This window comes from Bubalus kerabau, chromosome 19 (genome assembly GCF_029407905.1).
Source record: "Bubalus kerabau isolate K-KA32 ecotype Philippines breed swamp buffalo chromosome 19, PCC_UOA_SB_1v2, whole genome shotgun sequence".
NCBI lineage: Eukaryota > Metazoa > Chordata > Mammalia > Artiodactyla > Bovidae > Bubalus > Bubalus kerabau.
Genome location: NC_073642.1, coordinates 35,381,332 through 35,919,843, shown reverse-complemented (window position 1 = coordinate 35,919,843; position 538,512 = coordinate 35,381,332). Strand labels below are relative to the sequence as shown.

At 41.7% G+C, this 538,512-nt stretch overlaps 1 protein-coding gene, 4 long non-coding RNA genes and 1 pseudogene across 41 annotated transcripts; 2 read left to right on the top strand and 4 right to left on the bottom strand.

Moving 5' to 3' along the window:
• Positions 1 to 38,656: 38,656 nt before the first annotated feature.
• Positions 38,657 to 40,043, bottom strand: LOC129634033 (uncharacterized). The gene is made up of 2 exons (XR_008705382.1): positions 39,704 to 40,043; positions 38,657 to 39,223 (listed from the first exon to the last, which is right to left on the bottom strand). It is a non-coding gene; the product is annotated as an uncharacterized LOC129634033 (long non-coding RNA).
• An 89,296-nt stretch (positions 40,044 to 129,339) lies between these two features.
• STXBP6 (syntaxin binding protein 6) lies at positions 129,340 to 396,052 on the top strand. 37 transcript variants are annotated; one of them, XM_055556309.1, is made up of 10 exons: positions 129,341 to 129,693; positions 144,919 to 144,984; positions 145,113 to 145,224; positions 169,675 to 169,777; positions 170,077 to 170,189; positions 207,279 to 207,467; positions 336,896 to 337,026; positions 337,949 to 338,114; positions 386,882 to 387,039; positions 392,987 to 396,052. In XM_055556309.1, the coding sequence occupies exons 6-10, from the start codon at positions 207,314 to 207,316 to the stop codon at positions 393,008 to 393,010; spliced, it is 633 nt and encodes a 210-aa protein (XP_055412284.1). In that variant the 5' UTR covers positions 129,341 to 129,693; positions 144,919 to 144,984; positions 145,113 to 145,224; positions 169,675 to 169,777; positions 170,077 to 170,189; positions 207,279 to 207,313; the 3' UTR covers positions 393,011 to 396,052. The 37 variants fall into 37 exon arrangements, 36 of the variants coding, with proteins under 36 accessions (XP_055412294.1, XP_055412287.1, XP_055412289.1 ...); XM_055556302.1 differs by lacking the exon at positions 170,077 to 170,189 and adding an exon at positions 138,359 to 138,482 and having other exon boundaries at positions 145,116 to 145,224; XM_055556299.1 differs by lacking the exon at positions 170,077 to 170,189 and adding an exon at positions 138,359 to 138,482.
• On the bottom strand, positions 130,399 to 131,858 carry LOC129634248 (uncharacterized). The gene is made up of 2 exons (XR_008705490.1): positions 131,487 to 131,858; positions 130,399 to 130,642 (listed from the first exon to the last, which is right to left on the bottom strand). It is a non-coding gene; the product is annotated as an uncharacterized LOC129634248 (long non-coding RNA).
• On the bottom strand, positions 321,111 to 321,250 carry LOC129634649 (uncharacterized; annotated as a pseudogene).
• On the bottom strand, positions 375,312 to 471,614 carry LOC129634246 (uncharacterized). The gene is made up of 4 exons (XR_008705488.1): positions 471,479 to 471,614; positions 383,376 to 383,425; positions 382,058 to 382,110; positions 375,312 to 375,944 (listed from the first exon to the last, which is right to left on the bottom strand). It is a non-coding gene; the product is annotated as an uncharacterized LOC129634246 (long non-coding RNA).
• LOC129634247 (uncharacterized) lies at positions 470,123 to 472,828 on the top strand. The gene is made up of 2 exons (XR_008705489.1): positions 470,123 to 471,041; positions 471,508 to 472,828. It is a non-coding gene; the product is annotated as an uncharacterized LOC129634247 (long non-coding RNA).
• Positions 472,829 to 538,512: the final 65,684 nt, after the last annotated feature.

The following is a 538,512-nucleotide window of genomic DNA, read 5'->3' as shown; positions in this document are numbered from 1 at the left end:
CTTCTTCACAGTCCAACTCTCACATCCATATATGACCACTGGAAAAACCATAGCCTTGACTAGATGGACCTTTGTTGGCAAAGTAATGTCTCTGCTTTTCAATATGCTATCTAGGTTGGTCATAACTTTCCTTCCAAGGAGTAAGCATCTTTTAATTTCATGGCTGCAATCACCATCTGCAGTGATATTTGAGCCCCCAAAAACAAAGTCAGCCACTGTTTCCACTGTTTCCCCATCTATATTGCCATGAAGTGATGGGACTGGATGCCATGATCTTAGTTTTCTGAATGTTGAGCTTTAAGCCAACTTTTTCCTCTTTCACTTTCATCAAGAGGCTCTTTAGTTCTTCTTCACTTTCTGCCATAAGGGTGGTGTCATCTGCATATCTGAGGTGATTGATATTTCTCCCGGCAATCTTGATTCCAGCTTGTGCTTCCTCCAGCCCAGCATTTCCCATGATGTACTCTACATATAAGTTAAATGAGCAGGGTGACAATATATAGCCTTGACGGACTATTTTTCCTATTTGGAACCAGTCTGTTGTTCCATGTCCAGTTCTAACTGTTGCTTCCTGACCTGCATACAAATTTCTCAAGAGGCAGATCAGGTGGTCTGGTATTCCCATCTCTTTCAGAATTTTCCACAGTTCATTGTGATCCACACAGTCAAAGGCTTTGGCATAGTCAATAAAGCAGAAATAGATGTTTTTCTGGAACTCTCTTGCTTTTCCAATGACCCAGCAGATGTTGGCAATTTGATCTCTGGTTCCTCTGCTTTTTCTAAAACCAGTTTGAACAAATGGAAGTTCACAGTTCACGTATTGCTGTAGCCTGGCTTCAAGAATTTTGTGCGTTACTTTACTAGCATGTGAGAGGAATGCAATTGTGCGGTAGTTTGAGCATTTTTTAGCATTGCCTTTCTTTGGGGTTGGAATGAAAACTGACCTTTTCCAGTCCTGTGGCCACTGCTGAGTATTCCAAATTTGCTGGCATATTGAGTGCAGCACTTTACAGCATCATCTTTCAGGATTTGAAATAGCTCAACTGGAATTCCATCACCTCCACTAGCTTTGTTCGTAGTGATGCTTCCTAAGGCCCACTTGACTTCACATTCCAGGATGTCTGGCTCTAGGTGAGTTTGAGTGATCACACCATTGTGATTATCTGGGTCGTGAAGATCTTTTTTGTACAATTCTTCTGTGTATTCTTGCCACCTCTTCTTAATATCTTCTGCTTCTGTTAGGTCCATACCATATATGTCCTTTATTGAGCCCATCTTTGCATGAAATGTTCCCTTGGTATCTCTAATTTTCTTGAATATCTAGATGAAAATATTAATAGCTTTGTTAAGGCTTTTTAATATTTTTATTTGCCAAAGAGGTAAACAAATTTTCTATTTCTAACAATGACCTTAGTAAAATACACATACTAGTAAATCACCTGAAGAGAATAAATTAGCTACTAAAAGAGTAGAAAGAAATTACAATATTATATACTGTAAATGCATTTTCTAAGATCTTCGCAAATCAAAAGGCATTTTATTACAATAAATATCCTTATTTCAACTTCAATACCAATTCATTATAAAAACAATAAAGTTAACTAATTCTGAATAATCGTCATCATTGAAATAAAGGTTTTTTTTATTTTTAGCTCATAGCATGCGGGATCTTAGTTCCCCAATTAGGGATCAAACTTGCACTCTTTATGATAGGAATGTGTAGTCTTAACCACTAGACCACCAGGGAAGTCCTATATATGAAATGACAACATCTCTGGCAAAGTACAACTTTATGAGTGAAATTAATCATTATAAAGATGTAAACAAAAGGAGAAAATGGGGAACAAAATATTGAACACTAAAGGTTTGGGGATAGAGAACTGCCATAAGCAGAGTAAATCTTGTATTACTGAAGGGATAGTGCAGACTTCAATAAAAGATGGAAATAATAAACAATTAAAAAACAATTGATACACATCCAGTATCACTCACTGGACATAAGTAAAGCATAATGTATTGGTAGAAAGAATGCTACAGAGCTATATAAGGTGCATGCGTACTAAGCCTCTTCAGTCATATCCGACTCTTTGCAACCCTATGGACTGTAGCCCTTCAGGCTGCTCTGTCCATGGGATTCTCCAGGCAAGAATACCGGAGTGGGTTGCCATGCCCCTCCTCCAGGGGATCTTCCTGACTCAAGAATCAAACACCATGACTCTTATGTCTCCTGCATTGGCAGGCAATTTCTTTACCACAAGCGCAGAGCTAGAGAGTATCTTAACCTTTCTTCAATTCAATCTTCTGAGGGACTTTTTATCAACATAAACAATTTCCCATATACAATGGAAATTGATGAAAAAACAAAACTTCTGTCCTGGATCTCATCACACTAACTCACATGTTTCCCATGAGGCTCCTAATTTAATATTATTGAGCAACATAATTGTTCTTCCAAATAGTCTTAATTTTTTAAAGAAATATTTCCTATTCTTTCATTTATGACCAGACTGAAGTCAATGGATTTTTATTTTCAAGGGAAAAAATATTTCCAAATAGGTTTTAGATTTTTGTGGCCTAGTAGAGCAGTGCTTGGGCCCTAGCAGATGCTCAATTGCCTTTTGTTGAATAAATAAATGAATTCAGTATCTACCCAAGAAACTATATTTCTGGTTCATCATAACTTTTCTTTGTCAAGTAATTCAATTTCTTAATTAATATTCTCTACTGCATGTGAGGAAAGAAGTTATCATGACAGAAAAATAGGTAAAAGATAAGTAGCTATCTTTAAAAAGAGGAAAAAGAAGAAATTAAGACAGATGTATAAATAATTAAAATATAAGATACAGTAGGGTAGGTGCCCCAAAAAACTTACAAACATAATACGGGTTATAAATAAGAAAATATTTCATTTGAGTAGGATAAGCATTTTAATGGAGGCTGTCTTACTGAATATACATCCTGAGAGACTGGTGGAATTTGAACAGGTGGAGAAAAGATCAGATGAAACAGGACACATATGAGTTTTTAAATTGCCAAAAAAAAAAAAAAAGATATATCCAAACAAATACCAGTTAGAGAATAAATGGAGGAGACAACACAATTTATGTAGCAAAATATTGTACAATAAAATGAAATATTTAGGCATAAACTAAGCAAAATATATTCAAAACCTATATGAGAAGAATATATAAAGATTCCTAAAGGACACACAAGTAAACTTGAACAAATAGACATTCATTCCATGTTCTTGATCCGTCATCTTGAATATATCATCTTTATAAATTATATTAAATGCATTAAACAAATGTTCATTAAATACATTTATAAATTTAATGTGTTAGTTAGTCACTCAGCTGTGTTTGACTCTTTGTAACCCTATGGACTGTAGCCCACCAGGTTCTCTGTCCATGGGATTCTCCAGGCAAGAATATTGAAGTAGATTGCCATTCCCTTCCCCAGGGGATCCTCCCAAACCAGGGATTGACCCCAGGGTTTCTACATTCCAGGAAGATTTTTTACCATCTGAGCCATCAGGGAAGCCCAAATTTAATGTAATCTCAAAAAAAAAAAAATCATCTATTTTTCCCAGCCTAGGATAGGAGTGGGGTACAACTTGGCAGGTTCAGAGCCTCTGTGTAGCTAGGTCTCAGAGGAGAGGATCTCAGGGGAGAGGGTCTCTGGGGATGATTGAATGGAATCATCCTAGCTCCAGCCTAGGAAACCCAGCAACAGGCACTCTGTTTGAGAGAGTGGAATCATCCACAGACCAGATTCACCCCAACCAGGAATGGACCTGCTTACCACAAACTTCACTGCAGCAGGTTGAGCCACATGGAGAGATGGAGGGTCAGAATCCAACAGCGCAGGAGTGATAGCCAGCAACAGCAGCTTCAGGGGTTCTCCATCCTTGAAAGTAGAACTCGTGTTTCCACTCAAAAAGGCCTTATGGGTTCTCAGTCCAGAAGAAAGGGGGAAAGGGACAAGAAGGTGGTGATGCCCATCTTGTCATCTGCTAGGAGGGCTTCCGTTCAGTTCAGTTCAGCCGCTCAGTCGTGTCCAACTCTTTGTAACCTCATGGACTGCAGCACGCTAGGCCTCCCTGTCCATCACCAACTCCCAGAGCTTACTCAAACTCATGTCCATCGAGTCGGTGATGCCATCCAGCCATCTCATCCTCTGTCATCCCCTTCTCCTCCCGTCTTCAATCTTTCCCAGCATCAGGGCTTAAACCAGATTTAATTTGTTTGAATTGTGATTATTTGAACCAGTCTAATATATTGGTGGTGGAAGATGGGGAGAAGATAAGATATGATCATTGCCTTAGGAGATAAAAACTCTAAGTGAGGCTGTATTATTGCAGTCTCCTAGGAATGCTTGTGTGGTGTGAGGGCAGTAGAACAGGGCAGAGGGGGTACCAATTGAGCTGGGGTACCTATCTCACAGAGACTCTGGAGCTATGCTAACTCTGCAGAGTTCTTCTGATTGAACCAAGGGGGCCATGACTTTGTTTCCTCTAGTTGGCCAGGTTTTTTTTTTATTGGGTTGTATACCTCAGGAGAACCCACCTGCCAATGCAGGAGACATAAGAGATGTGGGTTTGATCCCTGGGTTGGGCAGATCCCCTGGAGAAGGGCATGCCAACCCAGTCCAGTGTCCTTGCCTGGAGAATCCCATGGACAGAGGAGCCTGGCAGGCTACAGCCCATGGGGTCACAAAGAGTCAGACACAACTGAAGCGACTTAATACACACACACCAAAACCACTACTTCCCCTCAGACAAGGCAGCTCCCTCTGCAGGCAAAGGGTAAGGCTCAGAGAAGGACTCAGGTGGGAACCATCACATCAGGTATCTGGGAGAATGAATAACCTTTTTTCTGAAGAGGAGCTGGGTGATGCCCACAGCATCCTTTCCATTAATACCCACATTGCCAATGGTCATACCACTTGGATGTTGCTACTCAAGTTCATCATCAAAATTATGAAATCACCCAGACAAAACTATAATTCAAAAAGATACATGCACCCCTATATTCATAGCAGCACTATTTACAATAACCAAGACATGAAAACAAACTAAAGGTCCATCAACAGATGAATGGATAAAGAAAACGAGGTGCATATATACAGTGGAGTATTACTCAGCCATGAAAAAGAATGAAATAATGCCTTTTGCAGCAACATGGATGGACCTAGAGATTATCATACTAAGTGAAGTAAGTCAAAAAGAGAAAGACAAACACCATATGCTATCACTTATATGCAGAACCTAAAATACAATATAAATCAACGTATCTATGAAACAAAAAGAGACTCACAGATATGGAGAACAGACTGATGGCTGCTAAGGGGGAGGGAAGGAAGAAGAGAAGGGATTGGGAGTTTGGGGTTAGCAGAGACAAGCTGTTATACATAGGGTGGATAGACAACAAGTTCTTACTGTACAGCACAGGGAGCTATGTTTAATATCCTGTGACAAACCATAATGGAAAAGAATATGAAAAAGAATACATATTCATATGTATAACTGAGTCACTTGGCTATACAATAGAAATTAACACAACATTGTAAATAAACCATACTTCAACAATTTTCAAAAAGATTATGAAACCAATGTGTCCACACATCTCCATATTCCCCCAAATTTTAACCCAGTGATCTACATATAATAGGTACTCAACAGTTATGTACTGATTTCAGAGAAGGCAATGGCACCCCACTCCAATACTCTTGCCTGGAAAATCCCATGAACGAAGGAGCCTGGTAGGCTGCCGTCCATGGGGTCACTAAGAGTTGGACACGACTGAGCGACTTCACTTTCACTTTTCACTTTCATGCATTGGAGAAGGAAATGGCAACCTGCTCAGGTGTTCTTGCCTGGAAAATCCCAGGGACGATGGAGCCTGGTGGGCTGCTGTCTATGGGGTCGCACAGAGTCGGACACGACTGAAGTGACTTAGCAGTTATGTACTGATTTAGAAGTTCAAAGACTGGAGACCAATGGAATAATCATTCACAGTGATGTGAGAGGCAGGTGGGAAAGCTAGTCTGAGAAGAAAAGAAATGAAGGTGGCTCATTTTGGAGAACTTCAGTTTAAATAATTGCAGCTAGATAAATATGTCCAAAGGGGGTTAAAAATGCAGGATAATAGCTTGGGAAGAAATCAGTGTTACATAACAAAATTTATGACATCTTTACCTCAGTTCCTAAGTGAAAAAACATCTGTAAGTAAAAGGAGGACAAACACTTCCATCAATATTTTTTATAGAAGATGCAATATAGTTAAAATAAACATCAAGGGTCCCCTTGCAGGTAAAAACAATGTAAAGGCCGTGAACAGAGGGGTTAAGGGATAATTCTACTCCATCCCTCTTGGGAGTCAGGTTGTGTAAGCAAAAATAGAGTTATAAGTACAAGAATAATCCCAATCTCATTGCTCTAAGCCCTCGCCACAGAAGACAGGTGTCATTTTTACATAGTAAGTGCTCTCCCTAAACATTTCAAAATACTCAGAAGTGCCCACAAGTAACATTTAAATGGTCCCTGAGCCTCACCAAGATTAGGCTCCTGATGAAATTACTTTCTCGGAGTCTCCAGGGTGTGGAGGGGAGAGGAGGGGGTGTGCCATGAAGGAAGGGTGAATCAAACACCTTAAGAGCCAATGTCTATGCCTAGCCATCCCCTGGCTCCAGTGTTTTCCATTGATGCTGGCCCTGGACCTCTGTCATCCTACAGGCACAGATTTGGGACCAGTGATCCCCAGATGTCTGTGGCTTATCATTCTCTCCAGTTAGTAGAAAAATCTTTTCCCTTTTCTGGTTCACTTCTTCACAGATGATCTCAGTGTGGAGCTGTTTTGAACCTAAAGTGAAAATGAAGTCGCTCAGTCGTGTCCAACTCAGCGACCCCATGGACTGTAGCCTACAAGGCTCCTCCATCCATGGGATTTTCCAGGCAAGAGGCAATAGTTATTTTTCCTTCTCAGAGCTCAGGAGCACTTGCACAGTTAGATTTATCTCTCTTGAGCACCTGGAGGAGCTGGTGGTTAGGATGAGTCTTTTTGCACAGGTGGCCTCTCAGCGTCCCAGCTTGGCTACTCCTTCCCAAACCTGTAATGAGCTGTCGTTCTATTTATCATTACTTTTTCTTGGTTCCCATTTTCCTTTCTTTTTTAATGTGGACCATTTTTAAAGTCTGTATTGAATTTGTTACAACATTGTCTCTGTTTTATTTTTTGGTTTCTTGGCCCCAAGGCACAGGGGATCTTAGTCTCCCGACAGGGATCGAATCTGCACTCTTTGCATCAGAAGGTGAAGTCTTAACCCCTGAACCACCGGGGAAGTCCCTTAGTTCCCATTTTCTTTCTTTACCTCTTCCCATGGCTTCCTTCCTTTTGGGCTACCCAAAGTGCTCCAAAGTGTGAATCTCACAGTCAGGTCCCTAACTTGGTACATCATGACTGACTCTGGCTGATTTCCTTGCATCAGGCAAGTTCCACTTAAAAACAAAAAGTATAATCAATTTTCAATACGAAGAGATAATGGTGTCTGAAAGCCTGGGGATAACAGTTAAACTCATTGAAAATCAATAAAAAGCCCTTGAAAGGCCACCATTCTCCCCCGCGACATTTTTCTTAATGCTGGATGTCCCACAGCACCAGGCAGTCAGGTAATGGGATTGATTTTTATATGGTTCTGGCCTAAGAACATGCAGCCATTATAGGGAAAGTGGAAGGGCTGAGGAGAGAAGAGAAAAATGGATATTCTTTGCCTTCTCTCTGGCACAGCTCCACAACTCTTTTGAAGGAAATAACCTCTGTACATATAGGATTAGGAAGCAGGTTTTTCAGCCATGACATTTAAGTGCTGGGAACCCACCCCAGAACCCCTAAGAAGTGACCGTATTCCCACTTCTGCCACTAACGTGTGCCCCTGGGTGCCCTCACTTAACCTGTGTGGGTATAAAACGAAAAGAAAGATACCAGCCCATTCTAAGCCAGCACCCAGCTCCAAGCATATCTACCAGTGATTTCATGGAATAAAGTAGATAATTTTCTCTATTCCAAAAAATATTGTCTCAATTGCAAATAATTTTCTCTATTCCAGAATTCCTTTGAAATAACCCTTATTTTAAAATTTTCTCCATTCCAAAAATTAAAAATTTAAAAATAAGAGTTATTTCAAAGGAGTTTGAAGAAATCATTAAACATTTTTGAAAAACAATCTTTAGTCCTACTGAGGGATCAGCATGATAAAGCCTTTTCTCTAGCCAAGCAGAAAGCAGAGGGACAAACTGCTCACCTTCCATCTGAAACACCGACTCCGGATCAGTTCTGTCAAATATGGACCCAGGTACTGCGCTTTCACAGCTGGCCATGGATTTTTACAACTGACTTTCTTTGCTGTCGCTACTCCGTTTCGACCTTTGACATGGGACTCTTCTGGCCTCCAGCTCTATCCCCCGGATCACGTCTTTATCATGCCGGCTCTGCCGTCTGTCCTGCAGACCTCGCTCTCATGAATAAGCAGCCAAAGTCCATTGTCTCATACCCATGGGTTAAGATGAAACATTCATTTGAATGAACACAGAAGAGTCAGAAACATTTTTAGGAGGCAGGAGCCTGTAGGAGCAGGCGAATGATGACAGCATATTGACTTAGAAATGTCCTTCTAAGAATAAAACCCAGCCAAAAACCCAGAACAAGTAACTCAGCTATTCCTCCAAGAAGTAGCTATGGAGAATATCTGAATATAAGAGACAACTAAAGAATAAATTTGGGGGCAATTACCCACTCCCACTACTCCACACGGTGCCTGGATATTCAACTTTGCCTTCCAGTCAGGTGGAATCTTCTTGAACTTGGATTTGAATTTTGCACCCTCTTTTTTTAGGAGAACCATACAGACAATCCTCAACTTGCAGAGAAATCACTGCTTCTTCCCCTGGCTACCCTTTTCTTCCCTTTCCTCCCTGCTAGGGCTCAGCTCAGCCAGCAGACTTTCCAATCTGCCTCAGTCCGCCTTCCCCTGCTGCTAGAACAGAGCTGCAAAGGGTGTCGGTGCTCTTGGGAAGAGAAGTGAGGGAAGGGATTTAAGAAGTTTTCACAACTAGGTGTATCAACTGGAAATATCCATTTTCAATCAAATCAAAAACCTTAGAAACAAGAGATTTGTGGTTTTCTTAGTGAGAAATGTAAAGATAAGTGGCCTTGAGATTGATCCAAGCACACAGAGATTTCATCAAGGATCCAGGTCTTCTCTTCAGATTCTGCTAGTACTTTGAGATGCTTCTCTCCAAAGAGTTCCTCATCACAGTATCCAACCAGTGTCCTGGGTCGTCTAGATACAGTGACTCTCTGAACAGGGTGGCCTCTTATGTAGGCAGGACACTGAGGGGCAAAGGATGGTTATTGATCTCTGGTTCTTTTAAGGCCCTTGACACACATGTGTGAAAAGCAGTGAACATCCAACCACTTGTAGTATTCGAAGAAGGTGAGTTAACACCCACGTAGTGATGAAGAGAGGAATAGAGGAGACATACAGGACTAGATTACATTAGTACACAGATTACTCTAGTACGGGTCATAAGAGGTGCCAACAGGACTTCAGAGGATAGAGAGAGCAGCGCTGTTTGGGGAAAACAGGAGGTCTTCTGCAGGAGATGGCCTCTGGGCTGGATTTCAAGGTATGAATAGGATGAAAACATGAGTTGAAGCAGGAGGGGTGTTATACAGACCCTTGGATGTTAGGCGGCAAAAACTATATTCACAAAGGCACAAAACAAGGCATTAAAAGTTGCTGATGATAAGAGACATAATCAAAGTTCTGCCAAAAAGCAATTAATTTGGAATGGACATAGACAGTGGGTGGAGGACACCAAGTTCAAGAGGCCCACTCAGGAGACTCAACAATCCAGAGAGCGAGAGAAGAGCTGATCTTCTAACAGTGAGACCAGACAATGAGGAGACAGACTCTTCGGGCCCTGGCACTGACAGGACAAAGGGGGAATCGGTGACTGTGGCCTTGGGGATGCGGCCAAGCCAGCAGGACCATCAGCAGGACGGCAAGGTCAGGAGGAACATTCTTGTGTGGAGGTGGAGGGAAACATGGAGAGAATTTTCATCTTCAAAGTGCTGACTCTTAAATGCATTTCCTGGCACATAGGTAAATAAATCAGGTGTTTGGAAACAGGAGTCTGCATTTTGGGAGACAAGTAATCAGAAGCGAGAGGGTCATCTGTATACACAGAATAGTTGAAGCCTAGGGAATGGATGAGGTAACCAGTGAGAGAATGCAGAAGAAAGAAGGAAAGAGAAAGCCCAGGGAATGGAAGGGGATGGGAGCGGGGGAACCAGGCACAGAGGCCTAGAGAAAGCCCATATTTAGAAGGAAGGCTATATTCTCTCCGCACAGGTCACACTGTAGAGGAGTTACTTGAGGGCAGACTGTGTCCTGTTCACGACCACAATCTCCCGCATCTCCCACAGCACACGCGCTTACGTATCACTGAATGACTACATAGAGCTAAAGGGGGCAAAAATTAAAATGGAAAGGAGAAACCCAAAAGAAACTGAGCAGTGCCTAGGAACATGCCTGCTCTGTAAGGAAAGAAGGAATTTGAAGGATAAAGTTTTCTCTGGCATCATTTCCTACATCAAAATGAAAAAAAAAAAAAAAAAAGGATGAGAACAGAGAGAAAGCTCCGGGATCTGGGAATTAATTCTGCTGAGCAGAGCGGAAGAACAAGCTCAGCAGAACTTCAGGGTAGAGCCCGTGCTACAGTCACTTAACTAGGAGCCAGCAGTTCAGAAGGGAAGGAAAACAATGTATATAAGTGATACGCTCTTGCCTGTAAAAAATTTCGGCTTTCAGTTCAGTTCAGTTCAGTCACTCAGTCGTGTCCGACTCTTTGCGACCCCATGAATCGCAGCACGCCAGGCCTCCCTGTCCATCACCAACTCCCGGAGTTCACTCAGACTCACGTCCATCGAGTCAGTGATGCCATCCAGCCATCTCATCCTCTGTCGTCCCCTTCTCCTCCTGCCCCCAATCCCTCCCAGCATCAGAGTCTTTTCCAACGAGTCAACTCTTCGCATGAGGTGGCCAAAGTACTGGAGTTTCAGCTTTAGCATCATTCCCTCCAAAGAAATCCCAGGGCTGATCTCCTTCAGAATGGACTGGTTAGATCTCCTTGCAGTCCAAGGGACTCTCAAGAGTCTTCTCCAACACCACAGTTCAAAAGCATCAGTTCTTCGGCGCTCAGCCTTCTTCACAGTCCAACTCTCACATCCATACATGACCACAGGAAAAACCGTAGCTTTGACTAGACGGACCTTTGTTGGCAAAGTAATGTCTCTGCTTTTGAATATGCTATCTAGGTTGGACATAACTCCTTCCAAGGAGTAAGCATCTTTTTTTTTTTTTTTTTTGGTTTTATTTATTTTTTTTTTTAATTTTTTTTAATTTTATTTTATTTTTTAACTTTACAATATTGTATTGGTTTTGCCATATATTGAAATGAATCCGCCACAGGTATACATGTGTTCCCCATCCTGCACCCTCCTCCCTCCTCCCTCCCCATACCATCCCTCTGGGTCGTCCCAGTGCACCAGCCCCAAGCATCCAGTATTGTGCATCGAACCTGGACTGGCGACTCGTTTCATATATGATAGTATACATATTTCAATGCCATTCTCCCAAATCATTCCACCCTCTCCCTCTCCCACAGAGTCTGAAAGACTGTTCTATACATCAGTGTCTCTTTTGCTGTCTCGTATACAGGGTTATTGTTACCATCTTTCTAAATTCCATATATATGCGTTAGTATAGTGTATTGGTGTTTTTCTTTCTGGCTTACTTCACTCATGGCTGCAGTCACCATCTGCAGTGATTTTGGAGCCCAAAAAAACAAAGTCTGACACTATTTCCACTGTTTCCCCATCTATTTCCCAGAAGTGGTGGGACCGGATGCCATGATCTTCGTTTTCTGAATGTTGAGCTTTAAGCCAACTTTTTCACTCTCCACTTTCACTTTCATCAAGAGGCTTTTTAATTCCTCTTCACTTTCTGCCATAAGGGTGCATATCTGAGGTTATTGATTTTTCTCCTGGCAATCTTGATTCCAGCTTGTGTTTCTTCCAGTCCAGCGTGTCTCATGATGTACTCTGCATAGAAGTTAAATAAACAGGGTGACAATATACAGCCTTGACGAACTCCTTTTCCTATTTGGAACCAGTCTGTTGTTCCATGTCCAGTTCTAACTGTTGCTTCCTGACCTGCATACAGATTTCTCAAGAGGCAGGTCAGGTGGTCTGGTATTCCCATCTCTTTCAGAATTTCCCATAGTTTATTGTGATCCACACAGTCAATTTCAGCTTTAGAAAGGAGAAAAGATAGAGTTGGCTGAGTCAGTGTCAAGGGAAATTTTTGCTTAGTGTAGAATTTCCTGAAAACTGTTCACAGTTGTTAATAAACGTTACAGAATAAGATAAAGGGGAGATGGTGGCATTTACAGTAAAATAATTTGGGGATATAATGAGTGAGCCAAAGTAAACAGATTTCTTTTCAGCATTGCAGAACTTTTTCAGAATGTATAACAAACTACAGGAAATTCTAAATATTCAAAAAGAAGATAACAGTAGACAGACTCTCAAAAGTATTTGACAAAGTGGTTCTTTTGTCCATGGTGGACTCCCCAAATCTAGTTATTAGGTAGCTAGACTTTAGCAAATATGTTTTAAATGAGAGGATTTTTATAAGCCTCTCCCCGTTCAAGAAGAAATAGACAGTGAAAAGGGAGAGGTTAGGAAGCACTAGGGAAAGGGGTACCTGATGGGAAAGTTCCAGAAAGTATAAGTGGGACAGAGTATACAGGTGGAGGAGGGAAGGACGCGCTTTCTTCCACTGAGAAACAGGAAGAGAGAGGGAGATAAGAAGATTTCAGCAAAATTTACAGGGAGAAAAAGCGGATACAGTTCATAGCAAAAGGCTTATTCTTTAGGAAAAAAAAAAGTGTGGAAAGGGTAAAAGGCAGGGTGAGCTAAGAGAAACAAAACATGAAGCCACTGACCTGGGAGGGGAACCAGGGACGAGGGGACTGTGAAGAAGGGAGCGAAACAATATTAGTTTCAAAATGTGTTTTTATTAACTGTCATAATTATACATAAGCTTTGGCCTAAAGTTTCACTTTAATGGAATTTACCCCAAGAGATATATTTGCATGAGCCTGTGGTTATATGTACAAGGATGTTCATTACACCATTGTTTATAGTAGCAAAAAAGGTTTTAATAAATATATGTAAATTAAGAGGAGCTAATAAATTAGGGCACATCCTCACATCAAAACAGTAAATAGCACACAATAAGAATGTACAGATGTGAAAAAAATTTTAAATATCAGAACTATCATATGATCCAGGAATTTTACTCCTACGTATATATTCTAATAAAATAAAAATACTAATTCAAAAAGATGCATACATCCCAATATTCATAGAACCAATATTTACAATAGCCAAGACATCGACACAACCTAAATGTCCATCATCAGTTTAATGGATAAAGAAGACACAGTACATGTATACAACGGAATATGACTCAGCCATGAAAAATAATAAAATAATGTGATTTGCAGCAAAATGGATAGACCTGGAGGGTATTACGCTTAGTGAAGTAGCCCAGACAGCAAAAGACAAGTACTGTATGTTTTCATTTATATGTTGAATCTAAATAAAACAAGTAATGAATATAACAAAACAAAAACAGGCTCCTAGTTACAGAAAACAAACAAGGGTTTACCAGTGGGGAGAGGAGGAAAAGAAGGGACAACATAGGGGAAGGGGATCAAAAGGTACAATTATTAGGTATAAAATAAGATACAAGGATGAAATGAGGGAATATAGCAAAATTTTGTAACTTTAAATGGAGTGTGTGCTGCGTGTGCTTAGTCGCTCAGTTGTGTCCAGCTCTTTGCAACCCCATAGACTGTAGCCCACCAGACTCCTTTATTAATGGGATTCTCTAGGCAAGAATACTGGAGTGAGTAGCCATTCCTTTCTCCAGGGGATCTTCCCAACCCAGGGATCAAACCCTGGTCTCCTGCATTACAGGTGGATTCTTTACCATCTGAGATACCAGGGAAGCCCTTAAATGGAGTATAATCTACAAAAATATCGAATCACTATACTTGAAACTAATATAATATTGTAAGTCAACTCAATTTGTTTAAAAATTACTGATTTAGATGTCCAATATATTTTATTAGATACTTCAATCAATTCATAGAATAATACGTATGGTATGAACCCATGTGAAAAAAGTTTGTGTGTGTGTGTGAGATGTTGTTGTTTAGTTGTGCAGTCATGTCCAGCTGTTTGTGACCCCATGGACTGTAGCCCACCAGGCCCCTCTGTCCATGGAATTTCCCAGGCAAGAATACTGGAGTGGGTTGCCATTTCCTTCTCCAGTGTGCACGTGTGTGTAAGTACAAAAGATATCTGGTGGTTGCACATTAAAGTAGATAACTTGTAGCCTGTAGGTTTGGAGGAACCCAGGCTGGCAAGGAAGGGACAGTTTTCACTTTTTACTTAACATCTCTCTGTGTGGATTTTTTACTGTGAACACATGCTATAATACATATATAACTTTTATAAGTTGTTTCTTCCTGGGCTGAAACTCTTGAAACCCTCCTTCTCCCCCACAATATGTCACTGCCCCCTTACCTCCTCATCCCCCAGGGCCCAAGAATCCTCTCTGTGATCAGAGACTTCTGCCTAGATCTGCTGACAGTTCACTTTGTGGCTCTGGAAAAGTCACTAACCCTTCCTGGGTCTCCCGTCTTCATTAGATTATCACAAGAACTTTAGCCACCTCTAAGTTTGATTCTAATTCTGTAGCAGACTAGAAAGGGCCATGCCGGGATGAAAACATTAACTACGAAGAGAAAACAAGTTTTGGTTTCCAATAAATACAGTAAAATTGATTTGAAGTATTTAAATCAATGTTTATGGAACATTGGAACATGGAAATTATGTTTATGAAACATGTGCTAAATCACTTCAGTCGTGTCCGACTCTTTGCCACCCTATGGACTGTAGCCCGCCAGGCTCCTCTGTCCATGGGATTCGGTGGGCAAGAATACTGGAGTGGCTTGCCATTTCCTCCTCCAGGGGATCTGCTCAACCCAGGGATAAAACCTGCATCTCTTATGTCTCCTGCATTGGCAGGTGGGTTCTTTACCACTAGCGCTACCTGGGAAGCCCCTTTGAAACATAAGCATATTTATAAAAGAAGCCTGATCATATATTACTAAAGAATAGTAAAAATACAGACACAGAAATTATTTCTATAGAAACACAGTATTTCCCGAATTTTCCTTTTATTATTTACTTCTTCTCTGAACTCATATTTTGTCTCATTTTTAATTTATTTAGTTTCAAGGAGAAATTCATTGTCTCTTACTCACTTTTCATGAAATCCAGTCCAAATTTGCTCCTACAATTAGACTGCAGATGTTTCTTATAGCCACTAGGGGTCAGACCGCTACATTAATACAAACACTCCCAACTTGAAAAGTAGCAATAATTGGTTGAGGGCTGTGCCAACTTCTTTTTGTGCATTAGAACGGAAGACTGGTCATTTAAATTAGACATTGCATTAAAAAGATAATAAGGAAGAATGCATTTGACAAAAGAGGCTCAGAAAGTTGAAACTATCATATATAATAAATAGTATATAATAAAAAAGTTTCATCCTGAATAAAAATTTCAATTATTCACTTGCTCTTTCTGGATGGCAAGATCTTATCCCAATCTAAGTGGGTTCAGATTGGAGAATTAATCATTGAACTGGGCAAATGCTAAGAGAGCAGAAACAACTAAAATGATAAAACATGTCAGCAAAAAAGAAGAAATCCTCATTTTTTAAAGGATGGACCACATGACTAGCAGAGGATTGAGATGGATGGCAGAAACATTTTTCCAATGGCTTTCAGCCATGATAATAATAAATCTGAATCATCTCACAGCAATGAAAGTGTTCAGAGATATGCGCAGAGGGCAGCCCAAGAAGGCCTCTGAGTCCGTCCCAGGTCTGCTGCAAACTGACCCTCTGATCTTGAATGAGCAACTGTCTTCTTTTGATCATGAAGAAGTAAGATTATATAATTTATAAAGGAACTTCAAGCCTAAAATTAAACAGATTTATTTGGAATAGTTTTTATTTATATAGAAGATAAGAAAGTAAGGGAAAATGTGCCAAAGTTTTAAAAAGAAAGGTTTTAGCTGTCAATATACATTATTATAAATTTTCATCATTTAAAAAAAGTGGAAAAAACAGATCATAGATCATGTCCATCGTCAGACAGAGTTAAAGTAAAGAATAATAACTCATACCTGAATTTATTTACATTTTTATTGACCGAGTATTCTGAAGTAAATACGCTAAGCACATATATGAAAAGATATGCAGATCATTCTCTGGAAAAACAAATGAGAAATTCAAAAGTGATTACCTGTTGGGGTGGGGCAGAATTGGATGGATATGGATTTGGATAGGATGGGTGTAAGAATATAAGGTGTAATTCTTCATACGTTGTTTTGATATTTTTATTCATGTGAATCTATGACCTATTTTTAAAATTTTTAATTAACTTAAGAACTTAGATGGTGACATAAATGTGTGTCAATACAAAAGCAAACACAATTGAAAATCTGCCAAGATAGAATGCAGATTAGAAATAGACATAGGAATATCTTTTCTAATAGAAGTTGCTCATACAAGAATGATATTGTATTTTAAAGTGGCTGCATCAAATTACCTCAACCAGATTGATGATGTCAAGATGACGGTATCCAAAGGTTCTATCTGGCAATTTTATCACCTGGGCCCCAGACTGTCACTGAGATGCTTGTCCCTGACGCTATATCTCCAGAGAGGCACTGAATCAGAACAGTACTATTTTATCCCCCTTTCTCTTTACACACACGCACATGTTTCTTAGCAAAATCTTCATGAATGTTCACCTATGCAAATAAGCAATGGAGAGAGTTACAAGCAACTCAGTCGTACAAAGAGCTGAACCTTGAATCCCAGACTTCCTAACACTCAGGTTTAATGTAATTCCTATCAAAATTCCAGCAAGATAATATCTAACTACAGACAAGATTCTCTTAACATTTAAATGGAATGACAAAGAATAGCTGAAACAATAATAGCTCAAATATAAAGCTTAATATTTAATAGCTTAAATATAAAGAAGAAAGTGGGAGAAATTATAATTATATAACTACACTAATCAAGACTTTATGGTCTTGATGGAGAAATATACACACAGCTCAGCAGGAGAGAATAGAAAACTCAGAAATAGACCCACATAAATAAGTCCAATTTATTTTTGACAAAAGTGCAAAGCCAAGTCAGTGGAGGAAAGATAATCTTTTCAAAACCAGAGTAATTGGATGCCCATAGGCCAAAAAGATGAACTTTGACCTAAACTTCACACATGAAACAAAAATTAGCTCAACATGTACTAAAGACTTAGATGAAATGTAAAAATAGATATTTTTAGAAAAGAAAAAAAAATAGGAGAAACTCTTCCAAATCTAGGACAAGGCAAAAAAAGTTCTTAAAGTTGACACCAAAAGCACAATTCATAAGGAAAAAAAAAAAAAACCCTGCTATATTAGAATCCACCAGAATTAAAATGATTCCTCTGTAAAAGATCTTATTAAGAGGACAAACAGAAAAACTACAGATTGGCAGAAAATATTTTCAAACCATATATATGACAAAGAACAGGTATTTAGAATAAATTTTAAAAGAAAACAAGTTTCCTGACTTCCCTGGCAGTTCAGTGGTTAAGATTCCACACTTCCAATGCAAGGGGTGAGGGTTAGGTCCCTGATCAGGGAACTAAGATCCCGCTTGCCTCGCTGAAAGTCAAAAAAAAAAAAAGTACATAAAAGTATTTTTTTTTTAATTATTAAAACTCAGCAATAAAAAAAAATTCAGTTATAAGATGGGCAAAGACATGAACAGACATATTATTGAAGAGGATATACAGATGGCAAATAAGCACATGAGAAGAAGCATAACATCATTAACCATTGGGGAAATGCAAATTAAAACCTCAGTAAAATATCATTACATATTAGAAATGCTAAAATAAAAAATTATGACTACACCAAATTCTATCAAGGAAGTAGAGAAACTGGATCTCATACTATTGCTTTTCTCTGAAACCAGAGAAAGGAAAACATGGTTTCACAGAAAAACCTTTACAAGAACATTTTTATCTACTTGGTTTGTAATAGCCTAAAACTAAGCATAGCCCAGATGTCCTTTAATGGGTGAGTGGTTATACAAACTCTGGCATATCCATATTACGTGATACTACTCAGTAATAAAAAGGAATGTTGCAGCAATAAATGCAACAACCTGGGTGCAGGTGCATCTGCAGAGAATTAGTTGAGTCAACAAAGCCAATCCCAACCATTCCTCTAATGTCCTTGAAATGAAAAATTATAGAAGGGAGAACAGATTAGTGAGTGCTGAGGACTAAGAATAGGGTTGGGGAAACTGGGGTGCGGGAGGGGAAAGGAAGGAAGGAGGGCTTAAAAAGGGCAGCCCAAGGATCCTGTGCTGATGAGAACTTCTGTATCCTAACTGCATCCATGTCAATACCCAGCTGCAATATTATACTACAGTTCTGCAACTTCTGTGATAGAAGTTACCCATATCTCTTATGTTTCCTGCATTGGCAGTTGAGTTCTTTACCACTAGCGCCACCTGGGAAGCCCTGGTATCGTTACCTTGGGGCACAATGAGTAACGGGTACATAATATTGCTCTGCATTATTTCTTGCAATTTCATATGAATCTATAATTATGTCAAAACGATTAATTTAATGAATATATGTGTGACAGATAAGCTATGGCCTCAAGTTTAGTTACAGAAACAAGGTCAGTAGCAGCCATGTATACTTCTTCACTAGTTATATATGTATCAATATAAATAAATATGTGTGGGCACAGGTATTGGGCTTCCCTGGTGGCTCAGAAGGTAAAGAATCTGCCTGCAGTGCAGGAGACCCTGGTTCGATTCCCGGGTCAGGAAGATCCCCTGGAGAAGGGATAGGCTACCCACTCCAGTATTCTTGCCTGGAGAATTCCATGGATAGAGGAGCCTGGCAGGCTACAGTCCATGGGGTCACAAAGAGTCGAACACAACTGAGCAACTTTCACTCACTTCATGGGCACAGGTATTAAGCTGTTGTCTGTAAGTTCTAAATCTGCTCTTGTCTCTGCATTATTTTTCTAGGATGGGGACTCTACAAATCACATTTCCATATTCTTAGGTCCTTCCTTCTTAAGCCACCAACAGAGGGTGACATAGGGAGCCTAAGCCCAGAAGAGAATGAAGAGACTTCCTCCTCATTGGCTTCCCCTGGGTTTACTCTATGCTTCATGTTCCCCACACATCACATGATGACATGTCTACTTCCTCTAAAGAGTAGCAAGGCCTTCCAGTAGCAGCAGTAGAATCCAATTTGCATTTTCTCAACACTTGCAAAACCAGTCACATAGAACAGATGTCAGCAAACGTTGGCTGTTGAGGACCAGCGAGTAGCTGTAGCAGCTACTCAACTCTGCCATCACTGCGTGACAGCAGCCAGAGACAATAAATGAATGAGCATGGCAAGTATAACTTGATTTATAGACACTGAAATCTCATTATATAATTTTCACATCTCACAAAATATTATTATTGTTATGGGTTAAATTGTATGCCGCTCAAAGAAATGTTAAAATCCTAATTCCCTTCTCCTGTGAATATGATCTTATTTGGAAACAAGGTCTCAGCAGATAGGATCAAGATCAGATGAGTTCGTTAGGATGAGTCCTAACCCAGTAGGACTGATATTCTGAGAAGAGGAGGAAAACATGACATAAAGACACAAACACAGAGAAGACTGCTATGTGGAGCTGGAGGCAAAGTCTGGAGTTTAGCCACTGCAGGGCAACCAGCAGATGCTAGAAGGAGGTGAGAAAGCAGCCTACCCAGAGTCTCAGAGGGAGGACAGTCCTGTTGACAACTTGATTTTGGATTTCTAGCCTCCAAACTGTGAGAGAGTAAATTTCTGTTATTTAAAGCCAACCAGTTTGTGAAACTTTGGTACAGTAGCCTTAGGAAATGAATACAATTATTCTCATGATGTTTCTCCAATTGTTTACAAATGTAACATCATTCTTTTCAAAAAAAAAAGATCTTTTTTTAATGCAGACTATTTTTAAAGTCTTTATTGAATTTGTTACAATATTGTTTCTGGGGTTTTTTTATGTCTTAGTTTTTTGGCCATAAGGCATGTGAGATCTTACTTAGCTCCCTGACCAGGAATTGAACCCACACCATTGGAAGGTGAAGTCTTAACTACTAAACTGCCAGGGAAGTCCTCAAAATGTAAAAACATTCTTAATCCATAGTCCACAGCTAAAAAAAAAAAAAAAAACAGTAAGCTGGCTTTGACCCATGAGCCGTAGCTTGCAGACCCCTGCCATAGAGCCTCCTGACACGAAGACACCAACACCAGCCAGACTGTGATCCCTAAGGTCTAAGTTTTAGCTCCAACTACCAAATTTTAGTAAGTCCAACCTTTTTTCCTTTTCCTCCCATCTTGGGGGAAGATAGTTACTTTCTGTAATTGCTGCTTTTATTTTACCTTACTGTTCTCTTTTTCTCCTTCAGTTAGCTAGTTACTAGCTTTACATCTACTTTACAATTATTTAAGTTCTCTTTGTTAAAACAACTGTGTGATTTCTGTCTCCCAGTTGGACCCTGACTGGTATAATTTTCTTTTTTAAAAAATGCTTGAAGATTTTGCATGAAGTACACTGACCTTCAAGGATTTATGCATGCCTTGGTAATTATTAAATTTGATTTTAGGTAATTAAGACAACTCTTTGCAGAGTTAGAATTTCTGACATAAGTGTCACATACTTTATTTGTCACAAACTTTAATTAATAATCGTTCTCCCTTAATAGACTTGTTCCTCTGAGGATCCCCAAGTGCTTTAGAAGAACTGTGGAATTCATATCATGTTACACTGAAGGAGGAACGCAGCTGCCAACGTCTTATAACGTTTAGTGTGCACCTGCTCTTCAACCCAGCAATTTCATGCCAGGTATCTACCCAAAGAAAATAAAAACACATGTTCACAAGAAAGACTTGCACAAAATGTTCACAGAAGCCTTATTCATAACAGCCAAAATCTGGCCACAGCCCAAATAGCCACTAACAGGAAAATGGATAAACAAACGTTTATCCATATAATGAAGTGCTACTCGTTAATATAAAGAAATGAAGTACTTTTACACAGAACAACGTGGTTAAACCTCAAATACATTATGTTGTTTTTGTCTGGTCACTCCTTCCCACAATATGTAGATCAAGATTTTTCTTTTTTTAAATTCACTAACCAGTGAAAGCAGAATGGATTGGAGGAGCAAGAGTGAAAGTGCATGGATAACGGAGAATAAAATGAGTTCCCCGGGCATGGCATCTAAGTGTTAAAAGAGCAAGGATAGCTCTGCATGAACAGCAGCTGTTGCAGAAGGACTTGGCAAAGGAAGAGGATAAGTAAAGACAAAGGGAAGTGTCTTTTATGATGCTGGAATGCACACAATATTTTAATATAATTTCAGGGTCTTTGTAGAACACCCCAGGTGGAAAACCAAGGCTTTAAGACATGGCACCATTGCCATTAATGGTAGGGAGAGCTTTGGGATTTGTTTAACAATTAACCATGGCCTCTTGGCTTCCGTCACCTGCTCTTGTTCTCACTGCCTTCCTTGCCTTTCGTCCCACCCCTCAGAAGGCACAGGAACCTCAGGAGCATGCTGAAGTTAGCCTGCATTCTCTGTGCACCTATGTACTCACAAAAAAAGGCGAGTATCCAGAGAAGTGTGCTGGGAGCAGAGAGAAGCAAACACAGAGCTGCTGCCTTATCATGAATCATTTAGAATGAACACTTGCACACTGGAAAGTGATAAATACCTGCCCAGATCTCTCTGGTTGACTTTTCCTGTCTGGCCCTGTACTGTGGCCCCTTTGTCATACTAAAAATAGTTTAGTAAACATGCCAGCAATAATTGAGTCTGCTTTCCCCAATCTCCAAGGTACACAAGTCTGATATGAAACTGAAAATATTTATTCTGAATTGAGAGATGAGGTTTTGAGTACAGATTGTTCACTAGTCTTTTAAACTAAAGACAAAAATGTAATTTTTCTGACCCTGACAAGTATTATACCAATGTGTTTAGAGCATTCTATAAATATTAGAGAATATGGCATGCCCTTTGCCTTAAGGAATAAGGGAAATACCAATACAATCCAGTGACCTAAAGAACTGGGTCTGTATAACTTTCTGCTACAAAAATTAAAGGAAAGGGTCCTGGGCTTCCTGGTGGCCCAGTGGACAGGAATCTGCCTGCCAATGCCAGGGACACAGGTTCGATCCCTGGTCCAGGAAGCTCTCACATGCCCCAGAACAACTAAAGCCCCTGCGCCACAACTACTGAGCCCATGAGCCACAGCTACTGAAGCTCGAGTGCCCGGAGCCTGTGCAGCAAGAGCCTCTGCAACATGAGAAACCACTGCATTACGAAGCCCAAGCACCACGACTAGAGAGCAAACCCCGCTCACCGCAAGTAGAGAAATCCCACACACAGCAGTGAAAACCCAGCATAACCAAAAGTAAATAATAAAAAATAATAACAAAATAAAAGTGCAGTTTGAAAAAGAATAAAACAGTCCTACAGTAGATCTAAAGGTCTTTTCTTCACTGAAATTTCCACGGAGCCCCTCTGATTGCTCCAAGCCTAGAGTCCTTCCCTCCTCTAAATTCATCTAAATTTATCTGGCATTCACACATACTCCTAATAGTGTCTTATATCTTGTTATGTGATTTCCCTGCTGTTACAAGACCTCAGAGGCAGTCCTGTGTCTCATTCTTACCTGTGTTCTCCATAAAACTGGGGCAGTACCTGATACATCATAAAAGTTCCTAAAAGTTGGGGGTAGTGGAGGAAATATGGATTTTAAAAAAACACATCCAGAAAAACAAGACCTGAGAACAGTCCCCTTGATTTTTAGATCATCCTCTTACATTTCTATCCTGAGGCTGAAACCTAAATGAAGTTGAACTGTTCATGTTTTTCAGGAATCTGCTTTCCAAATTCTGGCTCTGGGGTGTCTGGATGATAGAAGATGAAGAAGACCCAGCCTTGAGGTGGGTACAGCCCCAGGGAAGTAACCCGAACACTTTGTCCCACCACGCTCTGGCTTGGGGTCAGCCCAAATGTGTTTTGAAGGGATGTACGAAACTGGCCTGGCCCTCCTTTAGAAGCTGACACACAAGAGACCAACCAGATCTTCCTGGCTCACTGCAATTTAATTACCCTAAGCTCACTTTACTGTCAGATCACCACAACCCCAATAGCCACCTTCCCCTCACAGGAACAGGCTCAGCTCAGGCAGCTGTGTTCATGGTGACATAAGGGCTATAACTGAAAAACTGAGACCCCCACCCCACCCCACCCCCACACACACACAGGAGCTCGGTCCTGCATTGACTACGCGGGAGGGACCCTGGGGGAGTCCCAGTTTTAAAAGAAGGAACGGTGGTGCAAGACCCAAAAACTGCATTTTGAGGAATCTCTAAGGAACCGAGAGTGTTCAGCCGAGATGACAGAGGGCGTGGTAGCCATCTTCTAGAATGTGAAGGAAGAAGGTGTACGATTATGTCAACCATTCCACAGATAAGCAGATGGCAGAATTAGAAGCCCATAGAACGCAGATGTCTTAGTCTGGTTTCCTTAGAAAACAAACTTTAAGGCAAAGCTTAGGTCTGACTGTTTTGTTCGGGGGTGCCATCTCAGAGGAAAAAAAAGCAAAGGAAAAGAGATGTGAAGGACTGTGAGTTTGGGATTAGCAGATGCAAACTATTATATATAGGATAGATTAAACAACAAGGTCCTTCTGTATAGCACTGGGACCTATATGGTTTATCCTGTGATAAACCATAATAGAAACAAATATGAAAAAGAATATGTATATATGTATAACTGAGTCACTTTGATATACAGCAGAAATTAACACATTATAAATCAACTAAACTTCAATATTTTTTTTTAATGAGAGATGTGATGCAGGGAAGGAGGGAGAGCAAATACAAGACAGTGTGTTCCCAAGCTACCCATAACTTTCAAAACACATAGTTGGTCCCACAGGACGGTTCTGGAGAGGTAGTTCCAGTGCTGAAGGAGGAGGTAGCAATTTAACTTCTGGATCCTTCCTATCTCTTATCTCTCCCCATATGGCATAAATACCCTTATGCTTCTGAATGGCTTTCCTCTGCCCCTTCAGAGACACCAAGAACCAGAACCCCTGTGGGTCCAGTGGGATCAGACCTGGGAACTGGAGCTGCCCCAGCTCCCACCATAGTGGGTGCAACACAGGCTGTGCCAGAGCCCAGCTTCACCCCAAGGAAGCCAGAGGCAACTCTAGGCGAGAAGGCAAAGTGGCCACCACGGCAGCAGTGTCCAAGACTTTATAGCTGCAGGAGCAGCAGGAAAGGCGGCTGGAAGCCAAGGGCTGGGGCCAGGCAAGGCTAGAGCAGATATGGACTGGTCCACAGAGGCACCGGTACAGCAGGTCTTAGTAAGCCATTATTTTCTACTACTCAAAAGCATTCAATAATGGAGAAGGCCAGTACTTCTCAAACATTAAGTGAACACAAACTCCTGAGGGTCTTGTCAAATTACAGTTCTAAACCAGCAAGTCAGGGGTGAGGCCCGAGATTTAGTATTTCTAACTAAGTGTTGCCCTGCTGCTGCTCACAAAAGACCACTTTGGATATTCAGTGGGTGGTCTGCCCCATAAAGTAGTGAGTTTCATGTTCCTGGATGTTTTAGCACATCCAGCATCGATTGACCTTCTGTCACAAAAAGTCAAGGATTTCACAGAAAATTCTGAGTGGGGTAAAAGACCATTGTCGAACCTTCCAAATCAAAGGTTTTGATTTATTTACAAAACCTGATAAATACTAAACCAATAATGAATGATGAAAATAGTTAACAAGGAAGACATGCCTGGCTTTCATCGTCTTTGTTGCTCATTCTTCAATGACTCCTTATCAGACCACAGCACTCTTAGGCCAGACTTTAACTGAAATTTGCAGTTTTGTCTAATGACGATTGACTGACGACAGATGTATTATAATTTGGTCAGTAATTGGTGGGATGGATGCTTTTCTCATTATCCCATTTCCAAAATCCCTCTTCATCCACAAGAAACCCAAGGAGTAAATACAAATATGTTAACAGGTATAGACAAGACATCTAAGATTGTTGGAGATTTTCTCCTTCAGAGATGTATGGAATCTGAGTTAAATTCAAATAAAAAATGCTATCGTTTTACTTCATTCCCTGACAGATAAAACCTGAAACAAAATATCCTCAATCCAGAACCTTAGGGAATGGGAGTTTCTGGATAGCTGAGTTTTCTAAAGAGATGAAAGTCAACACATTAGAACTACACGTATTTTTCTTCTTTCTCCATTATTCATAACCACTTAGACCTGCTGTACAAAACTGAGTTACATACAGTTGTTTCTCTTTACTTTTCAATTAATTTCTCCAAGTCTTATATCATCTCAGTTCAGTTCAGTTGCTCAGTCGTGTCCGACTCTTTGCGACCCTATGAATCGCAGCACTCCAGGCCTCCCTGTCCATCACCAACTCCCGGAGTTCACTCAAACTCATGTCCATCGAGTCCGTGATGCCATCCAACCATCTCATGCTCTGTCGTCCCCTTCTCCTCCTGCCCCCAATCCCTCCCAGCATCAGTCTTTTCCAATGAGTCAACTCTTCGCATGAGGTGGCCAAAGTACAGGAGTTTCAGCTTCAGCACCATTCCTTCCAATGAACACCCAGGACTGATCTCCTTTAGGATGGACTGGTTGGATCTCCTTGCAGTCCAAGGGACTCTCAAGCGTCTTCTCCAACACCATAGTTCAAAAGCATCAATTCTTCGGTGCTCAGCCTTCTTCACAGTCCAACTCTCACATCCATACATGACCACTGGAAAAACCATAGCCTTGACTAGACGGACCTTCGTTGGCAAAGTAATGTCTCTGCTTTTGAATATGCTATCTAGGTTGGTCATAACTTTCCTTCCAAGGAGTAAGTGTCTTTTAATTTCACGGCTGCAATCACCATCTGCAGTGATCTAACAGTATCTAATATCAGCATTTTTAAGCATCCTCCCCACATACACACTGTCTCCAAGTGCTGGGCTGCCATGCTCCATACACAGTGCCTTTCAGCTTTCATTTTACCTGGATTTTAGCTGCCACTGCTTCTCTCTGCCACGTGGTGGCACTGTTGAGAACTGATTCTATACGCCAGCGCACCCCACTGCTGCAAGGAACATTTGTGTGTGGTGCGGTGTGGTGTGTGTGTGTGTGTGTGTGTGTGTGTACAGTCACTCAGTTGTGTCTGACTCTTTTTTGATTCCATGAACTGTAATTCTCCAGGCTCCTCTGTCCATGGGATTTCCCAGGTAAGAATAACTGGAGTGGGTTTCCATTTCCTACTCCAGGGGATCTTCCTGACCCAAGGATGGAACCTGCATCTCTTGTGTCTCCTGCATCGGCAGGCAGATTCTTTACCACTGTGCAACGTGGGAAGCTAGACACCTGTAAAGATTTCTGTGGTTCCCTGAAAAAGGGCAATCCCATCTCCCAATGCTGAGCTCAGCCATACAGTTGCAGCTCTTTGTTCCCAGCTCAGTTTCAAATGTCTTTTTAGTCTTCATGGCTTCGCATTATCATGAATACTTCAGGGCATAATACGTAATGACTGAAACCTACTACCTCATCTTGACTGGATGTGAATCTATTTTAATTTGCTGTGTTTGTGCTCAGTCATGTTGCACTCTTTGCTACCTCATGGACTGTAGCCTGCCAGGATACTCTGACCATGGAATTTTCCAGACAAGAATTCTGAAGTGGGTTGCCATGCCCTCCTCCAGGGGATCTTCCCCACCCAGGAATCAAACCCATGTCTCTCAGTCTCCTGCATTGGCAGGTGGTTTCTTTACCACTAGCCCCACCAGGGAAGCCCCTTATATCAAAGCATATATCTTGAAATATAGACAGGAGTCTGGCCTTAAATATGCAGTCCTAGAGCCTGTTTACAGAGAAGGCAATGGCACCCCACTCCAGTACTCTTGCTTGGAAAATCCCATGGACGGAGGTGCCTGGTAGGCTGCAGTCCATGGGGTCGGGAAGAGTCGGACACGACTGAGCGACTTCCCTTTCACTTTTCACTTTCATGCATTGGAGAAGTAAATGGCAACCCACTCCAGTGTTCTTGCCTGGAGAATCCCAGGAACAGGGGAGCCTGGTGGGCTACCGTCTATGGGGTCGCACAGAGTCGGACACGACTGAAGTGACTTAGCAGCAGCAGAGCCTGTTTATCTCTTGCTTCAGGAAAAGTAAACAGGGGCTTGTGATGAATGGCTGGCGTAGACCTCATCTTCATCTCACCCCAGGAGGTATGAACAGGAGGCCAGTTGTAATAGATGGGGAAACAGTGGAAACAGTGTCAGGCTTTATTTTTTGGGGCTCCAAAATCACTGCAGATGGTGAGTGCAGCCATGAAATTAAAAGATGCTTACTCCTTGGAAGGAAAGTTATGACCAACCTAGACAGCATATTAAAAAACAGAGACATTACTTTGTCAACAAAGGTCCATCTAGTCAAGGCTATGGTTTCTCCAGTGGTCATGTATGGATGCGAGAGTTGGACTGTGAAGAAAGCTGAGCACCGAAGAATTGATGCTTTTGAACTGTGGTGTTGGAGAAGACTCTTGAGAGTCCCTTGGACTTCAAGGAGATCCAACCAGTCCATTCTAAAGGAGGTTAGTCCTGGGTGTTCTTTGGAAGGAATGATGCTAAAGCTGAAAGTCCAGTACTTTGGCCACCTCTTGCGAAGAGTTGACTCATTGGAAAAGACTCTGATGCTGGGAGGGATTGGGGGCAGGAGGAGAAGGGGGCAACAGAGGATGAGATGGCTGGATGGCATCACTGACTCGATGGACGTGAGTTTGAGTGAACTCCGGGAGTTGGTGATGGACAGGGAGGCCTGGCGTGCTGCAATTCATGGGGTCGCAAGGAGTCAGACATGACTGAGCAATGAACTGAACTGAACTGAACCTGGGGCCCATCTGTCTCCTACCTCAGGTGGCTTAAACAATAGACGTTTACTTTCACCCAGTTCTCAAGACTAGAAGTGTGAGATTGATTAAGGTGCCAGCAGGGTGGGTTCCTTCTCAGGGCTGTGAAGGGAGGTTTGTTCCAGGCTTCTCTCCTTGGCTGGTAGACTGTCAGCTTCTCCCTGTCTTCACATGGTCTTCCCTCTATGTATGTCTCTGTGTCCAGTTTTTCTCTCGTGAGGACAGTAGTCATTTTGAATTAGGACCCACCCTAATGGCCTCATTGTAGCTTCATTACCTCTATAAAGATCCTATCTCCAAATAAGGTCACATTCTTAGGTACGGGGAGTTAGAAGTTCAACATATGAATGAGGGGGCAAGAGGGGGAGAGACGGTTCAGCCCATGTGTGCGTGCTAAGTCGCTTCAGTCATGTCCGACTCTGTGGGACCTCATGGACTGCAGCTTGCCAGGCTCCTCTGTCTGTGGGAGTCTCCAGGCAAGAATACTGGAGTGGGTTGCCATGCCCTCCTCTCCAGGGGATCTTCCCAACCCAGGAATAGAACCCAGGTCTCCTGCATTGCAGTCAGATTCTTTACCATCTGAGCCACTAGAGAAGCCAACTCAGCCCATAATAAAATCCATATTTCAAACACTTGTTCATAGTGTTGAAGTTTTGGGTCAACTTTGTGTCATTTGTGATCAGCTCTGCCACTGACCTTGCACTATTACCTCATATTAACTTTATTAAATGATTTATAAGAGAAGTCTTTTTTAATTTTTTATGTTTACTTTTATAGTTCTTGAAGGTTACTTTCCAGCTACACATATTATGAAATCTAGGTTGTATTCCCCACGATGCACAATACATCCTTGAGTCTGTCTGACACCCAGTGGTCTGTGCTTCTCACTCCCCCATCCTTACCTTGCCCCTTCCCCAGTGGTAACCACTGGCTTGTTCTCTACAAGCAGAAGTCTTTTACGATCCTTGCTCGCTTAACCAAGCTCACAAAAATTGCAAAAGAACACCAAGATGCCAGAAGAAAACCAGTCAGTGGTACCAGTGCTGTGCGAGCCCCACCACTCCCTCAGGGCGCCCTGACCATCTACATCCAGACCAGTTGAGGGCAGTACTAATTTCTCTCCTGCCTAGGGTAAAGTGTTAGTCGCTCAGTCGTGTCTGACTCTTTGCGACACCATGGACTGTAGCCCGCCAGGCTCCTCTGTCCGTGGACTTCTCCAGGCAAGGATACTGGAGTGGGTTGTCATGCCCTTCTCCAGGGGATCTTCCCGACCCAGGGATCGAGCCCACATGTCCTGCATTGGCAGGCAGGTTCTTTTACCACTAGCACCACCTGGGAATCCTGAGTAAAGCGCCTGTTTATTCTTTTTCAGAAATTAAATAAATATACGAGTTCTAACATCTTTTCCAGTATGTCAATGGATTGTGATCTTGCATTTTGGGAGACCTCTGATCTAGACCATGGGAGGAACTACCCAGACATTTTCAAATTCCAACTAGGGAAGTTATTTGTAAGAAGGACATTTGGCTATGAAGTAGGCCATGAAATCGTGTTGTAGTCAAATCAAACCAAAAGGGCTCACAGAGCTTATGATTCTCACACTCTCTTTTCATCATCTCCAATACACAGGTACTTAATTGTCCCCAGGGTTTAAGGCAGTGGACTGAGAATAAAACAGGCTCCCACAGCACTTCATAAGCTCTGAGGATAATGCCATTTCATCCACATATTTGGAGCATTTGTTGAAATTGTCATTCAGAGGATATCAATGCTGCCCGAGTCATTATTTGATTGAATTTGTAGAATAATGCAGTAGGAACTGCATTCTTCACAAAAGTCACAAGGTGATAATGACGATGGGGGTTGGGGATGAAAGATGCCAAAAATTCTGTCCAGTTCAATCACACAGACAGATTAATGCATTCAGTGCTCCAGACATGAGACTTCAGCAGAGGGAATGGCAATGTTGCTTTTTTCCTAAAGAACTGTAGGGGTAAAAATCTACTGTTTATAGTGAATTTGGCCAACTGTAGTCTAGCTCCAGGGGCCTAAGCAAGTCATCAAAAGAGTGACAGTACAGTGGCCAGCGGTCTATTTAGAGGAAACGCAGGGCCTGCTAAAGGGAAAGGAGGCCTCTCCAGGAAAGCAAGAAGAAATGTTATGCCAGGGTGCCCTTATGGTCTCAGAGCTGGCCCTGCCTGCCGCCCAAATGCAAAAACAGCAGGAAAAGCCAGTTATGTAGAAAAGACCATGTTTGATGTTTATCATCCTCAAAGTGGATTACAAATGAGCACAAAGTAAATCTTTCTTCAATTCTGGCTAGAAAGGAAATGTATGGGTGGGCATTACAACTGTATCTAATCATGACACAACAAAAGTCGAGCAGGGCTGGGACCTTGGTTCTCTCTGCCTAGGTGATCCTTGCCTCATGGGCTGTCCCATCTTATTAACCTCCTTCCCCAGCACACCAGGCTGCTGTGTGTTCATGATGTTTATTGCTAGATAAGCTCGTGTCTCTATTCTACACAATGGCCTCACTCCCAACACTTTGATCAGGGCCTCCTTTCACTGCACACACAGTTCTGCAATGATACATATGATTTTATTACACCCTGACTTTTTTTTTTTAAATGCCAGCCTCCCTTACTAGACGATAAGTTCATTAAGATCAGGGACCATGTCTAATCTTGGTATTCCCAGTGAAAACCTAGATCTTGGCACTTTCTAGGTACTCTATAAGTATTTGGGGACATAATGAATAATAACCAGGTCTGTTGAAAACTCAACAAAGGGTCCAAAGGGCTTTGTTCAATGGGCTTTGCTTCAAAGTCCCTAATGTTGCTAAATACATGGTCTCACGGACCTCTCACAATAAACCTGTGGATTCTCACCAAATATTCTCATTCTAGAGCTTCCCAGGTGGAGCTCAGTGGAAAAGAATCTGCCTGCCAATGCAGGAGATACAGGGGACTCAGGTTTGATCCCTGGGTCGAGAAGATCCCTTGAAGTAGGAAATAGCAACCCACTCCAGTATTCTTGCCTGGAAAATGCCGTGAACAGAGGAGCCTGGTGGGCGATAGTCCGTGGAGTCTCAAAGGGTCAGACATGACTAAGTGACTGACATGCATGCACTTCTCATTCTAAAGATGAGAAACATGAGCTCAGAGGATAGAAGTGGTTTGCCCAATGACTCAGAGCTTTTAGCAACAGATGTAGGGCTTCCACCCAGAATATCTGATGCCAAAATTCAGTTCAGTTCAGTTCAGTCACTCAGTCATGTCTGACTCTTTGCAACCCCATGGACTGCAGCACACCAGGCCACTCTGTCCATCACCAACTCCCGGAGTTTATTCAAACTCATGTCCATTGAGTCTGTGATGCCATCCAACCATCTCATCCTCTGTCGTCCCCTTCTCCTCCCACTTTGAATCTTTCCCAGCATCAGGGTCTTTTCAAATGAGTCAGTTCTTCGTATAAGTTGGCCAAAGTATTGGAGCTTCAGCTTCAGCATCAGTCCTTCCAATGAATGTTCAGGACTGATTTCCTTTAGGATTGACTGATTGGATCTCCTTGCAGTCCAAGGGACTCTCAAGAGTCTTCTCCAACACCACAGTTCAAAAGCATCAATTCTTTGGCTCTCAGCTTTCTTTATAGTCCAACTCTTTCATCCATACATGACTACTGGAAAAACCATAGCTTTGACTAGACAGACCTTTGTTGGCAAAGTAATGTCTCTGCTTTTTAATACACTGTCTAGGTTGGTCATAGTTTTTCTTCCAAGGAACAAGCATCTTTTAATTTCATGGCTGCAGTCACCATCTGCAGTGATTTTGGAGCCCAAAATTAGTCAATGCTTTTTTCCCACTTACAGAAACCCATGCCCTCTATGTAAAGAAGGAGGCACTCATGTCCAGTGGTTTGAGAGATAGGAGTAAAGTTCTGGTTCTATAAATGAGAAGATCAGGATTGTGAGTTCGTTTTTCATACTGATAGAATTCCTAGAAGGGTAGCTGGGTATTCTGTGCAACGATTGAATGAACAAATGAATGAATGGGCAGACTGCAAGGCCTTACAGTGTTAGCAATTCTCATCCATTAATACATCTGCACTGGCTTTGGGTGCAGCCTAAAATCTTCAGGTCAGGCCTGAATGGCTTTGGAGCTGATTCTGAGAGAAATGAGGTATGGGGCAAATGAGTTCTCATTAAAACTGAGACTTTTGCCCTGAAAAATGGCACTGTACTAGTTCATCTCACGAGGGCTACCTTTGCCTTGAGTTTCCTCAAGAAACTGTAAGAAGGATAAATATGAGGCCCTGTCTGCTCAATCATCACTCCCGTGCAGTACCCTGAGGATTCTGGACAGGTTTTCTGGGGTTGGTTATTGAAAGCTCTCAAGGAGAGAGGCTTTGGGCACAGATGGACCTGGGAAGGAATCCTGGCTTTTCTCTCACTGCCTGCATGACACTGGGAAAATTCCTTAACCTCACCATACCTTATCTGTGAAACTGTGTTAATGCTAAAGTCTACCTCATAGGGTTTTTTAATAAGAATGAAATGAAGTAAAACTTAGGAAGTAACTCAACCAGTGTTTATTGACTTAGCGTCCAAGGGCCTCTGAAGTCCCTAATATTTTCTTAAAATCCACAAAACCTATGATAAGTCTGTGTTTTCATTTTGATGATAATCTAAATAGTCAATGCAAACAGAGCTCATGTCAGAACTTCCCTGGTGGTCCAGGGGTTAAGAATCTGCCTCCTAATGCAAGGGACCTGGGCTCAATCCGTGGTCAGAGAACTAAGATCCCACATGCCATGGGGCAACTAAGCCTGGCACTACAACTAGAGAAGCCCCTGGGCTACAACCAGAGAAAGCCTACGTGTGCAATAAAGACCCAGTACAGCCAAAAAATTAAAAACAATAACAAACAAACAAAAACTTAGCTCATGTCATCTGGCAGAATATGACATGGGGTGTGTGGTATGTGTTTACAATCAGATATACACCAAGCCAAGGACTAATGATGTTACCATACGTTGTGCGAGAGTTTTGTAGCAATTTGAACAGAGACAAGCCATGGGAGAACTGAGTCATTTTATGGCACATGACTGCTGAAAAGTTAAACATCCAAGCACTAAGTGATGTTTCAGCTCAGTGCCACATTTATGTTGTCAATAAATAAGCAGTTCTTGCCTGGAGAATCCCAGGGACGGGGGAGCCTGGTGGGCTGCCGTCTATGGGGTTGCACAGAGTCGGACACGACTGAAGTGACTTAGCAGCAGCAGCAGGCACTCATCTGTTAAAGGATACTTTCTAGTTTTCAGTGTGGGAAGTGGGCACTCTTACTTAACCAACCCATTAATACTTTAACAAGTTATTTTATTGTTAGAATAGCAAAAGAATGATAATGAAAATGACTGCAATTTAAATAATGATTGGAAATCATTAAAATAAAGGAAAAACTGTCATGAGTAAAACATAAATATGTCAGTGGAGGAGGATGAAAATGGTGGAGTAGGAAGACATGGAGCTCACCTTCTTCCACAAACACATCAAAAAATACATCTAGGGACTTTTTAGGTACTGGACCAGTAGCTAAGACTTCATGCTCCCAAAGCAGGGGCCCAGTTTTGATCACTAGTTAGGGAACTAGATCTCACGTGTCCAACTAAAGATCCCACATGCCTGAATTAAAGAAAGATCCTGTGTGCCACAAGTAAGACCCAGCTCAGCCAAATAAATAAAATAAATATATAGTTATGGGTCAACATACTTGAACCCCATGCTAACCACAGATGAACAATATACAATAGAGTCTCAAAAACCAAGAAGAAAGGAAATAAAGCATAATACAAAAGAAAACCATCAAAAGACAAAACGGAAAAACAAAAAGAAGAAATGAACAAAGAAGAACTACAAAAACAACTGAAAAACAGGAATTAAAATGTCAATGTGCTATCCTCTTCTTAGTACTCAGTCTTGTTTGACTCTTTGTAACCCCATGGACAGTAGCCCGCCAGGCTCCTCTGTCCATGGGAATTCTCCAGGCAAGAATACTGGAGTAGGTTTCCATGTCCTTCTCCATGGAATCTTCCCAACCCAGGGATCGAACCCAGGTCTCCTGCATTGCAGGCAGATTCTTTACCAGCTGAGCTACCAGGGAAGCCCAAAATGGCAATAAGTATGTGCCTATCAATAGTCACTTTAAATGTCAATGGACTAAATGCTCTCATCAAAAGTTTTATTTCTCAATGGGCACAGAAAAAGCATTTGACAAAATTCAACAGCTATTCATGATAAAAAAAAAAAAAAAACAAAAAAACTTGTCACCAAAGGGAGTATAGAGGGAACATATCTCAACATAGCTAAAGCTCTTTATGACAAATCCACAGCTAACATAATACTCAATGGTGAAAAGCTGAGAGCCTTCCTACTAAATTTAGCAAAAAGACAGATTCCCACTCTCACCACTTTTATTTGACTTAGTATTGAAAATCCTAGCCACAGCAGCCAGATAAGAAAAAGAAATAAAAATTATCCAACCTGGAGGAGAAAGAGGTAAAAACTGTCCCTGTTTGCAGATAACATGATATTCTATTTAGAGAACCCTAAATTGCCCACATAAAACCATTAGAACTACTTCAGCAAGTCAGCAGGATTAATATACAGAAATTTGTTGATTTCTATATATTGATAATGAAATATCAGAAAGAGAAAGTAAAGGGAAAAAATCTTACTTAAAATCATGCTAAAAATATGCATGAATAAACTTAACCAAGGAGGTAAAAGGACTATATGCTGAAAATTATAAAACATTGACAAAGGAAACACAAGGTGATTTAGAGAAATGGAAAGATAGCTCATGCTCTTGGAATGGAAAAATTAATATTGTTAAAATGGCCATATCACCCAAAGCAACTTACAAATTAAATGGAATCCCTATCAAAAGACCCATGACATTTTTCACAGAACTAGAACTAACAATTCTAAAATTTATATGGAACCACAAAAGGCCCAGAATAGCCAAAGCATTTCTGAGCAAAAAGAACAAAACTGGAATTATAACCCTTTCAGACTTCAAACTATACCACAAAGATACAGCAATAAAAATAGTATGGTATTGGCACAAAAACAGACATAAATTAATGGAACAGAACAGAGAGCCCAGAAATAAACCCACACACCTATGGTCAGTTAATTTTCAACAAGGGAGGCATGAATATACAATGGAGAAAATATAGTCTCTTCAACAACTGGAGTTGAGAAAGCTGGACAGCTGCATGAAAATCAGTGAGGTTGGAACACTCCATTACACTACAAAAGTAAGCACAATATAATTTAGAGACTTAAATGTAAAACAGGATACAATAAAACTCCTAGAAGAGAACACAAACATGCTCTAACATAAATCATAGCAATATTTTCTAAGATCAGTCTCCCAAGGCAAAGAAATAAAAGCAAAAACTTAAAAATGAGATTTAATTAAAGCAAAAAGCTTTTGCACAGCAAAGGAAACCATAAACAAAATGGAAAGGCAACCTATGAAATGAGAGAAAATATTTCCAAATGATGCAACTGACAAAGGGTTTAGTATCCAAAATGAACAAATAGCTGATAAACTCAATACTGCAAAAATAAACAACTCATTCAAAAAATGAGAAAACCTAAATAGACATTTTTCCAAAGAAGTCATACAAATGGCTAACAGGAACATGAAAAAATGCTCGATATCACTAATTGTTAAAGAAATGCAGATTAAAACCATGATGAGGTATCAACTCACCTCAGTCACAATAGCTATCATCTATTAAATGTCTATAAAAATAAATGCTGGAGAGGGTTTGGGTTTGGAAAAAATGGAATCCTCCTACACTACTGGTGAGAATGTAAATAGATGCAATCACTATAAAAATAGTATGAAGGTTTCTTAAACAATTAAAAGTAGAACTACCATATGATCCAGTAATCCCACTCCTATATATATATATATATATATATCCAGAAAAAAATGAAAACTCTAATTCATAAAGATATATGCACCCCAGTGTTCATAGATACTCCATTTACAATAGCCAAGACATGGAAAGAACCAAGTGCCCATCAACATATACATACAGATTGGTTTAAGAAGATGTGGTATATATGTGTATATATATATATATATATATATAAAGGGATATTACACAGCCATAAAAAGAATGAAATGTTGCCATTTGCAACAACATGGGTAGACCTAGAGAGTATTATTCTTAGTGAAGTGAGTCAAACAGAGAAATACAAATACTATATGATATCACTTATATAGGGAATCTAAAAATAATTCAAATGAATCTATATACTAAACAGAAACAGATGCTGACAGAGAAAACACTTATACTATACCAAAGGAGAGAGGGACAAATTAGGAGTATGAGGTTAACACCCACAAGCTACTATACATAAAATAGATAAGCAACAAGGATTTACTGTATAGCACAGAGAATCATTTTGATATATTGTAATAATGGAATATAGTCTGAAAAACCCACATAATTATGCCAATACATCTCTTGAAGAATATATCCAGCACTGGTAATGTAAATTCAACCAATACCTCCTTTTTAATGTCACTATTTGAAATATTTGATTGTAGTTTTGTTAATATTTAACATAATCTTTTTGTTTTCATGATTTATATACACATATAGCTTTATATTTTATATATTTAATGCATTTTATTATAAAGAATGATATGATGTTAATGCTTTAGACCAGCAAGAATTTATTTCATTTCAAAGGGATCTATGTAAACTCAAGATTACTTGAGTCAGATATTGAACCAGACAGCTTTTCCAGGTCTTAAATTTTCTGATAAGAAACTAATGACTTCAGGGTGCAGGGGAGAGGAAGCAGAGCCATGGGGTGATCTCAGATCATTATAAGACTTTTCATTATAATTATTATACAATTTTCTCTGTGCTTTTAAATAAGGATTAAGAAAAGACAGCAGATGATCAAGAATGGAATGTTATTATGCAAATTTACAACTATAAAGGGAAGCATCTCACACTTTGGCATGGAAAGCAGTAAACAGGGAAAGAGGTAGAAGTTACCACGTAGTCAAATAAAGACTGCAGAGAATTCATCACAAAACTGCTCGTTTGTGAACTATTGAAGTCCATACATCTGAATATATTAACCCAACGACTTTGTTGCGGGAAACCAGCTGAAAGTCTCTAGGTGACCAATATCACCTCCTATATTCTCCAAGCCAAAACAACATCAAAGGCATTTCTTTTCAAAGTCCCAGGGAAGGTGGGAAGGAGATGATTTTCTTTTAATATGTGTATTAACTCTTAGGTTAGCATCCCCTTTGCTTCCACCCGTGGGCATCACATCCTACTTTCATTTAAATTCCCTGTTTTGGCGACCCTGTGATTCCAAACAGAGGGGACAAAAGTGATGGTAATAGTGTGGCAGGGTCTCCACTTCTGTAATCTGTCTGCTAAGTTAAAATCTTTTGGTTCAAGTAAAAATAGGTTTCCAAATAGTGGAGTCAGACATGGAATGTCATAGGTGGATGGTTAGACTGGTTGCTGCCAAGTCGCTTCAGTCGTGTCCGACTCTGTGCCACCTCATGGACTGCAGCCTACCAGGTTTCTCCATCCATGGGATTCTCCAGGCAAGAACACTGGAGTGGGTTACCATTTCCTTCTCCAATGCATGAAAGTGGAAAGTGAAAGTGAAGTTACTCAGTCTTATCTGACTCTTAGTGACCCCATGGACTGCAGCCTACCAGGCTCCTCCATCCATGGGATTTTCCAGGCAACAGTACTGGAGTTGGGTGCCATTACCTTCTCCCTAGACTGGTTGGGCCAGGCTAAGAAAATACAGCACCGGGAAGGGCAGGCTGCCTTGGACTAGCCCTAGAGTGACCTGATAGTGATGCTATGTCTCACATGCTTTCTTCTTTTTAGTTATAGCATGAATGGATCTTCTCAAATAAGTGAAGGATTATGGGCTAGAGGAGAGCATCTAACCCCAAACAGCAAATACACAACATGTCCACAGATGCTTTGAGGGCAAGTTTGGCCCCCTAACCACCATAGTGACTCACAAGAGCAAACTGTGTCTCTTTCTCAAACATTTGAACTCAAGGTTGATGCTGAGTCAGTTGCAATAGATTTAACTGGAAGTTTCCCTGGGAGCTCAGACGGTAAAGCGTCTGCCTACAATGCAGGAGACCCGGCTTTGATCCCTGGGTCAGGAAGATCCCCTGGAGAAGGAAATGGCAACCCACTCCAGTATTCTTGCCTGGAGAATTCCATGGACCGAGGAGCCTGGTAGGCTACAGTCCATGGAGTAACAAAGAGTTGGACACGACTGAGAGACTTCACTCACTCACTCACTCATAAAGACACAGGCAATAAAGACACAGACAGTTTTATTGATATTTTTTGAGCAATCACTGGGTCCCAGGAAATCCTTTAATTGTTGTTGCTCAGTTGTGTCTGACTCTTTGTGACCCCATGGGCCACAGCTCACCAGGCTTCCCTGTCCTTCACCACCTCCCAGAGTTTGCTCAAACTCATGTCCATGGAATTGGTGATGCCATCCAACCATCTCATACTCTGTCATCCCTTTCTCTTCCTGCCTTCAATCTTTCCCAGCATCAGGGTCTTTTCCAATGAGTCGGTTCTTCACATCAGGTGGCCAAAGTATTGGAGCTTCAGCTTTAGCATCAGTCCTTCCAATGAATATTCAGGGTTGGTTCCCTTTAGGATTGACTGGTTTGATCTCCTTGCTGTCCAAGGCACTCTGAAGAGTCTTCTCCAGCACCCCAGTTCAAGAGCATCAGTTCTTCCGCACTCAGCCTTTTTTATACTCCAACTCTCACATCTGTACGTGACTACTGGAAAAAACATAGCCTTGTTACACCCATTATTTAGTTTCATCCTGTAATAAAATAGATACAATTAGTATTCTCATATTTCAGACAAGAAAACTGAGGCCCAGAGAGGTTATTGTAAAATGCTCAAGATCGTACAAACAATAAGCCAGAATTCTAATTCAAGCAGTATTATGCCAGGACTTCAGCAAAGTCACACTGCTGCAGAGAGAGAACTGTTGAATTATGAGAGGAGTAAGGCATGACTTATGAGAGGAGTAGAAGAAACCACGAACTCCTAGAGCTGGACAAACCATGAGTCAGCCTGGTTGGCCATTCCTGATTCTGAATCACCCTCCATGCTCCTAGATCACATCCCTGTTCCTGGATGCCTTGCTGTGCCCCCAAAATTGGTCACAAGTGTCCTGTTGTGCAACTCTTCCTGAGTTCACATGAAGCCTGTTTTCTTATTCCCACAAATATTCTTCTAATAAGCCTCCTCTATTGCCTTGGATATGGAGAAGGCAATGGCACCCCCACTCCAGTACTCTTGCCTGGAAAATCCCATGGACGGAGGAGGCTGGTAGGCTGCAGTCCATGGGGTCGCTAAGAGTCGGACATGACTGAGCGACTTCACTTTCACTTTTCATGCATTGGAGAAGGAAATGGCAACCCACTCCAGTATTCTTGCCTAGAGAATCCCAGGGATGGGGGCGCCTGGTGGGCTGCCATCTATGGGGTCGCAGAGTCGGACACGACTGAAGCGACTTAGCAGCAGTATTGCCTTGGATAAGCTGGGGGAAGCTCGCTTTCTTGCTTCTCAAAAGCCTAAGGCTGAAGCAAACAGGAACTATTATGGAGCAGTGGTTCGGCAAACCTTAGGTACATCAGAATCACCTGCAGGGCATGTTAAGCCAGATTTCTGGGCTCCACCCAGTGAGCTACTGATTCACTAGGCCTGGGTTGGGGTCCAAGAATTTGCATTTCTAACAAGTCCCCTGGTGATGTGGATACTGCAGATCCTCTGAAGACCACACTTTGAGAACTGCTGATCTAGCGCCTTGCTCCCAAATGTGGTGAACAGCAGCATCAGCCTCACCTGGAACTTGCTAGAAATGAGACTCTCAGCACCCACACATGCCTACTGGGTTAGAATCTGCTTCTAAATAAGGCCCCCAGGTGCTTTCTGTGTGCATTAGAAGCTGGAGGGGCACTGCTCGAGCAGAGGTTCCTAATTGACCACACACCAAAATACCAGGAAGCTTTAAAAACAACACTGATGCCTTTTCCACACAGAGAGATGCTGATTTTGGTGCCTGGCGCCCTTCTCTGGAGACACTGATTTAGCACGTTGGATGTGTGGCTGTGATGCAGGGATGTTTGAAGCCTTCCCCTGTGATTCTTACATGCTGCCAAGGTTGTGAACCAGTGGTGCAGACGTGCTGACTTCGGTTGATCTGCTAATGGTTTTTTCTTGCCCCGCACTCGTTTACAAAGTATGTCCTTCTAGAAGGAAAAAGAGCAGATGCTATAGTATTTTTTAAACTGACAGAAGAGAAGAAAAAGTGGAAATAACGTCATGCCTGAAATCTCTATTTTGGCCAAGATCAGCTTCAAGTTGTAAAGAATCGAAGAGTAAAGGCAGACCAACAGAATAAACTCATGTTTATTTTATTTTTTATTTTTTTGATTCTTTGATTTGCTTTTAATGTAAATTTTGTTGGAGGAAATCAGGGATGGTACAAGGGAAGATTAAAAGCGTCGTGTATGACTTTTCTTTCTTTTTTTAAAAAAAAAACCTTTTTATTTGGCATCAGAGTATAATCCGATTCCCTGGTGGCTCAGGGGTCAAGAATCTGCCTGCAGCTCAGGAGATGCGAGTTTGATCCCTGAGTTGGGAAGATCCCCTGGAGGAGGAAATGGCAACCCACTCAAGTATTCATGTTTAAATCCAGCCACTGTTACTGCAGCACTGGTCTGCTGACCCAGCAGAGGAGCCAGAAAAACACACGCTTCCCAAATGAGGGTTTCTTCTCACAATGAAGTGCTTCATTGCAGCCCCATTTCCCTGTGAAGCCCTTTTCCTCCCCTACCTTTTCAGGTGCTTGTCCAGTTTTTTAATAAGATCTGTGACTTTATACAAGTTATCCCATTCTCTATACCTCAAGTCTCTCAACTGGAAATGGAGAGAGATCCCTAGCTCCACAGAGTGCGGAGACCGAGTGGATTCTCTGCAACGTGCCTGGCACATGCCTGGCCGTACAAGGAAAGCACGTGTACCTGGGAGAATTCCTCAATTAAGAACTTTAGTGATTAGGTAGCTAATGATCTGTAATACCCTCCTCTAGAACAAGGAGAGCGTGTCTGGCCTTCTACAGGAAGTTACAAACACTTCAGCCAGCAAGTTTGGAGGAAAGGCCAGATCTGGACCAAGCAGGCTGGTCAGCAGGTGCTCAAAAGCCAAGTTCTGAAGTCATGAATCAAAAAGGTCTCCTGCAGCTCCAGGGGCCTCTAAGATGGGCAGCAGCGGGAAGCTCTCTAAATCTCACTCTAGTCATAGAATTCGGAACATGAGCCCACTCAGCAAGGGTGGGGTGCAGGATTTCAACCTATGTATTCAAGCAGGTTGTGAAAAGGCAAATACTTCTAAGGACTTTTGAGAGATCATTTTGACATGGGAACTATAAAGACGAAGGGGTTGACGTGAACAGTGAAACGTGCCTCCTGCAAGCCTGCTTCTTTCCGACCTCTCCCTTATCCACCTTCTTTCGAGCCCTGAGATGCATGGTATTTAAGAAGGCGTCTCTCCTCAGAGATGTTTTGTAAGGCCTCAGAAGCACGTCCAACTTTGAGTCAATATACTTTGTATACTGATGAGATACTGCAGTAAACTAATTAGCTGTCTGCAACTAGTTAATTAAGAGATACTGCACTACCTTGGGCTCCGGCATTAAGCAACTCTAGCCGATAAGGCTGAAACTGGCAAAGAAGAGGATTGACGGGACACCAGGGGCTTGTGTGTCACTCACTCAGGAGTTTGTTTTTCCGAGGGGCAGGTGAACAAGGCCTAAAGGAGGACATGTGGGTGGGATCTTCACAAGGCTCCATTACTATCAGGACAACAAGGGTTTCCAACTCTTGGAAGATGCAACAGTAAACGCAGTCCTTCCTAAATTTTATTCTGTTTTCCCTCTTTCTATCACCCCAAGACCTATTTTTACTAAAGTCAAAGAGGCCATTAAGACTCAGAGACCCTTGGGTGTGCCATCTGGAGGGTCATAATTAGCAAGATCTTTTAAAGGTGCCCATTTCTCTGGCTAGCCTCTTACCAAACCAAACTTGGGTCCACTTGCCCCCCTGCAACAAGCCAATCTACTGACACTAGATTGTAAGGAAGGAAAATACAGTATCTACCGCAGGGCCCAGCAGGGAGTACAGGCAGCTAAGGCTCAAAAGACAAAAACACTCCTGGCTTTGAGAGAAAGGTTTTTACAGGTAACCATGGGAGTGAAGGCTACAGGGTATATAACTTTCTTCTGATTGGCTGGGGGTGATGTTACAGGGTGATGTTTCAGGAATCCTAATCATCAGCCTCTGGTTCCAGCCAGTCTGGAGTCTAAATGCTTGTGGTCAGCATGTAGTCATCATCCTCCATCTTGATGGGGGTCTTCGTTTCTGCAGAATAACTCAAAGGTCCCACTCAGTTTCAAGCCCTTGCCCTTGCTCTAACATCTGGTTTGGTGAGTGGGATCTGGACTGGACTCCAGCTACACCCACCCTTTGGAAATGCACCTGCATTGCATAACTGGAGGCAGGGACCTCACCTTCCACCCCAGCCCAGATCAAAGGAAGACTAGACTTTGGTGGGGGAGCCCTTGTGGAGAAGGGACAGAGTAGGACAGAGTATCTCTCCCCACCATCGAAGGAAAGGAACCTTCCCAAAGCCAAGGTCTTGTCTGCTACTCACCCACAGTGCAAGTCCTCTAGTGTCTTGAGTGTTAACAAAAGGCTCCTCATACCCAGAAATTCCCTAAGAGACACTGGCTACTCTCCAAGCTAAGAATCACCTAATGGTGAGTGGACAAGGGAGTAGCAAACATTATCAGCACCTTGGAGGGGATTACACATGCCCACCTGGAGACTACGATGTGTGACCAGCCCCCTCACTGGTGCATGCCCTCTCCCACCACCCCCACCAGAGTCTTCAAATTCCTATCTGGTGAGGTAATGGTGAAAAAATATATAAATGTAAAGAGAATCAAGGGGTTTCTCTTGGAGCTCAGATGGTGAATGGTCGCCTGCTTTGCAGGAGACCCAAGCTCAACCCCTGGGTCAAGGAGACCACCTGGAGAATGGAATGGCTACCCACTCCAATATTCTTGCCTAGAGAACCCCATGGACAGAGGAGCTTGGCAGGCTACAGTCCCTGGGGTTGCAAAGAGTCGGTTGGACACGACTGAGCAACTAACACTTTCAAAGAGGATCAAAGCAGGAAAAAAATGTTTGAAAATTACAGATAGCCCTTTAAGTCAAAATTCTGTCTGTCTCTGTCCCAAGCAGTTTCTTCTGTTCAACACCACACTTTTTTATTGTGTGCTCCCTGACTACTTGCATAAGAATCACTTGGGGCACATGTCAAAAATACATCCCAGGCCTACTCAGCCAGAATTACTGGGAGCAGAGCTGGAAATTTATATTTTTAAACAAAGTCCCCAGGTGACTTTTATGTCTTTTAAAGTTTGTGTATGACTACTGGACTAGGACATTAGTCATAATGCTTCCCTGGTGGCTCAGAAGGTAAAGCGTCTGCCTACAACACGGGAGACCTGGGTTCATTCCCTGGGTCAGGAAGATCCCCTGGAGAAGGAAATGGCAACCCACTCCAGTACTCTTGCCTGGAAAATTCCATGGATGGAGGAGCCTGGTAGGCTACAGTCCATGGTCACAAAGAATGAGACATGACTGAGCTCCTTCACTTTCACTTTCAATGGACTAGGATAGGTAGCTTATCTCATGAATATTTATTCATCTAATTCATCTGCTGATGACTTATATTACATTTAGAGAATGGAGTCTGAGTCTGAGTCCCTAGTGTCATTTACACAAGATATCTATTAGACTAAACCTAATATAGCTCTACTTTGCTGTAAGCACAGAACGGCAATCTAACTTCTAATGGCTGTAAATAATCAATCATAAGCTCTGACTAAGCAGTTCCCATTGAACTTACATGGCCTCAAGCATCCAGCTCTAAACTGCCCTAAAAAAAACAATCTTGACTCAAGTAGTTGCTTTATCATCTTATGTGTAGCCCCAGACATTCTGCTTCTAACTCTTGAGATGGTACTGAGTAGGAGTTCTTTGTTGAAAATAAGAGGGAAAAAGCAGATGGAATTGAAGGAGAAGCAAATAGATCAAACTGTCGCAGGGCAGTTTGAACAGGGCAGTCCACTTCCTGGTCACATTCAGAACCTCATTTTTAGTGTCCAGAGGAAACTGTCAAGTTAGAGGGCCCTGAGGGCTTTGGGTCAGACCAAGAAGACAATTTACCCTGAAGTAGCCAGGGTATAATAGGTTCTTTCCCAATTCTGCTGCAGCAAGTTACCACAAACTTCATTGTTTTCCATATCTTCCTTTTAACCCTTACTTTTTTAAAGAAGATAAATGAAATCAATTATGTATACAACTGAAAGAAAATTAACCTCTTTGCCATTATTTTCTGAATTTAATTTCATTCACATATTACATGCCAAAGACATCTCCTCCGGTGCACTGACTTTTATTCATCTATGAAAAATTTCATGAAAGTTTCACATGTATTTCAGCACCTATTATAAAGAATCATACAGTGTCATGAACCCACTAAGCATTAAAATGTAAACTGAGAGAAAGAAAGGGTGAAAACAAATTGCTTCAGGGGAAAAACAAGAGGTCGTTCTGAAGTATAGAGTCAAGGGAATTGTTGAAGAATAGACAATAATGCTACTAGAAACACTGGCTGGAACATACTGGGGCATAGAAGAAAGCAGATTCTTATTCTACCAGCTGCAGTTCTGCCTGGAGCAGAATTTAGTGGCTCTCCTAAGTGGAGCAGATTTCGGTATATGTCTGTTTTTCTGTGTAGACACCAGTCTGGGATTACACATGAGCTCAGCTCACCATTCCCTGCCTCTGGCCCAGAAAGATAATGGTCTGTCACTGACTATTCTTCATGTATCCTCCCCAAACTCAAGCCATAAAGAAATGTGTGAGGGATGAAGTTTACCACATCCACCCCTTCCCCATTCTACCTTCTGCTCCAGAATAACCCCTAAATGATATGCAGCCTCCCTAACCTTGTCCCAGAGAAAAGGTATACCTTTTGTATACCTTTTTTGTTGTTCTTATTAACTCAATATATCCTGGGTACCCTCCCATGTAAGTATATACAGTTCTTAAATAGGCAGCTCCCCATCTATTGATAGGCTTCCTCCTCCCTCTCTGTGAACTAACAAGAAGCATACAGGGCATCGACCAATATTTCTCACCCTGCAAGTCATCAAGGTTGAGAAATACCTTTGATTTTTTCCAGCACTCAACTTCTGGAAGGGCAATTGGGCAGCAATCCCTGAAGAATCCCCAAAATGGCATAAAAGAAAGAATAGGGTTTAGATTCAGTCAAGCCTAAATCCTCTACTTAATAAATTCATAATCTTGATCAAATCACTAAGCCTTTCTGTGAAGAGTGCTCCCAGGACAGCTGTAAGAATCCAACTATAAGGAACATTAGATGTGAACATTAGATGCTCAATAAATGTGAGAGTTTCTTACCTTTTCTTATGTCCTCCACCTAGGCCCTTTGAATGCCTGGACTTGTCTCTCCACCCACAGGGCACTGGTGCCACCTGGCACAGTCGTGCTCCCTGCTTGAGTCGGGGATTGGGGCTTGCTTTTCAGTCTCTGTCCACCCAGCTGATTTCTCCAAAGGTTGCGCTTTTGTCCTTGCTCTTTCTCTACCTTATACTTGAAAAGATATTCTTGGAGGACACTATTTTTCCTCATTGCCCCATCCTCTCCCTATAGTTTAAGAACCTCATTCCCTTCCTCTAGATGGCAAAGCCTACCTGACACTAACCCAGTATTGTCTCTGCCAAGCTGGGATTTGGACTTGACCTTCTATTAGGTACCTTCTGCTGCTGCTGCTAAGTCGCTTCAGTCGTGTCCGACTCTGTGCGACCCCATAGACGTCAGCTCACCAGGCTCCCCTGTCCCTGGGATTCTCCAGGCAAGAACACTGGAGTGGATTGCCATTTCCTTTTCCAATGCATGAAAGTGAAAAGTGAAAGGGAAGTCGCTCAGTCATGTCCGACTCTTTGCAACCCCAGGGACTGCAGCCTACCAGGCTCCTCTGTCCATGGAATTTTCCAGGCAAGAGTACTGGAGTGGGGTGCCATTGCTTTCTCCCCCTCATAATTCAGTCTCCAATATAAATGGATATAAACCCTATGTCCTCACCCCCCAATCTCACCTCCTGTTCCCTCTCTACCACAGTTTTTCCTTTGTTAGAATAAGACATTGCAGAGCAGTCTCTAACAGCCTCCCAGGAGCAAATGCTGAAGGCTAGGTTCTAGCAAGTGATGCTGATGAAGAGAAAGAAGTGAAAGAAAAAGATATGACTCTCACTCTTCTGTTACTCTTCATTACCTATTGGCTTTCATACAACCACTGGCAGTATAAGAAGCTTCCCCTTCTCCCCAAATTGGAACAATTTATCAGTCTATAGGGATAAAGATAAGATAAAGGCAACTGGATAAATTAGCACACACTATCCCATACTGATGCAAGGGACAGAGGTGGAAAACAAAAATCACCACTAACACTCTAATGCTTTGAGACCAAGTTTTAGCTTACAGACCTAATGATAGCTTTCACCTTTTTGCAACTTCATCTGTTACTTGTCTGAAACATATGTATATCTGATTACCAGAAAATCAGACAGACAATGTTAAACATTCTGCTTTTATTAATGAAACGTCTATCAGTACTTCCTACTCAGTGTTATTACTAGGACTGCTAGCATTTTTAAATATGAAATAATTATGAGGAATGAAAATGTTAATGTATTTTACACAGTTTCTGTCTGTGCTAGTTAGGATATTAGTTCAGCTGCTTAAACAGAAACCAAATCACAATGGCCCTAGTCCCTTGCATGCAGTGTGAGATAGTGTGTGCTAATTTATCCAGTTGGCTCTGTCTGATCTTTATCCCTATAGATTAATAAATTGTTCCAATCTGGAGAGACGGGGAAGCTTCTTAAACTGCAAGTGGTTGTATGAAAGCCAATAGGTAATAAAGAGTAACAGAAGAGTGAGAGGCATGTCTTTATCCTTGGCAGCTTCACTTCCTTCTCTTCATCAGTTTCAGTTGCTGCTGCTGCTAAGTTGCTTCAGTCATGTCTGACTCTCTGCAGCCTACCAGGCTCCTCCACCCATGGGATTTTCCAGGCAAGAGTACTGGAGTGGGGTGCCATTGCCTTCTCCGATCATTTGCTAGAACCTAGATTAAAAAAAAAGAGAGAGAGATAGAATTTTATTTCTTTTGGTAAAGTTCCTTCTGATTGGTTGCAGGGAGAAGCTGTACTCCATAAGATCATTCAGGGACCAAGGCTCCTATCTTACTGTTTTGTCATTCCTTAGAGTGTTGTCCTTATCCTTACGGTCAAAATCGGCTCACCCACTGCTGCATCATATATCAACCTACAGAAAGGGAGAAAGAAGACTTGGAGAGCAAGCTGCTTTCTTTGGGGAAGATGTTCTGGAAGTGGTGTCCGTCACTTCTGCTTGCACACACTGGCCACAGCTTGGCTTGTGGGGACACACCTTGCCAAGGGAAGTGGAAATGTCATTTCTAGTGAGGTCTTGGGCCTCAGGTGGTTCTGTTATCAAAATTCCATCATATCTTGTATACAACTTTTAGCCTACCTTTTCATTTAATGCTTTAACAACATTGCCCCGTGTCATTAGTAAATGTTTCTGAATATCATCTTTAATGATTATATAATGGTTCTATACATGAAGTGGCTTCCTCAGTGGCTCAGATGGTCAAGAATCCACCTGCAATATGGGAGACCTGGGTTCGATCCCTGGGTTGGGAAGATCCCCTGGAGAAGCACATGGCAACCCACTCCAGTTTTCTTGCCTGGAGAATCCCCATGGACAGAGGAGCCTGGTGGGTTACAGTCCACAAGGTAGCAAAGAGTTGGACATGACTGAGCGACTAAGCACAGCACATACATGAAGTATTTTCCCTACTGTCAGACATGCAGGTTGTTTCTAATTTGGGGATTTTATAAATAATACTGCAATTAACATCCAGTATATTAATTTTACTAGCTTTTCTGGTAATTTCCTTGAGATTTCTTTCTGTAAGTAGGATAGTTTTACTTAAAAGTTGCACCAATTAACCTTCTCAGCAACAAATGAGGGGGTCAAATTTATGCCACTATCATTAGCAATAATCTGGTCTTTCTTTTTTAATCTTCACAAATGTGATTGATTGAAAACGGTTATCTACTGTAATTTTCAATTTCATTCCTTTAATTATCAGTGTGTTTATTTCATTACTTATAAATGTTAACAAGTTCCAAATTTTTATTAACTGCTTGTATATATACTCTCAGAGAAGGCGATGGCACCCCACTCCAGTACTCTTGCCTGGAAAATCCCATGGGCGGAGGAGCCTGGTGGGCTGCAGTCCATGGGGTCGCTAAGAGTCAGACACAACTGAGCGACTTCCCTTTCACTTTTCACTTTCATGCACTGGAGAAGGAAATGGCAACCCACTCCAGTGTTCTTGCCTGGAGAATCCCAGGGATGGGGAAGCATGGTGGGCTGCTGTCTATGGGGTTGTACAGAGTCGGAAACGACTGAAGCGACTTAGCATAGCATATACACTCTCAGGAATTTTTCTTTGCCATGCGTTGTCTCAGATTATTTTTCTCGTGTGTAAAACAAGACAGTAGAGGGGAGGAGCCAAGATGGCGGAGGAGTAGGACGGGGAGAACACTTTCTCCACCACAAATTCATCAAAAGAGCATTTAAACGTCGAGTAAATTCCACAAAACAACTTCTGAATGCCGGCAGAGGACATCAGGCACCCAGAAAAGCAGCCCAACTCTTCGAAAGGAGGTAGGAAAAAATATAAAAGACAAAAAAAGAGACAAAAGAGGGAGGGACGGAGATCCTTCCCGGGAAGGGAGTCTTTCTAAAAAGAGAGAAGTTTCCAAACACCAGGAAACCCTCTCACTGCCGAATCTGTGCCGAGCTTTGGAAGCACAGAGGGCAACATAAAAGGTAGGGGAAAAAAAATAAACAATTAAAAATCACGGATTGTGAGCCCTACGGTAACTTCCCCAGCGGAGAAGCAGCGCAGACGCCTGCACACGGCATTAGCAAGCGGGGGCTGGGCAGGGAAGCGCGGCGCAGGCTGTGTCCCTTAGAGTAAGAATCCACCCGAATGTCCTGAGCGCTATCTGAGCGAAATAATTTGGGCTAGCAAACCAGACTGTGGGATATCTACCACGCGAAAAGCCAGCCCTAACCTAAGACACCGCCAGGCCCGCGCACGGAACAAAGGACTGAGCAGAGATAGCCGGCTGCAGACCTTCCCCCTCCGGTGACAGGCAGCCAGAGCCGGAAGGGGGCAATCGCAGCCCCAGAGAGACACTATCTATAAAACTGTAAGCAGGCTTCTTTGCTAACTAAAACTTCTTGGGGGTCTGGACGGTCAACATCTGCCTGAGAAGGTGCGCCGGGTTTACACCCAGATAACCGAGTGGTGGGGAGGCGATAAGTCGCAGCATTGGCGCCCGCCAAACACATCACCTGAGCTGCTCGGATCTGGGAAGAGCACAAAATGCAGGCCCAACCGAGTCTGCGCCTCTGAGGACTACCCGAGTGCCTGAACCTGAGCAGCTTGGACCTGGGAGCTCAGCCCAGGGCCGGCCTCTGATTGTTCCCGGCGGAACAACCTAGAGCCCGAGCAGTGTGGGCACGGAGGCTACACACGCCGTGAGCGGGGGCAGACCCAGTGTGGCTGAGGCACTGCGAGAGCACGCCAGTGTTATCTGTTTGCAGCATCCCTCCCTCCCTCCCCACAGCGCGGCTGAACAAGTGAGCCTAAATTTAAAAAAAAAAAAAAAAAATAGTGTCCTCAACCATCCCCTTTGTGTCAGGGCGGGAACCAGACACTGAAGAGACCAGCAAACAGAAGAAGCTGTAACAGAGGGAAACGCCTTGGAAGCTACAGGCCATAGATTAAAACCCTGTGGTTACTACGGATTACATAGGAAGGGGCCTATAGATCTTGAGAAATATAAGTCAGACTAAGGAACTGCCAAAAATGAACTGAACCCACAATACTCACAACAAAACCAGAGAAAGACCTAGATATATTTTTACTATTTTTACGATCAATCTTTCTTTCTTTTTTTTTTTTAATTAAAAAAGAAAAAATAATTTTTAAGTCCTCTATTGTCCTTTAATTTTCACTTTTATAACTATTACTTTGCAAAAAAAAAAAAAAAGACCCTATTTTTTTTTTTTTTCTTCAGCAAACTTCATATATATATTTTATAATTTTTTGACCGTGGTTTTTTTTTTTTTTTTCTTTTTTCTTTTTCTTCTTTTCTTTAACATTGTATTTTTGAAATTCCAAACTGTACTCTAGATTTTTAATTTTAGCCTTTTGATATATGCTATCAATTTTGTACCTATAGTTTTTTTCATAATTTCTGTGACTTTTTTTTTCCTCTGTTTCTTTCTCTTCTTCTTTTATATAACATCATATATCTGCAATTCCAAACTCTACTCAAGATTTTTAATTTATGCTTTTTGGTATTTGATATCAATTTTGTACCTGTATTTTCTTTATAATTTTTGCGACATTGTTTTTGTTGGTTTGTTTGTTTTCTCTCTTTATTTTTCTTCTTCTTCTTTTTTTTTTTTTTTAACGTTGTATTTTTGAAATTCCAAACTCTACTCTAGATTTTTAATTTTTGCTTTTTGGTATTAGTTATCAATTTTGTACCTGTAGTTTCTTTATTACTTTCACGACCTTGTTTGTTTTTCTTTGTTCGTTTTTTCTCTCTTTCTTTTCCTTCTTCTTTTCATTAACATCGCATTTTTGAAATTCCAAACTCTACTCTAGATTTCTAATTTTTGTTTTTATGTATTTGTTACCAATTTTGTACCTTTAAGAACCCAATCTTCAGGACCCATTTTTCACTAGTGTACGAGATTACTGGCTTGACTGCTCTCTCTCCCTTTGGACTCTCCATTTTCTCCACCAGGTCACCTGTATCTCCTCCCTAACCCCTCTCTACTCTACCCAACTCTGTGAATTTCTGTGTGTTCCAGACGGTGGAGAACACTTAAGGAACTGATTACTGGCTGGATCTGTCTCCCTCCTTTTCATTTCCCCCTTTTATCCTTCTGGCCACCTCTGTCTCCTGCCTCCTTCTTCTCTTCCCTGTATAACTCCGTGAACATCTCTGAGCGGTCCAGTTGTGGAGTGCACATAAGGAAGTGACTACTGGCTAGCCCACTCTCTCCACTATTGATTCCACCTCATCTCATTTGGGTCACCTCTAACTCCCTCCTCCCACTTCTCTTCTCCATGTAACACTGTGAACCTCTCTGAGTGACCCTCACAGTAGAGAAACTTTTCATCTTTAACGTAGATGTTTTATCAGTGGTGCTGTATAGAAGGAGAAGTTTTGAAACTACTGTAAAATTAAGACCGATAACTGGAAGTAGGAGGCTTAAGTCCAAACCCTGACTCCAGGGAACTCCTGACTCCAAGGAACATTAATTGACAGGAGCTCATCAAATGCCTCCATACCGACACTGAAACCAAGCACCACACAAGGGCCAACAAGTTCCAGGGCAAGACATAACAAGCAAATTCTCCAGCAACAAAGGGACACAGCCCTGAGCTTCAAGATACAGGCTGCCCAAAGTCACCCCAAAACCATAGACATCTCATAACTCATTACTGGACATTTCATTACACTCCAGAGAGAAGAAATACAGTTCCATCCACCAGAACATCGACACAAGCTTCCCTAACCAGGAAACCTTGACAAGCCCCCTGTACAAACCCACACACAGCGAGGAAACGCCACAAGAAAGAGAACTCCACAAACTGCCAGAATACAGAAAGGACACCCCAAACTCAGCAATTTAAACAAGATGAAGAGACAGAGGAATAGCCAGCAGATAAAGGAACAGGATAAATGCCCACCAAACCAAACAAAAGAGGAAGAGATAGGGAATCTACCTGATAAAGAATTCCGAATAATGATAGTGAAATTGATCCAAAATCTTGAAATTAAAATGGAATCACAGATAAATAGCCTGGAGGCAAGGATTGAGAAGATGCAAGAAAGGTTTAACAAGGACTTAGAAGAAATAAAAAAGAGTCAATATATAATGAATAATGCAATAAGTGAAATTAAAAACACTCTGGAGGCAACAAATAGTAGAATAACAGAGGCAGAAGATAGGATTAGTGAATTAGAAGATAGAATGGTAGAAATAAATGAATCAGAGAGGATAAAAGAAAAACGAATTAAAAGAAATGAGGACAATCTCAGAGACCTCCAGGACAATATTAAACGCTACAACGTTCGAATCATAGGGATCCCAGAAGAAGAAGACAAAAAGAAAGACCATGAGAAAATACTTGAGGAGATAATAGTTGAAAACTTCCCTAAAATGGGGAAGGAAATAATCACCCAAGTCCAAGAAACCCAGAGAGTCCCAAACAGGATAAACCCAAGGCGAAACACCCCAAGACACATAGTAATCAAATTAACAAAGATCAAACACAAAGAACAAATATTAAAAGCAGCAAGGGAAAAACAACAAATAACACACAAGGGAATTCCCATAAGGATAACAGCTGATCTTTCAATAGAAACTTTTCAAGCCAGGAGGGAATGGCAAGACATACTTAAAATGATGAAAGAAAATAACCTACAGCCCAGATTATTGTACCCAGCAAGGATCTCATTCAAGTATGAAGGAGAAATCAAAAGCTTTTCAGACAAGCAAAAGCTGAGAGAATTCTGCACCACCAAACCAGCTCTCCAACAAATACTAAAGGATATTCTCTAGACAGGAAACACAAAAATTGTGTATAAATTCGAACCCAAAACAATAAAGTAAATGGCAACGGGGTCATACTTATCAGTAATTACCTTAAACGTAAATGGGTTGAATGCCCCAACCAAAAGACAAAGACTGGCTGAATGGATACAAAAACAAGACCCCTGCATATGTTGTCTACAAGAGACCCACCTCAAAACAGGGGACACATACAGACTGAAAGTGAAGGGCTGGAAAAAGATTTTCCATGCAAATAGGGACCAAAAGAAAGCAGGAGTAGCAATACTCATATCAGATAAAATAGACTTTAAAACAAAGACTGTGAAAAGAGACAAAGATGGTCACTACATAATGATCAAAGGATCAATCCAAGAAGAAGATATAACAATTATAAATATATATGCACCCAACACGGGAGCACCGCAGTATGTAAGACAAATGCTAACAAGTATGAAAGAAGAAATTAACAATAACACAATAATAGTGGGAGACTTTAATACCCCACTCACACCTATGGATAGATCAACTAAACAGAAAATTAACAAGGAAACACAAACTTTAAATGATACAATAGACCAGTTAGACCTAATTGATATCTATAGGACATTTCATCCCAAAACAATGAATTTCACCTTCTTCTCAAGTGCACATGGAACCTTCTCCAGGATAGATCACATCCTGGGCCATAAAGCTAGCCTTGGTAAATTCAAAAAAATAGAAATCATTCCAAGCATCTTTTCTGACCACAATGCAGTAAGATTAGATCTCAATTACAGGAGAAAAACTATTAAAAAATCCAACATATGGAGGCTGAACAACACACTGCTGAATAACCAACAAATCACAGAAGAAATCAAAAAAGAAATCAAAATTTGCATAGAAACGAATGAAAATGAAAACACAACAACCCAAAACCTGTGGGACACGGTAAAAGCAGTCCTAAGGGGAAAGTTCATAGCAATACAGGCACACCTCAAGAAACAAGAAAAAAGTCAAATAAATAACCTAACTCTACACCTAAAGCAACTAGAAAAGGAAGAAATGAAGAACCCCAGGGTTAGTAGAAGGAAAGAAATCTTAAAAATTAGAGCAGAAATAAATGCAAAAGAAACAAAAGAGACCATAGCAAAAATCAACAAAACCAAAAGCTGGTTCTTTGAAAGGATAAATAAAATTGACAAACCATTAGCCAGACTCATCAAGAAACAAAGGGAGAAAAATCAAATCAATAAAATTAGAAATGAAAATGGAGAGATCACAACAGACAACACAGAAATACAAAGGATCATAAGAGACTACTATCAACAATTATATGCCAATAAAATGGACAACGAGGAAGAAATGGACAAATTCTTAGAAAAGTACAACTTTCCAAAACTCGATCAGGAAGAAATAGAAAATCTTAACAGACCCATCACAAGCACGGAAATTGAAACTGTAATCAAAAATCTTCCAGCAAACAAAAGCCCAGGTCCAGACGGCTTCACACCTGAATTCTACCAAAAATTTAGAGAAGAGCTAACACCTATCCTGCTCAAACTCTTCCAGAAAATTGCAGAGGATGGTAAACTTCCAAACTCATTCTATGAGGCCACCATCACCCTAATACCAAAACCAGACAAAGATCCCACAAAAAAAGAAAACTACAGGCCAATATCACTGATGAACATAGATGCAAAAATCCTTAACAAAATTCTAGCAATCAGAATCCAACAACACATTAAAAAGATCATACACCATGACCAAGTGGGCTTTATCCCAGGGATGCAAGGATTCTTCAATATCCGCAAATCAATCAATGTAATACACCACATTAACAAATTGAAAAATAAAAACCATATGATTATCTCAATAGATGCAGAGAAAGCCTTTGACAAAATTCAACATCCATTTATGATCAAAACTCTCCAGAAAGCAGGAATAGAAGGAACATACCTCAACATAATAAAAGCTATATATGACAAACCCACAGCAAACATTATCCTCAATGGTGAAAAATTGAAAGCATTTCCTCTAAAGTCAGGAACAAGACAAGGGTGCCCACTTTCACCATTACTATTCAACATAGTTTTGGAAGTTTTGGCCACAGCAATCAGAGCAGAAAAAGAAATAAAAGGAATCCAAATTGGAAAAGAAGAAGTAAAGCTCTCACTGTTTGCAGATGACATGATCCTCTACATAGAAAACCCTAAAGACTCCACCAGAAAATTACTAGAACTAATCAATGACTATAGTAAAGTTGCAGGATATAAAATCAACACACAGAAATCCCTTGCATTCCTATACACTAATAATGAGAAAACAGAAAGAGAAATTAAGGAAACAATTCCATTCACCATTGCAACGGAAAGAATAAAATACTTAGGAATATATCTACCTAAAGAATCTAAAGACCTATATATAGAAAACTATAAAACACTGGTGAAAGAAATCAAAGAGGACACTAACAGATGGAGAAATATACCATGTTCATGGATTGGAAGAATCAATATAGTGAAAATGAGTATACTACCCAAAGCAATCTATAGATTCAATGCAATCCCTATCAAGCTACCAACAGCATTCTTCACAGAGCTAGAACAAATAATTTCACAATTTGTATGGAAAAACAAAAAACCTCGAATAGCCAAAGCGATCTTGAAAAAGAAGAATGGAACTGGAGGAATCAACCTACCTGACTTCAGGCTCTACTACAAAGCCACAGTTATCAAGACAGTATGGTACTGGCACAAAGACAGAAATATAGATCAATGGAACAAAATAGAAAGCCCAGAGATAAATCCACGCACATATGGACACCTTATCTTCGACAAAGGAGGCAAGAATATACAATGGATTAAAGACAATCTCTTTAACAAGTGGTGTTGGGAACTCTGGTCAACCACTTGTAAAAGAATGAAACTAGAACACTTTCTAACACCATACACAAAAATAAACTCAAAATGGATTAAAGATCTAAACGTAAGACCAGAAACTATAAAACTCCTAGAGGAGAACATAGGCAAAACACTCTCTGACATACATCACAGCAGGATCCTCTATGACCCACCTCCCAGAATATTGGAAATAAAAGCAAAAATAAACAAATGGGACCTAATTAACCTTAAAAGCTTCTGCACATCAAAGGAAACTATTAGCAAGGTGAAAAGACAGCCTTCAGAATGGGAGAAGATAATAGCAAATGAAGCAACTGACAAACAACTAATCTCGAGAATATACAAGCAACTCCTACAGCTCAACTCCAGAAAAATAAATGACCCAATCAAAAAATGGGCCAAAGAACTAAATAGACATTTCTCCAAAGAAGACATACAGATGGCTAACAAACACATGAAAAGATGCTCAACATCACTCATTATCAGAGAAATGCAAATCAAAACCACTATGAGGTACCATTTCACACCAGTCAGAATGGCTGCGATCCAAAAGTCTACAAGTAATAAATGCTGGAGAGGGTGTGGAGAAAAGGGAACCCTCTTCCACTGTTGGTGGGAATGCAAACTAGTACAGCCACTATGGAGAACAGTGTGGAGATTCCTTAAAAAACTGGAAATAGACATGCCTTATGATCCAGCAATCCCACTGCTGGGCATACACACTGAGAAAACCAGAAGGGAAAGAGACACGAGTACCCCAATGTTCATCGCAGCACTGTTTATAATAGCCAGGACATGGAAGCAACCTAGATGTCCATCAGCAGATGAATGGATAAGAAAGCTGTGGTACATATACACAATGGAGTATTATTCAGCCATTAAAAAGAATACATTTGAATCAGTTCTAATGAGGTGGATGAAACTGGAGCCTATTATACAGAGTGAAGTAAGCCAGAAAGAAAAACACCAATACAATATACTAACGCATATATATGGAATTTAGAAAGATGGTAACAATAACCCTGTGTACGAGACAGCAAAAGAGACACTGATGTATAGAACAGTCTTATGGACTCTGTGGGAGAGGGAGAGGGTGGGAAGATTTGGGAGAATGGCATTGAAACATGTAAAATATCATGTATGAAATGAGATGCCAGTCCAGGTTCGATGCACGATGCTGGATGCTTGGGGCTGGTGCACTGGGACGACCCAGAGGGATGGAATGGGGAGGGAGGAGGGAGGAGGGTTCAGGATGGGGAACACATGTATACCTGTGGCGGATTCATTTTGATATTTGGCAAATCTAATACAGTTATGTAAAGTTTAAAAATAAAATTAAATTAAAAAAAAAAAAAAACAAGACAGTAATAGTACCTGCATAATACAGTGTGGTGAGAATCAGACTCTGTTTTTTCTACCCTATTTGTTCTGATTTCTTCTGGATAAGGACTGCAGCCTTGGGCTTGGACTATGTTTGGGCCACCGTGTACTGGTCTGAGGACCTCTGTTCATTCTGCCACATCACCCTATCTTATTTTGTTCAAGCACTGATGATTATCAGACATTATGCTTTTCCATTGGTCTCCTTATTTTTGTCTGTCTCCCTGCCCCACCCCAACCCTACCACCCCACATCCCCTACCCACTAGAAAAACCAGGTCCTAGATTCTCCTTTTCCCTGGTGTTTCTCTACCCCCCAGACAGCCAGCCTCTGGCACATAGTGGGTACTCAGAAATACTTGCTAGATAAATAAATGAACCTCCTTCTCTCACCACCAGAATCTCTTGACTGTGTAAAATACTTAGTTGCAGTCTGCAATTACCTCTTTCCAAAGACAAGTCTTGAAGCTCCCACACACCCCCTCCAGCATGCAAACACACTCACTCACTCATGCTTCCAGGCTCAGGTCTCTGCATCCCTCTGTCACACTTACAATCCCAATTCCATGTACCCCCACCAATTACGCTCGAACATTCCCCACGTTGTATTACACACCTGGCACAGTTTCTACTAAGACCTGTAGTCTCTAGTTAAGACGGAAGAGAGAAGAAAGAAAGGAGGAGGAAATCTGGCTCATCAGACTGCCTAAAAAATATTGTCTTCACGCAGAAAGAAATGTGGTTGCCTGGCTTTCTGGTTTGCAGCCCTGAGCTAGGAACAGACTGTGACAGTAATGGAAAGCTCTTTCCTGTCTTCTGCCATATGATGCGTACTTTTCTGAGACAGAGGGTGGAGTAAACAGAGTCCACGACTGTGTTTCCCAATCCAACACCACTGATGTGGCAATTTGTGCAAATGCTCCCAGAGCCCAGCATATGATTGTCTGGTATCCTGATTATCAGAACTGCTGTAATGAACAAGAACAACAACAAAAGCACTTGTACATTCAAAGGAATTTTCCTGGAATGTTAGGAGAGGACCAATAAGGGACCTCACCTTCTGGGCTTCCCTTGTGGCTCAACTGTTAAAGAATCTGCCTGCAATGTGGGAGACCTGGGTTCGATCCCTGGGTTGGGAAGATCCCCTGGAGAAGGGAAAGGCTACCCATTCCAGTATTCTGGCCTGAGAATTCCATGGACTGTATAGTCCATGGGGTCGCAAAGAGTTGGACACAACTAAGTGACTTTGGCTTTCAGCATGCCTTCTATTAAACTGGAAGTCTAATGTCTACTTTTAAATTCACTTTTTTTTAGCATGAAGTAAGAGACAGGTAATATACGTATTTTTGGACATTTTGTCCTGTTTCACTTCTGTCATCTCAGAATTATTTCAAATTTGAAATCTCAGAGACATTTCAAATACATGCTATTATTTTAAAATAAATTCCACTTTAATAAACATACTGTTAAGGTCTATAATTAGAACAGTAACTAACTGCTTTTGAGGCCCAATAATTAAGGAATTAACTTGCAGAATTTCTTTGACAAATTAAAAAGCAGGTTGAACATGTAAATTGTTTTTGGAACTTAGCCTAAATAGTCTCCAGCGAAAATATGAACTATCCTTCTGAAGTGCCCAGGGAAACCATACCCCTGTTCTTCCCAATTGTTAAGCATCTCCCAACCTCTGTTACTCTTCCTGCACCTCCTCAGCTTCCTTTGTGAATTAAACGGAAGTCCACTGCAGTAAGCCCACTTCAAAACTATATCTTGACCACACCTCAACAATCTGGAACAACCCCCAGATTGTTCCATCTTGAAACATAAGGAAACAACCTCTTTTCTCACTGCTCCATTTAAAGGGGTCTACAAATTCATGAAAATACTGCCTGTTGCATTAGAGTCATGCCAGAGACATTTTTACTGGTTTGGAGAAGCACTGGGAAGAGAATGAGCTATAGACCAAATAACCAAATCCCCTTGTATGTTCCAACATGCTGTGCTGTGCTCAGTTGCTTAGTCGTGTCCAACTCTTTGCAACCCCATGGACTATAGCCTGCTAGGTTCCCCTGTCTGTGGGATTTCCCAGGCAAGAGTCCTGGAGCAGGTTGCCATTTCCTTCTCCAGGAGTCTTCTCGAGCCAGGGATTGAACCTGGTCTCTTGCATCTCCTGCATTTGCAGGCAGATTCTTTACTACTGTGCCACGTGGAAGCTCTGCCATGGGAAGCTCTGCCATGTTCTAAACATGTATTCAGTGGGGCTGTCTATTGTGGCTAACATCCTGCATGACCAGAATTGAAGCCAACTCGGTCATTTCTTCAATCTCTTCCAGACCTGGCCGGGCTGGACAGCTGGGCAGCAGGATAGGGCAGCCTGGGCATAAATAGGTGGGGGCAATATTTACTGTGATAAACAAGGTGCTGATGTGGCAAGCTACCCATAATATCCCCAGTCAGAGATATGGTGACACACTGTATCTCTCCAAGGCCTCTTGTCCACCTGTGGTTTGAGTGATTACATCTAGTTCCATCGCGGCACTTCATGTGCTTTGCAAACTGATGACCTCATACTTCATGCTAGGATATTCTTGCTTATACCGGGAATCTAAGACATTCTTATTATCATTATGCATTCAGAGATGTTGATTTCTATGATACAGAAAATGTTAGGAACTGGCACACCTGTGAAACCAGAACTTACAAAACCTGTCTTGTTCTTGGGTAGCATAAAATAGTCAAGGAATAAGTTGGTCTCTAATAAAACTACTCTTTATTATCACAGGAGCTCTCTGCAGTACACAGATACAGATGCTCTGAAGGAATAAAATCACTAGGGTTGATACACTGTACCCCCTGGCATATGTAAAGAGGCAGCAAAATGACATACAAATATATACAATTTTAAAGTGATTTCATGGGAAGATGTTAAAAAATTTCCAAGGTTCTCAGTTTATAAAACCAATCTTCAAAAAGTTTTAGTACATCAACAAAAGGTTTAGTGCATCAGTAAGACCTAGCCCAGTAACTAATGAATCTGGAGGATCCAATCTCAGCAAAACTATCTTTTTTTTCACGGTATTTTAAAGGACATTAAATCTCTGATGGTCCCAGATTGTGCTTTAGAAGAGTTCAAAGAAATGGCTTTGATAGAGATGGCTTTGAATGTGGACAGACGATCATTTCTAAGAGGAAACTTGAAACTAGGTTGAGGCAATGATAGCAAAGAGCAAACGCAGGTCCAGGAGCCTGTAAGCAAGGTTAGCCTTTAAACATGGCAAGGGGCCTGCCTCACAGGTACCTCAGAATGAGAACAAGTTAAAATGCTACCGGCAGAAGCAGGAAAACGTCCAAGCTATTCTGCAGGACTTGTAGTTCCCAGGTGAGACTGATAAGATGGGTTTATCCAGAAGAGATATGAAGGGGACATTAAACAATTTTTCTGTTGAAGAAATAGTTTTAGAAACTCCTAGGAAACAAAGTGTGCTGACCTGAACTTAATTCATGAACCTGACCTAACTGGGAGTGAGCCCTAGTTTCCCTGACTGGTGAAAGGCCTTAGAGGCCATGTAGTCAAAGTACCTACATCAGAGTTCCCTGGAGGGCTGCCTGCAACACAGCCAGACTAACATCCCCCTCCTCTGACCCAGGCCACTCCATGGGGGCTTCTGATTCAGTTGGTCTAGAATGAAGACCAAGCATCTCTACTTTCAACAAGCTCTGCTATTGGAGATGCAACTTCGAAAGAGAGGGACAGGTCAGGCTGATAGAGCTCAGGGTCCAGGAACCTGGCCCACCTGCCACCTGGATACAGATACGTGGATGAATTTCCAGGCAGGAAGTCACATCAAGGGACTATCAGACGGGGCATCCTAGCAAGAGGCTAGGGCAGGGTAACATGTAGTGATCCAAGTAGACAGGCAGGTGGGCAGAGGCCAGCAGCACCACCCAAAAGTTGAGAAGGAGGCGTAGTCACAGCTAAGGCCAGGTTCAGAGGCAGATATTCAGTATTGAAAATTATCAGGCTCTGAGAGGGGATCCACACAGACACAGGCAGGGAAGGACCGAAGAAGTCCAAGTGGGTGGGCAAAGCTGGAGCTCAGTCATGAAAGTAAGAGAGAAACCCAGTCTTTAACACTAAGACAGAACCAAGGGGAATTAGTATTTGCTGAATGCTGCTGCTGCTGCTGCTAAGTTGCTTCAGTTGTGTCCAACTCTGTGCAACCCCATAGACAGCAGCCCACTAGGCTCCTCTGTCCCTGGGATTCTCCAGGCAAGAATACTGGAGTGGGTTGCCATTTGCTGAATACTTCTCTGTAAAGTACTTTTTACAGGCTGTCTCCTATCCCCCTCCCTGTGTTACCCTAACGCACGCTGATAATCCTGAAAGATGATGCTGTGAAAGTGCTGTACTCAATATGCCAATAAATTTGGAAAACTCAGCAGTGGCCACAAGACTGGAAAAGATCAGTTTTCATTCCAATCCCAAAGAAAGGCAATGCCAAAGAATACTCAAACTACCACACAATTGCACTCATCTCACACGCTAGTAAAGTAATGCTCAAAATTCTCCAAGCCAGGCTTCATCAATACGTGGACCATGAACTTCCAGATGTTCAAGCTGGTTTTAGAAAAGGCAGAGGAACCAGAGATCAAATTGCCAACATCTGCTGGATCATGTAAAAAGCAAGAGAGTTCCAGAAAGACATGTATTTCTGCTTTATTGACTATGCCAAAGCCTTTGACTGTGTGGATCACAATAAACTGTGGAAAATTCTGAAAGAGATGGGAATACCAGACCACCTGACTTGCCTCTTGAGAAACCTATATGCAGGTCAGGAAGCAACAGTTAGAACTGGACATGGAACAACAGACTGGTTCCAAATAGGAAAAGGAGTATGTCAAGGCTGTATATTGTCACCCTGCTTATTGAACTTCTATGCAGAGTACATCATGAGAAACGCTGGGCTGGAGGAAGCACAAGCTGGAATGAAGATTGCTGGGAGAAATGTCAATAACCTCAGATATGCAGATGACACCACCCTTATGGCAGAAGGTGAAGAGGAACTCAAAAGCCTCTTGATGAAAGTGAAAGAGGAAAGTGAAAAAGTTGGCTTAAAGCTCAACATTCAGAAATCTAAGATCATGGCATTTGGTCCCATCACTTCATGGCAAATAGATGGGGAAACAGTGGAAACAGTGTCAGACTTTATTTTTCTGGGCTCCAAAATCACTGCAGATGGTGAGTGCAGCCATGAAATTAAAAGATACTTACTCCTTGGAAGGAAAGTTATGATCAACCTAGATAGCATATTAAAAAGCAGAGACATTGCTTTGCCAACAAAGATCTGTCTAGTCAAGGCTATGGTCTTTCCAGTGGTTATGTATGGATGTGAGAATTGGACTGTGAAGAAAGCTGAGCGCCAAAGAATTGATGCTTTTGAACTGTGATGTTGGAGAAGACTCTTGAGAGTCCCTTGGAATGAACCAGTCCATTCTAAAGGAGATCAGTCCTGGGTGTTCATTGGAAGGACTGATGCTAAAGCTGAAACTCCAATACTTTGGCCATCTCATGTGAAGAGTTGACTCATTGGAAAAGTCTCTGATGCTGGGAGGGATTGGGGGCAGGAAGAGAAGGGGATGACAGAGGATGAGATGGCTGGATGGCACTACCGACTCGATGGGCATGAGTTTGAGTGAACTCCGGGAGTTGGTGATGGACAGGGAGGCCTGGCGTGCTGCGATTCATGGGTTCACAAAGAGTCAGACACGACTGAGCAACTGAATTGAACTGAAGAGGTGAGGTGAACAAGGAGACCATGGACCAGTTTTTATCTCTCTGGGCCACAACATCATCATCTTCAAAATGAGTGGAAGCATTCTTACTCTACAGAGTCTGGAATGGATAAAAGGAATTTCATGGTTTCTAAAAGGAAATCCTTAATTTTTGTGGTACTATTTTTGCAAGACGATATGTTCAAAAACCTCAGGACTTTCTATATCCAGTTACCCTCTGTGACTAGCTTCTAAAGCCCTCTGTTAACCAATCACAAACCACATTTCTGCACAAACTCTGCACAAACCACATTTCTCACCACTCCTCTGAGCCGCATATGCAAACCAACCCAGAGGGTCACCAGACTCCTTCTTCATCCTCACCATGGTCTAGATGGTTGTCCTCACCTATACATCCTTCCCTTCTACCTTCCGTATATAAACAGCAAAACTGAACAAAGCGTGTGTACGGTCCCAGGCACTGTACTGAGTATTTTGATGGTGTTATCTCCTTCAAGCACCACAATAAACCTCCTCAGTAGGTACCTTATTTTAACCCTTTTTACCAACGAGTAAACTGAGACTTTAAAGAAGAGAAGTAGCATGTGTAAGATCAGTCATGTGTGACTCTTTGTGACCCTGTGGACTGTAGCCCACCAGGCTCCTCTGCTCTCAGGGATTCTCTAGGCAAGAATACTGGAGTGAGTTGCCATGCTCTCCTCCAGGGGATCTTCCTGACCCACATTTATTAATAGTAAATGGCAGAGCCATGAGGTCGACTCAGGTTTATCTGTAACCCATGCCCTTGGTTCCAGCCCACGCCATGCTCTCTGATGTTGACCAAGCCGTCCATCACTCAAGATCAAACTTAAACCCCAAGAAGTGCAGGGCAGCTCTACGCTTCACTGGATCAAAGGAACACCAAAAAATCGATTAAAATAGAGAATCAGTGGGAGGGCTTCATTATCCCTTGCAAAAGGTGCCTTCAGGGCAAAGAGGAACCCGGTGAATCTCAATGAATACCTAACTGGAGTCTTCTCACAGGAAGAAAGGAGCTGAGCCCCATTTTTTTAAAAAGTTAAAAGCATGAAAATAAATAGTAACAAAGTCTTGAGGAAAATAACCCTAAACTTTTTGGTTTTAACTCTGTTTCAGTGGAGATGGTGTTTTAGGACAAACATGTCACAGTCTGCCCCGTTCTCATCTCAGAGTCTTTCCTCTCTGCCTGCCTGAGGGCTTCCTCACCCACATCTGCAGCCCTGGCCTTGCCTGGAGGAATTTAGGTGTCCTAGGCTCACACTCTCTGACTGAGGATTGTTGCCACTTACACTTCTCTGGCCCTGACGTTATACTCAGTTTCAAAAACTGAGAGACAGTAGATAAATATATAGATAAGAGAATTATACACAAATGCAAGATTTATGGATCTCTATAGATCAATTTGGGCTTCCTCTGGGGCTCAGTGGTAAAGAATCTGCCTGCAATGCAGGAGCCGCAGGTTCAAGCTGGGTCGAGAACATCCCCTGGAGGAGGGCATGGCAACCCACTCCAATATTCTTGCCTGGAGAATCCCCACAGACAGAGGACCCTGGTGGGTTACAGTCCGTAGGGTCACAAAGAGTCAGACACAACTGAAGAGACTTAGCATGCATGCACGCAGAGATCAATTTAGCTATCTTACCAATTTAAATATATCTGTATGTCAGTCACCTGGTAGGTGATGTGATGCAGTTTTAACACATTTATATTAAAAGGTCTACTGCGCACCAGCCTCAGTATTGGGCACTAGGAAAAAAAAATCAGAATAAGAACTGGTTCCTTTCCCCAAACAGTTTATAGTCAGTATTATGCACCTAGATGTTACCTCATTTAGTCATCAAAACCTATGACATCATTATTTTAAACAGAATGAAAAGAGAGACCAAGGACACCCAAAAAAATTAATCAATTTGTTCAAAGTTATACAGAGAGTAAGTGGTAGATACCTGTAGCCCCCAAATATAAAACATCTGGCCTCCATGTGCTGCTTCTGAGTCTTTCTAGGATCTAGTCTTGGACTTTGATCCTGTTTCTAGCACTTCAATCAACCTATGGATCCCTTTCCAGATTCCTCTCCCAATAACCCTTAAATTTATGCAACCTAAATCATCGGCAGACAAATGGATAAGAAAGTTGTGGTATATATATATACAATGGAATATTCAGTTCAGTTCAGTCTCTCCGTGGTGTCCGACTCTTTGCGACCCCATGGACTGCATGCAGCACACCAGGCCTCCCTGTCCATCACCAACTCCCGAAGTTGACTCAAACTCTTGTCCATTGAGTCAGTGATGCCATCCAGCCATCTCATCCTCTGTTATCCCCTTCTCCTCCCACCCTCAATCTTTCCCAGCATCAGGGTCTCTTCAAATGAGTCAGTTCTTCACATCAGGTGGCCAAAGTATTGGAATTTCAGCTTCAGCATCAGTCCTTCCAATGAATATTCAGGACTGATTTCCTTTAGGATTGCCTGGTTGGATCTCCTTGCAGTCCAAGGGACTCTCAATGGAATCAGTTCAGTTCAGTTCAGTCACTCAGTCAGGTCCGACTCTTTGCAACCCCATGAATCACAGCACATCAGGCCTCCCTGTCCATCACCAACTCCTGGAGTTCACTCAGACTCACATCCATCGAGTCAGTGATGCCATCCAGCCATCTCATCCTCTGTCATCCCCTTCTACTCCTGCCCCCAATCCCTCCCAGCATCAGGGTCTTTTCCAATGAATCAACTCTTCACATGAGATGGCCAAAGTATTGGAGTTTCAGCCTCAGCATCAGTCCTTCCAATGAACACCCAGGACTGATCTCCTTTAGAATGGACTGGTTGGATCTCCTTGCAGTCCAAGGGACTCTCAGGAGTCTTCTCCAACACCAGAGTTCAAAAGCATCAATTATTCGGTGTTCAGCTTTCTTCACAGTCCAACTCTCACATCCACACATGACCACTGGAAAAACCATAGCCTTGATTAGACCGACCTTTGTTGGCAAAGCAATGTCTCTGCTTTCCAATATACTATCTAGGTTTGTCATAACTTTCCTTCCAAGGAGTAAGCATCTTTTAATTTCATGGCTGCATTCACCATCTGCAGTGATTTTGGAGCCCAAAAAAATAAAGTCTGATGCTGTTTCCACTGTTTCCCTATCTATTTGCCATGAAGTGATGGGACCAGATGCCATGATCTTCATTTTCTGAATGTTGAGCTTTAAGCCAACTTTTTCACTCTCCTCTTTCGCTTTCATCAAGAGGCTTTTTAGTTCCTCTTCACTTTCTGCCATAAGGGTGGTGCCATCTGCATATCTGAGGTTATTGATATTTCTCCTGGTTGATTCCAGCTTGTGCTTCTTCCAGCCCAGCATTTCTCATGATGTACTCTGCATATAAGTTAAATATGCAGGGTGACAATACACAGCCTTGACGTACTCCTTTTCCTATTTGGAACCAGTCTGTTGTTTACTCAGCTATTAAAAAACACATTTGAATCAGTTCTAATGAGGTGGATGAAACTGGAGCCTATTTACAGAGTGAAGTAAGTCAGAAAGAAAAACACCAATACAGTATATTAACACATATATATGAAATTTAGAAAGATGGTTACGACGACCCTATGTGAGAGAGCAAAAGAGACACAGATATAAAGAACAGACTTTTGGACTCTGTGGGAGAAGGTGAGGGTGGGATGATTTGAGAGAATAGCATTGAAACATGTATATTACCATATGTGAAATAGAGGACCAGTCCAAGTTCGAGGCATGAAACAGGGCACCCAAAGCTGGAGCTCTGGCACAACCCAGAGGGGATGGAATGGGGAGGGAGGTATGAGGGGCATTTGGGTTGGGGGACACTTGTACACCCATGGCTGATTCATGTCAATATATGGCAAAAACCACCACAATATTGTGAAGTAATTAGCCTCCAATTAAAATAATTTTTTTTTTAAATGAACGGCACTGGGTCTGGGAACTTCCCTAGGGATTGAAATTCTTTCACCAAACTCCAGGTGGCGCACTGTCTCTAGGGGCGGTGCTTGCCGGCCGCCGGCTGCTGGGCCCTCAGCATCTGCGAACTCAGTTGTGTCCAGTTCGTTGCCACCCTATGGACCTGAGCTCAGGCTCCTCTGTCCATGGGATTCTCCATTTCCTCTTCCAGGCGATCTTCCTGACCCAGGGGTTGAACTGACATCTCCTTCATTGGCAGGCAGATTCTCTACCACTGAGCCACCTGGGAAACCCCCTTGCTTAAGGAAAAGAAAGCCACAGTGCTGGTGCCCTTGTTCCTTCAAGACCGATATTATTCCAGCGGTGACCTCCCTGATGCTCTCAGCTTCACCAGACGACCTCATTGCTGTCTCCTCGCCCTCTCAACACCACGCTCTGCCTAGAAGCCTGCACGGCCCCCAGGGCCTCCTAGGCCTGCCTGGGTGTGTTCTAGGTCTTTGCCTCTCTGATGTGCCCCATCCCAAGGTGCTTAATCAACTCATGCCTGACTACACCCCAAGGTATGATAGGAAGTACCATAAATGCATTCAATTCTCCTGCAGCTCAGTTTGTCAGTAAATAACAGCATATAAAATGTCAGGAAGGAAAGAGTTCTGTGCCAGAGGAGAGAGGACTGGCAGGCTGGAGGGAATGGTCTGAATTAATCTCTTACACACCTACACACACACGCACACACACACGCACACAGTCTCTCTTTCACATATCCAAATACAGTTTATATATCCCTCTCTCTCCTCATTCTCTCTCTTTCAGTAATGGTTCTTTTTTCTTTAAAGATTTTTTTTTTAATAAGGACCTTTTTTTTAAGTCTTTATTGAATTTGTCAATTTGTTATGATATTGTTTCTGTTTTACATTTTGGGGTTTTTTTGGTTTTTTTTTTGGTCACAAGGTATGTGGGATCTTAGTTAACCTGCTGCTGCTGCTGCTGCTGCTGCCAAGTCGCTTCAGTCGTGTCCGACTCTGTGTGACCCCTTAGATAGCAGCCTACCAGGCTCCCCCATCCCTGGGATTCTCCAGGCAAGAACAGTGGAGTGGGTTGCCGTTTCCTTCTCCAATGCGTGAAAGTGAAAAGTAAAAGTGAAGTCACTCTGTCGTACAGACTCCATGTACTGCAGCCCACCAAGCTTCTCCATCCATGGGATTTTCCAGGCAAGAGTACTGGAGTGGGGTGCCATTGCCTTCTCCCTTAGTTACCCTACCAGGGATCAAACCCACACCCCCTGCATTGGAAGGCACGGGCTTAACCCACAGGACCACCAGGGAAGTCCCTCAGTTATGGTTCTATAGAACTGAAGTTCAGGGCAAGGAATTCTCACCCAAAGCCACAATGAAGGGGCCAGAGTGACTTATGAGACCCGTGAGGCTTAAGCTTCCAGGCTCCTCACTCTCACTGGCCTCTCTGAGCACCAGGAATCTGCTCTGAGTGTCCCAAGTGGTAAAAGGAAGCCAGGTTACAACAGGAAGCATTTCATGAAAACTTTTCTGATGAATTGCCTAAAAAGATCTGTGAAGAAGAAACTTAAATCTCTCAGGAGCCATGCAGAGGAGCCTGGTGGGCTACAGTCCATGGGGTCAAAAAGAGTCAGATACTACTGAGCGACTCAACAACAACAGCAAACCATCTCAGAACAGTGTTGGGACGATTCAGTCAACAGTGAGGGTAGAATGTATAGCTTGGTGACTTATTAATCCTGGAGAACCACTCACGCTTTCTGGAATGTGATTCTACCTTGAATATGGTCAGAAGAAAAGGAGTTAAAAGCCTCCAGGCATAAGAGTTGGAAATTGATTTAAGGAAATAACACAGTAAGGAAACAGCAGGTAATTTTACTTTAAAAAAGAAATTAACAGACTTATCTGGTGGTGCAGTGGTAAGGAGTTTGTCTGCCAATGTGGGGGACGCAGGTTTGGTCCCTGGTCCAGGAGGATTCCATAAGCTGCAGGAAGTCTCACCCCTGTGCCACAACTAATGAGCCTGTGCCCTGGTGGCCCTGAGCAGCAACTACTGAATCTCAGGTATCTAGAGCCCATGCTCCACAGGGGAATCCACTGCAATGAGAAGCCAACACAATGCATCTAGAGAGTAGCCCCCACTCTCTACAACTGGAGAAAGCCCCGTGCAGCAGCTAAGTCACTTCAGTCAGGTCCAACTCTTTGTGACCCCATGGACTAGAGCCTACCAGCCTCCTCTGTCCATGGGATTCTCCAGGCAAGAATACTGGAGTGGGTTGCTGTGCCCTCCTCCAGGGGATCTTCCCGACCCAGGGATTGAACCCATTTCCCTTTAGTCTCCTGCATGGGCAAGAGCATTCTTTACCACTAGTGCCGCCTGGAAATCACGATGAAGATGCAGTGCAGTCTAATTAATTAATTAAAAAAAAAGAAAGAAAGGTGGAACCTGATGACCTCTTAGCATCAGCCACCTACATACACTGGGATGTTTAAAAAAAAAAAAAAAGAAACACAAGGAAAAAAAAAAAAAAACAATATATTGCAAAAGTGCAGGTTGCAGGTTATATGCTTCCTTATTGATTTAATGAATTTCTTGGCAAATTTCTATCTGCTTAGTCCGTTAGTCATTGGTTAGTCTTCCTTTATAGTAACAGTCATAGTTTTAGTTTTCCATACAGTAATGACTATCATTACTGCATTTTATTTTCTCAATTGATTTTGTACTCTGAGAAGTAAAGTATCTCAGTCGTGTGTGACTCTTTGTGATTCCATAGACTTTAGCCTTCCAGGATCCTCCGTCCCTGGAATTTTCCAGGCAAGAGTACTGGAGTGGGTTGCCATTTCCTTCTCCAGGGGATCTTCCCAACCCGGGGATTGAACCCAGCTCTCCTGCATTGCAGGCAGATGTCTTACCCTATGAGCCACCAGGGAAGCCCTTGTACTCTAATGCCACTCTATTTCCTCGTATTGTGGAAAAAAACTAGAAATTTCTTTCCGTTTACAGGTGCTTGTGACTCTCCCCCAACTGCCTTTTTATCTTGGAATGTGGAGCATCCTGAGTTGACTCGCCCATCACTGTTCCTAGATAAAGTCTGGTCTATCTGCTCGAAATCCTACCCTCTGGAGGACATGTTGATCCCCAGCATTGAGACCTGTCACCAAGGCATTTGGAAGTGACCTTATTCCCCATCTGAAAAGCTAGATTCTAATTCTATCTCATTGCAAAATGTCAGGTCTCAACCTTCCAACAGAGCTGTTTAGACCAAAGCAAGAGATACATGGTTAAGCTGCCAAAGGACATCAGAAAGTTAGAGGCTGGAATTTTTATTCAGTTGTAGACCCTTTTGCTTTCCTCTGAAGGGGAAAAAATACATATTATTAAGGAAAATTTTTCACTGGCTGCAGTCGTGTTCAAAGCACTCACAGAAAGTACTTTGAATGCACAAGGTTTCTCTCAGGGAAGAATATTTATTATTTCAGAGAGGGGAAACGATTCAGTCATAAATTTCTCCCACCTACCCTAGCATCCACAGTTAGGGGAATTAATTTGCTTTTGCCTAATCTCCATGACAAAGCAATCCTGTCTGACCTCTCCAAATCCCGTCAATCTGGAGATTGTATAACCAGAAGGAGCGGCAGTAAATTCTCAAGAGAGGACAAAGGTGAAAATGGGCTGAAGTCTGGAATCACCAATTGCTTCCTAAATTTGTAGGCTCAGGGAGTCTTCCTAAATTGCAAACCATAGCAAGATGCTTAAATCTCCCCATCCTTTTTTTTAAATTTTAATTGATAAGTTGTAATTCTTTTTGAAAGACAGCAAATATCTACCCCAGCTCTTATTTATTTATTTAAATCACTTACATGAAGAAGAAAATGCAAGTGAAAACAGCTACCATCACTATACATTATTTTCTAAAATGATTTATAACATAACACAGCATAAATAACAGTCAAAATTAGAGAATCATCTACTCAGTGAAGGCAAAGCAAAATCGTCAGCAAATGTTTGCTAGAACCTCAAAAATGTACATGACATGAAAAACTTCAGAAATAAAAGAACTGTACAGAATTCAGCTTAGTGGTCTGTATTTAGTATGTGCCAAATAAATTCTTACTACGTTTCCATCTAGAACGATAATGATCAATACACATTTATATGCTCTTAGGAGTCTGTGCAGCTTCAACATCATTCAGTTAATTAAGTGTTATAAAGGCCATGGCTAATCTGCCGAAACTATATTGCCAATTCCTCCTTACTTATCTAGTTGATTTATCAACCCCATATTGCATTTTATGTCTGACCTCAGCATGACACACAGACATAATGAAAGTGAAAATTAAGGAGACCTGGCGATGAGGTTCAACATCTAAGCCCATGATGACTTGGCTTGGAGAATGAGAGTTCTTGCCACGTGCTGTCCAGGGATCAAGGTGGCAACAGGCTGTCCTGGAGCCAGGCCCTCACATTTGAAGGAGGAAGCTGTCCGGTGTGATTCCTCTGGGCAACGTTTGTGCTCTGCTGTAGAGAAAATCCAATCAGGGCATTACCTGATTTGGTACATTGATTTTTGCCCTAATAGATATGGATTATCTGCCAGGCCATGGCCTCCTCCTAGGTGCAGTGCAGAGAGAAACCAACAGATACTCTTCCCACACCAGGCTGGTAGCTTAATCTATACCTTACACAATAACCAGGGCCGTCTCTGATTAATATTAGTTCAGCCACTTTGGGAATCTGGTTGGAGAGGAAGGAATATAGTTGCTGTGCTTCACAAATAATACAACTCTGACATAGCAGGTAGAGAGTGCTTTAGGAAAAAAATAGGAACAGATAAATTGTCAGTGGAGGTAAATATTTCTAAGTGTTCGTATGACAAGCAGACCTTCCTTCCTGCCCCCTTAAGATCTTTCAGCAGTTGGCTTTGAGTTTAATTTTCATCCTGGGTTCTTAGACCTCCGTCAGTAAGACGGGATGATTTTACAAGGAGAACTGGTCCTGCTAGCTTTGAGTGGTTTCTGCATCATTTTAGGCTTTGAGGAACACATTCCACAAGGCAGTGTGGGAGGGCGAGCGCCTGACTTTGAGTTACAAAACCTGGGTCTGGTGGTGCCTCCAACGACAACAATCATGGAATCACTGTCCGGGTCAACGTGGGATTGATAGGCTACTTTCTGCCACATCCAAAGGAAATACTGTGGGAAAAGATTATAAGAGAGTTCCAACAATTTATAATTCTTTGGAAGAGAAACAGAGACCGTTAAGTCAAGGGATATAAACAGTTTCCACATGGAAGCAGAGAATGGGGCACTTAGTCAACCAATTAATACAAAAACCACTCCCGCCTGCCACAGAGAAGGGAAAACAACATGCACCCACCTACCAACACTTACCTCACTAACCTGAGCATTTCAGATCAAAGGACATTCTTGCCCTGATTCACTACTTAAAGTACCCAGCTCTTTCCCTTAAAAATCTCAATTTCACATGGGTAGAGATAACCTCCAGAGAAGGAAATGGAAACCCACTCCAGTGCTCTTGCCTGGAGAATCCTGTGGACGGAGGAGCCTGCTGGGCTGCCGTCTATGGGGTCGCACAGAGTCGGACACAACTGAAGCAACTTAGCAGCAGTAGCAGCAGCAGAGATAACCTCGCTAAGGACAATATTCTCTTCTTTAAGAAATATGGTACTAGACCTAAAAACCACTTCTTTCCCTTTGAATTTCATTTCTGAGGAAGACAAATAATTGTGCTGTGTTCTCATGAATGGAAACTTAAGACTTCTGAGCTCTATGGATTAAGGGGTGAAGATTCAAAGTCTTCAGGAAAGCATCTCTTCAAGACATCTCTCTAGGGTGTCAGACTGAACTCTGGGGGTTTCTGGGTAACTCTAGCAAAGCATTAAACCTTAGTCCCATAGTTGTGTTACCATGAGATTTACATCAAGATTGCAATAAATGCAATTCCTCAGGTTTAGACAAGCTTTGGGTGATTTTACTGTGGTCATTAGTCTAATTTCTGGAAAGAGTTTGTGAAAAGTTCTTCTCAAACCAATACATAAGATGAGAGAACAATACACCAATTTTGCACATTCAGTTGAAGTATCATTTAGAAGGGAAAAGGGAAATAATTCACTTGTTGTATCTTACTCTTTGATTCCAGAAAGGAATCCAGCATTCCTAATTTTTCAAATGTATTTGAGACATGCAACTGTATGTACACATACTTCTCAATTTATGACTACCCTTAATTGTTTTTATAACTCAAGAATGACATTTAGCATGACAAGTTCCTTATCTTCACAAGGTAGGTTACTTTAATAACGCATAATAGTTATTGAGAATTTTAATTCAAAGCCTTTATTTATGTTACATCTTTATAGTAGCCTTGAGTGGAAGACAGAACGTGCTCTATATTTATGACTACAAGATGTTAAATGTAACTTCCTGAGTATAACCTAGTTGCCTAGAAAAATAAAATGCTGCTTCTGGAAGTACCTTCTGTTAAAGTATCTTATGTTGAGGAGAAATTGACTGAACAAATGTGACAATGCAGAAAGAGAAAATGTGACGATGCAAGCTCCATATTTACTGATACTACTACTTTATGAAGGAGAAGGAAATGGCACCCCACTCCAGTACTTTTGCCTGGAAAATCCCATGCACAGAGGAGCCTGGTGGGCTGCAGTCCATGGGGTCGCTAGGAGTCGGATACGACTGAGCGACTTCACTTTCACTTTTCACTTCATGCATTGGAGAAGGAAATGGCAACCCACTCCAGTGTTCTTGCCTGGAGAATCCCAGGGACGGGGGAGCCTGGTGGGCTGCCATCTATGGGGTTGCACAGAGTCGGACACGACTGAAGCGACTTAGCAGCAGCAGCAGCAGCAGCACTACGTTATGAAACTCGGGCTCTGAGTGTCAGCCTTCCTGTAAGTTGTCAAATTAACCACCAAGTCTCATAAACGTGGGAATCCAAACTTCCTTATAATTTACTGGATGAATCTTCACCTGCAGAGAGGTCAGTCTTCCTCTTTAGCTTTAATGCTCTACCCTTTCATCCAAGCAGTGGTTTTCCCCCTTGCCTAAGAGGGTCTCCTTTCAGCTACTGTCTCAGGCCAATCAACTCGATACTCACCTCTCCCACCCTTGGGAGAGCCACACTCATGTGGGTTCATCCTAGACCCTGATTCAGGGCAGGAGCAACCCAATATTAAGCAGGAAACCACAGCAACAAGAGAAAGAAAAGGTCTCCTGGCCTAGTGTGCCCTAGTCCTGTTCAGTAACGTTTTCCTAAAGCTACAATTTGAAGCACACTAACAACCCAGCCAAAGCCTTTGACTGTGTGGATCACAATAAACTGTGGAAAATTCTGAAAGAGATGGGAATACCAGAACACCTGACTTGCCTCTTGAGAAATTTGTATGCAGGTCAGGAAGCAACAGTTAGAACTGGACATGGAACTACAGACTGGTTCCAAATAGGAAAAGGAGTCCGTCAAGGCTGTATATTGTCACCCTGCTTATTTAACTTATATGCAGAGTACATCATGAGAAATGCTGCACTGGAAGAAGCACAAGCTGGAATCAAGATTGCTGGGAGAAATACCAATAACCTCAGATATGCAGATGACACCACCCTTATGGCAGAAAGTGAAGAGGAACTCAAAAGCCTCTTGATGAAGGTAAAAGAGGAGAGTGGAAAAAATTGGCTTAAAGCTCAACATTCAGAAAACAAAGATCATGGCATCTGGTCCCATCACTTCATGGGAAATAGATGGGGAAACAGTGGAAACAGTGTCAGACTTTATTTTTTTGGGCTCCAAAATCACTGCAGATGGTGACTGCAGCCATGAAATTAAAAGACGCTTACTCCTTGGAAGGAGAGTTATGACCAACCTAGACAGCATATTGAAAAGCAAAGACATTACTTTGCCAACAAAGGTCCGTCTAGTCAAGGCTATGGTTTTTCCTGTGGTCATGCATGGATGTGAGAGTTGGACTGTGAAGAAGGCTGAGTGCCGAAGAATTGATGCTTTTGAACTGTGGAGTTGGAGAAGACTCTTGAGAGTCCCTTGGACTGCAAGGAGATCCAACCAGTTCATCCTGAAGGAGATCAGCCCTGGGATTTCTTTGGAGGGAATGATGCTAAAGATGAAACTCCAGTACTTTGGCCACCTGATGGGAAGAGTTGACTCATTGGAAAAGACTCTGATGCTGGGAGGGATTGTAGGCAGGAGGAGAAGGGGATGACAGAGGATGAGATGTCTGGATAGCATCACTGACTCGATGGACGTGAGTCTGAGTGAACTCCGGGAGTTGGTGATGAACAGGGAGGCCTGGCGTGCTGCAATTCATGGGGTTGCAAAGAGTCGGACACGACTGAGAGACTGAACTGAACTGAACAACCCAGCATTATATGCACAGCCAGAATTTCAGAACAAACACTGATTCATTTTACAGATTCAAGGAATAATAGGATGCAGGAGGGTATGTCAAAATCAAGGATCTTGGCCAAAAAGTATAATGTACTGGCAACAGAAAGTAAGTCAAAGTAATATGATTATACATCACATTGCATGCGTGCTAAGTCACATCAGTTGTGCTGGACTCTGTGCCACCCTATGGACTGTAGCCCACCAGGCTCCTCTGTCCATGGGATTCTCCAGGCAAGAATACTGGACTGGGCTGTCATGCCCTCCTCCATACATCAGGTTACATGATTTTTAATACTTGAGGAATAATACCTTCTTAGATCTATGTATGCATGTGTGCTCTGTTGCTTCAGTCGTGTCTGACTCTTTATGACCCTGTGGACTGTAGCCTGTCTGTCTCTTCTGTCCATGGGATGTTCCAGGCAAGAATTCTGGAGTGGGTTGCCATGCCCTCCTCCAGGAGATCTTTCTGACCCAGAGATCAAACCCCTATCTCTTATGTCTCCTGCATTGCAGGCAGGTTCTTTACCACTAGCGCCACCTGGGAAGCTCTCTAAGAACTATCTTCTTCCTTTCGCTCCGTCGTGTCCTACTCTTTGCGACCCCATGGACAGTAGCCTACCAGGCTCCACCATCCATGGGATTTTCCAGGCAAGAATACTGGAGTGGGCTGCCATTTCCTTCTCCAGGGTATCTTCCCAACCCAGGGATCGAACCTGGGTCTCCAGCATTGCAGACAGACGCTTTACCGTCTGAGCCACCAAAAACCTTCAAATTAAATATATATGTATATATGCAAATCTCTATGTATATGTGTACCTTGACCCCTTATATTTAACATCAGGTTTAACGGGAGCTTAGCACATGGAAAATCAAAGGCTGACCCACAGACTCATTGAATCAGTATTGATATTTTCAAGATCTAAGCAAAAATTTAGTGTCTGTATATCTTTGTAAAGTTTTAGGGTGTGTGTGTATCGTTGTAAACTTACTCCTGTCCTTACCCCCAAAAGACCTATTCTTTTTTATGTCTTTCCTATTTTTTTTGTAAACTTACCTATTGTTTTATGAAATGATGCTCATAGTAGAAAATCCTTTTGCTTTTTTAATGTTGCTTTGTTTGCTTTTCATTTGGCAAAATACAGTGTTGAAAACCTGATATAAGTCTACAAGTTTGGGGAGTGGCATAGGTATTTTGCTTGTTTCTTGATATCTGGGACATAAGACCCAGACAACATACAGCAAACTTGATCTGATGTTTGAGGTGCTTTTAAATCATCTTCACTCATCAGTCCTAGTTCTGGCTCCTGCAGTCACATGGGTGTCATTCTTCCACATGAAAGCCCCTTTTATAGTTGAAGACAGTTCTTCTGCTGCCCCTAAGATCTTTTTTCTTCAGAATTAAAAACAAAAACCCTTTTATTGTCTTCAACTACCCTTCTGAGTCAGACCTCTAAAAACAGCTTGTCAAGAGGAAGAAAAAACTTGAAAGAATATGTATATGCTGTTATTATTATTATCATTTAAAGGAAAAAATCACATCCCTTCTATGTTTTATAAATGAGGAAACTGAATCCAAGTGTTTAAGAGACTTAACCACGATCAAACAGCTTGTGAATGACATTCAGAATATGGCAAAACAAAATGCCTTGCCCTTGATAAATGTATGCATGAAGCCCAAGGACAGAGACAGTAGCAGATGTATATAAATTGATTCAACAAACATTTTCATTGTGTAAATTATGTGGTGCCTCAGTTACAGCAGGAAGGTTTCAAAGAACATGGAAGGGTCCTGTATCTGAGGCGTTTACAGTCACAACACAGTATGTAAATAAAATAGTGAAAGTATTTTTAAAAGTTCCATGAGATAATAGGAACAAAAAACAACTAACTTCACTGGGGAGAGCTGGAAAGTCACAAGAGAGGGCGTGATATTAGGCTAAGGCTGTGGAGGATGAGTAGAAGTTAGCTAAGGTGTTGTGTGCATGCTCAGGGGCTCTGCCGAAGAAAGAGCATGTTTGGAGGTGAGATATAGAGTTCAAGTCCAGAGGCAAACCTCAGATAACTTGGAGACATCCGAACAGAACAGCCAGGAGGCAATTACACTGTGTGTGTGTTAGTCACTCAGTTATGTCCGACTCTATGCAACCCAGTGGACTGTAGCCCACCAGGCCCCTCTGTCCGTGGAATTCTCCAGGCAAGAATACTAGAGAGGATTGCCATTCCCTTCTCCAATTACACCATGGAAAGGAGAACTGAAAGAACAGACTTAGGAGGTACATGTATATAGACTCTAGAACTGCAAAAAACTTTTTCACTCTTCTACTAAATTGCAAAATGCTTTGTATAGAAGCTTAGAATGAATTACTTGTAACTCTGTGACCTAAGAGGGTTTTCTGTTCTGAAACATGCTGCAGAAACTCATTTTCAGTGATAATGATGAAATGAGAAAGAGAATAGAGTTGAGTTTCAACACTAACATCAAACTTTCTATCTTCAGCTCATAGATACGTACCTTTAACCCACAGTCAGCGGGTTCTCAGGGCTTAAAGAATATATACTGTAATTTGTCATTCTAGCAAAACAGAAGTGAAGGGGTATCCTTAGCTTTGAAATGTCTTGATACTGCCTGCTTAAGATTATTTTCAGGTAAATATGGAAGTGACTTCTGGAGACTGATAAGCACTCTGTGGTTCTTTTTATTTATTTTTTTTCCATCCCAGCAGAGATAGGTAGCTTGGTTTAGGTCTCTGTAGATTTGAAGCCTGTCTGAGAGATACTGACACCCAGATTCGCCATCATTAATTCTATCTGTAAAGGCAGACGGGTGGTGGACAGAGAAGGCTGCCAAGGAGCCACTGTGTGCCAAGCAGCATCACTCCGATCATTCTGTTAAAGTGAACGAGCTTGCTTCTATCAGGGTTACTCTGCAGTGAGAGAGGCTGCACACAGCCAGCTGTGCTTACATGAGACGATTCTGGCAGAATCTGTTCAGCCTGGTGTCTGCTGAGCCTGCCTCCTGCATGCTCCCTCCAGCACCCACCAACTCCACTCCTAGGGTCACCCAGAATGGAAGCTTGGACCTCATCATCTTAGCTTTTAGCTGCACTTACACACAGTGCCGAGCACATCATAGTAGCTCCATAAAGATTTTTTTGTTTGACGATAAATGCAGTTGACAACAACAGTCACAAAATTAAAAAAAAAAAAATTTGAGTCAACCCCACCTAGCAACACTGCTTGCCCCCACGATTACCGTCCATGTGTGGAGGTCTTCAGAAGACAGTGATCCAGGAAACTTCCTGCCAACACTGTTTGCGCCTTCTTTCTTACCCACCCCTTGAAAGTTTCAACTTGAAATTTTGAATCCTAACCTGGATCATCAGTTGGGCTTATTTTAACCTCTAATACTACATTTCAACTTACTGAACAAAATGAGCTCTCTCTGTCCTGAGGCTTCTATTTTGAGTTTTCTCTTGGCACCATTTAAGCATGCACTTAAAACTGGGATTTTTTTTTTTAAGCTTGGATGAGATGCAGAATAATTTTCTGTTATGCATGACTGAGAGGCAGGAAAAATATTTCAGAGAAAGAAAGCTCTCTCTAAGTGGTTGTGGGAATAATTGGGGATAGAACTGATAGAGGATTTCATTTGGGATAGAACTGATAGAGGATTTCATTTTAGCAGCATTAAAATGTGGAACCAAATACTGAAATGTCACTTCCCTACTTTGCGGTATGTTGCCAATCATATGTAACAACTGTGATTAATATATATTTTAGTTCCGTCTAAAGAATTTCATCAATATGCCTGCATTATTCTGTCAGTATAAGTTGGATAAGAGCATTTCAGTAGGTTGTTGTTTATTATCTATCCCTCAGCCATACACAGAGCCCAGGAAGGGAGAGTCCTTAGTAAATACATTCTAATAAAAACCCCAGGACATTTCGTCTATGCACAAAAGGTGCTGAAAAAATATACTCCAATAACGATCCCAGAACATTTAATTTATGAACAAAAGCTGATGTAATTATTTCTATTGGTAGCTTGTTTTACACACTGATGGCAAGAAAACTAAGAGCCTCCATTCAAAATACAGAGCTTCAAAATAAAAAACCAAGGCTCAGATACAATCCATTCAAGATATTGTCCTCAGGCTATGGTTGGTCCGCCTCTCTCCAGTTTAATCTATCTCTCAGCAAAAATGCCAAGATAGTTTCAGGGAATATTACACTCAAAAATATTGCTTCTATACATATTGGCAGGAAGCATGTCTGGGAAGGAAAATCTTCTTGTCCGAGAAGCCTGTAGAAATTGGTGAAAAACAATGAAGTGAATCCAACATGGTAAACCAAAACAATGAAAGTAAAAGAAGCATTTTATAAAGGCTTCAGGAGCAAAGTTGGCATGGTTTTTTTTTGAAAATTTTTAAGTCCTGCATAGACTCTACTCCTGAACACTTTCTCTATCTTGTTATGGGGGAAAAAATAGTCTTTCTCTATCTTGTTATGAACGCTTTAGAGGACACTCTGAGCAATAATTTGTGATCTTGTGGGATAATCCATTTCAAAATTAATTGTGAAAGCAAGGCCACAATTTAAAGAAAGTCAATGGCTGGTTTTCCAGGTACTTAATCGTGAAACTGATGCATTTCTTGTTTTATTTCTCCCTGACTTCTTTGTCTCACTAAACAGTTGAAAGCTTTGCCCCAAGTCTCCAATCACTAGCACTTGCCTGATTCTTTTCCTTCCTCTCACTCATCTCTGTTACCTACTGTCCCACTCTGATCATTAATTCACATCAAGGTCTCCACTTATGTAAAGTTATAGGAATCCATCTCTTGAATTTCATGATCTTTTCCACATCAAATTTAATGCCTAAAGCCATATACATCATCTTCTACCCAGATGACTTCTGTTGTTCTGGCAAAGAACACATACCCTTCCAAAGACTCCATCAGCTAATTATCTCACATTTCTGCCCCATTATCTAGTTAAAAACTGACTTTTTAAGATTTTTCCACCATGCATGCATGCATGCTGAGTTGCTTAAGTCGTGTCTAACTCTTGGTGACCCTATGGTCTGTAGTCCACCGGTCTTCTTTGTCCATGGGATTCTCCAGGCAAGAATATTGGAGTGGGGTGCCATGCCTTCCTCCTGGGATCTTCCTGACCCGGGGATTGAACCCTTGTCTCGGGCATCTACCTGCACCGACAGTTGGGTTATTTACCACTAGCGCCACCTGGGAAGCCCTTTTTCCTCTATAATATCACCTGATGTTTATTTCTGGGTGATGGTATTTTATAACAATGTATTAATTTTTTAAACACATACACACTGCATCTCTGATATATACATAGACGATTCACTTTCCTACATACTTATATCTTGTGTCTGTCTTTTCTTATTTCAATAACAAGCTTTGTGTTCCTCTTTCACTTCATTCCTGAGCTCCTCTCACCTGTCCTCAGACCCTCGAAAAGATGGAAGTCTTCCCACGTGTGTTTTCCCTATTTCCTTTCTTACAAACCTCAGAATTTCCAAGAACACTCAGATATTTCTTCCTCAAGTTTTCTAATTGGCCTTGGTTCTTTGCCTTTATATCTCTTCTTGAATCTTGGCCCACAATTGAATATCTCCTGTCTCTCTCTGGCATCTTCTACCTCTTCCTGAAAAAAAAAAAATCAACTTCTCCTGTACCCACAACATTCCCATAAGTCATCTGAGAAAAAAGGCTTTGTTTGGCTCTGCTAATCTCTCAGTCTATCAGACCAATCCCCCTTTTCTTATAACATTCTTCTTTATATATATATATATTTTTTTGGCTTTTTAAATATTTATTTATTTATTTGGCTGCACCAGGTCTTAGCTTTGGCATATGGGATCTAGTTCCCTGACTAGGAATCAAACCCAGGGCCCCTGCACTAGGAGCATGGAATCCTAGCCACTGGACCACCAGGAAGGTTCCTCATCATTCTTCTTGAGAGAGGTTTGCCTCCCTCCCTAACTTCCCAGTGGTTCCTCCACTGCTGTACTATTTTTAGGTTTCAGCCCGCTACTGAAATAGCTGTCTGGAAGAGCATCGTTTAATCCCCCCAAACAAACCCAATAGCCTCACTGCAGTTCTCAGCCTTCTTGGGTAATAAACTTGCTACCACCAACAGCCCCCTGATTCCCAAAATTCTCTCCTCCCTTGGCCCTGCGGCTCTCTAATCCTCTGAGTTCCTTTTTATTTTCTTGACACATATCAGTTTTCCCTTTTTGGCCTGTCCTCCTCATTTTTTCCCTTAAATACGGATTCCTCACAAGGTCCCATCCTTAACCTCTTCCCTTTTCTCTATATATTCTTTTTCGAGTTCATTCATTGGCTCACATGTGATGTGTTGGCACATTTGTATGTCTTGGACTTCCGTGATGGTCCAGAGGTTATGAATCCATCTGCCAATGCAGGGGACAGGGGTTCGATCCCTGGTCTGGGACGATTCCACATGACTTGGGGGCAACTAAGCCTATGTGCTGCAATTACTGAAGCTGGCTCTGCCCTAGAAACCCTGCTCTGCAACAAGAGAAACCACTGCAATGAGAAGCCCATGCACTGCAATTAGAGACCAGCCCCTGCTCACCCCCAAGAAGAGAAAGCCCTCATTTAGCAAAAAAGACCCAGAGCAGCCAAAAATAAATAAATAAAATTATTGGGATTAAAAAAATGAACTTATCTTTATTTTTTAATTGTATCTCTTACTTCTCTCTTAAAGCTTCAATTTCTAGCCACTTTTTAGATGACTTGGTTTTTTGCAGGCACTTCAAACTCAACATGTCCAAAATGTAGCATAATGTCTTCCCTATAAATTTCCTCTCCTGCCTGAAGTTCCTGTTTTATCCATTTTCTTCTGTATTAAGAAAAAAAAACCTAGTTACATTATTCTATTTGCTCAACTGTTTCTTCATAGATATTTTAAGTGATCCTTATTACCGGAATAACTCTTCTATCTAGCAATCCAGATGCTGTATATCTTTTCAGAGCAAAGTGTGGAGTCCCTACTGTACTGCAACCTGACCACTGCTTTCTTCTGACACCTACATCACTCAGAGTCCATTCTTATAATTGAACATTTAACAATTTATTACTTGTGACTCATTTATATTCTTAAGATTTTTTTTTAATATGGACCATTGTTATGCCTTTATTGAATTTGTTACAATATTTCTTCTGTTTTACATTTTGGTGTTTTGGCCCCGTGGCATTATGGGATCTTAGCTTCCCAAACAGGGATCGAACCTGCACCACCTGTATTGGAACGTAAAGTCTTAACCACTGCACCACCAGGGAAGTCCCATGATGCGTTAATTTTTGTTTATATTTTCATTTAACTTTTTATGTGTCTATATTTCATTTACTCCAGGTTTACTGAGATACAATTGAGATATAACACTGTGTACTATTTCTGCTTTATTGACTATGCCAAAGCCTTGGACTGTGTGGATCACAATAATCTGTGGAAAATTCTGAAAGAGATGGGAATACCAGACCACCTGACCTGCCTCTTGAGAAACCTGTATGCAGGTCAGGAAGCAACAGTTAGAACTGAACATGGAACAACAGACTGGTTCCAAATAGAAAAAGAAGTACATCAAGGCTGTATATTGTCACCCTGCTTATTTAACATCTATGCAGAGTACATCATGAGAAATGCTGGGCTGGAAGAAGCACAAGCTGGAATCAAGATTGCCAGGAGAAATATCAATAACCTCAGATATGCAGATGACACCACCCTTTTGGCAGAAAGGTAAGAGGAACTAAAGAGCCTCTTGATGAAGGTGAAAGAGGAGAGTGAAAAAGTTGGCTTAAAGCTCAACATTCAGAAAATGAAGATCATGGCATCTGGTCCATCACTTCATGGGAAATAGATGGGGAAACAGTGGAAACAGTGTCAGACTTTATTTTTTTGGGCTCCAAAATCACTGCAGATGGTGATTGCAGCCATGAAATTGAAAGATGCTTACTCCTTGGAAGGAAAGTTATTACCAACCTAGATAGCATATTAAAAAGCAGAGACATTGCTTTGCCAACAAAGGTCCGTCTGGTCAAGGCTATGGTTTTTCCTGTGGTCAGGTATGGATGTGAGAGTTGGACTGTGAAGAAAGCTGAGCACCAAAGAATTGATGCTTTTGAACTGTGGTGCTGGAGAAGACTCTTGAGAGTCCCTTGGACTGCAAGGAGATCCAACCAGTCCATTCTAAAGGAGATCAGTCCTGGGATTTCTTTGGAAGGAATGATGCTAAGGCTGAAACTCCAATACTTTGGCCATCTCATGTGAAGAGTTGACTCATTGGAAAAGACTCTGATGCTGGGAGGGATTGTGGGCAGGAGGAGAAGGGGGGGACAGAGGATGAGATGGCTTGATGACATCACCAACTTGATGGACATGAGTTTGAGTGAACTCCAGGAGTTGGTGATGGACAGGGAGGCCTGGTGTGCTGTGATTCAGGGGGTTGCAAAGGGTCAGACATGACTGAGCGACTGAATTGAACTGAACTGAAATTTAACATGTACAATGTAATGATTTAATGATTTAATTTAAAGAGTCGTGTCCAGCTCTTTGTGACCCTTTGGACTGTAGCCTGCCAGGCTCCTCTGTCCATAGGATTTCCCAGGCAAGAATACTGGAGTGGGTTGCCATTTCCTTCTCCAGGGGATCTTCCTGACCTAGGGGTCGAACCTGTGTTTCTTGCACTGCAGGTTGAGTCTTTACCCTCTGAGCCATCAGGGAAGTCCCAACATATTGTGATATTACTTCTATTTGAATTATTTATTTATTATTATTTATTTAATATTTATTTATTTGTCTTAAAATATTGAATTTTTAAAAGCCAATTGAATAGTTCTTGATCTCAGCTGCTCTCTCTCTCTTTTAATTTCTCTAGCCTTTTTATTTCTCCTCAGTAAATTTTTAACTTTTATCATGCCTGGAAAAAGCTCTGGAATGAAAACATTCAGTGATGGCCGTTCCGGAACACTGCTTTCTGTGGTTGTCTGCCTGCTTATCTGACCACTCTTTTTAGCTTTCTCCCAAGGTACTCTGTTTCCCACTCCCCAAATATTCATGTTCTGTAAGCATCTCTCTTTGGCTCTTACCTCGTCTCAGCTCATGGCTCTCCTTGAATAACTAATCTACTCTCACTGCTTCAAGTGGGATTTAGTAGGGGTCCTTAGAGGAGTGAAAGCCAAGATGCAAAGGAAAGTAAGAAGGGATCTGGTAGAGGCTGAAACACCACTAGATTGCAATGCTGGCCTGACCCTAAGTGAGGCACAGAGAGGGCAGGAAGGTTGAGTGGAAGCATCCTGAGTGTTATGCAATTCTGTGAGTGTTTGGCAAGTTCACTGGAGAGTCTGCAACGCGGTCTCTTATCACAGGAACACCCATTTCCCTTCTGCACGCACTCACTGCCTGGCAGCAGCCTGTGGGAAGGTTGGCCTCGTGCAAATACAGGAAGGATTTCAAAGTGTAGCAGCAGCTGGAGCCCTTGGTCAATTATACTCCCCGTGGTCAGTGATGTAAAAAGAGCATTGCACGGCTGTCACAAACCACCACCTCACCGTTTCCAAACTTTAACCTGCAGCCCTGGTTTCTAAGTATCAGAATCATAATTTTGATTGCCACCAATCATCTTCAACAGATGGCCCATATGAACCTATTAATGTGCACAATTAACTGTTATTGAGTTCCTATTATACACCAGACGTTGTACTCTCCTGAAGAAGCTGGACAAGGGGGTGAAAGAAAAGAAAGTGTTAGTCACTCAGTTGTGGCTGACTCTTTGGGACCCCATAGACTATAGCCCACGAGGCTCCTATGTCCATGGGATTCTCCAGGCAAAATGACTGGAGAATTACCAGATTACTATTACCTTCTCCAGGAGATCTTTCTGACCCAGAGATCGAATCTGGGTCTCCTGCATTGCACATGCATTCTTTACCAGCTGAGCCACCAAGAAAGCTCAAGAATACAGAGTGGGTAGCCTATCCCTTCTCCAGGGGATCTTCCAAACCCAGGAGTTGACCCAAGGTCTACTGTATCGCAGGCAGATTCTTTACCAGCTGAGCCAACAGGGAAGGCTGGACAAGGGGATAGACATAATAAATAAATTAGAAGTCTCTTGTTCTCTCAAGAGATTGTATACCTATTGCATACCAGGCACTGGGACAAAGTCTGGAGATAACAACAATGAGTAAAACATGATACGTGTCCTAAGGACCTCACAGTCCAATTGGTAAGTTGAATCAAAACTCACATAATTATCATACAATGTAGTATGTGTAATAGGAAAGGCATAATCTATGTCTTGAAGTGTAAATAGGAGCTGTTCACATAGATAAGGGGAAGAGCTGGGTTTCCTAGGTTTTTAACAGCATAAGCAAAGATGCATTGACAAGTAAAGCATGGGGTGTGAGGAACTACATGGTCTTATTGTAATAATTGGCAATTTCAACAATTCAAGTGAAAAATAAATGCCTGAGTTGAATGTTTGCCAAGTAACTGAAAGACTGTGAAAGGAGAAAGGAGGTATGGGAAAGATATTTAAGAGATACAATTGTGAGGGTTTGGTGACAGACTGCATTTAGGATGGCAGAAAAGAAGAATCTTCTCAATTTCAGCATGCCCAACACCTGTCTCATTTCCTGTATTTCATCTCTCCCTGCCACCACCACTCACGGAAGTGCTCTAGTTAGAAACTTCAGTGAGATCTCAACCTCCCAGAGCTTGGCAGGCCCACGAAAAACGCATAATGAGCAAACTACTTCATATCTCTGACTCCAAAACATGAATTGGCATCATTGCCTATATCACCAGAGTTCTTATCAACTGCAGATTCCATTCTGGTGAGCATAAGCAGAAAAAGGATTTATTAAAGGGTATTATAGCTCATAGGAGAAGGAAATGGAAACCCACTCCAGCATTCTTGCCTGGATAATTCCATTGACAGAGGAGCCTGGAAGGCTACAGTTCATAGGGTCACAAAGAGTAGGATGCAACTGAAGTGACTGAACACACAGGTAGATCACAGGAAAAAAAGAGAGCTGGAGAATGACCGGAGGTTACATTTTAAAGAGATAATGTTCAAGACCAAACCACAGAACTGGCTTGAGGAGGAAATGGCTGCCTGCACCTCCGACATTGGAACTTGACTGAAATGGCTGCTGCAGCGGGCACCAGGGCCACCTCTTTGTCAGGCATTCGGCCTGCCCAACCCTGCCTGTGGTGGCGATCGCTATCAAAACTGGGCACCACCGACAGCAGCAGCAGCCAAAGTCACACATGGAGCCTGTTTCCTTGGGTTCTAGCACCTGGATATATCTTCCTGGATGTATCTGACTCATGGAGCCGGGGTCACTTGTTGAGCTTCAACTGTGAGGGAAACTGAGACACTTGAGTTTTATCTTCAAAGTTAGAAAGTCTGTATTGGAAAAGTAGAGTTCTTAATGTGTAAAATCACCAAATATAGGAAGTATTCCAACTATGAGGAGCAGCTATACACATGACATGCATAGCTTCATGCATTTTTTAATTTTATATATCGATAAGAACTAATTTCGATACCTATTTAGAAAAGACACCAAGCGAACAGTCCAAAGTTAAAAAGCAATAGTCCCTGCCTTGAAGCATGCATTTCAGAAGCTTCAGTTCAGTTCAGTTCAGTTCAGTTGCTCAGTCGTGTCCGACTCTTTGCGACCCCATGAATCGCAGCATGCTAGGCCTCCCTGTCCATCACCAACTCCCAGAGTTCACCCAAACTCATGTGCATCAAGTTGGTGATGCCATCCAGCGATCTCATCCTCTGTCGTTCCCTTCTTCTCCTGCCCCCAATCCCTCTCAGCATCAGTGTCTTTTCCAATAAGTCAGCTCTTCACATGAGGTGGCCAAAGTATTGGAGTTTCAGCCTCAGCTTCAGTCCTTCCAATGAACACCCAGGACTGATCTCCTTTAGGATGGACTGGTTGGATCTCCTTGTAGTCCAAGGGACTCTCAAGAGTCTTCTCCAACACCACAGTTCAAAAGCATCAATTCTTCGGTGTTCAGCTTTCTTCACAGTCCAACTCTCACATCCATACATAACCACTGGAAAAATCATAGCTTTGACTAGACAGACCTTAGTTGGCAAAGTAGTATCTCTGCTTTTTAATATGCTGTCTGGGTTGGTCATAACTTTCCTTCCAAGGAGTAAGCATCTTTTAATTTCATGGCTGCAATCACCATCTGCAGTGATTTTGGAGCCCAAAAAAATAAAGTCTGACACTGTTTCCACTGTTTCCCCATCTATTTGCCATGAAGTGATGGACCGGATGCCATGCTCTTCGTTTTCTGAATGTTGAGCTTTAAGCCAACTTTTCCACTCTCCTCTTTCACTTTCATCAAGAGGATTTTTAGTTCCTCTTCACTTTCTGCCAAAAGAGTGGTGTTATCTGCATATCTGCGGTTATTGATATTTCTCCCGGCAATCTTGATTCCAGCTTGTGCTTCTTCCAGCTCAGTGTTTCTCATAAGGTATTCTGCATATATGTTAAATAAGCAGGGTGACAATATACAGCCTTGAAATACTCCTTTTCCTATTTGGAACCAGTCTGTTGTTCCATGTCCAGTTCTAACTGTTGCTTCCTGACCTGCATATAGGTTTCTCAAGAGGCAAGTCAGGTGGTCTGGTATTCCCATCTCTTTCAGAATTTTCCACAGATTATTGTGATCCACACAGTCAAAGGCTTTGGCATAGTCAATAAAGCAGAAATAGATATTTTTCTGGAACTCTCTTGCTTTTTCCATGATCCAGCAGATGTTGGCAATTTGATCTCTGGTTCCTCTGCCTTTTCTAAAAGCAACTTGAACATCTGGAAGTTCATGGTTCACATATTGCTGAAGCCTGGCTAGGAGAATTTTGAGCATTATTTTACTAGCATGTGAGATGAGTGCAATTGTGAGGTAGTTTGAGCATTCTTTGGCATTGCCTTTCTTTGGGATTGGAATGAAAACTGACCTTTTCCAGTCCTGTGGCCACTGCTGAATTTTCCAAATTTGCTGACATATTGAGTGTTCAGAAGCTTAGACTTCTTTTTTTTTTTTTTTTAATTTTATTTTATTTTTAAACTTTACATAACTGTATTAGTTTTGCCAAATATCAAAATGAATCCGCCACAGGTATACATGTGTTCCCCATCCTGAACCCTCCTCCCTCCTCCCTCCCCATTCCATCCCTCTGGGTCGTCCCAGTGCACCAGCCCCAAGCATCCAGTATCTTGCTTTGAACCTGGACTGGCAACTCGTTTCATACATGATATTTTACATGTTTCAATGCCATTCTCCCAAATCTTCCCACCCTCTCCCTCTCTCACAGAGTCCATAAGACTGTTCTATACATCAGTGTCTCTTTTGCTGTCTCGTACACAGGGTTATTGTTACCATCTTTCTAAATTCCATATATATGCGTTAGTATACTGTATCGGTGTTTTTCCTTCTGGCTTACTTCACTCTGTATAATAGGCTCCAGTTTCATCCACCTCATTAGAACTGATTCAAATGTATTCTTTTTAATGGCTGAATAATACTCCATTGTGTATATGTACCACAGCTTTCTTATCCATTCATCTGCTGATGGACATCTAGGTTGCTTCCATGTCCTGGCTATTATAAACAGTGCTGCGATGAACATTGGGGTACACGTGTCTCTTTCCCTTCTGGTTTCCTCAGTGTGTATGCCCAGCAGTGGGATTGCTGGATCATAGACTTCTTTAAAGAGTGTGAGACTCTTTGCTCCTGCAAACCTAAGTAGTAAGTTGGTGCAAAGGTAATTGCAGTTTTGGACTATGAATTTTAAATTATTATAACTAGGCTCAAGTACATCTTTATCAATCAAAATGGGAACCATTACAATCAACAAACGTTTGCCAAAGAGAAATGTTTGTTTCTGTAGCGTAAAAATCCGTGCTTCAAAATTCGATGAACTCTTGGAAAGCATTTTCTGCCTCCTGCTGGTTGTGAAAGTGGTTTTATAGCAAAAAGTTGTTGACATGCTTAAGAAGTGGTAGTTGGTTGGCAAGAGGTCAAGTGAAAGTCACGGATGAGGCAAAACTTTGTAGCCCAATTCATTCAATTTTTGAAGTGCTTGTTTGCAATGTGTGGTAAGGCACTGTCGTGGGGAAGAACTGGGCCCTTTCTATTGAACAATGCTGGCTGCAGGTGTTGTAGTTCTCAGTATATCTCATTGATTTGCTGCGCATACTTCTCGGATGTAATGGTTTTGCTGGAATCCAGAAAACCAAAAACTTGTAGTGAATCAGACCGCCGGCAGACCACCAATCAGTGACCATGACCTGCTTTTGGTGCAAGTTTGGCTTTGGGCAGCGTCTTCTCAATCCTACCATTGAGCTGGTAGTCACCAGATGTTGTATAAAATCCACTTTTCATCACACGTCACAATCTGATCAAGAAATGGTTCATTGTTGATCTGTAGAATGAGAGAAGACAACACTTCTAAATTAAGACTTTTTTTATACTTGTGGTCAGTTCATGAGGCACACGGGATTCCCAAGTAGCACTAGTGGTAAAGCACCTGCCTGCCAATGCAGAAGACAAAAGAGATGCAGGTTTGATCCCTGGGTCAGGAAGATCCCCTGGAGGAGGGTACAGCACCACACTCCAGTATCCTTGCCTGGAGAATGCCATGGACAGAGGAGCCTGGGGAGTTATAGTCCACAGCGTCGCAAAGAGTTGGATATGACTGAAGCACCCTGGTGCACACGTACACGTGAGGCTCCCACTTACCAGCTTTTTCACCTTTCTAATTTGCTTCAAATGCCAAATGACCATAGAATGGTGGACACAGAATTCTCCGGCAACTTCTTGTGTGGTTGTAAGAGGATCAGCTTCAGTGATGATCTCAGTTGGTCACTGTCAACTTCTGATGGCCGGCCACTGCACTCCTCATCTTCAAAGCTCTCATCTCCTTTGGAAACCTTCCTGAACCACCACCGCACTGTACATTCAGAGGCAGTTCCTGGGATAAATGTGTTGTTGATGTTGCAAGTTGTCTCTGCTGCTTTAGGACCCATTTTGAACTTCAGTAAGAAAACTGCTCAAATTTGTTTTTTTGTCTAACGTTATTTCCATAGTTTAAAAGAAATAAAAACTAAACAGCAAGGAATGTCATTAGCAAAAGAAAAAAAAAGTGAGAAATGCACATTAAAATGATGTATAACATAACCACATTTATTAAGAATGTATTCCAGTATCAAATGGAAAATTACAACAACGCAAAAACTGCAATTACTTTTGTACCAATCTAATAGTCCCACAAGCTTTCATTGCAACTAATATGTGACTTTGCTTTAGGTAAATGGTTAGGCCAATGTTCCACAAAATATATTCTTCCACTTGTAATATTCCCTGGTGGCTCAGAGGATAAAGCGTCTGCCTGCAATGCAGGACACCTGGGTTCAATCCCTGGGTCAGGAAGATGCCCTGGAGAAGGAAATGGCAACCCACTCCAGTACTCTTCCCTGGAAAATCCCATGGACAGAGAAGCCTGGTAGACTGCAGTCCATGTGGGTTCCATTATTTATCTTGGATTGAATAATACTCTGTATTCTTCTGCCTTCTTCAAACTGAAGTGTTTGGGAGTGCCGTGTATCATCCTGCCAGCTACCACTGCTAGTTCTTGAATAAATTTGCTCAAGTAGTTTATGATCTGAACAGGTGCTTGCAATAGAACTTTCTGTGATGATAGAAATGTTCTAAATCTATATTGTCTGATGAGAAGGTACAGGAAGCTATGAAGCCTTTGAAATATGACTAGTGACTCTAAGAGACTGGATTTTTCATGTATTTAACTTTAATTAATTTACACTGAAATTTAAACAGCTACATATGGATAGCAGCTAGTGAGTTAACAATGTAGATATAAACCTTCAGTATTAAAAAAATGATCCTAGGTTCTTCAATCCCCAATATTCTTTCCATTACCTCTATTTATGCAAAATATTACTATTCCTACTATCTGGGGTTGGGTCATTTTCCTTTCTTTAAACTTTATTGGCAGTCTTGATGTACACTTGAAGGTCTTCTTTATTAGAATCAGTAATAACTGGGCCCAGTACAAGTAAGTAAAATCAGGATGATCTGGATAACTTGGTAAAAGCCTCCTTGATCCATCTGTTTCCACCAGAAAGATAATTCATATGTGTGTGTTTGTTAACAATAGAGGAGCAGATTATTCATAATGATTACAGGTATATCTTTGAAATCTAGTGCCGGGGGAAAATGGCCAAACACTAGACAACTGTCAGATTAATCAAGTGACCTTAAATGAAAATAAATGCATAATGATGAAACTAAATTAATCATAATTTATGCTAAAGAAAAAAAAAAGAGCATGAACATGAATCTACATTTTATCAGTGTTGAATTAACTATCCTACTCATGGGCGTTCTCAGTAGGAGCCTACAACAAATTAAACAATGCCTGGCAGCCAGACTTCATAGCAGAACATAGATACACTTTTAGTTTATAATTTAAAAACTTTAGAATGCACTTGAAAGTGAAAGTGAAGCCGCTCAGTCGTGTCCGACTCTTTGCGACCCCATGGACTGTAGCCCACCAGGCTCCTCCATCCATGGGATTCTCCAGGCAAGAGTACTGGAGTGGGGTGCCATTGCCTTCTCCAGGGGATCTTCCCGACCCAGGGATCGAACCTGGGTCTCCCCCATTGTAGGCAGATGCTTTACCGTCTGAGCCACCAGGGAAGTCAGAATGCACTTGAGAGGACAGTCAAATTGAACACAAATTTACTACCCGCATAAATTGTGTCATCCACCTGGAAAAACTGAAGGAAGGCTGTGCTTTGTTTTAGATCGGTTCATAGCCCAAACAAAGGACTCTCACACTTTGAGAATCCCTGCTCTAGAGAGAACACCATGGAACTTAGACTCTTTGTTCTCGGACACTGTGTTCCTCCATTTGAGTCACAGTCTGCAGAACTTAAATGGATAAACAAGCAGATAAGATAAGCAAGGATCAAATGCATGATGTTTAACTGGACTGGGTATTAAAAGGCACTTGTATCTACATTGAAATTTTCCTCACCCTTCTAAAATATAATCTTTTCCATAATGAAATCCCTCTTGAACCCTACACATGAAATTAGGAGGAAACAAAGTAGAAGAAACTGAAAGCTGACAGGGGTCAGCAAGAAGGCCCTTTGAAGCGTCAACTACAAATTGGCACTTACCAAGAGCATTGCCAATGACTGAATAACAAAGGCATTAGCCATCTGCTTCTGTGGAGATTGAACCCCATGCTGCTATAGCTGTTGACCTTCAACAACCCCTGAGGGAGTTCAGAGTGGAATGAGGTACTCTGGTCTCCATGGAATCTGGTGGGACAGGTCTTTACATAGTTGGATGATTTTAGGGACAGATTTTACGATCTCAATCCTTGCATCTCCTCAGATCTAGAGAATCACTAAATCCCTTCATGGTGACATCAGATCCTCATGACTAACAAAAAAAACTTGTAAAAATGGGTGCTTCACGGTATTGAACTCCCCCTTCACCAAAACTTCGTATATTGACTTTCTCCCACTGCTGCTTTGGATCAGTCTCTCAGAGCTATCTGAGAAGCTGCCTCCTGGGCTGCAGGCCTCATTTTGCCCCAGATAAAACTTAACTCACAACTCTCAAGTTGTGTATCTTTTTTTAGTCGACACTTATGGCAACTGATGAAGCGACCCAGAGCAGACTTCCTTCCTTCCACTGGACTCCACGAGGAACTGGAGCTTTGGTACCAGCAGTGGCCCCTTGCGCCCATCTGCCTCCTCGGGGAGTGCAGACAAATTTGAATAAGTCTCTCCTGGTTGTTGAATCTCCCACATTGGTTGAGATTCCAGGTTTTATTTGGCAGTGGAGCAGGTTACCTGCCCCCTCCCAGTAGGAAAGATACTGGGGGTGGGGGGTGTTTCCAGGTGAAACATCTGGGGCACACCCACTCATGGTCTAGACACTGAGTGGGGCTCAGCTGAAAGATACTGAGAAATTTTCACCCAGGCAAAAGATACTGGGTAGGGGGGCTGGCTGAAAGATGTGGGGAGAATTGCCCACCCAGTGGAAAGGTACTTGGTAGGGGGGCTCAATTGGGAAAAAATCGAGGAATACCCGGGCCTTGACTGAAAGATGCCAAGGTCTTGCCATTGTAGGGGACTGAATGGTCTTGGCTGAGTGGTCAAGAGGCTGATCTGACACTTTTCCTCAATTTGACTGCCATTATAGAACTTATCAGGATGAAAGTGAAGAAAATACATGAGAGCTTTGCTCTGAAGAAAAGGGATAAGACTCCTCCCAGCCAGTTTCGATTTTCTCAGGTGACTGAGAAATTTAGGGGAGTGGTGGAGGCCTTGTCCTCATACCGCGCACTAGTCCCATAGGGAAACCCACTCACTAATTAAAATACTTGCTCGTCCAGGGGTCGCACATAAGAACTGGCCATTCAGCGACCCGAGCAGCCATGGTGGTCTTAGATTGTCGGAGGCAGAATCCGAGACACGTAAGACAAGCTGAAACAACTCTAGGGTGATTCCTGGAGGAGTTTAGCTCACAAGCAGCACATGGGCCCACTACACAAGTTCACTTGTGGTTTTTATCCCTGACAAATTCAGCTTAAAATGGGAAACTGAATCTCTCAAAAAGAGAAATAAAGGGGTGTCAGAAAGCCAGCCTCTGAATAACACTCTAGCCAAATTCAGGTACAATACATGTGGCGCTCATACTTGCAAGTACCTAGTTAATTGGAGAAATTATACTAAAAGAGATCTCAACCTAAAATGACCAAATTGGGGTTCTTTCGATATTCCAAAATTGATATTTTGGAAAGACAATTAGAAAAGGCCGGCCGTGCTTACTTTGACTGGTATCTAGAAGCTTCTAAAACAGGAAATGATAGAGTAACTTCTTTACAGGATACCAACAAGAAATTGCTTGAAACTATCAAAACTAAAAAAGGCGGCTAGCAGTGACTTGCAGGTCTAGTGGAACTGGGGAGTCACATTTGACATTTATGCCATTTGGCTTTGGATTTCTGGGCATCACTTTACCATCTATTTGGGGCACTCTTGCCACTTGGCTTTTGATTTCTGGGCATCTCTTTGCCTTTTATTTCATTTTGAGTGTGACTCTTGGCTGGTGAAGTTCTGATTTGGTTTGGTTTGAGAGCACGGGCATCTGGTACAAACTGCTCAAGTCAATATGGGAACTGCTCACTCTAAGGTTCCACACTCCACCTCGGAACCCCTTGGGGGAAAAAAAAATTTTTTTTTTCGACTGGTCAATCTGTAACTATGATCCAATGACAATAAAAATAGCCTAAAAATATTAAATCTTTATCAACATAGGATAGGAAAATGGACTGAAGTTCCCTTATATCCAGGACTTCCTCCTGTATCTCGTTTAGAATTTTTGCCCTGAAGAAACAACTCCTCCTACCTTTAGACCAGAGCTCTCCGGATCACTTTATCTAGACCATGTCTAGCTCCTGAAACCAAAAGGAAAAAAAGGGGAGGGGAGGGGGCATCATGATACCATGGTGATAATTTTATGAAAAATAAATATGTAAGTCATCCCTAAACATCCAGAAAATCCAAGTCATATGGAACCCAAACTTCAGATTTTCTCATTTTGAAAAGCGATATAAAAGCCAGTGTATCAAGAATAGTTCCACAACCAGAGACAGGGATATTCTCTAGAAAAATAGAACGTTGAACTAATCTTAAGATTTCTTTGAACTGAAAATAAAAATATAGGGTCCAATCTGAAACACAAGTGAAAGATTTGTTTAATGTTCCTGAATCTAACTTCCTCCAGTCACTCTGATAGTATGAACTCCTTGTAAGCCTTTTCACCCAACAGTTCCTTTCAATGCCTGGAAGTAAAGAAGAGAAAAATCAATAAATTAAATAATTTTAATGCTTCATATTATCCTTGGGAAAATTCTTGGAAAATTTTCTGTGACACATTCTTGACAGATTCCAAAATACACTGTTAATATGGTGCAAACTCATTTCTACAAGTAGATTATAACCTAACATGATTTCTATATACAAAAATATGGATATCTATAAGTCGAGAGAGACCGCTCCTTGTATATTTACATATGACATAGGTTCTAGCTTTGGAAGTAGTCACAAGCAGATCTTTTCAGCCCATCTTCTATATACATATAGATTCTACAGTGGTTATCTTTAAAGAGAGGTGCTCATACCCCTGAAGACTAGAGGAGAAGAAAATACTAGAACATCTACTTACGTGCGTACCAAAAATAAGAAATAGATTCAGGTTACTGATATCCTCATACTAGGTCCTTCGCTTGGCTCGCTCCTTATAAGGATGGTCACACCACATGAGTGCACAGCACCAGACGTCGGCAGAGTAAAGTGAAGGAATTTCATGAAGCAGAAGGACTGGTATCGGCAGCCTCACCCACTTTCTGCTTCTAGCAAACTTCAATAAATTGTAGTTTACATGTGCTAAGTGTAGTTAAAGGTATTTGATCTTCATTAGTAGAACCCTGGGCACTGGAGTCTAACCGTTAAAAGGAGAGTCTCTAAAGCCAAAATGGCCAAGTATAGATCCTGCCTGACTTTGAACAAGTTTCTTATTAACTTGTCTCTGCCTTAGTTAATTTCATCTGTAAAATGGGGATGAAATGGAACTGGTAATTATGAGATTAACTGAGTTAATATTTGTAAAGGGCTTAGAAGAGCGCCTGGAAAATATTAATAGTAAGCTCCATGTAAGTCTCTGTTAAGTAAATATGTATTCATAAGATGAGGAATGTCTGTGAAAATATTTTGTGCTGCAGAGAGGTTCACAGGTTACTCCGTGGCAAAACATTTCAAAGGTGAGTTATATAGCTTTCTTTTATAGAGAAGAAATGTGCTCCAAATTTGCTGATCTTTCTGTGATGCTCTGGGGGAGACAAATAGAGAAACCCCAATTGCCCATCCAGACAGGACAGTCAAAGACAAGAGGCAGACAATAAACAGGATGGATGTGCCCAAATCAATGTTGTGCTCAGTTGATATCCTAGCAGATTCTTTTTAAAAAAGAAAATTTGCTGATCTTTTCTCTGATGACAAGTGCCTGTCAGTAGTAAGCCTTGTACAGATTTTAAAACAAAATAAAACAAAATGAATCTATCCCATCAAGGTAGAGGTGAAATTTTAGGAGTAAGTAAGATAGTAACTGCTTCTTTTTTAGTACTATGAAAACAGTCTTCTGAAAATGGGTGTTTAGAAATGTTTATATCATCATGTGATTTTGTTTGAAAATGTGTGCCATTCATTAACATTTCTATTTCTACACACATACAAAAAAAAAAACAAAACCCTTGGAAATGGAATTTTGTAATCCATTGCAAAAATCTGGAGTTGCATTGACATCTGGAAATGTTTGAAAAATTTAAAAAGCAACCATCTCATTTATCCCTTATGTTTTTATTTATTTTAGAGCAATGTTTATTTTAACTTTGTCACATTCTTTTAAAATTTTCTTTTTATGTATGTTTTACATCCATGCTATGTTAGTCAAGAAGGGACATGTATATAATTTATAAGTAAATAATTAAGGGCTATATGATTAAAATATTTTTACTGATATAGGTGAATGATTTTTTTTTAAAGGCCACTGTCTTACTGCTCAGAAAGGATCATTGTTGAGTGCCTGCTAGGTGACAAACTTATCACATTGACCTTATTTAATCTTCACAATATCTCTAAGAGATGGGCTACTAAGTCGCTTCAGTCGTGTCCGACTCTATGTGACCCCATAGATGGCAGCCCACCAGCCTCCCCCGTCCCTGGGATTCTCCAGGCAAGAACACTGGAGTGGGTTGCCATTTCCTTCTCCAATGCATGAAAGTGAAAAGTGAAAGTGAAGTCGCTCAGTCTGTCCGACCCTCAGCGACCCCATGGACTGCAGCCTACCAGGCTCCTCCGTCCATGGGATTTTCCAGGCAAGAGTACTGGAGTGGGGTGCCATCGCCTTCTCCAAGAGATGGGCAGTCACATATTTCTTATCTTATGGAATAGAAAACTAGGGTTAAAAGAAGTTAAATGAAAGCCACAAAGCCAGAGAGCATGCAAGTGATTGAATAGAAATTGAAACACAGTTCTTCCTGGCTGCTCCAAGAACATAATGGCAACCATGTTGCTTCCCCCACTTTCCTAAACACAGAATTGTGGTGACACTGTGCAGCAAAATAAATTGAGCAGATTATAGTAGAAAATTCAGAATGGTTATGTTACAAGTTATTTAGCTATATTTTAGTTACATATGTACAAGCAGTCTTCAACTTTCAAATGGTTTGTGCTCTAAACTTGGAAATCACATGTTAGGAATGTAAAATGCATTTTCTTCTAGGAATAGAACTAATGATAGTAGCCAAATTTCTGGACTGGACACAACCCTACTTTTCTCATCACATCTCTGAATTATTAGACATTAGCAATGAAAAATAGTAGAAAATTGAACTTCTGCAATGTCAGCAACTGAATACACGCAGAATCAGAATATTGCTGCTTAAGGAAAAACATGCTCCCAAAGACTGTGATAATGTATAGGTGGATTTTTTGCCCATTTCCAAAGCAAAATGGTCCTTTTTCATGGACTTCAGAAGTTAATGGCACCAGGTCTTTGCTGTGCTGTGCTGTGTGGTGTCTGACTCTTTGTGACCCCACGGACTGTAGCCAGCCAAGCGCCTCTGTTCCATGGGGATTTTCCAGGCAAGAATACTGGAGTGGGTTGCCATGCCCTCCTCTAGGGGATCTTCCCAACCCAGGGATTGAACCCAGGTCTCCCACATTGCAGGTGGATTCTTTACCCTCTGAGCCACCAGGAAGCCCAAGAATACTGGAGGGGGTAGCAAATCCCTTCTCCAGGGAATCTTCCTGACCCAGGATTTGAACGGGGCTCCTGCATTGCAGGTGGATTCTTTTCCAGCTGAGCTACCAGGGAAACCTCCATGCTCTTTACAATGCATAATGTAACCTCAAAGTATATAAATTTAACGTTCTTAATGTTGTTGTTGTTGTTGTTCAATCATTCAGTCATGTCCGACTCTTTTCAACCCCATGGACTATAGCCTGCCAGGCTCCTCCGTCCATGGAATTTCCCAGGCAAGAATACTGGAGTGAGTTGCCATTTCCTTCTCCAGGGGATCTTCCCAATTCCAGGATCAAATCTGTGTCTCCTGCATTGACAAGAGGAGTCTTTACCACTGAGTCACCAGGGAAGACCCATGTTCTTGATAGAGGTGTATAATTACTATTCCCTCACTTTTATAAGAATTGATTAAGTCTGATTTTTGAGCTAAATGGAAAAATAGGGAAATAGAGAAGAGAAAGACGTGTTGAGAGTTCGATTTTCCTGAGATAATGGGAAAAGTCTAAAGAAAAGGAGAAGAGAAAAATAAGATTAGCAACAATGTGTATTTGTAAAAAAACAAAAACAAAACATTGTCTTCAGTAAAACTGGCATGGAGTGGAAAAAAGACACAGCATGCAAGTGCTTATTTGAACCATTCACTGTGGTTCTGCTAGGTGCCCATTTTGCTGTTATATTATCGTCTTGTTTTTGGATAAGGTAGGCCCTTCTTCCCCCCTCCCACCAAGATTTCCAGGAGCTCAGGTGGTCCGGGGAAATTGGGTTGATGTGTGATGGTGACCAGGAAGGATAGGCATCAGGTGTCCTGACAGATGGACATCAGGCATGTGGGTCGCAAGAACATCCTCGATGTAGCGTTGAGAGCAGAGAAGGACCAATGCCCAAACTGTGAGTCCAGAGTTTCTAATTCAGGAAGCATGTAAGGTACTGCATTATTCTTTCTGGCAATGAATTAAAATGAGCAACCTCCATTGAGAGAAATATTTAACTAATCACTCTGAAACCTCCTAGGATTCCCTACTCCAAAGAGGAAGAGCATTAGCTTTGGAATACTTTTCAGAAAACTAGTCATTCTCATCTTTAAGAGAAAAATGTTTGATGTATTTTCTGTCAGCTTCCCTAGGTTTTAGCATTTAGAAATACACTGTATACACTGGCTACTCTCTTACAATATCTTTTTTTTTTTTTTTTGTCTTAAGAAATATATTGTCTCACAGCTCTGGAGGTCCAAGATAGGTGTTAGCAGGTTTGGTTGACAAACCTGAGGCCTCTCTCCTTGGCCTCTCTTCTTCGCCTCTCTCCTTGGCCTTTCTCCTTAGCCTCTCTTCTTAGCCTCTCCCCTGAGGCCTTTCTCCTGAAGCCTCTCTTTTTGGCCTCACTTCTTGGCCTTTCTCCTTAGCCTCTCTTCATAGCCTCTCTCCTGAAGCCTCTCTCCTGAAGCCTGTCTCCTGAAGCCTCTCTCCTGAGACCTCTCTCCTTGGCCTCTCTCCTGAGGCCTCTCTCCGTGGCCTCTCTCCTGAGGCCTCACTCCTTGGCCTCTCTCCTTGGCCTCTCTCCTTAGCCTCTCTCCTGAAGCCTCTCTCCCGAGGCCTCTCTTCTTGGCCTCTCTCCTGAGGCCTCTCTCCTTGGCCTCTCTTCTTGGCCTCTCTCCTGAGGCCTCTCTCCTGAGGCTCTCTCCTTGGCCTCTCTCCTGAGGCCTCTCTCCTGAAGCCTCTCTCCTTGGCCTCTCTCCTGAGGCCTCTCTCCTGAGGCCTCTCTCCTGAAGCCTTTCTCCTTGGCCTCTCTCCTTAGGCCTCTCTCCTTGGCCTGTCTCCTGAGGCCTCTCTTCTTGGCCTCTCTCCTGAGGTCTCTCTCCTGAGGCCTCTCTCCTGAAGCCTCTCTCCTTGGCCTCTCTCCTGAAGCCTCTCTCCTGAGGCCTCTCTCCTTGGCTTGCAGGTGGATGCCTTCTTGTTATGTCCTCCCATGATCTTTTCTCTGTGTGCATGAATCCCCTGTGTCTCTCTTCTTATGGATAGGGCCCCATCCTGATGTCCTTATTTAAACCTAATCACCTCTTAAAGACCTTTTTTTCCTTCCCAGTTTTATTGACATGTAACTGACATATAGTAAGTACCATATAAATTTAAGATATACAGCATAATTATTTGACTTACATACAGCATAAGACGGGCTTCCCAGGTGGTGCTAATGGTAAAGAAGCCACCTGCCAATGCAGGAGACATAAGAGATATCGGTTTGATCTGTCAGTTGGGAAGATCCCCTGGAAGAGGGCACGGCAACCCTCTCCAGTATTCTTGCCCGGAGAATTCCATGGACAGAGGAGCCTGGCGGGCTACAGTCCACAGGGTCACAAAGGGTTGGACATGACTGAAGCAACTTCACACATACACAAACACACACACACAGAACATAAAATGATTATCAATAAGTTTTGTGAACATATCTCATCTCATACAAATAGAAAATAAAAGAAAAATTTAAACATATTTTTCCTTGTGATGAGAACTCTAAGGATTTACTGTCTTAACTTTTGTATACAACACAGAAGTGCTAATTATTTTTCATCATTTTGTACATTACACCCTTGGACTTATTTATCTTATAACTGGATAAATACGTTTGTACTTTTTGACTGCCTTCATCTAATCCCACCCGCCCCAACCCCTGGCCTCTGGAAACCACAAATCTGATCTCTTCATGAATTTGTTTGTTTCCTTATTTTTGAAGTATAAATTGACCTGTAATACTGTCTTAGTTTCTGTTATACAACAGAACGATTTGATATTTCGATACATTTCAAAATGATCATCACAGAAAGTCTAGTCACCATCTGTCACCATACAAAGATGTTACATAATCATTTCTATATTCCCCATGCTGTGCATTTCATACCTGTGACTCATTTATCTTGCAATTGGAAGTTTGTAAGCTCTCAGTCTCCCTCACCTATTTCTTTCCTTCATGCCCCTCCCCTCTGGCAACCACCTATTTGCTCTCTGTATTTATGACTATTTCTGTTTTGTTATGTTCGCTCATTTGTTTTGTTTTTTTGATTCCACATATAAGTGAAATCCTCATATAAGTGAAATCTGACTTATTTTACTTACCATAATACTCTCTAGATCCATCCGTGTTGTCCCAAATGGCAAGATTGCATTCATTTTTGAATGGCTCAGTAATATTCAATTGTGTACATATATCCACATATTCTTGGTCCATTCATCTATTGATGGACACTTAGGTTGCTTCTGAATCTTGGTTATTATAATTAAATGAACTCCTGCTTTGAACATAGGGGTGGTGGTAGTTTAGTCGCTAAGTCATGTCTGACTTTTGTGATTCCATGGACTGTAGCCTGCCAGGCTCCTGTCCACGGGATTTTCCAGGCAAGAATACTGGAGTGAGTTGCCATTTCCTTCTCCAGGGGATCTTGCCCTGGAGAAGATCAAACCCGGGGATCAAACCTGGGTCTCCTGCACTGCAGGCAGATTCTTTACCTACTGAGCTATCAGGAAAGTCCTAAACCTAGGGGTGCATATATCTTTTTGAATTAATGTTTCAGTATTCTTCAGATAAATACCCAGGAGTGGAATTGCTGAATTGTATAGTTGTTCTATTTTTAACTTTTTGAGGAATCTCCATACTCTTTTCCATAGTGGCTGCACCAATTTACATTCCCATCAATATTGTATCAGGGTTTCCTTTTCTCCACATCCTTGACAACACCTGTTCTTTGCTGTCTTTTTGGTAATAGCCGTTCTGACAGGTGTGAGGTGATATTTCATTGTGGTTTTGGTTTGCATTTCCCTGATTAGTGATGTTGAGTATCTTTCCACAAGCCTGTGGTCCATCTGTATGTCTTTTTTGGGAAAATATGTCTTCAGATGCTCTGCTCATTTTTAAATCAGGTTGATTTTTGTTTGTTTTTATTTGTTTATTTTTGAATTTATTAATTTTTATTGGATGTTTGTTTTGATGTTGAGTTGTATGAATTCTTTAATAGTTTGGTTGTTAACCCCTTATTGGATAGATCATTCATAAATGTCTTCAGTAGATAGCCTTTTCATTTTGTTGATCATTTCCTTCACTGCTCAAAAGCTTTTTAATTTTTTAATTAAAAAATTATTTATTTTTATTTTTCTTGGTTGCACAGGGTCTTCGTTGCTATGTGCTGGCTTTCTCTAGCTATAGTGAGTGGGAGCTACTCTCCAGTTGCAGCGTGCTGGCTCCTGATTGCAGTGGCTTCTCTTGTCGCAGAGCACAGGCTCCAGGCATGAAGGCTTCAGTAGTTACAGCACATGGGCTCTATAGTTGTGGCACATAGGCTTAGATGCCCCTGGCATGTGGGATCTTCCTGGACCAGGGATTGAACCCATGACTCCTGCATTAGCAGGCAGATTCTCAACCACTGGGCCACCAGGGAAGTCCTCAAAAGCTTTTTAGTTTGACGTAGTCCCATTTGTTTACTTTTGTTTTCCTTGCCTGAGGATAAAAATCTCCCCCGAATATTACTAAGACCAAGATTATCCTGCCTATGTTTTCCTACAGAAGTTTTATGGAGAAGATTTTCAACACAGTGAATATAGAGGAAAACTACTTCAACATGTAAGCACCACAGATGATAAGTCTATAGGTAACTTCATAGTCAATGATGAAAAGCTGAAAATATTTCTTCCAAATCGAGGAATAAGGAGAATGCCCACTGTTGCCACTTTTATTCAACATGGCATTGGAAGTCCTAACCACAGAAAGAAAAAGAAATAAAAGAAATCCAAATTGGAAAGGAAGGAGTAAAATTGCTGCTGTTTGCTGATGACATGATACTATGCACAGAAAATCCTGAAGATACCACCAAACATCTACTTAGAACTTATCAATGAGTTTGGTAAAGTTGCAGGATACAAAATTAATATACAGAGATCTGTTGCCTTTCTACACACTAACAGTGAACTATTAGAAATAGAAATTAAGGGGAAAATCCCAATTATAATTGCATCAAAAAGCAATAAAATACCTAAGAATAAATCTAGCTAAGGAGATAAAAGACCTGTACTCAGAAAACGGTAAGACACAGATGAAAGAAACTGAACAGGACACTAGCAGATGGAAAGATACACTGTGTTCATGGATTAGAAGTGTTAATATTCTTAAAATGACCATGCTACCCAAGGCAATCTACAGATTCAATGCAATCTTTATCAAAATACCAGTGGCATTTTTCACAGAACTATAAAAAATAATTCTAAAATTTGTATGAAAGTGCAAAAGACCTTGGATAGCCAATATAATTTTGAGAGAAGAACACACCTGGAGATATTATGCTCCCTCATTTCAAACTATACCAGAAAGCGACAGTAATCAAAACAGTTTGGTACTGGCACAAAAACAGACACATAGATCAATGGAACAAAATAGAGAGCCCAGAGATTGAGCCACATTTATACGAACATTTAATTTACAACAAAGGAGGTAAGAATATACCGTGGAGAAAAAGGCTTTTCAATCACTGGTGTTGGGGAAACTGAAAACTATATGCAAAAGAATCAAGCTGGATTACTTTCTCAGACCATATTCAAAATTAAATTCAAAGTGGATTAGACTTAAATATAAGAGCTGAAACAGCAAAACTTCTAGAAGAATACAGTACATGTTTAAATTCCTTGTAGTTTAGCTGCTTGGTCCTCATCATCCCTAACCTTGAGATAGGGCATAAATTACTATTATTCACCTTCTTCCCCCTTGAAACTCTCGTCTCCCACTGAACTCCTGTCACTCTCCTCCTACTTTTTAAAATGTCTCATTTCTGTCTGTCTATGACTTTATACTTACAGCATTTCTGAATTCAAATATCTTTTAACATTCTTCTTTCAGCTCTGTTTTTTTTCTTAAACAATTCCATGGAGTGTCATTCACACACAACTTGAACAATTACCACCATTGAATGATCCCCATGTACAACTGACCCTTGAACAACATGGTTTAAACTGCCAGGTCCACTTACACGTGGATTTTTTTCCAATGAACCTTTACAACAGATTCTAAAGTTGATTGAATCCATGGATGCAAGACCATAGACACAGAGGGCCAACTATAAAATTATTTATGGATTTTTGATGGCATGTAGGGTCAGTGTCCTTAACCCCTGAATTATTCAAGGATCAACTGTTTATCTTTGTCCCCTTCACATTTATATCTCTTGACCCCTAAAGTCTCAGGAATTTACATTGATGCTCGGTAGTAATTCAACTTGTTAAATCCAACAGGTTCTGTTTCCTCAGTGGTTTCCCATTCTTATCTCTCTATGCAGTCCTGTTGTCAGATTAGCAATTGGGAACAATCATTTCCATCCTGAGCTGTAGGATCACAACCCAAATACTCTCCTTACTTGCAGTTTTCATATGTGGATTTTTGTTGTTGTTGCAAGTTGACTTTTGCAAGCGTATCATACATATAATATCATTGTTCAGAACAATAGCCCTGAGAAGAACCTAGCCAGTCTGTGTGGGAATCTTGAAATAATAAATGAGTGCCATTAAATTTTAAGCTGGTAAACTTGGGGTGGTTTGTTGCACAGAAATAGAAAACTAACCCAGTCTTCATTACATGGCAGCTAACATGCCTTAGATTGAGCAATCCGAGAGACAGCGAGGAGGTCACCACAATACTATTTTGCGGAAAAGCAACGTACAATCTATCGGTTAAATGTCACCAAGTCACTAATCCCCACCCAAACTCAAGGGGGAAAAGTTAAGCTTCGCCTCTTGGAGTGAGGAATATCAAAAATTTGTGCTTGTGTGCTTGGTTGCTTAGTCAAGTCCAATTCTTTGCAACCCCATGGACCGTAGCCAGCCAGGCTCCTCTGTCCATGTGATTTTTCAGGCAAGAATACTGGAGTGGGTTTCCATTTCCTCCTCCAGGGAATGGCAGACAGATTCTTTACCACTAAGCCACTTGGGAAGCCCTCAAAGAATTTGTGGATATATTTAAAAGACACCATAATGATGACAGTAATAACTAAAGTTTTCTTATTTTTACTACTGCTAAATAATAGTTCATTTAACATAAAAATGAACATTTTTTAGGTAGCATTTTTGCACACATTATATAGATGAGGAAAATGAAGCACAGAGAAATTAAGTATTGTTCCCAAGGTCATGGCTAGTAGCTGGCTGTGTTGGATGCCCGTCCCAATATCTTAACTCTGAAGCCTGAGTTCCTAGCCACTATGTTATTTTTAGCAATACAGTTAAAAATAAGCTTCACAATAAAATCTGTAAATAGAGTACTAAAATATTTGCCAATGAAAATATAACTGACCAAATCCATAATTAGTTCAAAGACTGTTTCTAACTAGGAATGACCAATTAATGACTGAAGTCAACCTGGAGGGCAAATGGAGTGGTTTGTTTAAAACTATACCTTCTATAATTTTCTCTAAAATATTTTATTAAAGTCTTGAATATCAACATCAAAAGTAAGCTTACTGGACTTGCCTAGTTGTCCAGTAGTTAAAAATCCCCCTTTCAAACAGTGGACATGGGTTCGATCCATGGTCCAGGAAGATACCACATGCCATGGGGCAACTAAGCCCATGTACCACAGCTACTGAGCCCATACTCTAGAGCCTGTGAGTCCCAGCTACTGAGCCTGTGCATCAGACTCCTGAAGCCCATGCACCCTAGAGCCCGTGCTCTGCAACAAGAGAAGCCACTGCAGCGAGAAGTCCACGCACCACAACTAGAGAAAGGCCACACACAGCAGCAAAGACCCGACACAGCCAAAAATAAATAAATAAATAATTTAAAAGTACGCTTACCAAATTGATGAATGGCAAGAATACAGTAGAGTAACCAATATATCAGACAACAGGACCAGGATCCAAAAAAGTTTCATAGTATACCTAACAGAATGAAATTTTTAAATGATAAAAAAAAAATAGAAGTTCAACAATTGAGTACTGAATTGAGAAAACTCTCAATATTTGCACTCCAAAAATCAATTTTAGGCAGGTGTTAAGCTGACTCTAAACTTAATGTATGTCAACACTGGTGACATAAGAGCTGATATGAAAAAAAAATCATTTTCTTTTGTGTGGTTTCAGAATGGGTAGACATTGTGGGGAGGCAGATTTTCAATCACTAGAAGAACTTTAACAATTTTAGTCATCTTATAGCAGTCCAGACTGTCTTAGAAGGTGGTGACTTCTCAGTCACTAGAGGAATTCCAAAGGTAGCTGAATGGCCACTTGTCAGATGCTGTAGGAAAGATCAAGTTTGTAGGCAGAAAGTTGGAAAAAAAATTACTTATAAATTACCTTCAAACTCTAAATGTCTTCATTTTTATCCTATGAGTCCTCGATATCTCCTCATCCTTAATTTCCACTGTTAATTTCCACTTACTAAACCTTGGTCCCAAGCCAAGCGTGGCTACTCCCTGTTCCCGATACCCACCTTTCATTTCTTGGCTCTGTACTTTTTCTTATCTTCTTCCCTTCACTTAGATTGACTGTTACCATCTTACATGATTGCCATAGTCACACCCATTCTTGAAGATCAAGTGCAAAGCTTCTGCATCTCTGATCTTTTCTCCAATAACCAATTATCCTCTTTATTTCCTTAGCACTATATTTATCTCTCTTGCATAGTTTTTGGGATACTCTGTCTTGTAGAAGACATTTTTAATCTTTATTCCCTATGAAATTGAAAGCTACTTGAAGGCAAGGACCATCTATTGCTCATTTCAGCATTTCTGTTCAGTGTTAAGTATGACTGCCAGGGATAGCCTTAATAAGACATGCATAATAAATTGGATGTGACAGAGTTACTGCGTGAAATCAATAGCAATATTGGAAGGGTAATTTAAATATATTTTCCTGATTAAACGTACTTCTTAAGTGAAATATTTGTGCCTCTTTCGTTGACCCTAACTCATTTTTTTTCTGCCTGATTTTTCAGATTGTGGTATAGTGCATGGCACTTATTGTTTTAACCATGTTGAAGTGTATAAGGGCATTCAGTGCATTCACAGGATTGTACTATCATCACCACTAAGTAGTTCTAGAACTTTTTCATCACCCAAGCAGGAAACCCCAAACCCATTAAGCAGTCACTCCCCGTCTGCCTCCATCCCAGCCCCTGGCAATTGCTAACCTGCTTTTGTCTCTATCCTCTTAGTTCTTTCAAAACTCTAACACAAAATATTGTGCCAAGCAGTTATTCAGTAAATATTTGTCAAACTAAATCTGAATAAGAAGGAACTCCTCCAAAATATGTATGATGGAAGAGAAATAAATAGTAGGAGAGATCTATATTTTAAAGTGCAAATTATTTTAAAAGGATATTGTTTCTGAGCATAACAATTCTGAGCATTGTACAAAAGATTACTAGTGATTTTGTCAAGCAAGCACTTTGAAATATAAAAAAGCATTTAAATATTTGCTATGCAAATGCTTAAATTTATGAGCTATAAAAGCAAATCAGAAATTAGCTGTGCAAAAGTATTTTAGATGAAAGTGTTTTAAAGCCTAATTGTCTAATTTTGCAATTAGAAGTTTCTAATTTTCCTCCAAATACACATGAATGATTAAGATGGCAAAAACCAACTTAGGAGTTGGTTTTAAAGAGATTTTAGGTTTTCCATATAATCTTCACTGCTTATTTAGTAGTATTCTTATATAAAACACCTTATTTAGTGATATTCAAATACTTTTTTTTTTTTAATTTTGCCTTCTTAAAACCATCCAAGGGACATTGCTGGCAGTCCAGTGGTGAATACTCTGCACCTCCATTGCAGAGGGCATGGGTTAGATCCCTGGTGGGGGAACCAAGATCCCACATGTTTCGGCCAAAACAAAATTCAAAAAAGGAGGATTTCTTTGGTGTGTGCTTGTGTGATTTCTGGGCATTGGAAAACGCACAGAGGTGATTCCCCATGCCAATTGTCACTTCCATGCAAAACCTCATTTAAAATTCTGGCACTAGTTTGTGATCTCATCTATCAGTGGTTGCAAAAACTGAGTTTGACACATGAAAATGTTCCTTTAATTTTTCTCTTCCTCCATAGCTTTATAATTTTACACTTTTTATTCCTGCTGCTGGAGAATTCACTGTTTTATGCCTCAGTTTCTCCATCAGATAAACTGGTTACATAGATCTTGTAACTGAGAGAAATTGCATTGTTTGTTTAGTATTAAGAGCACTCTCACTGCAGAGGGTTTTCCAAAGTATAATGATGCAATGGTGCACAAGTGACAAATAAGTTAATTAAATTCAATGACATTAAACTAACCATAAAACTCCCAGTGTGCACAAAATGACTCACTTCCAACAAGCCCGGTTTAATATCATGAAATTGTAAAGGGTTATGATTTAGTTAGCTACTATTCCAAACAATCTAGAGGCCAAAACTAAGAGCATCTTTTCAGCTGAAGAAGAGGATTACTTTGCTGCCATGATTATTTTTACTTATTTTAACCCATTCAGGACCTTTCTTAAGTTACATTTTATTTCTTTGTATAGCACAGGGGGGAAAAAATGGAATGAGGGAATTTCTTAAATCATTATAAATGAAAGTAGAGAATTTAGTAAAAATATAAAGAGAACAATGGGGGGAAATCTTTCAAAAAGTGGCAGGACTGTTGGTTAGAAGATATGGTGAAGTCTTATTGGGAATTCCCTGGTATTCCAGTGGTTAAGACTCCATGATTCCACTGCATGGGTTCCATTCCTGGTTGGGGAACTAAGATTCTGGGTGTTAGGGGCAGGGGTGGGGAGTCTTATTGCTAGAGGTAATGTAAATGCATGCTGCCTTTTTGGGACTTACCTTGACAATGGTCTTAAGAATGTACATATTCTTTGCATAAGCAATATCACTTCTAGGAACTGATTCTAGGGAAAGAATTTGATAAGTGAGAAACACATATGAACAAGAATGTTCAAGTGTCATTTATAATGGGGAAAATAATTTTAAAAATCCCTAACATCCAAAAATAAGGGGTTAACAAATTATAGAGCATGTAGCTGATCAAATACTGGACAATTATTAAAAATGATTATGTAGTTCTATATTATTGTCATGGAGAGAAGTTACAATAAAATACTAAATGATAAAAAGTTTATGCAAAGGATGAGTCTATTGTAATTAAATGTATATAAAAATACACACATGCAGGAACCCACAGAAAAGAAGTTCTGCAAAGATAAACAATGAAATTTTAACAAAAATTATCTCCAGGTGGTACACTTATGTAGGGGGTTTTTCCTTTTCTGGTTGTTTCCTAATTTTGCTAATTATCACAGATTTCCTAATTATCACAGATTTCTTATGAAATTTAAGTAGCTTTTTAATATTTAATTTAAGTAATAAATTATAATGTTATATTTAAATTTAAAAAGCTTTTCTAATCCTAAATTCTATTGAATTAACTAGAATCTACTGCATTGTTCCCAGATGACTATATAAACTGCAAAAATAATAAATGTGAATAGGTGGATGGATGGATGGAGAACTGATAGTGAGTAATCACATTATTGAAGCTCTGCTAGTCACACAAAACCACCTGTTTAAAGAATGTATTAGGAAGCTCTTCTGCTAAGAAGATTTGAAAATGAAATGACTTTAGTAAGTTTGAATGACTTTCTTTTCAATTCAGTGTATATTTATAGAAGTCCAATTTTATAAAAAGATGTCAGGGAGCCAAATTTATCTCAAACTAAATGATGTAACTACGTGATTCTGATGCTGTCCCTTTTATAGCTTAGACTAGAAAACTATTAAGATAGACAAATAGCTCTTTTGTGATAATGTTTATGCCATAATTCTTTCAAGTGAAGTCGCTCAGTCGTGTCTGACTCTTTGCGACCCCATGGACTGTAGCCTATTACAATGCTCCATCCATGGAATTTTCCAGACAAGAGTACTGGAGTGGCTTGCCATTTCCTTCTCCAGAGGATCTTCCTGACCCAGGGATAGAACCCAGGTCTCCCAGATTGTAGGCACAGACACTTTACCGTCTGAGCCATTTCAAGGATATGTATTGAACAGCTAGCAGGACAATAATGTTCCATAAAACTACCTTAAAACTTTGTTGCTGCAAGAATGCACATTAAATGCTCATGGATCTGTTGGTGGCTATGGCCTGACTGATCGAGACTGGTTTTGCTGCAAAGGTATGTTTCAGAAAGCAGAATGGCTGGACTTGGGGCCAGGCTTTGAACTGGGTTCAGGTCTTCTTCATTCATGTTTGTTCTGGGATAAAGTAGCAGCAGCTAGCTAAGGCATGTTCTTCTCATGACAGATCATCAGAGCACAAAAACCAGGCAGAATTACTGTAGCCTCTTCTCACTTCCATTATCCAAAGCAAGTCACAGGGCCAAAGCCTGAGGGTTCAGTTCAGTTCAGTAGCTCAGTCATGTCTGACTCTTTGCGACCCCATGAACTGCAGCACACCAGGCCTCCCTGTCCATCACCAACTCCCAGAGTCCACCCAAACTCATGTCCATTGAGTCGGTGATGCCATCCAGCCATCTCATCCTCTGTTGTCCTCTTCTCCTCCTGCCCTCAATCTTTCCCAGCATCAGGGTCTTTTCAAATGAGTCAGCTCTTCGCATCAGGTGGCCAAAGTATTGGAGTTTCAGCTTCAACATCAGTCCTTCCAATGAACACCCAGGACTGATCTCCTTTAGGATGGACTGGTTGGATCTCCTTGCAGTCCAAGGGACTCTCAAGAGTCTTCTCCAACACCACAGTTCAAAAGCATCAATTCTTCGGTGCTCAGCTTTCTTTATAGTCCAACTCTCACATCCATACATGACTACTGGAAAAACCATAGTCTTGACTAGACAAACCTTTGATGACAAAGTGATGTCTATGCTTTTTAATATGCTGTCTAGGTTGGTCATAGCTTTCCTTTCAAGGAGTAAGTGTCTTTTAATTTCATGGCTGCAATCACCATCTACAGTGATTTTGGAGCCCCCCAAAAGAAAGTCAGCCACTGTTCCCACTGTTTCCCCATCTATTTACCATGAAGTGATGGGACCACATGCCATGATCTTAGTTTTCTGAATGTTGAGCTTTAAGCCAACTTTTTCACTCTCCTCTTTCACTTTCATCAAGAGGCTCTTTAGTTCTTCTTCACTTTCTGCCATAAGGGTGGTGTCATCTGCATATCTGAGGTTATTGATATTTCTCCCGGCAATCTTGATTCCAGCTTGTGCTTCCTCCAGCCCAGCATTTCTCATGATGTACTCTGCATATAAGTTAAATAAGCAGGGTGACAATATACAGCCTTGACATACTCCTTTTCTTATTTGAAACCAGTCTCTTGTTCCATGTCCGGTTCTAACTGTTGCTTCCTGACCTGCATATAGGTTTATCAAAAGGGAGGTCAGGTGGTCTGGTATTCCCATCTCTTTCAGAATTTTCCACAATTTCTTGTGATCCACACAGTCAAAGGCTTTGGCATAGTCAATAAAGCAGAAATAGATATTTTTCTGGAACCCTCTTGCTTTTTTGATGATCCAGCAGACGTTGGCAATTTGATCTCTGGTTCCTCTGCCTTTTCTGAAGCCAGCTTGAATGTCTGGAAGTTCATGGTTCATGTAGTGCTGAAGCCTGGCTTCGAGAATTTTGAGCATTACTTTACTAGCATGTGAAATGAGTGCAATTGTGCAGTAGTTTGAGCATTCTTTGGCATTGCCTTTCTTTGGGATTGGAATGAAAACTGACCTTTTCCAGTCCTGTGGCCACTGCTGAGTTTTCCAAATTTGTTGGCATATTGAGTGCAGCACTTTCACAGCATCATCTTTTAGGATTTGAAATAGCTCAACTGGAATTCCATCACCTCCACTAGCTTTGTTCATAGTGATGCTTTTAAGGCCCACTTGACTTCACATTCCAGGATGTCTGGCTCTAGGTGAGTGTGAGTGATCACACCATTGTGATTATCTGGGTCATAAAGATCTTTTTTGTACAGTTTTTCTGTGTATTCTTGCCACCAGTGTGATCACTCACACTCACCTAGAGCCAGACATCCTGGAATGTGAAGTCAAGTGGGCCTTAGGAAGCATCACTACGAACAAAGCTAGTAGAGGTGATGGAATTCCAGTTGAGCTATTTCAAATCCTAAAAGATGATGCTGTCGGAGGGTTAGGGAAGGATATTCTGTCCAAAGGGAAGGGAAAGTGATTGAATACTGGTTAAACAATACTCCTAGTTATTTCAGTGACCCAGAAGTAACGTACAAGATACTGTACAGAAAAAAAAAATCTATGACAAGAGACTTTAATTTGGGGGTTTATAGAAACTAAGTCAGTTTTTGAATGGACATTTCCACCACATTCTATTTTTGCTTTAATGTCTGGTCTTCCTTTTCCCTCTTTCCTATCCCACTAAATCTATCTCACTCAGTGAACCATCTTCCCTGTGTGAGGCCAGAACAACACTGTGCGAGCAGGCATTCTGTGTACCTGTAAGTTTTTCATAGGCTGAGGAACATCTGCTCACTTAACTGGACACCTTCACAGCAAATCACCCCTAAGAACAACCAAAGTTAAGTTGAATAATTCTCCCAAAAGAGAAGCTGTTTTACAATAAATCTGAAGATAGTCATAGAAAGGTGTTTTTCCTCTATGACTGCTATCCTCTAGGGATAAAAGGAGAAATGGATGTTAAACATGGCTGTATCTCATTCTCTCTAGGTGAAAATCAGGAGTCAAGAATGTCACTGGAAAATACAATCCTACTTCTCCAAGAGCTCTCCTGTCTGTCACCACAGTATCTACTGTGTAAAAACCTTCACATGTTCCCTTGCTTAATCTCCATCCAACTGCCAGAGTTCTCCAACTCTCCCGCTTATTGCTTTTATCCCCAGCATGGTGTAGTTTACGTTGCATCATCCATAACACAGAGAAGAAGGGTAACACATTCTCTTGATCCATATTTGAATTCTGCCCAAAGATACAGGTAAGAGGAAGAAATAAGGGAAAACACAAGAAGCACAATGGAGAGCTACGCTTGTCTCATGAGACCTTCAGCATGGAAGTGACTTTGGACTGGTTCTGGGAAGCATAATAGAGTTGTAGATGGTCACAGAAGACAATCTGCATAAATCTGAACTCTTGCCAAGAAAAATCTGTGCTTGAGGTGAGAATACCACCTACCAATATAGTTAAAGGGCACAGTGGAAAGTTAGAGGAGGGGAGTGGAGTCCTGCCAGTTTTGCTGAAATCAGTCCTTTTGGAGGCTCCTTCCTCTTTCTTGTTTTCTATTCTTGAGGACCACAGGGTAGTGAGACTCTGAGTCATTATGAAAAAAAGAATAGTCAAGGTATTTAAGTGGAGGGTGGGGGTGGACAGCAGAGGGCTTACCCCCATCCCACTCCTCTCACCACCTCCTGCAAACAGGGAAGACAGTAGTTCCTGTTCGAACCAGCTCGTTTCCTTTCTCCAGTTCCAAATATAATATCAGAAAGTGGAAAAAACAAAACAAAACTATACTTTTAGTCTTTGCCTAATGCATTTTCTGTCAAATTAAGACCAGAATTTACTTGAATAAGGTAGCTTTATTTTTTAAGAAAAGAGACACTTTGGGCAAAATTCTATAAATTTAAATAAAGAAATAGATAATTTGTTATAGATTATTTAAAACTTACATTTAATACACTATACAACCTATATGGTATCCATAAAGCAGGGACTTTGTGCATTTCGCAGTAGTGCTGTGTGCTGGATGGCTGCTTAGGTTTGAAACTTTTGAAGATTTAATCCTAAACTGGAAGTAAGAGAATTAATTGTTTAATATATACAATGACAATAAATAGATGCAAAATACTGATTAACAAAGAGTTTGGGGATTAAGATGAAGTAAATGTATTACAGGTATTCTGCTAAAATTAGGCTATTAAAATGGTTAGATGTTAATTAGGTTTTCATGATTAAAGCTTAAACATTCTAAAAATAATATACTTCTAAAACTGCCACCATAGTAAAACAAATATTTTTATCCAAGGGAGTACAGTGTCTTGTTTGACCTCTCAGTAATATTCAATACCAATGGCTACACCTTCCTTCTTGAAATGTTATTTTCTTTGCTCCAGAATTAGTCAATATCTCTCCAGTCCAGTGCCACCTTTGACAGCTCCTCCTCTTCAACAAGACCTCTTAACACTGTACTTCCTCAGGGCTGAAAACGAGCTGCTTCTTCCCCAGTCATTCTATACTCATTCTATACAATGGCGTCAAATGCCATCTAGATTCTAAAGGTTCCCAAATATGTAATTCCCAACCAGATCTATTTTCTGACTTCCAAACCTGTATACACAACTATCTGTCTGACTCTTTCACTTAGTTCTCTGACCAGATCTCAACTTCAAGGCCAGAATGGATTTTTCAGTTTTCCTTCCTAAATTTCTAACTATACCAAATATGTCAATGACATCACTATTTACCTAGTGATTTAAGGAAGTAGCAGAGAAGCATAGAAGTTGTAGTTAATGTTTCCATTCTCACTCCCAGTCCATCAGTAAATGTTATTTTTCTTACCTCCAGATTATAGCTCTATCTGTCCTCTTTTCCTCATCGCCCCAGTTTTAAATCTCATCTAAATCATTTCATCTCTCTCGTGTGGACTACTGCAATGGTCTCCAAAGTGGTTTCCCTTCTTCCACTCTTATTTATTTTAAGCTATTTCCCACATACCACAAAAATGTATTAAAATGTAAATCAGATCAGATCAGATCAGATCAGTCGCTCAGTTGTGTCCGACTCTTTGCGACCCCATGAATCGCAGCACGCCAGGCCTCCCTGTCCATCACCAACTCCCGGAGTTCACTCAGACTCATGTCCATCGAGTCAGTGATGCCATCCAGACATCTCATCCTCTGTCGTCCCCTTCTCCTCCTGCCCCCAATCCCTCCCAGCATCAGGGTCTTTTCCAATGAGTCAACTCTTCACATGAGGTGGCCAAAGTACTGGAGTTTCAGCTTTAGCATCATTCCTTCCAAGGAAATCCCAGGGCTGATCTCCTTCAGAATGGACTGGTTGGATCTCCTTGCAGTCCAAGGGACTCTCAAGAGTCTTCTCCAACACCACAGTTCAAAAGCATCAATTCTTCGGCACTCAGCCTTCTTCACAGTCCAACTCTTACATCCATACATGACCACAGGAAAAACCATAGCCTTGACTAGACGAACCTTTGTTGGCAAAGTAATGTCTCTGCTTTTGAATATGCTATCTAGGTTGGTCATAACTTTCCTTCCAAAATGTAAATAGGCTCCTGCTACTTCTCCATTCAAGAGGCTTCAATGGCTCCCCATGAGACAAAAAGATAAATTCTGAAGGCATCTCAGGAACTGGGTCCCCAGTGTCTACCATTCTCCTCTTATTGTGCTCTAATCACTCTAGTCCTTCCTCCGTTTCTGTAATGGCATCAAGCTCTTTCCCACCTCTGAGTTTCTGCCCCTCTGTTCTTTGTTTCCATCTGGAACATTCTCCCTAAGTCCTCCCTTATCTAACTTTAATTCTTCCTTCATTTCCTCAGAGAGCTTTTCTTGATGAACACCCTCTTTCCCAAACCAGCTTAAGTTCTCCTATTATATATACACTCTTATTCATAACACGAGTCATAGTTTGTAAATGTATATCTATTTGTTTAATAACTTTCTTCCGCATTGGACTGTGAGGTCCTTATGTCAGGAATCCCTACTGTATCCCAGTTCTAGAACAGTGCCTGAGTAAATTTTTAATGTTGGGTGTGTGATTAGTTGAAATAATATATTTATACAACTTTATGTGCTGAACTTTTAATGAAATTAAGCTGGTTTCATAAATAGCCTCTAGTTAGTTACCCCACGTGTTGTTTATAAAATGTACATAATACTCTATCAAGTATATATGACAAAATAAACTTAATCATTTCCTGTTTTCTGAGAAGTGTTACATATTTTTGCTATCGTAACTAACACTGCTACAATAGAGCTATTTCCTTGTTAGAAACTCACAGAGGTGGGGACCACAGGACTACAATTTTTTATTATTCCCTCTATCCACAGGATCAACAGTATTTCTTTGAAAGTATTATAGCAAATAACAGTAGCCCCAAAATGACCAATCTTGAATAATTAGGCCAAACTTTTAAAAAGCTTATCAAAGAAAACATACCTACCCTTCATGAACTGCACTCCTACAGGAAAGTCTCCCCATGTGGGTCATCTACTCATTGTATGAGTCACAACAGTATTGACACTAGTAAAGTCTAATTTCTTAAAAGTCCTTAAGTCCTAGGAACATTTTCCATTATATTTTACATATGGTAAAATCATAATGATACCAGGATGTCTGTTGGGAAGATATGTTTATTGTGAATATGATACCATAAATCTGATCTAGAGTCAAGGTTTTTCATTGACTCAGAGCAATAAAATGACTTGTTCTTTTAACTTATTACTTATAGCCAGAAACTCATTACCTTTACTCAAGGATGCATTACAAAAACTTGAATTAGGAACACTATATATTTTTCAATAAGATTTCTTTCTAAAGAAAGGTGCTAGAATTTGAAAGGGACTTCCCTGGTGGCCCAGTGGTTCAGACTCCTCCTTCCAATCCAGGGGGTTAGGGTTTGATCCCTGGTCAGGGAGCTAAGATTTCCACATGCCTTGAAGCCAATAAACTAGAACATAAAACAGGAGCAATATTGTTACAAATTCAGTAAATACTTTAAAAATGGTCAAAAAAATACATCAAAAAATTTTAAAAAGATATTAGATTCTGAAAAATATTTTTTAAATACCTTTTTTTTTTTTAAAGAAAAAAAGAGTGTATTGACTTTCAAATGGAAACAGACATGGAACAGGAAGCAGGTGAAGAGGTAATCCTTTCAGAGCCTACAGCACACTTTCTTAAAGCTGGGAGTCAAGGCCCTAGCAGATAAAATTGTAGTTCTATTCCAGAAAGAGGCCTGCTTTGGGCCAGTTCTGGATGGTGAGTGCGGTGATGGGTTGGCTCACACTAGTTAGTTGTGTCTGATTCTGTGACGCCATGGACTGTAGCCTGCCAGGCTCCTCTGTCCATGGGATTCTCCAGGCAAGAATACTGGAGTGGGTTGTCATTTCCTTCTCCAGCGATGGGGTGGATTTGAACCTAATCTGGTCCAGTTAACTCTTGGAAACTGTGACAGTTCTGTGCCCAGTGTACTGGGGCTCTTTTGGACTGGACATGATGGGATTCCTGGGTTTCTATTTCAAACAGGCTCAGTCCACCCCTGGGGCTGAACTAAGTTTTTCAGAAATACTTACTTCACTAATGGAGTTCTTTCTTCTTTATTCCCTCCTTCCATCCCTCCCTTCTTTGCTTCCTTCCTTCCTTTCAACTAATAAATAGCTCCCCCTGCACCACCAACCCAGGGCCCACTGTGCTAGACACTCTAGAAGATAAAAAGAAGGTTCTGGCAAATCTCAAGCCTCAAGCAGGATGGATTAGACTCATGCAAACATACTTGCACAGTGTAAACACACCCCAATAAGAGCCAAAAGGAAGATCCAGGTAAGTGAGCGGAGATGCCTCTAGCTGACACGATCAGTAAAGATTTCCATACAGCAGGCACTTCAGACAGCTCAAGGAAAAACAGGGTAGGATATAGATACACAGAGATGAGGCCTGCAGATTGGAGTGAGAAAGGGCATCCAGGGCAAAGGAAATAGATTTCACCATTAAAGTGTCTTTTCTTTTCTCCTTGTCTTTCTTGGCTGTGTGTTCTGGGGCAGTGCTCCTTAAACTTTAATGTACAGATGAATCACCTGGCAATCTTGTAAAATGCAGATTCTGATTCACCTGGTCTGGTAGACAGAAATCTGTATCTCTAACAAGCTTCCAAGTAATACTGAAGCTGTGGGTCTGAAATAGGCACTTTCACTGGCAAAGTCCTAAGCTGCGCGTTGGCAAGGTGAGGCTGTGTCATTGGGGAATTATAGGGTCACCCATGGCTGGGCAGGTCCACATGGCCTGAGAGCCTCTGGGACACTGCATTACGTGCTTCTTTCACTGTTAGTCTTTGGCAGGGCTTAGGGGCCATAACAAACAGAAGGGAAAGAGCTGCTGGATGTGACAGAGATGACCTGTCCTCAGTTTGTGAACAGATTGCATCATTCTATCCTGTAAACGAGCAGCACAGAGACCGGGGAGAGATGGCAGCTCTGTGTGTGTAAGCAGAAGAACGAATTCTTTGTTCGCTCAAAGCCTAGCCGCTTTTCTGGATCTTGGAGGAGAAAGTAATTTTAAAACAAAAATAGGTCCTTCAAAAGCATTGATTAGGATGCTTCAGTCTATCAAACTCTGAATTTAATGCAACAAACCAGGTCTGAGTTAAGGTGGAGGGGTAACTGAAGGTGATTGTTAATTGCCTTAGTAGATTTTTATTTTTCAGCTGGATACTGTTCTTCAGGAAGGATTTTTAATTCAAGTAAGTTAAGAGAGAAGAGGAGTTACACCTGAATATTTGTGATTGAAATTCAGAACTAGTCACTGTCTAAACGTATATATGTCTTAGTAAATCCTGAGTTCTAATTTAATAAGTCAAATGTTGAAATCTTTAAACTATTAATTCCCCTTCCCACCCCAGCCTTAGGCCTTTTCTGTGGAAATAGTAATAGGTGAAAACACGAGGACACTTGGGCGGGAGAAGGTGGAAATTTTATAAAAAGCTCCTTCTGTATACGTAAAATTGTTTTTGTGAAAATAGGAATGCTATATTGCAGCTGTAGAGATAAAATATGCTTGCTATAGCACAGAGGCTTCTTAGAAACAGCTTGGATTGGAAATCCAAAACATACTATAGGTTTCCCTCTCCCATTTTTCTGGAAGTTACCAAGATAGTGGTCATGGGTGGAAAGTAATATTTATTCAGTACTTCCTATGGGCAGGTACTATGCTAAATATTACGTGTGTGTTTCTTTTTAATTCTCCAATTAAAACCATGTGCATTTTTTGGAGATAAGAAATCTAGTATTTAGACTTTGCCCAAGGCTATAAACAAGCAGAGTTGAAGCACGAGTTCAAACATAATCTATCTAAAATAAAATTCATGTCCTTTCTCCCACAGTATGCAATTATTTAAAACCAGAGCAATGAAGTCCAGGATATAACCGTCTTTTTGCGAGACTAAAACTTCTTTAGTTTTCTTTTTTTTCAAGGAACTGCTTCTTGTTTTATTCTATGTCTTATCTATATGTTGGTATATGAAAGTTGAAGCAGCTTAGAGGATAAAGTAATATCATTAAAGAAGCAAAAAGGAGCTTTGAGGAAAATGGAAGGCAAATAAAGATGAGAGCAAGACTGAGAATGGCTGTTTGTCATGCCTCTAAGTCATGTTCTCCTGCAATGAATGGCAGGTGACTCAGTTCCACCATGTTTCATGTCAATAGTTAATATTTACCCTGTCCTCAAAAGTACAGGAGAGAAAGAAACCAGAGGGTTTGTAAATTAGGAACAAAAGGTTATCTTAGAGCAAGTCGGTCAAAAAAGAAGATGAACTCCAGTTATAAACTGGGTAGAAATCTTAAAAAGTAAAATCACAGAACAAGACTAATTGTGAAGAAAATAGACTAGGATCCCAGGCATAAGCTCCAATGATAGGTGTATAAGTGTTAGTCGCTCAGTTGTGTCCAACTCTATGCAACCCCATAGACTGTAGCCCACCAGGCTCCTCTGTTCATGGGATTCTCCAGGCAAGAATACTAGAGTCGGTAGCCATTCCCTTCACCAGAGGATTGTCACAACCCAGGTCTTCTGCATTGCAGGTGGATTCTTTACCATCTGAGCCACCAGGGAAGCCCTGCAGGCCTTCTGAACCCCACCATATCCATGCCACTAGAAATGAGACATTTCATTTCCAATCTACAAATGATACCCACAAGCAAGAGCCACAGATCTATCCTAGCCTGGGGACGCTCACTACTACTGCCAGGGGAATCACTATGGAAAGTGAAATGAGACCCCACATTTCAAAAGAATCCATAGTTTTGAAGACAGTGGATGGGAATAAATGACAAACTATAGAATGATAGGGGAAGGAACTGAAAGTTCTTCAATATATTGTTTCCACCCCTCTCAACTAGGATAGTTTCTCTTATCACTCCTCATACTGTGGAATTTTATGATGGAAATGTCCCTCCGAGACCACAAAATATTCCTAAAATTGCACATATCTTTGGAAAAGTTGATAGTCTTCCACAGATAAATGTGATTTAGTTTACTCAAGTTATTTTATTTAGTTCTAATTTTTGTTATACTAAAGGAGAAGGTAATGGCACCCCACTCCAGTACTCTTGCCTGGAAAATCCCATGGACGGAGGAGCCTGGTAGGCTGCAGTCCTTGGGGTCGCTAAGAGTTGGACACGACTGAGCGACTTCACTTTCACTTTTCACTTTTATGCATTGGAGAAGGAAATTGCAACCCACTCCAGTGTTCTTGCCTGGAGAATCCCAGGGACGGGGGAGCTTCCTGGGCTGCCATCTATGGGGTCGCACAGAGTCGGACATGACTGAACCGACTTAGCAGCAACAGCAGCAAAGGAATGCTGGCATTCTGCAATTCATGGGGTTGCAAAGAGTCAGACACGACTGAGCGACTGAATGGAACTGAAAGGAATGCCGATTTTTAAGACTAGAAAAGCAACAGCCACTCTGGGTGAGAGGTTTCAGGAGAATACTGGGGGGAAAGGCACAAAAGCAGAAAGGAGCTAAAGATTATTTTTACCTATTTTAAGACCAAGACTGGTGCTATACTCACTGAGACAGGAAAAGAAATGTCCTCCTTTTTGACCCTTCTCTACAGAGTGCACCCAACTCTGGTACCATTATGAACAACAAATATTATTAATAAATAGGCTTCTCTGAGCTGGTTTGGTGACACAGCTCTTCTCGGAAAATGAATGGCGTGCCTCGCAACTTAAAGAAAGACTCTTTCAGGTCTAAAAACAATGTATAATTTTTGGTTGATTGAACCATATGAAATTGCCAATATTCAAGTGACTGTGACTAACAAAAATAGTGGTTTCGCATGGATCAGCCTAAAGGTTGATAAATTGAGGCTTCCTGAATTTCTCACCTGAAGTCACATCCTTGGAATGAAGAATTTGGAAAGCTATTAACCCTGCTGTATAGGATATATTTTTTTAATACTGATTTTACCAGACTTGAAGATACACTGTGATTGATGATGCTGTACCATAAGTGATGGTGTTAAAAATAGTGATGTTATGATGCACAGTTCCCTAGGTCGAGCTCTTTGTTCATGGCAATTCATTCCATTTGTTATTTAGACAGTATCTCCTTCTACAGCAATGGCAATCTAGGACACCTAAACATGTTGGTGCTTTAGGCTGTGGTTGACAGTGGGCACAGTTCAGGAGAACCCTACCCAAACTCAGTTTTTCTTGTACCACTCAATGCTCAGGTCACCATGTGATCTGGTATCCTCATGGCCATGAGTTGACTTGTGCCATAAGACAAAACCACTTTCATGGTTTCCTTTTCTATTCCAGAACATAAGTCATTTAAAAGTCTGCAATTTGGCATCTTCAGTGCTATAGTTTTAGGGTCAGACTTTAAGGGAAAAAGCCAAGTATGCTTGTCTTCATGCTCATTGGGTATTTCTGTAATTATATGTAAGAAACCGGTAACAATAATAGTTTTTGGGGAGGGAAACTTACTTTTTCTCTCTAGTGAGTTTTTTTTTGCCTTGAGCTTCTTTTTTATTATTATGTATTAATTACTACTAATAATAAAATAATTAAAAAACAAATACAATTAATTTAAAATTTAAGTAGACAAAGCATTTTACTTTGTAAAAGCACAAAGCCACTCCCTTTATAAATGTTTACATCCTGTTCTTCTTGCTCTCCTGTACAACCTTATCATTGTTGTGATTTTTAAAAATAATTCTTAGGAACTGTGAGAAGCAAAACAGAGATACCAGAGATTTTGATAATGGAAATGGCTATTTATTCTGCAAATATTTGCAATTACCTGTTATGTGCTAGGTCCTGGGCCAGGTACTTCCTCCTTTCCATAACTTCTTATATAAACACCTAAGTTTTTTTTTTTTTTTTTCTTCTTTGCAAGGTCTGCATGCTTAAAATGCTTCCCATAGATAAGCAGTGGTCTGTTCTTCAGGAATGCAGCAACCAATGAGTTCACCTGCAGGAGGAATCTCCCAGGGCAATGGGGGAAGTCCTAAGTGTCTGGCTGAGGCAGAGACTACACAGATGACATCTGCTTCTGTGTGTGGGGGGGGTGGGGGGGTGGGAAAGCCATTTTCAGTTAGATCTGCAATATTGAGAAAACAAAAGATAAAAAGGAAGATTTAAAAAAGGAAGGTGGTAGACGGGAAGTGGCAATAGAAACTAGTATTTTTTTTTTCCCTTCCAGTTTTCAGTACAGTTCAGTCACTCAGTCGTGTCCAACTCTTCATGACCCCATGGACTATAGCATGCCAGGCTTCCCTGTCCATCACTAACTCCCAGAGCTCACTCAAACTCATGTCCATCGAGTCAGTGATGCCATCCAACCCTCTCATCCTCTATTGTCCCCTTCTCCTCCCGCCTTCAATCTTGCCAGGCATCAGGGTCTTTTCCAATGACTCAGTTCTTCCCATCAGGTGGCCAAAGTATTGGAGTTTCGGCTTCAGCATCAGTCCTTCCAATGAATATTCAGGACTGATTTCCTTTAGGATGGACTGGTTGGATCTGCCTGCAGTCCAGGGGATTCTCAAGAGTCTTCTCCAACACCACAGTTCAAAAGCATTAATTCTCCGGCACTAAGATTTCTTTATAGTCCAACTCTCACATCCATACATGACTACTGGGAAAACCATAGCTTTGACTAGATGGACCTTGCCAGCAAAGTAATGTCTCTGCTTTTTAATATGCTGTCTAGGTTGGTCATAGCTTTCCTTCCAAGGAGCAAGTGTCTTTTAATTTCAAGGCTGCAGTCACCATCTGCAATGATTTTGGAGCCCCCCAAAATAAAGTCTCTCACTGTTTCCATTATTTCCCCATCTACTTGCCATGAAGTGATGGGACCAGACGCCATGATCTTAGTTTTCTGAATATTGACTTTTAAGGCAACTTTTTCACTCTCCTCTTTCACTTTCATCAAGAGGCTCTTTAGTTCTTCACTTTCTGCCATAAGGGTGGTGTCATCTGCATATCTGAGGTTATATCTCCCAGCAATATTGATTCCAGCTTGTGCCTCATCCAGCCCAGCATTTCTCATGATGTACTCTGCATATAAGTTAAATAAGCAGGGTGAAAATATACAGCCTTGACATACTCCTTTCCTGATTTGGAAGCAGTCTGTTGTTCCACGTCCAGTTCTAACTGTTGCTTCTTGACCTGCATACAGATTTTTCAGGAGGCATGTCAGGTGGTCAGGTATTCCCATCTTTTGAAGAATTTTCCACAATTTGTTGTGATCTACACGGTCAAAGGCTTTGGCACAGTCAATGAAGCAGATGTTTTTTTGAAATTCTCTTGCTTTTTCGATGATCCAGCAGATGTTGGCAATTTGATCTCTGGTTCCACTGCCTTTTCTAAAGCCAGCTTGAACATCTGGAAGTTCATGGTTCATGTACTGTTGAAGCCTGGCCTGGAGGATTTTGAGCATTACTTTGCTAGGGTGTGAGATGAGTGCAATTGTGCAGTAGTCTGAACATTCTTTGGCATTGCCTTTCTTTGGGATTGGAATGAATCCAATGAAAACTGATCTTTTCCAGTCTTGGGGCCACTGCTGAGTTTTCCAAATTTGCTGGCATATTGAGTACAGCACTTTCACAGCATCATCTTTTAGGATTTGAAATAGCTCAACTGGAATTTCATCACCTCCTCTAGCTTTGTTCGTAGTGATCCTTTCTAAGGCCCACTTGACTTCATATTCCAGGATGTCTGGCTCTAGGTGAGTGATCACACATTCATGGTTATCTGGGTCATGAAGATCTTTTTTGTATAGTTCTTCTGTGTATTCTTGCCACCTCTTCTTAATATCTTCTGCTTCTGTTAGGTCCATACCATTTCTGTCATCTATTGGTCCCATCTTTGCATGAAATGTTCCTGTGGCAACTCTAATTTTCTTGAAGAGATCTCTAGTCTTTCCCATTCTATTGTTTTCCTCTATTTCTTTGCACTGATCACTAAGGAAGGCTTTCTTATCTCTCCTTGCTATCCTCTGGAACTCTGCATTCAAATGGGTATATCTTTCCTTTTCCCCTTTGCCTTTCAGTTCAACTCAGTCACTCAGTTGTGTCTAATTCTTTGTGACCCCATGAATCGCAGCACGCCAGTCTTCCCTGTCCATCACCAACTCCCGGAGTTCACACAAACGCATGTGCATCGTGTCAGTGATGCCATCCAGCCATTTCATCCTCTGTCGTCCCCTTCTCCTCCTGCCCCCAATCCCTCCCAGCATCAGAGTCTTTTCCAATGAGTCAGCTCTTCACATGAGATGGCCAAAGTATTGGAGTTTCAGCCTCAGCATCAGTCCTTCCAATGAACACCCAGGACTGATCTCCTTTAGGATGGACTGGTTGGATCTCCTTGCAGTCCAAGGGACTCTCAAGAGTCTTCTCCAACACCACAGTTCAAAAGCATCAATTCTTCGGTGCTCAGCTTTCTTTATTGTCCAACTCTCACATTGATACATGACTACTGGAAAAACCATAGCCTTGACTAGATGGACCTTTGTTGACAAAGTAATGTCTCTGCTTTTTAATATGCTGTCTAGGTTGCTCATAGCTTGCCTTCCAAGGAGTAAGCATCTTTTAATTTCATGGCTACAATCACCATCTGTAGTGATTTTGGAGCCCCCCAAAAGAAAGTCAGCCACTGTTCCCACTGTTTCCCCATCTATTTACCATGAAGTGATGGGACCACATGCCATGATCTTAGTTTTCTGAATGTTGAGCTTTAAGCCAACTTTTTCACTCTCCTCTTTCACTTTCATCAAGAGCCTCCTTAGTTCTTCTTCACTTTCTGCCATAAGGGTGGTGTCATCTGCATATCTGAGGTTATTGATATTTCTCCTGGCAGTCTTGATTCCAGCTTGTGCTTCCTCCAGCCCAGCATTTCTCATGATGTATTCTGCATATAAGTTAAATAAGCAGGGTGACAATATACAGACTTGACATACTCTTTTTCCCATTTGGAACCAGTCTGTTGTTCCATGTCCAGTTCTACCTGTTGCTTCCTGACCTGCATATAGGTTTCTCAAGAGGCAGGTCAGGTGGTCTGGTATTCCCATCTCTTTCAGAATTTTCCACAGTTTGTTGTGATCCACACAGTCAAAGGCTTTAGCATAGTCAATAAAGCAGAAATAGATATTGTTCTGGAACCCTCTTGCTTTTTCGATGATCCAGCAGATGTTGGCAATTTGATCTCTGGTTCCTCTGACTTTTCTAAAACCAGCTTGAACATCTGGAAGTTCATGGTTCACATATTGCTGAAGCCTGGCTTGGAGAATTTTGAGTATTACTTTACTAGCATGTGAGATGAGTGCAATTGTGCGGTAGTTTGAGCATTCTTGGGCATTACCTTTCTTTGGGATTGGAATGAAAACTGACCTTTTCCAGTCCTGTGGCCACTGCTGAGTTTTCTTTGCATTTACCTTCTCCTATTTTCTCAGCTATTTGTAAGGCCTCATCAGACAATCATTTTGCCTTTTTGCATTTTTTTTTCTTGGGGATGATCTTGATCACTGCTTCCTGTACAGTGTCACGAACCTTCATCCATAGTTCTTCAGGTACTCTGTCTATTAGATTTAATCCCTTGAATCTATTTCTCACTTCCACTGTATAATCGTAAGGGATTTGATTTAGGTCATACCTGAATGGTCCAGTGGTTTTTCCCTACTTTCTTTAAGTCTGAATTTGGCAACAAGGCATTCACAATCATGTTCCAGTTTTCCTGAGATGGAACTGACATACAGCACTGTATGCATTTAAGGTGTACAGTATAATGATTTGACTTACATACATCATAAAAGTATTATCACAGTAAGTTTAGTGAACATCCCTCATCTTGTGTACATAAAAAATTCCTTGTGATAAAATCTCTTAGGATTTGCTCACTTACCTTTCATATATAACATGTAGCAGTGTCGATTATATTTATCATGATTTACATTATATACTCAGTACAGATTTATCTCATAATTGGAAATTTGTACTTTTGCCTACCTTCATCCATTCCCCTGCCCCCTACCCCTAGCCTCTGGTGATGACAAATCTGATCTCTTTTCTTTGAGTTTGTTTTTAAAGTATAATTGATCTATACTGCTGTGTTGGTTCCTGTTGCATGACATAGTCATTCGTTATTTCTATACATTTCAAAATGATCACCATGGTGAGCCTGGTTACCATCTGTCATCATAGTAGGATTTTACATCGTTAAGGACTATATTCCATACTTTACATTTTATACCTGTAACTCACTTATTTTGCAACTAGAGGTCTGTACCTCTTAATCTCCCTCATGTATTTCTTTCTGTTCAGGGACATTTTAATTCACAAAATCATTGAATTACCCAAAAGCAGATTCTGAAGACCTGTAAATGGAATTCTAAACACACAGAGAGCTTGCTAAATCAAAGATGTTTACTACCTATGACTATTTTTTTAAAGCTATAGAATTTCCTTGTTTAAATTTAGATTTCATATAGATGATGTGTAGATAAGAACAATGCCTTATATTTGCTTAAATTTTCAGTTTCAAAGCCCTTAGACGTATACTGGTGCTATAAATCCTCACATAAACGCTAGGAGAATTGTTTTTCTTTTCACAGACCAGGAATTTGCAGCTTAGAAGTGGAGCCATTTGCCCATGGAAACCTGGTAGAAAATGGCTGAGGCTTAGACCCAGGAGCCCTACTTGTTGGCACTAAGCTAGCCCTACCAAAAGCCTCTCCAGAAATAAGCAGAAACATGTGAATTTATTAGGGAAATCCCTTTTATTTAAAAAGAAAAAAAAAAGCCACAACACTGAATATGCCCTGCACTGTGCTTAGTCACTCAGTTGTATCCGACTCTTTGCCACCCCATGGACTGTGGCCCAGCAGGCTACTCTGTCCATGGGGATTCCCCAGACAAGAATACTGGAGTGGTTTGCCATGCCCTCCTCCAGCGGATCTTCCCCACCCAGGAACTGAACCCAGGTCTTCTGCATTGTAGGCACATTCTTTACCAACTGAGCCAGCAGGGAAGCCCGAATATGCCCTAGGTATCCCCATTTCTCCTATTCTCCTCTTCCAAACCACCTTCCTAGGTCTGCAGCCCAGCCCATCCTCCCAAAGTTTAGTTTGGGTTATGTCACTTTCTTCCCCCAGCATCTGTTAGCACCACACAGCCTACAGAATGAATTCAGGTTCCACAGATTGGCAACCAATTCCTCTGCCTCAGCTCCCATCCACTTCAACCCTCTTTCCCATTCAGTATGGTGTTTCTTGTTCCTTATATTCTAATCAAGCAGACCAGGATACTACCACCTGACACCCCAGCAGGGCCTGACTTAGGGTGAGGAGGGCTACAAAATTTCACCAGACATCAAAGAACTCAGTCATCAAGATAAACGTTTCAGTGCAGTATTTCTAAACATGAATGCAAAAATTGAAAAATATAAAAATTTAAAATAAAACCGGGTCATGTTACTGGTTTTTCCTCTTTTCTCCCCCAGACTCCAAAATGCTTCAGCAGAGTACTGTTTCAGACCCAAAGTGACTTTCCACTTGCGTACTTTAAGATGCTTCCCAAGAGTTCGTTCTCACACCCCTTTCCACATCAGTATCTTCCTTCTCTTCTTGAATGCCTCAGCATTTATCTACAGCGCCCTTCTGCCTGGAAAACCTATTTCCTTGAGTAACTGGTTGTACTTTGCCGGGAATCTGAATCATCTGGGTTCCTCGGTGCCTTCCCAAACCACAGTGGGCACTCAGCTGCTCTTTGCTTAACACAGAAATCACAATCCTCAAATTGGCTGGCTGTGGGGCTGAGCAGAGAAGGAACTCAGATATGTTTTGTTTGGTCCAGAGTGTTTTTTAAAAACTGAATTAGTTATCAAGATCGAAAAATCAGGATATTTTACATTAAAAAAAAAAAAACAAAAAAACTCTGTCATTTCTTGAAAATACCCAGAAACTCTAGTCTTGCAGCATACCCGAGGGAATTTGGAGCCCAGTGGCTCTGCCTTGAGAGTTCTCTCCAGTTCAATCGCTGCCTCCTGCCTGTTTCACTCCCTGACACTGCCTGCCAGGCCCTAGCTTGAGTTTGACACCCAGACCTGAAGGAACTAGTACACTGGATAAAACCCATCTGCCGGGTTCACCTGTTCTTTCCAGGAGAATAAATTTCCTCACCGTCCTTTCTAGGCTTGCAGAGGAGCTCACGGAAGCAGCTCACCTTTCTAACCCACAAACTTCCCACAACCCGTGAAACTTGCAAGGCCCTCCAAACACCATTTCTGCCCCGCCCTTTGCGCCCGGGTCCCCTCCCTGCACCAGCCCCTCCCTCCCTCCCCCACCCTCGGCGCTCGGGAGCTCGGGGCGGGTCCCCGGCCCCCAGCTCAGCCTTCTGCCCCAGGGCCGGGGCGCTGGAGCTCGCCCACGGCCGCACTGGGCATGCTCAGAGGCGGCCGCGGGGGCAGCCTCGCTTCGCAGGCGCTCGCACTCAGCGGCGGGCGGGCTCGCGGCTGCAGCTGGAGCTCCAGCGCCCGGAGTTGGAGTTGCCGGGAGTTTCCCCCCCAACCCCTCCCTCCTCGCGCGCGGCAGTAGGAGCCGGCGCGGGAGGCGCGAGCGGCGGCCAGCCAGCACCAGAGCAGGCAGAGCTCGTCCGGAGCCCGGAGCCCCGTACGGGGCAGTTCCCGGGGAGGAGCCTCGCGGGCTGGGACGCGTGCGGCGCACTGGCACTGCCTGGGCACAAACCGCGCTGCAAGGTAGGGCCGGGGCTTGGGGAGCCTGGCAGAGGCCAGGCCGGGGCTGGGGGGATGCGGCTGCAGCAGCCGTGGCTTTTGGAGCGCCCGGCGCGCTGTCTGATGCGTGTGGCCAGGTTAGGGACCCCGCTGCGGGGCGGCGGGAGTAGGCAGGCGCCCAGGGAGATGCTTTCAAGTTGGCGGGCGGCGGGAGAGGGGGCTGCGTGCTGGGGTGCAGCTGCTTTGTGCGCGCCTAGCGGGACTCGGGTCCCTGGTTCCCCCCTCCCCCCCGCCCCTCAGCACCGCCAAACCTGGGACCCGGTGTGCGGGCAGGGCTGGGCAAGCCGCAGAGCGGAGCAGTTTGCTTCGAGAAAGTTGAGGAGAGAGCCCTTCTTTCCTCACTGTCCCCGAGGTAGCATGATCCCGGGGGTGCCGCCCCGAAGCCCCCAGTGTGGAGGAGCTGAGTGGGGTCGCTGCGCTCCTGGGCTAAGTTCCTCCACCCCCGACTGAAACCCACGAATCACCCAGATCTTCGCTTTCCTGGCTAGCTTCTTATAGTAAAATCATTCCTGCCAAAACTGAGGTAGGCTGTTCGGGAGGGCATGGCTCTCTGCCTCCAAGACCCTTAGCGGGGCGACGCCCCCTCCTCAACCTTAGACGTGGCCAAGGGCGCTGGGTTCCCAGTGAGCGCTTATGGTGCGCACTGAATGGAGCCTCACACACATGGCGGGGAACGTGGCTTAAGGGGATGGCCCGATTTTTCCTCTAGCCTTTTCTTAGCTTTTGAACACTCCACTAACCCCACCCGGTTCATCTTCGCTGAGGACCGGACCTGGAGGGGAGGGCCAGGTGGAGAGCGTGGGCTGACATGCTATCCTTAGGAGAGGATGCTTCGGTTGTATTTGGCTTGGGCTCCAGCCCCAAGGACTTTATAAGGAACCCACCCCTCTTTCAGTGATTCTTCCTCAGGGACCTGGTGGGAAGAAATAAGTGTGGTGAGTCCCCAAGAATATCCGTTTCATCCTATCGTCTCCTAAAATTGCGTTCCAGGCGACCCCAGGACCCTGAACTGGCCGTGCTATAGATTAGAACAATGTGGAGGATGCTGACCGTTTCTCCTAGCTCCACTCTTTTCACTTCTTGTTTTGAGTTTTGGGGTTTTGCCTGCACACGAGTCAGAGCTGCTCTGTCATAACCTGGGGGGTGGAGGAGCTTCAGCCTGGCAGCCAGCGGCTGTTCGCCTCCAAGGCTGCTAGTGGGAATTGGTCCAGAAATGATTATGCAGGCTAGAAATATGCCTCTTTTTTTCCTCTCTCTTTTGGCTGAACACCTTGGCTGTTGGGTTTGTGTGTTAAGTTCTTAAAGGAGAACCCACACACTGTTCAAGTCCCATGTTTTAGGGGTTCACCATTTCTGCTACAGGCTCTTCTCTTCGCTTTTTTCCTGATGTGGGGGGTGGAGGAATCTGCTTTGGGGCAGATTGCCAAATGTGGAAATCACCTGGTGTTGGTATACGGGTTCTACAAATAGATCTGAGGTCAGATTTTAGGTTTCCAGCCTGATTACTGTGCAGACTGACAAAGTCACTGCAAACTTCAGTTTTCTCTTCTGTCAAATGGGGATAATAGTGGCCTTCACTCCTTTCATTGCAGGTTGTTGTGAGACTTGGGAATAATGGGCATAAAAAGTGCTAAGAAAACTTGAAAGCACCGTTTATGTCTTCCTGTGACTGGTCTCTTTACCTAGTGTTTTTGAATTAACTAATCTTTTTAATTAGGACAAGCCCCCGCAGCCTTCTCCCCTCACCCACTCCTCACCAAAAGGTTTGGTTTCTCAGGTCTTTGGAATCACTCTTTATCTTCTTTTTTTCCCTCTCTTGCCTTAAATCCATCTCCCTTTTGAAGTGTCGACGCGCCAGTTCTCATATTTATCGGAAGGAAGCAGCATGGTGTAGATTAGGAGATGGGGGTGGTGGGGCTGCCTTATCAGTGTTCAGAGTCCTGGGCCCCAGAACTGGCATGTAAACCAGGCCCCAGTTTGAGAACCGAGGTTGATTCTGAAGGAGTCAGCAGACCCTGGGCTGGAGCTCTGACTTGGTCTCTTAACAGTGACCTTGAACTAAGGACTCAACCCCTGATCAGTGGCATCAGTCTCTGAGATGGAGGTCCAGTGCTGATCAGAGGCAAAAACAGGTGAGATTGCCTCTCACTCAGTTAATAAGGGTTTAATCAGGTTCCTGACCCCTCCTCCCAGGTGTGTTGCATCTTCCGTCATCCTAGGGCACCGGTTCTCAAACAGGAGCACCCGAGTCCCCTGGAGGGCTTGTTAAGCCACTGCTCCTGGGCTGCATTGCCGGAGCCTCTCTGGGTCTAGGGTGAGGGGAAGGGTGCATCTCAAGAGTTTGCACTCTAACTAGTTCCAGATGATGCCAGTGCTTCTGTTCCACTGGCCATGCAAGAGAGGTGAGGTTTGTTCTGAAATGCCATTATTTGAATATGTCATCTGTAGAGACAGGGTTTCTTTGGGGCGTTTTGGGAACTTGCCTCGAGCATTTTCTATTTCAGATACCTGTGCCACTTCCCATTGTCCAGTTTTAGGTAAATTTGATTGCTCTTCAAATGAATGATTTTTACATAAAAACACCCCTTCTTTTCATACTGTAAAATACTTAGCCTCTGGTTTCCAGGCCACTCTTGGATAGACTCATGTTAGTGACCTTGATATTGATAAATCCAGCAAATACCCGATTTCCTTTCTTTGGGGATCTCAGACATTTGTGGTGAGGAGGCTGCAAGAAGTTCTGGCAGCTTGAACCTGAAGATTAGAGAACAGGTGAATCACTTAGGAGCAAGATTAAAAATAATTTTCTCTGTGGTGTCTTCTCTGAAGGGACAGCTTACCCAGGCCTTGGGGGCAGGTGACAGATGTCCTGTGGTGGTCAGATCTGGTGAAGGCCTCCACTTCTTCTGGAAGATGATGGTGCTGGTAGTAACTGAGGGAGACTACCCTTCACTGTCCGAGATTGGGGATGCCAGCTTTAAGGAGCAACGGTGCAATATCAGCATTGCGCTGTGTGATTGAGCTGGTAATCCAGCACTATTTGGGCACACCCCAATGCTAAACTCATCTCCTTGTTCCCCATGCTATGGTCCTGGGCTGACATTTTGCCATGACTTATGGCCTAGGTTGTGGCTTTGAATTTTAGCTGCTTTGTGTCAGAGAGGCTTTGGGAATCTGCTGGAATCAGGGAGAGTCCTGAGATGACATTCAAGGGCAGGAATAAGGTTTGTGTAACACCCAAATGAACTGTGTGTCTAAGGGGGGTCAGCACTTGAACCAGTTCTTACGTTGCGGTGCCAAATGGAGCCCCAGCTGACCCTCCGGCTTTATCTCAGCTTTCCATTTGTGCTTTGTTTTAGTTTTAACATGATTAGCACTAGAGAAACCTATCAGTAAATCAGAAACCTATTCAAAAACTCAAGTGTACCACTTAGTGCTTTAACAGATAAAACTGCAAGGCCCATGCCTGTCTTCCTGACCATAATCAGCACTCAATAAAGACACAGTCTTTAGCCTGTAATTCTTTAGATCTGCTAATTGCTAATATAAATTGTTTCTTCTACTTCACACGAGTAGGGAAGATTTCTATTTTCCAAATTCTCTTCCGTAACGTGATGTTTATATTTTGGGTGTTACCCCTACTTTTTGCTGGGAGGATTTCTTTTCAGTGTGGCGGAAGCTTCTTATCACTGTGGCTCACTTCTCTCAGCACATGACCACTTGATATCTTTGCACCCTAGTCCAAGTCTGCTGTGAGACCATCATTTTGATCCTTGATTTCTTTTTGATCTCCAGGGCTGTTGTCACTGGGTCCTAGAGAGCCTGTGGTCTGTTCCTGGAAGGCTCTTCTCAACCATCCTGAAGGATGCTTTTAAACTGACACTCAAGATTGTTCCACACTAGCTCATTTCTAAGATCCATTTTTTTTTTCCTTTTCATGTTTCATCATTTTCCAATTTCAAAACTCCAGATGGGTCTGAAAAATTATAAAACACATTCAATGTATGGTTTCTTTCTTCTCTTCCTGTAAGCTGGCATGTTAATAATGACATCCAGTGAATGGCATCTCAAGACAATTTTGGTTCCTGACCTAGGTAGAAAATGTGATTTCTGCTGTCCAGCTGATGAAATTGAGCAGCCATTGAATTAGTTCCACAATTCCCAGAGTATTTGGCCGAAAAGACTGTTGGGTGGTGTTAAGAGGTGGGTTTTTGTAAAGGGCGAATCAATTTTGGTGGTTTTTCCCTCTGCAGAGGTTCTCAACATGTGTATCATTGTATCAAAGACTCTGAAAAGTACTACACTAAACCATATCACCAAGAAGGCAATGGCAACCCACTCCAGCACTCTTGCCTGGAAAATCCCATGGATGGAGGAGCCTGATAGGCTGCAGTTCATGGGGTCACGAAGAGTCGGACACGACTGAGTGACTTCACTTTCACTTTTCACTTTCATGCATTGGAGAAGGAAATGGCAACCCACTCCAGTGTTCTTGCCTGGAGAATCCCAGGGATGGAGGAGCCTGGTGGGCTGCCATCTATGGGGTCGCACAGAGTCGGACACAACAGAAGCGACTTAGCAGCAGCAGCAAACCATATCAACATCAGAGAACTTGGTTCTATTCATCCAATGAGACTTTTCCCAGAGCATTTTTGAGATTATGTGTGTATCCAGGACTCCTTTACTGCATCAGCACATCCCAGCAGTTCTAAAGCATTGTTTAACACCACCTGTGGGTGGGTGATTTCACCTGGTCTATCCCTAAAATATCGGGGCATCAATAAATTATGGATATTAATTGGTGCATGAACTCTACAGATGATTCCTGTTTATTTCAGAGTAGAGAGAAGCTATTTTAGCTGTGGTGGCTGAAGAAGCTTCTGTGGAGGGGCTCAACTGTGAAATTGCTGGCACTGAAGGGTAGCACTTTTATGAAGAGGAGAGGTAGCATTTTAGGTTGGTGATGTCAGGAAGTAGGGGGGTGAAATTGTACTTGTGCCTACATGTAAATAGTTTTCAGAGCACATAAGAACTCTTAAGGGCTGTGCCTAGCCCAGAGTGAGACCGCCGGAACCTGTGGCGGAGGTCAAAGAATCTGTCAAGTTCTTTCTTGATTCTGTAAGTTCACTGAGGTAGCAGATGAGTTCTTGTGACCACAGGCGAGCTTGTTGTGGGTAAAGCAGAAGGGTCTAGCACTCATGTTGAAAGCTAGTGGGGGTTCATAGGACAGAAAGGGAGAGAGAAAGTGTTCCTGGGCTTTCTGAGAATGGTGGTTCAAGATGCAGAGGGAGTAATTCAAATATAAATCCAACTGAAGAGGGAATCTTGACTGGAGCTTCAAAAATAAGCAAGAAGAAAGAGCTCTTACAACTCAGTAAGAAGGCAAATGTTGTTTATTCACTATGTCTGACTCTCTTGCAACTCCATGGACTATAGCCCACTAGGTTCCTTTGTCTGTGGGATTTCCCATGCAAGGATACTGGAGTGGGTTGCCATTTCCTCTTCCAGGGGATCTTCCTGACCCAGGGATTGAACGTGCATCTCCTGCATTGGCATGCAGATTCTTTACCAGTGAGCTACCAAAGAAGCTGGAAAGGCAAATAACCCAATTTAGAAAGGGGCAAAGGATTTAAATATTCTTTTTTTTTCCCCTCAGGTATGATATACAAATGGCCAATAAGGAGAGGAAAAGATGCTCAACGTTATTAGTCATTGGGGGAATACAAATTGAAACCTCAGAAAGGTACCACTTCACACCCATCAGGATGGCTATGATCAAAAAGATGTATAATAACAAGTATTGGTTAAGGATATGGAGAAATCAGAACCCTCCCACATTACATTGTTGATGGGAATGGAAAATAGCGCAACTGCTTTGGAAAACAAGCAGCTCCTCAAAATGTTAAACATCAGGGTATCTCATGGCCAATTCTCCTCCTTGGTATATTCCCAAGAGAACAGAAAACATGTTCATGCAGACATTTGTACACAAATGTTCATGATAGCAATATTCATAATAGCCCCAAAGTGGAAACAAACCAGATGTCCACCAACTGATAAATGAATAAACAAAATCCAAATGATGGAATACTATTCATCTATAAACAGACTGAAATTTGATTTATGTTCAACACAGATGAACCTTGAAGGCATGCTATATGAAAAAAGCCAGACACAAAAGGCCGCATATTGTTTGATGTCATTATTAAATGTCCAGAAGAGGCAAATCCAAAGTGATAAAAAGTTACCTTAGTGGCTGCCAGGGGCTGGGAGTGGCTGTTGATGGGCATGGAATTTCTTTTGGGAGTGATGAAAATATTCTGGGATGATTGGACAACTTTGAATATGTTAAAACTACTGAATTGTATTCTTTAAAAGGGTAAATTTTGCAGTGGGTAAATATCTCAAGAAAAAAAAAAAAAAGCAAGAATGCCACTGTGGGTAAAGTAAAAGGAGAATAATAAGAAAAAGGTGGTGAGAGAGATGCAGGAATAGGCTATCAGTTTCGGGCCAGGTTTTCTGCTCTTGGAAAAAATAAGAGGTACCTAGATAACTCCTTTCCGGAGAAGGCAATGGCACCCCACTCCAGTACTCTTGCCTGGAAAATCCCATGGACGGAGGAGCCTGGTAGGCTGCAGTCCATGGGGTGGCTAAGAGTTGGACACGACTGAGCGACTTCACTTTCACTTTTCACTTTCATGCACTGGAGAAGGAAATGGCAACCCACTCCAGTGTTCTTGCCTGGAGAATCCCAGGGACGGGGGAGCCTGGTGGGCTGCCATCTATGGGGTCGCACAGAGTCGGACACAACTGAAGCGACTTAGCAGCAGCAGATAACTCCTTTCTCTTTGTTTGTCTTTGAATCTTCTGGGATTTTTCTGTTATTCTTTCATCCTAGAGTCCTTCCTCTGAATTAAAAGGTTGCATTCCAAGTTGTTCCTGAGTCAGTGGGATGGTTTTCATGGCTAATTCCCTGTGATCTTTAGATAGGAGCATGTTTGTGGCGACAAAGAAGACTAAGTCCATGTTTAGGCTTTTTTGTCGAGATCCACTGGAAAACAATGGACAGGTCCAACCGGGCAGCTTATGTTTATCTTCTCTCTTAAGATTGGACTGTGATAGATGTTTTAGCATCATCTTCTAAGTGGTTGTGGAACTGTGTCAAGACTACCCTTTAAAAAAGAAATCTATGTATTAAACAGGGTTCATGTGGTACTTAGCACTGTAACTAAAAAGGGGGTCCAGTTGCTTGCTGCTCAAAAGCCAGTAAAGAGGCAAGGTTGGTAGAAAGGAAAGTTTGCCTCATGTTCGATGCTGGCAACCTGGAGTGGGGTGAGGCAGTAGCGGGGAGGGAGACCAGCTGCCTAAACCAGTGGGCTAGAGCTTTTATAGGCTGAGGGAGGGGGCTACATGCAGGAACCGCACAGTCAGCTCTGACAGTCGTCTTGAAATTGTCATCCGTGGTCTGACCAGCATCATCTTGATTGTTTAAAGTACAGTTAATCTTTAGTTTGGAGAAGGAAATGGCAACCCACTCCAGTGTTCTTGCCTGGAGAATCCCAGGGACCACATAGCCTGGTGGGCTGCTGTCTATGGGGTCGCACAGAGTCGGACACAACTGAAGCGACTCAGCAGCAGCAATCTTTAGTTACAGGGGGGTCTGTTTACATTTCTTGAGGCCAGTTCTTGGAATTGTGGCCGTTCATGTATGGATGTGAGAGCTGGAGAAAGAATTGATGCTTCTGAACTGTGGTGTTGGAGAAGACTCTTGAGAGTCCCTTGGAGTGCAAGGAGATCCAACTGGTCCATCCTAAAGGAAATCAGTCCTGAATGTTCATTGGAAGGACTGATGTTGAAGCTGAAACTCCAATATTTTGGCCACCTGATGTGAAGAGCTGATTCATTTAAAAAGACCCTGATGCTGGGAAAGATTGAAGGCGGGAGGAGAAGGGGATGACAGAGGATGAAATGGTTGGATGGCATCACCGACTCAATGGATATGAGTTTGGGTAAACTCCGGGAGTTGGTGATGGACAGGCAGGCCCGGCGTGCTAAGGTTCATGGAGTCTTAAAGAGTTGGACATGACTGAGCAACTGAACTGAACTGATGTCATGGCTACAGTCTGATCATCATGTACTTAAGTTCTTCCACCTGGTGGGGGTTTCAGTATCTATATGACAGCCCCCAGGATATGGCTCAGAATATTGTCTATAGCCATTGAGAAGGAACTAAAGGTCCTTGCCTAGCTTAATGACTATTATTATTTGGTCTCCTCTGATTGTTTTCCTTTGTTTCTGTGTGTTCTCATTGCTCTGATTAAGCTTATTTTTTGGCTAAAGTTTTTCCACAGGCAGAGGACAAGGGGGACAAGAACCATAGGGTCCTGCTCCATTTCAGCACTACACAAGCGCCAGTGTATTTGGGTCCAAGAGTTGTAATGCAGTGGAACATTGTCGCCTCTGATAGAGACTGTTTCTCACCTCTTTAACCTAGTGTGGTGTAGCTTACCTGCACTTCTCCAGCTCATAGACAAGGAGCACCTGGGGATCTTGTTAAGATTCTGATTCTGATTCGGTAGAGGTTGGGGTCAGGGATTCTGCACTTAAAAAAAAACTCCCACTGATGCAGATGCTGCTGGTCCATGGACCACTGTGAGTTGAAGCTGATACAGCATGAGGATGGCATCGGAGTGGGACAGAGCTGAACGTGAAATATGGCTCCACCATTAATTTGCTGTGGGAACTTGGGCAAGGTAATTAACATCTGAGCCACAGCTTTCTTACCTGTAAGATCAGAGCGAGACCTAGCTCGTAGAAAAGTAACTGACATGCAGCTAGAATGTTAAATGTTCGTTGCCTTCTCCTTCCCATAAGGGCTAAGGTACCCATGATTGGGACTAAGGAAAAATTATATGCAAGAAAGCCAAGGGCTTCCAAGATCAGCACACCAAGGAACCTTAGCAGCAACTGAGCGGCCCAGGGTGCCCAAAGAGGTTTTGGATTTGTGTGGGTGAGGGCAGGGTGGCAAAGAGAGGCTGTAGGGGAATGAGGTATGAATCTAGTCCTCAGAACAACATTAAATTGCTTATTAAGTTTATCAGATTCCCGTGGTTTTAGTAAAGTCAGTGTGTTGGTCTCAGTTGAGTCTGGCTAACTTTCAGTCAAGGTGTTGGGTCTTGACTCTGCATTTATAGAATTGGTATTTTGGTTTTTTTTTGACCAGAAGGGCACTCCTGAGCGGCTCAGGGGTGCTCAGTTTCATTGGTGCGGTTGTCTCGGCCCGTCCTTCCCTCGTCTCACTCACTGATGTTCATTGTTCATGTAGAAGGGAGGAAATGAGGGAACCTAAAGTGCACACCCCTGTTTAGGTTCATTCACAGTAGGAGCGAACATTTCAGGGATCAGGTTGAAAATATTTGTTCTGTTGTTGGCTTTAGAAATTCTGGGCATTTCATTAGTTTATCTTCTGTGAATCTCTTAAACTCTGGGAAGGTTCAGTTGAATTAGGTGAATGGGGAACAACCGAAGAGGAAGAATTGAGAACTAAGTCCTGGCCCCAGTTGTAATTCTCCCATCCGGAGCCTGCATCACTGCCCTCCCCGAGCCTCAGTTTCCCCTGCTGATCTTTAGAACCAATCCTTCCTGGCCAGCCTGCCTCATGGGCTTGGTTTGAGGCTCAGATGAATAGCACTTAGAGGAGGGCATTTGCGCTCTAAGACGAAGAGCCTCTGTAAAATGTTGACTGTCACTCAGCAGCGCTGGCTTGGGTAACGCCGTCCTCTCGGGGTTACATAAGGTGAGCCGTGGCCTGTTAACTTTTGTTCTGTTTCTGTCTCCTTTGTCATCATCCCAAGGGGGAGGAAATAAGAGCATGTGTTTACCTTTGAGTTAAGTTGATGGCTCCTTTTCACTTTCCTCTGGGGAAGAAATTACATGCAAATAGTTTGTAAGATTTGAACAAAACCACAAGTGCTGTGACTCAAACTAGTTTCCAGTCTTCACAGCCTGAAATTCGCCGCTTTCCTAAGGATGGTAATTTTGCCCTATTTCACCTTGTTTGGCTGTTCTGTGGATTGGCAGGTGTGGGTCTTTAATGTCTGATGGCTCTGAAGGAAAGGGCCACTTTGTTAAAGAGCCAGGGCTGAGTGTTTAAACTGGTCCTGCACCAACATCAAGCAATCAAAGATAAAGTATTCAGGTTGAAGCTGAATACATTAGGCTTCATAGGCACGACTCTGTCCTTCCCAAAGGCAGAAGTGGAAATGATCTGATTTCTGAGGCCAGTAAATACGTGTTACACTCTAGTCACCTTTCATAACTACTGTTGGTCAGAGAGGGTAGATATGAACAAGCTGGTCTTTGTTTTTAGACTTCCTAGGAATATGTTGCCTGATAGAGTCTAAGGTGACAGCTAGCAGTATTTAGTGGTTGAGAAGTTAATATTAAATTCTTGAAGAATTTAATCTATCCTATCATTAAGTAGCAGTGAGGAGCTAGGCATAGAGAGCTGGGTGTTCCTGAAGTAAGTCCTTTTAAAATTAAATTCTTATGCAACCGTAACAGTAGTTTAAAAAGTAAGTTGAGGGTAGAAATTTGGTGCTTATATATAGAGCTCAATGCTAAGAAAGTGGACATTTCTCCCAGTATCATCCACTGGAAAATGAGACTTTTTCCTTTTAATTAGATCTTTTCCTGACCTTGCCAACCAAACACCCCCTGGTCTATCTGGTTGATTTTTTTTTTTAAATGAAACAGGGAATGCTGAACTCAGACACCTTATTTATGAACAGCCTTGCTTTCAAACCCCCTTAGACTGTGAATTCCTCCAGAGGCCAGGATCTTCATTGCTTTATCTCCGAGGCTTCGTGTGCCTGGCATGTAGGAAAGAATCAATAAAAATAGGTTGAGCTGGTCAGATGTTTCCTTCTGGGATTCCCCTTTCCTGTCTAGTGTATTAATTTTCCTGACCATATCGTATTTGATTAGCATTTCCCTAGAGGTCCTTGTGTGCTACGATAGTACCTGATTGTAAGCACTTAAGATACTGATTCCTTTCATCCTTCCAGCAGCTCTCAGAGGTAGGTACTATTAGTTATCCTTATTTGACAGTTGAAAAAACTGAGGCCAAGAAAGGTCATGTTGATACCAGCCAGGGTTCTTGGTCTTCCTTAGTCAATAGAAATTGATCAGAGGCCAGAAAGGAAATTGAGGCAAGGCTTTATTGGGGCCCCTGCTGAAACAGGAGGGATTGAAAAGAAGTAACAGGTTCCCTTGCCTGCTCCCTTTGAGCGGGATGAACTAGCTGGTTCTTTATATGGGGTGAGGGTAGGGGTGTGTCCAAGGGTAGGGGTGTGTCCAAGGGTCGGGCTGGAGGAGTGACTTAGGTGGTTTGGCATCCCTTTGGTGGTGCTGAGTGCAAGGGGCATGTGCAGTACCCTGCTTTTGCCTGACACTCTACTTTTGCTCCTTACACCTTATTTTTGCTCCCAGCTCTTCAGAAGTGGCAGTTGGATTTTTGGTCTTTTTGTATCTTGTACATAAATTTGCCCCTACTGCACATGCAAGCAATAATATTTTTAGTCCCTTCAAGTTTCTCTGTATTTTGTTGTTTGAGAAGATGTTTGTCCAGGTGCATGGACTGCAGCAAAGTATCCCGGGTCCCAGCCCATCTTGATGTGATCTGTGTAAGACCTGAAGCTGCCATGTAGAGAGCTGGAAGTGAACCAGACAAGCAGCTAAGCTTCAGGAGACGCCCCTCTCCTCACTACTCACTGCTCCAAGTTACTTGTCTTTGCCTTCCAATGGCTTTCCTGAGCACTGCAGAGAAATGAGGGCAGACACACCTTCTTTCCATCTCCCCTTCTCCCCCACCTCCTTTGTCCTCTGCCCCTTCCTGCCCACTCCCAAGTTCCAGGAAAATGCAACCCTGAATTTGGAAAATAGAATAGCAGGTACAGCACCACGGCCCACTGGTATGGGCCCAGCCCTGGGGGAGGCCATTCACACAGGGGTTGTCAGAATGAACCCCCTTTACCTGGGCGAGGCTGTGACCTCCAGTCTCGGGCCTCTCAGTTTGTCAGGTGAGGTCAGTGCCTCTCACACCTTTACATGCATGTGAATCACCTGTTAAGGCACAGATTCTGATTCACTGGGACCGAGGTGGGGCCTGGAATTTTCTCATAGGCTTCTAGGAGTGTTGATGCCGCTGGTCCTTGGCCCAAGGCTCTAAAGGAGCCCCGAGTCTGTGAGAGGCCACGCCTGCTATTCCAAGCACTGTCCTGCCTGCTGCTGTGCTGTGCTCAGTCCTGTCCAACCCTTTGTGACCCCATGGACTGTAGCTCGCTAGGCTTCTCTGACCATGGGATTCTCCAGACAAGAACACTGGAGTGGGCCGCCATTTCCTTCTCCAGTCTTGCCTGAAACAGGCCTAATTCCTAACCTGGGACTCAGAGGAGACCGAAGACAGAGAGAGAGACCCACCAAAAGTGTAAGTCTCATGAAGGCAGAAGCTTAAGACAGAATGAGAGGGTAACTGGGAGTGAAGGAGATTTGATGCTTCCAGAGGGAAGTGTGTGTATCATTTCCAAACGTGACCTGAAAAGTGTCTCTTATAACAGAAAGCTTATTATGGAGCGACTCTAGTGATCCAGTAGTGAGAAGAGTATAGTAACACCTGTTTGAGTTGATACGAAAATTCACAAAGAACCCATGCTACTGGCCCCTCAAACTCTGGCAAGTAACCCTCCCCACAGCTCCTCAAAGTCTCCCTGAGTCTCCCCAGGTTCTCCCTGCTTTCTAACTGTGTCTGCTATGGTATGCGCCAACAGTCCTGGGAACCAATGTTGGGATACCACTCGTATGAATACAAATTGCTCTCATTATATCTCATTGGAGTCTCATAATTTCCCAGCTGTTTTTATCAATGAGTCATGAGACCCAGGGAGTCAAACTCCCTCAGAACCACAGGCTCCAAGTGACAGAGCTGGGAGCAGGCACGGTGAGGGAGCGTGGCCTGGTGTCTCTTGTTCTTATCTGACCTGACTCTTAGATAAATTTATACCACAAGGTAACTAAATCAGTTTGCCCTGTTTGGTTTTGCATAGGAGGAGGCATCCAGGTAGGTTTGCTTTTTAAAGAAAATGGGTTAAGTTTAACTTACAGAAAGAAGCCCAGATTCCATGGGTGTGGTATAGTGAATTTCTATTCCACAAACACACCCGTTTATTCTTAACAAAGATCGAGAAAGGAAGAGCCACCAGCACCGTGGAAACTTTGCTTAGGCCTGCCCCCTCATGTAACTTCCTTCACCATGGTGGTGCTGTCCTGGCTTTTTAGGCTATAGATCACCTCTGCCTATTTTGGGGTTTTATGTAAATATATTCATCTTTTTGTGTTCTTTTATGCCTAACTTCTTTCCCTCAACATTGTAAGATTCTTCCATATTGTGCAGGCAGCAGTAGCTGGATTATTTTCCACTGTATTGATGTAAACATACCACAACTACTGATTATGGACATTTGAGTTGTTTCCTGTTCTTGGCTATTATGAATAATGCTGCTGTGAATATTCGTATGTGTATATATTTTTTTTTAAGATTTTTTTTATGTGGACCATTTTTAAAGTCTTTATTGAATTTGTCATAATATTGTTTCTGTTTTATGTTTTGGTTTTTTGGCCACGAGGCATGTGGGGTCTTAGCTCCCCAACTAGGGATTGAACCCGCACCCCTTGCGTTGGAAGGCAAAGTCTTAACCACTGAACCACCAGGGAAATCCCCTGGTGGGATTGGTGAGGCACATATGTATGCATTTCTAGTATTTGTGTATGTGGGTGTATATGTAATTCCTGGGTCATTTGATGAAAATATGTTTCCCTTTAGTTCCGATCTCTTGCCTATTTTTCAATTGTGTGGTTCATCTATGAACAATCCTTGAAATCTATACTGATGGAAATTACCTGTCAATGAGATCAGATTATTAGGTTCTCAGACATAATTTCTGGAGATCCCCTCCAGATTTGAACAGGCACTTCACAGAAGAGGGTATCCAAATGCCAAATACATAGGCAAAGACACTAAGCTTCCTACAGTGATGAGAGAACTGCAGATTAAAACCATGAGAGACCTCTATACAACATCAGAAGAGCTAAGAATAATATGACTTATCAAACTAAGCATTGGCAAGAATGTGGAGCGATGGAACTCTCACACCAGATGGAACTATAAATTGGAAAGGCCATATTGGAAAACTGGCTGTATCTAATAAAGGCACAAAATTGATGCAGCCAGAACACTGCGCTGATGGCAAGCTCTGGTTTCCACCTGATCAGATTGTAGACTCTAGGATCTGGGTGGGTCCTCTGCCCGTTGGGGGTTGGGAAGGGAAGGGAGAACTCAAGAGTTAGGCTTCAGGGCAACTGTGTTTCCAAACATGATTCTTGGGGCCCTGCTGTTCAGAGGAGCAGCTGAGGGCCTTCCGGGGCTTTATTCTGTTCTTCTTCCCTCGTGGCTTGCAAGCAGCCACCCAGGAAATCCTCTAAGACATGTTCATGAATGATGTCACTGTGGGAAACCTTATTCTATGTGGGAAATCTTTCTCCAAATGGACACTTAGAGAAGATCTGACCAGAAGAGGCAGAATATTGCTGAATCCTTTAATATTCATTTATTCTTGATCTTAAAATTCACTCATTAGTTTTATCTGAATTAGAGTGGGTTAATGGCTTTGGTGTGTAATATAGAGCTTCAGAAATGATTCCTGAAAAGAGCGCCCTGGGGAGGATTGCTTTCTGATAGACTCTGGGGCACCCAGCCAGCCCTGAGATGTGACGGGCCTGGAAGAGACATGATAATATGCTTAGCCATCCCAGAAGCTTGTTCTCGTCCTTCTTGGCTTATGGACTTCAACAAGCCATCCCCTATTCCACTGAGCTTGTGAAAGTTGTCTAAAAGTTGAGTATATTGAACATAGAAGCTGCAACCTGTTTTCTTGTCTCGAAGCAGTAGCAAAGAAGTCTCTGGACTTCTCTTGAGACCGCACAGTAGAATGGTTTTCTCTGTTTGATGGTTTCTTTCTTTCTAGCACCTTCGATTCTGCACAGCCTTGGTTTTCAGGGCAAAGCCCTGGGCTGTGGGTAATCCGATAGCCAAAACCATTTCCTAAACAAATTACAATTTGCTTTCATTTATAGTCACCCAGATTTCCCTGGATAAAATGAGGCTTCTGCAAAAGAAATTTTTAATGGAAACCTGCACTGGTAAGCTACTCATTTTCCTATCACATTTAATTCCTGTAGAGTATTCTAGAGCAGGTGTGAAGAGCAGGTGTTGCTGCCGTCCCTCGGTGACTGAATACCTGATGCAGCCTCTTTACCTCTTTCCCCAGCAGATTATGTGACCCCGTGCACGCGTGCAGGTTGAACACCTCAGATTTTGGACTTGGCTGAGGGACGTCTGAACTTCTTATTTACCTCCTGCCAAGAGAAAGGAACTTACAAGTAGTGCTTTGTGTTTTGAATTTTACAGTGTGCTGAGTAAACACAAGTTATACATTGTGATGGGAGGGGTAAAAAGGTTCGCCACGTCTTTTGTTTTCTGAGTGGGTGTAACTAAATGACTAGTTCCTGGATGTGTTTCTAGGATGTAGGTCACAGTCTCCGGCAGAGCGACAGTAAACGTTTCTCACCTGTGTTATCTTACAGTTGCAAGTGTCTAATGTTCTTTTTATCCTAAAATGTTTTCATCGAAGTTTTTCTGTTTTGATTTAATACGCCTCTTGATTTGGTAATAAGGAGCTCACTTGGGTAAACACCCGTGGCTTTTTAAATTCTCTTATATTAGAGATGAGGGCATTGAGGCCATACAGTTCTACCATGAATCAGTAGTAAACCAAGGACTCTTAATTTCTGTCTTTTGTTCCTCAGCTTATTATGATTTTCTAGAACTGTAAACTATTTCAAAGAGGCTTTGTTTTAAAATCTAGCAGTCAGTTTAAGGTCGTTCTTACCTAGTAGTTGTATTTCCTTGGCTTTATCGTAACCACAGCTTTAAAATGGTCCAGTACAAAGAGAAAACCAAGCCACGACTTTGTCTTGTTCTAAAATTAATATAATGATTTATAGCTCTATAAATAATATTTATTGAATTTGACAGTATTATTTATATGTATGAGTAAATAATTTTGAAGTGTACCAGTATTTTATGTCTGTCCACTTGGAGGAGATTGTATCTGTGTTGAAACGCACAGTCCTTTCTCTATCATCTTGGTCTTTGTGAGGGATGAACCCTTGGACTCACGATTTTTCACTCTGGGTTTGTGCAGGAAATCAGGATGTGTCTAATTATCTTATAGGGTGTCAGGAAATTCTCAGTAACAGTTGATTTAGATCCACTTCAATTAAAAATAAAAAACACATCATATATCAACAGAGTTTTGTTTTTTTCTTTTAAAGAAGAGACTGGAGTCCCTGAATCAGATAAGCAGTTTCAGAGAGTATGGGGATTACTGCTTTAAAGGTTCAGGATGAATGGATAAAGAACTGACCAGGTCTGTCTGTCTTCATGTGCCCTGGTATATTGATGCTGTCTGTAACTGGTGATCTGTGATCTCTCTATTTCCCTTTAAAAGCTGTCTGTTGAACATCAGTTGTCTCTTCTCCTGACCAACTCAGTGAGCATTTCTTCTTTTCTGTGCTGCCTTTAGAGATGACCTTATCCAGTTGAAGAACCTTTGATGCAACAGCATCTTATTCTCAACTCAGTGTCTCAAAGAGTCATGATTAACTGGCAGATATTGGCTTCAAAAAAGAGCAAGACACTAGTACTTAGAATCCACAGGGCTTATGGAGTCAGTGTGCTAAAAGGAGAGTTGGAAAGCATGTTGAACCAGGCTCCCCTAGTGAGTTGACGAGTACCTTGGTTTCCTTTGCCCATTTGGCTGCCCCATGAAATGGAACAACAGACTGGTTCCAAATAGGGAAAGGAGTAGGTCAAGGCTGTATATTGTCACCCTTCTTATTTAACTTATATGCAGAGTACATCATGAGAAATGCTGGGCTGGAAGAAGCACAAGCTGGAATCAAGATTGCTGGGAGAAATATCAATAACCTCAGATATGCAGATGACACCACCCTTATGGCAGAAAGTGAAGAAGAACTAAAGAGCCTCTTGATGAAAGTGAAAGAGGAGAGTGAAAAAGTTGGCTTAAAGCTCAACATTCAGAAAACTAAGATCATGGCATCCGGTCTCATCCCTTCATGGCAAATAGATGGGGAAACAGTGGAAACAATGGCTGACTTTCTTTTTTGGGGCTCCAAAATCACTGTAGATGGTGACTGCAGCCATGAAATTAAAAGATGCTTACTCCTTGGAAGGAAAGTTATGACCAACCTAGACAGCATATTCAAAAGCAAAGACATTACTTTGCCAACAAAGGTCCATCTAGTCAAGGCTATAGTTTTTCCAGTGGTCATGTATGGATGTGAGAGTTGGACTATAAAGAAAGCTGAGTGCTGAAGAATTGATGCTTTTGAACTGTGGTGTTGGAGAATATTCTTGAGAGTCCCTTGGACTGCAAGGAGATCCAACCAGTCCATCCTAAAGGAGATCAGTCCTGGGTGTTCATTAGAAGGACTGATGTTGAATCTGAAACTCCAATACTTTGGCCACCTGATACAAAGAGCTGACTCATTTGAAAAGACCCTGATGCTGGGAAGGATTGAGGGCAGGAGGAGAAGGGGACGACAGAGGATGAGATGGTTGGATGGCATCACTGACTCAATGGACATGGGTTTGGGTGGACTTCTGGAGTTGGTGATGGACAGGGAGGCCTGGCGTGATGCAGCCCATGGGGTCGCAAAGAGTTGGATGCGACTGAACTGAACTGTCCCCCTTTTCCCCCATCTGTGGGGTGGGGTGCTGCCTTGGGTGCTGAGCTCAGACAGGCACAGAAGACTGGTCTTTGTGCTGAGGCATGTTGAGCTTTGCTTCTCTATTGGCCACCTTCATCCTTTCCCAGCTTTCTCTCTTGGTTGTCATTTGATACTATTTTGGATGGCATGAAGTACCATGGTAGCATCATTCATTTCCATTCTTCTGTCCTTAAAGTGTCCTTCTCTTGCAGTCATTCTTCAGATTCTAGCCACCTCTTTGACATCTTCTGTGACCATTAAACTTGTACTCTGAGGCAGAGTTGGTCTTGTACTCCTCTGCCATATATAACTTAGTGTGTTCAAGTGTGATTATTTGCTTGCATGTATAGACTGAACATTTGAGGGATAGGCCTGTGGCTTGTACATCTTGTATCTTTAGCATGTTGCCTGGTATATGATAGGTACCCAGAAGAGGATGGGTGGATGGGTGGATGGAGCACATTTGAAGAGAACTCTTGAAAAGGGAGAAAGAATACATTTTTAGGTAGGATACATGGGAAAAACTTCAGGTAAGGACAAGAGAGTTGTTTATGCTACATAGCTACTGAAAAGATGTATCTATAGCAGAGGATAGAAATATGTGCTATGGAGAATGAGCTGTGCCATTTATTTTTCAGAGTAGAAACCAAGTAATTTGCAAGAGCTGACATTGCAGTCATTTGACTTTCCTTCTTGAAAGCTCTGGGATCTTTATTGAAAGATCGGCTTTCTTATGTGTAAAATGATATCCTACAAGGTAGGTTCTGTTATTAATGTGAGGATCAATTGAGACTTTCAAAAAGGGCTTTCAAAGGGCTCAACACCCTGCCTTGTCTGTAGTGAGGGCTCGGTAGGGTAGATGGTAGCTCCTGCTGTTACCATTGGCCTTTGGTGTGTGATAGAATTGAGGTGCCTGTTAGAAATGTTCTCCCACTCCCTGAATAAGAAATTTAGATTCTTATTAGTAACCACAAAATGTGTGTCCAGGTCTTAGGATTCACTGGGAATGGGATTATGTAATTTCTTTTCTCTTCCTACTTATTTAGTACTTCTTTTTAGAAAGGAAAGCACCTATCAGTTTATTAGGAAAGCACTTGCTTCTAAAACAAATTTTTCATGCAGGGCATTCATGGGATTCTTTCTAGTTGTTTAAAAAATAATACATGTATATATCTATATTATGGGCAAAAAACGCAATTCTGTTCTTTCCTGCATTTCTGGACAGCAGGGGGTATGCATTGCTGTTTCTATTTTGGTACGGAAGCAAGGTGTGTTGGTCTGGGCTGCTTGATTTTGGCTTTTGAAGGTCATTGTCTATGTATATTTCTGCCACCACAATTGGAAATACATTTAGGAATCAGTGGTAGGAGTTTCTAATAGTGCTTACACAATCGTTCGTACATTCGTTTCCTACTCTGCTTACTGCTGCTTTTCTCACCTGTCTTTCAGTGCTGGATCCAACAATTATTACTATTTTTCCCCCTTAATATTCTTAGAAGCTAATACAGTTACCAGTGATGAAGACTGCATGTGCCTCTGAACTACTTTTTCTAGAACATTTTACAGCCTATCTGTTGCTGTTTGGGTACGTGGCCACTTTTACTTGTTGCCTAATATAGGTCAGCCCTGCTGTAGTGAATTTCTGAGCACACGAGAAATGGACATGAAGGCGCCATGTACATACACCAGGTGATATGGATTCCCCCATCCTTTCTAATTCCAAAATCCAAAATGCTCTTAAAGCTCTCATAACCCATTGGGTGGCAAGACCTCCCTTGAGCAAGATTCTATTTATATTCTTCACTTATCTCCTTTAGTGTCATTATTTGTAAGTTTTAGTGTGGAAGTATTATTGTTCTTGAGTATGAAGTACTGACCTCCACTCTTCAGAGAGCATGAAGTACATACTACATTTCTAAAAAGCCAGAATTTTTGCATTCCAAAATACTTTTAGCCCTATGGATTTGGATAAGAGATGAGGACCTATAATATTTTTATCAGGGCTTCCCTGGTGGCTCAGACAGTAAAGAATCTGCCTGCAGTGCAAGAGACCCAGGTTCGATTCCTGGGTCAGGAAGATTAGCTGGAGAAGGGAATGGCAACCCACTCCAGTATTCTTGCCTGGAGAGGAGTATTCTTGCATGGATAGAGGAGCCTGGCAGGCTATAGTCCATGGGCTTGCAAAGATTTGAACACGACTGAGCGACTAATACTTTCACTTTCTTTCATAATATTTTATCAGCCTTTTTTTTTTTTTAGTTGACAACCTTCCCCTGATATTCTCCCATTGTCACTATCTTTATGTGATATTCAAATGAGGATCTTCCTTGCCTGTCATTCAAGCAGCATTTACTGAGTTGCTATGGGTTGGACTCTGTGCTAAGAATGGGGAAGAATAAAGTATTGGCTCTCTTTGCCCTGAAGAAGCTCAGTTGTTGTTCAGTTGCTAAGTCATGTGTAACTCTTTGTGACCCCTTGGACTGTAGCACGCCAGGCTCCTCTGTCCTCCACTATCTCCCAGAGTTTGCTCAAATTCATGTCTGTTGAGTTGGTGATGTTATCAAACTATCTCACCTCTGTCTCTCCCTTCTTCTCCTGCTCTCAATCTTTCCCAGCATCAGGGTCTTTTCCAGTGAGATGGCTCTTTGCATCAGATGGCCAAAGTATTGGAGCTTTAGCTTTAGCATCAGTCCTTCCAATGAATATTCAGGGATTCTCCTTTGAATAATCATTGGAAAGAGGAGCTCAGACTCATGATCATGTAGAAAGTGCTATACTAGCCAGTCTGTGAGTTCCTGGCTATGGTAGGATAATCACAGCCAGTAACTTCACCAAAATTGCAAAGATAAAGAAATATGGAATAGAATGTGATCAGGGAGCAGTTATATATTTGCTGTGGTCTTTGGGCTTCCCTGATAGCTCAGTTGGTAAAGAATCTGCTTGCAATGCAAGAGACCCGATTTCTATTCCTGGGTCAGGATGATCCAGTGGAGAAGGGATAGGCTACCCACTCCAGTATTCTTGGGCTTCCCTCGTGGCTCAGACGGTAAGGAATCTGCCTGCAATGCGGGAGACCTGGGTTCTATCTCTGGGTTGGGAAAATCCCCTGTAGAAGGGAAAGGCTACCCTGTCCAGTATTCTGGCCTGGAGAACTCCATGGACTGTATAGTCCATGGGGTCGCTAAGAGTTGGACACAACTGAGAGACTTTCACTCACTTGGAAAGTAAAGTCAGAGATGGGGCTGCAGAGGAGTCAGTTCTGGAAAAGCCTTATCTACCAAGCTAGACAGTTAAGAATTTATCTTTTGGCTGTAAAGATTCTTTAAACCTGAGAATGAATGATTGGATTTGCATTTTAGTTAGAGCCCTCTGACATTATCTTAAGGGACCCCCAAAGGAAGTTGTTGAAATATTCTGGGCAATAGTCCTATAATAATTACATTGTGCAGTAGAGTACTTTAGGATTTGCAGAAGACTTTCCCCAGCCTTAATTTCTTTTGTAGTAGCCTTGGGGGATGCGTAGGTAATAACTAAGGAAACATTTCAAGAAGTGACTTTTGCCCTAGGTCATATCCAGCAACCGACTATACCAGCTCTCCTAATTCTGTATTTGTTCCTGATTAAACATGATATTAAAATATTTAATATACTGTCCAGTTACTGAGCATACTTAAAGGTAATCTGCCACCCACATATCTTTTATATTGGTACTTGATGAGACTGTCAGCTCCTTGAGGAGTTCCAGAATTAAATTTGATGTGCCTTTGGCACAAAGCTTACAATAGGCACCACCAAAAATTTGCTAAACCCTTTCTCCTCCAGAGCAAACACAGTCCTGGAAAGAAGGAACATTTGTGAAATCAGAGGGACTGTCATTTTACTTGTTGTGTGTCCTGTCATGTGTAATTATTAGGCAGTTTCTGTATTTACGACACAGCACTGGGTGCCGTGGGGAAGGTGAATGCAGAACAGTTAAATTGAAACTACAAAACTGTCATGAATTAATATTCTGTCTTATTTACATCTCACACCAAATTTCTTGGCTTTTTGTAGCACTTTTCCTTTTTAAAGGTTGCTAGGTCTTGAAATCAAAAGGCTTCTTGCACAGACTGATTGGAACTATTAGGCTTACGCATTTGCTTTGCAGTAATTAGGTATAACATGGCACATTTCCAAATGGTTATTTTTGAAACAAGGAAACAAACAAAATCATTACATAGGCATATTTTATTATAAAGGAGTGAAAGTTTTACCTTGACTAGATGCCCAGTAACATCACCTCACAAGTGAAAACCATCTTGTGATTCATACTTAAAATTGTCAACTGTGAATTTACCCTACTGAGTTAGCAGTGAGATTAATGATCTAATCTTTTTCTTAACATACCTTGTATGCATCGCTATTTATGCTAGCAGTATTTCCTAGGCTGTCTAGGAGTTACAGAAATGGTCAAGGTCTAAATTAGTCTTAGTGAAAGTGAAAGTCGCTCAGTCGTGTCTGACTCTTTGTGACCCCATAGCCTATACACTCCATGGAATTCTGTAGGACAGAATACTGGAGTGGGTAGCCTTTCCCACCCTGGGATGGAACCCAGTTCTCCTGCATTGCAGATGGATTCTTCACCAGCTGAGCCATAAGGGAAGCCCAAATTAGTCTTGGAGTCCATATCAATTTTAAAGTATTTATTGAGTTGATTCAGTTCTGATTTCTTTTACCACCTTTGTATCTGAAAAGCTTTGGGGGCCGCAGAAGAAATTGTCGAAGTTATTCAGATCCAGGGACTAGACTTGGGGAAAGAAAAATTAGGAAACTGATCCCTGTGGGTTCAAGTCCAGTCTTCATCTTATTAATTACAGCTTTGGTCACGTGTCTGAACCCCTTATCTGAAAAGTGAGGCTTATGATAATGTTTTTCAAAGATTCTAAGACATACATTTTTATCTGAAAACAAAATGTATTTTACAGTGTATTATAGATTATGGTTTAATTTTGGCGTTTTTGCTTAATATCGGGCTTCCCTGGTGGCTGAGCGGGTAAAGAATCCGCCTGCCATGTGGGAGACCTGGGTTTGATCCCTGGGTTGGAAAGATTCCCTGACAAAGGGGATAGCTACTCACTCCAGTATGCTGGCCTGGAGAATTCCATGGACTGTATAGTCCATGGGGTTGCAAAGAGTTGGACACGACTGATAGTGATCTGTGAAATGATGATGCATCTCATAATCAGTGATTTCTTATGTTTCATGAAATTTGGTCATAATTTGCCTTAGCAACCTCTTCAGTTGTCAGGTTGACTCAGATATGTTTGCTAGAAAACTACAGCTGTGCCAACACATAGGCAAACAAAAGCACTGTCCAAGTTCCCTGGACAGTCTTTCCCCCCTTTTTTCTTTAAGATTTATTGATGAATATTTATTTTTGGGTGTGCTGGGTCTTCACTGCTGCACAGGTTTTCTGTAGTTCCGTTGCGTGGGTCTTCTCTTCCTTGTAGTGCACGGGCTCCTCAGGGCAGTGGCTTCTCTTGTTGCAGCTCCCAGGCTCTAGGTGTGCAGACTTGAGTGGCTGTGGTGCATGGACTTAGTTGCTTCTTAGCATGTGGGATCTTCTCAGACCAGGGATTGAACCCGTGTCCTTTGCATTGGTGGGTGGATTCTTAACCACTGGACCACTAGTGAAGTCCCTACTTTTGGTATTTCTGATGATACTTTATTTCTATCTGTTTTAAAAATAAATTGAAAAGAGATGGAAAATGAAAATTTAGATGAATTAAAGATATCAAATGTCTTTCTTAAATATTTGAAATGACAGAAGAATTTCAGTTGACTTACAGTTCAGCTCCCTGAAAGACTGTGTTTTTTCTTTCAAACAGTACTTCAGTCATAGTGATCTTGCCTCCCTTTCCTTTCTCCTCCGACCCCTACCCCAAATAAGAACTCTGAGTAAGGTCAATTTTGGATGGGAGGGGAGTAGGGGCTGAGAAGGGTATTAATTTCATTTTGGGCAAACTGAATTTGAGATGAGTTTGAGGCATCCAAGTGAAGATGTTGAGTAGGCAGTTGAATTTGTGAGTCAGAGATAAAAATGTGGTATTTGGGGTATAGAGATGGTAGATGAAGGCCTGAGCTTGGATAAGATCACCTAGGAAACGGGAAAGGAGGATTGGAACTGGAGGTTGACAAGCCACCTTCAGCCAGCAAACCTGTTTTATTTGGCCTATGCAGTGTTTTTAAAATATTTGAACAAGTTGCTGTAGCATGTTTATGTTTTTTTGGCTGCCCCAAATATACTTTCTCTTTTGATGGCAGCACCCTAATTTCCTTTTAAGAAATACCTTGTCCTCCAACCTCAGACCTTAGCCTTATATAAGGCTCTTCCCCTGACTCCAAATAAACTATATGACTCAGGGCTGGCCGGTCATTCCTAAATCGTCTAGCCATGTGATTGGTTCAAGAATGGTTTTGTAATCCAAGCTGGCCCAATCAGAGGAGATTTTGAGACTGAGGGATGGGGGTGTGTGTGGGGGAGGTGGTGGGTAGGGGAAGCTCCAGAAGAGAATCTTTCTTGTTTTCTGCTTAAACCTGGCAAGATGTGGTCTGGAGATCTAGCAGTGCTCTTGCTGCCATAGGGTAGATCTCATCTGAGAATTAGGGACATGAAAAATTCAGATAGAGAAACTGGTTCTGATCATGTTGATTAAACCCAGTGGCCAGCTGTACCTCTAGGCTTTGCAGTTTAATAAGCCAGTGCATTCTGCCTTCGGTGTAACCCAGGATTTCTTTTATTTGCACCAGAAAAAAATCTTAATTGCCAAGATTTAAAAATCGTGAATTTTCATGTGTAGATCAGGATTTTGGCTTGAACTACGTAATTGTTGTAGAAGGAGTATCTGCTCTCCACTTTTTTCTAGTCTGTACCTCTCTCTACTGTGATCTAACCCTGATGCCTTGGGTCTGCTGCCAGTTACCCTGCCAGTTCTGCTGTTTTTATTTTTAATTATTTATGTATTCATTTTTAATTTTGGTTGTGCTGGGTCTTTGTTGCTGTGCATGGGCTTTCTCTAGTTGTGTGAGTCGGGGCTACTCTTCTTTGTGGTGTACAGGCTTCTCATTGCGGTGGCATCTCTTGTCATGGAGCATTTGCTCTAGGTGTGCGGGCTTCAGCAGCTCAGCACAGTGGCTCAATAGTTGTGGTGCTCGGGCTCAGTTGCTCCCTGGTGTGTGGCATTTTCCTGGACTAGGGATTGAACCTGTGTGCCCTGCATTGGCGGAGAAGGCAATGAATGGCACCCCACTCCAGTACTCTTGCCTGGAAAATCTCATGAACAGAGGAGCCTTGTGGGCTGCAGTCCATGGGGTCACAAAGAGTCGGACACGACTGAGCAACTTCACTTTCACTTTTCACTTTCATGCATTGGAGAAGGAAATGGCAACCCAGTGTTCTTGCCTGGAGAATCCCAGGGATAGGGGAGCCTGGTGGGCTGCTGTCTATGGGGTCGCACGGGGTCGGACACGAGTGAAGCGACTTAGCAGCAGCAGCAGCTCTGCATTGGCAAGCTGATTCGTATCTCCTGTACCCCTAGAGAAGTCTTGCTGTGTTTTAAATTGTTGACCTGAGAGGAAAGTGAGTCGACTTTGTTTCACTTAATTATACTACTTGATTGTCCCTGTGGGTAGTTGGCTTTTAGCTGCGTCTATAGAGTGAAAAGGGAAGGAGGACCTAGGTTTGAGCTTTGAAGAGTCTGAACCCTATAAGACTAGGTGGAGGAGGATAAGCTTGCAAAGAGAAGGAAGCCATGGCAGCAGGGAAAAGAGCATTGGCTGAAGAGTCCAAAGTAAGGTGTATTTCAGGGAGAGATTGATCAACATAGCCAGATACTGTCAGGATGTCAAATGAGATAAAGAATGAAAAAAAAAATTCTCACTTGAATTTGGCAACAAAGAGATCGTTATTGATCCGACCTGGAGCTGTTTCAGGGAGTGGTGGAGCCAAGCCAGGTTGGAATGGGTTGGAAAATGAATGGGATGGAAAAATGGGACATATCCAAGAAGAACAATCTTTATTTTTCCTGTGAAGGAAGCAAAGAAATAAGGCACTAGCTAGAGACATTTGAGGTTGAGAGTGGAATGCTTTAAAAATAGGACTCGAGTATGTTGAAGTCTTGATGGGAAGGATCTGGTTGAAAAAGAGAAGTTGACTGAATAGAGATAGAGAGAAGAGACAAGGGATAATTGATGATGCGAGTCTGAGAAGGTGAGATGGAGTGGGATCTAAAGCCTCTAGAGAGGTTGACCTTGGATGAGAGGAGGGAACTGGATGCAGCAGGAGGGTAGAAGCTGGAGGTTGGAGGTAAGTTAGTCTGATAACAGGAGGTTACTGGTCCATGGGTTTCACTTCTCAGTTAGGTGGTGATGATGGTGTCAATGTCAGAAGGGGTGAAAGTCAAGTAAGAGTTGGCAAATGCATGGGTGGGTTCACCCAGCATTGTAGAGGACTTGTTTGTGGTTGGTGCTCATGAATGTTGGGTGACTTTCTCCAGTGCCCAGGTACTCAGCTGTGGGCACAGACAGAGCTACTGTAGGCATCTGCTAAGGCTAGGGTTTGGCATAAGAGGAAGGACAAAAGGCTGAGCAAGGTAAGTTGAGGGCACTTGATGAGAGTGTCATGGAATGTGCTCTTTGGAGATGTTGGCCTTTAGAAAGGAAGTTGAGTGAGGAGGGATGTGAAATGAAACCTCAGTTGAGGCCCAAATGGTTGATCACAATGAAGGGGGTTTTAATAAGGAAGCCTAAGTGAGGATGTTATAGTCAGAGGAGGGATGCTGGGTGATGGGGTCAGGGGGGTGCAGGAGAGGTTTCGATGGAGGTGAGGCAGGCAAGGGAACAGATCAGAGTGTCAGACTCTTCGTGACCCTGTGGGCTGTAGCCTACCAGGCTCCTCCATCCATGGAATTTTACAGGCAAGAGTACTGGAGTGAGTTGCCATTTCCTTCTCCAGGGAATCTTCCCAACCCAAGGATTGAACCCAGGTCTCCTGCATTGCAGGCAGACGCTTTACCATCTGAGCCACCAGGAAAGCCAGATGGATTTTGGATATTCAGATCTCCCCTGCTCATTGCAGAACTAAGAGAGGAAAGGAAGATTTGGGCCAGGGTTCAGCATAATTTGTAATTGGGTTGCTGTTTATTTATTTATTTTTTTCATTATATAGATATTTTACTTTATTGTATACATATTAGATACATAGTTTAAAAGGAATAAAAATCCTACTCTCTAGAACATGAGACAGTAAATAGAACAAAGATTGACACTATTATATAAATGAAATTCATGAACATAAATAAGTAGTGATTTTTAACTATATTTATATTATGCAGTTTTAAAACTATCTAATCTTTTACAATGACCAAATCCTTACTTGAAACTGTAGAGTTGATAGAGGATATATGCCACTTAAGTATTAGTTTGGAGACTTACAAAACAGTTTTACTGGTGGTATTTATGTGTGAGAGGAGTCCTACTACTGTGTATGATTATCATGTTTTAGGAGACATGATTTAATGGTGAAGTTTTTATACTAACATTACAAGGAAGAAATCAGTTTTAAGTTATTAGTTATTTTAGAAATACTACTTAAACTAGAATGACATTTATGAAATAGTATATATTCCTTCTCTAATTCCATTTTAATGGTCTATATAAACTGTTATCAAACGAAGCGATGGGGTTAAAATATTTTTAGTATTTTAGATAGTCAAGTTAGAAAAGGAACTTAAGAAAGGAACTCAGACTTAAAGTTCCAAAGACCCATCAGCTTTGGCACGTTTTCTTTCTTACCACAAATCATTTGCCCTTAGAAATGGAGTAGTTAACTGTCCTTCTTATGACCTTGGCTATAATAAAAAGAAAGCGGTCAAGAGACCACAGATGCAGCCACCGGCACTGATGGAGAGCAGCTGTGAGCAGGCAGGGACACAGGAGACCGCAGAACTGGGCGACAGAGTGAGCTAATTCAGTCTTAACAAATCACCTATCTCAGAGAAAAACTCGGTCTGTTGAGATCAACAAGGCAGGATTAACTTTCTGCCGTGAATACTTAGGTACTTGGCAACTCCTGACCTAAAGGACATACAAAACCACAACCAACCAACCACTCTTGGAATATAATATAACTCCATTCCTTATTAGAACTTCACTCCTCTTCTGCTGGGTCAGGTTCAGAGAACATTCCACACAGGGCTGCGTTGGGGCGGCACACGAAAGCATCAGTTTCTGGGTTGCTGTTTAATAAGAGGAGGTTATCCAGTTCCTCTTCATCTCCTTCCCTTTGATTTCAATGGAAATTCCTCTGAAAGAGTATATTGAAGCAGTTTGGAGCCTACGTCTGTTTTTGCAATATGGCCAAAGAGTGATATTAGGAAAACTGTGTCTTCAGTCACTTTGTTTTAGTACAGAAAATGTAACTCATTTAAATCTCTTGAATTCATCAAATTGCCGGAATGATTTGGTGCTCGCTTGCCTTCCATAGTCGTGTTGCTTCTGAAGGTGACTGAGGGTGTACTCAAAACTTTTAAGAGGTCAAGTTTAACTTGATCCCTGTGGCTCTCTCTGCTTTGAAGGGAGGGTAAGTGTAAGTAGGAAGCTATGTCAGAAACATCTGTCATCATTTGTAATGTGTGTTGTGGTTTGGCAGTTAAGTGAAGTCGTGCAAGCCCACCGGTCGGTAGTTTAAAGCAGTAATCTGAGAGCTCAGAAAAATACTTCTCTGAATGGTAAATCATCGGAGCCAGCGTTGCTGATACTTAAGAGGGAAAAGGGTTTGGAAGGCTCACCAAGCAGGGGAAAAACAAAGTGCTTGGGTTTGGGGTTAATAAGATGCTAAATCTGACAATCTTGAAACAACCAAAGGTTTTGATAAAAATCCCCTAAGTAATCAGGATGCAAGAAGTCCAGAGTCTTAAAAAAAAAAAAAAAAAAAACTGAAGCATGTAGGTTTTCAGATACAGCATCTCTTCATCACTGACTCTGAAAAGATTAGGTAAACGACGGAGCATGGGGCAGGAGGGTCCATGTTTGCAGGCTGAGGACTAATACCAGAAGTCCCCTATCCCTCAGAGCCCTGTTACGGAGTGAAGTGTTTTCCAGCCCAGAGCAACTCTGCTGCCAGCCAGCCACCACTCTGCTCTCTGAAGGTCTATTTCCTTATTCTTTCCCAAGGAACCTGTTTATTCATCCCTACTCTTTCCTGTACTTTGTCCCGTCTCAATGCTCCTCTTTGCTTTCCTTCATCTTTCATCCATTATTTCCCTGCCAGTGAGGCCAAAGTCCAGTACAATATGATGCTAGCTCTTTCTTTTCTCTGACTCCTTTGTGTCTCTTGTTTTTGTATCTTAATAAGTTAGCTTTTCCACTGATTTATAGACTATTACATTTGTGAGAGATCTTGGATTTTTTTTTTTCCCTCAAACTGTTTGCAAAACAAGAATCACTTTATCCAACTCAAGTCTTAACAGTCTGCAAGTTCCTTTAGATCCTGGTGTATTCAAGAGTCTGGAGAATTGGGTTCTACTGTCTGGGACTTCAGGCCTTTAAGGATTGCTTCATTTTCCTCCAAAAAAGAGAACAAAGCATTGCTGATGAGCACTGCATGTCCTTGACATCTGCTGTTTTGTACTGTTTTACCCAAGCAATAGCTTCGGCCTTGCCTTGATCATTTTTTCTTGCTCTCAAAATAGCGAAACCACCTGCTTTGTTCTTTAGAATTTTTTTTTTTTTTCGACAGGCTTAGTTCATTCTCAAGAGAAGTCTTCTTGTGGCTTATTAATTTCTCCTGTACCTCTGTGTACATCTTTACTAGGTGGTAGTGGCAGTGTTCAGTCGCTGAGTTGTGTCTGACTCTTTGTGACCCCATGAACCACAGCATACGAGGCTTCCCTGTTCTTTGCTATCTCCCAGAGTTTGCTCAAACTCATGTCCGTTGAGTTGGTGATGCCATCTAACCATCTCATCCTCTGTCATCCCCTTCTCCTCTTTTCTAGCATCAGGGTCTTTTCCAGTGAGTCAGTTCTTCACATTGTATTGGAGCTTCAGCATCAGTCCTTCCAACGAATATTCAGAATTTATTTCCTTTAGGATTGACTGGTTTGATCTCCTTGCTGTCCAAGAGACTCTCAAGAGTCTTCTCCACAGTTCGAAGCACCACAGTTCAAAAACATCAATTCTTTGGCTCTCAGCCTTCTTTATGGTCCAACTCTCACATCATATATGACTCTGGAAAAACCATATTGTAAAGGTTATGAAGTGGGAGATGAGGTGTAAGTCTACCAAGCATTACTTCTTGAGCTCAACAGAGCAGAAGGGAGCTGAGTTAAATTGTAGCCAAGGAGCCCTTTCCTCCTTAAGATCCTTTAGGAGAGTCTCGATTGAGCTTGTAAACTGCCAAGAACACTGCCTGGCACAGGGTAGGCTGTCAATGGTAGCTATTCTTATTGGGTCTAGGTGGCTGGGTCAGAAAGATCCCACATTAAAGAAGCTTATCGACTAAGAACTTATCTCCTACATGAATTGAACCTCAGGATTTTCATGTCATGGTAATTCTGTCTACTGAGGCCAAACCATAAACAGAGACTTTAGAATCACAGGGTGTTACAGCTGGCAGGAAATAGCTTTCAGCCTCCAAAATATTATATAGAAGGAAACAGGCCTAGAAAAGGTTGGTGACTGTCCCTGGGGCCATACCATTTATATTGGCTTAGTGGGATGAGGATGAAGCTCTCTGGACACTGAAACTAGGATTTTCCTACCAGACCAAGGTATGTGACTCTGAAAAAATCACTCTTGAGGGAAGAACATAGTAAAACAGGAGGAAGGGATAGTGTCTGTAGGGCGCCCTAACCTTGGGTGACGATGTCAGAGGAGCATAAATTTAGCAGTTTGACCCCTGATATTTCACCACATTGCTCCTGTTGGATGGTCAGCCACTGTGTTTGCTCCTTTAAATTAAATTCTGGGTCAGTACTTGGAAAACCAATAGGGAGTGGGAATCTAGGGATAATGAGAGCTTCTCCGGTGGCTCAGATGAATCTGCCTGGAATGTAGAGACACAGATTCAATCCCTGGGTTGGGAAGATCCCCTGAAGAAGGAAATGGCAACCTGCTCCAGTATTCTTGCATAGAGAATCCCATGGACAGTAGAGCCTGGCGAGCAACAGTCCATGGGGTCGCTCAGAGTCAGACGCGAGTGAGCCGTTCACACTTCCACTTCCCATAATATTAAAGGTCACAACTTGACAATGCATTTGAAAAAGAGAGAAGACTCTGGGTTCAGAGAGGCCTCTAGGTCCTGTGGGAACTCAGGTTCTAAGTCATCACTGCCGGGGCCTGGGATTGGGCACTCAGCATTAGTTGTGTGAAGCAAGTGAGGAGCCCCTGGCAGGGGCAGCGATCTGTGATGTATGGAGAACTTCTGGGAGTCCTGCCTTTGTACACTGCAGGAAGGATGTGAGAATAAAACAGTAATATATATATTAAAAAAAAGCAGCACAGTGATTACAAAGCAGAAAGGAATCCATCCAAAGATCAGGGGAAGAATGTGTTTTCTGAAACTATTGACATTGGGGGCAGAGCATCATGGGGATGTATGTTGTCGAGAAATCCCTTGTCTCTTTACTCGGGGAGAAGACCTGCTAGTGACACACACTAAGAGCGAAAGTTCAGGGTCGGATATCTGAGCCGACAGAACAAGCCCTGAGTCTGAGCTGGTGGATGGCAAGCTGAGGTTCACCCCCACACAGTTTGGGTTCACGGTTGGAAATCTCAACTGCTGTGCTGGCTGTCTGCTCCTGCTCAGCTGTCTGCTGTGATCCAAGCCCTGGGAGAAGCAACCAGGTCCAGATTAAGTCCTCCTGCTCCCTGTTGCCCTGCTGGGGATTCCTTAGAGCCTAGTAAGTCATGAGTTGCATGATGGCCTAGGGCCACCCATAATTTTTAGGTCCCCATGGAATCTCGATCTTTTAATGCACTTGCATCCTTTCCTTATACCATCAACCTGTTATCTTGGTGACTGAGTACCAACTGGTTTTCTCTGCCCTTTAGAGATGTTTAGTTAAACTTGGCTCAACCCAGAGCCTCTTGTGATTGCACCCCTCCCTGTGTCTTCTTACTCATACCTTTCTCTGCCACTGAGCATCTGTGTCTTGATGTTCTGTCTCTGTCACTCACACTCACGTGTGTTCTGAGTACAATACTTCCTCCCATACCAGTTTCCCCAGGAAACCGCATCCTATCAAATAGACTTTTGTGAAGACTCAAAAGGTTACAGTTTGATGTCTGTGATCTTTCCCAGCTTTACTGATTCTACCCCTCCTTCGTAATCTTTCTCTCTTGAATATCAAAGTTCTGCCCACGTGGGGCAATGATGGGACAAAGAAGAGTCCTAACTTTTATACCTTAACAATGAGCACAAATATGTATTCTCTATTTTCTGAGAATTCTAGTGAATAAAAGATTTGTTTCATTACATGCACTTCAGCTTGGGTGCAGATATATACAATCAGAGATATCTAGGCCATTGACTGTGCCTTTGTGACTCCATGGACTATATATATAGCCTGCCAGACTCCTCTGTCCATGGAATTCTCCAGGCAATAATACTATGAGAGTGGATAGCCATTCCCTTCTCCAGGGGATCTTCCCAACCCAGGGATGGAACCTGGGTCTCTCGCATTGCAGGCAGATTTTTTACCATCTGAACCACCAGGAAAGTCCAGTTACTGGACTATTTCCTATTATATGCTAATCATCCTTTTATTGCTTACTCAGCACTATACACTGTGCATCCAGGCAGCACTTACCTCATATTTCTTTATCTCCTTTATCTACCAGTTTCTCTTCAATGTAAGACTTACTAACTTTGCTTTTAGCTCCCATACCAGTTTCCATGTTTTTAGAGACCAAAGCATGTGTGAATCTCATTCCGTCTCCCCTTTCCCACTCTTGTAGCCTGGAATATAATGATCTTGGGGCTTTTTTTTTTCTTTTCCATTTTCATGTCCTATTTCACAATCCAGGAGTCTCCCTTTTAGTACAGCACACTAGAATTTTCTTTTGAGTAAATTCTGTGTACAGTGAAAGTCACTCAGTCGTGTCTGACTCTTTGCAACCCAGTGGACTATACAGTCCATGAAATTATCCAGGCCAGAATACTGGAGTGGATAGGCATTCCCTTTTCCAGGGATCGAACCCAGGTCTCTTGCATTGCAGGTGGATTCTGTGCGAGCTGAGCCACCAGGGAAGCCCAGTGCTGTGTATGACATGTGAATATTGTTAACATTTGTGTTCCTTTCTCTAGAATCATGTAAATTTCCCCCCATCATTCTTATTGTCATGGATTTCCTGAGTGACTTCTTTTCTCGGAAGAGCCATGAGAAAATTAGTAGAATTGGAAACTAGATCCCTAATTCAGAGAAATTTGTGGGGATTAGGGAGTTACTCTCTTTAATTCTGGGTATTGCCGAGGTTCAGGGAGTTAGGAGTCTGCTACCACTCATGACTGGGACAAAGTAAAGAGAAATCTAATTCCATCCTTATTTTTGCTTTTTTGTTTTCTTTCCTAGAGAAAATGTTAATTTCTGCTCTGGGGAAAATAGAAGAGCCCAGGTTTAAAATAGATTACAGTATTCACTGATGAGGCTAAAGAATTGGAATTTTGTAAAATTGTTGTTTCTTGGATGAAAAAGGGACAAGAGGGGATGAGAGAATTTAAAAAAAAAGGTGTATTAGGTCATAACAGCAATAGCAGGTGGCATTTATAGAGCATGTATATGTTAGGCACTGTCCTAAGTATTTTTCCATTTCTCATCTCAGGACATCTCAGTACAGCTCTATGACATCCCCACTGTTTATTTTATACAAGAGGAACCCATGCTGCACAGAGAGGTTAAACAGCTTACTCAAAGTCACCCAGCTAATACATGACAGATTGATGATTTTCACCTTGGCAATCTAGTCGAAGGCTCACGCTCTTTATTTCAAGGTTACAGAGCTATACGTTGAGTCATTTTAACTTTTTCCCTCGCTTTGAGTACAGCCTCCCACAGTATATATAAAGCACAAGAGAAGTGGCAGTTTCAGCCTTTTTTTCTTGTTGTTGTTTGTTTATTTAATAGCAGGGTTAAAAAAAAGGCAGTGTGCATTCTAAATCAAGTTTAATTAGACCCGTATGGAAAACATAACAATTATCTATGCCAATTTTCCACCGTTTTTCATGTTCAATTATTAATAGATATGGGTGCACATATTTTTTCATTTATTTTCAAAATGAAATGATTGAAGCAGGCCTAGGATTCAAAGATCTTGCCTACTTTTTAAAGAATCGTTATCTTAAAGGCACATTTGGTCTAGAAAAGAAAAAAAATCTGTTTTTGTTTGTGAGACACAGCTTCCCTTAGAGAATATGGTGTTATCAGGTGTGGAATCCTGGCATGACACTGCCTCTTCCTTTCGCTTCTTTGAACTGATGGAAAGGAGTGGGGTGGGTGGGGGAGGGGAGGGTGGTGGTGGGATATATGGATACACAGATAGTTACAGATGTATATCTCCAGATCAGTCCAGCATTTGGACAGAAGGCCTTTCATTAGGTCCCAGACAGCCCTGTTTGCCCCCAGCTTCCTATGCTGAAACTGAGGTGTTAGAAGAATCTCAAGAAATTTTCTTGGGATATGTTGTCCAAGGGTGATTTTTTTTTAAAATAGCATCTCTCCTTTATTTTATAGAGGAAAAGATAATGAAGGGTATCTCCCCTTTCCCAAATATAAAAAAGGGCATTTTTCTGTTGTTTCATGCTGCTGCTGCTGCTGCTGCTAAATTGCTTCAGTCATGTCCAACTCTATGCAACCCCATAGACGGCAGCCCACCAGGCTCCGCCATCCCTGGGATTCTCCAGGCAAGAATACTGGAGTGGGTTGCCATTTCTTTCTCCAATGCATGAAAGTGAAAAGCGAAAGTGAAGTCGCTCAGTCGTGTTCGACTCCTAGCGACCCCATGGACTGCAGCCCACCAGGCTCCTCCGTCCGTGGGATTTTCCAGGCACGAGTACTGGAGTGGGTAATTTAGCTTAAAAAAAAAAATCCCTCAATGGTAGTTTAAAATATTTTCTTCATTATTATAACATTTTTCCTTTATCTGAGCTGTGGATAGGATCACAGGAATATGACAAATAAAATATACTTACTATTGAAAAACAGCTATCTATAGAGTTTTGCTATTAGAGATGATTGAAAAACAGTTTATTAGGTTTCCTTCCACATTCAAGCTAATATAGTAATTGCAGAAAATTTGGAAAATTCAGAGAAATGGAAGCAAGGAAAAGCATACTCCCATAGTTCCTATACCCAGGAGAAGGAAAAAACTTACCGTTTCATGTGTATTCTTTACCTTTTTCTGTGTTGAGTTATTGTTTATGTTTCTCGGTTAGGATCACACTGTAAATGCAGTGTTGTTTCCTGCTCTGTTGGAAAGATGCCTCAGATTCAGAGACAGCAGGCCCAGGGCTTCTTTGGTAAACCTGCCCTGTCACAGGTCAGCTGGCGACTGGGGTAGTGGGGTACCCCCAACACATGCTGCAGGCTCCAGGCTGCTGAGTGCTGGGTGGCAGAGAAGTCCTGCCTTCCCAGCTCACAGACTTGATGGAGAAAACAAGCAGCATTTTCATGACTGCTTCTAGCTTTTGGTGTGGAAAGTTTCAAAGATACACAGAAATAGCACATTACAATGGGCCCTATGTGCCTTTCTCCCAGCTTCAACAATGGTCAGTTTATAGCCATCTTGCTTCATTTAGATCTCAACCTCTTCTCCCTCACCCTGGACTATTTAGAAGCAAATCCCTAACATCCTATTATTTCACTAGTAAGTATTTCTACATACCTCTCTGAAAGATTCTTTTTTCTTTTAATACTGTCATTTTATTATCATACTTTAAGAACTTCTATAATATAATCAAATATGGACTATCTAGTCAGTGCTCAGATTTATTTATTTTCTTCATTATTTTTCTTTTTTTTTTTTAGAATGTGTTTGAATTTTAATGACTATCAGTTAAAAACAAATAGATATATGTCAACATATATGAACTCCAAGTAACCAAAACCACAAACCTACAATAGATACACAAAAGCTAGTGAGAAAGAACACAGGCATACCACTAACTAGTATAATCAGTTCAGTTCAGTTGCTCAGTCGTGTCCGACTCTTTGTGACCACATGAACTGCAGCACACCAGGCCTCCCTGTCCATCACCAACTCCCGGAGTCCAACCAAACCCATGTTCATTGAGTTGGTGATGCCATCCAGCCATCTCATCCTCTGTCGTCCCCTTCTCCTCCTGCCTTCAATCTTTCCCAGCATCAGGGTCTTTTCAAATGAGTCAGCTCTTTGCATCAGGTGGCCAAAGTATTGGAGTTTCACCTTCAAAATCAGTCCTACCAATGAACACCCAGGGCTGATCTCCTTTAGGATGGACTGGTTGGATCTCCTTGCAGTCCAAGGGATGCTCAAGAGTCTTCTCCAACACCACAGTTCAAAAGCATCAATTCTTCGGTGCTCAGCTTTCTTTCTTTATTTTTTTTTTAATTTTATTTTATTTTTAAACTTTACATAACTGTATTAGTTTTGCCAAATATCAAAATGAATCCGCCACAGGTATACATGTGTTCCCCATCCTGAACCCTCCTCCCTCCTCCCTCCCCATTCCATCCCTCTGGGTCGTTATTTTTCTTTTCAGTTTTTTTTGTATCAGGATCCAGATAAAGTCCATACATTGCAATTCATTGACATGCTGCTTCAGTCCCTTTAGTCTGTAGGTTCACCCTTCACTATTTTTTTTTAAAAATTCCTTGCAATTTACTTTTTGCTAAACCAGAACATTTATTCCGGTTCATAGGCTGGCTTTTTGCCAGTAACACCCCATGGAGTTAAAAGTTTCTGTATTTAACATACTCCTCTAGCCACTGTATTTCTTGGGAATTGATAGTCATATGTAGAGTCTAGCTCAAATTCTGTATCCATTGTTTTGGTCAGGAATACTGTGGGTGTGTTGTGTACTCTGATCAGGAGGCATTTAACACAAGTTCCCTGTGTGGGTGGGTGTATGAGTGAGAAAGAGATGTGAACAGTTAATGGGGATACTTACTGCCTAATCAATTCATTCAGTTCAGTTCAGTCGCTCAGTTGTGTCCGACTCTTTTCAAAATCTTCATTTCCATCATTTCTTCATTTATTAGCTGGCCTGCTCTGATAAAGAGAAACCTCTGCTTATCAGCTACTTGGTTCTCCTCGGGTACAATTTATATGGGAAAGGCAGGAAATAACGCCCAATTCTTTTCCCTTTATTTACCAGTTTTTAGTTAGTTCACTCTTGAACAGCTTGGGAGTTAGGGGTGGCGACCCTTCATGTAGCTGAAAATTTACATATAACTTATAGTCCAGTTCTTCCCATTAGTGGGTTCAACTAACAACAGCTTGTGTAGCACTGTAGTATATACTATTGAAAGAAATCCACATATACGTGAACCTGCACAGTTCAAACCTGTGTTGTTCAAGGGTCAACTGTTCTTGGCTCCATTAGCCAACTAATTAGTAATGTTCATAAAAGGTAACCATTGAGAGAAGGTAAGAGAAACAGATATGTAATTCATGAAGAATTCATGAATTCAAAATACTGGTGTTTTAACCTATTGCGTTTATTCCTGACACTAAAATTGTCCCATCTTTGGCTAGTAGGAGTCCCTTTGTTCTGGCTCCTGGATCCTTTTGATATGATTCTAGTGGTCTCTGACAGCTTCCCTGCTTTCAGTATGTTAAGATATTCAAGGCCAGTAGTTCTCAAAGTGTAATCTGAAGATGCCTGAGGGCTCCTAAAACCCTCTGAAGGGATCTGTGAAGTCAAAACAGTTTTCATTACAGTTCTAAGACATTCTTTACCTCTTTTACTTTTATTTTCTTATGTATTTATTGGAGTTTTCTAGAGGCTACCTTTTGGCTCCTGGAATAGGTGTGTATGTCCTTATATTCCCTGAAATTTTCTAAGATAAGGTCTTTAGAATCTTCAATAATCTCTAAGAATATAAAAGGGTCCTAAAACCAAATAACTTGACCATTGTTGCTCTAGGCTCATTTTTCTTGCCACATATATGGAATCACTGGTGTCTGTAAATCAGCTCTCTATTTTAGTCAACTTTTGAAACTTTGTTGTATTGTGTGTGAGTGATCTGCTCCAAATCTCAAAGCTAATAAATAGCAAAACCAGAATTTGAACCTAGATGTTTATGTAGTAGTTCCCCCCCCATAAAACAATCACCAATGTCCAAAATGTATGATTAATTGAAGCTTAGAAGCTATAAACACTGCCTGAAATGCCAGACAGGTACATTTTAGGAGCCACCAAGCAAAATTAGCAGTTTTCTTTCTCTAGTGGAATGGCTCTCAAAAAGGGAAAAATGGATGTAGATGCAGGATGAGTGGTTGCTGTAGCCCCATGATATAATAACAAACTATGCACAGAATCCACTGTTTTTTCTGGTCACAGTAGGGAAATTCAAAATGCAGTAGTAACTCATTAACATGTTAACTTTGAAAGATTTCAGTTTTCTGGAGAAAAGCTTGCTTGGCCTGTGGAATTCAATAATGGCTTAATGTGCCCCACTAATTTCTGAACCCAGAGTCAGATTGATTGCTTGACCATGCAGTTTAGAAATAACTTTCTTTCATCTTGTAGTTAGTTGAATCAAATCCTACAAGAAAGCACCCTGCAATTTTCAAAGCTGAATAATGGTGCCTGCAGCTTGGAACTACAGTTTTTCCATTAGTTTGGGATTAGCAGATGCAAACTATTGCACGGAGAATGGATAAACAGCAAAGTCCTACTGTATATTACAGGGGACTATATTTAGTATTCTGCATAAGCCATAATGGAAGAGAATATGAAAAAGAATATATATTTGTTTAACTGAGTCACTTTGCTGTACAGCAGAAATGAACACAACATCGTAAGACAATTATACGTCAATAAAATTAAAAAAATTTTCCATCACTGAATAGTATATGAACCTCTGAGAGATGGCTAGTTAAAACCGCTGGATTTTGCAGTTCTGGGTCCTCAGGAAAATCTTTATTTTGTCTCACTCTGTTGAGCTGAACTCAGTGGCTTGTGCTTTGTTCACCATTCTCAGTCACTGCGGCTTGTCTTGGATAATGAACAACACTGACTTATTTCCCATGCACAAAGGAGAGTGTCCATCATAAGAAAGGAAGTAAGCCTTCAAAAGCGCTTTGAGGTTAGCCTGAGTACGGGAGAGGAGAAGCCTATGTAATGTGCTTGAGTGTTTGCCAAAAGTAAAAAAAGTACCTGAAAGCCTCAGGTATTGTCATGGAGGAAGCTTGGTTCAAAGCTCACATCACCAGTCAGGCGCTTCATCATCGTTCTGGGGTTCGGGTGAGGAGTGGGGCCAGGAATTCACCCAGTTTCAGGGCCCTGAGTGAAATACAGGTTTCTTTGCTGGGAAGGAGATTTTGAGTTCTAAGTAAGTTTTGGTCTTTATGGAAAAACTCATTTTCCATGGAGCCTTGTTTGTGTTTTTTCTCAACATTCAGTCTGTCACAGCGAAGTGATTTAAATATCTGCTCTTGGTGACCTGTTGTGTTTAGATTCATGGATTTGCAAAGTCAGGTGGTCTAGCTGAGTCATCTCATCGACATTGCTGAAGATAGTTTTAGAATACGGGCAAGTCAGGAGTATGAAGTGGAAAGGTAGGTTTCATAGGGTCATGGCAGAATTTTATTTTCTTTTGTATTTGTCCTTTTGAATAAATTGAAAAAAAAATGTTTTTTAATTTATGTGCAATTCACTAAACAGACCCATCTCCATATGGAGATCATGTGGTATATGATGAAGCAAGCTTTGAACTTACTGCTAGGGAATGTTAGGAATTTTGGGTTCTGGTGTCACTGAGGAAAATGGCCCCGCCTTATGACACTTTGTTTCCTGTTTAGAAAATTCTGTTCCTTCATAAGGACCTTGAAGAACTAGAGGAAAGGTGCTGTATGTGCGGAGTTTTCCATAAAGTGCAGTCCTAACGAAAAGTCTGAGTTAAAGGTAGGTGAATGCTCTATAAAAACATGATTTGTGTATATATGAGATATTTATTAGTTTATGCCATACGTATTTATTTACTTACGTGTGAAGTAGCCTCAGGCAATTTGAAGTCAGATTTAAAATTCAGGTTCTGTTCACTTACTGTCCTTTTCTCTCTTAAGAACAAAGAATAGAAAGGCCTAGGAAGTGGAAATTGAAATTGATTTTAATTGCCTGAACAAGTTTACTGGAGAATCATTTTATTGAAGTGAAAATGAAGGCCAGATTCTTTTTGTTTTTTTATCTGTGTCTAATTCCAGGCCATTTTGGAGTTGTCCATAAATCTCTCTTCAGGTCTAAGGGAGAATATCCATCAAAGTGAGCCAAATGTAACAACTCTCTGTGACGACTGCCTTGGCTAAAAGTCTCTATGGTGAGAATTCAGAATTTCAGGAGTGCATTTGGAGGTGGGATGGATTATACCGATGAGTCGTACGAGGACACAGAGACTATTTTAGACTCTCTCAGTGTGCTCTTGAAACTCTGAAGACCTAGTCCCTGTTCCCCAAAGCTCAGTGAGCCACTGTTGGGAGCATTTGGCTTTTGTACCCTTCAGGTGTGTTTGAGTTAAAACACAGCTAAAGTTAGACTGCTGTGGAAGGTGGGGATGGCCTCTTAGAACAGCATTTGTCTCTGGAGAGTGCCACTCTTTCAGAAAAGATAAATAATGGCCTCAAGTGATTTGTAACTCATACAATGGCAGTCACAGTTGCTTAAATTTAATGCTATATTATGTACAAATGTGTAGTATTTTGATTTGGTTCTAGAAGCAAGTTTTTTGTGTGTGTGATGTAGTTTTGCATGAAAAGGCTGCATGCCGGTGCTTTATAGAAACCAATGGGACTGGGAGAGCTACTCTGTGTAGTTGAGGATCAATGCCAAGTTGGAGTGGGTTCTCAAACAGTATGTGACACTGTGGCCATGCCACGTTCCTTAGTGAATGGGATTGGGCTTGTTGGCTTTCTGTTTCACTAAAGAAAGAGAAGCTTTTCTATGTATTTGATTATGCTCCGTGATATGTAGAACATGACATTTGGGGGCTTAGGTTTGGGGGGAAAATGTAGTTTAATCATTTATTGCATAGTTTGGTATAATTTGTGCAGCTTTTCTCTCTCTTGCCTTGAGAATAAAGTAGGAAAATGGAAAAGCAAAAAACTCAGGTGATCTGCAAATGAAATTAAGAGGAAAATGTCTCTAGGAAATAAAACAGGAAGACACATATTTAAGTTTTACAACATCAAATATTAAAAACCAGTGATCAAGAATCCTCTGCTTACCAAACTATTTTAAAATTTCACTTAAAATTTTTTTAATTGATGTGTAGCTTATTTACAATGTCATGTTCATTTCTTGTGTACAGTAAAGTGATTCTGTTAAATATATATTCTTTTTCATATTCTCTTCCATTATGGTTTATCACACTGTCGAATATAGTTCCCTTTGCTATTAGTAGGACCTTGTTGTTTATTTGATACAGAGTACTTTGTATCTGCTAATCTCAAACTCCTAATTTAGAGATTTCAATTTTTCATTGCTACCTTTCTTAACTCGATGTCTTATAAAGTTTTATAGTCATTTGAAGTTGTTCTGAAATCAAAACAAAACAAATTTGCTGGAAATGATCTTAGCTGTCACCCAGTCTGTCCTTTGTATTTTGCTGATGAGTCTATCCACTAACTCACAGTGAAGGCATATCTGACTTTCAGTATTCCCCATGCCTAGTGTTTAATATACTGGCTGGCTGGTGGGCTGACTATAGAGTAGTACTTATTAAACAAAAACAAAAAATACTTGACACAAACCTTTTTACCAGAGTGTATTTGAATAGAGTCTTTGTGGAAATTTTGAAAAGTATGGTTGAGGGTATAAGAACAACTCTTCTTTTGGAGATTTGGAAACTTTGCCATTCTTTCATGAATTGTTAGATCCCAGTGTCTTTAGAATGTGAATTCTAAAAACTTAGGTATAAATTGTACAAAAGTGTTTTAGTGTGTAAAATATCATTGTTACACATTCTCTTCAAGCTGATAATTTCTCTTACTGTTACTTTGTGAGTATTAATTATTGTTTAAGAGTCCACAGAATGAATGAATGAACAAGGCTTATCACTGTCAATAGAGATTATTTTCCCCATGCAAAAAATGAAATAAAATGCAGATTTTTAAAGTTCCATCAAGAAATAGTTTGGCAAATGAATAATAACATTCAATGATTTTTTTTTTTTTTTTAAACAACCTGAAGGAATTTATCTTATCAGGTCATGGCCCTGTTTGGAAAGCTGAGAATTTGAACTTGAACTGTGTTTTTTTTGTTTGTTTTTTTTTTTACTTTTTCTTTAAATGAATTGTGGCTACTTCCATGGGTAGAAGTGGGTCCAGGATTTGATCATCTTGCTCACATGAGACTCAGGAAATTTTGTTTCTGAAGCTATTGGAAGGAATTTCCCATCCTCCTGCCTGGTTTCATACCTCAGGTACTGGTGTTGGCCTCATGGGCAGGTCTCTGGAAGGGAGAGGGAGTGAGGCGCATGTGGTCCTTGTTTGGTGAAAGGCTGCCTAAACCTCCACTCTGGAGATTCTGTCCATTTTCAGCTTATGTGGGGACTTTAAGATGGCATGGGTAATAGCTTGGGTTTCTAGAAGCCCTGCTTTATGGCCTAACAAATGGGTTGTCTTGTGAGATCTTTTTCTGAGATGTTCTGACTAGGTCAAAAGAATCCAGCTATGCTGCAACATTGCAGCAATCATTTCTTTGGTGATTAAAACCCTCAGATTTTGGAGGAAAGAATCCAAATATCTTCTTTATTTCATCCATTCCTGCCGCAAAAGTTTATGCAGTACTTCTAGTACTCTAGGCACTGTTTTGGGTGCTGGACACCATGGACATAATTCCCTGTCCTTACAGAGCTTCTTATGGGGAGAAAGGCATACAAGTAAGTTAAATATGTTGATGATATGAGCCCTGGAGAAAATTAAAGCAGGGATGGAGGTAGGAATAGGGCTGAAGGACCCATACAGTATCTTGCATTACTTCCGGTGACTGATTAGCCCCACAGGCACGAAACAGACCAGTCCTTTATGTGTTGTGACCGATTGAGCTGTCATGTCACCACCAGCATGGCCACTGTCACAGCCGGAAGGCATTTATTTCACACCTATTAGCAAGATTGTGTACAGAATGAGTCATACAGATGAGTCCTCAAGACTGGCAGCCCTCATGTGGACACATGGAGAGGACTTAGGGATGACAAATTTTAAAAATGATGGTATTCTTTCAGCAAATGTTTACTGAATGATAGCATCTAGACAAGGCATTGTGGAGAATAACACGATAAATCACATGTACACCTTGCTAGCAGAGTGTAGAGTCTAGTATATTTGCATATAGTAGATCATTTGCATATCAGTGACTTCACATTTGAGAGAGACTAGGAAAGCCCTGACATATGCTGGTTTCTCCTTTTGCTGAGGCATGGTTTGCTGTTAGCTGCTTTTGGAGGGGGCGTGGGATAACTAACCTCGGAGTGGTGGGTTAGCAGTTGCCTGGTGTCTAAATTCCAGGGCAACACGATTTCTATCTCTTGTTGAATGTGTAAAATGCCTTTGAAGTGAAATACGCTTTCTTTGTGAAAGATTGCTCTGAGAAAAAGGTCAGCTTCTAGTGCTGGTGAGGAAAGGTGCTGATTCTAAGGCGTGACAGTTCTTAGCCAGAAAACGGAATCATTGAGGGTCTCAAGGAAATACTTAGCATTTTGCTCCTTTTGGGGGGAATCATATACTGTACTAGTATTCTGCCAGCTCAGAGATGAGCCCCTCATGAGGATATTATTTGGATGGATCTTGAGAAGGTCCCTGAAGAAAGTGTGGGCATGGGAGGATTTATCTCCCTTGTCTGAGGGTGACTCTTGGAGGAAGCTAAGCAAAACTTCTTTATGTGCTGCATCTCTTGGATCCTAATATCAGGTTATTCCCGTTCCTTCTAAGTAAAGGGTCACCCATCTTTGTATGAGGCTCCCTGCCATTTATTATACAGATGGAATCAAAAGTTTACTGCATAGAGTTTCATATATAGACACGTGTGCAGTCCTGCATCCATGCATATCCACAGAGGGCAGGGAAAACTTGGAAGGGAGGGCACAGTCATAAAATACAAGGGCAGAGGCTGTTGGCTACTCACCAAAATCTACATTTCCCTCTTCTTTTTTAAAAAAATGTATTTCTGACTGTGCTGAGTCTTCATTGCTGTGCACAGGCTTTCTCTAGTTGTGGCGAGCAGGGACTATTCTCTAGTTGTGGTGTGCAGGCTTCTCCTTGTGGTGGCTTCTGTTGTTGCAAAGCACAGGCTCTAGGTGTGCAAGCTTTAGTAGTTGTGGCCCTTCAGATCAGTCGCTCAGTCGTATCCGACTCTTTGCGACCCCATGAATCGCAGCACGCCAGGCCTCCCTGTCCATCACCAACTCCCGGAGTTCACTCAGACTCACGTCCATCGAGTCAGTGATGCCATCCAGCCATCTCATCCTCTGTCGTCCCCTTCTCCTCTTGCCCCCAATCCCTCCCAGCATCAGAGTCTTTTCCAATGAGTCAACTCTTCGCATGAGGTGGCCAAAGTACTGGAGTTTCAGCTTTAGCATCATTCCTTCCAAAGAAATCCCAGGGCTGATCTCCTTCAGAATGGACTGGTTGGGCTCAGTAGTTATGGCACATGGGCTCTGTTGCCTGATGGCATGTGGGATCTTCCCCAACCAGGGATCAAATCTGTGTCCCCTGCTTTGGCAGGTGGATTCTTAGCCACTGGACTGCCAGGAAAGCCCCACATTTCCCTTTTCCGAGCCTGCAGCAAGAATGCAGTTTCCAAGCTCCTTTGCATTTTAAGCACAGCATGTAACTGAGTTCTAGTCAATAGAATGATCCTGATAAAGATGGCAGAGCCTGGAAAGTTGAGTCCCTATTTCAGTGTGAGGAACAGGAAGACTTCATTCATCCCCTTCCCCAGACAAAACATTCTAAGGTTTTTGAGCCATTATATATTTTGAGGTCTATTTCAGCAGTGACTAGCCTTTCTTCATTAGTACTGATTCTTTGTGTGGTAAGCCAGAGAGTCAGGGACCACAGTTTCAAGGCCTTATTCTTACTTTGTTGGAACACTGGATCCAGTGTTTCCACCTGAATGGCAGAATCAGTGCTATTGAATGAAGGTGGTTATTGTGCTCATAGGTTCAGGCTGTGTGTTCATTATTGCACTCACCATTCATTGCTTACAGATGGCTATAGAGGGTAGAGTCCAGGGAATGCTTGCCGACGCTGATATTTCTTCTTTTTCTCCTCTTGTCCGCAAATATATTAGTTGATGAGACCACCTCAAATGGGACTCTTGAGTTGGAGGTAACCAAAAACTCAAAGAGAAATAAACAGGTGGTTGATGGGGTTGGGGGGAGTGTGGGAAGAGGAAAGAAATAGATGAGGGAGATTGAGGTACAAACTTCTAATTTCAAAACAAATGAGTCATAGGCATGAAACGCACAGTGTAGAGAATATAGTCAATAGCTATGGAATGTATCTGTAAGGTGATATATCGTAACTAGATATTGCAGTAATCATTTTGAAATGTATAGAAATACTGAGTTACTATGTTGTGTAACAGGAACTAACATGGTGTTGTAGGTCCTTTAGACTTCAAAAACAAATGAACTCAGAAAAAGAGATCAGATTTGGGGTTACCAGATGTGGGGGATGGGGGAAGAGGAATTGGATGAAGGCAGTCAAAAGGTACAAGCTTCCAGTTATAAGATAAGTAAATACTAGGGATGTAATGTTAACATGATAAATACAGTTAACACTGCTGTATGTTATACATGAAAGTTAACAGTAAATCCTGAGTACTTATCACAAGGAAAAAAAGTCTATTTATTTAATTTTGTATCTATATGAGATGATGATGTTTAGCTGCTATGTTGTGACTGACTCTTTTGCAACCCCATGGACTGTAGCCCACCAGGCAACTCTGTCCATGGAATTTTCCAGGCAAGAATACTGGAGTGGGTTGCCATTTCCTTCTCCAGATGAGATGATGAATGTTCACTAAACTTACTGTGATAATCATTTTATGATGTATGTAAGTCAAATCATCATGCTGCACACATTAAACTTCTGCCATGCTATATGTCAATCATATCTCATCAAAACTGGAAGAAAAAAAATCACATGGATTTCCTATAGGCAAAAAAAGTGTTTCAGCAGTTAGCGATTTTATTAAGAGCTGAGCGGTGCATTTGACTTCAGGTGCTGTTTCTCTGTGATTCTTAATCCAATCAGACCTTCATCCACAGATTGCCACACCTCAGCTATCTTTGTATTCTTCTCTTAGTTCTTTACCCCAGAACATAACACAACACTTTATATATTATATGTGGCTAAATAAATGTTTGATGGATTAATTACTTAAATCTCTTATGCTGGAAGAGCTTCATGAGCTAGTTTCGTGCTTGGTGAATAGTTCTTTCCATGATGAACCTCAATTCCTGCTGCAGTTATGTTGCTGTCGATTCACGTGATGGTTCATCTTGTTGTTTAACTTCCTGATGCGGCCCTTAGCTAATGACAGAAGTCACCCAGCTTGAGGTTTGAGAAGGGAAAGTGGTGATGTGCTAAATGGTTGCTATATGAATGTAGCAGAATATGTCTTGACCTGGTTCCAAAAGTACTTGTAGGGCTCATGTCTGTTAAATGATAACTGAACCACGTTCCTATGCTTTTCTTGGCAAAAGAGTCCTCCCATGTACTCTACCGCTCAATGTAATAAACGAACAAAAAATTAGTTTTTATCTGCCTGGTGACTAGGTTTGTATCTTAGGTGTTGCTTGACTCAGGGAAGGTTCTAGAGAATTCTCTGAAAAAAGATGCCTACACATTCATAATGAGGCTTGTTCCCCCTAATGCAATTATAGCTGAAATCCTTCCCTCAGGGATTTATATTCCTTCTTAAGAGCACATTTTAATAGTGGTACTACAACAGAAGGATGACTGAACAGGATTGAGGGCACTAATGGCCAGGGAGGAAATTAGGGGTTTCATCAGCATGTATATCTGCCTTGAGCAACAGTGAGGTTACCTTCCATGTCTTTCTTCACTGGCCTTTTCTTCCTCTCTGGCTGAGAGGTGACTTTGAAAGGAGCTGGCCAGAGCCTTTCTCTGATCTTGCCCTTCTCACTTCTTTTGTCAGTTTATGATCCTTTTGCCAAAAGTCAGTGAAGCAAAAGATCATCTTTATATCTTTGATTGTTTAACCTTTACATGTGATGTGAACATTTCACGTTTCAGCTGGCTGACTTGTTGCTTAACTTCGACTGGTTTGGTGAAGACAGGGAAACTATTGTTTCTTTATCAGGACTTACAAAGTCATAAGAACTCAATTGTATAGGCTTCCCTGTCATAAATTACTTAAAAATTGTAAGCATGGATGTTGTAAATATGGTGCTGATTATCTTTTCTCAAAATAGTCTGTGATAATTAATAGTGAAGACGTTAAAATTTTCCTGCGTTTCAATTTACTGTCCTAAATGACATTATAGTGGCCTGAAAATATTGGGCCAGTCTCATCTACTTAAAGGAATTTGTTTGGGAGAATGTTTTTACCAAGCATCTGTATATCGAGTTACAGGAAAAGCAAGTAGTTTGTAATGTGGACAAACTAGTGTAACCTGAGAAACTAACTCAGTGACTCTACATTTTAGACCAGAGACCTAATAGTAGGTATACGTTTGAACAGAGACTAAGGATTAATAAGTTCAAGAATATTTATTGCTTTACTGTAGAAGATAATGCTACCCTTTGCCTTCAATATAGTTGCTATGATGAAAAAATAAAAAATCATCGCCCTAAGGGCTTACTTAACTTCTGTCAACTGATATGCCCTGTCCCATATTTGACAAAAAATTACAGGACATGCCAACAGATAAGAAAAAGTACTGTAGAGGCAATGCAATAAGCAAAAACTAGATTCTCGAACAACATGGACATTAGAACTATCAGACAAGGAAATTAAACGAATTATAATATGTCAAAAGCTCTAATTCAAAAAGTAGACAACATGCAAGAACAGATGGGTAACATAAGCAGACAGATTGAAATTCAGAAATAATAAAAAGAAAATGCTAGAAATCAGAAACATAGTTAACAAAAATGCAAAGTAATTTTGACAGTCTCGTAAGTAAACTTGATACTAACAAAGAAAGAATCGGTGAACTTCAAGATAGATCAACAGAGACTTTCCAAACTGAAATGCAAAGAGAAAACATCCGTTTTTAAAAAGAACAGAACATAGAAAGTCTGTGGAATGATATGAAAAATTATAGCATATGTACCATTGAAATTCCAGAAGAAGAAAAAGGAGTGGAAGAAGTATCTGAAGTGATAAGGGCTGAAAACTTTCCCAAACTAATAACAGACACGAAGCCACACATCCTGGAGGGTTGAGATAAATACCTGAGGGCTCTCCCCACCCCCTGCGCCAAATATACACTTTTCCTTTTTTCACACGAATTCTCCAGTTCTCTGACACCAACTAGGTGTCTAGCAATTCAATTCTGATGCCAGTTCTTGAAGTTAGTGTAGAACCGATAAGGGAAGGACTCAATCCCACAAGTCTGTCCCCACTTCAGATGCCAACAAATGGAGACCTCGGGCTACCCATATTTCTGCCCAGTTAACAATAAATTCTTGGGTGCCACAACCCCAAGTCCCTGAGGTTGGATAATTTGCTAAAACAACTCACAGAACTCAGGAAAAGTGCTTTTCTTACAATTATCAGCTTATTATAAAGGATACAGCTCAGGAATAGCCATAGCCAAATTGGGGGGACGGGGTATAGAGCTTCTATGTCCTCTCTGGGGGTGCACCTTTGTATGTTCACCACCCTGAAAGTTTTCTGAACTTCATTGTCTAGAGGTTTTTATGGAGGTTTTACTACGTAGGCATACTGGGCTCAATCATTGGCCATTGTTGATTCAGTCTCTACCCCCCTCTCCTCCCTGGAGGTCAACAAAGAGGGTGCTACTGAAAATTCCAACCCTCCAATCATGCTCTGGTCTTTGTGGCAAGCAGATCCTATCCTGAAGCTCTATCCCTGAGTCCACAAGAGTTACCTTATTAGCATAAACTCAGGGATGGTTGGAAAGAACTTTTTATGAATAACAAGGCACTCCTGTTACTCTGGCAATTTCAAGAGTTTTAGGAGTTCTGTGCCAGGAACCAGGGATGAAGACCAAATATGTACTTCCCATTATATCATAATGCCCCTCCCCCCTAAACTATAGTAAGGCATGTCTTATTCCAACTTCAGAAAACCAAAGCTGGAGAAAATTCTGAAGGAAGCTGGAGGGGGAGAAAGAACACCTTGCTGTGGAGGAAGAAGGATAGGAATTACTGTGGCTTCTTGCTCATCAGAAACCGTGTAAAGCAAGAAGAGGGACATCTTCAGACTGTTGAAAGAAAAGAACTTTTTCATTCATACCAGCCACCTTCATTGAGTTTCTGTGCTGCCATCTGGAATATTAACAGGAAATAGTAAACCATGAATGGGCTCTCAAACAGCTCACAGGGGCCTGAAGAAGAAATGTAGCTGCCGTGTGAGTTTACATAAATTACGTTCCCCCTCTGGGCCTTAGTCTCTTAACCTGCTCAGTAAGAGTATTGGACTAGGTTAGTGGCCTTCTATGCTTCTCTTTCTTTAGAAATAGAACTTGTAGTCAAAGGAACTTATACTTTAAGTTGGGAGCAGATAACAGTGGAGGTGTTGTATTTGAGCTTAGAATAGTGATGGGTGGGAAGTGATGCTGAGGTTTCCCCCTCCCCATCTCAAGGAGGCTCCTGTGGGGACTCTGTGGGACCCCCGGGGCTTTGGAGGAGCACTGGTGGAAAACTCCTGACCTAGCAACAGAGCCCTTGCAGGTGTGAAGACTCTATAGCTAAGCCACTAAGCTATTTTGGCGACAGTGCTTCCTTCCTAAAGTGACACCTTCAGATGTCTCTGTTTTGGCCTAGTTTCTTCCCTACCTAATGTTGTGTGCACATCCACATTTAGTGTCTTTTCTCATTATACCTAAAGGGCTTCTCTACTTTATGCCCTTCTGACCATTTTTCTTCTCTCATATCTCTTGTTTCTTATCCATTTTTTCCACTTTAATTTGTGTGAGTAGACTGGCCTTTTTAGGATACAAGGAAAATAAGAGGTAGCACCTACTCAGTGAACACGGTGGGCACTGTTCTAAACAGTTCATATAAATGACCTCAGTTTGAACTCATGACACTTCATGAAGCAAGTGTTAATATCCTGACCCTTCAACAGATGAGGAGACCAGAGCAGGCACAAAGAGGCATATTAACGTGATGAGGTGAAAGAGTAAGAGTTGTCAGAACTGCAACTGCAACATAGATCTGCAGGCTCTAGAGTCCTTCCACCTAACCAGGGCCTAAATGTTTTTCTTGCTACTTTCACTTTTTGTTAATTCTCTGGAAGGGTATGCTCCCACTCATTCGTGTGTTGGTAGCTCTAAAGCTATGTCTCTGCTTCCTTTCCTTCCCTTCCCCTTTTTGAAAAGAGAGAAGTGAAATGCCAAGAGTGAAATAATTAAGGTTTAACTGAAACTCGCAAGGGGTGAGATTGTTGTTCTCAGTGGATTCCTCGGGGTAGGACGTAGGGAAGTGAAGCTGAGAGACTCAGGTGGAGCAAGACCATGTAGGCTGACAGTTCCAAGTTGCCAAGGAATTTGCTACAAGGGAGCAAGAGGGCAGGGCCGGCCCTAGCCCATTGTCAAAGTCAAGAGAGAGTAGAGTAGTGATGGAGTGGGGAAGGCTTTCTATTTTAAAAAAGCTGAACAGCTTTTAGGGAATGATTTCTCCTTTTGTGTTGCTGTGCGATTTTAACACTATTAAGTGTTAAATTAAAATTATTCTTAATATATTATTATTGTGCTGTGCTTAGTTGTTCAGTCGTGCCCAATTCTTTGCAATCTCATGGACTGTACCCTGCCAGGCTTCTCTGTCCTTGGGGATTCTCCAGGCAAGAATATGGAGTGGGTTGCCATGCTCTTCCCAACCCAGGGATCGAACCCAGGTCTCTTGCTGTCTGAGCCACCGGGGAAGTCCATAATAGTATTACCTGAAAATAAATAAAGAATGTGTGCCATCTTTAATCTGTGCTGAGTATGTTGTTGCTACCAAGAGATCAAGGAAAAAAGGAAATGATTAACCAAATTCCCTAAGGACTAAAACCTTTGAACTGCAAAATATTATGATGTTTACTTAGCAGAAATAAGCCCATTAAATGGCCAAGAAGCATTAAAAAAGTTAACCTAGAATCTTTTGGCCAGTGTTCTACCTATTTCATCATAAATTTGAAGTGTGAAAGGTAAGTTTTGAGAAGTAAAATTCACATAGATCTGGTACTTTTACCAAGAAATATACAAAACTTTAGAAAAAGTTAGCTATTTCTCTATTTAAACTATTTGGGGTGGCGAGAATGAGTTCCAATATGGAACCACTGCTCTAGTATATAGAGTAAATCTATATAGAGAAATCAATAGAAAGACCTTTGCCTCACTAAAGCATTTTTCTTTCCATTTACTGAGTTCTAAAAGTAACATTCAGATTTATGACATACTGGGTTTAAAGAAGTTTCAATCTGGTTTGTGTGAGGTTTTTGAAAGGAAAACAATAAAGTAAGTTTATGGGGATTTCATACACATTTTACTTTGGAACAGATGTTGGAAACTGGGTAGGCCTTCTAAAAGCAGAAAATGTGGGTTGATAAACATCCAGGAGAGTCCTAAGGTCATTTTATCTAGGTGGTTTGCCTATGGATAAATCCCAAAGATATGTTTTATTCCCAAGAAGCTTATTTTTCAAGAGCTACTTGATCATTTGGCTACCCCCCAAAAGAAAAATAAATCTTTTTACTTATTTTGGGAGTCTGTGGAAACTAAGAATAATATCTTCTGTAAACTTTCTACAGTGTTGGCAATTGGGTCTAGCAGTCCAGGGCAAATTCCTACCTTCTTTAAGAAGCATTCCCAAATCTCCCTATCAGGAATTAATATACACCTTATAATTTATAGATTTGTTCATTCATTGAACAAACTATTGAAAACCTGCTGTGTGGGATTAAAACTGTGAGCAAGATAAGTACACTACCTGACTTATCAGAATTCAAGTTTTCTGTGGGTCTACAGAATAAATACAGAATCACTGCTGTAATGGGTGAAGTTAGGCTGCGTGCAAATCTGCGAAGGCTTCCTGGAGAAGGTGTCAGCTAAGTAGGAGCTAACCGAATGAACAGAGTGGGTCAGGGGTACCACGTACAACTCTGGGGACAGCTTTGTGAAGAGAGTGAAGGAGGTGAGTGTTTCTGAAATGGAGAGGAGTTCGGAGTGGCTAGAGCATGGAATATGAGGAGGAGGAAGGAGTGGCAAGGAGAGCAGCTGGCGAGAGAAACAGTGGCTCTAGAACCCTGAGAGTCCTAGTGGGTTTTGCTCTCCTGATGGCAGTGGTGAGCCATCCAGGTGATGGCAGATGCTTTATAAAAATCACAGCAGCTGCTGTGGAGGGAGTTCATTGGGAGGCATGAGGTTATTACTGTTCAAGATCCAAGAGGTAAGCAACTCAGTCCCAGGATCCCATGTTTCAGGTTTATTTCCTGGGAATTAGTCCCTGTGCCACATACTGCATCAGTCAGCATCCAGTCAAAAAACAGATGCCAGGCTGGCACTTCAAATAGAGGCAATCAGATGTAGGGAACTGGAGACACAAGGTATTAGAGAGCTGAAAGACTAGCTAGTGGAAGCAGAAGTAACAGGGATTGTAACTCCAGGAAGCAGCTGCCATCTTGGGAGTGGGAGGAGCAAAGGGGAGTGGGTGTGGTCCAGTTCAGTTGCTCAGTCGTGTCCAGCTCTTTGCAACCCCATGGACTGCAGCACACCAGGCTTCCCTGTCTTTCACTAACTCCCAGAGCTTACTCAAACTCATGTCCATCGAGTTGGTGATGCCATCCAACTATCTCATCCTCTGTCGTCCCCTTCCTCCTCCTGCCTTTAATCTTTCCCAGCATCAGGGTCTTTTCCAATGAGTCAGTTCTTCACATCAGATGGCCAAAGTATTGGAGTTTCAGCTTCAACATCAGTCCTTCCAGTGAATATTCAGGACTGATTTCCTTTAGGATGGACTGGTTGGATCTCCTTGCAGTCCAAGGGACTCTCAAGAGTCTTCTACAACACCACAGTTCAAAACCATCAATTCTTCAGCCCCCAGCTTTCTTTATAGTCCAACTCTCACATCCATACATGACTACTGGAAAAGCTATAGCTTTGACTAGATGGACCTTTGTTGGAAAAGTAATGTCTCTGCTTTTTAATATGCTGTCTAGGATGGTCATAGTTTTTCTTCCAAGGAGCAAGTATTTTTTGATTTCATGGCTGTAGTCACCATCTGCAGTGATTTTTGGAGCCCCCCAAAATAAAGTCTGTCACTGTTTCCATTGTTTCCCCATCTATTTGCCATGAAGTGATGGGACCAGATGCCATGATCCTAGTTTTCTGAATGTTGAGTTTTAAACCAACTTTTTCACTCCTCTTTTACTTTCATCAAGAGGCTCTTTAGTTCTTCTTCACTTTCTGCCATAAGGGTGGTGTCATCTGCATATCTGAGGTTATTGATATTTCTCCTGGAAATCTTGATTCAGCTTGTGCTTCATCCAGCCCTGCATTTCGCATGATACGTATAAGTTAAATAAGCAGGGTATGGTTAACAACCTAGAAACTCAGAGAGGCCACCATAGAGCTGACCTGCCCACTGCTGAGGAGTGGCGTGGGTCTCCTGGGTGGGGTTACCTTATAGCTGGTCGGTGCTCCCCATCCAGGAGGCTGCATAGGTAGTATGCTACTGCTGCCGCTAAGTCACTTCAGTCGTGCCGACTCTGTGCGACCTCAGAGATGGCAGCCCACCAAGGCTCCCCGTCCCTGGGATTCTCCAGGCAAGAACACTGGAGTGGGTTGCCATTTCCTTCTCCAATGCATGAAACTGAAAAGTGAAAGTGAAGTTGCTTAGTCATGTCCGACTCTTAGTGACCCCATGGACCACAGTCCACCAGGGAAGTATACAGAGTGGCAAAAGCACAGGGAACTGGAGTAGCTGCTACTGTGAAGTCTGACAGGAGATGGAAAAGGAAGATGGAAGAAGAGTTCCTTCTCCCGTCTCTGCGTTCGGATTTCCTTCCAGGGACTCTCATCAGCAGAACTGAACAAGAAAGCAGTTGCAAGGCATTCTGGAAAATGGGATTTGCAGATTTCAACCTCTAGCACCATAAAACAGAATACAAAAGGGCAGGCCTGGGCTGAGAGACAGCTGGTAAATAATCTGCCCCAGGCGTTTGAGAAAAGTAACTCTAGCTCTGGGCTTCCTTGGTGGCTCAGACAATAAAGAATTTGCCTGCAATGGAGGAGACCTGGGTTTGATCCCTGGCTCGGGATGATCCCTGGAAAAGGGAATGGCTACCCACTTCAGTGTGTTGGACTGAGGCAAACCTGGATACTCATTGATCGGTTCAGTGGTTATTCTCGAGACAGGAGATGATGATAGCCTGATTGAGGGCTAGGAAGTGGGTAGATGCAGGTTTAAAATGTGAAATTGAGCAGGATTTGGCAACTGATGTATTGTGAGGGATCATGGCCTGGATCAGTGGGAGTGGAGGAGGAGGAGGAGAAGGCTTGTGTTTCTGGTTTCTGACTTGGGTGGCTGGTGGTGCTGTTTACTGAAGATAGGAACACAGGACTAGAAACTGTTTATGGGAAGATGATTTCTTCAGTTTTGGACTATTGAGTCTGTGTGTCTGTGGTTTATCCAGGTGGAAATTCATTATGTCTGTCTGGGAAGAAGATGTAGATGTGATTGGTTTTCGGCCTACAGGTGGTACTTGAAGTTTTAGGAATGAATGAAATTACCAAGGGAAACGATAGAGGGTAGAGAGAAGACAGCAGAGGGCAGAACCCAGAGGAGTAATAGCATCTTGGGAGAGAACACAGTACTGGAGAAAGGTTGATTGAAGGCAACTGTGAAGGTCAGAGAGGTTGCAACAGAAGGTCATGGTCAATAGTTCGGGTGCTCAAAAGTTGACTGTTGGGTGTTGCTGGTAACTTCTTTATCATACTCATCAGGTCTGCCTATTTCTCATTGTCCTTTATGGGTGATTGTCTTCGAGAATAATGTGGGCCTGGGACACTGCAGCACACCCCTCAGCATCTGGCCTTGATGTTCTGCATATGTGTATGTCCATCATACGTGTTTGTTCCATTGGGTTAATTAGGTATCTGCAAACTCCAGCTTGTGGATTGGCCACTTGTTTTTGTAAATAACGTTCTCTTGGAACACAGGCTGCCTGTTCATTTATCTGTTGCCTGTGCTCGCTTTCATGCTGTAACAGCAGAGTTGAGGACTTATGACTGAGACCCAATGGCTTCTAAACCTAAATTGTTTACTATGTGGCTCTTTATGTTTGCTGACCCCTGGATTATGGTCTTGAAGCTGTTTTATGTAAGCTGGTAAGACTGTATCTTTGACCTTTTTTTTTTTTTAAGTCTGTTTAATATGTTTAGGGGCGATGTAAAGCATAGAACATGCCTTCTTGGGATTGGTCACAGTTTTGTCTTTGGTATGAAGGCAGCAGAGCCAAGGGAAAGAAAAGTTAACAGAGGGTCACAGCAGTCTCTTTAGTCTGGCTGCGGGGCTGAGTAATACCCTTATGAGGAAATCTGCCAGCCCAGAGAAGATGGGACAAGAGGGAGCATGGGCCTTAAAGGCATGCATTTAAGATGGGCCTTTTCAGCCCTGTGATATACCAACCACTGTGCTAGGTGCCTGGGTTAATTTAGGAGCCGAGAATCTGTTTGGAGACACAGACCCACAAGCAGAAACTTACAGTTGCCTAATATGTGTCAGGCATAGTGATAAAGCCACACACGTGGTACAGAAGAGAGGCAGCTAACCAGCCTGGGGAGAAGCAGCGGGAGGAAGAATGGCCATACTGGGACAAGGCCCCTTGGGTGCTACTTCACCACGTGGGAGCTGGGAGACAATGTGGAGGGGAGAGGAGGTGGGGTGGGAGCTCTACCAGCTCTGCAGTCGGAAGTCCTGTGTGAGAAAGAGAGCCCCTGCGGTTGTGCAGTCATGAGACAAGGCAGTACTCAGAGGTTTACTTGTCTGTCACCAAAGTTTGCCTTCTAAGGCATTCTTTTTTATTTTTTAGCTGACATATTTAATGTGGTTTGAGTTTGTGGGAATCATAACCCTGAATTGGTTGATTTCTTGCCACCGCCCCCCCCCCCTTACATAAAGTACATACTGAAGTCATCTTGCATTAATATGTCTTTTGACTGGATTTGTCTTGCCTGTAGGGATGATGAAAGCTCAGTGAGCTGAGCATGTAACATAGGCGAGGGAAGTTTTTCTGTTTCTTTAGAACTCTGGACTTGCTGTCATTTTACTGTCCACGACCCTCAATATTGAGAAATTACATATTCAGGTTAATCTGACCATACTCCCCCAAAGGCCGTGTCAGCTCATTTGGCAGGTGTTAGGCCTAACATACGACTAGGGAAAGTGAGGTACACGCTTAGATTTGAAGTTGCTTGCCAATGTTCATTGCTTCCAGTAAGTTCTTTTGTTGTAAGAGTGACTCATACCAGTGACTCCAGGAAAATAGCAGTTTTTCATAATCCTGCATATGAACTGGAAAACCAGGTGTACCCAGGAAGCTCTGGGTGTTTCCTTTCCTTTTCTCTCTCTCTCTCCTTCTTCTTCTCTCTGCATATCCGCACCATCCTTTCCTCAGTCTACAGGTTGGTTTCCTCTATATCTTTGCCTTCTGTGTAATCTGTCTTCTTTCAGCCTCTCTCTGCATCATGAGATAAAGCTTCAGCTCCCACTACTACTGGGTCATTTGCCGTTTTATTTTAGAATCTGATTGGCCCAGTTTCTCTTTTTAAGCAAGAGCATATTGTAGCTGGATCGACTCTTCCTATGGCAGGGGCCTTTTTGTGTTCCACTCAGCTTGGACTGGGGACTGGGAAGATGTACCCATGCAACTTATAAAAGCAGGCAGTTGGGTAGCTCCCCTGAGGACCATAAAGTGAGAAGCAAGGCATTCTGAGTTGTGACCTGTCCAATATAGCCTTCTGGGCTTGGCTCATAACTCACTTCCTACATGTAGTTCCAAAGATACCTTCTTCTAATGTAGCCCAGTCTTCAAAGGTAATAGTACACGTTCACTTAGCCTTTCCTAATAGGACACACTCAAAAGTCATAGTCAGCTGCTGTTACATTGAGAAGCAGTCATGGGACCCCATCAGGCGACCTGAGTCCCCAACTCTCAGTGATGTCCATTTCAGCTCTGGTTCTCTCCCAGTGCAGTCTAGCCATTCTGGAACCCATGGACTAAACGTTACATGTAATACTTAACACATCCTGTTGTGTGCTCGTTTTTAAAAAGGGAAAAGAAATTTCTACCCCTTAATCTAGCTGTGTGGAGAAGGCAATGGCACCCCACTCCAGTACTCTTGCCTGGAAAATCCCATGGACGGAGGAGCCTGGTAGGCTGCAGTCCATGGGGTCGCTAGAGTTGGACACGACTGAGCGACTTCCCTTTCACTTTTCACTTTCATGCATTGGAGAAAGAAATGGCAACCCACTCCAGTGTTCTTGCCTGGAGAATCCCAGGGACGGGGGAGGCTGGTGGGCTGCCGTCTATGGGGTCGCACAGAGTTGGACACGACTGAAGCGACTTAGCAGCAGCAGCAGCAGTCTAGCTGTGAGATACATACATTGGTCACCAGCTCAGCCTATATTCTGCCTAGTGGAATAGAGCGCACATCCAGTAACAGGCAGCCTCCTGCTGGCATTGGGAGGCCAGATACTTGGACACAGTAAGACATATTGGAAGAGCCCTGACTGCTAAGCCCTTGGCTTGGTCCCTTTCCTCTTCGCCTATGAAATGAGTTCCTTGATCTGTAAACAGCTACTCTAGACTTGTCTTTTAGGCTGTTGATTGACCTGTCTCTTTGGAAAGACCGATGCCGTGGATTCTTCTATTTTCTTCCTATGCCTTTCCTTCTGCTTTTCTTCTGTGTCTTTCCTTGTTGAATTCTGGTTGTGCAGGTTTTTGTTTTTTTTTTAATGAGTTCTTTGATAGTTATTGGTGTGACATAGCATAAAACTATCAGCTCAGTGGCTGCAACTCAAACCAGAATCTTTTTGGATTTTTTTTTTTTTTCCTTTCAGCTCCTATTAAGAGTTTAGAGCACTCTAATTTTGTAATAGATAGAGTAGGTATCTATGGGGTTGGGATTCTGTAATCAAGTTTGTTTATCTCTGAGCATTCTTTCTTGGCTAATTTCCATGTGGTTTCTGAGTTAATTGCATAGGGAGAAGAAGAAAAAAGAAAAATTCTGTTTTCCACACTGTATTGATATGACTTTTGCGTTTACATTTAATCATTTGCACTTCTTCTATCTCAGTTCAGTGAGCTGTCTTTATATTTACATATCATTGAGAACTGTATGATAAATGAGAGGTAGAATTGGAATAGAGGAAATCAGCACAAATAACGAAGTACGTATCAAGGAATGGTGCAGCCATCAGCCAACACCAAATAACCTCAAACTCATTAAGGTATTGGAGTGTTGTTTTTTTTTTTTTTCCAGCATATGTTAGTCTTAATTTAGCTAGTAAAAGTTTCTGTTCCCAGCCCTGACCTCTTTCTCTTCAGAGCTTCCCAGCTTTTGCTGGGTTGGAATGGAGGGCTTACCAATGACAAGTGGATACAGGGGGATTTCTCTGTTTATAGGAGCATGCATACACACACATATACACATAGATAGATACAGAATTAAAAAAATCAAATTTGTAACAATATGCAGTGTTAGGTATTTCCTACAAGGTATAAAACAGATGGTGATTATCCTGAGAATGATGGTTTAGCATCATGTCATTTATTGCTCTCTAGGTATTTCTGAAGTGAAGTGAAGTTGCTCAGTTGTATCCAACTCTTTGCGATCCCATGGACTGTAGCCCACCAGGCTTCTCTGTCCAGGGGATTTTCCAGGCAAGAGTACTGGAGTGGGTTGCCATTTCCACAAAATCTAAAAAGTCTGCTGCATAGGCTATGAGCGAAAGGCCAGATATAATTGTATTAAAAAATGCAAGTAGTATATATTTAAGCTCTCTGCATGAAGCTGGGGATCCTTAGGACAGCAGCAGTTATTGAGAGCTGTTGACGTTTGTGTGTGTGTGTGTGTGTGTGTGGTGCAGTGGGGTGGATTAGGAGAAGAGAAAGCTGCAGGGTTAGTGTTGCTGAATCTTCCCAATCTTCAGGAGAAACTAGAAGTCTTTTTCTTCTCTTTGGCCACACCTTGTAGGATCCTAGTTCCCCAACCAGGGACTGAACTTGTGCTCAGCAGTGAAAGCACGGAGTTCTTGCCACTGGACCACCAGGGAATTCCCTAGAAGTCTGTCTCACATAAAATATGTGTTTTTATTTTTTTTATTTATTCATTTTTAATTGAAGGATGATTGTTTTACAGTATTTTGTTGGTTTCTACCAAACATCAACATGTATCAGCCATAGGTCTACCCATGTTGCCCCCACTTGAACATCCCCCCCCCCCACCATCCCACCCCTCCAGGCCATCACCAAGTCCCAGCTTGAGTTCCCTGAGTCATACAGCAAATTCCCACTGGCTATCTATTTTATGATGATGTATATTTCCATGTTACTGTCTACATACACTCACCCTTTGCTTTTTCTCCTCTCCAGCTGTGTCCATAAGTCATTTCTCAATATCTGTGTCTCCATTGCTGCCCTACAGATAGGTTCATCAGTACCATCTTTCTAGATTCCATTAAAATATGCAATTTTAAAATATACATGGGCCAAGAAAATTTATTCTTACAAAACTATCCATTGATGACCTCAGTCTATCCACTCCCACTACAGTGAACTGGTGGCGATAAATGAACATTTTACAAGTTCACCTTTTACCTCCCCTCCTTCCACATCGTACTTAAGATGAAATGGACATCTGAGGAGTTTATATTTCTCTCAGCCACCTTTTTCCTGCAGCAGCTTATCTGACCATTCCCCCCCAACACCACACAACGTACCTGGAGTTTCCCCTTGCTTTTCTGAAAATGTGGAATGATTCTAAAGCTGAAAAGTAACTCCAGTACTTTGGCCATCTCATGCAAAGAGTTGACTCATTGGAAAAGACTCTGATGCTGGGAGGGATTGGGAGCATGAGGAGACAGGGACGACAGAGGATGAGATGGCTGGATGGCATCACCGACTCGATGGACGTGAGTTTGAGTGAACTCCGGGAGTTAGTGATGGACGGGGAGGCCTGGGGTGCTGTGATTCATGGGGTCGCAAAGAGTCGGACATGACTGAGCGACTGAACTGAATTGAGGGTCAGTGCAGAAATGAATGTGTACCTGCAGGCAGAATGCTGCACTCACCTTAGGTCCAGCTGTGTCCATCTCTCCTGAAGTGTCCAGGGCACACCCCTAGCACAGATCCCAGATCCCAGGTGTCAGTCCAGGCATATGTCAGGTCATTCAAAGTTAACAGCCTCCATAATTTTCCATCAAGGTGGATCTCCCTGTGTATTCCCAGCAGGCCAACATAATTAAATTCTTAAATTACATTTCAAAGATAGGCTTAACAGAGTAAGCAGCTCCTGATCACCAGCTTCTGAAGGATTAAAGTACTTGCCTCTTCTGCGGCTGTGGAGCAGCAGCGTCAGACTCCTCATTTAGTCATGGGTGGCCTGTTGTCCTTGTCCTTCTCCTTGGCTAGACTCTTTCTGTTGGATAGATCTACCTGGTCTATAATCTCCATCCCTTATGCAAAGCCCAGATCTTGGTAATTATTCAGTAAACGTGTGAAGAAGGAAAGCACCTGACCCCAGGTGGAATTTCTTTGTTACCTCTGATAATAAAGAACAGTGTGTGTGGAGCAGAAATAGTCATCCAAGTCAGATGGTTGGCCTCTTAAAAGGTGCGGAGAGCTTCAGCTCCACATGATGTGGCTTCCCTTTCTGACTGTGAGTGGTGAATGATAGTGTTATTCTTCATCCCCTTGCTAATTACTGAGTCCATGAAACCAGTCTAAATTGATTTCTTTTCAACTGCTGCACGGAATTGCTTGCTTGTTGGCTGTTGTTCTCCCTGGGTTGTAAGGCCTGCTGTGACCTTAGTGGCCTTGGTGCCTAGGACAGTGTTGCTTATTGGATGAGTGAGACTGTGTCTTATCCCAGATCTGCTCTGTTCCTTGTGTGTGCCTTTATTTTCTCACCCGTCCCTTTTTTTAAAATGTCTGCACAGCCCTGCATCTCCCTTGGGTAACAACACTCCATCCACACTGGTGGTGGTGGTGGTTTGGTTGCTAAGTCATGTCTGACTCTTGTGACCCCGTGGACTATAGACTGCCAGGCTCCTCTGTCCATGGGGTTTCCCAGGCAAGAATACTGAAGTGGGTTGACATCTCCTTCTCCAGGGGATCTTCCTGATCCAGGAATTGAACCCAGGTCTCCTGCATTGCAGGCAGATTCTTTACTAACTGAGCTACAAGGGAATCCCATATCCACACTGGGGCAGACTTAAATTGGATCCATCATTGTTTTCCCATTTAAGCTGATAGTCCCATATGGTGAAGCAGAGAGGTGCAGTGGAAATAGGACAGGATTGCAGGAAGCTAACTCGTCTCTTTTCTGGCTGAGTCTAGCAGAGTCATCAGAGGCAGGTCCCTTCTGTGAGCTGCATTCTGTTTACTTGTCCAGGAGAGACAATGATACCTCCTTCATACATTGGGAAGATGAAATAAGATTGCACTGGTAGAAAACCTTATAAAATGCACTGTGATATGTATATGCTTTTGCAGATAAGCTGACATGCTTACATGCTTTTCTGCCTTTCAAGGTAGGAGCAGGCTGACCTATGGAGCTCATTTCCCTCCTGCTTCATCCTTCATAACAATCTTGTGAAGTAGGTGGCACTGCCCCATCTTAAAGATGAAGATACAGTGTTCAGACAGACAGAATTCTACTCAAATTTATTCATCAAGTAAAGGCAAAGACAGAGTTCAGACCTGATCATCTGATGACAAATCTAGTCTTCTTTTCACCACCCAACATCTGTAGGATTGAGTGTAGAGGGGAAGTGACCACTGTGTCCCGGTTCCAGATTCTGAATGGTGAGCTGGATTACTTGTGCTTGAATGTCTGTGTAATTGGTTAATGTGTGACACTAGTGTTAATCTGAGTTAGTCTTAGAATAGTGTTCAATTGATAGGTTTTTTTCTTCCCTATCAAACATTGCACAGCTGGTTAGGTCAGAAGTTAGCTATTTTCTAGAACATGCTGATTAAGAAAGGGGTTGACATTGAATGACAGAAGAGCTGATTGAATGGGGCAGAATCTGCTTTTGCCTATGGACCTTGAGTTTGACCTGGATTTGTAGGCTGTTCGGTGGCAACCCTGATGCATAGAGGGGGGATGCCTGCCTTCCCACTCATCCCTCTCACATGGAGATCACTGTTGATTGGACGTTGGATCCTAACCAAGGCATTCTAGTTTGTTGCTTCTGGGGAGTCTCAAGTGAACCTGTAGAGACTCTTCAGTTACCCAATAGGACCTTGTGCAGCTGTGTGTGGAAATCAGGATAATTCCGGCATTTCTGAGAGCATTTTAATAGAGCACTGATTACAGATTGCAGGCACCTGGTGGTGTTTTTTTGTACTGAGGCTAAGGGTGCAGTTCTGAAGACAAGAACTGGGCCTGACATATTCCTATTTTCTTCTCCTGTTGTTTCCCAGGGCCTGGAATAGGCACTGAAACACCCTTACGGCGGCTCATCCAGGTTTTGGACATGATTAACATGTGCTTTCAGGAGACCACCTCTCCCTGCCCTCCAATCCAGAACATTAATTCCCAGGCACGTTCTCCTTCCGGTGGCTCAGAGCACTGAGATGGTGGGAGGGGCTCCTGTTAGTTGGGGTCAGCACAGGGCCCTTCAGTCTTGGCCAGAACAATTCTGTGCTTCTTGGACTATCTCAAGCTGTTCCACCTGGACAGCCATCATTGCTTTTGGACTTAACACCCAAACGAGAAACACAAACTGTGAAAATTCAAGGGAGTAGAAGGTGAGAGCTGAAAGTTGAGGTTGCGAAATCTATGGGCTTGGGATATTCTAGTCCAACACTTAAGTTCATGCCAATTCATAAGAAAAAGAGGACGAATCAGAGAAGAGTCCCCACAGCAATAAATGATGTTTTCTCTCTTTCTCTTCCCTTCTGACACACCACATGTTCTCACCTTCCACAAACTCAGGATGCCTGTCATCACTTGTACTTTAAAGAGCATCACAGCAAAGTGGAGAACAATAGTGAGCCCTCATCTTGACCTTGGTACCCTGTATGATTTGGATATTACCCTCTGGACTTAAGTTTTCATACGATTCAAGGAAGAGAGTTGAATGAGCTAGAAAATCACTAAATCACTTCCAGCTGTTAAATGTGTAAGCTTAAGAATGCCCACATACCTACTTGCTCACGTCTTTCAACTGAAGTATAGGCAGCTGATTGGTAGGGCTCCTAACGGTGTCAAGCAGTGGTTGTTGATTGGCTCATTTGGAAGGTCTTGCTGAGATATTCCTTAGTAAAGTCAAGTAGATAGAATTCCTCTTGCCAGCCTTTCAGATGGGTGAAGCCAGGGGCTTTGCTGTTGGGGAAGCAGCTAAGGTTGCCTGAAACACTGGCAGTGGAAGATTGAAGGTGCAGAAAGTGTGTGTGGCAGGAGGTACCAAGGAGGGTCCAAGTTGTGCTTTTGAAATACCAGAGGGGGTAATACAGCTCAGGAAGTGGAAAGAGGAGTTTCCCCTGAGAACAAGCAGAAATCTTTGAAATATGTGCCTTTCATTTTTAAGCCTTTTCCGGTTTGGAAAATAGCCTACAAGGTTCATAAAATAGCCTGGTGGCAGCCATCCAAGATCCTCCTGGGAGCTGACTCCTGTTGTAAACGGCTGGTCTCCAAAGGAGGCTGACGAACAGCTGTGGTGAGGCTTCAGTGGGCACTGTCCTATTTATGGAGATAGAGATTTATCATAAACTCTCTCCACTAACATATTCTTAACTCCCCAATTTTTCATTTGTGGAATCAAAACAAGCTCTATTCTGTCTGGATTATGTGATCCTATTTGCCAATTTCACAGCATGACCTGCACACCCAAGATGAACAGATATCCAGAAAGGACTTCAAACTCCGGCCTGATTAATCTTTGTAGTGGCTGGGCAGGGATGATAACTCGTCCAACCGAAAGCAAGGCTGATCAAAGGCAAAACTGTGAAGCAGATGAATTTGTCTTGATCTACTAGGAATGTGTTTCTATCTCATCCCTCTCTGCCTTTTTTGTTTCCTTAATAGGAGATAGTGAGGTAGGCCAAGACTCCGAGGATCATGCTTCCTAGGTTCAGATCCTAGCTCTGCCCTTGAAAAGCTGCATGATCTAGAGCAACTTACTTAGCTATTCTGAGTCTCAGTTTCCTCATCTGTAAAATGGATTCTCACTCTCCCCTCTCCCACATATAAATGTATTAATGAGGACTTGCAAATACCAAAGTCTCGTGTTTAATTGTATGTGTCTCCTATTGGAATTTGAGGTAATGGGAAAGCTGGGAGAGAATCTTCAGCACTGTTCAGATTACATTATGTGCTAAATCACTTCAGTCGTGTCTGGCTCTTTGTGACCTTATGAACCATACCCCCAGGCTTCTCTGTCCATGGGATTCTCCAGGCAAGAATACTGGAGTCAGTTGCCATGCCATTCTCCAAGGGATCTTCCTGACCCACTTTAGGGATCTTCCTGATGCAGGATCAAGCCTGCGTCTCTTGTCTACTGCGTTGGCAGATGGGTTCTTTACCACTAGTGCTACCTGGGAAGCCCATTTAGATTACATCACACAGGCACAAAATCAGGAACTTGACCCTTGGGGAAACTGATTCAAGTTGAAAAGACAATCCTTGGCTCAATCCGTATGAGAAGTTTAATGACCTTATTGAAAATCACATTTGTAACACTGAGTCATTGAAGGACAGAGTGCCTTGTCTATGAGGTTGACAAGGTAAATGTGTAACAGCACTTCTGGATGTGTCACATTGCTTCTGCATCCCTCATTGCTCTGAAGGACATAATGTCAGAGTATAACACTGATAAAACATCAATTACAGAAAACTAATTGAACTATCTCAAGAAATTATAAAGTGACAGTATTCTCCAAATAAGGCATTCAAGGAGGAAATGCTCTCAGAATTGATATCTGGAGACTATTTTGAGAAGGTTTGCTCTGATTTTTAGATTTTTAGAAAATCTGTAAACTTGTTTTAACTACATTTTCATTTTTTGTACATTTCATACCCTTAAAAAATTGGCCATTGACCATCGGCATTAGGGCTTCCCAGGTGGTGCAGTGGTAAAGAATCTGCTTGCCAGTGCAGGAGACGTTTGATCCCTGGATTGGGAAGATACTCTGGAGTAGGAAATGGCAACACACTCCAGTATTCTTGCCTGGGGAGTCCCATGGACAGAGGAGCCTGGTGGGCTCCAGTCCACGGGGTCTCAAAAGTGTCAGACACAACTGAGCATACATGCAATGGCCAATTGGCTAGTATTATGTTCCAGGTCTGTTCTAAAATAGAAATAGCTAAATCAAGAGAATTTATAATTTACCTAAGATTTGAGTTAGCAAATATAAAAAAGGCTCTGTTATGCTTTTATCTTCAGTGTCAAGGAAGAAAAGAAGCATTCTAATTCAACAAGCAGTACCAAGCATGGCACACAATTAAAATGTTTATTTTCATGTTGTCAGTCCTCATGTGGCTTTGTCCATATTTGGTGGGAATAGATATGTCTATTATGAGTGCTGTCTATAAACACTGCTCTCAGGCCAACATATTGTTTTGTTAGTTCGCCAGCTAGCTGTTGGGTACCACAGTGACATGAGTACTTGAAAATTGCAAAATGCCAACAACTGGAGATTCTTTTAGTTTGTTTTCCCTAAACCCTCTGTTCTTTCTTTGATGAGCCTAAATTCATTTTTAAGGCCTGCCTCACACTTTGGATCAATAATCCTGTCATTATGCACACCCCAAATTGCCCTTCCCTTTGGTACTTTATTTCTCCCCATCACTTCAGAATTGGTATATGGGTACTATAGAATCAGCTTAGCTGGTCCTGGAAATTTAAGTTTGTGCATGTGGAGGTTCTATTACAGAATAAATCCTTCAGCAAATCCTCTGAATGGCATGTTCCCAGCACCCTTTTTTTGTTGTTGGTAATGTTATTTTTTTGGCTTTATCATATCATCTGTTAAAGTTAGGGAAGTGATCTCTAAGGCAGCTAAAAAAGTCCACCCACCATGTAAATAAACTTCTGTAAATATAGGTCCTGTGATCTGGGTGCAGAGTAGGGTTTGTTCTTTGGATATTAAGCCGACAAGAAGCATGTGCTTACTGAACATATAAACAAGGAAAGAGGAGAAGACAATAGTCTAGATTTATAATTGAAGCAGACATGAGTCACTGGCTTGGAGGATCCTGTGAACGTAATGCCTTCTACAAGAGGAGGGTTAGTATACACGTGGAAGAGAAAGCCAGCCAGGTCTTAATGGTATTTGGTAGCCTGATGGTAGAAAAGACCTTCCTCTTGTCCTTCCTTAAAGAGCTAAGGGTCAAGACCAGGGTTGCTGTGTGTGGTTGTACTGTTTTTGCAGTGGTCCTGATGCTGGGAAGGATTGAAGGTGGGAGGAGAAGGGGACAACAGAGGATGAGATGGTTGGATGGCATCACTGACTCAATGGACATGAGTTTTAGTCAACTCCTGGAGTTGGTGATGGACAGGGAGGCCTGGCGTGCTGCAGTCCATGGGGTCACAAAGAGTTGGAGACGACTGAGTGACTGAATTGAACATGGAGTGTGTTTGAGGGAGCAGATACAGGCTGACGTCTGACTGAACTTCCGCTCACAAGATTGTGGGCCCTAGCATGTAGCTGCATTTGCTCAGAGGAAAGGTGACATTTTCTTCTCACCAGAATCACTTCCAGGCCTGGCTGGAATCATTTACAGCGTCTGCTCTCCTTTCTCACGACTCACTGAAGATGTAAATTTATCCTCTTTCACCTTTGGGATTCCCAACACCATGTCTGGACAGGAGTTGAAAAGAGAATAGGGCAAACTGATCATTGGATCTCAATAAAATACATTTTGCTATGCCTTCCAGTTTGGGGAGAAAGAATGCACCTCAAAAGCAATTTTTTTTCTTAAGGAACACACAAGTCAAGTTATAGTGGAATAAAAATACTGTTTTTCTTTGTTTCAAAATACAGAGATAATCGGATTAACATTTTGGCAGACTATCTCCTAGAAACCTCCTTATGCATATCAGTACACACATACAAGTTTGTATTCATGAGCTCGTTTTCTGTTCTGTAACTTCTGTATTATGTCAGTCATTTTTCCAAATCACTATCTTTAAGTTATTTGATAATCCATTGTTTGGAAGGGCTGTACTCTACCAATGACTTGAAGTTATTTCATAATCCACTGATTGGAAGGGCTATACTTCATTTTACCAATGAAGATTGGATATTGATGGGTATTTAGGTTGTTAATAATGTTTCACTCTTAAAAATGGATCTGAAGTAAGCATGCATCATCTCTAATACATACAGCATTTCCTTTTTCTCTAGTAGTGGAGTTGCTGATTTAAAAAATTACAGTTCAAATACTAATCTCTGTAAGAAAGTAATTATACCTCTTCATAATCCTTAGATCAATAGGGGTGGGTTAAAAATGGCATAGTTTTCCATTTATAAACACATACACCTAAAGATTCTAATTTACAAAAGGAGCAAACTTTGCAAGATACATTTATCCACTATCTTGATTGTGTACTTGGGATTGCGTGGAGGTGTTTTATAAATCATGAAGTGCTGTACAAACCTCAGTGACTCATTACTAGAGCTTTACAGAGCATCTGCCATGTACTCTCAATACATGTTTATGGAGGCTTTATTGTATAAATAATTCATTAAATACAGATTTTTTTTTTTTAAGACAGTGGTTCTTTACCTGGTTATTCAGTAGAATACATCAAAGATATCATCAAGAAAACAAGTTCCAGATCCTCCCCTGCCCAGATCGCCTGAATCTATCAGGACCTGGCATCCCAATTGATGCTCATGTACACAGTCTTTGTTTGAAATTCCCCCCTTAAGATATTTTTTGGTCTATCTCCAAATATTTTTTCTAACAGAATAGGGAATGCTTTTAGCTTACATACTTAAACTTTTTATTTTTCCTGTTTGGAAGTTTCTGGCTCCTTCTAGGATATTTCTAGCAGATTTTCTGTATGACTTATTGATTTAATCTCAATCTTTGTAAATCTTAAGTCTCAAATTTGGACTCTTGGCTTGTCTACCATCCCCATCTAGTTTTGTACCGTTGGCAAACCCATTCCTTAGCCCTTGTTGTTTCTACCAAAAAAGAATGATGAACTTGTAGTGACTGCAATGTTCAACTTTGAATGTTATAACCAGATTAAAGTTATCTGTCTATCGTAGTGGCTTATCTAACTCACTTTTTAGATTCTAAGAACTTTCAGTTGAGAGTAGTAGTTGAACTGCATGAAAAAAAAATGATAGATTGAAACGTTAGCCTAATTTATTTAATTTATTCTCATGCTTACATGTATGGAGAGACTAAAGTTTTTATCCTGAGAACTGTCTAATCTAAGAGTAAAGTTGTTTAAGTAGAAGTAGAATTGCATATTTATTAGGTTGGTACAAACATAATTGTGGTTTCAGACTGTGAATTTTAAATCCTTAAAACTAGGCTCACATATATCTTTATTAATCAAAATAGGAACCGTTACAATCAACACATTCTTGCCAATAATAAATAAGTTTGCTTATACCTGTAGTGTGAAAATCCTTTCTTCAGGATTCGATGAACTCCTGGAAAGCATTTTTTCCCTCCTACTGGTTTGTGGAAGCATTTTCCATGCAAAAAGTTGTCGAAATGCTTAAAAAAGTGGTAGTCAGTTGCTGAGAGTTCAGGTGAATATGGCAGATAAGGCAAACTTTGTAGCCCAATTCGTTCAACTTTTGAAGTGTTGGTTAAAAAAACTAGGAATAAAACTATCATATGACCCAACAATCCCACCACTGGGCATATACCCTGAGAAAACCATATTTGAAAATGACATATGTATCCCAGTGTTCATTGCAGCACTATTTCCAGTAGCTAGGACAGGGATACAACCTAAATGTCCACTGACAGATGAATGGATAAAGAAGTTGTGGTGCAGATACATGAAGGGATATTACTCAGCCATAAAAAGGAACACATTTAAGTCAGTGCGAATGAGGTGAGTGAACCTAGAGCCTATTATACAGAGTGAAGTAAGTCATAAAGAGAAAAACAAATATGGTATATTAGTGCATATATATGGAATCTAGAAAGATGGTACTGATAAACCTGTTTACAGGGCCACAAAGGCAATGCAGACTTTATGGCCATGGGTAAGAGGGAGAGGGTAGGACAAATGGAAAGAGTAGCATGGAATTGTAGACACTAACATATGCAAAATAGTCAGTGGGAATTTGCTGTATGACTGAGGTGATGATTTGTTGTCAAACCGAGGCTCTGTGACAACTTAGAGGGATGGGGTATGATGGGAGGTGGGAGGAGGCTCCAGAGGCAGGGGACATATGTATAGCTATGGCTGATCCATGTTGGTGTGTGGCAGAAGCCAGCACAATATTGTAATTATCCTTCAGTTAAAAATAAATTAAGAAAAAAACTGCATTCCAGTATCAACCGACAAACTTCAAGAATGCAAAAACCGTGGTTACTTTTGCACCATCCTAGTATAATAATCTGGAGAAGGCGATGGCACCCCACTCCAGTACTCTTGCTTGGAAAATCCCATGGACAGAGGAGCCTGGTGGGCTGCAGTCCATGGGGTCGCTAAGAGTCGGACACGACTGAGTGTCTTCACTTTCACTTTTCACTTTCATGCATCGGAGAAGGAAATGGCAACCCACTCCAGTGTTCTTGCCTGGAGAATCCCAGGGACAGGGGAACCTGGTGGGCTGCCGTCTATGGGGTCGCACAAAGTCAGACACGACTGAAGCGACTTAGCAGCAGCAACAGTATAATAATCAGTAACCCTTACTTGAGTATACTTTTTATAAAGTTTATAAATTTACTTGAGTAAATTTTTATAAAGTAGCTAAATTTGACCTCACATTATCTCATTGGTCTTATGACACCAGAAAACATAAAATTGATTTTTACTGCCTAACAAGTTGCTTATTTTCTTGCTACTAAGTGATATTTTTTGATTTTGGAGTACAATTACCATTTTTAGATTATCTCTAAGTTTAATGATTGCGTGATAATGTCTGACTTGTAACACTGAGTACTTAAATACTATGAAGTTTAAGGGAAGCAATTTAACATTTCTCTAATTTGGCTTCAGCTTGTATAGCATTCCGCAGCTCCAAGGAAATCAGGACCTGAAGCCTCTCTCTCAGGACCTGAAGCCTGGAGGAAAAAAAGTTGAATAGAGTGAAACTTGAATCATATTTATCCTTTAGAATATTACACTGGACAGTGTAGAGGGACAGTGGAAGCAAGATGGAAGTGGTTCTATCTGGTGTTCTATCACAACACCAGATTACTTGCGTTGTCATAACCAGTGCCATAGATGCTCTTTTAGGGGGCATCCAAGTCATTCAAACCAGGGATGATGGAGATGCAGACCAAGGTAGAGGTTGCAAGGATGGAGAAGGTCTGGTGGAGCCCAGAAATACTGAACTGGATCTACAGACCTTGGTGATTGGTTAGTTGTTATGGAGACTTGGAGGTTTTGAGAGACAAGGCGGAATCTAAATTAACTCTTAGAGGAAATGCTCAGTTGCCAGCTAGACACGTGGATTTAAAACCAGAAAGGCAGTGGGAGCTGAGTGATCAGTGACATCTAGTTAAAGGTGAAAGTCAAGGTGCATTTGCGGAATTTCAAAAACAAAGTGCCAGCGTACAGAAGTCCTATCTTAGAGAATAACCTTATTTCTCTTATTTATCGATTATTTGAGGTCACCTCATTAGATTTCCCATGCACTAGGGGAGACCAGCTAATTCCACTGCCACCCCCCCATTCCCCCCCGCAAAGTTTTCCTGGATGTGTCCTGTTTGCTGTTAACTTGGAGACTTCTTAAAACTTAGTATCAGCTGGTTTTGAGTATATCTACCTCAGGGTTAAGTCACAGTAACTAGTTTGAGAGGGTGAAGTCTAAAACCAGGCATTCTGGTTACTTGTTGGCAATGGGCATATGATTGTCACATAGACCAGATTACTTGTGTTGTCATAGCCAGTGCCAGAGATGATCAGAAGATTGCGTGTGAAGTGTGGCGAGTGAATGAAGTTTAGATGAATCAGTTATCTAATAATCTTAAGCTAAATAGGAGGTATCTCTGTTTGACCAGAGGTGGCCTTTACCTCTCATGTGAGAAATATTTAAGCCCCATCGGCTGTACCACCTTGGATCCACCTGCAGGATAATGAAGGCACTGCCACAGGGCATCTGCAGTTTTAATGAGTCCCTACCACCCGTCCTGGTCCCCTGAACACACAAGGCAAGTGCAGTTCAAGTACCGGAAACCGAAAATGTTCATGTTGGAGAACAAAAACGTCTTACCTCGCTACCCTTTAACTTATCGTCTGCCTCCTCTGTGAGGTCCTTGGAGTTTACGACTCCTCTGGAAAGGAGGATTTCCTGGCTCTTGGAAGTGGTGGAGGATCATTTCAGTACAGTAATCGTGTACTGACAAAGTGGTTATGGGTTAGATGGCTTAAAGAGAGAAGAAGATACATGAAAAGGCTTGAGGGAGAAGAAAGCCAACTGTGATTAGTTTCTACAACTACCACTTAAGGCAGCCAGCCACTTTGACTTGCAAATCATATTGTAGGCTGGTTTCTTGGATGGGAAAGCTTTGTAATTATAGCCTATAGAAGCTGTGGACCAGGAAGAGAGAGAGAACTTTCATGGGTTGTAGGGGAGGAAAAATAATTTTACTCTTCTGCATTCTTAGCTGCTAGCTAAGCAAAAGTTGTTCAGTCGTGTCCAACTCTTTGCAACCCATGGACTGTAGCCTGAAGAACCCATGGGCTCTTCTGTCTGGAATTCTCCAGGCCAGAATAGTGGAGTAGGTAACCATTCCCTTCTCCAGGGGAACTTCCCAACCCAGGGATCAAACCTAGGTCTCTCACATGGCAGGCAGATTTTTTATTCTTAGCTGAGACCCCTGTAATAAAAGATTAACAAGACAAAACCCATCAGAAGTTTATGAACATGTACACCTGGTATGTACCTGGGAGATACCCTGGAGAAATGAGTAATTCCTGAGACAGCTTAGAATGTAGGATTACATACCATCTTGGTAGGGAAGAGGGAGGGGGTGTAGACCTCTTCAGTTCAGTTCAGTTCAGTTGCTCAGTTGTGTCCGACTCTTTGCGACCCCATGAATTGCAGCACGCCAGGCCTCCCTGTCCATCACCAACTCCCGGAGTTCACTCAGACTCACATCCATCCAGCCATCTCATCCTCTGTCGCCCCTTCTCCTCCTGCTCCCAATCCCTCCCAGCATCAGAGTCTTTTCCAATGAGTCAACTCTTCGCATGAGGTGGCCAAAGTACTGGAGTTTCAGCTTTAGCATCATTCCTTCCAAAGAACACCCAGGACTGATCTCCTTTAGAATGGACTGGTTGGATCTCTTTGCAGTCCAAGGAACTCTCAAGAGTCTTCTCCAACACGAAAATGATTTTTATAAAAAGTGAAAGGCCCTTACAGGACTCGACGGGAGGTATGACAGTTGGTGATAAAGTATGTCTAAGTGTGTGTGGACTTCTAGTTGCCTTTCCTGTGACAAGAGTCAGTCTTTCCTCATGGATGAAACTCCTGGAGAGGGAATTCATGACAACTGAGTTCCTTTGGAGGATTTGTCTTTAGACAAATAAAGGAAATTCAGAGGAAGCCTCTCCCCACATTTGCTGTTTATTCTGATGCTTTTGACTCAAAACAGTCAATATACTAAAGCAGCATATTTCTATCCCCCTTCAGGGTCATGTAGATTGAAGTGACACTGGTCAGAGGTGTACCACTCCTGTGTATTCATCTTGATTTTCTTACAAAGGGGTCCAGCCGTGGGCAGGGCATTGATTTACCAGCAGGAAGTTCTAAGACCTGAGAAATCTGCTTGGCTGAATGGAGAAAAGAAGTCCTCTGCATCCTCTTCCTGTCCTCATGAGAATACACTCTTCCATCCCCACAGTTCCTCCTTTGACTCTCAGTTTTTCACCTAATTAGGTGTCAGGATGGCTGCCAGAGAACCAGTTAGAGAGTTGATTAAAACTACAGCTCCCAAGATTGTGATTTGGTGGGGGTAAAGGAGGGGCCCAAGGGTCTGCGTTTTTGAAAAGCTCTCCTTGCCAAGTTCAGATGTGCAGTCAGGTTTGGGAGACACTCATAGATTATTTTTATGCAGCTACATTAGTGTCCTTTTTACTTTCTGATTCATTCTCTTCTAATCCGCTATCAATTTCCCTTTCCAGAGGAGCATCAAAAACATACACATGTGCTCACAGGCGTGTTCATGTCCTTGTCCTGAACAAAAATTTTAAACAGTTTCTAAATGGAGGGCTACATCTACTCAGATTCTGCAAGAGTGTCTTCTGTTTTTCTTATCTTAGAGAGTTAATTTAAAAATTCCATTTTAAGTATTCATTGCAATTCAGGCACCAGAATAAGTGATTTGCATGCATTGTTTCATCTAATTCTTTCAGCCCTTCCATGAATTAGGTGAAGATCTTCCCACATGAGTGAACTGAGAATCTGGAATTTTAAGAGGTTTACCCACATATAGGCCTTCAGTTTTGAAAATAAAATTTGAACCCAAGTTTGTTTGATTCCAAAACTTGTACTCATTGAAGTTACTGGTTCTATTTTTCCTCTTTTTTTTCTCCCTTTTGTTCTTGGCCACTGAATATCCATATGAAAAAGCAACACAAGGTCATTTCCAGTTCTTACCAGTTTTTCAAAAGATGAGCAGAATTTCCTATGAGTTTGTTAACATGTGCATATTGCTTTTCTTTCTTTTCTTTTTTCTCTTGACAGATTTTGCATAATAAAATGATAGCCTTCTATTTCTTTTAACCACAATTTTAGAAAAGTATGAATTTGAGTTGGAAAAGCAGAAGCCTTGCCATTGCTGGGAAGGCGCTGGTCAGAGAATGCCTGATGAGTTTGGAAAGATGACTTTCTTCAAACTTCCTAGAAGTTTGAAGCCACTGTGCTACCATTGGTTTTCTTATTCCTGCATCCCCAAGTGCTGGGAGGTGAGAGACCTTGGAGCTAGAAAAAAAGCTCGTTTCTCTCCTTTTTTAAAAAAAAAGTCCCTGTAAATTGTAATATCCTGCCTAGCAAAGTCATAGGGTAAATCACAGTGGGAGAAATTCTGCTTGCTGACTTCTTGGAAATCACGGGATATCAGTTAGAGGTCAGCATATCAAGAAATTCTGTCATCATTTTGTACTCAGCTAGGATGAAGAACCCGCTGGCAATGATAAGATATCATGATCTGAGCACATCGACCTGGCCACAGATCTGTATTGAAGGATAGAAGGATTTTTTGTTGTTATTTAGTAATAAACACCAACACTTCTTATTCTTTATTCTTGGTGCCACTGAGAAAACCTACTTACAGAATGAAAGCAGGAGAAATTTCTTTAACCAGGGGAATGTTCTTCTTCTTTTTTGTTTTGTTTTGTTTTTAATATATCTCTTTCCTTCTACGAAGTTACCGGTGTGGACCAGTTACAGATGGACAACTGTGTTGGTAACATTTGTGAATCTTGCATTGAGAGGGATGTTCCATGTCTTCTGTCATAAATTGTCTGGATTTAAGGGAAATCTTTAATAAAATCAGTAGTCAACTCCTGGAGAACCAGGAGCCTATCTTAATTACTTCTTATATCTCTAATCCTGAGCACTGGGGTGGCATGTGATAGGTGTTTATTTACCGATTGCCTCATTTGGGAAATTCATCTAGTCTTCTGTTTTCAACATCTTGCCACATATTATTCTTCTTCCTCTCTCTTACTCCATATTTGTGTGTGTGCATCAATAGATACAGTTTTATAACATGCATATTTTGCTGAATCACTTGATATTAAGTCAAAGACATCATGACACTTCACCCCTAAATACTTTATAACATATCTCCTAAGAACAAGGACATCGCCAACATAACCAAATGCTATCATTTCATTCACAAAATTTAGCATTGATACAGTAATACTGCTTAGCACATTCAGCTGTTCCCCAGTGGCTCAGCAGTAAAGAATCCTCCTGCAGTGCAGGAGATACAGGTTTCATCCCTGGGTTGGGAATGGAGAAGCAAATGACAACCCACTGAGCAGCTCTTTTGAGCTGCTGTTGCCATATATAGCTGTATTATTGATCCCTCTGCAGGATCTCTGAACACTCTGTACAGCCTGCATGACCTCTGCATGTACACTCGGTACAACCCATCGGCCTTCTCTGCACCTTTAGTTCTGATTTGTCATTTGATAATCAAATGTTGATTACTGATTAAGATATTGACAATGTCTAGAATGACTGGGATGATGGCGTAGAAAACATTGACGTGTTTATTCAAGTTACAGTTGAGTTTTTGGATGATATACAGTTAAAATTTAGATTGACCTTGAATGTAATAGACACAAATAAGCATAATTAAGACCTTTAGGGAATACAGCTTTGGGAAACTAAATATAGCACGGGGACTGTGTATATGTGTAACTTTGAGGGATTGGGGAGAGAGGGGACCCATTGTGAGTCAGCAACATGCTGCTTTATTTTCTTAATTATTGGGCACACAGTGCCAGTTAACCACAGGAGCATAGCATGTGGGAACTGCTGGGTAACATTTTCAAAATACTTGGCATTGGTCAGATATTTTTTTCGAATTCTGTGTCTGCTTTGACTTAAGGAAACTGGAGAATTTGTCGAGGATCCAGAGCATGGCAGTGAGAGGCAGAGGAGTCCTGGAAAATAGGACCCATTGAAAGAGGCTAATAAATAAGGATTAATTACTTAGCTTGATCCAAAGCAGCTGAAGGGTGATTAAATTAATGGTCTTCTGTTGCATATATAGTTATTATGGGGAAGATGATATAATTATTTCCTCTACGAATAGAATTAGGGAAATAGATTTATGTTAGAGTTCAAGGAGATTTCAAAGTGAACCTCTTGACTTTAAAGATTTCTTGACAGTGGAAAGATTTCTCAGCTGAAAATGGTGAAATCATGGTCCTTGTAGACTGGGAATGGGGTGGGTGCCACCTGCTAGTTAGAGTCAGGTGCAGTTGGGGTGGAGACTGGCACACTTTCTAGATCCCGTTTTGTGCTGTTCATCTCTTTGTGTTGAATTTGTCATTTTCAGCAAGTAAATCTGTATTCCTTTTTTGTTTGAATTTTTGTTCAGTTATTATAAATGTGAAGGCCTTGCTTTTAATGATTGAAATATAATGCATTTCAAGCAAGTGAGAGGTTGAGCCACAAATTGAAAATTACCTCAACTGCAAATAAACTTGCTGCTCATTTTTTTTCATTGCAGTTGATTTACAGTGTTTTAGGTATACAATGAAATGACCTAGTTACACACACACACACACACATATATATATATATATTCTTTTTCAGATTCTTTTCCATTATAGGTTATTATAATATATTGAATATAGTTCTCAGTGCTATATAGTAGGTCCTGGTTGTTAATCTATTTTATATATAGTAGTGTGTTTCTGTAAATCCCAAATTTTCGATTTATGCCTCACTACCCCTTCCCCTTTGGTAACCATATGTTTGTTTTCCATGTCCGTGAGTCTATATGTTTTATAAATAAGTTCACTTGTGCCATTTTTTATTTGGATCCCACATTTAAGGGATATCATATGCTACTTGTCTTTCTCATTCTGACTTACTTCACAGAGTATGATAATCTCTAGCTCCATCTATGTTGCTGCAAATGGCATTATTTAATTTTTTATAGCTAAGTAGTATCCCACTGTGTTTCCATACCACATCATCTTTATCCATTCATCTGTTGATAGCCATTTATATTGCTAATAGAGTTTTTTTCTTTTCTGGATATTTGCCTGGGAGTGGGGTTGTTGGATCATAATCTACTGCTCATTCTTGTATGTCTCTTTACAATATTGCCAATTCCAACCTGCCTTTTCTTTTTCTTCTCTAGAAAACTCACTGCGTGCCCTGGTTACGTGGTTGACAATGAGTGCCAAATCTGCGATCAGCAAGGAAATTTTTGCACCTCTTGATGAAAGGATGTTGGGAGCTGTCCAGGTCAAGAGGAGGACAAAGAAAAAGATTCCTTTCTTGGCAACTGGAGGTCAAGGCGAATATTTAACTTACATCTGCCTGTCAGGTAATAAAAGCTGGATATGAATATTATTAAAAACGACTTCTGTTTTAAAGCAGTTAGTTCTAGTATCCAGGAGGGTTACAGTTCAAGGCTTGAGCGTGGCTGCCCTTCCACTTCTTTCCTGTTTGTTGTCTTCTTTGATCCTTGGAGACTCCTGGCATCTTGACTCTTGAGGTTGCCTTATATGGAGAGGTAATGAAGTGCAGTTTTAATGTGTTTTCCATTTCATTAAGAGCATCTGTTTGTCCATACTTTTCCTTCACCAGGGCCTTGACATAAAGTGGGCTGTCCTCTTGAGATTTTTGTTTTAGAACGCCTTCTTGTATTTGGATAATTATGACTACCAGCAGCCTGAGTTTCATGGACTTTTTTTTTTTTTTTTCTCAACAGTTGCCAATAATCAGTAATAGTTGGTCTCAAGATAAACATCGACACCGTATGGAATGTGAGAAAGTAGACTCAGTTCATAAATCATGGCTTTGCCTGACAGCTGTTCCTTGTCAGGAAGAGGCATCTGTTCCATTAAACTTAGAATTTTGTGTGATTTTTTATTTTACTTTTTCCTCTTTCTGTTTGTGGTTGTAGGAGATCTGTGGAACTTACTGTGGATTCATCCCAAGTTTTTTGAGATAAAATTTGGATAAGTTTACTATGGAGCTGTGGGTGATGCTAATCTGAGGACCTAGAGCATTTGTAATGTTTCTGATATTTCTTGTAACTGGGCAGTGGAAAAATTAGGCTTGCCTTTATTCATCTTTTTTTTTTTTTTTTCCCTTAAGTTTCTCCAGTTGTGGCTTGGGAATAAAACTTTATTTTTGGACCCATTTTTAGCCTTTTTTTTTTTTTTTTTTTTTTTTAAGAATTAAGCCTTTGCTCATTTCTTTATCTGAACTTATTTCAGGGTAGCGATAGCTGTTTTCCAGAAAGAAAATGTAAAGATAACAGTAGGACTGTGCCTTAGTTTAAAATGAAATGGAAACAGAGAGCTGTTTGGTAAGAATGCCTTCTCAGTGGTTAGAATGAGGATTGACCCTGAAATATTGGTCTTTCTTTAACCCCAGTAGTGATTAAGTTAATAAAATTGGTGATGGGTTGGAAGACATTTGCATTCCTTTAGTGTGCAGGGCAGTGCCTGCTATGCAATAGGGACTCAAGACTTGAGTAGCCTCTGCTAATACCTTCCTAGTATTTTGTTAATGAGATTCAGGTCTTAAAAATATTTTCACATCTTTAAATTTCAGTTCTGGAGTTTTTGCTTGTACTGATAGTGAATAGAAAGCATTAAATTAAATTATGTTTTGTTTTATATTTGGGCTGAGCTGAACATGGATGAGCATGGACACACAGTGATTCTAATTTTCTTAAGCTCAGTTCTCTCAACGTTCCCTTGAGATTTCTTGAAGACAGGTAGTTGCAGAAAAGGTGGATGAAAAAAGGGCATTTTTGTTTTTGGCCTTACCCAGGTGGCGTGTGGGATCCTAGTTCCCTGACCACAGACTGTACCTGTGCCCCCTGCTTTGGGAGTATATAGTCTTAACCACTGGACCATGAGGAAAGTCCAAAGAGGATGGTTTTGTTTCCCTTTAAGGCACATGCTATTGTCAGCCTATTGCTGATCATGAAGTTGGTAATGTTACCTGGGTCCTCTAACAGCCTCCTCTCAGTGAAAGACTGTGACCATTTCCCCTGCCATAGGGAATAGTAACTGGGGACTTACTGGGTAACTGCATTTCCTTTATAAATTACCAGGACCTTCAGGTTGAAAGTCTGAAACTATGAGACTTGCTTTTCTGTGGCATTCTAATGTAGGAGAGTCTTGAGTTCTGAAAGTCTTCATCCTTTTCATGGATTTGAATTTTGAGAGGATTGGTTGACAAAGCAGATCTGACATTGAAGCAGAGGGTTTAATGGAAACTGGGGCAGGAGAAGGCCAGGCAACTTTGACAACCACGTTTTTTTTGCAGTTTGAATTTTCTTATAATTGAGAAGAAAGCAGCCACCTTTAGTTTCTGTCTTATGCAAAGCATAGAGGCCTATCAATACATCTCTGATAAAGCATTGTTTTAATTAACAAGTAATTAATTATGCAAATTTTATTAAGGAATTTTTATATACTGAGCACTCTTGGTGCTGGGGGTTTAATTAGGAGAAAAGCTCATGACACTTAACCTTGTTCAGTGGGGAAGGAGCAGCAGTCATTAATATTTTACTCACCAAAATAAGCATAATTATTAACTGTGAAAAGGTTAAAGAGGAAAAATATAATGATTTGAAAGCATGTGTTAGGAGGATTTGGTTTGTTTGACAGAACCCAGAACTGCAGGAAAAGTAGGGCTCGTTGGTTCTGAAAATAGGTGGTGTGGGTGTGGGGAGCATTCCAGGCAGAGGGAAGGGCGGCTTCTTTGAAAGGTGAGCTGGATTCTGAGTTCCTCCTTATCTCCTGTTCAGTCCTGTTTAGTCTTTTTTTTTTTTTTTTCAACAAGTACTTTTATTTATTTGTATTTTCGTCTTTGTATCTCAGCTTACCTAGGAGACTCTGCAGTGGAAGCAGGGCCCTGGAATGACAGCTGTTCCTTCCTGCTATCAGAGCGAACCCCCTATGCTTTCTGGGAGTCCAAGCCCTTCAACCCTTGTGGTTTGGTTGATGAAAACCAGCTCTCCATGTTGAACAGGCAAAATTTGTCCAAATTAAGGCAATGTCTGCAAATAATTTTTAACCACATTTCATACTGCATAAAGAGTTATATTCTATTTTTAAAGAGAAGACTATCAAAGCTTTCAAAGCTTGCCAATGTACGCATGTCAACATGGGTGTTTTATATATTGAATGTCTTTTACTAATGCTTCTCTTTGTTTGAATTTTTTCTGTGTTTGGCAGTCTGAGCAAGAGAGGCCTGTGATCAGGAGACTTAATATTTTTCAGAGTGGGTTGTATCCTCTAGGGGAATCCAAAATGGTGCTGGATCAGGGGAAATAAACTCTTTCTTGAGTTATGTTATAATTGTGTAAGTTGGACGTGACTGAAGCGACTTAGCATGCATGCACACAAGGAGAGAAATAACCTCTCCAGTTCATTCATGGAGCTTTGGGATAGAATTTGAGTGTTTCTCATTGGACTTCCTGTCTGACTTCTTGGATTGTATGCAGATACTTACTACTGAAGATGCCTCTATGGTTAACATTCTAAAATATTGGTTTCCACTTTTTCTTTTCAGTAATGGCTGAAATTTTAAAAACTGACAATACCAAGTGTTAGCAAACATGTAGAGTAATTCGAGCTCTCATTGTTGCTAGTGGAAATGTAAAAATGATAGAACTGCTTTGGTAAACAATTTGACAGTTGTTTATAAAGTTGAACTTGCATACATATGATTCAACAAGTCTACTCCTAGGCATTTACCCAAGGGAGATAAAAACATGTCCATATAAAGACATGTAGACAGAAGTTCATAACAGTTTTATTATTTATAATAAAAATCAGAACTCAGATGTCCATCTATATGTGAGTGAATAAGCAAATTATTTTATAACTATACAGTAGAATACTAACTGGCAATAAAATGAATCATCAATACATGTAGCAACATAGATGAATCTCAGAAACCTTGTATTGGGTGAAGGAAAAAAAAAAACAGAAATGACCACATGCTGCTGCTGCTGCTGCTAAGTTGCTTCAGTCGTGTCCGACTCTGTGCAACCCCACAGATGGCAGCCCACCAGGCTCCCCCATCCCTGGGATTCTCCAGGCAAGAACACTGGAGTGGGTTGCCATTTCCTTCTCCAATGCATGAAAGGGAAAAGTGAAAGTGAAGTCACTCAGTTGTGTCCTACTCTTACCGACCCCATAGACTGCAGCCCACCAGGCTCCTCAGTCCATGGGATTTTCCAGGCAAGAGTACTGGAGTGGGGTGCCATTGCCTTCTCCAGACCACATGCTATATGGTTCCATTTGTATGAAATCCTAGAATGGACACAACTGAAGCTATAGTGACAGGAGGCCCATTGGTGGTTGCCAGGTGGTGGAGCTGGTGACTGACTGCAGAGGAACATGAGGGAATTTCTTGCAATGTTGTAAGTGTTCTATATGCTGATTGTGGTGGTAGTTACTTGGGTGCATGCATACATTTTTTATAACTCATCAAAATACGTACTTAAAATTGTTACATTTTATTATATGTAAGTATATCTTGAAAAAAATTGATTCTTAAAAATGTCTTACAGAGTCACTAGTGGGATGATCATAAGAATTAATTAACTGTCTTATCTCAGTCTGCACCAGAAGAGGGGTAGCAACTATCCTCTCCTTTACGGGTACGAGAGGTTATCTTAGATGGTCTTCTGAGCCCTCGGGCAGAAGCAGCTGTGTATCACTGCAAACCTGTGCTTCCATCTTTCTGACCCGTGTGTCAGTGTGTTCCCAGTTCCTTGTAGCACCGGGCACATTGCCAAGTATAGACACAATAGATGCTTAAACTGAAGCATTGATGGTTCATTTTATTGCTGGTTAGTATTCTACTGCATAGTTATAAAATAATTTTTTATTCACTTGCATATAGATGGACATCTGAGTTCTGACATTTTGTTATTATAAATAATAAAATTGTTATGAACCTCTATGTACATGTCTTTATATGAACATATATTTTTATTTCACAGTCTTGAGGAATTATTCTCTGGGTTGTCTTACTGGTATACTTAACATAACAGTATGCTTTTGGTACTCAGTTCTATCTAAAGAAAACATCTTAGTCTCTTTCTTCTTGGTTGGCCATGGTCAAAGCTCTAAATTTTGCTGGGATTCAATTCAGTTGACAAGTTCAAAACTTTAAATGCATAGCTTACTAAATACCTCATGACAATGTGGACTTTATAACTTGGAACTGTTGGCTCATTCAAATTGTGAAGTAAGCTTTGCCTACAACTATTTCTGTAGTCAGTTGTCTCCTCCATGATATTTGGGCCTGTGAGACCAAACTGGAAACTTGTTAAGAAGTTAATATCAATTTACTCTTAGAGGCCAGTTACCTACTGAACATTCCATAATTTCATATTTAAAATTGATTTTCCTGATCCTGTTTTAATTCAGTATGCATAATGTATAATGCTATCCTTCATATCTTTAAATGGATAAACATGTTTCCTTGGCTGCTGCTCATTATCTCCATAGAAGGAGCATGAAGAAACTTTAAATTTTGTGATTAATACATTCTGCTACATATCGTGTTAAAACTGAGAATCTTAATCTTTTCAAAATGATTTTAGATTTGTAGAGAGCAAAATTCTCTATTAAAAAGAGTCCTGAATGATCTTTGATGAAATCATTTATGTAAAATAGATCCCATGGAAGGTAATGATGTGGGTTAGTATCATTCTTGGCAATAATATTCTTTATCTCCATGGCTACCAGTCCTAGGTGTTTCTTAGAGTAACCTCTAGAACTTTACAGATGCCCTGGTTCCACTTCAGTTCAGTTGCTCAGTCATATCCGACTCTTTGCGACCCCATGAACTACAGCACGCCAGGCCTCCCTGTCCATCACCAACTCCTGGAGTCCACCCAAACCCATGTCCATTGAGTCGATGATGCCATCCAACCATCTCATCCTCTGTCGTCCCCTTCTCCTCCTGCCTTTAATCTTTCCCAGCATCAAGGTCTTTTCCAATGAGTCAGCTCTTTGCATCAGGTAGCCAAAGTATTGGAGTTTCAGCTTCAACATCAGTCCTTTCAATGAATACCCAGGACTGATCTCATTTAGGATGGACTGGTTGGATCTCCTTGCAATACAAGGGACTCTCAAGACTTTTCTCCAACACCACAGTTCAAAAGCATCAGTTCTTCGGTGCTCAGCTTTCTTTATAGTCCAACTCTCATATCCATACGTGACCACTGGAAAAACCATAGCCTTGACTAGACAGACCTTTGTTAACAAAGTAATGTCTCTGCTTTTTAATATGCTGTCTAGGTTGGTCACTTTTCTACCAAGAACTAAGTGTCTTTTAATTTCATGGCTGCAGTCACCATCTGCAGTGATTTTGGAGCCCAGAAAATTAAATTCAGCCACTGTTTCCACTGTTTGCCCATCTATATGGCATGAAGTGATGGGACCAGATGCCATGATCTTAGTTTTCTGAATGTTGAGCTTTAAGCCAACTTTTTCAGTCTCCTTTTTCACTTTCATCAAGAGGCTAAGATTCCACTTAGGCCCTACTAAATACAGCACGAGAGGTAGTGGGGAAACTCACTTGAAAGGGTTATACATGAGATGCTGAAGCTAAGGTTGAGAAATTTCACTGTCTTGGGGAATTCTCTGGGTTGTCTTATTGGTATACCTGACATAATAGGATGTTTAAAGAATACATATTGGTCTCTTTCTTCTTGGTTGGCCATGGTCAAAGTTTTGAATTTTGTTAGGATTCAATTCATTTCAAAAGTTCAAAGCTTCCTTTGGGCTCTGAGGGTCTAGGATTCTGAACCCTCTTGAAAATTTTAATAGCAAATTTCATTCTTGTTTCATATATATCACATAGGGATAAATTCAAGTTGTTAATAATCTAAATGGATACTCAAAACAATTATGAGCATTTGAGAACATTCTTTATAGTTTGCTATTGGAATTACTTTAACCAAAAGTAATTGTCAGAGATCTGGCATAAGAAAGAAATTCTTTTTATTTACTTTCTAAACTCAGACAAGATCTCATCTCAAGATCTATAGCTATTAGAGGAGAGAAAAGGAAAAATACAAGACAGATGAAATTTGACCTTGATAGAAATGATTTATTCAGGAGTGGTGAGCTCACTTTCCAAGAGATTTTATCCAGGAAAAATGAAGAAATCTACATTGAACTCAGAGATGGACAAAGCTATTAGCAATGAAAGAAGAAATACAAGGCAACTATAATAATGAAATATATTTGTTATTCTTTACTATAGAAGTAGTAAATATTGAAAATATCTTTCAGATATTATGTAGATGAAAATAAAAATCATCCTGTCTCCGTTTTGTTGTCTTGTTTTAATTGCAGTTAATCCTCACAATATCCCTACCTTGCTTAGCTGGTGTATATTTCTTTTCCCAGATGAAGGCACCAGTGTCCCAGGTTACCACTTTTGAAGTGACTGAAATCCGCTCAGTCCTTGTCACCCCCGTGGCTGTGCTTGAACTACCACAGCACTTCACCATTTTTTCCCAAGAGGCAGGTGTGGTGTAAAGTGAACCATGTTTTAAAGAGCAGAGTTCTCCCCAACTCTTCAAAATTCATAAAGACATTGGACCGTTTTGATCTCTACTCTATCTACAGTTTGGGCCTGTACTGTGTCTTCTATCTCATTTCCGAGGTTTTTGAGTAATGGACTTTCCTCCATTTGGGATATACATCAGGGTGAAGCTTTTATCTCTTAATTATAGAGATTGGGCATGTAAATCCAGCCCTAAAACTGTAAGTAGCTCTAGAATACAGTGCAATAAAAAGCAAAGTTATTTCCAGTGTCTTGATGATATGAATCTTTCCACATCCTTTTTTATTTAGAAAAATATAATGTCTTCTGTTATACTTCACATTGAGAATTTGGCCCTTTTGTGATATGTGTGGAGACAAATTGGGTTAAAACATTTGCAAGGATAATATCCTTGGTGGTGGTGGTCATTCAGTTGCCCAGTCATGTCTGACTCTTTGCCACACCATGGACTGCAGCACGCCAGGACTCCCTGTCCCTCACCATCTCCTAGAGTTTGCCTATGTTCATTGCATCTGTAATGCTATCTAGCCGTCTCATCCTCTGATGCCGTCTTCTCCTTCTGCACTTGATCTTCCCCAGCATCAGGGACTTTCCCAATGAGTCATCTGTTTGCATCAGATGACCAAAATACTAGAGCTTCAGCATAAGTCTTTCCGGTGAATATTCAGGGTTGATCTCCTTTAAGATTGACTGGTTTGATCTCCTTGCTGTCCAAGGGACTTTCAGGAATCTTCTCTAGCACCACAGTTCAAAGACATCAATTCTTGGGCATTCTGCCTTTTTTATAGTCCGGCTCTCACAACCGTATGTGACCACTGGTTGGTTACATGAAACTTAAAAGAGAGGGTTTTCTTCTGAAACATCTTCTGGCTGAGTAGATGTTGCCACCTGGTGTTATTTGTAAATAACCTTCAGTGTAGCACCTACCGTGACTCCATCGCATGCTTCAGTGCTCAGTACTGTTAGGGAAGCCCCAGCTCCTCTTTGATTTAGGAGTAGTAGTAATACTAATAGTAGTAATAGTATTTATTGAGTAGGAACTCAATAAATTGACCAATATATTGGGCATGGTTCTATGCCCCTTACATATATTAACTTATTTAATCCTTCTAACAATGTTATGAGGTAGATAACAGTACCATCTTCATTTTGTAGATGAGGAAACAGCATCCGGAAGTCAATTGGCTGGCCCAAGGTCATGGGTTTGTGAGTTACAGATCAGAGATTTAAACCCAGGTGGTTTGATTCCAGGCCTATATTCCCTTAGACACTGTGCTCCTCTATCTGTCGGTCTCTTAGGCATAAGAGTTGTATGGGAGAGGTCTTCTCAAACCAAGCATCTTCTCTCACCCTCCCTCACCCGGCTCTAGAGATAATCAGGTTTTGGGATTACTCTACTTTCCTACCAGTTTAGGCTTTGGTTGGCTTTGGCTGGATGGTGACAGTCCTCTACACTGGTATCTGGGCTATTAGGGAAACCCCGCAATAGAGTGAGAGTGTCAGAGGATGTATTTGAGTCTTAGAGAAGATTGATTCCCCTGGGAAGTTCTGAGAGGCTCCTAGAGCACCACCATGTATGAACTTTTCTTCAGTTATGCAATGAAACAAGCAGATGCCTTTAAATGTTTTTAGAGTTTCCCCGATGGTTCTAGATCTTTTTCTGTGAAAAGCAGTAGTAATAATCACTTGTCTTTTCTAAAACCTTATGAATAAGGAGAGTCCAAAATGGAGAACAAAGCACTTAACAGGTGTTATCTCACTTAATCCTCACAATAGCCTTGTGACGTGGCTTTTGTTGTAGTTTCTACTTTACAGGAACTAGCCGGGGTGTAGAGTGGTTGAGACACTGCCCAGGGGCTGGCAGCTAGATGGTGATAAGGCTGAGACTCAAATCTGGGTCCCTTTCCCTCCCATCTGTGCACGTTAAAAAAAAAATAAATACTTTAGGACAGGCCTGGAACCAAGAAACCGAACTCTCCCTTTCCTTAATAACAATGTGGCAACATTCCTTGCACAAAGCGCTTTCGTCTCCAAGGATTAGGAGGATGTGCTGCCGACCGCTTCAGCTTTTCTAGTGGTTTAGCACGCCAACAGAATTTTCTTTTTCCATTCTCTCATGTACGTGTTCCAATACTAAAACCAGATGGAAACAAGGGAAAACTGTTTAACAGAGGCCAGTGCCAAAACATTTCCTTTAAAAAGGAAACTCCATCTGTGCACTCTCCCACCACACAGCCCATGGTGAAGAACAGGGATTTCACAGCTGACTCACTTGTGTTCGTTTTGATTAGTTTTGACTAATTGCAAAGGTAGAGCAAGCGGTGGTTCCGGCGATTGCAAACTAAGGCAGCTCTCCTTCTGGAGCGCGGCTGGCAGGACGCTGGGAACCTGGCCGACATCCTAAACAGCAGCTGAGCAGCAGGCAGGGTTTTAATTCCTGCAGGTGCGTTCTTCAGTGGCCATGATTTTTACCCCTTTTAGATGTTAGTGCTTTTTGCCGTTGTGTTGTGTGTTAAGGGTCATCAGGGTTTCATTTGTCAGTAAGTTGTAGTCAGAGGCTCTTGCATCTACCTCATTCCCCATACTTCCTACCTTCTCCCAGCTTAACTGTGCAGAACACCGGCGTAGGCGCAAGACTGACTCAGGGTAAAATACTGGCTCTACTAGGTCTTTCAAGTCTTTGAGTCTCAGTTTTCTCATCTGTAAAATGGAAATAATATTCATATCCCCAGTTAACTGAACTTTGTGTGTGTGTGTGTATATAAGGCCTGATCCCTAGAAGGTACTCAGTTTTATGAGGAATATTATTACCTTGTCATTCAGTGGGGCATTCACTTGTTCTTGCCATACAGGCATAATCCATCTGCAGTTTTTAGAAAACATGTTAGCATATGTCTGACAGGCTTCTGTGACCCATGTCATGTGGGACACAAATCGCATGAAAACCCAGATTTGTTGTGGGATTTTCCCACCTCTCCTTCCACACTTTTCCCCTTTCCCTCTCAAGGTCACTTTCCCCTCCCCTCTGTGTCCCACCCTGCCAGGGATCTCAAGGTCTTTCTGGCTCCCAATGTCTAAACTTAGCTTCTCTTAATTCTTTGTTCCAAATTATCCCCACTCCAAACTGGGATACTAGGGGACATCTCTCTGCCCTTCCATTTCTGAGAGTTTGAAGTCATTCACTCTAATTTCATGAGTATTTGTGCATTGTTGGGTCTATTGGATGCTGAAGTCCTTGTGTTGAGGCTCCTTTATCCCGTTTTGTAGGCAGATAGAACTGGCTTAGTTGTGGCGTTCCTTTTACTGAAATGGGAGATGTTATTTTCCTACACCTATTTCACTGGATCAAAAGAAAAATTGAAGCAAAATAAAACAAAGCTTTCTTCGGGGTCAATCAAGTGCACTGTTAAGCAAACAGCAGTTGTGGGAGAGGCTGGTGCAAACGCCCATGGACCCAGCTTTGCAGCCCAGATCAGGTTCTTGTTTGCCCAGCTCTTCCCTGTTACCCTTCCTTTAGAGAGACAGAGAAGATGAATAGGGTGATATTCCCATGCCAATTACAGTCATGCTCAACCACAAGAAGAATTTTCCAGAAGAAGCTATAAATGGCCACAAGGACAGTGAGGGTTACTTGAGATCAGATGACCAGTTAGTTACTGTGCGCTGGGCTTAGCTCACATTTCTCTCTGGCCTCTCGTACCATCTCCATGATAGTGCTAACATCGCTAAGTTGTGTCTGTCAGTTTGCTTTCTGTTTATCTCTTCAGACTGCTAGCCCCTAGAGGGCAGGATCTGTGTGCACACACCCCCTCCCTTTGTGGAACAGAGGAAGTATCAGGGAGGAATCAGGCAAAGTCCCTCTGCTGCTGAGATTGCTGGTTTGGGCTCACTTCCTGGGTTGGAGCTCTGGCCTGTGAGCTGGACTGTTTCCTTTCTTTGTTTTCTTTTTTTTAAACTTGCTGTTATTCACACTAAGATGCTGCTGGGTGGTCTTTGAATTCCCTTGGAATTCATCATGTTACTGAGCAGGAGTTTTTATTCTCCTAATGGCCCAGTTGCCCAGAAGAAAATGTTGATTTCTCTGATTCCTTTGCCCTTGAAGAATCATCAAAAATGAGCAATTTCTAAATGCTTCCATTGTAACCTACAGTGGGATGCTGCTATCTCACATTTTCGGAAGAGTTCTGAATGTTTTTCCTAAAGAAAGAGTTCATATTACAGGAGAATAAATGATTATTTAATGAGCACTGAATATATCAAAACTTTCCCTGAATGTTCTTTTCTCTCTAATCATTTTTAGTTCCACATTTCCTCAAAGCCAGCTTTCAAGGGGAAAATGGAGACTCCATTTTTATTAAAAATCTCCCTGACAATATTCATACTATGTTCCTCCCCCCCTCACATACCATTTTAACACAGATTATTTTTTACCCACCACATATGGCTCATATGTAGCTTAGGGTGTAGACCTCGTGCGCAACTACATTTTGATGTTTGTATCAGTTTAACAAACTATGCTGCACTGAGAAGGAAGTGGATTCAAGATGACAAGAGTGTATCCAAGCTTGATTCCTAGAGATTGAAGTTTCTATTCTCATAAGAGGAAGCAATAGAATTGAGTTGTCCTCTTAGATTTTCTGGCTAGTATGAGTCAGCAGCATTTACACAAGTTTTTTCTTTGGTTAGAATCCTTTCCACCTTGTGAATCAAAAACTGTTTTTGATTCATGAATTTTTAACTGTATTTCTTCCTATAAATGTAAATGTGTTCTTTATCAAAAACAAAGTGCCACCAGAAAAAAGGAAAAAATGGGAAAAATCATGTAAAAATTGTGACTTTGTTTCATTTTCACATTTTTTAATACCCTCCGCCTTTTATAATATTCTAGGTAAAAGTTTGCCTTTTTTTCATTTATATGGTAACAATTTTTAATATTTTACCATCTTTATAAGCTTCACTTTAATGGATTTTGGGGTGCCATAGAGTATTTAACCATCTGTTGCTGGATATTTCGTTTTTTAAATTTTCACGGTGAGAAATAAGGAACTTGCTGCTGCTGCTGCTAAGTCACTTCAGTCGTGTCCGACTCTGTGCGACCCCATAGACAGCAGCCCACCAGGCTCCCCAGCCCCTGGGATTCTCCAGGCAAGAACACTGGAGTGGGTTGCCATTTCCTTCTCCAATGCATGAAAGTGAAAAGTGAAAGTGAAGTCACTCAGTCGTGTCCGACTCTTAGCAACTCCATGGACTGCAGCCTACCAGGCTCCTCCGTCCATGGGATTTTTCCAGGCAAGAGTACTGGAGTGGGGTGTCATTTAGCCTTAAAAAAAAAATACCCATCTTCGAGATGAGGAAATTGAGGCACACACAGATAACTTATGAGAGGAAATCTCCACATTGCTTCTGAATGGTGGAGGCTACTGAAATCTCAATGCTCTGGGGGCCAAAATGCTGCTGCTGCTGCTAAGTCACTTCAGTCGTGTCCGACTCTGTGTGACCCCATAGACGGCAGCCACCAGGCTCCCCCATCCCTGGGATTCTCCAGGCAAGAACACTGGAGTGGGTTGCCATTTCCTTCTCCAATGCAGGAAAGTGAAAAGTAAAAGTGAAGTCGCTCAGTTGTGTCAGACTCTTCGCGACCCCATGGACTGTAGCCTACCAGGCTCCTCTATCCATGGGATTTTCCAGGCAAGAGTACTGGAGTAGGGTGCCATTGCCTTCTCCGGGGCCAAAATGAGCTTATCCCAAAACCCATGTTTGTCAGGACTCTCTAAAAGTAAAACATCCTATGACTCTGTGTGCTTAACAGCTGGTTAATCATCTCCATGATATGTAACATAGTTCTAGATCAAGTTCTCCCTGAGCTACATAAGATGCCTGCTCCCTTTAGGTGGTGGTGGTGGCAGCTTAGTCGCTAAGTCGTGTCCGACTCTTTCGACCCCGAGGACTATAGCCTGCCAGGCTCCTCCGTCCATAGGATTCTCCAGGCAAGAATACTGGAGTGGGTTGCTCTCTTTAGAGTTAAGGCATTATGTGATTTTTCATGTACATTTGCAGGTGTGTGTGTGCTCACTGGTCTAACACACATACACACACCCATGCAGACACACACACATAAACACACATACATCTATGTTTGGAGAGAAAGAGAGAAGGTATGTGTCTTACCTAGAGTCAGCCCTCATGTTCCTTCAAAGAGACAGCTTTTTGTCTGATCTTTTTGGTCTGGTTCATATACTAATTCATTTGACATCTTCTATATTGTTGTTAGATGAGGGATGGGGAAATGATAAATGTCAGCCAAACATATGATGCTTTCTTTCCTAGGTCAGTGCATTTCCTTAATGATTCACGTCTGACATTTTATTAGATTCAGCATTTGACTCTACGGAGCAAATTGGATGAGGGAAACTAGCATCTTAGAAATTTTCTTTTAGAACTCTAGAATTTTATAGCTAGGAGAATCCTTAGTCATTCTCAACACAGCACCAACATTTATATGAAAAAATGAGGCCCAGTGGTGTTGGATGGCTTAGCTAGTGTCACTGAATCACTACAGTCCAGCAAAAGAAGGAAGAAAGTGTGCCCAGATCTTCTTACCAGATTTGTTTTTGACCTTGACCTTGGGAGTGACTTTGGGGTTAGATGAGACAGAGATGGAATTTGTAGCTAAACTGAACTGGAAAATATATCTCCGTGCCGTTCCTTTTCACATCACTATGCAGGGGCAATTTGTACCACTCACTCTTGGAAAGAGCTTGTCAGGTGCTAACCAAGGAAGTGGCTCTGTCCCTTCTAGGGTCTGGGTATTTAAAAAAACTGGGCATGGGTTAGTGTAAAAAAACTGGCCAAATGTGTAGGCTTATCTCACTTCTCTCTCTTTCTCCTGGGCTTGGGGACCCATAAAGTGGAGAGTGCTCTGTGAGAGTATTTTTGAGGTGAAAAGCCAAGATGTCAGTTGTCTCCAAATGTGATGCACTACCTGATCCATTGGGTTAAGAGAAGAAAATGTTAGGATTTCTATTTAAAATGTAATTGTTTTCTAATTTATATCCTTCCTGTATGCTTTATAATTGCTATAATTTAGGGCTGTAGTTCAAGCCTGTAATTTACAAGTGTGGCTATATTGGCAGTTAATACTCATAATTTTTATTGAGAGGATGCATAGTCAAAAATGATTGGAGAGGCCCAGCTAGAGCTGTGGTGGTTGGAAGCTTTTGCTACAATAATAACAACTTCTGGCTGGTGAACCATAATCTACTGTTGTAAAATTTCTGGCTTCAGAGGCAGTTGTCCAAAGCAGTGAGCATGGAGTTGCCCTTTGAAATCAGTCTAAGCCCCACTTACCCACCTGCAGTGATTGCAAAGCTTTTCAGAAGGTAAGAGCCAGCTGCTGGGCCAGCCAAGTGTCCTAACACAGGTGAGGGTCTTGGCACAGTGTGTGGCCCTTGGTAGTTGCAGACGATGGCTCTCCTTTTGGAACCTGAAATCTGTCTGAGAAGTTACATGTTTCGGTTCTAACCTTAGGTGTGATTTGCATGGCTCTAAACAGCTGTGGCTTTGCTTTACAGTGTCATCAGGTCCGACCTGGTTGATTTAGTTCGGAAGCTTCTTTTCCTTTTGTCCTATTTGAAAAAGGGAAACCTGTGTTTCCTTTCTGGACCTGACGTTTATGGGTTCATCCAGGGGAGCCTCATTCTTTGCCAAAAGGGCAATGTCCTTGGTTCCCATATGAGCAGTTCTGTTGGTTGGTGCGTTTCCTCTTTCATACATTATTTTTCTTTATTTGTCACTTGTTACGCCTCATTGGCTGGAGCTGTAGAGACCATTCATTTACTTAGAACATGGTTATGTCACTGTTCTTTGGGAAAGACATTTTTTGAACTTAAATTCAAATACTAAGTTTGCAAAAGGTGTTCAGAAGTATCATACCCTACCTAAAGGCAAACAGAAGTCAGAATATTCCCTTTTCTATAGGATTTGGAACTTTTAAAAGTATCACTTTTGTTTCCAGAAATAGTATAAGTCTGAGTTGCAGTTTGACTTTCTGTGTGTTTTTCAAGATGGTCTTTACCACCACCATCCCCCCATTCCCCTTTCTCTATCGCGTCTCACTTCAGGGGTCCTGTTCACCTCTTCTTAGTTCCTAATATTCTTTGCCTCCCAGACCCTCCTTTTTTAACCCATCACTATGGACCGCTGTTTCCTCGCTCTGAAATCACTCTCCCCCCTCACCCATACTGTTCAAAAGACAATTCCTCGGAGTGACCGATCTGAGATGTTAGGAGAGAAATAATATAAATTACGAAAACCTTTATAGACCGATACATGGTCTGAATACCTTCCCTGAGGGCATTTGTATTTGCAAAACATGGCAACCCCTCTAAGACTACTGTGACTGATGGTAGAGCATTTACTGAACAGCTGTAATCGCACACTTTATGCCTTCTCAGACAATCATATCTGGGGTTGATAGACACACTGAATAAACACGTGTGTTTATTATTAAAGCATTTTAATAATTATTATTATTTAATAATAAATAAGCATTATTCCATAATGCTTTATTTCCTTATGTTTGTATTAGAAACATTCATTCATTTGCTCAACATTAATACTTAAGGACTCCTGGTTGGAACCTTTTGAATGATGACAGTTTTTACCTTGAATTTTAGAGGACAGCCTGTTAAATGGACTTTGCTTTCATTTAATTTGGCTGTTCTTGGTTTTTTGCATTTTTAACCAAGTATTACAGGGGGAAAAAAAATGCAACTTGATACTAAGGAGACTTACATCACTCATATTCATAAATTGACTTCCTAACCAAGGGCACTTACAATTATAAATGCCTCCTTCAGTTTCAAAAAGTGTGTTTGTGGTTTGTTTTTTTTTTTTTAAATCACTGTTAGCCAGTCTTCCAGATAAAATTCTCTGGCTTTGAGACTGTGATATGATAGAGGTTTCATTGCCAAGATTTTTCTACATAATATTTCAAACTCTCTTCCTTCCAAAATCTGACTTTATTTTGAGCTACAGTACAGCTCTGTGAATGTTGAGGTCAGAAGAAGAAAGAAATCTTCCCCATAAAATGAGCTTTTTGAATCTGGACCAGAGGTACCTCACAGGTCACAAGCAAGTGGGGGAGAATTTTGCAGGAATGAGTTTACATTTCCCTGTGACCAGTTTAATTTTGACCAAGAGGCAAGAATAGGATGGTGGTACTCAGAGTCTTTTAAGGATACAGCACTTGGCATTCTACAGTGTAGTTAGTATCATAAATACGTTGGTCTGTGCAGTATTGAAAACAAGATTTGGATTGGAATGATTTACTTAGACTTAAGAGTTGGCGACTCTAATTTTAACCTAACCACATTGAGTCCAATTAGAACTTTCAAGTTTTACTTTGATGAGAGGTGCCTGGAGAACGTCATTTTCCTAAGTGTCTAATAGGTCTTATAAAGATAAGAGTTGTCTTGTGTATGTTGGCAAGTCAGATACACTGTGATAAGTTCCAGAAGCCCTCCTGATTTGAGGCTTTTTGTCACACATAGTGTAACAAATGGGGAAAGCCTGGGGCCCAGAAATGGCTAATCCAGTGATGGGTCTGTGTGCATAATCTGTTTCATCCATTTTTAGGATCCAAGTAACCAGAAGTAACCCTGTGTAAGCACAAAAATTTTGGAGACAGAAAAAAATATGGATTTGAATCTTGGCTCTATTACACACTGGTTGTATAACCTGTATAACCTAAAGAGAATGAGCTTGGCCTGGTTGAGCCTTGTTCCCACTTAAGTAAAATAGTGGTTAAAAATAACTATCTTGGTGGACTGTTAGGAGAATTGAAAAAATTGTTTGAGATGAGATATATAAAACACCTTGCTTGGCCTCAGACTATAATAAATGCTTAATAAATGTTAATTTCTTCATCATCCTCATCTGACATTTTGAAGTGTTCTTCTATTGGTGACCAGAAATAAGAGTCACTGGTCATCTGGCAGAGACTGAACTAAAAAAGGCAAGAAAGCAGCGGCTGGTGACTTCACACATGCCTCCAGCAAGAATGGAAATTTTGTGGAGGGGCCAAAGAGGGTTTCTTGTCCAAGGAATCTGACACACCTTAGGAGCTTGATCACAAGTTTTGTTACTGTCATTCTGATGTGTATCATTCTGAAGATGGAAATTATATCTTTTCTGAAGAGCAAATAAGTGACAAGTTTCAGTTTAAAGTGAAAAGGTAGGATGATACTTACCATCATTAAATACGCTGAAAGGTTTGATGTAGTGAACACATAGGAGGGCTCAGGCCCTGCTCTGTGTGAAGCTCAGCCGTATCCCATTCAAACTGTGGCCGCAGGATGCTCCAGACCTGTGTGAATCACCGACCTCAACTAGGCAGTGGGAACACTTCATACCTTGTGGGCATGCTGTGGAAATTAAGTGCACCTGCCAAGAGACTGGCACAGCAGAGACCTCAGTAAATGCTGGTCGACAGCAGACTAAGCATAGTGTCTGTCTGTGTGTCTGTATGACGCACAGAATCGTGAAAAATACAGCTCCATCCTCAGAGAGCTTAAGAGCCCTGAGAATACCCTGGATGCTTAAACAGCAGTACATTCAAGGGAGGAACACAATGGGACCCACCCTGACTGCCTAATGGCTATGCTACCTGTTGACATCAAGTGCATGGCCCTGGCATTAGCATGAGTGCTGGCCCTGTTAAGAGTGGAGTTTCAGTATCTTGTTTAGAAGGTATAGTCAATCTGTGTGTTACAAGAACAAAGCACACAGATACCAGCTCGGTCGTTTAGCGTGAGGTGTTTTTTTTTTTTTTTTTTTAAGCTGATATACTGTCAATTTTAATTTTCTTCTTCTTAAAATGTCATTGTTTGGGTGGAGAGCCTTAAACCCCCACAGGCAGCAGGCAGTCTTCACAAGTCTGTACGCAGCCATGGCTTTAAGCTGGGCAGCCAGTCCCTAAAGAACTTGGGTTCCCTGCAGTTTGATAAAAAGCTTTAAGGATAGGAAAAAACCTCTGAAAGCCAATTTCTGGTTTATCATTCTATTTTCTCCTGGTTCATTTTAATGCAAACTAATACCATTCATTTGGGTTTTCTTCTGTCATTAAAAGCTTTAAAAGCCAAAGCTTGCCTCTGAGGACTTAGTCTGTAGCGTCGTGTCCCTGATGAGAGATCATTTCCTCCATCCTGGTAGGCAATGGCAAGCCCTCTTCTGTGGATGGGCCAGCCTCTGGAACTTGATCCTAACTCCTTACTGAGGGCTTATTCTTTTCTGTGCAACTCCAGTCTATTCAAAGGTGATTCCCCTCCTGCCTCTTAATTACATTGACCCACATGATCAAACAGCTAGTTGGCAATGGTATTTGGTAAATACCTAGTTGGCAATTCATGTTCAATTACTCAGTTGTTTGCCTGTTGGAAATTAAATGCCCTCTTATGCTTCTGGATGCACATGGGGATTGACAGCCAGTAGCTGCACGATGTAATGGAGAAAAGAACTGGGGCTTTGCAGTCAAGCAGGCTTGAGTGTGAGTCTTAACTGGCGTCTGCTGTGTGATCTACAAGTACCTTCCCCTCTCAGTGCCTCGGTTTCCTCAGCCATAAAGCTGAGTGTTCGTGTGGTTGTAGAGATTAGAGATGGTACGTGTGAAGCACCTGGCATGTTTCCTGGCACACAGTAGGTGTGTTGCATGGCAGCTGCCGCTACTGTGGTCATCGTCTTCTGCATGTCTGCCTGGTTGGTTGGGGGCCCTGGCCCTGGTCTCTGTGGAGAACTTGCTGAGGGAAGCAGGGCCAGATCCTGGAAGCCCTGCAGACTGCGAACTGCTGTGTCTTGAGGAGTAGCCTCACTGCCTCCTCACAGCCACTGACTGCCCCCCACCATAGGCCTGATACCCAGGTTATTGCCACGGAGGGCTATGACTCCGTCTCACTTTGCTGTTTGGACCGAATGTCTGATTGGTGCTGCTGGTGAGAGTTCTGTGCTTTCAGTTCACCCTGCAGATGTGTCCCAAGTGGCTGGGGTACCTACCTTCCAACCTCTTTGTCCTGATCAACAGAGGAAGCAGCCAGGACCCCAGAGGCCAGATCCAAAAAGATGATAAGCCTTAAGCCTTTTCCTTCCCCCTGTGTGGTGAAGATGGAGAAGGTGCAGCTGGAGGGTGGCTGTTGTGGCAGCCAGAGCACAGGGATTTGTAAGTGCGGCTTGTGGAAGCTTTGGCATCAGACGAGGACTCCCATGTCAAGTGAGACAGCAACCCTGGGGGGTTGATCACCTTAACATACATCTGCCAGAATCCCACTAGTCCTTCGACCATTTAGAAGGGGATGACTAATTAGACATCTTACTAAGGATGTTACTCTCCCTTCCTGCCATGTTCGTCTTAATTTCTCTAAACCAGTTTGTTGTTGTTATGTAGTTGCTGACTGTTTTGCGACCCTGTGGACTGTAGCCCTGCCAGGTTCCTCTGTCCAAGAGATTTCCCAGGCAAGAATACTGGAGTGGGTTGCCATTTCCTTCTGCAGGGGATCTTCCGGATTCAAGAATCAAATCTGTGTCTCCTGCTTGGCAGGTGGATTCTTTACCACTGTGACACCTGGGAAGCCCTCTATAGACCAACAACTGAGCATAAAGAACTTCCAGATAGAAACAGCAATACAAATAGCTAACATGAACTGAGCACTTACTATATGCCAGTTACTGGCCTAAACAGCTTACATGCATGATCTCATTTAATCCATATATGTATATATATGGATTGTGTGTGTGTGTGTATATATATATATATGGATTATAATATATGTATGTTTATATATAATCCTCCAAGAGAGGCACAGGTGCTTGTTAGCCCCTTGCTTAGATGAGGGAAGTAAGTATCAGGAGGTCCAGTAACTTGCCTAATCCCACAGAGCCATAAATACTGGAGCAGGAATTCCAACCAACTCCTGTCTCGAGCCTGAGCACTTAACTTCCATGCTTCTTCCTGAAGCCACTGCTTTCTGTATCAGGCCATGTCCCTCTCCTCAGAGAATATGCCCCTGTCACCAAAAGCTGAGAGGGGATTATTGATCATTTATTTTAGTACATCTGCAGCACTGCCTTAGAGCAACCTCCCTTTACAGGAATTACGTCCCACGTTCTCCCCGGTGGTAGACTACGGTGGGACTCGGACAACCCTTGACCTCTCCTCATCTGCTTCTGCTCATACCTATTCTGTGGTCATAACTGGGTTGAAGTCACTCACATTCACATCTCAGCGCTCCATGAGGCCTTCACTTGGGGCACTGACTTAGCAAAGGGCATTAGTGAGCAGTGTAGACGCCATGAAGTTTCCTTACTAGAGCTGGGGAAGGGTATTCATCATCATGTATTGACAGTGAGTAAGGCAGCCCTGTTCCCGAGCCCAGGCTGCACGGCCTCATGGGACTTGCGAGAGCCATCTTGTTATAAAGAGTGGAGGGTTCTGTTTAGAGAACCTTCTTCTCTGCCAGCCATTATGCAGAGCAATCCAGGGCTTCTTCAAGCTGCTACCTGCTCCCCTTGCTTAACCAAGCCCATTTGAAGACTTGCCCAAACCCATCTTAACGCCAAATGGAGATAAAATAACCAGAGTCATTATTAGGACCTATCCTCCTTAGACAGCAGTTAGGATTTGAAGTAACTTTATTTTCCTTGTTGTTCCCTGAGTTAAGGAGCTTTGATAGGCCCCTCCATGCAGGCCAGATATGTAGGTGGGCCTGTTTTCTTTGGAAAAGAACTGGCTACTTTCATGTTGAAGAGCCAGTGACCAGCTTGCTGTCCCCTTTCTTCTTGTGAGTTGTCAGCCCTTGCAAGGATGCTCAGCTCACCCTGGGGCCCACTCTTCTTCCAGCCCTCTCTGAGGCCCCACCATCCCACCCAAGAAGAGCAGGTAGTACTTATTACATGCTCCCTGGCTTCATGCCCTTAGCCTTTCTCTGTCTGTTCTGAAGATGATGTTAACCTCTGCTATGAGTATCAGCGACTCTTAAGCCTTATGGCTACCCTTTAGCACCAGTTAGCTTTTCATTCATTTAACATTTATGTATATTGTTAACATTTTATTGTGTATTATCAGCAGACATTCTATATTATCAGCAGTCAGAATTTTAGACATTTAGACAAAGCTTATTCCTTTAGACACAAAGGAGTGCTATCAGAGATGCAGAAGACATTATTCTTATCTTCATGCTGTCTGTCAGAAATTTAGTAGAAGTTTAAGCAGGAGCAGATCTGATTCCTTGAAGCATTTTGCATGTGCTCCCAAGTATGTGAAAAACTAAAGTGTGTTTGGGGGTTTTTCTTCACTCTTCAAAGCTTCATGGCATGGCTGCTGCTTTTGAGCTATGGCTTTGCTCCTATCTTTTCTTATTTTGCTTGTTTGATGAAATTTGTTGATAGCATTAAACAAACCAAGAGGGAAATATACCTTTTCTACCTATGCCTAGTGAGATGAGGTACTTATCTGGTTCCTGGTATATTTTGAATGGCAATAATTAAAAATCTTTTAACTCATAATTTTGTTCTAATGATAAAGATAGCCTTAATTGTGGGGTCAGGGTTAAATTTTCATGATTTGGAACGTTAAATGCTGCTTGTGGAGCATGATTAGAGCACAGTTCTGTCACTTCAGAAATTCAGTTTTGTCTAGAATAGCTCAAAAAGAGAAATATAAAATAATGCTTGGGAGTAGCCAAGTAAAAGCTTCAGATTTGCTTTTTAGTTGTGAAGAAAATTAGGAATGAACCTTATGGAAGCTTAGAAAACATTTGAGAGAAGAAAAGTCTATGCTATTAATAGGTGAATATAATATGAATATAATACATGAGAACTATGCTAACATGTATTCATTATTTATGTGTATTTACTAAAATAGGCCACTTGGTCTACAAGCTTGAAATAAGCTTATTATCCTTCTGAATGGGATTTTCTACTTTTTAAATTTTTTATGGAAAATTATAAGTACGCAACAGTAGAGAGAAGAATATGAGCCCCATATGCCCATCATCAACATTTAACAGTTAACTCTCCTGGCCAGTCCTATTGCATTCATTTCCCATCCATTTCCCTCACCGAACCATTTTTATGTGAATCATCTAATTTCATTCTTAAATATTCCCATGTGTGTGTGTGTGTGTGTATATGTATCTAAAAGACAGCGGCCTTTAAGAACCACAAAGTGCCAGTATCACAACTGCAAATTCCTTAATATCATCAAAGATCAAGCTGGTGTCCAACTTTCCCAGTTGCCCCATATAGATTTATCTCTCATGTATATAAATTCCAATCAATTGTGAAAATTTGAATGAACTGTAAAAAATAGAATTTTTTTTTACCTATATAATACTTCATGTTTACATGCAACTGTAATTGAGATTCAGATAAGGCCTAAACAGTACAGTTGTTGTTAATCTCTTAATTTCTTAAATTTAGATTTACATACAAAAATGTATACATGGGGAGGGAGGAGGGAGGAGGGTTCAGGATGGGGAACACATGTATACCTGTGGCGGATTCATTTTGATATTTGGCAAAACTAATACAGTTATGTAAAGTTTAAAAATAAAATAAAATTTAAAAAAAAATGTATACAGATTATAAGTGTACAGTCCAGTGAATTTTCCCAAAGGGAACACTTCTGTACAACCAGCACCCCAATGGGGAGCCCAAATGTGACCAGCTCCTCAGAAACTTCCTATGTCCCTCCTATCAACCCCTCCTTCCCTACAAGATAACAGGATTTTGATTTCCAGCACCACAGTTTAGATTTGCCTAAGAACTTAGGAGATTCTAGCATATTTACTAGTTAGTGCTTGGTTTCTTCCTCTCGATATTGTTAGTGAGATCAGGTCACTCACCCTGTTGCATACAGCTGTATTGGGGCATTCTCATTACTAAGTCCCGTTCTGTTGTAAAAACTATACCCAGCTTTTAATTCTGTTTTGTGTTTTATTTGTAATTGAAGTATAGTTGATTTACAGAGTTGTGTTAGTTTCAGGTATACAGCAAAGTGATCAGTTACATAATATTTTTCTCAGACTATTTTCCCTTATAGGTTATTGCAAAATATTTAGTATAGTTCCCTGTGCTACACAATAGGTCCTTGTTGGTTATCTATTTTATATATAATAGTACATACATGTTAATCCCCAACTCCTGATTTATCCCTCCTCCCCTCCAAACCAATGATCATGAGAGGAGAGTACAAATGCAGCACATTTGAAATGCATTTCATTATGTTTTTGATCCATGCTTGGGCTTTTTCCAGGTTTTTGGCTATTACAAATAGTGCTGCTTTGAACATGTTCTTGTCTTTTGGTGACTGTGCACCTATGTATTCATGTTAGATATGTACCAGGAATATGATGACTATATAGGAGAGTATGTACCTCTTCAGCTTCAGTATATCTGCCAAACACGTTTCTAAGAGGTGTTCTAGTACCAGTTTTGGAGAAGGAAATGGCAACCCACTCCAGTGTTCTTGCCTAGAGAATCCCAGGGATGGGGGAGCCTGGTGGGCTGCCGTCTATGGGGTCACACAGAGTCGGACACGACTGAAGCGACTTAGCAGCAGCAGCAGTACCAATTTACACTCTGAACAGCAGTGTATAAAGTGCAGTCCCTCTACATATGGGGTCATTATTAATTATAAATTACTTACTAGGCATGTAGGGTTACTAACTGAATTTTTGCAATTGAAAATTTACAGGTGTAAGAAAAACATTTCTTCTAGTTCCTAGATACAAAACTTAACACATTACGGTTTTTAGCAATCTGAAATTTTAAGGAAATGGATTTTGACCATTTCCTCTTAGCCTCATTAGCCTCTTTTCATCTTTCCAGTTGTCTATTTCATTCTTCTGTGGAATCCTTTTTAGTTTCTGCATTTCTCTGAAACCAGAAAGATTAAAGAAAACTTTTAAACTTAAGAAGAGAGAATCACTACTCAGTTTGGAAAAGCCTACCTTCTGGCCCATGCATTTTATATTTGTATTGATGCTTTTAAATAAAAGATACTCGATGTCAAAATAATGGCATCATATGGTGAAGTATCCAGCAGGATGTAACCAGCTTTTGCCTGTAGCTAAAATATGTTTCCTCCAGCGCTTACTCTGTGCCCCTCTCTTTTGAATTTAGTTCTCATTCATATGGATTCATGCCTATCCCCCTAGAATTACTTTTAGCTCTTTCTTCGTCTTTCCATTTGCTCTGTATGCATTCCCCTTCCCCATTGATGTCATCAGCTTGGACACTGGGCATCAAGTCTTGCACCAAGGTAGTAAGAAGAAGGATCAGCTTTAGCATGCCTGCTAGATCTTGCACTCTGCTTCATGTTATGGAGCCAGTTTCTGTAACATGACAAAGATCCATCTCCTTTAGCACTTAGGAGCCTGTGCAATATCGTTGAGTAATTTATAACCAGTCACATTCATGATTGTTATGTGTGACAGAATCAATAATGCCATGCTCTTTTTTTGTTTGTTTTAATTGCATTCAGAGACAGGGATTTCTCTTTTCCTCTGTCACCTTCTGTTAGTTTTTGAAAGTCTCGTTAGGGAAAAACTGTACACCTTATTGGTCCTCTGGTTAGTCAGGGAGAGCCCCTGCCAAGGTGGCAGCAAAAGAGGAAGAAGTGTTGTTAGGAATCACTGAAGATGCTGTCTAGGTGCACGTGGGCAGAAGGCAGTTCCTGTTTGGTTTTTTCTATTTCAAGAGAATTCTTTAAGTTCAGAAAATCCACCACAGAGAGTCTGCTGCTGACTGTGAGACACTTCAGTGGCACAGGGCTTCAGAGTGCCTGCCCCATAGCCTGGGCTCCTGTCACTTCCTGGAGATCCTTTGTGAAAAGCATCTGATCCCCAGACTTTGAGAGGTAGGCTCAAAGTTTCATTAAAGGGCATAACATCCAGGCTTTTCATTATTATTCGAGTTTCCCCTCCGAGAGCCTTTGGGTCCAAGTGCAGGGCTGAGCCGTTGCCTAGAAGTCTCAACAAAGCCCTGCCCTTTTATCAGGTTCCACTGTGAGTTCAAAAATGGATCTTCACACATTTTAGGACTTTTTCAAAGTGTGGGTCCTCTTCATGCATTTTTGCTATCTGCCAAGGAAGTGGGATCTGGCATCTTTTCTCACTCCCACTTTCAGGGATGTAGAGCTTTGGGCCTTCTGTTTAAGACTGGGGCAAAGGAGACTGCATATGGAAACTTATTTTTTATATTAAGGTTTGTTTTCAGACTGGAAACTAATCTGACCCAAGAAGCTGTTAGTCATTAGTGAAAATCTGAGTGATCTTCTCGAAGGCAAAAATCAATCTGTGTAGAAATAGAAGCTTATCTAATGAGATGAGACTTCTGATGAAGGATCCTTATAAATCAAAGTACATCTTGGGAAGTGTCATGCTGGGAGAAGATGTTCCCTTTCTTGAAGCCTGTTTGGCAGACAATGATATCATCCTATAACTGGGCAGAGTGTGGATCTGGACTTCACTTTGGTCATTAAACTTTAGCCGTAATTTTATAATTCTTATCACTGCCTATTTACTGCTGTGTCAAACAGCCCACTCCTCAGTCTTCATATTGAGTCAGTTTCCTCCTTGTGTAAAGAATGCTCAGAGTGTGAGAATGGAAGTTTTGTTTATGGAAACATCTCTGTTTTGTGTAGCTGATGTGTGAATAATATTCTTCCAGTTCTGAATTCTTCCCGCCGTAGTTGGCAGTGACTTTTCTTGTTGGTAATCGGTCTTTCCGTGTCATTTTTGGGCACGTGTACCCCATGCCTCCTTGGCATCTGTCACAGTTGTTCTGGATTTTCTCATTTCTTCTCCATTGCTGCTTCTGTCGGCACGTCATTCTCAGTCCCCATTTTCTTCAGGGATCCATCTGTGTTCCCTTCTGTGAGCTGTTCCCACCATGGCTGTCACTCTTGTCTGAGCACAGCCACAGCTTCTTGTTCAAACCAGCTTGGTCCCAGAGAGTCAGAAAACTGAGATTCTTTCACTTTCCCTTCACATAGGGAGCTCTATGTAATTAATAATGGTTTCCCCCTTTACTTTCTACTTCAGAAGACCTGTTTCACCTTGTTAATCAAGATTAGATTATTTGGGGAGACTTTTACTGATAGATGGGGCCACTTTCTGTTTAGTAGTTAATAAGCACTTTGATAGTGATCCACTATGACTTCTCTACTTTCTTAGGTTGTTACTTATGAGCAGTGTCTCAGTTGCTCGTATTATATAACTTAAGTTACAAGGCTCTAGTCTCTTTATCCAACTACTAAAATATCCTGGCCCAATTTATCTTTGTCTCCTTGTTTCCTTTCAAAGGCTAGTCCTTCCCTGTGTGACATCTGTATCCCAAAGCATCTTACTTTTTCAAGGACTGTGCTCTTCTGGTGGGATTCCTTGTGGCTCAGCTGGTAAAGAATCTGCCTGCTATGTGGCAGACCTGGGTTCTATCCCTGGGTTGGGAAGATCCCCTGGAGAAGGGAAAGGCTACCCACTCCAGTATTCTGGCCTGGAGAATCCCATGGTCTGTATAGTCCATGGGGTGGCAAAGAGTCAGACAGGACTGAGCGACTTTCACTTCCATGTTCTTCTGGCATCTTTTCTTCATCCAACTCTAGAAAACTGTTCCCATAGGTACACCTACATACATTCAGGTCTTCCATTTAAAAAGTAATCCTTTCATGACCCCTGACCTCCTGCTAGCATTTCCTCTTTGCCTCATTTACCTGGAGAGATGTCTGCAATTGTTTTGAGTACTTATTCATTCACCCTTCATTCACCCTTTAGCCCACTTCAGTCTGACCAAGACCCTCCCCACTTGATTTTTGCTCCTGACAGGAGCCCCTGTGCTACCTAGACCATTGGCTAGCTTTCCCTTCCTCCTCACTTCATCTCTTGGTAGTTTTCAACACAGTTGACATCTCTGGGCCTTAAAATCATTCCTCTCTTGACATCAGACATATCATACTCTCTTGCTTATCCTTCTACCACATCACTAACTTTCATCATTGTCTCTACTACAGATGTCCTTCCTATGCCTTACTTCTTAAATTTGGAGACTCTCTCTGGCTTTTTCCTGGGGTACTCTTTTCTCATACTTCCTCTCTTTTTCTACATTCTTAGAGCAGTAAATGTTAGGGATGATTATTTCTAATACTACTACATTTACTTTCAGTTCAATTCAGTTGCTCAGTTATGTCCGACTCTTTGCAATCCCACGAACTGCAGCACGCCAAGCCTCCCTGTCCATCACCAACTCCCGGAATCTACCCGAACCCATGTCCATTGAGTCAATGATGCCATCCAACCATCTCATCCTCTGTCATCCCCTTTTCCTCCCACCCTCAATCTTTCCCAGCATCAGAGTCTTTTCAGATGAGTCAGCTCTTCACATCAGGTGGCCAAAGTATTGGAGTTTCAGCTTCAACATCAGTCCTTCCAATAAATATTCAGGACTGATTTCCTTTAGGATGGACTGGTTGGATCTCCTTGCAGTCCAAGGACTCTCAAGAATCTTCTCCAACACCACAGTTCAAAAGCATCAATTCTTCGGTGCTCAGCTTTCTTTATAGTCCAACTCTCACATCCATACATGACTACTGGAAAAACCATAGCCTTGACTAGATGGATCTTTGTTGACAAAGCAATGTCTCTGCTTTTTAATATGCTGTCTAGGCTGGTCATAACTTTCCTTCCAAGGAGTAAGCATCTTTTAATTTCATGGCTGCAATCACCACCTGCAGTGATTTTGGAGCCCAAATAAATAAATTCTCTCACTGTTTCCACATCTATTTGCCATGAAGTGATGGGACTGGATGCCATGATCTTCGTTTTCTGAATGTTGAGCTTTAAGCCAACTTTTTCACTCTCCACTTTCACTTTCATCAAGAGGCTCTTTAGTTCTTCACTTTCTGCCATAAGGATGGTGTCATCTGCATATCTGAAGTTATTGATATTTCTCCCGGCAATCTTGATTCCAGCTTGTGTTTCTTCCAGTCCAGCGTTTCTCATGATGTACTCTGCATATAAGTTAAATAAGCAGGGTGATAATATACAGCCTTGATGTACTCCTTTTCCTATTTGAAACCAGTCTGTTGTTCCATGTCCAGTTCTAACTGTTGCTTCCTGACCTGCATACAGGTCTCTCAAGAGGCAGGTCAGGTGGTCTGGTATTCCCATCTCTTTCAGAATTTTCCACAGTTTCTTGTGATCCACACAGTCAAAGGCTTTGGCATAGTCAATAAAGCAGAAATAGATGTTTTTCTGGAACTCTCTTGCTTTTTCCATGATCCATTGGATGTTGGCAATTTGTTCTCTGGTTCCTCTGCCTTTTCTAAAACCAGCTTGAACATCTGGAAGTTCACAGTTCACATATTGCTGAAGCCTGGCTTGGAGAATTTTGAGCCTTACTTTACTAGCGTGTGAGATGAGTGCAATTGTGCGGTCATTTGAGCATTCTTTGGCATTGCCTTTCTTTGGGATTGGAATGAAAACTGACTTTTTCTAGTCCTGTGGCCACTGCTGAGTTTTCCAAATGTGCTGGCATATTGAGTGCAGCACTTTCACAGCATCATCTTTCAGGATTTGAAATAGCTCAACTGGAATTCCATCACCTCAAGTAGCTTTGTTCATAATGATGCTTCCTAAGTCCCACTTGAATTCACATTCCAGGATGTCTGACTGTAGGTGAGTGTGAGTGATCACACATGATTGTCTGTGATTACTTTATATGATATCCATGGTAGTAAGAATTTATATAAACTGCCTAGAATACAGAAAATATTCCATAAATGGTGCTGTTACATGCTTTTTCATCTTTGTTTCTTTCATAAACTTGCACATCGAGTAGACTCAACTATTTGTTAAAGGAAAGAGTGGTTGAATTTATCTTTCTTTGCTTTCAAATATATGGTGTCTTGGTTTTCTATTAGGTGCCAGTGGTCACACACACTCTCTGAGAAGACGTATATCCAGTCTGCCAGATACTGGGGCAAACATTTTAAGATTATTTTTTTGACCCATCAACCTTTATTGGTCTACTCTCGTGACTTCACTCATTTTGAATGTTCCTAGATCCAGTGTGAATCCCTCTGTGTCTTGGATGCATTTTGAAATAACTTTAATTAGAACGTTTTCATAGGGGGTTTTAAAGCAGGGAGAATATCAGCTGTGTTTATCTACCTCTGCCTGAGAGCCAGCCTGCCCACCCACATTTGAGGTGGTTGTGCTCTTGGCTGCTCTTGGTGGTGGTCAGCACACCCAGGACTGACAGTGTCCAGACCTCTGTGCAATGACAGAACTCCATAGCATCCCTCCCACTGTTACTATTACACATACACAAATATTGAAAAAATTACCAGGCTGCTTTCACTCATTAGTTCCTTGAATTGACAGCTTTTTGTTGCATACTCTGACCTCTTCTTAGGGAGGAAGCTATATTTTTGACTGACTAAAGAAAGATGGAGAAGGTCAGAAGCAGCAAGAAAAAAAAAAAAACCCCAATTTCTGTTCAGAATATATTTGGGTGGGAAAACGAAGCATGTAAGAAATTGATGTGACTTCATACAAAAAGTGACAAATGAATTTCAGTGAACTATATACATAAGGAACAAGTCTGAATCACTAAATTACAAATCTTTTAAAGTAAGAAAACAGGTATTCATTCCAGATCTTTGGTACTTCCAAGTCAAAGCTGGAGTACCTACTGTTCAAAATTTTTTATGGTTTTTATTTGAAGGTCAAGATAGAGACATTATACTAACTAGTGAAACCAATTTTTATTCCTTTCTAAATCTTAAAATCCAATTATATAGCCATGCATTGTCCTAAATATATTCAGCTCAGTCCCAAAGAAAAACTGGTCTTTATTATCCATAGCAATTAAGTTTTCAAATGCCCTTTTTTACTTCAGAATGAAACCTGGCAGTTTTCATTCAGTGTACCTTTTATAACAAAGGTTTTAATTACAGAAATGCACAAAGAACATAAAACTGAGAGATGTAAAAAATGTAAAGTTTTGATTCTGAGGGAACTTTGAGAATCATTTATCTGTTAAGATTCTTTTTTTCTACTGTACCTAATGAAAAGCTTGAATAAACAGTGGCTTCGCTAAATTGGGTATGTGTTTTTTCACCTAGGGGTCCAGGACTGGTATCACCGCTCCTCTGCCTTTCAGCTTTGTCTGTATTCTCTGGCTCGAGTTGCCCTGTGCTTGCAAGAGGAGTGGCCCACCTGCAGGGTCACACCTGCCTTTCTGGAAAGCAGAAGGGGCAACCCAGGAGGCAAGAGGAGTGTGTCAGCTTTCAAAGCTCTCCCAGAAAGCCAGGTGACCAGCAAGTGCCTTTCGGTGGTCAAGACTCAGTCTCATGGCCACGCTCAGCCCTGAGTGAGGCGGAAAGCACAGGGCCGCCTTCCCATCCCCCCAAATCAGGGTTCTGTTGAGAAGAAAATGGTAGACTGCTAACCCTGTCATCCCCTGGAGAGGGAACATACACATTTTCTGAAAGGGTCTTCACCTTGAAGAACTGATTCTAATTAACTTCAGATTTTTCTCTTCTGGGACCATGTCATTTCCCTCTTCTCTAGTAAGTGTACCCTTCTTGATTTCTCTGCTTTGTAGCAGTCAATTTAGAAACAATTATGTATGCATTTAGCTATTGGTCTGTGGAGTTGGGGAGAGGCCAAAAGGGCTCAAGTCACCCCATTAGCCCTTATGGAGATTTGTGCCATTTGTGGGTAATTGACTTGCTCTTTTTGTGGTCTTCACAGGACTCCCTGCCCTCACATCAAAGGTGACTGTGTTTGATAAATACTGAATAAAAAATAAAACTGTCAGTGACAAAAGCATGAGGAGAAGATAACTGACCGTTGGATTCTGGCTATTTCATTATTCTTGGGAAGAATGAGAGAGAATATGTCCATGCATCGTGATGACAGTTTCCTGGGGAACTCACTGTCCCCACCCACCACGGTCCCTGAGGGTCCTTAACCTCACCCACTCAGTGATGTAACTGTATGTGACGGGTACACTGGCACCACCAGGGAGCTTTCTCAGTCACCTCCTCCTCCCCACCTTCACCCACTGAGAGAGAACAATTTCCAGATAACCTCCTGGCCTCACCCTTCCACCTGCTTGGGATGGAATTGATAGCAGTGTGCATTTGGTTATCCAGTCTGCTTTGAAGTATGGTTCTAATTTTCCCCTATAAATGAGGTGCAGAGGGCACCACTTGTATGCCTTTGATCTCATTTTCACTGTGAAGATCTCCACCCATGAGATCAAAAGTCATCCAAGACCTACTTGAAGAGAGTTGATTTCCAGTTTTCTTTTGCTTCCTCTGTTTCCCTTCATTTTCTTTTAGGAATCCTGTCCAGCTCCTTCGTGCTCCATCCTGCAGTTTCATTGAATCATTGCTCTTTACAAGTTGACAAGGCGTTCCCAACCCCAGATTTTCATTCTCTCCTCTCTTCAGCAGGGAGTGTCTTCACAATCTCCTTTCTCAAACACAGGATGAGTTGAAGTAAGCCCCTCTCCCAGACAAATGTGCCAAGGGGGAACTTGTGCAGATGTACAGCATGGCGGCCTGTTGGCATTCAGCCAGCAGCATCTGGTCTTGTACTCATGGCCTCTCAGAGGCTGGGGGAAGTGTTACCTCATTCTTTAATTTGTACTAGTTCCTGGGATGCTTTCACACAGGTGGTCCCTGAGATAAGTACATAAGATGGTACTCGCTAAGGCAGAGAAAGGAGCCAACAGGGAAAAGGAAGGACCAACACAGGAAAGGGCAGACACCCAGGAATAGGAATGGGGGTGCACCAGGTGGGGGGCTCGTGGCCTGACCCTGGTGGGGAGAACCCATTACTGAGCTCTGTATTCATGGCAGTGAACCTGATGTAGCTCATGGATACAGAATCTACCCCATAATGGCCCCTGGACAAAAGTTGGAACTCCACTTAGAATGAGAAGCTTGTAATGAGCTGGTGTCTGCTTATTTCTTAATTACTTACAACCCTCTGACACTCATATATTATTAATATCTCCACTGTTTTCCCTAACCCCACATACAATCTTCATGTCCCTGTCAGTTGTACTGATTAATCTGATGAACGTTCATATTCTTCCACCTTCCTTTGATTGCATTTCCTGTTTCTTTACTCAGCTGAATTTGGTGAATCCTTCCCCTCACATGTTGTCTCTCTCAGATGCCTGCTTGAGTCCCACCCAGCCTGAGTGGATGCCCCTCATCTGTGCTCCCACAGTGTCCTTGTACATCCTTGTCACCTTGTCCTGCGGTTCAGGTTTGCTTGTCTTTTCTCCCCCTACATGGCAAGGCTTTGAGGTTAATGACCACGTGTTATTCAGCATCCTAAATATGTTGTCTAACCTAGTGTCTCATATTTAGGATGCTGAATAACACAGTCCGTTCTAAAGGAGATCAGTCCTGGGTGTTCTTTGGAAGGAATGATGCTGAAGCTGAAACTCCAGTACTTTGGCCACCTCATGTGAAGAGCTGACTCATTGGAAAAGACTGATGCTGGGAGGGATTGGGAGCAGGAGGAGAAGGGGACGACAGAGGATGAGATGGCTTGATGGTATCACTGACTCGATGGATGTGAGTCTGAGTGAACTCCGGGAGTTGGTGATGGACAGGGAGGCCTGGTGTGCTGTATGCAGTCCATGGGGTCGCAAAGAGTAGGACACAACTGAGCGACTGAACTGTGAACCTGGTGTCTCATAGAAAATATCTGCTCAGTAATATTAACTGAATTAATGGATAAAACCTAAAGAAATTGCCTCCATTGTCAGATGTCATAGCTGTGCTTTTCATCTCTCCAGCTGACATAATAGACTCTACGTGGCTGGTCCCCATATGATTCCTTAGTTTCAGTGTCTCTCTGGGTTTGGAGTGAAATGGAGTGGAGTCGGGGAAGTTACTGTAGCAAGAGAAGGGAAGGGGATTGATTGTGGAGAAAGGTTTGCTTGCAGGTCAACAGGTTTCTGATATGTACCAGCATAAAAATCGACCTGCAGTTCTTATCAGTCTACAGTCAGCCTATTTACGGAAAGGTCAGAAATGAGGCATCGAGCTTGAAGCCAGCAGAGCAATAATGAAAACCAGCCCAATGACAGATTCAGGATAAAGGGAAGATGAACATCATCTTAACCACAGACTATACAAACACTTCATGCGTTTCTCACCCAGGGATCTACCACCATCTGGCTGAATGCTTTCAATATGAACGTTGATTTTCCATAATCACAGTTCTGAGCTGCTTTATTTGCCTTGTCCCTTTCAGCAGTCATATTCCCACTAAGATTACCTGTGCCTGTGTGAAGTAAGAGTCTTAAAACCGGAACCGTCCTCCATTCCTTCTAAACACTAGGTTTTGTCATTTTATCTTATACTAGGAATCATCCCAGTAAAGGTCATCTTTTTTCACCCCATTTGGGTGTTCTTCTTTAGGTACCAGTTGGATGGACAGGCCGGTCATCCTTCAAAGTTAATCTCTAGGGTTTTCATCACTTTTCAACTTTATTTAAAAAAAATATGACTATCTCAAAAAGCGAGCAGTATTTGGGGACTGGAGTGTGGGAGGTCAGTAATGACAAACTTTTTTAAGATAGCTGTGCAAAGAAGCAACACAGTCCCTCTCTTTCTAAAGGGTGTGGAAGGGGCTTCAATTTGCTATATTCTATTTATATCTAGGGATGTGCTGTCCAGTATGTCCAGCTATACATGACTTTGAACACTTATAATTAAAACTAGTCCCAGGTAAGTTGTGCTGTGAGTCTAACATATACTCCAGATTTTGAAGGTTTAGTACAAAAGAAAAGAACATGAAATAATTCATCAATATTTTAATATTTATTACCTGTTAGGTTAATTGAAATAAATTATTAACATCATCTGTTTCTTTTTACTTTTTAATATAGCTGTTGAAAAATGAATGTTTTCATGTTTTATTCTGTTGGACAGTGTAGATCTAGTGTTGTAACATTGTCATATATTACACATGCAGTATACATAGTAAGAATTCAAAAAACATATCTTGATAGCTTTGACTTAGAGATAATGGCCATTTCCATCTTCGAAACAACAGAAAATTCCTCATCTTCACTTCTCAGATTAAGCCCAACAAAGCTGTAACTCCAAGCATACATAACACTTGTGTTGTGTAACCTCCTCTAATGGAACCTTTTTGTTAACATCTTGCATTTATCTCTGTTGTTTCCCAAGGAAACCATTTCTATTCAGTTGTCTAACTGAGCATCCAGGGTTGGAAACAAGACTTACCAAACTAGAATAGAAGTCATGAAGACACTCAGACGCCACGAGCCAGAATTACGTTCGTCCATATGGCCTGCTGATGCATTATCTCTGTTGCCTTGGCCACCAGATCACCATGAAGGATGTAAATGTTATTAGGCAAATGCAGCAAAACAGCTTGATCCAAATCAATCGTACCTGTTTAGAGAAAGGAAAATAAGTGCAGTGTGGTTATTTTCTTTTCGTATAATGTTGAGATGTAATATTTTCTGCTTTTCAATCCCTTGTACCCAGCTAATTTTTTCAATTCTGGGTTTTTGATGCTTTCTGGATGCCTGGACTTGACTACATGAATGCTCTTTCTCCCCCTGCATATCAACACCCTGGACATCAACACCCTGCTTTGTTATTAATAGTTCACCAGCAAGGCTTATTTGAGCATGTTGAACAAGTGTTTATGCAGAAACTGAGCTAGACCAGTCTTAAATCAGCATGGTGACTTTTCAAATAGGAATGTCTGGCTAATGGGGAGAGGACTTGATGTTTAGGGGCTTTGTGAAAGCTTCTGGGTGTGGTTCACCACTGAGATGCTTTCTGCTGCTCTGTTTCCAGGAAGGCCAGGCTGACTTGCCCCTGTTAGGAGCAGATAGTATTTAAAAATCCAAATGTCATTCCTTATAATGCAGTTTAGTTCTGGCATAATGAGCTAGCGTTTTGTCTTTTTTGTTATTTTATTTATTAAAATGTGAGAGAGTGGCTTCCTCTGGACCTTAGAATCTGGAAGGGGATTTGGTATAGATACTGATTTTTATATGTCTTAGAAATGGAGGAACAGTGTCTAACATAAAATAGATAGGGCTTTTGTGATGAGTGTTATTTATTTTTTTTAGCAGAGGTAAAATATGTAGTTAAATATTGCAATCATAAAATCATCAAAGAGAGAAGTGGAATCTTTTGAAAGACTAAATCTTTGCATGACTGTATTATTAATAGCTGTTATAGAGATATTAGGAGATAAGCGATCCCAGTGTTGGTAAGCAGGGCACAGCATCCCATTAAGCAGCTCTCCTACAGTTATCTGTTTACACACTGTGGTTAATATTACTCTTGTATTTTTTTTTTAAATGTTGAGATTTCCACACTCCCTGCATATTTTGTGTTTTCTGTCCAACAGCCAAATACAAGGATCTAGCCTTGATGCTCTCCTATATAAAGTTTTAGGTGATTTCCATTCCCTGGTACAATGTGTGCTTTGCAGATAAACAAGATGAATTATTTTCTTGCCCACATAAAGCTAAGCAGAATTTTTGTGTATAATTTTGCACCTAATTAACATTGCACTGCATTTGTAAAGTGGTAGAGTATTAAGTGATTTTTGATTGGCAGTTCTAAAGTGCCTTCTTTTCATAAAGCCAAGAATACTGGAAGCAAAATGATTACCCAAATCTCTAAAAACCTGAATGTACACAGGCAATATCCTTTTATCTCAGCTGAATGGCTATATGTGCGTGCACACACACACACATACATACAGAGGGACAATAAAGTGAATGTCAAACAGGAATATTAAAAAAAAACAAAAACTTACAGCCAGGAAAAGAGTTGTTTAATTATCATGTTTCTGTATGTTCACATGTTTAAAACATATCAGCTGTAGTCAGAAATGATAATATAAATTACTATATTTCTTATATTTCTAAAATTTTTTTCACATTTTATTACTTCTGCAGGGGGCTGTGTCTTAGAATCTGTGACATCTTTAAACTGTTATCAGCCAGGTGGCAGTCATGACATAAATGTGATTGCTGTGCAGACTGGGCATAACTGCCCATATTGTCATCACATCAGTCAAGGTAGATGGGCTTTAATTGCCCTGTAAGCTGCCTTCCAAAAGATTATGCCATTCGGTGTATATATAAAGGCATAGGAACAGAGAAATGTGATCTATGATAAATCTAAAGCAAAAAGAGCTCTTCTAGAAAGAAATCGAGAACTTCCCTGGCAGTCCCGTGTTTAAGATGCTAGACTCCCAAGATAGGGGTCATGGGTTCAATCCCTGGTTGGGGAACTAAGATCCCACATGTTACATGGCATGGCTATGAAACAGAAGTGTGTAGTCAAAAAGCATTCTGTCATGGTTTAATTGATGATATCTTTACTTATTTAGTGTTACATTGATCACAGTACATCTTGATAATCAATAGTGACCTGGATATGATGAAAACCAAAATATAAGGTCAGGGCTTTGCAAAGTGAATGTGAATTTTTTTTTTCCTTTACATTCTTCCTATGGATATATTTCCATTTCTTCATCATACTACAAACTAGAGCTCTCTTCCAGCTGAGGCAGCATTGCCAACTCAGCATCCAGTGGGCATGCTGCTCCTGGGGAATTTCATGGACAGAGGAGCCTAGTGGGCAATAGTGGGATCTCAAAGAGTTGGACATGACTGAGCAATTAACTCTCTCTCTCTCTCTGCATCCCCTAAGTGAGATAAGATGCAATCCACCCATATTCTTTTGCCCACTGTGTGTGTGTGTGTGTGTGTGTGTGTGTGTGTGTGTGTGTATACAATAGTGTTGAAAAGGCAAATGGCCAGTGTTCAAGTCGAATTGGAACTCATGAAACAGAGTAAGAAGCCACTAGCCTCCCAAATGGCCCTCAGTCTTGACTATGACCTAACACAGGTCTCTAGCCAACAAAGCTAATCAGTTACAGACATAAAACTAAGCTAAGTTCAAAGACATCTGGTCCTGGCCAACCTAAAGCTACACTTTTAAACCAAAGGAAGATTCACATATACTCTGTGACTCTGCATTGTTGTTCAGTCGTTAAGTTGTGTCCGATTCTTTGTGACCCCACGGACTACATACAGCAAGCCAGGCTTCCCTGTCCTTCACTATCTCCTGGAGTTTGTTCAGCAAACATTCTCACATTTCTCTCATTTGTTTTAGACTCCTGGGCTAGATCTCTCCTGTGAAAATAGATATGAATGAGAGTTGCCACGTTATTTCTCTCTGGTCTATACGTGGATGCTGAGTTGTTTTGTGGTATGTGTTTATGAGAAAGTAATTATTTCCAAGGCCAATGCAACATTTGAGAAGAAAGCCTTTCTAGGTGGAGATCCATTGGCTAATCTTGGATTTGAAGAAAAAACATCAAAGAAGATACAATCTAGTATAATTCTATTCTAGTTAATTCTAATTCTATAATTCCAAATTTATTATAATTCCATAATTGTGTATTCTAAAAATGTATGCTCAGTTCAGTATGCCCGACTCTTTGAGACCCCATGGACTGTAGCCCGCCAAGCTCCTCTGTCCATGGGATTTCCCAGGCAAGAATACTGATGTGGCTTGCCATTTCTATCTCCAGGGGATCTTCCCAACCCAGGGACTGAACCCAAGTCTCTTGTATCTCCTGCATTGGCAGGAGTATTCTTTACCGCTGTGCCACCTGGAAATCATTCAAAAATAGGAGTTCTATATTTTTTATAGACATGTTTAGTCCTGTTTTTAGAAGTTTTTTTTTTTTTTTTTGAATGCACAACCCATCTGACCTCTCAGCTTGGATTATCTTAAATTTCACTTCCTCTCACAATTCATTTACTGTGTTTTCTTTTTCGTGCTAAAATTCAGATCGTTCTTATTTGTTTTCCTTTAGTTTTATTTGTTGGTGAGCTCTTTTTTACATACATCAGGCATATGTTCTTTTTTTTTCCCTTGGATTTTTTCTTTAATCTGTTCTCTCTCTCTCTTGACATTTTACCTTTAGTTCATTTTCAACTTTATTTTCTACCCTTTCTATATCTTGTACCTTTTTCTCCATTACCTAAAATTAGTTAATTTTTTTAATGTGAAGATTCTTTTATTATCAATGGTGTTCAGCGATGTCTATCTCCAGTGGGGAGGTGTTCCACAGGATTCATCATGGTGAAGTGTTTTATCACTTTAAGAAATTGAGTGTGCCTAAAAATCCTGCATTTGTTGTTTCTACTTCTTCATCCTTACTAAAGGAGTTTCATTCAGTGCTGTGTGAATATCACTTTTTCTAAAATGCCACTCAAGATTGTGCAGGATCTCTCTCTGGGAAGATGAATCTTCTAGAAAGGTCCCTATATTTCCCCCTTTTCACTCATCCCACTGTCCTGCTTCCCATACTCCAGGATCTGAAACATGGCAGGTATTCTGTAAATATGGTTGAATGAATGAGTCTGTCTTTAAAATATATTTTGTCTTTCCCCCCCAAAGGGAAAAACCTAATTCTACCAGGAGAAGTTTGGTGAACACTCTAGGGAATGAGGGAGAAAGTGGGCAATAACTCTTAATATTTGCCTTTTTCCTCTTGGAGGTGGAGTTAAACAACAGCTTTCTGCGGATGCAGAATATGCTTAAACAAGAAGGTATTCACTTTTATACTTCCAGGTAATTTCTTTTAATTGTATTCATTCAAATAGCAGTGTAATAACCATTTAAAGTTTTTTTAGGAAAGAGCCAAAGCCTTAATCCAGTTACTCAATCCTATTACACTTTTCAGCCCTTGCCCACATTCTTTCATGGAGTTGTAATTTTAATAAACCAGCCCTTCTCTGTATCTAAGTAGAATGTCTCAAGAAATATTCTTTTTCATGTTACTGGTTCATCGTGGTGGAAACTCTTCTGGGTGTGATCACCAGAATAATGACATGATTTACTTAATTCATAGAGAATGAGGCACAGAGCATCCCCCACCCCACCTCCCAGCAGTCATCGAGAAAGAATTTATTTTCAAGAGTACTATGTACAGTTAAAAGTTGTATTCATGAAACGCGGGTCATTAATAGCACAATGCTCGTTCTCAAAAGTGTGCAGTCACGATTGCATCAGACAGGATATGCTTTATTTTTTGAGGGAAATGTGGCTTTTCTTCAGAAATCCCAAGTTCAAGGGACAAATGAAAATTCCATGAAAATACCTTCCGTGATTTTAGGAAAGCACAGGTGCAGGAGCGCGGCCGTGTTATCTCCGAGTGATGTGTCCCGGGCCTGCTCTAACCAAGCCGCGTGATTAGCCATCAGAGGAACCTGTCACAGCCTACAGTGGATTTGATTTCAAACGTGGATCCATTCTGTGCTCACAGAGCAGAGCAGGTCTTGAAGAAACCAAACTGAATTTCTGTACCTGTGGCCTGGGGAATATTTGTAAGTTAAAGTGCCTCTAAAAGTTCAGCCTTGTACCTTGAAGACACAGCCGTGTTCTTTTCTGTGTAGTAAGGAAGTGCTGCCTGGTGAGTTGGCGGCTGCGTATTTTTCGAGGTTCTCTGGAAGCCATTTTGGTGTGACATGGCTAGCATTGCTCCCAGAGTGCTTTGCTAGGGGCTGGGATCCCGAGGGGTGAAAGGCAAAGAAGTTCAGTGGAACATGTTTTCATTGATGCTTGTTGAATGATGCCCAGGGTGAAGCCGAGGTCACTCACCCCTCCTCTGTAGAACATTTTTTCTCCCCTTCAGCCTTTTCAAGCTGATACAATCCATAGTGTTTTGTTGCCCGTAGAAATATCTATTCTGAAGAAATTCCACTTGTGCTGTATCTTCTCTTGGCACTGACAATCTAAGTGCGAAACCAGACAGATGTTTATCAGCTTCCTGGGAAGTTCAACAGTGAAATTTCCTGGAACTGCCAACACGGGCACAAATGGCTTTTAGAACTGCCAACTACTGCTTGAAATCTCGGCGGCCTCTGGTGAGAGACAAAATAATTTGCCGTCCCAGAAAGGAAATGCTTTGGACTAGATGTGGGCATAAGCAAACAGGGATATTCAGAAATCCAGCCCATGTCTCACACCTTAAATTGATGTGGGGGGAAACAGTTTGAGCTCAGTGCAGGCGTGTGGAGAGATGAAACGAAGATGTTTGCCTTTGCAGCGTCTACAGTGGCCAACGAATGGAGAGGGTGAAAGGCTTCCGAACGCTTTGATTTTGGAACGACTGCTTTTTTTTTTTTTTAACGCCTGTGACTTGCCAAAGAGAGTAATTTTCCCCAAACTTAGAGATTTTATTCAAAATAACCAGTCTGTTCTTGGGATTAAAGAGTAGTTGTAAAGAGTAGGTTTTTGGTTTTTTTTTAGGCCTGCGTTTGCTTTCTGTTTTGCAGCATATTCCTCTTTTCTGCTGCGTTTCAGGGTGAGGTTTGGAGCCCTGCAGGGCATGTTTTCCTTTGTTGGTCTGCTGAACCTGTACCTGATATCTTCTGTTATCCATTGGCCCTGTAGAATGCCACACTATTTTGTTTTTAATCTAGTGCCGGAGTTGGGTTTTAATTTCCAACCCACGGGAACCACATAGATTGATGTTCAGAGAGCTTTCTTTCATTTTTTGGTGAATTTAAAGGACAGTGTAAAACTCTCTTCTTTTCTAAATACTCATGTACCAGAATACTAGAATTGCTTAGAAGTCTGGGAGTACCTGGTCTCCCAGGCACAATGATCAACTGTGAGGACTGCCAGGCTGACTTGGAAGCTCTGAGCTGGTGATTACCTGTCTTTGCTTTAATCACCAAGATACTAAATTATTTCTGCTATGCATGTCTTGTTTCTATATATAGGTTTATCAGTATCTGAAGTGATTGCTAATAAGCTAGAAAGTGGTGTCAAAAGCTGGGTAGGTTATCCAGTTCTAATTTGTGTTCACAGTGTGAGGTTGCTAATAAACTAATAAGCTAGTAGGAACAGAAATCATTGAGTTTATGAGATAGAGACACTATTAAAATTATAAATGAACAGCTTAGCATATGGTGGTTGATGAGAATAAAAACAAAATTGGAAGAGGGGGTGGGGATCCACAAAACAACCCCTGACAACAACTGGTTTGTTTAGAAACATTTATAGGGGAGCAAGGTTAATGAAGGTGAACTGAAGTCTCTCCATTCCAGAACATTCTCTCCCCCCTTTCTAGTCATTTCTGTGGCTGAACTCTGTTCCCCTATGTAACTGTATATAGTTCTTGATTTTCCAGTTGTTAATGGTGTGTATTTGTATCAATTAGGCCTGGTTTTCTGAAGAAAGTGAGAAGTCTCAGGGTGCTGATAGATCAGTCTGATAAAGGCTTGATTATTCTAAATCCGGAGGGACGATTTTGCAACAGGCAGGACATCTCAGGGCACCTCTGTGTTTTACTTTGTTAATTTTTCTTCAGCCCTCCCTCCACTCACTGTGCACAGAGGTGTAACCACACTGGATAGTAATTCAAAAAGCTGTCTGTGCAGTAAACGAAGATTAATGAGAATTAAGTCTCCCTGATTAATTATAGTTCTCCAGAACTAGAGAAAAAGGACTTTTTGTTAAGTTGCAAATAGAAAGATTTGTGACTATTTCATTGTAAATGTTAATACAGCACACTGAAGGGAGGGAGACTATAATAATGAAAAATTAGCCCCAAACATATCTGGTTGACATTTCTGCTAATGACACCAGAAGGAAAGCTACTGCAATCCATCCCTTGGACTGAGAGGGACTATGGGTCTAACACAGCACAGAAACAGAGAAAAAGGACAGTATCGGGAGTGATTTAGAAAATAAATAAACTGTTCTTTGAAGATGTCTTTAGAGAAAAGGTTTTTGCAGAGTATGATAGAAAAACTTTCTCCGCAAATCAAGATTTGAGTGATAACACTCATAGGGCTTTTAGAGGATTTTGAACATAATACACTCCTGCCTTTGGCAATTATAGATAACATGAAAAATATTCTCACTTGTTCTTGATTCTATTTCGGAAGGATGTCAACACAGCACAGAGGCCAAGGAAGAAACACCTCAGCCACTGAGAACTAGAGACTAACATTTGCGGGAAGACAGACTGTGGGGGCAGAAAGACCCTCCAAGGGTGGGCGGGGGCCAGGGCTAGGGGTGAAACCCACAAGGTGGTCTCCATCACTCATGCACATCACGTGTTCATAAACATTCTTCTTCCATAATGGCTCACAAACGCCTAATTCTTCATGCAATTCCTGAATATCATTCTCATAGCAAGAGAAGAACACTGGCAATTCATCCATTATCGTTTCCCTATGCCTCTAATGTTCAGTTATAGTATCCTACACACAAAGTTTTACTTGTTCTTATCCACCAAAAGCCTTGAATTTCACTTAGGGAACCAGTGTTGGCTAGTAGCAATCAGAACCTTTATTTTCAAAAAAGGAAATAGATGAGCTAGCCTTCCAGAGCACAAACTTGCTCAGTTCCAAGTAATATTCCAAGTGTTGCATATGTATTAACTCATTTGACCTATGCCCCATGGCGTGGTTCAGATTATTACCTCCCTTTTAAAGGTGAGGAGCCAGGTGTGGAAAGTTGAAGTAATCTGGCCACATTGAGGCAGCCAGTTAGCCTAGAGCTGGAGTAGGAACTGAGCGGCCATGTTCCACCATCTGTACCTGAACCATTGACAGCTTTCCTACTGGCAAATCAGTAGATGTACATTGGGCTTCCCAGGTAGCTTCAGATCAGATCAGATTAGTCGATCAGTCGTGTCCAGCTCTTTGCGACCCCATGAATCACAGCACGCCAGGCCTCCCTGTCAATCACCAACTCCTGGAGTTCACTCAGACTCACGTCCATCGAGTCAGTGATGCCATCCAGACATCTCATCCTCTGTCGTCCCCTTCTCCTCTTGCCCCCAATCCCTCCCAGCATCAGAGTCTTTTCCAGTGAGTCAACTCTTCACATGAGGTGGCCAAAGTACTGGAGTTTCCGCTTTAGCATCATTCCTTCCAAAGAACACCCAGGGCTGATCTCCTTCAGAATGGACTGGTTGGATCTCCTTGCAGTCCAAGGGACTCTCAAGAGTCTTCTCCAACACCACAGTTCAAAAGCATCAATTCTTCGGCGCTCAGCCTTCTTCACAGTCCAACTCTCACATCCATACATGACCACAGGAAAAACCATAGCCTTGTCTAGACGAACCTTTGTTGGCAAAGTAATGTCTCTGCTTTTGAATGTGCTATCTAGGTTGGTCATAACTTTCCTTCCAAGGAGTAAGCGTCTTTTAATTTCATGGCTGCAGTCACCATCTGTAGTGATTTTGGAGCCCAGAAAAATAAAGTCTGACACTGTTTCCACTGTTTCCCCATCTATTTCCCATGAAGTGATGGGTGGCAAAGAATCTAAGCCCTAAGCAGGAGTCCCAGGTTCGATCTCTGGGTCAGGAAAATTCCCTGGAGAAGGAAATGGCAATCCACTTCAGTATTCTTGCCTGGGAAATCCCATGAACAGAGGACCCTAGCAGGCTACATTCCATTGGGATCACAAAAGAGCTGGGCATGACTTAGAGACTAAACAACAACATTGGAAATAGTTTGTTTTTTGTTTTTTTTTTATTGAAATGTAGTTGATTTTAAAATATTGTGTTAGTTTTAGGTGTGCAGCAAAGTGATTATATATATTTCTATATACAGAATCTATCTATATATATATTCTTTTTAGATTATTTTCCATTATAGGTTGTTACAAGATATTGAGTGTAGTTCTCTGTACTAAACTGTAGGTCCTTGTTGGTATCTACTTTATATATAGTAGTGTGTGTCTACTTGGGCTTCCCTGGTAGCTCAGCTGGTAAAGAATCTACCTGCAATGCAGGAGATCCCAGTTTGATTCCTGGGTCAGGAAGATCCCCTGGAGAAGTGATAGGCTACCCACTCCAGCATTCTTGGGCTTTCCTGGTGGCTCAGACAGCAAAGAATCCACCTGCAATGCATGAGACCTGGGTTTGATCCCTGGGTTGGGAAGATCCCCTGGAGGAGGGCATGGCACCCCACTCCAGTATTCTTATCTGGAAAATCCCCATGGACAGAGGAGTCTGGTGGGCTATAGTCCAGGGGGTCACAAAGAGCTGGACATGATTGTGTGCCTAAGCACACATCTTTTGATCCCAAACTTCTAATCACCCCCCCAAGTTTGGAAATATTTTTTAAATGTTAATTTATCATTATTTATTCATAACTCTACTCTCCAACTGTAGATACCAGCACACAAAAAAAAAATGTAGCAGAGTACTATATGTTTTTCTCAATAACCGCAGGGAGTAAAATGTATGAAATTACGCCTCTTTAACTTGCCTAAGATAAATTGTTACTCGCCCAAATGAAAGACTGGGCAATAGATTAACCCCATGGTTCCTACCTAGGGGAGGCGATATCCATACCTGACTAGGCAGAACAATGCTGCAAACCCAGGACATCTAGAGAAGCAATTTCAGAAAGTGAATTCTCTCTCCCCTATTAGGCCTTCACTTCTTGGCCTAATTTTCACCACCTATTTGCAATTCCCATTGTGTTCTGCTCCTTTTTAGATTCAGAAAGAACTTATTTTCCCCTTCCTTTCCCTTTTTCATTAGGACTTTGCTAGACTGGTGGGAAATCAAAGAAATGCTTGCTTGTTTGTTTATCAAAAGAAGAAACGTGGAAAGAAACAAGCGTAAAAGCTTCTTGCCAAAAATTGAATAAAATTAGGCAGGCAGCAGAGCAGAAATATTTGAGAACGTGACAGAGCCCTCCCTGTGGAAATATTTCCATTGTTAACAGTACTGTTGCATCTTTGCTTTAGGTCTAAGCCACTCAGAATCAGTTGCCCCTTACTAGGTTTCTAGGTGACATAGTCGAGGCAAGGACGAGGTGAAATGCTGCTTTCTTTGTGTTGTGAGATAATGTCCAAACAAATCAGAGAGTTGTTTTCAGTTGGATTATTCTCCCGTTCCTTCTTTAACCTAGGGAAAGGGTGGAGACGATAAAATTTATTTCTGAGAGATGATAAGATTTATTTGCAGGTTATGAAATAGCTAAAAACCCTGTTGTACGCGAGCTTGTTCAGTGTTTGTAAAGTGAATTAGTTAAGCAGTTACTGCTGTTTTGCTTGCTCCATGTAGATGCTCTTGTTAAACTTTAAAAGTAGAATTGCTGGTTTCTAAGACATGACTCAAAACTCTTCTGGAGCTGAGAAGTGTCTTGAGTGTGGAGAAAGTGTCTGAGATCCCTTCTTGGTATCTCTTCTGGGAGAGGGTAGCTCCCAGAACTGACCCCGAAGCTTCCCTTCTCCCCCAACTCTTACAGTTTAACATTTATGGAGCCAAATACCCGAGCAGCAGTGACATCTGCTTAATACCGTTTTCTAGCCAGTGTTTACTTAAGTTGTTTTGCTTCTGTGATTGCTTGTGCCAGAATGGAATTAGTAGTATAAATTCTCTAGTAATGACAGGAAATACTCTTATCTTCAGGTCCCTGGGTTCTTTGTGTTTGTCTGATTGCGGTGTGCTTTGTGTGATGCTGACACCTGGGTACAGCTGTCTTCCTTATCTAAGTGTGTTTTGCAGTGAGCAGAGGATTGTTGTCTAAACTACAGTTTGTGAATAATTAAATGAAAATACTTTGAGGGGAATTTACCATTTAATGATATTCTACTGTGAATACACCTTTAAGGTCGTCTTTGTTGTTGTTTGTTGTTTAGTTGCTCAGTTGTGACCCCACAGACTGCAGCATGCCAGGTGTCCTTGTCCTTCACCATCTCCCGGAGCTTGCTCAAACTCATGTCCATTGAGTCAGTGATGCCATCCACCCATCTGGTCCTCTGTCGTCCCCTTCTCCTCTTGCCTTCAATCTTTCCTGGCATCAGGGTATTTTCCAATGAGTTGGCTCAGATAACATAGGGGTCTTTTCCAGTGAGTCAGCTCAGATATCCAAAGGTTAAGTCTTACCCCTGCATAATTCTCTACCTGTCATGTGCTACAAAGATGGGGGTGCCTTTATGACTGCAAGTAGTTTCTCAAATTGAGCAGAATACCCTGAATGCAGAACTCTACTGCAACCTGCTAAAGGAATGGGCAGAAGAGTATCTTGGTACAATGGTATCCACTCTTTATGGTAATTGATTCTTAGTTGTAACTTTTCTGGAGAAATTTGTTGAAAACGAAGTCAGTAGGTAGGGCTTCCTTTTGACAATTCCCTGAACTTCCCCTTTTTCAGAATTAACTGTTCCCTCCTATATGTGTATTTCTCTAGCTAGTGGCTTGTAATAATCTGACACCTGCTCAGTCATGACTTTGTGTGTGTCCCCAACTGAGTGTGCGTGCCCCCAGGACCCAGGGACTAGGGCTTAGTTATCTGAGTCTCCCTTAATACCAGCACAATGGTGAACATATAGGAGGTAAACACGTGCTTGTCTTGCTGAATTCTTTGAAGAAATCGGCAGGTAGCAAGATGGCTACTGAGATTGTAGAAATACCAGCTGGGGCACAAAGTTAATGAATAAGAAATAAAACTAGGTCATGACCATCGCCACACTTATTTTTTCTCTAATAACTGTGACAAGCAGAGTACTAGTACCTAGAACCTAAATTCCCTTGGAATTTGAGATCTTAGTGGGTTTTTTCAGAGGAATAATTGCATTGCTGGGTTGGAAATGAGTTCCTTAGCTCATTGTGGGTGTGCCTGTCAACCATTCAGCATCTCCATTCATTACAGTTTGAGTCTCTGTTTATCCCAAAAGAAGAACTTTTCTGGGCCATTTCTACAAAACTGCAACACTGCTAATGGAGTAGAGTGAAGAGATAAGATAAATTGATGGTCTACACGCAGATGGAAACTTGATACTTAACAGCTAGCACTGCAGGTCATTGGGGCAAGGATGGGCTGACTGTTCAATAATTGGAACCACGACATTTGATTATGTATAATGAAAAGACAGTGGACCTCTAACTCACAGCAAAACCAAAAATCAATTCAAAGTAAACTGAAGATCTAAATGTAAAAAGCAAAACCTTAAAGCTTTTAGTGGAGAATATGTAGAAGTCTGTACTTATTTTCTCAGGATAAAGAGGAATTTCTTAAACAACTAGAGAAAGGGCAAATCATAAGGGAAAAGATTAATTTGATTACATTAACATGAAAATCTTTTGTACATGGAAAGGTACCATCAACAAAGTGAAGAGATCACTGCATTCAAGGTTAAGATAATTGCCACTTTGTGTAACTGACAAAGGATCAGGATAGAAGTAGAATCTCCACAAATCAATAACAACCCAGTAGAAATTGGACAAAGGCTTCGGGCAGATAGCTCAGAGGAGGAAATGCAAATAAGCAATACATATGAAAGCTGCTCAGTCCCACTAGTAATCAGGAAAATGTAAATTGAAATGCCATTTCACACTCATCAGATTGGAAGAAGCTTTGAAATTTGGTAATATGACCACTGGTGAAGATATAGAACAATGGGAGCTCTAACATATTGTTGGTGCATGCTAAGTCTCTTTAGTTGTGCCTGACTCTTTGTGACCCCATGGACTGTACCCAGCCGGCTCCTCTGTCCGTGGGATTCTCCAGGCAAGAATACGGGAGTGGATTGCCATTTCCTCCTTCTGGGGGATCTTCCTGACGCAGGAATCGAACCTGTGTCTCTTATGTCTTCTGCACTGGCAGGCAGGTTCTTTACCACTAGTGCTACCTGGGAAGCCACTCCTGAATGGAAACGTCAATCAATTCAACCACCTTGAAGAACCATTTGGCAACAGATCCTAAAAGTGTAAGATGTGTTTATAGGGCTCGGCAACTAGCTACATCTTAGAGAAACCAACATGTTCATAAAGAAACAGGAAAAAGAATTTTCAGGGCAGCATTATTCATAATATTGAAACATTGAACATAGGAAAATGAGTGAATACATTGTGCTATTTTAGTGAAATGGAATACTATACAGTAATGACAAGAATTAAAGCTACAGAATCAACATGAATAAATTTTACAAACAATGTTGCACAAAAATAGCTTGCTGTGGAAGGAAATATTTTCTGTGCTACTATTTATGTATAGTTTACAAAAATTAAAAAATGTTTGGGTGGGGTTGGCTAGGGTTAGTAACCTAAGTATAATGACACACAGCGGTGTTGTTCATGTCAAATTCAGGCTTTTGCTGAATTTGCCAGCGGCATGGGAAATGTGATCAGGAATGGATACATGAAGTGTTTGCTATGGGTTATTTCATATGTTGAATTTCAGAATATTTCACATTAAAATGTAAGCGAAAAGGTGTACTTTTTAAGCTAAGAGAGAAATTAAAGATTAGGATACTGAACTCAAAATAGCTCGAATCTGTGTCATAAATAAGTCCATCATTAAACTGGACAGGTCATTCTTTCATTTAAATTCATTAATGGTCAGAATCATCTTCTCCATCTAAAGTACATATTCATTAGTCAACAGTACTCTTGACACTGTGACTGCTTCTCATCTGACAGAACTATCAATGACATTATTTTTCCTCTCTTTAAAATCAAGGACCTATTTCACTCTTGCCACAGTCAGGCTCTCATCTCTATAGACATAATCTCTTGCCTTTCTTATCTCTGACCTTCTCCTTACTAAATCTTGATGACTGGAATTCTGCTTGTTTTTAACCTTCTTCCTAGAATGCATCTTTTGTTCTGCAGGCTTCTATTTCCTTTAAGTCCACAGGAATGCTGCCCTTTCCAGCTGCAGCCTGGACACTAGATAAATGTATCCTTCCACTTGACACATTCTTTATTTTACAACTCTGCCCAGAGAACCCATTTGACCAGGAATCAAAATGTGGTCAGAGCTGCTCCTGGCTCCCCCATGTTCGGATCACACAGCTTTGCGATATGCTTAGTCCCTTTGAGCATCATTGTTCTTACCTCTAAGGTAAGTTAGGGCATTGGTTTTGATGAACTCTAAGGTGATTTTCAGGTCTGAATTATGTGCTAATTTTCCATCAGGAGAGGGAAGAGTGAAGAAGAGGAATTGAGGGCTGAAGTCAAAGAGATGGAAAAACGAGAGGGCCAGATAGAAGGATTGGAGGGTGACTCATTCTGGTGAGATGACTGCTGAGCGAATTAAGGAAGAAACCTAAGAAATCCATCCTGGGTAACCTAGATGAAAGCCAGGAGTCCTAGCCCGTCACGGGCTAGAGCCTAGAAGTAAAGTGGCTGGCTCTTTCCCCCGTTTGAAAGCAAGAATGTTTCAAGGAGGAAAAAATCATGAAAACAGGTACAAAGTTTATTATTAGAGACACAGTGCAATGTATGGGAGAACACACAGAACAGTTCATTTAACATGGAAATAAGGCAGAGAGAGAAATACCTGCCTAGAGAGAAAGGGTGTGGGCATCCTGAGTGAGGAGCCCAGTAAGTCAGAAACTAGGCAGAAATACACACCTGGAGAACAGTGCGGGTATGCTGAGTGAGAAGGAGCACAGAGAAGAGGTGATGTAAGTCACTTACACAGAACACTCCTTCCGGGTCTTTGTTTATTCAGTTCAGTTCAGTTCATTGCTCAGTTGTGTCTGACTCTTTGTGACCCCATGGGCTGCAGCATGCCAGGCTTCCCTATCCATCACCAACTCCTGGAGTTTACTCAGTCATGTCCACTGAGTCAGGATGCCATCTGACATCTCATCCTCTGTTGTCCCCTTCTCCTCCTGCCCTCAATCTTTCCCAGCATTAGGGTCTTTTCCACTGAATCAGTTCTTCGCATCAGGTGGCCAAAGTATTGAAGTTTCAGCTTCAACATTAGTCCTTCCAATGATTATTCAGGACTGATTTCCTTTAGGATTGGACTGGTTGGATCTCCTTGCTGTCCAAGGGACTCTCAAGAGTCTTCTCCAACACCACAGTTCAAAAGCATCAATTCTTCAGCACCCAACTTTCTTTATAGCCCAACTCTCACATCCATACATGACTACTGGAAAAATCATAGCCTTGACTACATGGACCTTTGTTGACAAAGGAATGTCTCTGCTTTTTAATATGCTGTCTAGGTGGGTCATAACTTTTCTTCCAAGGAGCAAGTGTCTTTTAATTTCATGGCTATAGTCACCATCTGCAGTGATTTTGGAGCCCCCCAAAATAAAGTCTGTCACTGTTTCTGATGTTTCCCCATCTATTTACCATGAAGTGATGGGACCAGATGCCATGATCTTAGTTTTCTGAATGTTGAGTTTTAAGCTAACTTTTTCACTGTCCTCTCTCACTTTCATCAAGAGGCTCTTTAGTTCTTCACTTTCTGCCGTAAGTGTGGTGTCATCTGCATATCTAATATTATTGATATTTCTCCCAGCAATCTTGATTCTAGCTTGTGCTTCATCCAGTCCAGCATTTCTCATGATATACTCTGCATATAAGTTAAATAAGCAGGGTGACAATATACAGCCTTGACTTACTCCTTTCCCGATTTGGAACCAGTCTGTTGTTCCATGTCCAGTTCTAACTGTTGCTTCTTGACCTGCATACAGAGTTCTCATGAGGCAGGTCAGGTGGTCTGGTATTCCCATCTCTTTCAGAATTTTCCACAGTTTGCTGTGATCCACACAGTCAAAGGCTTTGGCATAGACAATAAAGCAGAAGTAGATGTTTTTCTGGAACTCTCTTGCATTTTCTATGATCCAGCAGATGTTGGCAATTTGATCTCTGGTTCCTCTGCCTTTTCTAAAACCAGCTTGAACATCTGGAGTTTGGACAATTATCTTGTTTTTTTTCTTCACACCTGACTGGTCCACGGACCCTTCCTAAGATGTGTGCACAACTTTTTTTAAGATGGATCCCACCACAGAGGCCTGCAGGCACATATCCACACCCAAGAAGCCTTATCACACATGTTCAGAGAAGGGAGTCTTTCCCTGACCTCAGATGGGGCACCTTATCTCTTTGCTTTAGCAGAGCTCAGCTTTTGCCACTAGCTTTGTCCTTGCAGTGTCTGGGTGAGAACAAGCCTTGACATTTATTCCACTTGACCAAACAGTAGGTGTCTAGCCCAGGGCCCCAACTGTCTCCTACCTCAGACCAACTCTGAAATAAGAAATAGCTGAGAAGCAAAAGGAAGTATTGGAGCTCTTGAGTCATGCTCTTATTTAAAAATATAGTAGGAAGGGCAGTAGTCAATAAAATAGGTTAAAATAGGCAGATGGGGGCGATTTCTTTCTTATGAGAAAATGACTGTAATTTGCTGGCTGACATTCCTGAGCTGTTGGGAATTGTGTGTGTGTTCCTCTGACACTGTGGATCTTTGTTCTGGAGTAACAGGGACAGGCCTTCCACTGGTAGCAAAAAGCAATAGCGAGTCCTGTTACTTTAATGCTAGTTGGATTTTAAACCCTGAATTGGTCTAGCTGCCTACCTTCTTAAAATGAAATTACATTTAAACAAGAAAGGACTTAGGATACCACTTGATTGCCAGAAAGAAAGGATATTACATGGGTTGTATTAAGCCAATGCTTTTTGGCATGTGTTTGCAAATGCTGGAACATGTTAGTGAATTACATTTCTTAGACCATAATTATAAATGCCTCCATGGAGATTACACTGTGCTCTAAGCACCTGGTTAAACTGTTGAAGGGCCATCAAATAGATACAGCTCACTCTAGCTTTTCAGTGGAATGAGAACAGTAGTCATTGTCACCTTGCCCTGAGAGCTGGTTTCTACAGCGTATGTAATTAAGTACATTAGAAATATTTAATTTGTATTTAATTAAGTACATTGCAAATATGCCTTTGAATTCTTACCACATCCCTATGAGGTAAATGTTGCTGTTTCCATTTTACAGATGGGAAAAGTGAGGCTTGAAAGGATGGCCCAACTTGTCTACTGAGTGGCAGTGATGAAAAAGGCAGAGCCTGTTTAAAACCGGGTCTCTCTGACTCCAAAGCCAGATTTATTAAATACTAAGCCTCGCCTCTGGTGCCTTGTGTCTGTTGCACCATCAGCAATGCATCCCGTGTAGCAGATTTCTAGATCCCGTGTTTGCATCATCTCTGGTGGTCATGGCATGTGCCGCTCCACTAAGCTCCATTTTCCTATTTCCCGGAAACAAGTGAAACAGACTATGTTGGCAGGAAAAGACAATTCCTAAACAGGAATTGCAGGCCCTTCATCAGACAAAAAGTTAGCTGTCTTAGGACATTTGATACTGAAGGTGAGATAATGTGAGATGGCCAGGGCTTGAAGGATCCAATATTGAGGGAGGCACTGGGGATCGATTGGCAGGTAAAGAAGATGGAGACCGGGCTTGCTGAGGTCCTCCGGGAGCAGCGGGACTCCACTGGGCTAAAGGCCTGGCTCGTTAACAGAATTTTTCCAATTCAGATAAGGTATGGTATAGTAATCAGAGTTCTCCAGAGAAATAGTACAACAGGATGTGTATAGTTAAATGCATGCTCAGTGTACTTGTGCCCGAGTCATGTCCAACTCTCTGTGACCCCCACAGACTGTAGCCCACCAGGTTCCTCTGTCCATGGGATTTCCTAGGCAAGAATACTGGAGTGGCTTGCTATTTCCTCCTCCAGGGTGTCTTCCCGACCCAAGGATCAAACCCACGTCTTCTGTGTCTCCTGCATCGCCAGGCAGATTCTTTACCACTGAGCCCCCTGGGAAGCCATCGTATAGATAAGCAGAGAGAGATGTATTATGTGGGATTGGCTTGTTTATCGAGGCATTTATGGAGGCTAAATTCCACGATCTGTCATCTGCAAGCTGGAGGCCCAGGGAAGCAGGTGGCGAAGTTCTAGTTCATACCTGAGAAAAGGTCTGAGAACCCGGAGCATTGATGTCAGAGGGCAGGGAAAGACGGCTGCCTCAGCTCTGGCACAGAGAAGATTCACCCATCCACGCCCTCCAGGTATTGAATGATGCCTACCCACATTGGTGAGGGTGATCTGCTACCCCTTCCAGTGCTTATCTCTTTCTTTCTGTCTCTCTCTCTCATACACACATTCAGAAATTATGTTTTAGCAGCTACTTGGGCATCTTTTAGCCCCGTCAGACTGACACACAAAATCAACCATCACCTCTGGCAAGCATTTCATTAAACATGAGAAAAAAGAAAGACTGTCTAGAAATGTGTACTTACTCAGGAACCTTGAATTTCATTCTCATTAAACTAGGAATAGGAGAAACTATTACCAGCAAGGAAGTATATAGCACAACCCCTGAGAAATGACCTCCTCTCTTCAGAAGCAATAAAGAGAAAATGTTAAGTAGTGTTGATCAAACATTAAAGATTGTCGAGGGTTTTAATGAGCACATGTTTTCAAACTGCTTTAAAAAAAAGCATTACAAATGAATTGTAAATGATAGTCTTGTTATTTTTCTAAAAATGGCCTCATTTAACATACCTCCTTTAAAACCTAATTTATTGTACAGACACTAGCCATTTACATATCTTCCTCCAGCATGTTTTGGGTTTTGAGGTTCTAATTCTTTGCTTTCTGAATACCAGGAGCACATACACTTGTGAGTTTCAAGGTTGATATGTGATGCTTTTTGACACCTGGCTTCTGTTTAATGTTCGGTTCCCTTACAGTAGGAAGACTGAGAGCTATACATAAGAATTTTTAAAGTTTCTAGATTTCAAAGTCTCTTGAAAGCTAAACTCTTTTGAGGGTTTCCCCCCCATTTTACTTTATATTCCTCACCAGGACACAAATGAAGCTTGTGTAGTGTTCAGTTTGACCTAACTTATCTCTGATCACCAGCATATTTTCAAAATTTCAGCCCTTGGGCACTGTAAGTAAGTCAAGATTTATAAGAGATGAACCTTACTATCACCCACCCACCCCATCCTTAATGATGTATGCACGCTTTCACAGACACATACAGGCAAACCATGCCCCTTCTCACACTCCTGTTTTTCCTAACAAGTATATGTTTATTTAATTAACCAAATCACTGTTTTACACAAAGAAAATGAAGGTTATTAGAGTCACGAGTGTGAAGTGTACTCACGGGTTTGTTAAAAATCACTGTAGATGAGATAAATTCACTCCCTCTACTTTCCAAGTAGGAGCAGATATGTAAATTTAACCTGACTTTAGGGCAATTTAGTTTTAGAAAATCCTGTTGAATCTTTCTGAAGAGAAACAATTCTTCTTTAAAGGAGCCTGATGAACCCTAAAAGTAACTTAAAATCTCTTTGCAGGGGAGGGTCATTTTGCATTTATTCATCAGTTGTTAAAACATCCAATATGTTTTTGTAAAGAACTAAGAAATGAAACACTATACATTCCTGCCAATGTGTTTGTCATGGGGTAATTTTTTTGTTCCAAGAAATCTTTCTTCTTTCTCTTCAATGTGATTTACTAGTTACTATATCATGCGCCCATGTCAGAATGAGATTTGATAATGAAGTTATTTTAAGCGTGTGAGGCAGAAATTGCTCTGAAAGTACTTGATTTCTGAGTGTGTGTGTGCATAACTAAGCCAGGCAACAGAGGCAGCCCTGACACATGACACTTCCAGCAGCGGGCCAGGGGAAGGAGGGAGCGAGGCCAGGTACGTGCTACCGCTTCTGCCATGGCAACAAGCCTCTCATCGGGAGCACACGCTTAGGTTCAGAGCACCTGCTCTTCTCCAAGTGGGAGGTTGAGCCAGTGGCCTTGGAGTTGGGAAGCATTGCTTTACTTCATAGTGCGGTTGGGGAAAAGTTCCTTTCTTTTAAACTCTTAGTTTAGAATAAAATCCATTTAGACCAAGTATTTGGCAATTGATATTCACATGTGAGATGTTATGATTTTTTGTTGGTCCTTCACTCAGCCATGTCCGACTCTCTGTGACCCCATGACTGCAGCACGCCAGGCTTCCCTGTCCTTCACCATCTCCTGGAGTTTGCTCAAGCTCATGTCCATTGAGTCAGTGATGCCATCCAACCATCTCGTCCTCTGTCGTCCCCTTCTCCTCCTGCCTTCAATCTTTCCCCGCATCAGAGTCTTTTCTAATGAGTTGGCCCTTTGCATCGTTATGATTTTGCTTTCCCATATTTCATCTGTCAGCAGTCAGTGATGGTCCAAGGTGCTATCAGAAGGGAGCAGACAGTACTAGAATGATGCATAATTCAGACTATGTGTTCTAATAAACCATTTGTATTGAATAGATAAATCCTTATTCTTCAACAACTTAAGAAACTACCAATTCTACAGTATTTCATTTAGTGAAACTTTTTTCCTTTTCTTTCACCAACTGAACAAGATTTTCTATGCCTGCAATTAATTTTTTTGTTTAGGTTTTTAAAAAAGAACTAGTCACAACATTAACAGTAATTAAATGTTTTCATGATCCTTTGGATTATCAGTGGCTTCCTCACATCACAAACACCCCATGATTCCAACTCCTTTGACAGTGACTATAAGTTAGTATTGACAGAGTTTAAATAAAGCCATCAGAGGCCATTTTTTGTCCTCTTATTGCCACCTACCTTTCTTTTTTTTTTTTAATAAAAAATAGCTTTAAGTCATAGACCATGGAGTTTACCTATTTAGAATGTATAATTCCATTTTTAATGTAGTCACAGACTTATGAAAATATCATGTCTCTTCATAACTCTTTTTATCACACGCCCACCCCAAAAGCCATATCCTTTGATAGACACTCCTCACTCCCTAGCAATCAGTAATTTACTTTCTGTCTTGGTAGACTTGCCTGTACTGGACATTTCAATATAAATAGAATGATATAGTTTTTTTGACCACTGCTTTCATTTGGCATAATGTTTTAAAAGTTCATTTCTTTTCTTTGCTGAGTAATATTTCATGGTAGGAATATACCTCCACTGTATGTTACTTCATCAGCTGATGGACATTTGAGTCAGTGAGGGCAGAATAATAGTACCTAAAGATGCCGTGTCCTGTGGCGTGGCAGAAGGGACTTTGCCAGTGTAGTTAAGGTTCAGGACCTTTTGAGATGAGATCATCCAGGTGGTGCAGTGGTAAAGAGACCACCTGCCAGTGTAGGAGATGCAAGAGATACAGGTTCAATCCCTGCATCAGGAAGATCCCCTGGAGAAGGAAATGGCAACCTGCTCCAGTATTCTTACCTGAAAAATTCCATGGACAGAGGAGCCTGCCAGGCTACAGTCCATGCGGTTGCGAAGAGTTGGACTCAACTGTGTGTGCTCACACACACACACCCTTAGTTAACTGATGGACCTAATCTAATCTCATGATTCCCTCAAAGAGGAGAGTTTTTCATGTCTTTGGTCAAAGGAGGTGTGACTATGGGAGAAGAATCAAGGAGAGGCAATATTGCTGCCTGTGAAGACAGGAGGAGGATCCCATGAGCCAAGGAAGTGAGTGGATCCTAGAAGCTGGAAAAAGGAAAGAAACGAATTTTCCCTAAGCCCTTCCAGAAAGGAGTGAGACCTGCAGCCTCTCATATAATAAACCTATGCTTTAAGCCATTAAGATTGTGGTAATTTGTTACAGCAGCAACAGAAAACTAATATAGGGTTGTGTCTACTTTGGGGCCTTCATGACCAGTGGCGCTATGAACATTGGTATCCAGGTATTTGTGAGGACATGCGCCGCCTTTCTTCCTGGCAGCTACCTAGGGGTGGAATTGCTAGATCTCATGGTAACTATATAAACTGATATAACATTTCCAGGAACTGCCAGATAGTTTTCCAGAGGGGCTGCCCCATTTTACTTTGCTGTCAGCAAATATTTCCATTTCTCTCCATCCTCACTAACACTTCACATTTTAGTCCTTTTTATTTTAGTCATCCTAGTGGATATCAAGTGATATCTCATTATGATTTTGATTTCCATTTTCCTAATGACAAATAATGTTGAGCATCTTTTCCTGTGCTCATTAGCCATTTGTATATCTTTGTCGAAGTATCTATTCAGATCTTTTGTTCATTTTTTAAAACTGCATTGTGTTTTTATTGTTTAGTTGTTCTTTATATTTACAAGTCCCTTATTAGTTACACAGTTAGCAGGTGTTTTCTCCCAGTCTATGGATTGTCTCCTCACTTTATTGTTTTTTTTTTTAGCACAAAATCTTTTAATTTCAATGAAGTCCAATTTATCCTTCCTTTTATCTCATATGCTGTTAGTGCCTTACCTAAGAAACTGTTGCCTATGCAAACATCACAAAGATTTATAACAAGATTTTTCAAGTATTACATCTTACATTGGAGCCTGTGATCCATTTTGAGTTAGTTTTTGTGTATAGTATGGAGTAGGTATCCAGCTTTGTTCTTTTGCGTGTGGATATCTAGTTTTTCCAGAGCTTAGATACAATTAATTTTTAATTGGAAATGTTAACCCCTGTGGGTTATCTTTGGGTGTTTACGATATTGCTGGTCTTGGGGACGGCTGCTGCTGCTGTGTTCCATGTTTGGAACTTGCCCTGCTTGTGACAGCCTTTTCTCACAGGCTTCAGTGAAGAACATGTAGAGTCCCCTGTTCCCAGATGGGTTGCGATACCTTGTCAAAATGTGTGTGAGATACAGGAAATCAAACACACTTTTGGCTACTGTATCCTTTCCCCTTTTCCTCTAGATTTGGTTGTGTTCCTGACAGTATTAGATAAAATTTTTCTACAGTATCATTGCCTAAGTTGCTATGATGTGGAAGCCTTTTGGAGTTGTTCAGTATAACCTTTTCCTTACTAGTTTAGAGTTGCTTAACCAACTCCTGAACTCCTTGGAAATTACCAAGTGCACCAGGGGTCCAAATGCATTTTCTCCCTCCTCCTCTGGTTTCCTTACACTCTGCTTCCTGTGCAGAGACAGATTTTTCTCAGCCTTACTTAGGACTGCTCTGTGCTATCCCTAGTTTATCTGTGATAGGCTGTCCCTGGAAAGTGAGTATGGTCTAGGAATGGTCATGTGGGTGTTCAGGAATGAACTACCTCTAATTCCTAAGTTGGAGAGAGCCTTAATCTATAAAGGACTGGTTCCCTAAAGTAGTGCTTCTCAAACCTGAATGTGCATGCAAGTCTTCTGAGATCTTATTAAAACAAATTCTAATTCACTATGCAGAACCTCTCAGAGGTGCTGATGCTATTGGTCCATGGACCACATTTTGAGAAGTCAGGTCCCCTAGCATCTGAGATTCTAGGGGGAATTCATAGGAGCTGGTGAACTTTGGAGACCGTTTAATCTAGACCCTGAGTTTTCCCTTAAATTTTCTGGAAACCAAAACAAAAATGTTTTAATAAAACAAAATACTTCTCCCATGTACTTCAAAACATGTCTATTCCAGATATACTCCAGCAGCTGCAGTCAGGTAGGAATTCAGTTTCTTAAAGAAATGAACATTTGTCTTTAATCAGAAATTTTGCTGTGACTAGTTACATAGTTGCAAAACCTGGATGGATATACTCCAGGTGTTGTCAGGGTGATGTCTCTGGTCTTTTGGTGTATTATCCACATCATGCCTCTAAAAGGTATATGTGATTTATGCTTTGAGAAGAGGGCCCATCTGGCTGTTTTAGTCATAAATTTCCACAGGTGATTTATTAATCAGAGGTATGAGTTGGATCCCTCTAATTGGTCAGTTTTACTTTTCTCTAGGTTCAGTTAAGCTTTCATAGCAATTTAGGCAGACATCATCTGATTCCTTTATCATGAAACTTACATCTAACCAAAATCCAGCAGTGGAAGACCTTGTGTGTTACATTTCTTGGGAGTGATTTTGCCTTAGTCCTTTCAGTAAAAGGCTGATCACTCTCTGACCAGGGTGTATAGCTATTAGAGTCTTCCAGTTTTTGCTGGTAGTTACTTCAAAATCAAAGTTATAGCTGCGTTTTAACCATCATAGTTAAAACAGTGATTTTTTTAAAAAAGGCTGCTGAATGCTATTATGAAGCCAGTTTTGAAATGTCAGTGAACTTCTGAAAGTTTAAAGCATATTTTTTGGTTCTTTTATGATCACTGCAGTTTTCTTTTAGGTTCATATTTTATCTATTTTTTTGTTATGTAAAACTTAGGCCAGGGAGGGAAGTGACTCACTTGTAATTCCACCTTTGCCTGATAATGATTATTTATCTTGGAGCTGGATTAGAACTGCAGTCATCCCTTGGTATCCCAGAACAATTGTTTCCAGGAGTCTCCGCAGATACCAAAATCTGCGGATGTTCAAATGCCTTATGTAGAATGGCAGAGCACAGTGATAACACTCAGCCCTCTGCATCCATGAATTTCAGTGGATACGGACAGTCAGCTATAGTTTTATGTGCTTGTACATGTTGAGTATTGATTGAAAAGGGGGGAGGGAAGGAGAGGAAGACTGTTTATTTGTATAAATGCATCAAGACTTCATAGTTTATGCTAATTTCTCTAAATTAAGAAAAAGTCTTTGTCACTTAGCTTCTTCTCTAGAAGGATGAAGCAAAGTTAAAATTTTGTATGTTCCTCTTACTGGACTATATTTAAAAGTCCAAATGATTTATCTAATTTGTTTTTTTGTTTGTTTGTAAGTCAGAACCAGTTGCTTCTGGTGACTGGCTTAGGTTGAAATATTACAATTGTAATAGTAATAGTACTCATCATTACTGGGGGTGGTAGTAATGGTTGTTCCATTGTTTTAGCTATGAAAGAATCTAAGCCCCACCCTGTATGTAACATCTTGGTAACTTGGTGGACTATCTGCTTGGCTCGTGAACACCTCACTTCTCCTAGTAGCTGAAGGAATGCTGTCAGTGTGTGGATTCAAACCATAGCTGAAAGAACTTGCCAAGCCCTGTCCTCGTGCCCTTGCCTCCATACAGTCATTTCTGTTCCATCTCAGTGCTGCAGCATTTACAGGAATGCTGGGAACTCCACGCCTGACTTCTGCAGACAGTAATGATGTGAAACGCAATTGTATGTTTTTGTTAAGCTCTGAGAAACATGACAAATTGCCATCATCCACAATTCCCCTCTCTGCTTCTCAGAAAAGTCAGTGTTGACCCAAGCCTTGTGATAAATAACTTCTGGTAATAATCGGGAAAGCTGAGGGAGAGTAATGTTTTGCTTTGCAGCCATCTAGCTGCCTGGTACTTCTGTTTGTCAAGGAAATTTTTTTCTGAAAATGAGCAAAAGTTGTGAAGCTAAGAGCCACATCTTTTGGAAATGGTTGAGTGAAATACTGAAATGCAAAAACAAATACTGAAATATGCCAAAGCAAGCTCATAAATTTTGACCCATCATTGCAGATCTCCATCAGAGAATCATGGATGGGCCATCCTTTGAATGTACATTTTATTTTATTTTATTTTTGATTGAATGTACATTTTAAATGCAAAAGATAAGCAAAATAAAGAGTCTTTGTGACAACTCATAGTAGAAAGATCATGGAAGAGAGAGACATCTGGAGAGAACCACACCAGGACTGTGAGGGGCCAAGGCCCTGGCACACAGGTTTATCTCGTGATCTTAAGTGAGGAAAGAAAGGGATGGATAGCTTCTTTAGGAAAGAGGATGATATAGTCAATCTGTGTTTGAAGATGTATAATTGTCATCAGTTCGTAGATTTTCCTTCCATGCACTTACAAAGAACAGTAAAAGAAATCATTGCATCACTGGGATTTTGAAGTTCGGTTTAAAAAAAAAAAAAAAGGAAAACACAAAGCCAACCATTTGACTCTCCAAGATATAAATTTCACACCTCAATCTTGTGACTGAGAGTATATTAATGGGTGCTATCCATATTAATAATGAAGTGGTACTAATCTGTTGTACTGAAAAATAAATGAAGGATCAAGAAATACTCTCAAATATATCTTGTGACCCAAACTTGGAAGATAGTCCTGGAATGACAAATGATTAATTAGAAGAATATTGACCTCAGCCACCGGAAATTAAGGTATCAGTAAGATAAAAATCCTTGAGAAATTAATTTTAAATAACTTCATTTTTTTCCATCACAATGGCATATTTTCTGATACCCTTGTACTGTTACCAAATAACAGTGAAATATGGTGTATAATTTAAGACTCAGTAAATCCCAGTAACCCTGAACAGCTAAAAAGGAATGACATGTTGACATCAAAATCAAGGGGCACAAAGGAGGGAAGGGGGGGCCATGCTGCCTATCTGCCACAGTGTTTCTTGAATCCTTACTTGCATCCTCAAACCTGTGTCCTGGCAACCTCTTTATCCCATTTCTACTTCCTTGGTGGTGCTTTTTTGAAATTGGTAGCTGGTGAAGAATCTTTCTGCAATGAGGGAAACCCTGGTTCAATTCCTGGGTCAGGAAGATCCCCTGGAGAAGGGATAAGCTACCCACTCCAGTATTCTTGTGCTTCCTTGCTGGCTCAGATGGTAAAGAATCCACCTGCAATGTGAGAAACATGGGTAGATCCCTGGGTTGGGAAGATTCCCTGGAGAGGTGCATGGCAACCCACTCCAGTATTCTTGCCTGGAGAATCCCCATGGACAGAGGAGCCTGGCAGACCATGCATGGGGTCGCAAAGAGTTGGACATGACTGAGCAACTATTCACACAAGATATGAAGCAAGACAGCAGAGTTCTTTCGAAGACTGAAAAGATTTCATCCCTCATTGTTTTTAACTGATGCCCTTAAAACACAAAGTTAAACATGGAAATTCTAGACTACTTCAAAGCAATTCACTTTTTAAATTGACTGTTTAGTTTAAAATTTTTCTAATGAGGACTAATTGCCTTATAGACCTTCCTCCCCTTCCTGTCAGTGTACCTGTGCGCTAGGGTTCTAAATGAGGATATGGTCTTTCTCTTCTGAAAGTAGCCCAGGATAAACAGAGATGACCCATTCTTTATTAAGTGGGCCTCATTTCCTGCTTCCAGGACTGTGGCCCCCCAGCCAGGAGGGAGTAATTTCCCTTTGACCAGTGAAGGAAGGAGTGACTGTAACAGTTGAATGTGAAAGTTGCTCAGTTGTGTCCAGCTGTTTGTGACTCCATGAATTATACAGTTCATGGAATTCTCCAGTCCAGAATACTAGAGTGGGTAGCCTTTCCCTTCTCCAGGGGATCTTCCCGACCCAGGAATCGAACCAGAGTCTCCTGCATTGTAGGTGGATCCCTTACCAACTGAGCTATCAGGGAGCTACTTCTTTTTGTGGAATCCTTCAGTGGAAGTTCTCTTGTTCTGCATCTTTTAAGATAATTTGAATTTCATATGCATTAATGATTCTGTGCATTACTCCCTCATTATACCCATCTCCTGGCCATGTAGGTGTTTGCAGCTTTCAAACTGGGCACATAACTCAGGATTGCAAAGAAAAAAATTGCCTTTCAGAAGGAAAAAAAAGCTCAAATTCCAATTAATCTAGTGCTGGCTTCTCAAAATAGCTGTGTGCTGAAGGATCCATTTTTGAATTCCCAGTCTGCTTGGACCATTGCTTTAGTAGACAGAGTAAAAATGAATTCGTAGAAAAATGAAATGAAAAAAGACACATCCACATTTTTTTTAAGTGTTATTAGATTCAACAGTCATAAAATTACTCCATCCAAGTTCTGCAAAAGTTTCTGAAGATTCATTGTCAGTTTCTTCTCTTATTACAGAATAGGACCAGAGAGCACACTAGTCTCTGTATTAGTCCGTGGCCCATACTTCGAGTAGCTCTAATCTGCTGCTGCTGCTGCTGCTGCTAAGTCGCTTCAGTCGTGTCCGATTCTGTGCGACCCCATAGACGACAGCCCACCAGGCTCCCCCGCCCCTGGGATTCTCCAGGCAAGAACACTGGAGTGGGTTGCCATTTCCTTCTCCAATGCGTGAAAGTGAAGTCGCTCAGTCATATCTGACTCTTCGCGACCCCATGGACTGCAGCCTACCAGGCTCCTCCACCCATGGGATTCTCCAGGCAAGAGTACTGGTGTAGCACTCTGATATTCAATCACTTACAACCATTGCCGTTCCAACTTATCTTGTTCTTTTAATAAATTGTTGTTTAAACCTTTAGATAAAGTATTGCACTTAAGACAAGGCTGTGTGACTTTTAAATAGGTGGAGATACATCTAAATTGCAAACTGAAATACACTGTTAGCCATAGAAGATTTTAACAATTATTTGGCAAATGCTAGTTTTTCTGCGTTTCACATTTCTTTGACTTCATTTCTTGTCACTCATTATAAATCTCACCCAGCCAGTTCTGCCTATTACAGTACCCAATGGTGCTATCAAGTGTTTTCAATAACATCCACCTAGATGCCTTACATATCTTAACATAGTTTTTACTTACATTATTTAATTGAAAAAAGCTAATCTTTGTGTTGTTAAAACTACTTTTAAAGCTATAGCAAAAATAGTCCCATTAAATTCAAATCTCATTCATATCTCAAGCAGTTAAAAAATGTTTAAGTTCCATGAATTTCTCGTTCAGATTGGGTACCTAGAAAAATAGCATTAATTATGCAGAATACCAAGGAGGGCATGGCAACCCACTCCAGTTTTCTTGCCTGGAGAATCCCATGGACAGAAGAGCCTGGCAGGCTACAGACCATGGGGTCACAAAGAGTCAGACAGGACTGAAGCGACTGGGCATGCACACATGCGTGCAGAATACCAATATGATGGTCCTTGCGCACCAGATACGGTCTGCTGTTGGTGGTTAGGTGAGCTTCTCTCTTCCCAATGCACAAGGCAGTAAAGTTTAACATAGGAAAAACTCAAGAACTTGCTGTCTTGCAGTGTTTGCATAGCTGCCATGTGGGCAGGAAGGTTGAGGAGCCCTTTGTGACTGGAGCGCACACGGACCAATGGGTAGAAGGCAACAGAGAGGCTGATTTCAATTCAATGAAGGGGTTCCCAAAAAGCACACACATGTATAGAGGGAGACAAGGAGGAGCTGAAGAACTCTTTGGGACTTTGAGCTCTGTGAGGTCCTGTGTTGCACATGAGCCTGCTGGAAAGAGCATGAGAGTAGAATGCAAGCTCGGGATGCTCACTCTGGAAATGGAAGTGAGCCAGGCACATATGGAAATGGAAATGGAAGAAGGCCTTGACAGTGGGAGAGAGACTGTGAGGCAGGCACGTGACCGTACCCACGTTGTGGAAACAGACTGATCTGGGTGATGTAAGGTGTTGTCCGTCTTCGAGAAACTGAGATAGCGCATCCTGGTCTCTGTGATGGAGACATCCTACTCCCTCTTTCCCTCCTCTCCTTCCTTTCTTCCTTTCCCCCCTCTAGTTATGAAATAGCTTAAACTGATCAAAGCTACCAGATTTAATATTTTGCTATGTTTTCTCCATTTCCTCTCTCAATGTCATCAGTTCAGTTCAGTTCAGTTCAGTCCCTCAGTCGTGTCCAACTCTGCGACCCCATGAATGGCAGCACGCCAGGCCTCCCTAACCATCACCAACTCCTGGAGCTAACTCAAACTCACGTTCATCAAGTCGACAATGCCATCCAGCCATCTCATCCTCTGTCGTCCCCTTCTCCTCCTGCCCCCAATCCCTCCAGCATCAGAGTCTGTTCCAATGAGTCAACTCTTCACGTGAGGTGGCCAAAGTACTGGAGTTTCAGCTTTAGCATCATTTCTTCCAAAGAACACCCAGGGCTGATCTCCTTTAGAATGGACTGGTTGGATCTCCTTGCAGTCCAAGGGACTCTCAAGAGTCTTCTCCAACTCCACAGTTCAAAAGCATCAATTCTTCGGCGCTCAGCTTTCTTCACAGTCCAACTCTCACATCCATACATGACCACAGGAAAAACCATAGCCTTGACTAGATGGACCTTTGTTGGCAAAGTAATGTCTCTGCTTCTCAATATGCTATCTAGATTGGTCATAACTTTCCTTCCAAGGAGTAAGCGTCTTTTAATTTCATGGTTGCAGTCACCATCTGCAATGATTTTGGAGTCCAAAAAAATAAAGTCTGACACTGTTTCCACTGTTTCCCTATCTATTTGCCATGAAGTGATGGGACCAGATGCCATGATCTTCGTTTTCTGAATGTTGAGCTTTAAGCCAACTTTTTCACTTTCCTCTTTCACTTTCAAGAGGCTTTTCAGTTCCTCTTCACTTTCTGCCATATGGATACAGCTAAAGCTGTATCAGGCTTCCCTGGTGGCTCTGCAGTAAAGAATCCACCTACCAACGCAGGAGACCTGGGTTTAATCCCTGGGTTGGGAAGATCCCCTGGAGAAGGAAACGGCAACCCACTCCAGTATTCTTGCCTGGAGAATTCCGTGAACAGAAGGAGTCTGGCGTGCTGCAGTCCATGGGGTTACAACAGAGTTCAGCACAACTTAGTGACTAAACAACAAAGCTGTATCACCACCATTTCATTCTTCTCCCTTCTTTCCTTCTCAGAGGTGACCACTGAATTGTTCAGAAACTCTCTGTCTCTTGTGAGATTTCTCTCATGTGAGGAATTTTATGTTTATTTTATAACTGTTGCACAGCTAAGGCAATTCTGAGTGGTGATGGTTTTTTAACATCTCTGGTGTAAGCAATAGAGGTAGAAGGTTTGAGGGCTTTGCTAAAATTTATGTTGTTAAAATCAGCCTTTAATAACTATCATATGTATGTGGGTGTTTTCTATCTTGTGATCTGTTAACATATGCAAAACTGTGAGCTGCAAAGGTTACTCTGATTAAAGACACAGATTTTGATACCAAGAATGCTATAGTCACCTGTCTCATGGTAATCAGACACAGAAGGGACTAGAAGGTGATAAACATAATACATTCATTCATGCAGTTAGTTTAGCCACTTCTTTCCTCTATTAGTTCAGTGTTTAAAGGAACGCCCTGTGCCAGCCACTCTACTAGGCTTCAGGGATACAAGGCAGTAGACAGAAAGCCCTGCTTTCGTAAAGTTGACAGTCTAGTTATGAGAAAACAGGAAAACCAACAGACATGTCAGATGGAGAATAAATGTGTTCCACGGAAGACTGTAAAGCAGGGTAGGGGAATAGGCAGTGTGGATTGAAGACAGGCCGCTGTCTCATTTGGGGTGGTCAGCAAAGGCCTCTCTAATATAAAGACACGTGAGCCTTCCTCCCTTCCTCAAGGAAGTGATGGACAGGCTCTGGGAGTGGAGGAAAGTGCCTTTTAGGGATCAGTAAGTGAAGAGGGGTTGAAGGCAGGAATGTGCTTAGTGTGGGGAGAACTGCGAGGTAGTGTGTATGGGTGGTGTGAGCCAGAGGAGATGTGATCACAGTCCCTCCTCAAAACAATCCTGGACTGGAGCTGTAGCTATTATTATACCCATTTTTACACAAGAGGAAACTAAGGCCTAGTTAGGGGACTTGCTCAAGGTCACACTTGCTGTGGATGAAAGTGCCAGGACTAGCCCATCTCCTGAATTCCAAAACACCACCATTTCCTAGACCACAACTTTATGTACCAAGACACGGTCTGATCTTACCTTTGTAGCTCATTGTTCGGTGGAATTCCATAAAATCCCGGGACATCAGTTTCCGATGGATAAAGCCATGGAAGGAAGCTTCAGGGTTGTTGTGCGAGTCACACAGGATGACGTGAATAGGGCCCTGTGGGCTGCAGTGCTGTCTGCTCCCGACGGCTGCCGGACCGGTAGGCGCCTGTGGCTGGGTTCCTGGTCGGCAGGCCTCGAGTTTGTAAGTAGACCTTATTCAAGGCTAAACCCATGTAACCGGCACGGAGCATCTTTGATCCTTATAGATGCCCCATGTTCTGATTTTCCAGGAATCGTTGGGTCAGGTTCAATGTAGATTCTAACAAATTGAGACATACTTCAGTGACTCTGCATCTCTTTTCTGCTTGTCCCTGAAGATCACACAGAAATGCAAATATGGTTGGATGCATTTAGCTGGCACAGACTCCACTACTGTGTTTTACCTGTCTCTATTTCAAGTGCATGTTCCTTTGTAATTTCTGGTTTCCTTTTATATTCTGCCAAATCCCATTAACATTGTCCTTGAGCTGTGTAATCTTGAGTTAGCTACTAGGGGCAATGGGGTTTGCCCAAAGTGGAACCTGACAACTGGGAGTGACGAGCTGCTTTGTGCCAGCACTGTGGCCCAGCCTAGCCATACTCCTCCAGGGCTATTGGGGTCTCCTCAAGAGAGCTGCTGGCCTGGTGGTCCTGGCACAACCTAAGCTTTTTAGGTCTGTTTGGTTGGAGTAGTAGGCGAAGGACCATTTCTAAGTAGGCAGTCTTAGAAAAGTGCTTTCCAGGCAGAAGGGACAAAAAGAGATGCAATTCAAGGACCAAAAAAGGTCGGTGTGTCTGGAGCACAATGGGAGTGGAAAAGAAATGAGATTGAGTTGCTCGGTGGGTCCGGAGCCCATAATGCCTTGTCAAGCATGATCTGGAGCTTAGATTTATCATGTGGATGATGGGGCATGGAGGAAGTTTTAAGCAAAGATGTAACATGACATGTTTTGTATTCCTGCTACCATGGAGACAAATGGGGTCACAGTGTATACCAGTTAGGCAACTGGTGCAGGGTTCAGTTGAGATATGATTGGCTGTGGTCAAGTGGAGGCCACAGAAGTGATGGAAAGTGGTGGATTCAGGATATATGTTGAGGTGCCACTAACAAGTCGATTATGGATTGATTTGGGTGAGACGGGTAGGGAAAGAATGGAATCAAGATAATTCCTACTGTTGTGCTGTGAGTTAAATTAGTTATACCATTTACTGTAAAGGTGAAAGACTCCAGGAGGTATGGATTAGGAAAGACTGGAAAAGGGAGGAGATAGCAAATCAGTGATGCTATTTGCCAGTATTATGCTGGAGAGACCTGTGATGGACACCTTGGTTGGACTGTTGGGTCGTTGGTTGCAGCCCAGAGCTCGGGAAAATGTGTGCTGGAGGGACAGACTTGGGATGCTTTAGCATTGACATGATGCTTAAAGCAATCCATTGGATGGTTAAGATCACATAGGAGAGTATAGCAAAGAGATGGACCTAGGATGCTCAACATTCAGAGAGCTAACAGGAGGAGGAAGAGTCAGAAGAGGGAATAGAAGGAAGCACCTGCCAAAAGTGGGAAAAAAGGATTTGGTGAACTTTCTTAAAAGAGAGACTAATCAGTGTCTTTTTCATGGAAAGAGTGTTACTGGTATAATTCCGTCAAATACAAGAACATTTCATGCTGACTAACTTTAGTTTTTTTAATTAAAAAATCACATTAATTAAATTAATTGCATTAAAATTTAAAAGCAATGCCTTTTCATTCTTAAAAAATTTGTAAATAAAAAGTATAGAGAAGAAGAGAAATCAGTTAAAATTTGACGACTCTTAGAAATTCCAGTTTCACGAGTCGCCAGTCCAGGTTCGATGCATGATACTGGATGCTTGGGGCTGGTGCACTGGGATGACCCAGAGGGAGGGTATGGGGAGGGAGGAGAGAGGAGGGTTCAGGATGGGGAACACAGATATACCTGTGGCGGATTCATTTTGATATTTGGCAAAACTAATACAATATTGTAAAGTTTAAAAATAAAATAAAATTTAAAAAAAAAATTCCAGTTTCAAATACTAACATTTTAGTGTGTTTTCCCAATCATTCCTCATGCTTCCAAGGCATTTTTATATAGCTGAGGTGATACTGCATAGATAGAGACAACTGTGTATGATGCTGTTTATATGCTAAATTATAATTAAAGCAATTCCTTGTGTTACACATTTCAAAATAAAAATTTAATTTCTGCATATGTATTTTTAAACTTACTTTTTAAATGCTTCCAAATCTGTATCTTTGCTATTCTTGAAGTTTCTGATTTCTTTGTTTTTCCTCTCTGGAGAAAAAGTGAAGTAGACGATTCATCTCCTTGACCTAATAATTCCCTACTGTATCAGTTGCCTAGGCTTCCCAGGGAGCACAGTGGTAAAGAATTTGCCTGCTGATGCAGGAGATGCAAGAGACGCAAGTTGGATCCCTGGGTTGGCAAGATCCCCTGGAGGAGGAATTGGCAACCCACTCCAGTATCCTTGCCGGGGAAATCCCATGGACAGAGGTGCCTGGAGGGCTACTGCCCATGGGGTCATGAAAGAGTAGGACACAACTGAGCAGCTGAGCACATATCAGTTGTCTGCAAAGAAAAAGAAAAAATGTCTGTCAGAGCTGCCTGCTTAGAAATTGGCTTAGCAAGGTTCGCTCTAGTGAGGGATAGGAAAACCTTGTGATTCAGCTCTATCCTTCATTTTCCTGTAGCTCTCACATTAAAATTTTTCACAAATATTCCATCTTTAGATTAGATTTCCTAACAAAGCAATCCTTTAAAATATCAAAATCCAGTACAGGGACGGGGGAGCCTGGTGGGCTGCCGTCTCTGGGGTCACACAGAGTCGGACACGACTGACGTGACTTAGCAGCAGCAGCAGTGACTTAAAAAATAAGATGACAGATAAAAAAGAAATATTGCTGAAAAATACAGTATTCTGTATTTGAAATTCTGTAAGGTAGAAATCTAAATATACTTTTTGCACACAAAAGATCATAATCAATGATAGTTGAGACAGTCACTCTTTCTGACCTGTTGATTGGATTGCTGTACATAAAAATCATTAAAATAGCATCATAAAAAAAGACTAAATTAAAAATGTACAAATATATCATACCTGGTTTTTAAATTTTTATATATTGTGGAATATCATTAATATGTCTTTAATCCTGTGTATTTTTAGTCTAATGGGGCAATTTATATGCAAATTTTAAATATAATATTCATGTTACAGTATTAATGTTTGAATTGAGAAGAGTAGAGACCATTCTCAGATCTCTAAATAAAAGGGTGATAGAATTACCATTCATGGACTTTTTAAAGAAAAACTGATTATTTTGAACAGTGGAAATACATCTTTAATCAGGATACATTCACCTTTTAGAGAAAGTATATAATAAAGAAATGATCATTAGAAATGGTTGATGAATGTTCTGGGAATGTGTCCATTTTTTCCACTCCAAGTTTTTACTCTCAAGTTTCCATCACCATCACTTGCTACAGTGGATAGGAGGGTTTCTGTGGCCCACAGTGTATCTCCCACTGCACTTAGGCACCATCTTCTACGAAGGGCATGTGTGCATGTGCTCAGGTGTAGGAGCCAACAGCTACTTGAGCTTCAGCCACAAGCAGACCCTCTGTTGTTCACCCAAGGTTTTGTTGAGGAACTGACACACAAAATGTCTTAAGTATTTCTTGTTGGAGTAAGTGAAAACCAACATTCTAGAAACAACAGTGATTCCAGCTGGGAGAGGATTGTACAACATGTAGAACTAGCCTGGGGCTACTAGCCTCGTGGGCTTTCTTCCTCCTTTGACACTTCTGCTCCATGGGTTGCAGAGCCAGAGTTCCAAGTTGTTTGTAGATTAGAACAGCAGACTTCCTGTAGTTTCTCTAGGTTTGCTTCTTAGCTGGACTGGGACAAGAGAACAAAAAACCAGACGCATAGAGTGGCGAGTGCAGAGCAAGACTCAGGTTCAACAAAACTGTACTGAACGTCAGCTGCATTCCAGGCACTTCATAATCACTTTCCCGTGTTCCTCATGTGAGATGACACTCCTCTACATAGACTACATTGGCCCAATTCATTGATGCGCAAATTAAAGCTTAGAAAATGTAAATAATCTGACTCAGGCTCCCTTGTGTACAAAGTGCAAGGGTTTAGTGGCTCAGTCATGTCTGACTCTTTGAGACTCCATGGCCTGTAACCGGCCAGGATCCTCTGTCCATGGAATTCTCCAGGCAAGAATGCTGGAGTGGATTTACCATTCCCTTCTCCAGGGGATTTTCCCACCCAGGGACTGAACCTGGGTCTTCTGCATTGCAGGCAGATTCTTTACCATCTGAGCCACCACAGCCAAGACTGAAATTTGAACTCAAGCTTTCAGATGTTTGAGCTACCTTTGAGACTTTCAAATAAATAGCCCCAAAGACTGGATGGGCAAATGTTTTAAGTCTGAATCCTATTGAAGATGGTTTTTCATCTTTCCCTTTTCTTCTTCTTTTTAAAAATGTATTGAAGTATAATTGATTTACAATACTATAGTAGTTTCAGGTGTACAATATAGTGATTTTTATACTTTTATAGATTATGTACCATACAGAGTTATTATAAAATATTGACTATATTCCCTGTGTGGTAGATTACATCCCTGTGATTTATTTTATAACTGCTAGTTTGTACCTTTTCCCTAATTATATTTTTATTGAAGTATAATTAATATGCAATATGAAGTGTTGTAGATATACAACATAGTCACAATTTTTACAGGTTATACTTCATATATAGTTATTATGAAATATTGGATATGTTCCATGTGTTGAACAATATATCCTCGTAGCTTATTTATTTTATGCATAATAGTTTGTACCTCTTAATCTCATACCTCTATACCTCCCCTCCCCCTTCCCTGTCCCCAGTGGTCACCACTGGCTTGTTTTCTGTATCTGTGAGTCTGCTTCTTTTTTGTCATATTCACTAGTTTTATTTTTTAGATTCTACTCATTTGTCCCTTTTCTGATCGTCAATTAAAAAAGAATCCATAAAACCATGGCAGATTCCAGTAAATCACAGAATTCTCTGTTTGGAAAGAACAGCCTTATATTTGGGGAACAGAGGTACAAAGAGAACAAGTGCTTTAGCCACATCCACACTGCCACTCATGACAAAGCCAAGACTCAAAACCCTTAGGCTGAGTCTTTTGACATCCTCTTAATAGCCAGTATTCAAATGACGGGTAACTTTCCAGCCACTGGTTATAGTCAAATAGATCTGCTTTAGATGAATCAAGGGAGTGTTAGAGCAGCGACTCCCTATCACTTAGATGGGGTGCTTGGCCTAACTATGTAGGTGTGAAGTTGTAGTGGGATGTAGTTCACCAACATTATTCCATAAAACCAGGTCAGTAACTGGTGGGGGGCGGTCAGTGTTTGGACTGGACATGTGGGATTTGGGGAACATATTTTATTTCAGTTCCTTAACTCTGTTGGTTCTGTATGAGTGAGTGACAAGGTCACTCACAAGCCTGCTGTTCTGGTGTTAAGCGTCTGGCAGCCTTTGCCTGTGCCCTGAGGCCAGCTCCTGAGTTGTGTGACTGAATGTCATTTTTCTTGCTCCAACGGACTATATCAAAACCTGGTTGGGATAGGAGAGAGAAACACAGGAGGAAAGATAAAACTAGTATATAAACATACAGGCTTTATATATATAAATTCTCATTTAAGGCTAGAAAATGTTCTACGAAGTGAGCACTATCCCCATTTTTATAGATGGAACTCTGAAACTCAATGATATATAGTTTGTCCACATTTATAAGTGGAGTGAACGATGAAACTTTGCTTTCAACTTGGGTTTTTAACTTTGAAGTTCATGTTCTTTTTCTACCCTTCTGTGTTAACATCCCAAAGGTGCAGATAGCAAAATAAAGCATTCTTATTGTGTAGGTTTTCTTTTTCACAATAGAGAGATTTCACATTGGTTGTTCTGGCCATCTCTGACTGAACTTTTAAGCATAGTAAATTTTGGAGTTTCATTTATGTACCAATTGTAACATATCACTCCAATATTTATATAGAACTTAAGAGGGTAGGTGGGGGGAGAAATAAATGAGGGAGACTGAGGTACAAGCCTTGAGTTACAAAATAAATGAGTCACAGGTATGAAATGTACAGTATAGGGAATATAGTCCATAATTATGTGATATCTTTGTATGGTGACAGATGGTAACTAGATTTATCATGGTGATCATTTTGAAATGTATAGAAATATTGAATCACTATGTGGTATACCAGGAACTAGCATAGTATAGGTCAATTATACTTCAAAAACAAACTCATAGAAAAAGAAATCAGATTTGTGGTTACCAGAGGCAGGGAGTGGGGAAAGGAGAAATTGGAGGAACGTGATTAAAAGGTGTAAATTTCAGTTATAAATAAGCACTAGGGATGTGATGTATAATAGGCTAAATGTACATAACATTATATTAGTATAATATGCTAAATGTAAGTTATATTTGAAAGTTAAGAGTAAATCCTGAGTTCTCATCACAAGGAAAAAAGTTGTTTCTATTTCTTTAATTTTGTATCTATATGAGATGATGGATGGTCCCTAAACATTGTGATAATCATTTCACAATGTATGAAGTCAAAGTATCATGCTGTACACCTTATACAGTGCTATATGGTAATTGCATTCTGATAAAACTGGAGGAAAAATATATCTATGGAGAACTTTCTCTAATAGACTATACAGAAAATCAAGATGAAAATTCTGTTCTCAAGTTAAATAGTATAGGAGATAAAATGTAAAGTTAAATAAGCATACTGTAAAGCAATGTGTCCAAGGATCACTGGAGAGACACTGCCCAGGCACTTGCACTGTTAGAAGAGAGTTTTTAGACAGGAGCCCAAGTACCAAAGTGTGCCTGTGTTACCTTGAGTCTCTGAGCACGTTGTCCCATCCATGCTCAACAGTGTTTCAACAAAACACCAAAAGCCAAGAAGAACCAAATATCAAATGCAAATGCCAAAAATGAGAGCTCTAACAGATCTGGAAGTCTTATAGGAAGACCAGTGCAGATGTGATAATTCAGAGGAGTTCAATTTTTAAAAACTTTGGTTAATAAAACATTTTTTTTTTTGAACCTCTGATAAAATGTTTACAAGTTTGCTTGCTGGAAGCTACTTTTCAATGTTGTTGTTAGATATCCTTCATAGATACACTGGACTTCAAATTAAATGCAAAAGCTATTCAGAGTTAAATTATTAATTCCTTTCCTTAGCTCAGTGTGATCTTTGGTGAAAATTCTAGGGTGGATCTCCTGGTTGAATTTAGACCTGCCACAATCCTGGGTATTTATACAAAGGGCCCATGGAATTATTTACAAACAGAAAAAGGTCTAAATGAAGCAGTAATCTCCACAAACTCTGCTACACCGTTCTCATCAAGCTCCCTCACCTTATCTCTTGATTAGCTTCCTCATATTTTTCTCCCTTGATTGGAGAAAAAAAAAAAGGCCTGATTGAACTCAACCAAGAGTTCCCCAAGACTAACTGAGAGGTAGACAAGTAGTGTAGGTAATCAGTACTTTACCAAAAGATTTTAATGAATATTTGATAAGCAGTTGTCAGCCATCTAGAGCACTGTAAAGTTACCCAAAGGATAGCGAAGTGGCCCTCACTTTTGGGATGCTTAGAGAGCATTTGTGGTAGGCAGAATACCGGCCCCACCGAAGATGTCCGAACCCTCATCGTCAGAACCTATGACTGTGTAACTTTATATGGCAAGAGGGACTTGGCAGATATTACTAAAGACCTTGAAATGTGGAGGTTATTCAATTATATAGGTAGGTCCAACCTAGTCATATTCCCTAAAAGTGAAGAACCATTTCTGGCTTTGAAAATGGAGAAGAGGAACCAAAAGCCAAAGAATATGGGTTGCTTCTTGAAGCTAGAAAGGGCAGAGAAACATCCTCTAGAAAGAAAGCCAACACCTTGATTTTGGCCCAATGGCAGACATTTAACCAACAGTAAAGTAATAAGATTGTGTTTTTTTCAAAGGCTTAAGTGAATGGTTATTTATTACATTAGCAGCAATAGATAACTAATGGAGAATTTTTAATTTAATTAGCCAAGTGAATGGCTCTTTCACTATAGAGTAGTGATCTTTCTGGGAAAGAGTTCTCACCAGGTTAGTGTTACTTAGAAAGTTATTCCAGGAGGTGTGGAGAGCAGTAATATAGTAAAGAGTATAGTATAGTAATATAGTAAAGGGTGGGCACTGGAGCCTTGGGGTAAAGAGGGAATTGGGGATATACAAGGCATCCTTGGTATCAGTAACTAGGCCAGTCTTGCCAAAAAAAAATGGTTTATATAAGATCATATTCATAGGTGAAGGAGGAAAGACACCTTCAAGTTAGATTTAAGGTGTGGAACATTTAACACTTGAAGTTTGAATTTGTCTCATAGAATGCTGGTTTTCACACTGTGTCATTTGGGACTTGAAGATACGTCCTGGCGTAGCAAAGCATGATTCCTGAGACCAGCATCCTTCCCCTCCTCCTACCAGAGCAAGTCTGTTCTTACATGTTTGGAGTAGGGGAGTGGGTAGAAGGGTTTTATGAGTGTGTGTGTGCCCACCATTCACCCCTGCTCTTACCTGTATTATGTATAGGGGATCTTGTTCAGATTTTGCTCAAAAAAAGATCCTACTACTTTAAATCTATAAGTGAGGAAAATTAAGTGGTTGGTGAAGCAGCCACAGTGGACTCCTTCTGCAGCCAGTGCCTTGCTGCTTTCTTGCTTTCCTCAAGACTGTTTCTATTTAGCTCTTTACACTTTTTAAAAATAAATAGTGTCTAATTTTATTATTACTTTACAATCATTCTTACAGACTATGTCTTATATTCTGATTTGAAAAATGATGTCACCTAAAGATAAAGCCTGTTATATTCAACATTACTTTTCAGCAAACATACCTGTACAAAAGGGACCGTGTTGTTGTTGTCATTCACCCAGTCATGTCTGACTCCTTGCAACCCCATGGACTGCAGCACGCCAGGCCTCCCTGTCCCCCACCATCTCCCGAAGTTTGCCCAAAGTCATGTCCATTGCATCGGTGATGCCATCCAGCCATCTCATCCTCTGACGCCCTCCTCTCCTTTTGCCCTCAATCTTTCCCAATATCAAGGACTTTTCCAGTGAGTCAGCTGTTTGCATCAGATGACCGAAATACTGGAGTTTCAGCTTCAGCATCAGTCCTTCCAAAGAGTATTCCGAGTTGATTTCCCTTAAGATTAACTGGTTTGATCTGCTTGCTGTCCAAGGCACTCTCAGGACTCTCTCCAGCACTGCAATTCGAAGGCATCAATTCTTCAATGCTCTGCCTTCTTCATGGTCCAGCTCTTACAACCCTACGTGACCACTGGGGAAGACCATAGCCTTAACTATGCAGACTTTTGTCAGTAGAGTAATATCTCTGCTTTTCAAAACACTGTCTAGGTTTGTCATAGCTTTCCTGCCAAGAAACAAACATCTTCTGATTTCATGCCTGCAGTCACCATCTGCAGTGATTTTAGAGCCCAAAAGAGGAAATCTGTCACTGCTTCTACGTTTTCCCCCTCTCTATTTGCCAAGAAGTAATGGGGCCAGATGTCATGATCTTAGTTTTTTTAATATTTAGTTTTAATATTTAGTTGGTTCTTTCACTCTCCTCCTTCACCTTCATCAAGAGGCTCTTTAATTTCCTCTTTGCTTTCTGCCATTAGAGTGGTATCATCTGCATATCTGAGGTTGTTGATGTTTCTCCCACCTATCTTGATTCCAGGTTGTAACTCAGGCAGTTAGAACCCTGTACAGAACAATTGATTGGTTCAAGATTGAGAAAGGAGTATGACAGGGCTATGTGCTATCACCCTATTTGTTTAATCTATACGCTGAGCACATCATGAGAAATGCTGGGATGGATGAGTTACAAAAGGGACCATAGATGTTGTTATACCTGGCTTTTGTTTTTGCTAGATTTTATCTTTCCTTGTCTATGGCATATATTACGGTAACATTTTTGTTTACATCAGGTATAGTATTCTAACACATAAAGGTACCCATAACCAAAACCCTATCATTGGACACTCAGATTTGTTTTTCTAATTTTTACTTGTAAGAAGCAATTTTACAGTGGACATTCTTGCAGCTAAAGCATTACCCTTTCATTAGCCAAAAATAAAAAAAGGTATTTCTTACCTATAATCAGATTTTCAGCTTTTGGATGCACAAATATCAAATAACTAAATGTTAAAAAAAATTTTTAAATCTGTCCCTCAAAGCAAAGGAAATAAAAACAAAAATAAACAAATGAGACCTAAATAAACTTTAAAACTTTTGCAAAGCTTAGGAAACCACCAGCAAAACATAAAAGACAACCAGTTGAATGGGAACAGATGCTTGTGAATGATATGACCAATATGGGGTTAATATCCAATATATGTAAACAGTTCATACAACTCAGCATCAAAAAAAACTTGATTAAAAAACGGGCAAAAGAGGACATGCAGATGGCACATGAAAAGATGCTCAGCATTGCTAAGCATCAGGGAAATGCAAATCAGAATCACAATGAGATATCACCTCACACCTGTCAGAATGCCTATCATCAAAATGAACACAAATAACAACTGTTGACCAGGATTTGGAGAAAAGGGAACCCTCGTACACTGTTGGTGGGGTTGTAAATTAGTGCAGCCGCTGTGGAGAATAGTATGGAGGCTTCTCAAAAAACTGAAAATAGTATGTTACCCATAGTAACGTACATAATAATATCCGTTATTAAGTAACATAATAGTATCTGTTCCTGGGTATATATACAAAAAAACAAAGGCACTAATTCTAAAAGATACATGTACCCCAGTGTTCATAGCGGTATCATTTACTGCCAAGTTATGGAAGCAACCTAAGTGTGCATCAACAGATGAATGGATACAGAAGATGTACATATACAGTGGAATACTGCTCACCCATAATTAAGACTGACATTTTTGCCATTTACAGCAACATAGGTGGACTTGGAGGGCATTGTGCTAAGTGAAATAAGTCATACAGAGAAAGATAAATACTATATATCACTTATATGTGGAATATAAAAAATACAACAAGCTAGGGAATAGAACAAAAAGAAGTAGACTCACAAATATGAAGGACAAACTAATGATTATCAGTGGTGGGGGTGAGGAGGGGAGAAGAATCAGGGTAGAAGATGAAAAAAAATCACATATGTGAAACTTTTGAAAATTGAAAAGTACTATAGAATTTATAGAATCTTTCATTAATAAAGAGAAAAGAAAACCAGTGTCTTCAGTGTTGTTCATATTTTACTGAGAGATTACACATGTGCAGTGAAATGCGTACATCTCAAGTGTACTGCTTAATGGTATTTTACACATGTGAACATCTATTTGAATACCCACCAGACTGAGATATAGAACACATTCTTGGCATCTCAGAAAGCTCCTTTGTTCCCCTTCCCAGGCAAAGGCCTCAGTCTTCAGATGTAACCACTATTCTGGCTCTTCTCACCATAGATTACTTTTGCCTGTTGATGAACTTCATGTAAGTGGAATCATACAATATGGGCTCACTCTGTTAGGTCTGGTTTCTTTTGTTTAGTATGCTTTTGAGAATAATCCGCATCGTTGCTTGTGTTGGTATATTGTACCTTTCTACTGAGGAGTAGAGATATGCGTGTATAGATACGCACCACTGTGTTTATCCCTTCTCTCACTGATGTGCGTTTGGGTTGCTTCCAGTTTTTCATCATTTTGAATAAAGTTGCTTTGTACATTCCATGCTCAGTCTTTGATGTGAGCTCATTTCTCTTGGGTACACAGCTTGGAGTGGAATTGCTGGGTCATAGGAATGTTATGCTTAATTTTATCAGAAACTGCCAACAGTTTTCCAAGTGCTTGTAACACTTTACACTCCACTTGGAGAGGTATAAATATTTTCGTAGTTCCAAATCATAGCCTTCACATGGTATTGCCAGTCTTATTTATGTATCAGCTCATTCATTAATGCATGCATGACAACATGGTGGGCATGTTGTGGGTTTCTTTTTTTTTTTTTAATCTAAAAGAAGTGTATGTCTAAATGACCTTAAATAGTTGTTCGCATCAGACTAGATTTGAGAAACTTAATTGTAGAAAACATAATTAAAGAAAATGTTAATATACTCTATACTTAATCTTACTTTTTAACAGGAAAAAGGCAAAAACAAAAAACCTATACAGGCCAATTAAATAAATTATTTTCCTCTATTTATTTAAAATAAGACTAGTAATTGGATTCTCAGTTTTGAGATTTGGCTGTAAAATATAAATGTTTTGCTTTAAGTTATAAATTTCAAGACTCAGTCTGTCCTCGGATAATACAGTTTATGCTGCCACAAGCAGAATTGCTCCTCCTTCTCCCAATTAAGCAGACATCCCGATCTTTATTGCCTTCATCTCTGCTTTAGATGTTGCTGGTCATCGTTTATTTCTGATATTTAGTGAAAGCAAGGCAGTGGGGAGTCCTGCTTCCTTTAGAGAAGACATACAGTATATTTGCCTCATAGACCAGGCTGATGCTTCAGGATTGGATGGAGAGATAATTCATTTTTATGATTTTTATGGTAACATTGTTGAAGCCTATCATTTTCAGAGTCTGATATGGACTTCATTTTTTTCCTCTTTTGATCCCATGAAGACAGGTCCAGAAATCTCTAAATAGCACACTGAAAAAATTAGGCATGACTAAGCCACAGTAGCTCAAGGGGACAATTTTGCAAAAGTTTCTCTTGTCATTTGGCCCAGTTATTCGGTACAGAGCTCTCCCAACAGGGGTCTGACTCTCGTAATCTGTATCAGATGCGAGGAGGAAAACCTGGAGTTGATTTTGGACTTCATGATAGATTAGAAAATCAGCAAACTCAGAGTTTCTTTCTTGCTGTTGGCAAATTTTGTTTTGACTCTTCCTCAGCTCTCCTATAGCTCAGAGTTCTGTCGGAGTCTCTTCTACAGACCCTGGGGTGGTACCACACCCAGTAGGTGCTTTGATAAAGGCATTTCCGTGACAGCATTATCCCACTAGGGTTGGAATGTAGCTCTCCAATAGAACTGAGAAGAAAGAACTTGAGATGTGCTAAACTTAGGACTTCAGGGAAATATGTCTTAATATAGATCCTAAAAAGATAGAAAAGGAAAAGTTTTATATTAGAAACAAAATTGAGCAGATGCACTAAGATTGTATGCATACATTTTAACCTTTCTTGAAGTTTGTAATTTACAGTCTGTAAAACATAGAGCTCTGATTTGTTGCTGTTCAGTTGCTCAGTCATGTCCGACTCTTTGTGACCCCATGAACTGCAGCACGCCAGGCTTCCTGTCCTTCAGTATCTCCCTGAGTTTACTCAGATTTATGTCCATTGAGTCAGTGATGCCATCCGACCATCTTATCCTCTGTTGCCCCCTTCTCCTCCTGCTTTCAATCTTTCCCACCATCAGGGTATTTTTCAGTGAATTGGCTCTTCGCGTCAGGTGGCCAAAGTAAAATGCTCCGTTTGCCTATTGGGTAATTTGCTGTATGGCAGGTTACTTAAATTCTCTGTACTTCTTTCTTTATGAGAGTTGGTTCTAATGATATCCAAGGACCTCTCAGGTCAGAGGTCAATAGGTGGCTGCATAGTATGTGTTTAAGAGCATCACTCAGAATTCTTAGTTAGATGTGTGACATCTGAGTAAGTTACCCATTTTCTCAGTGGCTTTTGTAAGATAGTGATAATTATAACACCCCCTCTCACCAGTTTGTTACCATGATTCAGTGAGGCCGGAAAGCAATTCAGATTCCTCCTGGCACAGAGCAATTTCTCTTAAGGGTTAATTAAGATATCTCTGTATTAGCTATGCTAATTTGAGCTTTCAAAAATCATTTCCTAAAAATATTTTTTTCTAAAATCATTTCCTAAGAAGTATCTTTTGACATTCTTACTGGGATATGAAGGAAAACAAATCAGTATTGGCTTTTTATTTTATACAGTGCTTTAATTTAGTTGAAATAAATTTCCAAGTCAAACGATACAAAATATCCAAAGATATTTTGGAAAATATAAGTTAATAATAAGAAGAAAATAATTAAATGACTTACATGCTCACCACCCAGATATAATCATTTTTTAAAATTTCCAATCAAGCTTTGATTTTTTTCTATTCATAGGTTAATATCATTTATTTTCCAAGTTATAATCATTCTTTAAAAACCATTTTGATTCCTAATCTTTTCATTAATCACAGTCATAAGCATTTTCCTGTTATTACCTAGGATTAATTAAACAGCATCTCACTGGTTACATAATTATTTTGAATAGATACTTCATGTTATTTATCTTTTGCCAGATTGTTGTGCATCATGGTTGTTTATGATTTTTCAGCCCCATAAATAATGGTGCAGAAAATGTCATGTTTAAGCTTAAATTTACAGATTTTGTTATTTCTTTAGGCTAAGTTTCCAAGGGGAGGTGGGTGAGGGTGAAGTCTCTCAGTCGTGTCCGACTCTTTGCAACCCCATAAACTGTAGCCTACCAGGCTTCTCTGTCCATGGGATTCTCCAGACAAGAATACTGGAATGGGTTACCATTTCCTTCTCCAGGGGATCTTCCCGACCTAAGGATCAAACCCCAGTCTCCCGCATTGGAGGCAGACGCTTTAACCTCTGAGCCACCAGGGAAGCCAAAAGGATGTAAATATTTTGAAGAACTAGAGTTTGCCGAGTAACTTTCCAGAATTGTTGCTAATAGTAATATGTGATGTCTATTTCATCATATTCCACCAGCATTTGGTTATTATTTTTCTGATCAGTGCCAATTTGTAGGCAACTTTTGTAGTACTGCTGTTTTTGTGTTTCACTGTTCAGTGCCTAAACATTTGTCCATGGGTTTGCTTAGTAAAGGTATTTGCTTTTTTAGGAAATATCTGTTTTATGTCCTAAATTAAGAATGTTGGTATTTTTCCCACTAATTTGTGTGGGTTCTTTTAAAGAAAAGAATGCAGCCTATATATGAAATATTTGCCAAGAATATTTCCTCTTGTATTTTTGCCTTGTGTTTTGGTTATTATCTTTCAAAACCATACAAAAATAGATGACAATGTAGACAGTTATCTTTTCTGTTGTCATTTCTTCTGTAGTTTCTAAGCTTAGAAACTCTTCATTTTGTGGAGTTCAGGCAATTATTCTAGTTCTATGTCCTTCTGGTTTTTCTAAGAGTTTGGATGTGCATCTATCTATCTTTATCTAACACTTAATGCTGTTTTAGAAACCTTAATGCTTTTAAAGAAAAAAAAAAACACTTCTGATTATTTCCTTAGTTTTCTTTTTCAGATGAGCCATTGTTATAGCCTAAACTTAAACCTAAATCCCTTGACATTTCAGTCCTTGGTTAGAAAAGCCTGTCGTTTCAGTAATATTCCCTGGTGGTGCAATTATACTAATGAGGATCACTGTCAAGGAGTATTTGTAAAATACTCCCTTGTTCAAGGCAGTGTCTAGTTACAGCAGACAGACTCCTTGCTCTAGAAGAGACTGTGGTCAGAGATGGAAACTTGCGATACTCAGTAAACTCTGAGAAAACCTCTAATGTGAGTGATCTAGCAAATGACTTACCTGCTCTGGCATCATTTTCCTCATCTGGGAAATGAGCAAGTTGAGCTAAATGATGTCTAAGGAGCTCTGCAGCTTTGAGATTGCTGAGTTTGAGGTAAAGAGACGCACATGTACACAGACAGCTGTGTAAAGGTGAAGCAACCTCTGTCTGTGCTGGTTCACCATCTGTTTTTCATTTTGCAGCATCCTAGGCTTTGCTTGTTTATACTTGGAGAGATAGGGAGGTAAGGACTGATAAGAATAATGAGGAGGAATTTTAAGTGTCAAACTGTCCAAAGGCATACCTGTGTGCTCAGTCCTATCCAATTCTTTGCGAGCAACTCTGTAACCTGCCAACCTCCTCTGTCCATGGGATTCCCTAAGCAAGAATCCTGGGGCGGGTTGCCATTTCCTCCTTCAGGGGAATCTTCCCAACCCAGAGATCGAACCTATGTCTCCTGTGTCTCCTGCACTGACAGGTCGATTCTTTACCACTGAGCCACCTGGGAAGAAGCTCTATTCCAAAGGCACATTTCCTTGTACACAAACCTCCACATCAGTTAAGTGGTCCTGGAAAATTGGTTGCCAGGAAAGATGGCACTGATTATTCACACTTCTCTATCACCTCTTAAAAGGTTTCCTTGGTTTCTTAGCATCACAGGCAGTACACTTCCTCATTGTTTGTAAGGGTCCATGCTGTGCTGTGCTTAGTTGCTTAGTCATGTCCAGCTCTTTGCGACCCCATGGACTGTAGCCAGCCAGGCTCCTCTGGTCATGGGAATTCTCCAGGCAAGAATACTAGAGTGGATTGCCATGCCCTCCTCCAGGGGATCTTCCCAACCCAGGGATTGAACCCAGATCTCCCGTGTTGCAGGTGATTCTTGACTGTCTGAGCTACTGAGGAAGCCCAAGAATACGGGAATGGGTAGCCTATCCCTTCTCCAGGGAATCTTCCCAACCCAGGAATCGAATTGGGGTCTCCTGCATTGCAGGTGGATTCTTTACCAGTTGAGCTACAAGGGAAGCCCATAAAGTTCTGGTTCTTTATCAAAACCTTATTCCCAGATGTATTTTGAAATTGTACATAGTATATTAACTAAACATTATGATATCCCCAAATGGGCCTTGGGGGCAGCACCCCTAATGAAACATTAATATTTTGCAACAGGATTCATAAAGATTCACAGTCAATTGGATAAATAATGGCTATAGGTAACCCCACTTCATTCTGTGGCAGGTTTTCCATCAATTGAAGTAGAAAACCATCTTTTTGTTTCCAAGGCTGTTTGGGTTTTGAAAAATGGACAAGGGATTATGGATCTGAGTTACCCTTTAATTCACCAGACCAGTCTCAGCTTCTCAAAGCTCAGATCCGCTCGTGACCCCTCTGCAGAAGCTGCCCATAGCAGTTCCTGGCAGAGACACTGGAACCCAGGCCCTATCCAGCATTATTGAAAGGCCTCCCATCCTGTCTCTCATCCGGTAACCCCCTCCCCACAAGCCACTCACTTGGGCCCCAGCTGTACTTATCTGCTCCAACAAATTCCAGACTTATACTCCTGGGGCCTCTGTTTAGCTGGTTCCCTCTTCTGGTGACATACTTGTGTTCTGCTGCTCCTTGTTCCCAGCCCAGCTCTTTTTCTGCTGTTCATCCTCACTGCCACACAAGCTTCCCTCCAGGAAGTCCTCCTAGATTTCCCTGACGCTCTCTTTTGTTCAGACTCTGTACTCCATATCTTTATTATGGCATCTAGCAAAGACTGCCTGGCATTAGACTAGCTTGTATGTGTATATTCTCTACTCAATTATGAAGCCCTAGAATCGTGGTTCTTGAACCTTATGTGCATGAAATGCTACTTGTTATAATACAAATTCCTGGGTTCCTCCTTCTTCTAGGAGATTCTTTTTCAGCAGGTTTAAGTGGGATCTAGGTAACTGAACATTAATAAGCCCCTTGGGGCTTTCCAGGTGGCTCAGACAGTAAAGAATCTACCTGCCCACAATGCAGGAGACCCAGGTTTGATCCCTGGGTCGGGAAGATCCCTTGGAGAAGGGAATGGCTACCCACTCCAGGATTCTTGCCTGGAGAATTCCATGGACAGAGGAGACTGGTAGGCTACAGTGCATGAGCTCACAACGAGTCAGACACGACTGAATGACTAACGCACACACAAACCTCTAAACCACCAGTGAAGCCCCTCTAATACTTTAAATGGCTCTATTTCATCTCCTTGACTGTGAGGAGATTGACAGCAGATTCTGTTCTTGAAATAAGAAGCTGCCCCAGGGGCTTCCCTGGTGGCTCAGTGGTAAAGAATCCTGATCCAGAAAGATTCCACATGCCACGGAGCAACTAAACCCAGGAGCTATAACTACCGAGTCCATGTGCCCTAGAGCCCGTGCTCTGCAATGAGAAGCCATGAGAGCCCGTGCACCACAACTGGAGAATAGCCCTCGATCACCAAAACCAGAGAAAAGCCTGTCAGCAATGAAGACCCAGCATAGCTAAAAATAAATAAGGATAAAAAAGAAGCAGCTGCCCAGGACTCCGGAATCAGAACCTGAAACCAAACTGTGTCCTTAACATCAGTCCGCATACAAGTGCTGCCTTTGTTTTTCTTATCTCTTCTCCTTTGTATAGCTCCATTAGAAATTAGACTTACAACAGATGACAGTAATTAGGGGATAGTGTCTAGTAACAAGTATATAGGCAGTTCCTTGGTAGAGCAGAACTGGAGTCAGTCATGCCTTTAGGATCATCAAAGTGTGGGAAACAGCCATGGCCAATGCAAAACCAGGTAAAAAGTGCCAGCAGATTATCAGGAAGTTAATCTGAGGATTCTGGATTTTGAACTTGAAGGCCTGAAGAATTCATCTATGACATCCTCTGCTCAAAACAGTCATTTCAGAAGTTCTCCTGCCCATTGATTTCTGATGTTGGAGACAGCCTACCAAAGATACACAGACTCTTCTCTTTTGGTTTCTGATAAGAATGATGTTGATAAACATAAACATTAATGTAACTGATGTCCAGTGAGTTCTGTAGTTCTGTGTGCTGGAACTGTGTTAATCACTTTCCATAAATTATCTCATTTAATCCCCAAGACAGCCCAGAAAGAAAATATATTTTTTGCCTCATTTACTAGTGAGGACGCACATGCCCAGAGAGGTTAGGCAAGTGTGTCCATGGTAACACAGCTAATGAGAAGTGGGTTAGGAATGTCAGCCAACGTGAGCTGACTCCAGAGCCCACATTCTATCACTGCTCCAGCGGCCACTTTTAAAGTTCTCAGTGCCTTAACTTACTATTGTGGTTGGAACAGTGCCTTATCTCTTGTGCATTTGATAGAATTTTTATTTTTTCAATTCTATCTTTGTGTAGTGTGTGAATGAGGATAACTTCAATTCTGTGTGTATCTGGACTGCTATGAGACATCGTCTGGCACATGGGCAGCTTGCCCAATATAAGGACACACCACTGGGAGTGCCTGGATGCTACTACAGCTCTTTAGAAAAGAGAAGGAAGACTTCGAGAGCACTTTCCCTGAGCACAGATGCAGTGTGCACAGGCTGTGATTTAAGTCAGAGAGAGAAACAGCAACAGTCTATAGGAGATATAAGCCCATTACACTGAAATCACTTCTGATGACTCTTAATGGGACAGACAGAAAGGGATAAAGAGCATAACATGAGGGAATTTCCCGTGACTTCTTAAATTAGTTGCATGGCTGTAGTCAATCAAATGGCCATTTCAGAAGGAAAGAACCTGGACACTTTTATATTCTGTATCTTGCTCCTTTGCTGTTGATATTGGAAAATGCCACTATGTTGACCAACTATAAATTAGACTGATTTCAGTGAGGAAAGCATTTATTGGAGGCATTGAAGGTGCTTGACATATTGACAGTGGTTGGGATTCAGATGAAAATAGATATTGACTTGGCATTATTTACTTAGAATCTTATTTTAGAGGTCAGAACTAATACCTGAGAGGCAGAGAAAAATCTCTAGATAGGCTCAACACAAATATCATAAAGCTACTGGCATATGAGATAGAAGGAGCTGGAGAAAATTTCATGAGCATCAGTTTGAAAAAAAAAAAAAAAGAGTAGCTTTAGAAAGAGGAGCTTTTAAAGTTTCAAGGAAGTTATGCTAGCAGGAAGCTATATTCTCCTTCTGCTTGGTAGCTGCCACTTTGTAGCACAATGCAAAGGTTCCTTAGACTGGAGGAGGGGGGCCCCTACCCCACTGGCCTATAGGGAAGTTATTCAAACTTGAGCAGAGTTGTCAGATGTGAGAAAACAAATACCCCATAAAGCATACACATGTGGGCAAAGGCAACTCTCAGACTATGGATATAGTCCAGAGAAAATGCCACATGCTCTGGGAACTTGGTGACGTGGGATCTGTTTAGAGCTCTTCTAACCAACATTAACTTCCTGTTCCTAGGAGACAGGCCTGCCCTGGTTCTTCTCCTGCAGTTAACTAGGCTGTCTCTGGTCCTCTGCCCACTCTACCCTGCCAGACTGCCAATTAAATATTTCCACCTGACCTGAATCCAGGCACCACACAGCACCTCCTGGCTTCCCTTCCGTGAATGACTAGATCACCCTCTATCTCTTTCTCTAAGCTAGAAACCTTAGAATTGAACTTGGTCTTCTAGTTTTCCTTTTCACCTTTTACATTTAAGCCAGTTACCAAATCCTCATCATTTTTGCTTTGTTTCTTCCAGACCTATATCTTCTCTCTTGTAAAACACCAAGATGCTTTCCAAATTGATTTTTGTCTTTCTGTCCCTTTCCATTCAGGAAGTCCTCACCTCTGCCAGGAAGGTTTTACTTCTCAAATGCAAATTTAATCATAATAGTCCTGCTTAATTTCTGAAATAAAGATGAAATTCTCCAACATGACTTAATCAGGTCCATGCTGCTTTTACCATAGAGATATAGATCATTTTCTTTTTCTCTGGTTTGGTGCTGCATGCATATTTTTATTATCCTTGACTGCGATTTTTATTCTTATTTATATTTTACCATTGTAAGGTCTTTTGTGTAAGATGTCATTTGTCCAAAAGACAAATGCTATGGTCTTTTGTAAGATTTTATATTTTATGGTCTTTTTGTAAGATGTCATTTACCGCAAAAGAGAAATGAATGGATTGAAGTGCAAGCCCAGATTTTACTGTAAAGCTTGCTGTTCCTTAACTGAGATTTATGTTTTTATATTGAATGTCATTAGGGAGGTCTACTCTCTCACTTTGGAATTTCTGGTAAATATTAGTGGGGGAGGGCATATACTTCATTCCCATTTGAACCCAGGGGAATGAAGTATGGGATTAGTGAGTATCCCTGCCAGCCCCAATTGCTGTTTGTTAGGATTCTCTGTTGGTGATTACTCACAAGAGTTTAGTTGTAACTGGAGATTACACACCCGTCTTAAATACCCCTCATTTTGCACACACATGGTTTTGTCATTGTTGTTATATATACTATTCTTTCTGACACTCTAAGTGTTTGAGGATCTCTCTAAGTGTCAGAGGATCTCGGACACCTGGCAAGTTAGAACATGGACTCAAGCTAAATGGCTTTGTTCTCATCATAGGTCTGCCGTGTCCTATCTGTGTGGTCTTGGACACATTCCTTAATTTCTGTGTACCTTTATTACTCCATCTGTAAAGTGAATTTAGGCTTCCCTGGCGGTTCAGTGGTAAAGAATCCACTTGTGGTGCAGGAGACCCAGGAGATGTGGGTTTGATCCCTGGGTCAGGAATATCCCCTGGGGGAAGGAATGGCAATCCACTCCACTCTTGCCTGGAGAATCCCATGGACAGAGGAGCCTGGTGGGCTACAGTCCATGGGGTTGCAAAGAGTCAGTCACAACGGAGCACACACATGCCCCCATGCCATGCCAAAGTGGATTTAAGAATGGTTAAGTTCTTCAAACTTAGGGTTACCAAGGGGGAAAGGAGAGGTGGATAAATTAGGAGCATGGAATTAACATACACACCTTACTATATATAAAATAACTAGCAAGGACCTACTGTATAGCACAGGAAACTATACTCAATATCTTGAAATAACTTATAATGGAAAAGCTCCAATACTTTGGCCACCTGATGGGAAGAGCCGACACATTGGAAAGGATTCTGATGTGGGAAAGATTGAGAGCAGGAGAGAAGGGGATGACAGAGGATGAGATGGTTGGATGGCATCACCGACTCAATGGACCTGAGTTTGAGCAAGCTGTGGGAGATTGTGAAGGACAAGGAAGCCTGGCGTGCCACAGTCCATGGGGTCGCAAAGAGTCGGACACAACTGAACAACAACAACAATGACAAATAATGGAAAAGAATCTGAAAAAATATATATGTATATATATGTATGTGTGTGTGTATATATATAATTATGTAGTTAGAGCTGTATTTTATCATGTGCAGGGTCAGGTTCTCTTTCTTCTCCATTAACATTTCTACCATTGGATCATAATTAACCATCAGGGGACAGCCAACATCTCTGTCAACACCTGAGCTGGTAGGCTGCCCTACACCATCACCTGGAGGCTGAGATCCTAGCGCACCTTGCTGCTGAGAGTGCCATTTCTGGGCCCTGCTTATTGTTGCCCATCTCCCCAAAGAGCTCTTCAGAGCAGTGGGATGTGAAAAATGAGGCTTATCTTGCTCCCTTTCCAGGACTGTGGGAGTTCTATTTGCAGTAATTGATAGTTGAGAATGTGCAGGGTCCACTCAGCTCCCTCCTGCTTCCCTCCAACACCCTGCTCAGTGATATCTTGGCAGCGAGCCTCACGTTGATTATCTTCCCTGGTGGCTTCTGAAGCTCAGCAGCTTTTGGGGCCATGAGCCAGATGGAGCCATGTGGGAGCCACAGAGCCACTCAGGGCTGTCAGGATGACACCTGAGTCCAAGTGCAGGGACAGACACCTGCTCTGACAGTCTGCTCCAAATGCTCACAGAGGGTGATGTGGCCCTGGAATGGGCCCTATCCTTTGCTTGGCTCTTCTGGAAAGAGGGACTGTCTCTGGTGTGGTGTGGCTGGCTCAGAATAAAGATCGACTTCTGAGGATGCAGCCCACGTTTACTTCTTTCTCTGATTTTCCCATTAGAGGATAGGAGCATCTGGCCCATTTCCCAAGTCCTCTGGCAACCTCTGAAATTTCTAAAGCAAAGTAAACAGACAGATACACAAATACATAATACAAAGTGATTTAATTTAAAAATAAATCCTAAACTCAGGATTTGTACTTAGAACTTTTCTTTCTTTTCCCTTCCACCTATCCTCCCTTCTTCCCTCCCTCCCTCTCTTCTTGTTTTCCTTCCCTTTCTCTCTGTATACTTACCTCTTTATTTCTTTTTTATTTACTCATTTATGCACAAAGTGTTCATTGACTGCCTGCATTGCATTCAGATCAGTTCAGATCAGTCGCTCAGTCCTGCCCGATTCTTTGTGACCCCATGAATCGCAGCACGCCAGGCCTCCCTGTCCATCACCAACTCCTAGAGTTCACTCAGACTCATGTCCATCGAGTCAGTGATGCCATTCAGCAATCTCATCCTCTGTCGTCCCCTTCTTCTCTTGCCCCCAATCCCTCCCAGCATCAGAGTCTTTTTCCAATGAGTCAACTCTTCACATGAGGTGGCCAAAGTACTGGAGTTTCAGCTTTAGCATCATTACTTCCAAAGAACACCCAGGGCTGATCTCCTTCAGAATGGACTGGTTGGATCTCCTTGCAGTCCAAGGGACTCTCAAGAGTCTTCTCCAACACCACAATTCAAAAGCATCAATTCTTCGGCGCTCAGCCTTCTTCACAGTCCAACTCTCACATCCATACATGACCACAGGAAAAACCATAGCCTTGACTAGATGGACCTTTGTTGGCAAAGTAATGTCTCTGCTTTTGAATATGCTATCTAGGTTGGTCATAACTTTCCTTCCAAGGAGTAAGCGTCTTTTAATTTCATGGCTGCAGTCACCATCTGCAGTGATTTTGGAGCCCAGAAAAATAAAATCAGCCACTCTTTCCACTGTTTCTCCCTCTATTTCCCATGAAGTGATGGGACTGGATGCCATGATCTTCGTTTTCTGAATGTTGAGCTTTAAGCCAACTTTTTCACTCTCCACTTTCACCTTCATCAAGAGGCTTTTTAGTTCCCTTTCACTTTCTGCCATAAGGGTGGTGTCATCTGCATATCTGAGGTTATTGATATTTCTCCCGGCAATCTTGACTCCAGCTTGTGTTTCTTCCAGTCCAGCATTTCTCATGATGTACTCTGCATATAAGTTAAATAAACAGGGTGACAATATACAGCCTTGACGTACTCCTTTTCCTATTTGGAACCAGTCTGTTGTTCCATGTCCAGTTCTAACTGTTGCTTCCTGACCTGCATGCAGATTTCTCAAGAGGCAGATCAGGTGGTCTGGTATTCCCATCTCTTTCAGAATTTTCCGTAGTTTATTGTGATCCACACAGTCAAAGTCTTTGGTATAGTCAATAAAGCAGAAATAGATGTTTTTCTGGGACTCTCTTGCTTTTTCCATGATCCAGCAGATGTTGGCAATTTGATCTCTGGTTCCTCTGCCTTTTCTAAAACCAGCTTGAACATCAGGAAGTTCACTGTTCACATATTGCTGAAGCTTGGCTTGGAGAATTTTAAGCATTACTTTACTAGCGTGTGAGATGAGTGCAATCGTGCGGTAGTTTGAGCATTCTTTGGCATTGCCTTTCTTTGGGATTGGAATGAAAACTGACCTTTTCCAGTCCTGTGGCCACTGCTGAGTTTTCCAAATTTGCTGGCATATTGAGTGCAGCACTTTCACAGCATTGTCTTTCAGGATTTGGAATAGCTCAACTGGAATTCCATCACCCCCACTAGCTTTGTTCGTAGTGATGCTTTCTAAGGCCCACTTGACTTCACATTCCAGGATGTCTGGCTCTAGGTCAGTGATCACACCATCGTGATTATCTGGGTCATGAAGATCTTTTTTGTACAGTTCTTCTGTGTATTCTTGCCATCTCTTCTTAATATCTTCTGCTTCTGTTAGGTCCATACCATTTCTGTCCTTTATCGAGCCCATCTTTGCATGAAATGTTCCTTTGGTATCTCCCATTTTCTTGAAGAGATCTCTAGTCTTTCCCATTCTGTTGTTTTCCTCTATTTCTTTGCATTGATCGCTGAAGAAGGCTTTCTTATCTCTTCTTGCTATTCTTTGGAACTCTGCATTCAGACGTTTATATCTTTCCTTTTCTCCTTTGCTTTTCGCTTCTCTTCTTTTCACAGCTATTTGTAAGGCCTCCCCAGACAGCCATTTTGCTTTTTTGCATTTTTTTTTCCAAGGGGATGGTCTTGATCCCTGTCTCCTGTACAATGTCACGAACCTCATTCCATAGCTCATCAGGCACTCTATCTATCAGATCTTGTCCCTTGAATCTATTTCTCACTTCCACTGTATAATCATAAGGGCTTTGATTTAGGTCATACCTGAATGGTCTAGTGGTTTTCCCTACTTTCTTCAATTTAAGTCTGAATTTGGCAATAAGGAGTTCATGGTCTGAGCCACAGTCAGCTCCTGGTTTTGTTTTTTCTGACTGTATAGAGCTTCTCCATCTTTGGCTGCAAAGAATATAATCAATCTGATTTTGGTGTTGACCATCTGGTGATGTCCATGTATAGAGTCTTCTCTTGTGTTGTTGGAAGAGGGTGTTTGTTATGACCAGTGCATTTTCTTGGCAAAACTCTATTAGTCTTTGCTCTGCTTCATTCCGTATTCCAAGGCCAAATTTGCCTATTACTTCAGGCATTTCTTGACTTCCTACTTTTGCATTCCAGTCCCCTATAATGAAAAGGACATCTTTTTTGGGTGTTAGTTCTAAAAGGTCTTGTAGGTCTTCATAGAACCATTCAACTTCAGCTTCTTCAGCATTACTGGTTGGGGCATAGACTTGGATTACTGTGATATTAAATGGTTTGCCTTGGAAACGAACAGAGATCATTCTGTCGTTTTTGAGATTGCATCCAAGTAGTGCATTTCGGACTCTTTTGTTGACCATGATGGCCACTCCATTTCTTCTGAGGGATTCCTGCCCGCAGTAGTAGATATAATGGTCATCTGAGTTAAATTCACCCATTCCAGTCCATTTCAGTTCGCTGATTCCTAGAATGTCGACATTCACTCTTGCCATCTCTTGTTTGACCACTTCCAATTTGCCTTGATTCATGGACCTGACATTCCAGGTTCCTGTGCAATATTGCTCTTTACAGCATTGGACCTTGCTTCTATCACCAGTCGAATCCACAGCTGGGTATTGTTTTTGCTTTGGCTCCATCCCTTCATTCTTTCTGGAGTTATTTCTCCACTGATCTCCAGTAGCATATTGGGCACCTACTGACCTGGGGAGTTTCTCTTTCAGTATCCTATCATTTTGCCTTTTCATACTATTCATGGGGTTCTCAAGGCAAGAATACTGAAGTGGTTTGCCATTCCCTTCTCCAGTGGACCACACTCTGTCAGATCTCTCCACCATGACCCGCCCATCTTGGGTTGCCCCATGGGCATGGCTTAGTTTCATTGAATTTGACAAGGCTGTGGTCCTAGTGTGATTAGATTGACTAGTTTTCTGTGAGTATGGTTTCAGTGTGTCTGCCCTCTGATGCCCTCTTGCAACACCTACTGTCTTACTTGGGTTTCTCTTACCTTGGCGTGGGGTATTTCTTCACGGCTGCTCCAGCAAAGCACAGCCAATGCTCCTTACCTTGGACGAGGGGTATTTCCTCACCGCCACCCCTTTTGACCTTGAACGTGGAATAGCTCCTCCAGGCCCTCCTGTGCCCACGCAGCCTCGGCATGGGGTTAGTCCTCCCAGCCACCCCCCCCGGCCTCGGGCGTGGGGTTGCTCCTCCCGGCCGCTACCTCTAGCCTCGGGAGTGGGGGCGTGGGGCATCTCCTCCCGGCCGCCGCCCCTGACCTCGGACGCTGGGTACCTCCTCTCAGCCGCACCCCCCCGCACCCCGACCTCGGATGTGGGGTAGCTCCTCTCGGCCTTTCCTGCGCCGTCGCAGTCTGGCACTCTCGGCAGCTGCCCTGTTAGACACTGTAAACCCTCAGGTGAGCAAAAGATACTGTTCTATAGTTGTAAAGACCTAATGTGCAAAGGGTGTGGGGAGGAACACAGTCAAATAATCTCAGAAATATATAATTATACACTGAGAGTAGGTACCCAGAAAAGTACTGAGAACCATGGGTGCTGGGAGGCGGCATATTGCATATTGAGTGCAGCACTTTCCACAGCATCATCTTTCAGGATCTGGAATAGCTCAACTGGAATTCTATCACTGCCGGGATCCAGCGTGAGGAACTCCGCCCATGACAAAGGTCATGAGGAAGGAGGCTCGGCATACGCAAAGGCGGGATCGAGCCTCAGGAGTCCCCCTGGAAATTCTCGAGCATCTACCCCCCAAACCAGAGTCTGCCTACTTTCTGCTTTGTGCTTTCACCTACACCTCTGACTTTACAGGGGGCTGTCCCCCACTACCTCTCTCTGAAAAAAGAGTTAGCTTACAGCTCCAGTTAATAATTCCTGGGTGTGACAGTGTTTCAACCTACAAACTCCTTTGGAAATCCTCTAGCCTGCCTGAATGGGTTTTTCCGGCCACATGTGATTGTTCAGAGCCTCCCAACTGTGAGAGGCAGGAGATGTTCTAAACTGCCTAAACACAGATTCCTTTGAGTAGTTAAAAGATTGATTAGAAATTGTATTGGTGAAGGGTTTTTCACTTGTTGGGCCAATGTTTGCTGCTAAGTCTCCATACTCCTTACCTACTGTGTCCTTGGCAGTGTATTGATTGATATAATGGGTGTATAGAAATGTAAAATGCAGCTTTGTCCAATGCTTTTTTGGAGGCTGGTGCCTGACTTTGGAATAATCACCTTTAGAGAAAAATAAGTTTCTTAAAATGTTAACAGGCCTCCTGGCCAGAAGATGATGTCAATCACCTGAACTTTTGCATATGATAAGTTTGAAAGCCTGGCTTCGATTAGAACCAGGAACTGCTGTCCTTGCATGACTCCACCCCTTCCCCCATTATCCTCTATGCATAACTTAAGGTATAAAAACTACTTTGGAAAATAAAGTGCGGGCCTTGTTCACCGAAACTTGGTCTCCCCATGTCGCTCTCTCTTTCAACTTCTGGCTGAGTCTCCATCTGGAGCGCGGAAACCGCCATGCTTGCTAATTATGCCTGGGCTTCTAAGATCCGACCGGGGAGGCCTCAGTGTCTCCTCTCCTTCAGGAGAACGGAAGGACGCCTGCGGCCTACGTAAGTGGTGCAAACTTCTTGTCTTGAAGTTTTATTGGTCTCCCGCGTAAACCAAGCTACTCAGCCTCTTTTCTCCACTGAATTTTCCTACTGAGCTATCCTCATTCTATTACTCTTTATATCTTTGATGAATAAATAATTAAATAGGTCGCCGACGCCGTCCCCGCTTCGAATACCCTGGATCAGCCGGGGCTGGACCCCGGCACATGGGCATTTATAAAGGGGGTCTGATCTGATTTGGGAGTTGTGCAAAGGCTATCCAGAGACTATGACTTTTCAGCTGTCTCAGAAGAATGACTCAGAGTTAATAGAAAAGGAAGGGGCAGGAAGGCCATTCCAGGAAGAGGAAAATTCATGCTTAAAGGTCATGAGATAAAAGAAACTGTGTATGTTCAAGACATTAGAATTTTATGATCCAGATATCAAAAGAAAAGAAATAGTTTTTCACTAGATTTATCTTTTAATTTGGCACGGAGATTTTAGTCCTTCTGTTAGAAGGACTCCACGACTGGTGAAGGCCATCTTTTATCCTGACTTATTTTTAGGCCTTATTTGGAGCCCCAATTAACACATTGCACAAAGGTATCGAATCTGTGCATAGAAGTTATTATAAGCCTTTTCTTAGGAAATTCCTTAAGAACAAGGATATAACTGAGAGAGGAAAGCGAGATACAAGGAACAGATTCAACATAGGAGAGAAGTAAAAGGAAGTCTCAAAATGATAGTGAGTATGATGGCTGGGCTAACGATAGCCCAGTCATCGCAGCACACTAAGCACAAACAACTTGTCCACCTGCAAATGTTGTAAATCTGCCCTGATTCTTGCTTGCTAGCTTGCTGCTGCTGCTGCTAAGTTGCTTCATTCGTGTCTGACTCTGTGCGACCCCAGAGACAGCAGCCCACCAGGCTCCCCCGTCCCTGGGATTCTCCAGGCAAGAACACTGGAGTGGGTTGCCATTTCCTTCTCCAATGCATGAAAGTGAAAAGTGAAAGTGAAGTCACTCAGTTGTGTCTGACTCTTAGCGACCCCGTGGACTGCAGCCTACCAGGCTCCTCTGCCCATGGGATTCTTCCTTAGCTACGTATAAAATTCCAAATTGGAATGAGTTTCCTTTGAAATTTTTGAAGATGTAGCTCCATTGCATCCTAGCTTCCAGTTTGGCTGTTGAGAAGTCCAAAAGTTTTCAAATTATTGGTCTTTTCTATATGATGGCTATATTCTTTTCTTTTCTTTTTTTTCCTGAAAGCTTGTACAATCTTCTTTTGATCCCCAGTGTTATGAAATTTCACAATAATGTGTCTCAATGTGGTTTCTTTTCATCTATTGTACTTGGACTCAGTGGCCTCCTTTAGTATTGAAATTCATTTCTTTCAAATTTTCTTCAATCACTTTGAACATGATCCCCTTCCCCCCTCCTTCTCTCCCTCTCCCTTGCCTTTTTTTCTTTCTGAAACTTTGTTATTCATATGTACAGAACACTGTGATAGAGAGATGTAATGAATTACCTTACATCCATTCTAACTTACTTCTAGTTTACCTCTGGGTACTTCAGAGGCTGGAAAATTAAATAATATATATATTTCAGACTCTCTTGCAGCTAGTATTCTGGATATGATTTAGATTCAACTGTACATCTTCCTGTTATATTAGCAAACATGGTCATGAAGGCTTTTTACCTTGGGACAGCATTAGTGGATATCAAAGTGTTTGATTATTACCTCTGTGAGGGTAAAGAAGCAGGCTGCTTGCCATTCATTTTGCTTGAATGGCAAATCCATTCATTATGGATTGTGGCAAGCACAGCCTGACTTTGGAACCAAAAGCAATAGTTGTGCCTCTCTGATTTTGGCAACAATAACATACTTCTGGATTTAGCAACTCTACATGCAATTTGCCACTTAGGAAGGGAGTCTTCTGATGTTACAAGTGGTGGCAGCTCCCTTTGTGACTTGGTTCTTTAGTGCAGTTTGGGAGTTGTACAGAGAAACTCAACCCCAAATCTGTTTCTTTAGCCCTTCCATTGATTATGTCATTTAATATGTTATAAGAAATAGTTTTGCTAAAAACTAACAAGAATGGATTTTATTGTCTACAAAGGACCCTTTGCAGTATGACACTCCTCTAATTTCTTTTTACTTTTTTTTTTTTGCTGGCTTCCAGCTCTGTTTTAGTGGGAGATTTCCTTAACCTTAGCTTCTAACCCTACAATTGAGTAACTGAGTTTTTAATTCATGTAAACATATGCATATAATATCTAAGTACATTTTCTTCTCTGAATGCTCCTATCTTATAGTATCCTCTTCTTGTTTTTACCAGTAGATTATTGAGGGTATGTATAGATTTTTTTCTTTTAAGTTTTCTTCTTTCAGCATAGTCCTTGTTTTTTCCAAGCTGCTATTGAGGGTCTGTTTGGGTCTATAACTTTGATACTAAAGACTTGGCTCAGTGATTCTTGACTATCTGTGCCTTGAAAGCCATTTAGAAGCCCTTAACATGTTGGATGCTGTTACCTCTGGGCTTCCTTGCAAAGTGGTCCAGCTGTGCTCTTTCATTGGGGGAACCCCTGATGTTGGCATCTTTATAGTTTGCTTCTTATCCAGGTTAGATTCCCAAGAAAAATATTTCTAATAGTCTTCTGGTTGGGCTGGCTACCGGGATCCTGGATGCTGAATATGAAAACTGGAATGGAAGTCTAAGCATTACTGTATAAATATTCTCTAGGAAGAAAAAAGCAACAGTAGCTATGTTTAGTACATTGTCTCACCCTAAACTGTGTCCAGTACAGAGAGGCTTGAGAAAGTCAGGCACATATCTATAAGAGCAGAGAAGGGGATGGGCCATCTGAATGCTTCTAGAATAGTCTTTCAATCATTCCTTCTAATATGTTTAGCTCCATCTTTACTCTTACTTTCAAATGCACCTGATGCCTTAAAATTCTCATCTTTGGAAGGGGAGGTTGTCTATCATAAATTGGTCTTTTTTTAAATTTAGTTTCTAGCTTTTCCCCACTGCCACTTTAAGTTTCAGCTTTCTTGGTGTCACTAACCATTTGTAACTTGCAAAGTTCTGATGCATATTCTTTCCCATTTTCTGTTTCTTTGTGGGTTTATATGTTTCAAACAAAACTCCACCACTGTCATTTTAGGCAGATTAAAGAAAGACTGTTAGTACAGGTGGATGTGCAGAACCATGATCTGGACCTGCAAGGTAGTTAACTTTTCTGTGACTCACGAGGAATAGAGGATATTGATTTGTTGTCCATATCTTCATTCAATTAGTTATTAAGCATAATTGTATACTGTGTATTTTTTAACTGTGTGTTATTAGATTTAAGTGTGTGTAGAAGGCAATGGCACCCCACTCCAGTACTCTTGCCTGGAAAATCCTGTGGATGGAGGAGCCTGGTAGACTGCAGTCCATGGGGTCACTAAGAGTCGGACACGATTGAGCGACTTCACTTTCACTTTTCACTTTCATGCACTGGAGAAGGAAATGGCAACCTACTCCAGTATTCTTGCCTGGAGAATCCCAGGGAGGGGGAGCCTGGTGGGCTGCTGTCTATGGGGTCGCACAGAGTCGGATACGACTGAAGCGACTTAGCAGCAGTAGCAGCAGCATGTGTGTCTAAGCTTAAAATAGAATGGAGAATGGCTGAGAGAGAGAAGTTCTGTGTGCCCTAAAATATACACCAATTTCTTTCCTTCACTGTTGGTAGGACTTGCTTCAAGCTGTACTAGTACCAAAGATTTATTCTTTACAATGACTTGAATATAATCAATGGAAAGCATCTTCAGTCCACATCTCTGCCTTAAACCCTTAGAGTAGGAAAAGGAATGGGGTTTTGGTTTCCTTTTATTATGTTTTATGTGATGGGAATTTATATTTGCCATCCAGACAGCATGCATATTTGGCATTTACTGCTGGGAAGTTATGGCAAATCAGAAATTATTTGCTTGAGTTCAGCGAAACCTTTCACATCAGCAGATTCTCAGTGTTATTCCTTCCTGGTGCCTACAGCAAAGATTTAATAAACCCTATTTGCAAAACAAAAAGAGAAAAGGGGGAATGGCTCAATGGAAAGCCCATTAATGTTTTAGACCATTGACTGTTGAATCCAAATATAGATTTTAGGAAGGAGGGCTGAAAGCAGGTGAGGAGAGTGAATTTCCTCTAAAACATAAACCTATTTATTTCTTACTAAGAGGAAAGAGATTGAAGTTGAACTGTGGAAGGGAGAAATTGACAGCAGCAAGTGTTCTAATAGTCATGGTGTTTGTTTGAAATTTCTTGGTTCCTAGTAATAATAGATTAGTTTCGCTGATTTTGAGGAAAAAAATTAGAATAGACACATGACTTCCCTTTTAACAAAAGGTACACTTAAAAAAATCTGTTAGGAAACAAAGCACTGAAGGGAAGATAAGTGGTATATTGAGCACAGTAGTTTAGTGGAGCTTTCACTGAGGCTGTACTGTCAAGCACTCCTAAGTTTGTGGAAGTAGAATCTCATTTCAGCCAAAATGTGTTCTTTCATACTTTGAGCCCTGGCATCACTTAGGGCATGGAAGATATTAGATGAACTAGAATCTATCCTTCATATTAATTGTATAGAAACATGGTGTAAAGGGTTTCCTATTTTCACTGAATGTGTTTGGCTGTCTCTTCGGGGAAGATTTAGGGAATTAGAGGGATAGCTTAATGGCTATTTGGATAAAAGAAATAGCAATTATTTTTTACTAAGAGTTGGAAAACCTGTATTTTAATCCAAATTTATCTATGAACTAGTTGCTTGACCTGAAGCAAGTCTTTCTCAGTGTTTTTCTTGGTAGTTTGGTTTTTTTTTCAATTCTGAGTTAGCATGTGGTACAAGAATAAAAGCAGAGACATTACTTTGCCAACAAAGGTCCGTCTAGTCAAGGCTGTGGTTTTTCCAGTGGTCATGTATGGATGTGAGAGTTGGAGTATGAAGAAGGCTGAGCACTGAAGAATTGATGCTTTTGAACTGTGGTGTTGGAGAAGACTCTTGAGAGTCCCTTGGACTGCAAGATCCAACCAGTCCATTCTGAAGGAGATCAGCCCTGGGATTTCTTTGGAAGGAATGATGCTAAAGCTGAAACTCCAGTACTTTGGCCACCTCATGCGAAGAGTTGACTCGTTGGAAAAGACTCTGATGCTGGGAGGGATTGGGGGCAGGAGGAGAAGGGGACGACAGAGGATGAGATGGCTGAATGGCATCACTGACTCGATGGACGTGAGTCTGAGTGAACTCCGGGAGTTGGTGATGGACAGGGAGGCCTGGTGTGCTGCGATTCATGGGATCGCAAAGAGTCAGACACAACTGAGCGACTGAACTGAACAAGAATAAAATGAAACAGAATCTGGTGGTGTTACTTGGGGTGTCAAATAAAAGTTCATGAGGTGTTGGACAAAGTATAATTATTTAAAGATTAAAGCTAAATAACAAAGCATAATAGTGAACTGAATTGTTGGCATTCCATAGGGCAAGTAATACCACGAACATTCCAGAATAAAATAATGAGAATGTCTGATATGAACTGTGGATTCATTCTAGATATCAGAGATTTCCCAGAGATGATTGTTATAATAACAAAGGTTTATTGAGTGTTGAATACATATCAGGCCCTGTATTTCAGGTCATTAAATACATTAGCGTATTTATGAGCTTCATAACAACTCAGATTTATAGTTAACTATTATCATTCCTATTTTGTCGGTTAAGTATCTCAACTAAAATCATACAGATAAGAAGGAGCAGGCTGGGGACTTAGAACTAGATTCCCAAGCGAAATGTTCTTAACCACTGTGCTATGTCAAAATCTGGCAGCAGTCGATGATTTTGTAGAGAGTAAAATATCAAAAACAGCTAACGCGGGCTTCTTTTCTTTCTTTTATGAACTCTAAGCTATCGGAGGTAGTAGAGTGCGCACGTAGTTGTTGAGTCGTGTCTGACTCTTTGGGACCCCGAGGACTGTAGCCCACCAGGCTCCTCTGTCCATGGGATTCTCCAGGCATGAATACTGGAGTGGGGTGCCATTCCCTTCTCCACTGGACCTAGTAGAATATTCAGCAAATTATATACCAAAAGCATTTTTCAGACTGTCCTACCCTGTAGGAAATTCTCATCTGGTTATGGAGATCAGATGTTAGAGCAATATGAGAAATAGTGTGTGATCACAGATGAAGAGGCTAGGCACACTTACCCTAAAAAAGAGCAAATTCATGAAGACTAATTTCACATATCTAAGGATAGTAAGTGAAAGTCAAGGGAGATTTATTTTCTGGGACTCCAGAGCCATGTTTTGTCTATTTTTGTACAAGAGGTAGTGAATGTCCCTTCACTCAATGAGTTCAAACGACATAGATATCCTGGAGGGAGTTCACACAGCCAGGGCTCTTCAGGGTCCTCTTCAACCTGAAAGTATTTAGAAGTCAAAGATATTTTGAAAAGATCAGTCTGGACTGAATGGACTGAAGAGGGAAGATTTCAGGGAGAAGGCAAACCTTGAGCTGTGAGAATTAAGTGTCCTTCATGTGCGGGTTAATAGGTCAAGCTGCTTTTACAAGTGTAGAAACCAGAAGTTTCTCGAGAAGAAACAAGTTGAGAGCTGTCCTAGGGTTCACCGTCTTGGGAAGATCGTCTGTTCTCTGACGCTTTCTTGCATCCCCACTGTGAAGGTAGAAAACTTGGGGTGCTAGTCTTAAGGCCTGTCCATTCCAGGCATTCACAGGGTTCCCAGGCGCCTCTCCTTTAGCAAGCCTGCCCAGCCTAGCAGTCTGCCTTGCGCCCTTTAGATGTGCCAGATTTTGAGTATAGAAAACCAGCTCTTTGCTCTGGATACTTATTTTGGAGGCATAGAGACTCACCAGAGAAAAGATGAGCCTTTTTTCAGCAGCACCCAGAAGAGATGGCACACAGCTCAGAAAACCTCTCCATTCAAAGACATCGGTTGTAGTTTTTTTTAAAAGCAATACTTCGCATCAAAGTGAAGAACAGAAATAGCACAGAAACTTGTGGTCCTCCAGATTTCCAGGGATACCACACAAAGTTTTATTTTACCTTGAAGAAGCCGGTTAAAGCCTTGAGACTTTTTCTTTCCAAATGGGTACACTGTTTCTGCTTTTGATTTACCATGGCAGGGCACTGATGGAGAAAGCAATGAGTCAGTCTTAGAAAACCTGGGAAGGGAGGTTTGTAACTTGTATTACCAACAGAACGGTGGAAGACATGCTTCCTTATGTTTTTTTCCCTGTGAAATTTTGAAGATATTTGTTTTGCATGTAATTTTTGACACAAAGGCAAAACCCTACATCAAGGTATACAGTGTGGAGACTTAAAATTCAGTATCTCATTTTTAAGTGTACTTTTCACGGGGTAAAACTATGAACATGGAGAGTTTCAAGATAGTATTAAAAATAAATAGTATAGATCTGCATGCTTATTGAATATATACATCTTTTTGGAAAGTTGTCATGGACAATTGATTTCCCAGGAGAAGTCCCTCCAATGCCAATGCATTCTGTGTGGATGTTTGGGGAAAAGACATAGAGATTCAGTGTTTGAAATGCCGTGTCAGCAAGTATTCCTCATCCTTCATCTGCTCCTGGATCAAGTGGGCAAAGCATTGTTGCTGTTGTTGTTGTTTTTGCCTTTGGCAAGGGGAGCTATCTGAGAATCACCGTCCTTTGGGAAATGAGTCAAAATTGGATTCATTCAGTATGTCACTGAAATTTAGAATGAAGATTTGTTGATTCAGAAATGGAGATACAGGTGCCTTCTGTTCCTGAATTTCCATTATGAGTGGAAGATGGAAATTAGAAGCTGCACCCATTCCTTCAGATCATTTTAACCAACATTTTAAAAAATTATCTTTGAAGATATAAATATGTTTTGACAGGAGAAAATGGCTCTGGGATTTTTCTAGTATACCTTTAATGGAATATATGAATCTGCAGCCTGCCTCACTCCACAGAACATAGGTACTGAGATCCATTGAATCTCAGTGGCTTACTGAAGCCTTCTCTTTTTCTTCTGTATAAAAAATGGCCTTTTCTCAAAGAGAGCACAACATTACATGCTAAAAAGTGATTTTGACTCTATCTTAAACAGGAAGACAGCCTTTAATAAAACAAGGTTTGTGTTTTTTAGTTGTTTTCCCTCCTTTCAAGCATCGCTTGTTATTTAGTTCTATGCTTTGCCAATTATTTAAGAGCTTGTGTTGTGGGAAGTTCCAATTCAAAATATTTTGAAAGTTCCAATTCAAAATATTCTTCCTAAGGAGGATGGTCTGACATTTCTATTCACTTTTGCAGAAGAGTCCCAGGGCTGTGTAGACACTGTGTTGTTACTGTTGTTCAGTCGCTAAGTCATGTCCAACTCTGCCACTCCATGGACTGCAGCATGCCTGGCTTCCCTGTCCTCCATTATATCCTGGAGTTTGCTCAAGTTCATGTCCATTGAGTAGGTGATGCCATCAAATCTCATCCTCTGTTGCCCCCTTCTCCTCCTGCCCTCAGTCTTTTCCAGCACCATGGTTTTTTCCCGTGAGTCCGCTCTTTGCATCAGGTGACCAAAGTATTTGAGCTTCAGCTTCAACATCAGTCCTTTCAGTGAATATTCAGGGTTGATTTCCTTTAGGATTGACTGGTTTGGTCTCCCATAGTAGACAGTATGAGAGAACAAATATGGTCAAGGAGTCAGCTCCCCAAACCAGACAGCACAATGGAGATTCATGGACCGATTCCAGGCCAGCAACGGCAGTGGGTCATTTTTCTGTAATAAGCAGAACTTGTTCTGGAAGACTTTTTAAATGTCTAATAGCAGCCTTTAAAAGTACTTAACTCACCTTGGAGACTTCTGGGGGAGGTGGGGGAGGGCGTAAGGAGTTCCTGTATCTCGTTAATTTGCTTAAAGCAGACACCTTAGCAGTTACAGGTATTTGAGGTTTCATCACTTATGATTACTATCTTCATAGTACCTGACATCACTTTTGGGATATCATTGATAGATCCTGAAAGAGAAAAAGACATTAGGTTAAAACTAGGGAAATCTGAATGAAGTGTGGACTTAACCCAATAATACATCAATATAGACTCATTAGTTCTGACAAATGGACCCCCTAATGTAAGCTTTAGCAACTGAGAAAACTGGGTGTGAGGTACAAAGGAACTATTTGTATTACCATCACAACTTTTCTGTAAATTTAAACCTATTCTAAATTTAAAAGTTTATTAAAAAGTAATAGATGCTTGTAGAAAATTTGAAACGTACAGGGAAATTTAAAAACACTGACTTGCAGTTATAAGACCCCAGAGGAACACTGTATTTTTTTATACTTTCATATAGAGTTAAATATGTACGCTTTGATAAGCTGCTGCTGCTGCTGCTGCTAAGTCACTTCAGTCGTGTCCGACTCTTTGCGACCCCATGGACTGCCGCCCACCAGGCTCTTCCACCAGGATTTTCCAGGCAAGAATACTGGAGTGGGGTGCCAGCACCTTCTCCACTTTTATAAGCTACATATACGTATAATTCCATAATTTCCTTTTCTAATGGACAGCGTTCCAAGTCATTAAATATGTTGCAGCATTATAATTATTGCATAATATTCCATTATAAGAAATCAGGCCAGAATGTACTTAACCAATCCCTAATTGTTGGAAATGAAAGTTATTACCTACCTTTCATTATTATATATAAAAAATGCCATGATTTAGCCATGTAACTGTAACTTTGTACACATTCACTATTATTTCCTCAGGAGCTGTTTCTGGAAATGGTATTACAGGCTCAAAGAATAGGCGCATTTCAAAAACTATCAGTAGCTTTTTGGAATATAAATTGAAATTATGTAAAAAGCAGAGCTGATTACACATGAACAAATGAACAGTTGTATTGATGGTGGAGGGGTGGTCTGGAACCATTTAGGAAGCAGAGAAAGAGCTGATGCAAAGGTTCTATTTATCTGTCTATTTGGGGTGTATTTGTTTTTTTTTGTTTTTTTTGTTTTGTTTTTGAGGCTTTATTGAAAACCACTGTGGATGGGGTAGGAAACTGGAAGAGAAAGACTAAATAAACAAAGCCCCATTGAGGCATGTGAAAGGGTTGAGTAGGTGCTGGTCAGTGCAGGCTGGGCAAGAAGTAGGGCTCAAGAGATAGATGGGGACAGGCTGCGGCTAGGGTGCTCATCTCAGCCTCTGGGTCCTAGGCGGATGCACAGGCATGAGAGTCAGGCATCTCAAGGTCAGTTAGGTTGGGACTAGGTCCACTTTCCACAGGAAGGCCCTTGTCATGCTGCATCATCCAGAAGAGGGATGATGCGTACGAACTGACGGGCGGTGGCTGCTTTAGGTAGGAACCGTCTTGAGATAGGTTAAGATGTGCCAGCCAGAGGAGAACCCTGCCAGTGTACAGAGGAGAAAGCTAGCATCCTTGTTTGCACCCTTCTGCCTGCGGGCCACTAGCAGCCAATTCTGAGCCAGCTGGAATGAACCTTTGCTGTTAATGGAGATGCTCAGTTGTCTGTACTGGGCACCGTTGCTCCAGCTGACTTCTAGCCCCTGCAGGCACAGTTCCTCTTTCCTACCCATTTGGTAGCTGCAGTCCGGGGCGGTAACCGGACTTTCCTGGCTCCTGTCCAAATGTACTGACCTAGATTATCAGCTTTCAAAAATGTATCCTTATCAGTGCTGGGAACAGCCCCCCAGTAATTCCCTGGTCTGTCCCCCACCTTCAGGGAGTTCCAGGAAACTCCTTGAGAGCCCACATAGATGCCTCACGTCAGGAGTGGCTCTAAAGGGACAGTGGTGTGAGTTGTGTCTCTGTAATCAGAGATGCTCCATGGGGAAGTCATCTCAGCTGTTTTACCTTGACTTGTCATTCTTCATGTTTTGTCCTATTGCAATCATTCTCCTGCTGTAAATTCTCATTGCCTTTTCATGATGCTTTGAAACGAGGCTCAAACACTGCCTGGCGTTCTCTTCTTGGTCAGTTCCCTCACAGGGCCTCATGTTCCTGCCATAACCTTGTGGAGTCTTCCAGTGTAAACTGTGTCTGCTGCCGGGAGCACTGGCCACCCACCAGGGCCTGCTGAAAATGAGCAAGTTCAGGAAGTCAGAGAGTTCAGAGGACAGTGTAGAGAGTGCTGCCTCTGGAATAATGACCCACAGTCACCGAAGACGGCCTGAGCCTTTCCCCCCCGGAACGCCTACTCTTCTTCTGTTCAAATTTGCAGAAAAATCTAGAAGGAGATCAGATCTCTAGACAGCTCTCGGGTGGTAACCTCACCTGCTAAGTTCAGTGTTCGGGGAAGGAAATAGGTGGAAGGAAAAGAGTGTGAGAACAATGGTAGGAAAGCAATTGAGTAATATCCAAACAGTGTCTTTGGTTTAGAGATTCACAAGGCGATGAGAAAACATCCTGTTAGTGGATGAATATAGAAGAGCGTGTGAAATGTGACTCATCTAACCTTTCAAAAACTGGAAGTGCCCACACTTGGCTCTGCTCCTCTCCTCTGCCCTCCAGCCATGCCTGCTCCCCAATCTGTTCTTCGCAGGACTGAGGTATGCAGAAGTAGGCTCATCATAATTGTTAGTTCATGACGTGTCCTCATCATTGATCCATTCATGACCCGCTTTCGTGTATTTGGTCATTTTTAATAACTGTTTCTTCTATTCATTGGACTTCCTGGTGGCTCAGATGGTAAAGAATCCACCTGCCAATGCAAGAAACCCAGGGTTTGACCCCTGAGTCAGGAAGATCCTCTGAAGAAGGAAATGACAACCCCCTCCAGTGTTCTTGGCTGGAGAATTCCATGGACAGAGGAGCCTGACAGGCTACAGTCCATGGAGTCACAAAGAGTCAGACAGGACTGAGCAACTAACACACTTAATAGGGACTGGGCTATTTCCAGATTTTCACTCTTGTGTTTAACTTTACCTGTCATTTTCACACCCAGGGCTGAACTTCCCAACACCAGATGGCAGGGAGCAGTGAATCACACAGCTGGGCTGCAGGTCCCAGCACTCTGTGGTCCTGTCTCTTTCTGTTGTATGTTTCCCAGCTCTGACATTCAGAGGTTCTGCCATTCTTCCAAGATTCTCCTCTGTGCACCTTGAACACAAAAGCTGTCCTTTGGGAGGACAGACTTCAACCTTACCTGTGGCAGAGGAGAAGCGTGGACGTGAACTAAGCATTATTGTACCCCAAGGGGTTAGAAATAGGTTTTATGTTCTCTGGGAAATGTTCAAAATCTTTGATCTTGTTCCTAGCCACCTCATTGTTCTCTTCAATATTAGGGGAGAATTCCTGGTGGGACCTAGGTCAGGAACTTTCCGCCAGTTTCCCTTAGGAATATTTTGAACAATATAGTGAATTAGTAAGTCTGTTTTTTTTTCTTTTAAGTGTTTTCCCAGTACCCTTTAGCACAGAACTACTTGGAACACGATGAGGAGATAAGACAGGTGTCAGTGCCACCTTGTCATTTCTTAGTCTTTCCCTCACCAGTGCGGCTATACCCTTCTCAGAGCGCAGGGCTGTCAAGCCTAGTGGCAGGAGCAGTCACCATTGAATGAAGACAGCGCGCACACTGAGAGGATGAAAGGGAACAAGAATCAGACCATGTAAGTGTTGCCCCCCATCAGGAGTAGGCTGGAACTGGGGCAGCCAGACACCCCCAGCGGCGAGAGTGCCCCCCTCCAGAGCCCCTCAGGAGTGCCCAGCGATTGTACGGGCATCAGTATCCCTGTGGGACTTTGTATTGTTCACAGGGGCAGTTCTGCCAAGCAGGATCCTGCTTCTATTTTGTAAAATGGGTGCTGGGAACTCAGAGAAAGAAAGGCAGGAACATTAAAGGGAGAGGAAGAAAATGGATTCTGTCAAGTTGTTTGTACAGTGTCTCCTTTCTTCCTCATCTCCCCTTAAAATAATTGGTTTAGGACTATAATAGAATTGCCTTCAAACAAACCCAGAGTTGGTTATCTTGGGTGGAGGGAAGTAAGTAGAAGTGTACCAAATGAGATCGCAGAGTGCAAATGAAAAGAAATATTGATCTAGAGTCAAGAGCCAGCCTGGAACAGGAAAGAGGACAGGAGATGTGTCTGTGTGTGTGTGTGTGTGTGTTTTAGATCAATACCATCTTGATACTAAGCATTTGCCCCAATAGCAAAATGGATTATAGGGAAAAGCATTAGGGTACAGAACTCCTCCACTCTGGCTCTATTCTTTTTTTTTCTTTTTTTAAAGAAGGAAGACTTCTATTCATATTATACAAAAGCTATAGAGAAGATATCAATGGCCATAATGAACTGAATCTTACATATTATTTTCTTATAATATTTAATGACTGTTTCTTTCATAAGGGTGATAAATTGAATAGATAGAAATTTCCTTTCTTCTCTTTAAAAGGAAGCTGTCTTCCGACCTACTGCAGTGGCATGGCCCCTGTGGTGTAAATTTACTTGCCATTGGTTTTTCTTTGTTTTCTTTTTAGAGTTCCATGCTTTGATTCTGTTATAGACTCGCAGTAGTCTCTTCTCATGTTTGTCAGTTTCAGCACTGAGGCCTGTGGTGGTCCTGATCGAGCACATTGTAATGAGAACTTTAGGTACTGTGCACTTTTTGTTAATAGTCATTCTATTTTGTTCACCGTTTCATTTCAGTAAGAATGGGAATAGGCATAATAGCTCCCTTACTAGTTTGTATTGCTCACATAAATCTACTCAAGCAGATATCAAACCACCTCCTAAGGAGAAAGCAATTATTGAATTTGACTCAGGCAGGAGGGCAGGGGAGGAAGGAAAGAACGGAGTAGATGGACACAGAAATGGAAATAAGATGTCTCAATATATTACTTATTTTTTTGTTTGTTTGTTTAACCCCCGATTGAGGGGTTTTTTAAATACAGTTTTTAAAGGTTTCACTCCATTTACAGTTTTTGCAAAATATTGGGTGTATTCCCCATGTTGTGCAATATATCACTGAACCTACTTTATACTCAGTAATTTATACCTGTCACTCCCCACCTTATGTTGTGCCCTGGCCACACTGGTAACCACTATTTTGTTCTCCCTGTCTGTGAGTCTGCTTCTTTTTTTGTTTTATTTATGAGTTTGTTGTATTTTGTAGATTCCACTTGTAAGTGATATCATACATTATATGTCTTTCTCTGACTTAGTTCACTTTAGCATAATGCTTTCCAAGTCCATCCATGCTGTTGCAAATGCAAATTTTCATTCTTTTTTATGGCTGAGTAGTATTCCATTGTGTATATACCACATTTTCTTTGTCCATTCATCTGTTGATAGACACTTAGGTTGCTTCCATTTATGGCTCTTGTAAACGGGGTGCATGTGTCTTTTGGAACCAATGGTTTGGGGGTTTTTTCTACTTTTGAATATATTTTGAATTTTGTGAATGTCTTTACCCACTTAAAATACAAATAAGTAAAATAAAATTTTGAAAAAAATAAGGAATCAACAGGCACTGCCAGCATTATAGATGGCTTTGATGTCTTTGGTCAAGATCATCATGAAAGGACCATTCATTTGATTGACAACCATCTAGTTGACTGTCTTCCAGGTGCCTGGTGAGGGGACAGGTTCTAAAGTGCTTTTGGCAGTTGAATCATGTCATATTCATAGTGTTCAGACTCATTGATTTCCCATGTGCGTGCAAAGTCACTTCCATCACATCAGACTCTTCATGACCCTATGGACCGTGGCCCGCCAGGCTCCTCCTTCCATGAGATTCTCCAGGCAAGAATACTGGAGTGGGTTATCATTTCCTTCTCCAGGAGATCTTCCAAACCCAGGAATCAAACCACATCACAGTCTCTTGTGTTGGCAGGCGTGTTTTTTTACCACTAGTGCCATCTGGCGGAGAAGGCAATGGCACCCCACTCCAGTACTCTTGCCTGGAAACTCCCATGGAGAGGGGAGCCTGGTAGGCTGCAGTCCATGGGGTCTGTAAGAGTCGGACATGACTGAGCAACTTCACTTTCACTTTTCACTTTCATGCATTGGAGAAGGAAATGGCAACCCACTCCAGTGTTCTTGCCTGGAGAATCCCAGGGAGGGGGAGCCTGGTGGGGTGCTGTCGATGGGGTCACACAGAGTTGGACACGACTGAAGCGACTTAGCAGCAGCAGCAGTGCCATCTGGGAAACCCTGATATCTCCTGTAGGTGTAAGCAATCCCAAGTGCATATTAGGCCAAACATATTCCTGCTTAATTGAACTAAACACTTACAAGGTGGAATTTTGTAGGAAAGGAAGGCAAGCTTAAAAAGTAAAATATTTTGATAACTCCTGGCATGTAAGAAAATTAAAGAAAACCAACCAAGTTCAACATCTTCTGCTCAAAACACTAGTTAGCTGTGTGTTAAATTATAGTGCCAAAATTCATTCACTTTTCATTTGCATCTGATTCATCATTGCTCTCATTTTTAATGTTCTTAAACATTACCTGTTAAAGCTGTTAGAATCCAGTAAGTGCCTTTGCAATCTCAATTAAATAACCATTTGGGGCTCTTAACATTTTAAAATGAGATGAACCCAGCCCTGCAGCTGAATGGGTAATGGATGGCAGATCTCAAGGGAAGTAGGATTGGAAGTATTCTCGCTCAGAAACATGGTTCCCACCTTTTACACAGGAGCACAGCACACCTTTTTTGCTTCTCCGTCAAACTCTGTGTCTTTGTCCTGAACTAATGTGAGTGATAACTCTGGGTACCCTTTCAAGAAGAGGAAGAAAATTGAGGGCAAGGAGGAGTTAGTCATTGGAACCTGGGCAGGGGCACTGGAATCATTTCCTTTTCAAGAAAGTAATCTTTCCTTTGTGTTGAAGCCAGGAAACAAGACCAGGAAGCTTGGAGCTGTGCTTTTGAATATAAATGTGTATTTAACAAAATTACTTCCTAAACATTGAGTTTGAGGTGGATCCAGAATTTTCTGGCCAGGAAATGGGTTGTTTTAAGATTCATCCCAGGTCAGGGTAATCTAAAAGAAATCAGCTGCTCTCTGGGTGGTCTTAACTTCTGGTTCCCAGTCAAGAGGGCACATCTTTTTAGTTATGGAAGCACAAGGATGGTTTGAGGGCTGAATCAGATCTGCGTTGCTTCCCTTGCCTTGATGCTCATAAGCCTTATCCATCCTTCCAGCCACAGCTCAGATCACACTTCGTTCATAAAAAGCCATCTTGCGTCTACCGAAACCCACCTCTCTCCCAACTCCCCTGCTCCATTCAGTGTGTGTTCTTTCCCTCCTCCAGACACCTAATTACACGCCTGCTGGTGATAAGAAATCCACATCACAGTATTTATCATACCCTGCCTTGTACTTGAGCACTTAGGGACTTGTCATTTCTCTTCTGAAAGGCAAGCTTCCTGAGGAGTAGGGCTGTCCTTGAATCACCTTGTCCTTCTTTCCCCCTTCCACTCTTCTCCTCCCCTCCTCCCTCACCACTTATCCATCACTTTGCCTTCCATATGCAAGCAGTAAATATTTGTTAAATGAAGGTTATTTGTGCCTTCAGATTTTCTCAGAAGAATAGAATAGTCACACTCTTTTCTGATCCAAGTGTTGGCAGTTTAAATGCTTTTTAAGCCAAACAGAAAATTTACATAAACATCTCATACTCAGCTGTGATTCCCTCTAGGGGAATTTAGGAAAGTTAGGAGCAGTAACATTTTGCCACTCCCCAAAGAAGAGTTTTCTCATACCATGACGCTCCCTCCCTGCCAAGAGACCACCCTTCCCCATGCCTCATCCCTAGGGTTCCTCAGCCCTGCAAAGAAAAACAGCAAAACAGCGGGACTGATGATCTCTTGGATGAAAAATCTCAGAATCTAGAACACCAACTAGATATCCTTTTGTGTTTTCAACATTTTAAAATGACTGGATAGTTTATACTTTCCACTCTCATTAATTAATTGATTTAATTCATTGCATTCACAGGAAGATCAGACTTACCATTTTATCTGTGCAGTGTTTTCATTTCGTGTTCTGTCAGTGAGACACCTACGCTTGAGAGAACGGGCATCATAATGCACATTCGTGTCTCAGAGCCATAGAATGTTAAAGCCCAGCGGCACACACCTCATTTTCCTAATGTAGCTTCATCCTAGAAATGATGAGATTGAGACCCACACAGCCTAACACGCCCATAGACAGGTAGGCAGAATGGGCACGAGGCCAGAGCTCCCTGACTCCCCTGGTCAAGTGCTGTCTCTCGCTGAAGCTTCCCCTCCCTCAGAAGCATGGCTGGGACACGATCAGCTCCAGGCCAGTGCATTACCGTAAAGTTCATTCCCACAGAGAACAGCTTCTTCTCTCCCAGAGGGATCGCTTAGTTTCTAAGCCAAATCCTGAGCCTGGAATGCTGTTCTGGTCCATGATGGAGCAGGTGAGGAACTGCAGGGTGGTTCACTGGAGAACCATTTCAAGGTGGTTCACAGGAAGGAGCATCACCTCCCTCTCAGGAGACAACAGACTGAGCTATGACTCTTTTAAAAGAACTTTCCTAAGGTTCCCAGCAGGGAACATGTTCTGTATTTTCACATAAATTCTCTTTTACTTCTTTGTCTCAGCAAACAACCCTTTTCTCATATCTGAAGAACTAGCCATTTTGATTAATTTTACTCTTTCAATTAAGATGACCTTTCTCCCATGACAATGCATGAACCATACTGGATTTCTGCTTGGCTTATATTAGGTGAACAAAGCTTGTTGACATTAGGAGCTCATGTGAGCTGTGTTTCTCAGAAACCTGTCAAACATGGTGGCCAAGATGACATGCAGGAGACGGAACCTGTGACATATACCTGTCAGTGCAAGTGGGGCTAGGGGCTTTCAACAATCCTCTTTTCCACATGCCTGAACAACAGGAAAGGCTAGTCTCCTAACAAATTCCATTATAATGCAAATCTGACATCAGGGTATAAGCACTGGACACCAGAATCTGAATGGCCCTTCTCCTCTCCTCAGACTTTGATATACAACCTGGAGCCTGCCCTTCTCAGTTCATACCACTAGCCAGTGAATCTTCCTTACCCAAAAGGAAGAGAGGAGTGAGCATTTTTACCAAGGACAAAACAGGTCCCTCCCCCCATCTCTGTCACTCAAAAATTGCCGTTACTCCCATTCTGAGTGCTCAGTATATGCTCCTTTTAGTTTGGGATCCTATGAATGCTTCCCTATCTCATTTATAGTGCAGCAGAATTGACGGAGATCTTCAGCACTTGCCCATCAGCAAGAATAGGTACCTCGGCTGTCCACAGGGGCTGCGTTGGGCTACAGATCTCTAGACACATTGTCTTAGGAACAGAGTGCCCACAGGAGTCCAGGCAGATGTGGCTGTGTATGCTGTGTTCGGACACTGTCCCTATGAGTTCTCCCCTCACACCCTCACTGTTCCTGGTAGCCAGCGAAGAATGAAGTGGACTTTCATCTGCAGAATGAGCTTCCTTCCCAGGGAGCCCTCAGGAGAAGGGGGAAAGTTAATGATCACAGTCCAGCACAAAGGAAGTAAACAGACACGGCACACAGAAGGCAGTGACCTTTCCTGTGTTTCCTTCTATGGCGATGCCATGATGGCTCCCATCCAGACACGGAAGTCACTGTTCTCATCTGTCCTTTTCACCATAATCCCAAATCAGTCAGGCTGTGGGCATTTCCACCTTGATGCTGTTCTCTCTGGAAATGTGGCCTTGGGACAGCCATTCTTGCCCTTGAGAGAGTGACTCTCCTGAATGTGTCCTCCTATGCCTCACTAAGGGATTCCATTGCTTCTCTTATTTAGGGTCTCCTTTAGAAGGTGCCTCTCTTGATCACTGGCTTGGCTCTTCTGGCCTGTTGAACCATCCATGGTCACTGAAATCTACCTACCATTTCTTGCTTGGGGTTTTTTTTTTTTTTTTCTTTTCATCTAAATGTACCCTGAAAACCCTTGAGATGCAAGAAGTGTCTCCTGCTTTTGCCTGGAGTGCCAAAAACTAATTATCAGCAACAAAATCCCGTTACAGTATTATCAAGGAATACATTTTCATTCAATGAAGCCTGTACTACACTTGATCTTAGCCAAAAGGCCAAGAAGCAAGACTTCCTGCTAACTGTGAGGATCTAGAGATAGTGGCTGGGAGTCAAGAGAGCAACCTGTGCAATACATCTGGGGTGGACACTGGCTTCTCCTTGTAGAACCCTCAGGGACATCATGGACCTCCTTAGCAGAGGAAGCAGATAGAAGATAAACATTAATTCTTTTCCTGTAACAATATCAGATGCTGAAGTACCCTTGATGATGTGTGTTAGTCACTTCCTCAAAGTCTTCGTGGAATTGGCACAGTTTTGCTAGTGTTTATGACTCTGTGCTGACTTGTGACCTCATCTATCTATCTATATAGGGTTACAAGTGACTTAGAACTCCAAAATGTGCATGCCCAGCCTCGTCTGTTGTCAATGACCACAGATATGAAATTATAGCAATTGAGAGGGACCAGGAGTCTGTGAATGTGCTAATAGACCATAAGTTGAGTTTGAAGACATAAATCTTTGTGGGAATCTTGGCATAGTTTTGTTTCTCTATTTGTTTGATATTGCTAGCTTCTGGAGAGTTTTCCATCTTCACGGAAGTGTCAGAACTCATGGGTGGTAAGATTCGCTGAAGGCTCAGTAAGGGCTGATTAGGGAATGGCTGTGCTGACCATAGGGATCTTGGCCTGTGGAGTCAGATGGGGGAAAAATCAGTCCAAGTTTGTACGTAGTCTAGGAAGTCATCCTCCATGAGGATGTTTGGGGAGATAATCAGGCAGTTGATCCCTATAGCCATTAGGGGAACAGGAAGAGGCACCAGATCATAGGCAAAGCCCCTTCATGCACATGCAGTACCTGCGTTACCTCATGTGTCCCATAAAAGCAGGTGCTTAAAGAGTTACTGCCTCTAATGAGCAAGGTGAGTATTTTTGAGTCTGTGGTCCTAGGCAATGACATTTGAGTGGACTGCATCTTAGGTTATGGGAAGATGTCAGAGTTTCTGAATGAGCGATCTTGACATTTAAAAACTGGGACCTGGTCTTATCCCAGTCCCTCTGGGTACCATCCAGTATGAACCTCGACTGGAGAGCAGCAGCGCAGTGCAGTGGTCCGTGCCCTGGAGGCGAGATCTTTTATCATTTGCTTCTGCAGGTAGTAAATATCCAGCTGCTCGCTGCACTGTAAGAGTTCAGGTGACACTCACATCGTCATCTGGCACATTCCTAATGTACTGTTTGACAGAGCAAGACCTGCAGTACATCCCCATCCTTTCCGTGGCCGTTGTGGAAACCATGGCAAACTACCCATCACACCTACATAAAGCGTCTAAGTGAGCTTTAGTTCTATCAAACGAATGTCCTAAACTGAAGAGAGCTTTAGCTTGCACACTAAAAGAATGCAAAATGTTGCTTTTGAAGGGGTCAGTAGAAGTGATAATTTTTTGTATTTTGATGATGTAAGGAATTCACACATTTGGCCCCTGGTTAAAGGGGCTAAATGTAGTTTTACAACAAATTTAAGTTAACTTGCAATGCACTATCAGTGATCTCTGCTCCAAATTTCAGTCCAAGTAGAGTGAGGTTTTGGTGCCAAATTAATTTCATGCAAAGAGTTGGAGAATTCTAAGTTAGTCAAGTCTACTGACTGGCCTGCATGATCCTTCAGTAAGTTTTTTTGTCACCTGACATTAGCTATGTTTGCTCTTACTATTCATTTTTTAGATTAATTCATTTGTTTTAATCAGAGGATAATTACTTTACAATATTGCGATGGTTTTTGCCACGTGCTGTGTGTGCTTAGTTGCTCAGTTGTGTCCGACTCTTTGTGACCCCATGAACTGTAGCCCACGAGGCTCCTCTGTCCGTGGAGATTCTCCAGGCAAGAGTGCTCTAGTGGGTGGTCAAGCCCTCCTCCAGGTGATCTTTCCAACCCAGGGATCGAACCCAGGCCATATACCAACGTGAATCAGCCACAGGTATACATGTGTTCCCCCATTCTTTATAATGCCTTTTCCTAGTGAAGATGCACAGTAACATCCAGTAAAAGTAAAGAACTGCACTCCACAGTGAATGAATTGAAAGATATGGGGGAAAACTCAACTATATCCCTAAGCCCCTGGGCACAGGTTTAGTGACCACTTGCAGCATTTACTGAGAGTAGCTACATCTTTTTCTGTCACAGAGGAACCCACCCAGGATGGCCACTGCTCTCCAATGCAGATTGGCTTAGTCAGAATTGCCCTTGGTCGAGGCTGTAGGTCCGAGGGAGAGGAGTGGGACCATGGAACAAGCAAGTGGAGACCTGCAGGCTTTGTGACCAGCTGAGTTTTGAGAAGAGCTGACGTAGCCACCATTGTTGGAGAAGGAAATGGCAACCCACTCCGGTGTTATTGCCTGGAGAATCCCAGGGATGGGAGAGCCTGGTGGGCTGCCGTCTATGGGGTCACACAGAGTTGGACACGACTGAAGCGACTTAGCAGCAGCAGCAGCAGCCACCATTGTGCCTCATCTCCCTGAGGCTGTTTGTCTGCCAGTTATGTTCTGGTTTATGTGGAGATGGTCAGTGGGAAGTTGTATGGAGGAGGGTGTGTATATCGCTACTCACGCGGCACCAGAGGATCAGACATATTATTCTTTTTGTTCTGAATCTTCATCAAGGCTGTGCTATTGAAAGATCCCCTGGGATTTTCCTTAGGAAGGACTCATTTACCACAAGTGGCATCATTTATTTCAGAAATGATTCCTAGGTTGTTCCATAAATACTAATGAAGTGCTTAACCATGTGTTCCACCTTGGAATTTGCAGCAGGAGTCACGGAGGTGCTGGCTCTCCGTGCAAGAGAAGCAGCTCTTTACCACGTGTCAGAATTTGTAATCAGGTGTGCCTGGTTATTCTTTTTTTTTCCCTTCTCTGACATTGCCTTAAATGACTCCAGACAGAAAAAGAAAAACAGAGACACAGCTAAAAAAGAGATTAGAGTAAGTGAGATATTGCTAACCACAGCCATCAGGACCTACAGCAAATACTTGATTATCACTGGTCAGAATGGAGATATTTCATGTGATACATGATTGAATTAGAACTCTATTGGTCGCCCTCCTGAAGTATGCAAAGGCATCATCTTTTATTCGCAGGATGTTTAATGTGGTAGGTAGATAACACATACAGATATATAAAAGTACAAATCAGAGTGCTCTTTATTCTGACAAGTACAAAGTGTGATGCTGAATAGACAGTACACAAGGCATAAGAGTAGGACGGTGTCTGGGACTTGGTGAGTGACCTTGAGGATGTCCTCTGGGGGGTCAACAGCTGTGGAGAGTGGACAGACTGTCCCCTTTTCTGTATATCTGTCATATTGCCATCTGGTCTAAGTCACTGTCACCTGTCTCCTGGACTACTGCACCGGACGCTCCTAAGTGATTTTCCTGCTTCCATGCACCCTCCTACCATGACCAGGACCTGCAACAGTTAGCCAGTATTTTTTAAAATGTGAGTCAGATTACATTCCTGCTTCATGCTTACAAAGCCTTGTCCACCAAGGCCTTCATGATCTGGCACTTGCTTGTCTCTGTGACTTCACTCATTCTTTCCTCCTCTTAGTATTTTGCGGTCTTTCTCATCCTTGAACATGTCCAGCGCTTGAGTATCTTTGAGCTTTGTCATTAGCTGTTATACCCAAAAGGCTTCTTTTGACCAAAGAAGGCCAGAAGGATTGTTTTGGGTGTGTCTAGATTATGGGGAGTGCTGCAGTGAAACAAGGAAGATGATGACAGAAGAAGAGCCATTGGGTAACATTGTTTGGAGACTTTTTTAATTTTCCAGGGGCAAATTTTGGAGAGTGATGAGCAGGTAGGGAAGCGATGGTCTGAGCAGTGAATGCCTAGGAAGCAGTAGAGGACTCAGCACACGTAACTCTTTTCTCTCACTACCACATTTCTTAAAAAAATGGATGGAGCTTTAGGACTGGCCTTACCAATAGGAGATTCTCATAGGAAAAGAAAACATTAAGCATGCTCACATGAGTAGGAGAAGTCTGAAAAGAGGGAGTGATGCAAGCTTCAACTAAAAGTAGGAGTAATTGCAGAAAAGAGATGAGCAGAAGAGGAGACCATGAGCCCACTTGGAGAGCTTTGCAAGTATATTTTTATAAAAGGAAGTATCAGAATTGCAGTGAGTGGCCCAATTCATATGTTGAAATAATACCCCCCAACGTGATGGTATTAGGAGGTGGGGTCTTGCATTTGCACCCTTACAGGGTACAAACCTGCACCCCCTGCATTGGACGCACAGAGTCTTAACCACTGGACCATCGGGGAAGTCCCTGGTTTACTTTTTATTAAGGTATAACTTACATATTGTAAGGTATATGAATCTTAAGTGTGTATTTCAATGAATTTTTTTACATGAGTATAAAACCAGACTTCCCTGATGGCTCAGCAGGTAAAGAATCTGCCTGCAATGCAGAAGACACAAAAGACACGGATTTAATCCCTGAGTTGGGGAGATTCCCCTGGAGAAGGAAATGGCAACCCACTCCAGTATTCTGGCCTGGAAAATCCATGGACAGAGGAGCCTGGTGGGCTACAGTCCATGGGGTCACAAAGAGTCAGACACAACTGAGCGACTAGCACTTTCATATAAAACCATGTAAGCATAAACTATATCAAAATATAGAACCTTTCCAGCATCCCAGAAAGGTAATCACCTCCATCTATTTTGACCACAGTTGCCATAGATTAGTTTTGTGACTGTATAGCTTTATTGAGGTATAATTGATATGCAAGTAACTTCACATATCTGAATGGTACAGTTTAGTAACTTTTTCATGCAGAATCATAACAATCAAAGTAATGAACCTATCCATTACCCCCAAAAGTTTCATTGTACCCCTTTGTAATCCCTCCTTGGCCCCAGGCAGTCCCATACCAACCCCCCAATATGTGTAGGCAGTCACTAATATGCTACTAATATGAATTGCTTCCATATCTTGGCAACTGTAAATAATACTGCTGTGCATGCTAAATCATTTCAGTCATGTCTGACTCTGCAACCCCATGGACTGTAGCCTGCCAGGCTCCTCTGTCCATGGGATTTTCCAAGGAAGAATACTGGGATGGGTTCCCATTTCCTTCTCCAGGGGATCTTCCCAACCCAGGGATTGAAACTGTGTCTCTTACATCTCCTGCCTTGGCATTGGCAGGCAGGTTCTTTACCACCAGCACCACCTGGGAAGCCCCAATATTGCTGTGGGGTGCATGTATCTTTTCAAATTAGCATTTTCTTTTTTCTTTTTCAGATATATACCCAGAGGCTCAGTTGCTGGATCATATGGTATCTATTTTTAGTTTTCTGAGGAACCTCCATACTCTTTTCCATAGTGGCTATACCAGCTCACATTCCCACCAACAGTGTACAAGAGTTCCCTCTTCTCCACATCCTCCCCAACAATTTGTTATTTGTAGACTTCTTGCTGATAGCCATTCTGACAGGTGTGAGGTGAATTCTCATTGTGGTGGTCCAGTAAGAACTGGAAAAGTGATGCCAAGTGGTTGCTGTAATTTAGCAAGGGGTGAGATATATATTAATATATTTAGGTCTTTAGTCCATTTGGAATTTATTTTTGCATGTAGTACTAGAAAATGTTCTAATCCCATTCTTCACATGTAACTGTCCAGTTTTCCTAGCACCACTTACTGAAAAGACTATCTTTTCTCCCTTGTATATTCTTGCCTCTCAACATCTTAATAATATTGAGTCTTTTAACCCATGACCACAGTGTGTCTGTCCACTTGAATCTGTAGATCAATTTGGGGATTATTGCCATACTTAACAATATTAAGTTTTCTAATCCTTGAACACAAGATGTTTTTATCTTTATCTAAATCTTCTTAAATTTCCTTCAATAACGTATTGTGGTTTTGACTATATACGCCTTGTACTCTTTTGGCTAAATAAGTTCGTATTTTATTCTTGCAGCTGTTTCTGTGAGTGAAACTGTTTTCTTTGTTGGATTATTAGCTATTGTGTTGGTGAGGATTCTCCAAAGAAACAGAACTGATAGGACGTGTGTATATATTAATATTATATAAATATTTGTAGTATATATGTTTATATTTATACAGAGAATTCACTCATGCAATTATGGAGGCTGTCAAGTCCAAAATGGGCAGGGTGGGCTGGCAGGCTGGAGACCCAGGAAAGAACTAATGTTGCAGTTCAACTCTGAAAACCATAATTCCTTCTTGCCCTGGGCAAGTCAATCTGCTGTTCTATTCTGGCCTTCAGCTAATTGGATGAGGCCAACCACATCATGGAGGGCCATCGGAGTCCACCAATTTAAATATTAATCCAAAGACACCCTTCCAGAAACATCAAAAAGAATGTTTGACCAAATATTAATGCTTGGGTGCCATGGCCTATCCGGTAGCCAAATTGACACATAAAATTAACATCATAACCATGACTCTGATTTATTTTAGTGATTCCTTTGCATTTGTGGAATATGTCTTTTAACTTAATGTGCTTCCCCTTAAAGTGATAATATAGGAATTCGCGTGTAAGAACTTCCCAATAGTTCACTTCCCTTACTCCCATCCTGACTTTTATGCTGCTGTCACACATTTTACTTTTCCGTATGTTATAAACTTCATGCACCATTGTCATTTGTAAGCGAAACTAGAGCACTGTTCAGCCTAAGGCTAATTATTCCTAACTCGTGGGGCAAGGCCCTTCTGTGTATCCTCGGGGCCTCCTGAATCCTGAGGTTTTCTTGTCTGACTGGTGGGAACAGACACTGTGTCTAGCCCTACTTATTTCCCTCTATTCATTTTGAGTGGTTCTTTCTTTGGCCTCAGGTAATTTCCTCACACACCTGTGGTGAGAAGTACTCAGCTAAATACTTAAGGCTGAATCTCTGCAGGTCTTGGAGTTCTGTGTGTGTGAAGTTCTCTCTCTTCATTGCTCTGTCCTGAGAATTTTAAGGACATTGGTTTCCCTGGGTGCTCAGCTCTTGTCTTCTCAGTGCAGAGAGTCCGGCAGTCCCCGGTAGTGTCCTCCACAGACACTCTCAAACCAGAAAAGAAGGGCAGTCATGGAGCTGAAAGTGAAAGTTGCTCAGTCCTGTCTGGCTCTTTGTGACCCCATGAACTGTAACCTGCCAGGCTTCTCTGTCCATGGAATTCTCCAGGCCAGAATACTGGAGTGCGTAGCTGTTCCCTTCTCCAGGGGATCTTCCCAACCCAGGGATTGACCCAAGTCTCCCACATTGCAGGCCTTTACAATGTGAGCCAACAGGGAAGCTGGCCTCATTCATTTCCGGTCTCTCAGGAACCACTCTTATTCCCTGTTTCATTCACTTTGTCCATTTTGGGTTGCTTCAGGCAGAAGGGTAGATGTAGCCTTCATTTCTGTTTTGTAGACATGAGGCTAGAATTGCGGGGTCTTATAGTATATGGATGTTTAGCTTTAGTAGCTATCACTTAGAGTTTACCAAAATCAGCTAGTTTGAATCGTAGATAATTTTCACTAATGTAATTGACATTCACTTTACCTAAAACTAGCTCAGTTGGTAAAGAATCTACCTGCAGGGCAGGAGACCCTGGTTCAATTCCTGGGTCAGGAAGATCTGCTGGAGAAGGGATAGGCTACCCACTCCAGTATTCTTGGGCTTCCCTTGTGGCTCAGCTGGTGAAGAATCCGCCTGCAGTGCAGGAGACCTCGGTCCGATCCCTGGGTTGGGAAGATTCCCTGGAGAAGGGAAAGGCTACCCACTCCAATATGCTGGCCTGGAGCAATCCATGAACTGTATTCCATGTCCATGGGGTTGCAAAGAGTAGGACACAACTGAGCAACTTTCACTTTACCTAGAACATGTTGCTAGATCTTATTCCCTGCACAGTAAAGAGTGAAAGTGACAAGTTCTTAGTGACATCATTCACTTTCTCTAGAACTTCAGTGATATAAGCCCTCACATCAAATGTACTATTAAAAGTATTGAGTAAATGGTGGTAGTGAAAAGGATGGAAAGCAGAGAGAGCAGATAAATCTGTCGTTACTTGACTGATAGTTGTCATTATATTTGACAACATACGTTTGCTAAGTCCCGGCAGCTCTGATTTCTCCAGAAACCTAGTGATATTATATGTTGTTATTATATGTTTCTGGCCCATTAGCACATTCTCTGTCTCTCTCTCAAGTCTCCTTGTGGGTGGCTGTTACTCTTCTCACATAGAAGATGACCCGTATCTACATAACATCCTTCCATGGTTCCTTTAGATTAAATATAATGTGCTCAACAGTGGAGTTGTGTCAGGCAGCAGAGCACTGGGCCCTCCCCTCACATGGGTGTGGGGAGGGGGCGATTGTGGTGAGGTGGTGGTACCTAAGAGCTTCTGCTTTACAGCTGCTGAAAGACTAAATGATTCTATCTCTTCTCACTATAAGGGGCATTTGAGAACTAAGAATGCTTTTTAACACCTCTCACTGGTAAAATGTGTATTAAATTTCTACCAAAAATGACATTTCCCTAAAGAGAGTTGCCCCTTGGCCAGTACCTTTTCCGTATATGACAGATAATGTGAAAGGGAAGTGTCATGTTAAAAGCATCTCTTTTGTGAGTTTCATTCCCAGTCTTTGAGGTGCTTATAGAGTAATTTAATTCATTCTTGAGTCAGGTAGCCCCTGCTTTGATGCCTTTGTCTTTAGATCCTCTGTTTGTAAATCTCCTAAGAATAGATCAAAAATGATGTTTGTATCTGTTTCCAGAATTTAGGAAGTAAGAACAGAATGAGGCTTTATGGCTGCAGTTAACCCTTTCTGTTTTCTTCATTGGATACCACAGTATTTCGTATTGGAGTTAATCTCTTTCAGAAAGCCATCAGCGTTCTCACAGGTCAAGGCATTTATTTCCCTGGCTGGGGTGCGTGTGTTTGTTTCAAGGTTACACTGTATAAATCAGACATGCTATACCCTTTCCATATAAAATACAAACTTGCAGTAATAGCATTAACCAAGTTTTATAATTCATTGTATGTTAACCTTTTACCCAAAATGCATGCAAGTTGATTTTTTCCCCACAGGTATATGGGGAAAAGTCTGAGGAACCTAAAAATTCAAGCACATTGGAAACCTTGGGTTGCTGAATCTCAGGCCTGAAGTCGTGTTTTCAACAAGGCTGAGACAAACAGAATTGCAAGAGAGATGCTGCTAGAATAAGGATGCAGGGAAGAAAAGACTGTTTTCAAAGGCTTGAACCCACAACTTTTTTTCCTTCTAGTCCCCTAATATTTCTGTAAGTTCTTGGTTATTACCATTTTCTCTGCTCCCCTTAGTTCCCAGGATGCCCCTCTTTTCTAGTAAAAAAGCAGTTCACATTCCTTATAACCATGGCTCGATCTTGAAACAGAACAGTTGAGCCTGATGTAAGTTGTTGGCTTCTTCATGGTTTCTGACGTTCTTCCTCTGCTTCCTTTGGTCGGGAGAGCCGTTTGCTGATTTGCTTGTTCATTTATGCATGTTATATGGACTGGCACCAGTATTGGTTTATAATAGAATGGGCATTGTTTCTGCTTGTCTGGAGAGGGCAGCACCCATCTTGAGACAGGAACTCACACTTTCTGGGGATTACGCTTCCTGATTTCAAGCTAAAGATTTAACTCTCCAAGACTACCTATGGTGTGCCTGAGCCTGTCATTGACTTGAGATGTATCAGATCAGATCAGATCAGTTGCTCAGTCATGTCCGACTCTTTGCGACCCCATGAATCGCAGCACGCCAGACCTCCCTGTCCATCACCAACTCCCAGAGTTCACTCAGACTCACGTCCATCGAGTCATTGATGCCATCCAGCCATCTCATCCTCTGTCGTCCCCTTCTCCTCCTGCCCCCAATCCCTCCCAGCATCAGAGTCTTTTCCAATGAGTCAACTCTTCACATGAGGTGGCCAAAGTACTGGAGTTTCAGCCTTAGCATCATTCCTTCCAAAGAAATCCCAGGGCTGATCTCCTTCAGAATGGACTGGTTGGATCTCCTTGCAGTCCAAGGGACTTCTCCAACACCACAGTTCAAAAGCATCAATTCTTTGGTGCTCAGCCTTCTTCACAGTAAACTCTCACATCCATACATGACCACAGAAAAAACCATAACCTTGAATAGATGAACCTTTGTTGGCAAAGTGATGTCTCTGCTTTTGAATATGCTATCTAGGTTGGTCATAACTTTCCTTCCAAGGAGTAAGTGTCTTTTAATTTCATGGCTGCAATCACCATCTGCAGTGATTTTGGAGCCCAGAAGAATAAAGTCTGACACTGTTTCCACTGTTTCCCCATCTATTTCCCATTGAGATGTATACCCTTTCACAGTGAAAATCTACATATTTCTATAGTTAAAGTAACACTGTCAACAGGGTAAGAAGGTTATAATTGGGAGGGACTAGATTTTGTTTGTTTTTAAATCTTGATCACAAAGTTGTTTGGTTTGTTTGTTGCCTTTTTGGCTGTGCCACAAGGCTCACAGAATCTTAGTTCCTCCACCAAGGATTGAACCCAGGACCCGGAAATGAAGGCATCAGGTCCTAACCACTGGACTGCCAGGGAATTTCCAGGAAGATTTTTTAAAATGCAGCTCATGTTGACATGAGACATTGAAGTTGTACATTGCAAAAGTAATTCTGTCTCCTTGTGGGTAATTTGCAAATATTAAAACTAGCCTTCTCCATAGAGGTGCATATGTCTTTTCAAATTAGCGCTTTTGTTTTCTTTGGATAAATACCCAGAAGTAGAATTCCTGCCTCATATGGTAGTTCTGTTTTTTTATTTTCTGAGGAAACTCCATACTGTTTTCCACAGTGGTGGCACCAGTTAACATTCCAACCAGCAGTCCTGTTTTTTGCACATCTTCATCCACATTTGTTATCTGTTGTCTCTTTGATAACAGCCATTCTGACAGTGTGAAGTGATATCTCATTGTAGTTTTTATTTGCATTTTGAATACTCTTGAAAGTCCCTTGGACTGCAAGGAGATCCAACCAGTCCATTCTAAAGGAGATCAGTCCTGGGTGTTCTTTGGAAGGAATGATGCTAAAGCTGAAACACCAGTACTTTGGCCACCTTATGTGAAGAATTGACTCATTGGAAAAGACTCTGATGCTGGGAGGGATTGGGGGCAGGAGGAGAAGGGGACGACAGAGGATGAGATGGCTGGATGGCATCACTGACTCGATGGACATGAGTTTGAGTGAACTCCGGGAGTTGGTGATGGACAGGGAGGCCTGGCGTGCTGCAATTCATGGGGTCTCAAAGAGTCAGACATGACTGAGCGACTGAACTGAACTGAACTGAATGATTAGTGATGCTGAACATGTTTTTATGTGTATGTTGGCCATCTTTATGTCTTCCTTGGGAAACTATCTATTCAGGTCTTCTGCCCATTTTTTAACTGGATTGTTTGTTTTTTCTGATACCAAGTTGTGTGAGTTCTTTATATATTTTGAATAGTAACCCCTTATCAGAGATATCATTTGCAAATATCTTTTCCCATTGAGTAAGTTTCCTTTTCATTTTGTTGATGTTTTCCTTCACTGTGCAAAAGCTTTTTAGTTTTGTAGTCCCATTCATTTATTTTTGCTTTTGCTGCCTTTGCCTAAGAAAATAGATCCAAAAAATCATTCCTAAGACCAGTGTCAGAGACTATACTGCCTATGTTTTTGTCCAGGAGTTTTATGGCTTCAGGTCGTATATTTAAGATGTTAATTCATTTTGAGTTTATTTTTGTAAATGATGTTTTATTCTTTTGCATGTGGATGCAACGTGAAAGTTTTCCCAACACTATTTATTGAAGACATTGTCTTTTCCCCACTGTGTATTTTTAGATCCCTCGTTGAAATTAATTGACCATATATGCATAAGTTTATTTCTAGATTCTATTCTGTTCCATTGATCTTTGTGTCTGTTTTCTTTGTGTATGTGTGCCAGTACCGTACAGTTTTGATTACTGTAACTTTGTAGTATAGTTTGAAATCAAGGCATATAATACCTCTAGCTTTGTCCTTCTTTCTCAAGATTGCTTTGGCAAGGAGTTCTTAAAAGATGGTTCAGCCTTATATATTCCAGTTTGAACAGTCAAGCTGGTTAAAAGGCCAATTTGGGGAAAATCACAGATGTCCTGGTGAGGGATGTTATACTGTCCAGAATGTGGCTGCCTCATGAAACCTCCCTGACTTTCCCCAACTTTACTTTGGTCCTTAAATCCACCCCCGCCCCCCACATACATCTCAGATGACTCCTGTGTCATTTATTCTATTATGCTTTATTCTCTATAGCATCATTCTTATCTCCTTCTCACCAAAGTTATTGAGAACCACTTCTTTCTTAATATTTGAAAAATCCTCAAAATCCTCAAAACTTCCTTCTGTATCTTCCATCTAATAAATGCTCCATAAATATTTGTTAAATGAGTAAGCACATAGTTCAGTAGCTCTTAGCACTCAAAGTGCCTCCGAGTCAACTGGAAAGATTTAAAATATGGATGCCAGGACTACATCCCCAAAGATTCTGATTGACAGTGTTGGGTATTTTTGTTGTAAAACTCCCAGGTGATTTTGATGTGTGGGTCGGAGTGGAAAATTAGGGGATGGGGCTGATTCTGGGTAGTCTGCGGTGTTACCTGGGAATATCATCATACCCTCTCTAAATGCTTATATATTTACCTTTTCCTCATGAAAGATGAAGCTATGACAAAATGCCCTGATTATCTCACCTTTAAAGTTTTTCAAAATAATGAATATGAAATCTACCCGACAGGGGTACTGATGCACATCATTTGGTTGCATTTTCCAGAGTGTGCTGTAAATTAGCTTCCCTTGGGAAGGAGAAGGTGAATTGCTGTTTTCACTAGACATCTGGAATTTGACTGAATGACTTATTTTTAACAGCTGTGGATCCGGAAAACACCAAAATAGAAAGGGGTTAAAACATGGCTTCTTCAAACACAGAGCTCAGAAAGTCTGGCAATGGCATGATTGTGCAAGTGTTTTGATTTCAGAAGGGGGAAGTCTTCATTTAATTCTATATAATGTGTATATAATAATATAATTTTAAGGCACCTGCTTCAAAATAGAAAGTGGGATGTTGGAGATAATAACACTAAACAAAAATTAAACTAAACCAGGCTCGGTGCCCAGGAAAATTATCAGATTCCAAGAACTGGGCAAGGAGTAAACTAATAGAGGGTAAAAAAAGCAGGAATGGATGAAGTCATATCTGCCTCTGTTAAAAATGACCATGAAGCAATGTGATCGCTCTTGAACAATTCTGAGGGGCATTTGTTGGGTGGGTGGAGTTCCTGCCCTTCTCATGTTCAGTGACAAACTTCCAGTGGAACTTGCTTTCCTAAAATGTCAGTCCCAAACATGCCAATAATTACAACCATCATGAATTATGTTTGAACTTTTATTATGCTGTAAACTAGTTGGAAATAAGTGGACCAGTAATAAAAGTAAGAGTTAACTGAAGTCAGAAGGAAAACCTTCATGTTTCCCAGGATGCCTAAATGCCATGTAATTTACATAAACAAAGAAGGAAATCCTCTGTGTGTGTTTAGGGGTGTGGGTCTAATACAGGAACCCATGTTTTCCTGTTATTGCAAAGCATTCTTTAATCTTTTAAGCACATTTTAGGACCCACATATATTCCAGGTGTGTTGTTTCCTTTGCTATTAAAACAGCAGAGCAGGGTATGACTATCAGAGAAATTTAGGAGAGTCCCTTTCGTGTCACATGGACACACAAATTAAATGAATTAAGTGGATAGACAGCCCTGGGTAGACTGGTAATATTGCATGAATTTAGTGAGGGGAAAGATTGTTCCTCATGGACTGAAACAGGCTTATATGTGGAGCTGTAGGCCAGACAGGCCATTTGTGGATGAAAGACGATAACATTTCCTTGATCTTGGTTGTTTAAGGGGTGATGATTTTTTAACCATGAAAGTAAACGCAATTGGTGTGAAATGTTCATAAGCGTTTAGCCAAAATATAACTGAATAATGGGCATTAAACCTAATGATTATTTGAAATTAAAAAAAAAATGCTTGCTAAATTCTGGTTAGGAACAAAGAGAGAAGGATGGACTGAGATCCTAAAAAAAGCCCAGTCCTAGACCATAGGTTTTTCAGCTAAAGGCGGGGTGCCCATATATTTTTGTTCACTTTCCCCTCTTGGTCACTGTTTTCCTGCCTAAATGACCCCAGACACTGAAGCTGTGATAAACTCTGCTGTATGTGAAGGAGAGCCTTCTTACCACCAACCGTAACTGGCACAGGTACTTTCTGTCCTTCATCCCACAAGGATTCGTTTTGCCATCTGTTGAGCATTGCATGGTTATTTCAAAGTGTGGGATCTGTGGGCTGCTTTGAAACTAAGAAAGAATGTAGCATTGATGTACAGGCTTACTAGGATTGCATTCATTACGAGGAGTGCTTTCCACTTTTCCTGCTTCCTTTAATAGCATCAATTCTATTTAAACTTACAATTCCTACAGCCAGAGCTCAGGAGGAGCTTTGAGGAAAATCCTTTTAAAATACTTAATTACCTCCCCTCCCTTGAGGCTCTAAGTCAAGAAGTAAGCAGACAGGCAAAGGTTCAGAGTGACTCTCTACTGCTGGCTGGTGCTTGATCTCTGTCTGAGAAGTGAGAAGGTCCATCCTCAGCGCGGAAGGGAGAACTGACCAAGGCCGAGAGGAGGAACTGCTGCAGGCCTGCAGCTGTGGTAGCCTAAGGAATTCATATGTGGAGGGGGGCCAGGGTTATAATCAGATGCAGATTAGATAAAAACTAACTGTACTTTATGTTGAAGCTGAAACTCCAATACTTTGGCCACCTGATGCGAAGAACTGACTCATGTGAAAAGACCCTGATGCTGGGAAAGATTGAGGGTGGGAGGAGAAGGGGACGACAGAGGATGAGATGGTTGGATGGCATCACCAACTCAGTGGACATGAATTTGAGTAGACTTTGGGAGTTGGTGATGGACAGGGAGGCCTGGCGTGCTACGGTCCATGGGGTCGCAAAGTCAGACACGACTGAGTGACTGAACTGAACTAGAAGGCCAATTTTTTTTTTTTTTGAGTGAAGTATTTCTTCTTATTTTATCACTGAAGCCTGGAATACTTACACTGGACTATAGCATTAGAAATATGCATTGTAGTTGCCTCAGGGAACCAGTAAACTGTACCTTTAAAAGGTAGCCTTTCCCAGCCACCCCTACCTGATGCTCTCAGCCCTTTGTGCTGCTTTCCCTGCTAACCATCATGGTTTATTTGGAGCCTCCATTAGAGGGGCTTGCTATTAATTGTCCCTGTCGTGTTCAATGTGAGTGGATGAAGGCATCGATGAAGCTGCCCTTACAGTTAAAATTATATTGCAACTACTCGAGGGTGCAGATTATAATGTCTGTTCTTTTTGAGTTCGCCTCTCACTAAAGGCACACATACTCATTCATTTTCTGTTTTCCTGCTCTTTCTTTGTCTCTGCACTTCCCTCTCTCTTCCTGCCCTCTATATTCACATACATACACATGTATACACACACACACAAATATGTCATTTTTTCTTTCTCTTTTATGGCACATATGCATGTAGGCATAAGATAGAAACACCTGTGAATGGGAATCCAACCCACCCTGCACACTCACTGATCACAGTGGTCTTTTCTTGGCAGTGACCAACAAGAAACCCACGCAGGCATCCATTACGAAGGTCAAACAGTTTGAAGGCTCCACGTCATTTGTGCGGCGGTCACAGTGGATGCTCGAGCAGCTTCGCCAGGTTAACGGCATCGATCCTAATCGGGTGAGTGAACTGTCCAGTGCCGAGCCACGGTGTTCTTCTCTCACAGTGACTCTCTCATTGACCTTGGCAGAGTGGTGGCTGTCTGAGTCGTTTTGGGCAAGGCTATTTCTCTGTTCCAGTTATGTGGCTGAGACTTTCTGATTCCTGTGCCCGTCTTATGGAAAAGTATAAATCTTTTCATCATGTTGGACAGAGGCACCTAAGGAGATGCATATTGAAGAAATGCTAGCTACCTCCAATACAAAGAGCAAAGTGCCAAGTGCAGAGTTCAGATAATCACATCTGTGATTATCAGTATGAAAAACCATGTTTATCAAAGTTCCATCTGTCTCCTAATGCAATCAGGGATGAGGTTTATTTACCAAAAATCAAATAAATGAACTGCACCTTAAAAATGATGTATTAGAATTCCATTGGATTTAATAAATGAAACATTTCATGGTAGAGTTATGTATGCAAGTAAATTCCCTTTGCTTATACACTAACCATATATCAATGATGAGGAAAAATGAAATGTGAAATGAAACTATACACTACAATAATAAGGGATAATCTTTCCCTACCAAAGGTTAGGGACAAGATTAATATTGTTCAGTGCCAGGAACCTGAAGTAATCCTTTTTTGAGCAATGGGAAAGACCATGTATAATCTGAAATAGGATACAAGTTGATATGCGGTTAAGCTAAAGGGACTTCTGTGCTCGTTGCTTCTTGGGGACATCTCAAAACACTGTGAGACAAAGAGATCTGCTTGATAAAAAGAGAAAGGTGGACTCTCTGTGCCCCTGGTGCTAATCAAGATGAACCTTGTGATTAGCAAAGTCTCAGAAAGGTGTTTTAGCCTTTATGAGTCTTGATATGGTAAACTAGAAGCCGCAATTTTTAGAGATGGAGATCATTCGTTCTTTCAATGTCTTTTCCAGGATTCTGCAGAGTTTGATTTGTTGTTTGAAAATGCCTTTGACCAGTGGGTAGCCAGCACAGCCTCAGAAAAATGTACCTTCTTCCAGATCCTCCACCATACCTGCCAGCGCTACCTCACAGACAGGAAGCCGGAGTTTATTAACTGCCAGTCCAAAATCATGGGAGGTGAGTGGGCGTTTGAATGACTTTAGCCATCCCGTTTCCTTCCACTCGCTTTTACATAAAGAGTTAGGTGCTCAGCAGCATAATTAAAGACCAGAAAAAAAGAATCCGGATGCTCAGAGCTGGACCGCCTGAGGACCATTCTGGGAGCTCTTTGTATGCTAAAGACACAGTGGTGTGTTTTCACTCTTATCCAAAAACCGATCTTTTTAAAGGAATTAACCCTTTAGATCAGATTATTTGTACCAGGAGAGGAAGCCTGTCCCTTTATTAGAAAAACCTGTGCATTTGGTTTCCTCACTACCATTTCTATCATTTCATCACAGGACATTTTTAGAGTTGCTTTTTTCCTAGTATTTCTCAAGATGTTTTACAACTATTGATACGAACATTCCTACAGATCCAGTTCCTTCTCTCAAATAGCAACCAGTCTCTCATTTATTCCTTAATTGGCAGACAGAGCTGACTTAGGATGAGAGCTGTAAGCCAGCCTTACAGGAGCAAGTACCAGTATGGGAAAGTTAATGAGAAATGTTTAGAGGGTGCTTAGCACGTTTCCGGAGAAGGCAATGGCACCCCACTCCAGTACTCTTGCCTGGAGAATCCCATGGACGGAGGAGCCTGGTGGGCTGTAGTCCATGGGGTCGCTAAGAGTCAGACACAACTGAGCGACTTCACTTTCACTTTTCACTTCCATGCATTGGAGAAGGAAATGGCAACCCACTCCAGTGTTCTTGCCTGGAGAGTCCCAGGGACAGAGAAGCCTGTTGGGCTGCCATCTATGGGGTCGCACAGAGTCGGACACGACTGACTCGACTTAGCAGCAGTAGCAGCAGCAGCACGTTTCTTCTAGGTGGCATTTCTTTTTAGAGAATTGAAACTGCTAAAAGTGTAAAGCCTTGCCAGTCACTCTGAGTTAAGGAAGTGTGTGTATATCATTGGTCTTTTCACTGATATGTTCTCCTGGTTTTGAAAGCATCTTCTAAAAAAAAAAGTACCAACTTTGTCTTAATCAAATGTCAAGTGAAGGTCACATTAGAGACATTACATTTTCCCCTTGGGCTGTATATATCTTTCATATGAACATGAGGCGGAACCCATCATCCTGTCCCAGTGGCTGCTGTGCACACTGTCACTTAGCCGTTAGTCCACTGGATGTGGTGGGAGAAAATGCTGTCAGCACTTCATTATTATCCGCTAAAGTGTCAGCGTGCTTCTGACATAGGAAGTTGCTCACATCATACGAACCTTGAAAAGCCTCTCAAATGCTGATGCAGACCTTTGTGTTATAGCTTCTTTAATTAGTCCTAGAAAAACAGAAGAGGTGATGAGTGCATATTTTCTTCAATGTGGCTGCATCCTATGGAACAAAAGTGAAAAAACTATTAGACACAAATGTTGAAAGAAAAGGAAATGTCAAACACTGACCTCTTGCTGTTGGAAGATATAATGAGGTAGAACCCCCTCTCCTGTCTGCCATCAGTGCTGATCAAATGAATTGTGCTTTCAAAGTCCAGCCTTAACAGACTTGGCCAAAGGTCAGAGGACCCAGGCTGAGGACCACAGATGGCCATGTTCTCAGGGAATGGAAAATTGGCAAGGAAATTCCAGCTTTCCCTCATTCTTCGTTAGGATTTTCTGTCCCATCCTAGAATCAAACTTGCTTCTTGATCTTATGCTAGGAAACATTTTCCCCGTCGGTAGCGGTGTAGTATCGTCAGTTGCTTGCCTAGCTAGCACTTGAGCAGAGTCTCCTCTAAAAAAACAGGGTGACATATGGATTTGAAATTTCGGTTGCCCTTGGAGACAGACTTCCCTCGAGCACTCCACTCCTCCAGGTGCCATACGGGAGGCAGACAGCGTCAGAAGCCGAAGTGGTTCCATGGGGATGACTGCATTTCCTCAGAATGGAAGCAGGGTGTTTGGGTGGGCGGAGGGGACAGACTCTTTCCATTGTCCTGCGAAGGTTAAGGAGAGCTTTGGGAACTTCCCTTCCTCCTCCCTAAGGGGCAGCACTAGGTAGCCTTCTTCCCTGTTGTCCCTGCAGCTCTCATTTCTTCTCTCAGAACAACCCGTTTCATTCCTTCATTTACTCATCTGCCAGTCACACAGTATGTAGGTACTGAGTATCCACTCTGAGCTAGTCACTCTCTACATTATTGATGTGGAGAATTATTCTATAGTTGGCCCCTTAACAGACCCTAGTCGCCACCACTCAAACCCCAGACTGGCAGGTCCCTAAGAGCCTTTCCATATGCATTGCTGCGTGCATGCACGCTGGGGCGCTTCCCACTCTATGCAACCTGCCAGCTGCTTCTGTTATTGACCCAGTATTTTGATATCTTCCACCACCCTATGAACCCCAAAGTATGCCGAGTTGAGACAAGAATCTGCATATTCGGTGTCAAATTGTTGGTCTGTGTAGTGCATGAAACTGAAGACTGATTTCCTGTTGTAAGAAAAAGTTCACGAGACCAAGTCCAGAATTGACTCCACCTCTGGGACCATGTGTCTCTCTTCTTCCTTAGACCTCAGTTTTCCCTGACGTAACATGTGGAGGTTAGTTTAAATGAGTTCTAAAATCAGTCAGGCCTGTCATTTGAGAATCTATAGTTTTTGAGGTATGGCTTTATTGTATAGGTTAATCACTGCTTAATAATCCAATAAAGATTTGGTGCAGTTAGATGCCGCCTAGTTCTAGATTCTAAGGAAGGCCAAAACGCTGGAACTAAGCACATCGCACTTTGTTGGCAGCACGTAGTGCTTAATGAGGACAGCCTGTCTTATTTAAACAGTTGTCTTTCCTTGATAACAGTTGTACCAGCACACCCTGGCTAATTAGCATGCTGATTAGGCTTCCTTTCTGCCAGTTATCACAATTCAGAGACGGAAAAATTGTGTGGTTTTTGGGTCACTGCATTCTGACACCTTTAACTTTTAGGGTACCTACCCCAGCTTCAACAGGTGAGATCTATTCCAAATTTCAAAAATCTTCTGGTCTGTCCTTACGGTATGGGCCGCAAGCGCTAGACGTGGTGGTTTTCCCCACTGTGAAATGTGATGGATCTTGTTAATTTTAGAGAACTGGTAAGTGTTGGTGTGCTGTCCTCCACCGCCATTCTGTACGTATGTTATCTCATTTAGTTTTTCCATCAGCCTTTGGAAATGCAACTTATTATCTCCATTTTACTGAGAAGGAAATAGGATCAGAGGGATTAGTAAGTAACTTGCCAAGAGTCATATAGCCTTTGTCCTCAAGTGGCAGAGCTAAAATTCAAACACAGGCCCTCTCTAAGAACATCTTTTTCGGGGCCATGAAATGGTACATTCCAGGGAATATCATTGATACTGTCTTTGGTATAAATGGTACTCCCTAAAGTTGTTTAGGAATTTGGGGATATGTTTTAGCCAGCACATTCCTAGGTATTAAAAAAGGGAGCTAAGTGGAGAGGGTCAGAGATATGAGAAGTTTTAACCGTTTTCTTTTATTGCAGTATACAATTAATATAATAACGTAAGCACTTTTGTTTCTGCTCTAAGAATGAAGGAATCATCAGGGCCTTTAAAATCATCTTGCTTGTTGTTTTTTTTTTGTTTTGGTTCATAATAATTTCAACATATTAAAGAGATGAAAGTGAGGCTATTTTAGTCAATGGGGGAAGATTGCTGGAGTCCTGGCCACTCACCAGGCCTCTTAGGTATTTTGTTTCTAGTCCAACCTATCCTTGGAAAAACTGAAGCCATTTGAATGATATTTTGAAGAACAGATCTGCCTGACTGAACCACACTTTCTTTAATACCAGTTGTGATGAGATTGTCATTTATGTATCTACAATTCCATGAAATTCCACTCTTACATTTATTGATTGTGTATATTCCAAATGGCCAGCTGTTTCTTTTTCCCATGGGGAAAGTCAGTTACACAGAAATAAATTCTTTGGCTTTTTGAAATTCTCTCCTCCAAACATGTTATTTCCTTATCTCCAGAGGATAGACTGAGAGCTCTGATCTTCTGGTGTTGGTTATAGGATCCAGGAGACATGTCCAAAGTCTGCAGTTGTGAAGACCTCCATAAATTGAAAGAGGGAGGGATGTTCTGAGCAGGTGTGAGGCAGGAAGCATTGGTTTCTGCAGTCAACATCTTTTCAGCCATCTTCTCTTCTTTGGATGGTTAGAAGACTTTGTCCTCAAGCCTTGGTCATTCCTACTTTCCACTCTACCTCTCTCTTAATTTATTCAAGGTCAGTTACCTTAAAAAACACAAAGTCATTCATTCAGTTGCTGGGTCCCTAAGCTACCAAGCCACCTACAAAGATGGAAGGCAGAGGTGTAGAGCCAGTCTGGCTGCTGGAATGTTATGTAGCGTTAGAAACAACAGGACCCTGCAGGTGAAGTCTTAGCTTCATATAGCTTACTTTTTGTAAGATAGTAGCTTTTTTCTGCCTGTTATAAGCAGAGTTGATAATATAGATGATATACTGTCATATCTGGATAAGGAAATGGCTGCCCACTCCAGTATTTTTGGCTGGAAAATCCCATGGATAGAGAGGAGCCTGGTGGGTTACAGTCTGTGAATTCACAAGAGTCAGACACGACTTAGCAACTAAACCAGCACCACCACTATGATGATGATATATTTGTACTCCAAAGATGCCTTGAAGGAATTAATCACATATGTTGAACTTTAGAAGAGACATTTACTTTCAATTAATTTATTTAAAACAAAAACAAAAACAAAAAACATGGTCTGCCCCAAATAGTAGCAACAGTTAACTTATAACGGACCTGTTGTATTAAGTCTAGGTCCCAAGGGGAACTTTGTTTTGCTCTCTGCATTCCTCTTAATAAAATGTGATCAAATCCCACATAGTTCCCCATTGTTATTTTATTTACACTGACCTTCTGTAAGGATTGCTGCTGCTGCTGCTGCTGCTGCTGCTAAGTCAATTCAGTCGTGTCAGACTCTGTGCGACCCCATAGATGGCAGCCCACCAGGCTCCCTGTCCCTGGGATTCTCCAGGGAAGAACACTGGAGTGGGTTGCCATTTCCTTCTCCAGTGCAGGAAAGTGAAAAGTAAAAGTGAAGTCGCTCAGTAGTGTCCGACTCTTAGCGACCCCATGGACTACAGCCCACCAGGCTCCCCCGTCCATGGAATTTTACTGTTGCCCTATTATTTCTATGCCCAAATCTGTGAACTAAGGAAATCTTGAATGGTTTTGGCAACTTCTGTGTTAGAACCACCAAATAGATGCTTTGTAAACCTATTTTCTTTTTTAGAAAGTATGGTAAATTATTTGCAGAAAGAAAGTAATTTATTCCTTGAGGCAAGGTTCCATTTAAACTGAAGCATGTCCTACAGTTTTCTTGGGTTCTGAGCCTAAGCGCCTCTGGCTAACTCATTTAGTTACCTCTCCCTCTTTCCTCTGTTCTGTGTGGGTCGTCGTTCAGTGAACCCCATCTAGACTGCTTGAGGCCCAGTTGTTCACATAAGCATTTACTTAGCACCAGCTGCCTGTCAGGTCCTGAGCTACCTGTGGACATCCAGCAACCAGGTGGGCACCTTTGCCAACTTTACTTACCTTCCTAGGGGGGTCATCAGGTGTAAACAGATATCAAACAATATGATACACCAAGGGGATGGCTGAGCTGCATTTAAAAGGATAGTTAATAGTTGACAGACACATAAGGGCAGGATGAAGTGAGTTCTCTCTTGCAACACTGAATCCAGACAGTGTCATTTCAATGTTGGCTAGATTCAGAATTTGAAATGTGGCAGATTGTTTTTCCACAAAGCAGACTATTTGTAAGTGTCATGTATTTTTATAGTCACCAAAGGGTATTTCTTTAGCATTGTCCATCAACGTGCAGACCTTCAGATGAGGGTATAAAGTGCAGCCTTCTCAGCTCTATTAGAATTCCAGGGACACATATGTCTCTGATGTCCCCTTCATAGCAGGCTAGCCCTCATTCACCCCTGCTGATTGGTGTGCTAAAGTGAAAGTCGCTCAGTCATGTCCAACTCTTTGCAACCCCATGGACTATACAGTCCGTGGAATTCTCTAGGCCAGAATACTGGAATGGGTAGCCTTTCCCTTCTCCAGGGGATCTTCCCAACGCAGGGATGGAACCCAGGTCTCCCGCATTGCAGGCGAATTCTTTACCAGCTGAGCCACCAGGGAAGCCCTGGTATGCTAAAAGAACTGAATGGCTTTCCTCTGGAGTCCCCTGGGGTGGAACGAATCTCAGGATGCAGACTGTGACTTTGTATTGTACTTTTCTCCCAAACAATGTAGGAACATACCCCTGAGCAAGGTGTGCGAATATTTTACCTTGTGAGTGCCCTGGGTGTGGGCATGTGTAAGGTGAGGTGACAGATGATGACGCAGAGCACATGTATGCATCCTAAGAGTGTGCTTTTCTTTTTCTTAATTGAAGGATAATTGCTTTACAGAATTTTGTTGTTTTCTGTCAAACTTCAACATGAATCAGCCATAGGTATACCTATATCCCCTCCCTTGTGAAACTCCCTCCCATCTCCTGCCCCATCCCATCCCTCTAGATTGATACAGAGCCCCTGTTTGAGTTTTCTGGGCCATACAGCAAATTCCCATTGGCTATCTATCTATTTTACATATGGTAATGTAAGTTTCCACGTTACTCTTTCCCTACATCTCACCCTCTCCTCCCCTCCCCCTATGTCCGTAAGTCTGTTCTCTATGTCTGTTTCTCCATTGCTGCCCTGTAAATAAATTCTTCAGTACCATTTTTCTAGATTCTGTGTATAGAATACGTTAGAATATGTATAGAATCGTATACATAATATAGAATCATTAGAATACGATATTTATCTTTCCTAAGAGGAAAAGATAAAAGATAAAATAAAAAGATTTTTTCTTATGGAAAAACAAAAGTGATGCATACGGTCGTTCTTAATCCAAATATATTAATAGGGTGCTCTAATAGAATCTGTCACATTTGCTGTGATTTTTGTATTTCTTCCTCGTGTCTTGATGTTTTCTGTCAATGAATAATGGTTTTGTGGGATGTGAACCTTGCACTCCTACACATACTCTGACCCTGGGCACAGTATAAAGAGCTGCTTATTTCTCAAGAATACATTCATGTGTAATTTTGCCCCCACCACTAAAACTTTAACGTACTCAGGGATTCAGCGGACATGCACTAGTGATTACAATTCACATACCAAGTGGAATTGTATTAAAAAACCATATTGTTGTTGATGGCATGTAGATACAGAGCAGGGGAGGAGGCCAGGCTGCTTAGATCATTTACTGTTGTGAGAGAGTCAGGAAGTTTTCCAATAGCTCTCAAGATCTAGAGGAATCCATATCGTAGTTCCTCCAGTGAGTTTTTGTTACCCTTTAGGAAATAACAAAGGAACAAACTTCAGTTATCCTCTGCCATGTACAAACAAGGAAAGTGCTTTATGAGGAATTGCCTGAGATCCCAGAGCTCATAAGGGATGGAGCTCTACCACGGTCAGGGCTTCTCATTTATTCCACGTCCATTCATTGGAGACCTGGACTTTCAAGTTCCGTCAATAAACCCAGGCTTCTTTTCTTTATGTTGATTCTGCCAAACAGAAGAGATAGTCCCAATTTAACAAGATATGTATGAGACTCAAAAATTCCATCTGGCAGTTCTCTGTAGATGTCTGTTAGTGATATTAATCATAAGCCCGTACAGACTTTAGCCACCACTCTCTCATCACTCCATCCTCTTTGTTGCAGCTAATACCATCTTTTCCTAGAGAGCTTGATATTTTATATAAGACTTGCTTTTTTAGAAACTTTTTGGAGAGAGAAATTAAAAATATAAACTGACTATGCATCAATAAAACAGTACAAATATTTAAAATATACAATTGGAAAAGCCCAGTTTGGGGGCTTTTTTGTTTTGGTTATTGGGATCCCACCAGTGTAACTACTGCGTCAAACACAATTGAGATATATGGTGCTACACACACTGCTAACAACCATCTGACATTGACTGAGTGCTCTTAGGAGCAGAACATTGGAGCAGAAGCTATGGGATGTCTATCTGATTCTTTATGTATTTTTTAAATTTAGGACAACATTACCCACGGTTATGTTGGAGATTTTGTATGCTTTCCCATGTTTTCTGGTAGTCATTCTACTTTATCTTATTCCCAAAAGGTGAATTAAAAGCAGATGCTTTTATTTTCAGTGAGAAAATTGAAGTAACGAAGGACTAGTTCCTTAGGTTCCATCCAATTCTGTACATGATATAAATGACTAGTAACTAAAGAAAAATGGGTCACAGATGTGATTTTTTATTTTCTCTTTTTCATTGCTCACTGACTGTAAGCTACACTGAAATACATGCTGTGAAACAGCTGGTGGGTTATGGGAAGTCATCCTGAGCCTGGAGTGACTTCGTGCATTAAGTGCTTTTTGAATCACATCTCACCATCAAAATCTTGAACCAAACCAAAGCTCCAGGAGAAGACTTCCGAGGTATCATTTATTGGTGTGACAAGGATCATGAACATATTTTGTCTATCCCATGGTTAAATAATCTGAAACAGATGAGAGCCATTTCTACTTTCATAATCAACCAGAACACATTAATTGCCCATCTTGATATAGTGGAAATAACACAGACTAGATTCACTTAGCTCTGTTTTTGATGGTTATCACTCTGTAACCTTCTCTAAGATGCTCACCTTATACCCAGCCTTTCTGTGCTTTTTTGTATCATGGATAGCAACATATACCTTGAAGGAATGGTGGGGGGATTAAAATGAATTTTAAAATATTCAACCAGAATTTCTGCAAAGTGCTAGTACATGTCTGAATATTTTGTTTAAAAAACATGGAAATTATGTATACCTGTTCATAATATCATGATGTCTTCCAGGATATTTATCAAAGTCCTTTCTTATGAAAGAAGTAAGAAAATATTCTTAAACTTTCCTAATCCATGTTTGGCATTAAGAATTGCAAAAACAAACCGCAGTAACTTTTTTTGTTCCAGCTGGGAAGGAGCTAAGCTATATTATAAATATTTCAAATGTCTGGAATGCTGAGTTGTTTGCCATGGTTTATAGAATGCTGAATGTGTTGCATTTTATGTTTGACATTTATAGAATGCATATGGTTCTGCTGACTTTACCAGAACAACGATGTTTAAAATATTGAGTGATACTGTGCCAGAGATCAGGGCACAATATTCAGATCTTCTGGTAGGAAAGAAAAGCCTTGAAACGCATTTTGTGAACTTTATAAGAGCATAGAAATGTCCTTTTTCCACCAACATATCTTCAGCCCAGAGCATTTCTTTGAGTCCAGTTCTCTTTACACAGCCCCAAAAGGACATATATCAGAGGTTAAATTGTTTAATATTGTTAGTCATGAAGTAGTATTTTCCAAAATAGATATAAAAGTCATGTTGCCTGATGCCTACCCATACTTCTAGATTTACAGAGAAGTACAATTTTTAAAAGAATTTTGGAGATTTAAGTTTACCAATCACTTTGCTACATGTTTTAAAATCTTGATAATTTCATGAAACAAACTTTAATACCAAAAGATAAAAAGGACATATCTCTGAGAATAAAGGGCTATTCCTTAAATTGGAAACATTTACCTTTATGAAAACATTACTACATCTGGTTCTGGTTCTTATTTTTCCTAGTTCACATAGACCGATAAAAACTCCGTCATCACCTGGCCTTTAAAAGTTGCTGCTCTGCTGTAACATAGAAGCATCAAGAACTAAAAATTACTTGGAATTTTAGTGAAGAGAAGCTGTGAATTCTCAAGAACAGTAACTGGGTCTAAAAATGGTCATTTATGATTTGTCAAATTCATTCCCACTCTGGGGAAACCCACTCAGCACACATCCTTTGGATAGTACAGACAGAACAGATAATCCTCAGGGTGAAGGCTGTAGTCTGATTACTTACTTGGAATAGAGATAAGGAACTTGTGCGTAGTGCCTGAGAAACTACCCAGGAATACGAGATTTCTAAAACCTTTGGTGCAAAGGTAAATAAAATAATGTTTTTTCCCTCACATTATATCCTAGCCTTTCAAAAATTTCAGCTTTGTATTTGATCATTAAAATAAGACTAAGTCTCTAAATTTATCATAAGTAGTTACTTGAAATTTAGACATTGATGTAAATCAGAAGTTGAAGACTTTTCAGATTTATATAAGACCAAAACATTTCTCACCCTTCTATTTACAATATGCCTACCCAGGATTGGGTTTATAGGTGTCATGCAAGAGGCAAGAGCATTAAGATTGCCAAATTTAGGAAGCAAAAGTAGAAGATGCACAATAAAATTTGAGTATAAGATAAACAAGGGATAACTTTTTAGTATAAGTATACCCCATGCAGTATTTGGGGCAACCAAAAAATTATCCATTGTTTGTCTGAAATTCAGATTTTACTGAGCATCCTATATTTTATCTGGCAACCTTCATGGGCATCCCAGTTTCTAGCTATTGTAACCAATATGGAAAACACAATAAGTTAGCTGTTATATAGATAAGTAAACTTTACGATGGCCAGTTATTAGGACTTTAAGAAATGTTGAGATGGACAACTCCCAGGCATAATGTTAGGTTAGCTGTTCAAAGATACAGACAGAAAAAAATATGAGACAGGCTGCTAAAGAAGCAGTTGAAAGACCTGCAAGGATTCATGTCTTACTGTGGTTATTCTACTTAGAAAAATGTTGTTAAGTGCAAATGAAAGTAGTAATCAGTATAGAAATTCCACTAAAGCTCTTTAGTAATCCAACATGAGATCCCTGGTTAAATGTGCACAGGGAAAAAAGCTCAGTCTTGGGTCTGAATGTCTTTCGCTTGGTTTTGAGCAGTTAGTTTCCTGCAAAAACAGTAACAGGAGTCTGCCATTGACTTCTGGGGACACCAGCAGACCAAAGGCTCCCATTTATGGAGAAAAGAGTAAGAAGCTCTGGGTCTCAAGAACTAGAAAAGGTGCTGCTTTAAAAATTTAGCCTCCTCTCTGACCTGTCTGATGGTTTTCTTAGTAATAGAAGTGACTGGTCTACAAAGAATCCTTTGTCAAACCCTTGCCTGCAAGCTCTGACTCACCTTTATCCATCACACTGTCCATCTGTACCCGCCTCTCACTGTCAGGTAAATGAGCATGGAAGGTAACCCTTAGCTTTGGGTTGTTGGTTTGCTTGGGTTTTATTCTAGCTCCATACGAGTATAACATCCAAAAGTGGTGCTACTATAGGTTCCAAGAAACATTCAGTGGGTCCTACTTGTGAAAAGGAAAGAATATCTTCAATAGTTCCTAACTGTGAGAGCACATTGAGCACAAACACTTCAACTACAACACTTGAGTGGCAGGAAGGCAATCAAGTAAGTGTATCACTATATGGAGGTAAAACATGTTTTAGGCAAAGAATGAGGACAAGTCTTCATTGGCTAAGGAATTTGTTTACTTTGTCTAACTTTTGAATGGTTTAGTTCAGTTCAGTTCAGTCGCTCAGTCGTGTCCGACTCTTTGCAACCCCATGAATCGCAGCACGCCAGGCCTCCCTGTCCATCACCAACTCCCGGAGTTCACTCAGACTCACGTCCATCGAGTCAGTGATGCCATCCAGCCATCTCATCCTCTGTCGTCCCCTTTTCCTCCTGCCCCCAATCCCTCCCAGCATCAGAGTCTTTTCCAATGAGTCAACTCTTCGAATCAGTTGGCCAGACTTTGAGCTTCAGCATCATTCCCTCCAGAGAAATCCCAGGGCTGATCTCCTTCAGAATGGACTGGTTGGATCTCCTTGCAGTCCAAGGGACTCTCAAGAGTCTTTTCCAACACCACAGTTCAAAAGCATCAATTCTTTGGCGCTCAGCCTTCTTCACAGTCCAACTCTCACATCCATACATGACCACAGGAAAAACCATAGCCTTGACTAGACAGACCTTTGTTGGCAAAGTAATGTCTCTGCTTTTGAATATGCTATCTAGGCTGGTCATAACTTTCCTTCCAAGGAGTAAGCGTCTTTTAATTTCATGGCTGCAATCACCACCTGCAGTGATTTTGGAGCCCAAATAAATAAAGTCTGACACTGTTTCCACTGTTTCCCCATCTATTTCCCATGAAGTGATGGGACCAGATGCCATGATCTTCATTTTCTGAATGTTGAGCTTTAAGCCAGCTTTTTCACTCTCTACTTTAACTTTCATCAAGAGGCTTTTTAGTTCCTCTTCACTTCTGCCAGTTACGAGGTGACAAATGCATGCATTTTAAACTTAGTGGATGCCGCTGGTGGGAAAGCAACTACTTATGTTTCTGTTATTTAAATTCATGAAAAGTGAAGGTGTCAGTCACTCAGTCATGTCCCATTCTTTGCAATCCCATGGACTGTAGCCCACCAGGCTCCACTGTTCATGGAATTCTGCAGGCAAGAATACTGGAGAGGGTAGCCATTATCTTCTCTAAGGGATCTTCCCAACCCAGGTCTCCTGCACTGCAGGTGGATTCTTTACCATCTGAGCCACTAGGGAAACCCATATTGAAATTCATAGTCATGCCAAAAAGACAGTAGTAAGAAAGACTCAAGAGTATTTCTGAGTTTAGATACCTAAGCAGAAGTTGATTGTTCATACTTTGAGAAAATCCAAGTGTCATAATTATTCATAATACCATGCCCTGCAGAAAAGACCTTTCAAGTAGAATGAATACACCCCTCATTGAACGTGGTTGTGAACATTCTGGTCAGGATCAGCTTCATGTCCCTTATCTCCCAGAGAATTAAACAGGACAGAGTGTGGTGGGTAAAAATCAGGGGCATTACATGCTTCACATACAAGTATTGCACCAGACTTAATCTTGTGATTATTTATGCTATTATATATTATTTCTTCTATCAGTGTCTCCTATGGACCTTATTTTCACAGTTGGTTGATTTTATTGATCTTCTTTCCAGTTTCCATTATAAGAGGTTGAGACTTAAAGAGGAGAATAAAAGATGTTTTTCACAAGGTCAGAGTGGATTCACACATCTGATAAAAGGCAAAAGTTTGTCTTGATGGTTGGCTTCCAGGAATGTTAGGGTCTTTTGGACACAAAGTAAAGGAGAGGAAAAACACTTGTAATTTTGAGAAGGTCTTTGTGGTGTCAATATATAATCCTTGTCTATTTTTTGTAAGCTTTTGACTTTCAAACTTGAATAAGATACAATAGAGTATAATTGTTTAAAGGCTTACATCATTTAAAAGCAAATGTTACTGATTACACTCCAATACAAAATAAAAAGTTTAATTAGAAAAAGCAAATGTTTATCTTAAGAGTTACTGAGTAAAATGTATTTTTTTCTATCTGCAATGGGTTTACCATCTTGGTCATCACCTAATGATGCTCTATCAAATTATCACAAACTTAGTGACATTATAACAACACACGTTTATTGTCTTGTAGTTCTGGAGGTCAGAACTCTGGAATGAGTCATCAGGCTGTGTTCCTTCTATAGGTGCTAGGAAAGAGTTTGCTTCCTTGTCTTTTCCACCTTCTGGAGGCTGCGTGTATTCCAAGGTGTGGGCCTTTTCCTCCATCTTCAGAATCTCCAGTGTAGCATTTTCAAATCTCTCTCTGCTTTTTATGCTCCTGCCTCTCTTATCAAGACCCCTGTGGTTATATTGGTTGACCCAAGGAATTTGGATAATCTTTCCATCTGAAGATCCTTAAGCATAGGTGCAAAGTCCGTTTTACCATGTAAGGCATGGACGAAGGAGCCTGGAAGGCTGCAGAACATGGGGTCGCTGAGGGTCAGACATGACTGAGCAACTTCACTTTCACTTTTCACTTTCATGCATTGGAGAAGGAAATGGCAACCCACGCCAGTGTTCTTGCCTGGAGAATCCCAGGGACAGGGGAGCCTGGTGGGCTGCCGTCTGTGGGGTCGCACAGAGTTGGACATGAACAAATACATAGGTTCCACAAATTAGGACGTGGGCATCTTTGTGAAGCTGATGTTCTGCCTACTGTACTATTTTTCTAAGAGCTATAATATACACTATTGTATAATAATGTCCTACATTTAATCTTTTTCCTTTCATAATATATACTTTTAAATACTTTCTATACTTGTACTAAAGTATTATAATTTAAAATATTTAAATTTCAAAGCATGTAAGCTTTTTAGGAAGACCCAGTACTTAAGTGGCTGAAAGGGCTTATCTTGTAGCTCCTTACTTTACCAACTGGGATATTTGTACCTCGGCCCTTTCTCTTCACTTAAGAAATTGATTTTCCTTAATAATTACACAGGTTTTTTACAAGTTTCTAGGATGTCTTAGTATTTAAAGCTTTCAATGATGAAAATGTTGTAGACCATTTGGTTTTGTTAAAAATCATCCTTTTCCTTGATATTTCCCTTACTTCCATCTCAGAAAATGATCTTTTATGTCCTCCATGTAAATACCTTGGTGACATTCCTCTTGAGACTGACAATTCCTCTTCAGCTTTCACATAAAATATCAAGGTCAAGTGTATTTAACACATACTCATCAGATAAGTTCACATTAACTGGTTGGATTTCTCTCTTTAATTCAACGTTCATTTAGAAGTGATCTGACATGAGCCCCTGAAGTGCAATTAGCATATTAATTCAGCAGTTTTCTGCACTGGTTACGGTGTCTTTTTCCTTCAGCATAGTGTTGTTTCTTAAACTTTGTCTTCCCAGCATGGTATGTTACACACTGGAAAGGAAAAGACTGCACAGATCTGGGTTTGAATTTGTGATCTGTCATTTACTGTCCATGGATGAGTTACTTAAACTGTAAGCTTGACTTCCTGTTCTTAAACAGAATAATTATGCTTATTCCATAGGGTTGTTGTAAGATTTTTAAATAAGGTCATTTGTAAGCATTTAGCATGGTGAATAGGGAGTACTGTGAAATGTAGTGGTAGCTGTTATAACTATATTAATTCATTATAATGAATTCTTTCTTTAAATTCTACCTTCCTGCTGTTGTCCTGCCTTCCTTTCTATTCTATTAATATAGAATCTGAATTCCAGTCAGACACAGAGGAGGGAGTGGAGGTATGCGTAGCTTTCAGTATCCCTTACATCAGATATAGTAGACATGAAGTCATATGTATTCATATTTGCATTTTTCTTTTAGGAAAAAAACTTAGTTAATGATGATAACACTGATAGTCACCATATTGAGTTCCTACTATATGCCAGACAATATTTTTTAGTTCACGTTAATCCTAAAAAGTAATAATTTTTATCATTTACAGATAAAGAAGCAGAGTCTCTTAACATTACTTACCATGCCTTAAGCTATGTATATAATAAAGAGAAGCTGTTGCTATTGTTCATTCACTAAGTCATACCCAACTCTTTGCAACCCCATGGACTACAGCACGCCAGGCTTCCCTGTCCTCCACCATCTCCTGGAGTTGGCTCAAACTCATGTCCATTGAGTCGGTGATACCACCTAACCATCTTATCTCTGTTATGCCTTTCTCCTCTTGTTTTCAATCTTTCCCAGCATCAGGGTCTTTTCCAGTATTGATCGGCTCATCCCATCAGGTGGCCAAAGTATTGGAGCTTCAGCATCAGTGTCGGTCATTCCAATGAATATTCAGGGTTGATTTCCTCTGCTGCTGCTGCTGCTAAGTCACTTCAGTCGTGTCTGACTCTGTGTGACCCCATAGACAGCAGCCCACCAGGCTCCCCCATCCCTGGGATTCTCCAGGCAAGAACACTGGAGTGGGTTGCCATTTCCTTTTCCAATGCATGAAAGTGAAAAGTGAAAGTAAAGTTGCTCATTCGTGTCCGACCCTCAGCGACCCCATTGACCGCAGCCTTCCAGGCTCCTCCGCCCACGGGATTCTCCAGGCAGGAGTACTGGAGTAGGGTGCCATTGATTTCCTCTAGGAGTAATTTGATCTCCTTGCTGTCCAAGGGATTTTCAAGAGTCTTCTCCAGCACCACAGTTCAAAAGCATCAATTCTTCAGCACTCAACTTTCTTTATGGTGCAACTCTCACACCTATACATGACTCCTGGAAAAACCATAGCTTCAACTATATGGATCTTTGTTGGCAAAGTGATGTCTCTCCTTTTTAATATGCTGTCTAGGTTTGTCATAGCTTTTCTTCCAAGGAGCAAGCATCTTTTAATTTCATAGCTACAGTCACCATCTGCAGTGATTTTGGAGCCCAAGAAAATAAAATCTGTCACTGTTTCCATTGTTTACCCATCTAGTTGCCAGGAAATTATGGTACAAGATGCCATGATCTTAATTTTTTGAATGCTGAGTTTTAAGCCAGCTTTTTCACTCTCCTCTTTCACCTTTGTCAAGAGGCTCTTTAGATCCTCTTCACTTTCTGCTATTTGGGTGGTATCATATGCATACCTGAAGTTATTGATATTTCTCCCAGCAATCTTGATTCCAGCTTGTAATTCATCCAGCCCAGCATTTTGCATGATATACTCTGCATACAAGTTAAATAAGCAGGGTGACAATATACAGCCTTGACATACTCTTTTCCCATTTTTGAACCAGTCTGTTGTTCCATGTCCAGTTCTAACTGTTGCTTCCTGACCTGCATACAGATTTCTCAAGAGGCAGATCAGGTGGTCTGGTATTCCCATCTCTTTAAGAACTTTCCACAGTTTGTTGTGATCCACACAACAAAAGGCTTTAGCATAGTCAATGAAGCAGAAGTAGATATTTTTCTGGGTTTCTCTTGCTTTTTGTATGATCCAGTAGATGTTGGCAATTTGGTCTCTGGTCCCCTGCCTTTTCTAAATCTAGCTTGAACATCTAGAAGTTAACAGTTCATGTACTGTTGAAGCCTGGCTTGGAGAATTTTGAGCATTACTTTACTAGCAAACTCACAAAAGTGAGATAAGAGCAATTGTGCAGTAGTTTGAACATTCTTTGGCACTGCCTTTCTTTGGGATTGGAATGAAAACTGACCTTTGCCAGTCCTATGGCCACTGCTGAGCTTTCCAAATTTTCTGGCATATTGAGTGCAGCACTTTCACAGCATCATCTTCTAGCATTTGAAATAGCATAGCTGGAATTCCATCACCTCCACTAGCTTTGTTCATAGTGATGCTTCCTAAGGCCCACTTGACTTCACACTCCAGGATGTCTGGCTCTGGGCTAGTGAGCACAGCATTGTGGTTATCCAGGTCATTAAGACTTTTTTGTGCAGTTCTGTGTATTCTTGCCACCTCTTCTTAATTTCTTCTGCTTCTATTAGGTCCTTACCATTTCTATCCTTTTGTTGTACCCCTCTTGGCATGAAATTTTCCCTTGGTATCTCAGATTTTCTCTAAGGAAAGTTAAGATTTGTCTATTCCTAAAATCTATCTTTCCTTCTTCCCCATTATAGAAAAGTAGAGGATCTTTTCAACGCATGTTTTTGTGTAAAGGTTTTAAGTGGTCCTCCAACAAAATGAGATTCTATCCTCATTTTATCAGCTTAGTATAGTTCTTGACATTGGTCAATGTTGTATTTTCAGTATAGCATTTGAATTATGGGATTCATTTCTTTATCACTATTAATTTTCTAGCTAAATGTTCTACTAAGTTCACTCTTCTAATGCTGTCCTTTCTTTTGGTCTATTTTCATATCTATTTTCTTTTCCTCTAGGAATACTCTTTGAGATTATATTATACTTTAAAAGGAAAATGCAACTTTATTTGTTGAGTTATAAGATATGCATAAATTGCCAAGAATATGTGTGTTATATAAAGCATGGTACATTTATATACAACTCTTCTGTGTAATAAACATTTATAGGCCAGCAACGTGTATAGGTAACTAAGATAGAGTCCTAGGTAAGGCAGCCTTTGAAAATAGATTGTGTATGTATCTTCTTTGGGGATATAACAGACTTGGGAAAATGTGGTAAAGCTGTTTTCACTGTTGATTAGGAAAATTCCAAAATTAAGACTTCCTCTTTTGGACTATTATACTTCTCAGCTTCATCTCTTAAAAGCTGAATAAACATAAGCACAAATAGCTGGATTTATTTCTGATTAAGATTAGGTTAAAAAACTACATAAATTTAAAGTTCTAATACAGATAAAAATAAACAGGACCACTGATTTGCTATGCTTCTCAACTCTCAACTGTTTTTTCTTGTTGAGCAATATAAATTGAAATTCATCATTTGGGGCTATCTACTTTACCAACAAAGATCCGTCTAATCAAAGCTATGGTTTTTCCAGTAGTCATGTATGGATGTGAGAGTTGGACTGTGAAGAAAGTTGAGTGCCAAAGTATTGATGCTTCTGAACTGTGGTGTTGGAGAAGACTCTTCTTCTCCCTTGGACAGCAAGGAGATCCAACCTGTCAATCTTAAAGGAAATAAGTCCTTAATATTCATTAGCAGGACTGAAGCTGAAGCTGAAACTCCAGTACTTTGGCCACCTGATATGAAGAACCGACTCACTGGGAAATATTGAAGGCAGGAGGAAAAGGAGACAACAGAAGATGAGATGGTTGGATGGCATCACCGATGTGATGGACATGAATTTGAGTAGGCTCTTAGAGTTGGTGATGGACAGGGAAGCCTGGCATGCTGTAGTCCTTGGGGTCTCAAAGAGTCAGACATGACTGAGCAACTGAACTGAACTTTCAACCAACCAGGCCTAAGCAAATAAGAGAATCTATCAGTAAGATATAACCAGCTTTTTCTTTGTTTACCAGTGAGAACAAATGGAAAAATAAGTATTATCACTGCTGAACGCTGTAGTTTTTGGATTTTTATACTGCTAAAAATGAATATTTAAAAAATTGAATATTGGCACAGTTTAATGTGAATTCACATTTTGAGACTCCTTCAGCACCACTACCTGCAAAATAGAGGAAATTAAAAAGAAATAATCACTTTCAGAAAAAAAGCTAAGTATGCATAAACCAGAAACAGAGTCACAAAACAGTAGGAATGAAGCTGCTTGCCTGCTGGCCTACAGGTCTGGAAAGAGGTAGTTTGAATTCCATGTTGTAATAGCGACTAAAATTACCCCCATGGAAAGCAAAAAACCACAGCCACATTTGCTGTTTGGAATCAAAGCCTCTCTGCCCAAGCAAGGAATCTACAAACAAGCCATGATCCCCTGCCCTAGGAAGATGCTTATAAGATTCTACATTCCTGGGGAGGCAACAGAAAGCAAAAAGCCTCTCCCACCCATGACCTGGTGCCAGCTGCCCACTGGCTTAGCACTGGCTATAGTAGCACCCAGGACAGGAGCCTCAGATCACCACTTTAAGTCCTGGTTGTCTTAGGGGCCAATACTAGAAACAATAAAGCTACATGTAGGAGAGAAAGGACCACGGCAGTGAGGAGAAGGAAGAAGAAATTAACATTTCCCACTCGAGAAGAATGCACTAACCAACTTCTAAAAAAAATACATGAGAATTCCAAAAAAAAAAAAAATTGGGAGTTGAATTTACTCCAAATGAAACTAATTTGAAAATGACTTTAAAATAAGTATGCTTGTGATACTCAAAAAATAAAGGAATTAGAAAAAGGAACAAGATGTTACAAAGCAAAAACAAAGCTCAATGAAAAGATGAGGTAGTGGAGAGGAAAAAATTCTGGAAATGAAAAAAATACACCCATTTGTTAGAATAGATTCTAGATTATCTATAGTTAAAGACTTAATGACTTGGAAAATAATGAGAAATTCACCCATAATGCAGTTCAGAGAAATGAAGACTATAGAGGGGAAGGTGTTCATGGGAATTAGAGGAGGCTCTAACCATTCATCTCGTAGGATTTTCTACAAGGGTATCAGAAGAGGAGGGTATCAGAATGGTGGGAAAGCAGTATGCCAAAAGATAACGGCTAAAACTTTTCCAGCACTGAAGACTCATATTGAGAATAACACCAAGTGCCACACTTGAAAATTAAATGCAGCTATATCGGGACAAAAACATCATGGAGTAAACGCTGAAGACAAACGGGACATCTTCAAAGATACTAAAACAAAAGTTTCCTACGGCGGAAGGACAACTGATGGCTGTTACTGGCACCAAGAGGTGCAACAAGTCAATAAATTAATTTCCAGGAATTAATTCTAGAATTCCATACCCAGCTAGACTATAATTTAGAAGTGAGAGGGGAAAAAAGATATTTTCAGACAGGAAAAGATTATTTACTTCCTCCTCCAAACTTGCTGAAAGAGCTACTAAATGATGTACTTCAACATAAAGCCAAGGGAACCCAATGGGAAGGAATAGGATGTGAAAAAGAGTAGTGATCATGAATACAGTAAAAACACATCACCAAACTTAATTGTCTAATGATGATTTTTAAATTATTTTGGATGTTTGGGCTTCCCTGATAGCTCAGTTGGTAAAGAATCTGCCTGCAATACAGGAGAAACCAGTTTGATTCCTAGGTCAGGAAGATCTGCTGGAGAAGGAATAGGCTACCCACTCCAGTATTCTTGGGCTTCCCTTGTGGCCCAGCTGGTAAAGAATCCACCTGCAGTGTGGGATACCTGGGTTTGATCCCTGAGTTGGGAAGATTCCCTGGAGAAGGGAAAGGCTACCCACTCCAGTATTCTGGCCTGGAGAATTCCATGGACTGTATGGTCCATGGGGTCGCAAAGAGTCGGACACGACTGTGCAACTTTCACACTTTCTTTTTAAAAACTGGAGCTAAAATTCTAGACATAATTAATAAGGTATATATGCTGTATGTTCAGTGGCTAGTTAATCCATGCTGAAGTCTGTTCTGAGAATGATAGAATTGCTGAATTACTTTGCTAGGAAAAAAAGTCATAGTTGCATCTGTTAAATGATAGAATAAGAAAAGAGATTTTCCTTTCTTCATTTGAATATTATCCAAAATCAGCTAGGAGAATGTAGGATGCAGACTGTCTCAGATGAGATGAGTAGCAGCCTCTAATTATAAACCCCTATATTTGGGGAAGGGCTGACAAACACAGGAAAGGTCAAGGCAGACCCCCAGAGAGAGCTGTCATAGCTGTGGTTTCAGACAAGGCACAAAGCCAGGAGAATGAAATGGTCCAATGTGTATGCTAACAATCCCTTTTTGAACAATGAGCAGATGCCAAGAAAGCTCTGGGAGTTTGATGGACTCAGCTTGGCATAGTGCCTGGACAAGCCAGAAAGAAGGACTGAACAGAATCACAGTCAAAGCCATATTTTCAGGAATCAGTCTGTCGATGGAGGAGGAAGGAAACAATTCTATGCAACCCTGTGGTACAGATCTCATTTGGGAAAATAAAGACTCAAGAGGCCTCTATCACATACACAACCCTGCATGTGTATGAGAACAGCTCCCACCTGCTAGTCTGGAACATGGTCCTCTTCGGTAACATGGACCTCCTGCAAATAGTTGTTCAGAAAGTGACCATCTTATTTTAAAACAGTCATCCCCACAGAGCTAGCATAAGCAGCTTCATCACTAACTAGGTTAGTCCTTGGACAATTCATAACCTCCCTAAGACACGGTTTTAGTGTTAAAATAGGGTAATAGTTCTTCCCATATAGCACTGTGAGAATTAAATAATATATGTATTATTATTGTATTATATATTAATACATAATATAATTATGTAATTAATAATAATATATGTATTATTAATGTATTATGTATTGATACATATATTAATACATAATATATGTATTACGCCTAACACTAGGCATGCCATCCAACATATGGTTAAAAGTCAGTAAATATTTGCTGATCCACAGAGAGGTCCAAGAATCTCTCTATGAGGTAGAATTCCCAGGGCTAACCATTGACTTGCCTTCCTTTCCCTCTTGCTCTCTGAAGAGTAGTGATTAAGATCACAGATTCAGGGAAAGGGCTGAATGCCTGAGTTTGACTCCTACTTGATTCATCTACTAGCCTTTTGATCTTGGCCAAATGATTTATCTGGCCCTCAGTTTTCTGTAAAATGGGAATAATAATAGTAGTGTTGTTGTGAGGATTGAGTTAATTCTTATAGGGCATTTTGTATAGTGTCTGGGACAGAGTAGTTTGTTACACATTAACTGTTAGTAGTATTTTTCAAGAATTATCAATTATACCATAGATATGGTTACCATACTTAGGTTTTTAGGAATAGTCACTTCCTTAATAGGATTCTTCAAACATTAGAATTCACTGAATTTTGGGGGTGGGGGCAGGATATAATTCCCTATTGCTAGATCATGTATTCCAAATTTTGGTTTATTTAGATCATAACCAAAATTCTGTTTTGCCTATGGTTAGTTATTTTTTGAAGGTAGATCAAACGCCTCGAGTTGAATAAGTTGGTTGTGTGCTGGTACCACCCAGTTGACTAACTTATTAGTTATGACCCTAGAGTAGAGATCTGCAAACTACAGGCCTCAGGCTGGATCCAGGGCTGTTTTTGTGAATAAAGTTTTATTGAAATACAACCACACCCCTTAATGTACATATTTGCTTTTGACTTTCACACTACAACAGAGTTTGAGTACTTAAGCCAGAACAGTATGGTTTTCAAAGCCTAAAATATTTAGTATCTGGCTCTTTACAGAAAAAGTTTGCAGACTTCTGCCCTAGAGTAGTAGTTTTCAGTAAATTTTTAGCAAGTCAAAAGCAGCATTTGGGGATGCATTTGATCATAGGCTTTAGTGTACTTTGAAAATATAAAGAGTAATGTAATTAGAAGAAAGTTGGTAGTGATATGGCCTCAGTCCATCAAAATGGTTTTGGTGATTACATAAAAGCTGTCAACCCTCAAAAAGATGGTAGAGCATCCCACTTCTTTCTCTTAGCAAGAGAAACATCAGATTTGGGACCTGAGAGCTTGCTACTGATCTTTTTGTTACGGGATGCTGTCAAGGCCAGTATGTCTAAAATTAGAGGACAGAACAGAAGGAGGGCAGAAAGGAACAGACAATGCAACTTTCACTCATAATCACAGAACTCAAGTCCCTGTGGGGTTGCTTGCCTGGGTTCCCAGTTGAGGAGGGAGTTCACTGATGGATTTAGATGATCTGGGCTGTCTTTTTCTTTCCTTTGTATTTTGTTTCATTTTCTTCACACTGATTGAATTTTTAATCTCCGCTTATCGAAAACATCACTATTTAAATCTGTTGGGAGTGTTTATAGGGGTAGGAAGTCAGAACTAAATAAGGGAGAGCATTGTGTGTATGTGTGTGTTAGTAACTTTAATTTCTAAAAATCTATGGTACGAGTGTGTCTTCCCTGCATCTTCACTTTTTTAAAAAATGAACAGAAATAAAGATAAAAGCTTATCATGGATAGAGGTTTAGTCAGCCAAATTCAGCGTTTAATGAGTTAAGGTCAACCAGGAGTTTTGCACTAGGTGACTTAGAAGCACTGTACTTCCAGCAGCATTCAATACTCTTCTCAAGTCTTCCCAGGGATGGTGTGTGATATCAGCTGCTGAGAGAGAGGCATGGAGATTATAGACAATTCTAGCATAAAGCGCACACTGACCCTCCCCTGAGTAAGGAAGCTCCTGGTCACCATTTGTCAGAGAGTGATGGCAAAAGAGGGAGATGTCAGCTTTGGACATTATGATTCTCCTTCCAGGCCCGCTGGGGCTCCTTGGGTGGATGTGCCTCCTGGGTGGTAAGGAGGCGTCTGGATGCAACCAGTCACCGATCTTGCAGACATCCTGTCCATTTCCATGGCTACACACCACAACAAATATGTCTGTTGCTCATTTAAAAGCCAGCAAATCTCTCAGTTGGAAAACTGATTCCAGATCCTCGATCAGAATTGAACAAGAAGGAAAAGATTCTTTTGGTTGCCAACCTCCAAGAATTCCTTAGCTGTGGTTCTTCCTTTCTAGTTCCTATTTCCAGTCACCCTCATCTCACCATCCCCTCGCTGGCACTTATGCTTCCTGGAGATGACCTTGTCTTTCTGGCACACCTCACTCAGGTGGGAAAGTCCAAGATAAAGAGGCACATCAGGTCAGTGGACTAGCCTAGACCTCTTTGAGCAATAACTAGTATTGTGTTATGTTTCCTTCTCACCTGTTGCCTTTCTATTCAATTTTGCCAACACATTCTGCTCTAGCCCTCCCGGAAATGAGCCCAAACCCCTGTGTGGCAGATCTCTGGGTGCCTGTGCTGGCAGGTGGTCTACTTGGATTCAGCAAAGGTTGCTACTGCTACTGCTGCTGCTAAGTCGCTTCAGTCGTGTCCGACTCTGTGCAACCCCATAGATGGCAGCCAACCAGGCTCCCCCGTCCCTGGGATTCTCCAGGCAAGAGTACTGGGGTGGGGTGCCATTGCCTTCTCCTCAGCAAAGGTTGGGGACTGACAATTCCAACCTGCTCACCCCGTTTCTCCTGCCCACCACTCCCAAAGCCGCAGAACATTTTGCTGCCTTTTTCTTGCTTTGGACTAAAATGTGTGTGTTAAAGAACTTAACATGTGATTGTGCCAATTTGAGGGTACAGTTGTTGTTCAGTCATTCAGTTGTGTCCAACTCTTTGTGACCCCGTGGACTGCAGCACACCAGGCTTCCTTGTCCTTCACTGTCTCCCGGAGTTTGCTCAGATTCATGTCCATTGAGTGGGTGATGCTATCTAACCATCTCATCCTTTGCTGCCCTCTTCTCCTCCTGCCCTCAATCTTGCCCAGCATAAGCGTTTTTTCCAATGAGTCAGCTATTCCCATCAGGTGGCCAAAGTATTGGCGCTTCAGTTTCAGCATCAGTCCTTCTAATGAATATTCAGGGTTGATTTCCTTTAGGATTGACTGGATTAATCTCCTTGCTGTCCAAGGGACTCTCAAGACTCTTCTCCAGCACACAATTCAAAAGCATAAATTCTTTGGCACTCAGCCTTCTTGATGGTCCAGTTCTCACGTGACTGCTACTACTGCTAAGTCACTTCAGTCATGTCCAACTCTGTGTGACCCCATAGACGTCAGCCCACGAGGCTCCCCCGTCCCTGGGATTCTCCAGGCAAGAACACTGGAGTGGGTTGCCATTTCCTTCTCACATGACTAGAGGGTACAGTTAGTTGGCAATAAATTATCAGATAACTAATGATGGATCTGCTTCTATTTCTGAACTTAAGCTAAGAAAGATAGTAGTCTAGCTTCTTAACAAATGTATGCATTTAAATATTTCCATGGAAATAACTGCCTGCATAGTTCTCAGACTCCTTTTCATCTTTAAGGATGCAAAATTTTCCTGTGTTCTACAGAGCCTAGGAATTTGTCCTATTTTCTTCCATCTTCCCTGCTGTTTCAACTCTTTGTTTTAGATCATTTGTGTCAAGTTACATTTATTCAAAATGAGCAAAGCATTCAATTACCTAAAAAAAAAAAAAAAGAATAGAAAAAAAATTGCAATGCCAAAGATTCCCTGTAACTTCTAATAATTATGTCTGTATCGACTAACATGAATTAAAATATTCATGTTCTTGATGTCTTCTAGTTCACAAAAGGCAATGATTACTGCATTTTGTCAAACTAATGCCAATATGATGATATGTTAAAACATTCTGCTTGCAGCTGCAAGTTAGTAAGCCATATAAGGGAAAACTTTAATTATAGCTTCATCCTGCAGTAAAAGTTCTTAATTAGACTCATGTAAGATTTTACTTGAAGCTAAATTTTTTTCTGAAGATTTAAAGAATCAAGAAGAAGATATCTTTTCTATTCATCTTCCTTTTTCATTTGTTGACCTTGATCCATACACACTTCCACCCAGTTTCTCCCTATAGACAGAACTAACGTAAGGAAATTCTAGTCTTTGGATTGATAGATACCCTCTTGACTGGTTGTTGATTTTCACTTCAGAGTTATGAGTTTTCAAATGCTATTTGTCTTTAGTATTTTGACCAGGTCTTGAATGCAGAATAAATATTTTACACTCACAAAGTCTCTTTTTGTACTGAATCGAGTGGTACCATTTTGTATATTGCCAATAATCATAGTAAAGATTATTCATAATTTGCATATGATTTCAAACATACATTCAAGGTGTCATCACTAAAAGGTGAGCAAGGGTAATTGTCCCTGGCTTGCTTGAGTGGCAGTGAAGACTGGAGTGACAGCTAGCACCCCACTTCTCTCTGCTGCTGTTTCCAGTCCTCCTAATGGTCACGGTGACTGCAATATATGGTCTCACTTGTACAGTACAATATTTCTTACCTCGCTGCCATTTTTTCTTTAAGGTTACCCATGGATACATTTTTTATAAGAGAGCAAGTAGAAAATGGTATTTGAATCTACACTGCATAAGAGAAAAGTACATTTTAAATGATGTTACTAAGAATAGCTACAGCTACAGATTCAAGGCAGAAATGAGACTTTAATAATACTTTTATTAGTATTAATCTATAAAGTCCTTTTCTATATTTTAAACCATAAAATTAGGTTGCTTAGTTGCTTCAGTCGTGTCCAACTCTTTGCAACCCCATGGACTGTAGCCTGCCTGGCTCCTCTGTCCATAGGATTCACTGCCAAGAATACTGGAGTGGGTTGCCATTTCCTCCTCCAGGGGATCTTCCCAAACCAGGGATTGAACCTGCATCTCTTGCATCTCCTGCATTGACAGGAGGGTTCTTTACCACTAGCGCTACCTGGGAAGCTCTACTTCCTGTTCTTACAGTATAGAAGTAAAAAAGAACTTTCTAAAATAAAATTCAGTGTTTTTTTAATTAGATCATATTATAGGCTGCATGTTTGTTCAGATGTTAAAACTCCAACCTGCAGTGAGAAGGTATGAAGAGGTGGGGCCATTGGGAGATATTAGGTCATGAGAGTGAAGCCCTCATGAGATAAGTGCCCTCCTTAGAAGGGATTGTGCCTTCTCTCTGCACTGAGGACAGCAAGAAGATGGCCATCTACAATCCAAGGAGAGAACCCTTAATTTAGTTAAATAAAACATTTTAAAGGAGGTTCTTCTAAACCTGGCTACTCTCCTCAAAATGTGTTAAAAATGTGAGTAGCATTCCTTTTATTGGTCCAAACAACACTCGGTTATGCTGCGATAACAAACATACGATAAAATCGCAGTGGCTTCATTAATAAGACATTATTTCCCACTCTTGCAGTTCTGTGAATTTAACTCAGCTTGAGGGCAGCTTCTAAGTGATTAAAGATCCAGTGTGCTTGCATCTTGTTGATCCATTGTCTCAAGAAGTGCCTTTCAGAATCAAATTCCATGAGGGAAAAGAGAGCCTCTAAGCTACCTGGACCTCTCTCAACCTCAGCCCAGTAGAGGCACTCATTGCTTCTGCTTACCACCTACTGGCCCTGTTGCCAGTCTAACTGTAAGAAAGGCCAGAAAATAAATACTTTCTCTGTATCCAGGAAGAAGGAAAATGAAACACAATTTTGTCAACACCTATCATTATTTCTACCAAACCCTTTGTGTATATCATGAAGAAGCTCTTTGTGAGGTTCATAATGTCCAGTCAGGTGGCTTGAACTGATGTTATATATTAAGTTACCAACCCAAAGGTTCAGCTTTTTCCCTTTAGAGACCCATGATACATTGTCTGTAAACAAGTCATCTTTAGCAAGCCATTCTCCATTACCATGGGTGCTCCTTCTGTGTCTCTTGAAACTCGGCTTTTTCATTTCCATCTTTACCATAATAGCTCAGGTCCTTGTCATCTTTTCCTGAAATATTTGCAATAGTCTCATCACTGGTCCTCTTACTTCCTTTCATTATTATCACCCCAACCAGATCATCATTATTTTTCAGCACTGTGTGGTCTCTCTGCCTTGGAAATGTCAAGGAGCATTAGCCTCTGCATTATTCATATGATATGTAACAGTCATATACCTTAAAAGTATATAGATTATTCATTCCTCAAGATATAAAGACCCTTCACCCAACAAAGTTTGCAAGTTGGGTTATAATGATACTGGGAAAACCCAGTGAGTGCAATACAAAATATTTTTAAATTGATAGAAATTTTTATCTTTTAGATGTGATTCTGTTAACAGTTTAACCTGTTTGTTGGCAAGGGATGAAATATACGAAAAGTTTATTCTTCTAAATTGAGTTTTCAAGGCCTAATCCTTTTTAAAAGTGTGGTATTTAAACAGGAGGTGTGAAAAACATGCCTTCCTTCATATTCTAAATAGAGTAAACACAGGAAGAAGCGAAATCTGTTTTGGTTTTCACTCACTTTGTGTGTCATCTTTTCCCCACCAGGACCATAACACAATTTTGGAAATAGTGCTGTTTCTTTTGAAAGTAACATTTTCCATATCAATCAAATATCCTGAGCTTGTATTTCATACATTATTGTATCTTTGACAGAATGAAAAGAAATCCCAAACCATTTAGAAAAGTGCTGTAAAACTAGAATTTTATTTCAGTATGTCCAGGAGTTGATCCTTTCTGTGTGCTGCTTAGAATAGCACAATCCATACCAACGAAAATAAGGATTGGGGCATAAGTAATAACCTCATCACAGCTTTGTAAAACCGAAAACATTTTCAGTTCACTATCCATTCAACAAGCATCTCTTGGACACCTAATAAATGATAGACATCATACCCGGAAATGCTAAAAAAAAAAAGGGGGGGGGCTTCCCTTGTGATAAATAATAGGTACAAATAAGTAGACTAACAGTTTGGGTGCATTATAATAAATACTTCATCATAGAAATGCTAAAGGTGCTATGGGAAGCATAGACAGAATGGGATCAGAACTGAATTCCAGGAGGAAAAATTGTGGCTTAGGTTACCAAGATGATAAAAAAAGGAAAACAGCATGTGAATGTCATGTTCATATCCTAAGTATTAGTGCACATCATGGGGCTGGGACAAATGAAATCTTCTCTTGGTACTTTTAAGATTTGGTACATATATACAATAGAATATTACTAATGGAATATTAGAAAGAATGAAATAATGCCATTTGCAGCAACATGGATGGATCCAGATTGCCACACTGAGTAAAGTAAGTCATACAAAGAAGCACAAATATCATAGGATATCGTTTATATATGGAATAAAAAATATGGTACAAAATGAACATATTTACAAAACAAATAGAGTCACAGAGGCAGAAAACAATCTATGGTTACCAGGGAGAGACAAGGAGGAGGGATAAATTGGGAGATTGAGACTGACATATACACACTACTGTATATAAAATAGATAACTACTAAGGACCTACTGTATAGCACAGGGAACTCTTCTCAATACTCTGTAATGACTGGTATGGAAAAAGAATCTTAAAAAAGGTGGATATATGTATATAAATGACTGATTCACTTTGCTATACAGCAGAAAGTTAACATAACATTGTAAGTCAACTGTACTCCAATAAAAATTTTTTAAAGTAAAACTAGGATTAAAGAGTAAATTAAAAAAGGAAGAAATGATTTCACCTCACAAGGTGTACCCATAAGAAACTTTGGAAACTCCTCTGATAGCAAAAAACAGTAATATTAAGAGTCACCCAGACTTGATTTTGAATCAAGATTCTGGCAGTATAATCTTAGGTGAATTTCTGTGTTTCAACAGTTTCAAGAGGGGGATAAGAGTATCTATCTTAAAAGGTAGCCACTAAGGTTTATAGAGTAATGGGTATAAAACATTTAGCACAAATCTGGCACGTAGCAGGCACTTAGGAAGTCTTGGTCCCTAATAAGAGTACAAATAGAAATGGGTTGCATTGGTAACTTTCCTAATGGGTATATCCAGGTCTTGCAGTTGGTTGAGCTTTCTTTCAGTTTGTGTCTTGTTAATATGGATTGAAAATATTTGTGTTTAAAATGATACAGTGTATATTAACTCCTCTATGAAATTGGGAGTAATTTGATTCAGCCGATGATAATTGCAGTGGATTTTAATGACCAGTTGGCAGCAGTTTTCAGAGCCTTCTTCTTAGGAAGTAAAATGTGTCACAGGAATTCAATAGTAATCAAACAAGATACATTAAGACTCTAGAATAACTGAATAGTCATGAAACCCATTGGAATTTTTATCGGTTTCAAAATTAAGTATGATACCAGAGAGATGGTACAACTGTCAGCCTGGACAAAAATTGTACTTGACATATGTCAGCATATGTCATATGCCCACTCACTGCCATGTTTCCAATTTGTCTGTGAAGTGGGATTCTGGTTTTGCATTCACTATATTAAAGCAAGAAATTAAATGACTCTCAAGTTCATAAGGGTGCCAGTACAGGGCAGAGTCAGAAAGAGAAGCTGAAGTTCAGTGAACTGTCTGCTGAATTCTGTTGCCCTCTATGACCATGTCCGAAGCATAATAGACCCAAACTTTGAAATTTTCAGATGCCAGTAACATAAAAGGAAATAGGTCAAGGCCGCAGGCTGACTCGATTCTCTTATCTCCTAAAGAATAGGATTTAACTACAGCAATAATGACCTAATTCAGTACTAAAGTAACCCCTGTGACGGTAATAGAAGATTTTTGTTATGTTCAGCATATTTCACCTGAAATTTAGCAGCAAGGTTATCTTTGTCTGTGGAAGTTCATCTGTCTTATTTCTCCTGCTCAAGATAAGAGGTTTCCCATGGTGCATTGTTTGATTCTCGTCACACTGTCAGCTTAAGGACTGACTGTCAGATGGAAGAGCTTTTAGTAATTGGAAGTTTTCTTCACAGTCCTTCAGTCCTTTGGACTGCATAAATTGGCCATATAAGATACCCCTGGTGGTATCTTAGCCTTGATATGTTCTTTCTCCTTGGTGAGGTTTCTCTATATTTTCCACCCTTTGTATCCTTATTTCATATTTGTAAAATGTGTTTATTTGCATATGGTAGTACCAGCCATACAATGCATGGGATGTATAGGTCTGCAACTCTCCTTGTCACCAAATATGCAAAGAGGAGAAAGTCAAGAAATGTACGACATGTGCAGTCTAACTGGCTAAACAGACACTTAAACTGATCCTTATAATGTGTTAAATATAGTAACAGAAACATGAATAAAATGCCAGGAAAGCTGGGAAGAGGGAGCACAATCATTAATTCTATGAAATCCAGTTTATTCTTCTGTGGCTTATGCCTTTAGTGCCATATCTAAGAAACCATTGCCTAATCTAAGGTGAGGAAGGTTTGTGCCTGGGCTTTCTCTGTGTTTCACAGTTTAGCTCTTGTGTTGACGTCTTTGATCCATTTTGAGTTAAATTTGTATATGGCGTGAGGTAAGGTCCGGCATCATTCTTTTGCATGTAGATATCCAGTTGCCCCAGTACATCTAATTGAAGACTGTCCTTCCCCCACTGAATTACCTTGGTACTAGTGTAGTGCCTTTTTGATGTGCTGTCCTGGCTTAGATTCCACTGTGCCAAATTCACTTCAGTTTTTCTCCTGGCTCTCAGGCTATTTCTTCTCTGTGTGCTTTATAGGCACTTTTATCTTCACCTTACTCTAAATATTAAAATTGTTAAAGGTATGATTTGGGGACCCCTTCCCTTCTCTCTCTAGTGTTGCTTTCTAAGTAAGTTTACCCATTCCCATTCTCTTTCTATGCTCCTGACTCAAAAAGTTTATCTCCATCTCAGACTCCTCTGCAGAGCTTCACATAGGAGTATCTTTTTGCTTACTGACTTCCCTTGAATATTTCAAAGACAACTTAAGCGTAACATTATCTGAAATGAAATACTTGATTCTCATATCTGCTCACCCTCCAAGGGAATTTGCCTTTCCAATAGCTTTTTCTGTGTTGTAACTTGTACAACTATATACCCACTTGCTGAAGTCAGAAACCTGGGGTTCACTCCCTGTTACTCCTTTTCCGTCACTTCTCATGTGCAGTCCCTCAGTATATGTCTTAGATTTGTCCATGGCTCTCATCTCCACTGACATCATTCTAGGTCAGGCCACCGTTCTCTCTTACTTGAGTCACTGCAGTACATTCTGTTTTTTCTCTTGCTTCTGTTCCCAGGCTATAGCTAGAGCTAGAATTTTTAAAACGTTCTTAGTCCAGGTTATTCCCGTTTTAAATCCTTCAGTGGCTACTAGTTGCACTTAATAACCGTCTCATTATAGGATCAATAAGCCCCTACATAATCCATTCCTGCTTCTCTCCCTAGGTTCATCCCAAACCATGTTCCCCCTTTTATAGCCACACCAATCTTTTGGTTCATGGCTCACATATGTCTCCTTCCCCCTTTCAGTCTTTGCACATGGACTTGTCCTGGATTATCACATCACAGCTTAAACATTAGCCCTTCTAACAGGTCTTCCTCACCGATTCTAAGTCAGTAGCCCTTCTCTTGAATTCATGATCACAGCACATTGTTTATTAACTGCCTGGAAATTTTTAAAGAGTGTGTGTGTGTGTACATAATATATACACACCTACACATATACTGTTTTAAGCTGTACATAATTTGCCTCTTGTTTAGATGAACTCCTCACCTGACATGGTGTGTGTTGGGAGAGCTTGTCTGTTTTACCTAGCACTGTGTTCCCAGCCTGCTACTGTGCCTGTGGCAAATAAAAGATGATTAAAACATTTTTCAATAAATAAAGTGGCAGGGAAATTTGGAAAAGATGGGGTGACATCTGATGAGTGTACATTACCAGGCGGTCAAAGAAAGAAAGGGCATCACGGTTTGAGTAATGACCAGAGTGTACAAAGGCTCAGAGGCAAGAGAGAGATGGTATATTTAACATATTGATTATATTCTTTAAAGACTGGTGGAATTTTGTGCATGGCAAGAAAATACTTTTATTTTCACTTTGTTTCATGCTTAATTTAGTAAATATTCCTACTAAACAAAGCTTGGAAAATCAGATTTTCTTAAGCTTTTACACATTGTTTATCAGAATTTAACGGGTCTGATTATTTTGAATACTTTAGATACTTCAAACAGATAAGACCTATGCACAAATAACAATATTTAAAAAAATATTTTACTTAAGCCAGTTATGAACCAGCAACACCACGAGTTTAATATGTGTCTTCATTAGATCTCTCAAATGTAACGGAAGTGCTTATTTTCCTGTTTCCTGAGTCTAGAAGACTTGGGTTACCAAACAGTTGGTTTTTGGAGGGGGCACATCCTGATTTCTTTTCTCAAAGTGATTCACGCTTAATCCCTGGAGATCTTACCAGGCCCCCTTTTTATAACTGAACTTGACGTTTCACATCAGAAGCACTGTAAAGTCCATCTAGTCAGTGACGGGTTTTCTCCCAGATCCATATGTCCTTTGCTTGGCCAGCATTACATAATCCTCCACCAAGTCATTATTATACATTTATCTGCTGTATGAGCATTAATAGAAACATACAGATGCCTCATTACTATCTTATTATAATTTATCAAGTTATCCAGCGCTCTCTGCCCCTAGCCTGTGTGATCTATTCTGAACAGATAGCCAGATTTCCAAAGAGGTGAATGCATTGACCATTGACACCCATCAGTCCTCTCTGGAACAGTTTCTAATTCTTTTGGCTGACTCATAGTTCCCTATATTTACCTACTGCTACTGGCACAGATAAAGACAGATTATATTTTTATATATAAATACATAGAAGAAGTAAAATATACAAGTATTATAATAATCCTTACCTAATAAAATCAATAAAATAATATCCAATTATATTCATTTTTCAGATTTCAACTTCACTTTTGTACATTTACTATTAACTCAGCATTAACCAGTTATGGCTTTCACAAAGTTATATAAAAGTATTGTAATTATTGTCCTCTTATAACTTTTATTGCTATTGATATTCTAACATCACAATTGATATCACAACTTGTCTGGTAGGACCTGCTTTAAACTGGCTTCTCCTTTCTTGTTGCACTAACCCTACCATCACTGAAGGTATCCTTGTTGTCTGGCAATAAGATATTTCAGATCTGTCTGTGTTTTCCTTGCCCCAAGGCATGGAATCCACTACTTTCCAAAGGACTTTGCTTTCTTCTAGCAGAAAAGAGCTCTAGCCACCAAAATCTAAATACTCAGCTTGCATTAAGTATCAGTGTTGGGGGAAAAAAAAAGTGCTACTGCTGATGTTTGGACACCCTTAGGGACAGAGCTGGACAGTGTTCCTTTGTTATTCACATCGATTTTTTCCAAAATTTTTATTATGTACTCTACCTGTAGTAAGAGACTGATGAAATTTTAATGATTTTTCTAAAATTTGTGAAGAAAAATTAGGCAGTCAATAGAGACTGGAGTCTGTTGGGGATGGCAGATAAGTCGTGTGGCAATAGATAAGGAAGAAACACTTTGGTTGATTGTGTTGTATTATGAGTGTGCCAACAAAGGACTGAGATATGAAAGGAGTGTAACCAGGTTAGTGGTATGGAAAGAAGAGCATGCTGTGTTAGAGAGCTGAGAGACCAGTGGCAGGAAAACCACCCAGGCCCCTGGGCTGGTCTAGTATGAACTGATGGGGACTAGAAATAGAGTAGAGAGCTGGGGGAAGAGCCCTTGCTGAGATAAGTGCTCTGGATGGCATAGAAACTTCAATGCAGAGTATTATGGAGAGTTAGAGTTAAAGGTGAACTGAGTGTAGGATGCTAGAAGGGCTATTAACAGTGAATTCAGGAGGAGGAGAATGTCAGATGGAGAGTGAAGAGGGGAAGAATGGACTAATTAGCCACTAATATTAAGCTAAGTTTTGAAAAGCAGACAAGTACAGATTGTGTCTGGCCCATGTTTATTCTACAATAAATCTGCTGAATGAAACAGATATTTCTAATACTGCAATGTATGTTAATTTCATACTGTACTACCAGTACCATAAGTATATATTTTATTTAATTCTCAAGGCAGGCTCTATGAAAAAGAGGTATACTGTTTTTATTTTTATTTTTTTAATTAAATTAAAGTTTTATTTTTTTAATTTTATTTTTACACTTTACAAAATTGTATTAGTTTTGCCAAATATCAAAATGAATCCGCCACAGGTATACATGTGTTCCCTATCCTGAACCCTCCTCCCTCCTCCCTCCCCATCCCATCCCTCTAGCTCATAGAGATTAAATAATGACCTGAGGTCACAGTGCTAGTACATGGCAGAGACAGACTCAAACCCAGACCTCTCTGACTTTATAGCTCTAACCAAAAAGGGAATGAAACCTATAGGGAGAATCAAAATGATGGTAGAGGGAAGGGTAGAGATCAAGAAACAGTGTTATAGAAGCCCAGGGAAAGAGCAGTTTTTCAGTCAGCCCATTTGTGGTCCTGTGGCCAAGTGGAGGAAACAAAATAGGCAATCGACTTGATAAGTCACTGGTGAATTTAAGAGATGGTGTTAGGAGAGTCAGTGTGAGGGGAAGGCCACTTGACTAAAAATGCAAAGTATATTGCGAGTTGGACTATAAAGAAAGCTGAGAGCTGAAGAATTGATGCTTTTGAACTGTGGTGTTGGGAAGACTCTTGAGAGTCCCTTGGACTGCAAGGAGATCCAACCAGTCCATCCTAAAGGAGATTAGTCCTGGAGAGGTCACAGTGGGAGTAGACTCTTCCTTCAGCCATGTTCATGGTGAGTGAGGGTAGAGAAGGAAAGATGAGCTGAAATCGAAAGCTCAGTGGAAAGACTCTTTACTGCCAAATGACCGGTTTCCTTCTTTAGTAATGGCTAAAGTTGAGTGTCAACTATGTGCCCAATACTGTTCTAACTGTCCCACCTGTACAACCTCATTTATTCTTCACAACCATCTTTTGAGGTAGGTGCTAGACCAGCCCCCGTGGCAAGTGAGGAAAGAGAAGGTGAGGTATTTATTCAGGCCACACAGCTAGCAAGCACCAGACTGCCCATGTTGAGCAGAATTTGTTTTGGCCAGCAACATTGTAGAGGGTTTTCAAACTGTATCTATCAGTTCAGTTCAGTCACTCAGTCATGTCTGATTCTTTGTGACCCCATGAACCGCAGCACGCCAGGTCCCACTGTCCATCACCAGCTCCTGGAGTTCACCCAGACCCATGTTCATCGAGTCGGTGAAGCCATCCAACCATCTCATCCCCTGTCGTCCCCTTCTCCTCCTGCCCTCAATCTTTCCCAGCATCAGGGTCTTTTCAAATGAGTCAGCTCTTCGCATCAGGTGGCCAAAGTATTGGAGTTTCAGTCCTTCGATGAACATCAGTCCTTCCAATGAACACCCAGGACTAATCTCCTTTAGGATGGACTGGTTGGATCTCCTTGCAGTCCAAGGGACTCTCAAGAGTCTTCCCAACACCACAGTTCAAAAGCATCAATTCTTCGGTGCTCAGCTTTCTTTATAGTCCAACTCTCACATTCATTCATGACCACTGGAAAAACCATAGCCTTGACTAGATGGACCTTTGTTGACAAAGTAATGTCTCTGCTTTTTAATATGCTGTCTAGGTTGGTCATAACTTTCCTTCCAAGGAGCAAGCGTCTTTTAATTTCATGGCTGCAATCACCATCTGCAGTGATTTTGGAACCCAGAAAAATAAAGTCAGCCACTCTTTCCACTGTTTCCCCATCTATTTCCCATGAAGTGATGGGACCGGATGCCATGATCTTCGTTTTCTGAATGTTGAGCTTGAAGCCAACTGTTTCATTCTCTTCTTTCACTTTCATCAAGAGGCTCTTTAGTTCTTCTTCACTTTCTGCCATAATGGTGGTGTCATCTGCATATCTGAGGTTATTGATATTTCTCCCGGCAATCTTGATTCCAGCTTGTGCTTCCTCCAGCCCAGTGTTTCTCATGATGTACTCTGTATATAAGTTAAATAAGCAGGGTGACAATATACAGTCTTGAGGTACTCCTTTTCTTATTTTGAACCAGTCTGTTGTTTCATGTCCAGTTCTAACTGTTGCTTCCTGACCTGCATATAAGTTTCTCATGAGGCAGGTCAGGTGGTCTGGTATTCCCATCTCTTTCAGAATTTTCCATAGTTTGTTGTGATCCACACAGTCAAAGGCTTTGGCATAGTCAATAAAACAGAAATGGATTTTTTTTTTTGAACTCTCTTGCTTTTTCCATGATCCAGCAGATGTTGGCAATTTGATCTCTGGTTCCTCTGCCTTTTCTAAAACCAGCTTGAACATCTGGAAGTTCATGGTCCACGTATTGCTGAAGCCTGGCTTGGAGAATTTTGAGCATTACTTTACTAGCGTGTAAGATGAGTACAATTGTGCGGTAGTTTGAGCATTCTTTGGCATTGCCTTTCTTTGGGATTGGAATGAAAACTGACCTTTTCTAGTCCTGTATCAGGACCTGAAATTGTGGTTTTTAAAGTAAAAGGTACTCACTTCCAATTGTAATAAAAGCTGAGAGCTGTGGATCATACTTGGTTTATTGCCATACATACCAAAGACAGAGAACAAAATCAGTTTTACCAAATTTAGAGCCATTTTAGGTGGTTAACTTCAGAATAAGAGTTCCCTCTTTGAAGGTGCATTTCACCCACCCTTCTGAGAAGAAGAGAGAACCAAAAGCAATGTCCTTGATATCATTCTTATGATGCCCTGTAACTCTTGGAAGAACATGTTCTTAAGGACCAAGTTTAAACAAATGCTGAAGGACTGGTGAATTTCTTTACATATCCTGAGTTTTAAGTGTTTAAAGGACATGAATAAAATCCTTAATGTTTAACTCTTGCTGTTGAAAATATTGGGACAGTGAATTGAAAGGAGGGTATGAACTCATATCTTTTATAGGACAGGGAGGGACCATTGGGCTTTCTCCTGAGTCATTTAGTGCATGCCTGTGACCTGGGAACAAGCTGAGGTTCCACAAAACTACTTTAACATTGCCAGCGGAAGAGAATTGCTGATAGAATGGTCCATTCTTCTCCCCTTGGTAGTGCCAGCAGTAGAGAACTCCAAGGTCTCCTTCAAGTAGACTTTTGAGTTTATGGGTTTACAAAGTATTCCTGAGTGCTGAGTCCATTTTTCTTTGTCATCCAGCTGCAGGAAACAAACAAGTTTCATGGTCCCTGAAATTAGCCACCAACTTAAGACAAAAGATAATTCTGGAACTGCCACTCAGCATGCTATATCTGTTCTGCTGCCTCTATAAACCAAGCCTTTTCAATGTAATTATATGACTTGTACAACTATTGCTAAATTGATGAAGACAGCCTGGATTTATTTATTTTTTCCTCCTTTAACTTAGGAATCTGTATACTTTGTTGCAGCATTTCCCAAAACATATTCTGTAGAAATCCACCCTACTAAACCAAACAATGCAAAAGGAACCTGTAAGTAAATATGCTGGGGAATTCTGCTAGCAGATCTTTCCTGCTGCCACCACTACCTCCTTTTGATTAACAATTTACATTAGCATATTAAAAGTTTTCCAAAGTTCTGCAATAAAGGAACCAGATCAGCATTTCATAAAGTCACTCACTGCACACTGTGTTTTCAGAGCTTTGAGGTCAACCCTCAGCTTCTATGTATTCAACTTTTTTAGAGTCCATATACGAGTGAGATCATGTAGGTTTTTTCCTTTCTGTGTCTTGTTCCCACAGGCAGAGAGGTGGGGGAACGTGGAAGGTGTTGGTCCAAAGGTACAAAGTTGAAGTTATGTAGGACGAATAAGTCTAGAGATCTGATGCATAATATGAGGCCTTAGATGAATACTGGAAGTTTGCTGGAAGAGTGATTTCAGGTGTTCTCACCGCAACAAAAATAAAAAAGGAAAAAACGGTACCTATGTGAGGAGATGTCTGTATTAATTAACTTCACTGCAGTTATCATTTCACTGTGTGTATGTATGTCAAATCATCACCTTGTATACCTTAAATATGTACAACAGTACATATTGTACATATATTTATATGTACAATATATACAGTTTTTATTTTTAAAAATGATTTTTACAAATGAGCTTTGAGGTCAAGATCTAGGTGATCTTGAGCAAGCTATCTGCCCTTCCTTAGCACTTAATTGTAAAGTAGGGTAAAAATATAGTTCTTGTACATGTACACAGTACCTAACCATTCAGTGAATTGTAGCGGTTTCTGCAGCTGGCTGATGTTCACACTGCCTCAGTGTCCAGCATGAGTTAACAACTGTTCCTTTTGGTAAGTTGCTATAATGGATCATAACCTGGATTTATAATAAGATTTATCTGATAAGTCACTAATACCACACAAGTATGAATGAAATTGAACAGTTTGGAAGAATCTCCCATCTCAGAGGGGGATCCTAGAGGCTGTTCAACATTGAGATGCAGCTACGCGATTAATTCTGATTAGTCAGTGTACTGTAGAAAGAATTTGGGAACTTGGTAATTTACCCGAGCTCTCAGGTAATTAATGGAGCCTGTGAATTAAGAACCAACTAGGTAGGACTTTGCATTTAATCACTCTGCAGATGTTAATATCATCATTATTTAAATTGCTGTTCATTTATAAAATGTTTAATACAAGTCACAGTCAGCCAAACCTCCTTGGAAATACCACTGAATTATGGAAATTGAGGTTCCTACGCATCTCAGGAAGCAGAATGGTATGTACATGGTTCAGAACAACTTTAGCACTGAGAAGGAACCCTGCCATCCGGGAACCAAGCTTCCATTTGACTTTTCTTGTCTTTTGTTTATATGGTAAAAGATAGAGTTCTCGTGGTAGAGATACTGAGCAATGAAGATTGGAAGTAAAAACTGCAAAGAAAAAGCATCCGATGAATCCTATAGATTGGTATCTAAAAAAAATTAATTTGAATGTCACTAATACTGGACCAGACTTAAGTGAACCTTAAAAATATTTTGGTTAAAAAAAATTAATACTGTAGACAAGAATAGACTAGAAGGACTGTTTACTCAAGGAATAAATTATTATTGGATACTTTGATGATACAATATGAAGGTTATTAATGTTCCTGGCCTATTAACAGTTTCATATACTTGATCTCCCTGCCAGTATTTTATCTTATTAAAACCCAAATCCATTTTTTTTCACAATTAGTTCTCCTTTCAGTTAGCTTGGATAAATGGGGCTTTATTGTACAGTTATTCTTCAGTGGTTAGATTGATTATAGAATACAAGTAGTCCATGCAAAACTATTATCAGATTTCAGTCTTAAAAGAGTGTCCTGGGATGACCATGTTTCCTCAACTCTGAGTATAGATTGCTATAGGTTTATCAATCATTTATTTTTGAGATGATTTTCCTGCTTTCTCCAAATAGGATGAGCATTTTATATTTCAAATATCTACATATGTATTTGATGTAGGAAGTAGCTGATGAAAATTCTACTTAAATTGCCTCTTTACTAGCTGTAGAATTAAGAGTTTTGATTACCAAGATACAACCCGAAGTCTAGGATGATATAAAGAAATTATAGTTGTTAGTGTGGTCTCTGTGCTTTAAAAAAAAAAAAATTTTTTTTTTTAATTTTAAAATTTAAAAAATATTTTTTTTAAATCTCCTTTCTCTTCTGTTGTTGCTTTTCAATATACCATATTCTTTTTCCCCTCATTTTCCTATACATATGTTTCTTTTAATTGTGTTCAAACAGTAACTGAATACAATGTTAGTGCTTTATCTCAAGTTGCTTTCTGAGTAAAGTCTTCTCAGTCACTTAACATAAAAGATGCCAGCATAATATTTTTTTTAAAGCAAGTATTGAGTGGAACTGATGTGAATGCAACATCAGTGAAAACTGGTCTATGCTCTATTCTCAGAGAGTATAATTCAAACAGTAGTTGACATTATTTGCAGAGGTTGACAGCCTTCTCTCAGACTGCTTGCATAAATTTGGGTATTAATATGCTTCCTGCCTATTTAGAGAGAATTACTGTTCTATCTGCCTCAGGAGACTGTTTTATTTCCAGATTTAACTCAGCACAATATCATGAGCCCCAACTTTTGAGTTAAGCATCCTTCTTTTCAATGCACACCTTGACTTAATGAGCATGTGTTCAACTTGCTCTGATCAGCACACTTAGCTGCACACTGCAAGTATACAAAGATCCAAGTGTCTCCTAGGAGACTCAAGACACTTAGCCCCAAGATAACAGAGAAGGAGACATGCAAACAAATGGGTGGGATTGTGCAATTTTCCCAAAGTTCTAGGGAGCAAATGTGGTCTTATGGAGGTGGAGGGACAAACATCTATTGAGCACCTGCAGGTACTTTGTATGCATCTTCATTTCCACAACTGCCACATGAGGTAGATGTGATAGATGAGGAAATGTAAGATCAGAAAATGTAAATCACTCCCTGCAAGGCATTCTGCCAATTTGTCAACATAACAGCGCATGCACTCAAATGAATAGTTTTCAACCCCGAGTGAGTCCTTCAGGGAAGCAATTTTCATCATGCAACAAGATCCTCAAAAAACATGTATGTCCTTTAAACCAGCAGTTTAATCTCTAGGAATTATCAGATATGAACAAAGGTTGTGTGTGCATATGTAAATGCAAGAAAGTAACTGTAGCCTTATCTTAAAAAATAAAACTTTCCAAATAATTAGTGATACTGAACATCTTTTCATGTGCCTGCTGGCCATCTGTATGTCTTCTTTGGGAAAATGTTTATTCAGAACTTCTGCTCATTTTTAAATCAGAATGTTTGTTTTTTATCATTATCAAGTTAAATGAGTTGTTTACATATTTTCTGTATTAACCCCTTATCAGATATATGATTTGCAAACATCTTTTCCATTCAGTAAATTATCTTTGTGGGTTTGTTGTTGTTTTTTTTTTGTTTGTTTTGTTTTGTTTTGATGATTTCCTTTGCTGTGCAGAAGCTTTCTGGTTTGATATAGTCCCATTTAATTTTGCTTTTGTTTCCTTTGCCTGAGGAGACATATCCAAAAAGATATTGCTAAGACCGATGTTAAAGAACATGCTGTGTTTTCTTATAGGTGTTTTATGTTTTAGGTCTTACATTCAAGTCTTTAATCCATTTTGAGTTGATTTTTGTTTATGGTATAATATAGTGGCCTAGTTTCAGTTTTTTGCATGTGGCTGTCTAGTCTTCCCAGCACCATTTATATTGAGAGACTGTCATTTCTCTGTTGCATGTTCTTTGTTGTATAATAAGTTGTTCACATATGTATGGATTTGTTTCTGGGCTCTCAGTTTCCTTCCAATGATCTGTATGTCTGTTTTCCTACCAATACCATACTGTTTCAATTACTGTAGCTTTGCAGTATAATTTTAAATCAGGGACTGGGATACCCCCAGCTTTGTTCTTAGTTTTTAGAATTTCTTTGGCCATCTGGGGTCTTTTGTGGTTCCATACAAACTTTAGAAATTTTTTTGTTCTGTTTGTGCAAAAAATGCCATTGGGATTGCATTTAACCTGTAAATTCCTCTAGGTAAAGGCTTTTTTAACAGTGTAATTCTTCTGGTCCCTGAGCATGGAGTATCTTTCCTTGTCTTTGTGTCTTCAGTTTCTTTCGAAAGGGTCTTACAGTTTTCAATGTCTAGATCTTTTACTGCCTTTGTTAATCTTATTCTGAGGTATTTTATTCTTTCTGTTGCAATGGTAAGTGGTAAATGGGCTTGTTTTTTTTAATTCTACTAGTTATTTAGGAAAATTTAAATTAAAATCACAGTAAGATATCTCATCCCCATTAGAATGGTTATTTTCAAAGAGGTGAGAAGTTAAGTGTTAGAGGTGTGGAGAAAAGGAGTGCTTAGGCAATGGCACCCCACTCCAGTACTCTTGCTTGGAAAATCCCATGGACGGAGGAGCCTGGTAGGCTGCAGTCCATGGGGTCGCTAAGAGTCGGACACGACTGAGCGACTTCCCTTTCACTTTTCACTTTCATGCATTGGAGAAGGAAATGGCAACCCACTCCAGTGTTCTTGCCTGGAGAATCCCAGGGACGGGGGAGCCTGGTGGGCTGCCGTCTATGGGGTCGCACAGAGTCAGACACCACTGAAGTGACTTAGCATAGCATAGCATAGCATATGCATTGTTGTTGTATGTAAATTGGTGTAGTCACTATGGAAAACAATATGGAGAATTCTCAAAAAATTAAGAATAAACCACCATATCCAGCTATTCCATTTCTGGCTACTTATCTGAAGAATATGAAAACACTAATTCAAAAAGATATATGCACTCCTATGTTCATTGCAGAATTATTTATAAAAGCCAGGATATGGTGAATAAATAGATAAAAAAGATATGGGGTGTGTGTGTGTATGTGTAGACAATAGAACTCAGTTATAAAAAAATGAAATCTTGCCATTTGTGACAACACAGATGGACCTTGAAGGTATTACACTGAGTGAAATAAGTCAGAGAAATACAGATGCAATATAATTTCACTCCTATGTGGAATATTTGAGTTAAATTCTTTTAAAAAAATAAATGAACAAACCAAACAAAACGAAAACAAACACAAAGAACAGAGTGGTGGTTACCAGTGAGGATGGTGAAATGGATAAAGGGGGTCATCTGTCTGGTGACAGATGCAAAGTGAACTTCTTCTGATGATGAGCACACTGCCCTGTACACCGAAGCTGAAATATAATAGTGTGCGTGTGAAACATGAATAAATGCATAAGGAGGGAAGGAAAGAAAGAGCAAACGTTTTTGGACATGTACTCACTATCAAAAAGGGAAACAGTTGAATAAATTACAGCAGTGTGAGGTAGCCATTACAAATTCATTTTCAAAGAATTTTTTATGCATGGGAAAGTATCCACAGTAGGATATAGTACTAAACATACAGTATGGTCTCAACCCTGGTTTAGAAAAATATATACAGAAAAATTACCAGAACAAAATGTACCATAAATGTAAATGTGGTTATCTCTAAGGAACTGAATATTACACAGTTTTCTTGCCTTTTTATATTAATATGTATTCTAAATTTTCTGTAGTAATTTTTTTTTTAGCTTGTAATAATAAGATGTTTTCTTTTGTACTGTGGATTTAAGAAATGCTTTAGGAACTGCTCCACTGAAGTCTCCATTCCGTACAGTTAATGCAGACTGTATTACTAACCTCAGATACAAGAACATTCCCATGGAAAGCCAGTGTGACAGTGGGTCAGAGAACTGGCTCTGGAGCTGGGCTTCCTGGGTGCAAAACTGAGCTCTGCTCCTCACTTACTGTGTGATCCTTGGTGCATTGCTCACCCTCTCTGTGTCCACTGGTGCTCCCATCTATAAAAATAGGATCAATAATGTGCCATCATGTAAGGTTGTTGTGAGGAACAGATTTTAGTAAGTGCATAGAGCATAGTAAGTATTCAGTCAGCTGTTACTTTTGCATTGGATTTAAAAGCTATTGCTATTTTTATACCTTATAATTGTTTATTTTAAAGCTGGTAACAACATATTTTTTTATATAAACTCTCATTTTACTATAGCAGAAGCATTCCCCTTTTTGCATTTCGTTGTTGACTTAATTCACTGAACTCTTGACACCACCTCTAGATGAGATAGTTGGCTGTATTAGACACAGACTAAATCCTTAGTCATTTGGCAAGTTTAGGATTTTAGGACCTAGTTACACCATGTAACTGCATCAATCATGTGTCCAAGCTTCTGCTAAGCCATGGAGAAATCATTAGAAGGGTGATATATTTTTCCTGCTCTAAGTCAGCCAACATTTTTGAATGTCTCCTATATTCTGTGAATACAGAGGTGAGAAAGGCCCCTGCTTCACGGAGCTCACAGTAGATACCCAGCAATTACATGCATTATAATAAATGTACCATTTAAAATAGACAAAGTGTTATAATGTGTATTTGGGGGGCAACAATGATTTATAGTGGGCTAGACATTACAAGCTTTCCTAGGAAAGAGCTCTGAAGTGTGTACTGAAGCACACAGAAGTAAGTGGGAAGGCTAAGATGAGAAGCAGCGGGAGCAGTAAGCACGAAAGCATACAGGTAAAAGATGCATGATATGTCTGTGAAAATTTAGGTAACTTGGCAAGGCATGGGATTGGGGATTGCTAGATAGGAGAAAAAATGAATGAAATTCTAAGAGATGAGCTGAAAGAGATCGGCAGGGCAGAGGTCTCATTTTTATCTTGGAATCAGTGAGAAGATGGTAACAAATTTGCCTTTTTAAAAGTTTTCAGTAGAAATGTGTGGAAGATGGATCAGAAAAGGTGTGGGGTTACCTAAGGAGAGAAGGCTGTTGCTGTAATTCCAAAGGCAAGAGGGTCTGGATTAATATACAGAGATAAGGAAGATAGCAAAGAGGGCAGAGAGTAGCAAGCTGGACAGCAAATGACCTTTAGCTGTGTGTGGTAAAAGCAAAGGAGAAATCTGGATTCAACTCCCAGATTTCTGATTTGAGGAGTACACTGGGCAGAATAGTGGGGTTACTGACTGAGCAGGGGACCCCAAAGGGAAAACAGGTGTGATAATGGGGTCAGGTGTAGACAACAAAATTCAAGACAACTTTGGGTGACTCACCTGGAGTTGCCTGGTAAGAAAACGTGGATCTGGAGTCTCAGTAGCACAACCTAGGGGAAAAAAACCAACACAGAAATTTGGTCATTGAAGCTGTGAGCTGAGTAAAATTGTCCCAGGGAGAGTCTGCAGAAAGAGAAAGAGAAGAGGGCCAAGGACAGAACCCTGGGGTTATAGCATTCACAAGTCCTCAGAGGAGAGAGTAAGAGAGGAGGAGGAGGAAGACTGAAGATTCAGGACACCTGGAGGAAGAAGATTCAAGATGTAGGGTATGATCAGCAGGGTCAAAGGGCACCCTGGGGGAACTGATAATCCAGCCTGGAAGTCACTGCATCTACAGATAAAGAAATGAGGTGGAAGAACTGCCCATGTCTGTACTTGACCAGTCACCTAAGGAGGTTGGAGACAGTTCTCAGGAAGTTGAGAGTGGAATTGACTTGAAGCTAGAGAAAGGCGATGGGACTTCACCAAGCCTGGAATACGGGTAGAATTGAAGCCAGGAGAGGACATTTCAGCTGGGGTGAGGAGACTTTTCAAATCCATCCTTGTGGATGAAAATAACTGAAGGTGGATTTATTATCGATAGTGGTCGGCAATGTCATCACTGAATAATGAAGACGGCATTTGGCTCTCTTTTAGTTATAATACCCATTGGTTAAACAGTATCATATAAAACTGGGTGCAGTGTCGACCTGATATCTTGTACAAAATTAAGGAAGTCGTGACAGGAAAGCACTATGGCTTCTGCAGAGCAGACTCATTCAAGGAGAGTCTAACTTTGAGGGCATCATGAGGGTCAGTTTGATGGGAAAAAACCATCCAATATGGTTATATGCCCTCTTAAATTTTTGGTGCCTAGTGTTATTCACTCAGTTGTGTCCAACTCTTTGCAAGCCCATGGACTGTAGCCCATCAGAATCCTATGTCCATGGAATTCTCCAGGCAAGAATACTGGAGTGGGTTGCCATTCCCTTCTCCAGGGGATTTTCCCGATCCAGGGATTGAACCTGGGTCTCCTGAATTACAAGCAGATTCTTTACCATCCGAGCCACCAGGGAAGCCCCTTACCAAATTTTTGGTAGCCAATTCTAAAAAGTCCCTTTGGTTTAACGCAGCTGTTCCTGGCTATGCCCCACCCCATCTTTGCTCTAGCTTCTGGTTGCTAGGCTGTGGGCATGCAAAAGGAAGAAGGAAGGCAAGGAGAGTTTCTTGTGCCCCCTTCCCACCACCTCTGCACTTTCAGTTCTTTTTCCATCTTCTCATTCCATCTCTTTGGCCTGTTCTTGCTAGGGAGCACCTGGCTTGCAATGCAGCTTAGGTGATAACTCTTCATTTATCAAAAAGAATATCTTTATGACAGAAACAGTCAGGTGTTACCTTGGGAAATAACTTGTCACAACCTATCTATGCTGGTCTGCTCACAACTCTGTCATAGTGATGGTTTTCTGTGACTGATGCCATACCTGCAAAGAGGAAGGTAGAGAATAAGGAAAAGTCATTGGGAAACTAGGTTCTAGGGCTCGTTATGTCACTTCCCTAGTGATTTGATCTCATGGAAGTCACCGGACCTCACCTAGCCTCAGCCTTCTCAGTAAAATTTTTGTGACAATCAAATGAGATAATACTCGTAAAGATGCATTCTGATTGCAAAATACTATTCAGCTATTAAGCAGTGGTGAAAGTGTTTGTTAGTCACTCAATTCTGTGTGACTCTTTGTGACCCCATGGACTATAGCCTGCCAGGCTTCTCTGTCCGTGGAGTTCTCCAGACAAGAATACTGGAGTGGGTTGCCGTTCCCTTATCCAGGGGATCTGCTGGCCCAAGAATCGAACCCAGGTCTCATGCAGTTGCAGGCATTACCATCTGAGCCACCAGGGAAACCCAGGGCTATAATCATAACCAGGATATGAAAGCAAAGGGAAACCAGATTTCTCCTCTTAAATCTGTTCTGAAGACCTCAGCCTTCCATTCCAACCCAGTATTTAATCAGTTTCTCCAGAGCCGCATCTCTTCTGGTCCCTACTAATCTATGCTGACGTATCTTGGCTCCTGTGGTGGGTGATGCATCTGAGTAGCAGTAAGTTAACTCCATTCTCCTCCCCTTAGTTCATGGTGGAAGCCCTTGAAATCCACCCCTAAAGAAGAAAATGGAAAACAATTTACAAAGTGCTTCCTCAAGGCCAGGCACTTTCTTTGCCTGAGATCCTTTTCCACAAACCACAGGCCGTTCCCACAGAGGAGAAATTAGGAAGCCTTTGCAGTTGAGACCCGTGGAAATTACATTTCTATTAAAAGCTGTCTGTGGCTCAATGTATGCATCCCAGATACAAAGTTAAATGATGTAATAAACTTATTCAAAGACATAAAGCTATTCTATAAAGTGCCATTTAAATATCTTCCACTTGGTGTTAACAAAATACAGCTATAAATCTCCTTTGGTTGTAATTTTGCAAGTTGCTAGGTCTCGGTGGGTTACGCATCTGCCAGTTCTTCACTGCTGAATTCTCTTTTCTAGTCCTGGCACGTGGGATGTCAGGGATGCATAACCATCTGAAATGTGATGATGTTTTCAACTTTCTCAGTGTCATCACTCATGAGTCTGGGAGTCCTAAGTCCCTTCTAGGACAGGTTGCCCTCAGTTTTCTACCCGTGGGCTCTGCGCAGGGCTGAGGCCCTGTATTTCATATACTTAAGATTAGAGGCCAAGAGGAGCAACCAACCAACCAGGCCATGGCTCGGGATTCAAGGTTGAGAATTGACATACCTCCTGTGAACTCTGACCCACAGCTTCTTGCATGGGGCCATACATTTAGGGAGGAAGGGGTAGAATAGAAGGGAAGAGTTGAAAGGAATACAGAGCATCATATCTAGGGACATTGAGGATCCCGAGTTTTCCTGTAGTGATTCACTTAAACGCAGCTCAAGAGGAAATGCTCATACAATCTAGATAGGTCTCACTGAACTTGCCCCACTCTCTAAACTTGTTAGGATTTCCATCAGTTCCTAAATCCAGATGGACCCCATCCTTCTGAGCCCCACCAGACAGAACAGAATGGAAATGAGTGCTGTCAGCACCAGCGTGCAGAGAAGCCCTCAGCACTTGCCCAGGTCCTGCAGGCAGTGGGTATTCTTCCTCCAAGTGCGTCGGTCAGACCGAGTCAGAAGGCAAGCCAATTCATTTCGTAGACCCTCCAAGCCTTTCCAGAGTCTGACCCACCTTGCTTGCTTCCCAGGCGGCGCTAGTGGTAAAGAACCCGCCTGCCAATGCAGGAGACAGAAGAGACTCAGGTTCAATCCCTGGGTTGGGAAGATCCCCTGGAGGAGAGCATGGCAACCCACTCCAGCGTTCTTGCCTGGAGAATCCCATGGACCGAGGAGCCTGGCGGGCTACACATGGGATTGCAAAGAGTTGGACACAACTGAAGCGACTTAGCAGCACCCGTGGAGGGGATACTGTCATTGCAGGTCAGCCAAGTTCGTTTCTGATGCTTTTGCTGTCCTCTTTCAGGAAACAGCATCCTCCATTCAGCGGCTGACAGCGTGACCAGCGCCGTACAGAAAGCGAGCCAGGCCTTGAACGAGCGCGGAGAGCGGTTAGGCCGTGCCGAAGAGAAGACGGAGGACTTGAAGAATAGCGCCCAGCAGTTTGCGGAAACTGCACACAAGGTGGGTCTCTCCGCACAGCGGAGCACTCAGCTCTGGGTGGTCAGGGAGCTTCGGGGCCCAAAACTTTCTATCAATATGTTTGCCATGCTGCTGCTGCTAAGTCACTTCAGGCATGTCCGACTCTGTGCGACCCCATAGACAGCAGCCCACCAGGCTCCTATGTCCCTGGGATTCTCGAGGTGAGAATACTGGAGTGGGTTGCCATTTCCTTCTCCAATGTTTGCCATGATGAGGTACAAAATCGAGCCTTTTTTCCCTTTTTTTGCCCCTGTGTACAATTTCCTTCTGCTACTTCATAAATTGTGTGTGCAGTGGAAGAGTTCTTCTTTTACGTATTTGGTTATTTCCTTTCCGCTGGCTTCGTCCCTGACTCTGACCCCATATCTTTGGGAATTGTGGACCATCTTTAGGTCCTACCCAGAAGTTTAAGGCTCTAGTTTTAGGGAACAGGATGTAGGTGGGGGTTGGGGGGTGGCAGGTCTCAGAATATCCCTCCTCTGTTGGCCAGGGCTTGAAAGAGGACTGTGGGCTCTTGTGCTTACTTTTCCATGCTGTTCCTTTCTGGTCATGAGCCTAGCATCCTGTGTTCTTATCTCTTTACCATATAAAAAGCAAACTCTGGTCCCAGGGCACCTCAGGGCTGGTGTCCCCTGCAGAGAGGCCTTGGACCTCTAAGGCTGATACAGAGCTGCCTGCAAAATTTCCACCTGCCTGTGGGTGCAGAGAATGGCCTTTCCCACACACCCCAGGTATGCAGATTCACACACGCACTGGAGATGATGTGCCTTTCAGAAAGGGAAGTTGTTATTGGCAGCCAGCTATCTAAGGCAGTCACAAACCACGGGAAAGAGAGGCCCTGTTGGTCAGGTGATAAAGAGGATTTATTACTGTTCTTGTGCTTTGGATCAAAGGGCAGTTCTTTTCTGGCTGGTGATTTGAATTTAGGTTTCCAGAAACGTCTGCTGATAATGGTTAGCGTGTCAGAGACATGATCTGGCCTTTCAAGATAGGATTTTCAGGTGACCTTTAGGGGAAGAAAAAAATGAATTTGCTTCAAAGGAAAAGCCCACTTTTGCTGAGAAAACAGAAATGGACAACCTGAAAGTAACAGGAACCATCTCCCCAGCTGAGCTGGGCTGGCCCCTTCCCAAAGCTTAAGCCCAGGCCCCAGCGTGGATCCAGATCCATGTGGCTGCATCTCGCCTTCCCCTGCCACCCGCTCTGCACAGACCTGTCTTGTGGTGCCACGGCGGCGTCACACTGTGCTGCAGCCCTGCTGGGGGCCAGAGCCTGGTTTGCCACGGCTGTCACAGAGGGAACGAGCTCAGAATTATGGCTCCCTTCACCCCTTCTGCAGCCTTCATAATAGAGAAATAATGATGGCGTGGAGAAGCTAGAATTTCGCCCCCAACTGCATTTATAGCAACAGCAACTGTAGTGATGAGGGAGGGAAGGGCAGTGAAGGTCTGGGGAAACACGTCAACAGTGTTGATTTCAAGGCTAAAGGGAATTATTTTTTAATTGTCTTCAACTGTGGGAAGGGGGTGATATTGTAGCACTTCTCTCTCGTCTTGTCCTATAGAAAAGAACACTCAATAGTGCACTGATAACATTCTGCTAAAACAAGAGTTAAGGTTACTGATTAGACAATGAACCAGGTTACCAAGGAAGTCTGTGAAATCGCTCTTCCTAACGCAGAGTAGAGAACACCTGGAGGTCATCCATGTCAGCACCCACCTCAGAGAACGTCATGCCGACCTGGGGTTGGATAACCTAAGCAGACGGCCAGAATTCTTGGCCCTGATCACTGGGTTTCCCTGATACTGTGGCCAAGTGAGCTAGTGGTTGGTTGGGAAGGCAGTATGGTATGTAGTTAACATCTGCTGTTTACCACCTCAGTGGCCTTGGGCAGGGACTTAATTTCTTTAAGCCCCTGTTTCCTCATCAGTAAGGACTGCTACCTAATAATAGTGCCTTTCTCCTAAAGTGTTGAGAGAATTGCATGCATTCAAACCTATAAATCGGTTAGCATAGTACCTGGTGCATATAAATCTTAATCTTAATTATAATTGTTTCCATAAGAAATGGGCCTGCTCTAATCCACTGTCGCATGGTGAGCACTGTTGGAGGGGTTGGAGAAATGTGACTGAGGACCCCAGCACAGGGATGGGGAGGGACCAATGGTGAAGATCTGTGCCTCCAGTTTGGGGTGGGATTCACAGTTGCTGAATGCCAACACTTTCAAAATACAGAGAAGCCCTTAAGAAGGGGACCTGTCAGAACAGACTGATTAGGCCACCAAAGGCACAGAGTCTCTGGCTTTGACCACTGGGAGGATTGGCGCCAGCTAGTTACCTGCTTCCGTGGAGAAGACGCAGGAGGGGGGCAGCCTCCACTTACTTTGGTTTCCCCTTCTGTGAGTGGTGTAAAGGTGGGGGCAATGCTGGTGTCTGTCAGTGTGCTTGAGGGAGTGTGAGAGAGACTATGATAACCAGACTTGCAGTTTTCTAAAACTGGGGATGTGCACTGATGAATCACCAGCATTGGCAGTATTCCTAACGAGGAGGTTGACCTCTTTAGATAAGGTGTGGCTATTTTCCAGGGACTAGCACTCCTGATTTGTCCCATGGTGTAGGCTGACCATGAAGATGTCATTTTGCTGGCCAAGGCTCCTCCAGGGCTGCTGATGAAGAGAGTTCAGAGGTGGAACCCAGGCCTTCCACCACCCCAAACGTGGCTGTGTTGACTCAGAAAGGATAGGCTGTGTTTAGAAGTCAGGACACAGTGCTCATGTCAGAGCCCTGACAAGAAAGACAGTTCTGGGTGAGCATTCCTCTGGGCTCCCTGATTGAACAAGGACATGCCACCTTGGCTGGAGAGGAGGGCACGCTTTCTGGATGGATTGCAATACAAGAGCATTTCGGGCTTTTTCGGCTTACCCAGGTACATTAGAGAGTGGATCACTTTTGCAGGACCCTGCCATCAAGATACATGGGTGTTTGTCTCCTGGAGAGCTGATGGAAATGCTTCTGCACCCCTCTCTTCCCCCAGCTCTGTTCAGCCTGGCTTGGGGAAGCGTGGTTCCTTCCTGAGCTATGAGCTTGGCACAGCCTCAGACCTTAGGAAAGTCCAGCTCAGCCACAAAGCAGGCCTGGTCACTCTCTGCCACTTCAAAAAGCACATCGGTGCAGTGTGTGCAGTGCTTTGATGCCTGCCTCGGCTGGTGAGTCAGCAGGCGAGAGCGGTACCCACACCTAGGCATCCTCAGATGACATTTCCCGCAGAAAAGAACAGTGATCTGCCCTGTTCTGCACAAGCCCACATTTGTGGGGGAGCGAGTGGCATTTCCCTCCCTGGCAGGGAATGATGCCTCTGTCCCTACTCCAGTCATCTGCTCCCTGCGCATCTGAGCCAGAAGGGACCTCAAGAGTCCAGGCCTCTTAAAGAATCCCCCTGTATGGGCTTCCCTGGGGGCTCAGGTGGTAAAGAATCTGCCTGCAATACAGGACATCTGGGTTCAATCCCCAGGAGAAGGGAATGGCTACCCATTCCAGTATTCTTGCCTGGAGAATCCCATGGACAGAGGAGCCTGGTGGGCTACAGTTCATGGGATTGCAAAGAGTTGGACATGACTGAGGGACTAACACTTTGACTTTATGAGTAACAATATTTTCTACTATTATTACTATTATCATTATTATTTAGATGGAGTCATTTACACAGCTTTGAAAGAGAAAGCTTTCCATGAGACAAGAAAACAGAATATAGCAAAAGGAAATTTTTAACTTACCCTCTACATTAATTCATAAGCATTTGAGTTGGAGATATTTATAGACACGGGCTTCCCTTGTGGCTCAGCTGGTAAAGAATTCTCCTGCAACGCGGGAGACCTGGGTTCGATCCCCAGGTTGGAAAGATCCCCTGGAGAAGGGAAAGGCTACCCACTCCAGTATTCTGGCCTGGAGAACTCCATGGACTGTATAGTTCATGGGGTTGCAAAGAGTTGGACATGACTGAGCAACTTCACTTTTCTCTTTCATAGACCCGAGGGAAACAGAGGGACAGAGTGCTTGTGACTTTAGCGCTAAAGGTCATAAACACATCTGTGCTTATGGAAAGCACCTGCCTTCCATATTCTAAAGTTTCTAACTCCCAGGAAATTAAAGGAAAAAACCCAAATGAGGTAGAACGGAAGTGATGCCACTTTCTGCAGAAATATCTCACATAGCAAAACGTCCAAACCAGCTGTATTTCTGTGAAACTGAGCTGGCACAGCCCACCGGCTGGGGCTCCCCTAGCGCCAAGCCCGGCTGCACGGGAGGTAACTGGGCTGGTATGAGTAGCAGCACGCTCGCTGCTGAGGATGGATGGATGAGTAAATGGGCACAAGCCCATTAGCTGAAGGTTGATAGCTCAGTGAACAGCAAGACAGCAGCTCTGATCAAATATTTATGGTTGGTTTTCATTATGCACAATACTAAACAGCTCCGTGTTGATTTGAATGATTCGCGTTGCTAAATAATGTATTAAAACTAGAGACAGAGCAAGAAGTGGAGACCTTACAGTGGAGGGGCTCGGAAGGTGGCTGGGAAGTGGGACGGATCAGAGGAAGAGTCCCGGATCTGCCACTTCTACCCACCATATTTCCTGGACTATCAACTTGTGGAGGTCAGGAGTTAGGAACCACTGCCATCTTCTTGGCAAAAACCCACAGCCCTTAGCTCGGCAGTCTGGACACACTCAGGGCTTCACAAACACTGATGGTTGATGTGCTGTCGGTATCAGCACTGCAGAAGGTCCAGGGGCTTCACTTAGGCTGGCTTCACCAGACACAGGTACCTGAAGCTCTCTGAGTAGAGACTGTGGGTTAGTTGCTCAGTAGTGTCCAACTCTTTGTGATCCCATGGACGGTAGCTCACCAGGCTCTTCTGTCCATGGGATGCTCCAGGCAAGAATACTGCAGTGGGTTGCCATTCCCTTCTCCAGGGGATCATCCCCAGTCAGGGATCGAAAGTGGGTCTCCCACATTGCAGGCAGATACTTTACCATCTGAGCCACCAGGGAAGCCCCCAGGTAGAAATTAATTTAACAATGTAACTACCTCCAGTCCAGCTCCAACCCCAGGGATCAATCCCTAATATCAAACTCTGTAGCCACCCAAGGAATCACAATTCAGCTTCCACCCTGCCTCCTGCTTCACATCAGTGTACCGGCTCGTTGGAAAGGATCTGGCTAAGGAAGGCAGTGTCAGATTTAATTTTATGTTTTGTACCTGCATACATTTCCTTAAATACACCATCATGGGCTCCAGCTGGGCTTGGGAAACTATTTAATGATACAGTGGTATTTGGTGTTTCCATTTATAAAGATCTAACATTTCAATGAAGCACATTTTTCACATACCAGAGGGAGCAGCAAGTCAAGGTTTGAATTTGATCTATTGTTCAGTCCTGGTTGGTTACGCAGTCTTAATTGTCAAGTGCCTTGAACCTGGTTGAACGTCCAGGATATTACGTGGATTATTGCAGATTGTTTCTCTACAGTTGGTGGTTTTTAATACTTTGAGATGTCAGTAAATACTTAAAACTGAAGAGAGGTCTTCCTGGATAACTAGTAGCCTGGAAGCCCAGACGCCTTTGTTGCTATGCTAGGGTGGGCCGCTCATTCTGCCTGTACTTTGCCTCTTCCGGTTGTTCCTTCAGTGGCAGGAAGGAATACCATAGAGCACCACCCTCCCTGGACACCTGCGCCAACAAGCACTGCAGTGCTCAGTGGACTGTGTAGGGAGTGTTACCCGTTTCCTTGGCACCCCTGTGAACAGTAGTGGTGATCTGCCGCAGCAAATAAAATATTGGTGCTGCTGCTCAGCGTGGATTTGGGAAAGAAGCAACCAGTGAACTCTCCCCACTGCTGATAACATCTCACATTTGTCCCTTTCTCTCCTTAGCTTGCCATGAAGCACAAATGTTGAGAAACTGCCTCTCCCAGAGACCTCTTAAGAGAAACTGAAGTTTGTTCAGCAGTTTTTACAAGAAACTCCGGACCTCCGCTTGCTTCTCCAGCCCTCAACCCCCACCAAAATATGGACATTTAGATTGTTTTTCCTTTTCAGATGTTAATATGAGAGAAAAGATGGTGTGTTTATATTAATACATTTCCCTAATAATCTTGCTAAGAAATGCTGCATAGTATCAGCTTCATTTTTTTCTGACTGTGTGTATGCGTGTGTTCGTATGTGTGTTTTTTTTAAGGGTTTTTTTTTTTTTTGGTAGTTTGAATATGAAATTTGGACCAAATGATATATTGAGCTAGGTCTAAGCTGTATTTTTTTTTTCCTGATATTAAGCAGGAAGACATTTTAATGTGACATCAGATGCTATTGTTCCTGGTTGGAAATAAAAGTCAAGCAGGTTGGTTTCACTCAGGCTTTTAGCTACTCTTAATTTGAAGGTTAAGATTCTATATCCTGAGACATAAATCTGTATTATGGAAAACAATTGGATTTATCAGGAGAAACAGCAGTCTTTGATTTTGCTTTTTGTGTGGTAATTTTCTGCATGAGCCATCACCAGCATTCAAAAAAACAAATATTCACAGATAGAAATCTACTTTCTGAGCTACAGTTTAAATTCTTCCGCTACTTGTTTCCAGGCTGATTATTTAGAATTACCGTATGAATGATAAAAAATTGAGATTAAAGACCTAAGTAAAAGCCTATTTAAAAACTAATGTGAATTCATGAACATTTCTTTGTCATTGTCCCAAATTATGGTAGCGGGTTTTGAAAAGAGCTTGGATTTTTATCAAGAATTGATTTGTCCAGATAAAGTTCTGTGTAAATGATAATGTGAAAAGATAATACATTTAAAGTCTTTTTTCTTTTCACAAAGACATACCTGTTTAGAGACACCCTCATGATGTCCTTAGGAAATGGCCTTCAGTTCTCAATATCTGATTTTTGGAGGCTTTGATGTTGTTACTGCTATTTATTTAATGTAATTTGAAAGTGCAAGCTTCTTGACAAATTGCATTTCATGGCAATTGTAACTTGCCTCATCTGACATAGAACAGTATAGTCTTGAAGCCTTTACATTATAGTCAGAATGAATGAAGTTGGTTCATTACAGCCCCTGATTTTGTATCACTCAACATGGACCCAGATTTTCAATCTGAGAGTTCGGTTTCTTAGAGGGTTAAAATGCTAAATATAAAAGCTGTGCTTTGTCTTTCTGAAACAAGGAAGCAAGCTGCACATCCCAGATACATTCTCAGCCTCCCGCTGTGATGCATTGATTTTTAAGCTGCCTGGATCATCAGGACCCTTTCTATTCCTTCCTACCTATTGAGCCGACTGAGGCCATGTGTATTATAGCTTCTACATAGCAGCATAGGATGACTTTGGGATTATTTATGCTGATTTAAATAGCTTAAATTCTCCTGCTAAAGCTTCCCCAGGGAGATAGAAAATCAGGCTATTGGTGAGGGAAATGATCTTAGTCAGTATGTGTCAAAAGGGAGATGAGATTTGCCAGAGAAGAATTTCTGAATCCTCTTAGAGAGATGATCCAGTTCAAGGAAACTCTCTGTAGAATTTATAGGGTAAACTATATAAGTTTACTATAATATTTTGTACTTTTCTTTTGGTGTCTTAAAACTTAAAAGCAGCAAGAAACTTATTATCTGGTGAGTACTATTAGAAGCATTTATAATTTCTAAGAAAAGCTGAAAATATCACACCAAATAGGTTTTCTTTGCAGACCTCCATTTAGTAAAAGCATGCGTGGGCACACATATACATCTTCCCAAATTGAATCCTAGCTTCAGAGATAGATAGTTGATATAAATAATTAGAAGAGTAAATCTCAAACCCCTGACAATCAGCCAAACGCAAAAATAAAATTTGTTGCCAAGTATTTTTTGTTAAGCTGCTTCTAAAGTAGCAGAGGGTGAGGTCATAAGCATACTGTGAAATGTGAGATTTTTTTTTTTTTCCTCTCTGGTAAACTTGTGATAGTTATCCTTCATAAATATAAGTAGTCCACATCTTAACCTCTTTGCTCACTCTCTGTTTATCCTTTTAAACTTCAGTCTTTTGGAAGACATCCTGATTGGAAGAAAGTCTATCTGCACCATTACCAGCTTCCTCCATTGATTTGCCTCCAGGCTGTGGTCATGCCCTTGACCTCCCTGTGTCCAAGTCCTGCCTAGGCCTCCACCCGCAGAGAGGGCCCCAGTCCCTTCTAGACCTCCTGACTTTGCAGAAAAGCAAGCCTTGTGATGACACACGTGAGGTTCTTTGGGATCCTTTTGTAGAAGGTGCTTCAATACAAAGTATTAATACAATCTAACCTAGAGGAAATGGCTAAAATGACTCATTATGTGGTACCAATTCATTTGGGAGCAATTCAGTGGCTTGCTAAAAGACATTTAATTTCTTTGTTGCATTTCTGCACCTCACCACTGAGTTTTGGAAATACATTTCTGTGAAGGATTTCTTAGACTGTACTGACAACCAATAAAGGAAAGAGTCTTCCCAGTGTTCTCACTTCTTCCTGGATGTAGCTGGAGTATTCTTCCCTAGTACCGTTAAGATACCTATGTACAGGAAGTAGTGATTCAGGTTAATGTTTCATATTAACGAATGTATTTGTAAAATGTAACAAGAGCAGTAGTTAACTTTTTCTAAGCTCTGAAAAAAAAATAAAGATTATGTGCTAGACTTAAAATTTCAGTGAAATCTGTCTTAATACTACTTTTGTGGCTAACAAAGGTTGTGCATTTATGTAAAAATACTTATACAGAATGCCCTCAATAAACAATATTAAAGATAGGTTTCGCTTTCAGTTTTTAGAATTGTAACACTGCTGATGTCTGTTGTACAGTTACTAATTCTTCAGAAGTTCTCTAAGATGTCACGCATAATTTTTGTTCCTTTCAGAGATGAGTAACACCTGCTCTGTGATTATTACAGCAAACTCTAATTTTGTCATTAAATATTTTAACTGTGATGAAAGTTCGTTTCTCTCAGTTATTTGGGAAATCTCTAAAACACTACCAGATAGGTAGGCATCATCGAATTTTTGATGCCCATGGGAAGATCTTGCATGCCTCTGGGAGACTAAGAACTGGGATTAGCATGCAGATAACATTTCCTCTGGTCATTCCAATGGGAGAACTTGAAATGTAAAAAGACTAAAGAGCTAACTAGCCCTAATTACGTAATAAGCTTCTATCCAGTAAGAGTTAAGGTCTTTTATTTCTTCTCATGGGCAAGCAGTTAAGTAGATTAAATGCTTTCTGCTGATATTAGTGATGTGTTCAAGTCCATATTACCGCATGTGGCCTCATTCAACAGACTATTTTCATGTCCTTTTAAATTGGAAAGACCTGATCAAATTATGTCAGTTTATTTTTATGCAAAAGCAAATGCAGCTTATGACAGCGCCCCATTTGTTTTCAAGGGACGTGACTTTGGTGACGGCTGGTTTGGCATAGACACTCAGTGCAGCAGGCAGACTGAAATATTTCCTAGGAGAACCGCAGGTGGAAGAGAAAGGCTACCACCTCCACTCTCAAGAGAAAAAAGGGATAGAGAGATAGTTTGGCTAGACAATGACCTGGCTCTAAGTTATAATTAGGTATTTAAAGGCACTGTTCTTGTAAACTAATTATAAACCCACTTACTTGTAAAGATGATCTTTACTCTTAATATAATTTTTGTTAGCAGTTATACCACAACCGACTCAAATTTTATGGGAGAATTAATACAAGTATCTTTTTAAAATCAATAATGCCTTTCCTCCTTGCTGTCAATGAGAACACGCTTAGGAAAAATGACAGTTGTTCTTTGAATAATGGGTTTGAGTTGCCCAGGTTCATATATATGTGGTTTTTTTTTTTTTTTTTAACAGTTGCATAGTACAGTACTACAAGGGGCTTCCCAAGTGGCTCAGTGGTAAGAGATTCCACCTGCCAATGCAGGAGATGCAGGTTCGATCCCTGGGGCAGGAAGAGCCCCTGGACTAGGAAATGGCAACACACTCCAGTATTCTTGCCTGGGAAATGCCATGGACAGAGGAGCCTGGTGGGCTACAGGCTTGCAACAGAGTTGGGCACTACTTAGCAACTAAACAACAGTACTACGAGATCCACAACTGACTGAATCCAGATTTAACCAACCACATGTGTGTCAAGTGATGGGCACACTGTAAAGTTATAGGCAGATGTTTTATTATTTGGGAAGTGGGGCTGACCCTTGCATTGTTCAACTGTGTTGATTTATCAATCATCATCTGCCTAAGCAAACAGATTGAGGGCAGGGTGAGGCAGAGAGAAGAGGGAGGAGAAACATACCAGAAACAAATGTCTAACGAGTGCAAATGCCTCCACATGATCTCCTGATGGCATTCATTCGGAGTGCCTCTTCCCCTGGAGTGGGCAAACCTGGGTGGTAGTGGAATGTAAGCATGCACGTCCACACACGTATGCATACATCTGGCGTTAGAAATGATCGTGCAGCCCAGTTTCACTGTGGCGTCATTCACAATAGCCAAGACGTGGGAGCAGCCTAGATAGATGTCCATTACCAGAGGGATGGATAAAGAAGATGTGGTACATGTGTACAATGGAATACTGAGTGAGTGAGTGAAGTCGCTTAGTCGTGTCCAACTCTTTGTGACCCCGTGGACTGTAGCCTACCAGGTTCCTCTGTCCATGGGATTTTCCAGGCAAGAATACTAGAGTGGGTTGCCATTTCCTTCTCCAGGAGATCTTCCGAACCCAGGGACTGAACCTGGGTCTCCTACATTGTCAGTCAGTTCAGTCATTCAGTCATGTCCGACTCTTTGCAACCCATGAATCGCAGCACGCCAGGCCTCCCTGTCCATCACCAACTGCCAAACCCATGTCCATTGAGTTGGTGATGCCATCCAACCATCTCATCCTCTGTTGTCCCCTTCGCAGATGCTTTACCGTCTGAGCCACCAGGGAAGTCTAACAATGGAATATTACTCAGCCATAAAAGAGAACAAAGTAAGGCCATTTACAGAAATGAAATGTGAATGGACCTAGAGATTATCATATTAAGTGAAGTAAGTCCGACAAAGAAAGATAAATACTATATGGTATCACTCATTTGGAATCTAATCTTTAAAAATGATACAAATGAGCTTATTTGCAAAACTGAACCAGACTTACAGATATCAAAAACAAACATGGTTACCAAAGAGGAAACGTGGGAGAGGGGAGGGATAAATCCAGAGGTTTGGGTTAACATACACATACTACTATCAATATATATGGTAGATAACCAACAAGGACCTCATGTATTGCACAGGGAACTCTACTCAATATTCTGTGGTACACTATATGAGAACAGAATCTGAGAAAGAATGAGTATGTGTATGACTAAATCACTTTGCTATACACCTAAAATGAAGACACCATTGTGAATCAGCTATACTCCAATAGAAGTTTCTTAAAGAGAGCTGAGCTGCCCTGCTACAGTTCCCTGAAGTCCCTTAGGGAGCCCTTCTTGCCCATCTGGACACAGCTTGGCAGGAGTCAATATTTCCAGGGGTCAGTGAAACTTGAAAGTACCCCAGTTGGGCCATGATCAGAGCATGAGAAATACAAAGACAGATGTCGAAAACGAACACACCCCACCCACAAGGTAAGTCTTACTTTATTTCTCTAAACATGAGTGTGCTAACAGCTGTCTTTTAACAAGAGCATACAGAAGATGGATTTCCTTTTGGTTTCTTTATGAAAAGCCAGAAAGTGTACGTACACATAAAATAACTTTGTACAGCCAGAGCCAGTCTGATGCAAAACTGATGTCTGCTTAGACATCACGCCCTCTCACCATTCCTGGCCCTTCATCTTGCTTACCAGACCTTCTCAAATTCTGCTTTAAGCTAGCCCCTCTTAAGGTGCAACCTGTACTACAGGGCTGGTTTATAGGCGTGTAGGGGAGTTCCTCCCTCCAGGCTTCATGTCACAGTTACCTGGGGAGATTATCAAAAATGTATACATTTTATTCCCAAATTTGCCGTCTTGGTGCTCCTAGGCATCTTGTCTTTTGCAAAGAAAATAAAGTGGCTCCGGCAGGCTGGGAGAGTAGGGTGCCTTGCTTCCCCAGACACTTGCTAGATTTAAACCAGCAAATTAAAGCTGTCAAGGAAATTAAACATAATGTGCATTTAAGCTCGATTACTGCCACAGTGTAACCTTCTGCCTTGACCCCCATAATATTTTCTCCCTTGAGCCTCATCTGGAGCCCCAGGATTTCCTGAGTCGTATTTTAACTTCCCAAACCACCACCCCCGACCCCTGCCTGCCCCGAGCCCTGAAGTTTTCTGCCACATTTTCTTCTTTCTGCTGATGAGTCATCGCAAGTCTTCAGGGGGCTGTTTTGATGGCCACGTCCCACTGGGCACTGCTGGAGGTAGGCTGGTGGGGCAAAGCTGCCTCCCACAGGAACCGAGGGCAGAGCTGAGAGATTCTAAAGTGACCGCTGAGGTGTATTGTCGCTGCCCTCTCACATTGTCAGGCATTTTAAATGCTGTGGATTCTCTCAGACGGAGCGGAAGTGTTTCTATGAAACACATTCTCAAAGATGCCTGTTTCAATGCGGCTATCACACACTCATACCCAGACGTGTCAGAGGCTGGACAGGAATCACTTTTCCTGCAAGTCCCGGGTCACTTGCCAACACTGAACAGAATCCTTTGTCCTGTGACGGCGTACCCCCAATCCCTTTGCTACTCTTGTCAGATGACACAGAAAGAAAGAAAATGAGCCCATGAGTCCTCAGCTTTACCCTGAGAGCTAAAACATGGCTTGGATGATTCCATTTCTGAGGAAAATTTCTATTATATGCTCTGATCATGGGCACCAAATTCTGTTTAATTATAAGACCACATCCTCGGTAACTGAAACCTGAAGCTTTCTGTTAGCCTTTCTTTAAGCCAATCCTTTCTTTTACTGCCCCAGCAAAGAGAATCTGGTGCCTACTATCAAACATGCTTTGTTTATTCACGGTACAGCAGCTTCCTTCAAGGAGTTTTGCTTTTTCCAGACCTGGAGTTAGTGACGGATACAGTATGGAAATAGCCTCATTTGGACAGAAAGAAACTGTGGGAAAGAACAGTTGAGCTGTGTTCCACCCGACGCCCCGGGGGAGGAAAAATAAAACACGCCTTCAACAGGAGAAGACATGGGCAGGGCGCCCCCTTGTGGTGGTGTACCGGGAGCAGCATTGCCCTGTGGTCCTGCCCTGAGTTCTGGGAAAATTCCATGGACAGAGGAGCCTGGTGGGCTGCAGTCCACGTGGTCGCTAAGAGTTGGACACGACTGAGCGACTTCATTTTCACTTTTCACTTTCATGCAATGGAGAAGGAAATGGCAACCCACTCCAGTGTTCTTCCCTGGAGAATCCCAGGGACGGGGGAGCCTGGTGGGCTGCCGTCTATGGGGTCACACAGAGTCGGACACGACTGAAGCGACTTAGTAGCAGTAGCAGCAGCAGCAGCTTACCAGTGGACGGTCTTGGGCAAGTTATTGACTCTCTTTGTGTCTGTTTTCTTAGCTTTAAAATGGGAGTGGCTATCTACAGGTTATCATAAAGATTCATTGAAATAATGAGTGTAAAGCCTTTAGCTCCGTGCTTGGCACGTAAGGCTCCATGTATGTCAGCTCATCTATAAGCTAGTCTCTGTGATGGATCCAAAATAAAACAGTAAACCTTACAGGCTGGTGACATCTGTCAGACCATGCTGCTGGCTAGAAGAATGGATGTGTTTTTCTTAAATCCATGTTGGCACAGGGGCAGACATTCTGTGCATCTTTGGTCATTTTTATGATCTATGGACATAGATCCCTTGACATTTCACGTACCCCAGCCTGGGGATAAAGGAGAGGCCTCTAGCTTAAAGGCACCCAGGGGTGACCATTTTCCGGAGGAAATTTCCAAAAAGACTAAATTCACAAGAAAGCGGACTGAGAGACATTGGCTTTAGTGTCTGCGTCATCAACTACAGGAATGGAAATGAGTGATTTTATGGTCTGGGCGATTATTTGATGTGTCCTTTAAGCAGAAATTCATACCACTCTTTAAAAAGAAATTCAAGGTTGGCCTATATGTGTACAGCATTTCTTTTCTGGAAACATCTTTTGACATTCAGCTAAAAGAAGGAAGGAAGGCCCCAGAAAAACTACGTCAGCATTCCGCTTCCCCACTGTTGTCATGGCGCTGTTGTTTATGATGTCCAAGCAAAGCCAGCATTTGTAAGGGCCTGTCCAGTCAAGAAGGATCAAGCTAGTAATAACAGTGGATCTGCCCCACCCCAAATCCCAAACTTTACTTTTCTAAAAATTGCACTATGCATTATTTTTTTTTAACAAACTATAGGCCATGCATATTTCTTCTTAAAATCCCTCCTAGCAGAGAGCTTCCCGGTTTTGTCATTAGCTTTTCGTCCTTAGGCAAATTACACAATTTTTCTGTGTCTGGTCTTTCATGTTTCAAAGGAAAATAATCTACACCCTGGCTGCCTCGGAGTCTCGGTAAGTAAAATGGGATGCGTGGACCTCAAAAGAGCACTGGGAAGTGCCAAGCGCTAAAGAAGTGTGGGTTGCTTACTGAAACCTTGATTTTCAGCTGTTCCCACCCAGCATCGAAGGGATTCCTTTATATCTCACCCCTGTTTCTTCTGCGGGCCCATCCTTATTGTACTAGACGGTGCCATCACCCCCTCTACCCTCTCTTCCAAGGAAAAAAATTCCCCACAGACAGTTGGAGGCTGCTTGCCATCTGGGAGGTGAAGCAAAGGCAGGAGGGAGAGATGGTCCCAAAGTGCTCAGGGAAGGGGACAGCCAGGCTTAGAGGCAACCATGAGGGAAAGGACTCAGAGAGCATTTCCAAGACCTGAAGAGAGCACTCCTGGTCAAGCCTCTGGATGCAGTTCATCCGAGGATCACAGGTACCTCTCAATGTGCAGAAACTAAATATATACTAACTCTCAATATAGAAACTGCTCTCCACCCACCTGGGAAGACTCATGAAAATAATGAAACACACTCTGTTCAGGGCCGAGGATGAGCTAGAGGCATGTCCATGTCCTTACTGTGTCTGGGTATCCTAGCGTAAGACTGACAGAGGACCACAGAAATGGTCCAGGTCTTAGGATTTCATGAGTCAATGTGAACGCAATGACAGTTATTCTAGAGAGGCAGGATACTGATTACAGGATGCAATCTGAGGATGTTCCTTCAGACACAGGGATGCCTGGACACTCCAGCTCCACTCACTGCTGTTGTTCAGTCGCTCAGCTGTGTCTGACTCTGCGACCGCTTGGATTGTAGCGTGCCAGACTTCCCTGTCCCTGGTCCACTTGCTAGAAACAGCATTATTATCCCAACGAAGGGAGACTGGGGCAACCACCTCTATACTCCCCTTTGGGGTGTTTCACTGGCTTTACTTTCCCTTCAGAAAAAGCAAGATAAAGGGCTGGAAGTGGGCCTATCTCCACCCAGGCTTAATGCTGAGTTGGTCTAAGCCACCTACTCATATGTTCTTTTTCTTTGGGCTCTACCAGGCTCTTTACTACAGGTGAGTGCTCACCCCCTCAACACACACACACGCACGCAGCTGCCCTCACGTACCTGCCTCTCACCAGCTATGTTAGATGGGACAGTTTGAAGACCTCACAAGGAGGAAGGAGTACAAACCCCAGTCTACACCCCCAACCCTGCCTGGGCTTCCTTCAGGTCACTGTTCGGTGTTCCTCCTCCCCGAGGTAGAATGAGGATGAATGAGAGGCACAGAGAGGCTGACGTTGCCACCAGAGGGAAAGCAGTTAACTTTACCAAATGCCAACCTTACAAAGTGTGCGTGGCAGGAGGAGGCAGTTAGGAGAAAGGACAGATTCTTCCTTTGGAAGCCATTCAAACCTGTCTCTCTCTGTGACAAATGATCCAACAGTAGCCTTGGCCCTGGGCGGATGTCGCCTTCTAAGCCTTAATTCCACAAGCAAAACCACACCAGACATTGGCCTAAACTTTCACTGTGGGGTTTTTATCTAAGTCTCCTTACGCCTGGTAAGAGGTCTCTCCCCCTGAATTCAGTCAAGACAGGGAGTTCAATCCCGCCTCATTACTCACTGTGCTTTCACTGGCCTGCCCATCTTTCTCTTCTCCAACCATGCCAGGGTCTTTTGCAGCTGAAAACCTTCACACAGTATCGCTGATGCCAAGAACACTTTCTTCCCCAAATGTCCTCGTGGCTCAGCTTTTCTCGTCTATCAAGTCTCCACTGAAATGTCTCGTCAGACACTCACAGATTTAGAATGGTTGCCAGGGGGAAGGGATAGTTAGGACGTTTGGGAAAGTCATGTATACACAACTATATTTAAAATGGATAATGAACAAAGACCTATTGTACAGCACATGGAACTCTTCCCAGTGTTATGTGGCAGCCTGGATAGGAGGGGAGTGTGGGGAACGGATGCAGGTATGTGTATGGCTGAGTCCCTTCGCTGCTCAGCTGAAACTACCACATTTTTAATCAGCTTACCCCAACACAAAATAAAAAGCTTAAAGTTACAAAAAATTAAATAAATTTTTAAATGTTTCCTCAGAAGACTTCCCTGATCCCGTATCTGAAGGAGATCCCCTGCCTTTCCTTCTCCCAGCATCTCTTCTTTCCTTTCTGAGAACTGATGGAGATGTGTATTTATACATTTGTTTTCCTTACTGTCTTGCCCACACCCAGCCCTGAGTGGTCAGGAACCATGCCTATTTAGTTCACCAGGTTGCATCGGGACCTAGGATTTTACCAGGCTTTTAGGACACTCTTATGACATATATGAACCTGTCCTCCACTTAAAGCTCCCATGTGGGACCAGTAGAAATTCACAGGAAAAAAAACCCAAATAACTAGACACATGAAAATATGTCAGCCTCACTCATAGTTAGAGAAATGGGAAATTTTTTCAAAGTGGTGTTCAGAGATTTGATGGCACTTGATAATAAAATACTATGGACCAGGAGTATAAACTGAGACTATATTTTTGAAAGCAAGCTCTCAACATTTATCAAGATTTGAATCACTTGAACCTGCCCCCTAACTCAGCCCCAGGCTCATGCTGTTGGCCTTCAACCACCAGCCTCTCGCAACCACCCCACACTGTACCCACAGGCAGATCGATGTTTCTTAGCTCACTCATTAGAATAGCTGAATTACTAGTCAGTTTTTCCAACTCTGGAAGGCAGAAAGCAGTTACCAGGGGTCGGTTAATTCCCCAAAACCAACAAGTAAATGCACTCTGCTTTGTACATTCCCATTTTTATTTGATCAAGTCAGATGCTCCACTGTTCCCATCCACTTGCTTCTATGGCAATGCATTTTGTTGACTAGTCCTTTCTGTTCTCTGGGATTCTGAATCTGGAAAGGAAAGAAGGAATTATACTTTTCTAAGCACTAACTGCTGTGTTTGGCAACCCTTTTATTCTTCTCTGCCAGTTATCAGTTAATCGTCGCGCGGGTCCAAATCCATGCTTTTCTGCCCTGCTTTGTGATGCTGGAGCTGGACTCTGAACATTGCACCTGCTGCTTTTGGCGCCCTTAGGAGTTAACTACTTTCAACTAATTATCAGTTATTTATGTTAAATTCTACCTATTCCAATAACCGGCATGGTTTCTTTTTCCTGCCTGGACCCTGCCTGATAGAACATCTCAGTAGAGTCTCATGCAACTTGGCACAGCATCTGTTCCAGCCTGTAACCATTCTCCCCCAGCCTCTTTCAGCAAATCCCTCACTGGCTCAGATGGTAAAATATCTGCCTGCAATGCAGGAGAGACCCAGTTTCTATCCCTGGCTTGGGAGGATCCCTTGGAGAAGGGAATGAGAACCCACTCCCATATTCTTGCCTGGAAAATTCCATGGACAGGGGAGCTTGGTGGACTGTACTCCTTGGGGTCACAAAGAATCACACATGACTTTGAGACTAACACTTTGCCTAACACTTTCCTTTTGGCAATTGATCTAATTTCCTACTTTGCTAAAATTGGGACTTTCCTGTTTAGAAATCATTTCCCTTTCCCCACCTCCTCAACTAAGTCCTGCACTCCCAATCTTAATACCCCTACACGTGTTTAATGAGGACCCCTCTTCTGGAGCCCTTCATCCCACTTCCTTCTTATCCCATCAACAATATCCTCATTTCTTAGATCTCTAGTCTTTCCTGCTTCACTCCTCCTTCTCACAGAGGACAAAGATTTGCCACCTCTGTTATGAAATTTGTTGAAAAAGTTTTTTTACCTTCACTACCATTAAAATACCACCTTCTTGCCACCCCTGCAATTCCCAGGTGTCGCAGTGGTAAAGACTCTGCCTGTTAACACAGTAGATACAAGAGACACAGATTTGATCCCTGGGTCAGAAAGATCGCCTGGAAGAGGAAATGAAAACCCACTCCAGTATTCTTGCCTGGAGAATAACAGGCAAGAGGAGGAGAGAGGAGCCTGTCAGGCTGCAGTCCATGGGGTCGCAGAGTTGGACATGACTGAGTGACCAAGCATGCCACCTCTGCCCAACAGACATCAAGAGTGAGTGGTCTTGACTCACTTGGCCTTACAAGTCTGGTTTCTTTCCCCATCATGCTGCTGGGACTACTCTCTCAGGGACATCCCAATACACCCAGTGACCAGTGCTCACACACCAATGGTCACACTAGAGTCTTTCATGTTCTAGCTTCCCAATTTGCCTTCTTCCCACCCCCGATGGCATATTTTTCTAAAAATTCTGTCCTTCCCCTCTCTTCTTCTTGGTTTAATTCACAAGCTAAAGTGTGTGTGTTTGCACACGCACTTGGTAGCTCAGTTGTGCCCAACTCTTTGCAACCTGGTGGCCTGTAGCCTGCTAGGCTCTTCTGTTCATGTATACAATACTACTACTGTAGACTTGACCTTTCTTCTGAACTCCAGAACTGAATTTCTGACTTCCTGCTGGAAATTTCCACATAGCTCAAAAGGTCCAAATCTGAATTCACCTTCTCTCCTCACAAGCCTGTTTTCCTTCTCTTAACATCCTACTCAGGCTGAAAACCCAGCTCTCCTTGATTTTCCTTCCCATTCCCCTCCCTCTTCTCAGTCATAAACTAGGAACAACAGTACATATCCCATAGGATTGCGTGGGGATAAAAATTTATTGTTAAACCATTAGGAGAGTTAATATTTTTATTACTATGAGTCCTTCAATTAGTGGAAATCTGGCAATTGTGTTTCTTATATGCACTCATTCCTGCATGAGTTTTTCCATCAGTGTCTCAGACCTAGCTCTGACCCTCACCTATGTGAACCTGAACCATTCTCATTGGCCAGCATCTATCAACCATCTACGGTATGCAATATGTTTTGCATAATAAGGTAATTCATATTCAGTCTCAAATAGTTCTACATTTTACTCAGGTGGGAAAGGCAAACACACAAATTGAACACAACCCAAAATGAACTCAGAGCTGTACCAGAGATTAGGAATTGCAATAGCATTTCCCAGCCTCCCCTATCCAAATCTGAGAGTATTGTCAGATTCATCTTCAGGAACCATATCTGATCATTTAAGTCAGAGCTCACATATTCTTAGGCCAACAGAGGCCAAAGAGGGAATAAAATGGAATGAAATAGATTTGTAGAAGGCAATCAGGAGTGATGTGGACAGTGGCTAACCGAACGTGATGAGTGTACACCAGAAAAGGGCATGATACTTAGTTTCACCTCTGTGGGAAGCAGGTGAGTCCTACTAGATCCTCCAACTTTTTCAAAGAGAAACCATAAGTACACGAACCATCTCATCTGAGCCAAACAAAAAACATCAGTAGGTAACATCGTGTTCTTTGGCTACCATTTTGAGATCCCTCATTTATGTCACTTTTCTGCTCAAAAACCTTTAGAATACCCTCATTATTTGAAAAATAAAATCTGAATTCCTCAGTCTGGCATGCAAGGTTCTATGTAACCCAATCACCTTCCCAACCCACTCCTCACTTTCACATATCATAGCGCAATCACAATTCTACTGTAGGAGGCCGCTGCTTCTCTCGCCTCCTGGCCTTTGGTCACAATGTACGCTGGGCCCAGGATGCCATCAGCATTCAAATATTGTCTATTTTTCAGGGTTTCACTCAACATCTCTGCTTTCCCAAAATTCCCCAATTTTTTCTTTTTTGTAAGCTGAAGCTGCCATTTCATACTATTCATGGGGAAAGAAGGCTGAGTGCCAAAGAATTGATGGTTTTGAACTGTGATGCTGGAGAAGACTCTTGAGGGTCCCTTGGACTACAAGAAAATCAAACCAGTCAATCCTAAAGGAAATCAGTCCTGAATATTCATTGGAAGGACAGATGCTGAAACTGAAGCTCCAATAATATGGCCACCTGATGCGAAGAGCCAACTCACTGGAAAAGACCCTGATGCTGGGAAAGATAGAAGGAGAAGGGGACAAAAGAGGATGAGATGGTTGGATGGCATCACTGACTCAATGGACATGAGACTGAGCAAGCTCTGGGAGATAGTGAAGGACAGGGAAGCCTGGTGTGCTGCAGTCCATGAGGTTGCAAAGAGTCAGACACAACTGAGTAACTGAACAGCAACAAAGCTGAAGTGACCACCTCTTTTACACACTTCCATTGCTTTTCCTTATACTCTGGCACATTCCACTGTAAATTACAAATGTGACTTGCCTTTGTTGTTAAACAGCCATCTCCTAGAGCACTGAGGCTGAATTTCAGTTATGTCTGCATATCTAAGAGCACATGTTAGTAAATAACATATGTGTGTTTACCTATTGCATGAACACATTATCTCAGTTAGCTCAGGCAGCTATAACAAAACTGGGTGGTTTAAACAATGTTATATCTCACAACTCTGGAGGCTGGAAAGTTCAAAAACAAGGCTCCAGGCAGACTTGACTCTTGGTGAAGACACCTCCCACCTTGTAGAAGGCTGCCTCTTCACCATTTCCTCACATGGCAGACAGCGAGCTCTCATGTTTCTTCCTTTCTTTATAAAGGCATTCATTCCATGATGAGGGCCCCACCCTATGAACTAATCTAACTATGTCCCCCAAGCCTCACCTCCAAATACCACCACACTGAGGATTTGGGCTTCAACATATGAAACATTCAGTTCATAGCATACTTGAATGACAAATGTTATTGAAATGCTTTCCCACACCTTCTCTCCTCAAAAAAAGACCAGCCTAAAAAGGACTCTTACTCTTTCCTGTTGTATTTAAAATGGATAACCAGCAAAGACTTACTCTGTAGCACAGGGAACTCTGCTCAGTGTCCTATGGCAGCCTGGATGGGAGGGGAGTTTGGGAGAGTGGACGCCTGTGTACGTATAGCTGGGTCGCCTTGCTGTGCACCTGAAGTTATCACAGCACTGTCCATCAGCTGTACTCCGATACAAAGTCAAAAGTTTAGGGCTCGAAAAAATAAATAAAAATATTTTACCTATTCCCAAGCCCCCCAAAAATCATGCTGTCTAGGAAAAGAGGCCACTGAAATCTTAGTAGAAGAAACTTTAGGTTGATTGACCATGAGTAAAACAGGCATTTCAGCAATACTTGCCATACAGTATTCAGATTCTCTTCCTGGCAACGCTGAAACAAGGAAACAATTTACACTATTTACACTGTCTAATTAGATAGAATGAGTTTAATGTATGACACCTCCTGCAGCTGAAGCAGCCAAGGAGAAGGATTTGTTTTGTTTTGTTTTGAAGCATTACAATGAGCAGGATGGTGGGAGTGGGTGGAGAGTTGGGGAAAGAAAGAAGAGAAAGAGTTAGAGAGGGAAATTATAAGACTGGAAGCAATACCCAAAGGAAAGGGCAGTATATTCTAGATTTCTTGCCATATTTACCCGGCTCAAAGAGCAACCATTTGATTCTACCCTTGAACTTGATTGTCAAGGTGATATCCTTTTAAAGACATTTCCTGCTCCAGAGAAGATAGATAGAGGGGCCCTACCTAACTCTGAGTCTGTACCACGGGGGTGCTTTAGAGTGTGAAGGTGAGAGCTATGTTGAGGGGCTTTGAATCCACATGTCACATCAAACCAGGCATGGGTCAAATCATGTCACTCAATGAGGTCCATGAAGGGATAAAAATTAAGATACTTATAAATGAGTGCATTTGTCAATGGGAAGCTATTAAGTGTGCTCAAATCCACTCCTACCTTTAGGGGATATTGATAAGACTCCGTGTCTTCTAGCCAACTTATTGTTGTTGTTACTATTGTTTAGTCACTAGGTCATGTCTGACTCTCTGTGACCCCGTGGACTGTAGCCCTCCAGATTCCTCTGTCCATGGGATTTCCAAGGCAAGAATACTGGGGTGGGTTGCCGTTTCCTTCTCCAGCGCATCTTCCTGACCCAGGGATTGAACCTGTGTCTCCTGCACTGGCAGAAGGATTCTTTACCACTGAGCTACCAGGGAAGCACCAGCCAACCTATTAGCCACAGTCAAAGTAATGTTTAATGCTGCATGTCTTTGGGGGCATCTCTTTTCTGTGTTCTTGAATTTCTCTTTGTATCTCTCCCTCCCTGGGATTCCACCAAGGATTCTGGACTGACCTCTGGCCGAGTTTGCAGAGGTTCTTGTCTAGTATCCTTTGCACACTCTATCTCAACACCCACTTCTCTTCACTCCAGGTCTCCTGGAGGCAACAGTAACTTTTCTCCCAAAATACTTGTGTAGTTTTGTGAGAGGAAGAGAAGAGAAGAGAGAGGAGGAGAAAAGGGTGATAAGAAGTGGGAGGGGAGTGGGGAAGAAGGGCATATAGGAAGAGAGTAGGGGGGCAGAGGACAGGGGAAAAGACCACAAAAAGTTCCCAGTCAGTCACAGGCCCAGTGTCCCTTCTGTGTTTTAATGTCTCAGACAACCTGAAAACGGGCCTGTGGGAAGTTGTAACACCTACCAAACCCTTGACAGCCGCTATTCTTCACAGAGGCTGTGAACAATTGCCTGACTGCCAGTGTCTGACTGAAATAATAGCTGTACCTACAGGATCATTTGGAAGACAGATGGTGGAGGCAATCCCCATTCATCTGCCAGCAGCCATTTCATAATTCTCACTGTCCTGTCAGGCCCAGGAGGGGCAAGCACAATGCAACCTTGCTAATTAGCCAAGCTCATTAGATAAATGTTTTAAAGACAGAACTTCTGTCCCATGCCTCTCCTGCTCCTCCACCCAGCCCCACCATGCCAAGGTGCTTTGGAGTATACCTTTGGCACCCTCAGAAAAAGCAAGTATCCAAAGTCTAAAAGCCTTGTTTTTTTCCTAGGTGGGGGTTATTTTTATTTTTATTTTTTTCACTTTTTCACTTTGCTTTCCTTCCCAGGTAGGTGTTGTAGCTCCAAAAATAGGTCCTTGGTCTTCCCTACTGCTTGCTGTTTCCATGATCTGGCCCATCAGTATTCCATATTTCAAAGGCTGGATGCGTTGCCATCCTCTATTTGAAGTATCAGACACATCTGTTTATCATTTTCATAGTATGCATTAAGCCAAGACTTCACTCAAGGCAATGTTCATGAATTTAGAGAACTTTCGAGAGCTCCATGTCATTCCAGCACATATGAGAGTTTTAGTTGTCATTCAGAAGCAATTTATGAGAACCTACTAAGTGGATATGAACAGGAATGAGGGTGGAGAGAAGCAGGGAAGCCCTATAAGCGAGGGCGGCTTACTGAGCTTTGATCTTCAGGGTGACTTCAATACTCTGCAAATACCATCTTGAAATCCTTAATCATGCTGAACAAAAGGACGGCATTTTCATTTCCTCCTCGGCTGTACACGACTGAGTGACTTTCACTTTCACTTTTCACTGGCCCTGTCATTTGGCAGTTTGTTCTGCTACAGTTGTTGGGTAAGTGAAGCATTCACAAGGGCTCAGGAAGGAGTACCTCCTGAGCCAAAGCTGAGAGACTAGATGCTCCAGACAGAGCAGAGATGAACCAGTGGAGGAGAGACAACAATCAGTACGTGCGGCAAGGGAGACATAAGTGGTAAATATTTTTACTGACTATTTGAGCTCTACCCCAGGCATGGCCTGCTTTCGAGGTGCTGACAAAATCAAATGTGCAAGCCTCAAGGCTGGAGATGGTCCCCGATCACTGTAAATTCAGCACGCGAATAGCATGCCCGTGAGTCTTCCTGGGAAGCAACTGAGTGGGTCAACTACCATGTTGCCAATTTCACCGTGTACCAGAACTAAGGAGACAATGCCGTAGACAGATCTGTGAGAAATAAGGCTGAAATGTAACATGACAATTGTAAAGCGAAGGCTTTGAATGCCAGACTGAGGGATATGGGGAAACTCTTGAAAAATTTGGTCAGGAGAATGACTCCTGGAGCTCTGGTTGCCCCAGAAAAAAGAAATACTCTTTCTAGACCCATTAGGCCATCTGCTCATCAGGCTAATATAACAAATAACTCTCCACCACCTTCCCTGCATGGCACATCTCCTTCCCACTGCTCTCCTTCCTTGCACTGTCTCTGCCGCCACAAACACACAGCAGAAAAAGTGCAGCTGTTGTCTTCCGTTTTGACCCCACGGCTGTCTTGACTTCTCTCAGACTCAAGTCACTAACCATGCTTAAGTCCATTGCACTGCACACATGTGACTTCTCCCAAATTGCTTAGGTGAGCAGTCTCACTCACGACCCTGTCTATGGTAGGCAGAATTCTAAGAATGACCCCAGTAACCCTTGGCCTGGTATAATCTCTCCACTGAGAATGTAAGTAGAATCCATAAATATGACAAAATACCATTCCCATGATTATGCTATATCATATGCAGATGTGATTAAGATTACTAATCAGAAAGAGTGGGCCTAACATAGCCACATGAACCCTTTAAAAGCAGAGTTTTCTCCAGCTGGTAGCAGAAGGGCAAGTCAAAGGTGGAAGCATGAGAAGGTGCTGATGCCCCAGTGAGCTCTGAAGATGGAGGGGCCTTGTGAGGAGAAATGTGGATGGCCTCTTGGAGCAGAGTGACCCCCGCAGCCGATAGCCATCAAGGACACGGAGATCTCAGATATAAAGCTGCAAAGGCACTGAATTCAACCTCAGTAGCTTAGAAGATTCTAGCCCAGAGCCTCCCAGTAAGAGCCTAGTCTTGCCAACATCTTGATCTTGACCTTTGGAAACCCTGAGCGTTGAACCTGGCAAGTTTGCTGGTCTGACCTACAGAATTGTATGTAGTTTCACATACAGAAATGTATGTAGTCTCAAGCTACTAAATGTATGGTAATTGGTTGTGTACCAATAGCAAATAATCTACAATTTTAGCCCCTTCCTAGCACTGTCCTGTCGGTGGCTCTAGTTCTGCCACTTTAACACTTAAAGACAGGGTCAGAGTAAGTGAGTTTTAGGAGCTGCATCTGAAGGAACAATACAAATAAGAGATAAGACTTGCGTTGGGAGATTATTGCAAATGACCACCATGAAGAAATAAGATCCTAAATTTATGGACATTAGTTACAGATAAGGGCAATAGGTTTGAGAATCCTTATGAAAGAAAAACCGTCCAGATGTAGCAATTGATTGGGTGAGAGAGAGACAAAGGTGGCTACCCTGTTGGCTTTCGGAAGGAGCTGAGGAGAACATTAGTCCTCTGTGATAGCATGCCCATTAAACTAATTGGAAATAAAATGTGTGTTCAACTCCTAAAGATGACTCTTTTCCAAAGATAAGAAGGTACCATATTAGTACAAATTGCTGATGGCAAGTAACTGCACTAATTCAATTCAAACCAGTTTAAGGCAGGGCGTGGGGGGGCGGGGGTGGGGGGGTGCAAGGAAGGAGGATGCTTCATATTGAGAAGCAGTTGTTTCACAGACCTTAGAGACAGGAAAGCAGCAGAGCCTCTGAGAGGATTGCATTGGGATATTAAAGTCTCTGGGACCAGAAAGAGGGGTCCCTCCATGTCCCATTTCTTCTTCCCCAACAACCATCCTTGTGTGCCTGTTAGCCTACTTGGTAGATGGAAGACGGCCACAGTACAGCTTTAGGGTTGAAGCGGGGCCAAGTCTACACTGGAATTGCTAAACCCAATTTCCAATCTTCAGGGAAAATGGTCATGTCGGTTAACATGGTTGCCTCACCTCCCGCCCCACCACCACACTGCTGCTCTTAGGAAAGTGGGAGAAGAGTTGATTCTTGGTTCTTGAGCATGGCAGACACTCCCAGAGTTGTTGGCCCAAAAAGCAGAAATGATTTTTCAAGTATTAATTTTCATGGACACAAAAACATACTCTCCTTTCTATGGGGGAAGCATAGCATCATGCCTCAAACAGCTGGATTGTAATCGTGATGTTACTCTACACGATGGTGTAAGTGATACTGAGGAACTTCTCTAGGTCTCAGGTACCCCCAGCTATACATCAAAAAGCTTGGCCCAGGTGTCACTGATGGCTCCAGTTTTCATGCCCATGAGTCTAAGTCCTTGTGAGCAGAAATGATGCTGTATTGATTCAGTCCTCTTATTTAACTTTCCTTTGCCTCCCCAAAGATCAGAAATAAAGCCTCTCAGCAATAATCCTCTCATCAGCTTACAAGAGGAACAAAGTCAGCCAAGGAAAATATATAGTTTGTATTCTTAGAGAGCTGGACCACCTGAAAATCTGCTTAGTACGCAAAGGACACTTACCCTGAGCCCAGTGTTAAGTGGCTTAACATCTCTGCTTGGACAGGAGCAGTGGTTCTGTGAGACAAAAGTGTGTCTCTGAGTTCCACTGGGCAGCTACAGGTTGCCAGCATCCTGACTCTTTCTTGCAGTTTTCTTTAAAACCATAGAAGGTCAGAACTAATTCCTTTATATTCTATATGACAAAGCAGAGACTGAGAGAAGAGAAGGGGCTTGCTCAGGGCCATATGGATAATAGGGGGCAGAATGGGGAGTAAAGTCAAATGGCCTGACTCATGTTTTCCCCTGTCCCTTCTTCTGTGAATGAGTAAGCTATGTGATCAAGCCTGGAGCCTCAAGGATTAATCAGCATCCTTCACTGAGGCTACCTGTTCATTATGGGTTCAACTGTGACCCTTTCCATTGAAAATTCGTATTTTGAAGTCCTAACCCCCAATATCTGAGAATATGACCTTATTTGGAGAGAGGGTCTTTACAGAGGCAATAAAGTTAAAATGAAGCCATTAGAGTACACCTTAATATGACTGTGTCCTTATAAAAAGTGGGTATGTAGACACAGAGACACATGTTGGGGGAAGCTGATGTGAAGAGACACAGGGAGAAGATGGCCACCTATGAGCCAAGGAGAGAGACCAGGTACAGCTCCTTTTCTCACAGCCCTCAGAAGGAACCAACCCAGTAGACACCTGGACTTCTTGCCTCCAGAACTGTGAAACAATAAATTCCTATTGGGCTTCCCTGGTGGTTTTACTGCAGGCAGATGGTAAAGAATCTGCCTGCAAAGTAAGATACCCAGGTTCAATCCCTGGGTTAGGAAGATCCCCTGGAGCAGGGAACAGCTACCCACTGCAGTATTCCTGCCTGGAGAATCCCATTGGCAGAGGAACATGGAGGGCTGTGGTCCAAAGGGTTGCAAAGAGTCAGACATGACTGAGCAGCTAACACATACACACAATGTTTAAGCCACTGAGTCTGGGGTGATTTTGTTACAGTGGCTCACACCAAAATTGTCTGCTCAACTCTTCATTTCAGAGCAACTTCTTTCACTAAGAACATTTGAAATGAGTGTAGGCAACGTGGGTGTGAGGAATTGCCCTCCCTCATTGTCTGTCTTAACTTCTTTCCTGATCTCTTACCCTTGCATCCACTACCCCTCAAAAGTCAAAAGAGCCTAGCTAGCTTCCACTGCTCCAGTAGCCTGTAATAATCCCACCATCACCTGAGTAACTGCCCATGCTATCATTTCTTCTTTTAAGCTATATCCTGAAGCACGGATCATCTTGAAAAAGAAAAACATAGTTTTAAAATGTATTTTTGCAAAAGTACACTGACTATCTCCTATCATATATATGATTATTTCAACTATTCCCTATGATGGTTGGTTGTGTTCTCTCCATAAGCAAAGCCATCTATTTGTAGCCAACATAATGCCTCACCCATAGTGGTCACTGAGTTGCAGCACCCAACCTCTGAACAAGGAAAAAGTATGTGGGAGAACTTAAGAACATTTTAAGATAAAGAGAAGCTAGTTTTTTGCAATGCAATCTTCTGAATATTTTGAATCTTTCAAAATTGTATTCTGTATACATCCTACATCCACTGCTGCTGCTTCTCCATGTAAAATCATGGGAATGGATTCATCAGCCATAGATCCTTTGTCAATAAACGAATTTATATGGAACTTCTGGTGGCATAAACAGTTCCCCCAATACCAGACCACCCTAGCATAACAAAGAATTCCAGAGTTTTAAAATCAAGTGTATCCACCATAGCAATATATTTTTGGATCCATCTCCTAGAGTAATGGAAATAAAAACAAAACTAAACAAATGGGGTCTAATTAAACTTACAAGCTTTTGCACAGCAAAGGAAACTATAACCAAAGCAAAAAGTCAACCTATAGGATGGGGGAAAATACTTGCAAATGATGCAACTGACAGGGGATTAAATTCTAAAATACACAAATAGCTCATACAGCTCAAAACTGAAAAAACAAACAACCCAAATGAAAAATGTGCAGAGGCTCTAAACAGACATTTCTCCAAAGAAGACATGAAGTGAAAGTGAAAGTGACGTCACTCAGTCATGTCCAACTCTCTTCGACCCCATGGACTGTAGCCTACCAGGCTGCTCTGTCTATGGGATTTTCCAGGCAAGAGTACTGGAGTGGGCTGGCATTTTCTTCTCCAGGGGATCTTCCCAACCCAGGGACTGAACCCGGGTCTCATGCATTGCAGACAGATACTTTACCGTCTGAACCACCAGGGAAGACCTACAGACAGCCAAAAGGCACATGAAAAGATACTCAACATCACTAATTATTAGAGAAATGCAAATCAAAACTACAAGGAGGTATCACCATCACCTCATACAAGTCAGAATGGCCATTATCAAAAGTCTACAAATAATAAATGTTGGAGAGGTTGTGGAGAAAAAGGAACCTCTCTACACTGTTGGTAGAAATGCAAATTGGTACAGCCACTCTAGAGAACAGTATGGAAGTTCCTTAAAACACTAAAAATAAAGCTACCATAGAGCTGACTCATTGGAAAAGACTCTGATGCTGGGAGGGACTGGGGGCAGGAGGAAAAGGGGACAACAGAGGATGAGATGGCTGGATGGCGTCACCGACTCGATGGACGTGAGTTTGAGTGAACTCCGGAACTGGTGATGGACAGGGAGGCCTGGCGTGCTGCAATTCATGGGGTCACAAAGATTTGGACATGACTGAGCAACTGAACTGAACTGATGACCCAAAAATCCCACTCCTGGGCATTTATCCAGAGAAAATCATAATTTGAAAAGACTTTTGTACCCCAATGTTCATTGCAGCACTATTTATAATAGCCACAACATGGAACAACCTGAATGCCCATAGACAGATGAGTGGAAAAATAAAATGTGGTATATATATACATACATACATATACAATGGAATACTACTCAGCCATAAAAAAGAATGAAGTAATGCCATTTATAGCAACATGGATGAACCTAGAGATTATCACACTGAGTAAAGTAAGTCAGACAGAGAAAGACAAATGTCCTATGATATCACTTATATGTGGAATCTAAAAAAAGATACAAATGAATTTATTTACGAAGCAGAAGCAAACTCACAGACATAGAAAACCAATTTATGGTTACCAAAGGGAAAAGGTTGGGGTGGGGGATCAATGAGGCATTTGGGAGTAACACATTCACATTACTATATACAAAATATATAACCAACAAGGACCTACAGTATAGCACAGGGAACTGTACTCAATATTTTGTAATAATTATATGGGAAACAAATATGAAAAAGAACATATATATATATGAATCACTGGGCTGTACACCTGAAACTAACACAACACTGTAAACCAACCATACTTCAATTAAACGAAAACAGCTGTGTCCATAGTAACAGCTTCTGACATACATTTTCAAATAAGCTCAAAACTAGGTAGGTCAAGGTTCAGAAGATTATGGATAATTATAAATTTTACTCCACCAATTTTTCTGCTCCAACATATCGCTCTATTGGATATTGCCTCCTGTGCCCAGCCATGGAGATCCCTCCCTCTGCTCCTCCTCTAGTTGAGACCTGGAATGCCTTTTTCTGTCTCTCCAAACTCTGGTTAGAGTGTCATCTCTGCCCTAAAATTTTTAATGTCTCTGATTACATTCACTCCTTATAGCTCTCATCTATTTCCTCTGCACAATGGCCAAAGCCTCTTAAGAAACTGTGAGTAAAGGGCTTGGTTTTAAAAAAAAAAAACAGTCTATTTCTAATACCAGAGTAGGGGACCTGAGATCTGAGGAAGAGATGTCATAACACAAATGTAGTCTCCTAGGTCCTCACTTTCAAAGGGAGATTTAAATAGAGACCAGTGTGAGTCTGGCACCATAAGATGCAAAACTGTCTACTTTGAGTGCTGGTGGCGTTTTTTAAGTTCTGAGATAAATGCAGGACATTATAAGAAAGAGGAATAATGATAGACTTTTAAATTTTGTAGAGTATTTTTTAAAATTGTTGATGTGCGTTATTTAGAAATTGTCCCAGTCTAAAATGTTTGTCCATCTCTGTATTCTTTGTCTCTAGAACTTGTTGATATAGAGACTATTATAGCTAGCTAATATAGCAGCAGGTGAAGATGGAACACAGTCTCAATGTCAGCAGAGACTTCAACACTGTAGGTGTTCAGTTCAGTTCAGTCGCTCAGTCATGTCTGACTCTTTGTGACCCCATGGACCGCAGCATGCCAGACTTCCCTGTCCGTCACCAACTCCTGGAGTTTACTCAAACTTATGTCCATTGAGTTATCTAACCATTGCAACCTCTGTTGACCCCTTCTCCCCCCACCTTCAATCTTTCCCAGAATCAGGGTCTTTTCAAATGAGTCGGTTCTTCACATCAGGTGGCCAAAGTATTGGAGTTTCAGCTTCAGCATCAGTCCTTCCAATGAATATTCAGGACTGATTTCCTTTAGGATGGACTGGTTGGATCTCCTTGCAGTCCAAGGGACTCTCAAGAGTCTTCTCCAGCACCACAGTTCAAAAGCATCAATTCTTTGGCTCAGCTTTCTTTAGAAGTCCAACCCTCACATCCATACATGACTACTGGAAAAACCATAGCTTTGACTAGACGGACCTTTGTTGGCATAGGTGCTACTAGACCACTTAAGCAGAACTGGAAATGGGAGTATGTGAAAGCCAGTTTCTGTGACTCTTAGCCCATTATTCATCTCCAGCCTATAGAGAGGTTGAAGAGACCAAAAGGGAAGGTGGGATTTGGAGAGAGGCTTTTATCTGGAGGTTAGTAAGCTATGGATGTCTTTACCTCCTCCATGAGGGAGGCTGGTGTCTTACCCTCAAACTTAGTGACAAAGGTGTTACAAAGGTCCTACAGAGGGCTTCAAGGGAGCCCCTTGGGGAGCAGTTCTCGGTGTTTGCTGGCCAGATGAGAAATCTGTAGGCACTGGAGGCTAGCAGAAGCACCATGAGGCCCCTGTTTGGGAGTAAGTTTCATTCCCTCCACTGAAGGACTTAAGATGAAGATATTTTCTGTGCACCAGAGGCAAAAGGAGAGAGAGAGAGAGAGCAGAACCATCTCAGAGGGCCTTTGCCCATGAGCCCACCTAGAGGAGCTGTGGAGAAAGAATTGGAGAGATTCTGTGTGGCAGTCTTAGAGAACTGGGGTTGTACCAGACTGAATTGTGTCCCCTAAAATTCATATGTTGTAGCTCAATGTGAATACATATGACATAGGGCCTTGAGGGGGTAATTAAGGTTAAATGAGGTCATAAGGGTGGGTCCCCAATCTAATAGGACTGGTGTCCTTACAGGAAGAGATCAGAGCTCCTTCTCCTCCCTCAGGTGCACAAAGGAAAGCCCACTTCAGAATACAATGAGAGGGTGGTCATCCATAAGCAAGGAAGAGAGCCTTCACCAGAAACCAGCCCTGCTGGCACCTTGATCTTGGACTTTCAGCCTCCGGAACTGTGACAAAATAAGTGTCTGTTATTTAAGCCACCCAATGTGATACTTTGTTATGACAATACAAGGAGACTAACACAGGGGTCTTAGGCAGCTGACGGGAAAGTGCATCGCCTGAAGCAGAGGTTCACAGGTGAGTAGTGAATAGTCCCCAGTGATGAGGGAACCTCCAAAGAACCCACAGAGCAATCCAAAATAAATAGATTCATCCCTCAAAGAAATCTCCAAGTTAACGTTCTCACTAGTGAAGTCTATTGAACATCTAAGGACAAAATAACAACCGTCTTACAAAGCTGTTCCAGAGAGTATAGAGTATGTACTTCTCAAGTCAGTTTATGAAGACGTCATAGCCACAATAACAAAACCTGATAGAGACATTGCAAGATAGAAAAATGTCAGTTTTCTTCAAAAGTATAGATGGAAAATCTTAAACACAGTAGTAGCAAATTGAATCCAATGATTTAGGAAAGGATAATAACATCCTGGTTACCCTGGTGAGCTATGCTGATGGCTCAGTTGGTAAAGAGTCTGCCTACAATGCAGGAGTCCCAGGTTCAATCCCTGGGTGGGGAAGATCTTCTGGAGAAGGAAATGACAACCCATTCCAGTATTCTCACATGGAAAATCCCATGGACAGAGGAGCCTGGTAGTCCTTGGGGGTCACAAAGAGTCAAACATGACTTAGCAGACTAAACCACCATGAATAACATCCTAACTGAGTGGATGGACAACTGCACAAGGGTGCAACTGTTAACATTTTAAAAATCAATCCATGTAATTCACATAGTAACTGAATAAAGGAAAAAGATCATTTGATCATCACAATGAATACAGAACAATTTTATCAAATTCAACAGTCATTCATAGCAAAAATAAAAACTTTCAGCAAACTATGATAAATATGACAGCATTTCAAAAAAAACCAATCCTGAGATCAGAAATGAGCAACATTGAACCTACTGGAGGTTCTCACTAAAGCAAGAGAGCACTGAACATCTGCCACACCAGGGACAGCAGTAAGAGCTCATGACTTCACCAATCGGGTAAGACCCTCCTAACTTCTTGTCCCTCCTCACCACACCAGCACTGGAGGGGAACAGAAGTCCCAACTAGCAAGCTGTGAGTGGAGTAGGGTGACGGCAGAATTAAGAAAGGAAACTCCAACCACTCAGTTGCTCCCACCTCATGTTCCTTTCCATTGAAAGTGGTCTATCATCAGCAATGCCAAACTGGGGGACAGAGGAGTTTTAAGTATTATTCTTTAAGGGATAATAGGAAATAGGAGTTTTGACTCTTATACAAGAAATTTTAGTTTCCAAGATAGTGTTATTTTGTAATATGTAGTAGCCACAGAACTTTTCCTTACCTGAGAATGAACTGAAAAATCAGAGAATCTGCTGTAGATTTTATCTAAATGGTAAGGAAAAACCCTATCAGAGAGCAGATATTCATGGGGGAAATGGGAAATGAAGTTGTTTTCCATTCCACCCTATGACTAAAGTTCTTTCAAAATCCTGGTTATTTTGAAAGAACTGCTCTTAGTGTTGCTAATGTGTTCACTGCTAGTCTTCAAAGGGAAAATACTTCCTCTGGACCACACTTTCCTATATTTGTTAGAAAAAGAGTCTTCCTCTTCTGTCTTTCAACACCTGCCTTTTGGCCTGGGCTGTTGTGAACGGGCAGCACACACATCCTATACTGACCAAGAAGGCAGTGGTCACTCTGTTGGGTGTGAGCAGAACATTGCCTTGTGCTAATAATCCCAGCTCCAGCCTGATCATCCCAACTCCCTTACTTTGAAGTACAGTTGTTTAGTCCCTAAGTCATTTCCAGCTCTTCTGTGGCCCCATAGACTGTAGCCAGTCAGGTTCCTCTGCCCATGGGATATCCCAGGCAAGCATACTGGAGTGTGTTGCCATTTCCTTCTCCAGGGGATCTTCCTGATGCAGGAATAGAACCTGCATGTCCTGCATTGGCACCCCCTCCAGTACGCTTGCCTGGAAAATCCCATGGATGGAGAAGCCTGGTAGGCTGCAGTCCAGAGGTTGCTAAGAGTCGGACACGACTGAACGATTTCACTTTGACTTTTCACTTTCATGCATTGGAGAAGGAAATGGCACTCCACTCCAGAACTCTTGCCTGGAAAATGCCATGGACGGAGGAGCCTGGTAGGCTGCAGTCCAGAGGTCGCTAAGAGTCGGACACGACTGAACGATTTCACTTTGACTTTTCACTTTCATGCCTTGGAGAAGGAAATGGCAACCCACCCCAGTGTTCTTGCCTGGAGAATCCCAGGGACGGGGGAGCCTGGTGGGCTGCCGTCTATGGGGTTGCACACGGTCAGACACGACTGAAGCGACTTAGCAGCAGCAGCAGCAGTCCTGCATTGGCTAGCAGATCATTTGTCACTGAGCCACCAGGAAAGCCCTTAAAGCAGAGTTAGCAGGAGCAAAGCTCAAGAATTGTGGGAAAGTTGTCATTGTGTGAAGACAGAAGGATGACCCTGAAGAGTGTTGCTCGGCAAGTCTGAGACTACCACCAGGCAACCCATTCTAAGAACCTATTTATTGTGCAAAAATAACACTTAACATATTGTTATAAAGACTTAATAGGTATGGTCTCTATCTTCAAAAAAAAAAAAAAAACAATTTAAAGTCAAGGATGGCACTAAAACACTATAAAATACATGTAAATTGAATATGCAAATTTATTAAATATTATATTTTAGGCTTGATCTCAGCCAATGGAGAGTCCAGTGTCATTAAAAACAAAATGACTTATTAAAAGTCATTTTCTCTATATCTGACTCCAGTCCAGTCCAGATTTTTAGCAGGACATTTGGTCCATTCTCTTGTTACCTCTTTTGAAGCTCGTTTCTAATCTTCTGCCTGTCTTGGAAACGTAACGCATCACTGAGGTTGTTCGGAGTTTATGTTGTGTTCACTTTTAATGTGTGCTAAATGATTGGAAATGGGAAGCAGATGGACACTTGGCCCAGAGATTAAACTCCATCTCCTTAATTAGACGGTGTTGATTAAGGCCTCCATGGGGTCCTTCTCCTCACTGCCAAGAAAAAGAGCTCTCCAGTGGGGCTCCTCAAAGCATTTGGGAACTAATGGCTTACTCTGTTCCTCCTCTGCATTTATTCACAGAACTGAACAAACAGGATCCATATTATCTTGGTCTCTTTGGTTTTTCTCCAACAGTTTCGCCACTGGACTTTCCTTTTTGGCAAGAGTTAAAACAGAATAAAGGAATTCTGGATAGCCCCTGGCTGAACTTTCCTTCCTATTCTGAGTTAGCAGAATTTAGTTGGGAAGTGGTGGGGGTGGGGGTATTCAGAAGCGAGAGCTTCAGAGCCTTAGGAAAGAGCTGGGTACTACAACCGCCTGTGGCTTCTCCTAACACAGGGGAGCAGAGCACGAGTTTGGAGACTGACCGATGTGAGTTTCAATCTTGGCTCAGCTGGTTATTAGCTGCAAACTGTGGTGTGACGGTCAATGTTTAACAACAGACTGTTAAATAAACAAGACCTTAATTTGTAACGTGTCAGTTTTTGTGGTGCAAATACTCCCACCAGGGCTGATTTCAAGCTACCAATGTGTTGTGACTAAATGCAAATTTGAAAAGAGATTAGTTCTCTTGGTTCTCATAGCCTATATAAGTTGACATCCAGCTCACTAGTAATCAGCGTAAGCACCAGTTTCACCATCTGTATGAAAGGGATAAGATATTTTGTATTATAAAGAGTAAAGTAATAGCTGCAAAGTGGTCAAAACAGAGCCTGACCCACACTTGTTGTTCAGTAGGTAAGTCGTGTCTGACTTTGTGACCCCATGGACTGCAGCACGCCAGGCTTCCCTGTCCTTCACCATCTCCTGGAGTTTGCTCAAACTCATATCCATCAAGTTAGTGATGCCACCCAACCACCTCATCCTCTGTTGTCCCCTTCTCCTCCTGCCTTCAATCTTTCCCAGCATCAGGGTCTTTTCCAATGAGTCGTTTCTCCGCATCAAGGGCTCAATAAATTGTCACTACATATTACCATTTTAAGCTGAGCTCTAAGGAAGTGACTTCACATTGCTGAGCCCTCCAAGAAGTCAGAGCCTCTGCCTTGAACATTTAACAGCTAAATATTACTACACAGGTGCCCAGGGAATGGACCCACACCAATAAAATGCATAAAGCGTCATTACATAAATCAAACTGCCAGTTCACTACTTTAACTTAGTGTGTATATAGAATTACAATTTTCCAAACCTAAATTGGATTTCATGGTGCAATAAAGGATTTCTTTTGTGGTTTAGGAATGTGCTTATATGCAATGTGCTACAAAAGCATAAGTGTTAATTATATTTAAATGTGCTTAATTAACGATCTGGATTAAACATTAAATCAGGGCTGCCCCAGAAAATCCCTCACTCATGCTGATATGAGCTTATCTCTGTACCTGTCTCTTTGCAGATAGTTAGCTCTCATGTTGACCCTATGGAAGGCTGCATGGGCGAACATTAAGTGGAGAGTATATTTAACCACTCCTGAGCGAGTTCTGCTTGGAGTCCTTCAAACACAATGATAATGAGAGATTGAAAACTCACTGGGAAAGGGAGGAAGGATGGAGATGACTGGTTCCTATTTTATTGTTATACAAATTGACACACAGAGAGGTAAGGGCAAACAGGAAATTTACTAGGAGAGCTGAGAATACAATTCAGATCTCTAATGCATAATTTAGCACTTGTTCTTTGGCTATGGGATAATCAGTTGTGCAACATAAAAATCACACAGTTCAATGCAGGAGAATACCACGTTGAATGGATAAATATTGAGAGAGACAAAAAGAGAGAGTTTCTGTGATGGAGGTGATAGAATAATATACAGGATGTCATGGAAACACTTATGAAGGAAAACTCACCCAGTCTGGAAGGGAAGATTGTGTGGGTATAGTCGGAGAAGATTTTAGATACAGGGGCTTATGGTCTGAGCTGTTAAAGGATGAGAATTATGCTGGAAAAGAGGGACATTGGGTTCATCAGGAAGCAGGTTTTATGGTAGGGATCAGCATGTAAATAATTATTTTTATTATAAAAATTATTTTTAATAAAATATAGATTTAATAAAAATTATTTATAAAAATAATTATTTTCTAATAAATGAGACATTTATTAGAAAATGCTCTCAGGAGCAGAAGGGTAGAGGACTGGGGAGATGGAGGAGTTGAGCGATGATACAAGCTAAACGAAGGCTTCAGCCAGTCCTGTGAGAACTCCAGGACAGACATGGTTCCTTAGGGCTTTTCCAATTAGGAGTGAAGAAGCCAGGTCATCATACCATCATCATGTGGATCAGGCTGCCCCCAGAAGGAGTTATGACTTAGGATGAATCAGTGCTTCCCTGGTATCTCAGTCGGTAAAGAATCTGCCTGCAGTGCAGGAAACCCAGGTTCTATCACTAGGTTAGGAAGAGACCCTGGAGAAGGAAATGACAACCCACTCCAGTATTCTTGCCTGGAAAATTCCATGGACAGAGGGGCTTGGTGGGCTACAGTCCACAAGGTCACAAGAGTTACACACAACTTAGCAACTAAACCACCACCATTTTCTTAAAAAGAGGGATGTTTCCCAGCAGTGATTCCAGGTGATGAGGAAATCAGCCCTTCTTTCCTGAAGGAGATCTGGGCAACAGATCACAGCATCCACCACAAGGGCGGAAGGGTTTCCCACCTGGAGAAAAGCAATGAAGAAAGACAGTGATGCATGTAGGTGCCATGCAAGTGGTTCAATGTTTGTCATGGAAAGGGTCTCATGGGAAGCAGATTCTGAGACAGAGACAGATATCTGTGGACAGGAAGTTTACTGGGGAGTCGCCTCAGGAACAACATCTTTAAGGGGGTGAGGGAAGCAAGACTGAGTAAAGGGAGAAGTTGAATGGCTACAGAGTTGCCAGCTGGCCAGTGACAAATTCATCTCCAAGACCTCATTATAGAGTCCGTCTCCTTGGGTCACTCAGGGCACCAATTCTCATAAGAAGGGTTTCCAGAAAACCAACTCTGAGATGGAGATTTACATGCAGGAGACTTACTAAGAAGAGAGCTCAGAAACAGCCCCTGTAAGTGAGTGAGGGTAGAGGGTTGGGTGTAGTTTCACTGGAGCTCCGAAACTTAAAACGGTCTTTCAGAGACAGATTAGAGACATTGTTAGAAGGGGGAAAAAATTGAAGATATGAGGAGTAAGGGAGAGAAAAGAACCAATGTTTGTCTACAAGACAAACTAGACATTAGAGAAAGTTCTTGGGAGTAGAAGGATACAGGATTGGGGAGAGGGAGGAGCTGAGTAATGATACAATCTAAATAAATAAACAAAGGCTTCAATCAATCCTGTGAGAACTCTAGGACAGACGTGGTTCCTTCCGAGTTTTTCCAAGAAGGAGTGAAGAAGCCAGGTTATCATATCATCATGTGGATCAAATTCTAGTTTGAGTGCCTGACTGAATGGAGGTTAAAAAAAAAAAAAATTGAGAGAATTTTGGAAGAGAGAATCAGCTTGGAAAAGAGGATGAAGGAGCATTTTTAGACATCTTGAGTTTGGGTTGAAAATGCCCACAGAGTAGTTGGCTTTAGGATGATGAATTTGAGGGAGGAGCCTAACCTCAAGATTGGTTGACTCCATTAGAAGGGATGAGATCTCCTGGGACACTGAGTAAAGGGAAAAGATGAGAGGCCAAGGATAGTGCCAGAGAATAACAACATTTAAAGTTAACAAAGAGGAGTATTCTCTTAAAGAAGACATGAGAAGTAACCTTAGGTAGCAAGAGAACTGTTTGGAAGAAGCCAAGAAAACAGGGATTTAAGTGAGCAGAAAGGTTCAGAAATAAAAATGTGGCAGTTTTGTATTTGTTAAATTTTAGGGTCACTGTATTTTAAAAACATTCAGGGATGGAATTGGGAAAGATAGATTGAAGTGAGAAATTTATGGGAGTGAGAACTTAGAGGAACTCAGCACAAAAATTACCTCAGGCATGGCATGAGTGTGTGGGTGGAGGTGGATGGGCTTCTCTCTAACTTTTAACATTAACTTTTAACTTTACAATCACAGAGGAAAGAAATTACTGAAGTCCCCTAGCCTCCTTTTCAATGGAATCAACGGGAAACAGCTCATTATTGCTTCTGAATGAGAAAGTGTCCCTTTTCATAATGGGAGACATTTAGATGTTCAGCAAATCAACTGCTTAGACTGGTTGAACATCTGTGGGTGCTTTATTTTGGTTAATGGGGATATTTCAAAGAGCTCAGCTCAAGGGAATTTATGACTGGGCAAGTTTTATTCAGTACTGGGTTTCCTAACTCCTACTCCATCAGACCTCCTTCTTTCCTCCCCGCCCCCTCTCCCTGAGTAACCCGCTTCCTCCTCCTACTGTTGGAAAAATACTTCAGCATATCTGGATACAACACGCTGTGTTCCTATGTTCACCTCTTTTTGTGTTTATATATGTATAGTGTTTTATTTATGTAAATTGTATTATTTTTAGCTATTAATTTTGTATGTGATCAACCTATGATTTAATTAGGATCTTGGCAAGGGGGAGGGCTGGCAGGATCTCTTCGCAGAGGAGGGGAAGTGCAGACACGGCTAGTAGTGGTGAGTCGTGGCCCATATCAAGTGGAATTACAGAAGTTGAGACTATAGTGTCAGTCTTTTTGTTTCTGCAGTATTCGGCAGGACACTTCGGTGTGTGAACTTTTAATATATTTTGCCCGGTGGTTCTGTTGCTGCTGCCAAGACCACTGATGATGCTGATGACATTGCAGAAGGAGCAGGTGTTGTATCCTTCTGCACACTTCTTCTGACTTCTTGCCAGCTTTAACTCCCTGTCTTTCTTCATGAGCATAGCTTTAGGGCCTGAGTTTATGCCCAACTTTTCTCGGGTGTCAGCAACCTAGATGGACTTCACTGTTAGCAAGCAGAAGATCTGTATTCTTTCAACTGAAAACTTAAGAAAGCTATTTACCCCCAAAGAAGGGCTTCCCTGGTGACTCAGTGGTAAAGAATCCACCTGTCAATGTAGGAGATGCAGGTTTGATCCCTGGGTCAGGAAGATCCCCTGGAGAAGGTAACTGGCTACCCACTCCAGTATTCTTGCCTGGCAAATCACGAGGACCAAGGTGGGCTACAGTCCACGGAGTCACAAAAGTCAGACATGACTTAGCAACTAAACAACAACAACAAATCCTGGGAGGGGCAGTTAGTGAGACCCCAGATCCCAGAATATCAAAAATATAGAAAATAAGAAAATGTGGTTAGTATACCTATTTACCCCAAAGATCCTACTTGTGGGGAGATGCTTCTTAAATTTCTCTGCAATAGACTTTCTTACAGCTCTACTCCTTTCCTCATTCACCCACTCATTCACTCACTCACTCATATTGTTAACAAGTATTTGCTGGGCAGTGACTATTTTCCAGGCACTGGAAACTACCATCCTGGATATACAGCACTGGTAGATAGGTAGATACTGACCTAACCTCATGAAGACCATACTCACATTGCTTAATCTCATGTTGCCCCTACTCACAAGTACCCCTTCTTAGTAGAGAGAACCAGCATCCTATAAAGCTTCGATATGAAAAGACTGTACTCAGAACATTTTATGCTACCACTGGTTGAATACCAATGGAAGCAAAGGTGATGGGGAAACAAGGAGAATGAATGGTGATGCTGAGATGCTGTGGGGCTTTGTGCCAGTGTCAGGGCATGAGGGAACTGAGAAGCCTACACTTACCCATCAATCAAGTGGACTGTAAAGGAATATAAAATGGTAAAGTAAATAAAGAAGAGTTACACTTGAGGCTTAAAAGTACAAAACAGCATTCATAATCATTATTTGTATTTATTTCCTATCCTCCTGAAGATGTATTTGTGCTGTCACAGAATGAATAGAATTGAGACTTTCATTGCACACATCATCTGATTTTATAGGAATTTCTGACTATTGCATCAGGTTTTCAACAGGACTTTCTTCTGGGAGACCAAGGCAGTACATTTGCCCCCACCCCCATCCCAGACACCTATCTCAACTCTTCGATGCTGCATACATGCAAGAGGATATTCCCTGGGGTTCCTCAGTCCCCAGTGAGAACCACGTCTACTACAGCTAGCAAGCATGGGTCCAGAGCAGCCCATGATCTGCCAATCTTCTCTGACCTGTTTCATGAGGCCTTTCTTTCTCAAGCCTAACACAAAGAAGATGCACAATAAATATTTATTGATTTAATATATTTTGTTTTCCACTTGTATACTCTTTCTCGGGTAAGAGATGCTTATTACTTTCAGGCAAGAAGCATTTGAATAAATGAAAAGGAAGAGCAAGTCAAGGTCTCCATGTAAATGTTTCCAGCTAGGAGCGGGGGTGAGGAGATTGATTTTCTGGTCCTGTATTCTAGGTACTGACCGGTTCCTAAGCTAAAAAGGCACATTGGCTTGTGGGCCTGGGTTATCTTCAGTGTACCCAGAGAGAGGAGTAGATGGTTTGCTAGATCCAGGAATTCCCAGGAGACTATCTCTATTGTTCAACAGATCATTAATCCGGAGTGTCAAAGCCACAGCTGAGCACTAAGACAACTAAACCAAGGACTGGTTGGTCCCTTGCCTTCAAAGAGATGAGTCATGATTAGATGTCTCACTATCAATAAATTCAATAAAAGAATGAAAGCTTGAGAACAAAAGCTGCCTTTCACAATTTCAAAGAACCCTGACCATATGATACATATAGAACAATGGGTTGAGGATATTGCCACACACTTCCACTTCTGTGCAGCAGCCAGAGGACATTTCCATTATTATCTTAGCAACTTCATTGCCCAGGGATCTGTAATTCTTAAGTCACTGAACAACTCGCACAAAACACCTAGAAATATAGCACAAAATATATCAAGTATTTTTTAAAGGCTTGGTTGAATTCAGAAGGAAGTAGAGAAACCCCAAGAGGATCCTGTAAGCTGTAAACCAAAATAGGAACCCATTTACTAGGAACTAAGATTTAGATCTTAATGGTAGTGCTGGGGAAGGAGACAAAGCCTTAGGCCCATGCAAAGTAAGTCATGGGAGTCGTTCAATTGCTAAGTCATGTCCAACTCTTTGCAGCCCTATGGACTGCAGCACACCAGGCTTCCCTGTCCTTCACTATCTCCTGGAGTTTGCTCAAACTCATGTCTGCTGAGGTTGTGGGAGGTCCCACATAAATTCAGGTCCCTCAAAGGCCTAAACCCTACAGAAAAGACACAATAGGAAAAAAAATAGTCATCTCACTCAAAGGAAGACAAAGAAGCTGGCCTATCTTGACATGGATTCTGGTTGGAAATTTTACAGAAGGTCTCCTCTGAGAATTTGTAACCTTAAGCTTGCCCTCACGTGGATTTGGCATTCTAACTTACTATCTGCAGGATCCAGGACAACCCCTATGAAAATATTTTCTTATCCATTCCAGGGCAAGTGTCCATACCTGAATTAGTATAGTAACCTGAGTTAGTAGTTAAATGCTTGATTTAGAAAGAAATGGTGGCTGGTGAATGCACTGTCATTTTATCAGTATACTGCTTCTTTTACATATCTGTAAGTCTTTATCTGGGCTTCCCAGGTGGCTCAGTAGTAAAGAATCTGCCTGCCAAAGCAGGGGACAGGGTTTAATCCCTGTGTTGGGAAGACCCCCTGGAGGAGGAAATGGCAACCTGCTCCAGTATTCTTGCCTGGGAAATCCCAGGGACAGAGGAGCCTAGCCAGCTACGGTCCATGGGGTTGCAATGAGTTGGACACGACTTAGCAACTGAGCACTGAGCAAGTCTTTACCTACCTACCTACACTTATACAGAATTCTTCCATTATGTGATTGAGCCCCTCTAAAGTACCTCCTTTTATTGTCCCTCAAACTTGAGGTAGAAAAAATGTCTTTGTTATTGAGAGACTCTTGAATCTGCATGGCTCCAGCCAACTCTGTATGTTGTCACCTGTCCTGGTACTTTGACAGGGAGAAGTCTTGATATATAGACCAGATTACAAGCTGTCCTAATTGATGAGAACTCTTTCAACATCTAGGAACACATGCCTCTCCTTCAAGCCAACATAACTGGGTGCTTTGAATGAGCATTGCAACCACAATGAAATAAAGCTAGTTGTATCTTCCCAGAAATGTACTTGTTCAGATCACCTAACTTTTCCATGACCTGCCCCTCTGACATCTTGACCTGGCTCTGGGTCTTCCTCTCCTTCTCCCTCCTTCCCTACTCTCTCTCCCACCCTGCATTGCAACCTGAAGTCTCAGCTCCAAACCAGATCATGCCAATACTCATTGCTTACCCTGTGGGCTAGTTTGTCCTGCACCAACTCCTTTAAATTGTCTGCTAAAATCCCTTCCTTATATGGTTCTGGTTGAGAGTTGGTCAAGAGAGTAACTTCCTTGGGATTTACTTGGAGAAGGTCATAAAGATAACATGCCAAAGTGCCAGTGAGGTCCAGCTTGTCCTCACTCTCCTCCCCTCTTCTTCCAGACTGCTGATCCTGTTGACCAAAGATAGCTCCAGGTCCTCCCCACATGGTTACTAACACAGCTTTCCACAGGCCTCCCATGACCTTCTAAGTCCCATTTTAAAGGTCAGACATGCCTGGCATTTCATACAGTCTGGATATTGACTCCTCTGATCCTCCAACTTCACTTCTGGACCTTCACCCTCCTCAGAACCTCCCATAATTAAGTCTAGTTTCTATAATAAACACTTTGCTCGATGATGAATAGTGGTTCTGTTCCTCTGATTGAATGATGACTGATTCATCCTGTTATCTGGTGCCTATAATATACAACTGGTTGATAAATATTTGATATATCAGGATTTAACCTGAGCATTTTTTCCCTGAACTATGGAGTAATGAGATCAGACAGAAAAGATGAGATGGCACTACTCCAAAAGGAGGAATATTGATTGCTTCAGTCTGTAAAGTTCTTATTAGCTCATTTTCCTGGTTCAAAGCATCATTTTCATGTTCTTCTGCTTCTCTCCCACCCCTGCAACCATTGAGTGCTCAGATTCACAGGTTTTGTGTCAAGGCAGAATTGCCAAGCAGTTTTCTTCTCACTGTTTCCTTCCACTCTCCACCCCACTCACATTTGTGTGTTTTATAGGCCAGGGCCAGCAGAAATGACACCACTCTCTCACACTCTGGAAAGAAGTCGTTTTGAGCCGTCATGTTGAAAGCCGCCTCACTGGTATTGTGGAGCAGCAAGCACGTCAGCTAAAAAACGGTATAACCTTCTTGGCACACATTATTTCACTCAGTGGGTACACCCCAGCAATTCTCATTTAGACTTTTTAACAGAACAATTTTGTAGCATTTCCATTTATTACACATTTAATTGCCTTTTAATTGGTGCAGCTGTTTTCAGCATGTTTGAGGCATATTTTCACTATCTTCCTTAGAACCTATTCAGGCTAACTTCCTGCCCTGGATTACATGGATTACATTACTGTTGGCCAAAACTTTGTGCTTGGGCCTCCGAGTTTAATCAAAGAGTTACTGTCTAATATAAAGGAATCTGATATCCTTAATTCTTATGGGCATTGGAGAAAGAACAATACAAAAATTTGGAGGTAATCTCAGAAGCAAAAACCACCATTGTAATACACCAAGTTTATGTCAACTTGTCAAGAACGATCACTGGATCTTGGAGTCTAGGCCATTCAATTTAAGTTCTTTTTTTTTTTTTTTTTTAATTTTATTTTATTTTTAAACTTTACATAACTGTATTAGTTTTGCCAAATATCAAAATGAATCCATTATTTATAAGTGATATGTCTTAGGCAAGAAGTTTAGCTTTCCTGGACTAAAGAGATTGGATTGTATAATCCTGTCTGCACTTAATATTCTCTCAGTCTGATTATAACTTGACTAAAGATATTTACAACTTATATATTTGAAACATATTTAACATTAGTAACATAGTTCTAAAATTTGGGGTTTGGATTTTTTTTTTTTTTTACCTTTGGGACAAATAGGTTCTTCTTGTTTATTTCATTCATTTATTCATTTACTTCACTAAGGAATATAGTGGTAGGGCAGATTCTAAAGAGGTCTTGGCTACTAGAATCTCTGAGTCTTGGTTTTCACACTTGTGTCCCTGGATTAATAAAATCCACATCACTGGAGGAATGAGAAAGAGAGATTAAAAAATGTATTTTAAGAAATGATGGCTGAAAACTTTCCAAATCTAAAGAAGTAGAGTTATCCAGGTATAGAAAGTACAGAGGGTCCCAAACAAGATGAATCCAAACAGATCTACATAAAGATGTATTATAATGAAAATGGCAAAAGTTAAAGAAAGGCAGCAAGAGAAAAACAAAGAGTTAATTACAAGGGAACCCCTCTCTCCCCAATAAGGCTACCTACCAGCTAATTTCTCTACAGAAACACTACAGACCAGAAGGGAGTGGCAAAATATATTCAAAGTTCTGAAAGGGAAAAACATGCAACCTAGGATACTCTACCCAGCAAGATTATCATTTAGAATAGAAAAGATAAAGAATTTCTCAGACAAGCAAAACTAAAAGAATGCAGCAATACTAAATTTATCCTAAGAGTAATATTGAAAGGTCTTCTCTAAGTAGAAAAGAAACAAGAATCTATAGGAAAGAGAAAATCACTACTGGAAAGAGATACACTTAAATAAGCCAGTACATAGAGTTCTTTTTTAAAGTTTGTGAAAATGATGATAACTACAATGAGGAGCTAAAGGATGAACATGAAAATGCAAAAGAGAGCATCATAATCATAAAATACGGGGGAGGGGATTAAGAAAATGTAGATTTTTTGATACTGTTTGAGTCTACAAAGCTTGCAGTTGAAATCAAAGAGATATAATACACTACATCCCCTACATACAGATGAGTTCCATTCCAAGAACATGTATGTTAAATCCAATTTGTTAGTAAGTCCAACAAAGTTAGCCTAGGTACCCAACTAACATGATCAGCTACATAGTACTGTAATACTGTAAAAGAATGAGGTAATGTCTTTTCACCTCACTCCACCCTCTCAATTATTTTCACTTTTGTTTCCATTGTTTCACTTGGTGCTTCTTAGCAGTGCCAGCTAATTACCACTGCTTTTACACTTGCTTCTGAACACCGTGAACACAGTATCTTGGAATAAAGAAACTGTACTACTGTATTCTATACAGTACTGTAAAAACACTGGACAGCATATTAAAAAGCAAAGAGATTACTTTGCCAACAAAAGTCCATATAATCAAAGCTATGATTTTTCCAGTAGCCATGTATGGATGTGAGAATTGGACCATAAAGAAGGCTGAGCGCCAAAGAATTGATGCTTTTGAACTGTGGTGCTGGAGAAGACTCTTGAGAGTCCCTTGGACAGCAAGGAGATAAAACCAGTCAATCCTAAAGGGAATCAACCCTGAATATTCACTGGAAGGACTAATGCTGAAGCTGAAGCTCTGATACTTTGGCCATCTGATGTGAAGAACTGACTCACTGGAAAAGACCCTGATCCTGGGAAAGATTGAAGGCAAGAAGAGAAGGGGATGACAAAAGATGAGATGGTTGGATGGCATCATCGACTCAATGGACATGAGTTTGAGCAAACTCTGGGAGATGGTGAAGGGCAGGAAACCCAGGTGTGCTGCAGTCCATGGGGTCACAAAGAGTCGGATATGACTGAGTGACTGAACAGCAGCAACACAAAATCACAACCACTTGCAGAGGATCCACACACATGACCATGTACGCCAGACACATGAACTAACTTATGGGATTGGACACGCAAACACACAGTCAGTCTTTGAAAGCTCACAACTTGAAGGTTAGTACATGGGGGACTTACTATGTTAGAATACTTGAAAAAGCAGAGCAACCACAAATCAAAAGCATACAACAGATTCACAAAAACCAAAAAGAAGAGAATTCACACATAATACAAAATAAAACCATCAAACCACAAAAGGAAAAACAAAAATGAAAAGAAAGGAACAAAGAAGAAATACAAAATCAATAGGAAAGCAAAGATTAAAATGATAACAAATACATATCTAGCAATAATTACCTTAAGTGTCGGTAGACTAAACGCTTCAAAGACACAGAGTGACTGAATGGATAATGAAACAAGAGCCTACAATATGCTGCCTACAAGAGACCTTAGGATGAAGGACACCCATAGATTGAAAGTGAGGGAAAGGAAAAAATAATTCATGCAAACAGAAATGACAAGAAAGCGGGGTGGTAATACTTGTTTCAGACAAAATAGACCTTAAAACGAAAGCCACAAAGATAAAGGACACTGTATAATGATAAAAGGATCAGTACATGAAGAGGATATTATACTCATTAACAAATATGCACTGAATATAGGAGCACATAAATACATAAAACAAATAATAAATGACATAAATGGAGAAATTGACAGGAATACAATAATAGTGGGAGACTTTAAACACTCCACTGATATAAGTGGACAGATCTTCCAGACAGAAAATCAATAAGACAATAGAGATCATCAATTATGCAATAGAACAGTTAGATGTAATTGATATTTTTTCAGAAAATTATATTTAAAAAAAACAGAATACACACTCTTCAAGTGCACGTAGAATATTCTCTAGGATAGAGCAGATACTAGTACACAAAACAAGGCTCAACAAATAACAAATGCTGGAGAGGGTGAGAAGAAAAGGGAACCCTCCTACACTGTTGGTGGAAAACTAGCACCCACTATAGAAAACAGTATGGAGTCTCCTTAAAAACATAAAAATTGAGTTACCATACAATCTAACAATCCCACTCCTGGGCATACATCTGGAGGAAACTTTAATTTGAAAGATTCATGCACCCCAATGTTCATTACAGCACCAGTCACAATAGCCAAGACATGGAACCAACCTAAACGGCCATCAACAGATGAATAAAGATATAACTGCATCACTTTGATATGCACCAGAAACTAACACAACATTGTAAATCAACTCTGTGTGTGTGTGTGTGTGTGTGTGTGTGTATGGCACCTCATTGGGTTGTCATGAAGGTAAAAGATAACAGTCATGGAAGTTCTTCACAAACTGAAAGTTGATGTATAAATATAAGCCATCATTATTTTAATAAGAAATATACCCCTAGGTCATGGGAAGAGTTCTTTCTGATAAAAAAAAGAAGTCTAGGTAGATTATGGTAAAATCTCAGTTAATGCTGGGACTTCTTGTTTCTCGACTCTTTCTCTGCTTTATATGGAGTGAAAATATAAGAAGAGAAACCAGTTCAGTGGGCCACTTGAGAAAAACTTTGTATGTAAAAAAAAGCATTGGAACTATATATACCCAAGAATCCCCTTCCCTCTGGCTGCTGGCTGGAGTTCTATCTCTTAGAGGCTCTCATCTGAGAATGAAGGTGGGAGAGAAGGTGAGACCTTGCTCTCTGTGGGAAGTGGCAACCTGGGATTCTTTGCATCTTCCCAGCAAGCTCTTGATATCTGTACTTTCATCATGACTTAGATTGAAATCATTGGTGGGGATGCCCCAGAAATTGTTGAGAATTGCATATGAGTTTGGGTGAACTCCGGGAGTTGGTGATGGACAGGGAGGCCTGGCGTGCTGTGATTCATGGGGTTGCAAAGAGTCGGACATGACTGAGCGACTGAACAGACTGACTGACTTGTAAGCTCATGAGAAGCACATCCCAGACTCCCAGTAAATGCTTCAGACTGAGATTTAGGGGGTGGTTTCACTGAACCCTGGCTCCCCTAGCAATTCCAGTGGTTGTATGACTCCCTAACTCTCTATGTTAAGACTTGTTATTCCCAGGCTACATAGCATGACTTCTATTTTCCCTATTGGAGCCTTCCCAATAAAAATATCTTCTTTTCCACCAATGCCATGAGTAAAAAAAAATCTGTTAAGCACTTACTGTAAAATACCATGAGCCAGTCACTTTTCTAAATGCTCTACATGTATTATCTTATTTAAACATCATTATGATCTTATAAGATCAATCCTGTTACTTCCTCCACTTTACAGATAAAGAAACTATATCTTTATCTGTATGGAGAGGTTAATTTCCTCAGAATCACACAGTAAAACATGCAGAGCATAGACTTTTGGAGCTATAATATCCTTATGAAATTAGCCGGTGGGTAACACAACACCAGTCGGCATTTCACGGTAATACATTTTGAAAGTCCAATGGAAGTTCTGCATGAGTGAGCATTTCTCAAATAGTGGCCATTCTAAATGAGCTAAGCCCTACAGAACCACTATTGGAGTGATCATAAATTTAAAGTTATTGGTAAAATTATAAATACAGGAGGGAAGTGTTTGGTGCCAATAGACGTTGTTTAAAAATAGGAACTGGTTTTTGAGTCAGAGGTGCAACCAGGGCAATGATGGTGGTGGTGGTGGCCTCATCAGGAAGCTCTGTAAGAGGGTCTTGAATTCTGATCACTATCACCTTTCCAACTGAATTGAGATCCAAAATATCTTCTTACCTGATATTCAAGTTAGGGTCCAGAAAGATCTCTTCACTCTAAAGAAACACTGTTTGGAATCTTAGGATATCAGCCAAGATGGAGCCCATACGACATTAATGTGATTAAAATATTCAGCTGCACTCACAAGATATTTTAGTAATTGACACCATTTCCTGAATCCAGTGAACATAGTATGCATTCCTTCCTAGAGATGACTTCAAATGTGACTATTATAGGGTTGGGTTGAAGGAAGAGGAAGAAATGTAGAATAAACAAGGAAGTTAAATAATTGCTTTTGCAACAGACATCTGAATCCTACTGCACAAACTAGAACATTCAAATACCATGACATTTCCTTTAATGAAGCTGACTCTGAGGTCCCCATCTCTCTGAACTGGTGGGAAATCCAATTTTAGTCATTTCTAGGTTTCCCTCTCCTCCTGCCCTCTACCTAGAGATTTGTGAGAGTCCTGAAGTTTCTTTGCAGAGAAGATTATTCAGAAAGGCCTCTCTCAGTATACAAACAGCTAATGCAGCTCAGTATCAAAAAAAAAAAAAAAAAAAATCAAAAAACGGGCAGAAGACCTAGATAGACACATCTCCAAAGAAGACACACTGATGGCTAAAAGGCACATGAAAAGATGTTCAACATCATTAATTATTAGAGAAATGCAAATCAAAACTACAATTAGGTATCAGCTCACATACATCAGAATGGCAATCATAAAAAATCTACAAACAGTAAGTACTGGAGAGGGTATGAAGAAAAGGGAACCCTCCTGCACTGTTGATGGGAACGTAAATTGATACAGCCACTAAGGAGAACAGTATGGAGGCGCCTTAAAAAAAAAACTAAAAATAGAATACCATATGGCCCAGCAATCCCACTACTGGTACAAACCCACAGAAAACCATAATTCATAAAGACACGTGCACCTCAGTATTAACTGTCGCACTGTTTACAATAGCCAGGACACTGAAGCAACCTAAATGTCCACCAACAGAGGAATGAATAAAGAAGATGCGGTACATATATACAGTGGAATATTACTTAGCTATAAAAAGGAACCAAATCGGGTCATCTGTAGAGACATGGATGGACCTAGAGACTGTCATTCAGAGTGAAATCAGAAAGAGACAAAACAAATATCATGTATTAATGTGTATCTGTGGAATCTAGAATAATAGTATAGATGATCTTATTTGAAAAATAGAAACAGATACAGACATACAGAACAAATTTATGGACACCGAGGGGAGAAAGGGGGTGTGGGATGAATTGGAATTGACATATATATACTACCGATACTATGTAAAAAATAGATAACTAATAAGAACCTTTTGTATAGCTCAGGGAACCCTACTCAGTGCTCTGTTGTGACCTAAATGGGAAGGAAATCCAAAAAAGAGGGGATACATAGATATAGCTGATTCACTTTGCTGTATGCTAGAAACACAACGTTGTAAAGCAACTATACTCCAGTAAAAGTTAATTTTAAAACTTTTTTAAGTAAAGACCCCTCTGGCAATTATTTCCTGGGTCACTCGTGCTGACCGTCATCTTTCAAGATCACATTTCTCCTTGGAAATGAGAGGCCCTGCTGTGACTGTACTATACACAGGCTCAGGAACCTTTATACCTTTGGGTCCTATTTCTGGGGCTGTACTTCCCTGGAAACCGTGAACCTTTCCTTACTGAGAACCTGGCCCTCCCTGGAACACCTGAAGGGAGTGAGGCTCTGTCCCTGGTACTTTGCATTCAGGATCCTCATATCATTCAAGTCATTTTCTTCAAAATTCCTTTTTCTATGTAAATTAATATGGTTCTTTTGATCATTCAGCTTCATTGTTTATTTCCCATCTTTCTCTAGCCCCTTTCGCAATTAACAATGACATCAAACATCTATTGAAAGCTTACTATAAACCAGGTATGAGTCCAAGGACTTTTAAACTAAGCTCTTTTAATTATCAAGATAATCCTATGATATGGGTTCTATTTCATAAATCCTATTTTACAAGTGAGGCAACTGAGTCCCAGAGAAGCTAAATAACTCATCTAAAATCACACAGCTAGAATTGTCAAAGCAGGATTTAGACCCAGAGCATCTGGCTCTAGAGTTCTACCACTTAACCATGTCAGTTAGTCTTTTCCTATTGCTGCTGCTGCTGCTGCTAAGCCATAGATGGCAGCCCCCCAGGCTCCCCCGTCCCTGGGATTCTCCAGGCAAGAATACTGGAGTGGGTTGCCATTTCCTTCTCCAAGGCATGAAAGTGAAAAGTGAAAGTGAAGTCGCTCAGTCATGTCCGACTCTTAGCGACCTCACGGACTGCAGCCAACCAGGCTCCTCCATCCATGGGATTTTCCAGGCAAGAGTACTGGAGTGGGGTGCCATTGCCTTCTCCTCTTTTCCTATTACTCTCATCCAAAATTTTACTTCTGGATTGTTAAGAATATGCCCCCTCCCTCCCTCTCTTCCATTCTCTCTCTCTTTCTTCAGTGCTCATTCAGACAAAACTTAAATTTACTGTTTTTTTCCCTCACCCTCACATCCACAGCCTTTATTTTCTTGCTGAAATAATTTTAAATGATTTTCTCAAGCAGTTTTTTGTGTTAAACATTCTGGAGCCTGGTATGTCTGAGATTATTTTACCCTCATTTTTATGATTAAAAAAGTGTTAATTGCTCAGTTGTGCCCAATTCTTTGTGACCCCGTGGACTATAGTCCACCAGGCTCCTCTGTCCATGGAGTTCTTCAGGTAAGAACACTGATGTGTGTAGCCATTTCCTCCTCCTGGGGATCTTCCCAACCCAGGGATCAAACCCACATCTCCTGCATTAGCAGGTGGAATTTTTACCAGTGAGCTACCTGGGAAATGCAGTATTTTGATAATAATATTTTTAAAGCTTTAAGATCTCCTGGAGAAGGGAATGGTTATCCACTCCAGTATTCTTGCCTGGAGGGTTGCCAAGAGTCAGACACAATTACAGGGGGGAAAAAATGCCACAGATCATGGAATAACGAGTTGAAACAACCGGGGGACCATCATTGCAAAACCTATCATATCCTTCTTTAATTCTGAAAAATTCTTGCTTTTTATTCTCCCCTATATTTATTTTTACCCTCTTCTGAGATATCTAGTATACAGATGTTAACTTCTACTTTTATCCTCCATGTCTCTTGGCTTTCACTTTTATAGTGTCAACTGTTTTAATCTTTCTTAAAATCTTCCAGGAGAGTTCTTAACCTTAGCTTTCAGTTCACTCTTATAGCTATATCCATTCTGTTATCCAAATAATCCACTGAGTTCCTTATTTCAACAACTCTATTGTTCACTCTTCGCATCTTCAGTCGGTTTTTCTTTGTTCCTGGATCATGTTTTCCAAAATCTTCCCTTATCCTATTGAGGGTACTTCCTATGCTTATTTTTAAATCTGATTCTGTCTGATTTATTAATTCTACATCCTTTGCTGTATGTTTTCCTTTTGTAGCTTTTCTTTGAGAGCATACATTTATTGTCATCTTTTCCCTATGACTCATATTTCCCTGGATATTTCAACTGCCTTGGCTGATAGTGGGTGTCCAGAATAAAGGGTGAAAGTTCAGGGTCTTGCCTGTGCCTTTTCTGGCGAACTTAGGAAAATAGTCAATATGTGGAAAACATACTTCTGGACTCCACCATTCCCTATTCACTCCCCAAGTCCCCAAAAAAGTGACACTGACCCTCAAGGGAAGTTCCTCCAGTTTTTAAAATAATGGCTAATATTTCTTGAACACTTGGTACATATCAGTCCAGGTTTAAGCACTTTTACATGTGTTTCATCTTCTAAACCACCCTAAGAGTTAGGTAGCATTATTATGGCCATTTTAGAGATGAGAAAACAAAGCCAGGGAGAAAGCAAGTAACTTCCCCAAAGTCACAGAGAAGCAAATGGTAGAGCCAAGATTAAAATCTGAACTGTCTGGCTTTAGAACTCAAGCTCATAGCTTTTATACTATGGGTTGGGGAGACCTGGAAAAGGAACTTTCCAGGTCCTCTGCTGCCCTGATTATGATCTGTTTTCCATCCAGGTGGGCTCCAGTACTTCCCTGACATTCCCTGATGCTTCTAGCTGGTGTGGGGATAGCGAGGCTGTTTTTCAGCCTGGCAAGCAATTTTCTGCTCCAGCAATGCAAGAGAATGAGCAGGATACAACTAGAAAACTTCTGTTTCCAATGTGGCACCAGATCCTTTCTCCTTCTACATACTCTCTCCCCCTACATTTCATCTCCCCCATACACTCCTCCCACTGCTCCACCATACACCCTGCAACCCCATCACATTCTGCCTCCCCAGGATCTTTTATTTATTCATCCCTTCATTTATTACTGCCATATTATTACATGCATCAAACATGTTTATGTGACATCTTTGGGGTTGGTTCAAGGGAGGCAGCCAACATCTCATATTAGGTCATATTAGGCAGGAAACATCTGTATATGTAATTTCCGAAGTAATTTATTCACTAACACAAGCCCCTCAGAGAACATCTAGCTTCATGAGTGCTAACCTCTACTATTCACCAGATATTTCCTCTAAGCTCATATTCAGTCTCCAGAATCAACACAGGAATTCTATTATTATATCAGTCTTTAAACTGTCTTGGTCTCCCACAGAAATGGATCCCAGAATATAGTTGCATATATATAAACACCCAAAAATCACTGCAGATGGTGACTGCAGCCATGAAATTAAAAGACACTTACTCCTTGGAAGAAAAGCTATGACAAACCTAGACAGCATATTAAAAAGCAGAGACACTACTTTGCTGACAAAGGTCCTTCTAGTCAAAGCTACAGTTTTTCCAGTCATCATGTTCGGATGTGAGAGCTGGACCATAAAGAAGGCTGAGTGTTGAAGAACAGATGCTTTGTACTGTGGTACTGGAGAAGACTCTTGAGAGTCCCTTAGACTGCAAGAAGATCAAACCAGTCAATCACAAAGGAAATCAGTTCTGAATATTCATTGGGAGGACTGATGCTGAAGCTGAAGCTCCAATACTTTGACCACCTGATGCGAAGAGCCGACTCACTGGAAAAGACCCTGATGCTGGGAAAGATTGAAGGTGGGAGGAGAAGGGGATGACAGAGGACGAGATGGTTGGATGGCATCACCGAATCAATGGACATGAGTTTGAACAAGCTCTGGGAGATGGGGAAGGTCAGGGAAGCCTGGCGTGCTGCAGTCCATGAGAGTCAGACACAACTGAACAACTGAGCAACAACAAAATACCCAGAAACAGGGCAAAACTTAACTTTATAAATGGCAACGTTTTTGAGGCATTCCTACCACCGCCTCAGATAATTGATTTTTTCATTCTTGATATTGATGATTAATGCCTGATGCTTTGAAGCACTTTTAACAGCTTTCTTGAATAAGATTTAGCTCTCACTCTAGCCACATTTGAAAGGGTGCCAGGCTTCATGCTAACTGCAGTCCTTCTACAAACGTTGAGGACTCACCTTTTGACCCAGGCTAGGCCTGCTAGTCCAACTATTGCTCCTCACCTGAATTATAGCCAACCTTCAAAGTTTAGTTCAAATGTTCCTGCCTCCAGGAGCCTTCCCTCACTGCTCAGCTTAGACCGGTCTTTCAGTATCTACGCAGCAAAGAGATTGTAAAGGGTTTGCATTCACGTCCTCCAAACCATCTGCTGGGCTGTTCACAGTCACTCCCAAGGTTCACGACAGAGGTCAGACATGAAGACATTTGAGTTCTGGCCTTCCGCCTGCTCTCACCTCCTCTTTCTTTTTCCAGTTTATTGCAGTGTGCACATACAGTTGAGATTTGTATTGTGATTATAATTAATGAAAACGAGCTATAAGTTAAATGCCAATCCGGGCTCTTTACCACTTATTTTCAAGACTGAACCAGTCACTTTACTTATCTGATCCTTATTTTTCTCAACTACAAAAAGAGAAGGCTGGTCTATGTGATTTCTGAGGCCCAGTCTTTGATTCAAATTGTAGATTCCTTTAGGTCAGAGACCTCATGCCCGGATTTTTGGGTGGGGGAGGATAGGAGGGCTTCTGTACCACTGCAAGCAAATGCCAATGCTCAATATTTTTAGATGAATCAAGAAATGAGTGATAACCTTAGGTGCCTTTGTAGTCCTTGGTCTTTAGTAGTTGGGCCCTAATCTAGTGGATATCCATCATGGGTGTATTTTCAGAAATGATCTCTGGAAAACAGAGATAGCATTGGTCAGCTGGCCTTCTTTTTACAGGGGAGTCCAAGTTTCTTAAGACTTACTCATGTTCAGCAGCTTCCCTTAAAAAATGTCCTCTAGGTAGCAGGGATAAATTGAGATGTTGGGGTCGCAAAAGAGTCGGACATGACTTAGCTACTAAACAACAACAGGTCACTTATTCCAATATCCAAATTACACAATTCCCATTTTTCCAGAAATTTGAGTCAAGGTCCTAGGGAAAAACCAATTTCATCCAAGGTATTTTATGTTTTATGGCAGAGGCCTTCCTGGCATTACCACATCCTTGGAATGTGGTCTGAGGGTGGTGGTGGAGAGAGAAATTGGATTCCTTCCTGAGGCTGAATCACTGGTTCCAGAAAACTGCCCCCTACTGAGACTGCAGAGAAAAGAGCTGGCTTCAAATGCCGAAGCCCAAACTCACATGGGGATTTCTGAAACTACAAGGAGCAGGCAATAATCTGGAGGCAACCTAGAAAGAGAAGGCTAGAGCCCCCAGGGCCACCCCAACCGGCAACGGTGTGACTCCTCCCCAGCTCAGGGTTTCTAAGAGACTTTAACAGGCCAGAATCTTCACAGCTAATTCCCCACACAGGCACACCACAGAGGGGCTGGCTCTTTGCTGTCACATCAGTTAAAACCTAGCCAAGCAGTGGGAATTCTCTGTATTTTGTTCTATTATTAGGATCCAATTACCATCTGGTGGTATGCTATAGGGAAGTGCTATTCTTCTGCATCAGCAAACACAAAATGCAGCAGTTTAGTGAGCAAGTTGGGAGCTTTCAGAACTTAGAGTGAAAGGTAGAGAAATCATTTCATTGCTTCCCAAAGAATCTCATGCCCCTTGGGGGTGCCCTGGCTTCAGGATACAGCTAGTTGAGCTTAGCCTTATAAAGACAAATACCTTATTCTGGGGTCATGTTGACTTTTAAAATGTGAAACCCTTGGCCCAGGCCTAAGCCCATGTACCCTGGTCTGTTTTATTTACTATGCCTATCTGTTTCCATTCCTCCTGAGTGCAGCCCCATTGATCCCTTTTTTCATGAGGTAAGAAGCTGCTACTTCTTCAAGAACTGTTTTCTTGAGACGAGACTCAACATCCACTGGCCCTCATACTCATCCCTCTTCCATTTTCTTAACTGAGGTCCCCTGGCGAGGGATGCCACAGGCTGTCTCATGGTAAATGGTCTGATGGATGTGGAAACAGTTTGACGCGTTTTTGATGGATATAAACAGTCTGATGGATGTTCAGCTCAAAGGTTCTCTAGGCAAACTCCTGAGATCATTTGTTCTACCAAGGATGGAAAAGAAGTTATTCCTAGCATCCCTCTTGGACAATCTGAAACATCCTTGAATGTTTAAAGAATTAGAATAAAAGAAAGTGTTGCTAGAGTGATGGAAGGGGGGGAGCTAGGAGAGAAAGCAGGGCAGTGTGTCTTCTAAGAGTGACTAAGAAACAGCATGTATTATCTCAGAGCTTCTGGATGTCTCTGAATTACAAGACTGTCTTCTGTCCCTTTCAACCATTGAAATTCCTAATCTGACTCTTTTTGATTCACTCCATTTTGTCTTTTCCTTCATGCAGGTACACCAGATGTTTCAAATGGAAAGGCATTGGAACAAGTCAGGAAACAGGCTCCTGAGTACATCAATTATATTGATCAGTGGCTGTCTCCAAGTCCATGTTGCCCCTTTGTGGCCAGGGAATTTCTTTGTCTAGATTAGAGACAGACCTAGGGCCTGAATCAAAGAACAGGGGGTTACCGCGTTCCTTTTCCCCTAGATCCACACCCAAACCTCAGTCCCCTTTGTCCCACCTCCCCTGAGTGTGAATAAGAAGCCTATGCAGAAGGGAAGAAGCATGGAGACAGAGCATCTGTCCCAATGTCTGGCGAAGAGTCTAGGAAGCCAGCCACGCAGATGTCCCAGACCAGGGCAGCAGTCTTAGGCTGTCTAATTTCACCTTGGACTTTGTGACTTATCTTTGAAATCTCTTGGTTTCTTTTTTTTTTTTTTTAATTTTTTAATTCTTTGTCTTTTTACAAACCCTTGCCTTGTGTCAAGGGCTGCCTTTCAGTAGATCGCAGCCAGGGGAGCTGCTCTGCTCCGTAGGAAAACCCCGACCCAAAAGCAGGTCGTCTATGAATGGTTTAGCACAAGGTTCCCCACAAACCTGCAGTGTGTGACAGCGAGGGGCAGACACCTTTCTGGCCATGCCCCATGTCTCAGGAGGAAGGGCTCTCCGTACCAGACTATGGTCCCAACTTGGTGAGTTTTTTTTTTTTTTTTTTTTTTTAATTTTAACTTGTAGTCAAAAAAGTCCTATATAAAAAGTCAGGAATCACAGGAAACCAAAACATGGTTTTTAAAAAATTGGCAATTTCAGGCTGTATTCTATCTCCTGGGTCAGGCACAGCTGGGTGAAGCTTTCCCTTGGAACCCCTGATACTCGCATTTTTGCCCTTGTCTACTTTTCCAAATCACCAACTCTCTTTCGATACACAGGATTTTCTGGCACATATACTTCCAATGTTAAATTCTGCTCCCAAGAAAAACATGATCAGCCCATAATGATGTGTTTTATAATCAATAAAATAGAGTGTTAAGCACAGAGCATGTATTAGAACTATTACATATTTTCCCACTTAAGCCTCACAAAATTCTACAAGGTTGGTAATATTCCTATTTAAGAGATCTGGGAAGTGGGGACCATAAACAGTAATTGAATCGTTCAATTGTCTGGTAAGCCACAGAATTGGGATTTGAACCCAGGTCTTTCAATCCCAGATTCCATGCTCTTTCCAAGACAGCATGCTGTGTCCCAAAATACGAACATGCTCTTGCCTCCATGCAGGTCCGATCGGAATGAACAGGATGGCAGAGAACGGTCTGCCCTGCGTGCATGCAAAGGCAGCACATGGGGGTGAGGAGCACAGCCAAGAGCTCTGTGCACAAGCTCAAAGCAGACGGCAAAAGTGAGAGGAAAGCAGCATGTCTGCCCCCATGTGCAGACTTATAGCAAGCAGCAAATCTCTCTTAACCAAAGAGTTGTACATTGAATGCCTTGAGGATGGAATCTTCTGAGTCCTCTGCAACATAAATTTTTAAAGGACAAAATATCAATACGTAATGATAGAGCAGGAGGACGTGGACACTCTACCAAGACCCTCTTGATAAAGAACTACTGCCAGCTCTCTGGCAGGAGGAAGTAGTGATCAAAGTTAAGCTCAAAATTGTTGAAATGCTGATTTAAGGAATCCAGCAAATCCACTAAAGAATATGCATTTTGATATTTCATTTAAAAGACACCCTGTTGGTTATAACTCTGTTTTAAGAAGCCCAATACACTAGTGTTCGTTTTGTGTATACGTGTTCCTGTGGAGTTTACCATTCAGGTGTTTCCTGGGCTGATGCTCAAATGAAGACCATTATCCCTGCCTGCCTGCACTCCTTACACCTTGGAGAGAAGGCACCTAGGAGCTGGGACCAAGAAGGGAAACGGGTAATCGTTGCCCTAAATGTCCATGCTGCTGCTGCTGCTAAGTCGCTTCAGTCGTGTCGGACTCTGTGCAACCCCACAGACGACAGCCCACCAGGCTCCCCCGTCCCTGGGATTCTCCAGGCAAGAACACTGGAGTGGGTTGCCATTTCCTTATCCAAGGCATGAAAGTGAAAAGTGAAAGTGAAGTCGCTCCGTCGTGTCCTACTCTTAGCAACCCCATGGACTGCAGCCCACCAGGCTCTTCCATCCATGGGATTTTCCAGGCAAGAGTACTGGAGTGGGTTGCCATCGCCTTCTCCGCTATATGCCCATAGATTTTGTTAAATCTATGTTAAAATGATAACAATGACTGGTTCTCCTGTTCTTGACAGGGATACTGTGAGGACAAAAGGAATAAGGCATAAACCTTTCTAGTTGTGGATTAATCTCCTTTGTAACAAAAGAGTTAAGATAATCCTATGATAGTCAACTCATGGGTAGTATTTATTTCAGAAAAAAATTGCATCAACATTATGTAGGTCACCCAAGCTAACTGAATTGGGTAATAAAGGGTTTGTTAAATACTTTCCTCTGCTGGGCACTGTACTAGTTGCTGTTTTTATTAAAGACTAATTGGGCATTTAGTTGGCAGGGGAATAGCAGTTGCTCTGAAATGTGGGCTGTTTTGAATAAAAGCTATCAGTTTAATAAGGATTTACTTTATAGGCACAGAGAGAAAGGGTTTCAGAAAAAGACTTGAGCTTATAGGGCCCATGCAATTCATTAGACAATTTTCCCCATGAGTCCTTGGAAATGGATATTGCTTTCCCCCACGGAGTCATAGGGCCCAAGTTTGTTATTAACCAGGAAGAAATAAAATGTTTTGACAACCCAACAATTGGCTAATCTGATCTTTCCAGGATGGAGTTAGCTTAAGATCTGGCCTCTCAGACTTGTGGTGGAAAAGAAGCTTGTTCTTAAGGAAACACAGCTAAGTGAAAAAAGTGAAAGTTGCTCAATTGTGTCTGACTCTTTGCGACCCCATGAACTGTAGCCCTCCAGGCTCCTCTGTCCAGCCAAGAATACTGGAGTGGGTAGCCGTTCCCTTCTCCAGGGAATCTTCCCGACCCAGGGATCAAACCTGGGTCTCCTGCATTACAGGCAGATTCTTACCATCTGAGCCACCACCAAGTATCAATTTTCCATGGAGAAGAAGAAATGTTTTTGTTCATCCTTTACCCTCCTCTGTGTTTTTTGTTAATTGATAGTTATAGCTTCAGACTTGATCAGATTCAGGTTTACTAGTTTGCCAAGATCCGCTCATCACTGATTTTATCATTGCTAAACGAGGCAGTAATGCCTGCTTTTCTCCCTATTTGTGATGTTAGCAGCCACTGATTATCAGGGTCCCTATTAAGGCTTGCAGCAGGTGATATTCTGATTCCATCACTCCTTTTCTATTTATTACACGAAGTACTTCCATAAAGAAAATTTCCCCCTCAGCAACTACTTGGTTACCTTGAGGCATCTTCATAGGAGAAATGTAAGATTCAAACTCCCTAACTCATAATGAAAATATTGATAACTTCAATTTTGCATACACACTGAACCACCCAAACACACACACAAACTTCTACATGATCAAAAATACTATAATCAAGGTTAAAATACAAACCATAAACTGGATAAATAGTTGTCACACATATCGCAAAGGGTTAATCTCTGTGATGTATAAAGAACTCCTGGAGATTCAAAAAGGATAATCAGCCTACAGAAAACTCAGAAAAGCATGCACAGCAAGAGTTCACAGGAAGAGGAATATAAATAAAATGCCACTTTAGGACATGAAATGATGCCCAAACTCAATCACAATAAAAATCTAAATTAAAAATATACTGAGATACATCTTTCCTCACTTATCAGGTTGACAAATACAGAGCAATTTTTGATAACACACTTTCTCAGCAGGGTGTGGGGAACCCGGCAGTCTTGCATATTGCAGTGAGAGAGTAAATTTACTCTCTCCTTACCAATTTCTATCAAAATTACAGACACATAGGCCCTTTGTCCTAGCTTTCCATAACTAAGAATTTATCCTACAGATACTCCACATGTATGCAAAATTACATCAGTATAAACTGTTCACTGCAGCATACTTTGTAAAAACCAAAGATTGTAAACACCCTAAAAGACCACCAACTGTCCTCGATGGACTAGGTAAATAAACTGTTGCTCCTCCACACAATGGAATATTATGCAGCTGTAAAAAACAGAGTTCTCTCTCCACTAATATGGAAAGGTCTGTAGACTATTGAGAAAACTGATGTATTAGGACCAGAGTAGGGTGGAGCACTGTGTTGCTGATACAGGTGGTCCAAGCTTCATTACCTGTAGAAATTTTAAATCAACTTTTCAAATGGACTAGAAATTGGTCTTTAAAAAAAAATAAAGTAACCATGTGGCAATAATTCTAAGAAATGTAGGTCAGCACTCCTCCTTTCAAAACTCTTATTAGTCTAAGTTCTAGACAAGTGCTGACATTTCTCTTAAGGCTACATGGGACACTTCCACCACTCTGCCTTTGGCATGCTACTGGTACACAACAGTGTAACAGTAATGTTACCATTGGGTAAAAAGGTGGGAAAATAAGAATATATATTGCTAAATGCTTTTGAACTGTGGTGTTGGAGAAGACTCTTGAGAGTCCCTTAGACTGCAAGGAGATCCAACCAGTCCATTCTGAAGGAGGTCGGCCCTGGGATTTCTTTGGAAGGAATGATGCTAAAGCTGAAACACCAGTACTTTGGCCACCTCATGCGAAGAGTTGACTCATTGGAAAAGACTCTGATGCTGGGAGGGATTGGGGGCAGGAGGAGAAGGGGACGACAGAGGATGAGATGGCTGGATGGCATCACTGACTCGATGGACATGAGTCTGAGTGAACTCCAGGAGTTGGTGATGGACAGGGAGGCCTGGCGTGCTGCGATTCATGGGGTCGCAAAGAGTCGGACACAACTGAGCGACTGAACTGAACAGCTTGGATCTGAAGAAGGATGTGCCTGATGGCTAAATAAGCAATCAATAATAGTGGTGCCATTGGTAGTATGACTCTAGGCTGATGGAAATAGCGGTTGGTAGAGAGACAATTTACTGTACACACATAACACATGTATAAATTATATATGTATGATTTTTGAATCATGTGAATGCACTACCTATTAAAACTAAATTAAAACAATAATAAAAAATAAACAAAATAGATATGGTTATATAGATATAACTCAAGGGGAACTCCCTCCCAATAATACATTTTGGTGAATGCTTACCAATTTTCTTAGATTTTTAAAGTAAATTTGTAATTTTTCTCATGTCTTACAAAAGGAAGAAATAAAAATACATGAACTTAAACAGTTGCACACAAAGGGTTACCTAAAAGTATTTCCTTCATATGTGCTCAGGGTTGGGAAAAAAAAATCACATATGCTTTAGCTGAACTTTATCATTAAAGATTCTGATGATTCTGAATAGAGCATCTATTTGCCTCATTTGTCTCAGACTACATGCTGCATAATGCATCAAAGTTATATTTATTTATAGCCTATTAGTCACACAAGCTCTTTCTGGAAATACTGGAAGAACTTTTTTGAAATTTGGGAAATAGATTTTATGGTCTAATTCTCATCTCCTCTGTATATACCTATAACAGTGGGATATTCCAAGGTCATTTTCAACAATTATGTCTGTAATCAAGATTCTGATTGCCCTACTTCTAAGAGCAAAGGCCAAATGGCTATATTTTACATAAAAATGTATAGAGAAAGAGGATTTGAGCAAACCCCAACCAGAGACCAGGAGTCTCCCAAGGCTCCTATCTGTGAATCATTTGTCCTCTAGAGGAGAAGTGACTGGGGACCACGAAATAGCTGCTCAGCAACACTGGAAACTGGTGTAAACAGTGTGGAGAAAAAGGGTCACATCAAAGCAAGTTATAGACACATACCTAAGCCACCTCCCCTACCCTCCTCTGGCAAATACAGAGTGGAAAGCAGCCCCAAATGTTGCAGAATGAGGAATGATCACAGAACACTGTAGATGGTGGGTCTGATGGCAGCCCAACCTCCCTCAGTCCTTGCCTCCTGGATCCCAGAAGGGAGGAAGTCATGCCTGAGGCTGTTTCAGTTCAGAGGAGGTAGAGGGAATTCAAGAGACAGAAGGTGGACTTGCAAAGGTCCTGGAGGAACAGAGGCCAGCAGAACACCTGTGTTAATCCTAAGTAGTATTTTCTTTTCTACATACGAGATATTGTATTTCTAATTTCTAGAAGTTTCACTTGGTTCTTTTATATATATATATATATATATTTTTTTTTTTTTTTTTTTTTCACTTGAAGGGCATGGCAAACCACTCCAGTATTCTTGCCTGGAGAATTCCATGGACGGGGAGTCTGGCAGGCTCGCAATGAGTTGGACATGACTGAGCAACTGAGCACAGTTTCTCCTTGTTTCTCCTCATTATGTATGTAATGAGGTATTTACATACATATGTATGCATGTAAAGGTTTTCCTTAAAATTCTTGAGGATATATAATAGCTGAAGTCCTTGTCTGTTTACTGAACCATCTCTATTATTTCTGGGTCGGTTTCTGTTGACTGAGTCCTTTCCTGATTATGTGTTGCATTTCCCTATTTCTTTGATTATCTAATAACTTTTAATTAAGTGATGAACATTGGTAAGTTTATGTGGTTGAGTGCTAGATTTGTTGCATTCCTCTAAAGGGTGTTCATGGGGTCGCAAAGAGTTGGACACGACGGAGCGACTGAACTGAAATGAACTGAAAGGGTGTTTGCTTTTTTCTGGAAGACAGTTAAGTAAAATTGTCATTATTCACAGATGACATGATCATATATAGAAAATATTAAGGAAGCTACAAAAAAGCTACTAGAACTGCTAAATGAATTTAGCAAGTTTATAGGATAGAGACTCAATATAAAAAATAAATTGCTCCAGCTAATATCAAATGCAGCTTATTTTGTGTAATGGCTACAATCAAAACTTCGACAGAAATGCTATCATTTAGATAGTCTTCATGTCATTTGACTGAAAGTACAGTACACAAAATATACAGTAAATATGATGAGTAGAAATTAAGCTAGGAGGATGCTGTCATTCAACATGAAAAAGTAAAATCAGTTGCATGTCAAACTTCAAGAAAAAAGATGATATTTTTTAAAAAGATTAAAAACTAAACAATTATTCCCCAACATTCTTATGTTGTTGATAAATACCTGAGTTCTGGAGGACAAAAACATTTATTTAAGTTCACTTTCTGCACTAAAAATATTATATCAAATCAATTGAGTATTTTTTCCCTTGGCTCCCTAAAATTTTAATCTATTAATTCATTCCACCAATATTTATTGGATGTGAGCTGTCTGCATATTATTATTAGGAGCTAGGGGGATAGATTAATAAATCAGATACTATTCTGGCCCTGAAGATGCTTGTAAATGAAAGAGGAGATGAACAAGTATAAAGGCAACTTTAAGGTAAAAGATGTTATCATCATTTCTGCCCGGCCCGTGTCTCTTTAAATGCAGTCTGTCTTTCCTCCTCCCTTGCATCACCCTCGCATGTGTTAGGGGGAGAGGGGACTGCTAGCCCTGTTCCTGGATTACCTTCTTGTCACTCTATGGTCTCTCTGGCTGATGTTCTAATTTTAGCTCTGGTTATCTACTTGGTTGTGATTAACTGTTTAGGCTTCACCCTAAATCCAGGTTGGTCCCTGGGTCAGGAAGACCCGCCTGGAGAAGGGAATAGTTACACACTCCAGTATCCTTGCCTGGAGAGTTCCATGAACAGAGGAGCCTGGTGGGCTATATAGTCCATGGGGTCACAAAGAGTAGTAGATGACTGAGCAACTAACACTTTCACATTTTTTCAGAAATTATTGAGTGCCCACTCTGTACCAGGTCCAGTTCTGATACTGGGGACTGGGAACACAGTGTAGTGAATAAGACGACGGGACTGATTTCAGGCCTCCCCCCGCATCCTACCTGACCTTGATCCTGTTCACTGGGTCACCTGCACTCCAATAAGCTGACATGTACCCTGCTAACTTCAGTACTGAACAAGGCCTCTACCCAAGGCAATAAAACTGGTATAAAGAAGTGGAGAGAAGGATTTACTTTATTAAAGAATACAGTATTGGGAATTCCCTGGTGGTCCAGCAGTTAGGACTTTGCACTTTCACTGCTGAGGGTCTGGGCTCAATCTCTGGTCGAGGAACTAAGATTTCACAAGCCACACAGCATGATTTTCCAGGCAAGAGTGCTGGAGTGGATTGCCATTTCCTTCTCCAGGGGATCTTCCCTACCCAGGAATCGAACCCGGGTCTTCCTCATTGCAGGCAGATGTTTTACCATCTGAGCCACTAGGGAAGCCCATAGTCTGCCCACCCAACAAAAATTTAAGAAGCAGAAAAAAAGTTTTTAAAGGAAATTTTTCTACTTGGCTAAGAACACAATCCTAAAGGTCTAGAGAGCTATAGGTATGTCTGCCTAATAAAGACACATGTATCTTCATACACACTGATATGACTAAAAGCCATCTCTGCCTTTGTTTTCCCTTTCTTTACTTTTTCTATTTTCCCTTGGCACCAAGAGGGGAATCTAGAACATGTCTGTAATTGTTTTTTGTTTGGGGGGATCATTATTCAACCAAATCTCTAGCTCCTGTGTGTCCACCCTGACCTCCTGGCAGGTGTGGACCTCCACAGTCATGTATATCCATGACCCCTTCTAGAGGAATAACTGATCAATTCAGGATGACCACCTGACCTAAGTAACATCAGGTAGCTTCTGCCTCCCAGGAATTTGGAATTGGTGCCCAAAGGCCATTACTACTCTCTGTTAGGAACTTTTAAAGTTAGGGCTGGAGGGGGCTGTACTAAACCTGTGCTCAAATAGAGCAGAGAAAGGTGGTAGCGAAAACAGCGATAAAGGAACACTTGCCCAGAGGAACACATAAGAGACTGGCATCAAAGAAACAGAGACAGAAGCTGCTGCCTGACCAGCTGGGCCTACATTAGATCCCCTGAGAGCCCTGGCTGCACTTCCAGCCCACAGGCTCTGTAGCTATCACCTTATCTTTCCAACAACCCTCTTTTTTAAAAAAGTATTTCTTTTTAATTGAAGGATAATTGCTTTACAGTATTGTGTTGGTTTCTACCAAACATCAACATGAATTTGCCCAAGTCCCTTCCACTTGAACCTCCCCCATTCCCACCCCTCTAGGTTGTTACCGAGCCCCGCTTTGAATTCCTTGAGTCATACAGTGAATCACACAGCAAATTCCCATCGGCTATCCATTTTACGTATGGCAATGTATGTTTCCACATTACTCTCTCCATACATTCCACCCTCCCCTCCCTCCCAGCTCAGTCGTGTCCATAAGTCTGTTCTCAACAGGCTCTAGGTTCATCCACCTCATCAGCACTGACTCAAATGCATCCCTTTTATGGCTGAGTAATATTCCATTGTATACACGTACCACAGCTTCTTTATCCATTCATCTGTCGATGGAAATCTATATCCACCAATCCTCTTTTTGTTTGTTTAAATTAGTTGACTGGGTTTCTTTTTTCTCCCTCACAATCAAACAATCTAAAAATATGACATTCCACTATTCTGACTCATCTGATTTTTTTTTTTTTTTTTTTTTTACTAATTTCTACTCTCTCCCAAAGGCTAATCAATCTGAGAACTCAGGCTTACCAACAGAGGGAAAGCCCAAGAAAATGCTACTAAGGAGGATTAGCTGGTATCTGTGCAGATACAAACCTGTCCTGGGATGTGACAGACTGTATGTGTCACTCCTCATATGCTGAAACCCTAACTTTCAGTCAATGGTACTAGAAGGTGGGGTCTTTGGGAGGTATTAGGCTTAGAGGCAATGGCACCCCACTCCAGTACTTTTGCCTAGAAAATCCCATGGACAGAGGAGCCTGGTAGGCTGCAGTCCATGGGGTCACTCGAGTCTGACACGACTGAACGACTTCACTTTAACTTTTCATTTTCATGCACTGGAGAAGGAAATGGCAACCCACTCCAGTGTTCTTGCCTGGAGAATCCCAAGGACGGGGAAGCCTGGTGGGCTGCCGTCTATGGGGTCGCACAGAGTTGGACACAACTGAAGTGACTTAGCAGCAGCAGCAGCAGGCTTAGAGGAGATCCTGAAGGTGGTGTCCCCATGATGGGATTTGTGTGCTTGTAAGAGATTAGACCTTGCTCTTTCCTCACGTGAAGACACAACTGCAAACTAAGAAGAGAGCTCTCATCAAGAATCCAACCAAGCGGGCACCCTGACCTTGGATTTCCAGCTTCTAGAACTGTGACAGATGAATGTTTGTTGTTTAAGCCACCCAGTCTATGGGAACTTGTTATAGCAGCCTGAGCTAAGACACAGCATGTCGTGGCTACGTTACTTTAGAGGTTGTTCCCCAGATACCTGAGCTCTCCCAGGGCTGGGGGCAGGTGGGGTGGTGGTTCGAGATTCATTCTGTAGAGCTGTCTGTGCACAGAGACACAGCCTCCTACAGAGCCCACCAGGAGAACACAGCCCAGCCCAGAAAGACCTGGAGCGGCAGCGAGCCAAGGTCTAGGCACAGATACGTCACAACTGGCTAGGATTCATTCTTCACTAGAAGCTGTGGGACTCTGGGGAAAAATCCTGAACTCCTGTGAGCCTCGTGCTTTCAAGTTTATAAATGAGGAGGATCAAAATCAAATAATAATGCCTATTTCTCCTGCTTAGATTTAGTAATCTACTTAGGACTTCTCTGCAAGAAAACACCAATACAGAGCCTCTTTCTTAGAATTTTATGTGGAAAACTTAGCAGTGTATCTGGAATCAAAATGTTCATTCACTGGCTTGGGCTGTGCTCAGTCACTCATCCTTTGACTCTTTGTGATCCCATGGACTGTAGCCCACCAGACTCTATCCATGGAGTTTCCCAGGCAAGAATACTGGAGTGGGTTGCCATTTCCTTTCCCAGGGGATCTTCCCAACCTAGGGATTGAACCCATGTCTCTTGCATCTCCTACATTGGCAGGTAGATTCTTTACACTCTGTGACACCTGAGAGGCCCATGCACTATCCTAAAGCCAAACTAAAGCATGTATGAGTAACATGTTAGAATGGGAAACTCTTAAAGCATCCTTCCCCCATCACCAAACGATTAACAGGGTTGCTGACAAGTGGTGGTTTTTGTGTAGTGACTCATCCCCTCACTGCCAGCAAGGCTGTGTTGACACCGCATGTGCGTTCCAAAGCATAGAATTCTGGGGTTCTGCAAATTATATTTGGAACTTCTCCTCCATGCTGTTTTATTAAGCGTGATGTACTGATTCGGAGGGATTTAATAAGTTTTTCAAATGTAAACATCAATCAAAAATGGTTTAAGAACTATGTGTGCTTTGTGGAATTCAGGTTATTAAAACCAAGAGAGAAATTTCTTCTGCAAGATTAGTAATGGGGTACGCAGGGTAGGACTGCGTATGTGAAAGCACTATTAAATTGAAGAGCTTACCACTATGATCTTTGCCTTGTATCTAGAGAACATCACCCAAGGCATATAAAAGAAGGAGAGCAGGCAGAGCAAGCAGAGGCTGAGAATATTAATGGAAGAACAAGAGCAACAGCCTCTGATGTCTGATTAGTGATTTGCAACTTACAAAGCACTTCCAGGCACATTATCTCTTGATCACCATAAAATTCCTGTGAGGCAAGAGGGAAGGTTTTCTCATCTTGTTATTTCTGAGACAGCTAAGGCTCAGCCAGACTAAGTCAGGGTCCAAAGTCACATACTTTCATCCAAGGAAAAAAGGAGTCCTCACCCCCAGGCTCTTGCCACTAGTTCTTTGAGTCACACTTTGGAGTTTAGCCCCAGGCAGAGTCCCTTTCTTCACTAACCCCATAGCCTCCCAATCAGCTTGGCCAGGTGGGAGTCTGTACCTTCATCCGTCTCTCTTCAGTAGCCTTTGTCTGGCACAGGATGCCCTGCTCAGCATGGTCTACTGATCGCAAGTTCATAAAGAGATTTATCTTAACTTTTCTGAAACAACAAAGTTTCCTTAGAAGCCCACAGGCCTGAGCCAACAAGAAGCTGTGAGAACCTACCATCTGCCTGGGACTCCTCTCCACAATGTTTCCCTGAGATCTTCACAAGCCATCTCCTTCCCCAGAACCCCCAAGCAAGGACTCCCTCCCCTTTTCCCAGAGGGATCCCCTTCAACCACGTTATTTTTTTTATCAGGCTCATGGGCCTGGATGGGAACATAAGAGTAGGACCTGTCAAGAAAGTGAGTTATGCTCTGGGAACAAACCTCAGTGATTTAAAACAACAAAACTGATTTCTCACTCCTATTACACATCCAGTGCAGAGGGGCTCTGGGGTGACTCAGGGCCTCAGGCTGACCAGAGGCATTCCTTTGGCATTGCTTCCATGATGACTAAAGCAGTGAGAATCTGCTTGAAAGTGACACACATCACTTCTGCTCCCCTTTCTTTGGCAAAACCATGCACACACTGGTGTCTAAGAGCACATTCGTGACCAGCCTGACAATAACCACAAAGTTCAATCCCCATCGGATGCTTGAGTCTCCATGGTAACAGCACAAAAGGGTCCGACCTTTACCTGAACTTCCCCTCTAACAGGAAGCTCCCCATCTAATAAACAGCTGATCTAATCTGAAGGGAGCTCTGTTTCTTTGAAAGTGAAAATGTTACTCAGCCATGCCCGACTCTTTGTGATCCTATGGACTGTAGCCCACCAGGCTCCTCTGTCCATAGAATTCTCCAGGGAAGAATAATGGAGTGGGTTGCCATTCCCTCCTCCAAGGGATCTTCCAGACCCAGGGATCAAACCCAGGTCTTCTACCATCAGGGAAGCCCTGTTATCCTATGGTGTAAAATGGTGTTTTATATATGTATGCATGTATGTATATTTGATGTTTATCCCTGGTTCCTGGCACAGAGCTCCTCGGAATTTCCTGAGGGTTAGAGTGTCACTTGTCATTCCAATGAGCTTCTTTCTACTATACCTGAGTTTATATTAATGGGATGACTCACAGTGGAGGACCATAGTTAGCTTCCAAATGAAGACTAGTCACCAGAAAGGCCAAACACAGAGCTCCATCCCACCCAACATCTGGGGAGCAGAGGGAGGCTGGAGTCTGGGTTATAACAACCCTTGAACAAAGAGATTCAGAGAGTTTCTGGGTTGGTGAACACACCGATATGCCCTAAGAGCGGCTGGAAGCTTGAAGCCCCTCCTCACCATACCTTGGCCTAGGCATCTGTTCCATTTGACTATTCTTGGAGTTGTGTCCTTTATAATAAACTGGTAAATATTAAGTAAATTATTTTCCTGACTTCTATGAGTCCTTCTAGCAAATTATTGATCTTGGTGGTGGGTCATGGGAACCCCCAAATTTGTATTCAGTGAGACAGAAATGCAAGCGTTTGGCACCCCACAAGCAGCTGATGTGTGAAGCAAGGGCATTCCTGTGGGACTGAGCCCTTAACGTGTGGGGTCTTTGCTAAATCTGGGTAGTGTCAAAACTGTATTGAATTTTTGGATTGAAACTTGGTGTCAGAGAATTGAAGAATTAATGTAGTAGTAAAACACATTTCATGTCATAGGTGGTATCAGTAAGACCACCATGCACACCCCTCTGTGTAACAGAGAAAAGCCACAAAATCTTCACTGAGCTAAAAAAAAAAAAAAAAATTCTAACCATAAAAAGCAAACCTTTATCACCAGGTGTCTGTCATTCATTTTGATATTTGGCAAAACTAATACAATTATGTAAAGTTTTAAAAATAAAATAAAATTTAAAAAAAAAAAGAAATCATCAGCAACCATTGGTTGTGTCTTTAGAAGATGCATTTAGAGCTAAGAGAGATGGTCAAACCCATAAGGATACAGTAATAGAAACAACTTAAGCACATAGAGACCTTTCCCCACCCTAGGGTGACACAACAGGGGCTATCAGGGACCTTCTGCACTCTGCTCAGAAGCCACCTCTTAGCTGGTTTCTGCTTCTTGGTCCAGTTACATTAGATTCAAACACTGTGCTTGAATTATCAGTTTGGCCTTGGATCCCAGCTTTGCATAAGGTCGCTGACTTTTGGCTTTCTCTCTGCTACAAATCACACAGCCCCACGATCAGCCCCATGACTCACCTCTCTACCAGACTAAGCTCCTTGAATCCTCAAAAATCTAGCCATCTCCTTGTCTGGTACAAGGATACAGACAGAGTTGAAGAGCTAGTCACAAACAGAAAACTTTTGATCATGATGACAAAGGAGAGAAAAGCAGCCCGTACCGCCTGAGACATTGTTAAAGATCTTAGACAAGTTCAGTCTTCAGGAAAGAGAAAACTAAAGGGAAAACTGGATAGCGCTTCCCTGCTGGCTCAGACAGTAAAGAATCTGCCTGAAATGCGGGGCCCCTGGGTCTGATCCTTGGGTCAGGAAGATCCCCTAGAGAATGGAATGGCTACCCTCTCCAGTATTCTTACCTGGAGAATCCCATGGACAGAGGGGCCTGGCAGGCTACAGTCCATGGGGTTGCAGTCAGACAGGACTGAGTGACTAACACATTCATCTTACTTTTCAAAGATCTGAAGTACAATTGAGAGGAAGAAGATCAGAAGTGGCATCTACTGTTAGACAATTCAAAGCAGAGTTCTATTTAATATCAGATGACCCGAAATCCTGCTCTGTGAGTGACAGCACCTGCCATGCCCCCATCTTGGGAAGTATTCAAACGTGAGGAAGATGACTGAGCTGTGAGGGCGATGCCATAGAAGGGGTTGCCCACTCTAGTTCTCTTACATGGACTCAGAACACAGGGTTACATTTCCAATCGTGTGGCACTTATTCAAAAGAGAAGGAGAGAAGAAAACCACACTTTAAAAAGTTCAAATACATAAAATTAGTTTAGAAGTCAAGTATCCAGCTTGAGTAAACAAATTTGAGAACCCTACGAACGTTTAAAATGTGGGGAAATGATGAGTAGGAGAAATCTCGTAATTAAGTAGGTTAAGTGCTTAATGAAACTCGCTGTGAATCTGTAATCAGTGGAATGTGCAGTTATAAAAAGCAATGAGACAAGATGACCCAGGCTTAGTTTCTCCAGAAAGAGATAATCAGTCCTGCAGAGGAAATGAAATGATGGCGTCCAGACCGTCCTGACTGAGTGCTTTCCCTGCCACAGTGCCTCCTTCAGGATGGCGGGCCAAACTGCACCTGGTTTACACATTTGGGGCGGGAAGCGGTGGGAGATTTAAAACCCCTGACCAAAAAGAACCTCCCTCTCCTATTTATTAATGCCTGGAATAATTTTGCCAAGGTCATCCCCGGAGGAAGAGTAAAGAGAGGAAGAGGAAGAGCCAAGCTCAGAAATGCCAAGACAACTCCACTGTTTTAACATGTTCAGACCTGCTCCTCTAGAAGACAGGGCCACCTCAGGAGGTCAGACGTGGGCTTATCCGTGGGGCTACGCCCTAAATGGACGAACAGTAGAGATGGTCTGTCTCTGAACAACTGCGAGGCATTATACACCGTAAGAAAAACAATGCCACCATGAAAAAGCTGTTCCTTTCTTGTTGCTTGTTACATCTCCTACTCCTTAAAAACTCTTACATGAAATGGACTTGCCATCCCAGCGTGGCCACTCTCCACCCTGCAGGCGCCTTTCCCTCTGTTCCAATCCCCTCTCCTTAGTTACCTGGTGCTCCTGAAACAATGGCTCTAAGGAATCACTTAATTCTGGCGCCCTCTGCTGGCCCTATAGTGTAGGGCATGACATTTCAACTCCATCAATTCAGTTCAGTTCAGTTCAGTTCAGTCGCTCAGTCATGTCCGACTCTTCGCTACCCCATGAATAGCAGCATGCCAGGCCTCCCTGTCCATCACCAACTCCCGGAGCTTACTCAAACTCATGTCCATCGAGTCGGTGATACCATCCAGCCATCTCATCCTCTGTCATCCCCTTCTCCTCCTGCCCTCAATCCTTCCCAGCATCAGGGTCTTTTCCAATGAGTCAACTCTTCGCATGAGGTGGCCAAAGTACTGGCGTTTCAGCTTCAGCATCATTCCCTCCAATGAACACCCAGGACTGATCTCCTTTAGAATGGACTGGTTGGATCTCCTTGCAGTCCAAGGGACTCTCAAGAGTCTTCTCCAACACCACAGTTCAAAAACATCAATTCTTCAGTGCTCAGCTTTCTTCACAGTCCAACTCTCACATCCATACATGACCACTGGAAAAACCATAGCCTTGACTAGATGGACCTTTGTTGGCAAAGTAATGTCTCTGCTTTTGAATATGCTATCCTGGTTGGTCATAACTTTCCTTCCAAGGAGTAAGCGTCTTTTAATTTCATGGCTGCAGTCACCATCTGCAGTGATTTTGGAGCCCCCAAAAATAAAGTCTGACACTGTTTCCACTGTTTCCCCATCTATTTCCCATGAAGTGATGGGGCCAGATGCCATGATCTTAGTTTTCTGAATATTGAGCTTTAAGCCAACTTTTTCACTCTCTTTTACTTTCATCAAGAGTTCCCAAACCAGAATCTCAGTCATTTTGTGATTTTATTAACTTCAGGAAACTCACATTTTGACACTGATCTTTCAAGAAAACTTCGTATATTAAGCAACTATTAACTCCTTTACAGTCTGCATTTATCATAGTCACTGAAAACTGCCAACATGTGATCAACATGCAATAACTAAGTTTACTATAAAAAGATTATTTCTAATCAAACCTAAAATTTTACCTTTTACCTAGCCTGTAAAGCTTATTGTGGGTGAGAATTCAATTTCTGTGAGGCTTTTTTTTTTTTAACATACTACAGATAATTTAAAGACCTGGTTCCTACCTAGAGATCCAGGTTTGGAACAATTGGATTAGAATAACTCCATATATAAACAATAAGCATATTTCTGAGAAATTTTTACTTTATTAGTAATCACTTCTGGAGGATGCTGTCTTCTCCCTCTTGATCATAATTCTTCAAATTTCCTTGGTGTGTTAACTGGTCATATAGTGGCCTGAAAGATTAATACACCATCCAGAATTGTAAATATCAGAGCTGAGTTTTCAAGGTATCAGTTTTTGGCAATAAGTAGCTGAACAGGCATTGCGGTGGTTGAGATCTGGGCATGTTGGAGAGGAGAGAGGTAAATTCTAGAGCTATCCAGAATCCAATCCTCAGCTGGTTTCTTGCCCCAGTGCTGTACGGCTCCATGAGTATAAAGTTGATGTATTCACAGAAGAAAAGAGAGGAAGTAGGAGGAACATGGTAGGCTCAGCAAAATGTGTGGAACAAGGCCTGGGGAGAGCGAAACAGGAGAGTAGGGGCATCTAGAAATGGAATAGACAAGGAATTTTCTCCAGCAGATCTAGGTCTTACCTGTTGTTCTAACCCCTGACCCAATGCCTGGTACTCAATAGGCTCTCAGATATTTGAATCTTTGTAGGCATTATGCTTACCAATCCTAGAAACGCTTTTAGCTAGGTGCAAAGCCTTAACACTGACTCTAATGATTAGGACTCCAAAGATAACAGCTAAAGGTAAGCTCTTCAGTGGTGGAACTGAGCTTGCTGTTTGCCTAAGTTTTGTACAGAAATGGTTCTCTTTTTGGAAACAGATGACTGTATCTCAAATTGATTTTCAGTTTTTATTTTTAAAAAGTAAAATGTATATATATACACATATATACTTGTAATATCACATACAAATGGAAAAGTACACAAGGTGAACACAACTGTACATCCAGCACTTAGATCCAGAAAGATACTTTCTTGGTGCCCCAGAAGCCCCAATGGTGTCTCCTTCCTGTCATTCTCTGACCCCCATGCCTACCATTCTAACACCACGAAACCGTCTCGCCATTTTTTAGATACACACACTATACTCTTGTGTCCGACATTTTTTGGTCAACATCATTTCTGTGATGGTAATTCATGTTGCTAGTTGCAGCTTGTTCATTCTCATATTTATATTTTATTTATAAATGTAGCACAATTTTTCATCAATAACATGATGGTAAACTTGTTGATGCCAGCTTCTTGCCATTCTGAATAGTGCTGTTGTGAGCACTCATGTATATTTCTTTTGTGTGCACATATACCCATTTTGGGGGGCTTCTCTGGTGGCACTGAGGTTAAAAAAAAAATCTACCTGCAATGCAGGAGACACACAGGAGACATGGGTTCCATTCATGGATGTGAAGATTCCCTGGAGAAAGAAATGGCTACCCACTCGAGTATTCTTGCCTGGGAAATCCCATGGACAGAGGAGCCTGGCAGGCTACAGACCATGGGATCACAAGAGTTAGACACGACTAAGCAACTAAACCACCATCACCGCCGTACCCATTTTTGTTGAGTACAAGCCAAGTGGTAGAACTGCCAGGTCAAGGGATGCACATACGATCAACTTTTGCAGATACTTCCAAACAGCGTTACAAAGTGATTGTGCCAATTTTGTGAGCTAGTTTTTGTACAAAACTAGATGTCAGAGATGTTCAGAGGGGATAAAAGACAGTGGGAAAATTACCCCGGGCCTATGACTTAGGACCTTAGGGAACTTTATGAAAAGACGACAAAATAATCCTCAAATGGACAGGTCCCATCAATTAGCAGTCATCACTGGAATGATTTGGAAGCCTGCTTCCTAAGGAGAAAGAAAGGCAGAATGATAATACAAAAGGCAGAAGAGAAGAAAAAGAATAATTGGTAACCCCAAATGCCAAGGCACAGCTCACAATTTTACCTTTGTAAAAATGTGGCTCAGTGGCGTCCCAGAGCCCTGACTTCAGGAGAGCAGACTAGAATCAGGATGCAGCAAAAGGCACTCTGTATGTTTGTTTCTGAACTTGTTTGGCGCTTTGTGAGTACATAAGGTACATCAGGCCCATGGACAGTAGCCCCCCAGACTCCTCTGTCCATGGGATTTTTCCAGGCAAGGATACTGGAGTGGATTGCCATTTCCTCCTCCAGGGGCTCTTCCCCATCCAGGCATGGAATCCTCAACTCTTGTGTCTCCTGCATTGGCAGGAGGATTCTTTACCACTAGTGCCATCTGGGAAGCCACATTAATCAGGACAGATATCTGTGTTACTTTTGGGATAAAGCCTTTTACCTCTGCTGATATTCACAGGAAAGGAATAAAAGCTTATCACTGAGTTTCTCCAGGAGATTTTTGTAAAGTTTAATTTGCAAATAAGAAATGCCAGATGCTATCAGACAGGAAGATCAGATTTTCCATCTAAATACGATTGTCCCTCTTTCAGCTGGATTCAAGGCTTTCCTCTGAAAGTCTCAGGAAACTCATTTGCAAGAGTGACTCAGAATTAACCCACTCTATAAGTCTTGGTTATCAAAAGGCAATTTAAAGCATTGCATAGAGGAATGCCATGTTCTATTTACAAAAGGAATTTGAGTGCTAATTATGAATCCCTAAAAAAATACATCCACTTCATACTTATCTCTTTGCACTTCAGCAGTGAATGCTTGGAGAAGGAAATGGCAACGCACTCCGGTATTCTTGCCTAGAGAATCCTGTGGACAGAGGAGCCTGGTGGGCTGCTGTCCATAGGGTTGCATAGAGTTGGACACAACTGAAGCAACTTAGCATGCATGTGTGTGTTGAAGAAGGAAATGGCAACCCACTCCAGTATTCTTGCCTGGAGAATCCCAGGGACAGAGGAGCCTGGTGGGCTGCTGTCTATGGGGTCACACAGAGTAAGACACGACTGAGGCAACTTAGCAGCAGCAGCAGTGAATGCTTAAGTGCTTCTGATCTGTCAGCTGAGGTCCTCTCTGACACTTTGCTATGACCGACAGTTTCCTATCACTGAGAACACCTGCCTAAGCACTGAGTCCTAAGTGTCTGCCTTTTCTCAGATGGGTTTTCAGCTGCAGAACAACCTGCTCTGCAGCAGGTGTCATCACAGAACTGATAGGGACTGTCCTTCCTCACAGAGAGCAGCCAGGTTTCTATTTGCATTCATTTCCTTGGGACCAATTTTGTGAATTCAACTTGGCATAGCCCTGCCCGTTTGCTTTTGATCTGACGTGCTGGACAAGAAGTTCAGTTCATTTGCTGCCTCTCCAGCAACCGTGTCCAAGAACATTATCCTGTAGGAAGTCTAAGGAAGCTGCCACTATCAGCGGCCAACAGGCACACTTGAAAATTCATGAGCAGTGTGTTTGAAGGCAGGAATTCTTCCCCTTGATGCTTTAACTGCCCCGCCAATGAGATGCTGGCTGAGCACATACAGAGAGAGGGAAATTGATATAGACCAAGAATTCGGTGGAGGCTCTAAGGCACCTAAAGATCCAGAAGCTTTTGATTCACCTCTGAATAATAACCAAGGGTACAAAGAACAGTCATGCCCAAAACTTGGCTGGTCTAGTTGATATGCAAATCAATTTGCTTGCATCCTCCTAGTTACGAACATCCACCATATGAGCTCCCATATGCACAAATGGGCCAGCCACCAGGAGACTACTTGAGTTGTCCCCCAAATCAGGAAGTGGTGCAGTTCTAGATGGACACTATCCAGGGCCAATTTAATCACCTATCGATCTCATTTAACTGCATGTTCTTTCCTTTCTTTTATAATAGACTCCAGGTGACTGCCCATGCTACCCTTCTCACTTTTCTTTAGACTTTCCTGCTTGCAGACCCAGTTAACTCTATCTAAGAGGCTCTATTTATCACATCAACACAGATACACTTTAACTCAATCCCTCTCTTCTGCCCTCTCTTTCAACTCTAGCATGGTTACCCTAGAGAAACATTTTCTCCCCTTTTAAGAGGCACTTTGTCTTCAAAAAAGAAAAGCGATTACTTCAAGTTCCCTAGAAACTTTAGGTTAAAGAAAACTACCCCGAAAGTATCAGTGTTATCAAATTCTAGAACAGTTGAAAATGCACAGAAATCCTGTTCAGAATTCTATCAGAGATATTCTTCTATCCCTTTATCCTATAAAACACCCAAAATAAGCAACAGCTATTTTATATTCATTATTTCTTTTGGGAGGGGGCTAAGTTACTACTGTTACAATAATAACCCTGCTTTTATTGCAAATATATGATATTTCATTATAAATGTGCAAATTATGGATTAAGTGTGGACTAGACAGGGCCCTGATCTCTGTAGATAAATTTCACCCTTTTTAAGTTCTAAACAACTGAGAAAAATGAAGTTTTAGAGCACAATCAGCATAACGTTTACTAGTCAAGGACAAACTGTCATAAATTTCTGATCTGATTTCCTCTCTAGGTGTCAACCCTTGATGGTCTTGCCATTGCTTTTCAACTTATTTAATTTAATCCATTCTGAAGGTGGGCCTCGGTGCTGAGTCTATTCACACAGAATCCCAATGGGCAATTATGCAAGATTATTTCTATTTCTAGGTTCTGCATATTAATAACAATAATGATTTTTTTTTTTTTTTTTTGCCACCCCACCCAGCTTCTGAGATCTTATTTCCCTAACCAGAGATTGAGCCGAGGCTGGGGCAGTGAAAGCACAGAGTCCTAACCCCTGGACCACCAGCTAATTCCCTGTAAAACCTGATTCTGACCAAATTTTACTTTAGCAAAAAAGTTAGGGGACTAACCCTCTGAGAAAAGATTAACTGCACTTAACTACCTTGATATTTTATCTTCTTCCCTGAGGCTGTGTCCACCTCTGAATTTCAATAATTCACCTTAGGAAGTAGCACAGATTTGTCAAAATAATGAAAATATATAGAGTTTATTGACATGTAAATAACTTAATCTTAGATACCCAGAGGCTATAAAAAGAAAAGTAATTGCATAATCAATCACAAAACACTATCATAGGAGGGGAAATTTACATGTTTACCATCATAAAACATGAAATAAGATGGAAGAAGTTTTCCAGCCGCTTGCTCTCATCCAATTTTGAAAATCTTTCCATTTTAGATCTAAGTGTGGCTCACCCTTGATTATCTGTCATCATGAATGGATAGTAGTGTATTCAATATATATTCCACAGGGAATCCGAAAGGGAACATGAGCCCCTACTTCTGAATACACATCTGTGTTTAACAGACAACATAATGAACTGAGTCTTTGTCACTTCTTGTTCTTGACTAATTTCTAATGGAGAGCCTCCAGCCTATAATGTGAATAATATTTTTCTTGACTCTGTTTCAACAAATGAATGCATGCCAGTGGACTGTTTGGGAATGCTTGGCCACAGCTTGTGCTTTAGTCGCTCAGTCGCGTCTGACTCTCTGTGACCCCACGGACTGTAGCCCACCAGGCTCCTCTGTCCATGGAATTCTCCAGGCAAGAATACTGGAGTGGGTTGCCATGCCCTCTCCCAGAGGTCGAAAATCCAGAGATGAAAGCCAGGTTTCCCGCGTTGCAGGAGGATGCTTTACCATCTGAGCCACCAGGGAAGCCCTGACACAACATGCTACGTCATTCCTGTTTGTGTCCTGTTCCTTATCCACACACCGGGGGAACCTTCACAGAGCAGGGCACTTAATAGGGTTTAAAACATCTCAATGAGCCTAACTCAAGGAGGACAGATGTGTCACAACCTCCCATAGGTCATAATTGGGAGAAAGAAGAAAAGTCACTCAGTCTTGTCTGACTCTTTGTGACCCCATGGACTATACAGTCCATGGAATTCTCCAGGCCAGAATACTGGAGTGGGTAGCCTTTCCCTTCTCCAGGGGAATCTTCACAACCCAGGGATCAAAGCCAGGTCTCCTCCATAGCAGGTGGATTCTTTACCAGCTGAGCTACAAGGGAAACACAAGAATACTGGAGTGGGTAGCCTTTCCTGTCTCCAGGGGATCTTCCCGACCCAGGAATCAAACCAGGGTCTTCTGCATTGCAGGCAGATTCTTTATCAACTGAGATTCCAGGGAAGCCCTTTAATTGAGGGTGCCTAATAAATATCATCCCTCTTCCCTGCCCACATTCAGAACCAACTGAGAGATAAAGACACACAGGAGTCAGATGGAGGGAAATAATGTTACTGATAACAGTTCTTGGGCACTTGGCTTGGCATGAAAGGCAAATGGACTTATTACTGTTGCCTAAATTAAACTTCCCAGGCTTCAAGCCTCTCTGAATGCAAGTAGTGCCTTCCCTTAAAGCCTCCCACAGAGTGGGGATAGGCCAACACAACATGTTCTCCATAGGCAACCATTTCCAAGGAAAGAGAAGCAGAACAGTCTAAAGAAAAGGGTGCCAAAAGTGCCTCACATGCCCATTTTCTTCTCTCATGTATATTAATCTGCTAGGTCACCCCATCTTCCCCCCACTCACTAGGAATAGGCAAGAAGATAGCAAGAGACCAGCAGAGTTACTCCACAGCTGTGGCCCACAAGTAGGACATGATATCAGAATCATCTGGAGGGCTTATTCTAAACACAGATTCCTGGGTCCACTTAGGAGTTTCTGATTCCAAGGGGCTGTGTGGGGCCTGAGACTCTGCATTTCCAACAATTTCCAGGTAATGAATCATCGCTCTAATGCAACGGTTCTCAACCTTGAACAAGCAGGGGAATCAAGAAAAAGGAGTGTTTCCTCCTTTCTTTCCTCAGCCTTTTTTCCCCCTTCTTAACCCATTGGGTTTAAGCCTCGATTGTATGGTCTAGCAGAGATGTGGCACTCCATCCAGGGAAGAAAATCAGCAGTCTATTAGAATAGTGGAGCCCTCGGCTCATGAGGTTCCTCTCTCAATATTGACTGTTGTTCTTTCACGGCAGTTAATGCACAGTGATGATTTATGTCCCTGGAAATCTACGGAGTGGGTCATAACATAAATTTTAAAACTCAAAAGCCATACTAACTGCAAGCACTCTTTATTCTATTTTCCATTCCAAATTAAGTCCAGCCACGTTATCCAAAAGAGCTCACTAGAGCTTCTTCCATGAAATGAAATGACAACATTAAGATAGTCCAACAAAATGCCTATAATAAAAGTATTCCAAGTTTGAGTATAAACCTTCTCTTATCACAAATTTCCCAGGGTAAAATTACAGTGCCAACATGAAATCTTCTGAATATTGAAGTCTAAAATCAAACTACCTTTCCTTTGTGTTAAAAGCCCCCAAAAATTAAAGTCCCAAAGTCTATCCTGTGTATTTCTTGTTCTTCCGACTTCATCTAGAAGACGATCCCTCTTTAGAAGGGCTGCAGTTGCAGTTGAATTCTCTTCCACTGAAACAGGTACAGTTCTCTTAGGAACTTAAAAGGTCAGTGGTACTCATACGTGCCTCACTTTTGCAGAGAACAAAGAGAACACTAAGGATTACCAAAAGTACCCATCTCACACCCACTTATTTTAGAAAAGAGTTCAACCCATAGAATTAGCAGATACCCCAGACAAAATTCTATTCCCTGACCCTTTAATCATTATTGCCAAAGACCACAGCAGAGATTCAGTGATATCTGAGAGAGGGCAAATAGAAATGGGACAGAACCTTGACTGCAGTTTTGCCGGGATGCTGGTCATTCTGTGTCTTTGTTGGAGGAACATGCCATTTATGGCACCATTTCACCAAGTTAAAGGGAGTGGATGGGAAGGCCATTTACGAATATTGGTCCAGCAATTAGACAGTGCAGCTTGAGACGTGGCTCCTTGCTAACAAAGTTTTAAAAATCACAATGGTGGCTATTTAGGCACTAGGTCTTATTTTATGTACAATCTAATATACAGAAAACATCTTAATTTCCACTTGTCTTGGAGTGCTGCTGAAATCAAAGAGGAGTCCACCCAGTCACTTAGTATCCACTATCAGAGATGCATTTTCAGCCCAGTGTCACAGCTTTTAAGCACAAGGGGATGAAACAATTTTTGTTGTTGCTTGGCTGCAGATCTACAATCCAAGACTTTGAAGAAGCTATATTTCTTGGGTCCTAAAAACACTTACGTATAAGATTCTCACTTTAAATTGATATGCCCGATATAAATAGGCAGGGCTAGACCAAGCACACAGCTTCTGATCCTGTTGTATTTTGAAAACTCAACAGGACTATAACCAGGGACAGAAAGGGACGTTATATAATGATAATGTGGTCACTTCACCAAAAGAACATACCCATTCTAAATGGGTGTGAGCCTAATAACAGAGGTTCAAAATCCACAAAGCAAAAATGTATAGAACTAAAAGAAGGGGGAAATCCATAATTACAATTGAAGATTAAAACAAACCTGTCCCAGTGATTGACAGAAAATTAGTAAAGATGTAGAAGTCTTAAATATTCTCAGATTGACCTAATTTATATTAATAGAATATTTCACTACAAAACAGCAAAATACATATTCTTTTTAAAACAGCATAACAAATGCTTCCAATCATATAACATTCATCAAAACTCTGAGTCATAAAGTCTCAATAAATTTAAAAGGCTCAAATTCATGTAAGAGGATTAAATTAGCACACACATAGAATTAATTAGAAATCAGCAAGAGGAATGCACCTAGAAAATTCCAAATTAAGAACACATTTTTTAAATAACACATGGGTCAAAGAAGATGTCACCAAAACATTAATGTTTTTGAGCTGAATGAAGTTGAAAACATAACATACCAAAATTTGAGACGTACCTAAAGCAGTGTTTAAAGAAAAATTTATAGCATTAAATGTTTTAACATAAAAAAGAAATATCTCAAAAAATCTAAATTTATACCTTAAGAAGCAAGGAAAAGAGTAAGTTAATCTAAAGCAAAAAGAAGGAAGGAAATAATAGAGAAATATTGAAATTCAATAAACTAGGAAATGGACATATAGTCGAGAAGAGTGATGAAATCTAGAGCTGATTTATAATAGACTGAGTGACGGCCCCCTGAAGATGCCCATGTTTTAACCAATCTCTGGAACTGGGAACATGTTAGTTTTGCTGGTAAAAGGAATTTCGCAGGTGTGATTACTTAAAGATTTTGAACCAGAGAGATTATCCTGATGGGCCCAGTGGAATCACAAACGTCCTTATGAGCGAGGATAGGAGGTTCAGAGTCAGAGATGTGATAACAGAAACGAGAAGCTGAGAGGAGGAGGAAGTGGTGATGGGCCAGTGAGAATGCAGGTGGCCTCTGCTGCTGCTAAGTCACTTCAGTCATGTCTGACTCTGTGCAATCCCAGAGACAGCAGCCCACCAGGCTTCCCCGTCCCTGGGATTCTCCAGGCAAGAACATTGGAGTGGGTTGCCATTTCCTTCTCCAATGCATGAAAGTGAAAAGTGAAAGTGAGGTCACTCAGTCGTGTCTGACTCCCAGCGACCCCATGGACTGCAGCCTACCAGGCTCCTCCATCCATGGGATTTTCCAGGCAAGAGTACTGGAGTGGGGTGCCATTGCCTTTTCTGAGGTGGCCTCTAGTAACTTTAAAAAGGCAACAGAATGGACGTTCCCCTCAGAACCTCCAGACTCAATGGGCCCCGCCAGCACCTGGATCTCAGCTCAGCCAAGCCGAATTTTAATTTCTGACTTCCAGAGCTCTAAGGTAATAAAGTTGTGTTGTTTTAAACTACTATATTTGTGGTAATCTATTACAGTGGCAATAGGAAACTGATACAATAATTCTTTTAAAGATCTATAAAATAAACCTTTAGTTTAACAAAGGTTTACTAAACAAACCAAACCAAGAAAATGAGAGAAAATACAAATTACAAAAACCAGGAACCACAAGGGGTATCACTCCAGATATTAAAAGGATAAGAAAGGAAAATAATGAACAACATGTGTCAAATTCTACAGCTTAAAGGAACAGGCACTTTCTTAAGACCAAATGACCATGGTTAGATAACCAAAGATGATGAAACAATCTATACCTATGAAAGGAATTGAATTCTTATTTAAAAATCTTAACATCACCAGCAAAGCTCACTAACGATTCCTGGGAAACAACAATAGAGTCTGAGTAGTAAAATAAAGTCTAACCTTTTGTTTTTCCTTTGGGCTTCATCTAGTTTCACTTGCACACAGGGTGCTGCGGCCGAGGCCTCAGACCAGAATTCTTCCTCCCAAAACGGCTGCACCCAACAGTTCAGCTCTGCAGACCTCGTGCAAAAGCCCTGCCCCCGGCACTTCAAGATGGCGGCCGTGGGCCGCTGCACCTGGTGTGGCAATCTGGAGCCCTGAGCAGCACACCTGTGCAAACTTGGGAGCGCCCTCCCCTCCCCTCCCCTCCCCGCTGCTGAGATCCATCTAAAGCAGCCCCTCCCACAGCCCGTGGGGAGAGCGTGAACTCTGCTATTAGGTTCAGATTCATTTAGAGTGGGTTTGTCCTTTTGGTGACCACATTATCATTTGATAATGTCCCTGTCTATACTTGGTTATAGTCCTGTTGAGTTTTCAAAATACAACAGGAACGGAAGCTGTGTGGCTGATCTAGCCTTATTTATATGGGGCACATCATTTTAAAATGAGAACCTCACACATAAATGGTTTTTAGGACACATGAAATGTAGCTTCTTTTGCTTTTGAAAGTCTTATAGATTTGCAGGCAAACAACAACAAAAACTGTTTCATTCCCTCACCTTAAAAGCTGACATCTAAAAACATTTTCTTTTCTCTCTAATCAAAAACCTTGCCTCAGCTCCTTGTGTTTACTGAAGCCAGTGTAGCTCTGGCCTGTTTGTAAGGCTGGCACTTGCTGTCCTGCCTGTTTATAAACAGCTACTTGCCTGTGGATAAAGTTGCCATTAACTGCTAGATCAAAATCCCACTGGACTATGCTTACTAAAATCTAAAGCCTTAAGCTGCCAGTCCAACCCCACTGGTCAAAAGACAATCACATAACTGTAAAAACCAGCCATGTGTCACAATAAAATCCTATAAACCCCCAAAGCAAAAAAAAAAAAAAAAATCATGTGACTCATGTTTATTTCACCTAAGGCCTAAAACTACTTATTCAAAGTCTCATGTTTCTGGCTCCCCAAATTCAACTGCTTGTCTGCCTCTCAAGATACATCTGCACTCCAAATGTTAGGGGAAATGATGTTATATTTTGGATTCCTTCAAACTCCATCATCCTCCCCGCCCAGTGCCAGTCATCATAACTGATCACAGAGAATGTGTAATAACATCAATTTTCCCCATGATGCAGCCCCACACAGGTCCCAGCACTGTTTTTTTCCTACATCATTCATCCCTCTGTAGTAAAGGTCCTGAAATCCAGCAGGACCCTATGGGGCTCCCGGCCACAAAAGTCTTTTTGTGTACCCCTTTTTTTCTTGATAATAGGAAATGGGCTTCATTCAGCCTTCAAGACCTTCCCGGGGTTCCAACGAGAAGTTCAAACAGTTGCTAATCAGGGAAGGAAAATGATGCAGAGACAAGGGAGGAAGAAAAAAACAAATAAGAACAATAGTTCCACCTTGGCCAGGGTCCTGGTTACCCGCTTAAGGAATATACATGGTGTCTTTGAGTTGTTTTTGCAATACTGAAACCCACACCAGGTGGGAGAAGTTAACTGAATGCCCACAAGCGCATAGATCCCAGACCAATTGGAATCAGAAGGTTGATGATGGTAACTGCCACTTACATCACCACCAAGCAATCAGAAGAATGTCCACACCAGCATCTCTCCTGTCTCAAGGACCCACCCACTGGCTCCATGGGCTGTGTGGGGGCGGCAGCGAGTTCTGGTCAGTGGCCTCTCCTAGGCTGCTCAGGAAGGCTGCTCTCCTAGGCTTTCCCCACAGGCAGATGAGGTCCCCTAGCAGATCCAGCCAGCCCAGGCCAGGCCCCCCAGACCCCAGGGCTTTGGCTTCAGCCTTCCAGCCTCAGCTCCCTAGTAAGTGCCTTCTGTGTCCCCTTTGCACCCCAAGGACTCAGACCTGGGGTGGGAGAGAGACCCTTCTGGTGAAAAGTCTTGCCACTGCTCAGCTCTTGGGTGTGCCGGCTAGGTGCGGCTGGGCTTCTGCAGGCCTCTACCCATCGTGGGCCCGACATCCCCCACCCCGGCCCCAGCAGCTCCACCCCCACCTCCGCCCTTCGACTGAGCTTTGCATTTTCCACTCACCCAGGTGGGTGGCAGGTGGAAGCGCCTGGCTTCGGCTGCCTCTGAGGGCAGAACACCCAAAGAAAGCAATTCCAACCCCACCCCCGCCAAAAAAAGGAGAATGTCCACAAGCTGATCATGCCCTCCCTGGACCATTACTATAAAATTCCTCACTACCCACCCCAGGGTGGCTGTGCTTTTGAAGGCATTCACTCTCTGTGGTCCCCTTTGCCTGCCAAACCAATAAAGCTACCCTTCTACTTCACCCAAAACTCCGTCTCGAAGCTTCAACTGAGTGTCAGGTAGAGAGGCCAGATTCGGCTTCAGTCCCTTGCTTTGTTTCATCAAGGGGGAGCTTACTAGGGTCCTAGAATGGTGACAAGAGTGAGAGATGTCCCACCCAGGACAGTCTGGGGGGAGGTTTGGCCACATCTAGATTCGCATAGCGGAGAAGGCAATGGCAACCCACTCCAGTACTCTTGCCTGGAAAATCCCATGGACGGAGGGGCCTGGTAGGCTGCAGTCCATGGGGGTCACTAGGAGTCGGACACGACTGAGCGACTTCACTTTCACTTTTCACTTTCATACATTGGAGAAGGAAATGGCAACCCACTCCAGTGTTCTTGCCTGGAGAATCCCAGGGACAGGGAGCCTGGTGGGCTGCTGTCTATGGGGTCGCACAGAGTCGGATACGACTGAAGTGACTTAGCAGCAGCAGCAGCAGATTCCCATAGGGAGAAGGCAATGGCACCCCACTCCAGTACTCTTGCCTGGAAAATCCCATGGACGGAGGAAACTGGTGGACTGCAGTCCATGGGGTCTCTAAGAGTCAGACACGACTGAACAACTTCACTTTCACTTTTCACTTTCATGCATTGGAGAAGGAAATGGCAACCCACTCCAGTGTTCTTGCCTGGAGAATCCCAGGGATGGGGGAGCCTGGTGGGCTGCCATCTGTGGGGTCGCACAGAGTCAGACACAACTGAAGCGACTTAGCAGCAGCAGCAGCAGCAGATTCCCGTAGGCATCCATCTGCTGGACAAGCCACAGGCAGTGAGCAGAGCAGCGGACTGTGCTGTGATTGCTTTCTGTAGTGATTGCTTTCATTTGTGGGGCCCCTCAACTCAGTCAGCTACTTCTTAATATGGCCTCTGTTCACCTAGGGCTGAATGGAAACATGGAGACAGAGTTTAGGGTGAAGTAGAAAAGAGTAGCTTTAATTGCTTTGCCAGGCAAAGGGGGCCACAGTGGGCTAATGCCCTGAAGACCCTGTGACCCACCCTGGAGGGCGTAGGGGAGTTTTACAGTGTTGAAGGAGGAGGGTGTAATCAGCTTGTGGACAGTTCTTGGATTGACTGGCATCAAGATGAAGTTTCAAGCATCATCAACCTCCTGGTTTCAGGCAGTCTGGGGTCTATGTTCTTGTGGTCAGCAGTTTTCATCTTCCTGTAAAAACAACTTAGGAATGTGTCTCAGGCCTTTATCTGTATCTTTCAGATAAATCTGGTGATTCTGTTATGTGGCAGAATTATAGTCTAAATGGTTACTAGTTCCTTAGCCCAACAACTGTTCTCTAAGTCTTCACATTTCCCAGTTGTTAACTCTTGGCATAGCATTTTATTTCCAAAAACAAGGACACAGGGGCTTGTACACAGTTTCACCTCCACAGCTTAGTCCAGAATCACCTTCTGAATCCTTCACCCTCCCCACCCCAAATGACCCTCATACTCTCTCCTGAAGAGGAAGGCACGGCCATCAGCCTCATCCTCCAACTTTTGTGAGGGCCTACACTATGCCCTGCTCCTCTCAAGGTCTTTCCCTTTAATTCTTAAGAACTTGGTTTGGAAGTCAAACAAAAATGAATACTAACCATTTCATCCTTTTCCTATTTGAATGTTCTAAGAGAACGGTCCAGACATACAACAAAGTCCAGAGGGCACAGAGATGAATATTTCTGGATCCTAGGTCAGTACACAGGCTTGCCCACACTGTGTCAAAGGTCTCTCTCTTATCTTGTAAACGCCCATTCCATCAGAGTTGGTCCACACAAGGATAACCATTCACCATCCAGTCTAGTCAAATGATCATGCTGGCTGAGAAGCAAGTCTAGAGGTCTTATGCATGAAGGCATTACAGCTGGGAGAGGTTACGCTGCATGTCCAAGACAAACTGCTAGTTAGAAGCAGGGCTAGGATTCAACTCCGGGCTGCTGAACCATCACTGGGGTGACTTGACAGGACTGGTTGGCAGCCAGCTCACAGTAGGATTTGGACGCAGGGCAGAGTTCAAAGCAGGGAGGACACTTCCTTCTAAAATGAAAGAGCCACAGAGGAAGGTGGAAGACGAAGGTCAACAGGAATGTGAACCTGATTTTATATTAAGTGTGGTTCCCAGGTGGCACTAGTGGTAAAGAACCCTCCTGCCAATGCAGGTAGACACAAGAAACACCGGTTCGATTCCTGGGTCAGGAAGATCCCTGGAGGAGAGCACAACAACCCACTCTAGTATTCTTGCCTGAGAATCCCATGGACAGAGGAGCCTGGCAGGCTATAGTCCATAGGGTTGCATAGGGTCAGACGTGACTAAAGCAACTTAGCATGCATGTAGCACATGGTTGAACAGCACATGCATACTAAGTCACGTCTAGCTCTTTGCGACCCCATGGACTAGAGCCCACCAGTTTCCTCTGTCCATGGTATTTTTCCAGCAAGAATACTGGAGTGGGTTACCATTTCCTCTTCTAGGGTATCTTCCTGACCCAGGGATCGAACCTGCATCTCCTGCATTGACAGATGGCTTCTTCACCACTGAGCCACAAGGGAAGCCCCATGGGAGAGCAGACCACCCTCTAAAGTACCAAGGCCCACAGGGACTCTCTGTAGGTATCTTTTGGTTGTTTCTTATCTAAAGCTATGTTCCAAGACTAATAATTTTCTACATTCCTTTATAAATAGTATATAAATGTAATATAGAAAATGCAGGGGGAAAATGTACACGCTAGTGAGGTGGAGCTGTGTGTGGCAGAGCCGGAGGCTTCAGCAGATACTCAACCCCACCACTGATGTCATTCCTCTTCTGGGCTGTTTCGTAGTTAGCTATAATAACAGGATGTTTTAAAAATTGTTCAGATCAGCAGAGTACTGATTTGATGGGACTCTGAGGGAAAACCCTCAGATGGGTTTTAGAGATATAATGGAAAAAATTACCGGTACTTGGGAGATTTTGAAATACTGGCCTTGCACTTACATCCCAGAGAAAATGGATGCTTGATATGTTTCCTCAAAGTTGATGAAGGACAAGATTTTTTTTTTTTTAACCTCACACCACTTAGGGAAACTGAGACAGGGGAGAAACTAAGGAAGGCTAAGCTCCCCAGTGCCAGCTACTCAAAGAGTGATCCAGAAACTTGGTGCCCATCTGCAACCATACAGGTTCAGAAACTGAGGGCCAGTCTTCAGATGCTTTCATAGGAATTTGACAGAATAATTTTATGTCTCACAATAAAAAGAGATTTTGTTTAAAAAAAAAATTTTAAAGGCTGGTCTCACAGTCTGAAATGCAGTTGAGATTCAATTGCTCCCCGGTTGTATCACAGCTGCCTCTCCCACTGACCTCGTCTCATACCCAACCTTCTCCACTCGTGACACAGCAGCCCCACTGGCCTTCTTTATGTCTCTCCAGTCCACAGAGGCCTCCACCTTATGGCTTTTGAACTCACTCTTCTCTCTGCCTGGAATGTTCTCACCCAGCTCTATGTCTGGCTTCTTCTCATTCAACCCACTCCTCAGAGAAGCTTCCCGCAATGGCCATCCTAAAGAAGTTTCCCAGAACCTCTCTTTCCAACTTCCATGTTTGATTTTCCTCATATCAGTTATTACTATTTTATGATTTATTCATTATTTTACTGTCTCTCTCACTAGCATGTACGAACCTTGTCTTCCTTGCTCACTGCTCTGCCCCACACGCCTGCCGCAGCGGCTGGCACATCGCAGACACTCAGTATTTATTTAACAGGGAAGGAAAGGGTGACCGTAGATGAAATGTTCGGTGCCACTTGATGTGGGGGCCGCTGCTCTGCTCATCTGTGAGTGACCACAAACTTGCGGCCTTCTGCGGGCTTCGGAAGACTGCATCAGTGTATCGGCCTGTCTGTTCCCTCGCTAGGGGCACAGGATTTGAGTTCACAGTTGAAGGAAAGAATTACAGGGCTTGTGCTGAAAAATCGCATCTGTCATGTACCAGCTGGTTTTTGAGATAGCGAGGAGAACCATAGAGCTTTCTCGTTTTAGGTACAGCTACGGTTTTCTAACCCATTTCTCTCGGCGGGGACCCATTTTGAATGGCTGCGGTTTCTCTCGTTCTTCTTTGAAGTAGGATTCACAGCCTGTGGCCTGTCCTGGTTTGCAGGAGTTGGAAAATGGTTCTGGGGAAGGTTGAAAGCCCTCTCACACAGCACAAGAAAGGTTAGGCTTCTGGTCCCAGTGTTTCGCAAGATAATGTGGTGGACTTTGTTAAGGCTACAGGCAATGACCATTCATGGGCTTCGTTCACAAGGATCTCAGAACTTTCCCCAGGGTTTCTCTGGTCCAACTTCCCACCGAGTGCAACACCTTCGTGACGTGGCTAACGACTGTCCAGGATTCAAACGAACAGATACAACACCACCACAAGGCAGGCAGCCCATCTTCCACCCTGGGAAAACTTTTCTGAGGAGATTTTTCCAACAAAATGGATACTTTCTTTTTCTTTTAAAAACCTTCCCTGTGGGCAGTTCGTAGATATTTTTAAGTTTGGGATTCAGGCCATATGGAGTGAAATATTTAGAAATGTTTAGAGCTATTTTGTCCCTTTGTGAAAACGAGATTGAGAATAACCTAAGAGAAAATATCACACCATTGGTTTTTCCATTCATAAACACATTCTGCTGGGTACTTCTCTGACATTCCGTGAGGGGAAGGAGCCTGGAGTTTAAATTCCATTTGCATGTTATCCCACTGTGATAGGAAATTATGTCTCCTTGGCCTACTCTTATCATGCAGATTGTTCTAAAATCAGATTACAGCTGTTTGTTTTGATTAGTTAGTTCTGCCTCTTTTTTTTTTTTTTTTAGAAATTACTTGTGGCTCAGAGGTTAAAGCATCTGCCTGCAATGTGGGAGACCTAGGTTCGATCCCTGGGTCGGGAAGATCCCCTGGAGAAGGAAATGGCAACCCACTCCAGTATTCTTGCCTGGAGAATCCCATGAACAGAGGAGCCTGGCGGGCTACAGTCCACGGGATCCTAAAGAGTTGGACACAACTGAGCGACTTCACTTTGACTTTCTATATATTTTATCAGTGAAAATAAAGCTGAGAAAGCAAATACAACACTTCTTTGCAGGTTTCTGAGACTGTTTTAACGAGAGGCTGGGCAAAAACAATTTCTATATAGGTGAGAGAAAAAATTTTAAATCATGAGTAAATCTGTCAAATAATCCAAAGGGTGGTAACAGAATTTAAATGCAAGTTGGTCAGTCTCTGCAACACTAAGCACCCATTAAATGCTAGGATATTCCAGGAGCTGCAGAGGATAAGGATGAAAATAACTTGAAGTTTGTACCCAAGATGCCCAAGGAAGCAGCCTACCCCTGGGCCCCCAACTAGGGAAATCATTTAATGTGTGCACTTCATGTTCTAGCCAAGTGTCATGGGCAACTTACAAGGATAAGAGAAGTAGGGACTCAGCTTTAGGAGAATGCAATGTATACTCCATGGGCTTCCCAGGTGGCTCAGTGGTAAAGAATCCATCTACCAATGCAGGAGATGCTGCAGACTTGTGTTGGATCCCTGGGTTGGGAAGATCCCCTGGAGGAGGAAATGGCAACCCACTCCAGTATTCTTGGCTGGAGAGCCCCAAATGGATAGAAGAACCTGGCAGGCTACAGTTCATGGGGGCACAGTCAGACATGACTGAGTACATGAATGAGGCGTATATTCCAGGCTTTGGGGCCAGACATCCTGGCCAGCTTGCATTTACTAGTTTCCTGATATTGGACATTTTTTTAAACCTCTCTGTTTTTTTGTTTTTTTTTTTTTCCTCACCAGCCTTTTGGCAATAGTATTTTTCTTGCAAGGCTGTTGGGAAGATTAGAGATAATATATGTAAAGCCCCTACAACAGTGTGTAGAACAGAAGTATGCGCCAGCTGTGGGACCTGGCTTTGGTTTTTTCTCTGTCCAGCTGCAGATATGCTGGCTGGGCAGGCCACTTTCAGGGATTCCTGAGTTTATCTTGCTGGAAGGTGACCTTGGAGAATCTGCGCCAAGTGGTTCCTTTTCTGGCCCTTGGTTCCTTAGCAAGGACTAAGGACTCTGCAGAGGCGCTGATTCAGGGCGGAGGCTGAGACCCACGAAGCGCAGACAGACGCCGCGGAGCAGGCGGGTGAGAGGAGGCAAGGGAAGAAAAGCCAGGATAATGTGTTTAATTTGATCCGTCCCCTGGAGTCATTAAAATGCATCCTCCCCTGGACTCTGAAATTCTTGAGCTGAAATAATCAGTCCAACGGGGCTTTTTGCTGAAGATAGTGGATGCACCGGCTCTGACGCGTGCGAAACCTCAGGCCTGTTGAAATGCTGCCCTCTTGTGTTGCCGGATAGGAGCAGCCGCTCAGGGAACCGGCTTAGCCTCCCAGCCTCTTAAGAAGAACCTGGCGCTTCCAAAGGAAGCACTTCCAAAGTACAAATGCTTCCAAAGGAATGCTTCCAAAGGAAACCCCAAAGCAAGACTGATCCAAAGGACCCATCTAATGTGTGAGGCTGAAATGGGGATGCCAGGAGTCCAAGCCCTTATTCATGTGCTAGAGAAACATGAAAGTCTTTTCGTTCATTTCCAAGGGGTCCCCACTTGAATTCTGAAGGAATTACTGACTCCTACCACATCCTCTCAACAAGGGAGAAGAAAAACTCCAAACTTCAAAACTCCCTGTTTCCCTCCCTCTCTGCCTCTATTCTCCAAGAGAGTAGAATGTTAATGTTCACACATACACAACATAAAATAAATAAATTAGAACAAGACCTGTTCTTATAAACACTTATCAGTAGTTATGATAGTCATTAATAATAATAGTCTTTTTGTATGTCTCAGGCTAAGACCTAGGGATGTAGCTGGGTCCCTGGCCTCAGGAATACCACAAATCCTGGGCTTCTAGCTATTTGGGATTTTGTCCACACTGGAGGGCAAGGAAGACTAATGTTCCCAAGATCTAATAAAAAATTCCAACACAAAATAATCCATGACAGTTCAAGATCCACTGTTCTCCCTAACAGAGCCAGAATTTCCTCAGGAAGATGTACGTAGGCTTTGAAGAGCTCTCCTTTCCTTAGACATCACTCATGAAATAGAATTCTCCTCCAATTCCAGTATTTATCCACATTTTTAGCTAAAGGAAAAGATTAGTCTTCAGGCAGGTAGAACAAGGAGCTGCTTTGTTTAAATCATGCTTGTCTTACTCTCCTTGAAATTATATTCCTTTGTCCTATAGAATTACCGTCTCTAGGAGTCCCCTGCAAAAATGTGCGTGTGCCTGCAAATATAGCCTTATTCCTTATTAGTCATTAACTCTCACTGTGAGATTGATTTGTTAAATCCTTCCTAATGCGATGGCTAAAATCAGGGAGGTTCAGAATGAGTCCATTTAAAAAATTTTTTTCTTGACTTTAATAAATGCTCATTGTAGAAAACATGGATAATAGAGAAAATTTTAAAGAAGAAAATTATCCTTACCATGAGACAACTCATCTTAACATTTGATTCTTCTTTCTAGCTATATAGTTATAGATCTTGAGGTCTAGGTAAAATAACAACCCATTCCACTCCTTGTAGAAGTCCAATGCCTTCCCCTCAATTCCTGCAGATTGAGAAGTTTGCTCCTTGATGGTCAGTTCTTAGGTCCAGCTTTTACCTCCACAAATGCTATCTCTGCTCTTTACCCCAACACACACACTTGTGTATGTGCACGCGCACAACCTCACTTACATGAAACACTTGTGCCTGCGGCAAGCTGAAGGCTGATGAGGAGAAATATACACTGCAGGGAGCAGCTTCAAGTAGGACATCAGCCAGGCCCTTCTTACGGTTCTCTGCCAGAGAATCCCCACCAGCCATGTTTGCCCTGCTGTCCTCAGCCTGGGAGGACCTCCCTTGCCCCCCTTTCCTGAACCTGCCTCTGGCAGAGCAATTTAGCTGCTTCCTGCTATTGCTCAAGCTCCTATGAGCTCTCCCACCCCCAGATCTCCCTTCTAACCCAACGACTTATGTCAAGTTATTTTCTAAAGCAAGGATACTTTGCCCCCTAAGAGGAATGTTACTGTCAGCAGTTAAAATAATGAAATTTCCACCCCTATTACATATTTATATATTGTGGATATTGTATGGTTTTGTATTCTTTCTCTCTCTCTCTCTCTTTTTTAAACCATTTTTAGCCTTTGTAACGGAGAAGGCAATGGCACCCCACTCCAGTACTCCTGCCTGGAAAATCCCATGGACGGAGGAGCCTGGTAGGCTACAGTCCATGGGGTTGCTGAGGGTCAGACACAATTGAGCGACTTCACTTTCACTTTTCACTTTCATGCATTGGAGAAGGAAATGGCAACCCACTCCAGTGTTCTTGCCTGGAGAATCCCAGGGATGGGGGAGCCTGGTGGGCTGTCGTCTATGGGGTCACACAGCGGACACGACTGAAGTGATTTAGCAGCAGCAGCAGCCTTTGTAAAAATTAAAGCATAGTTGATTTACGATGTGTTAGTTTCAGGCATACAGATGGTTTGGGGTTCTTGTAAAAATAAATGATATTGTGAGCATTTCACCATGTCAATAAAAACTACTTGAAAATTTATATATCAAAATATTTCATCATTATCAGGATGAGCTAGCGTTCTAAGGACGTGAGAGGGAGCAAGCCTCCATGGGCACAGGAGGACCAAGATCAGTTGGGGAGCGTGATGTTCCTATCGGCCCTCGGGAAAAGATGTAAACTTTTTTATGTAAATAAACAACTGTACAGCACAAGGAACCATATCCAATATCCTATGATAAACCATAATGGAAAAGAATATTTAAAACTTTAGTCTGACACTTAAGAAAATCCCAAACCTGCTTCATTTACCATTGTCTCAGCAATCCTCTCCTTGGCCCTGCTCTCTCTTCTTCCACTTTGTCTAATTTTTGCTACAGACTATCCTTTTGGAAACTGTTTTATCTCTCTCAGCCACCTTTATGAATCTGATGCTCTGGCCTGTCCCTGAATTCCTAAGCCTCTGCCCTGGCATTTACTTGGTCTACTTCCTCAAGCAGAGGGCCAGCCCTATGGCTTTTTTTTACTACTTTGGTTCTCTGTCTCTACACGACAAGCCCCCTCAAAATTCACGGTACCACTATACCATTGACCTCTTCGTGATTCTGCAGTTTGAGCCAGTCTCATAGGTGAGCTCACCTCCGCTCCATGAGCTGGCAGCTGGGGCAGCTTGACTGCAGTGGGAGGATCTACTTTCAAGATGCCCCTACTCACAGAACTGGCAGGTTGGCGTGGGCTGGCAGTGGGGGCTAGCAGCCAGGGCTGGCAGCCAGAGCCTTGGGTTCTCCTCCATGTGGCCTGTCCAGATGGCAAGGTTGAGCTTCTCTTGGCATGGCCATCTAGGTGAGGATAGTTGGACTCTTTTCATAAAGGCTAGTCTCCTCCAAAGAGCAAAAATAGAAGCTGCCAGGTCCTCTTCGAGCCTGGGTTTAAAAGTCCCAAAACATCTCTACCACTACATGTATCTGTCAAAGGAGTCACTCAGTTCAGTTCAGTTGCTCAGTCATGTCCAACTCTTTGTGACCCTATGGACTGCAGCACGCCAGGCTTCCCTGTCCATCACCAACTCTTGGAGATTTCTCAAACTCATATCCATCAAGTCAGTGATGCCATCCAACCATCTCATCCTCTGTTGTCCCCTTCTCCTCCTGTCTTCAATCTTTCCCAGCAATAGGGTCTTTTCCAATGAGTCAGTTCATTGCATTAGGTGGCCAAAGTATCAGAACTTCAGCTTCAGCATCAGTCCTTCCAATGAATATTCAGGACTGATTTCCTTTACGATTGACTGGTTTGATCTCCTTGCTGTCCAAGGGACTCTCAAGAGTCTTCTTCAACACCACAGTTCAAAAGCATCAATTCTTTGGCACTCAGCTTTCCTTATGGTCCAACCCTCACATCCATACATGACTACTGGAAAAACCATAGCTTTGACTAGATGTACCTTTGTTGGCAAAATAATGTCTCTGCTTTTTAATATGCTGTCTAGGTTGGTCATAGGTTTTCTTCCAAGGAGCAAGTATTTTAACTTCATGGCTGCAGTCACCATCTACTGTGATTTTGGAGGCCAAGAAAATAAAGTCACTGTCTCCACTGTTTCCCCATTTTATTTGCCATGAAGTGAAGAGACCAGATGCCATGATCTTCATTTTTTGAATCTTGAGTTTTAAGCCAACTTTTTCATTCTCCTCTTTCACCTTCATCAAGAGGCTCTTTAGTTCCTCTTTGATTTCTGCCATAAGGATGGTGTCATCTGCATATCTGAGGTTATTGATATTTCTCCTGGCAATCTTGATTTCAGCTTGTGCTTCATCCAGTCCGGCATTTCACATGATGCACTCTGCATTCAAGTTAAATAAACAGGGTGACAATGTACAGCCTTGACTTATTCCATTCCCAATTTGGAACCAGTCAGTTGTTCCATGTCCGGTTCTAACTGTTGCTTCTTGACCTGCATACAGATTTCTCAGGAGGAAGGTAAGGCAGTCTGTTATTCCCATCTCTTTAAGAGTTTTCCACAGTTTGATGTGATCCACACTGTCAAAGTCTTTGGCATAGTCAATAAAGCAGAAATAGATGTTTTTTGTGGAATTATCTTATTTTTCTATGATCCAACAAATGTTGGCAATTTGATCTCTGGTTCCTCTGCCCTTTCTAAATCCAGCTTGAACATCTGGAAGTTCTCGGTTCATGTACTGTTGAAGCCTTGCTTGGAGAATTTTGAGCATTACTTTGCTAGCATTGAGATGAGTGCAATTGTGCAGTAGTTTGAACATTCTTTAGCATTGCCTTTCTTTGGGATTGGAATGAAAACTGACCATTTCCAGTTCTGTGGCCACTGCTGACTTTTCCAAGTTTGCTGGCATTTTGAGTGCAGCACTTTCACAACATCATCTTTTAGGATTTAAAATAGCTCAACTGGAATTCCATCACCTCTACTAGCTCAGTTGGAGCCATATATATGATGGGCTATATTTCCTATGTGGAGGTTGACTATGTGGAGGTTGGCTGTTCCATCAGCAAGTATGCCAAGAGAACTGGACAAAAGCTGCATGGCTTTTTTGCACTTAGCCTTGCAAGTCACACACATCACTTCAGACACATTTTGTTCATCATTAGAAAGTCGCTGGCAGACCAGAGTCAAGGCAGGGGACTTAGACACCATCTCTTGATGGGAGATAATAAGGTCATGCTGTAAAAGAATTTATGGGACATGTGATATTGTTTCTGCTGTGTTTGGAACATGTCATGTGCCATAACCGATTCAGGCCTTAGCGAGAATGAAGTTATATGAAGCTGCCCCTCCATTCCTGCAAATCTAGCTGTATATCCCCACTCTAGTTTGTGGCCTTTACCTGCAAATTCTATACCCCTCCCCCACAAGAGTCTACTTTGCTCTCCTGATACTTTCTGGCACTTTCTCCCTTACAAAACTTACTCTTTTGTGTCCTACTTCCTCCTGACCCCATTAGATGACTGGAGGCAGCTCTTTGCAGTGGAAAGAGCATTGAGCTGAAAAGTCACCGCTTCCACCAGTGAGCTAGGTTATCCTAGACAACTAAAAACTACTGCAGCTTCCTCATTTACTCAATACTGGAAGTGTGTTTGGAGGATGAGATAAAACCTTCTTTGACATCAATTCTAATCATTCCCAAATCTAATCTGACAATTATAATTCAGTAAATTCAATAAATTAGAAGAAATAGACACATTCTAGAAACATATAGTCCACCAAAACTTAATCAAGAGAAAATAGATCTTTTGAAGATTTATCACAAGTGAAATAGAATCTGTAATAATAAATAAAAACCTCCCTACAAACAAAAGTCTAGGACCAGATGGCTTCATAGGTAAATTCTACCAAACACACAAAAAAGAATTTATACTGATCTTTCTGAAGCTCTTCCAAAAGATTGAAGAGGAAACACTCCCAAAGACATTCTATGAAGTTACCATCACCCTGATACCAAAATCAGACAAGTTCAGTTCAGTTCAGTTCAGTCGCTCAGTCGTGTCCGACTCTTTGCAACCCCATGAATCGCAGCACACCAGGCCTCCCTGTCCATCACCAATTCCCTGAGTTCACTCAGACTCACATCCATCGAGTCAGTGATGCCATCCAGCCATCTCATCCTCTGTCGTCCCCTTCTCCTCCTGCCCCGAATCCCTCCCAGCATCAGAGTCTTTTCAAGTGAGTCAACTCTTTGCATGAGGTGGCCAAAGTACTGGAGTTTCAGCTTTAGCATTATTCCTTCCAAAGAAATCCCAGGGCTAATCTTCAGAATGGACTGGTTGGATCTCCTTGCAGTCCAAGGAACTCTCAAGAGTCTTCTCCAACACCACAGTTCAAAAGCATCAATTCTTCGGCACTCAGCCTTCTTCACAGTCCAACTCTCACATCCATACATGACCACAGGAAAAACCATAGCCTTGACTAGACAGACCTTTGTTGGCAAAGTAATGTCTCTGCTTTTGAATATACTATCTAGGTTGGTCATAACTTTCCTTCCAAGGAGTAAGCGTCTTTTAATTTCATGGCTGCAGTCACCATCTGCAGTGATTTTGGAGCCCCAAAAAATAGTGTCTGCCACTGTTTCCACTGTTTCCCCATCTATTTCCCATGAAGTGATGGGACCAGATGCCATGATCTTCATTTTCTGAATGTTGAGCTTTAAGCCAACTTTTTCAGTCTCCACTTTCACTTTCATCAAGAGGCTTTTTAGTTCTTCTTCACTTAAATCAGACAAAGGCACTTCCAAAAAAGAAAATTATAGATGAGTATTTCTGACGAATATAGATGCAAAAATTCTCAACAAAAATGTTAGCAAACCAAATCCAACAACATATAAAAAAGATCATATACCATGACTAAGCTGAATTCATCACAGGGTCACAAGGATAGTTCAACATATGCAAATCAGTCCATGTGATACACCACATCAACAAAACAAAAGATAAAAAACACATGATCATCTCAATAGACGCCAAAAAGCATTTTATAAAATTCAAAATCTATTCATGATAAAAATTCTTACCAAAATATGTATAGAGGGGACATATCTCAAAATAACAACAGCTATTTACGACAAACCCACCACCAATATAATACTCAGTGGTGAAAAGGCAAATTTAATCTGAGTTAAGGAGTAAGTGGATAACCACAAAAGGTCACTATTTAATCTCAATAAAAATATTTACTCATCATCTACCTTAAACAATTCTGGATAACTACAGAAGAGACAAGTCTGAATGTTCACTGGCAGGCACAAATAGGTAAAAAGTTAGCAAAGGTATGAAGAATGCTACTGAATGACTGACCATGAATGGCTCATTGAGAGTAAATAATCTAGGGAATGTATTCTAAGTTCCTTCAGCAATGTGATGGTTCACTGAATGTTACCATGGTTGTGGGGTTGAGACCCCTACAAGCAGTGACCCAGGAATGTGTGTTCTTTCCAGTTAGTAGTTACACAGTAGTTATTCCATCTGGAACACGCGACTAAGGGAGATGAATTAAGAGTGGAGGGAGTAGGGGATATCACAGATGGTTTTATGTTCAGCTTGGAAGTGGAGCACATCACCCCTTCCCACATCTTATTGGACAGGTGTCACATTGTCTGAACTCACCAGTGAGAGTCTGGGAAATATAGGCTTCCTCTGTGCCTGAAAAAAGAAATTGGTAAACATCTAACAACTGACAGGACCATTTACAAATGGTTTCCTTGTTCCTTGTTTCCACCTTAACATCATTTGCTGTTTGAGGCCATAGGAGAAGGCAATGGCAACCCACTCCAGTACTCTTGCCTGGGAAATCCCATGAACAGAGGAGCCTGGTAGGCTGCAGTCCATGGGGTCGCGGAGAGTTGGACTTGACTGAGTGACATCACTTTCACTTTTCACTTGCATGCACTGGAGAAGAAAATGGCAACCCACTCCAGTATTGTTGCCTGGAGAATCCCAGGGATGGGAGCCTGGTGGGCTGCCATCTATGGGGTTGCACAGAGTCGGACATGACTGACGTGACTTAGCAGCAGCAGACTGCAGCCATGAAATTAAAAGATGCTTACTCCTTGGAAGAAAAGTTATGACCAACCTAGATAGCATATTCAAAAGCAGAGACATGACTTTGCCAACAAAGGTCCATCTAGTTAAGGCTATGGTTTTTCCAGGGTCATGTATGAATGTGAGAGTTGGACTGTGAAGAAAGCTGAGTGCCAAAGGATTGATGCTTTTGAACTGCGCTGTTGGAGAAGACTCTTGAGAGTCCCTTGGACTGGAAGGAGAGCCAACCAGTCCATTCTAAAGGAGATCAGCCCTGGGTGTTCTTTGGAAGGAATGATGCTAAAGCTGAAACTCCAGTACTTTGGCCACCTCATGTGAAGAGTTGACTCATTGGAAAAGACCATGATGCTGGGAGAGATTGGGGGCAGGAGGAGAAGGGGATGACAGAGGATAAGATGGCTGGATGGCATCACTGACTCAATGGACATGAGTTTGAGTGAACTCCGGGAGATGGTGATGGACAGGGAGGCCTGGCGTGCTGCGATTCATGGGGTCGCAAAGAGTCGGACACGACTGAGTGACTAAACTGAACTAAACTGAAAGAGGTATTCCTTGTAACACCAGTTGGATTTCACATCCAGATTTCTCTCCTTGATGGCTAACATAGCCAGAACATGGTGTATGGAAGCACATACATGCACACACCCTCTCTCTCCTTCTCTCTCTTATTGCTAGCAGCAAATGAGGAAACAGCATAGTTGAGTTGGGTATATTAATAATGGATCCCCATAATAAGCATAGCTCTGTATCAGACATGGGGCTGTGCATTATGCATTATCTCAATTGCTCTTCACAAAATTATGTGAGGCAGTCATTAATTATTATTTGCATTTTACAGAGGAGGAAATAAAACTCAAGTGAGATAATTTGGTCAAAGTTATACAATAACAAAGTGGCAAGGCTGGGACTCCTATTTATGTCCATCTGGCCTTCTAACCAATGCTCTTCACTGGTATACTATACCCATCTTCCATTTGTAAAGACATTTCCAGAGTGAATAGGAAGAAAATCCTGTGTGGAAGAAACTTCAGGCTTCTCTGATCTTACAGTCACACTGTTTCTAAGTGTGAGTTTCTAACTTGGGCAACGGTTTTGCATACGTGACCCAAAGTGAAGCCACACATGGCCCAGCTTTGTGTTGCACAGTGGGACGATGATCTCACTGCTCTGCTCAGCCTCAGAACTTGCTCCATTTTCCACCCTGGCACGTGGAATGACCCCAGTGTGGAGCACAGCTATAAAACTCAACCTGGGCCGCACTTGCTTCCACTTAGTATATTGTCATACACTATCTTCGAATACTTATGTGCAGTTTTATCTCCCCCGCTACAGGGTGGACTTAAAACCAAAGTCATGTATTTTGCCAGCACCTAGCTCAGTATAAGGCACAGCAGAGTCATCTGGGAAATATGCTGACACAGGGTGGGTAGCCCTGACATCACTTCTGTACCTTAGTTTCCTCCTCTGTAACATTAAGGGCTTTGGCAGGAAATGATCTAGGGATTTACCCAGCTCTACGATTCTATACATCACTGGGGATTGCTCCTAAGGGCACCCTGGCCAAGCGCTTCATAAATTTTTCCTGCAAAGTCAAAGTCACTGTATGGTCACAGAGCAAGTAAGGTCACATACTTGCTAGCTAACCTTTCCAAATTCATGCGACTGTAACTGAGTTTTCATAAAGGAAATTGCCTTGTAAAGTGACAAGAAGCCATTATTGTGAAATGAGTAATAATGCAGCCAAGAGCTGTAACGTGATTCGGGCCTAAGTCATTAATCAATTGATGCACTTTAACGAGGAGCTTCCTTATGCCTGTCACTAGCCATTTATTCAAATCAAGTAAATATTGTCTGCTGAAAAAGTACAGGGTGATTTATTATGGAATCAAGCAGATCACATTTCTTGGAGAAATTTCACAATGAAGGATTCTTTCAACAAAGTGATTTCAAGGTGTTGGGTGGGCTTTATGGGCTGTGTGATGTGTTTGCTCATCTTGGGTTCTGTGTCATGGCCTAATGTAGTGAAGTTCAAGGCAACCTCTCTTGTCTCATGGGTCAGCTCCTCTCACACACAGAAACACCACCATTCAAGAAGCAACAGCTTGGTGACAAAGACCCTGACACCCACTTGCACTTTTTTTTGAGGCAATGACTTGCCTCCCTTTCTAGTTTATTAAATAAGTAGTCACTTGTCAGAACCAAAACCTTCAAACTTAGGTGGCTTTCATTGGAATGTGGTAGCATCTCCCAGCAGGATGTGCTACTTTAGGCTTATTCTATAGCTATTATCCAAAGAAGGCAATGGCACCCCACTCCAGTACTCTTGCCTGGAAAATCCCATGGATGGAGGAGTCTGGTGGGATGGAGGAGCCATGGAGGAGCCTGGTGGGCTGCAGTCCATGCTGGGGGTTGGACACGACTCAGCGACTTCACTTTCACTTTTCACTTTCATGCATTGGAAAAGGAAATGGCAACCCACTCCAGTGTTCTTGCCGGGAGAATCCCAGGGACGGGGGAGCCTGGTGGGCTGCCGTCTATGGGGTCGCACAGAGTCGGACACGACTGAAGTGACTTAGCAGCATAGCTATTATCACTACCACAAAGAGAGGGCTATTGCACGCCCCCTGCAATAGAAGTGCAAAGTCTTAACCACTGGACTGCCAGGGAAGTCCCTGCATCTTTTTTTTGTTTCTTAACAAGAGCAAGGTTGAAACAGAGATGGATATCCCATTGTCTTCTATGTAAAGTTGTCCCAGAAGAGCAAAGACCGCATCACCATCATTCCCATCAAACAGTGGAAGCATGGGAAGTGTAAAACTCCTTCCCAGGAGGGTGCAGAGAAAAACAGGGGCAAGGAAGCTGTGTTAGGCTCTGCTGTACTGTGTAAATGCAGTCTCTCTGAGTCCAGGGGCTGACAGTCTAGCACTTTATCCCCTGGGAAAAATATTAGCCCACAGCAAATGAACGGACCTTGAAGTTTGCCTTCAGGGGAACAGGTACTATTTAAATCTCTGCAACAGCTGAATGCTAATGTACAACCACAGCAAGAGCAGTGAAGGTGTACTGTAATGCATGATATAGGCCCCTAATTAATCAAGCTGCCCCTAAGCCTGTCCGCTGCCGATGCATTTCCTCTAATTTGGTTCAATGCCACATGGAAGTATATTTTCCTGTTATGAATAGAGTTCTAGAGGTTTATGGATTCTGAGGGTTGGAAGGTATCTTAGGGCCACTGGACCCAAAATCCTGTTCCATGCCCACCCATGTTTCTCTCTTTGATACATGGCCAAGCTGCAAGTCTCAGCCTTCCTGGGTGGAGTCCCCTAGCACAAGGATGGGCAGTCCAGGTTGAGCTCATGATTGATCTGCCCAGTGGGGCTCTGTGGGGAGAGAAGAGAGCCCAATGCAACAGCGACAACACAGCTAAGGCACGTGGTTAGACCTAAGAAAGGATGCTGGGGGCAAAGGAAAAGGGTGAAGATTTTAACAAGGATAAAACAGAGAGGAGCAAGATACAGAGACAAGGGGAGATGGTCTAGATAAATCATCCCCCACATCGGGCAAGGACTCCTTTCCAACCCACACCCAGAGGTCCTGGGTGCAATCACAAGCCAGGTTGGAATCTTCAGGGAAAGAAACCACCCCCAAACAATGAGAGCTGAAGGGTACAGTGGACTATCATCCAAAGATGATATTCCAATCTGAATTATGCACTGAATGGGGAGTCAAGAGCCCTGGTTTCCAGGTCTGATCCTGCCACATGAGCCTTTGAGGAAGGACACTGTCAGAGTGGAGAGCATTTACAGGATGGGGAATATTATTTGTATAAAAGCAAAAGCATTGACCCTCATGCATTACCGGTAGGAATATACAATAGTGCAACTGCTGTGGAAAACTGTTCATCAGTTTCTCAAAAAGCTAAATATAGAATAACCATATGATCCAGCGTTCCTATCCTAAGCATATACCCAGAGGAACTGCAAGCAAGGATTAAAACAGACATTTGTACACCAATGTTCACAGCAGCATTATTCACAATAACCAAAAGATAGACATAACCGAAGTCTCCGTCAACAGATGAATGGATAAACCAAATGTGGTATGTCCATATAATGGAATAGCATTCAATCATAAAAAGGAATGAAGCTCTGGTACCTGTGATAAACTACATGAACCTCGAAAATGTCATACTAAATGAAAGAGTCCAGACACAAAAGGATAAATATCGTATTATTCCACTTACATGAAATACCTAGACTAAGCAAATCCATAGAGACAGACAATAGATTAAAGGTTAACAGGGGATAGGGGAGGGAGAAATAGACAGTTATTTTTTAATAGTTTAGTGTTTTTGCTTGGAATGACTTTAAAAGTTTTGGAAATAGTGGTGACATTTGCATAAGATTTAGAATGTAATCAGTGTTGCTGAATCATACCCTTAAATGTTGTTGAGATGGAAAATTGTTTTACATACAGAGGGGACAAAGGTATACCTATGGCTGATTCATGTTGATGTTTGGCGGAAACCAACATAATTCTGTAAAGCAATTATCCTTCAATTAAAAAATAATTTTAATGTGAAAAAAATAATTAATAGGCAAAAAATTGAACTTTACAAGGGCAAATTGTATGGTATATGAATTATAGCTCAATAAGGCAGTTTTTTAAAAAGTAAAAGCACTATGGCAACCCTGAGCCTATGCAACTTTGCTGAGGGACCCAAGGGTCAAACCCAAGCAAGAGGGTGGCTGTTTTCCTGTCCATTGACTGTGTGATGTAGCAGCAAGGGCTGGCGAGAAGAGCGGTCAGCATTTCCTGAGCAGGTGGGAGCCCCGGGGCTGTGCCTATTGACATGCAGAGGTGCCTGGACAGAGACTCGGAATGAATGAAGCACAGAGGGTGCCCTGAGGGGTGAAGGCAGTTCACCCATCACAATGGACAGTTGGCATTGTCTCCAAGATTGATTCTTAAGAGAACTGTGCCCCCTGTGAGCTCCTTCAGTTAGCAGCTATGGGTGGAGGCTTGAAAGGGGGTGGAGAGAGAGATGTTTCTAATTTCCATTGGTAAGGGCTATCAAGCCAGCCAATATGCACATCATTGTGACCACAATCACGCCGACATCATTTACACTCCCATGTAGTCCATCTTGGAGAAGGAAATGGCAACCCACTCCAGTATTCCTGCCTGGAGAATCCCACGGACAGAGGAGCCTGGCAGGCATAGGGGTACCTGGTACACAAGCCAAGTCCGGAATTAATACAATTATTTACATAACTCTAAAAATAAGAAATGTGCCTAATTATCTGAATTTCCTATTTTTGTCCATTTCTAGTGTAAGTGGGTACACCCATGGAGTGCAAGGAAATGCGGATTTTTATCAACGCAGAAAGATTATCCGGATGGTGTAAAAGAGAGACCATAAATCTGACCAGGGAGCCCATAACTTCCATCAGCATTTGCACAGAATGAATTTGTGTGTCCCAGGTTCTAGGAGAAGGACACAAAATTACTGAGATAAGTGTGATGATGTTAAAGTAGGTCTCTGTAGTCTCAGTGATGGCCACATTTTCTCCCTTCCAGTGTCTGTGCTTGAGAAAGAACAAATGGACAAACGGACAATACAACTCTGAAACACCTACCTGTATACTGCTACAATGTACTGGAATTGAGGTACCTAGATTTCCAGGGATATAGAAGCTGTATACGTGGTACAGCTAACCAGCCTAAGCACCAAGGGAAAACTGATTATCTAGGATTGTTACTGCCAATGCAGTTTTTGTTTTTAATTATTGGAAAAGATAATATGTGGAATTAAACATAGAGGTATAGAAGAAATTCTCCCCCTCAGCATCCTTCCTTAGAAAAAACATTGCCTCTGGTTCCTTCCAGACACTAGACAGGACTTTCAACAATGCTAAAAGTTTCTCTGCACTTGGGATGGATCAGTAGTCATTCTTAGGGAGACACACCTCTTTTCAGATGGATATTTTGCCCACAAACACAAATATGTCTATTTGTAAACACATAAACATGCCCAGGTTAATCAAAAGTCTCTTAACGGATTGGAAGAAAAACATAACCATGGATTTATCCCTATCTACATGTAGGAAAAAAAATCTCAAAATTCATGGAATTCAAAAACTTAACCAAATTATTAATGATTGAAAGAATTTTTCCGACTGCTTTTCATTTTTTAAAAGTAAAGTTGTCCCATGGAAGTAAATACACTTCTTTTGTGACTTGAATTTCACGTTCCGTGCACGTGTGTAGAAAGATCCACATGAAATAGTTATACCTTTTAAACCTTTTTTCTCCTGGTCCATTACTCAGCAGGGGTAATTTGAGTAGGCATTGATGATGATAAACACCACAGTTTAGAAGATGTTAAACCAAGCTTATCAGAGCTCACATAGGGAAACAAATTAGGCAAACTGAAGTAATTTGAGCTAATGAAGTTTGATTCCAAACATCCAGATCAATTAAGCTTCGAGTACCTGCTTGGGCTCCTGCTCTGTAAGGCAGGGAGGAGCTGCTGCCTAGAGGAAGAGGCTGGGAGTGCTGATCGAGAAAGTCTGACAATAAAGGTGACAGCTGTTCAGTGTTTCATGGATATATTGATATTTCCCAGGCCTTACTATTTGAGGATCACATCATATGGAAATGAAGGAAAGTGGGTGATACATCCATGTGGACTCTGCTTATACGAGTCTTAGAGGAGGCACAAAGAACAAGATCCAGGTCTAATGGAATTGTTGTCCTGTTTGTTGTTTAATCATTAAATTGTGCTTGACTCTTTTGTGATCCCCTGGACTGTAGCCCACCAGGCTCCTCTGTCCAGGGGATTTCCAAGGCAAAAATATAGGAGTGGGTTGCCATTTCCTTCTCCAGGGGATTTTCCTGACCCAGGGATCAAACTCGCATCTCCTGCTTTGGCAGATGGATTCTTTACTGTTGAACCACCTGGTAACCCCAAATTGCTGTATATGGGCAAACAAATTGAAAGAGGGAACTCTGGTAACATGAGTAAGAGATGAGCTCAGAGAGAATTTCCCTGTTTCAATGGATGAAAAGCAAACTGGAAAGCTCAGAAATTCTGGGTCCTTGAGGTTGGAAAGTGAAAGCATGCTCACCTCCCACCTGTAAAAGATTAAACTGAGTAGGATATTCTTTGGAATAAGAAGATCTTTTAACGCTACATCACAGGAGGAAGACCAAACCAAGGCTGTTGCCGGCAGACTGACGTTAAGATTTCTGACGCGATTCAAGTGGATCCCGGTAATTTTTTCCCATTGGGAAATATGATTCAGGGAAAGAGATCAAGAGTATGTTCCCATGGAAGCATGATATGCTCAAAGTACCTATAATCTAGTTGAGAGAGAGAAAGAGAGATGCCTTGAAGAAAATAGTGGCTGGGTCTATTGAACATGGACCCAACTGGAATCAAATACAGTAAGCGCTCTACCTAAAATGAGTTCTGAGAGCACATTCATAAGTCCAGTTTGTTTCTAAGTTCACCAGTGTTAGCCTAGGTACTGAACTAAAGCGGCTATATGCAGCTGCTGTTATGCTTGGTTCTGGATATCCTAGGTTTGAACTAAAGATCCTGTACTACTGTAGTCTAGACGGTACTGTGCAGTAAAATACACAAAAGCACAACCACCGGAAAGGATGCATGCGCTTGACAATGTACCGCGTCAGACACGTGAGCTAACTTACGCGATCGGACATGTGAATGCACGTTTGAAAGTTCGCAACTAGAAGGTTCACAGGTAGGGGACTTGGTGATTAAACAAGCACCATGAAGTGCCTGGGAGAGTTATACTGTCAGAAGTGCTGCCAGCCTGTGACTATTTGAAACGTAAAACCACCCTTAGACTAATTTCCCTGTGGGCAAGAATGTGATGTATTCAGGAGGGAAGTAAATGTATACGATCAATGATGGTTCACGGTGGATGGGATTATCGTTCTCCGTTACTTGCTCCAGTCTTCTAAGAGGATGACTTACCCTCACTCTTTTTCTGTCATGTGAGTTATCTCTGCACCCTTGGCAGGGAAAATATATCTCCACCTTACATATTTGGATACAAATATGATTTGGTCACATGAGGGCATTGGCATGTCTGAGCCAAAGCTTTAAATGTGATCTCATGGTTTGTGCTGTGGAGAAGGCGATGGCACCCCACTCCAGTACTCTTGCCTGGAAAACCCCATGGACAGAAGGGCCTGGTGGGCTGCAGTCCATGGGGTCGCTAAAAGTCAGACACGACTGAGCGACTTCACTTTCACTTTTCACTTTCATGCATTGGAGAAGGAAATGGCAACCCACTCCAGCGTTCTTGCCTGGAGAATTCCAGGGACGGGAGCCTGGTGGGCTGCCGTCTATGGGGTCACACAGAGTCGGACACGACTGAAGCAACTTAGCAGCAGCAGCAGCAGCAGCATGGTTTGTGTTGCTCTCTCTACCTCTGCCCTCCACCACAAGAACAACACAGTCCAGAAAAGGACTATTCAACCTGGAATGAGAAGTCACACTGAGTCCAGCCAAGTCAAGCAGAGACATTGACCCACAGCCTTCATGTAACATTAACAAGAAACACGTGTTTATTGTAAGGCATTGAGATGTTGGAGTTATTTGCTATTGTAGAAAGAGTTGATAATATGGGAGTCGTCAATGTACAAGTAATGTATTTAAGGCCATAGAACTCAATGACGTCATTTAGGAAGTGAGTATATATAAAGAAAAAGGCTACGCCTGGGGAAGAGGAGAGGCCAGGAAAACAGACTGAAAAGCCACAGACAAAGGTATCAGAGGAAATTCACAAAAGAGCTATCCCAGAGAGCTATCCCAAGTTAAAAAAAATTTTTAAATGCCTTATGAAAACAGGCTAAGTCCATGATGTCAAATAAACCTGAGGGTACAGGAAAGAAAAAGACAGAAATGACATTAAATTTAGCAGGAGGGAGAACGTTGATGACTTTGACAAAGGTGAGCTCAGTGAATTGTGGAAAAATTAATTGACAAGAATTGAATAGACTAGGAGGTGAGAACTGGGAGCCAGAAGTATAAATGACAATTTAAAAATAAATTTTCCATAACAGAATCAGAGACATGGAGAGGTAACTGGAATGAGTTGAGAAGTTTAGAAAAGTCTGTTTTATTTTGTTTTCCACATAAGAAAGAATAGATAAGGTTTGTATGTTGATGGGAAAGTCCAATAGGAAGCCATCATTTCAAGGGAATATAAGTAACTTGATGCTCAGGTGAGTGATGAAATATTGACGGATTTTATATCCTACTTTTTATATTGATATTGTTTATATTTTACACTGATATTATACAATATAATAAATAATTAGAATCCCTCAAAGCCAATTATTCTCTTCCTCCTAGTTCCCTGAGGATCCTGTCATAGACAAAGACTGACAAATAATTTAAATTGTGTTCAAGCGCCCTCTATGCCATTTCAAAGTCCTAATAATGGTTGACTAAGACCTTACAGCTCAGGCCTCTCCTTCAAGTCCTGAATCGAATTCTTGGGACCTTAATCTCTGTAGAAAACTTCAGGAAGAAAGTCAATCAAAGATACTAAGCAGAATCCTAGTCTTGGATCCACTTATACATCCCCATAGAGTGGAAGAGAGAGCAAGGGCGAAGGGGCTGGCTTATGCTAAGTTCAGCCTCTTACACACCCATCACATATAGATTCTTCACAAAAGAAAACCTCCAGAAAGTTCCCTTTTGATGTTGGCTCTCTCCCTCCCAGGATGTTTGAAATACTCTCTTTCAAAATAGCCCATAATTATCAAATCACTTGATTTTTATTGCAAGGAAAGAATAATTGCACCAGAATCCAGTGACCATGCTTTTCGGGTAGCTCAAAGGGAATTTCAGAATTCAGAATTAATTAGGCAATAAGAGAGAACAGGAGGCATATTTTAGTGTATTAATTCAGGCCAAGTTCAAACGCATTCCATCCCTGTTGCCCACTGTGAATAATTATGCCGTTAATCCAAGGCAGGAGGAGAGCTACTGTGACGGCACACATTTCTAAGCAAATAAAGAAAAATGTCACTGTTCTCCCTCAACTAACGCTCTGAATAGAGCTGAGTTATAATAATTCCTTTATTTATTTATAGAGTGTAAATTCCCTAGAGCTCAATAAACTACAGGATAAGCAAAATGTTAAAGAAGAAAAATAGAATTTTTCCAGCTAATTTTGAAACAAAATGTTAGATAGGGAAAATGACTAAGGAGAGAAACTGAAAATTTAAGGAGGGCTTGGAAAGGGGCAAACAGGAAAATGCCGTGACACGGTTTCTCCTTTCCCTCGTCCCTTCTACGGCCCACTCTTCCCAAGGTGACTCAGTCAGGTAGCAGTCTGGAGGAGAAAAGTTTCACGCACATTTAATCAGCTCGGAAAATGTCTTCCGACGCCAATCATCCTTTGTCGTCAAGGTGATGTGGGTCAGCCTGCCCCCTTCCCACTTTCAGTACATATTTGTTTACTGAGCACAGAAGAACTGGGGGATCCAATACATAGTAATAAGACCTTTTGCAACCGTAAGTTTTTGAAAAAAGGTAATATAACTTAAACATTAAATTTCTTAAACATTCTATTTAGGGAACTCAACTTTTCATTTTTACTTAATAGGAGACAATAAAGAGCTGCTAGATATTTATTTGGAAAAAAGAAAGAAAAGAACTGGGGGATCGGGGTGGTTTCCCATCCGTACCCCTTAGGATGGATCAGAAATGCCCTGGGTGGCCTGTGTGGGCCGTCCAGCTTCCCAGCACTGAAGAGGATACTGGGGACGGATAGAGAGCCAGAGTATGGGAGGGCAGTTCGCATGTCCTCCGTGACCAGAAGGGAGAGGATCAAGGCCCACTGCGGGCAGGGCCCCTGAGTGCCAGGAGTCACAGAGGCAATGAGGAGCAGTCCGCACTGTCCGGGCACTGGCCTTTCTGCAGAGCCCTGACGTTGCTCAGCGTACACATCGCCCTGCCACTCCTGCCAATCAGAGTGGACAGAAGACCCTCCAGCCACAAAGGCAGGGGAGGTGAGATGGGAGCAGGTAGCAGGACCTTCTTCTCAGTGGCCACCCAAACCTATCCTGGTGTCCAGAACCCCATAAGAGTTCTGTCCCTTCTGTGTTGAAAGAAATGAAAAGCTCCAAATCTGCCTTTCATTCCTTTTTTTATTTGACAAAGTAAAGGAAGACTGCTTCTCTACTCACAACACTTCTGACAAGTGTGTAAGTTTTTCATATGGAATAATTCCTCAGTTCTCTGCGGCATTCAGCTAGGTGTTCTGCAGTTGAATTCATTCTGAGACTAACAACCCAGAGTTAGTGAGACCCACAGGTTAAGGGCTCAGGCCCTCAAGACTGTCTCCCACTTCAGAATCCAATCACTGGTAGGTCCCAGGTTACCCCTATTTCTCTCTGATTTGGCTAAAAGATCAAGGGTTCCCATAATGCCCTCCTCAGGTACAATAATTTGCTATAATATTTTGCAGAACCCTGGGAAATGCTTTACTTACTACTGCCATTTTATTCTAAAGGATATTATAAAGGATATAAATAAAAAACCAGATGAAGAGGTCCTAGGGTGAAGGGTCTGGAAAGGTCCCTGAGTGTAGAAATTTCTGTTCTCATGGAGTTTGGGTAGCACTAACCTCCTGGCACATGGATACCTTTGCCAATCTGGAAGCTCTCCAAACACTTTCACTTGGGGTTTTTAATGAAGATTCCATTACATAGGCATGATTGATTAAACCATGAGCCATTGGTAATTAATGTAAACCTTTTGCCCTCCCCAGAGGTCAGGAGGTGGACTGAAAGTTCTAACCCTCTAATCACATGGTTGCTTCCCCTGGCAACCACTCCATATCCTGGAGCTACCTAGGGGCTTCCAATCACCAGTCATCTCATATAAGCTCCAGTATGGCAGAAAGGGGGCTTCCCAGGTAGCTCAGCTGGTAAAGAATCCATCTGCAATACAGGAGACCCTGGTTCGATCCCTGGACTGGGAATATCCCCTGGAGGAGGGCATGACAACCTACTCCAGTATACTTGCCTGGAGAATCCCATGGACAGAGGAGCCTGGTGGGCTCAAAGTCACAAAAGAGTCGGATGCAACTGAGTGACTAAGCTCATGGCTGAAAGAGCCTTGTTGCTGAGTAACACAAGACTCTCCTATCACTTGGGAAGTTTCAAGGATTTTAGAAGTTCTGTGCCAGGAACAGGGGATGAATACCAAAAACATATTACTTATTATCCCAGTATCACACTTGGGGAAGTCACTTTACCTCACTGAGCTTCAGTTTCATCACCGATAAAATGGATTAATGTATGTTGCGAAGATGAACTGTATGAATTCTTATCTGAGTAAGCCAGAATTTTTAGAATGTCAACAGTTTCACATAATTCAAACCAATATTTAATCCATTCCTTCATTCATCATCGTGTATAAACTATGCGGGTTTTGTTTGCTTCTGTCTACACCATACAGCCTGGGAGAATCTTAGTTCCCTGACCAGGGATCAGACCTGGGCTTTGGCAGTGGAAGTTTCAAGTCCTAATTACTGCATCACCAGGAAATTTCCTGAACTCTGTATTTAGAACTAGGAATTTCGTTCAGAAAGGAACAAAACAAAGTCTGTGGCCAAGAATCTTATCCTGTAGTCAGGGTAGGGTAGACGAAAACACAGAGAGATGTAATCTACAATCAGGTGATAAGCACTAAAAAGAAAAATAAATCAAGGCAAAGGAATAGAGAGTATGGAGGTGGCTCCATTTGACCAGATGGCTGGGAGTCTGCGTTGAGGAGGTGACAGTTAAATAGAGACCTGCTGGAAGTAAAAGAGGGAGCAAAGCTGTAAACATGGACCATTCCAGAGAGAGGAAAGGGCAGGGGCAAAGACCCAAGGAACCGCAAGAAGGCCAGTGTAGCCGAAAGGGACTGAGGACTGGGGAGGATGGAGGAGGAGAAGCTCAGAGAATAGACCATGGGAAGGCTTTTGAGTTTAATTCTAAATGAGACTGGAAGTCCCTGCAGAGTTCTGAACAGAGGCGAAATGTGATCTGACTCAGAGTTTTACAGGATTGCTCTCGTTGTTTGAGAAGAAGATGGTAGGGTAATATCGGGGAACAGGGGGAGAAGAAGGAGGCCAACCTCTAAGAAAGTTACTGCTGTCATCAGAAGAGGGGCAAGGGCGGCTTGGACTAAGACAGAGGTCATGTCAACAGGAAGAACTAATTATATTTGGAATATATTTTGAAGGTGGACCTAACAGGAATTCTAGTGGATTAGAAGTATGATGTAAGAAAGAGAGGGATCGAGGATTCCCAGGCACTGGACCTGTGGAACTAAGAGGTTGGTGATGCCAAAGGGGGAGGAAAGAATAGGGGGAAGATGGAAGGAAAGAGTGAAGGGAAGAATAGGTTTTGGGGGGCATGGGTGAATCAAAAGTTCTGTTCTGCACACAGCATGCATATTGGAGAAGGAAATGGCAACCCGCTCCAGTATCCTTGCCTGGAAAATTCCATGGACAGAGGAGCCTGGCAGGCTATAGTCCATGGGGTCGCAAAGAGTCAGACATGACTGAGAGACTTCAGTTGAAGGCTTTCCCAGTGGCTCAGCAGTAAAGAATCTGCCTGCAATGCAGTAGACACAGGAGATGTGGGCTCCGGATCTGGGTCAGGAAGATCCCCTGGAGGAGGAAACGGTAACCCACTCCGGTATTCTTGCCTGGAGAATCCCATGCCCTGAGGAGCATGGAGGACTAGAGTCCAAAGGATCGCAGAGAGTCGGTCGGACGCGACTGAGCACAACACCCCACCCAGGATGCTTATGCCTATTGGTCATATATGGAGAGTTTGGGCAGGCCAACTGGACCACAGAGGAAAGGCCAAGGCTACAGATAATATCTCCAGGTATTTGGGGCTGAAATGAGATTAAACACTTGCACACACATGGGGATCTCCACACCAAGAGCTGTGAGCATGAGGAAGGAATGAATAGATGCTTCATCTGTCGCTCTATCAAATGGGCTCCTTAATAGTTTAGTAGCTAAAACTGTCTTCCAATATTCTAATTGACCTTCTACTCAATAAATTGGATAGGCTAAGTTTTAAGAATGTACCTTTCTCTTGAAACTCAGTAAAACTATTATTAGTAAAATTTCTATGAATAGCTTTTTTCCCTAGAATTGCTCCCTCGTGTGGGGGAAAAAAAAAATGCTTGGGACTCGACAGTGAAATAACTCAGTCTGGACACAAGAGGGCGCCATGCAAACAGTCAATACGCGGAGGAACTGAAACGGTGACGATGGAGCGAGTTCCCAGGTGGCCTTCTCGTCTCTCTCCCATAAATGTAAACCAGGGCTCCTGGGACCTTGAATCCAGGAAAGCAGCCCCCAGACCACCGTCGTGTGGCTCTTTAGGTCAGGGTGTAACAGAGCTGGACAGGATTTTTTCAAAGTGAAACCCCGGTCGGTCCTAACAAGAAAAGGCATAAAGGGGGAAAAGAAAAAAAGGGTTGGGGGGGGGGGGGGGGGGTAAAATAAGAAAGTAAGCAAAAAGGAAATCAAGAGGTGCCTGTTATGGGGAAATAGGAGAATCCCAGGAATTCAGGACCCGAAGTGGTCTCAGAGACCATCTTCTTGAACATTCTATGTCCTGGGTAAAGGGGCTGGGTGGCTTCCTGGAGTTAGAGTTAGGGTTAGGGTTAGGAAGCAGCCTTCCCAGGGTGCTTTTTCTCAAACGCTGTTCTACATCAACCCCCCATGTTATTTATATGAAGTGTATCAGGTTCATTAAGTGCCTGCCGGGTGTCATTTTATCCTCAACAAGACTGAATATGAGCACACACCTATTTTGTATATTTATTTTGCAGTGTTCCAAATGCACTGTGATGGACCAGTGTGAGTGCTGCCAGGTCAGCAATGTAAGGAAACATCTCAGGCTAAGGTGCTAGACCTGAATTTAAGTTGTAATTTCAATGACTGCTCTTGTAATTTAAACTTTAGGAGGACTCTGAGGATGATCTAAGATTTCCTAGGTTTCTTTTAAAAAATTAAAATTTTTCCAGCATGCAGAATGAGAAATAAAGAAGAGTCGAAGTTTGGGCATTGCACAGACTTGGATTTAGTCGTGGATTTTCCTGGGTTGCTAATGCATGGGGTCCTATTTCTAAACTCTCTTGCTTTCTCATCTATAAAATGAAAATTATACTGTATCAGAGGGCTGTTGTGAGGATTAAGTAACGTATTGTTGATAAAGTTCCTAGTTTATTGTATCCTCTCAGCAATTTGTAAAGTTTATGTCAGACAAAGAATTAACATCCCTAAACAATAAGGAGAATGAACATGGGGTATCAACAGACAATTCACCAAAAGAGATAAATACATGTAAGTAAAATAAAGCTCACAAATAACGAGAGGCTGCAAATTAAAGCCACAATGGGGAACATTTTCCCCTCTCTTTAGTTTCGGTTAAATGCATCCTCACCCAATAGTTATTTAACACCTAGACATTAAAGCTGACCCCCTTTTCAAATATGGGACAATTTGAGCATCAGAACAAATGACAGAAAAGGATTAGATAAAATCATAAGTTCATACTGATGTAAATAAATGAATATACAAGCAAATAAATAGGAGAGAAGAACAGCTTTTTCTTATATAAGGAAGTCAACTAACAAATGCAGGTAGGATGCCAGAATAGGAAAATCACCATTTGGCAGCCTTCCCAGTAATAATTTTTGAGGTGAACATCTGAGGAATAACATGGTTTCAGTGTCTCCCCACAAGAAACCTATATATTGCGAAGATGAAGTGGTTAACTTTACTATTTTACTGGAGAAACTTGGCAGATATGACCTTAACTGAAGAATCAAATGTGACATTACCAGTAATGGGACTAATTGGCAGCACGTGCCTCCTGAAGTGATGCTCTGCAAAGAATTCAGCACCGTGTGTGCAATATCCTGGCAGAAAGTCCATAACCTGGATCTAATCGCACAGAGACATCAAATCCAAACAGAGCTATTCTACAGAATAACGCTGGTCTCTTAACAACTGTCAAGGTTGTGAAATAAAGACAGACTCAGAAAGTGCTCAGAAAGACTCAGAAAGAGGAAAGGAAACTAAAGAGAGAGGAGATGAAATGCAATGCATGATCTTGGATTTTTTTTTTTTTTTTTCTTTTTTTGCTATAAAGTGCCGAGGTCCAGCCCCGGCTGATCCAGGGTATTCAAAGGAGAGACGGCGTAGGCGACCTATTCAAATGTTAATTAGAGATATAAAGAGTAATAGAATGAGGATAGGTCAGTAGGAAAATTCAGTGGAGAAAAGAAGCTGAGTAGCTTGGTTTATGCGGAAAATCAATATAACCCGTGACACCAGGTTAGCTCTGACCACAGAGGCCGCAGGCACCCTCTCGAATAGCGGAAGGTGCCCCACCTTAGACACCTTCTCAAGTGGGTCTTAGAAGCCCAGGCAAATAAATGGTCGCAGAGGATATCCACGCTCCAGATGGAGACTCAGCTGGAAGTTAAGGAGAAAAATGACATGGGGAGACCAAGCGTTGGTGAGCAAGGCCCATAGCTTTATTTTCAACAGGGGCTTATATACCCTAAGTTACACATAGAGGATAATAGGGGATGCAAAGTCAGCAGTCTTTGATGCTTATCAAAAACCAGGGTTTCTTTCCTGTAAATTTATCATATACAAATGGTTTAGGTGATTTACATCATCTTCTGGCCAGAAGGCCTATTAACATTTTATGACTCTTGACAAAGACTTATCAACAAAGACTTATTTTCTATAAGAGTAATTATTTTAAGGTTTGGCGCCATCTTCCAAAGATAAAATTACATTCCTATAGGGTGGATGTGTAATGGGTTTACAACAAAGGAAAGAATTTATTACCTATACCTGTGGTGGATTCATTTTGATATTTGGCAAAACTAATACAGTTATGTAAAGTTTAAAAATAAAATAAAATTAAAAAAAAAAAAAAGAGTCTAAAGTTACTATCACCAAGGCCACTACTTATTTTTCCTACATACCAACTATATTAATTAATACACATTCAAGGATACAATTCAGGGGATGTGGAAACTTGGCAACAAACATTGGCTCATCAAGGAAATCTTATAGTAGTTTTATTCTGACAGTTTCTAACTCTCTGAGAGGCTCTAAGCTATTTGAATATCTTAAGCTTCCCATGCCTCTCGAGGCTGGGAGACTGTAAACAATCGTATGCATAGCTGTAGGTGTCCAGGTAAACTTGTCAGGCGAGTTAGAGAGCCATCTGAGGGGTTTGGATTTAAACACTCCTAATTGCCCAGGAACTTTATTAATTGGAGCTGTAAGTTAACTCTTTGACAGAGATAGTGAGATGGTGGTGGGGGACAGCCCTCAGTAAAGTCAGAGGTGAGAGCACAAAGCAATAAAGTAGGCAGACTCTGGTTTTGGGGGGTAGATGCTCGAGAATATCCCAGGGGACTCCTGAGGCTCGATCCCCCCTTTGCGTATGCCGAGCCTCCTTCCTCATGACCTTTGTCACGAGTGGAATGTCTCTCGCCGGCTTCCAGCAATAAAGTACATTATCGAAACAATTGGAGAAATATAAATAACCTCTGTAGATTATATGATAATATTGTAGCAATGTTAATTTTAATTTCTATTTCTCAAAAAAAATCCCTTGCTTTTGGGAAAACACCTTGAAGGATTTAGGCGTAAAAAGGCAATATATTCACAAATTACTTTTAAGTGAGAGAGAAAAAAAAAAAACAAATGTAGTAAAATATTGATATTTGAGATCTTGGTGATTCAGGAATTCTTGTACTATTCTTACAACATTTTTGCAATCCTGAAATTATGTCAAAATAAAATATTTCTTTTTCCCCAGTTCTTTCCTTTTCCTTGGCCCACAAATGCAGTCAATCAACAAGTCCTTATGACTCTATTTCCTAAATAGCTCAACAATCTAGTCCCTTTTCTTTAACTCCGTGGCTGCTGTCCTAATACAAACCACCCCTCTTGCACAGATGACAACTAACAAAAAAATAGAAAATTTCTGAATGGTATAATCTTAGAAGCTTTACCTCTCCAGAATTCCTTGTAATCAAAATTGTATTTGAGGTCCTAACTTAATAAGGCTGAAAAGGGGAGTAGCAGAGTAAATGTTATAAAGATTGAAAAAGTAAATGAAATAGTCAATTTTCACAAATGATACAACAGCCTACCTCTCTACAGACAACCCAAGAGAATCTACAAACTAAAAAAACTAATTGGTAAGGTCAATATATAAAAATGAATTCATATACTGAAACTAATTTGAGTATGTATTTTTTTAAGAAAATAACACAATAGCAATAAAATTATATGATTCCTAGGAACAAATCTAACAAAGATATGTAAAACATATGAAGGTTAAAATAATAAAAATTTATGAAGACCATTAAAGAAGACAATTAAAAAATATAATGTTGACAGATGGCATAGCAAGTCTACAAATTACCTGCTTGAGATCTATTCATCATCTTTTATTTTTCTGCTAACAAATTCAAAAATTTAGAGAAAGAGGGATGGAAATGTGTTTTGTTAAATTTTCTTGCAGATAAGCATACTTTTTGACAAAGTTCTGGCCAATGAGAGGTAAATAGGTGTCTGGAATAGTTTTTTTGTTGTTGTTATTGTTTGTTTGCTTTGCTTTCTTGGAACAGTGATCACCTGTCTTCTTCCTTTTTCTTTATAGAAATCAGATGTGATGCCTGGAGTGGCTGCAGCCATTCTGTGACATGGAAGCAATAAACATAGTGATGAATAATCAAGATATAGAGATAGAAGTCAAACTTGTTCTCTGTTTATGAGAAACACTGTGCAGTCGCTGCAGCAGCCTGGACTGCTCACCTCCAGACTGCTTATCATATGGGAAACCTAAACCATTATTTTCTGCACTACTGAATTAGGTTTCTCTTACTTGACCCCAAAATATTACTAAATGTTGCAGTTTCAAACACTTAATATTTTAATGATTGCAATTCTCCCCCAATTAATCTATAAATTCAAGCAAACAGTTGTGGCTGATAAGCATTGCTACCCTTTGTGGAGTTGTGTTGAAATGTCAAACAGGAAGTTACCCCATCCAGTTCTGGGCTTTCAAGGCTTTTTCTAGGACCAACTCAGACCCCTAGACATTGTTGCCTTACTTAATGCATTTGTCCCCCTCCTGACACCCCAATCTCTCCACAAGCCCCCTTTATATTTACTTATACTTAGAGACACCCCTCTTCAGCAGTGGATCGGGCCCCAGGTTCCCCTCCCTCTCCTTCTCCACCTTCACTGATGCTCTAGTTTGACGAGAAGGCGGGTGCTGAGTGGGCTTCATTAGAGCTGATTCAAAACCAAGGGCAAGAATCCACCCTTAGAGTGGGGGGCAGTAGGAATAGGGGTGGAGGGGGAAATCAGCTTCCCTCACTCACTTCAAAATGAACACAGAGGCTGAGTTTTCTCAGAACTAACCTCTGGATTCTGATCAGTCATGAGGGGCTTCTGTCAAGTGACTCACCAGGCGCCTCTCCCCCACCTACGGTTGTGTGCACGCACACCACACAGAGGTGGCCGTCATTTCCAGGAACACCTCCACTCCACGTGCCCGCTGTCAGGCCCTTGCCCTGATGCTCGGGTCCATGAGGCATCTGTGTTTGGTGGCTTGGAACACAGAACTGTCAGGTTCCAAGTACCTCACTCACATTCTCACCCTTCCCGCCTCATAATCCCTGGATGTCCCTGAAAGGAATTGCGTTGCAAGTGCTCCCAAATTAGCACTCTGCCAACCCACTCAGCTCCAACTCTCTTCTCCCCTGCCCAGCCTGGGCGCCTGCAAGGCTACACAAAAGCACCTCAGCCCTCTCTGTGGTGTCACCACGGAGCCCTCACCCTCTTTAATGTCTTACAGATGACATGGACCATTGAGACTGAAAGAAGGCTGTGTTTTCTTTGAAGTTCTGAAAGCACCCAAACCCCATGGTGTCACGTGGCTCAGTGGTGTCAGCATCTCTTCCCCACCCCCGTCCTTGGTAAAGGCCTTGGATAATCCAGCGGCAATTCTGCTCCAGCCTCAGTGTCTCCCTTGGAAGTTTTAGGGAAAAGAATATCTCTGGTTTTACTCATGACTTATCTCTTTCGCAGGCTAAGCTGGGGCAGAGACCCTGTGCTATCTCTCTGACCTCCTGTCTCTTCTTGCAATATTCCCTGCTCCTTTGACCAAAGTCCAGTGCTCCACTTTTACACTTTCAATAAAAGGGATTGTGTTCGTGCCTCTTCTAGTTTTTAGAGGAGGAAGACACCATCCTGGCTGGCCCAGATGCATCACCTCATTTGGCTTCTAGCCTTAGTTACATAGAATTTAAATCTAGCTCCCTCACACACTCAGTCACTTTCACTTTCATTTCTCTGAGAAACCCTAACTTCTCTCAAACCATCTTTTTTCAGGCCCTGATATCGTCTGGGGAGCCTTTCTTTAGCCTCTGCCCTTTCAATCTTCCATTCAACAATCAGAACATTTATTAAGCAGCATCACTGGTGCATGCCTCCCAGTTTGGATATAATCAAAAACATTAAGTCATGATAAGGGCAAAATTGTAGGTATAAGGGTGTTTCTAGCAGAAATGTTAATAAAACAATGAAAAATGCAAATAAGTAGTTGATTGGATGAATAATGGTATATTCACCACTGTAAAACTTACAAGCATGTAAGTCCAGTTAATTATGAGAGGGAAAGGTCATGATACATTCTTAGTTTAAAATTGTAGGTTATAGAAAGTAATTTACAATAAAATTCCATTTAAAATAGTGTAGCTAAAATAATAAATGTTGGAGAGGGTGTAGAAAAAAAAGGAACCCTCTTATACTGTTAGAACAGTAAATTGGTGCAGTATGGAGCTTCCTTAAAAAAACTAAAAATAGAGTTACCATATGATTCAGCAATCCCACTCCTGGGCATATACCAAGGAAAGAGGAAAATTCCAATTCAAAAAGATACGTGTACCCCAGCGTTACAGCACTATTTACAATAGCCAAAACAGGGAAGCAACCGAAGTGTCCACCAACAGATGAATGGATGAAGAAGATGTGGTGTATGTACCAGGGGATGTTACTCAGCCAAAAAAAGGAATGAAATAATGTCATTTGCAGCAACATGATGGACCTAGAGATTATTATACTGGATAAAGCAAGTCAGAGAAAGACAAATATTACACCATATCTTGTATTAATATATGTGAAATCTAAAAAAATACAAATTAATTTTTTCACAAAATGGAAACAGTCTCACAGATACGGAAAACAAATTTCTGGTTACCAAAAGGGAAATGGGGTGGGAGATACATTATGAGGATTGAATTAAGAGATACATGCCACTACATATAAAATAAGCAACAAGGATTGACTCTATAGCACAGGGAATTATATTCAATATCTTGTAATAAGCTATAATGGAAAATAACCTGAATATATATATATATGGATAGATAGATATAATTAAATCACTTTGCTGCACACTGAAACTAACACAATATTGTAAATCAACTATACTTCAGTATTTTTAAAAATAAGAACTGAAATTTTTCAAATTTTAAAGTAAAAATTTTTTAAATAGTTTAGCTAGATAGATGCTAAATAAGGCAAAAAGGATACATGCGTGCATGCTAAGTTGCTTCAGTCGCATCCTACTCTGTGACCCACATTCCAGAATATTAACGGTAGTTAATGATGAGTTTATAGATTTTTATTTTACTCTTTTTACCTATTTACTTATGGGGTCCAATTTCTAAATTTCCAAAATACGCATGTATGTCATGAATACCTAGCAGAACAATAAAAGTTGCTTTTTTTTTATAGCACTGTACAGGGATTAAACTATAGAAGATTTTTTAATCTTTATTTTGGATTCTAAAAAGCAAGTTTGAGGTAGCTTGCAAAATTTTTAAGTGAAGAATTAGAAATAAAGGGAAAATATGGGTTTTAATATAAAGTGAAACGAGGATTAAGAATACATTCCAAGAATACATCTCCATAAATTTTAGTATTATTTCTAAAGTTATGAAATTTGGCTCCTCCTAAGGAAAGGAAAGTTATGACCAACCTAGATAACTAATATTGAAAAGCAGAGATATTACTTTGCCAACAAAGGTCCGTCTAGTCAAGGCTATGGTTTTTCCAGTGGTCATGTATGGATGTGAGAGTTGGACTGTGGAGAAGGCTGAGCGCCGAAGCATTAATGCTTTTGAACTGTGGTGTTGGAGAAGACTCTTGAGAGTCCCTTGGACTGCAAGGAGATCCAACCAGTCCATCCTAAAGGAGATCAGTCCTGGGTGTTCTTTGGAAGGACTGATGCTGAAGCTGAAACTCCAATACTTTGGCCACCTCATGTGAAGAGCTGACTCATTGGAAAAGACCCTGATGCTGGGAGGGATTGGGGGCAGGAGGAGAAGGGGACAACAGAGGATGAGATGGCTGGATAGCATCACCGTCTCGATGGACGTGAGTTTGGGTGAACTCCGGGTGTTGGTGATGGACAGGGAGGCCTGGTGTGCTGCAGTTCATGGGGTAGCAAAGAGTCAGACAGGACTGAGCAACTGAACTGAACTGAGTATTACATAGTAACTGAGTGGAGAAGGGCAGTTAGGGAGAGAAGGTCACTGCAAACTTTTAACTTGGACAACTATATGGATTGTAGTGCCTTGATCAAGAAAAAAGATTCACTAGAGCCTTGAATAAAGTACTTTACTACTCCCTTCTTGAAAAGAGAACAAGAAAACAAGAATGGAAGAGAAACAACTCCCTCTTGGCAACTTCAGGGCGTTCCGCTAAGTGACAACCCCACACCCCTAGGCTTGCAGCCTAACATTCAAATTCAAGTCTCTATAAAATGTCAGGGACTTTATCAAAACAAAGCAAAGGAGTTGAATACAAAGAAGACAGACAAATGGCAAGCAAGCACCTGAAAAGTTGTTCAATGTCACTAGTTATTAGGGAAAATGCAAATCAAAACCACCATGAGACACCACTTCACACCCACCAGGATGGCTAGAATTTTTAAAAAGGAAAATGAGTGTTGGCAAGGATGTGGAAAACTCAGAGCCCTCCTACATTGCTGTGGAGGTGCAAAATGTACAACGTAAATGTAAAACGTTGCAACTGCGGAAGAAAACAATGTGGCAGTCAGTTGCTCGAGTTAAACATGGAATTCTCATACGACCCAGCAGTTCCACTCCTTGAAAAAATGACTGAAAACAAAGCATCCCAACAAACACTTGTCCACATGATAGCCATAGCGGGGAGGGCAACCCCTTCATCAACTCATGGGTGGATAATATAACAAAATGTGGTGTATCCATACCGAAGAACATTACTCGGCCACAAAAAGGAATGAACTACTGATGCTACAACACGGTTGAGCTTTGAAAACGTTTTGCTGACTTAAGGAATTCAGACATAAAATACCACATGTTACCTGATTCCATTTATATTAACCGCCTAGAATAGGCAAACTCGTAGAGGTAGAAAGTTGGCTAAGGTTTTCTGGGGGCTGAGGGAGGGGCAGATGGGGAGAGACTGCTTAATGCTTATGAGATTTCCTTTTGGGGAGATGAAGCCAGATGGTAGTGACGGCTGCACAGCACTGTGGATGGACTAAGTGTCACTGAATTGTACACTTTACAAAGGCTACTTTTATGTTATATAAATTTTGCCTGGGTAGGAAAAGTCAGGGACTTTCAGAGTCACGTAGGAATCATTTGTGAAAGTTAAATCTTAGGATACTGGGATTTTTAAGAAAACTCTGTCTGAAGAGGAAGTAGAAATAATTAGTTCTGTTTTGCACCTCTGAGTCTGATGTGTCCTAAAGGCATCCAGGTGAAGGTGCCAGAAATCAATTAGGATCACCAGTTTAGAGCTGGGAGGGAAGTCCACACCTCTGCTGTAGACTTGAGGGTTGTCAGGCTGGAGGTGGAGGTTGAATCTACAAAGCCATGTTCTCTTTGGTGCTCTGGGCACAAATGGAGTGGAATATAAGCCCCTGCAAAAGAAATCCCATTACTGGCCCTGGATCATTCTTACTTGAAAAGTTTTCTCATGGGTGTGGGCTTTATCTTCATTCATTGTTTTTAATGAAAGCGGAGTATGGTGTGTCAATTTTCACACTGCAGAAAAGCTTTTGCTTTGTTGTGGCTGGCTTTCTCCAACATGCCAGAGTAGTAAAAAATGTTACATGTGTTAGTGCGTCACCAAAATGACTGACCACAGGCCCCTACTTCTGAGATTTCATCTTTCTGTACTCGATGAAGTGTGAAGAGGGGTCCTCCTTCGCCTTTCTCAGCATCTGATCCCAGGTGTTTGTGGTGGGCTTACTGGAGAACCCACTGATACGTCACAAGAGATGTGACGCTGTGGCTGACAAAGCTGGGTCATACTTTTTTCCAAACTATTTCTGATGTTTGAACTGGAACAAATTTCAGGGCCTGAATAATATTGAGAATGGCATTTTAAAAAGAAAACGTGCTAAACTTGATAAATGTTTAATCTGGGTGAGGAGCATAGGGGTATTTTTTGTACCATGTTTTCCATGTTGAAAATATAAGAATTTTTTATGTTCTTATATAAATAAGAAAATATTTTAAAATTTTATATTTTTATGTAAATATTTAAGAATATGTATATTTCTATAAATAAATATTTATATTTCTTATATAAATTTCTTTAATATTTCTCATATTCTCAAATATAAGAATCTTTGACATTACAGTCATTTAGTTTCACACAGGTTTATTAAGCCTCAGTTTTGTTCCAGGTACTAAACTAAGAAATTTCAGACATGATTAATGTCTGTGTGATGGACAAGTTTGGGGATATTTCCTTTTCCAAATAAACACCCTAAGGCTTCAGTTCAGTTCAGTTCAGTCACTCAGTCGTGTCCGACTCTTTAGGCTACAATAAATAAGATTGTGTAGTAGGACGGTGGTTGGGTCAATAAGAGGTGAGGGTGAAATTTGGCATGGATAAGAATTTTGGCAATAGGAGGCGTTCTCCAGCTCCAAGGGACCAATGGAACTTTTTTGTATAGCTCCTAAATTAATATTGAGGGAGGGGGCTTCAATCACACGGCTACATTTCACAGAGAGAAGAGTTGATTCCCCCACCTACAGACTGAACTTTTCAGAGCAGGCTGCTCTTGTCCACTCTCTGCAGAACATTCCCAGGGTGGCCTCATATGTTGGATGCTGGTTCCTGGACAGGCCCTCCCAACAGCCCTGCATGTGGCCTTTCTAACAACTGTCTTGATTACCGGGGGTCATGGTGGCCACAGGTCTGAGCAGGCTAGTCCTTCTTCATGGCTTCTCGGGTGTGAAGATTTTTCTCTTCACGTAGGCAAATATATTAGCATTTTCCTTTATGGTCTGTGCTTTTTCTGTCTTGTTAAGAAAACTTCTGTACCCTAAAGTCATAAACATATTCTATGTTTTCTTTCAGACTTGTAAAAAAAATTGTTTCTTACATTCAGGTCACTAACAATCTTTTATATCTTTGGTATGAATGGGGGATGTAATTTCATTTTTGTCCCCATGCATAACGTTGTCCTGCACACTGATCAGCATCCATCTTTTCTTCGCTAATTTTTCATGTCTCTGTCATCTGTGGAGTCTTATATGAGGAGACCTGTTTCTGAGTTTTCTACTCTCTTCTACTGGTATTTTTTAAATACCTGAGTAATACTTCATTGTCTTAATAATGACAGCCTTGTAACAAATATTGATATTTGGTAAGGTAAGTCCCTGTCTTATTTTTCTCCTATTTTTTTCTTGGTTATTCTCAGCCTATTAGTTTCCTATTGAAATTTTAAAACCAACTTAAGTTGCTGGAGAAACTCTGTTGGGCTTTTTCTTTAAAAATCAGTCATGATAATTTATTGGTTTTGCTTAAACAAAACTATCTATTTTCATTAGCAATTTTCTGGGAGCATTGTATCAAAGAGAAAACCACACAGATCATACATGTGTACCCTGATGGATTTTCACAAACTGAACATTCTTGTGTAACCAGCACCCAGATAAAGAACTAAGTTCCCCTTATCTGTTGGGCTTTTGATGAAAATTTTGTTGTATCTGTGAGTTACTTTTGGGAGAACTGACATCTTTAAGAATATAGAATCTTTTAATTCAAGGATAAAGTATATTTCATCATTTTTTTCTTTTTTAAAAATAACTTTCTCCACAAAAGTTTCACACACCTACTTTTATTCCAAGATACCTTAGAGACTTTGCTCCTATCATAAATAAAATCCTTTATAAAAATCATACTTTATGACTGTTGTAGGTCTCTGGAACCCAATTGATTTCTCTATGTTCATCTTGTACCTAGAAATGCTGCTGAACTCTCTTATTAGTCTGAAGGTCCTATTAGATTGTCCAGTGATTTTTTTTTTCACTAAAAAGAATTGTATGATATAAAGCATGCCTAGGTACTCAAAATTATGAATACACATCTATAAAAGTTTAAAACTCCAGAATTTGAAATGTGTCACCTCCCTTATTTTCTATAAATTGATGCAATTTTGATTTGAGCTGGCAGGGAATCTAACCTTAGTTAGCCATTCTTGGAACTAGCTTCACATGAGGGTCTTGTCATAGTTCCAGGCTCTTCAACACAGCCAGACCCAGGGGCTTGGGAGAGCTCTCTCTGGTCACATGTCATCCATAAAGGGGGCGGGAGTCACTGTGGACACATCTGCCCCCTTTGTGCAATCTTCTTCAAGGGTTGTCTGCGGTGTTCATGTTCTCTTGGTGACTGTGTGGAAGGTGTAATGGGAGGGGAATCCTAGAGCACGATTCATCAGGCACCAGCAGCTATGCCATGGGCAGACTGGAAACAGGACACTGTGATGGAGAGAAGGGAGAGTAGACCTGTAAAAGGGACAGAGAGGAGGGAAGGGAGAAATCCTCCGTCTTATCATCTCACAGTCACATGTCATAAGTAGCGCCGCTTCTCGGGCACGAAAAGAAGGGACAAAAAACTTAAGACAAGATGCCCTTTCAATAATTTCTCCTAGAAACCCCGCTCAGTGACTCTCCTGGGTAAGACCATCACACATAAATCCTTACATGCAAAGGAATCGGGGAGGGGGAATGTATTTAGCTGGACGTATTACTGCTCTGAACAACATTGGGGTTCTTTAGAACCAGCCATGGGATAATGGACTGGTTCCAAATTGGGAAAGGAATATGTCAAGGCTGTATATTGTCACCCTGCTTATTTAACCTATATGCAGAGTACATCATGCAAAATACTGGGCTGGATGAAGCACAAGCTGGAATCAAGATTGCAGGGAGAAATATCAATAACCTCAGATATGCAGATGAAACCACCCTTATGGCAGAAAGCAAAGAACTAAAGAGCTTCTTGATGAAAGTGAAAGAGAAGAGTGAAAAATCTGGCTTAAAACTCAACATTCAGAAAACTAAGATCATGGCATCCGGGCCCATCTCACTTCATGGCAAATAGATGGGGAAACAAAGAAAACAGTGACACTTTATTTTCCTGGGCTCCAAAATCACTGCAGATGGTGACTGCAGCCATGAAATTAAAAGATGCTTACTCCTTGGAGAAAAACTATGACCAATCTAGACAGTATATTAAAAAGCAGAGACATTACTTTGCTGACAAATGTCCATCTAATCAAAGCTACGAGTTTTCCAGTAGTCATGTATGGATGCGAGAGTTGGACTATAAAGACAGCTGAGCGCCGAAGAATTGATGCTTTTGAACTGTGGTGTTGGAGAAGACTCGAGAGTCCCTTGGACAGCAAGAAGATCCAACCAGTCCATCCTAAAGGAGATCAGTCCTGAATATTCATTGGAAGGACTGATGCTGAAGCTGAAGCTCCAATACTTTGGCCACCTGATCCAAAGAACTAACTCATTGGAAAAAACACTGATGGCTGGGAAGGATTGAAGGCAGGAGGAGAAGGGGACGACAGAGGATGAGATGGTTGGATGGCATCACCAACTCGATGGACATGAGTTCAAGCAAGCTCTGGGAGTTGGTGACGGACAGGGAAGCCTGGCATGCTGCAGTCCATGGGGTCACAAAGAGTCGGACATGACTGAGTGGCTGGACTGAACTGAATGAGGAAGAAGCAGGGATGGACACTGGGGCAGGAAACTCGCAGTGTCAGTCACAAATAATAGCCTCCATTTTAAAAATGCAGACATAAGCAGGAGCTAGGAACTCTTGGGGGCTGCTTGGGGGAATCTTAGTAAAATTTATCTCCTAAAACAGATAGGGCTGGGCTCAGAAATGAAACTACATGCCTCAGTTTGCCACCTGTATATAATGAGACACTGCTAGAGCTTGGAGCTGCAGGAGATGTTTTGATGTGGTTACTGTGTTACCAGGGAGGAGACTCCTGCAACTAGACTTGAGGTTGAGCACAGGAAATAATTAGCCCACCCTAATCCAGCAAGTCCTCGGGCGGTGGCAGCTGAAGAGTTAGTGGGGAGAGTCACACCTGTCATTTAGCTTCTGCACCAGAGTGTCCTAAAGAGCTGTGGTCTTATGCTGTCTCCCCAGCCAGGGGTAGGGACCCTGCTCAGGAGATTTTTTTTATTGGATTAAAGTAAAGTAGTCTTTGGACTACTTACCTGGCAGAGTCGGCTGGCCCCTCCTGGGCCACAGTGGGAGCAATCTCTCTCAGAATCTCAGGATGTAGGTTCAAACAGTGGCAAGCTTCTAAGATCCTCAGGCTACACTACTTCCTCACTTTCTCCTTCATTCCTTGACCTAACGTTTCTCTGTCCTGGACTAGCCTGGCTGCCAGTGGGAGTGAAGTATAAAACTTCTTTCTGAGACTTTTCCAGTTAAACCCAGAAAGCTGCTCAAGGATACTTCTGACATAAGAAAATCACTTAGGACTACTCACTCTCACCACCACCCCTAGGAGGTGCAGAAGAGCCAAACTTGTCCTGGAGATCAGGACAGCTGTAAGACCAGGGGACAGTCACCACGTAGGTGGTAGAGAGAATGCTCAGGGAGCTTGGAATTCACAAGGATACACACATGTACTACATTTTCCCAGAAGGAATTTGGACTTGGATAAAGATTTTCTGTGTAGGGATTAAGGGCACACCCTCCTGTCTAAATCCACAGCCTTGGAAGAGCTGCTTCACCTGGCTGTCCCTCAGTTTTCTCAACTGTAAAATAGTGGTAATGATAGTGCAAATACATGGGTTTGTTATAGGAGTAAAGGAATTCATTTCAAGCACTTAAAATAGTACCTGATGCAGAATAGGTGTTCAATAAGTATTATCTGGTCATCATTATTCCATTCTTATTGCAAGGATTCTTACAGCTCACACCTCCCAGAATCGCTGATCCCCCCAAGTCTTCTCTATGAAGGGAAAGCTGGACTGCACCCTATACGTGGGAGGAAGATTTCCTATTGCCGTGTAACAAGCTGCCATAAACTTAGCAGCTTAAAATACTACCCACTGATGATTTCATCGTTCAGTAGGCCAGAAGTCTGGGTGGGCTCAACTGGGTCCTCTGCTCAGGGTTTCTGAAGGCCAAATCACATTGTAAGACAGACTGGGCTCTCATCTGGAGGTTTTGTGGAAGCATTAGCTGCCAAGTTCCCTAAGGATGTTGGCAGGACTTAGTTCCTGGTTGTTGTGGGCCCGAGGTACCATCTCCTTGCTGTCTATCAGCAGGGGAAACTCTCCGTTTCTAGAGGTTGCCCTCATTCCTTGCCAAGTAGTCCCCTCCATCTTTAAGCCAGCAATGATCCATCAAACCTTTAGCATACTTGGGAATTCTATGACTTTGTCCCCTGCAGCCAGATGGAAAAAGCTCTCTGCTTTTGAAGAGCTCATGTGATTCAGTTAGGCCCACCTGGGTCATCTCCTTTTTGCCATAAAAAATAACATAATCACAATCACACTCAAAGGAGAGGAGATTAAACAAGAATGAGAGTCATTAGGGGTCATTTTAGGATTCTGCCCACCTGAAATGGGATGAACTCCAAAAGTGACCATGACAAAACTGTTAAATGAAATGCGGACAAAAAAATGGGGCAGGGACAGGTTAGGGTCACCTAAAGAGTTGAGTTTGGTCATCTTCCTCCTGAGACATTAGACCTCTGTCTCAGGTTCAAGATCACCTCCAGGGGTCAGACACTCAGGAAACATGGACACCAACCCAATTAGAAGGCACGTAGGCTGTGATAGAAACAAGAGTAGGTTCCTTAGCAGGTGGAACTGTGAGCAGGCCCTGGGGACATAAGATAATGCTCATTTGGTTCTGACCTGAAGGTTCTTGATAGAGTGGCCCCAGGCCTTAGACATCATGAGATACCAGCAGAAGGTTGGGACATTCAGAGGCATTCAATGGATTAATAAAAGGAAGATTTGCTTCTCCGTGGGCTTCTCTAAGAAATTTGAAGCCTGACTCTGGCAGAGGAATATTCAGTGGCTCCTCTCCCAGTGAGAGGCCTACAATCCTGACTACCTCACACTGCAGCTCAGAAACGCAGCTCGGAAACAGATCTGGGGGCTTCTACTGCAATAACTAGGGAGCAGACCCTGCCCATGACACGGCAGTGACAGCCACAGAGCAAAGAGGAGGCCCCATTCAATAGTCAGTGCAGGCTGTGGTTACAACACCAGTCACATCTACTCACACAGGCTACACAGGGGTTCCCACATAAAAATAGCCCTCCAAGACCTCAGTAGATCATTGTTTCTCTGAAACTCATTGAGGAAGAGAAATAGAAGTAAGATAAAGAAGCAGAGAAACCACTCCCAATTAAAAGATCAAAGCAATTCCCCTGAAGGAACAAACAATGAAACAGACCTCTTCAGCTACTATTAAAAAGTCCACAAATAACAAATGCTGGAGAGGGTGTGGAGAAAAGACAACCCTCCTGGACTGTTGGTGGGTGGGAATGTAAATTGATGCAGCCACTACGGAAAACAGTATGAAGTTTCTTTTAAAAACTAAAAATCGAATTACCATATGATCCTGTAATCCCATTCCTGGGCATATATCCAGACAAAACTATAATTCCAAAAAAATATAATACAAGTACTCTTATGTTCAGAGCAGCACTATTCACAATAGCCTAGACATGGAAACTAGCTAAATGTTCATCAGCAGATGAATGGATAAAGATGTGGCGCATATATACAGTGGACTACTACTCAGCCATGAAAAAGAATGAAATGATGCCATTTGCAGCAACACGAATGGACCTAGATAGAGATTATCATACTAAGTGAAGCCAGAAAGACAAATACCATAAGATACCATTTATATGTGGAATCTAAAATATGGCACACGTGAACATATCCATGAAACAGAAACAGACTCGCAGACATAGAGAACAGACTTGCAACTTGATCCTCCCGTTGGAGGCGCCTAAGACACACCAACTATAGTGCAGAACTCACACAAATCAGGGTTTAGAGATCTGAGCAGGTCAGATTTCAGCAAAGTGCCTTGTTCCAACTCAGCCAGCACATTGTGTATCTGACAGAGGAAGTAAACAAGCTTGAGGGGGAAGGAGAACAGCTGACAAGGTCAACCAGAGGAGCTGGGCTTTCCAGGGAGGCTGCCCACGACAGGAGCTGCTCTGCACACCAGGAGTTTGCCCTAGCAGGGAAAGAGAGTGAGAACTCAGTGGGCAGCAACCTCTCCCAGATTGTGTAGGTTCTAGGATCTCATTGGTCACTTTATTTTTCTTCCCCTGTTGTTTTTCTTGTTAGAAGCAAATAATAGGAGAAAATCAAGAGCTTTGGTTTCCAGCCAATACAGTGGCTCAGGTTTGGAATCCAAAGTGGTGAGTAGGAAAGTGAAGTCGCTCAGTCGTGTCTGACTCTTTGCGACCCCGTGGACTGTAGCCCACCAGGCTCCTCTGTCCATGGGATTTTCCAGGCAATAGTACTGGAGTGGATTGCCATTTCCTTCTCCAGGGGATCTTCCCAACCCAGGGATTGAACCTGGGTCTCCCACATTGTAGACAGACGCTTTACCGTCCAAGCCACCAAGGAAGTAAGTTAAACTATGAGCAGTCTGGGTTGTTCAAACTGTGTAGGGGGCAAAAGTGAGCTGGTTGATTTTCACTATGTCTGTTTTTAAAAAAATTTTTTTAAATAACATATCCTATATTTATCCCCAAGAAAAGCTCTCTGCATCCTTTTTATTATTCAGTTACATTTATTGAATAATTGTATTCTTTTCCAAAAAGAAATATGCTTCCTTGGTATCAAATTTAGGCACCAAAAGCATAAAAAAGTTAAAATACTCCTCTCACCTCTGACTCCTAGTCATCCAGTTTCTCTCCCAGAAGAAACAAATCAGTGATATATTTTTTTGAGATTTTAGTTGTGTTGATACAAGTAAATATAGTTTATTCATTTTAATGATGCATAATATTTCAATATGAGCAAATAGAAAAATTTATTTATCCATTCTTAGGAAATTCAAGTTGTTTCCAATTTTTGCTGATAAAAAAGTTGCAATGAGCATTCTTTACCTAAGAATTAGGTAAAGATTACATGAGCCAGAATTTCTCTGGGGTATATCCTTAATGTAGGATGGCTGAGTTATAGCATATATGTACCTTCACTTATCTTTGACTTTACCCGATGGCTCCACAAAGCTATTGTTTCGAGTGTTACTCCCAACAATACTTGGTATTGTAAAGCTTAATCATTTTGTCAGTCTACTAAGCGTGAAATGGTAAATCATAGCGATATTCCTACTGCTTCCCTAACTACTGGTAAGGTTCATTATCTTTTCAACTATTTATTAGTCATTTGAGTTTGCTGTTCTGTGAACTGTCATATCCCTTGCACATTTACATTTGAGTCATTTTTCAGCCGTTTTAAAGACGTCTTTATATTTTCTGGTTGTGGTTTAGTCACTAAGTCATGTCTGAATCTTGCAACCCCATGGACTGTAGACCTCTAGGCTCTTCTGTCCATAGCATTCTCCAGGCAAGAATACTGGAGTATGTTGCCATTTCCTTTTCCAGGGGATCTTCCTGACCCAGGGATTGAACCCAGGTCTCCTGCACTGCAGGCAGATTCTTGACTGACTGAACTACCAGAGAAACCCTTTATATAGTCTAGATATCAATTTTAAAATAAATATTGTAAACATCATTCCCCGATACAAAGGGAGCTTATTTGCATTGTTATGATGCCTTTGGTTAAACAGAAGATTTAAATTTTCAAAGACTCCAATTTATTCATTTCTGCCTTATCTATGAATTCCACATAGTTTCTTGAAAATAGAAGAAATAAACTTTTAGTAAATTTTCTCATTATGTCTCATGATGCTCAGGCCCTCCATAACTTCAGGGTGTGTGACCACCTCAAGATAATTACTTGAACATATCAGAGAACACTTCCCATCCTCAACTATATGTTTACATGTCTGGCAAATCTTATATCTTCAAGAAGGTCTTTTCCAACACCTATAAAAGCTCAGGTTAGCCTGTTATATTCTCCAGTAACTTTTTTTTCCTTAGGAGAATTTGCCATCATTCATCATCATATACATGTGTGTGGATTTGGCTAATGTATGTCTCCTCAAGATGAGAAATTATATGTTATTGCTCACCACCTGATTCCCAGGGCTTTGTAGAGTGCCATGCACAGAGAAAGTACTTAATAGTACTTAATACATATTTCTGAATGAAGGAATTGCTCAGACTTGAACTTTCCATCTTCACCTGTATCATTTTAAAACCCTTCCCTTAAGGACGTTTGATACAGTGTCCCTAGGATTTAGCTTCCCATGTCAGTTGAAGCAGTGGAAAGCCTCAGAGGTTTCAGGAAATAGCATCTCTATCTTTGATCTAAGGCCCACAATGACTCTTTATGAGGTTCCCACTGTGGCTACAATGGCTATAAAGAGTCAACGGTGTTTTTAACACCATGAACCAAGAAGGCTGATTTGTGGTGACAGAAGCTGATTACAAGTTTGTGGTTATTGACTAATGAAGATGAGTTCTCAGCCTTAACTCATCCCCCAAGCATTTTGTATTTTTCTTATGACACATTTTCAAGGGATTATATTCATGTTTTAATTAGATTTAGGGCAGAGAAATGAATGTCAAGGCTGTATGATAACTGATTAGGTCAAGTTGGAATGTCTATCTTCCATTTGGATCCTATAATACAGGGTTATCACATATGGACCCCATTCATAATGCTCCCATTGTCTGCCCATCATAGGTTTCTCTGAGTGTATTTTATGTACTCTCCTTCCCTCAGTCTAGCTAGAGTTTGGATTAGAAGCAAGATGTCAGAAGGTAACACTGATGTCAAACATCAAATTCATGGTATACTCTATGTAACGAAAGAAAGCCAAGGATGGAAATCACACAGGAAAGAGGGAGTCCAGTGAAATTCCTCAATATGAGAATTTTCATGTAAAAAGGCAACACTGAGTTTGCACAACTGGTTTTTACTTTTAGAATGTCATCCTCCTAGAAAGGAAACTTAATAGTCAAAGGTAACAGGGTTTGCACTTCACACCATTTAAAAATAATCCAAAAAAGGCAGAGGATGAGATCACATGCCAGAAATGAAACAATCAACAGAAAGATGGAAAAAATAAGAGATAAAGTTTTTGTTGCATGGACTGAGAAAAATGAAAAAAAAAATTACTTGGAAACAACAAATCACTTCTAAAAGATTCCTCCAAGCCTGATTCCCTGGAGATCTCAAGAAGCTCCTGGAAAGACAGTCTCTTTTTCTTTCACTAATTCTTCAACTGTCTTCTGAATACTTGCTAATTTATGAACTATCAGCTTATTTCTCACTACCTACCTCCTTATTACTCCAAGGTCATCCCAAGCCTTAAAGTTCACATCTTTTCTATTTTGCCTCATTTTTATCATCCCCGTTGTCCCCTGACAACATTAAGTAAAGCTTTACATGTGGATTGTCCATCTTGGCTGTTGTTGAGCACACCAAAGTAGACATTCAGTTATTCTTCGCCTCTTTTTGTCACTGATTGAATAATCACATAATTATAAAACAAGAAGAACAACGAATGGGGAAGTGTAGAGGAAAATACAACCTCGTTTGAGGCCAGCCGTTTTTTCTGGTGACTCGTAGCACTGAGCCCCAACTCTGTAGTTAATATAATAGTGTTTGCCAGTATAGACATCCCATTTTCCCTATGCCATGCTTTGCCCTTAGAAGACATAGGATAGTCTTCTGTCCCTCAGCCAGGCTGAGAATCTCTGAATGCACTTTATGAGGCTGCAGCGCTGACTTTACCAACAGAAAGTACTTAGGTGAAATTCCTGTTTGGGCACCCAGAAACAGACTGTAAGAAGGAATAAGAAAAGGCCTTCTATCATAAACTTTGTTTAAACAGAGAGGAGAAATATCCAAGGACTACCAGGAGGGGATAACATGAGGAGAAAAGATTTTAATGAAAGTTTATCCCTGGGGATTATCTTCTTTGTAATTTATAAAAAGGCTCCCTCTGAGTTTTAACTTTCAACTGGAGATACAAGAGAGAAAAAAATGCCACAAATTGTACTTTATTGACTCTGGGATTTCCCAGATGGAGTTAGTGGTAAAGAACATGCTTGCCAATGCAGGAGATGTAAGAGATAGGGGTTCGATCCCTGGGTTGGGAAGATCCCCTAGAGGAGGGCATGGCAATCTACTCCAGTATTCTTGCCTGGAGAATCCCATGGACAGAGGAGCCTGGTAGGCTATAGTCTATGAGATCACAAAGAGTCGGACACACATGCAGCTTGACTCCTGTAGAAAACAGAGCCCGAAGCAAAGTTTACAGGGATAAAACCTCCCAGTTTATTTGGGAGGTGCAAGCCCAGGGCAGTGACAGTAAAGAAAAAGAATGGAGTCAAGGAAAGATGCAATGCAGTGGGACCTGTGATATGTGATGCTACCACAGCCAGCCACTACTTCACAAGTTGCTAAGAGACAAGGGAAGATGCTCAATAAGCTTGGTCACTCAGACCCTGGGACTTCTCCAGAACAATTAATCCCAAGAAATGTCACAAGAAGGATATAGCATTCAATGTCTGAAACAAAAATCTGAATTACGGCTTACTAAGCAAGGGAGAACTGTACTTAAAAAGAACAGTGTCTCTGAACTGAGTAAAAGCTAATTTTATAGGTATGCTGTATGCTGTGCTGCTCAGTCATGTCTGACTCTTTGTGAGCCTACCAGGCTCCTCTGTCCCTGGAATTTTCCAGGCAAGAATACTGGAGTGGGTTGAGATTTCCTCCTCCAGAGGATCTTTCTAAGAGATCAAACCTGCGTCTCCCATGTCTCCTACATTGCAGGCGGATTCTTTACCTCCAGACTATTGGGAAAACCCTAGTCTTACATAGATTTTGAGAAATGTAACATCAGACTTTCAGAAGTGGAGATGTTGGGGGTTGGCAGACTCTCAGCTATGAAAGCATGGACATTGGAATGAAGTTGTAGCTGGTTGGCTAATGTCATCTGGTCCCTCAGTTGCCACTCAGAAAGCCAAGTTCAAAGTCCCATGGGGTACTGTTTTATCCAAGTCCAAAATGGAGGGCCAACTTGTATACATAGGGCATCAGCTGAGAGAGGAAGAAAAGAGAGAAAAGAAAACCTAACTTGCTTAGTCATGGGAAATGGGCTTTATTAGTAAGCTAGGGGGTGAATTAGAGAGCCTGGATGTGGACAATAAGGATGAAGTTACAAACTTTTCCTGGGGAGAATGCCAAGAAGGGGTTATCCAAAGGGAATAATATCTCAGATAACTGGGAATATCAGTCCGTCCTTCTCATTTTTTTTCCGTCAAAAATAAACAGATCCCTTGAACCCAAACTACTACCCTCCTGATCCCCGCCCCGCCCCAGATTTCTGATTCTGGCTGTCCAAAACATGGAGAAGAAGCAAAGATTTTTGTTGCCCAGCTCAGTAAGGGACTATCGTAACAACCTCTCTCTTCAGGAACTTATACTCTAGACTCAGTAACCCAAGGTCCTTTGCAGGTGTGCCCTAAAAGGACAGGAACGGAGCTTGGCTTCTGTGCCCTGAGGCCCTCCCCTGAACAAGAGAATCCCAGGGCCAAAGATACAGGAGCACACAATCACAGTCGGAGTACCAGTCCAGCGACCTGGGATTAAATGTAGAAAATGAGCCTATAGGACTGCAAACCCTCCTCTTCTCTTTTTCAGCCTTGTTTCTCCCTTGGATCTACTGTTTACAACCCCCTCCCCCCACCCCCCCGCCCCCCCTTTTTTTAATCTATAGACTTTCCTGAAAGGACCTCACTTAAGATATTTTCCAAACTCAAGCTTCCCAAGGAAAAGAGCCAGGAGAATATCAGCATTACACGCTTTGTGTGCAAAGCAGCCTGGAGAGAAGGGCTTTCTTGCATTCTTGTGGGAAAGATAGAAACCCCAATTTCCTTATTTGATAAATGGTTGACTAAATAGTTTCTATAGGTTTTAAAGATAGTGTTGATTAGTTTAAAGAAACTTCTTTACATTTTGGTTTGTTAACAGGTTATCTTTGTTATCAACAGTGGACATTGAATTTTATCAAATGCTTTTCTGTTTGTTAAGATAATAATGTGATTAATAATATGATAATATATTACGATAATAATATGCTAATATGATAATAATAATAATAAGATAATAATATGAGAAGGCAATGGCACCCCACTCCAGTACTCTTGCCTGGAAAATCCCATGGACGGAGGAGCCTGGTAGGCTGCAGTCCATGGGGTCACTATGAGTCGGACATGACTAAGGACTTCACTTTCACTTTTCACTCTCATGCATTGGAGAAGGAAATGGCAACCCACTCCAGTGTTCTTGCCTGGAGAATCCCAGGGACAGGGGAGCCTGGTGGGCTGCCGTCTATGGGGTCACACAGAGTCAGACACAACTGAAGTGACTTAGCAGCAGCAGCAGCAAGGTTAAATGAGATCTGTATCAGTGTAAACCTAACCCTGCTCATAATGTATTAACCTTTCAGATATTGTTAGACTACTTTCAAGAGTTGATACTTTGTGTAGGATTTTTGTGTCTATGAATCACAAATGAGATTAACCTGTAAATTTCTTCTTTCTCTGTTATTTGTATCAAGACAATGGTAGTCTTCTCAAGTGAGATAGGTAGCTTTTCTTCTTTTTCTCTTTTCTGGAAAAATTTATAGGTTAAAAGTTTTCCTTCCTTGAATTCCAAAAGAAATATACAGTAAGGACTTCAAACTCACTTGGAAAATTTTTGATTGCTGATATAATTTTCTTTGATAGATACAGTATTACCTGGAAAGTCTGCAATTTCCTATTGAGTAGGTGTTAGGCAGTGATATTTATACTTTGTCTAAAATTTCAAATTTATTAGCAGAAAGTTTTTCATTATGGTCTTGGCTTATCTTTCAATGGTCTGCAGCACTGGTGAAAAAAAAGTATATATATATACACACACCCTTTTAAGTTTCTGATAGTAAATATTTGCACCTCTCTTCTTTTTTCCTGTGATGGTTTTCTGTGGTTACTGTAAATACACTGTATCCATTTCTTTGCTTTTACTTTCAATTTTTAAACCTGTCTATTGCACAGAACATATGTTTAGGATTCCTATATTTTCATAGCTAATCTGATATTCTTTGATTTTTAACTGGGTCAGTATTTTTATAGTTAAAATAATTATTGATATATTTGCCTTTAAATCTACTCTTACTTTACGAGTTGTATTTGTACCAACTATTTTACAGTTTTGTTTTCCCTCTTCTTTATCTTTTCTTGGATAGATTACCCTTTACCTTTCCTTTTTTCCCTTCTGCTAATTTGTAAGTTATGGACTTTTATATTATTTCAGTGGTTACATGAAAGTACAGCATGTTTCCTTATCAATGATTAAGTTTAGTTAATAGATTTACCCTCCTCCCTGAAAATACAAGTAACACAGGACTTTTAATCTCATTTATCTTCTCCCAACATTTTTGCATTTTAATTCTACCCTGTTTTTTAAGTGCCATTAGAAAGTGTGGTTATCGGGGTGGCGGGGGGGAGTGATTTGGGAGAATGGCATTAAAACATGTATAATATCATATATAAAAAAAAGAAAGTGTGGTTATCATTATCTAAATAATGTTCACGCTCCTTTAATAGTTTCTAGTTACAAGACTAGTTCTGTTTTTCCTATGTTGTACTGTAATAATTTCTTCTGATATTTCTTCTGGTCAAAGCAAGACTAGTTCTATTTTTCCTACATTGTACTCCAATAATTTCTTCTGATATTTCCTCTGGTTAACAATTCTGCTGTCTTCAGTCTGTAAGCAAATCACCCATTTAGTTTTGTATGTTGCTATTTCATTTTTTGGAAGTGCTGCTTAGTCCTTTATCAGACCTGTAATGACACTCCATATTTCCCTGTTCCCTTAGTTATTTTGAAGTTTGTCCTAAAATATGTGCCAGACGATTCCAAACCCTCAAGAACCTTCTCAGAGTCATTTCTCCTGGCTGTCACTCATAGTGTCATGCTTTCTGTGTTCTTTGGCATCTTGACTATGTACAGCTTATTACATTATAAAAGAATGTGTGTGTTTGGTGGGGGTGGTGGGAGGCAGTGTAGGAGATGGCAGGACTCCCAAGGCTTAGACTGAAAGTATCTTCTTCACAGAGGAATACTAATACATCTGCCTGGCACCTGGAGGCATTTCCCCTGTGAACCCCCTGAAAATCAAGACTGCTGCTTGAAACCCAGTGAGACCCTGGGCTATAAATCATGAAAAGCGGGCCCTCAGAGTCTGGTTATTTTTACCTTTCTCTCTCTCTCTCTCTTTCTTTCTTGTTTGTTTGTTTGTTTTTTCCTGCTTTGCTCAGTACCAAGGCTTTCATGCTACTGTTTATGCTCAGGGACAGCCCATAGGGCCCCAGATGAACAAGGACTCTTCACTCTCCACATTGGTTGGACCCCAGGGCCTTGACTTTTATCCCTCTTGCCCCAAGACAGCACCAAAATCAAAGGCCAAATTACCTAGAAGACAAATACCTTTAGATCCCAGACTTCACTTTTTAAAAACTGAATTGGAAAACCATAGCTCTAAAATTTCCAAAACTGAATGGAGTTCCTACCTTGATTGATATTTCAAGGCTTCCTAAAGCCTGAAATTGCCTCCCTGCCTGTTAAGATTTTAAGATTCACTGAGGAAAGCACAGGTAGAGACAGACAACACAGCTTCTGACCTCATGCTCTTCTTCCTTGACTTCTTTGTCTCAGGCTTCCCCTCTGGGACTATCATCCTCCTTCCCTCCTGTACCATCTACGCCTCCTCCATACCCTCAATTCACCCCACTAATTCTCTTACTGAACCTCCCTTTCCCCTGAAATCGTCCCCATTCCCTTTTCCTCTGAACTTATCAAAACCTGCCCCTTTAAAATTAAGTCTTCTGAGGAGCCAGAGGCTAAACCCTGAATTTCTTATATTCCCTGGACTAAAGCTGAACTGCGAGACCAAAAGATTTTCCCAAATCAACCGAAGATCTTTACAGATTTGCTGAGAAATTTAATATAGACCTTCAAACTTATCAACCTGGTTTCTCTGATGTCTATCAGCTACTTCATATGCTTGTCAGAGAAGGCCAGGCCCAGCATTGGATGAAAGCTGGTACTTGGAAAAATCCTGGAAGGTCTCTGGAACTGTATTAGTAACTATATATAATAGCCCAACAATTTATTATAGGATCAGGTTAAGGAAATTGTTAGGTAATTTTGTCAGGCAATTCTTGGGACTTTCCCAAAGCCTGTTGACTGGAACACAATTCAGGCTTCCACACAAAAATCTGATGAGTCTCTCAATAACTAATTACTGTTGGCTTCAGATTATTTTCTTTTTTTAATTCTGATTTTCCTTCAAATATTGATTCCACCTAGGTAACCTTTAAGTCTATATTGATTCATGGGCTCACTGAGGGCCTTTCCTTTCAAGTAAAAAGGACCAGGATTGAACAGAAAACTATGTCCACTCCAGTTTCAGTTAATCTGACAAAGCATCTCTCTTGCACCCTAGATGAATCACCTAAAAGAAAGAGAACTGAAATTCTTAATCTTCAACCCCCGCAAATGAAGGCCCCAAAATGAAACCAAACCCTCCTAGTTTCTGCTATTACTGTAAAAAGCCAGGATATTGGAAAAGAGATTGATACAAATTCACTCTGTAAGCGCTTCAGACACCTGCAGCCCTCTATGCAGCATTTCAAATGTTCTCCCAGTTCTCAATGACAAGGCTCTGAAGGACTACGGGAGCTCTTCCCAACCTCCCTCTTCCTCACTTTAGAGAAATGTTTCCCTAGTTTGGGGATGAGTCTCTTCTAGTCCTAACAGATAACAGAGCCACCCTCTTGGTGCTTGACCCCACTACTAAACAATAGCCCTTGCATCAGAGTACAAAACAATTCACATAGTAGGAATCTCTAATGAGCCTCAAAATGTTCCTGTCTCTGAACCTGTTCTATTTTATTTAGGCCCTTTGAGAGATACACACCCCTTTCTCCTTAATTTATCCACCCCCATCCGTTTATCAGACTAAGATTTCTTTGAGAAGTATCATGCCAGAATTTCTTTCTCCAGAAAGGGGGAAATAATTCTAGAATGTCACGGCAGAATGTGGCAATCCACCACTAGTTGAATTAAATGGTCCTTGACATCTTTATTTGCTCCATTTCTGATGATACTAGAGCTGATTCTGGAAATCCCTTATCATTTGTCCCTGGTGAATCAGCTACTACCCTTCTTAAGGGGCCAAATTTCCAACTAATGTTGGCAAAATTCACAGCACAGCCCCCATCATGATTCAGATAGACTCCTCAAAATCTCCTCCCAGAATTAATTAATACCCCATGAGTAAGGAAGCCCTTCAGGGCATAGAGCTCATAATAGAAGATTACAAGGTTCAAGGCCTCATCATCCTTGTACTAGTTCCTGTAACTCTCGCATTTTCCAGGTGAGAATAAAAAGGGCTGAGTGTGGAGGTCCAGGACCTCCAAGCAATAAATAAAGTTGTTCTCCCTTGACACCTGGTTACTCCCAACCCTCATAAGCTCCTAACATCCATTCCCATAGAAGAAGCAAACCCTTTGCTGTAAGTGATTTATGCAGTGCCTTCTTCAGAATTCCAGTTGATGAAGCTTAGCCAATAATTTTACCTTCATTTGGGAAGAAAAATCAGTTCACCTGGACAGTAATGCCTCAGGAGGGTCCTTCTAATTTCTCACAAATCTCGAAGACAGATCTGGAAAAGATAAAGCTCTCTAAATGTTCTACTTTGTTGTAGAAGGTGGACAATTAGCTGCTTTAACCTCTTACTCAAGCCTCCTCACAAGAAGACAGCAGCCACTTGCTACAGCTTTTAGTCTTCCAGGGACAGAAGGTCATCAAGCAAAAATTATAGTTTGCCTACAACCTTGCTTCTTAGTTCCCTGTAAAAGGGCCTAGCAACAAGATACATATATTTTTAACTTTAAAAAGCAATGCCAAGCGGCTTTTTACACACTCAGCAGCAATAGATGAAGAATTCCCGACACTCTACATCTTTGTCAATGCTTGATACTGACATATTTGGAAAGATTTGATTACCTGTAAGATGTGAAATGTATCTAACTGTGGCTTAGTTTTCACTTCTCTTATTATTAATGCAATCTACTATCTTTTCATCTTCCTGCTCTGGGTTTCCTATTTTCTTGCTGTTTGTTTCTCTTTTTCAGCCGCGCTCACGGCTTTGAACCTGGTCCATGGCAGTGAACGAGCCCAGCCTAACCACTGAACTGCCAGGGAATTCCTTTTTTTGTTGTTGTTTTAAATTTTGACCGTGCCACGCAGCTTGCAGGATCTCAGTTCCCCCACCAGGGACAGAATCCAGGCCACAGCAGTGCCAGTGCTGAATTCTGACCACTAGATTACCAGGGAACTCCTTCCTATTTTTTTTTTCTTTTGTCTTTTCCTAATCTTAATATAGTTACATTTACCGATCTTTTATCATCACTGCATTTTGAGTCTCATTGAAGATAGCTACCAATTTATCAAAACTGTGTTTTTTCTTCTTCCTGGGTATACAGCTAGACTGTATTTCACAGCTTGTGTTGTTAAATGGGGCTGGGTGGCTGAGTTCTACAATGAAATGTGAATAAACATGATGAGTGCCATTTCCTGGCTTGGCCGCCAAAGCCCTCTCACATTTCCAAGCTCTTTTCTCTCTTCCAGTTGACTAGGTTAGAAAACCCCCGGGGGATCTTGGAAGCCACATTGTAAAGATGGCAGGGCTGCCAACAGATTGACTGCTTGGAGGAAAGCCGCCCTGCCAGTCATGTATACCGTCCTGAAACTTACAGGAGTGAAAAATAAACTTCTATAGTGTTTGAGAAACCATATACCTTAGTTGGTCCATTTATGAGAGCTGTTATCATTAGGCTGTCAATACATGTTTAAGATAGTCTTCATTAATCTCAGGTCAGAACAACACCTCCTAAATTTCGTTTCTAGAAGACTTGAAGAATTCCAATAAGGAACCAGATCAATTAATGGTCAAATAAGTAATTTTGATCTTTGGCTCTTTTCCATCTGTTTTGGGCTGCATTGTGTAGCTGTGTAACCTCCCTTACCCCACCCAGCCCCAGCATTCCCATGTTAAAAAGTTTTTATCCCCAGTAGCTCAGAATGTGGCTTTGTATGGAGATGGAGTCTTTAGAGAGATGATTGAGTTAAAAAGAGATGGTTAGGGTAGGCCCTGATCCATCACTGGTGTCCTTATAGAAGAGAAAACTTGGGTATAGCTCTCTATAGAAAAAGGACTCTGAAGGCACAGGGAGAAGACGGCCATCTCCAAGCCAAGGAGCGAGACATTTGAAGGAATCAATCCTCTGGCACAGTCACGTTGGTCCTGTAGCCTACAGGACTGAGAAAATAAATTTCTGAACCAGCTGATTTTGTTTCTGGTGAGATGTCCACCTGGCTTATGGACAGCTGCTGTCTTCACATGGCCTTTCCTTGGGGGATGTGTATGGAGAGAAGAAAGAACGAGTTTTCCGGTGCCTCTTCTCCTAAGGATACTAATCCAATTGGATTAGGGCCCCATCTTTATGATTTCATTTAACTTTAGTTGCTGAATTTGTCGCTCATCTGTGTCTGACTTTTTGCGCCCCCATGGACTACATTATAGTACATGGAATTCTCTAAGCCGAAATACTATAGTGCATAGCCTCTCTCTTCTCCAAGGGTCCTTTCCAAACCCAGGCCTCCCTCATTGTGGGCAGATTCTTTACCAGCTGAGCCACAAAGGAAGCCCAAGTATACTGGAGTGGGTAGCCTATCCTGTCTCCAGCGGATCTTCCTGACCCAGGAATCAAACGAGGGTCTCCTGCATTGCAGGTGGATTCTTTACCAACTTAGATAGCAGGGAAGCCCCTGATATCAGGAAAGCAGCAATATGGATACATTTCAAAAATGTAAATGAAATAAACCAGACACAGAGGAATACATACTGAGTGTTTCTATTCATATAAAGTACAAAAATAGGTACAACTGATTTATCTTTCTTGAAGACAAGTTAATGTTTGGGTTGATTGACAGTGGATTGGAATGTGCTGCCAAAATCTTGGGTCTCTGTGCACCAATGACAAACAGAAATACAGAGACAGAGTTATGGAGGAGAAGGAAAGAGTGGCTTTATTACTTTGCCAGGCAAAGGGGGAACACAGTAGGCTAGCACTTCAAGAGCTGTGCCCCCTTCCTGGTGGGTAGGGAGAGGTTATATAGTCAGATGGCAGTATGTGGTAAGGATCAATCAAGCAGAAGTCTTGTATTTTTCTTTCTTCTGCAGTTTAAAAAAAGAGGGGGGATTGCTGACTAGATCAGGGTGTGTGCAGGGTCCTAAGTGAAAGTGTTAGCTGCACTGTGACCCCAGGCTCATCTGTCCATGGGATTTCCCAGGCAAGGATAGTGGAGTGGGTTGCCATTCCCTTCTCCAGGGTATCTTCCCAACCCAGGTATCAAACCTGGGTTTCCTGCATTGCAGACAGATTCTTATCTTTACCGTCTGAGCCACCAGCAGGGTCCTAGGTGGTCCATCTCCTAATGTTGATGAGCCTCTGCCTCAGGTGTTTTCTTGGCAGCTCCTCCCTTGATTAGCAACTGCTCTGCCCTTTGGAACTCAGAGAAGGTCATGGAGGCTGGAGTCTTGGCTACAAGGAATGGGGGACAAAAAGGCCTCCATGCCCAGAAGTCCCACAGAGTCCTGCTCAGCATCAAATGGAGAACAAACTGGTGGGACTTTATGGGGCTGGTAATATTTGGTTTATTGATCTGGATTCTGGCTACATGAGTATGTTCAGTTTATGAAAATTTACTAATTTCTTTATATTGTAAATTGTACTATATTGATAAATTTTCTAAAATGTACTGAGATCATGCTCAGCAAGGAAAAAGAAGAAAGCAAACAAAAATACAACTATACAAACATGCACACACAAATATACATGTACATATTTATACATGTGTATATGTAACCACATAAAAATGTGTATAGGGACTTCCCTGGTGGTCTGGTGGATAAGACTCCATGCTTCAAATTCAGGGGACCCAATTTGGTCCCTGGTCAGAGGCTTCCCTGGTGGGTCAGACCGTAAAGAGTCTGCCTGCTGTTCAGGAGTCCCAGGTTCAATCCCTGGGACTGAAGATGCCCTGAAGAAGGAAATGGCAAACCACTCCACTATTCTTGCCTGGAAAATCCCATGGATGGAGGAACCTGGGAGGCTACAGTCCATCGGGTCACAAAGAGTTGGAATGACTAAGTGATATCACTTTCTTTCAGGGAACTAGATCCCATAGGCCACAACCAAATATCCCATGGCTTAGCAAAGGAGAGTGTCTGACAGGGTTCTTTTGGAATGGCTTCTCAGGTTGGATGGGATGAGATGGTTGGATGGCATCACTGACACGATGGACACAAGTTTGAGCATGTTCGGGAGTTGGAGATGGACAGGGAAGCCTGGCGTGCTGCAGTCCATGGGGTCGCAAAGAGTTGGACATGACTGAGCAACTGAACTAAACCGAAAGATCCCATGTGCCATAACTAAAAGCATACCACAACTAAAAGATCCGCATGCCACGACTAAGACCCAGCATAGACGAATCAATAAATAATTTTGAAAGAATAAAATAAAATTTTGAAAAGCGATGTATATAAGACAAAATGTATGCGTGTGGCTATATACATAGGTTGGAGAAGGCAATGGCACCCGACTCCAGTTCTCTTGCCTGGAAAATCCCATGGATAGAGGAGCCTGGTGGGCTGCAGTCCATGGGGTCGCGAAGAGTCAGACACGACTGAGTGACTTCACTCTCACTTTTCACTTTCATGCATTGGAGAAGGAAATGGCAACCCACTCCAGTGTTCTTGCCTGGAGAATCCCAGGGATGGCAGAGCCTGGTGGGCTGCTGTCTATGGGGTTGCACAGAGTCGGACACGACTGAAGTGACTAAGTAGTAGTAGTAGTATATACATAGGTATAAGTATAGATATAGATATTTGACTTCAAAAAGCCACCATGATACATATTTAATCAACCCAAGGAACGGTTGCTATGGTTAACAGTGTTTCAGAAGCATCTACTATAGCTCAATCCACTTTTGTGAGATGACAACGTAAGGCCCAGAGACTGGCAGTTGAGCTACAGAACTAAACAGGAGGCCAAGGCTCCGAACCCCAAGTCAGGTCTCTTCCTACTAAGAGACGAAGTCTCAGGGCAGCAAAATGTCTTAAAAATTATTGCATGCCCACGTCCACATTAACCTCCTAGTCCTCCTGACTAAGGTCTTTTCCAGCCTCTGTTGCAACAATACCCTGCAGACAAAGCACCTGAGAAGCCATTCCAAGAGAACTCTGTCAGAACACTCTCCCTTGCTGAGCTGAAATCTGCCGGCTGTGACTTCCACTGCTTCCAAGATTGATATAGAGGAAAGTTTGCAGCTTGCCAGACATACATCCTCTGTGTGTGTGTGTGTGTGTGTGTGTGTGTGTGTGTGTACATACACACTTTCTGTAACCATGTAACCTTAGGCACATCATTTAATACCTCTGAGTCAGTTTCATAAAATGTGATTAACAATAATGCCCAGGCAGAAGGTGGAGAATTCAATGGGATAACATACAAATTACATGTGCTTTGGAACATACTAAGGTGTGGATTGTTATTAATGCTGTTTGCGTCCCCTCTCCCCTGATTTCCCCTATACTGTACTAATGTTAAATAAAACAAAAACACCAGGGCTTTCCTGGTGGCTCAGTGGTCAAGAATCCACCTGCCAACGTAGGAGACAAGGGTTCAATCCCTGATCCAGGAAGATTCCACATGCCGCGGAGCAACTAAGCCCACGTGCTGCAGCTACAGAGCCCGTGCTCTAGAACTTGGGAGCCGCAACTACTGAAGCCCAAACTCCCTAGAGCCAGTGCTCTGCAACGAGAGAAGCCATCACAATGAGAAGCCCACGCGCTGCGACTAGAAAGTGGCCCCCACTTGCGGCAACAAAGACCTAGCACAGCCAAAAATACATACATACATCCATACATTATTTTTAAAGAAACACCAAATAGCCTCAAAATATCTCTATAATATGCACCCATATCCCAGTCTACTTTTTCTGACATGAGTCAGCTGACAGTTATCTTCTCAGTGAAGATACTCTCTTCTGGAACCCTGAGCAGAACCCAGGGTGGACACCCTTTTAGGATATGATTTTCCTCCTCTTTTCTCTTTTATCCTCTATAGAGTCAAAAGCAAAGCCTGATCTCCCTGCCCCTGTAAAACAGTTGCAAAGATGAGGTTTCTGAGAGAAAAGGGTCAAGCCACAGGACACAGGCCAATGCTAAATTCACTGATCCTGGTTCCCATTACATTCTCAGAAGTTATCAAGTATCACTTGTGAATACTTATGGGTAGGTATTTAAGGTGCTCATAGCTGCCCAGCCAAAATCTTAGCGTATGATGCCAAATGGGACTGGAACACCTCAAAGGCGGAGTTCAATGCCTGGATGTATTAAGCACAGTCCAGGAACAAACAATCCTCCGTCTTCAGTTTTAGAAACCTGAAGTATGGGAACATAAAATATATCTAGAGTTTTGTCATCATACCCTGGAAGTTCTGATGAATGAATGATAATAGAGAATACAGAGAGTCTAATATGGTCATTGGGCTTCCCTGTTAGCTCAGCTAGTAAAGAATCTGCCTGCAATGCGGGAGACCTGGGTTCAATCCCCTGGAGGAGGGCATGGCAACCCACTCCAGTATTCTTGCCTGGAGAATCCCATGGACAGAGGAGCCTGGCAGGCTGCAGTCCATAGAGTTGCAAAGAGTCAGACACGGCTGAGCAACTAAGCACAGCAGTGTGGTATCACAGGAAATCATCCTGCCACGGTTCTACTGGTAAAATGTGCTCTCAGCAGTGCAGCAGGTTTCTACAATGCCTCATTTCTCTAGGGCAGACTTTGCAGGGCTGAGTAGAATACTCCACGTCTTGCTTGGTTCCACTGTTGCTCCCTGGTACTTGGTCATAAAGATAGAAACATAATAACAGGGGGTTATCTACAACTAGGAGATGACATACCAAGACTGAAAGACAGAAGATGTGACACAAAAATTCTTAGGTGTGAATTAGATTTTCCAAATATAACACTTAGTTGCATGTGCCCTGAACTGTGAGATAGAAAGACTGAACAATTTCGCAGTCATATACTGGGGGTTCTGGGAAATGTTTCAGCAGCATCTCTCTTACCTACCCCCAAACCAAACCATTTGCCACATCCCGTACAGACATGATAAGAAAACGCATAACCCTAGACCCCGAGTGAGATGGGAGGAGAAAGAGACCACTCACTCCAGAACCTTAAGGTGAGACCTTTAGGTCTTGTGAGAACAAAATGCTTTGGGGGAAAGGAAATGGTCTGGTGGACAAAGATACTGGGGAGATAAAGATTCAAGTGGGGAGTAGAGGGTGGGGGGGTCTTAAGTGTGTTTCAAGGTCACATCAAAGGCACCATCACAACACAAAACTCTTCTGTCTCATTCCCATTCAGAAACACAAAAACTGGTTTTTCAGGTTCTGTATTTTCATATTTGCCCCCCAGTTTGCTGGGGGTAGGCACACTGTTCTCACTCAAGACCACTTCTTCTCTCCTTTCCTCTACAATCTTCTCCCTACTCATCACTCCAGATATCTAACCACTCAAGAATTTTACTGAATTATCCTCAATGCAAAATCCAGAGCTTACCCTTTGTTGGCTAAACAACGATTAGAGTAGGCAACAAGGAAAAATTAAAGGGTGTTCTAGTGTTTACCCAAACTCTGGAAATCCCATGGAAGTATATCTGCCCTGCACACATTTTCTCTCCACATCCCTGCCTCTCAATTCATCATTACTACAGAGAAGTAGTAGCAGAAGTAAACAGAAGTACCCTTTCCCCACTCTATCACATAACTTAGATTCTCCTTCACTGACAGATCTTTCCTTAAAACTGTCTTTGATCTTATACTAGCACCCCAAACATTCTGACTATCTTCCTACACTCCTAATAGAAATGCAGGGATAACTCCTAACTGAGGCAGGAATCCCTTCTCAACAACGTGAATGAGACTCATGGTCGATCAGTTGAGGCCAAGTTCTGAACCCTTATGCCTATAGGTTCTTGTTTTAGGTATAACAAGACAATGATCAGGCTCAGGGAAACTGATTTATTGCAACAGACTCAAATGTCATGCATGAATGTGAGAAGGTGATAATGTGGCAATATCATATCATTGTCACTGCCTGCAAGAAATGGCCAGGCCGACTTCCAGTAGGCGCTAATTATGCGAGGGTAAAGTCCAAGGGGATTATCCATTATGAGCCAGGTATGACATTATTTTGCGTGCTGGGGGAAAATATCTGGGTTCAAAGGATAAACTCAAAGAGAATATATATCCAAATGAACTCTTCCATCACAATATGGTAGCCACTGAAGTACCTTTAATTTCTAAGAGAACCAAAGTCATACATTATAGATATAGACAGAAACTTTTATTATTCAGCACCCCCTTAACATTTCCCCAGAATATAGAGGGAACAATATAGGAAAAAACAATATAGGAAGTGGTCAAGTCTGTAGAGCTACAGATAAGTTCACAGACTTTACAATCAGATCTCTCCACACTTTCAAGCTGAGTGAAGTCAGAAAAGCTTCTTTATTTCTCAGTGCCTTAGCTTTCAGATGTGTGGCATGAAAGACATAGCCGTGCTAATGCAGAGGCTTGGAGTGAGGACCCTGATCAGTGATCAAAAACAGTAGCCAGCATTATAGTGACAGATATTATTTCTTTCATTGGTTCAGTGGACTGAAGCACGCCTTTTCCAGAGAATATCTTTTTATTATTACTTATTTTACTTAGACACAGAATCTTAAAGTTTCAAGCCACAGATGGTTTTTTACTATCTCTTATTGTGG

Excerpts from the sequence above, each read along its gene's own strand:
- STXBP6 (XM_055556289.1), top strand. The coding sequence starts at position 132,092 with ATGATGCCAGTGCTTCTGTTCCACTGGCCATGCAAGAGAG. Across the intron at positions 132,132-144,918 it reads CCACTGGCCATGCAAGAGAG|TCACCCAGATTTCCCTGGAT; the intron begins GTGAGGTTTGTT and ends TTTCATTTATAG. Across the intron at positions 144,985-207,278 it reads TTTAATGGAAACCTGCACTG|AAAACTCACTGCGTGCCCTG; the intron begins GTAAGCTACTCA and ends TTTCTTCTCTAG.